We start from the raw sequence: 576,716 nt of genomic DNA on the forward strand, positions 1-576,716 counted from the left end.
ACTAGACAATATTAACGCTAGAAAAACTGGAAGAGATATTTGAGATTATAACTGCCCCTAAGATAATGGGCATTCAAGCACCATTGCTAAGCGGCATTTATAACTTCTGGGTCTGGCTAAACTAACAGCTGTGTCATGCCTTTGTCACTTCAGGGTTACACTATTGCCAGGTACTCTACATGGGGCTACAGCTTACATCAATTCAGAAGCTGGAACTGGAGCATAAGGTGGCTGCCCGCTTGGTAAGCTGTGCATCATCTATAACGCACATGACAACTGCTTACTTATGAGCTCAGAGATAGAAGTTGAGAGATTAGTTTGAACAAAACCAACCTACCTTACAGACTGCCTCACTCCCCATCGTACGTTGCCACAATTGCAAACACAGAAGGTGCTGGTGCTAGATTCCCCCTTTATATAACAGACAGGAGGGGGTCTAGCAGGGCATTCTCCATACAGGCACTAGGATTCTGGAATGTTCTCCTGTTCTGACCCTGGTCCAAAATAGCTTGGAATTGACAACTTGCAGGTGAAAGGTGTATTTGTTTTACCTGGAATTTGAAAAGAGATAGTGGAACTGAAATGCAGATGACTGCACAATAGAACTGACTGAGAAATTGATTTTCTGTACCATGGGAAATTCCAACATTTCAAAAGCTTGTTTTTGTTCCAAATTGCGCGGAGGGGGAATGTGTTGATTTTTTGAAAATTTCTGTGGAATTCCAAAGAAATACTTGACTCAGAAACATCAAAATGTTTCATTTCAATGTCAAATAATTTCTTTTCAATAAGATAAAATGTTTTATTTCAATAATGTCAAAATAGATCATATAAAGTATTATATAACATATATTGAATATAATATAAATTATTTTGATATAAAAGTAAAAAACAAAGGGAACTAAAAAGTCAAAACAAAATGCTTCAGCACTAGCAAAATGAAATGCTGAATTCAAAATGATTCATTTAGACTTTTTTGCAAGAAAAATTTTGTAAAAATCCACACGTATCCATTAAATGTTCTGATTTTGACAACTGTATTTTCTGATGGAAAAATCATTCACTATGCACTAAAACTGGCTGAAAATTTGATAACATGCTACTTTTGAGGGTATGGGGGGGTGAGCCAAGTTCAGTGTATCATGGTTTCGTAATTTGGAACAATTGGCAGAGTACTTAAAATCTGTACAGGGGGTGCTTTTTATTTCCACTAAATTGAAAGAAAAGAAATAAATACAATTTGGAGAGAAAGAAGAACCCATGTTTATAAGAACAGAAAAAAAAATTGAGAGTAAAATATGAATAATAAAACAGATTGTCAATAATAAACATTTAGGTGCTACACTGAGGAGAATGGCATAAATATCCAGCTGGAGACAGACAAAAAATAAATCCTTGTTTTGCCATTTCTATTGTTATACATTTAAAATATATAGTATATTCAGACAAATAAAATATCTGGTGTGCCCCATCAACATATTCAGATGCTCATTACAAAGGAATGTGAGCTGTAGCTCACGAAAGCTTATGCTCAAATAAATTGGTTAGTCGCTAAGGTGCCACAAGTACTCCTTTTCTTTTTGCAAATACAGACTAACACGGCTGTTACTCTGAAACAGGAAAGAAATATACAGTGCAATATGCTTTTGTTTTTTCTGAGAATGTAACCCATTCCATGTGGCCCTCCAGAGCTTCTTATTGGATCAGTAATATTTTATTATCTGGCTTAATTTCTTCTCCCCACCCTAACTCCCAACAGATAGAAACATGCTCAGTAGAAAGAAACATCAAACTCTTTCAAGCATTTAGTTTCTTTGTTTTCTTTCTCCTTTTCCCTCATGTCTACACGGCAGAGTTACAGCGCCGGCAGTTACAGCCCGCTCAGAGAGCGCTGAACGGAAACGGCTGTTGTGTGTTCACACTGTCAGTTGCCTGCGCAATAGCATGATCACACTTGCAGCACTTGAAACGGTATTTGGAGCGGTGCACTCCGGGCAGCTATCCCACAGAGCATCTCCTCCTCTTCTGCCACTACGAGCTGTGGGAAGGTGGAGGGGGTCATGGGTCATTCTGGGTCCTGTCCCAGTGCCCCATGATGCATTGCTTCACATCCCAGCAATCCCTGTGCTTCCGTCCGCATTTGGCACCATCTTTCAACGGTTTGTATACTGCGCGCTCTGCCTCTTTGGGCTGCAGGAATGGATCCCGAACTTTTGACCAGTCTGCTGCTCACTCTGACTAACACTTCAAGAGTGGCAGTGGAGTGTGAAATTGATCTTGCCACACGTACTAGCTACGACACAAGATTGTGGCATTCACGGAGGTGCTGACCACAGTGGAACACTGCTTTTGGGCTTGGGAAACAAGGACCGAGTGCTGGGATCACATCGTGATGCATGTCTGAGGTGACAAGTAGTGGCTGCAGAACTTTTGGATGAGGAAATCCCCATTCATGCGACTGTGTGATGAGTTAGGCCCAGACCTGCGGCGCAAGGATACGATGAGAGCTGCCCTGCCGTTGGAGAAGCACGTGGCAATTGCACTGTGGAACCTGGCTACTCCAGACTGCTACCGATCCGTTGCAGACCAGTTCGGAGTGGGAAAGTCAACTGTTGGACTCGTGTTGACAGAAGTGTTCAGGGCCATTAATCGCATCCTGCTCCGAAAGACCATGACTCTGGGCAATGTGCATGACATTGTGGATGGCTTTGCACAAATGGGCTTTCCTAACTGCGGAGGGGCAATAGATGGCACACACATTCCAATTCTGGCACCAGACCACCTAGCTACCAAGTACATTAATCGCAAGAGGAATTTCTCAATGATTCTCCAGGTATTTGTGGATCACCATGGCCATTTCACAGACATTAACACAGGCTGGTCCAGAAAGGTGCATGACGCATGCATCTGTTAGAACACTGACCTGTTCAGGAAGCTGCAAGCAGGGACTTTCTTCCCGGACTGGAAGATCACCATAGGGGAAGTCAAAATGCCCACTGTCATCCTGGGAGACCCTGCCTACCCCTTAATGCCGTGGCTTATGAAGCCATACACGGGCACCTTGACAGCAGCAAGGAGCGGTTCAGCAACAGGCTGAGCAAGTGCAGAATGACTGTTGAGTGTGCTTTTGGCCCTCTGGCGATAATATTCCTGTGCTTATAGCCGCGTGCTGTAAGCTCCATAATATTTGTGCAGGGAATGGTGAAAGCTTCACTCAGGGTTGGACCACAGAGGCTCAGCACCTGGAGGCTGAGTTTGAACAGCCAGAGATCAGGGCTATTAGAGGGTTGCAGCACTGGTCCATAAGGATCAGGGATGCCTTGAGGCAGCAATTTGAAGCTGAAAGCCACTAATATTTGTTGCTATGCTCGGTAATGCAGTGCTTGTAATGCTAGGAGATGATTGTGATTGGTGCAGATGGTGCAATATGAAGGTTTAAGATAATTGTCTGTTGCTTTGCAGGGCTCTGTTGGCTTTCAATTCATAGAATAAAGATTGCTTTCAAACCAACACAATTCTTTTATTAAACAACAACCAGAGGAGAGAGTCAAATAAAAAAACACATCAGCATTGAGGGGGATGGGGGAAGGGAAGGTCCCAGGAGGAGGTGGAGTCCCGGGACGGTTAAAGATTTTTGTATGTCCAGGGATCATATCCAACCTTCTTCTTTGGAATCCAGTGTGGCGGGTACTGTACTGCAGGGCTACACTGCAGAGGGATGGATGAGTGCAGTGGGTAGTGGGAGTCCACAGTGCTGGACTGTGACGGGGGAGAAGTTGAATGCCACAGGTATAGACTGGAGCCAGGAGGTTTAAGAAACGTTCTGTGGCTTTGCTGTGGCGCACCACATTCTCCTTTTGGTCCCTCTTCTCACCGTCCTGCCACTCCTTCAGTTCCTGTTTCTTGGCTGAGGAATGCATCCTACTGTCACTCAGAAAGTCCTCCTTAGTTCTTCGTGGCCACTTTCTAATTCTGCACAGCTGTTCTGCCGCCAATAACAAAGAGGGAGGCAGGGCCCTAGAGTACACTGGGCATGTGGCTCTTGGGGAGAGCCAACACTGTAGGGAGGACCTGATCATCATGCCTGTCCCCACATTTTCCACAAACTGTGTTCATTAGGGAAGATATCTCACTGCTGAGGGCAAGCAGGGAATCAAGGGAGGGTCTCCTCCAAGACTGCAGCTTCCGCCCTGGCGCTTATGCCGCTTGCCTGTGTGCAGCAGCGGTCCGCCCACTCCCCCGTGATGGCAAAGTGGTGTGAGAAAGTTCCTATTAATGGGGCAAGAAACAGCTCTGCGAAAGAACCTGCGGCAGCGGATTGCCCAGTCTCACCACGAGAGTTTCCTGGAGATCTCTGAGGCAGATTCCCATGAAGTGAGGGAGACAATCAACAGCCTGTTCCGCTGCTCAGATGAGGCATGTGGTGGTACGCGCATCATACAGACACAAGCCGGCTTCCTGCAACCCTCCAGCCCCCAACAGCTCACTTCAGCGATTCCCAAAATCAGATCCACTTACCAGGGGACTCCTCTCCTGTTTGTGCTTCACCAACATCTGACAGCTGTGACTGGTTAGCCTCCTCTGGGGTAGAAAAGAGCTCCTGGCTGCATGCATCTCTGACCTTCGAGTCGTCCTCTGCGTTTGGGTCCCCCTCCACATCCTCATCCAAGATTTCCTCCTCCTGGCTCAGTCCACTCTGAACTGGCATGTGAGCCACCGAAGTATCCACAGGGGCCTTCACAGTGAAGGTGGAGTCGCCACCGAGTATCACGTCCACCTCTTTGTAGAACCGGCAGGTTGTGGGTGCAGCACCGGAGCGGCGGTTTGCCTCTCGTGCCTTGTGGTAGGTGTTCTGCCACTCCTTCATTTTGACCCTGCACTGCGGTGTGTCCCGGTCGTGGCCCCTTTCTGTCATGCATCGTGACATCTGTCCATAGGTATCATAATTCCTATGGCTGGAGCACAGCTGAGACTGGACAGCCTCTTCTCCCCAAACGCGGATGAGCAGCTCAGCATTAGTCCAAGCAGGGGATCGCCTGGTGCATGAGCAGGCATGGCCACCTGGAAAGATGCGCTGAGACCACTGCATGCGTCACCGAGCAAACAGGAAGGGGACTTTCAAATTCGCAAAGGAATGTATGAGTTTGGGATGACGGTTGGTCACCTGAGGGCAGGGCAGTAGAGTTCAAACCAATGGCCACAGAAGTGAGAACAGGCATTGTGGGACACCTCCCGGAGGTCAATCGCAGCACTGGAATCAACCAGGGTGTCTACCCTGGCACCACAGCGCTGTACCCCCAGCGCAGAGCCTCATACACTTTAAGGTTAGAAGGGACCATAGTGATCATCTAATCTGAGCTCCTGCACATTGCAGGCCACAGAACCTCACCCACCCACTCCTTTTTTTTTCTGGAAGGGATAATATTAGGATCTGCATCTAAGGCCCCACCTTTTTTATTTTTTAACCAAACTTTCCACTTCTTACTGCAAAACTAAAGGTGTTTCTCAGTCTGCTGGAGCTCTATTCAATTGTAACCATCATAGACAATGATAGAGGTTCCAGCTGTAATACTGGTGGTGTTCCTTTTCTTCCCACAGGTCTGACTATTTTCAGCTGAATTTACTGTGTTGGGAAATCATGATGCAATCAAGCCACAAATCAGACCTTTTGAGACTTCCTACATAAGCTCTAGACCAGGGGTGGGCAAACTACGGCCCAGCAGCTGAATCCAGTCCCTCAGATGTTTTAATCCAGTCCTCAAGCTCCTGCCGGGGAGCAGGGTCTGGGGATTGCCCCGCTCACAGATTCATAGATACTAAGGTCAGAAGGGACCATTATGATCATCTAGTCCGACCTCCTGCACAATGCAGGCCACAGAATCTCACCCACCCACTCCTGCGAAAAACCTCTCACCTATGTCTGAGCTATTGAAGTCCTCAAATCGTGGTTTAAAGACTTCAAGGAGCAGAGAATCCTCCAGCAAGTGACCCATGCCCCATGCTACAGAGGAAGGTGAAAAACCTCCAGGGCCTCTTCCAATCTGCCCTGGAGGAAAATTCCTTCCCGACCCCAAATATGGCGATCAGCTAAACCCTGAGCATATGGGCAAGATTCACCAACCAGATACTACAGAAAATTCTTTCCTGGGTAACTCAGATCCCACCCCATCTAACATCCCATCACAGGCCATTAGGCCTATTTACCATGAATATTTAAAGATCAATTAATTACCAAAATCATGTTATCCCATCATACCATCTCCTCCATAAACGTATTGAGTTTAATCTTAAAGCCAGATAGATCTTTTGCCCCCACTGCTTCCCTTGGAAGGCTATTCCAAAACGTCACTCCTCTAATGGTTAGAAACCTTCGTCTAATTTCAAGTCTAAACTTCCTGGTGGCCAGTTTATATCCATTTGTTCTTGTGTCCACATTGGTACTGAGCTTAAATAATTTCTCTCTCTGCATGGCTCCTGGAAGCAGCAGCATGTCCCCCCTCCGGCTCCTACGCGTGGGACATCCACGGGGCTCCGCACGCTGCCCCCACCCCAAGTACCGCCTCCGCAGCTTCCATTGGCCAGCAGCCATGGCCAAGGGGAGCTTCAGGGGCGGCGCCTGAAGACAGGGCAGTGCACAGAGCCATTTCGCCACGCCTCTGCGTAGGAGCCGGAGGGGGGACATGCCGCTGCTTCCAGGAGCTGGTTGAGGTAAGCACCACCCAGCGCCCGCACCCCTAACCCACTCCAGCACCCCAACCGCCTGCCTCTGCCCCAGCCCTGAGCCCCATCCCGCCCTCCAAACCCCTCGGTCCCACCCTCCTGCACCCCAGAGCCTGCATCCCTAGCCGGAGCCCTCACTCCCCCCACCCACACCAAAAACCCCTGCCCAGCCCAGAGACCCTCACGCACCCTGAACACCTCATTTCTGGTCCCACCCCAGAGCCCACACCCCCAACTGGAGCCCTCACCCTCTCCTGCACCCTTGCCCCCAATTTCGTGAGCGTTCATGGCCTGCCACACAATTTCCATATCCAGATGTGGCCCTCAGGCCAAAAAGTTTGCCCACCCCTGCTCTAGACTGCAGGCCATCTGTCCAAAGACTTTTTTATAAGAATCAAAAATAAAGTTCACAGCTTCTCTGATATTTAGGGTGGAAAATGTAATTTCATTCCTTCAGAGGTTCTTGAAAAATATGGAGCAGAACACAGCTGGGGAGTCATCTTATCTGACTTGACATTTTTAAGCTTATGTCAAAATGAGGGAGGACTGCATGAAATGATTTAATTCTATAAAAAAATAACCCTGAATTACATAAATAAAACATTGCATAGAAAGGTATCTTGGTACAATTTATGTGATGTGAATTTTACAAGAGCTAGTCTATTGTAGAAAAATTCCGCTTCTATCTTCCTGATCTCTTTATTCTATCTAAACATAGAAATTTGTCGGTTTTCTTAAAAAAATCTATTACTGTTTCTCATAACTGAATCCATTATTTTCCCTCTATGCGCTAAGTAAAAACAAGTGCAATAGATTGCTTTGGCTGAACCTTGAATATAAAAGGCCTCAAGAATCAAGTGCAATAAGTTAAACCCATTTTAGTGTGCACTGCAACTGGAAATGCGAACCTTGATGTTCCATTTAAATCAAGTCTTAGAGAAGAACTCTGATTATAAATGGTATCTGTCATATAAATACAAATGGTTATTAAATGGATTGGATCTTCTTAGTGTATGTACAACATGCCTCAGGTAGCGCGTGACCAGGATTCATCACCGAATTTGGTCCACTGGTTGGATCATTAGCTTCCAATGGGTTGGATTAAGGAAGCAATCTGATAGGAGGATTTCAGTCGAGGTCTACACTACACCACCACTAAGCAGGTTTGCTCTCTGTCAAGGTCTGATCACCACACAAGTTGATTAGCTACATCTACCCAGCCTAGAGAAAAATGGAGAAAAAAAGAGTAGGTAGTAATATTTTAAGCTGCTCTATATTTTACTCTTTCTTTGGGGCCTAATTCTCCACTGCCTTGCACTTTCTAACTAGTAGTGAGAAACGGAGCTACAATAGAATGGTAATGTGTCACAGCCACTTAGCATAGGTATAAATGACAACAAAAGGTGACAGGCTGTGGAGAATCAAGTCCTTTATATTCAGTCACTTTTAGTTGACTAAATGCACATGCTTAGGAGCAGATTCTGCCACTCTTATGTTGAATCACACCTTATTCCCCCAGTAACTCCATTGATTTCCATGGAATTTTTCTATAGACTAGCATAATATTCAACGCGAGTAAGACTGGCAGTCTAGCCCTTAAAGATTTAGGAAGTTGCAAATTATTACATCTTGAAGAAACAAGAGTATGAGCATCCCCAAACTTTCCAGCCCGATCCAAAGCCAGATTTTATTTTGGGGCTTGGATCTAACTCTACAACAAAAAGCAAAAGGAAAAGATCAGACGTGCTCCAATTTCCTGACTCTTAAAGTCACAGGACATGGAGTGTCTGAGAAAGTGTCCATGTGCCAAACAAGCTATCCTCAATTCAGTGCTCTGGGTCAGGGAAACTCAACTGCGGAGCTGGCAAGATGACACAAAATCATCACCGTTCCTGGTGTGGCAGGAGCACCATCTCTTCAGAAATGCAGTGTAGTCCCCATACCACTACCCCTCCCACCTCAGGAGGAAGAGTTGCTATGTATTGAAGTGTCTACAGTTTTGCTTTTTCTAGGTTATTACATTATATCCCAGCACCTTCAAAATCCTCTGTGCCAGCCAGCACAGTTGGGAATGAAGCATGCAAATTCCTGTACTAACTGTAAACTTTAGACACCTACGCAAACCTCAGGCCTACATTGTACTTAAACTAAGTTAAACAAAATAATAAAAAAATATTGATTTTGCTGTTTTTGATAGACATTTCACAAATAAAAAAATCCATGTGGGGTGTAATTATACAGCAGTGAAAAAAAAACTTGTGTATGGTGCCAATGTGATATATATACATATATAGTGCAGATTTCAGGGAATAGGATGGAAATTACAAGTTTATGAGCTCATGGTCCTGTGTTGATCTAGGAACATGTTTCCTACATATACATTTTTTTTTTCAGACATACTGGGTCATTCATTGAGGTGTTTAAGGATAGTATGGGAATCTATCCATTTCAACTCAGCTATACTGTCTAGCACAGAGGATTTGGGGCCATTTGCTACAACTTTGAATTATGACAAATTAATTCTTTGTGTTACGTTTTCTTCTCTGTAAGAGAGTTTGATACAATAGCTCCCTTGCTATAGGACTCTTGTAACCTTTATATCATCTGCTGTAAAGTTTATCTAATATAGGTGCTTTCTATAAGTAAGATTCCAATAAGTCTTAAATGTCCCCTTTGATCTGTTCTTGATGACATAAATGTCCTTAGGAGTTAAGACCCTCAAACTGTGGGGCCAATGAAGCCCAAAGCCAAGGACCCCCCTGAATTTTACAACTCTATAAAAGTCAAGGGTGGAATCAGTTTTTAATTAAAATGTTTCTAACCTATTTCAGTGTGACAATCATTCCAGAAATACAACATCCTTGTCAGAACTGAAAGTTTGCAGTGATATTTTTTTCTGAAAAAGAATAGGCTATCCAAAGTCAAGTTGTGCATGGGACCTGTTAAACCCCTGGTTGTAAGGATCCTGGACTTGAATTTATGACTAGGGGACTGCCTCCTGGGCTGATGGTGCTATGGTCATCACAAGTTCCATCTGGTTGCTGGCCACTAATCAGTAGCTGAGCTTGCTTCACTGCTGAGTAGTCAGTGTGAGCTCTTGTTACAAAGAGGGGGGCAGCTCATCATCATGAGACTATGCTGCATTCCATCCCAGTGCCCAACACTGATTTCCACTGTGCCTTTGGCCAAGTCATTTAACCTTTTCTTCCTTCTCTGGAGATAGTAATGCTTTCCAACATCACAGGAATGTTATGGCAGTTAATTGGTTAATGTTGTAAAGTGCTCTACAAATGTAATTAGTATTAGGTAATGGGGGGAAGAGTGGGGTGAAAAACAAGGAAAGCAAGGAGGATAGCGAGATAAGACTACAGAGGGACAAAGAAAAGAGGAAGTGGGGAAGAAACTATATAATAAAGGAGGGAGTTTTGGGTGGACAACAGAGAATGGGGTGTATGTGGAAAAGAAGAAGATGCTGCTTTCCAAGAAAAGAAGAGATGAGACAAAGAGGAGATTAAAAATAGATTACAAATGAGGGGGGAAAGTGTGGGGTACTGAAATGGAGTAAATAGACTTGACGTGTAAGGAGAAGGAAATAACAAGGAAATGGCAGAGAGAATAAGCAATGAAACATACAAACTTTAGCTTAGTGAATCTTTTAATTTATTTATATCTATTTTAGGATTTTCCTAGAGACACCTGATATCTGATATTGGGAGAAAGTGGTTAGACACCTATTTTGAGCCCATAGTATGTGTTGTATTAACATTACAGACTACAATGGATTCTGTAATTCAATAATTGAAAATGAAAGGGAAAATATAGTTCACAATTATGCTGCACACAAAAGCCTTCAGGGTCTCGGGATTTAGCAGAAGCCATACACCTGGCTAATTTACCTAGAATTGGAAAAATTGTTTTAAATGTTGCTAACAATGCTCAGACCCGCATATAATCAGCCACGCTCTACTTCTCCTGCAGCAGAGGAAGCTGGCCCTAATGTCATCCTATGCTATATAAAATAAATCAGATACATTTGGAACAGAGAGAAGGGGGGAAAGAAGCATTTTGCTGACCCTTCTCAAAAGTCTATGTATGGTCCTAAGCACAGTGCTGTCAAATGCGTCAGCTGAGGTTGGGAATTTTGCAGAATCACTCCAAAATATTAAGGCCATGTCTATTTCATTATAAAAGATCTTTTCAACTTCATGTAGGGTGACCAGATGTTCCAATTTTATAGGGACAGTCCCAATTTTGGGGTCTTTTTCTTATATAGGCTCCTTTACCCCCCACCCACTGTCCCGATTTTTCACATTTTCTGTCTGGTCACCCTAGCTTCATGATTCTTAAAATTCATGAATTATAAAATGTTCCTATGCACCTCAGTGGATAATTTAAAAAATCATCAACATTGTAACGCTATCTGAGTCTTAGCCTTAGTCAACTAATGCTGATTGTGATTATTTTATAAGAGAGACACTACATGTATACAAAGCAAAAAGCTTCATGTTTTGCTGCTATTTTAATTATTTTCCCAATATCTGTTTCATTTTCCTCTTTAGCAAAGGCATGTGCACTTCATGTACAATCAAGACACCTAATATGGCTTTGCCAGCATTATAGTCACAGGATATTTTAAAAAAGAAGAGAAAAATCTCAAAGCACAGGTCCTGCTGTGCAACAAAGTAATCAGATTCCTTCATAGCAACCAGCTGATTGGCTTCAGCAATCTAAGGAATAACAAATAACCATTCTAGAAGATAAACAGTGCAATGCAACAGTGCTTATTGAGCAACAATCCATCTGGTCATTCTTTTGGTCTATTATTTAAATAATAAATAGAAGAGAGCTTATTTTACAAAAAAATCAAACAAACAAAAAAGCCCCCTCATTTCAGTTTTCCTAATTTTGCAAGACAATGGCTGACATTAAAATCTCTAGTGTCCTGGAGCACTACCATAGCCTTGGCAATTTATAAAATTCCTTAGTTTCATCTAATAATTTACACCTCTCTCCCTCATATTTTGAGGTTAAATTTACCCTTTATACCATACTCATTTAACTGATTGTTTGATTTTCTTCAGTCTCTGCCTCGATGTTCATTTTACAAAAGCATTTGCATCAGTATAGCATGTAGAGTCCATATCATAATCTTCCAGTTTCCAGTGCAATGTTTCAAAAGTGGGCCGTACTTTGGGCTCTGCACTCCAGCACTCCAGCATAATGTTATAGAGTTTATTTGGGCAGTTATCTGGTTGAGGGATTCGGTATCCTTTATCCAGCTTCTGGATTACTTGGTAGCCCATCAGACCTGAAATACATTTAAAAAAAAAAGAAAAAAGAGGAAATTAGCAGAAAGTGGCTCAATTTTTGCATGCATGACTTTGCATGCACAAATTTCCTGTGCATGCAAAATGGTAATGTTTACAGACACAAAACCCAAACTGGGGGGTAAAAATTGATGTGTATGTGCATGTACAAGGACAGAGCACAAGACTCGCTCATGCAAGTGATTTGTGAGCATAAAAATGCACATGCACAAATGGAGGGCCACATCTGAATCTTTTTAAGACCAATTTTCAAAAGTTCTATGGATCTGTTTGTTTGTTTGTTTTTTTGCAGATGTTTACCTGTGTATCAGTTTTGCTCATTAAAATGTGTATGTTTATTCCCAAAATGGCCAATGTGTGGCTGAGTGACTCGTATACGGCCTATTGCCATTCTTTCCTTTAATATACAGGTACAGCCCATGGAAACTACAACTCCCAACATGCTAAACTGCTTGGATTAAACACACTACAGATCAGAACCTATTGTCAATATGGACTGCACCTCTGAATTATAGTAAGGATGGCTGCATATGACTCCTTTTGCAAATTAAATGCAGCACTCAGGCTCCTGGCAGTTACCAAATGTGGTTGCAGGAGAGGGGGGAAAATAGGTGCCCCTGGTTTAATTCCTTCCCAACTTATTGCTCAGTGGGAATGTATAACATTCTCACCACACCTTTCTAAAACTGCCAAAAGGGCCCCTGCTAAGCAACTAAAATAGCGACAAAGTTATTCCAGCGAGAAACCTCTTGCTATAAAAGTTCTCATTTCAGAGCATGTGTTTGTTGTGTTGACACTCCTGATTTGGTGGTGGTGTGATGATGTTTGGTTACTGAGAACAAGTAGGAGAACAGTTTGAAGTGTTGATGTCATGGGTAGCCGTTGGCTCTAAAGTTTTGACGGAGAAAAGCCTAACAAGCAGCTGTAAGAGGAAATGGGAAAAGAGCATATGTGTAGAATAGTTGTAAGCACCTTTGACCTGTGATGAGTGGACTCAAGATCTAAGCCACTGGGTAAAGGGATTAGAAAAGCCACTGAGACCTATTCTATCTGGAACATTGCCTAGCCCTTCCCTAAGCAATCAGAGCATCTACTGGTTTTCATAATGACCTTTTCTCTTGACTGGTTACAAAGGAGATGGTCCTGAAAATAACATCAAGGAAGCAAACAATTATGGCACATGGACTTACATTTTCAAATGTGAAGGTTGACATAGGCTATGCCTTCGCTAAGCATAGACCAGAGTGTGCCTTTCTAAAGCAAAGACGATGGGCCTTATTTTGCCTTATATTTTCAGCAAGGGGTCTTTTCCTTGCTACTTGTTCCACAGAATGAAACCCATCTTTGATGGGGCGTCCACCTCTCCAAGGCCTGAAGGGTAAAATAGGCCAATGAACCTATAGGCTGCACATGGAGGAAAGCGCTAAGGAATAATTGGCTGATGAAGCCCAGCTGGGGCAGAGGAGGGCCAGGGTTATAAAGCCAGAAGGCTGGCAATGGAAAAAGGCTGTAGGAAGGTAGTCTACAGTCACTCCATGGGAGAAGGGAGGTGTGGTTGAGGCTACAGAGGCAGGTAAGCTACAGTTACTCCATCAGGGGAGGGAGTTTGGGCTGGCAAACTCAGAGGAGTGGGAAGAGACAGAAGGTACAGAAGAGGCTCAGGAAAAGGCAGCAAAGAATAGGAGTGCAGACTTTGGCTGTTGACTAGAGGGCCCATCAGCTGGAACCTGGAGTAGAGGGCAAGTCCAGGTTTCCCTACCAGCTGCTGAGGAAATGGCACCTGGGCCAGCAAATGGGAAGACGGCCTGAGATTGCTGGCAATGAGACTTTGACTCACCCCCAGAAGAGGAACCACATAGTGACCTGGCTGGAGATCCAAGTTATGAAAAAGGCGGCTGTAGCTCCGGGGAGAACAAAGGGCCACAGAGAGAGAGAGAGAGAGAGAGAGAGAGAGACAGAGTGATGGAGTAAGACTGCTGGAAGGGATGTCAGCCTGACGGAGCAAATCCCCAGAACACCAGAAGGCTTTGCAGTCCAGCAGTGAGTAAAGCCCCCCATCACACCATCAAAAAACTAAAACTGAATTTGCAAATGCTCTGTGCACAGGGAGTGGCAGTCTGGGATCAAATGAAATGGAAGTCATGGTGACTGAAGCAAAGAACAAAATCCTGTGTAGATATAGGCTGTGGTGGGAAGAGGAGGGGAGATCAATTGGAAGTTCCCCTTCCTTGTCCCCTCCTTTGCCTCTTGCCCTCCCGTATGTTCTCCTCACCAAACAACAAATTAAAATAACAAACTATCATTTTAGTGACACCTTGTGCTAGGGTAACCAGATGTCCTGTTTTTAAAGGGACAGTCCCATATTTAAGCCCTCCTGCAGGTGTCCTGACTTTTTCTTTAAAAAGGGCAAATTGTCCTGTATTTTCTGTCTTCCCCCCCAACATCAGTACTTGTGGGTCCTGCTGCTGGCTGGATCCCTGCTCACCAGCCTCCAATCCGCCAGCGGTGAGTGGGTGGGGGCCAGTGGCCAACAATGGGGGTGGGTGCACAAGGATGGTGGTGGGGTGAAGTTGCAGTGCACGGGGCTGGCTGCTCCCCATGCCGGTCTGTCAGCGCAGCCCCTGCTGTATGCCAGGTCTCAGCCAGCAGGGCTCCGCCCCCGTCCTGTTTCCGGCCAGTGCTCGAAGCAGCTTCCGTCCCTTCCCTCCCGCACAGTACCGAAAGTCAGTATGTACCGCTTTCCTGTGGGTGTCTTTTTCGGAAAAGGATCCAGAATATCCACAGCTACTCGCCGAAATGGAACCTCAATGATGGGGAGTGGCTGGAGAGGGGCTTTGACCTGGTCATGGGGTTTTCCCACTCTTTGGCACACCTCACAAGACCGGATATAGGTAGAAACATCCTTGTCCGTTCCCTCCCAGTGGAATGACTTTCCCAAATGGTCTTTGGTTCTGTTCACCCCAGCATGACCACTAGGATGATCATGGGCTAAGCTTAAGAGCTTTACCAGGTACTTAGTTGGAACTACTAACTGTCTCTGAGGATGCCAATCTTCCTGGTGTCCACCGGAAAGAGTTTCCTTGTATAAAAGTCCTCTTTCTACAACAAACCTGGATCAATTAGAAGAGCTGAGAGGTGGTGGGTTGCTCCGTGCCACCGTCCAAGCTCTCTGGAGGCTTTCATCTGTTTCCTGTTCTGTCTGGAACTGTTCCCTTGATGCTGGAGACATCAGTTCCTCATTGGATTGAGGACCTGGGTTTGGTCCCTCTGGAAGCGATGCAGGTGATGGGGCAGTTTCTGTGAACTGTGAACTGCTGGTACACTATGTTGGACTTCAGGCTCCAGCTGAGCCTCTTGTGTAGGGTTATCTGCTGCTGCCAGTGCAGGTCCGGTGGGGCCCTCTGGTGTTGGGTTGCCATGGTTCTGGTGGTGGTTGTTCCGCCAGTTCCGGTTCTGGGACTGGCTTTGTCTGGGTCTCTGTGACTGGATCCACTACTGCTGTTGCAGACGTTGGCATGGGGTCCGGTTCCATCACCTATGACCAGGTCCTGGTAGAAGTCTCCAGAACAGAGCTAAGTGTGACAGCTTGCTTAGCCTGGCTGAAGGTGACCATTTCCACCTTCTTGGCTAGCTTTACATGATTGGCCAAGTCTTCCCCCAACAGCATGGGGATGGGATAATCATCATAGACTGCAAAAGTCCACGTTCCTGACCAGCCCTTGTACTGGACCAGCAACTTGGCTGTAGGCAAGTCAAAAGAGTTTGACTTGAAGGGTTGAATCATCACTTGGACCTCTGGGTTGATTAAATTGGGGTCCACTAAGGAAGCGTGGATAGCTGACACTTGTGCTCTGGTGTCCCTCCACGCTGTGACCTTCTTCTCGCCCACACTCACAGTTTCCCTCCGCTCCAAGGGTATCTGGGAGGCATCTGGGCCTGAGGACCTTTGATGGGACCCCTGTGCAATGAACTGTAATATGTTGGGGTTCTTGGGGCAGTTGGCCTTTACATGCCCTGGCTCATTACATTTAAAACATCGCTCAGCTGACCGGTCACTGGGGCAAGGTGGGTTGCTGGAGAACGGTGTGGTGGGACGATAAGGTGTCTGGAGTGTTCCTTGGGGTGTAGTTGGGGCCTTGGGCTGCCCCCGGTAGTAGGGTATGGTCTGAGGGTGTCCCTTCTGGTATCCGCTCCAACTGCAATCAGGGTTTTTCCTCTCTCCTCCCTCCACCCGTTTTTGTTCCGGTTTGCCCCATCTCTCTGGCGGTCTGGGACTGCTCGTATTGATCAGCATAAGAAGCAAGACTTCCTGCTGAGTCCATTTTCTTATCCCATAAACACTGTTTTATATCATCCTTGAACATATTCAGGAATTGCTCCTGTATCATCAAATCCAACATTCCTCTAAAGCTAGTTACATCCCGTCCTTTGAGACATTTATCAAACAGATCTGTCATCTGGTTTACATAAGCCGCATTACTAAGTCCAGGTCCTCTCTTAAGGGCTCTAAATTTTACTCTGTAAGTTTCAGGTGTAATTTGAAATTGTTCTAAAGCCAAATCCTTGAATTTATCATAGTCAGAAGCCTCATCAGTAGGCATCTTACTGAATATGTCCAGAGCTCTTCCAGTCAATTTTGCACCCAATGTGGTCATCTTGTGAGCATCAGGAGTTTTATGGAGTGTGCACAGTCTCTCAAAACTGAGAAAATATTCAGCAATATCACTGGATTCATCATACTGTGGACACAGTCACTCCCATTTGTGGATTGTTGGGGAAGGATTGTTAGGGTTATTCAGTATATTCTGCTGAGCCCTTGCCTTCTCTATCTCCAGTGCATGCTTCCTCTCTTTTTCCCTCTCTTCCATTTCTTTTTCTTTTGCTTCCATAGCTCTCTTGTAGGCAGTTTCTTCTGTCTCCACCCTGGCTTTTTCTTTGGCCGCTTGTGCATCAATCTCCATCTGTCTGAGTTCTACCCATCTTTCATGTTTCTTCTGTCTTTCCTCAGCTTCCAATCTGGCTAATTCCAGTTTCTGTTGAACATTGCATTCTGTCATCCTAGCCTCTCTGTGTTTAACCTAGCTATACCCGAGAGTTAGAAAGAAAAAAAAAACCTGGCTTGTAAAATTTTGCTGTGCTGTAATCTGATACCTTTTGTCTCTGATAGCTGTTCTCAGCCTACAAAAAAATCCTTTTGTTATGGAGCTGCTCTGTCCCTAGGCAGAGAGACAGAATCTGCAGCTGCAATCACCTTTTACAAAATCTTTTAAAATCCACTGTGCTTCTGGTTCAAAATGATCTCTGGTTCAAAATGATCCCACCACACTGCCATCATGTCAAGGTTCCTTCCCCACTCTGAACTCTAGGGTACAGATGTGGGGACCTGCATGAAAGACCCCCTAAGCTTATTCTTACCAGCTTAGGTTAAAAACTTCCCCAAGGTACAAACTTTGCCTTGTCCTTGAACAGTATGCTGCCACCACCAAGCGATTTAAACAAAGAACAGGGAAAGAGCCCACTTGGAGACATCTTCCCACAAAATATCCCCCCAAGCCCTACACCTCCTTTCCTGGAGAAGGCTTGATAATAATATCCTCATCAATTGGTACAGGTGAACACAGACTCAAACCCTTGGATCTTAAGAACAATGAAAAATCAGTTAGGTTCTTAAAAGAAGAATTTTATTTAAAGAAAAGGTAAAAGAATCACCTCTGTAAAATCAGGATGGTAAATACTTTACAGGGTAATCAGATTCAAAAATAGAGAATCCCTCTAGGCAAAACCTTAAGTTACAAAAAAGACACAAAAACGGAATATACATTCCCTCCAGAACAGCTTATTATACAAGCCATTAAACAAAAGAAAATCTAACGCATTTTCTAGCTAGATTACTTACTAACTTTACAGGAGTTGAAAGGCTTGCATCCTTGATCTGGTCCCAGCAAAGGTCTCACACAGACAAACAGAACACTTTGTCCCCGTCCCCCCTCGAGATTTGAAAGTATCTTGTCCCCTCATTGGTCATTTTGGGTCAGGTGCCAGCGTGGTTACCTTAGCTTCTTAACCCTTTACAGGTGAAACGATTTTGCCTCTGGCCAGGAGGGATTTTATAGCACTGTATACGGAAAGGCGGTTACCCTTCCCCTTATATTTATGACAGCTACCCACACTACTGTAGACATATTCTGCTCTGATATTGTTAAATCCATTCTTGGCTAGTGCTCTTTTTGCCCAGGTACAGTCTGTGCTTCTCTTTATGTGCGTTCCCCACTGCAATAGCCCAGAATTGGAAAAATAACAAAAACCCTCTTTCTCTTTTCATGCATTTTTTCCTTGCTGACATCCTGTGCAACATCTCACACTGGAATCTCCCCTTCCATGTGATACCTTCATAAAGACAGTGAAACACAGGTCCACAAAAGCCTCTCTCATTGTACCTTCCAGCAGTGTACTTGATTGATCTGATATCCCAGAGGAATAGCCAACAAGCTAAGCCTATGAACCACAGATTGGTACCAACTAACCAAGTCTTGAATAGCTGGAAATTACAGGTTTTGGAGAACTTTCAGGAGGTCTGGGACATCCAGCAGCTCCCAATGAAGGTCACCTAAGATGTTTTATTCCATATTTAGATTTTCAACCCTTGAATAAGCCTCCAATTCAATAAAGAAAAAAATTAAAAATAATCAAGAAGTGTATCAAATATTACTTTAAAATAAAATACTTACCAGAATAAGGCATCTTCCCATAGGTGATTATTTCAAAGAGAAGTATTCCAAATGACCACACATCAGACTTAATGCTGAATTTATTGGAGCGGATTGCTTCAGGGGCTGTCCATTTCACAGGGAGTTTCGTTTCATGTTTAGCTTCATATACATTTTCATTTTCTAACTATTAAATACAAAATAAAACAAACCCAAGTTACAGAGTAGCAGCCGTGTTAGTCTGTATCCGCAAAAAGAACAGGAGGACTTGTGGCACCTTAGGGACTAACAGATTTATTAGAGCATAAGCTTTCATGGGCTACAGCCCACTTCATTGGAAGTTAGGATCTGATTCAGCAAAAGCACTTCAGCAGATGCTTAACTCAGCCCTGTTCAGTCAAGCACTTGAACTCAGTGGGACTAAAGTATGTGCTTACATCTTTATTGAACTGGTATCTTATAGATGAGAAACATCTTTGTTCAACAGAAGCTTTTCTAAGCCATTTGTAACTTCAAGTGAGTACCCAGTATTGGAATGTCTTGTGCTTAATTATGGCCTGCTATTGTGAATTCTGAATCTGGCATGAAAGGATTCCATAAGTTGGCCAGAAATAGCAGCACAAGCATCATGTTGGATCTACAGATGGCATTGTCAGACTGCCTTCGGGTGTGATCTTCTATAAATAGAGGAGGCAATAGCAAGCATTAATGCATTTAGAAACCTCAGTTTTGTGATTTACTGATGGCATTGAAGGGCTATTGACTTTGCTAATTACCACTTCACCAGTTTTCAAGCATTGAAAGACAGACCCAAACTGATTTTAAATTAATACATTAGCTCACAGTGGATATATAAAAAATACATGGAGAAATATTTTTTAGTAATGGAAGTTTTCTGGGTTAATCCTTTACTTTTCACAGACCCACATCTACAGAGTTTTATTGCATGGACATCCAACCTTTGGGAACATTTTAGAATGTTTTCAATGTTTAAATGGAATCTAGGGCATATCATACATATCTTAGCCTCTGTCAGGTTTTTCTAACATGCAAACTTACATACAGATTATGCAGATCTTAAATAATATTGTGAGTATCCACAAAAATTGGATATGTTCTTTCCTTGCTATTATGCCCTATACTTCTTCATAAGATTATGTCTAGCAGGTAGCATCACAGATTTACTCCCAGACCCTCAAAGATATTTAAGCACTTAGATACCTTGAGGATCTGGACCTTCATTCTTATCTGTATAAACAAACTTTGGTTTCATTATAGTAATGTATATCTTTACTATGCTTCACTTCCTCTTAAAGCATAGAGGACTTTGTGTGGGCTCTCCTACACAAGTATTAGTATGGAACCTGAATCCACAATCCCTTGGCCTATGAGTAAGAGTATTTACAAATAAACACTATTGGGACTATATTATATGGTGACTAGTTTAGAAATGTTCAATGTTAACAGGAAATTTCAGTAACTGTCGATTGCTCCCTCCACCTAAACACATACCGGAGAAAACTCCTTTATTAATACTCAAAATTTACATGTTCAGTTTAAAAAGAAATATATCTCAGGCTAAAAATATTCACAGTAGAGTCAAAAATGAGGAGGAGTACTTTCAGCGTCAGCTCAACATTTTATACCACAACAAGGGCATAACACCAGATCTATTATGAATCACAACTTCTACAACCATCGCACTTGGTATGGAAAACCAACTGGCAATAAAAGTTCTTGTATCCTTCCAGAGCAAAAATATAAATCAATTAAAATAAAATGAAATAAAATAAAATAAAATAATTAAAGGTTTTGGAAATTTTCAGCTACTTATTGAAATTCATAAAATCCTCCTTTAAACTGAAAAGCCATTAGTTAATTAATTTAACCCCCAGTGACATCATGTTCAATATGCCATATATACTGTTTATCTTTCTTAAACAGTAGAGAAAAATCTGATCTCTATGAGGAACTAAGAACTTGGAGTAGCATGTGTGAGGTTATTGACTTGAACTGGGACCATTATAGAACATTTTTGCAACCAAGGTCCTGTAGTGGCACCAAATCTTGTATAAAGAGGGTCAAATAAGGTGTCTAAGACAAGGTTATGGTTTGCTGGTTATCATTATGCTATCTATATACATGTATCATTTTTGTATTTAAAGTTATAAGTATTGTCTCTATACTGTCTGTAGTTCAAACTTGTGCTATGCTTCTGGGTGACACCCCAGACAAGTTGGTGTCATCTCTGCCTAGCCTGCTTGATGGCCCATTAAGGACCATCAGCTATACAACTGACCCATTGAGAGAAGGCAGACATGCCTTGTGACTCAGCAAGGTATGCAGGGACAGGCCTATAGACAGAACTTTGAGGTTTTTCCAGGCCATGTGATGGACAGCTTGTCTTTGGAACAAAGAAAGAAAGACCACATGGCAAGAGAATATAAAAAACTGCTGCAGCTCCTCCTCTCCTCCATCAATCCTGCTTCATACCTCTGGAGGGACTTTGCTACACTGAAGCTTTGAACGAAGAACGGATTGACCCATCCCAGCTGTGGATGTACTCCAGTGACTTGATTTGAACCTGCAGTTTATTTTATTACTGCTGCAAGCCTGAACCAAGAACTTTGGCATTACTGTATGTAATTGATTCCATTTAACCAATTCTAGCTCTCATCTATATCTTTTTCCTTTTGTGAATAAACCTTTTAGATTTTAGATTCTAAAGATTTGGCAGCAGCGTGCTTTGTATATTAACCTGGGTCTACAGCTTGGTCCTTTGGGATCAAGAGAACCTTTTTTCTTTTACTGTGGTATTGGTTTTCATAACCGTTTGTCCCCATAACGAGTGGCCCTGGTGGTGATACTGGGAAACTGAGCATATAAGGGAATTGCTTGTGTGACTTGTGGTTAGCCAGTGGAGTGAAACCAAAGTCTTCTGTGTTTGGCTGGTTTGGTTTGCCTTGGTGTGCATAGAAACCCCAGCCTTGGGCTGTAACTGCCCTGCTTTAAGCAATTTGTCCTGAATTGGCACTCTCAGTTGGGTCCCGCCAGAACCAGCATCGTTACAGCATGTTGAATTGCTGAGCCAGCACATGGGAATGAGAGGGAGGGGGGATGTCTAGAGAGGCCTTGCTCTTTAGTGATGGCTACCTGCATTGCCAAGCCCTGCATCAGATGTCGTGGGAGGGAGGAGGGAAACAGCTGCCAAAGGGCTGCTACTCCCCACCCAAGCAGGTAGATGAGGTGTGGGAAGAAACCTGACTCCATTTCTGTCCATTCCACCCTTGAACCAGCCACTACCCATGCAAAGGAAGAAGGAAGCTGTGTCAGCAAAGAAAGGCTAGCATACATAGGTGCCGACTCCATGGGTGCTCCAGCCCTGGAGCACCAGGGAAAAAAATTAGCAGGTACTTAGCACCCACCAGCTGCCAAGCTCCCCCTCTTCCCCACAGTGCTGCCTGCTCACCAGCCGGCGGCCCCGCCAATCAATTCCTCTCTCTCCCTCCCAGCACCTCCCAGCCGCTGCAATTAGCCATTCCACAGCATACAGGAGGTGCTGGGAGGGAGGGGGAGGAGCAGGGACAGGACACGCTTGGGGGGAAGGTGTGGGGTATTGGGGGAGGGGGTGAGGTGGGGGCAGGAAGAGGTGGGGAAGATGTGGGGTATTGGGGGAAGGCATTTAGTGGGAGTGGGGGTGGGGCCATGGGTGGAGCAGGGTGGGAGTTTGGAGGAAGGGGTTGAGTGAGGGCAGAGCTGAGGGCAGAACAGGGGCAAGAAGATGCAGTGTGGGGGCCTTGGGGAAGGTGTGAAATGGGGGCAGGGGTGGACCAGGGGCAGGGCCTGGGACTGAGCACTCCCTGGGACAATTGGTGCTTATGCTAGCATACCTCATTTCTCCTCAGCAAGAGGGAAGCAAGGAATGGATTGTGACTTTCAGGATCCAGCAGTATATGGTTACAATCCAGTCCTAAATTAACATATCATTTCGTAGGGTGTGTCTACATTGCAAAAAAAGGTGTGTTCTTAACTCTGGTTAGCTATCCCAGCCATGTTAATTAACTCAGGTTAAATCAACAGTGAAGACATGGAAATTCAGCTTTAGCAATTTGAGTTAAAGCTTATAGGGGATCTTGGTTGAACTCAACCTGCTAACCAGAGTTAAAAGACAAGGTGCCTTGTCTTCACTGCTCTTTTAACATAAATTAGCTAATCTGAGTTAAGAACACACCTTTTGTTTGCAAAGTAGACACACCCTTAATTTTCTGAATCATTTTTTACATAGTTGGAGTTCATGCTAATTCTCTTACATAAATGACAAAAAAAATCCAAACTCATCCAAACCCACCTTAAAAACTCTTGCAAGTCCAAAATCTGCCACTTTGTAAACATTGTGTTCACCCACAAGGACATTCCTGGCCGCCAAATCCCGGTGGATATAGTTCTGGGATTCCAGGTAAGCCATTCCTGAGGCAACCTGAGCTGCCATGTCTATTTGTTCAAGCAGATGGACCTGTGAACCTGCATCATCTGTATCAAAGAAAAAAAAAGGTGGGATTATTGTCAATATTTACAGTGTCTCTGTGAGTTCTCAAGTTATTTAAATGTGTCAGCTGTTGGGAAAGAAAGGCCCAGTGTCTCTACTGTAAACCAAGACCATCAAGGTATGGAATAAAGAAGGAGTTCTAAAGAACGGTAAAGGTTAAGCAACTGTCTGTAAAGGTATGAAGTTAGTTTCATGCCCCTTTAAAAACAACCCCCATTCAGCATCCAGACGGAGGTCTTTTAAAAGAGCAAAAAACTAATGCAGTACTGGATTTGAGGGTATATCTCGGATGGTTGAGGCACCTCCCAACAAAGTGGCACCTACCTATTTGTGACCATGTAGGTATTTGTCTTTCCAACAGGCAAATCATCCATCATAAAGTGTGGTTAAACAATTAATATTTGTATTCACTTTTGGCAACCAAAGATTAATGAAGGGTGAGGCAAGGCCACAAATGAGAACTAGTATCCCCAGACAAGTCTGACATAGCAATTGACCAGCTACTGTCAAGTGTAAAAGCTTCGTTTTATCTTTAGAATCCACCTGAGTGGTTCTTACTGTTAGCTATGTTGCCTCAGTGATAAAGTTCCTTGAGTTGTCCTTAAACTATGCCTTCTTTCATAGAATCTGCTGAAACAATATCTGTGCCATTTGTAAGATCAACAGCTTCCTGAAATATTAATTTAGCTCAGTCAGAGATGGTGCTCAAACAAAGTGTTAAAAGACCCCTGACCAGAGCAGGCTGGCTCAATACATGAGGGAAAGAGCCTTAGTGACTTTAATAACGGAGACCATAAATGGCCAGGCAGGTATCGAGAGATGTCACTGATGAGTTACAAATTACAACTCAGATTCAGGCCTTTTGTGGCATATTAGGCCAGATTAACTGTTGCTGGGGGAGAGATGAATTCAGACACTTCTGCACTCAGGGTGATTAACCCTGAAGGAGTGACCAACTCATTGCTATATACAATCATCACTCTTATAAGTGACATTTGAACCCAAGACCCATAACATCAGAAGCATACACACAAGCGCTTTACTGTAATAGGAAAAATATCTGCATAGCAATTCACTTCTCCAAAAACTTTCCAAATTTGAATAGTCCAATGAGATACTGCTATCCCAGTCATTTTTTGCTCTCTCTTTAAATGAGGAGTGTGGATTATCCTTCCTAGCTGCCTTGGCATTAAAGATAAAAAAGTATCAACTGCAGTTGGCAGTCTGCTGTGGCTAAAGATGTCCCACTGATTCATAGTAACAGTGGATAGCACTGCGTTGAATCACTTTCTTCACTCCTGGCAGTTCATCTGCCCGAATATAGAGGACCTTGCAGTCGTTCTTTAGGAAGAGTGTTCCACACTATTGTTTGCCACTGTACTCCTCAATCTCTAAACCTTGAATTTCCTGCTTATCAGTATGTTTTGAGCTGAAAAGGTGAAAGGCTGAATTTTAATGATTAAATTAGCCCTGCCTACTTCCTCTTTGAGGTTAAACTAATTGTCATGATAATCCAACACTGAGATTATTTCCTTCTATTATTGAATCAGAAACCCTTCTCCTCCCCCACACGTGTGTTTAATAGCAGACATGACCTTTAAAACAGAAAGAAAAATCAAGCTACATGACAATTTACAGCTTAATGATTCAACATCATGAAAATCTGTCATCAGATTGTAGAACCATATAACGCAGTGCAGTTCTGCATTTGTGGATACCAACAGACACTAACTCTTATTGTTCAGTCTGTTGGACAAGAAAATAGATCCATGAATGGAGTGTGTTGCAGTTCAGGAGCATATGATACCTAAAGTGGAGTGACTAGGAGGATGCATGTGTTTTGGAATTATTCTATGCTCTTCTGAGAGTCACAATTCCCTTCCTCATCACTTCCAGCTACACAGTGCCCCATACTCATCGCTGATTGTAAATTTATAACCTAGCCTTTGTGGATTTAGGTTTGCTATCAAGTACTTTTGAAAAAAATAGTGATATTAATGCGAGGCGATGCACTCAAGCTACAGGCACTGGCAAATAAATTTACAAAACCTACCCATGACTTATTCTCTACCCTGTAAGGAAAATTTGACAGCTCCTCCTGTCCCTTGTTACTAACAATTTTACACAAACCCATCTCTTTTATAAATAATTTACTACAGGAAATGAAATATTAAAGAAAGCTCAGGGATGCATCATGATCTCACCAATCAGTCACAATGTCTTATTCAATAGACAAAAGATAGGAGAGGTTCTCACTGACAGACATATTACCAGCGTGAAATTCAATATTAAATATTTCCCCCATTTGAGACTGCAGGATTTGGTAAATCCTCACTAAATATCAAGATTGCAACAACAGGGCCACTGCACATCACAACTAATACAAATATTCATACATTTGAGACAATTTAATTTATATCTGTAATAGGAAAATATTGCTCTGGTGTGTTCCATTAATCTGCCTGGGGACAGCTCAATAATAATAATCATAAATTATACTTTAAATGTATCCAGCAGTGTTCATCAGGAAAGATCCTGAAGCACTTTAATAAACTATACATTAGGATCACTTGCCCATCACTATAATACAGCCCCCTTTGTGGTAGAACGTGACAGACCACTGTGCAGGAAACAAAATGTTTGAAGGTTGGGAAGGGGTTTAAAACAAAGAAATGAAGAATAAATTTTGAGGAGGGGAAATTTAGCCAGGGACAACATGATCACCTGATTTGCACTGCGCTGCATCCTGCCATATTTACAATAGTATGTGGCCAGACTCAGTAACACACTGGAAATGACTATTTTTCCTGGCTATCAGTGAACCTCTACCGTTGTGGACAACATCACTTCTTAAATGTTTAGGAATAGTGGGCAGAACTCTCTCCTGCACAGGTTATTCCCAGACAGAGGCATGTAAATTCCATGAGGTTCAGCCCAGTTTCCTTACTACTTTTCCATCAAGGATGATGAGGTTTCACCTGCAAATACCTGCATAGGAGACTATGGTTGGGATTTCACTTATTACACTTGCTTATCTCAGGTCAATGAACTGGAGGCATAGGTAAGGCGGCGAGTCTGTCATGGAGGTCACAGAAGTTACGGATTCCAGGACTTTCCAGGACCTCTGTAACTTCTGCAGCCAGCAGGTGCAACTGACCCCAGACCTGCCTGAGAAGCTTGGGCGGCCCTGAGGCCAGCTGCATTAGCCCTCCAGCCCAACAATGGTGGTCCTGGGCTGCCCTCCACCAGCAGTCAGCGATGGTCCCAGGCTGGCAGGGCCTCCCCGCACCATCTGCAGCAGCTGCTGCAGTTCTGGGCCCCCTGCCAGCAGCGTCGGTGACAGTCCCAGGACAGCGGGACTCCCCCGCCAGCAGCAGCGATGGCAGTCCTGGGCAAATGGGGCCGGTTCTTCCCAGCAGCCGCGGTCCTGTGCCGCCTTCCCCAGCACCAGTGGGCACAGCAGTGGGTGCCCCGAAGACCACCCCCAGCACCAGCGGGTGCCTGGAACCCCCATCCAGAGCAGCAGCTGTGCCCCCAGATCCTCCAGAACACCAAAAATGTAGTCACTGAGATATAGTACAAGTCATGGACAGGTCACAGGGCTGTGAATTTTTGTTTATTGCTTGTGACCTGTCCAGGACTTTTACTAAAAATGCCCATGACTAAATCTTAGCCTTAGGTATAGGGCAGGGATCGGCAACCTTTGGCACGTGGCCCGTCAGAGTAAGCCCTGTGGAGGGCCAAGCCGGTTTGTTTATCTGCCACGTCCACATATTCGGCTGATCGCGGCTCCCACTGGCCGCGGTTCGCCACTCCAGGCCAATGGGGGCTGCGGTAAGCAGTGGCCAGCATATCCCTCAGCCCACATGGCAGGTAAACAAACCAGCCCAGCCCGCCAGGGACCTACCGTGGCAGTCTGTGGGCCAAAGGTTGCTGATCCCTGGCATAGAGTATCAACACAAAGCCCAAGGGCCTCTATAAAGTGAGTAAGAACCTAACTGTAAATTCTGTCTCCACTCTCCACAATTACTTTTAGGTCATTTGACAAGTCAATCGTTTCTAAACCCTTTTTGTCCTCCAATCCTAATAAATATTACAGCCTTCAGATTAAATCAGAGCACTGCACTCTTCCTCTTTATTTAGCACATTTACTAAACCACAAGCTACAGTACTATCTGAAATTAGTTTTTAGTGTTTTGCTTACTTTGGAGGTATTCTAGAAGACTTCCATATCTCATCAGCTCAGTAATAATATAAACTGGATCCTCTAAAGTGCAAACCGCATAGAGCTGTATAAGCTTTGGGTGTCTAAGGTGCTTCATTATTTGTGCCTCCCTCAGGAAGTCCTTTGGATCCATTGAATCTGAAGCAAGAATAGAGAGAAAAGAAAAAAAGAATCAGCTGATGTTAGAGGCCCAGCAACTGGTGGGAATCACTAAGATTATTTTCTGTCTCTTTGTAAAGCACACCAGCACCACAAACCTTCAGAGTTACCAGAGAAATGAATCAGTGCAGCTGAAAAAAACAATTAGGAAGTGAAACATGTCAGTTGCCTGGGAGCACAGGACTCATGTGCTATGACCCCTAGGTGTACAAATGTAAAGGTTAGTCCTTATGGGGGTGCGGGGGAGAGAGAGAGAGACATTTAATTTATAAAATAAGACACCACAGTACACGCCGTCTCGAAGAAACGTTTATGTTAATATGCAAAAGCCAGAGAACTGAATATTTAAATACTGAATTTAAAGCTTCTCTCACACAGAAAGCATCCCAAGACCAAAAACTGACTGTGGTGGGGTGTGTTATCCCTTTAAGGGACACTCTAGAGTTTACAGCCAAGGCAGCCTGCACATAATCAAGGAGCATCCTGCCTTTGGGGCTGTTCTCTATAAACAGGAAAAGGAAGCTGAGCAAGGGAGAGGTAACTACAGACTGTAGGTTCTGGGGCACTAGCTTAACCTGGACTCTAGAAATCTTATTTTCTGATTACATGGTTGGTTGCTCTTACTCAAGGCTCCAAAGTAAGGGCCTTATGAACTGGGTTATGCATCACTTGATGCCTTGGTGAAAGTGAGAAGCCTGCCTGCCTACTAGAAGTAGACTGGAGTTGGTCTGGAGGCCTTCTTAAAGAGCAGATGCTTTAATTTTTTTTTTTTTTTTAATTTTTGTTAGTTTGGTAATTGTCCTCCCCTTTCTTGGATCCTGTACACTGACTCAGGACTAAAATGCCACACCATGAATTTTGGAAACAGGCAGAGTTGTCTTAAATGGCCTCTGAAATTCCTTAAATGGCAAAATCAATTCAATTTTGCAGTTTTACTCAACTTGCCAGTGCTGCTGGATGCCCAAATATTAGCAATAGCTAGAAATACTTTTATCATTGTCAGTTACATAAGTGTTTATACTAACCCACTTGGATATGTGGAAGTATAACATTGTATAAGTATAAGATTGTGTAAAGGGACATGCTGGATACATTGTATATGAGAGGGCATGCCAAAACATGTTACAAAGTATCTGAGGGAGCACACGCAGGGACAATTAGCTTTTGAATGGAGAAGCAATTATGATAGAGCCAGCACGTCTAAGAAGCAGGCATCGGAATGGAAGGTGTGAAGGCCAATTAGTTAAGTTAACTGGAAGCTGTTAAAGGAGATTGTTAAGGGTGGCAGGTAATTGAAGATATGTGACTGGTCTCAGGGATCTCGAAGGGTGGTGACTAAAATCTTTTTCTTCTTTTGTCTGTAACTTCTCTGTAACTTGTTCTCCAGCAAGCTGTATAAATTAAGAGACACAAGCCCCACTTGGGGGGCTCACTTCTAAATGTATTAGCAGAGAAGCTTTGCTAATAAAACAGAGTGGTCTGATAAATTGTGAGTCTGAGTCAAACTTTGACAGATACAGACCTAACACCATGGTGATCCATTTGTTTATCACCTTCAGGCTACACTACTGCAACTCACTACCCTTGGAGCTGACCCTGAAGGCTATCTATTCAAAAGCTGCAATATGTGTGGCATGAGATGTTCTGCTCTTAAAGTAAATTAAGAACACATGACTCTTGTGGTTCACTTTCTCATCAGCTGCCAGATCAATTCAAGACCCAATCCAAGGTCCTGGTCTCCATTTTTAACTCAGGGACCACTAAATTATGAACTGCACTTCAGAGGGTCACTTCACTATTACAGAGAAGGCTGAACTGAGTCTTCCCACAGGGCAAGACATAATGTTTTACAAAGGAATTTTTTAATATAACTAATGTCATAAAATCACCCCAACTCTTTCAAGCCAGCTGCTGGGATCTAACCAGTTTAAAATAGCAACTGGAACAGAGATAGAAATGGAGTTCTTCCTGCTAGAGGGATAACCATGGACAGTTTAGAATATATATATATATATATATATATATATATATATATATATATATATATATATATATATATATATATATATATACACACACACACACACACACACACACTTTTGTGTATCTATCTAGCTATATATTTCCCTCTGGAATAAGCATAAATAGTTGGTTTGTCTATATATACTCCTTTTGTTTTCTTTTAAGACTTACTTTTTATTTAGAAATAACAACAAACCTTGCTGTTTGATCCCCATAACCTTGTAACTCTTGCATTATAGTTAATCATAATAAGCAGGTAGGGATTTAGCCGAAAACAGTCTGTCCTCATTAATATACTAATCTGAGATATCTACTATAGCAGGATCAGAGAGATTGCCTGAGGTAGAAGTTGAGCAGTCTGTCACAGGGACTAGTCCCTGAGGGGATCAGGAACCCAGAATACCTATAACAGGCTCCGCTAAGGAGAATGAGTCAACTCAGATCCACCTATGGGCCTAAGTAATTAGGAGACAAGGTGGATGAGATAATATCTTTTATTGGACTGGCTTCTGTTGGAGAAAGAGACAAGCTTTAGAACTACGCAGAGTTCTTCTTCAGGTCTGGGAAAGGTACTCAGAGTGTTACAGCTAAATGCAAGGTGGAACAGATAGTTTAGCATAAGTAGTTAGAATATATTATCAGGGACCATTCAACGTGAAGTGGCCTGTTAGCCCCCTTGTAGTGAAAGGACAAAAAAGGGGGGTTAGTGAATTACAGATTGTTGTAATAAGCCATAAATCCAGTGTCTTTATTAAGAGCATCATTTTTAGTGTCTAGCAAAACTAAGAATTTAAGCTCGCAGGCTCATCTTTTGAAAGTGTGGTGCAGGTTTCCTTTGAGGATGAGGGCTAAGAGCTGAGAGATCAGATTTAGTGACCATTTTGTACAAAGTGTTCACCCACAGGTAATAGGGTGTCTTTGTCTTTTATCATTTTCCTGTGTGAGCTCATTCAAGAACGTAGTGATTGTCCGGTTTCACCCACATAGAACCTAAGTAATTGGGTGACAGTTAATTAACTAAGGAGTACGTGGGCCTAATAAAAGCTTATGAGGGCTCAGTCAGAAAACCCAGAAAAGAAGAACCTCCTGAGGAGAGACACTCCTCAGGGAACTGGGCAGGAAGCTACACCCAGTGTTCCTAAAGAACAGAGGCTCACGGAAGAAGGAAGAGGCCCAGAGAGAAAGTGTTCCCAGGCAAGGGACCAAAGCAGCCCAAGGGAATGAACTAGGCATGGGACTTCCTGGGGAGTCACTAGGGACTGGCTCAGCAAAGGACAACACATTGGGTGGGGGTGGAAGAGACGCTGGTATCCGGCTGAACACCCAGCAGAGACCCAAACTCCTAGCAGGGAATCCAGCCTGGGAGTGCTTCAGGGCTAGAGGGACTAAAACATAAAAGTGATTATTGCAGGGGCAGAGTTCCAATGGAGTAGCTGATTGAAACTATCATTTTGTTTCATGTTGTTGTTTTCCTGTTAAATAAATGAAACCCTCTAAAGAGGGTGCTCTTTAATATTGGAAAGCCTTCTTTGATTTATTTATGCCCAGGGTATGGGGAAACTGAAACAAGGGCTCATCTGCCGACCACCAGAGTGACCTCCATGCTATTTATAAAGTCACAGAAACAAAGTAAAGTTTGCCCAATAAAAATTAACAGAAATGCTTGTTTTATTCAGTTTTGGTTAGAAGGATCCTCTGGTAAATAAACTGCAATAGATTTCTTTGAGAAAGATCACAGAGATTAAATATTATTGAAATACTGTATGTCAAATAGTTGGGATGAACTGAAGAAGATTAAACAAGAGAGTGTGCTGAGGAAATGGGTAAAAGGAATTTCAGAAGCAGACAATTGTCCATGAGGTGGTGATGTCATAGGAATGGTTTCAGGGCAGATGGAGGTAGCTAGTCTGAGAGGGATTATTATTATTGCTACAGTAGTGCCTAGAAGGCCCATTGAGCTCAGTATGGTATAGACAGATAGTAAGACAATCCCATTCCCAAAGACTTTACAATCTAAAAAGACAAAGGTTGGGAGGGGAAACAGACAAAGAGAGGCAAAGTGACTTGCCCAAGATTGCACAGCAGGTCATTGGCAGAGCCAGGAATAGAAACAACATCTCCTGGCTAGTGCCCTACCCACTGGAGTATACTGTGTCTCAGATACCCAATGGACAGTTGGAATCAATAAGACCAGACTGTGGAGTGAATGATAACTTTAAGACTTACTGCATTCACTGTCCAAGAAGGTACTATTGTGTTCTGCTGCATATTTCACAAGAAAGCCTGCTGAGTATCTGTTGCAACTCTTTCCCTGTAAGTGCCTAAAAAGTCACAGCCTCTGTTAGGCAGAGTCAAAGATAAAGAAAAATATAACAGAGCACATGAGGAAATCTCGGAAGAAAGAAACTGCTGCTACTATTTTCTTTTAGAGTTGTTGTGATTACTGCTTGTTTCAACAAAATTCTATAGTTCCAGGCCGACTGGCCTAAAGGTGAGTCAGCATAGTCACTGTGGCCTGGAAACAATAATGTGACAAGGGAACCCTTATTTCCCAGCTGTAGTGTCATTCGTGGGCTGACAAAACTCTTATTGCCAGAAGCCTGAACATTGCTGTTCTTGGCCTGCGTCCTGTAGTCCCTAGTGTAACTTTTCAACGCAAGATGGTTTATGCTTGTGCACCTGCATGCCCCCAGTGGACACTTTGTCTTTTTCTGTACAATGTAAACAGTTACAAGAATGTGTTGCTAAAACTTTCATTTGAGGTTTTAAGTGACTGTGTTTTCAGTCATGCCCCAATAGACCTTCTTTGTCTTCCTGTCTGTCCAACATACATTGCCTTCTGAGATCAGAGAGATTGCATTAAGAACCAGGATTGAAGTGGAAAGCATTGACAAATGTTCTCCTGGGGTTTTACTCTTGGGCAGTACTATTTTCAGTGAATGAGGCTAATTTTGGCCATGACATAGTTTTGCCATCTCATAGGAAAGAAAATAAAAACAGTATGGACATTAGCAGGGAGTGGCTGGCCAACACAGCCAAGTTGGTGTCAAAGCAGTGTATAAACAGTTGTGAAAAATGACATGACAGTTTATGCTATCTTCACAAATGAGGCTGGCACCAAATAAAAGAATTTCAAATAATGATGAATTCATAAAATATATTAAAGATGTTTCACAAGCCTCTGTATTACTTTAATCAAAAGCCTCCTGTTTAAATAGGAATCTTCTGACTCTCTCAGTGAAGTTAATGGAAACCCTGTGTAAATGTAAAGACTATAGACAAATCATCTTGACATTTTGAAGGGCTCCATAATCCACCATTGGCAGGATCAGAAATCAGTTTTCAAATGGTCAGGAAAAACTGATTCAGAATCCATATGGATTCATCTTCTGATCCTCCTAATAATACAACATGCAGTGTTGAACGATCACCTTTAACTCCTCCCCCATTCCCTCTGGAGACACTGTCACTTCTTTGTCTTTTATTCTATGATAGCTTTTTGTCTGTACAATTTATTAATTCTGGCTGATGTTACAAAGTTATCATTATGAAATTATTGTATCCAAGAGTTCTGCTATATGGAAGTTGAATTGACCACCTGCTGGCACAGGGTACAGCATGTGCCTACCAAACCAAGGACAATGGGTGATTCTGAAACCTTAACTACTGTACTCTGACCAAACAATGGGTATGCTAAGGAGCTGAAGCTAGTTGCTCCAATTTGTCTGCATGATGGGGGGGAGTGAAAAATTCTGAAACAAGAAAAAAGGACAGAGGTGGCAAAGCAAGGAGGAAGAAGGGGAAAGGCTTTTCATAGACAGAGGAAGCTTTGGGCAGGAGAGAGGAAGAGAACAGGCGTGCTTTCGTAGAAGGGAGCTCTGGTGTAACAGCAGTACCAGACATGGTCAGAAAATCTAGCTGCACTAGAGAAGGCTCCATGACTCTGATGAGAAACTCTGAGCTGCAAGGGAAGGATCCCAGATACCCCAGAGGATTCTGCCCAAGCCCAAAAAACTACAGAGTGGTGAGGAAACTGAGGCAGAAAAAGTGTATACAGGTGTGTTTATTATTTTGTCTAGATTTCTGTATAGCTCGTGCTGTTAAGTAAAGAGTAATTGTGTTTTAGAATCCTGTGCATAGTTTGTCTGTTTGTTTTCACTGTTATGTACCCCTGAAGAGGTAAACTGTAATCCAGAAGGCTCAGACCTTTGATGGCATTCTGTGGAATATGCAGGAGTCACCGGGGAGGCTTGTGGAAAATGGCACATGGGGCCCCACTGCCAAGATAGGTTTCAGACACAGGGTCTGTACTGGATTGAGTTCCTAGAGGCCCAAAGCCAGGCACAGCACCTAAACTCTGCATAGCTCCAGCAAGCTACAGCACATGGGATTCAATGTTTGGATCTCTTCATCATAGTCTGAGTATCCAGCAGGAGGAGCATGACTAGATCTGTGACATGTTACTGCATTCCTATACCCAACACAGTTCCATTCATACTAGGGGGCCTAGGGTAAAATTTTCAAAAGTGACTTAGGAGCCTAAGTCTAACTGTAAGTCAAGGGGTGCTTTTGGAACTCTTACCCCAAATTTTCTATGGCATCAGATTTGTATATGTGCGCCACTTGCATATGCAAACATCTTGTTCTTATTTATGATTTATATAAAGTGTGTAAGTGCTTTATAGACATGTAAAAATATACATCCTTCTGAATAATTTATTATGTAAAAAGACAATTTATAAAAGAGATGATTTAAAATGTATTTATTTGACTCCACCCCTAAATTCTTTTTATTTGCATATACCATGCTTAATGGCCTCTACTTTCTCTATTTTTACAATTGCCTTTTTTTCTCACTTTTAAATGTTATATAGACATTAACAATCATTTTAAGGCTGGTCTATTTTTAGTACATACACCGGTCTGTTTAATCCCAGGCCTATTTCATTTTAACTCAGAACTAAGGAGTTGCACAATAATTAATGTCATATTTCTGACCTGTAAGGAATGCTGAATAATGAAGCTTGGCATAAACTCAGTTTGGTGCTCGACTGGTAGTTTACAAGTACCAGGAATAATAATCATTATAACACAAAGATAATAATGTCTTACATTTACATATCACCTTTCATCCTGCATTATTGTACACATTAAATATTCTGAAACCACCTCCTTCATCACTGAAACCTAGGCCATCTGCGTGGCATGCAGCTATGTTTTAATAATGTACAATAGTAGACAACAGTTTGATAGGAAGTGAGGAAGAATAAGGCATTCAACTGAAATTGCAGGGAGAATTTAGGTTGTGATAATCTAACTACCCACTGATTTTGTACAGGACATCAGCTTTATACTCCCCACGCCCGTCCGCCCTAAAAACAACACCTCCAGTATCTCAATGTTTGTTCACACCATGTTAGGAAATTGGCTTAGGGAAAGATTCACCAGTACCACTTCCTGCAGCATTCTGGGAATTAGATTTTCCTGGAGCTGGGAGGTCTTCCAGCAATGGAAACATTTTAAAAGGATTTTTTAAAAGAATTGTTGAAAAAATGTAGTACACATAGAAAAGAGTCCCAAGAGTGATTTGAGAGATGGAGAAAATGCCTTACAGTAAGACACTTAAAGAATTTAATCTACTTAGTTTATCAAAAAAAGATTGAGAGGTGACTTGATTAGTGTATAAGCACCTTCACATGGAGTAAGTATTGGGTGTGAAAGTGGAGTAGAGAAAAGTATACCAATGGCTAGAAATAGAAGGCAGACACATTCAAATTAGTAATTAGGCACACATTTTTAACAGTGAAGATGAATAACGGTTGGAACAAACTACAAAGAGAAATGGTGGATTCACCATCATTTGATGCTTTCAGCATTTCATGCTTTCATCATGACTGGATGCCTTTCTGAAAGTTATGCTTTAGTCAACGACAAGTCATTGGGCTCAATACAGGGCTAACTAGGTGAAGTTTAATGGCCTGTGATATATAAGAGGAAATACCAGATAACATAATGGTCAATTCTGGCTTTTTTTTCTATATGTCTATGAAGACCATTATATCTCTGTATTCTAAGTGTGAAGAATCAGTATGTGTCCCAGAATATAACAAACTTAATGTCAAAACTCATGAACTACAGAGGCCATTCCCCAATTGCCTTTATATTAAGATGAAGTAAATTACCACATCTGGCTTCTGTTACATTTTTATTAATACCAAACTAAGCTTTTATCATTTTGATTAGGGTATTTTAAATTGTTTAAATCAATATATCTGATGGAGATTGCTGAAATTATGAAAGTAAGTTTTGGAAACCCAATGTGCTAGGACATTAAAATATGGAGGTTTCAGAATGGGGGTAGGACATTTTTACAAAAAAGTTAATCTCTTAGCCCTAGTCTACACTGGGGGTGAGGGTTGACCTAAGATACGCAACTTCAGCTATGCAAATAGTGTAGCTGAAGTCAGTGTATCTTCGGTCGACTTACCTGGCTGTGAGGACGGTGGAGAGTTGACCGCTGCCGCTTCCCCATCGACTCCGCTTCTGCCTCTCACGAGCTGGAGTTCCGGAGTCGATGGGGAGCGCATTCGGGGATCGATTTATCTCGTCTAGACAAGATGCGATAAATCGATCCCCAATAGATCGATCACTACCCGCCGATCCATCTGGTAGTGAAGACCTGCCCAAAGAAAAATCTGCTGTAGTGTTCTGAACACAGCATCTTGTTATCACAATACTTTGTCTTTACTGTAGAATACTGTGATATTTTATAAGGTATATCAATAATAGAATCACAGGGCCCAAACCCACTCCTTCCATTGACTTAAACAAGAGCTGGACCACACCATAGAAAACAGAGATGGAGAAGATGAATTAAACCATGTCACCCATTTCCTGAGCCAGAGCAGAACAATATCTATAATATATTAGCTATGGCTTTGTCCAATCTAATTTTAAATATCAGAGGTAAAGTCTTCCACCACTCCACACTGCTATGCTTCTATTATCATAGAATCATAGAATCATAGAATATCAGGGTTGGAAGGGACCCCTGAAGGTCATCTAGTCCAACCCCCTGCTCAAAGCAGGACCAATTCCCAGTTAAACCATCCCAGCCAGAGCTTTGTCAAGCCTGACCTTAAAAACCTCTAAGGAAGGAGATTCTACCACCTCCCTAGGTAACGCATTCCAGTGTTTCACCACCCTCTTAGTGAAAAAGTTTTTCCTAATATCCAATCTAAACCTCCCCCACTGCAACTTGAGACCATTACTCCTCGTTCTGTCATCTGCTACCATTGAGAACAGTCTAGAGCCATCCTCTTTGGAACCCCCTTTCAGGTAGTTGAAAGCAGCTATCAAATCCCCCCTCATTCTTCTCTTCTGCAGGCTAAACAATCCCAGCTCCCTCAGCCTCTCCTCATAACTCAAGTGTTCCAGTCCCCTAATCATTTTTGTTGCCCTTCGCTGGACTCTCTCCAGTTTATCCACATCCTTCATGAAGTGTGGGGCCCAAAACTGGACACTGTACTCCAGATGAGGCCTCACCAATGTCGAATAGAGGGGAACGATCACGTCCCTCGATCTGCTCGCTATGCCCCTACTTATACATCCCAAAATGCCATTGGCCTTCTTGGCAACAAGGGCACACTGCTGACTCATATCCAGCTTCTCGTCCACTGTCACCCCTAGGTCCTTTTCCGCAGAACTGCTGCATAGCCATTCGGTCCCTAGTCTGTAGCTGTGCATTGGGTTCTTCTGTCCTAAGTGCAGGACCCTGCACTTATCCTTATTGAACCTCATCAGATTTCTTTTGGCCCAATCCTCCAATTTGTCTAGGTCCTTCTGTATCCTATCCCTCCCCTCCAGCGTATCTACCACTCCTCCCAGTTTAGTATCATCTGCAAATTTGCTGAGAGTGCAATCCACACCATCCTCCAGATCATTTATGAAGATATTGAACAAAACCGGCCCCAGGACCGACCTTTGGGGTACTCCACTTGATACCGGCTGCCAACTAGATATGGAGCCATTGATCACTACCCGTTGAGCCCGACAATCTAGCCAGCTTTCTACCCACCTTGTAGTGCATTCATCCAGCCCATACTTCCTTAACTTGCTGACAAGAATACTGTGGGAGACCGTGTCAAAAGCTTTGCTAAAGTCAAGAAACAATACATCCACTGCTTTCCCTTCATCCACAGAACCAGTAATCTCATCATAAAAGGCGATTAGATTTGTCAGGCATGACCTTCCCTTGGTGAATCCATGCTGGCTGTTCCTGATCACTTTCCTCTCATGCAAGTGCTTCAGGATTGATTCTTTGAGGACCTGCTCCATGATTTTTCCAGGGACTGAGGTGAGGCTGACTGGCCTGTAGTTCCCAGGATCCTCCTTCTTCCCTTTTTTAAAGATTGGCACTACATTAGCCTTTTTCCAGTCATCCGGGACTTCCCCCGTTCGCCACGAGTTTTGAAAGATAATGGCCAATGGCTCTGCAATCACAGCCGCCAGTTCCTTCAGCACTCTCGGATGCAACTCGTCCGGCCCCATGGACTTGTGCACGTCCAGCTTTTCTAAATAGTCCCTAACCACCTCTATCTCCACAGAGGGCTGGCCATCTCTTCCCCATTTTGTGATGCCCAGCGCAGCAGTCTGGGAGAGTTGCCAGAGTTGCAACATAAACTACAGTTCTTTGCTAACTACAGTGTAAAATTTTCAATTTTATCTAACAAATCTACTGCAGTTTATTTATGCGATCATCTTTTATTGCCTTATTATCTATGTAGCAATAAGTGGCTTCTGGGATTGATGAATCACCAATGTGAAGCTGCAAATGTTTAACCAATCTCCACGGCCCTTTCCTATGATTAGGAACCAATCATAAACATAAAAACTGAAGCAGAAATCCCTTCCTCATTTTCTTCCCTTGTGATAATGGGGTAATACTGTGCTGTGTTTCTCAAGCTTTCCAGTGACAACTGTGGGGATGTAGCTAGGATTGACGAACTGATCAATAGTCAAGGGATTGATCTCAGTGGAAAGGAGTAGTGTGGCTGAACATGTGAAAACCAATCTCTTTCAGAAAGGAATAAGGGCTGATTATCTGGCCTCTCACCTTCTTTGTTGTACAATTTAAGTGGTACCAAAAGTGGTATCAGCCAAACAAATAACTGAATGACCTATCGTTCCTGATAGCTTTTAACAAATTAGTAGGGAGAGTTTAGTTAGGACTAGGGGGGCCGATGTGTTTCTATGTTGCTCTATCAGTTCTGATTCCAGTATTAAAAGGGAAGCTTGTTTCATGGAGAAGTGAATAATATATAATGCATCATTAATATGCAGATCTCAGCACACTTTATATAGGTTGGAAAACAGTACTCCCATTTTACAGGGGGCGAGACTGAAGCAGAGAGAGAGGAAGGTCAAAATGTTTTTTAAAAGGTGCTAATTTTGGATGCCTGAAGTGGCCATTGATTTTGGGTGTTCAACTTAAAATACCTTCCACCTGATTTTCAAAGGTGCTGAGCACTGACATTCCCATCATGGGACTGGGGATGCTGAGCACCTTTGAGCTTGGGCATTCAGTTAGGGCATTCAAGATCACTGGTCACTTTAATGAAAAGACAGAGAAAGAGATTAGTCTTACTCTCGCTGTACCTTAATTTTTGTCTATGTAAAATGGATGGCTTCCAGCATTACCAAAGACAACAAAGAGATGAAATATTGAGTTAATATAGTAGAAAAATCAAATATAGGGGCCACATTATGCATTCTGCTGTTAAATGCAGGGTAGCAAGGGAAGTGGAATATCTGTTAAAATGGCCCAAAATCTGTTAAAGGGGAGAGAAGGTAACATGACACCATCCTCTTCTCAAACCCCAATGAAGTCCTTTCAGGTGAATAACACACATTTGGGGCTCTAAGCTTTTTTTTCAGTTTTGTTTTGTAAGTTGTCTTCTAATGATCCTGGGTTCACAATGCAAAAGGTCCTGATAACGGATCATACTTGTAAAATAATCAGAGAGGCCAGGGTGCATCATCAGGAGCCTACTGATTATGTGCACTTGAAGAATAGGGAAGAAATTGTATGTCGCCATTCCAAAAAAAACAAAAAAAAGTGAAAAATAATGAGGACAGATATCCCACACACCCTAAAATCTTAAGTCCCTCAGTGGGACTTTCCTGAATCAGAGCCATTAGAACCTCACAAATGCTTTGTGAATGAAAGAAAATGTATTATGATCTCTCTCTTTTTTTTTTAAATGTTTATATCAACTGTGCTTGGTTTTGTTATCAATGTGATTTGTGCCATCTGCTGGTAGATGTTGTTTTACAATGCAAAGGATACTTAAAATTAATTTTAAAAGTAAAGAAAAAGTCAAACAGATGCCACATTATTCACACAAGGATATACAGTAGATAAACATCAGCAATTAGTAGAGTATGTCATAAATATGCAAAATGTTAGCACATTTCCAATCGCTATTTAGAGTATTTTACTCTGTATTACTGCTCTTAATAACAACAGAGAGATTTATACAAATACAGATTCTATAACAATAAAACTTCATAGCAATATAGCACCTATCCATCAGAAGGATTTTTACAGCCTACAGTTTATAGATAAAATGATCACTTCACCTACTGATGAAATGCAGCTACCTCTAGAATGTCAGCCATTCTGTGCCAGCAACATTATATGATGGGGCAGGGAGCTTGTGTTGTGTGTGTGAAACTGAAGAACAAAGAACAAATGAAAGAGCAGTGGGAGTTTAGGTAAGCAGGATATAAAATCTTAGTACAAAGTGCCACAGAATCTTTAAGGATCTCAAAATAGCAAACTCAATCCAGAATATGCCTATCTTTGAAGATGATTAGATAGCCTGATTTTCTGATAAAGAGTATTTACAAAACATGAAAGTGGGCTCTTGCTGAGGCCTGACAAAATTAGCAATTCAAAGTGATGTGTGACATACCTGGTTTTAATGTTTTGATTGCCACTGGTGTAGTATTATTCCAGAGACCTTCCCACACCTCACCAAATTGACCAGAACCTAATTTTTTCAACAGTTTCAGAGAATTTCGGTCTATCTCCCACTGGTCTGCAGTTTTGTATGACAAATCGAAAGGAGCAGGAACTTTTTTCTGGTGTAAAGAACCAAACACAAACATTAGATATTTTGCTATTTGTTCAGCAGTGTGTATAATAAATCTTTGCTTAAAAATGTCAGTTAAAGTTGCAGCTAGGAGGAATAAAGTTATCTTTATCATCTGTGTGTTCTGTAAGGAAAAACTCAAAAGAGAACATAAAAAACAACTACAAATCCACATCTTGGGTACCTCTTATTACAAAAAAGTTAGTTGAGCTTCAAATAAAACTTTTAAATGAAAGAGCAGCAGTTACCTGATATTGTGTAAGTCTTGAAAATGCTACAACTAGTCAAAGAGCCTCTACATTTTAAAAAAATCAACTCCCCCTTGCAAGCTTTTTCGAACAATGAAATATTGCCAGCATGAACCTGATGGTTCTGTCTCAGTAATACTTATAGACATCTAGAGTTATGAACTTGGTGATTTTATCTCAATATACAGAACTATTCATAAATCACAAGTTGGCACATTCTTTTCCTGCAGCCACACAATTATTTGTTCAAAATGTCAGGGTATTTTATTATGAATGTGTCAGCTCCAAGAATGAAACTGTTCTGCTGTCCACGCAACTTCATCAAAGAATCAGGTCATCATTTTGCAACCTAGCATCTGATAACCAGCAGCTTAGTTTGAAAATATATATTTTGACAATATAAAATTAACTTTACCTTTATACAGGGCTTCCCGAGCTTTACACAGAGGCCATCGCTGTTATTGGTGTAGTGGTCAACAAAAGCAATCAGTGTTTTAAAAATATTCTTTTTGCTAAGAAAAAAGCCCTCTTCAGCCTCCTGTCGGATCCTGTAGTGTTTCACAACTGCTCCATCAAAGACTAAAAAATAAATTGAGATATGAGCTCCCAGCTACTAAATATAGACAATAGTACAATATAGCTTATGGCCAACATTTTAAAAACAGAGTAACCCAAGTCAGGTTCCTAAATGTATATTTAAGGACATAATTTGCAAAAGTGCCTAACACCCATAAGTCCCACAGGTGCCTCTTCCAGAGGTGGGGGATAGGGCCCCGCTCCAGCCGATGGAGACCCACGTGCCCTTGGAATTGTTAGCACTGGACCACATGAAGGCAGAGCCAAGCCGGAGCAGTGCATCTGACTTCCTCACCATGGTGGATCATTATGCCATATTCCTGGTCACCATACCCCTCAGGGAGATCATGGCCAGAGCAACCACAGAAGCCTTCTGGCACTATTTTGCCCAGCCCTATGGCAACCCTTCTGCGGTGATCACAGACCAAGGCATGCTCTTCAAGTAACAGATGTTTAGGGAACTGTGCTCTCTGTATGGCAGCCACAAGCTAAGGATGACAGCCTACCACCCAAAATACAAAGCCCCCTGCAAGCAAGGCAACCAGACGCTGCTAGCAGAGCTCAGGACCTTGGCAGAAATGTGGCAGAGAGACTGGCCTTCCTACTTGTTGCAGGTGACCTATGTGTATAACAACATGGTGCACACCTCCATGTAGTACACCCCCTATTTCCTGATGTTTGGGAGGCATCACTGGCTGCCCACAGACATGGCCATGGGATCCCAGGGAGCCACAGTCTGGGGGGGCCTCAGATTGGGTCCATGAGCATCACCAACACTTCTGTGAGGTAAACCAGATCACAGCTGTTAGTACGTTGCAAGCCCAAGACAGACAGAAACAGAGTTCTGACAGACATGCTGGTGCCAGCCCATGAGTGCTGGGCAATCTGGTCTTGTTCAGTCAGCAGAGGTGCTCCAAACTGAACACAGCCTGGGTCCCATCATCTGTGGGATCCCATACCCCAAATGGCCCAAATACAAGATTAGAGCAGAGTCAGCAGATACAGTGGAGAAGCTGGTTCACTGCAACGTGTTCAGGCCTTGCCACTTTCAGCCTGAGCCACAAAACAGAGTGTGGGGAAGAGATCCGAGTCCTAGTAGCCAGGAGGCAGGGCTGAAAGGAGTCATTAGGCTCCCACTGCTGGGATGGCTCACATGGGGGGGGAATCCCCACTGGAAGCACCCTGTCCCTCATCCTGGTCCTGAGGCAGGGGAAGAGCAGAGTGAGGAGGATGGGAGCAGGGCAAGCAGGAGGGACCAAAATCTAGCCCTGAGACAAGAGAAGAGAAGAGCAGGGAGGAGTCACCTGAACATTACTCTACAGTGGGAGCTAGGGGACAAGCACAGTGAGGCAGAAGCACCCTGAAGTCCTCAAAGATCGAGGGTCCCCCTTCCCAGCTGATACAACAATGATGAGGGTGGCCAAGCCAGGGGGTATGCCCTCCACCTGGGGACAAGTGTGTTTACATCCTGGCAGGTGTAGGACTGGGAGAGCCCTTTCCTTTCTCCGTCCTATCCCCTGTTCCCCCACACTCTGTGCAAACCCAATTGGCTGCTCCAAAGCAAGATTATGGACCACTTGGGAAGGCTTGAGCCAATGAGCAGATGAGGGCAGGATGGAAAACCAGCCCTGGAAAGACTTGGACAGAGAACACAGAAAGAGGAGCAAGAGAAGAAGTAGCTAGCAGCACAGCTGAGCCAGGGCAGAGTCTGAACTCGAAGCTGATTGGAGGACAGCCAGCTGCTGTACTGGTGCTTGTTCAGATGCACATACTGGAGCCTGGAAAGGAGAGCTGAGGCCATACAATATACAATAGGGTTGTCAACTTTCTGACCCAACAAAACAAAACACCCTTGTCCTGCCCCTTCTCCGAGGACCCGTCCTGCTCACTCCATCTTCCCCCCTCCCTCTGTCGCTCGCTCTCTCTCCCACCCTCACTCACTCACTCATTTTCACCGGGCTGGGGAGGGTCCCTTTTCAACTGAGTGTTCGGTTGAAAACTGGACACCTGGCAACCCTACTGTACAACAAGACTCACCACTCTGAGCTCACATTTCACACCAGCATCAGTTTGCATGGACAAGTTGGAGTGACCCAAGGAGCGGACTGCAGTGGTGTGCATCACAGAGCCTTTATGTATCTAACCATGCATGTGGGGATGGAAGGAAGGGAGTTTGTGTAGCCCCTGCTAGAGATTCTGACCTGGATCTACTCCTGGCTTTGGCTGGGTTAGATAAAAGCGTTATTCTATTGCTAAGTGTGGTGACTGATCCAGGTGTGAAGTGTGACCCCCTCAGAGGGAGAGTAGGTGTTTGTGCAGAGGCCTGTGGCTGGGACCTGGGACCATTTCCCGATCACTGGGAAACCCTCACCTGACACAAAGGTGCCTACCACCCATAAGTCCTCCTCAAAATAATGCACCTTACATTTAGGTGCCTAAATGTGGATTTAGGAGCCTAACTTTAGCCACCTGGATTGGAAAAATGCTGACCCATAGGATCTGACACATAGACATAGCAAGACATTTTTCCCTATGCAGCTTATATTTCCCATCCTTTCAGACATGAAAGACACCAAAGATTGTCTAATTCAGCAAAGCAATTTCATCTGTTTCTAATATTTAGTTAATCAGTGTCAGCATTCCAAAGAGCCACTTCCAAATGGCAGACATTTAAAAGCAAACACACACTGCATGTAAGCCAGGGGTCTGAATGATTTCTCTCCTGCCATCTATTGATAAACTAGTGGAAAAGACCTCACAGGCAGTCCTTATTTGCATAGGCACACATACTTTGCCTATGTGATCAATTTTGGCTGTTTTGGGTTAACATTTCATAGAATCATAGAATATCAGGGTTGGAAGGGACCTCAGGAGGTCATCTAGTCCAACCCCCAGCTCAAAGCAGGTCCAACCCAAACTAAATCATCCCAGGCAGGGCTTTGTCGAGCCAGGCCTTAAAAACCTCTAAGGAAGGAGATTCCACCACCTCCCTAGGTAACCCGTTCTATTGCTTCACCACCCTCTTAGTGAAAAAGTTTTTCCTAATATCCAACCTAAACCTCCCGCTTGAGACCATTACCTCCAACTTGAGACCATTACTCCTTGTTCTGTCATCTGCTACCACTGAGAACAGTCTAGATCCATCCTCTTCGGAACCCCCTTTCAGGTAGTTGAAAGCAGCTATCAAATCCCCCCTCCTTCTTCTCTTCTGCAGACTAAATAATCCCAGTTTCCTCAGCTTTTCCCGATAAGTCATGTGCTCCAGCCCCCTAATCATTTTTGTTGCCCTTTGCTGGATTCTTTCCAATTTTTCCACATCCTTCTTGTAGTGTGGGGCCCAAAACTGGACACAGTACTCCAGATAAGGTCTCACCAGTGCTGAATAGAGGGGAATGATCACGTCCCTTGATCTGCTGACAATGCTCCTATCTACACAGCCCAATATGCTGTTAGCCTTCTTGGCAACAAGGGCACACTGTTGACTCATATCCAGCTTCTCATCCACTGTAATCCCTAGGTCCTTTTCTTCAGAACTGCTGCCTACCCATTTGGTCCCTAGGCTGTAGCAGTGCATCTGATTCTTCCGTCCTAAGTGCAGAACTCTGCACTTGTCCTTGTTGAACCTCATCAGATTTCTTTTGGCCCAATCCTCTAATTTGTCTAGGTCCCTCTGTATCCTATCCCCACCCTCCAGTGTATCTACCACTCCTCTCAGTTTAGTGTCACCTGCAAACTTGTGAGGGTGCAATCCATGCCATCCTCCAGATCATTAATGAAGTATTGAACAAAACCGGCCCCAGGACTGACCCTTGAGACACTCCGCTTGATACCAGCTGCCAACTGGACATGGAGCTATTGATCACTAAAGCCTTAAATCTTCAATGAAGGGGTAATGAAACGTTGTTATCCTTATTGTATGACTAAAGGGAAACAGAACTGTACTTAATATGTGCCAGCTGAGAGGTCACCATAACCTGCACCTCACTTGCTAAGCATGGGGTAGTGAGCCAAATCCAAAGGAAGGAGAGGATGTGTGGGTGTTCTTATCTGATAGAGAGGAATGTGTTTAAGAGCTCTAGATGTTCTTTGATCCCCTTTCCCCCATGTTTAAAACCGTTTGTAAGCTCAGTACACTTTTTAAGAACTGCAATTCCAAAGTATGTCTATTTAATGTAGTCTTGCTGATATGTGGAGCCTCATTTTTTTATTTTTGTTTAACTGGGAAAGCAAATTAATATATAACTCAGTCCCTTTCCCCTCCCCTCCTAATGTGTGTACTTGTAGTACAGTATATGGGACTCATTATCTCTAATTTGAAGATCTAAATATTGGCAAGTCTCTTATTTCCCCTTTTGTCATGCTAATAAAGCCTTTGCTTCATACCACACCATCATAACGTCATAATATTATATATACATACACACACAGGCAGGTGTGTATGTTTGATATAAGTTCCTGAAATGTTAGAATAATTCAAAATGTTGTCAATTAAAAGGTTAGTTTACCATGGAGTTTTTCTGATCATTAATCCAATTTTAAGTGAATAGAATATCCCCCACCACCCACACACTTCCTTACCCAGGAATACATATTTGTATTGTCGCATGCGATTGCCAACAACTGCCACCAGAGGGCGGTTAGGTGACATTTAAAACAAGTTTCAGGGTGGCAGGCATGTTAGTCTGTATCAGCAGAAAGAACGAGTACTTGTGGCACCTTAGAGACTAACAAATTTATTTGAGCATAAGCTTTCATGGGCTAAAGCCCACTTCATCAGATACATGCAGTGGAAAATACAGTAGCAAGAGAGATATATATACAGAGAACATGAAAAAATGGGGGTTACCATACCAACTCTTAACAAGACCAATCGATTAAAGTGGGCTATGATCAGCAGGAGAAAAAAAACTTGTATAGTGATAGTCAGGATGGCCCATTTCAAACAGCTGACAGGAAGGTGTGAGTAACAGTAGGGTGAAAATTAGCATGGGGAAATAGTTTTTAGTTAGTGTAATGACTCATCCACTCCCAGTCTTTATGCAAGCCTAATTTAATGGTGTCCAGTTTGCAAATTAATTCCAGTTCTGCTGTTTCTGGTTGGAGTCTGTTTTTGAAGTTTTTTTGTTGAAGAATTGCCACTTTTAGGTCTGTAATTGAGTGTCCAGAGTGGCTGAAGTGTTCTCTGACTGGTTTTTGAATGTTATAATTCTTGTTATGAGTCTGATTTGTGTCCATTTATTCTTTTATGTAGAGACTGTCCTGTTTGGCCAGTGTACATGGCAGAGGGGCATTGCTGGCACATGATGGCATATATCATAGAATCATAGAATATCAAGGTTGGAAGGGACCCCAGAAGGTCATCTAGTCCAACCCCCTGCTCAAAGCAGGACCAATTCCCAGTTAAATCATCCCAGCCAGGGCTTTGTCAAGCCTGACCTTAAAAACCTCTAAGGAAGGAGATTCTACCACCTCCCTAGGTAACACATTCCAGTGTTTCACCACCCTCTTAGTGAAAAAGTTTTTCCTAATATCCAATCTAAACCTCCCCCACTGCAACTTGAGACCATTACTCCTCGTTCTGTCATCTGCTACCATTGAGAACAGTCTAGAGCCATCCTCTTTGGAACCCCCTTTCAGGTAGTTGAAAGCAGCTATCAAATCCCCCCTCATTCTTCTCTTCTGCAGGCTAAACAATCCCAACTCCCTCAGCCTCTCCTCATAACTCATGTGTTCCAGTCCCCTAATCATTTTTGTTGCCCTTCGCTGGACTCTCTCCAATTTATCCACATCCTTCTTGAAGTGTGGGGCCCAAAACTGGACACAGTACTCCAGATGAGGCCTCACCAATGTCGAATAGAGGGGAACGATCACGTCCCTCGATCTGCTCGCTATGCCCCTACTTATACATCCCAAAATGCCATTGGCCTTCTTGGCAACAAGGGCACACTGCTGACTCATATCCAGCTTCTCGTCCACTGTCACCCCTAGGTCCTTTTCCGCAGAACTGCTGCCTAGCCATTCGGTCCCTAGTCTGTAGCTGTGCATTGAGTTCTTCCGTCCTAAGTGCAGGACTCTGCACTTATCCTTATTGAACCTCATCAGATTTCTTTTGGCCCAATCCTCCAATTTGTCTAGGTCCTTCTGTATCCTATCCCTCCCCTCCAGCGTATCTACCACTCCTCCCAGTTTAGTATCATCCGCAAATTTGCTGAGAGTGCAATCCACACCATCCTCCAGATCATTTATGAAGATATTGAACAAAACCGGCCCCAGGACCGACCCCTGGGGCACTCCACTTGATACCGGCTGCCAACTAGACATGGAGCCATTGATCACTACCCGTTGAGCCCGACAATCTAGCCAGCTTTCTATCCACCTTATAGTGCATTCATCCAGCCCATACTTCCTTAACTTGCTGACAAGAATACTGTGGGAGACCGTGTCAAAAGCTTTGCTAAAGTCAAGAAACAATACATCCACTGCTTTCCCTTCATCCACAGAACCAGTAATCTCATCATAAAAGGCAATTAGATTAGTCAGGCATGACCTTCCCTTGGTGAATCCATGCTGGCTGTTCCTGATCACTTTCCTCTCATGCAAGTGCTTCAGGATTGATTCTTTGAGGACCTGCTCCATGATTTTTCCAGGGACTGAGGTGAGGCTGACTGGCCTGTAGTTCCCAGGATCCTCCTTCTTCCCTTTTTTAAAGATTGGCACTACATTAGCCTTTTTCCAGTCATCCGGGACTTCCCCGGTTCGCCACGAGTTTTCAAAGATAATGGCCAATGGCTCTGCAATCACAGCCGCCAATTCCTTCAGCACTCTTCAGCACTACCAATATCACATTGGTAGATGTGCAGGTGAACGAGCCTCTGACAGTGTGGCTGATGTGATTAGGCCCTATGATGGTGTCCCCTGAATAGATATGTGAACACAGTTGGCAACAGGCTTTGTTGCAAGGATAGGTTCCTGGGTTAGCGTTTTTGTTGTGTGGTGTGTGGTTGCTGGTGAGTATTTGCTTCAGGTTGGGGGGCTGTCTGTAAGCAAGGACTGGACTGTGTCACAGATCAGAAAAATAACATCATTCCTACTTCTATGGTTCTATTTCTCTATTTCAGGGGGTCCAGAGAATGCTTTCTTGCACTGGGAAGCAAGACAGTATTTTTGCCCATCCTCTTAAAACTCTAATTGATTTCCTATTCTCTCTACATGAAATTTGCTTTCATGTGGAGAATCTGCATGTTTGAGAAATTATTTATTTGTATTCTGGAGCATCTTAAAGGCCCCAGAGTTGAGTATTAGTGTGTTAGGCTGTGTACAGACATGGAAGAGAAAGACAGTGCCTGAATATAGGACCTGAAGCAGAGCTCCATGTTAACTTGAAAGCCTGTCTCTCTCTCACTAGAAGTTAGTCCAATAAAAGATATTACCTCAGCCTTTGGTGCCGACTCCATGGGTGTTCTGGGGCTCAAGCACTCACAGAAAATAAATAGTGGGTGCTCAGCTTGGGGGAGGGCAGAGAGCAGCAAGCGGTGGGCGGGGGCCTCGGGGGAGGGGCGGAGTGGGGGTGGGAAGAGGCAGAGCATGGGAGGGGCTTCTGGGTGGAGTGGGAGAGCACTCACTGGGAAAAATAAAAGTCCGCACCTCTGACCTCAAAATTGTCTTTCTAATTTAAACCAAGACAGCCTCACAAATACAGACCAACAACAATAAAAAAGCAACTTGGCAAGAGCACAGACCTCAAAAACTACCGCGCAACTTCTTACCTATCCCTTTGTCTAACCATTCTTTTCCCCACCAGCCTGCACTGACTGCAGCTGGCTGTCATTCCCACTCTTTGCTCTGCCCAAATGTCATCCTCCTCCTCTCCCCCAGCCCCCCGGGAAACCAGACAGCCTCGTTCTGGGAGCACAAAAAAGACACATAATTGCCAGATGTATCCTGACTGCTTCCACTCCCAGCAGTGGGACCAGGGGGAGTCCCAAGTTCATCCCTAGGAAGAGGGGGTAGGCAGCCCACATGGCCCAAGTCTGAAGGCAAGCAACAAACTCAGATTCAGCACCTCCATGCAATTTAGTGAGGATAGGTATATTTGCTTTCTGTGGTCTATAGTTAAAAAGAAGGTTGTAGCAACAGGAGTATCTGAGTTTTAAATGTATGTATAGAAGTATAGTAGGTGCTTTAATGTATTGTCATTTAATGCAGGAAATCTTGCAGATGTCATTATTCAAGAAAAAGAGACAAGCCTCTTGCTTTTATTGGCAGTGACACTCAATTAAGCTGAGCACATCTAAATTATGGCTTTTAATTAAAAAGAGGCAATGCCTACGATGGCACAGGCATGTTTAAAAATTAATGCCTTTTACACCAGATGCTAGAATCATCAACATAAAATTCCTTCTGCAACATACGCATTTTTTAAATAAAAAAAAGATATGACAAACATCAAGCAGTTAGGATGAAAGCAACAGATCTCTATGGCCATCTAAAGTTTGATGTGGTCTCAGTTTAACATTTTGTGGCCCACAAAAACCTCTCATTAAAATTAAAAATTGAAATTGAATTCAAAGTCTTGTTTGCCTTCTAAATCATTTTTGAAATGTGAGTTTTTTCCACAATGACACATTAGAAATGAAATGTGTTCATTTTAATGAAGGTTTTTTTCCTCTTCACCCTCTGCCACCTAAATAGATTTGCCTATTAATCTCTCCTTCTTATATCTTTGGCTCCATTATATATTGGTGTGAACCTCATAGATTTCAGGTTACAGGGGCTTGGGCAAATATATTTATTTGTTTTGATCTTTGCAGAGTCAAATCCTCTGGGGTTTTGCTTTGAGTTTCAGGTACAAATTAAACTCCAAACCAAAGTTAAACAGCTGAAAATACTAGGACTTTCACATGGTTTCCGCTCAATATAAATACATTTGTTCTAGGTGACTCAAAATTATGTCTAAACTGACACCTCTCCTTCCCTGCAATAGTCAAATCCCACTTTGTAGAGGTCTTCAGTAAAGAAGTATTGTTGTACAATACTGAACTATCGCACAATTAATAGAAATGGGTCAGAATCCCAGACTTCTGAACCAGACCCATACTTTTTTCAAAATGTGGGGGTTTTCAGATCCTAGGCTTTGGTTCAGGTTCCTCTCTTATAATTCACTGGTTACATATTATATGGATATAATTATATATGTGTGTAATTATACATCTTTATAAACATCCCAAAGCATAAGTCTGGGATCCATAAGGGTGCAGTTTCTTCTTGTTTTACACTGATCTCGGTGTCTGAGCAACCTCCGTGAAATGGACAATATCATTAGGAAATACTTAGCTGGAGTTGCATTATTTTGCTGCCTTTGTCAGCCTTGACAGGGATGCAAGATACTTTCTGATTTTGCTTTAAAGGCTAAACTGTCTCCAGGTGATTTACCACAGCCAGAATGTATGTGGATGACAAGCTGTTCACTTTCCTAGCATGCTGACACATGCCTCAAAATACTGCAAGCTCTACTGCACTCCATTCCAGTAACAGCAAAATGCTGTACTGGGCCAATGTAATCAAGTGGGTGGAATCATCCTAATTTAATCCAAATACTGAAGAGTGACTAGACTACTCTGTGAGCAAAAACTTTGAAAGCTGCTTCCAGTTCATCTCCAGGTATACAATATTATACCCCCACTGACAGTCTTCTCTTGTAATTCTCATGGCTTATATTTGTATCACAGATCTGGTGAACGGTGTCTAAGAAAATCCACCATGGGATAATATTTCATATTACCTATTAGGACTAGCTTTAAAAAGAAGTAAGGTTGGCTGCTGTAAGTAAAATTGTGCTTTTCCCTATTTAGTAGGTAATCAGTCTATTTTCAGGTACAAATTTTACCAGTAAGCCCATCACATATCTTGAAGCCAGAATGAGGGATCTTGAATAAATAAAAAGAAAAGGAGTACTTGTGGCACCTTAGAGACTAACCAATTTATTTGAGCATGAGCTTTCGTGAGCTACAGCTCACTTCATCGGATGCATACCGTGGAAACTGCAGAAGACATTATATACACACAGAGACCATGAAACAATACCTCCTCCGACCCCACTGTCCTGCTGGTAATAGCTTATAAAACCTGGTAATAGCTGGTAAAAGTATTACCAGCAGGACAGTGGGGTCGGAGGAGGTATTGTTTCATGGTCTCTGTGTGTATATAATGTCTTCTGCAGTTTCCACGGTATGCATCCGATGAAGTGAGCTGTAGCTCACGAAAGCTCATGCTCAAATAAATTGGTTAGTCTCTAAGGTACCACAAGTACTCCTTTTCTTTTTGCGAATACAGACTAACACGGCTGTTACTCTGAAACCTGAATAAATAAAAAAATTAAACGTACCACCATAGATACAACTAACTTTTCACTGAAGATTGATCATGTGTTTCTGAAGTCTAGTTTTGCCAACCGATCCCACAAAAAGATCAGTTTAAAACTAAGGATATATTCTAGAGATTCTACTGTTTTCATACACTGTATAGATCTGCCAAGTGCCAAAATGTGTTTAATTTCCACTCTGAACCAGTAGGTGCATTGATGTACAACTCTGATGTGTTTGTGGCTCTTTAATTATGACAGCATTTCCCATTTCAAGGCAGCTGGAACAATGAAAAGCAATAAGCACAGAAAGTTAATTTGAATTTTGAGCATATTAATAAAGAACTATAAAGTAAAAGTTAGTATCTACGGCTCTTGCCAACTTTTAGGTATCTCTTGGGAACAAGAGATTATTATGGATTTTAATTTCATTCTCATGCATGCAGTTTATCACTTTAGAAAATCAGAAAAGAAAAACAGGCCAAATGAAAAACTCTTACAGTATTTCTCAAGGTAAAAAACTGTGATACCTGAAAGAGAGAATTCGCCTTTTTGACTTTCGCTTTCTCGGATTAGGAAGGCTCCTGCCTGATTTTCAGGGCACAACAGTTGTTTCTCTGCATCTGCTCGTGTGACTGGTCCAAAAAACCATCTAAACAAAGACAGAAAATTCTAGCATTAAGTTTACCAGTCAGTAATAATTAGCAGAAAAGACTGTTACACTGTGTCTACTAAGCATACAACATAGCATACTTTATTTTTGCAAACAAGTAAAGGGGAATTTTGATACAACTTGTATTAGATTATTGAAAGAAACAAACAACCAGGACAATACACATTATTAGAAGATACTACGTAAACACCTGAAGTAAAATCCTGACCACATGGCAGTCAATGCCAAAACTCCTGTTGATTTCAATGGTGCTAGAATGTTATGCTTGATAGAGAGTCCTTACTAAAAAATAGACTCACCAGGACTATCTTTAAATAGCCCTTTGAAAATAATTGATGCCAAGTCCCCTTTGAATTACAGAGGGATATATGTTTTTATGATTAACCTTGATTTGTAATTTATGAATGCTATCTGTACTGAATAAAATAAATTAATGTTTAATTAACTAAATTATGCTGAACAGATTCTTCACAATTCCAGTTCCTTGCTGATTTATGAAGTGACTAACTGGCAGTCATTTCAGGCCTGCTGCAGTGAGATAGATGAGCAAAAACAATGCCCACCTCATGTCACAGAAAATGCTTGAGTGGCTGACTATGGGCTATGAAAAGCAGCTAATTTAAAAACAGTTGTATAGCACTCCACCCATGCATAACACCTCTGATTTTCAAAACCTATTCAAATAACAACTCAGATGGAATGCTGAAAATGAAGTTTAGCTAATTGTATTGAGTTATTTGACAAGAATGTACCTGATGAAAAAATGAGACGACTGCTCATCGATTTCAACTGGGATTATTGAGCGCCTGGCAAAGAAAAAAGCCTCCCTCTAAGATTACCGATCTCCCCTGCCGTTGATTTAAAAGGTGATAGAGAGTTATCGAAAAGTGGATTGTGTACCCTTTTGTGTCAATATACACAAGAATTCCTCTTAAATAGATTATTGATAACCATGCTATATGACTCTCCAGAAGGAATCAACTTATTATATTATACATAATTAGCCAATTCAACAAAATACCTTATCTGCCAATTACCAGTGAAAAGATCAGAAAGAGTCATCAACAAATTATGTTAGTACCCGGAATACTTAGAGTAATCCAAAGGAATTAAGGAAATAAATAAAAACATATAGTGAAGCTTTCAAAATAATAGCATCCTGCTTGATTGACCAAACATTACAGTGTGAGTAATGTTTCTAGCATGAAGAAAGAGGAACTAAAAAAAGAACAAATGCAGATGGGCCAGTCTTGATCTCATGCTAAACTGTATATTTGCTTTGGTTAACTGTATATTGTTATATATACATTAATGAGTGTTATGTACAACTCTCTGGTCATTCTAACCACCTGAAGGTCTTGATATGGAATCTGAATGTAAAGCCAATATCTAGAATGCATTAGTAAAATACTTCAGTCTGATACAGTAATTGTTTGATCTGATGGACCCTGGAAAAACAAATTAACCCATAAATTTGTAAATCCCCTGATTGACAGAAACACTGATCAAACCAATATGGAGGAGACAAAGCACCAGTTCTGTTCAGTACTTTTGAAATCCCATGTTAAACATGGTGCATCCCTGCAAAAGAAATTAGAACCACTCAAAATTCTAAATACTGGTTCCAAATAGAGCATCACACATCCAAACCATGTAAACTACATTTTTTTAAATAAGTAAACCCATATTTCCCTTTCAAATCTGTGGACAGTGGGATTTCACTCCAGTAAAGGTAAACAGAGTGATTAGCATTTTTAGGCTGAAAAGGCATAAAAACAGGAGTTTAATTTCATATTACTTTTTCCTGTCTTAAAAAGGTGTTGCATTTTGGCTGGCAGCACAAATAACTACTACTACAAATCAAATGACCCAAGATAAACACACAACCCTCTATTGTTTATAAAACAAAATAGAACTAGAATAAATTGAAGAAATCAAATGCAAACAAAATGCAATGTAGCTCTGTGGTTGATATTTTACATACAGAATAGTTAGGAAATTCAAACGGATAATCCCTAATTATATATTCTTATAGATATTAAAGTAAAAAACATATTCTGTAATACACAGTACAGCATATGCAAGTGTGGCCCAATTTGTGGCTAAACTGGGACCCACATTTTCAAATTTCATTACACTTCGGTATGTAAAATCCTCAGGCATACCATTAAATTAACATAAACCCTGATATGGGAAAGAGTTTAAGCACATGCTCAACCTAAAGTATGTGTTCAAGTCCCATTAACTTCAGTAGGTTTTAAAATGTGCTTAAAATGTAACTGCACTTTTTGAATAGTCTTGATTTCCTGAATGCGGGCCACGGGTAGTGTTGATTTTGTTTTGTGGGAGTTTTTGTTTGTTTGTTTCTTGACTTTATCGACCTACTTCTTTTCACAGATATAAAACTTTGCTATATGTGCTATTACCATAATATATTTAATGACAACAAGTGGTCAGGGTCCTCATTTCATGAATACTGATTTAAAACTTTTGATTACAAGGTCTTTTTCATGGCTGCTGAGCCACTTCATACAAAGTAATGTGACATCTAGATATTAGAGTGAATCTGGAAATTGTAGGTGCCCATTCAATGTAGCTTAATGACAGTTGGAAGGATTCCCTCTTAAAGATTCAAAGTAGGCTGAAGGCAAGGGAGACCAAGAAAATGTCACTAGAAGGGGAAATATAATTGAAACTACTATTTTGGAAGGGAAAGCAGCAGGTACATCCCTTGTAGTCCTTCACTACCACAACTGTATACGATTCTCTTAATACAGTTCAGAAAGGGTTGTGTGCAAATGGGAATCCCCATAAGGAATGTGATTTTTTAAAGCCTAACTGAATAATACTGATAGAAAGGGGGTCCAAATACAGAGTTATTGGGTATACAGTCATTATTGTGCAGTGCCAGGCATGTCAGGGAATAACAAGATAATCATTTATTATCCTTGCCCCTGAGATACATAGAATCATAGAATATCAGGGTTGGAAGGGACCTCAGGAGGTCATCTAGTCCAACCCCCTGCTCAAAAGCAGGACCCATACCCAATTAAGTCATCCCAGCCAGGGCTTTGTCAAGCCTGACCTAATCACATGTTTAGTTGTGATCCACTTTAAGTTCTTAGAAAAACACACCCAAATTCAAAGTGGTATTTTCATTTTAAACTGATGTTTAAATTCCTAGCATAAATCTCTACAGGCCTGTTTAAAATGTTAGTAATTAAATTATATGAAAAAAGCGTTTTAGTATTTTTGCCTAGTCTACTTTTGTTCATCTTAAATTGACAGTGCACCCTAGAGAGGGAATTAATGTGTCAAAGTAATTGCTTAGCATGAGCAGAGATTATAAGGGAAAAGGAAGATTATATGTAAACAGACCCCTGTAAGAGAAGAACAAGCAAGTCAATCACTGTCTGTTATGGTCTTAACTTCAGGTGACCATTACTTTCTAGTTACTTTAAATTGTTTTATTGGCAAATCAAATGTCACACATCAGATTCACTGGAGTGTTTAAGTAGTGATTCATATGCAATTTCAATCTGTACTTTCATATGGGCAGGGCTCACTTGAGGCTAACAGGTATCAGAGGCTAGGACTCTGCATGGAGATACAATACTATTTTGACAGGTTTCAGAGTAGCAGCCATGTTAGTCTGTATTCGCAAAAAGAAAAGGAGTACTTGTGGCACCTTAGAGACTAACCAATTTATTTGAGCATAAGCTACAGCTGTAGCTCACGAAAGCTTATGCTCAAATAAATTGGTTAGTCTCTAAGGTGCCACAAGTACTCCTTTTCTTTTTGAGAATACTATTTTGCTGACTCAACAGGCTCTGATTAAGGAGAACAAAAGGTGGTGATTTGTTAAAACAGGAGAGGAAATGCAACATGTAAGTCCAAAGTAGAATTTTTGGGATGATTCCATATGAAAGAGAGTTGGGAATTTTCCAGCTGTTGTTGATGTTGGAAAATGCAGATTCTTCAAAACAGAAATAGTTACCCAGAAAGAGTCATTCTGGATTCTAAACAACCTTATATTCCAAAATTTTAGTTAATGGATAACAAAAAAAAAAAAAAGGTTTTATATACATTAAAAGGTTGAAATTAAATCACAATATTTTAAATGATCAAAAATGAAACATTTCAATTGAGATTTCAACTTTTTGTCCCAGTTTGAAATAGGAAAAAACAAATATCTCAGGACAGTAAAACTATTTCCTACCTAATGCTACTATATATATTTTAAAATTTAAATATATAAATATTTAGTATTAGGTGTCAAGATATATAATTATATAATGTTATATAATTATAAAAGCTCTTGCAATGTATGGTTTGAATGAAAAAAGCTTTAATACTATTAAAAATATATAACTTGTATACCATGATATTCAAAAAACCTATGTTAAAAGAATGTTAAGGTTGAAAAATTAAGAACTCAAAAGGTAGGAAATGCCAGAATTAGGCCCACATTTGTGCACATTTGTTATGATGTCCTCTTTAATAACTAGGTCACATGTTCCCCATCCTTAGTGCAAATAATGGATGGTGCTAACTGAATGAACAAGCAGCTATTCAAATATTGTTTTATCCTCATTGCTCAATGTGTGGTCCCATGCCTTCATTACTGCCAAGCCTGGAGGTGCCAAGGCTCAGCCCTGGCAAGCCCCAGCACAAATTAAGCACTGGGTTGAGTCCATTAATCCCATTTATGCCCAAGGTCCCTTACCAGCAAGGTATTCATGACCCAGAACTCTTCTAGTGCCAGCAGCTCTTGGCACTGGCTGGGGAAAGAATCCCTCCTGTTGGGTTAACATCCCCCCATAGAGACCAAACCAGAAGGACCCTTCCTCAGGACAGCATAGAATTCCTCTAGTCTAGGACTTCTGGTGTTGCCTAGTGAAATATTTCATAGGAGTCAGGTTTCTTTGAGACTTAGCATTCATAGTCCCTGCCTTCTGGAAACTCTCCCACTTGGGAGCATTCTCCCTGCCTTTCCTTTGCAGGTGACCCCCCAAATCTCCCCCCCCAAAAAAGTATTTTTATGAGAACTTTAATTTCCTGCAGCCTGGAACTGTTCCTCTCCCAAGGATCCACTCTTCTCCTAATTCTCTTCTGCACTGGAAACAGGGTCCCTTTCATCATGCCTAGGTTCTTCCCTACCTAATTAACTGGTTTCCAGTTATTCAGTGATTAATTAGTTCGTGGGGAACCTGAATAGCCTCATTCCCCCTTGTGGAGCCTGTCAGAAGTAGGCTGAGCCCCTGACCCTTCAGAGGGCCAGCTACCTTCTGACAATAAGCCTTAACAACGATGTACACGCCAACATATTGGAAAGACCAAGAGCCTGTAAGGGCCATCTCTGGGCTGCAGATGTCCCTGTGGCAGCAGAACCTGGGTACTTCCATGGTGTAAGGTGAGAGGAGAGCTGAATTTATGGGGCTGCACTCCTGTGGGCATGGAGCCCGTCTCCACAGGGATGCCCTGCGCAGAAGCATGTACGGAGTTGGTTTTTATGTGTATATACAAACATCTCTATTTTAAATGTAGTATGGAGATACAGAAGAGGGGCAAGGAGGAAGGGCAAGAGGAATGAGTTAATAATAATGACAAAGGAATGGATAGTGACACTGAGGGAGAGGTAGGAAGTGGGGGAGCAGACAGGAAAGAAGGGGCTGAGGAGGGAGGGAAGATTGCAGAGAACCACATAGGAGGGGAATGAATGGCCTGTGAGGGAGCGGGGTGGGAGAAGGTCAGAGCTAATAGCCTGGGGTGGTCAGAGCTAATAGCCCAGAGCTACAGCCTGGGGGCCGAATCAGGCCCTTCAAATGTCTTAATCCAGCCCTCAAGCTCCTGCCGGGGAAGGGGTCTGGGGCTTGCCACACTCCATGTGTGCCATGGCTCTGCATGGCTCCCGGAGGCAGCAGCATGTCACCCCTCTGGCTCCTATGCATGGGGCAGCCAGGGGGCTCCGTATGCTGCCCCCCACCCCAAGCGCTGCTCCTGCAGCTCCCATTGGCCAGCAACCATGGCCAATGGGAGCTGCAGGGGCAGCGCCTGCAGATGGGGCAACACACTGAGCCACATGGCCGTGCCTCTGCGTAGGAGACGGTGGGAGGGACATGCCACTGCTTCCAGGAGCTGCTTGAGGTAAGCGCCACACAGAGCCTACACCCCTGACCCCCTCCATCACCCCAACCCCTTGCCCCAGCTCTGAGCCCCCTCCCAGCCTCTGAACCCCTCAGTCCCCTCCTGTGCCCCAGAGCCTGCACTCCTAGATGGAGCCCTCAACCCCGCCCCCCCACCTGCACCAAAACCCCCTGCCCCAGCCTGGAGACCCCTCCCGTACCATGAACTCCTCACTTCTGGCCCCACCCCAGAGCCCACACCCCCAGCTGGAACCCTCATCCCCTCCTGCACGCCAACCCCCAATTTCGTGAGCATTCATGTCTTGCCATATAATTTTCATACCCAGATGTGGCCCTTGGGCCAAAAAATTTGCCCACCCCTGTAATAGCCAATAGGAGGAAGGGAAAGAAAAAGACTGTTGAAAGTAAAAACTGAAGAGGCATACTCTCACATCACCAGTGTCTTAGGGCTCTAAGTTAATGCTGCCACTGTGCCCGCAGAGGGAATCTTTGCCCTGTGCCTAGTAAATACTGCTTTCAGAAGGGATTTCACAGCCGCTCTGGGGGAACAATTTTATAGCACTGATTTCGTTTGCAGGAAGCACATAACTATTCTCCCTTGTACTTCCCTAGATAACTCTTCTCTACTCTTGTTGTTTACACTCTTCACATATTTGTAGACTTAAGCTCCCTACTAGCTCCACAATCCAGAACTCTGTTTACTCCAGCAAAACTAGCTACCAGTTCTCAGCAGAAGGTAGAGAGAAACTGGTTCTGAGTATAGTTTAACCAAAAGTATAGACAAGAACAACCATTTCAGAAACTGTAATTAAAACCTACTTAAAACATTGAAGAAAATGTCTAATGTAGACAAAACTTAAGAAAAGGGTTAGTTTAAAATACACAAACAAACCACACAGATCTCTACTGATTGCTTAATTCCCATCATCAGAAACTATTTTGCCCTGAATGGAACTAGAAATACAAGTTTTGAAGATAGCCATTCAGGTCAACATCATTTAACCTTAGCTAAACACAATGACTACACTTGGAATGGAAAGTTCTGAGTCATGCTTGTTGCTCAGATTCATACTGATGAAGAACTTAATCATTATGATAAATGAGAGGTATTGCTATGCTTGATGTGTGGAACCTAGAGCCTCTTAGTCACTGACACCCACTGGATCTCATTGCCAAAGGAAGGTTATTTTAGTGTCAGGGTGAGGAAACATAGAAATCATGAAACTGTAGAAAGAGGCTTTACTATTTTTCTCCCTTAACACTGAGGTTTAGCTTTACACAGTTATTTGGGGGATAATTGTTAGGAATATGGCAAATCCATTTTTTACACTTGGATCTTGGATATCCATTGTTAGTATCCATTGGCTACCAGATACAAATCAGGACACCCTTTTACCTTTCCCCTACCCACTATGACTTCTCTCACACTGCCCTATGCACCACTCGGAAAGTCCCTATTATGACCTCCTAACTCCTGTTGGAAAGGAGTGTAGGTAGGAATCAGAAGGGGAACTAGAAGATGTCTTCACAGAAGATTATGTACAGATTGTGGTTCCAGAGACCCCTTTTTCTGCCTGGTTAGAGGATAAGAATTGATAAGCCCAAGGGAGATAGGCGGTGACCATTTTAGCTATCTGGATATGATTTAAATTTTGTGTCAGTGTTTGCACAAAGTTGAATCTGGCAGTTTCCCAAATTCTTGTACAAACAGATTAGGAGTCAGGGATTAATCACATCACCAAGGCATAAAACCCTAAACCTAAGCAAAACACTCCATGGTAGCATATAACACTATGCAAAGACTAGTAGGTATAACCAATAGTCTGGTCTGTTTTCCAGATTGCGTTATTCAAGAGAAAAATATGGGGAGCAATGATAAAGAAATGGATGCAAACTATTTTACCTAAAACATTATTGTTACCTTTTTGCTTTATAATACAATAGGAGGCACTGGAAACATTATACCTAGTATCATAAAACAAAGACCAAAAAGGATCATACATGAGAAAGCATAGAAAAGAAACAAGAGATGCAAATTAATTTTACCTTGAAATCTTATATCAGCAACTTCTCCAAGACCCAGATTTGTATTAGGGCTAGTTCGGACCAGGTAGTCACAACCATGATTAGTGAAGAATACCAAACCACCTCAGAGGAAGCTCTACAAATCTTGCCTCTTCCTCCAGCATTCTTCCAGGACATACACACAGAGGGAACATCCCTATACTCCCACCAAGCATTGTGCATCTAGCCCCATGCACCAGCAGGGGTTGGATAATGCAGCAGCTTTTCCCGCTTTAATTATCTGAATTGAAATGCAGACTTAGGTCACATATGAATATAGATGGAGATGGTCTCATCCTATTCCACAACTGGACACATCACAAAATCAAAGCCACCATATCTGATAGTAATGGCATCTCTGCTCAGGAAAGAAAAAGGACTGAAGTAACAGGGATGTTACGGGACAGGAGTGAGATGTATTAGCAGAAGAGTGCAGGAAAGCTTGCACATTATTTGCACACAGTGGGCTAAATTCTAACCTCAGTTACAACCATGAAACCTCACTGAAGCCAATGGTATTTCAGAGATGTAAATAAGGGCCCAGTAGCAGAATACAATGCAACTTATCCCTTACATTCTAAGCATTAAGACCCAAACCCCAAAAGGTATTAAGGTGCCTAACTCCCATGGATTTCAATGGGAGTTAAGTGGCTTCATCCCTTTGAGGGGCTAGGCCTCACAAATATAAGGCTCTGAGGGAGAGATATTCCATTAGAAATCCAAGTTTTTTATTACAGATATTGTATACTCTGATACCAAGCTATGCCCTATATAAATAAATATTCACTTTCAAATATGAGGAGGGGAACACTAGTGAAGATCAACCTAGTATACACATGACCGTAGAAGACATTCAATCTGGGTGTGGTTGACATGTGAATGGAGTGCCCACCCAAGGTTTATGAACCACTTAAGTCCCACTTAGACCCTCAAAGTAGGGTTTAAGTGAGATGTGAACAGTCATAGGCCTCGTGTGGGCTCTCTGCTTACAGGAGTCAGTGTCAGCCTAAATATGCACCACAGCCTAGTCACTGCTTGGTTGGAAGAGGTGTGTCATATAAATGTTTACACACCACTGGTTTGTAAACCAAATGAACACATCACAGAGATTTCAGACAGATACTCCTCTGGAACTGAACGTTAAATAAACCCTCCACCCAGATACACCACTGACTAATTTCTATACAGACCTTTGATATTATTTCATTTTGGCATGGAAAAGTATTGCTCATTGCTGGAAAAAGACCCCAGAGACAGAGGTCCACTGATTTGAAGGGAAGTTAGGTGCCTAAATACCTTTGAGGATCTGGGCCTTAGAGCCTGATTCTAATACCCCTTTTATTGAGTAGCATCTTATTCCACAAGTGAGCCTGTTGATTTCCACCAGACCACTTGTAATTTAAGGAATTATTCAATATGCATTCCTATAGGGCTGTAGCAAGGCAGTCTGTCCCTTTAAGGATCTGCAGAGCCAAGGAGCAGCAAGCCCTGGCTAAGAAGAAGCCCAGCAGATAGGTGTTGGTAACCAGCTGATCCAGCTAAGCAGAAGCTGATGATTGGCTCAGACTCCGAGCTGGAAGATATAAGTAAGGACTCAGCTCTGTAAAAGAGGAAGGGGGGCAGAGAGCTAAATAATTCTTAGAGTAACTGCTGGAAGGATACATCTGGGTAATTAGGCACTGAGGCTGAGGAAGGGCTGTGGCTCTGGAGCTACTGGGATGTAGAGGACCCTGTGGTATCAGGCCAGGTCTATCACTGTTGTTATTTTTCTATATCGTTTGCATTGGTGTAAGAGAAGAACAAAAAACCTGCTTGAAGGCTAAAGCAGAGCTGGGTGTATCTGATGGTTTTGTCCCTAAGCTTCTAGACACACCCCCTCTCCTCCTCCTCCCCCCTCCCCCCGCAACTACATAGTGTATCAGACTCTGGATCTGAGTAAAGCAATGCTCAGTGTAAATGAGTAAAGGCGATGGAATCCAGACCTGAATAGGTGCACATAGATATTGTTACTACATCAGTGAATAAATCTACTGTCATTGAAGAATATAAAAACTAATTGGCAGCATGGATGCTATTCCATTCATATGTGTGACACCTCAGAGCTAAAACAGAAAGCTTTCCCGTTAAAAATATTTTTATGAGCTTTCTGACAAGCTTAGTCATGCAACACAAGGTATGACCTTGCTTATAAGGGATTATGCATGGTGAAACACTGCTGTGCCATACTTTTCATTAGCTGACATTAAAAGTATACATTGCAATTAGCTTTTTAAGACTAAATTCTGCCCTAATCTCCTTCACTGGGATTGCATGGAGAAGAAATCTGGACAGAATCTGGCCCATGACATTGGTGTTCATACAAGACTCATAACAGAGTTGTTCCTGCTCTGCTGTGGCGAGGAATACTGTTGTAAGGCCAGACCCTTAGCTGGCGTAAATCAGTATAGTTTAATTTACCCCTTTCTCGTCATAATTCATAGAAATTCACAAATGATTCATAGAAGCAGCAGCCAAGTCAAAGTGTCTCTTGCAATTAATTTGAATTGGAATGTTATCCGCTTCCATAAATCAATCTTGTTCTTTAAACTATGTTTGCAATCATCTGACTAATTAACAGTTCCATTCATTTTTTCATATAATTCATCTGTCATTTCATGTAATTTTATTTGCTTTAAAGTCCTCGCTTTTTGAAGAAGAAGAGGAAGAAAAACTGTGTACAAAATAACACTGCATTCTTTTACAATGTAGCACAAAGTAGGGTTGGGTAAGTCACTTGTATCCTTATCATTTAAGATAATAGAAGAAATCTATTACTGCACAGAAAAAAGAAACATCTGAAATTGGAATCTTGCATCTTAAAGGAAACTTTCAGCAAGGAACTGAGTGGCTGGTACTTCCCAATGTAAGATTGTTTCCTATGATATGATCTTCAATGATTAGCATCACTGATATTGAAATAGCTGGATATTTCAGTTTGTCTTGAAAAGTGCAGTTCAAATTAAATTTTAATAATTAATAGATGTGCATTTATGTACACAATATCCTAAGCACTGGAGAACATTTACACCTTCAAATATTCTGTAGTATTCAGGTTCCTATAGAGTTGATTGTTGTAGGCCCTTCTTCCTCGGAAGAGTGGTGGGGAATAAATGTCTGGATGCACAAAAGGAGTTAGGTGTTCTGATGCTGAGCATCGCAGTGCCTAATTCTTAGGCACCCAGAAAATTACAGGAACGTACTGAGATTCACAAAGCCTGAATTAGCTCTAGGCTCCTATATAGTAAATGGAAAGAGATGGATGCCTTAGGCCAGTGGTCATCAACCAGTCGATCACTCTGGGACTTAGGTGGGAGATAGCAGTGCACTTGCCCAGAGGCAGAAACATAGGTGCCAAGGAAACTTTTGCCTGTGGCAATTTAGGCAGCAAACAAGTTTAGGCACGTATCGAGTTCAGTGGGAATTTGAATTGTACTTGAGCCTAAACCTTGGGTTTAGGTGCCTAAATCTGGGTGTGAGGTGCCTAAATTTCTAGCCTAAAATCACTGAAGCATAGTGCCTTTTCCTAGGACAGTGAAATGCATACCACTGCATGTTATGTGTGCCAGTACTAGAAAAAAGGACAACCGTTTGAAAAGGTTTAATTTGGCACTTAAGGTTAAATTTATGGTTGAGTGTCACAAGTGTGGTGAGTGAAATTGGAGACCCATGCTACGTGAGCACAACAATGGCAATTATGCAATAACTTTAACATGGTACCAGGAGCATTATCTTCTGTTTATCATGCAAGTCATTCATTTTCTCACTCTAATGTCTGTCAAACATGGCTGAATGCAATATGCACCTCCATTTTTGAAGGTACAGAGTACTTGTAGCTTCCTTTGACTACAATGCTCAGCATTTCTGAAAGTCTATAAGACTATATGTCACTCATATTGTAAGTGGACAGTGGTTTATTGTTTTGAAACGCCACATGAAATGGAACATCCTGAGTGGAGTAGGGTAATGTGGAAATCTTTCTAGCTTCAGCTGATTATAATGAACACATGGTGGTCCATTTAGAAGGTAACTGAAAATTTGCTTGTGCTACTATCAAAGTTCTGTCTATAGTAGAGGTATCAGAATAGCATGAAGGTAAATCCCTTGCCGATAAAGACTTCTTTAAAACCACAAAGAGCATTTACAAGCTTGGGGAATTAAAAAAACAGAAGTCAATATCTAGTTGCTTTAAAAAAAAAAAAGCAATACATGTTGCCAAACAGCAGTAGGAGCTAAGAATTATTTACATGTATGACAGTGACTTTATATGCACAGAAACTATATTAAATAATTTGTTGGGTCAGATTTTGCCATCTGTCATTATGCAGAACTCCCCACTATACACACACCCTTTCTAGTCTTATTTCTAGTAGCATGGACAGACTCAGATCCCCTCTCAGATCACACTGGAATAATCATCCAGTATACAATATGGAGGAATTATGCATCCTGGCAATCAGAACACCCCTTTTCTCATCTCTCTTATCGAGGAAGAGCTGTGCAATGTGAGAATTCAAGGCAGTTCCAGTTCTTCCACCAGGCCAGTGAGTTACAGCATATTTTCTCAACTCAGTGACAAACTCCAAACTGAGCCTTGTAAGTTATCTGTTATCAGTGGTTCTACAAGGTGATTTCCAAACTGATTATAGGGTTGCCAGGGGTCTGGTTTTTGACCCGAAAGTCTGGTCGAAAGGGGAACTTGGCAGTGTCCGGTTAGCAGTGCTGACACACTAAAAGTCTGGTTACCTGCAGTAACCAGCCTCTGTCTTGCGTTGGGGGGGGGGGGGGAGGAAGCAGCAGCTGCTGCTGCTGGAGGAGCAGTGGAGCATTTGAGGTACCAGCGGTACCCCCACCCCAGGAGCACAGCTCTCCCACCCCTGTCCTGCCACATTCACCCCCCACCCTTGGAGTGTTGCTCTCTCTCCAACGTCCTGCCCTGGTCACCCCTCCACCCCTAGAGCCCTGCTCAGCTAGCAGGGGAGAGTGGTGGAGAAAGCAGCTAGCGATGGGGGAGCAGGGAGGATAGGAGTTGGGGGGGAGTCTCAAGGGAAAGAGATGGAGCAAGGGTTGGGGGGGGGGAGTCTCAAGGGAAAGAGATGGAGCAAGGGTGGTTCTGGTGCTCTGTGTCCAGTTTTCACAAATGAGAAAGTTGGCCACCCTAACTGATTTTGAAGACTGGCCTCCAGGCTCTCCAGCAACTAACACTCCAGGTTCCCTAATGGATATATCATAAAACTAAGTCAGAGAAGATTGTCTGTGGTATCTTGGTATTAAAAAATGTCTGATTTGTCAGATAATTACAATGTAAAGCTATGATCAAAATATAATTGTCTCCCTGGGTGAATATTCACAAAAGTAGTAATTATCTTTCATGGATACTCAAATTGTCATTCAGGTAATAATGTGGGAAAACAATGGGTAATCCTCTCTGGATAAATAAGGTACCTGTTATCTGTGTTTACAACTTTTTCATATTCTCAGCTGTTAACATTCATACTCCTGTAGGTACTTGGGAAAAGGTAAAACAACAAGAAATCCTTTCGCTCTCTTATTTGGAAGAAGTGTAAAGGGAACACCCTCCCCACACCCACATTAACCAAGTGATTTCCTGCCCTGTGCCTCAATTTTCCTATCTGTAAAATGGGGGTAATGATATTGACTTCCTTTGTAAAGTACTTGGAGATCCACTGAGGAAAAACATTATAGAAGAGCTAGATTTTATCACCAGACAGGCCAATATTTTTCAAACCTAGAGGTCCAAAGTGAGGCTTCTAAGGGTGCTGGACACCTGCAGCTGTCTCTGATTTGTGAGCTCCAAGCATTTGTGAAAATCATACCACTTCTATTTAAAGGCCTTGAATATGGGTTTAGGAATCTGTTTTTCAGCAACCAGGTTTGAAAAGTTGGGCTAGTGTACCAGTTACAGTGCTAGTATAAGGAGATGCAGTGTCTTGGGGAACACTAATACAGTGCAACTGCTTTTGTGAGGGCATATTAACTGGGATTGCTGTAGGAAATTCCTCTGTCAGAGGAATGCAGATAATTAAATAGGTGTAATGACTAAGCCAAATTGTGCAGTACCTTCCAGTGAAATAAATGAGATCTCTCTGAACAAAAGGACTCTGCTGTTAGGTCTTGAGAATAACCACATGTGGCGATTAAGAAAAGTCAGCCAATGACTCAAGTTCACAATTTAACTGCTCATGACTGATATATTGTGTGTTACCAATACAGAGAGGTTCTTTATAATTCTACCAGGTTCAGTTGACTGTTACCTGAAATTGGGTTCATTTCCTCTGGAAAAAATGTTTATAATCTAATAAAAATTCAAGTGCTCCTCTCACTTATAGTATGGAGAACTGAGAGGTATGAGAAGCTTATTGCAATTTTCCTTCTAAATTCCTGGTAATTTTTATTTCACTCCTTTGCAGTTATACCTGAATCTGAATGCTGAATATTTAACATTACTTTTCTTTTACCACATCTTCAGGTAGTAGAATAAACTTTAACTTTAAACAATTTACCTTGTGTTATCTCCTAATCCAACAAAGGCCATTGAATAAAAGAGACTATAGAACACTGATCGGCAACCTTTCGCACGCAGCCCATCAGGGAAATCCGCTGGTGGGCCAGGACGGTTTGTTTACCTGCAGCGTCCACAGGTTCAGCCGATCGCAGCTCCCACTGGCCGCGGTTTGACGTTCCAGGCACGTGGGGGCTGCGGGAAGCGGCGTGGGCCGAAGGATGTGCTGGCCGCCACTTCCTGCAGCCCCCATTGGCCTGGAGCAGTGAACAGCAGCCAGTAGGAGCTGTGATAGGCCAAACCTGTGGACACTACAGGTAAACAAACCGTCCTGGCCCGCCAGCGGATTTCCCTTACTGGCCATGGGCCAAAGGTTGCTGATCCCTGCTGTAGAATATCATTCAGTAATTACTCAAAAGTGTGTTCTCTATCTTAAAATAACTTTTACACATATTAGTGAATATCTTGCTTTACTGTCTTTTTTTTTTATAAACACCAAGCAAAGCACTCATCTCTTCAGTACATCCACCGCATTCATATATACACAAATAAGAAATATTGATTATCAACAAAATAGAAATGACAGTTAATAATACATCTTCTCCTAGTCTGTTTTCAGGTTAAAGTCCACAACAGTTTTGCAATATCTAGACAATTCAAAGGATGTAATATGATGTACTAAAATGATTTTATAGTACCCATTAATCTTGTATCCTAACTATGTATTAGTACATATAATGTATAAAATTACATCTGTAAAATTACTGTCAGCCATATTCTGATCCATCCTATGCCCCTGTACTAGGGACAAAAAATTAATCTATCATCTTTCCCCTCCACTCCAAAAACAGGTTAATTTCTAGAGTAACAGGGCATGCCCATAGCCAGGATGACAGACATTTTATTATGGTGGGTTGAGGAAAGAAAGTGTGGCCTGCAAAACAGCAGGTAGGTAATCCCACATGTGACATTAACACACCAAGTGCTGCAATCCCAGTGAAATTCCTGCTCATTGCCTGTACCGAATTTATTTGGGCAAAGATTTTTAAGCCCTTGGGATCTGCTGGCTGCTCATCACTTGAAAAATCATGGCACCTATTTAGCTGCCTAAAATATGGATTTAGGATTTATGCACACATTTTCTGAAAATCTTGGCCTGTACCCACAAGCAGGAATAAATAATTTTGCAATGTTCCAGCCTGCCTTTTGTCTTTCCCTCCTTCTGATCTGTGAATGAGTAGGTGGCTTGAAGTAATAAACAAAAGAATGACTCTTCAGTTTCTACAGTCTTAATGTAGTTAAACTTTTCAGTATGTGTTACACATATACTCTTCCAGAAACAAAAAACATAGCATCCAAGACAAATACTGAGGCACAGTAGATGCTATTATTCAATATCTGGCATAAGGATTTATCATTGATATCACCCAAAATGTATAATCACTGAAGCTAATGTAATACAACACCCTGTTTCTATGGAAGCTGAAAAAACCCGGCAGCTAGGCCTATCAGGCCATCCTTCCCCAACTATAAAAGAGTTTGGTTGGTTGGTTGTTCCTTGGGAGACCCCTTTATTTACCTCTCTACTGTAAAAACTAAGCATTTGTTTCATAACTTTGTTTCATATCTTTTAACTAGTTACTGATCCAGGACAGGACCTTCCGTCTTATCCCATGAATGCTTACTTTGCTTAGGAGTAGGGTTGCCAACTTTCTATTCGCACAAAACTGAATACCTTTGCCCCGCCCCTTCTCTGAGGCCCCACCCCTGCACACGCCATTCCCCCCTCCCTCCATCACTCAGTCTCCCCCACCCTCACTCACTTTCACCAGGCTGGAATAGGGGGTTGGGGTGCGGAAGGAGGTAAGGACTCTGGGTGCGGGCTCCAGGTTGGGGCCACAAATGAGGGGTGTGGGGTACGGGAGGTGGCTCAGGGCTGGGGCAGGGGATTGGGGTTTAGGCTCTGGGAGGGAGTTAGGGTACGTAAGGGGGTTCGGGGTGTGGGCTCCAGCTGGGCGGTGCTTACGTCAGACTGCTCCTAGTCCATGGTGCAGTGGGGCTAAGGCCCTGCCGGCCCTGGCTCCTCATGGCTCCCAGAAGTGGTGGCATGTCCCTCCTCCGGATCCTAGGCGCAGGGGCGGCCAGGGGGCTCTGAGCGCTGCCTGCATCCGCAAGCACCACCTCTGCAGCTCCCATTGGCCTAGATTCCTGGGCAATAGAAACTGTGGAGCCAGTGCTCGGGGCGTGGGCAGTGCACAGAGTCCCCAAGATCATCCCTGCACTTAGGAGCTAGAGGGGGGACATGCTGCCGCTTTCGGGAGCCGTGCGGAGCCAGGGCAGGCAGAGAGCCATCCTTAGGCCCGCTGCACCACCGAGCGGACTTTTAGCGGCCCGGTCAGTAGTGCTAACCAGAGACACCAGGTTCCTTTTCGACCAGGCATTCCGGTCGAAAACCAGACACGTGGCAACCCTACTTAAGAGCCTTTGGTGAGCAGGACCTGCTTTCGGATTTTTGCCGCCCCAAGCCCCTGCTTTTTTTTTCATGCCCACCCGCCCCCGGCTCCGCCCCAGCTCCGCCCCTTCCCAACATCCCCGGCCCCGCCTCCTCCCCCGGGCGTGCAGCATTCCCCCCCCCCACATTGCTTCCTGCGGCTCCTCCCCGCAACCCGCTGCCCTGGCTCACTTCTACTCCACCTGCTCCCATGAACACGCCACCGCTCTGCTTCTCCCGCCTCCCTCTCAGGCGAGGGAGAGGCAGCGCGTTCAGGGGAGCAGACGGAGCGGAGGTGACTGGGGGGGGAGCACAGGAAGTAACGGGGGGGGTAGAGGAACCGCTCCCTGCCTCAGCTCACCTCCACCGCCTCCCCAGATCGTGCCGCCGCTCCGCTTCTCCCTCCCTCCCGCCCAGGCTTGCCACGCGAAACAGCTGTTTCACACATGGCAAGACTGGGAGGGAGGGGGGAGAAGCGGAGCGGCGGCGGTGCGCTCAGGGGAGCAGGCGGAGGTGAGCTGGGGTGGCGGGGGCACATTCATAGGGGCGGCATGGCCGGTGCCGGAATGCCGCCCCTAGAAATATGCCGCCTCAAGCACCTGCTTGTTTTGCTGGTGCCTAGAGCCGGCCCTGTTGGAGAGGTATCTTGCCAAAGGCTTTCTGGATCACCCTTGCCCACGTTTGCTAACACCCTCAAATAATTCTAACAGATTGGTTGAAACTATCATAAAGAACAGAATTAGAGGGAAATTATGCCTCACCGATTTGCCCTGTACTGAAGTTAGGTTTACTGGCCTGTAAAGTGCTAGGTCACATCTGGCCAGGAGCAACGGAAGCTCTCAAGAAGTGTGTGGGGTGGGGGGTGGGGAGCACCACTCTCTGAATGCTGTCTCTGCCCCCACGCCATCCCTTCTCCCCAAGGCCCTGCCCTTGCATCACCCCTTCCCCTGAGGCCCTGCTCCCATGTCACCTCTTCCCCCCAAGACCCTGCCCCCGTGCTTGTTCCACTTTGCTCCCTCCTCCCCCATTGCTCACTCTTACACCCATGGCCCACTGGCCCCACCTGTTCCCGCCTGTTCCCTGTTCTCTGCCTGTGGATTTTTTTTTAAAAATAGGAATCACATTTGCTCTCCTCCAGTCATCTGGTACGGAGGCTGAGTTAAGTGATAGGTTACATACCACAGTTACCATAGAGACTAACCAATTTATTTGAGCATAAGCTTTCGTGAGCTACAGCTCACTTCATCGGATGCTCTAAGGTGCCACAAGTACTCCTTTTCTTTATACCACAGTTTGCAGTTCTGCAATTTCATATTTTAGTTCCTTCAGAACTCTTGGGTGATACCATCTGGCCCTGGTGACTGATTACTGTTTGATTTATCCATTTGTTCCAAAACCTCCTCTATGGAGATCTTCAGTTGCTGCATTAACCCCTTCACTCCTTTACTGTTACACACGTATTCACTGTAAGACAGTATTCTGTCCTCACTGAACCAAATTGTGTTCTGAAAAGTACAGTTAAGTACACGATAACTTGACTGCCAGACAACAGGCTTTAAAGTCATTTACAAAGTATCTATTTTAGGGGTCTTTTTCTACCACAGTCCCATTTTTATCACAGTATGGCACTCAAAGCCATGCATGGTGGTCCAAATGTCAAGCATTTCAGTTGATTGAGGGCACAATGGCAAGTCACTCCCAAAGCATCTGATTATAGCTCTGCAGTGCACACCCTGCCATGCTTTATTGCTCAAGTTAATCTAATTCTTTCATGGATCTGTCAAACTTCATCATCTCAGCTTTAAATTTACATAGACTTTATATTACCAAATGTATTTAATGTATGTCATCACTGGAGCAAAGGACTAAGATTTTAGAACTTTTATGCAGTCTTTACAATTCTAAATATTTACTGCAATAATAAACATTATGGGAGACTAGATTTGGCATAGGTATAATATGAACACTGAAAAAAAATCATTTCAGCTCTAGCAATGTTGCTGGTCTTAGTGGCATCCCCTTTTTAAGTATAAGGCAGTGTTTATAAAGTGTGGGGTGCAAAGGACAAGCCTGGTTTTTTGGGGGAATACAGACAAGCTTTTCAATTTTTCCGCAGCATTTCAGCTTCCATTTCAAAAAGAGTCTCTAGCTGGTTTTGTTGAGCAGAAAACTTTGTGATCCAAGTCTAACCAAGGCACCAATATCTGCCTGAGTTTCCAGAGAGCCTGAAACAATAGCTCTAAACTTGATCTACCCCACTCGCTTCAACGTGTGCTAACTCAGTTGATAATGATACTTTAAATATCAGCATTGTTAACTATTTCACTGCTCACATCATCTAACAAAGGAAAAGTACCATATTATGAAAATCTGCAAAATCATTTCTGAGAGGCTGCTCATTTTGGATAGACCTTTAACAATATAGGGTGGGATTAAGTGCGAGGATGCACAACTGGATTAATTATCCAGACGGAGGTGCTGGGGACAGTGGTTCAGCTTTCAAAAGTTTGGGAAAAGCCAGTATAGGCAATATCTATGGAACTGGTAATAGCTTTCAAATTGGAATGAACTTGTTAGATTTGTTCCTTTGCATACACTTGGATTTATTTCCCCTAACATAGCACTCCATTGTGTCAGTGGTGTTGGGATGAAGGGATATAATGCAATTTATGTTAGATAAACAGTGAATGGACCCTTTATGAGAAAGAGAAGGGAAGACCCATAATGAGACTTCAGCCTTTTTCTAAGAAACAAAGGTTTCTCTGTAGCACTGTCACTCACACTGCTTGATTTTTTTTGGTCATTAAAATTAACTCTACAGCTGGGCAGTATTTGTTGTCCATAATAATTTTCACTATGTCGTTTTCTTGTTTAGTTAAAACAACTGGTGCTAATGAAACAAGAGCAGGTGAATTTGTGTTACTATGGCACCTGTTTACAGTGCAGAAAAACAGTCAACACAGCGCAAAAGAGAGAGAGAGAATATACTCTTTGTCAGGGATATTTCTATACTTTAATTCAGTTTTCTGTTCTCCCATCTAGAAATCTATTAAAATTGTTGTTTTCTTCTGCCCAATTGACATCCAGCTTCAACTAGGACCTTCTTTTAAACAGATAGAATAGATCTCTGGGTTTTTTAAATGTATTTATTTAATGTCTCATTTCTTGAAACCAAAAAAAGTAACGTTCAGGGTGAAGACTGATCAGATAGAGCAGAAGCAACTTCTCTCCAGAACATTCCCACTGCAAATATGAAACTGTGGCTAGATGGTTATTTTGAGCGTAGACTGAGATTCACAAAGAAGAAAAATACTGAAAGACTTATCCCAGCACTTCAGCAGGTGACTTGTCATTACAGAGCATGCTCTACCTCGTAATACAAAGTACACTCAGGCAGAGTGAAATCAAGGTCTCAAAAATCCCTACTTTGGAAAGTCCTCTAACCTCCTAATAAAAAATGGACTAATGATCAAGTAAACAACCAAACAAACAACTGTAAGGGCCTGAGTGGGAGGAGACAGGAGAAAAGGGAAGAGACTGCATGCTCTAACCTTGTGGATCCCTTAAGGTCACAGGCGCAGAGTAGCTGATCCACTCTTCTTTGGGCACTGGGATCTAGGAACTACAGGCCAGTCAGCCTCACCTCAGTCCCCGGAAAAATCATGGAGCAGGTCCTCAAAGAATCAATCCTGAAGCACTTACATGAGAGGAAAGTGATCAGGAACAGTCAGCATGGATTCACCAAGGGAAGGTCATGCCTGACTAATCTAATCGCCTTCTATGATGAGATTACTGGTTCTGTGGATGAAGGGAAAGCAGTGGATGTATTGTTTCTTGACTTTAGCAAAGCTTTTGACACAGTCTCCCACAGTATTCTTGTCAGCAAGTTAAAGAAGTGTGGGCTGGATAAATGCACTATAAGGTGGGTAGAAAGTTGGCTAGATTGTTGGGCTCAATGGGTAGTGATCAATGGCTCCATGTCTAGTTGGCAGCCGGTGTTAAGTGGAGTGCCCCAGGCGTCGGTCCTGGGGCCGGTTTTGTTCAATATCTTCATGAATGATCTGGAGGATGGTGTGGATTGCACTCTCAGCAAATTTGCGGATGATACTAAACTGGGAGGAGTGGTAGATACGTTGGAGGGCAGGGATAGGATATAGAGGGACCTAGACAAATTGGAGGATTGGGCCAAAAGAAATCTGATGAGGTTCAATAAGGATAAGTGCAGGGTCCTGCACTTAGGACGGAAGAACCCAATGCACAGCTACAGACTAGGGACTGAATGGCTAGGCAGCAGTTCAGCGGAAAAGGACCTAGGGGTGACAGTGGACGAGAAGCTGGATATGAGTCAGCAGTGTGCCCTTGTTGCCAAGAAGGCCAATGGCATTTTGGGATGTATAAATAGGGGCATAGCGAGCAGATTGAGGGACGTGATTGTCCCCCTCTATTCGACATTGGTGAGGCCTCATCTGGAGTACTGTGTCCAGTTTTGGGCCCCACACTACAAGAAGGATGTGGATAAATTGGAGAGAGTCCAGCGAAGGGCAACACAAATGATTAGGGGTCTGGAACACATGACTCACGAGGAGAGGCTAAGGGAACTGGGATTGTTTAGCCTGCAGAAGAGAAGAATGAGGGGGGATTTGATAGCTGCTTTCAACTACCTGAGAGGTGGTTCCAGAGAGGATGGTTCTAGACTATTCTCAGTGGTAGAAGAGGACAGGACAAGGAGTAATGGTCTCAAGTTGCAGTGGGGGAGGTTTAGGTTGGATATTAGGAAAAACTTTTTCACTAGGAGGGTGGTGAAACACTGGAATGCGTTACCTAGGGAGGTGGTAGAATCTCCTTCCTTAGAAGTTTTTAAGGTCAGGCTTGACAAAGCCCTGGCTGGGATGATTTAATTGGGGATGGGTCCTGCTTTTGAGCAGGGGGTTGGACTAGATGACCTCCTGAGGTCCCTTCCAACCCTGATATTCTATGATTCTATGATTCTAAGTACTGCTTACAATTTCTCAGCAATTGTTGAAATGTGATACAATAATCATGACCCTTAAATTTTTGAAGACTTTTGCTCATCGCCCATTAATTGGTATCCGATGGCTAGAATACTGGACCATTTTGACATGGAGGGGAAATTCCACTCTGATGTGCCTCAAACACAAACAAATTAATGGATCTGTATTCTCTCCATCCTTGTGCATTTCCAAAGGTGTGGGCCACATAAGTAGTCCGTTTCCTCCCTTTAAAACCTGCCTGCTGCACTGATTGTTTTGGGACTCTCCAGCCAAACAAAATGTTGGACGAATTCCCATCTTTTTACAAGAACAGGTGTTTTTAATAAAAGTCAAGTGACAACCCAAAGAAAACAAACTTAGCACTGGGCACACACACCCATATGCTAGAGGCAGAGAACTTAGTACAAATGTTAACACAAATCTCTTTCTAACTGTGAAAGGGTATCCACCTCACACTTGCCTTGAAGGGTTTAATGGAGGCCATGTGGGCCAATTAACCTACTGAGCTGAAGGCTGATAGGAAAACCCTCATGAAGGGAAGCTCACCTCTGTGGGAAAAGTGGAGCCGATAACAAAAAGGCCGCTGTTGCTAGGAAAGGGCAATCACTCCCTAGCAAGCAGGAGGAGGGCTTGAGAGCTGGTATTCCCAGAGAAATGAGGGGAACCAGGAGATTTAGGAAGCAGTCCAAGGACAGATCAGTGGGGGCTGGGAAATGATACCCAGATCAGCTAAGTTGAGGGTCCCTGGACTGGAACCTGGAGTGGAGGGTGAGAGTGGGTTCCCCTACCAGCCACGTTGCATAGATCAGGTACAGGCCATAAACAGGAAGACTGCCTGGGTCACTGTGTGGGAGGCAGAGAATTGAAGGACTGTACCCTGGAAGGGGGGAAACATTAAGTGACCTGGCCAGAGGGCTAAGTCATGAAGAGGACATCACAGTGTCTGGAGTGAGAGAGGGGCCACAGACCTGAGAGACACACAGATGGCAGAAGGGGGCAACCACCTTGAGAGCCAATCCCCAGAGCGACCAGGAGGAGGCTCCACCCAAGCAGTGAGTGGAGCACCCGGTGACACTAACCCATATTAATGTAATAAATCCCTATGCTTTGTTAATTATGAGATGGCAAATCCTGCATAGCCCCATGGCCATGGAGGTTCCCCCAGCTAAAGGAGCTTGTGCATTCTTCCTGCAGAAGAAGGTAGAGAGACTCTTTTGGGAAGGAAGTAGGGATGCATACACACTACACAGTACAAAACTCATCTTCTTAGAGTTGAGGACAGAGGATCAGCCACAGTTTGGATTCTCCCCAAGTGGAAGAGTGTATTGGAGTTTCAAAAGGGTACTTTAGCTCTTTTCCCCATCGCTTCTCCTGCTATTCAGGCAGTGTTCCTGGACTTGGCCGCCTATATAAAAAGCTTTGGTGTAATGTTTACACTGCTACGTATTTAATTCCTCATGAAGTGAGATAACTTAACTTATTGTGCTACCAGCAGCATATGGATCATGTGTAACTGTGTCTTTAATAGGCATTTGTTTATCTTTAACTACTTGATTACTACCAAGCATTCCAGGTACACCCTAATAGAACACACCTGTTTCCAAACATACCAGGTACACCCTAATATTTCATTGACTGCAACAGAATGTTGTTAGTATAAGGAGCACAGCACATGAAGTAGAAGATCAGTAATTAAGGGGTTAAAAAAAAGGTCCATATAAAATTTAAGGGCCCCACTCTTTCTCTCTATCTTTGGTATTTATATGGAGCCCATCACTATAGTATTTAAGCACAATATTCAATGTATTTCACCTCACAAAATAAATAGTCACACAGGAAGACTGTGCGGTAGGATTTAAACACAGGTCTCCCAAGTCCAAGGCCAGTGCACTAACCACTGGACCATCCTTCCTGTCTGTCAAGGATGAGATTTCATGGGGATTACTTATGTGGTAAGGTACCACTCAGCATGAATAAGGGTGGCAAAGTCAATCTCTAAATGACTGGGGTATTTTTTTTTTAAATAGATTTCAGTGAAACGTTACAGTCATCCATGGAGCATTTGACATGTAGGTTGGTGATGGTGATTGTAAATTGCTTATAGTAGAGAGGCTACAAACACAGAGATATAATAATAAAGGAGGCTTTCAACTATATTAACTGGATACATGTCACCTCAAGATGGGATGTACAGATAAAATTTCTAGACACCATTAATGACTGCTTCTTGGGACATCTTGTCCTGGAACCCACAAGAGGAGAGGCAATTCTTGTTTTAGTCCTAAGTGGAGCACAGAGTCTGGTCCAAGAGATGAATATAGCAGAACTGCCCAGTAATAGTGACCATAATGTAATTAAATTTAACATCCTTGTAGGGGGGAAATACCAAAGAAAACCACCACAGTAGCAATTAACTTCATAAAGGGGAACTACACAAAAATGAGGAAGCTAGATAAATGGAAATTAAAAGAAAATCACAAAAGTGAGATGCCTGCAGGCTGCATGGAAATTATTTAAAAACACCATAATAGTGGCTCAAACTAAATGTATACCCTAAATAAAAAAAAATCAGAGAAATAACAAAAAAAAAATGCCACCATGGCTAAACAGCCGAGTAAAAGAGGTATTTTGAGGCAAAAAGGCATCCTTTAAAAATTGGAAGTCAAATTCCATTGAGGAAAGCAGAAAGGAGCATAATCTTGGCAAGGCAAGTATTAAAGTATAATTAAACAGACCAATAAAGAATTTGGAGAGCAACTACTAAAAGACAGGTGTTAGGATATAGATATTCAGGCCTGTCTGTAAAGGCCTATACTCTAAGAATTTAGGTGTATTCCTATCACTTGGCTAGTTAGAGGTATAAAAGAAAGAATCAAAATCACTGTCTGCCAGTGTAAGGGCCTTCTCTTACTGTGACAGTCTGAGGCCCTGTTCTTAGGCTAAGGCCTTTGGCTAAGCGACAGAGGCAGCCATAAGCTGGGAAGTGAATGGTCACATCCTCACATTCCAAACTAGTCACATTGAAATAAGGTGCTATTGGGCTGTTAGGAATTTAATCCTGTCCTTATAGTGCCTATCACCTCCAGAGAAAGGGAAGTGCCTAGAAGCTGTAAAAGGAAATTGAGGTTGATAGTTTTCTGTCTGGTAAGAACTCACTTATCCATAGACACAGCTGGGAAACTCTTATGTCTTTACAGATGTAGTTGTGAAATCCTCACTTCTGTATTGTTTTGTCATTATAGTTCCCACTTTGCTATTGTTTATTGGCATGGTCTCTGTCTGGTTCTGTGATTGCTTCTGTCTGCTGTATAATTAATTTTGCTGGGTGTAAACTAATTAAGGTGGTGGGATATAATTGGTTAGCTAATCCATGTTAGGATTGGTTAGTTAAATTTTAGTAGAATGATTGGTTAAGGTATAGCTAAGAATATTACTATATAAATTAGGGGCAAACAGGAAGTAAGTTGGGATTCGAAAATAAGGAAAAAAGGAACTTGTATTTAAGCTTGCTGGAAGTTCACCCCAATAAACATCGAATTGTTTGCACCTTCGGACTTCGGGTATTGTTGCTCTCTGTTCATGCGAGAAGGACCAGGGAAGTAAGTGGGTGAAGGAATAAGCCCCCTAACAACAGGAAAAAAATGCTGTTATGTTTTGTAAGTACATCAGAAACAGGAAGCCTGCCAAAAAATCATTGGAGCCACTGGACAATCGAGGTGCAAAAGGAGGACTCAAAGAACACAAAGCCATTGCAGAGAAGCTAAATAAATTCTTTGTATCAGTCTTCACTGCAGAGAATGGGCGTGAGATTGCCACACCTGAGCCATTCTTTTCAGGTGACAAATATGAGGAACTGTCTCAGATTGAGGTGTCAGTAGAGGAGGTTATGGTACAAACTTATAAATCAAACAGTAATAAGTCACCAGGACTAGATGACATTCACCAAAGAGTTCTGAAGGAACTGAAATATGAAACTGCAGAATTAACTGTGGTATGTAAGCTATCGCTTAAATCAGCCTCTGTACCAGATGACTGAAGGATAGCTAATGTAACCGTCCTCCCCCCCTTTTTTTTTTAAAGGCTCCAGAAGTGATCCCAGCAGTTACAGGCTGGTAAACCTAACTTCAGTACAGGGCAATTGATTGAAACTATAGTAAAGAACAGATTAATATGATATGTTGAGGGAGAGTCAACATAGCTTTTGTAGAGGGAAATCATGCTTCACCAATCTGTTAGAATTCTTCTGATAGTGTCAACCAGCATGTGGACAAGGGTGATCCAGTTGATCTAGTGTACTTGGATTTGCAGAAAACCTTTGACAAGGTCTCACACCTCTTAAACAAAGTAAGCAGTCATAGGATAAGAGGGAAGGTCCTCCGATGGATCAGTAATTGGTTAAAGGACACAAAATAAAGGGCCAATTTTCACAGTGGAGAAAGGTAAATAGAGGGGTTTCCCCAAGGATATGTACTGGGACCTGTGCTGTTCAACACTCATAAATGAGCTGGAAAAAAGGGAGGTAAACAGTGGGGTGGCAAAGTTTGCAGATGATACAAAATTTCTCAAGATGGTTAAGTCCAAAGCTGACTGTGAAGAATTGCAAAAGAATCTCACAGAAATGGATGACTGTGCAACAAAATGGCAGATGAACTTAAACGTTGATAAATGCAAAATAATGCACATTGGAAAATATTCTAAATATACATACAAAATGATGAAGCCTAAATTAGATGTTACCACTCAAGAAAGAGATCTTGGAGTAATTGTTCTATGAAAAGTGCAGCACAGTCTAAAAAGCTAACCGAATGTTAGGGCCCATTAGGAAAGTGACAGAAAATAAGACAGAAAATATCACAATTCTACTGTATAAATCCATGGTATGCTCATGCCTTGAATACTGCATGTAGTTCAAGTCACCCCATCTCAAAAAAGATATATTATTGTTTGAAAAAGTGCAGAGAAGGGCAACAAAAATGATGAGGGGTATGGAATAGCTTCCCTATGAGGACAGCTTAAAAAGTCTGGGATTGTTCATCTTAGAAAAGAGTCGATGAAGGGGGGATATGATAGAAGTCCATAAAATCACGAATGGTGTAGTGAAAGTGAACAGGGAAGTGTTATTCACCCTTTCACATAACACAAGAACCAAGGGTCACCCAATGAAATTAATAGGCAGTACTACTTCACACAATGCAGAGTCAACCTGTGGAGCTCAGTGCCAGGGGTTGTTATGAAGGCCAGAACCATAAATGGGTTAAAAAAAGAATTAGATAAGTTAAAGGAGGATAGGACCATCAATGACTATTAACTAAGATGGTCAAGGGTGAAACCTCCATGCTCTGCCAGTCCCTAAATTTCTGACAGTCAAAAGCTGGGACTTGACAACAGCTGATGGATCACTCAATAAGTGGCTTGTTCTGTTTATTCTCTCTGAAGCATCTGGCACCTGCCACTGTAGGAAGACAAGATACTTGGCTAAATGGACCGTTAATCTGACTCAGTATAGCCATTCTTATGTTCTTAATATGATTACATTCTTAAGCTGTACAATTTAAGACTCTTCCCCTGCACACAATATCCTAAAACCCTAAGCAGGAGTCTGCTGCTAGGAAAGAAGCACAGATGGAAAAAGGCATTCTTGGCCACTCCTTCAATTTAAGCACCTAAAATAGCCGAGCCCCTTTGTGAAAATGAGTCACAAAATGTGGGCCAATTCTTCCAACTGGAGGAAGTGTATATAATCTCAGCTATTTCCCCTGGTTATTTACTCCATCCTAGCATCATTACCTCAGACTTAACGGGACTGATTCGAAGCCAGCTAGCTTTCATCCAAGTGAACTGATGAGTTCTAATAATTGATTAAACATGGGAAGACCAGTCAACTGTATTGTCTAGACCCAATAAAAAGGGGAGCTATAGCCAAATGTCCTGCTGAAGGCCCCAAAGTTCACCTAGCCTACCTCTCTGGATAATTCCGCATATATACAGGAAGAAGGAGAGAATGCACAAGAGATCTCTCATGACAGATGTGTAATTACCCAACTCTGCCTTCTGTCAGAAAGGAAAGAACAGCACTATTCAGACTGATTTGGTTAATCTCTGACTGGGTCTATAATATAGCTGGTCTGAAAATTTTGAAGTGTTGACAAAAGCTAAAACAACAATACTTTGTGGTCAGTAATAGGAAGGCTGCTGACAAATCTCAAGGTATCAGCACAAACAATTCAATGTACTGTATTCAGCACATAGGTATATATTTTATAAACTGATATGATGGCCACATGTGTACACACTCCTATGACTCCAGAAAAGTGTCCTCCCCTTCCTGTCCCAATCATTAAGATCACTGCATGGGGCATGAATACATACACGTATGCTGCAATGTCCATGGCAGCAGAAAGACAGAGCAACCTTTTCCACTGCCACTCAGTTGCAGTTGGTTGCCAAGGAGTGTACTCAAGAGATATGCTATATGCTCTTTCTCCTATACTCTGAGACATCTCCCGCGCTCCACAGTCAGATAGTTTTCTGTCCAGTAGCATCTTGCCAATCTGAAACATTTTGACACCTGAATTTGTGTAACAGAAAATAACCTTCCATTGCTATAGGTAGGGGTATCATTCCCTTTGTCAAGAATGGTCAAAATAATGTTAGCTATGCCATGCAATCCCTGTGGGTATTCAGAAAAGACAGGTAGTCTTTCACCTTTTCCCTACTGCTGACATGTCATTGACTCCAATGGGCCAACATGATAACTTAATACTGGCAAGGCAAACTTTCACTTCTCATTGTTTTTATAGAATGATCACTGTGTAAGCCCAGAAAGATGTCTGTAGTTAGCACTTAAACAAACAGAGATCACCTTAAAAAATGCTTCTCTTATCCTCTTTAGATGTACCTCTTGCCTGAATCAAATTATACAAACTAGTTGACAAAGTTGAGATTTGAAAATACTAATCTCTGAAGAAATAATAGAAAAAGTTAAAAAATACCCACCAGCGCACATCTCCTTAAGCAAGTCATAGATTAAAATACAAATTAAAAAAGCTATGAAGGAAGTTAATGACCCACAACATTTCTATGTTAAGTCCTGGGAACAGAATATGTTTCTAATACTACATTTTTATTTAATAGGCATTTCATTAACCTTTTAAGCCCAGCTCTCCCCCTTTTATTTTTAAGTGAGGATCAGAAAAAAAGTTTGCACTCTCTTTACTTCTTCATGATGTATAAAATGGTTGGGGGGGAGGATTTTCTGCTTGTTCTCACATTAGAAGTATCAGATCCTTGTCTACCAGTTTTTGTCTGTAAGGAGGACAGCAGAAATTTTTAGTCAGACTGTTTTTTGGTGCTTCAGTTTCTTTGTTTTTGTTTTTAACACCTACTTAACTCAAATTCTTGGCAAATATTTTGGAGGAAAGACTTCAGCTGAGAGCTGAAAAACCTCCCCCTGCAGTTCTCCACTATCCTATGGGTCCTCAAGCAAAACCAGGGATCACAAAACCTGATGTTCTTTCTCTTTTGATAAATTTCACGAAAGCTTATGCTCAAATAAATTGGTTAGTCTCTAAGGTGCCACAAGTACTCCTTTTCTTTTTGCGAATATAGACTAACTCGGCTGTTACTCTGAAACCAGTCAAAGAAAAAAATCTTGCTACTCCAAATAAGGGCTATTCAATGCAAATTATGCATGCTGGGGGAGATTACAAAGATAAGAGGGCCTTGGATAAACAGATTCATTTGAATAACAATTGAAGTTGTTTTTACAGTATTTCCAGCTGTGACAAGAAACAGAAGTCCTGGAAATCTTGCCAGAAAACTAGTTCTTAAAAAGAAAAGGAGTACTTGTGGCACCTTAGAGACTAACCAATTTATTTGAGCATAAGCTTTCGTGAGCTACAGCTCACTTCATCGGATGCATACTGTGGAAACTGCAGAAGATATTATATACACAGAGACCATGAAAAAATACCTCCTCCCACCCCACTCTCCTGCTGGTAATAGCTTATCTAAAGTGATCACTCTCCTTACAATGTGTATGACAATCAAGTTGGGCCATTTCCAGCACAAATCCAGGTTCTCTCACCCTCCGTCCCCCCCCCCACAAACTCACTCTCCTGCTGGTAATAGCCAATCCAAAGTGACCACTCTCTTTACATCTCTTTACATCATTTACATCAAGACTGGCCTGTCTCCCAAGATTTGTGAGACATCTTGGGAGACAGGCCAGTCCTTGCCTACAGACAGCCCCACAACCTGAAGCAAATACTCACCAACAACCACATACCACACAACAGAACCACTAACCCAGGAACTTATCCTTGCAACAAAGCCCGTTGCCAACTGTGCCCACATATCTATTCAGGGGACACCATCACAGGGCCTAATAACATCAGCCACACTATCAGAGGCTCGTTCACCTGCACATCCACCAATGTGATATATGCCATCATGTGCCAGCAATGCCCCTCTGCCATGTACATTGGTCAGACTGGACAGTCTCTACGTAAAAGAATAAATGGACACAAATCAGATGTCAAGAATTATAACATTCATAAACCAGTCGGAGAACACTTCAATCTCTCTGGTCAGGCAATTACAGACATGAAGGTTGCTATCTTACAACAAAAAACCTTCAAATCCAGACTCCAGCGAGAAACTGCTGAATTGGAATTCATTTGCAAATTGGATACTATTAATTTAGGCTTAAATAGAGACTGGGAGTGGCTAAGTCATTATGCAAGGTAGCCTATTTCCCCTGGTTTTTTCCTACCCCGCCCCCAGACGTTCTGGTTAAACTTGGATTTATGCTGGAAATGGCCCACCTTGATTATCATACACATTGTAAGGAGAGTGGTCAGTTTGGATGAGCTATTACCAGCAGGAGAGTGAGTTTGTGTGTGTGGTGGGGGGGGTGAGAAGACCTGGATTTGTGCTGGAAATGGCCCACCTTGATTATCGTGCACATTGTAGGGAGAGTGGTCACTTTGGATGGGCTATTACCAGCAGGAGAATGAGTTTGTTGGGGGGGTGTGGGTGGAGGGTGAGAAAACCTGGATTTGTGCTGGAAATGGCCCAACTTGATTATCATACACATTGTAAGGAGAGTGATCACTTTAGATAAGCTATTACCAGCGGGAGAGTGGGATGGGAGGAGGTATTGTTTCATGGTCTCTGTGTATATAATGTCTTCTGTAGTTTCCACAGTATGCATCCGATGAAGTGAGCTGTAGCTCACGAAACCTTATGCTCAAATAAATTGGTTGGTCTCTAAGGTGCCAAAGGAATTCCTTTTCTTTTTGCGAATACAGACTAACACGGCTGTTACTCTGAAACTAGTTCTTAAAAGAGACCAGAGGTCAGACTGAGCTGAATTAGAGCATACAAGCCCTTCTCCAGTAGCCCCAGACCAATGCTATTTCTGCAGACGGTCGTGAAGAGAGGCTTTTGAATCTGAATGAAGGAAAAAGAAAAGGAGTACTTGTATGGCAACTTAGAGACTAACAAATTTATTTGAGCATAAGCTTTCATGAGATGCATTCAGTGGAAAATACAGTGGGGAGATTTATATACACAGAGAACATGAAACAATGGATTTTACCATACACTCTGTAAGGAGAGTGATCAGGTAAAGTGAGCTATTACCAGCAGGAGAGCGGGGTGGGGTGGGGGGGTGGGGAGAGACACACCTTTTATAGTGATGATCAAGGCGGGCCATTTCCAGCAGTTGACAAGAACGTCTGAGGAACAGCGGGTGGGAGGCAGGGAATAAACATGGGGAAATAGTTTTACTTTGTGTAATGACCCATCCACTCCCAGTCTAGGCAGCTCTCCAACACCACTTTCTACAAGCCATTACCCTCTGATCCCACTGAGAGTTACCAAAAGAAACTACAGCATTTGCTCAAGAAACTCCCTGAAAAAGCACAAAAACAAATCCGCACAGACACACCCCTGGAACCCCGACCAGGGGTATTCTATCTGTTTTTCAAGATCCATAAACCTGGAAATCCTGGACACTTCATCATCTCAGGCATTGGTACCCTGACAGCAGGATTGTCTGGCTATGTAGACTCCCTCCTCAGGCCCTACACTACCAGCACTCCCAGCTATTTCTGAGACACAACTGACTTTCTGAGGAAACTACAATCCATTGTTGATGTTCCTGAAAATACCATCCTAGCCACTGTGGATGTCCTCACCCATAACTACTTCACATTTGGGGACAATGTATACCTTAGAATCATAGAATCATAGAATATCAGGGTTGGAAGGGACCTCAGGAGGTCATCTAGTCCAACCCCCTGCTCAAAAGCAGGACCCATCCCCAATTAAATCATCCCAGCCAGGGCTTTGTCAAGCCTGACCTTAAAAACTTCTAAGGAAGGAGATTCTACCACCTCCCTAGGTAACGCATTCCAGTGTTTCACCACCCTCCTAGTGAAAAAGTTTTTCCTAATATCCAACCTAAACCTCCCCCACTGCAACTTGAGACCATTACTCCTTGTCCTGTCCTCTTCCACCACTGAGAATAGTCTAGAACCATCCTCTCTGGAACCACCTCTCAGGTAGTTGAAAGCAGCTATCAAATCCCCCCTCATTCTTCTCTTCTGCAGGCTAAACAATCCCAGTTCCCTCAGCCTCTCCTCATAACTCATGTGTTCCAGACCCCTAATCATTTTTGTTGCCCTTCGCTGGACTCTCTCCAATTTATCCACATCCTTCTTGTAGTGTGGGGCCCAAAACTGGACACAGTACTCCAGATGAGGCCTCACCAATGTCGAATAGAGGGGGACAATCACGTCCCTCAATCTGCTCGCTATGCCCCTACTTATACATCCCAAAATGCCATTGGCCTTCTTGGCAACAAGGGCACACTGCTGACTCATATCCAGCTTCTCGTCCACTGTCACCCCTAGGTCCTTTTCCGCAGAACTGCTGCCTAGCCATTCGGTCCCTAGTCTGTAGCTGTGCATTGGGTTCTTCCGTCCTAAGTGCAGGACCCTGTACTTATCCTTATTGAACCTCATCAGATTACCTTCAAATCAGCAGCACTGCTATGGGTACCTACATGGCACCACAATATGCCGACATTTTTATGGCTGACTTAGAACAATGCTTTCTCAGCTTTCGTCCCCCAATGCCCCTACTCTACTTGCGCTACATTGATGACATCTTCATCATCTGGATCCATGGAAAAGAAGCCCTTGAGGAATTCCACCATGATTTCAACAATTTCCATCCCACCATCAACCTCAACCTGGACTAGTCCACACAAGAGATCCACTTCTTGGACACAGCGGTGCTAATAAGCGATGGTCACATTCCTATCTACATGCCTCCAGCTTTCACCCAGACCACACTACACGATCCATCGTCTATAGCCAAGCTCTACGATACAGCCACATTTGCTCCAACCCCTCAGACAGAGAAACACCTACAAGATCTCTATCAAGCATTCTTACAACTACAATACCCACCTGCTGAAGTGAAGAAACAGATTGACAGGGCCAGAAGAGTACCCCAGAAGTTACCTACTACAGGACAGGCCCAACAAAGAAAATAACAGAACGCCACTAGTCATCACCTTCAGCCCCCCAACTAAAACCTCTCCAATGCATCATCAAGGATCTACAACCTATCCTGAAGGATGACCCATCACCCTCACAGATCTTGGGAGACAGGCTAGTCCTTGCTTACAGACAGCTGCCCAACCTGAAGCAAATACTCACCAGCAACCACACACCACACAACAGAACCACTAACCCAGGAACCTATCCTTGCAACAAAGCCCGTTGCCAACTGTGTCCACATATCTATTCAGGGGACACCATCATAGGGCCTAATCACATCAGCCACACTATCAGAGGCTCCTTCACCTGCACATCCACCAATGTGATATATGCCATCATGTGCCAGCAATGCCCCTCTGCCATGTACATTGGTCAGACTGGACAGTCTCTACGTAAAAGGATAAATGGACACAAATCAGACGTCAAGAATTATAACATTCAAAAACCAGTCAGAGAACACTTCAATCTCCCTGGTCACTCGATTACAGACCTAAAAGTGGCAATTCTTCAACAAAAAAACTTCAAAAACAGACTCCAATGAGAGACTGCTGAATTGGAATTAATTTCCAAACTGGATACAATTAACTTAGGCTTGAATAAAGACTGGGAGTGGATGGGTCATTACACAAAGTAAAACTATTTCTCCATGTTTATTTCCCCCCCCCCCCCCACACCCCCGCTGTTCCTCAGACATTCTTGTCAACTGCTGGAAATGGCCCACCTTGATTATCACTACAAAAGGTCCCCCCCCACCCCCGCTCTCCTGCTGGTAATAGCTCACCTTACCTGATCACTCTCCTTACAGTGTGTATGGTAACACCCATTGTTTCATGTTGTCTGTGTATATAAATCTCCCCACTGTATTTTCCACTGAATGCATCCGATGAAGTGAGCTGTAACTCATGAAGCTTATGCTCAAATAAATTTGTTAGTCTCTAAGGTGTCACAAGTCCTCCTTTTCTTTTTGAGGATACAGACTAACACGGCTGCTACTCTGAATCCTGTCATGAATGAAGGAAGCGCTGTCTGATTGACTATGTGAATAGCAACAGTGGGCCAAATCCTGGATACTAAGGTCTCCAGGGTAGGCTACACCTGTCCTAACTGGTCACTTGAGTATTCTCCCAACATGAATGAATCTTCAGCTGATATAAAGCTGGTACAGCAACTCTAGATAGCTAAACCATGTTAGACAGCAAAAGTGTGTTACTTTGCTACCACAGCCACTCATTCTTCCTTTTAGGGACCATAGTTTAAGCCAGATTTTGAGCTCTACAGGGCAGCGATTTGTTTACACAGCACCATGCACTGTGTCTAGGATGAAGTAGAAACAACCACAGATACCTTCGAAATTCATCCATCATTAGTAACAAAACCTTAGGGTATGTTTACAGCATCCTGGCCTTTTAAATAATGTAGTGAGCTTGTAATTATTTAAACTGCAAGTTCTTTGGGGGCAGACCTTGTCGTCTTACTCTTTGGTAAGCACCTAGTATACTTTTACTGCTATATAAATAATAATCATAATAATAACCTATACCATCTGTGACCTCCCAGTACTCCCACATACTTTGTAAGGAGGTGATTAGGGCATGTGGGGAAGGGAAGTAATTTAGACTGAAACAAACATCTGGATACTTTGCCTTATTTTATTTATTTGGGGCCAGACTGTGATCTCCTTACTCACGTTAAATAGTGCCTTGCACCACTGAGACTACATGTGGAGCAAGGTACTATTCAGTGTGACAAAGGATATGGCAATCTGGTCCTTGTGCTAAAACAAGGGGAACAAAGATTGAGCATTAGATGTGTTTCAGAGTAGCATGTGTGTTACTTAGATCTGTGTTACTTACGGTTCAGCCTCGATGCTCTGATCAGGAGCTACATAGTTGGCAGGGATGTAGCCACAGAGCTTCTGTCCAGGCCACGTTGATCCACTGTCCAGGAGGAGGCTAGCATACCACCAACCGTCAGGAGATGCATCTAGCACCTCGAGTTTATCCCCGGCTCGGAAGCTCAGGTCCTCCTTAGTGCGGCCCTGATAATCAAACAGTGCCACAAACTTGTAGTGGTTCTTGGGCTTCTGCTCACATGGTGGAGGCAAAGGAATTCCAGTGCCAGCTCTCACAACTTTCTTTGTTGTTATCTGAGAAGTATTGTCTGTCTGGTAGTCATCTCCCACCCAGCCCTGGTTATCTTGGCCCGTCCCTGTCTTATAGCTCTCTCCCTGTCCTCCATCACTCTCTTGGAAGAGCCATGGGGCACACCGCTGCATCCAAGGGCAGTATTTCCGGCAAAAGTTCCCCATGCTGCTCCTCTGTTTCTTTGTGGTTTCTTCTCTCCTCCTTATTTCTCTCTTGTTTTCCCAGTGGCAATACCTTTATACATCCTTTTGCATTATCATTTTAGTTCTTTGCAAGATATTTTTCCTCCTTTGGTACAAGATTAAATAAATTTTGCTGAAGCTGGAAACTTCTCTCTCCAGAGCCCCAACGAGAGCTCCTTGCAGGCAGCTTCAGACTCAGGAGTGATACCTGAGCATTAAAGTGCAATAGTGCATGGGAAGGAATTGTTTGCTTCCTCATCTGATCAAGAAAACAAAAAGAGAAAGTCTTTGGGCCAAAATCTGGGTGCAACAGAAAATCATTGATCTTTTTGTCCTGCCAGAAGAAAAAAAAATGTAAAAATAATTAGGAATCATTAGAAAATCTTAGTGTTGACTCTTCCCAAGTTGTACTGCTTCTGATCATTCTTTTTCTTGTCCCATCTGAGTGCCTGCTCTGTGATCAGCAGTGAACCTCTCTTCACATTCTAGCTCTTGGTAATGAGTAACCAATCTGGCCAGCCTGTTGTTTTCACAGCCTGAGACGTGGCCTCCCTGAATATTTTTATTTGCTTCCTCATTTGCTTTGGTTTTTCTTCTCACAAGTATGTGAGTAGGATTTCCAGTGTTCCTCCAGTGCCCCCACCTGGGAGCACACCTGCTGCTGCTTTCAACATGCAAGCTTACATAGCTATATGTCAGGGCTTTAGAAATCCCCTTACTGCGCCTGAAGTTCTTGAACTAGGTTTGGCACTTTACAAAAGGAAAAATATTTGTTTGTTACAGTAAAAGTCATAGATTTTAATTCCTTCCTCATTCTTTGGTTTAAAAATTAAATGCACTAGCCAAAGAATCATGTTACATTGTTGAATTGTACCAGCCTTTCAGGATAAATAACTATTATACTAGAGAGACAAGGCAGGTAGGTAATCTTTTATTGGATCAATTTCATAACAATATCCAATAAAAGAAATATATATATATACACACATGCACTTCACCCGCCTTGTGTCTCTCATATCCTGGTACCAGCACAGCTACCGCAACACTGCTATCATCTAGTCAAATAGCAACCCCAGTGGAAACAGAAAAGCTGTTCTCCCAGTTTATCTGCATTTATAAAACAGCCATCACCATAATATCTAGGCACTATATGGTATTTGGGCCAAAGAAGCACCTCAGACCAGATTCCTCATTGTGCTGAATAACACTTTGTGCTAGCAAAGCCTTAGAACGTCGCCACGTTGCAGGAAATCTCTGGGTTGTTTCTGCAGGGAACACAGGAATTCCAGGGTGGGGAAGAGGCAGATTGTGCATGAGACGGCATAGCTGAGGTAAACCTGCACTCCACAGTGACCATTAGAATAGGGGCACTGTTTGCAGCAGCCCTAGTCTGTGCTGCAATCATCCCAGTCCCAATAGCCCCTGAATGGCAAAGGTGTAGGATGGCCCCTGTCAGGCTCTGTACCAGCAGTACCTGGGCTCATACATACTTTTCACATTTACCTCTGTTCCACACAGAATGACTGATGCTGTAATTTTATTCCCATTACAAATGGTGACTAAAACTGACAGAAAATGAGAGACCTGGTGGGTGAGCCTTTTATTGGACCAGGTGGTGGGTTGTGCATGGAGGTCCCTTTCTGACATGCTCATGTAATTCCATGTGAGCCTTGTGCTTAAGTTGGCCCTGCTCCAGAAATCATACACTTGATGATGTGTGATCGCATTTTGCAGATTAAGAAAATCAAACTGTTTAAATTATCAACTGCCATCGGGGAGACGTTTTCCCTTATCGACTTGTTACCAAACACTCTCCCCCCATTCCCAAGAGTAAGATGTATACAGATAACCAAGTGGGTTATTGTTTTGTCAATTTCCCTGGGGGAAACTGTATTTTAAAAACCAAGGCTATGAGGTACCTAGTTACCAACTGCCTTTAGCATTAGGAAGCTTTATCTGTGCCTGCTAGGGCTCAGATCCTCGACTCCACCAGCCACGGGCAACCTAAACACTCTACTCGAGGCCTACAGAGACCTTGCACTCTCTCTGCTGGTTAGCTATTGGCACACTCCAACCCCTGAGAAGAGACAGAAGGGAGCCGGCCGTGCCACAGGTGCAAACACTGACACACGTGAGTGTTTCTTTCACATGAAAAGTCCTAAATTTTAAGGCCAAATTCTGTCCTGATTTTCACCCCATTTAAGCCAATTAACTTGAATAGTCTCAAATAGGGCATTAGTCAAGATAGATTTTGACATTTAATGTTTAATAACAGTAAACTGGAATATTTTTTCCTGATCCACTCTGAGGATTCAGTCCTGAATACGAAGCAACCAAATCCTCGTCTGGAAGCATGTGTAGCTCCCATCTCTGCTATCTTCAAACAAAACAAGAAATTGAGGCTCATCCTCAGAATATTTTTCTTGGTAACTGGTTGATAAAAATAGAGCTATAGGATGATTTTAAAGCAACACCACAATACTCAGTGTAACAAATGCCTCCTAATGTTTGTTTAGAGACACAGAACAATAGGAATCCATGTTTATATATTTAACTTTTTCCAGGTCATTCTTCCACTGTCAAATATTGGCAAACAATTAAATTCATTGTGAGTTGCAAACAGATTTTGGTTCCCCGCCCCCCCCCCCCTTTTTTTTTTACATAAAGAATTCCCTTTTGTGCCAAAAGGCATAGAAACTAACTTGGCTGCTAATTTATTGGATCCTGTGAGCTATTTATTAAATCTCTCTGACCAACTGAGTGTACATATAAAGAAAGTAAAATCAATATTAGAGTCCACAAGAGACATGTTGTAGAATGATTTTTGTTACAGCATCCACTAGATTTGTTACAATATTATCTAGATATACTGTTTGAGGTGCCCTGGCTCAAATTACTGGCTGTAGGTCAGAACTGTCAGTTGGTCCTCAAATCTGGGTATTTCTCAAGTACATACCCAGTATATTTGGCACAATATGAAGTTCCCTTCTAGTCACCATTTTGTCTTGGAAAGTTTACATTAGTGACTGGGTTTGTTCCTCCTGTCTTCTGTTCATTTGCATTTTCTTATATAATTACATTCTGACTCCACAGCTGAGATATTATATTTAATTATATAACTGCCAGATTAATAATGAAGTATAAATGGTACTTGATCCTTAAATACCATGGTAAAGGATACGTGCAGTGATGCTAGGTCAGATAAAAGCTACAAGGGCAATCAATCCTCATATTTATTATTATTATCATAAATAGTAAAAAGTCACCAGGACCAGATGGTATTCACCCAAGAGTTCTGAAGGAACTCCAATGTGAAATTACAGAACTACTGTGCATAACTGTGGGTTGTAATTTATCATTTAAATCAGCTTCTGTACCAAATGACGGGAGGATAGCTAATATGACACCAATTTTTAAAAAAGGTTCCAAAGGCAATCCTTACACTTACAGGTCTGTAAGCCTAACTTCAGTTCTGGGCAAATTGACTGAAACTATTGTAAACAGAATTATCAGACACAGAGATGAACATGATGTGTTGGGGAAGAGCCAACATGTTTTTTGTAAATGGTGAGGCATGATTTCCCATCTACTAGAATTCTTTGAGGAGGTCAACAACAAGGGTGCCATTTAAGGAGTGGGGGGCAAAAGCCCCCTTGAGTTTCATACAGGAGGTATGCAAGCTCCCAGGTGGAGCTCTTAACTACAGCACAGCATTAGGCCCTGTCTACTACACTGGCAAGTTTCCGCCCAGTAAAGCAGCTTTCTGTGCTGTAACTCCCAAAGCGTACACACTGCCAAGTCTGTTAGTGCGCAGAAACTGCACAGTTGCAGCACTGTAAAAAAACAAACACACACTCCAAAGGACGGCATAGAGCTTCCTGCACCGGGGATACAAAACTATGGTGCCAGTGTAGACACTGTGGTCGATTACAGCGCTGTGATTGGCCTCCGGGAGTGTCCCACAATGCCTGTTCTCACCTCTCTGGTCATCAATTTGAACCTCTACTGCTCTGCCCTCAGGTGACCAACCATCATCCCCAGCCAGTACATTCCTTTGGAAATTTGAAAGTCCCCTTCCTGTGTGCTTGGTGATGCATGCAATCGTCTCAGCGCATCTTTCCAGGTGGCCATGTCTGCTCCATGCACCAAACGATCCCCCACTTGGAGCAATGCCAAGCTGCTGGACCCCATCAGCATTTGGGGAGAGGAGGCTGCCCAGTCCGAGCTGTGCTCCAGCCATAGGAATTATGTTACCTATGGACAGATGTCACGATGCATGATAGAAAGGGGCTATGACTGGGACACACCGCAGCGCAGGGCCAAAGTGAAGGAGCTGCAGAACACCTACCACAAGGCATGGGAGGCAAACCGTCACTCCGGTGCTGCGCCCATGAGCTGCTGTTTCTACAAAGAGCTGGACCTGATACTCGGCAGCAACCCCACCTCCACTGCAAAGCTACTGTGGATACTTCGGTGGCTTGCATGCCAGTCAAGAGTGGACCAAGCCAGGAGGAGGACATCTTGGACGAGGATGGGGAGGGGCAGGGGAAAGACTCGGAGGTCAGAGATGCATGCATCCGGGAGCTCTTTTCTACCCTGGAGGAGGCTAGCCAGTCACAGCAGTCAGAGCTTGGCAAAGCACAAACAGGAGAGGAAGCCCCTGGTAAGTGGGTTTGATTTTTGGAATCACTGAAGCGAGTTGTTGAGGGTAGGAGGGTTGCAGAAAGTAGGCTTGTCTCCCACCGCATGCCTAGTCTGAGCGGCAGAACAGGCTGTTGATTGACTCCCACACTTCACAGGAATCTGCCTCAGAGATCTCCAGGAAACACTAATTGAGATACTGGGCAATCCGCTGCCATAGGTTCTTTGGCAGAGCTGCTTTGTTTCTTTCCCCATTAACAGTAACTTTCCCATGCCAAAAGAAAAGGAGTACTTGTGGCACCTTAGAGACTAACCAATTTATTTGAGCGGAAGTGAGCTGTAGCTCACGAAAGCTCATGCTCAAATAAATTGGTTAGTCTCTAAGGTGCCCCAAGTCCTCCTTTTCTTTTTGCGAATACAGACTAACACGGCTGTTACTCTGCAACCTGTTTCCCATGCCACTGTGCCATCATTGCTGCACTCAGGTGAGCCACATGGGGCCAGGGCAGAAGCTGCAGGCTTGGAGAAGACCCTCCCTTGATTCCTGCTCACACTCAGCAGCGAGATATCTTCCATAATGATCACATCCTCTGGAAAGTGTGGGGACAGGAATGATTATCAGGCCGCCCCTACAGTGCTGGGTCTCCCCAAGAGCCACATGCCCAGTGTACAGGAAAAGTGATTTACCCTGCCCCTGCAGCTACTCACCATTTTGGGGGTCTTATGGCTCATGTGTGATTGCTTGGGATCAGCCAGTTAGTGACAGGTGTGTGAGTATTGGTTGTGTTTTAAATCACTGAATCAGTGTTCTCTGTGTTGCAAACAATACTGCTTATGTAAAATGTTGCATTTAAACATCACAGAGATGACCTTGGGAGTCCAGCCTCTCTCTCTGTTATCGGCTGCTGAACAGCTGTGCAGAATTAGAAAGCGGCCAAGAACTAAGGAGGACTTTCTGCATGATGCACTACGTGAGAAACAGGAATTGAAGGAGTGGTGGGACAACGAGAAGAGGGACCAAAAGGAGAATGCCGTGCGCCAGAATGAAGCCATGGAGCGGCTTTTAAATGTTATGGAGCACCAAGCAATACTATTTCTTCAAATTGAGCAGCTCCACGCCCGCCCTCCCCTGCAGCCAATGTCACAAAACTCTTTCCCATGCTCTCCCGAGACACCGCCAACACACTCTTATCAACCTCCTGGCTCCAGTCTATACCCGCTGCATTTCACTCCTGCCCATCACAGTCCGACGCTGCAGAATCCCACTACCCTCAACACCCATCCCTCTGCAGTTTGGCCCCACTGAAGTACAGTACCTGCTGCATTGTACTCCAAAAGGAGAAGGTTGGATATGGTCCCTGTACGTACACAAATCTTTAGCTGTCCTGAGACCCCCACCTCCTTCTGGGACCTTCCCTTCTCCCATCACCTTCACTGCTAATGGGTTTTTTTTTGTTTGTTTGAGTCTCTCCTCCAGTTGTTGTTTTTAAATAAAAGAATTGTGTTGGTTTGAAAGCAATCTTTATTCTATTAATTGAAAACAAACAGAGCCCTGCAAAGCAACAGTCAATTATGTTAAACCTTCATATTGCATCGTCTGAACCAATCACAATCACCTTCTATCATTACAAGCACTGCACTCCCAAGTATCGCGACAAATATTAGTTGTTTTCAGCTTCAAATTGCTGCCTCAAGGCATCCCTGATCCTTATGGCCCCACGTTGTGCCCCTCTAATAGCCCTGGTCCCTGGCTGTTCAAACTCAAGCTCCAGGTGCTGAGCCTCAGTGGTCCAGCCCTGAATGAAGCTTTCACCCTTCCCTTCACAAATATTATGGAGCATACAGCATAGGAATATTGTCATCGGCCATGTCCAGCTTCCCATAGAGGCAGCACCAGCGGGCCTTTAAATAGCCAAAAGCACACTCGACTGTCATTCTGCACTTGCTCAGCCTATTGTTGAACTGCTCCTTGCTTCTGTAAAGTTGCCTCATGTATGGCTTCATCAGCCACAGCATTAAGGGTTAGACAGGTGTCCCAGGATCGCAGTGGGCATTTTGACTTCCTCTACAGTGATCTTCTGGTCCGGGAAGAAAGTCCCTGCTTGCAGCTTCCTGAACTGGCCAGTGTTCTGAAAGGTACATGCATCATGCACCTTTCTGGACCAGCCTGCATTAATGTCTGTGAAACACCAATGGTGATTCACAAGCACATGGAGAACCATACAGAAATGCCCCTTGCGATTAACATATTCAGTGGCTAGGTGGTCTGGTGCCAGAATTGGAATGTGTGTGCCATCTATTCCCCCTCTGCAGGTAGGGAAGCCCATTTGTGCAAAGCCATCCACAATGTCATGCACATTGCCCAGAGTCACAGTCTTTCAGACCAGGATGCAATTAATGGCCCTTAACACTTCCATCAACACAAGTCCAGTTGTCAACTTTCCCACTCCAAACTGGTTAGCGACCTATTGGTAGCAGTCTGGAGTACCCAGCTCCCACAGTGCAATCGCCATGCACTTGTCCAATGGCAGGGCAGCTCTCATTCTCATGTCCTTGCACCACAGGGCTGGGGCGAGCTCATCACACAGTCGCATGAATGTGGCTTTCCTCATCCAAAAATTCTGCAGCCACTGCTCGTCATCCCAGATGTGCATCACAATGTGATCCCACTACTCAGTGCTTGTTTCCTGAGCCCAAAAGCAGCATTCCACTATGGTCAGCACCTCCATGAAAGCCACAAGCAATCTCGTGTCATAGCTACTATGCATGGCAAGATCAATGTCACACTCCTCTTGCCTTTGTAGTTTAAAGAATAACTCCACTGTCACTCTTGAAGTGTTAGTCAGAGCAAGCAGCATACTGGTCAACAGTTCAGAATCCATTCCTGCTGCCCGAAGAGGCAGAGCACGCAGTACACAAACCATTGAAAGATCGAGCCAAATGTGGACGGAAGCACAGGGTTTGCTGGGATGCAAAGAAATGCATCACGGGGTACTGGGACAAGACCCAGGATGCCCCGCGACCCGCTCTGTCTTCCCACAACTCTTAGCGGCAGAAGAGGAAGAGATGCTCTGTGGGATAGCTCCCCAGAGTGCAACACTCCGAATACCGCTGCAAGTGCTGCACATGTAAACACACTATTGTGCAGGCAGCTGACAGCGTGAACACACAACAGCGGTTTCCCTTTAGCGCTCTCTGAGCGGCGCTGTAACTCATGGTGCTGTAACTCTGCCAGTGTAGATATGCCCATAGTGTGAAATGTAAGTTCTGCAGGGGAGATGTGCCCCTCTGGCAGGGAGTCAGTATTTTGTTTATAAATAGAGGTAGAGCGATTAAGATAAGAAAGGGCTGGTGATTTAATTAAGGGGCCAAAAGCCAGGGAAGAGCTAACAGTGGTACAGAGAAGTTACCACTCTGCCTCTGGTACTTATGTGGCTCCATCACCATAGTATCTGAGCACCTCACAAGGTCTAACCTGTTTCTCCTCACAGCCCATGAGTGAAGAAGGGCAGCGCTGTTATCCCCATTGTACTGGTGGGTCACTGAGGTATAGAGAGACTAAGGGGCCAGATTTTCAAAGGTATTTAGGGTACCTAGTGGGATTTCCAAAAGTGCCTAGAAGGTTAGGTACTTTGTAAACCCCATTAGATGCCCAGCTGCATCTTTGGGTGCCTAAAAGGTTTGAAACTCTGTCCTTAAGTCATATAGGAAGTCTATGGGGTGAATAGAACCCAGGTCTTTCATGGCTACCTCCCTATCCAGCAGATAAGCCTTTCTCTCTGCTGCATGCTGCCAAAAAAAAAAAAAAAAAAAAGGACTCTGATAAATGGGAGCAAAAACAAGGCAGTCAGTTCTCTGAGAGTCCAGCAATCAGTCCAAGGCAGTTGGGGTGGATGTCATTGCTGACAGCATGAAAAGCAGCACAGAGATCAGGAAGGATGGAGAATTAATGTAAGATGAGAGGAGATCACTTAACCCCCAAGGGGTGGCAGGTTCTGCCCCATGCTAGCGCAATGGCTGCTGTGCAATTTTACATTTTAACTGAAAACCATTTTCTTTTGTCATTTTTTGTTCTGAGTTTGAGAAAAGAAAGGAAAGAGACAGTGTCTTATATGTCTCAGATGTGTTTATGACTCAAATTCTTAGGTTTTCATCTGTATGTAGGCCAATTCCAGAACAAAGAACAGAAATTGCATCCACAAAGTCAACGATTATTGCCATGATTTGTATTATTCACGGGGCATCATCTGTGTGCTCAGCACTGTTCAGAATAAGCCAGAAAATGTAGTCCCTGAGCCAATGTGTATAAAATGTGTAGCCCTGGATAAGATGGCTCAGATATTTAAGTATGAAGTGTATAGTTATTAAGCACATATTAATATTTAGGAGTGGAGGCGCGGATGGCAATAAAAGTTTTTTCTGAATTAAGGACTAGAAGACCCTCCAACTTTCTTTCAAGAGGAAGAGCTGCCCAGAGCTCCTGTGCCTGTTTATTTTCCTTTCCTGCTTGCAGTGGCCCTGATATACCTCAAAATCTTAATTTTTTTCTCAACTTCAAAATGTGGAATTTTCTTGGTGTTTGGTTTTAAATATTCTCCTGTCAGAATTGCAACTCAGTCGCTGTAGTGTTGTGTTGTTTAAGAGCCTTCTGGAAAGTAACTAGTCTTTAAATAGAAGTAAAAGCATTGTTGCCAACTCTCATGATTTTGTCTTGAGTCTCATGATGATTATTGTTCTCCTTAAAGTCCCAGCTCCGTGAGTCAAGTGGAGATGTGATTATTTCAGCCTTTATTCTTAAAGAAAAATGAAGTTTCTAGCCCTTGTGGCTGTGGAGAAAGCTTCAAAATGTGACCCCAGTCCACCCTAAAGGCTCAGAAAGCAGAAGGCTGATAAAAGAACACCAGCGCTATTATTTTTACATAATATAATGATTTTAAAGCCAATCTCATGATTTTTGGTGAGTCTGATTCATAATATTTGAACATTTGGGGTTGGCAATACTGTGGAAGTGACTTGAAAGTGTCAATTTAACTCCTGCTTAAGGTTAGTTTCTAGTCTATTATTTGTAGGGAGGTAACACCCCTAAAGCCCCAGACAGGTGCAGTATAAACTCACAGTGCCTTGCCCTAGTAGGATGTTTCCAAAATTAAATGATCTATTCCAAGCTGGTGAACTGCAGAAAAGTGATAGAAAGTAATCTAGATTTGTCTACAATTGTTTCTATTGTTGTAGTCAGGAGTTAGTAACAAAGTAAGAATATACATTAAAATTTTAAATCTAACCAGTGTCCCTTAAGTGACTTGACACAAGATGTGCAAACATGTTAGTATTAAAGCTGAGTGGGTGTACTATTTATTTAATTCTCTTCTTTATATAGGAATTAGATACAGTGCTCCTGTCAGCTAATTGCTAAGTTATTATTTGCAAAAAATCTAGAGTTTTCAGGTGCCTAAATAGCACTGGAATCATGGTTAAAGATGCCCTCCCCCACCCCCAAAATCTGAAATGGTGCCCCTGCAAGATGTGGACAAGGAGGATCAAGTGGACATAGTGTGCTTAGATTTTCAGAAAGCTTTTGATAAGCTTCCTCACCAGAGGCTCTTAAGCAAAGTAAACTGTCATGGGATAAGAAGGAAGTTCCTATCATGGATCAATAAAAGATAGGAAACAAAGGGTAGGAATAAATGGTCAGTTTTCAGAATAGTGGCAAATAATGGTGTCCCCCAGGGGTCTGTACTGGGAGCAGTACTGTTTAACATTTATAAATGATCTGGGAAAAGGAGTAAACAGTGAGGTGGCAAAATTTGCATATGATACAAAACTACTCAAACTAGTTAAGTCCCAAGCAGACTATGAGGAGTTACAAAGACTTCACAAAACTGAGTGACTGGACAACAAAATGGCAGATGAAATTCAGTGTTGATAAATGCAAAGTAATGCACACTGGAAAACATAATCCCAGTTATACATATAAAATGGTGTCTAAATTAGCGGTTACCACTCAAGCAAGAGATCTTGGAATCATTGTGGATAGTTCTCTGAAAGGTATAATTTGAAAACTAATAAATCACTGGTCAATAATATCATGATAAAATTTGTGTAGTAACATTATATGTAAACTGAAATTATGACTGAAGTGTGTTTACCAGACAAGTCTGGGAAGTGAGTAAAGCTGTTTTTCAAAGACTAAGGCCAAGCTGATGCCTAGTAGCTAGGTGTCATCAAATCTGATGGGCAATCACTTATCAAGTGGCTATTCTTTGGAAAGGAAGTGGGGCAGGAACAAACAGATCTGCATCTTAGCAAACAGCATGGAACCTCTTTCACCACCAGACTCCTTCACTCCAATCTCACATCAGGAAAATTTTATCTAGGGGAAACCCTCAGAAAAATGCATTTCAAAGGGCGACTGAACTGTAAAAGTGAGGGGCAAAAATGCCCCACATTCTCTCCCTATCCATCTCTCTCTCCTTCAGCTAAGATGACAAAAGAAACAGTCTATGGACTTTCAAAGCAGATACTGACCTGAAACTTGGTCAGAAATGTTGTTGGGAATCTGTGGTAAGAATTTCACCTTGAACCCAGTCTAGTTTATGTTTAGAAAGCATTTTATTTCTCTTGCAAACATTTCTAACTTTAATGTCTTATACTTGTACTCACTTAAAACCTATCTCTTTGTAGTTAAATACACTTATTTTAATCTTTAATTAAAAGGAATCCAGTATTGTGATTGTTTGGGTAATGTCATTTAAGGCAGCAGACTGTTGGATCTTGATCCCTAAAAGGGGCAATGGACCTAACATATCTGGGCTGTCCAGGGGAGGGCTGGACAGTGGAGAACTCAGATTTTGGGGGGAAATCCAAGACTGGGAGTGTGTTGGGGTCACTCTGCAAGTGGTAACCAAGGCTGGTGGAAGCCAGAGTGTGCTGATATGTGGCTGGCAATCTGTAGCTATACACAGACACTCAGGGTGTGACCTGCATGCTGTTTGGTTTGTGAGCAGTCCAGGTGAGAGCTATAGCAGCAAAACACTGTGACGCACCCAAGGTTGCAGGGTAAACCCCCATGGTTTCAGGGCTAGTGACACAGCCCCTCACTGGTCTGGATTGCACCCCTGAATGTCATAGTCTAACCAGGATTTATATACAGCTTGCTACTTTAAATAAGATTTAAACTTTCAGCACTGGTATAACAATTTTAAGTGAGTCTTAAGTGTGGTGGCTGGGAACAATCCTAGAAAGCCTACATTTGTTGTTTTGTTTGCTTTTTTCAGGTATGGGAAATAGAAATAGTAAAGCATATTTATACACGAGCACCAGTGAAGCAGATACGAAGCTAGAACTGGCCAAGCTGGAGAGAACAGAGCAACAAAGAAGGTGATCACCAAAAGTGACAAGCAGATATGAGAGCCAAGAAAAGGGAGGGAGAAAGGCAGCATCAGGAAGACATATACCAGCGGGCCCTGGAAACTGAGAGGCAGAGGGAGGAGAAGAAGCAGCTGCCCATCAATGAGCCATGGAGCTGAAAAGCAAAGAAACCTTAGAAAAGGAGGAGTGACTGCATAATCTGGACATGATGGCAAAGCCCAGACACTCCTTTCATCCAAGGAATGAGCTGGGATAAGTTGTGCCCTGCATAAAAGAAATAGACCATGCTGAAGAATAACTTACCACTTTTGAAAGGCTATGTGGGGTTCATAAGGATCCAGAGGCAAGAAAATACCCGCCCTGATTGCAAAACTCTCTGCTTGAAATTTATTTTAATGAAATGCTAATTGGTAGGGCTTTGATATAGCCTGAATTTTAAAAAGCTGGCTTTTGAAGGGGTAGTTTGAAACCTGAAGTATAGCCACTGACTCCGTGATGCTCAAGCATCAACAGAAAAAAAAATAGTGGGGGAGATGCTTGTGGGAGGGCAGAGAGTAGTGAGTGGGTGGGGGCCTTGGGGTGGGGCAGAGTGGGGGCCGGAAGAGGTGGAATGAGGGTGGGGCCTCAAGGCAGAGTGGGGGTGGACCACCCCTGAGGAAAACTAAAAGTCAGAGCCTATTGCCTGAAATATATAGGTTGAAATTTAGAAATCTCAGGGAAAGTGTCACAGGAGTCATAGTGCGTATGCCTATAAAATGTGTGAGCTAATGAGAAAATGGAAAGGGGGCTGAGAACTATGATCAGTTGTTTGCTCTCTGCTCAAGAACATTAGCTAAGCATATGTGCTGAGAAGATCAGAGATGTATTATGGGATAAATCTTTAAATTCTATACAGGATATAGCTGTGTCCTGGCTGATTTCTTTGTGCAAGCCCAAATGTCTGATGAATGCAGGACACAGAAGGCGGGGCAAAACCTGGTGTAAGAGGGGGACCCAGTTTTACACCTGGGAAGAGGGAAGGAGGCTAGAAGCCCAGGCACTCACCTCCTCAGAACCATTCTCCTCCTGGAAATCCCCATCACAGACCCTCTGTGCAGGAAAATGGCCAGGAAGGTGAGAAATCAATGCACTAAGCTAAAAGAAATTAAATCAACACCCCATCCAGCAAATAGTAATGCAGCTATCCATAAAACAGAATCCCAAGAGATACCTGCATGTCCTCTGTTGAATTTTGTGAGGTCTGCCCCATGGGGATAGACCTGGAACCTATTAAAGTCACTAAGGAGAATGGCAAAGAATGTGAAGGGTGGAGAGACACTAGTGCCCAGATCTCTCTGGTCATGGAAAGCATGGTCCAAAAGATAGACATACTACCTGGCCAGGAGACAGAGCTTCTGCCAGTGGAGAAACATAAAATTCCTGTGCCTTTTGCTAAGATTAATTTGGAATGGGAAGATTTAGATGATGACTGAAAGGTGGGGTGCTGAATAGTATCCCTTTGGAAATGCTCGTGGGAATGATATTTTGCATACAAGATTGTTACTGTTGTAACCCATAGTAAAACAGAATATTGTGCTGGAAAATGGTAAAGCCCCAGAAACTGCTAATGAGGCAGGGAAAGGTTCCTCCTGCTCCACTGCTGCAAAAAAAATTAGTGTTTCCAGGTGTGGGAGGGGCTGAGGCCAGGTCCCATATAGCTGAGGCAAACAGCATGCCCTCAGGGCTGGGGGTGAGGAATTAACCCGTTACTGTCCCAGTGGTCAGCTGCCAGCATTTTTGCAGATGAACAAAGGGCAGACCCCAATCTAGAGTACAAAAGAGGGAGCTCCAGTGGAGGAAAACAGGGAAAGGTTTATTGAAGAGGAAGGGAAGGGAAACTCCTATGGAAAAAAATAAGCCCTGGAAAACCCTACAGTAGCTGGTTGTGGCTGCCCAACACCATGGGAAATAAATGTTGCTAGCACAAAGTTGTCCTTTTGCTAGTCCCGGGCGGGTTGGTGGGGGGAGCATAGAGAACCTACAAGATGTTTTTAAAAATGATTGGCCAAAGATACAGAATGACATGAAGAATTATTGCAGGTCTTTTGAATTATGTCAAAAAAGGAAAAGACCTGTAGGGCCACAGAAAGTTACCCTAGGTCAGGGGTGGGCAAACTTTTTGGCCCAAATGCCACATCAGGGTGGGGAAATTGCTTGCAGAGCCATGAATGTAGGGCTGGGGCAGAGGGTTGGGGTGTGGGAGGGGGTGCAGTGTGCAGGAAGGCACTCAGGGCAAGGGGTTGGGGCAGAGGATGGGTGCAGGGTATATGAGGGGGCTAAGGGAAGGGGGTTAGAGTGCAGGAGGGGGTGCACAATGTGGGAGGGGGGCTCAGGGAAGTGGTGCAGGGAGGGGTGCAGAGCGTGGGAGGGGGCTCAGGGCAGGGGGGTTGGGGTGCAGGAGAGGTACGGGGTGCAGCAGGGGGCTCAGGGCAGGGGGCTCGGGGTGAAGGGTGCAGGAGGGATTTGGGGTGCAGGCTCCAGCCCAGCGCTACTTACCTGGAATGGCTCTGGGGTGGCAGCAGCACATAGTGGGGAAGCATCCCTGTGGCCTCTGGGGGAGAGGGGGCAGAGGGCTCCACGTGCATGTGCGTACCTGCCCCGAAGCTCCTATTGACCACGGTTCACCATTCCCTACAGACCAATTAGTCCATTGCCCTTTCAAGTCTTGTTATTCTCAATGAATGTTAAAGCTGATTTCCATTTGCTATGTTAAAAAATTACTTTGTCAATGCCATCAGTTCAGAAGATGGCAAAACTTCAAAGTTTCTTTTAACTTACATCCTGTATTGTGCTATAATAATATTCACCTTACAAAGAAGACTCTCTGTTGTAACAAATCTTTTCTCTGATGAAAATTTCCCTTAATTCCATGAAACCAAATTCTAATTAAGCTAATATCAGCACTCCCTAGGCCTATTACAAAAACAACCATGTTTAAATATGGTTGTGAAACACACTTGTTTTTTGTTTTCCTGAGTGGACAGGGAATAATTATACTGGAACCATATTAGTCTTTAATATTTTAACTCTGGTACATACAAAAGACTAAAATATTGATTTCAGTGAGTCTGCTCATGGAATAAGATGCTATTCTGCATGAGTACAGATACTGGAATCTAGCTTATATTACATTTTGGTGCACAGATAGAACTCTAGTTTATAAAGAGTCTGGGTCTGGCAGGGTCTGGCTGATTGTGTATTTGCTTTTCCTTCTTCCATGATTGGTTCAGGCTATTAAGTTACTCTGAACCTCTTATGTCCTTTGAACCGATTATCACTGAAGTTTATCTAAGGAATTCTTATTACTACTTTGGCACATTTATTGAACTTAATGGAGCGTGTACACTGAGCACCTATTACTGTTATGTACAGAAATGGGGAGTGGTTGCTGAGGTCATTCTCCATTTTAGAAAATGGACTCTAGACTACAGGGATAAGGGAGTGAACAGCAGGCTCTTGTTGCTGTGTTATCTGATGTTTACAAGTTTTCCATGCCTCCCTGAGAAGAACAACACAGTCTGCATTGTAACTCTTCACTGGAGGAAATCAATATTCCAAGAGAATATCAGCTAATATTTCTGCATCTTTAGGAATAGGAATCAGCCAAAACTGGAACTTGAAAAGGAACATGTTTTATCTTATTAATGAAGATGGCGTCACAAAGGAATTAAACATTTTCTTCTGGAATCAAGATTAAGAATTTGTTTCTGTGTCACACAGGGAAAAACCTCCATGTGGGAGGGAAACTTTGTGATATTAATTTTTTTTAAAAAGGTTTATGAATAATCATTGAATAGTGTGTGAAATTACTAAAAAATTACCAATTATACCACTTTTCTTCATTTTCATTGTACAATCTTCTCTAAAGCAATCAGAGCCACCACTTTTATAGTTGTATTAATCATAATAGGTAATTTAAATATCCTGATATAATATGCCTCTGTCTGAAAAGCTCAGTGATACATTATAATAGTGTCAGTCAAATTTGTGGGAAGGGCTCTAGGTAAATAAAATATTCAAGCAGCTTGCTCTTTAAAGGAAGGGAAAGATCAGAAAATGTATGCAGTCTCAGACTTGTCTGAATTATAGCTTTAGACCATTTAATCTCTTAAACTATGTTGACCTTTTTTGAAAATAATAAATATAAAGTAAATGCAATCTCATGTTTTATTATTGTCTCTCCAATAATATTTACTTTTGTCACCACTTCAGAATGGAATACATTATCATCCCCTTGTATTTCTGCCATTTTATAATCCTTTTAACCAGTATTTGCACTTTGTTCATGTAATATGCAAATTGCCATTCTTTATAGTCATACTAAATTACACATTACCCCAGACAAACAAAGTAGTTTTGTCTTTACTGGTAAGTTGTCGTAATGGCAAATCAGTTTTTGCCCGATAGTCTGAAATCATAATTCCATCAAAATGTAATGTCCTATCTGATTTAGGATTTTCTAATCTCAAAACTGTTAAATTTTCAACAAGAAAAATCTGACCACTTCTTTCCATAAACCCTAATTCAGTAGTTAAGTGCTGTGCTGACAAGGGTTGGATTTAAGCACATGCTTAAAGGCTTTGCTGAATTGGGGTCTAAAAATGTCTGACAGCATATTAAAACAGAAAAATTAGGCTCTTTCAAGAAATGAGCAAATGTATGTGATTCTTTCTCCACCTATTTTTTGAGGCTAGAACAAACCCTCTTCTGATTAAATTTAATGCGAGTTTTGCTGCTATCAGGATTGTGCTACTATTTTTCATTTCACTGTATGCTATTCTAAATGATATACTCTATACCAGAGGTGGGCACACCATGGCCTGCAGGACCGTCCTGCACAGCCCTTGAGCTCCTGGCTGAGGAGGCTAGCCCCCGGCCCCTCCCCTGCTGTCCCCTCTCCCCCACAGCTACGCCTCTGCTCTGAGCAGCATGGCAAGGGGGCAGGGAGGGGGAAGGTTGGATAAGGGGCAGGAGGTTCCGGGGTGCAGTCAGGGGACAGGGAGCGGTTGGATGGGGCGGAGATTCATGGTGGGGGGGGCAGTCAGGGGACGGGGAATGGGGGAGTTGGAAAGGCATGGGAGTCCTGGGGGGCCTGCCAGGGGACAGGGGTGTGGACAGGGGTCGGTGGGGGCAGTCAGGGAGCAGCGGGGGTTGAATAGGGGGTGGGTTCAGGGGGGATGTTTGGGGCATGGAGTCCCGGGAAGGGGCAATCAGGGGACAAGGAGCAGAGGGGATTGGATGGGTCAGGGGGTCTGAGAGGGGCCATCGGGGGCGGGAAGTGGGAGGGGATGGATAGGGGATGGGGACCAGGCTGTTTAGGGAGGCACAGCCTTGCCTACCTGACCCTCCGTAAAGTTTCACACCCCGATGTGGCCCTCAGGCCAAAAAGTTTGCCCACCCCTGCTCTATACAATATTAAACTCTGCTTTCTCAGTGATAGAAAATGTAAATTAATTTGTTCTCTGGAAGCTGTCATGCTGAATAGAGCAGTATCATTAGTGGTGTTGTTCTCGAAGATATGAAAAATACTTTTAATCAAACCTATCTCCAGGTGGTGTAGATCTAATGAGTGGGTTGTAAGACAGTCCTCGGTGAACATCACTCTGCCATTTTTTTTATAAACATACTCTGGGCCTGCTGTGGTGCTTTTATTATAAAAATGCATATCTGTGATGGGTTGGGTTTGGAGAACGCATAAGTTAAAATTCAACCCTGGTGTAATTCCTTTCACTTTGTTGGAGTTACACAAGAAACTAATTTGGTCCAGCATCTTTATTGCCACAATTTGGAATTAGATCTAAGAAAGGCACAGCCAAAGGGTAACAGATAAAACTGACAGTGGATGTGTAGGTAGGGGAAGAAATATAGCATCCAAGAAAAATAATAGTAGTTTTAGCTATGCATGAATACAGCATTTTTCCACTGACTGAAAAATCAGGATCCACCCATGACTTTTGGGCACGGGGAAGGTAAAATCTTAAAAGGAGCTAATAAATAAGCTATATGACAATTTGAAAGTATTGAGATATTGTATTTAGGAAGATTTCCTTCAAAATTATTAAAATTAACTCCAATATAGGTGAGGAAAAAAATCTTCTTCCTTAATTACCAACTAGGACGTAACCAAATATTCATGCTTTCCTTATTTTTCCTCTGGGGTAAACTGCACTGTTGGAAATCACTCTGCACCAGTGTAAATCATGTGTACATTAGGGTTTCACATAACTGGCTAAAACTTCATTGTAGGCAAAACCACTTCTGTTTTAGTAATAGTAACAGAATTACCCATTTTCTGGAGTATAAATAGGACCTGCAGCTTAATATGTAGTCAGATAAATGCATCCGATGAAGTGAGCTGTAGCTCACGAAAGCTTATGCTCAAATAAAATTGTTAGTCTCTAAGGTGCCACAAGTACTCCTTTTCTTTTTATATAATATTGCTAGCTTCCACATCTTACACAAAATTAAAATATATTAGAGTTACTTTTTTTATTCATAGGGCCAAACCTGACCTCCACTGTAATCATTGCAAAAGTCCCATGGGCTTAAGTTACATCATGATTTTACCCATAACCCCTAATTCATTTATCATCCAATTTTCTTTTTTGATGCTGGTAAACCAAGTGCCGACTCTGGACAAGGCCATTAGCAATTAGGCATTAGCTAAGAACTGACGCATTCACAGCTGGAAGCCAAACCAGCTCACCTGTATGTTAGTTTTGTTCAAAATAGATATTAGTCTTATAAGAATGTATTTAATGTTTTGACTCTATGACACACTTGTAAATTGCTGCATGAATTAATCTCACTTGTGGGGAAGGAGCAGAGATCATGCCATTGTATTCTGTGCTATAAGGAAATATATGTTTTTCTCTAGAACTTTGAAAATGTTTGCTCTGAAGAAGCAACCTTCAAAAATTAAGTTGGTCATCAACAGACAAAAGCTTTTTTAATTGCCCTCATCTACTCATGAAGAAGTACGTGCAGAAGGTCTTGTCCCATTGGTCTGCATGCTAGAAGAGGGAAATAAAAATAGTTGACATGAAGATTTATCATCTCTTTGCTGTTTGAAATCTCACAGGGCCAGAGTCTCTAAACTGAAGCGAGAGATCTGCCAGGGTTATCCCTGGGTTTGCCCTGAAAGACGTAGCAAATTGACAGATCACTACAACTCTGTCACTCTTAGGATTTAGATTGGAACTCATTTGTATCTATATGTTTGCCTGATTTAACCTAGAAATAACTCATTTTTTTTCCTAGTTAATACACCTTTGGGGGTGTGTGTGCACGCGTGTGCGTACGCAGTAAACTGGAGAGTGCCAGGTGACTGCCTGTGACTCCATGGTAATAATGTTATAGTGATCCTGGCCTGGCGAAATCTAGTTATAGAGCATACCACCAGTTTGGGGGGTCTTCCCTGTTTATGACAGTCTGTGCTGAGGAAGGCACTCACGCTAGTGAGTCACTCCAGACAGCGTGATATCTTTTGACTCATGTTCAGAACAATCTCATTATCCTCCTCAAATTGTTACTGGCATTCATCTGACCTCAATTTCCCTTCTGTTGTAAAGAGTTTATGGAGAATGTTTCATAAAGGAGTTTGAAAGAAATCACACCAACGTGGTTGATATTTCTCTTGGTCATCTTCCTTCATCTTTCTGAATCTTTTTCTGCTTCCTATCTTCTTTCTGCGGTCCTGCCTTTCAGTCACAGGTGTGCAACAAGAAATTATTCAAGTATTGGAATATTTCCTAAATAGTGAGGTTGATCTGCCTTTAGAGGAGGCACAAGCCTCTGGAAAGTGGGTTGCGAAGTGAATATTTTTGTTGGATCACTGTCATTGATCGTTCAGTAATCTCATTTGCTGCTGATTTCTGCTGAGTCCAATATGGACACAGCAAATGAAATACATTAACTTATTTGCCTTGTCTACTTGTGTAAAAAAAGCTTCCCTAAATGCACAGTTTTTCTAAAGGAACATTTTAGCAGGAAGACCTTCCCCAATTTCTCACTGAATGAAATCCCTTGATAAAATGAGAAATAACTTGCTGTACTGATTAGTGATATGAGTGGTATTACCACTACGACATTGATATGCACCTCTTAACTCTTTCAGTTGCTCCATGGGAGCGTCTTTCAAATGACAGGCCTTCACCTGCACTTCTCTCAAAGTAAAATCCTGTGGTTCACTCCACTTCTAGAAAGGATCACCAGCCTATGGTGACCAGATGTCCTGATTTTATAGGGACAGTCCTGATATTTGGGGCTTTTTCTTATATAGGTGCCTATTATCCCTCCACCTTCTGTCCCGATTTTTCACACTTTCTATCTGGTCACCCTATTACCAACTGTATTTACCTCCTGCAGGTCCAACAGGGTTTGGTCCCTACTATGGAATCCTCTCCAGGAGCTGTGACCAGCTGGTAAATGCAGTGACAGAAAACAGCTTAATTATTATTAAATGATTTATTTATCCCTAGGACCATCACAAGCAGAGAGAGAAGGGTCAATGTAATAAAAGCCTAAATGTATCTCAAAATAGCATTTTCGTCTCAGTTTAAGTGCTTAACCCAGGACCCACACCACTATTGTGGCTGCTTGAAACAGATTGCCCCCTGCAACTGCTGCCTCCTGCTCAGGCCCCAGGTTGCATTACTATCCATTATTAAGTTCTTTTGTCTGCCCTGGGTCCCTAATCCTGGTCCAAACTGGTTTCTGTCCAAGGGGGATTGGGGTTGGACTTCACAGCAGTAGGCTCTGTGCTTTGTCTTTTAATTAGGAGTGAATTGATGATGATTAAAAGCGTTATTCCGCTCTTCCTCTCTAGGTGCCTGTTAGAGCCTGGAGGAATTTCCCCTGATGCTCACATAACCCTAAACACAAGAGCAAACAAACATGGACATATATCAATATACTAATATATCATTACTACTCTTCGGGGCATGGGTGAAGAAGAATTAGGAGATTCTTAAGCGATATTATTAAAAGTCCTTTCCAGGACTGAAAGCCATAAGAAGTCTTTTTCAGGACTGAAGAAAACATAATTAAAAGAAGCACCAAAGGGTCAAGGATGAAAATAAAGGCACTTAGTCAAACCAGATTATTATTATTCATATAACAGTAGCACACAGAAGGGCAAGTTAAGATAGAGGCCCCATTTTAATAGGCACTGTGCAAATATATAACAGAAAGCAGACCCTGCTGCAAAGAGCTTATAGTCTATGGCTCCAGCCCCAAGAGCATTCACACATAAACGTCCTTAACTTCACTCCAGGCACAAATGCATTCAGGGCTAGTAGATATAAGACAGACAACCCTTTTTCCCATGGAAGAAGGAAAAAAAATGGAATCTCTCAGAACTGAACTTTTGGCTGCAGTAATAGAAATTGCTCACAGGCATAATTTTAAAAAGATAGTCTCAGGGTTGATTAAATAAATACCTAAAAGCTCTTTCTTGAAGGATAACCTAAAATAAAGAAACAACATAATATGAACAAGAATTAATCCTTGGGAATAATGAAAAAAATCAAAATTAAAATAAATTCCTTCAGAAGAAAGGAAATCTTAGGTATTTTTTCCTGAAGAAACAAGAATTAAATGAACTTTCTTTTGTGGAACATACAAAAAACAACAGATGTTTAAGGGTTTCATCACCAGAATTTCCCCCTTGAGGCCTCAACTTTTAAAGTATTATTTTCCAGAGTCTTCACTAGAGGTTTTATTTTCTTCCTCCGTAATCAAAGAATTTTCAAAACTAAATAAATATTTTATATTTTAAATCCTTAAAGGAGATATTGGCTGAAAACAAATTTGAACATACAAGTGTAAATGTTTGTTTTAAATGTATGTTGTTACTGTTGTGATTATATTTTGATTATGTTGTAGTACAGACTAGGAGCCTCAGTCATGAACTGGGACCCCATTGTGCTAAGTGCTGGACAAACACAGAATGAAATCTTAAACAGAAAATCAATCAGCCCTTCCAAAATGAAGCTATTTTCCAAAGGCCAATTTCTCTAGCCACCACTGCCAATGCAAAGGTACAAAGCTAGGGTTTGATCCTGACCTATGCTGACCTATGTCAGTAACTTTACACATGTAAGCAGAGTCAGAATGAGCTTTTATTCTGAAGGAAAGCAGTCTGAGTTAGGTTATTAGAGAGACAAAGGGGTTCCAATATCTTTTATTGGACTAACTTCCATTGGTGAAAGAGACAAGCTTTCCAGCTACATAGGGCTCTTCTTCAGGACTAACTCTTCTTGAGTTAGCTTATGGTATCCTAAAGAGGTAACAAAGATAAACTATGGTATCCCAAAGCTTCCTACTCCTCAAGAACCTCCAGTCCTAAAGTCAGATGGAATACCAGCAATCCTTGCATTTGTATTCTGGCATTGGCTTTCAGCTTTTTAAAAAAAGCTTGTAGACTGAATTTTTCAGAATTATGTTTCTTACATATTGTGGTTCTCAATCATTTCACACAACTCGGGGGAAGAAAAAAGAAGTTAAATATGGTCATTCTATTGCCAATGTGACCAATGTAGTGAGATTTCACAGCTCTTACAATGTACAGCCCTACATAAGCCATAGGTCTCACTATTAAATATATTTTGATTCATAGTAAAGAAAATATAGTGGACAGAACAGAGTGCTGCAACTGTACTCAAGTAACATCATAAAAACTTTGAAAACAATGCAATATAACAAAATGTTGGGCCCCAATTTTGCCCTCAGTATGATCTCTGGAGCTCTCCTTACCTAGCTGGTAAAATATAAAGAATAATTATACCCACCTGTGATGCTTTATGGAATCGGGGACACTGGGATATTATGAATACCAATGTTGTTAAATTGCAATGAGTTATGCCAGATATGCCATGTAAGATATCTGTGAAAATGTTATAATTTGCCAAATATGATAATCTTGTTTATATGTTTGTATCACCTTTGCATTATAGGTTATAAATATGTATGCATGTCTGTGTTTCAAAACTTGTGCTATGCTTCTGGTGACACCCCTAGACAGTTTGGCATCAACACTGCATAGCTTGATTGATGGCCCATCGAGAGCCAGCTTGTATTTGGAACAAAGGAAGCACAGACCACATGGCAAAAGACTATAAAAGGCAGCTGTATCTTCTCCATTTTGTCTTCAATCCTACTTTTTACCTCTGGAGGAACTTTGCTACAAACTGAAGCTCTGAACAAAGGACTGCATGACCCATCCAAGCTGTGGATGTATTCCAGAGGGACTTGCAAACCAGCAAACTCACCAATACTGCTAGAAACCTGATATATGGCTTTTGAAGTCTGTGTATATATGTGACTGCTTTACCATTTAACATCTCTCTTCTTGTTCTTTCCTTTTTCTTTATAATAAAACTTTAGTTTTAGACATTAAAGGATTGGCTGACAGCGTGATATTTTAGGTAAGATCCAAACCTGGTGATGTGGCTATCCATAAAACAGAATCCCTTCCCCCAAGTCCCACCACCCCCCCGAGTGACACGGCCAGGGCGAGGGAAGTGGAGCTGGCTGCTCCCGGCCCCCCGCTAATCCTCCTGGCTACTCTGGGCCTGTGGGGCCCCCCAAAAGTGCCCTCCACAGTTCCTGCCTCCCAGACCCTGGGGTGGGGGAGGCCTGGGGCCCCACACAGCTCCCCCAAATAGCTAGGGACGGCCCTGGGCGGCTGTGTGATTTCTTTTTTGCTTCTTGATAACCAGTCTGGGGGATCAGAAGCACAGTTTGTGACTGGCTGAGGAGAATAATTTCAGTGTTACCCATCAGTCTTCGGAGTATCTTCTCTCCCTTTTGCAGCTTGCCCTGACCTTGGTATTTCCAGTGAGGGCTGCATTGGGCACCCCAGGTCACTTTGTGGGCAGAACAGAGTGCTGCAACTGCACTCAAGTAACATCATAAAAACTTTGATGACAATGCAACATAATAAAATGTTGAGCCCCAATTTTGCACTCAGTATGATCTCTGGAGCTCTCCTTACCTAGCTGGTAAAATATAAAGAACAATTGTGATGCTCTATGGAATCTGAAAATTGTTTGAAAGGCACTAGGAATGCAAATTACTATTTTTCACAGCCAACTTATTATTGACAGTTTCCATGTAGGCAAGGGTTTGAGATACAAGAGCTATTCTTCCAAATGATCACAATGCATCGGGGGGGGGGGGGCGGAGAGACTAGTTACACATATATAAATATATATACAAAATGTAATCAAATATCAGAGGGGTAGCCATATTAGTCTGAATCTGTAAAAGTGGCAGAGTGTCCTGTGGTACCTTATAGACTAACAGACGTATTGGAGAATAAGCTTTCGCAGGTGAATACCCACTTCATCGGATGCATGTTAGAAATGTAGAACCCTGTCCTGCAATCTTGCTTAATTTTAAGCACGAGTAATCTCACTCACCTCAAGCCCCAATCCTAGGGTATGTCTACACTACGAAATTAGGTCGAATTTATAGAAGTCGGTTTTTTAGAAATCGGTTTTATATATTCGAGTGTGTGTGTCCCCACAGAAAATGCTCTAAGTGCATTAAATGCATTAACTCGGCGGAGCGCTTCCACAGTACCGAGGCAAGCGTCGACTTCCGGAGCGTTGCACTGTGGGTAGCTATCCCACAGTTCCCGCAGTCTCCGCTGCCCATTGGAATTCTGGGTTGAGATCCCAATGCCTGATGGGGCTAAAACATTGTCGCGGGTGGTTCTGGGTACATATCGTCAGGCCCCCGTGCCCTCCCTCCCCCCGTGAAAGCAAGGGCAGACAATCATTTCGCGCCTTTTTTCCTGAGTTACCTGTGCAGACGCCATACCACGGCAAGCATGGAGCCCGCTCAGGTAACCGTCACCCTATGTCTCCTGGGTGCTGGCAGACGCGGTACGGCTTTGCTGCACAGTAGCAGCAACCCATTGCCTTCTGGCAGCAGACGGTGCAATACGACTGGTAGTCGTCCTCGTCGTGTCCGAGGTGCTCCTGGCCACGTCGGCTGGGAGCGCCTGGGCAGACATGGGCGCAGGGACTAAATTTGGAGTGACTTGACCAGGTCATTCTCTTTAGTCCTGCAGTCCTATTGAACCGTCTTATGGTGAGCGGGCAGGCAATACGGACTGCTAGCAGTCGTACTGTACCATCTTCTGCCAGGCAGGCAAGAGATGAGGATTGCTAGCAGTCGTATTGTACCATCTTATGCCAGGCAGGCAAGAGATGAGGATGGCTAGCAGTCGTACTGTACCATCTTCTGCCAAGCAGCCATGAGATGTGGATGGCATGCAGTCCTTCTGCACCGTCTGCTGCCAGCCAAAGATGTAAAAGATAGATGGAGTGGGTCAGAACAAGAAATAGACCAGATTTGTTTTGTACTCATTTGCCTCCTCCCCTGTCTAGATCACACTGCAGTCACTCACAGAGAAGGTGCAGCGAGGTAAATCTAGCCATGTATCAATCAGAGGCCAGGCTAACCTCCTTGTTCCAATAACAACGATAACTTAGGTGCACCATTTCTTATTGGAACCCTCCATGCAGTCCTGCCTGAAATACTCCTTGATGTACAGGCACACCCTTTGTTGATTTTAGCTCCCTGAAGCCAACCCTGTAAGCCGTGTCGTCAGTCGCCCCTCCCTTCGTCAGAGCAACGGCAGACAATCGTTCCGCGCCTTTTTTCTGTGCGGACGCCATACCAAGGCAAGCATGGAGGCCGCTGAGCTCATTTTGGCAATTAGGAGCACATTAAACACCACACGCATTATCCAGCAGTATATGCAGCACCAGAACATGGCAACGCGATACCGGGCGAGGAGGCGACGTCAGCGCGGTCCCGTGAGTGATCAGGACATGCTTTCAGAGAAATCTGTGTCCATGGGCCCTGCCAATGCATGCATCATGGTGCTAATGGGGCAGGTTCATGCTGTGGAACGCCGATTCTGGGCTCGGGAAACAAGCACAGACTGGTGGGACCGCATAGTGTTGCAGGTCTGGGACGATTCCCAGTGGCTGCGAAACTTTCGCATGCGTAAGGGCATTTTCATGGAACTTTGTGACTTGCTTTCCCCTGCCCTGAAGCGCATGAATACCAGGATGAGAGCAGCCCTCACAGTTGAGAAGCGAGTGGCGATAGCCCTGTGGAAGCTTGCAACGCCAGACAGCTACCGGTCAGTTGGGAATCAATTTGGAGTGGGCAAATCTACTGTGGGGGCTGCTGTGATGCAAGTAGCTCACGCAATCAAAGATCTGCTGATATCAAGGGTAGTGACCCTGGGAAATGTGCAGGTCATAGTGGATGGCTTTGCTGCAATGGGATTCCCTAACTGTGGTGGGGCTATAGACGGAACACATATCCCTATCTTGGCACCGGAGCACCAAGTCGCCGAGTACATAAACCGCAAGGGGTACTTTTCAATAGTGCTGCAAGCTCTGGTGGATCACAAGGGACGTTTCACCAACATCAACGTGGGATGGCCGGGAAAGGTCCATGATGCTCGCATCTTCAGGAACTCTGGTCTGTTTCAAAAGCTGCAGGAAGGGACTTTATTCCCAGACCAGAAAATAACTGTTGGGGATGTTGAAATGCCTATATGTATCCTTGGGGACCCAGCCTACCCCTTAATGCCATGGCTCATGAAGCCATACACAGGCAGCCTGGACAGTGGTCAGGAGCTGTTCAACTACAGGCTGAGCAAGTGCAGAATGGTGGTAGAATGTGCATTTGGACGTTTAAAGGCGCGCTGGCGCAGTTTACTGACTCGCTTAGACCTCAGCGAAACCAATATTCCCACTGTTATTACTGCTTGCTGTGTGCTCCACAATATCTGTGAGAGTAAGGGGGAGACGTTTATGGCGGGGTGGGAGGCTGAGGCAAATCGCCTAGCTGCTGGTTACGCGCAGCCAGACACCAGGGCGGTTAGAAGAGCACAGGAGGGCACGGTACGCATCAGAGAAGCTTTGAAAACCAGTTTCATGACTGGCCAGGCTACGGTATGAAAGTTCTGTTTGTTTCTCCTTGATGAAACCCCGCGCCCCTTGGTTCACTCTACTTCCCTGTAAGCTAACCACCCTCCCTCCTCCCTTTAATCACCGCATGCAGAGGCAATAAAGTCATTGCTGCTTCACAGTCATGCATTCGTTATTCATTCATCACACAAATAGGGAGATGACTACCAAGGTATCCCAGGAGGGGTGGTGGAGGAGGGAAGGAAAATGCCACACAGCACTTTAAGCACAGCACTTTAAAAGTTTACAACTTTAAAATTGATTGAATGACAGCCTTCTTTTTTTTTGGGCAATCCTCTGTGGTGGAGTGGCTGGTTGGCCGGAGGCCCCCCCACCGCATTCTTGGGCGTCTGGGTGTGGAGGCTATGGAACTTGGGGAGGAGGGCGGTTGGTTACAGAGGGGCAGCAGTGGTAGTCTGTGCTCCAGCTGCCTTTGCTGCAGCTCAACCATACACTGGAGCATACTGGTTTGGTCCTGCAGCAGCCTCACCATTGAATCCTACCTCCTCTCATCACGCTGCCGCCACATTTGAGCTTCAGCCCTGTCTTCAGCCCGCCACTTACTCTCTTCAGCCCGCCACTTACTCCTCCCGGTCATTTTGTGCTTTCCTGCACTCTGACATTATTTGCCTCCACGCATTCGTCTGTGCTCTGTCAGTGTGGGAGGACAGCATGAGCTCGGAGAACATTTCATCGCGAGTGCGTTTTTTTTTTTCTTTCTAAGCTTCACTAGCCTCTGGGAAGGAGAAGATCCTGTGATCATTGAAACACATGCAGCTGGTGGAGAAAAAAAAAAGGGACAGCGGTATTTAAAAAGACACATTTTATAAAACAGTCGCTACACTCTTTCAGGGTAAACCTTGCTGTTAACATTACATACATAGCACATGTGCTTTCGTTACAAGGTCGCATTTTGCCTCCTCCCACCGCGTGACTACCCCCTCAACCTTCCCCCCTCCCTGTGGCTAACAGCGGGGAACATTTCTGTTTAGCCACAGGCAAACAGCCCAGCAGGAATGGGCTCCTCTGAGTGTCCCCTGAAGAAAAGCACTCTATTTCAACCAGGTGACCATGAATTATATCTCACTCTCCTGAGGATAACACAGAGAGATAAAGAACGGATTTTGGTTGAATGCCAGCAAACATACACTGCAATGCTTTGTTCTACAGTGATTCCCGAGTACGTGTTACTGGCCTGGAGTGGTAAAGTGTCCTACCATGAAGGACGAAATAAGGCTGCCCTCCCCAGAAACCTTTTGCAAAGGCTTTAGGACTACATCTAGGAGAACTGCAAATGCCAGGGCAAAGTAATCCTTTCACATGCTTGCTTTTAAACCATGTATAGCATTTTAAAAGGTACACTCACCAGAGGTCCCTTCTCCGCCTGCTGGGTCCAGGAGGCAGCCTTGGGTGGGTTCGGGGGGTACTGGCTCCAGGTCTAGGGTGAGAAACAGTTCCTGGCTGTCGGGAAAACCGGTTTCTCCGCTTGCTTGCTGTGAGCTATCTACAACCTCCTCCTCCTCATCTTCTTCGTCCCCAAAACCTGCTTCCGTATTGCCTCCATCTCCATTGAAGGAGTCAAACAAGACGGCTGGGGTAGTGGTGGCTGAACCCCCTAAAATGGCATGCAGCTCATCATAGAAGCGGCATGTTTGGGGCTCTGACCCGGAGCGGCTGTTCGCCTCTCTGGTTTTCTGGTAGGCTTGCCTCAGCTCCTTCAGTTTCACGCGGCACTGCTTCGGGACCCTGTTATGGCCTCTGTCCTTCATGCCCTGGGAGATTTTCACAAAGGTTTTGGCATTTCGAAAACTGGAACGGAGTTCTGATAGCACGGATTCCTCTCCCCAAACAGCGATCAGATCCCGTAGCTCCCGTTCGGTCCATGCTGGAGCTCTTTTGCGATTCTGGGACTCCATCATGGTCACCTGTGCTGATGAGCTCTGCATGGTCACCTGCAGCTTGCCACGCTGGCCAAACAGGAAATGAGATTCAAAAGTTTGCGGTTCTTTTCCTGTCTACCTGGCCAGTGCATCTGAGTTGAGAGTGCTGTCCAGAGCGGTCAGAATGGAGCACTCTGGGATAGCTTCCGGAGGCCAATACCATCGAATTGTGTCCACAGTACCCCAAATTCGAGCCGGCAACATCGATTTAAGCGCTAATCCACTTGTCAGGGGTGGAGTAAGGAAATCGATTTTAAGAGCCCTTTAAGTCGAAATAAAGGGCTTCACTGTGTGGACGGGTGCAGGTTTAAATCGATTTAACGCTGCTAAATTCGACCTAAAGTCCTAGTGTAGACCAGGGCCTACAATCAAATACATGGAGGCAGACCCTTGCCTGTGTGGCCTCTCACTTACTTTAGTGCAGCTCCACATTGATGTGAGTTTTGCCTATCAGGGCCTTAATCTTTCTATATTTGTTATATGTTAGTTTTTCCCCTCGTGAACACACGCTTCTGTTATTTTTACAAAAAAGATTAAACTGAAAATTGAGAGGGGGAGGGATAAAGGAAAACTGTCAGGGAAACTTAAAGGCATTAAAGAAGTTTGGCACAAAGATGTTTCATTATATAGTGATGCTGCCACCTTAAGGTTAAGAAAATAATTTGCTTTTCAAACTTCGTAATACAAAGTTTCAAACATAGTTATACAGAGGCCCAACATTAATGTGTGGTGCTGAAATTAAATTTTAGACATTTTTATACAGCCCCAGTTTCTCAAATATTGTTGATACTCTCACTAACACTCCTTTTATTTTCTGTTAGGTTCCTAGTATAATTTTATGTGCTTTGAAATGAATAATATATAACAGGAGACCATGAGATGTGCTGGACGCAGCCAGTGTGGGAAAGAGAAGTGTTAGTACAATGAGAAATAAAATAGAAATAATAAAAACAAGCCTTCCATCCAAGGATTTCAAATTTCTTTACAAATATTAATGAACACATGCTCAACCCCTGAAAACACTTACACATGCTGTACTCACATGTCTAGTCCTGTGTGACTTCACATTCTATTGACTTCACTTCAGTTGAAATGGGTACCTAACTACCTTAAGCTCCTTTAAAAATTCTAGACTAAATTCCCTGGTCAAAGATGGGAGTTTTAGATAAAGGTCTCCTAAAGATCTTGGGATATTTATTTATTCATTCTATGCTCATTGAATGAATAAACTTCAGATGGCCAAATTGAGATCATAGGTCAAATGCAAGATCTTATTGCGAATATAGGGAAAATTACTTTCCAGTTACATATGGCACAACTTGCAAAGTCTAAGGGGCTGAAAGCATTTGTTCATCTGGAATTACAAGTTTATAATAAAATTATTTAAATTTACTCTGTAGAGGAAAAGACAAGCAAATCTTTCTGAGAGAGCTATGCTGTGCCATAAAAAAGCACTATGTACCTTATGGACTGAGACTTATCTGGCAGGATAAGTGCTATACGAGTTTAATCACATTAACCAATGGATTAAATGTCACACACTCAGAAGAGTAATTAGTATCTATAATCAAACATGGACTGAGAAAACTGCAGTGTGAAAAACTAGGGCCCTCATCCCTCAAGGAGCAACATGTAGGAGGACCTTTGCATCTGTGTGGAACTCACTGTGTGATCGAGGCTTAAGGCCAGAAGTTACTCTGAGGGAACACTGTTCCCACAGCTAACATTTTTATATCAACAAATTAGTTGAATTTCATATAGTGAGGTCACAAACAAAAGGGGACGCTTTTGGCAAAATTTTCCCATTTGAGCCTATATGAACTCAGGACCCATCTGAGAAACAGACCATGCGGTGAGGTGAAATTTCAAGATTAACCTAAGAAGGAGAAATAAACCCTTGGAGAAAGTGAAGTTCTGAGTTGTCAGCTAAGACTAAAGAACTGCCTTGGGGGTTGCCTATTACCAGGTTAATGATATGAATTCTGATGACCCAGGTGAATACGCTGCAGCTGACTCTTTTTGGCCTCTCACAGAATCGAAAAATGTACTCCCACATTCTCTTCAACCAGACCAAACCCTTGAGCAGGGGTCGGCAACCTTTCAGAAGTGGTGTGCCGAGTCTTCATCCATTCCCTCGGATTTAAGGTTCCGCGTGCCAGGAATACATTTTAACGTTTTTAGAAGGTCTCTTTCTAAAAGTCTAAAATATATAAGCAAACTATTGTCATATGTAAAGTAAATAAGGTTTTTAAAATGTTTCAGAAGCTTCATTTAAAATTAAATTAAAATGCAGAGCCCCCCCTGGACCAGTGGCCAGGACCTGGGCAATGTGAGGGCCACTGATAATCAGCTCGCGTGCTGCCTTTGGCACATGTGCCATAGGTTGCCTACTCCTGCCCTAGAGATACATTTTCCATGTTTCTAATTAATTCACACTTCCATATGCCTAAAGTTTTAACTCATTGAATTCCTTTTGTTCTTAGTTATCACAAGAACTGTTTTAAGATCCAATGAAATAAAAGACTCTAGTGTGGTGTTGGGCAGTTTGTGGCTATGGGTCGCAGGCTGCCCACCAGTGCTTTAGTGCTTTGTGTTTTATTTTCTGCAAGTACATGTATTTTCCCCTTTATATAGTCATCCAATCTACAGTATAGTGGTCTTAACATCTCTCTTGTATGGATCTTAGACAAGGACTCTTTATAGACAGCAGCACATTGAACAGCTTGAGCAATTTCATATACATTCCCTCCGCTCAATAACGAGGATTCACTGGCAGGACAGAGTGACCAATATTAAGGTCCTTCAGAGTAAGCACAACCAGCATTGAGGAAATGCTACTGAAAGTGCAACTTAGGTGGGCTGGACATTACATCAAAATGGAAGACCACAGCCTCCCAAAGAGGACTTATATGGGGAGCTGAGGCAGGGTAAAAGAAAAAAATATTATCCATACAAGCACTTCAAAGATAACTTGAAGAGCAGTCTTTGATGGGCTGTGTAAGGAGACTCGGCCGGGGCTCGTCCCTCTGCAGGGTGCTGGGGCACCACACCGCCTCGCTACACCCTCTCTGCTGGGTTGGGGAATACCCAGTCTATGGCCCAGACCTTCAGGCAGGGCCCCACAAGCAGTACAATATAAACCCAGGCCCTGGGTCAGAGTGGGGCAGCAAACAAACAAACAGTCAGAAGCTCAGGCCCTCAGGCAGGGACTGAGCAAATAGCTAAACAGCAAACCCCAGGCTCCTGGCTTTGAGCGACCAGGGAGAGAGGGAGACTGCCACCCGCGAGGTGGATGGTAGGGGGGATGCGGGCCCACCCACTCCACTGCATCCCAGCCCGGGGCCCTAGCAGCAGGCCTACAACTGTGTCAGTGGAGATCCTGGCCAAAACACACTGACATTGGCTCTGGCAGTGCTGCAGCCAGACTAGGGTCAGCTGCCCCCAGGCTACTTCCGGACACCCCCTCGTAGGGTACCTGGGTCAGGGCGGTGTCCTCAGAGGGTTCCAATACCATGGGTTCCTCCAGGTAGTCTTGGCAGCTTCTCTGGGTAGCTGGCAATGGGTAGGCTTGGCAACTCCTCCGTGCACTAGTCATCATTAGGCATTGGCCCATCCGGCCAACCCTCAGCTCAGCCATGGATTGCCGGAGTCTCCCAAGCCAGAGCCAGGCCACAAGCATCTGGCCTCTGCAGCAGCTGCAGCCCATATGAGCTCTGGGGTTGGGCTTTTATACTTCCTGTCCTGCGCCTTGACCTCTGGGGGGCGGGCGCAGGATCCACTGGCTCCACCCACTTTGGTGTCTGGGGAGGTTCTTCCCTCTGTGGGTGGTGGGGCACCACACCGCCTCACTACAGGCTGACATCAATCTCAAAAACTCAAGCAAATGGCTCAGAAGAGGACTCACTAGCAGCCTCTGACAAGATCAGCTACAACAGATTCAAATGGGATTGACGAAATTGTCTCTAGGTTGCACGTGAAAGGCGCCACAGAGCTGCATTGTCAAACATCATAGATTTGGACTTCTCATACCCTCAGTGCAGCTGACTGCATGCATCAGAGTTTGGACTTCAGAGTCATATGGATAGCCATAGATGAGAATTGGGACAATATCAACATCATCATCAGCAGCAGCGATGGACTACCAACAGTCATACAATACCTCATGCAACCTATGGATGTCAAGGAATATATATTTTTGATATTCAATTGTTCCAGTATTGCAGTGTGATGAATCTGTTCTTGATAAGGCTTCACTATGGACTTGTGTATACAGGAGAGTTATATTGATATAAGGTAAGATATTAATTTAAATTGGTATATGTTGTACAGCACTGGAAACAGTTCAATCTAACCTGGAAAATGCCACTCCTATTCTGGAACAAGAGTGTCCGCATAGGGATTTATACCAGTTTAACTATAGTGGCTTGACTATACGCTTGAAATTACGCTGGTAGAGCTTCCAGTGTAGACAAACCCTGACATGAGCAGCAATTGTATGATGAAGTTTGTAGTGAAACAGGCACTGTGCGTAAAATCCTGGATCCCCAAGGTCAATAGTGTTTTGCCATTAACTGCAATGAAAACAGGATTTCAGACTGTGTCTTTGGTAAGCAACTTTGGGAGGAAGGACGGTATTGTGGTTAAGCCACGAGACTGGAACAGCTGAACTCTCTCGACACTTGTCACATTTCTTGTGTGACCTTGAGCAAACTACTTTACTTCTCTTTACTCAGTTTCCACATCTGTCAACTGGGGATAATAATACTTTCCTACTTCACAGGGTTGCTGAAACCTAGGTATATTAATGTTTCTGAAGCATGTTGAAATCCTTTGATGGAGAGTGCTATAATGTATTCTAAGGTAATATTATGTACTCCCATGAAAGGATTATCTCTTCCTCTCCCACTCCGATATCTAAGGCCTCAGTCCTTTCCCTGAACACTATAGTTTCCTCAAACTTTGTAGTCCACACAGTCCAAAATATCTAGGAATTACAAGCTTATTATATTGTTGAAATTCAGTTTTTAAAGTCAGCATGTTAGTAAGGGCTTACAAAAACCAAACCAAAACTATGATTTAGCACTAATGTACAAAGTTCTTCTCACTCACTGGTTTAGACCAGGTAACATTTTTTTTACTGGCAAATAAAATACAATTAGTCTTTTTCATTGTTCTCAATCATTGTGGTGATGGACAAGCTAGGGTTGTGTCTGGGCTGGCAAATTTTCAGCAGTAACTTTTATTATACCTTTACAATATATCCTTTTGCACATATTTCAAAAGGTTTTTGCTTAATTTTAAAATGCAAAGGAATCAAAATATGTATTCTTTTTCCTGTGCATGGCATTGCAATAGTCTTCAATTAAAAACAACAAAATGTTTTCTGAAAAAGGAAAAGGAGTACTTAGTGGCACCTTAGAGACTAACCAATTTATTTGAGCATAAGCTTTCGTGAGCTACAGCTCACTTCATTGAATGCATGCATGCTCATGCATGCTTATGCTCAAATAAATTGGTTAGTCTCTAAGGTGCCACTAGTACTCCTTTTCTTTTTGCGAATACAGACTAACACGGCTGCTACTCTGAAACCTGGCAAAATGTTTTCTGGTCATTCAGACCTCTTCATTTGGGCCTTGTTCCTGCAAACATTCCTTCACATGCATAACATTTAGAGCTACGAGGAGGACAGAAGTTCCATTTCACAAAGGAAAGGAGTACTTGTGGCACCTTAGAGACTAACCAATTTATTTGAGCATGAGCTTTCGTTACTCCTTTTCTTTTTGCGAATACAGACTAACACGGCTGTTACTCTGAAATTTCACAAAGGGTTTTACATAGGGCTGTCAAGTGATTAAAAAAATTAATCGTCATTAATCGCACGATTAAAATAATTAATCACAATTAATTGCACTGTTAAACAGTAATACAATACCATTTATTTAAATATTTTTGGATGTTTTCTACATTTTCAAATATATTGATTTCAATTACAACACAGAATACAAAGTGCACAGTGCTCACTTTATATTTATTTTTATTACAAATCTTTACACTGTAAAAAACAAAATAGTATATTTCAATTCACCTAATACATGTACTGTAGTGCAGTCTGTTCAGAATGAAAGTATACAAATTTAGACTTATGTACAAGAATAATTCCATTCAAAAATAAAACAATGTGAAGCTTTAGAACCTACAGTCCACTCAGTCCTACTTCAGCCAATCGCTCAGACAAACAAGTTTGGTTACAATCTGCAGGAGATAATGCTGTCCACGTCTTGTTTACAATGTCCCCTGAAAGTGAGAATAGGCTTTCGCATAGCACTGTTGTAGCCAGCATAGCAAGACAGTTATGTGCCAGACGCGTTAAAGATTCATATGTCCCTCCATGCTTCAACCACCATTCCAGAATATTGCCATCAGCGCCTCCACTTCTAGATATTAACATGTACTTAATAACTATACACTTCATACTTAAATATCTGAGCCATCTTATCCAGGGCTACACATTTTATACACATTGATTCAGGGAATTACATTTTCTGGCATATTCTGAACAGTGCTGAGCACAGATGGTGCCCCATGAATAATACAAATGATGACAATAATCGTTGACTTTATGGACTCTGTGGATGCAATTTCTGTGCTTTGTTCTGGAATTGGCCTACATACAGATGAAACCCTAAGAATTTGAGGCATAAACACATCTCAGATGGATAAGACACTGTCTCATTCCTTCCTTTTCTCAAGCTCTGAACAAAAAATGACAAAACAAAATGATTTTCAGTTAAAATGTAAAATTGCACAGCAGCTCGAAAACCCAGCATGGGGCAGAACCAGCCACCCCTTGGGAGTTAAGTAATCTCCTCTCATCTGATTCTCCTTCTCCATCCTTCATAACCTTTGTGCTGTTTTTCATGCTGTCAACCATGACATCCGTCCCAATCTCCTGAGACTATGTTGGAGTCTTAGAGAACTGGCTGCCTTGCTTTTACGCCCCTCTATCAGTGCTGCCTTTTTTTGCAGCATGCAGCAGGCTGGTCTGCTGGATAGGGAGCTGGCCCTGGGTTCTACTCCCCCCCATGGACTTCCTATATGACTTCAGGCCAGTGCTTTAACGACTGAGTTTCAAAACCTTTTAGGCACCTAGGCATCTAGTGGGGTTTACAAAGCACCTAAACTTGTAGGAACTTGAAAATTCCACTAGGTGCCTAAATACCTTTGAAAATCTGGCCTTTAGCCTGTGTCCCCCTCAGTGCCCCATCTGTACAATGGGGATAACAGCCCTGCTCTATCTCACTGAGGGGCTGTGAGGAGAAACAGGTTAGACCTTGTGAGGCACTCAAATACTACGATAATGGGGCCACTGCTATCCCTTCCCCTGGTTTTGGGCCCTTCTTTTCTCTTATGCCCCTTTTCTGAATCTCCCCCTTTTCTGAATATAACCTTGGCTCAGAGGGGTTGGCTGTATTTTTTCTGAGTCCCCTGTGTTCACTCTAAACCAGTGGTTTTCAAACTGTGGGTCGTGACTCAGTACTAGGTCACGGCAGCTCTGGTCAGCACCACTGACTGGGCCCTTAAAAGTCCCATTGGCAGTGCTGCCCAGCTAAGGCAGTCTAATTCTTTCCTGTTCTGACACCATGCTGAGCCCCTAGCTGAGGGGGCCACAGGGCTCCTGGTGCTGCCCCCACCCTGAGCACCGGCTCTGCACTCCCATTGGCCAGGAACCGGCCAATGGGAGCTGGGGGGGGGGGCAAAGTGGTGCCCAAGAGGTGTGTGGAGCCTCTTGCGTACCTCTACCTAGGAGCTGGACCTGCTGCTGGCTGCTCCAGGGCACAGTGCGGTCTGTGGTGCCAGGACAGGCAGGAAGCCTGCCATAGCACCCCCACAACGCTTCCTCAGCTCTCGTCCCCTAATGCACCTATTCTACTTGCGCTACATTGATGACATCTTCATCATCTGGATCCATGGAAAAGAAGCCCTTGAGGAATTCCACCATGATTTCAACAATTTCCATCCCACTGTCAACCTCAGCCTGGATCAGTCCACACAAGAGATCCACTTCCTGGACACAACGGTGCTAATAAGCGATGGTCACATAAACACCACGCTATACCGGAAACCTACTGACTGCTATTCTTACCTACATGCCTCCAACTTTCACCCAGACCACACCATGCGATCCATCGTCTACAGCCAAGCTCTACGATACAACCGCATTTGCTCTAACCTCTCAGACAGAGACAAACACCTACAAGATCTCTATCAAGCATTCTTACAACTACAATACCCACCTGCTGAAGTGAAGAAACAAATTGACAGGGCCAGAAGAGTACTCAGAAGTCACCTACTACAGGACAGGCCCAACAAAGAAAATAACAGAACGCCACTAGCCATCACCTTCAGCCCCCAACTAAAACCTCTCCAACGCATCATCAAGGATCTACAACCTATCCTGAAGGACGACCCATCACTCTCACAAATCTTGGGAGACAGGCCAGTCCTTGCTTACAGACAGCCCCCCAACCTGAAGCAAATACTCACCAGCAACCACACACCATACAACAGAACCACTAACTCAGGAACCTATCCTTGCAACAAAGCCCTTTGCCAACTGTGTCCACATATCTATTCAGGGGACACCATCCTAGGGCTTAATCACATCAGCCACACTATCAGAGGCTCGTTCACCTGCACATCTACCAACGTGATATATGCCATCATGTGCCAGCAATGCCCCTCTGCCATGTACATTGGTCAAACTGGACAGTCTCTACAAAAAAGAATAAGTGGACACAAATCAGATATTAAGAATTATAACATTCATAAACCAGTCAGAGAACACTTCAATCTCTCTGGTCACTCGATTACAGACCTAAAGGTTGCAATATTACAACAAGACTACAAAAACAGACTCCAACGAGAGACTGCTGAATTGGAATTAATTTGCAAAGTGGATACAATTAACTTAGGCTTGAATAGAGACTGGGAGTGGGTGGGTCATTACACAAAGTAAAACTATTTCCCCATGTTTATTGCCACCCTCCCCCCCACTGTTCCTCAGACGTTCTTGTTAACTGCTGGAAATGGCCCACCTTGATTATCACTTCAAAAGGTTCCCCCCCCCACTGGGAGAGCTCTAAAAAACCCACCTCCACGTGGGGTGTAGCTACCAGCGCTGCGTTGGGGCACTGTCTACACTGCCACTTTACAGTGCTGAAACTTGCAGCACTCAGGAGGGTGTTTTTTCACATCTCTGAGACAGTTGCAGTGCTGTAAAGTACCAGTGTAGACAAGACCTAATGCTGTGCTGTAGTTAAGAGCTCCACTTGGGAACTTGCACACCTCCTGTATGAAACTCGGGGGGGGGGGAGACCTCCCACCTGCCCCCCCTAAATGGCTAATCCATCCTATATATAATTTAACACCCAATTTTTTTTTTTAAAGCTAACATTTATCTTGCTTGGCAACTAAGGTACTTTCCTTTGGTTTTAGGAAGATTGATCTTCCATGCTTTGTTATTGTATAAAGTTCTTGTATATACCCTCCAGGAAGTATGATGTTGGAGCATGTGAGTCTTTCTTATGATAGTCTTTCTCGTGATGAGTGGCACTTGGCTGTTTGGGTGGTGCGGTGTTTTGAGGGACTGTTCTGGTATCAGTTGCTTGTCAGCCCTCAGGGGTGGCCAAATTTATTAACCCTTAGAGCCACATATGATAATCTTCAGAAGTTCAAGAGTCAGACACACCTGCCAGGGCTTGGGGCTTCAGCTCAGCGGGAGGCACCTGATGGGGCTTGAGAGCCCTGAGCCCCCCCTCAAGTCTTATAGATGGAGAGTGGGGGGAAAGGGAGTGGTGGGCTCTGCAAGCCACATTTTAACTGTAAAAGAGCTGCATGCAGCTTGCAAGATGCAGTTTGGTCACCCCTACTATATACATTCAGTGTCCTGCTGATCAAGTCTCAGTGGCGTATTTCACCATCCTCCACCTTTGCGTTTTTGTCTTGTGTTCCTAGGAGAAAGTGCATTTGAAGTTTTGGTGAAATATAACTTCGCCGTGAATGAGCATTCATGAAATGAAGATGTATCTGTTCAATACATGTAGCTTAATTCAAATTGCAAGATCTGTCCTGAGGAAATAGTTTAATCCTGATTTAAAAAACACAAGGTTTAAGAAAATTAATAAAGCTTGGGCTCATTTTATTTGCCTTCTGGTTTCTGAGTGTTTGAGGTTGCATTTAGATTACACTTTTCAAGCATTTGCAACAGTCAGAGCTAGAAGCTTGCTTTAAAAAAAAAATGAAAGCCGAGAGTGTCATCTAATCCCATAACTCCAGCAGCTGGGGGTTTAAGAAAAAAAACAGAATATTACAAGACTCATGATAAAATAACAGGCGTTAGCAACAAGAATCATAGTCAGTCTTTGTTCGGGATCTGCACAGTTTGGGGTGAGGAGTGTCTCCGAATTCCTGGGGGCACTGGGACCATCACCAGTGTTGGCAGAGAGGAGTAAACTCTCCTGCACAGTGCAGGAGGAGGAAGGGCCGGCCCAACAGCATTCCTTACCTTATGGTAAGCAGTCTCTAGTGTCTCACTAGGGCCTGGACCCTTACACCCCTTCCTAACAGCCCCCATCAGCCATCGCCCCCTCAAGCTGCGTGGCTTAACAACCATGTAAAAGAAGCAGTGAGAGATAAAAAGGCATCTTTTAAAAAGTGGAAGTCAAATCCTAGTGAGGTAAATAGAAATGAGCATAAACACCACCAAGACTGTGAAGAACTTCAAAAAGATCTCACAAAACTAAGTGATTGGACAACAAAATGGCAAATTAAATTTAATATGGATAAATGTAAAGATATACACACTGGAAAAAATAACCCCAACTATACATACAATATGATGGGGGCTAATTTAGCTACAACTAATCAGGAGAAAGAGCTTGGAGTCATTGTGGATAGTTCTCTGAAGACGTCAACGCAGTGTGCTGTGGCAGTCAAAAAAGCAAACGGGATGTTAGGAATCATTAAAAAAGGGATAGAGAATAAGTCTGAGAATATCTTATTGCCCTTATATAAATTCATGGTACGCCCCCCATCTTGAATACTGCATATAGATGTGGTCTCCTCATCTCAAAAAAGATATACTGGCATTAGAAAAGCTTCAAAAAGAGCTACTAAAATTATTAAGTGTTTGGAACGGGTCCCATATGAGGAGAGATCAAAGAGGCTAGGACTTCTCAGCTTGGAAAAGAGGAGACTAAGGGAGAATATGATAGAGGTATATAACATCATGAGTAGTGAGGAGGAAGTAAATAAGGAAAAGTTATTTACTTGTTCCCATAAGAACTAGGGGCCACCAAATGAAATTAATGGGCAGCAGATTTAAAAACAAATAAAAGGAAGTTCTTCTTCACTCAGCGCACAGTCAACCTGTGCAACTCCTTGCCTGCGGAGGTTGTGGAGGCTAGGACTATAACAGGGTTTTAAAGAGAACTAGATAAATTTATGGAGGTTAAGTCCATTAATGGCTATTAACCAGGATGGGTAAGGAATGGTGTCCCTAGCCTCTGTTTGTCAGAGGGCGGAGATGGACGGCAGGAGAGAGATCACTTGATCATTTCGACAGGTTTCAGAGTAACAGCCGTGTTAGTCTGTGTTTGCAAAAAGAAAAGGAGGACTTGTGGCACCTTAGAGACTAACCAATTTATTTGAGCATGAGCTTTCCTGAGCTACAGCTCACTTCATCGGATGCATACCGTGGAAACTGCAGAAGACATTATTATTATCATCATTACCTGTTAGGTTCCCTCCCTCTGGGGCACCTGGCACTGGCCACTGTCAGAAGAGGGGGTACTGGGCTGGATGGACCTTTGGCCTGACCCAGTATGGCCAGTCTTCTGAGCTTACCCGTCTGAGCGGCCGGCGGGCAGGGCCAGGGGCAGGTGAGCGCCACAGAGAAGACGAGGGGGCGGGGAAAGGCACAGCCAGCCCTGGGGCGGCCTGGCGGCAGCAGCGAGTGAGAGCAGCTGCCGCAGGAAGCGGCCGCCGCAGCGCCACTTTCCTTTCCCCCCGCCAGCGCCCGGAGCCGCCGCCGCCGCAGCCATGACCCGGCCCTTCTCCCTGGCCCAGTGTGACGCGCTCGGCTTCGATCTGGACCACACGCTGTGTCGCTACAACCTCCCCGAGAGCGCCCGGGTGAGTGGCGGGGGCCGGGCTCCAGCCCAGCGGCTTCCTCGCCTGCCAGACGTCGCTGGTCTGGCGGCTGCAAGCCCCGCGCCCGGGGGAGCCCTGGCGACTCTGCCAGGCCAACCCGGGCACTGCAGCGCTAGGCAGAGCCGTGGCCCGGCTCTCAGGAGCGCTCCGGGTTCGTGGCGGGGCTCTGACTTCCTCAGCGGGGTGTTACCCCGTCCCTCGCTGTGCTGCCGCGGCCGCCTGCTGCCCGCGCAAGCGGGAGCTGCTGGGTTTGGCTTCCCCCGGGAGCCCAGCCCCGCGTCAGCTGCAGCGGCGCGTTCAAAGAGGCGGAGGGTTGCTACTACGTCTCCCACTCCTCCTCCTGCCTCTGAGCAACGGCCCGGGGGAGAGAAGCGAGGCCCTGCCCATTCATTCTTGTGTAGGACTCTGAGCTGCCACCTTCAGCCCAGAGGTGGCTCCAGTCCAGAGCTACTTTCACAGAATCCTAGAATATCAGGGTTGGAAGGGACCCCAGAAGGTCATCTAGTCCAACCCCCTGCTCGAAGCAGGACCAATTCCCAGTTAAATCATCCCAGCCAGGGCTTTGTCAAGCCTGACCTTAAAAACCTCTAAGGAAGGAGATTCTACCACCTCCCTAGGTATTTCGTGCAGGGGGTTCAGGAGGCCGTAGACATCCACTGTTAAATAGCCCTGCATTTTAAATTGTGACCAGCTAGGCAAAATTATACCATGATTTACCAGTACTTGAAGGAAGCAGGGGGCATTTTATCCCTGATAGGTTCTGAAAGCATAATAGTGACCCATCCATAGGCGGGATGTACTTTGCAATCTTGTTTAGATTAAGAGTAGCAGCCCTGTTAGTCTGTATCTGCAAAAAGAAAAGGAGGACTTGTGGCACCTTAGAGTCTAACAAATTTATTTGAACGAAATCTTATGCTCAAATAAATTTGTTAGACTCTAAGGTGCCAAAAGTACTCCTTTTCTTTTTGTTTAGATTAAATTTGCTATGTGTCGGTGTGCTATTATTTATATCATCTTGGAAGCTTAAAACAAAACAACCAATTTTGGGCCCTGCCCTGTTCTAATTCAGTGGAAATTTTTACCCAAGCAAAGTGAATGGAAACCTGGTCTACATTCAAAAGTTAGGTTGACCTGGCTGTGTTGTTCAGGGGAGTGAAAAATCCACACCCCAAGCGACGTAGTTATTTCAACTTAACCCCTGGTGTAGACAGTGCTAGGGTGACAGAAGAATTCTTACCATCTCTAGGGAAGATGGATTAACTACAGAACAGGAGAACCCCTCCCTCAGTAGAAAAGGAGTACTTGTGGCACCTTAGAGACTTGGTTAGTCTCTAAGGTGCCCCAAGTCCTCCTTTTCTTTTTGCGAATACAGACTAGCATGGCTGCTACTCTGAAACCTCCCATCAGTGTAAGTAGTGTCTACCTTGAAGTGCTAAAGCTGCAGCAGTTCAAGTGTAGACAAGCCCTCAGACAAAGGTTGGCTGTTTTTTGCCCTTATAGCTATAACGCTCTGAGGGCCTGATTTTTATAGGTGTTGAATGCAGTGTCTGCTCCTACTAAATGAAGTGAGAGTTTAAGAGCTTAGTATCTTTGAAATTCAGACCTTTCATATTTTTTGATGACTTATCTGCTTATATACTGGTGAATTCTTAGGCGCTTAGCATATGAGCATGAGGCATCTTTCTGATTTTTAGCTTCAGAATCCGTTATGCTTGCTTACTGGAAGGGGTAGGTGGAAGGAATTATTTATTTTCATCTCTGTTTCACATTGCCTCAATTAACGCAGTTTTTTTGAGGGTGAATTATATGTGCTGGAAACACTCATTGTAAAATTTAGGCCTGGCCTACACTACAGAGTTAGGTTGATGTAGGGCAGCTTATGTCAATCTAATAATGTCAGTGTACACACTACAGCTTTGCTCCCATTGATGTAAGTGCCCTATTACGCCGACATAATAATTCCACCTCCATGAGAGGCATAGGGCTTGTGTGAGTGTAGATAGGCTGATGCAGTGTTGAAACAGACATTGCAGGTTACTTATATCACCTGTTGGCTGTCATTCTTGTCAATTTCCTGGCTCCATGCTAGAGCCAGGAAATTGACAGGAAAGCCAGTCACAGATCAGGCTGTCATGTCAGGGCATGTGGAGGTTTCAGCTACAGCCCTGCTGCCCCCTGGCTTTCAGATCCCCGCTCCCAGCCAGGCTCCTGCTCGGGCTCCTAGCTCAGAGCCAGGCTGCCACTGTGGTCCTGGCTTTCCACTTGGAGCAGGACTGCTGCCCAGACTCCCTACATCTGGGCTCTTTACTCCCCGCAAGGAGCTCAGGTGTCTTCCATGCTCTGGCATGGAACCAAGAACCAGGGGGGCAGCCTGGCTTCTGGCAGGGAGCTGTGCATGGAGCTGAAAGCTCAGACTCTCAGACCTTACACTGTCCCCCTTAAATCAGTGGAAGTGTTCCTTATGAGGATGCACAGCACTGACAGAAGGCTAGTGTGGACATGAGCCACTGCAATAATTACTGTGATGGCTGTAAGTCGACCTAACATAGTTCGACTTCAGTTTGCCGTATAAACATTCTCCTAGTGTAGGATGCAAAAAGAAAAGGAGTACTTGTGGCACCTTAGAGACTAACAAATTATTTAAGGTACCGCAAGTACTCCTTTTCTTTTTGCCAATACAGACTAACATGGCTACTACTCTGAAACCTGTCATTAGTGTAGGATGGTCACCTCTTGGCTTCTAATATATGCCCACCCAGGTATCCTGGATGCTTTCCCCATGTTTTTCACCAATTCTTGTTTCTTCACTAAATACCAGGTGGTTGCAAGTTTACACTCTAGATGTGTTGCAAAGCTTGCATACGCCCTGTCCCCTTTTCTTTTCTTTCTTCCTTCCATCTATAATGTCTACATTGGTTCCTATTTCATCCACAAAATGTTGCAGGATAATTTTCAGTAATTAATATTTGTGATGACTCTGGCTGTTACTGGTATGTCAGCTATGATAGGTACAGTTCATTATGCTCCCATGATGAACAGCCATTTTTGGATTTTGGACCTGAAATTTGCAATGAAATATCAAAGTTTTCCATGGAGCAAAGACACTTTTTGCGAAAAAATTAATTTAATTGAAAACCCAATGTCTTTCGAAGAACAGTGTAGATGGCAACTTTTCAACAGCCCTATTTCCACTCTCAACAAGATTAGTCTGAACTAAATCTTTTCTGGCTCTAGGGAATGACTAGTTGACAGTTTTTTTTCATGTTACATATAACACAGATGTAGCATACAGCTTTCACTAACTGTTCTTTACAGAGATTCAACTTTGCAGTGTTTTGACTTTAATATACTTTTGCCAGACTAAAACTGTAAATACTTGCTGTGGAAGATCTATTGTTAGAATTTAATCTCTTGTACTTAGTAGAGCTTGATATAAAGCTTATTTACTTATTTCTGGAAATGTCACCGAAATGCAGAAATAATAATGAACAGTATTTTAAATGTTGCTGTGACTCATAATCACAATGATTTAGAAATTAATTAAAATTAACACTCAATGTGTACAGGGATAAGTTGTGCTCTTCTTATGTTAACTGCCCATTTTACTTATTGAGATACTTGTGTGGGTAGGGACAGTTTCTCTTACTTGATATAATAACGTTTTTTTTCTCTCATTATTTTTCTCATTTGTAGCTTATATATGATAGTTTTGCCCGCTACCTGGTAACCGAGAAGGGTTATGATAAAGAATTGCTGACTGTAACTCCAGAAAGCTGGGACTTTTGGTAAGTATTTTTAAAAATGTCTTACTTCCTTGAGGCCTCAGTTTTTATGGGGCTGAGAAAATAACTTGTCTTATTCCTAAATCATAGTTTAAAAAGTCAAATTATATTGAAACAACAGCCTTCCAAAATAATAAATAGTAGCGCTGGTTGAAATTTGCTTAATTTCAGGCTTTCAAAAAAGAAATTGTCAAAAAAATTTTTTTTTAATTAGAATTCTCTACTCTTGAAAATGTTGAGATTCTTCAACCAACTCTAATAAATATCTAGCCCAGTGGTTCCCAAACTTGTTCTGTCAATTGTGCAGGGAAAACCCCTGGTGGGACGGGACGGTTTGTTTACCTGCTGCGTCAGCAGGTTCGGCCGATAGCGGCTCCCGGTGGCTGCAGGTCGCTGCTCCAGGCCAATGGGAGCTGCTGGAAGCGGCATGGGCCGAGGGATGTGCTGGCCGCCACTTCCAGCAGCTCCCATTGGCCACTGGGAGCCGCGATCGGCTGAACCTGCGGACGGAGCAGGTAAACAAACCGGCTCAGCACACCAGGGGCTTTCCCTGCACAAGCGGCGGAACAAGTTTGGGAACCACTGCCCTAGCCCTTACATATAGATTTGCATTCATAGATCCCAAAGTATTTTACAAAGGTTGGTAAATATCATTATCCTCATTTTATGGTGGGCGGGGGGAACTGAACTGCACAGAGGTTAAGTGACTTTCTCAGAGTCTTGCAGGAAGTAAATTGGCGTCCTAGAACCCTGCACATGAGTTGTTTTGTCAATGTCATCACATGTGCATGTCATAAATTCCTTCCACTCTAATATTTTTCATTAGTGAACAGGCAAGATATTGACTTCTACAAAAACATTGGTCTCTGGGCACTAGATTTGCCATTTAAAACCCATTCCAGTTCCAAAGATAGATGAAGTATAATACGGATGCACATGTTCGTGAATCAAAACAATAGCTAATACAGTAGTTTTCATTTGAGGCCTAAAAGCCTTGATAGTGTTTTCAATGTGATTTTTAAAAATATAATCCTATTCCAGCTAAAATTCTGTTTGGTTTATTCATCTACAATATTGGCATTTGGAGTGAGAATCTATATCTGGAGTAGGTTTTTTTTCCCAGAAGTTGAGCAGAGGTCTCAATTTGACAGTTTGGCAACTTTTTAGATAAAAGCAAGTCCCAAGTTACTTTCATATACTGAAACATAGCAGTATGAATATACCAACAATGTGGATAAGAGAGGGCTGGGTGTGTTGGGCTCCCTATACACTGCTTGAAGAGTATATATTGAAATTATATTAATACCAGACTGGTACTTCTCATGCCTTACAGGTCATCTGAAGCATAAAGATATCTGGTAGAACCATATGCCTAGGTCTCTGTTATGTAATCTAATCTGTGCTGGCTGACCCCTGACCTTCATGGAGCCCCACTGAGGTCAATGGAGCTTTTTGTAGACACAGGGGCTGACCTCATGGATAGCCATCAGGACTGGGTCGTGTGTGTTTGCGTGTGTTACCTACGCATAGTGCTAACATACATTACATATTCAAGGCTCTGAACTCATTGCCTCCCTCACCTGGATCATTCTATCATCACTCTGGGTATCTGATAATAAAGTTGAAAATGTGACTGTGTTTGGTTTAAAAAAAATAATATGAGCCCATTTTGTTTGCTAAGCTCTAAAAATTCCAGGGTTCATGCTGTGTGACTGCAGTTAACTGTCCCTTCTCACTGGAATCATGGGTGGTGTTTTCCATTCCTTGCTTCTTTGAACAATGTAAATCGTTACTCAGTTTCTTGTCCTAATTATGTGAACCTCTATCCAAATGTGTCTGAAACGTTTCAGATAAAAGAGGTTGCGCTGTAGTTTCACCTTTATGTTGAACTACAGTAAAACAACAGTAATGTTTGGGTTGATAGGACTTCATTTGTCCAGTTTAGCTAGTAGTGAGCTCAAGTTACTACCGAATATTAATCAATTAGATGTTGTTTTTCTTTAATATTAAAAGCTGGCTAAAATGCACACAGCCTGCCTGTAGAAATGTAGGCCCTCATCCTCCAAACACTTATAATAAGTTGGTTCATGTGAGTAATAATCTCATTGAACTCATAGGAATCCTGGCCCCAGTGAAGTCAGTGGGAGTTTTGCTATTGATTTCAGTGTGGCTAGGATTTCACCTCATTGTTTACTTACATATATAAAGTTATTCACATATGGAAGTGTCTGGAAGATCAAGGCCTCTCTTTGTGTGGCAAAGTTGCATACTTGTTATAACTGTATATCATTTGGACAGTCTGATATGTGCTTCATTATCTCTCAGGTATAATTTCTTATCTAATTACTACTTTTCTTGTTTCGTCTTTTAAATAAAATGAATTTTAGCTGTAAAGGGTTGGCATTGGATCTGGAAGATGGAAACTTTTTTAAGCTTGCTGGAGATGGAACAATTTTGAGGTAATACTGATTAATTTTTATGGCTAGACAGATAAAAAAGATTGCATACTTTTTTTAAATGCCAGCATCTGATAATTGGGACAGTTATTAAATATTTAGAACACTAATCACCATATGTATTTATTTTTTACATTAGAAGCTAAAAGAAAAGGAGTACTTGTGGCACCTTAGAGACTAACCAATTTATTTGAGCATAAGCTTTCGTGAGCTACAGCTCACTTCATCGGATGCATACTGTGGAAAATACCTGAGAAAGGTTTTCTTTTGTTTTCTTTCTTTTGTAGTGATTTTGTAGCATTTTTTCATGATTTGTGTGTATAAAAACAAACATCTTCTGTATTTTCCACAGTATACATCCGATGAAGTGAGCTGTAGCTCACGAAAGCTTATGCTCAAATAAATTGGTTAGTCTCTAAGGTGCCACAAGTCCTCCTTTTCTTTTCGCAAATACAGACTAACACAGCTGTTACTCTGAAACCTGTCATTAGAAGCTAAGTGCAACATATGTAACTTTGTGCACAATCGGTTTTAAATGTATGTATGTAACTTTTTGGTGACCTATCCATTTTATAAATAATGGCACAATAAAAGTTGCTTTTAGTTGCTAGTTTGGAACATCTCTCTCTTTCGTAATAACTGCTTAATGCTTTTGCTACTGTACTCCTTCATGATTTTCATGCTGTGTTAGTTGATGCTGTCAGTAGAAATTGATGTACTACTTGCTTTTCCAGACAGAATCCTTAGAGTGGGTACAGTTATTGAAACTAATTTTGCTTCGTTCACGCAATGTGTCAAGCCACTGTATTCATAGGCCCTGATCCTGTACTTACCTTTATGCACTCGAAATATTGTCATTGACTTCAATAAGACTAATCACAGTATGCAAAGTTAAGTGCATGCTTATGTCTTTGCAGGACTGGAGTCTAAAAAACAGTAGCATTAGGTAGCTGGTGGACAAAGCCATTTGTCATTACTAGCTATACAAGACATAGGAAAGTTTGTAATTTGAGGTGGTAAAAAATAAAATGTTGCAAAACTCTACTGTTTTCCAAATTCAGAAACAAAGTGTCTTATATAATGTTAAGCTCTCTCTCTCTCTATACACACACACACAGTAACAAAATGCAGATAATTCAAAGTTAACACAGATACTACAAGAACATAAAAACGGCCATACTGGGTCAGACCAATGGTCCACATTGCTCAGCATCCTGTCTTCTCACAGTGGCCAGATGCTTCAGAAGGAATCAATAGAATGATCAATTTTGTGATCCATCCACTGTCCTCCAGTCGCAGCTTCAGGCAGTTGGAGGTTTACGGACACCCAAAGCATGGAGTTGTGTCCCCGATCATCTTTGCTAATACCATTGATGGACCTATCCTCCATGAACTTCTCTAATTCTTTTTTGAACCCAGTTATATTTTTGGCCTTTACAATATCCTCTGGCAATGAATTCCACAGGTTGATTGTGTGTCGTGTGAAGTATTTCCTTTTGTTTGTTTTAAACCTGCTACCTAATGAATTTAATGACCCACCTAGTTCTTGTGTTATGTGAAGGGATAAATAACACTTCCCTATTCTCTTTCTCCATACCATTCATGATTGATTTATTCTTTGCTCCACTGTGCCTAAATAGTTCAGGGTCTGAGGTGTATGTTGTATGCTAAACAAGTGAAGGGAGGAATTTAATCAGTGATTTTAGCACAATATATAAAAGTCAAGACAAAGAAAATTTGTAAAAGACTGTCATATGTAGGGCCTTAGCAAATTCACGGCTGTGAAAAATGCATCACGGACCATGAAATCTGGTCTCCACACAAAAGCTGGTCTTCTATGTACTTTTACCCTATACCATACAGATTTCACAGGGAAGACCAGCATTTTTGAAACTGGTTGTCCCAAGTCAAAAGGGGATTGTGGGGGGGAAGGGGGAAGAGAGGGGAGTTTGTAAGGTTTTTGTAGGGGGTCATGGAACTGCTACTGTTACTTCTGCACTACCTTCAGAGCTGGGTGGTTGGAGAGCAGCGGCTTCTGGCCAGGCGCCCAGCTCTGAAGGCAGCACTGCCAGCAACAGTGCAGAAGTAAGGGTGGCAATACCATACCATGCCACCCTTACTTCTGTGCTGCTGCCTTCAGATCTGGCTAGCCAGAGAGTGGCAGCTGCTGGCCAAGGGCCCAGCTCTGAAGGCAGCCACGCAGAAGCAAGGGTAGTAACATCATACCATGCCATCCTTACTTCTGCGCTGCTGCTGAAGGTTATGCTGTCTTCAGAGCTGGACACCTGCCTAGCAGTCGCCACTCTCTGGCCATCCAGTTCTGAGGGCAGTGCCGCCGCCAGCTGCAGAGCCGAAGTAAGGGTGGCAATACCACAACCCTCCTACAATAACCTTGCAATCCTCCACGCCCCTTTTGGGTCAGGACCGCTACAGTTACAACACCTTGAAATTTCAGATTTAAATATGTGAAATCATGGAATTTATGATTTTTAAAATCCTATGACCATGAAATTGACCAAAATGGACCGTGAATTTGTTAGGGCCCTAGTTATATGGGAGCATGACTCTTCTGGCACTATGGAAGGAGATGCTAGGAAAGACAGTGGCGTGTTTGAGATCACAACAAAGAGAAGTGATTTTTCTGAATGTACCTTAGCCTCTCATGGGGAAAAATTGAGGTTTTTCATAAGCTAACTAATCAGGACAAACCTTTTACGTACAACTGATGAGGATCAGAAGCTGACTGTAAAAGAAGCAGTGCTCCTATAATGAACTCTACGTCGATATAGGGACCTTTCTGCGCTTAGCTCATCATGGATTAGAGTCCACAATGGCTAATCACACAATACTGTCCAGAAAAAAATGCTGACATGCTGCAGAAGGAAGAAATTACATATTTTCCCCCAGATATGTTAATTGGGCACAAAACATGGATTCTTTCCACTCCTGAAAATAATGTGACTGGATCTATTATAGAAGATATCCATATATGTTTGAAATTAATATAAAAGATGGTCCTTTTGACCAAGGGCCTACGGGAGTGCTCAGTGCGCTTTTTCCTTACAAGGGAAAGACTAGTGGTTATGATCTCAGTTTGGAGGGGCATACTACTTGCTGCAAAAGATACTGATGTTAATGGCAGAAAAATACAAATTTTCCCAGATCTTATTCCTTTTAGTCAGACCAGAGGAAAATCCCATTTGTATCATTAAAGAAAATGTCCTTAGATGAAAGAGTAGATTTGGTGATCTTATTTTCAGCAAGGCACTATTGGTTTATCAGAGAAATTCTGTATCTTCTGGGTTATGAGAGAATCAAGACTGATATTTGAGAGAGACCTCTCCCTTTTCCCCAAGAACGGATTACTGAGTGGCCAGGAAATGGTAGATGGAGCAATCACATGGCCTAGCTCAGTATTTGATTATTTATTACACACTTATGTGCACTGTAGAAAATTTGAATGATTTTAAATATTTTTAACCTTTTTCACACTATGCATCAATTAGGGCAAGCCACGGTACGAAGAGTATGACTCCTGAAGAGATCTTGGAGATTTATGGCAGGAGGGAATGGAAACACTTTAAAACATTCAGTGGAATGGTTTCCCGCTCAGGTAAATATAAATAATTTGTTTACCTTAGACTTCATGAACTTAGAAACTGTTTTGGGTACTGCAATACTTGCTGCTGTTATGTAGTTTTTCCTTTAAACACTTAAAATGTTTTTAAATTAGGAAAATGTATGGGACTGGGTGTCTTGGGGATTGCTAAAAAGATATGTAGTTTTTCACCTTTAATTCTCAGGTTCATACTGAGTCCACATCAGCAATGAACAGAAGTTGTTAAGATTGACTGCTGTTTGCTGCATGTAAAACAAGTTGGTGGTCTTAGTCTAGTTTTGGTTGTAAAGCTTTCCTTTGGGATGGGTAGGTATTCCTTGGAGAATAGGGTGACCAGATGTCCCGATTTTATAGTGACAGTCCCGATTTTTGGGGCTTTTTCTGATATAGGCACCTGTTCCACCCCACCCCCCCATCCCGATTTTTCACACTTGCTATCTGGTCACCCTACTGGAGAAATACACTGAGACCACCATCTTGATTATTAAAGGCAAACAGTCTGCAGATCATTACAAGTTTTGCTTATTGCTGACTCGCTACTCTGGACTCTCTGTCATTGACAGCCAAAAATGAATAAATGTGAAGGACTGAATGGACCTAGAGACTGAACTACTCTCTCCTCTGTTGGGGGATGCATTTTTTCCATTTCAGGAGGGAAACTTGCATCTCTACCCTTATCTATTCAGTGGATAAATAAGGGACTTCGGCCTTTACAGTTGTCTATAACGTACACAGAGGTTTGATGGTAGGCTACATTTTTTATTAACTAAAACAAAATAAACTTGGCCTCTTTTGGGAGCACTGATTTCACACAAAATATATAAGGATTTAAAAATGCTTAAGTCAATAAAATATAAGGTTTCCAGGATGAAGGTCATTATCTTATCCATAGCATTACTCTTGGGTACTTCCATTGAAGTATACAGATAACTACCCAACATGGGTGGTTATGTCTTATATGTCTGTAGGAGTAGAGACCAGCTCCTCTACAAGGCACAGCATGGAACTCTTGGCCCCAAAAATGGGATTTTGCTGTCTATAAGCCACATTTACGCCTTGCATATTCTGGGCTGCTCTGGGGGCTGGAGAGGCCCCCAGTATACTTAGACCCAGATGCCTGTCTGAGTTACAGCAGGCTGGCCTATAGGTCACAGTGCTGCCTAAAATATCCAAAGCTCTGTGGCCCATAGTCTTGCCCCTAACGTGTCCCTACACCAGGACTTGTGAGGATGTTCACAAAAGGCAGCCTTGTCACTGTCTTCCTAAGTTCTGCACTGTGGGAATCTTCCCCCAGCAGGTCTCATCAATATTTTTTGAGCCCCGTTACAAGACTCTGGCCCTTTCTGCCTGAGCTGGTGAGGATCTCATCCAGAGGCTTAATGTTTATTTTTAAAATGTCAGTAATTTACTACTGAGTAGCAATTTTCTATTACCAATAGAATTATGGCCAGAAAAAGAAAAAGTGTCGCACAAAATATGTAACATGATAGTAGATTTGCCAATGTTCAATATCTAATCCCAGTAAAAACACAATGGGAACTTTAAAATTAACCATTTAAACACACACTTTTTTCCCAATTAAAATATACACCATAGTTTAAAACAACTTTTCTTTTTCTTTCCTTTGCAGCTAAATATTATTACTATGATAATTATTTTGACCTGCCAGGAGCCCTTCTTTGTGCAAGGATTGTGGATTGTTTAGATAAGGTAAGAGCTACATAATTTCAAGCTCAATTAATAGAAGAAAAAAATATTGCAACTTGTTTTATTCTTTTCCTTTCTCTGCTCATCTCTCTCTCTCCTCCCTAAGCACACAAAGTACCATATGGAGTAATTAATTGTCTTGACACTTATCCTAAAAAGTGAAATATAAATTGGGTTGGAGCTTTGCATTCCAATTCTACAGTGTGTATATATATATATATATATATAGGTCTTCTACTAAAACAATCAGGATAAATGGTAAAAAGAAAAGGAGTACTTGTGGCACCTTAGAGACTAACCAATTTATTTGAGCATAAGCTTTCGTGAGCTACAGCTCACTTCATCGGATGCTGTAGCTCACGAAAGCTTATGCTCAAATAAATTGGTTAGTCTCTAAGGTGCCACAAGTACTCCTTTTCTTTTTGCAAATACAGACTAACACGGCTGCTACTCTGAAACCTGTCAGGATAAATGGTGTGGTCACAATATACACTGTCTCCACCAGAGGGCACAAATAGCTAGCATAAGAATAGTTAAGTGCTTGTCTGCCTTAGTCTTAGAATGGTATTCTTAAAAACTAATTGGAAATTGAAATATGATATAGTGTAACTCTTACAAGTGACTTGTTAATGCAGGTAGAAAGTTAAGTGAGTTCAGAAGGTTAAATCTTCAAATTGAAAACTTTCAATACACATTCACTCTACATGCTACAGATATGTGTATAACTAGGAATACACTTCTAGAGGTGGAATCCTTTTTGAAGTTTTCAGGTGCTAAACATAACCACTGGTTAAATTTTATATGCCAATATCTCTACTGCAGTCACATGAATATCTAGAGCTTTTTTGCTCAGACGAGTATAAGACAGTATATCTTAAATTCTTTGGGAAGGTAATGCTCTCAGATTTCATTTTCATTGATGAGCGCATGGAGGTTGAAACTTATAGATTTTTTTGTTTTAATAAAGGACAGATCCTTTCAACAGTAGAGTACTGTGGTATCCCTCTATTGCTATAGTTTAAGTCTCTGTGCTGGTTAATGACACTGCAATACTTAATCTCTTCTAAGCTTTAGCTCTGTTTAAAGGAAGAGTACTTATTATCAGACTGTCTATCATAGTATCTGAGTGCCTTACAATCTTTGATGTATTTAGCCTCACAACATCTGTGTTAAGTAGGGAAGTACTGAAGCACAGAGAATAAATGAAAAGGAGTACTTGTGGCACCTTAGAGACTAACCAATTTATTTGAGCATGAGCTTTCGTGAGCTACAGCTCACTTCATCGGATGCATACTGTGGAAACTGCAGAAGACATTATATACACAGAGACCATGAAACAATACCTCCTCCCACCCCACTCTCCTGCTGGTAATAGCTTATCTAAAGTGATCATCAAGTTGGGCCATTTCCAGCACAAATCCAGGTTTTCTCACCCTCCGTCCCCCCCCACACAAACTCACTCTCCTGCTGGTAATAGCCCATCCAAAGTGACCACTCTCTTTAAAATGTGTATGATAATCAAGGTGGGCCATTTCCAGCACAAATCCAGGTTTTCTCACCCCCCCACCCCCCTCCAAAAACCACACACACAAACTCGCTCTCCTGCTGGTGATAGCTTATCCAAGGTGACCACTCTCCTCACAATGTGTATGAAAATCAAGGTGGGCCATTTCCAGCACAAATCCAGGTTTTCTCACCCCCCCCGCCCCCCTCCAAAAACCACACCCACAAACTCGCTCTCCTGCTGGTAATAGCTCATCCAAAGTGACCACTCTCCCTACAGTGTGCATGATAATCAAGGTGGGCCATTTCCAGCATAAATCCAAGTTTAACCAGAACGTCGGGGGGGGGGGGGAGAAAAAAAACAAGGGGAAATAGGCTACCTTGCATAATGACTTAGCCACTCCCAGTCTCTATTTAAGCCTAAATTAATGGTATCCAATTTGCAAATGAATTCCAATTCAGCAGCTTTTCACTGGAGTCTGGATTTGAAGTTTTTTTGTTGTAAGATAGCGACCTTCATGTCTGTGATTGCGTGACCTATTACCAGCAGGAGAGTGAGTTTGTGAGTGGGGGGACGGAGGGTGAGAAAACCTGGATTTGTGCTGGAAATGGCCCAACTTGATGATCACTTTAGATAAGCTATTACCAGCAGGAGAGTGGGGTGGGAGGAGGTATTGTTTCATGGTCTCTGTGTATATAATGTCTTTTGCAGTTTCCACAGTATGCATCCGATGAAGTGAGCTGTAGCTCACGAAAGCTCATGCTCAAATAAATTGGTGCCACAAGTACTCCTTTTCTTTTTGCGAATACAGACTAACACGGCTGTTACTCTGAAACCAGAGAATAAATGACTTGCCCTAGGTCACACAGGCAAGCTGTGGCAGACCAGGTAATTGAACCCAGATTTTGCAAGTCCCAGTCTAGTGCCCTAACTTTTGGATCATTCTTCCTCTCACTGTATCTGTTCACTGTATTCCAGGGAACCTGCTATGTATAATTGAATTGGTGGTGATTATTTAGAATTTGAAATTATGTTACGTGGCTACTGGATCATGTTTTCATATTCTATATCTTTATTGGGTCAACTTGCTGAAAAAGTCAATAAAATTCAAGTTCAAAAACGACGGCGCCGAAACTTTCCAATCTCTGGAATACAAAGCCAGTGTACGATAATGAACACTCTACAGCAGCACTGCTCAGCTGCTGGTATACGACTTGGAAGTGATGCATGAAGGATACCCTCATAGCTATCAAAGCAAAAAAAAAAGAAATAAAATAAAAAATCCTTCATCCCCCAAGACCCAGAAGCAGACCGTATATAGGGCCCTTATGCAAATCCATATTTGGAGTAGTAGACATTAAGTTAGTATTAGCCACAGTATTGATTTTTGTAGCTCTATACAGCCCTGTAGCATTAATGAATGGGTCTTTATTCCTATCTGAATACAAATTTGGGGTGGGGGTAAAGATCTCAAAGGCAGTCCCATGAAATCATAAAAAGAAAAGGAGTACTTGTGGCACCTTAGAGACTAACCAATTTATTTGAGCATGAGCTTTCGTGAGCTACAGCTCACTTCATCGGATGCATACCGTGGAAACTGCAGCAGACTTTATATACACACAGAGAATATGAAACAATACCTCCTCCCACCCCACTGTCCTGCTGGTAATAGCTTATCTAAAGTGATCATCAGGTTGGGCCATTTCCAGCACAAATCCAGGTTTTGGAAATGGCCCAACCTGATGATCACTTTAGATAAGCTATTACCATCAGGACAGTGGGGTGGGAGGAGGTATTGTTTCATATTCTCTGTATGTATATAAAGTCTGCTGCAGTTTCCACGGTATGCATCCGATGAAGTGAGCTGTAGCTCACGAAAGCTCATGCTCAAATAAATTGGTTAGTCTCTAAGGTGCCACAAGTACTCCTTTTCTTTTTGCGAATACAGACTAACACGGCTGTTACTCTGAAACCCATGAAATCATGTTAACCATTACACCAAAAGCCGTGCTAACAAGCGTATTGAGAGGTTCCAACACTGCTACAACAATTCATTTTTATAATACAGCAACATTACATATCAAACATTAAGCTTTATTGGCTAGCTTAAAGAAATAAAACTATTTCAGACTATAATGCATGCATACTACTGCCGTTTACCTTCTGTGACTGGTCATTATGAGCATGGGAACACCTTTACTCTGTGGTGTGTACTGATTGCTTGTTTGATTTTTGGGTGTATTTCAAGGGACTAATTACAATCTGTTCTGGGATTCAGGTATTTGGGAAATTGCTTCTCTCCATATATCCTAACATGGCAATTGAGATCAGCAGAGACACTTCTGCTGTCAGTTCCTAGATAGATCCTTCTAGGAATGATGAGAATGTGTGTTTTTTATAGAAGGTTCCTATCTGTAGAAATGCTTTCCTGGGTCTTTTTGCCAGAGCCAGGGTTTAACAGGCTTCCAAGTGTGATGTAAAGCATTTCTGCTAAGCCCGGCTTTTGGCTTTTATCTGGCATTGGGGAGGAGTTATTGGCAAGATCACTAAGTCCTAGTAGTTGTTTTTGCCAGTTTTAAGGGCAGAATGTGGGCACCATAAATACGTTAAAAATGCCATAAAAATGACTATATAGGTAAATAATATCAACTTACCAGTTTAAAAACAAAATCTACATCCTCAGGAACTGAATTTCATATATCAGTAATCCAATATATTATCCGCGGTTGTTGTTCTAAGTACTTATATGGCCCTCTTCACCATAATGTTTCTGAGCGCTGCATAAAGGCTGTGTCTACACTACTGACCTTACAGTGGCACAGCTGTACTGCTGCAGCTGCTCCGCTGTAAAGTCTCCTGTGTAACCACTCTATGCTGGTGGGAGAGAGCTCTCCTGTTGGCATTATATACCCAATGAGCAGTGGTAGCTGTGTTGGCAGGAGAGCATCTCCCACCAACATAGTGCTGTCCACACTGGTGCTTCTGTCAGTGAAACTTCTGTCAGTCGGGGGTGTTTTTTTTCACACCCCTGACTGACAAAAATTTTATCAAGATAAGTGCTAGTGTAGACAAAGCCAAACATTTAATTTTTTTTTCCTCCCAGTATCCTTGTAAGGAAGGGAAGCATCTTCTGGTGACAGACTGGGAACAGATGCCTTGAGAGATAAAGGCCCAGATTTTTAAAGGTATTTAGCCATTGCACTGCTCAGCGTTGCAATGCTTAACAGACCTAGGAACCTAAATTTCATTGACTTTCACTGACTCCTAAGTGCCTAAGTCATGTTTGAAAATATGACTCAGGCTCGTGAAGGCAAGCCTACACTTAAAATGCTGAATAGGTGCAGCTGCACTGATATAGCACTTTAATGAAAATGCTGTAAACCGATGGGAGAGAGCTCTCCTGTTGGCTACTTAATCCACCTTCCCAAGAGGGGGTAGCTGTGTCAGCTCCCACTGACATAGCGCTGTCTACATCGGGGTGTTAGGTCAGTGTAACTATGTTGCTGAGGTGTGTGGATTTTTCACCCCCCCGCGCGATGTAGTGTTACCGATTTATAGGTCTGTAGTACAGACCACACCTAAGTCAGAAAGGTGTGGCAGTGCTGAGCAATGCCTAAAATACCTTTAAAAATCTGGACCTGAGTGACTTGTCTAAGATGGCACACAGTCTGTAGCAGAGCCAGCTGCTGAACCTTGATCTCTTGAGTCCCAGGCCGTAACACTTTGCTTTCAAATAATCGTTGTTATTTATTAATGACGTTCACTTTATTTGCGCATGTAAAAATTGATACCTGACATGCTCACGGGTGTGTGTGTGTGTGTGTTTATTTATTTGTTTGTTTATTTATTACTCTTACAGCATGACAGACAGACAAAATACGACTTTTGGAAGGATGTGATTGCTGCTATACAGCATAACTATAAAACCTCAGCTTTTAAAGGTAGGCAAGTTAATTCAAGACATGCTTACTACAGTAGGCTGAAAATATATGTAGGCTTGGCAGAAATCAATGTTTGTTTTTGTTAATAATTTCACCAGATAATATCAATGTTTATTTTTAAGATTTTTTCTTAAAATTTTGATTGACCTAAATTTTCACAATTGTGCAGAATTGTGGGTTTTAAGCATTTTTATTCATATCTGTTTAAATTTTCATAGTTGCAGGAAATTATGGGGAATCAGACAATAATTATTTAATGACAGTAGATGTTGAGTTAAAGTTAAAACTTTATAACCATTACATCACAAATTGTCAACATCACATGGAAAAATATACAAAGTAAATATTCTTAATTAGTCTCTAAATTCTCAAGCAGCATTTTACTTACTTTGCCTATCTATACATTTTGATTTTCATCGATGGAAATATTTTTTCATAGGTTTGTGTTTGTATGGGAAATCGATGTTTCCTGATATTTACCAATAAAAATCTAATCTGTCCAAGCCTATTTATATATTTACTGAAGCAGAAACTTCTACATTTGCTTTGTTACTAAAATTGGTCATCATTAGAATTAAAAATGTACTCTGTGCATGTTAACCATATCAGTGTAACTCTGGACACTCTACCTGCCTTCAGTTTAAATATTTTGATGGATTTCATAACACTTTTCGGGTGCTACCTTACTGAATTACTGTGACTTAAAAGAAGAAAACAGTTGACTCTTTCTCAAGATTGGAGGAGTAGGGGTGAAAGGTAGAATGAAATACTGTAATTTATGCATGCACATTGTGTACAAATATGATCCTGCATTAACTATTATTTTTAGTAAGACCAAAAAAAAAAAAGACAAAATATTATGGGAGTATTTAGCAAATCAAGTTGTGTCATTGATTGAACACTGAACATTCCTACCCCTCTAATTTTGCCTAGAATTACTTGTACGATGATGCTGTTTCTCTGAAACATTATTCTGTGACCTCCTTTTTTAAATAAGAGGTTGAGATGATGGTTTTTATTATTAATTACAAACACTATAACACCGTGGTTCATATTTATTGGAATTGCAAGGTATGTGGTTCCATAGTATAGACAGTTTGATTTGTGAAATGAGGTAGATAACGTTTTTCTACTGACTTTCTATTAATGTGTGTGACTATATCTGCTAAGAATACATTTCTTGAGTCTCTTGAATGGGTACATACATTTAACTGAAAATATTTTGGTTTAATGTAACTTTTTTAAGGATTGCATAAAATTAAATTATACATTGAAAATATAATAGTTTTGATTCTTTGTTGATACTTTTATGTTCAGTATTTGCTGGGTAGAGATGTGGCTTAGTGTTTGTCAGACCATGTAGGGGTTTATTAGAGATGTACTTTATTTTAAAATATTCTCAACAAGTTTTTAAAATATATTTTTAAAAAAGAAATCAGCAAAATTGTTTGTGGTAAAGAGGTTCTAAGTAAAACAACTATTTAGTGTTGCAAGTGGATGATACCAGACTGTATTTCACAAATAATGACCAGATATTCATAAACATACCTTTCTATATCATCTATCTTCTATTTTCCATTGTGTGCAAAGTGTGATATTGGAAATTTGTGAGAATCTTTAGGAAATCAAGGAAATCTTCATTCAAATACGTATTTTTCTGCAATGAATGAGCTTGCTAACACATAGGAAGAAAAATACATTTTTCATTAGCTGTCGTTCTTCTGTGGAATTTGCATTAAGACCCTTGAACTGAACAAAGCTTTGCTTCTAAAGGATATTGATTATGTACATTTCTGTGCTGTAGAACTTCTCTAGATAGCATTGAGCTGTACACATAAAGCCAAATTTCCAACTTGATCTCCAAAATTGTGCTTGCAAGTTACATGTTTGCGTGTGCAAATAGCTATTTGTATATGAAAGTGGGGGGGGGGGGGTATGTGTACAAACAGATGAATGCACATAATTTGTGTCCGAAAGCTTGATCCTTCATAATCCTGTCAGTGGCAGTGTTTATTTTAGTACACAAATACTTCTCTTTTACAACAGTCCAAGGAGGACTGATGTATTAATTTAAATGAAATAAATTTAAGGTCCTCAAGGAATTCATTCTGAAGCCCTTGGAGGAGAGGAAGGTGATCAGGAACAGTCAACATGGATTTACCAAGGGCAAGTCATGCCTGACCAACCTGATTGCCTTCTATGATGAGATAACTGGCTCTGTGGATATGGGGAAAGTGGTGGATGTGATATATCATAACTTTAGCAAAGCTTTTGATACGGTCTTAAAAAAGTATGGATTAGATGAATGGACTATAAGGTGGATAGAAAGCTGGCTAGATTGTTGGGCTCAATGGGTAGTGATCAACAGCTCAATGTCTAGTTGGCAGCCAGTATCAAGCAGAGTGTCCCAGGGATTGGTCCTGGGGCTGGTTTTGTTCAACATCTTCATTAATGATCTGGATGATGGGATGGATTGCACCCTCAGCAAATTTGCCGATGACACTAAGCTGAGGGGAGAGGTAGATACTCTGGAAGGTAGGGATAGGGTCCAGAGTGACCTAGACAAATTGGATGATTGGGCCAAAAGAAATTTGATGAGGTTCAACAAGGACAAGTGCAGAGTCCTGCATTTAGGATGGAAGAATCCCAGGCACTGCTACAGGCTGGGGACTGACTGGCTAAGTGGCAATTCTGCAGAAAAGAACCTGGGGATTACAGTGGATGAGAAGCTGGATATGAGTCAACAGTGTGCCCTTGTTGCCAAGAAGGCTAACAGCATATTGGGCTGTATAGGTAGGATCATTGCTAGCAGATCTTGGGAAGTGATTATTCCCCTCTATTCGGCAGTGCTGAGGCCACATCTGGAGTATTGTGTCCAGTTTTGGGGCCCCCGCTACAGAAAGGATGTGGACAAATTGGAAAGAGTCCAGCGGAGGGCAACAAAAATGATTAGGAGGCTGGTGCACATTACTTATGAGGAGAGGCTGAGGGAACTGGGGTTATTTGGTCTGCAGAAGAGAAGAGTGAGGGGGGATTTGATAGCAGCCTTCAACTACCTGAAGGGAGGTTCCAAAGAGGATGGAGCTAGACTGTTCTCAGTGGTGTCAGATGACAGAACAAGGAGAAGTGGTCTCAAGTTGCAGTGTGGGAGGTCTAGGTTGGATATTAGGAAAAACTATTTCACTAGGTGAAGCACTGGAATGGGTTACCTAGGGAGGTGGTGGAATCTCCATCCTTAGAAGTTTTTAAGGTCAGGCTTGACAAAGCCCTGGCTGGGATGATTTAGTTGGGGTTGGTCCTGCTTTGAGCAGAGGGTTGGATTAGATGACCTCCTGAGGTCTCTTCCAACTCTAATCTTCTATGATTCTACGGAATGGGTCGAAGGTATTAACATAACCCAGTCACTGTCTAGCATTAAGTAGTGTTAAACAAGGTCCAGGGATTGGTATACAGGGACCTTAGCTGCTTAGTACCATGGCAAACGCACCATTAAAAATATTTTTAACCTTTTATTAAAGATACAGAGAAGAAGGAAAAACTGTTAAAGCATTTGAAATGTAAAGTATTAAGTAAAGCTTTTGTTTTAACAACATTTCTTGTTCCCTCTCCCTATAGCAGGGACCGCTCTCCCCCCGGTTTGACAGTCTCTTAGATGGTATCAAAGATGGTAGTAGCTGTTGTTGGGGTTTTTTTGGTTAGAAGAGAAGAGGTTAGTTGAAATGAGCTGGAGCTGTTGCTGCTGCTGTAAAAATCCAATCTTGTTTAATCTCAGGTGATGTCTGGGATTTAGCTGGAGCTGATCGGGTGTGTGTGTGGGATAATGTCATCTGGATCCTTTTCTGGCCCAGTTTGGTCAGGACATCCCTCAGGATTAGAATGAAGAAGGTCTGGGGTTCCAGGAGGTAATAGGGATGGCAGCCATGATGGTGACGTTCCAGTTGTCTTCGTCTGTTCTTCCCTGTTCCCCACCCCTCACAAAAAAAAAGTGTGTGTTTGTTTTTTAAGGACCCTCACAGGGAAGGGTGGTTGGAAAAGCCCACCCTCATTATTTTGTTCACAAACTAGGCCTTATATCTGACACAACAATTTTGGTTCATTAATTTCTGGTTCCACATTTTCTGTTTTATTACCAAGTATGATTTTAATATAGTTGATCCATATCAGTAGGCCCTTTTTGTGTAAACTGATTGAGTTGTTCTGTCTCCTTTTTGTATCATTTGCAAAATGGTAAGTTTTTGATAGTTTGCCAGCAGTATCTGAAAGAATCCCTTTTAAACTCATAGATATTAAGATCAGAAGGGACCATTATGATCATCTAGTCTGACCTCCTGCACAATGCAGGCCACAGAATCCCACCCAGGCACGCACTCCTGCAATAAACCCCTCACCTATGTCTGAGCTATTGAAGTTCTCAAATCATGGTTTAAAGACTTCAAGGTGCAGAGAATACTCCAGCAAGTGATCTGTGTACCATGCTGCAGGGGAAGGCGAAACCCCCCCCCCCCAGGCCTCTTCCAATTTGCCCTGAAGGAAAAATTCCTTCCCAACCCCAAATATGGAGCATGTGGGCAAGATTCACCAGCCAGATACCTAGGAAAGAATTCTCTGCAGTAACTCAGATCCCATCCCATCACAGGCCATTGGGCCTATTTACCATGAATAATTAAAGATCAATTAATTGTCAAAATCATGTTATCCCATCATACCATTTCCTCCATAAAATTATCGAGTTTAATCTTGAAGCCAGATTTTTTAAAATGGGGGAAAAAACTTCCCCTTTGTCTCTGTTGTTGTTCTCCAGAAAAGAAGGGACAGGGAGCAGTTATCCTATGAGAAACATTAAGCCAGGTATGATCATAGATCATCAAATCATACCTAGAACGACTGATTTGGAACCCCCAAATGTGTAAGCAGATCAGGAATGTTTAGAAACACACAATTAGGTTTATTTCCGTTTATTTCTTTTAAAATTACTTCATAGAATATATGTAATAGTGTGTTCTGTAAGAATCATTATTACAAAACTCATGACTAGTTTAAAAGTATTTCTGGCCGTTTTGCTAGTTCAATATCCTTCAGATTAATTTATGTGAGATATTTCATTGTAATATTTCTCGTCTTGTAGAAGTGAGCAAAATTAGAAAGTTAAAGCACATTTTATTTTAACATTATGCTTTCTAAAGCTTATGGCAGGAATTTGTGAACATTTACACAGTGTGAACTAACAATGGTTGAAAATGGGTTTTTTTCCACAGAAAAATGAAAAAAAAATCACTTTTGTCTACATTTTTCATGGTAAATTTTTATTTTTGTTTTGGCCAAAATCCAAAATATTTCAATTCTAAGATGCTGTTTGGGTGCCTCACATCCCATCCTCTTCTGATAGGACTATAATCTGCCATGCTGCACCATGCCCCCTGCTTTTAGAAAAGGGGGGAGATGTATTGCAGGAATCCCTGACCATTGTGTATCATAGGAGATGTAGTCTGGAGGGAAATCTAGCCCACAGAGGAGAATGAGGACATAAGACAACTGTACTACAAATCCCATGGGGCATTGTGGCCGCATTTACAGCAGTTCAGTTTTTGTTTTTTTGTTCTTTTTAATGGGAAAATAAATTTCTGTGGGAAGCAGACATTTTGTGAACACTTTTGTTGAACTGAAAACCTAATTTTGATGGAAAACTTTCCACCAGCCCTAATGTGGACCACAGTTTAATTCAGAGAGCGCTTTGAGGACTGATTTCCTTCCCATTCATCTTCCAAGACGCTGCCTCCCCCATTTGCATTCTCTTTATGTTTCTGTAGTAACGAAAGCAATTGGGCATATAGACAATTGATATTATAAATGTATGTAGAGTATTTTTAGCTGTCTGTTCATGTAGTTCCATTGGAGATAAGCAGAGTATGCACCAATTCTCCAAGTATTACCAGTAAGCACTCTATAGACCATAGTTTCAGGACCTCATGTTTAAAGGACACACTTCTAATTTTTTCTTTCTTGATTGTCTTTTTAAACATTTTAAGAAACACTACAGGTCATGGTTATTGAACCTAAATGCCAACATATTCAAAAGCTGAAATAACTTCAGATTTTCCTATCTATTTTGTATTATAGTGAAATTGATAGCAATTCTTAATCAACTGTCATTTTTTATGTATACTAAACGTTAAATTCAGGAAGGAAGATTATTTGAAACCAGAAAACTTTCTGAAACTTTCTTTTCCTGCTCACAGCTAATGGCCATTACAGAATTTGTACTGGCAAAGGACGACTAGACTTCTGGTACTTTACACTGTTGTTTTAATTAAATATATTTTTCTTCCTCTGTGAGTAGGAGTAAATTATTTGTTTTGTTTATAGAGTATTTTTAAAATATGGTTGTTTGTTTTTAAAAATGGTGAAAATTTTTTGAAAGAAAATGAATCTTCATTCTGAGCTCAGCATCCATGACTTTTTGTTCTGATTTTTGCTTATTTTTTTCTCTGGCTGCATTTAATTCACTTCTGATTTGACATTTTTTCCGTTAATTGCATTCTTATGTCTGGTGTTTCTTGGAAGTCCAATAACCTTTGTAGTACCTGCCTAAGAAGAATTGGGGTCTGTCACTGCTTTCTGTAAACGTAGATTGTGAATCCAAAACTAAAAACAGCTTGGTTTGCAGCTTGGACTTGCAAAATTAAAACTGGATGACTGAAATCCAGATTTACCACCAAAATCCCTCTCTAGCCATCCAAAGTTTTTTGAGGTTATTTAAAATCTGATTATACTTATGGCTAGATAGTCTCTGATACAACAATATGAAAAGTTCATTAATAAGTCACTGTCTTGTTGTACTGTTTGTCTAAACTCCTATAAAGCAAGCCTAAGTGTTTCTGTTCATTAGATTAATGAAGAGGTAAGTGGGTAACAAGTTATTCATCTCTTAGGGATGTCTGTTCTAACATTGATGCAGATTAAGATTTCATAAAATGTACTCTCAGTAGTATTAGTTAATACCCTTCTTCCTCCTGCTTAAAAAAAAGGTACTGTAACTAATAAAGATTTGTGAGGCATCAATCTGTCTGATGCTCGGTACATGTTGGCAAATTTAGCACGCTTTTGGATTGTCTTCAGTATAAAGTAATTGTGAAAACATTATCAGAAGATCAGTTGTACTTGCCAATGGAAGGTTTCCTACCCTGTGGCTGTTAGCACTTTCCAAATGGAAGTGCCAAATAAATTGAATGTATTGGCAGCAAAGTATATCATCCTGAAATGCCGGAAAGATGCTTTGGGCAGTCAAACGGATTAATGATCTATCACAAGATGATTGCATATTAAAATAATTTGTTGTACAATAAATTAGTGATCCTAATTCATGAATTATATTGGGATATGAGGAGAAAAGACCAGGCTGATAATCAAAAAGGCCAATGTGCCTAGAATTTTCAGTTTGGCTCAAGAGGAAGGAGAATTTATGTGGTGTTTGGATATTGTGTTTAGTGCCTATTATGTTGCCAGTCAGCCTTGCAAAACTATCATGAAAATTTACCAACCCACTCAGTAAATCTACTTGGCCGCAGTAGCATAAATCTTATTTGGCTCCCCCAGAAAGCATTGTTCATTGTAGGCAAAGAAATGACTAGAATTTTGCAAAGCTGTAGCATAATAATTTATTACAATTTTTAAAAGAATACATATTGACTTAATAATAGACCAATTTAAAGATGAGCTTCACTTTTTTATTAATACCAAAGTTTTATCAAATTGGAAAACAAAATAGAAGTGTTTAGAAAAGAAAAAAAAATGCTGGTTTCAAATTAATACAGTCATTGGCTTGGGTTTCATAAAGAAATAGTATAATAAAAAAAATGGTAAAACATGGATTTTTAGCTTTTAGTAAGGGTAACACTGACAAAGCATCTGTGTAAAAGCAACTTTCAGCTTAAAATAAACAATAAAATCAGTTTTTCAGGTTTATTTGACAAGCCTCTCTGATGCATACTCTTCTTTGAGAGCCATGCATGGACAGAAGAATCTTATATGAACAAAAGCCTGATTACACTGTTACATTGCTATTTTGTACATTTGACAAAAAAAAAATACAATTAAAAATATTTACTTAGTTGATTTGCTTATCTATGTACCACTAACTTCAGTGCTGAGTACTATATATTAGATGAATGCTGTATCCAACAAATTAATGAAACATTAAATATATGTGTGAACAGTAAATCCGACAGTGTGATCTGTTGGCTGATTTAATTAGCTCTGCCGGGAATTTATCAGATATGTTATTGAATAATGCACATTCCCAATTTTCATTAATTGGGAACTAATAAAGATATATGCTTTTTAAAGAAATAAACTTACTGTTCATGAAAAACAGTGTGGGTAAGAGACTGCTTCTAATGATTGTAGGTGATAAAGCTATTTTAAATTTGGAGTACAACAGTATATACATGAATATCTGTGTTTTGTTATAGATCTGTACTGCCAGTTTCTAAATTTACTGACAAAAACAGTTGTAACATTTACTCAGAACATTAGTTAGTCTACAGCACCTTAGTTTAAAATTTGTTTTCAAAATACTGCATTAGTGTGTTGCTGCAGATTATAAAACCACATTTCTAAAAAATCATTGCATAGATTTTTAGATGCACAATCTGAGTATTCATCTTTAACCTTAAATGCTTGGCTTTTCAGATGTATAGTTTTTTTTTAAATAAATCCTTCAAAAGACGACCCTTATCTAAAATAGACATTTAAATTTAATTACTATAATACAAAAGACTTGCTTCCAAAGTCTTCCTGTCCTTTCTGTCCATCTCTGTAACTTTTTCCCTTCACCCCCGTTGAAGAGAGCCCTTAAAAGGACAACACCCCTTTTCTTGCAGATGGCTGAACAAGTGAGTTTCTCTTTCTTTACTTCTGACTATTTGATGAACCAGTTTTAAGAGATCCCTCCAGCGAAATCAGTACCTTAGTAAGATATAAAATCCTGTTATGCCTAAAATCTTTGGAAACATATTTTTTTAAGTTGATGAAACTTCATAAACATGTCTATTGTTATTATAACAAAGTAAATTAGTGTTCCCTTTTTCTAAAAGCAATCTCTTGAACATTGTTATGAACACACTAAACTTCTGTGACTGATTAATTTAAAATAATGTCTTTGTTTCAGTGAGTTAAATATGTAGTAATCTGGAATGATTACTTTATGAAGGCTTAAGAGTACATTTAAAATATAAAATCAACTTAGAAATACTAATTAAGAAAATGTAAAATGGAGAAGAGCTGCATCATGTATTACCATAATGTTTAATGTTGTATTCAGCAGGACAGCTGTCTTGCCCTTACTACAAAGTTTTTGCAAATAAATCTCTGACAGACTTCCAAAAACACACAAAGTTACTCTGAAGCTTAATTTTGAAACAAACTCCCCTACCCTATCATCCTCACTTCCCCTTTGTTGCAAATAATTTGTATGACCAGTCATAGGTCTCACATCATAGTCCAATTAAAATTGTCTGAAAGAGACAATATTGGGACTGCTAAGGTAGGATACTATCACATATGAGCAAACAAGAATCCTGAGAAAGAGGAGTGAACGTAATCAGAGGAATACAAGCCATTAGATTCTGCATTGGGCAACTGCAACCAGACTTGATCGTTTTCCATGAGATCAATGACAGCACTTCCAGAAGCTTGGTCAAGGTATCCTTTCTTGTACTCATCATAGGTGTACATGATTGGTGAGCCATTTTTGTAGAGTGCGACCCAAACATTTGTTCCTTTTACATGTACATGGTAAGAAAAATAGTAAAGTCCTGGGATCCTACATGTAAAGATTCCTGTTCTGGGGTCATAATGTTGCTGTCGGTTGTACAAGATTTTATCAAATTTGATGGGCATAGTGGCCCCAGGGTAGGCTTTGGAGAGAATGGCAGAGAAAGCTGATACTGGCATTCCAATTAGACCTTGGTTTACTCCTGCTTTCATAAGAGGCATTCCTGTGAGGCCTTGACTCTCTCCTGCTTTTATATAACCATCTGGCATCTGTGGGAGTATTGCTTGACCAGGAGGACCAGGTGGACCCGGAGGGCCTGGTAACCCAGGCTCTCCATTGTTGCCTCTTGGTCCTGGGAGCCCAGGTGGCCCCATGGGTCCATTTAAACCTTTTGTAGCAATGCCAGCTGGACCTGGTAATCCTGGTGCCCCTGGTTCCCCTTTAGTGCCTGGAAATCCTGGAATGCCTGGTGGCCCAATTGGACCTCTTATACCAGGTATTCCAGAAGGTCCTCTTGGGCCTGGCTCACCATTAAATCCTGGTCCTCCTTTAGGTCCTGGTGCACCCATTGGACCAGGTAGGCCAGGTGGCCCTGCATGACCATTGTCCCCTTTCGGGCCTGGTAAACCTGGAGGTCCTTTAGGACCAGCAAGACCCTGCTCTCCTGGATATCCTGGTTTTCCGTCTAATCCTGGTAGGCCTCTGTCACCTTTAGCTCCTGGGTATCCTGCAAGGCCTGCAGGTCCTGCTTCACCTTTAGGCCCAGGTAGGCCATTTTCACCTGGTATTCCTCTAAGTCCTTGAGGACCCATATTTCCAGGTGGTCCAGATGGCCCTGGTTCTCCTGGAACTCCAGCTGGACCTTCATCTCCTTTGATCCCTGGAACACCGGGAAGGCCTTCAGGTCCTCTATGTCCTTTCATCCCTGGCAAACCTGGCTTTCCAAACCCTGGAAGACCTGGGGATCCAGGCATGCCTGGGGGTCCAGGCAGTCCTTTTGCTCCAGGAATCCCTGGCAATCCTGGGGGTCCATTTGCTCCAGGCTTTCCAATTCCTGCTGCTCCAGGTTCCCCAGGAAGACCTTGGGAACCTGGGATGCCTGCTGGTCCTGGTGCACCTGGTAAACCACGATCACCTTTCACACCTGGCTGACCTGGAAACCCGTTTTCACCAGGCTTCCCTATCCCAGCAAGTCCAGGGGGACCTGGGGGGCCCTGGGGACCTGGGAGCCCTCTGTCACCTGGGCGACCTGGAACTCCATATCCATTTTCTCCCTTTAGTCCATTTATACCAGGAATACCTGTCTCACCCTTTTCTCCAGGGACACCCCGTGGCCCTTGTGCTCCTGGTGGCCCTTGTTCTCCTGTCTTGCCAGCAACAGAGATTCCAGCAGGACCAGGAATTCCAGGAGGCCCCTGTGGCCCTCTTGATCCTGGGAGACCAGCAGGTCCAATATTTCCTTTTTCACCATTTAATCCTCTCTCCCCTGGTTTTCCTGGTAAACCAGGTAAGCCTGGCTTTCCAACAGCAGAAAATCCGGGTGGACCTGGGGGGCCTGGTGGACCTTGAGGACCTGGACTTCCATAGCCTGGTGGCCCTGCTGGGCCTGGTTGTCCTCTTGGGCCAGCAGGACCTGGTAGACCAGGAGGTCCTTGTTCTCCCCTTCCCTGTAAACCTAAGACACACAATACAATCATTAGTGCAATGGTAGAGGGTTCATAGCTTGTCAGCATTTTGGCTGACGCTTAGAGATGAAACAAAATAAAAACGAAAATACTAATTAGTATAACATCTACAAAGATCAGGGTCTTTAAATTACTGCAAGTTCTAGTGGTTAGAACAGAGAACTGGGGATAAGACTGCTGGGTTCTGTCCCCTGCAGAACCAATCATTTGGTGTGAACTTGGGCAAGTCACTTAAAGTCTCTGTGCTTCAGTTGACCCATTTATAAAAGAAGCATAAAATACGTAAGGCACAGTAGTATAGAGTCTAGATAAATATTTACCTAACATTCCCTTTTCCCTCTTCCACCAATTGTCTACTATAGTGATCAGCACTGAAATAGTTAATATATCATTCCTTCCTCCACTGGAGGGCTCGCTTATTAGCTAGGACAGCTAATGCTGCAATGAGATGAATGGGAGGAAGGCACACGGGAGTTCCCTACTGACTCTTTGTTTAAGCCTATCTATTTGCAGATTCAGAAAGACTTCCACAGTGGTTTACATTTGGAAGTTTATCTCCCCAACTGTATGGAGTAAGAATATATTCATTCATTCATTTTTTTAAATGAAAGCTTAAATTCTGCAGAATCTGAATACGTCAGGTGTGCTCTGAACATATATTGAGCAGTCTGGATTCAGTGTGTGGCCTGGGCGTTTAACACCACAGATTAAACTTGTGTGCACCACGAGCCCTGATTTCTAGCTAAGAGAGGTGGTTTTTTTGGTGGTTTCTGCCTTGCTAAAACATACTGAACTATCTAAACAGACATTGTTACTCTGTTAGCACTGACCTCCCACTTGGTAAAGCAACTCCTATCTTTTCATGTGCTGTAATATTTATACCTGCCTACTGTATTTTTCACTCCATGAATCTGATGAAGTGGGTTTTAGCCCACGAAAGCTAATGCCCAAATAAATTTGTTAGTCTCTAAGGTACCACAAGGACTCCTTGTTGTTTTTGCTGATACAGACTAACAAGGCTACCCCTCTGAAACCAGTCATTGTAGGTTGAGTCTGTGTGCTGTACAGAAAACAATTTCTTGGTGGAATGAATGGAACCAACGGTGTTAAAGAGAAGTTACAAATCACATATGAAGGCTGAGTTTGCTCCTTGTAAGGATCTTCATATCCTATGAAAAAATATTACCTTTCTTTAAAGATTTTGATAGTTCCCAATTAACAAAATCAGGTAGGAATAGTAGGGGAGAATATTTTGATTTTTACAATATTGCAAATATATATTTTAATAAAACCACTGTCTTGTCTGTGGGCAATTCTTATTTAAAATTTAATTTAAGTTCTCTTACATAAGTCAACCTCAGATAAGGCATAAGTAATTATCTTATTTCTACACAGTTCTTGATTTCATTCAAACAATGGACAATCTTTTCCCAAAACAGTCTACAGTACTTTAATGTCAAAGTTCATTGATTTGAAATTTTGAAATTTGTAGTACTAGGTCAATGAATTCAATTAGTTAGTGGTGTCTACTCAATTGCATATTTGAAAATGTGCAAAATTAAAGAAGCTTCCTAATGCCTGAACAGCTGTCATATCAATTATTTTACTAAAACTACAACTCTTAAGATTTCAGCCTTTCCCTCCTCCTTCCCTCCTGCAAGGCTGAATCATGGTTTTGTTTCTTAGTAACTAAATCACATAGCATGTCTCTAGATAACATCATTTATTTGTAGTGGTTACTTTCACTTTATACACAGTTGGGCAAACGATGGCCATTAATTTCACTAGAGAGACAATTGGGTGAGGTAATATCTTTCATTGGACCCACTTCTGTTGGTGAGCGAGACAAGCTTTCAAGCTACACAGAGCTTTTCTTCGGATCTGGGAAAGGTACTCTAAGAGTGTGTACACTGTAATTCAACACTAATGGCTGACAGTTTTATAACCCCTTGACCTGGGCCAGCCATGGGTGTTTAATTGCAGTGTGGACATACCCAAAGTGTCCCAGATTGTTTAGTATAAATAGTTAACAAATATTCCAACAGACCATTCAAGGGAAGTGGCCCATTAACACCTCTGCAGTCATAGGACAAAAAAGGGAGGTGAGTGGGTTACAAATTGTTGTAATAGCCATAAATCCAGTGTTTTTATTAAGATGACGATTTTTTTAGTGCCCAGCAAAGTTATGAATTTAAGCTCCGAGGCTTGTCTTTTGAAGGTGTGGAGCCGGTTTCCTTTGAGGACGAGGGCTGAGAGGTCAGATAGGGAGTGATTGTTTTGTGAGAAGTGTTTTTGCCCATAGTGATGTGATACAAGATTTTTTTCTTTTATCGTTTTTCTGTGCAAGTTCATCCGAGAGCATAATGATTGTCTCTTTTTTGCCACATAGTTGTTATGGGGAAATTTAGTGCACGGGGTGGGGTACGTCACATGTTGTGATAGGCATGCGTAGGACCCATGAGTCTTGAAACGTGTGTGGGGCAGGGGATCGATCATTGTAGTAGTGGAGATGTGCCCAGGTTTTTTATCTGTTGCTCTGGCAGGGTCTAGTGCTGGTTTGAGTTGGTGTGCCCTGGTCTGTGGGGAGCTTGCTTCTGATGATGAGCATGGCAATGTTGGGGAGTTGTTTTGAAGGGAGAAAACCCTCAGATCGCACACCCCTAGTTGCCACCTGCCACCCCACACTGGAACCCATATGGAGTATTATTAAACAGTTACAACACTGTTGTACTTCATGGAGACCACATCCTGAAAGAAATCTTTCCTGAATCCCCTCTTCTGGCCTTCAAACACCTTGTCTCTCTACTATCCTAGACCAACACAGCTATAACAACACTGAAAAGGTTAATTTCACTGTACTGTCATGCATAATGTAGCATTGCTTTTCTTTATTTTAGTTCCTTAGCATTATGCTTTTCTACAGAAAATGGTTTGGTGTGTAAGAATAAAGCAGCAGATGGAGTCACTCCACCTTGTGTCAGATATAAATATAGAAATAAAGAGTTGTGTGCTTAAATGTTGACTTCCCAAGGTGCTGTTTGGGAAATTGCAGAATCCTTTGGGACTTTGGATGCTGATTTTTGTGGAATACCTATAGCACTAGAAATAATATAAATGTCAAGAGGATACTGCAATGTGAAACCCCACAGTTTGCATGAATATGCCATGCTCTTCAGTTGATGGATCTGTAGATACAGAATACTGCTTTATGGCAAAAGTTGTTAGGAATAGTTAAAGAAGGTGTGCAAGTAGAATACTAAAGTCCACTGAGCAGAGCAGAAAGGACCTGTCACTTGGGTAAGAACATTAACATTTGATTTGGAAGATGCTGCTGGATGGTGCATGTTTGAAGAGATCGTTGGAAAGAAGTCTGAGTTCCGCTGTGAATCAAAATATTTTCTGTTTGACAATGGTGGTTGCTCAATAGCTATAAACCAAATGCAGCTTAAATTTCAGCCTCTGAGGTGTGTCTGTGTGTAAACTTTACCTGGAATGTGTGTGATGCTGTAGTACTGCAGCCTTCTAGAATAAACTGCTGCACAAGTGACACACATTATAAGTTTGTCCAGGATAAAGAGTATCCAGTGTCAGACTAGAAAGACTAGAGAAATTAATATGTGGTTTAGAATTTTATGTGCCAAGAATAGGAAATAGGAGGGGAAAGCATTATACTGTTTAGAAGATATTTTGTGCTAGTTTGTGTATAAATGTTTTCTCTTATTTAGTAATGTGAAGTGAAGGTGTTCAGCACTGCTTAGTTTTAAAATAAAATCCTTCATTCCAGTGCACAACTGGGGCATCTTAAAAAATATAGATGGTAAAGTATGAATCCTATTGGCAGAACAATATATAACAGGATATTGCTAGTGAATGAATAGTCAGATGGTTACCCTAGTTATATTACAGCTAAGGGGTACACTTTTTTTTCAAGAATTTTGCCAGCAACTTCCATTGACATAAATGAAAGTCACATAGCAATAGCCTGCAGAGCACTTGTAACATTTACATATAACTTTACAGCTGAATTCTGATTGGCTGTTGGTGCTTCTTTGCTGATGTTACCCTCCTGTACAGCTATAATGTAATCAGGAGTGACATCAGCAACTTTATGACCAGTTCTCATTCATATTACATGCATCTGCTTAGCTGTAATTGTGGACTGAGAAAAGGGTAAGAAAAGGTTATCAACAACTTTCTGGAGCTGCTTAACAGCTTTCAAGAATTGTTCTCAGACTGTCTTTACTATTCCTAATGATGTTATTTTAAGAGTACACAACAGACTTTTACCTATTTTCTTTCACCCCTTTTCTTGTGGCTAAAGCCAGAAATTTAATTTTTGTTGGCTCTTTACACAGATTGTTTCATATCTTGACAAACTGTTGCTCTTCTATTCTATCCTTCTCCAATCAGGTTAGAATAACTAGTCCTTTGAGGTTATGTTGTAATATGGATCGCTTGCATCACTGGATGTTGTATACCTCTAGCGTAACTGTTTTGATGAGTGCTTGATGTATTAAATATGAATCCTAATTAGTGGTAGATTAGTTTTTTTTTTTTTCGTTTCCCAATTTGAGTTTGAGCAAGGCTTCCTTCCCATCCACTTATTAATTATTTTGAACCTCTAGACCTCTGCATAACACTCTCTTAACCAGAAAGTACAGATAAATAGTTCAGTTTTTCTTCTCTAAAAATATATGGCTATACTTATTTGTAAGAGACATGTAGGGAGAAGAAAAATCTGGTCTGTGTACAGTGTTTTTGGTATTCACTGGGCTTTGGCTTCATGTGCTGCCTGGAAAATAGTTTTTAGCTGCCAAATGTAAAAGTACAATTTCTGCTTCTACATAATTACAGTGTACTCCTGAAAAGATCATGTTAGTTTGCTCATGTTACCACCTCATCATCCATTAACTTAATTAAAATAAGGCTAATGTTTTAAATCCTACAAATAGAAAGCAATCTCATTACTGCATGCAGCAAAAATATTATAAACTGACACAAGTGTTGGTCTTCACTGGGATGAGGTACTTGGAACCTGTCACTGTGTGTGGAGTGTATATTTTAATTGCCCAGTGCAGTTCTAGCATGCTGCTGCTCTCGGGATTGCTTACTACTGAACTATGATATCCAGTAGGGGACAGTGGTAGCTTTGTGTTTTGGAACATAATCAAGTGATAACTGAAGAAACAGTTCTAAGAAGAACTACATGGCATGGAAAAACCAGGAAGACTTAAGTCATACAAGAATAAGAAATAACCTTCAATGTAAGTTATGTATGTGGTTATTTTTTAAACGTTTACAGTTTCTTTTAATCATGGCTTAAACACAGATGGGACCAGTGGATGCAACATACTGACTTAGTTAACGTGAATTCGATACATCACAAGTATGCCACCCATGAGTTCCGTTACAGTAATTAAATCCTGCGTTCAGAAAGAGCATGTAAGACAAATGTAATGTAAAGTTTAGTCTTTTAGACTGATCTGAAAAATTGTGGTAGTCCACCTGGCGAAAAATTTTTAATGATCCCAAAAGTATTTCTTATGCTATTGAGCAATAAGATGTTTTCCAGGCCTGCTTGTATCACAGTCTTAATTGGTTAGTTCCATCTTCTTTTCTCTCTTTTTTTTAAAAAAAAAATCTTAAAATATATGAGTGGCTTGAGCGATTAGAAGAGAGATACAGTGCCTGTCTGTTATAGGTCATCTGTACTAACTCAGGCCAGACTCCTCACTAATGGCCTCTATGATCTATTTGCGGTTACGGCCTAGCTTCTAGTGGACGTATCCACATTGAAAACACACTTACCTTGTGAAGCAATAGCCTCAGCAGAGGGGATATGGAGAGTGAATTATCTTTTCACCTATAAAGATGATCCTTCAAGATTAACGTTTAGGGCACATTGGCAAGACAGAAAGGGGGAAGCACGCCCCGCTGCTGCCCATGCTCTAAGTGTTCTGTGAATAAGGCTGTCAATCTGTCACCTTTCATGAGTAGTAAATTAATTAAAACCTACGAGAGATGTTTTTGGTTTCTTATTTTAAGTAACCATAGAAATTTGAGGATCTAACACTCATTGCTACTCTAAGTTAATATTTATATTACTTTTGGTTTGGAGATTCTATAATTTTAGCCATTTCAGATTTCTTTGTTCTAAAGTATAACAAACTGTCAGCTAGAATGCATCTTAAATTCTCTAAAACGAGTAAGCGGAGTGAGGTTGAGCATTAGAAGCTTAATTTGGAACTTCAGATTCTTTCCATTTTACTTTGGTGTCTCACCTCTCTGTAGGGAATGTAACTGCAAGGCATGCCCAGGCTGCTGTTCTTTTCTCCTTTCCACCCATACTTTCAAACTCATACATCATGCTGTCTTCCTTTCATATGTTCAGTGTACAAACCTTGCTGTGACTGCAGCTTCTAACAGTGGCCTTCTGGTGCACAGAATTTGGTGCACGGAATTTAGCACACAGTTTGCACAGTAGTTGCATCAGGACCAGAGGCGGATTAAGGGTTTGTAGGGCAGAGCAAGTGAGGGCCCATCCCCACCCCTTCTGCCTTCAGACCCCCCCCGGTTCCTGCCGGGGAACTTGGTCAGGGTGCACGGGTTTCCCCTGCCCACCTGGCACTCCTGCCGGGGAGCGAGGTCAGGGTACGGTGCTCCTGTCGGGGTGCTTGGGATGCCCATTTTTGGGGGGCCCCCCCAGTTGGCTCGGGCCCCTGGGCATGGGCCCTGTTGGACCAGTAGCTAATCTGCCAGTGATCGGGACCCTTTAGAATTATGCAAATTATTCATAACCAGGTGAGTGAAAAACTGAGGCCAAAGAATAAAATATGAACTGTTGTTAGTATGGGAGTTTTATGCAGTTACCTAGAGTGCCAAAGCAGAATACCTGAGGCACAGCAACATACACAGTTTAAAATATTGCTGTTGCAGTTAAAATAATTTCAAACAAAGAATAATACAAATAATTGAAACTTTCTTAAAGTGATATATATTGTGTTCAAATCATTGTTGTGCAACCACAGGGGAAAAAAATTAGAAATAAACCTCCCTTCTAACTGCATGAATTCTACTTTTAAATGCAGTAGAATCCCAAAAGAGTAAATAAGGTATATAAAGAGGGCAGTTTGGCAGCGTGGACTATGTGACCCTGGCCAAGTCTGCTCTCCAAATGACTCTGTAATTCAAGGAAGCTCAGTGCAGGCCCACCAGGTGAAATGTATACTCTATCTTAAGAGCCGAGCCAAGTGAATTTAATTCCCATAAAGGGTCAATACTCAGTTCACTGTGCTATACTTTCATACCGTGAAATCACTTTGGTTCTGTTCTAATTCTTCGTTATTTGTATAAGTTAGATGAAATAGACCTTGTCTTCATTTAACACTCAGAGCAGGCTCTCCGCACCCCTTAGTGGAATGTTACTTGGTTTGCTGATGTGAATCAGAACATAGGATTTTTCCACCACTCACTCCTCTAGAGGGCCATGTTAGATGATAGTTTACTTGGGAGCATTGCCATTCCCAGTAACAAATTCAGGTCAGTAGCAAAGAATATCAGGGTTGGAAGGGACCTTAGGAGGTCATCTAGTCCAACCCCCTGCTCAAAGCAGGACCAATCCCCAATTTGTGCCCCAGATCCCTAAATGGCCCCCTAAAGGATTGAACTCACAACCCTTGGTTTAGCAGGCCAATGCTCAAACAACTGAGCTATCCCTCCCTCGGTAAGTTCTGTACAAATCCTTAGGAACGATAGACACATGTATCTAAAAATTGGTTAAGTGTATCCTCTAGGGAAAGGCAAGGGATTTGTTGCCTTAAGCACAAAGTGTTTTTAAAAAAAAATCAGCATTTTGCCAGCAGATATCATTCAAGTATCTCACTTCTACTCCAAGTATAGTATGGGGGAAAACTGGGATACTGTAGGGCATCTGTTGGCAATTATTGACTTTTTGAATGGTGACCAAAATACATTTCCAGTGATGCTCAGCGCACTGGCTGATGGCAACATTTGGCTCTTGTATAGACTTGCCAATGGAATGCTACCACCCAGGGTTTAAATTTAACCAGTGCTGTCTGGAGCATAGCCCTGGTGAATATTTTCAAACCCGCGGAAGCTCTGGCACGTCTTGCAGGGTTGAAGCCCTGGGGCTCCGGGAAATACTCTGTGAGAATTGAAGCCCTGTTAACCCCTCACAGAATGTAGCTGCAAATGGCAATGCAATAGTTAAAGGAGGCATATTTGTGGACCTGAGAAGGTTGATATTTTTTTACACCAGAGGTTTCGAAGGGTAGAGAAAATCCTACCCACTAAGAACCTAGAAGGAAGCAGTGTGTGCAGTTGCTTCTCTCATTTATGCTTGTTAGGATGTTATGTGTTACCCATCTCTTTGCATTTGGAGTTTGGAACATGTAACATTGCCAGGTCAGGACCTCTTCTTAAATCTGATTTCCAAGTTAATGTGTCTGTTCAAAATCCCAGTCCTTCTGTTTTGTATAGGGAAGGTATATTAAGCCATGGTAGAACAGGGCAGGTGAAAAGATTACTGGACGCAATCGGGATAATTGAATTTAATCGGGATAACTGAAGTGTTGGTTGGCCACTTAAATAAAAAAAATTCTTGGCATGTATTTTTTGACACACAGTGTGGCCTATGTACTCTGACTCTAGCCAGACCTTGTTTACATACCAAGTTCAGTGGGAGGAGAAAGCACAACCAGCAAGACTAAGTTTTTTTTTTTTTTTAGAATTAGTTGTGTGGTTGTCCTCAACCAGGAATTTTGCAGACTTCAAAGCTGTGAACCAAAGTGCTGCAAATAGTATCATAATCTATTTAGCAAATGACAATGCTAAACACATGCAAAAGAGGAGAAAATTATGTTCTTTACCTGGGAAGTTGTTATGAGTGGGATTTGGAAAAGAATTTCTAACACTGCCCAACTCTGCTCCTATTGAAGTGTGTGGTAAAACTTCCATTGACTTCAGTGGGACCAGAGTTACGGTGACAACAGAGTTCTTTTTCAGAATCCCGCCCATCGTTATTAGAATCCACTACTACAATACAATTATGGAGAAAAATAGTTATTTGTCACCAATGAGCAGATGCGGGTTTACACATGCCCCTTGTTAACAGATTTCACTGCCCTTTGGATCCAGTGAAGGAAAGCTAGAGCTGTGGATTTAAAAAAAAGAAAGACTGGGAAATATAAATTAAGATTAACAGAGTGATACGTTGGGAGGGAAGAATTATCTAGGTTCTACTTCCCTCTCCTAGAAGTTGGGAGGGACCTAAACATTTGCCGCCTTCTTTTCCACTCCCTACCTTCTCCCATCATTTCTTTATGTAAATTAATAGGTAAAATTTGGGGTGTTTCAGAAAGAACCACGTCTCTGACTCTGCTCAAAATCCTGAGGTTGACTGTCTGCATAGTGGTGAGGAAAGTGGACAGGAATAATTCATGTTTGCAAGTAGGGAAGATGGGGAAATACATTCCAAAGGGCTGCCTAAAATCCCATATCAAGCAGTATTTTCATACAAAAATCTGTAATATTTTCATACAAAAAAGTGAGTAGGGGAAGATGCCATGGACAGCAGCTGGTCCCTTGTTCCACCCCTTTCTGCCCTGGGACTCTCCCTACCCCATGGGTTACAGAGGCAGTTCTCTTTGTCCATCATGACAAATCTGTTCGAATGAGTGCCCTCCACTTGAGGAATTGAAGAAGGTGGTCTTGTCCTGTCTTTTATCTGTCTTGCTTTTACAGGGAGAGACTATAAAGATCACAGAATTGAGAGTTTCTGCTACTGGACAGCTACTGGGATAAGTTAAAACATAAGTGTATCTCAGGTTCTGTGAAGTAAGTCCTTCCCAATGAGGGTAACTAGCGAGACTCTGTTCATGAAACAAACAGCAAATTGAATGATAGACTGTGTATTTCATTTTCTTGAGGGGCATTATTACTTGGTAAGTAAATTCTAGAGAAAACCCAATGACAAGTCAGTGAAAATCTTGACTGTAAACATAGCAGAGTGGGTGTGTCTGTTAGTGAAAGTTAAATCATCAGCTGTATGTCTATTTATTACAAAAATTTAAAAGTCAGGAGCAACATTTTTTTTGGTCACAGGGCAAACAACTTGGTGTGTTTTGCATTTAAATTATTTAAAAAATGAATTTTTAAAAATAAAATGTGTAAGCCACTTGGAAAAAACAAAACAAAAACAAGTCAATGCTCAGACAGAGGTAGCAGACAGGACACCAGTCAATACTCAAGCCGAAGACACAGACTATAAGACAACTTTTTTACTGATAGGAGGAATGATTTATGATCAAGATTGCTTTCCTCATCTCAAAACGACTCTTCTTTGCAACTGCCACGTTCCTGCACAAGTATACAGCTACATGTAGGTGAGCTATAACAAAGATAAAAACTATTCTGAATGCGACCTTTGGTACTGTAGGAAAGAAAAGAATGGGCACTTCTGTCTTTTTGGGCATTTTCTGGCTGCAGAATTTAAGATCCAGACAGGTTCTAAATGCTTTGACAGGAGGTGTTCAGTACTTTCAATGCACATTGAGGATAATAGGATTTGAGTTGATGGTACTGATCAGGACTGGTCCTAAATGGTCATGTTGATACAAGAAAGCTACTCTTTTATTTCATCAGTTAATTTTTAGCAAAAATCTCCACTGAGGAGAAAATACCAGTGGGTAGTATGTAGAATCAATTATAAAACTTGATTTATTGGATTCTGATGATCCATTGTGTTTTTTAAATATCATGCTCATTTCTGTCTTATTCTTCAAAACTATTTGTATGTTGTGTATGCAGCGAGGACACAAAACATTTTGACATGATTTAAAAAGTACTGGATCTTTGTGCATGGCTCCCAGCTGCGTTGACTGAACTTGCTGTTTTATATAAAACACACACCTGTAGTAGCAGACCCAGATGTATTAATGGTGTTCAGTGCAGTGCACTCATAATGTCATTTTTTCAGAAATCAAGATTTATAGAAACCAGTTATACTCTATACCTAGTTATCTGATGCGAAATTTGTCAATGATTTGGAGAGCATTAATAGATTATTTTCTGCATGCTAGAGATGACTCAAGAAAGTTGTTCTGATTTGTTAAGTTGAAACAAGCGTTCAGTACTAACAGACACTTTAAAAAGAGGGCTTTCATATACCATAAAACCTATAGTGGTTTTAATATATATTATCTATAGTCACACACTTTATACACAGGACAGAGGAAGAGAGGAAAATACATACTTATAATACCCTCAAAGTGTGTATGAAATGAATTCAGAAATATATGACTTGTTCAAAAGAAATATTTGTATAAAGTAACTATAATTAAGCATGTTTCAGAAGCATATTTGTAAAACCAATTTATATTTCAGGTGTTTAAATTAGTCTGTTTTAATAAAGGTGTATTATTTTCTAGCAGGATTATTAGTGTTATTTTCTTATCTCATGACCATCACTGCAACTCAGATTAGTTCAGTGAAGTTACTCTATGCTTACAAATGTGGAACAGAGTTCTAAATTTGGTCCAATATACTGGATTAATATTCAACATTACTAGCTTTTACCATTGTTGAATTTTAAGTAAGGAAACTAATGTAACAGTAGAATATGATTGGACACCTACCTTTTTGACTGAATATTACAGCCAGCTGATTTATTAATGTAATCCCCAGTTATTTTTTTATTGATATGTCTAGTTTGATTGCTTATTTTGAAAGTCATTTCCCAGGTCAAGAGCACTGATGAGCACTGAGCAAGTCTTTATATATAAATATATATGCTTCAAGACTATTCTAAATGGTAATGGCAAAATTCAAAATCACTGCTGCTTGCATGCCTCCTCTTATTTAGTTGTACTATAAAATGGGAGTTTCCCTCTTTCTCTCTGCCAAGAGAGTAGCATCTTCTCTCTCTCTAGACATTACTGTCAGAACCTGTCCCATTTCTGTCTGCAGTGATAATCTTGGTCAATCCTGTATAGCCATTTATGAAACTAAACAGTTATTACTGACAGTGAACAACTATAAAACAGCAAGAGAGATTATCTGTACTGTAATGAACACATGTAGGATATAACTGCTTATAATATTTTTAGAAAGATACCTTACCTTGACTTTTTACGTTAAATGGTAAGAAATGTGGCCCCTTCATGCTGGCTTGTTTTTGGTATCGTTCAGAAAAAAACCCATCACCGCCATGGACAATGTTCAGAGAAAGCAGCAGCAGAAAGGATATTTGTACCTGCATATTCCCCAATCTGTTCTGCATTAAAGAGGAAAAATACTTATGCAAATGATTGTTCTTTTTTAAAAAAATAAGTTGATCAGTTTAGGTTTCGCAGCAATGAACAAATACGTTGTATTTAAAATAATTAACATTACCGGTTCAGTACTGCTTTATACAAAACTGCTCCCAAATCTATATATTTCTAGTGGATTTCTTAAAGTACACCAGTTTTAGTTAGAGAAAGTGGTTAAATGTTTTAAATAAATTTTTTTAATTATAAATATATAAAATCTGTAATCGTACCAGATCAGATTCTGTCCCATACTCTTCCAATCCACAGTTTTGTTTTGTTTTATTAAATATATAAAATATATACCAATTTAAATTCCTTTCAGAACAAAAGTGTAAGTTTGCTATTCGGTCCTATAATGTCGTGGGCATGCCAGCCTCTTGAGGCTTCCAAAACTAGGTGTAGGACCAGCAAAGCTTGAATCCTCTAGAATCAGGAAAAAGCCTCTCTCATATGCATTGCAACATGGCAGCATCGCCTCCTTCTAATCAACACTGTATCTATAAAGAGTAAAATCCCGACCCCATTGACATCAGTAGTGAAACCCCCATTGACTTCACTGGGGCCAAGATTTCACCATTAGCCTTTGGAAGTAATTTCCCTTGTGGCAGCAGCGATACAGACACTTGCTCTTAAAAAAAGCCCCAGAAAACTTCTGTTCTCTATAAGGAAGGATTAGCTTTGGAGTGATCAGTGTTGATTTCGCCATACCTACACAAATTGATGAAAACATATTCCCGTCGATAACAGTCGAAATTTGTAGATAGGCAAGATAATAAAAATGCTGTTTGAAAACTTATCGAAGTTTGATTTAGGAATATTAACTTTGTATATTTTGACATGTGATACTGACAATTTTTATTTTAATGGTTATAAAGCTTTAATTTTTTGAATCTCAACATCTATCGTTAAATTACTGTCTGACTCTACTATTGCCTTACACCCCCCATACTTTCCTGCAACTGTGAACATTTAAATCAATAACAACTGAAAAAAATTCTTAAAACCCCTAATTTTGCCCAACTGAAAATTTAAATAAATAAAAATAGAAAAAATGAACATAGATAATATCTATATCTATCTATCTATCAAAATTTATCAAAAAATAATTAAAATTGAATTCTGTCAGACCTATGGTTAAGTTAAATTGGAAGTGAAATGAAAAGGAATGAAACCATAGCATACCAGAATATCGTAGAGTTCCAAATATGTAGTAGCCTTTCAGTAGCCTACTGAGGTGCTCTTCTGCCACAGGTGTGCAGAACAGAAGCTGCTATTTCAAGTATCCTTCTGAGGTATTTATACTGTTTGTTCCCTTGTTAAGTCAAGTTGCACTGTGTTTAAGCTCCTCCCTAAAAGTCATAAGCACTAATTAGGGGGAGGGATCTTGGGCAGGCATCCTAGAACAGGTTGGAGTTTTTCTTACTATATTGTGTTTCATGTGATTTTGGTGAAACTATACTCGTCGTGATGAACATTTTCTTAAATTACTTTATATCCCTTTTGTTTTCAGGATTGAGCGAGTTAGCATTGGAAAAAGCTTAAACTTGTAAGTGGGTAGATACGTGTTATTTTTTTTAAAAGGATTTTCTGCATACATTTTCAAGGAAATGTAGTTTCATAGATTGTGAACTTTTAACTATCTTTGAGCAGCTACTTTCAGGCATTAGCTCCATTGAAGTCAATGGAGGTTACTTGAGTGAGTAACTGCTCACCAATGTGTGATGTAAGGGGCTTATAATATGTCTCTTTTGTGTTAATTAGGGATTTGTACAGTTCTGAAGCCATCTGAACCCGCTTATTGTGCTTGTGCATAAAAATGAAATTGAAGAAGTATATTAGGGAGAAAGTATCTACATGTGTGTTTCTGTTATGTTGTCTTAGATATACAACACATCAAATAAATAGTCCATATATAGAGACTGTTTATATGCAATGAAGTATTCATTCATAAAGAAACTTGAGTTATACAATGTAATACTACTATTTCTATTTGTTACATTCAGTCTTATTACTTTATTGAAATTGATTTTATTGCATATTGAAAAATCAGACAGATGTAATACAAGCTTGCATTTATTTTTTTCAGAATTTTTCTATATGCAGTAAATGACTTTTGTTTCAGGTTCTGGTTCAATGCAATGTTGTTTATGGTGCATTATAGAGAGTTCCACAAGTTCCTATTCAATAGCATTGACTCATTATGTTTAAACCACCATTAATTTATTGTATTGGGTCAAACTCCATTACAGTTTAGTCCATGCTTAGCAAATCTCTCTGTTTATTCAAAGTATGGATTAGCACTGGCCATACTAAGCCCATTGAAATAAATTTCGCTATATTGACTATTTCTGCCTGTTATGACTTTTCTACTTGGTAAACAGTGACAGATGGTCTCACAATATTTCAGCCCCATTGTCATCATTAATCAATTCTAGATATCATGTAGTAAATTTCAGTTCCGGAATCATTCATATCCCTGGTTCTAAAACATGACATAAAAGCAGAAATAATACGGACATAAAGAAAATGACCTTCTGAATTTACTGTGAATTTCCAAGGCTAAACATAGCATGCATGTTACTTTTTAAAAGCATTCTCAATAAAAGTTAAATATGAACATTTCTAAAAGAGCTATACATTTATAAATGATCAGGTTTTTGGATTATATTACAATGTTGGTTGATCCTTATGTTAATGCAAATGTAAGTAGGCAGTAGAGTCATGGATTCAAGGCCTGATTCATGAGTATACCAGGTACCGCTTATGTTTCTATGGAATGTAGCCCTCTAAAACTGTGGAGGTTATTGAAAAACAAATGCAAATAAAAGTAACTGCACTATTGTTAACTGGAGCCACACATTCCTCATTTGATTAACTTCATCCCTTTTATGGAGAGAGTGGAAGCTCTCTGATAGCCTTTCATTGGGGCTGCACAGCTGGGCATCCCCGCTGTGCCATCTTCCCCATTAGCACCTTCTCCATGCTGGCATAGAGGAGTGTTCTGTGCCAGCCTGGGCAATAACTACTAGATCTATGCCTATGATGTACTATTAATACTAATAACAAACAGATTCAGTGAGGAGGCATCTCATGCCTAGTAGGCACAGAAGGGCTGCAACCACCATCCCAAAGATTGGATGAAATGTCTGTAAACAGGCTGCAGCACAGCTGCATGGCCTACACTCTACTGAAACTCACCCACAATGTGCTTTTATTTAAATCATTGTTCTCTGCCCAGGTGACTTTCAGTCCTGGAAAAAAATAGGGCTTTATGACAAATATCCTGAAACATAACTTATTGTGCTGAAAAAAACCAGTGGATTGTCAAGTCTGGTATCGGGTTGCCGACTGTGCCGATACTCTTCTGAACATATACTGTTGTTGTGAACAAAGGTCATGGTTGATGCAGTAAGTTAACTGATGTAGTATTATGTGGTGTTCTTTCTCCATTCTTCTTCATGGCCACCCTCCGATAATTTTATGTTCCATGTTCATAAAGAAACTCAACTCTGGAATATGTCCTTCAGAATTGTTCTTATATTCCTTACTAAGCTTGTGTGTATAAGTAGGTTGGTGATTTTTCGAGAAGGCTTACATAACTGAGTTGTCACTTCCTTGGTGAGCCACCTATTTTCAGTTGCTTATAATTTTCAGAAAAACTAAATTTTGGACTGAAGTTGACCATTAAGTTTCTTATGCTGCTTAGTTTGGAAGTTAGTGTCATTGTAAATTCCCAGGAGAGTCCACTCAGCCATTGCTTGAGTTACACGCCCAAAGCACAAGCATTAAGAATTTATTTTTCAGATGTTAAAACTGAGCAAAACCTAAAAGTCTTTTGTTTTTTTCCCAGGTAATTCCAAAAATAGTTTTGTTTTTTAAAATTTCGGCTGTAATAAGTAGGAAGCCCTCCATGGAAAATGTTGCCAATCTGACAATATTGGGTTAAGAAATAAAGTTAGGAACATCTGACTATAGTCCTGTACACACAAAACTTCTTACATTCCATGCTAATTTCTAGACCAATGTATTATACCTCCCCAAATAGGTACACTCCTGCTACAAAAGTAACGTACACCCATATTTAGCTGATAGTCTTGTTTCCTCTCATCCCACTTTACTGCCAGGAGGATGAATAATCTCTGTGTGAACACACGTGTGAATAAGGACAATTGTTGGGTAAGGAGACATACATACACACACATCTGTTGACTCTAGATTTATGCCAGACTCCACCCTGGAATGCTGCTTCATGGGGTGGTTTGGTTTAGTTTTGTTTTTTGTGGTGGTGGGAAGCTGAGGTGGGCTTGTGGTTTTCTTCTTCCTCATGTTCCCCCTACTGCTGTGGGCTTTTTCTGGGTGCACTATCATGCCAAGATTTAGCTGTAAGCATAAATGTGACGTGTGAGGTTCCATATGTACACACATACTTGTGTATGTCTATATCCAGTAACAGAACATTAAATAAACACACCTGTGTTTATTTGAACACCTGATCATGGGGACTGGCCACTTAAATACACTTAATGTGTATTTGAAAATTTGCATTCAAATACAGGTATCTTTTTCATTAACAAAGAAGTCTTTAAAATAGCAATTGAAAAGTTTGAAAAGTAAATAATTTTACTGCAATATAATATTCCCTGTTCTAAGAAAGAATAAAATTTGAATTTCCCGGATAAGAAGTAGTAATTATCAGAGAGTTGCAGTTTCTTTTTAACTGGGCATATACACTTTGTTATAGTTACATGATGTTTGTTTCCTGAATGAATGACATTATTCATAATTAAATACACACGTTTATTTAAATAAATGACCTTTGTGCAATCCCCTCACAATCCATAAACCTAAGCCCGTATGTAAATCTTCACAGGCTCAGAGTCATAGTTAGAAAAATGGTGTGGCTTTGGCCCTGATCCTGCAAATTACTCTGTATGGATGGACCCGACTGCCCGTTAACTTGAACAGAGTTCCACAAGGACATGGTGTATGTGTGTGTTTGATCTACTGCAGGATTAGCATGACCAGAGGCGGATTGCCATTTTGTGGGGCCCTGGGCCAGAGCAAGTGGGGGCCTCTTGACTACTCCTATGCTAGACTGTCAATATATTCAATATTTAACTAACAAAATATAAATATTTTCAGCCAAGGGTTCTTTTTGTCACAAAGTGTTGAAGCCCTTTCCTTGGTTAAAGATATTAGAAAGTCTTTTTAAAACAGGAACACATACTTCTGGATTCCTCAGTCACTCACTCGTCCTATCCGTACACTGGTATAGAGTTTACCATAAGGAAAAAGGATCTTGCGACGTCGGCTACGACAGTGCCATGTGGACACCTGTTCTCACTTTCAGGTGACATTGTAAACAAGAAACAGGCAGCATTATCTCCTGCAAATTTAAACAAACTTATTTGTCTGAGAGATTGGCTGACCAAGAAGTAGGACTGAGTGGACTTGTAGGCTCTAAAGTTTTACATTGTTTTATTTTTGAATGCAGTTTTTTTGTACATAATTCTACATTTGTAAGTTCAACTTTCATGATACAGAGATTGCACTACAGTACTTGCATTAGGTGAATTGAAAAATACTATTTCTTTTGTTTTTTACCGTGCAAATATTTGTAATAAAAATAAATATAAAGTGAGCACTGTACAATTTGTATTCTGCATTGTAATTAAAATCAATATATTTGAAAATGTAGAAAACATCCAAAAATATTTAAATAAATGGTATTCTAATATTAACAGCGCAATAAATCATGATTAATTTTTAAAATCACTTTACAGCCCTACTTTAACAGTTGTAATGGTGGTGGAATAAATGTCCTTCATTCAAGCTCACATGGAAGGGTGATAGGTGTTTATTTTGGCACTAGGTATTTGGCTAGTGGTCAGTTATTTGGTCATGTAAGGTAACTTTTGACCATAACGTTTCTTTTTAGCATAAGATTATTTTTAACCAGGCACCACCCAATTTTATATTTATAACAATATTTCTGCTAAGTCTGTTTACCATCAGCTGTGCCAAATAACCAGTATGCGGCTTTAGGAAATACTTTCGATAGTCCTATAAATTTAACTCAGTGACCTGAGTTTACTGTTCTGTATGAATCTGAGGAGGATTGTATTATTATTTAATTATTGTAACAGTGCCCAGAGCCCCCTGTGAAGTTTCTAATCCCATTGTGCTGAGGATTGTACAGACACATGATATGAGACAGTTACTATCCCAAAAGAGTTTATAATCCTAAATTAGGTACAGTGCAGCAAGTGGGTGGAGGAAACTACATTCAGGAACATGCTTTTCAGTATCTTTAGACACACTGCTTGCAAGCTGTTTCTTTTCTTTTTCTTTTTCTTCTTCTTTTCTGGCAATGCTGATCGAATTTGTGACTGGGGTGGGAGTTAATATCAAATTTCTTGATCTCAGTGAAAATTTTTCATTTTTGAGTTTTTTTTTTTTTTTTTAAATAAGAGTTAAAAACATGCACATTGTTCAGATAGCTAGTCTACATAAGCCCTGGGTTTTTGTTACTGTTACTCTGGCCCTCACTCCCACAATAAGGCCGTGATTTGATGCCATAAACCAGGGGTTGGCAACCTTTCAGAAGTGGTGTGCTGAGTCTTCATTTATTCACTTTAATTTAAGGTTTCTCATGCCAGTAATACATTTTAACGTTTTTTAGAAGGTCTCTCTCTATTGTCTATATATTATATAACTAAACTATTGTCGCATGTAAAGTAAACAAGGTTTTCAAAATGTTTAAGAAGCTTCATTTAAAATTAATTTAAAATGCTGATCTTACTTCGCTGGCCCGCTCAGCCCGCTGCCAGCCTGGGGTTCCGTTCACCTAGGCCAGCAGCAGGCTGAGCGGGGCCTGTGACCGGGACCCCGGCTGGCAAGGGGCTGGCAGCCAGACCTGCAGTGGGCTGAGCGGGGCTGGTGGCCGGGACCCCAGACCAGCAGTGGGCTGAGCGACTCAGCCTGCTGCCGGTCTGGGGTTCCGTCCGCTGGCTCCTGCCAGCCAGGGTCCCGGCTGCTGGCCCCGCTCAGCCTGCTGCTGATCTGGGGTCCCGGCTCTGCCCACAGAGAGTAGGTACCTACCTTCTCCATGGTTCTAGCCCATTCTCTTCCTCTCTCTCTGCACTGAGCTGAGGATGGGAGTGCACTGAGCACAGGGCTGGGGGTGAAAGAGCAGGCTGGGAGTTGGGGGGGCTCAGGATTGGGGCAGGAGGTTTGGGTGTGGAGTGCTTACCTGGGCAGCTCCCATTTGCTGTGAGGGGTGCAGGTGGAAATGTGGGGGGTACAAGAGTCAGGGCATGGGGTGTGGGGGGCTGGGTATGTGGGGGGGGTGCAGGGGTCAGGGCAGAGGGCTGGAGGTGTGTGAGCAGGGATGCAGGGGTTAGGGCTGGGGGGTGTGGGTTAGGGTCGTGAGGGTGATCCCAGCCCCCTGCCCAGGGGAGCCACAGCGCGCTCGCTGCTCACGGCAGGGGGCTGGAGGGGATATGCCCTGATTCCACCCCCCATCCCCACCTGTTCTCTGCCTCCTCCCCGGAGCAGCGAGCGTGCTGTGGCTCCGCTTCTCCCCCTCCCTCGCAAGGGCCATCAGCTGATCGGTGGCAGGGATGGAGTGGAGGAGGAGCAGGAACCCAGCATGCTGGGGGAAGAGGCTGGGGAGGGGCAGCTTGCCTGCTCTGCAGCAGCAGCCGGCAGGACCAAGCTTCTTCACCCTGCCTCTGCGGGGGGGCGGAGAAGAGCGGGCCAGGGCGGGCAGGATTTTTAATGGCATGCTGCTGCCTGCCGGGTCCCGGCCGCTGGCCCCTCCTGAGTCACTTTGGCTTTGTCTACACTACCACTTTTGTCAGTCAGAGGTGTGAAAAAGCACCCCGCTCCGACTGACATAAGTTTCACCGGCAAAAGTGATGGTGTGAACAGCACTATGTCTACAGGAGAGGCTGTCCTGCTGACATAGCTAATGCTGCTCATTGGAAGAGGTGTCATTATGCCAGCGGGAGAGCTCTCTTCTGCCGGCAAAGGCTAGCTACATGAGAGATCTTACAGAGGCACCGCTGTACTGCTGTGCAGCTGTAGTGCCATAGTGTAGACATAGCCTTAGGTGCATTTTAAAATTTTAGACAGCCCTGCCCCCTCAGATTCAGAGACTTGCTGTCTAGCTTTACCTGTCTAGCTTGACTTGCTTTACCAGTCTAGCACCACTAATTTGATCAGTATTGTCAGAAACAAGATGTGAAAAGATATCAGGAAAACATGTTCCTGCATTTTAGGTTTATTTACTCTCCAATTTTCCCCAAGGGAATCGGAGATTTAGTTTGTCATTCTTCTCTGGCTGTTAGGCTGAGTTCTTACATCCATCCCCCACCCTCCAGTGAGGTCTTAAAGTGGAAGAAGTGCTGCAGGAGAGACAATATCTAAACCTACACCCTCTAGGTGAAAAAAGTTCAACCTACTTCCTTATGCACCACATAACTAGGGGACTCTTTCACATCAGTTGTCTGAAAACCTGGTAGTTAAAAATGAATTATTTTTGCAAAGTGTACCTATCATAGCAGGTAGCAAGCCTGCTGAATAGTTACATTCATTGGATTTGTTACCTGCTGTGGTTTTGTCAGCTGGCACAAGTCTGAGGAGAGCTTCATACTTAAAAACAGGTGCTGAAGTAAAAACATCGTGGGTTCAAGACTTTCTTTTAGAGCCAGAACAAATAAATGTTGTCTGAGTTTATTTTAAAAATAGAGTTTTTAAAACAGAAAAGTCAGACATTTTTAATACTGTTTATTTTCTTATGTACATTAAAATATTTTGAAGAACTTCACTTTTTTATTTTTGTTTTTTGTGCAGCTTTCTATATTTTCTGTTCCTAATGCATTGTGAGTTCAAACATGTGGAATTTACTTATGGAAAATTCTCCAGTAAGTTTAATGAGAGTGGTGTAACCTTACACCACCAGTGCTAGTCCTGTGTGTATGCTGCATTTTGAAATAGAAGTGTGACTAACAAACAAAAACACCCCTACTCTCTCAGCATTCCCAACTCCAAGTAGTCAAAAATCATGAGTTGAACCCCAAAACTCATGAGGCTGGATTAAAAATCATGAGATTTCAAAAATATATTTGGAGATCTTTTCATTTGCCCTCCAAATTTAGCGCCTTTGGGGGTTAAGTTTTCAAGCATTTGTCTGAGACTGGGAAGGTGAGAAACATGTTTTTTTATTTGTTTGTTTGTTTTAAAGGAAAGCTGAGTTTGTTTCATTGACATGATTCCAGGATGTGGAGCTTTAAGAAAAACACCAAGTAGCATTAGACTCCCAATAAGATCATAAGAGTTGGAGACACTTTATAATGCACAAAGAAATCTCCCCTGGGGAAAGGAGGAGAGAAAGAACGAACCACAGGTGACAGATGTAAGCATGTCACTTAATGCACCACTGGAACTGTGATGAGGGTAGTATACAAACTATAAAAAAGCAAATAGAATATGATACAAAATCTCATCATTATGAAGTACTTTCCTCTCCATAGTACCAATGAGATGAAGTTTGGTTTTGGTTTCTGCCTAGAGTTTTTCCGTGAGACCACCATGTAGAACTACTCTGTCAGTGCATTGTAAGGATGAGTCATATGTGTTTTTTGCTTGATCTTTTCAATTGTTGTTTGAGAAGTAGTTAGCATTTGAGCCATATTTATGTCAGACTCTTCCACCTATAGCTTTTTGCTTTTCTTATTTATACAGTAGATGTATGTATGTTATGAGAATCTGCTTATAGGTATTTGACAGACATTTTTGTAATGTTATGATGATTTTCTGAGGCCTAGGCAGTGCCTAGACAGGTGCATTCCAGCCTGAGGGATTCAGGTGGTTTCATTTGTTCAGCAGTTTACTTCTGATACCATGTAATGAGAATGTAAAACACGAGAGAGCTTGTAAGAGACTGATCTATATTTCCTGGTTCCAATTACATGATACACAGCAGGAATACAAAAAGTTAGGCCCTTATTGAGTGGCAGAGATGGATATTCATCAACTCCAGTGGCTACTCTTATATGCATTCAAGAGGAATAAGTGTTTTAGCTAATACTGGTTTTGCTGTGTGTCTATGATACCTCTCACTTCACTCCATAGTTTCGTATGTCATTAAATGAAGTTCCTTAACCTTTCCCTTGCAGCTCTTGAGATAGCCAGCCTCTGAATACTTTTGAGGATGGAGGGCTATTAGTTTTATTCATGAAGGGCCCAGGAATTGAGAGTGCTCCTCTCCCTTAATCTGCAGTGACAAAGTACATTGATGATCTCTCCTGAGCAAGGCTAAGGACTTAATTTCCTGTTTAATTTGCTTTTTGGGATATACGATTTATTGTTGGGGACATACCTCTCAAATATGGTAAGCAATGCATAACAACGACCCAAAATGAGGGATATGAAATTTATTTGGGAAACATGATACACTGTGGGATTAATTCTTTTAGTGTAAATAACTCTAAAGTTTAATGATTCTTTATGACACATATAAATAATTGTCAACGATAAAAGTGAAGACTATAGGAAATAAGTGCGGAATTTAGGTAACTTTGGGACTAAAAATGAATAACATTCCTTGAAATGAGCAATCTGTGTTGGGTGCTTGGCTTGTTGATGGATTTTATTTATGCTGGATGCAGTATCAGTATTGTGAATTGACCATGATACATTTAGAAATTATGGATTTAATTATATATAATTAAAATGAATGATAGGATTTGAATACTGCAGAATAAAAATTGATATTGTAATTACTATTAATTTTAAGTGTAGTGTGTGCTATGACTACTGCATAAGGATTTGGCCTCCATTGCTATTAGGTTTTAGTGTTGAGAACATATTTATTTACCTTGTCTGAAATATTTTTATACCAAACTGAATGTCGTTAAACACCATCATGTTATTTAAACACAAACTTTACCTACCCTGTTTTTCACTGGGTAACTTATCCTTTCAAAGCATCTGGAATATATGTTCATTAGGGTTCTCAAGCGATTAAAAAAATAAATTGTGATTAATCACGCTGTTAAACAATATTAGAATACCATTTATTTAAATATTTTTTGATGTTTTCTACATTTTCAAATATATTGATTTCAATTACAACACAGAATACAAAGTGTACAGTGCTCAATTTATATTATTTTAATTACAAATATTTTCACTGTAAAAAAACAAAAGAATTGATATTTTTCAATTAACCTAATGCAGGTTCTGTAGTGTAGTCTCTTTATCATGAAAGTTTAAAAATGTGGAATTATGTACAAAAAAACCCCTGCATTCAAAAATAAAACAATGTAAAACTCTAGAGCCTGCAAGTCTACCCAGTCCTACTTCTTGTTTAGCCAATTGCTCAGACAAACAAGTTTGTTTACATTTGCAGGTGATAATCTTTCCTGCTTCTTGTTTACAATGTCACCTGAAAGTGAGAACAAGCGTTCGCATGGCACTGTTGCAGCTGGCATGGCAAGATATTTATCTGCCAGATATGCTAAACATTCTGTGCCCCTTCATGCTTCAACCATTCCAGCAGACCTGTGTCCATGCTGATGATGGGTTCTGCAGACTGACACACTTTGATGTTCATCATCTGAGTCAGATGCCACCAGCAGAAGGTTGATTTTCTTTTTTGCTGGTTCGGGTTCTGTAATTTCCTCATCAGAATGTTGCTCTTTTAATACTTCTGAAAGCATGGGACCCCACATCCTAATCAGATATTGGAAGGTACTTCAGGTTCTTAAACCTTGGGTCGAGTGCTGTAGCTATTTTTATAAATTTCACATTGGTACCTTATTTGCATTTTGTCAAATCTGCAGTGAAAGTGTTGTTGAAATGAACATGTGCTGGATCATCACACAAGACTGCTATAACATGAAATATATGGCAGAATGCTGGTAAAATAGAGCAGGGGACATACAATTCTCCCCCAAGGAGTTCAGTCACAAATTTAATTAACACATTATTTTTTTAATGAGCATCATCAGCATATCCTTTTTATGTAGTCTGTTGTAAAATATCTAATATCAAATATCTAGATGAGTAGATGTATCCCCCAAAGATCTCTGTGTACCCCCAGGGGTATGTGTATCACCGGTTGAGAACCCCTGCTGTACACCATCTGGAGAGTACTTCAGGTACCTGAAAATAACTCATGCTAGAAGAATAGAGCTTTTGTTTTTTCTACAGCTTTTTCCATTCTCAAAATGCATTACCAAGAGATAAGATAAACCTTGCTAATGAAATAGTTGTGTGTAGACAAAAGGATCAGCTGTTCTGCCCTTTGCAGTAGCATGCACACAGCTTTGGCTGTAGAAATTTGCTGAGGATAAGGAATGATGGGCAATTATCTTATATATTTTTTTCCTCTTTCTGAAACTGGCATTTGATCTTAAACTTGCAGAGATGGACAGAGTGGACTTTGCTGTAAAGCTTCATTTTTCTATAACAATCCAGTCCATACTGCTTAAAGAAACGTTGCATTACAGAGAGAGCCCTGGATATGAATCCATGCTTTAGGGCTCTGTGGACTTCTGGCTCTGTTGATTTCTGCCAATGAAAACCCAGGATGCTTGTTCCTGGTAGTGGAAAGGCCACCTGAAGAAGGTCCCAGTGATGCATGGTTCTTGGAACCCCAGTTTTGCCAGGGGTCTTGAGCTGTCTAGGGTAGTTACAAAACTTGAGTGGTACTATCCAGGCAGTGGGCAAGGCCAAGGTGTTTGGAAGATCAGTTGATTCAGTGCATCTTGTGGGTAACATCTTCCAGCGAGTGCACTTGTGAAACTCAGGCTGCATATTTTAAAGTTGCCCTTGTCTTTCTGTAGCTGAACCCCCTCTATGGGATGATAGTCGTGCAAACGCTGCTGCTTTCTGCTTGGATTAATCACCAGCTTTGAGTGCATTTTGAAAACGCATGCCAGCCCAGGTTAATCAGGCCCCTAATGTGGATTTTCAAGCTCAAGGCCTGACTCAAAGGTGACAGTGCTATTTTTGAGGCCATTTTGCCATATTAGTCATCAGATGAATCTGTATTATTTGCCTCTAGGTTATTTCTTTGTTGCAACTCATAATGCATAAAACTATAAAAGGCTGCTGGCAACAAAAACGCTTGTGTAGTGTACTTGCAGTTTTATTACCTATGTCCCAAAGAATTTATTGAAGCAAACAGTCTCCTGACTGCAGTGAAAGTTAGGTGTGGGTAAGGACTGTAGCATCTGAGTCACTGCATAAACAACTCTTTCAATATATGATGAATGGGATGCAATTAATTTGTGTACTGTACAGTCAGCGTAAATGTAAAATAGCTGTATTGAAGTCAGTAAACCTGCACTGATTTACACAAGTAAAGAATCTGACCCGGAATGTTCAGAATTTAGAGAAACAGGTTTGTGAAAAGAACATTAATCTTGCAAAGGCAAGTACTTAAAAGGTATTCTGGGAATCAGGGTTGTGTATTGAATTCAGCTGTTCTCTGTAGAATCCCTACCTTATTTGTTGCAGATGTTGCAGGTGTTCGGTGAATGAAGCAGGGGACTGTGGGAAGAGAAAAGATGGTCTCATGGTGAAAGCAGTTGAATGCTGCCATGGAGAACTAGATTCTGTCCCTACCTGTGCCACAGAATTCCAGTGTGATGCTGGGCAAGTTGCTTCACCCATGCTTCTCACAGATGTCCGCTAATTGGGTGTTCCTTAGTTTCTGGGTGCCTGACTTGAGACTCCTGGGGTCTGATTTGCAGAAATGTTGAGCACTAACTGCAACTTGTCAGTGGGAGCTCTGCTCTGTACATATAAAGTGCTATATAGTGTTATGTAGTTTGCATATCAGGCCGTAGGCATCTCAAACTGCAAACTCAAAATTAGTGGACACGTTTGACTTTAATCTCTCTGTGCCTAATTTTCCTATGGATATAATAATGCCACCTCTCTTCACTGAAGTGTTGCGAAAATAAATCAACTAACATTTTGGATTGCCAACTTTTTATTTGCCCCAAACCGAACACCCTTGGCCCACCCCCTGCCCTGTCCCTACTCCAAGGCTCTGGGCTTGGGATGTGGGTTCTGGGGTGGGGCCAGAAATGAGGGGTTCAGGGTGTGGGAGGGGGCTTCGGGCTGGGGCAGGGGTTTGGGGTGAGAGCTCCGCGCTCTGATGTGGGTTTGGGGATGAGGGATTTGGGGTGCAGAAGGGTTCTCTGGGCTGGGATCGAGGGGTTTGGGGTGCAGAAGGGGGCTCAGGGCTGGGGCAGGGGGTTGCGGCACGGAGTTGGAGCATTGGCTTACCTTGGGCGGCTCTCGGTCAGTGGCATAGCAGGTCTAATGCAGACTCCCTGCCTGTCCTGGCACTGCCTTAGACCCGCAGCACTGCTGACCGGATGGCAGTGCTGACCACAGCTGCCAGAGTCTTTTTTTGACCGGACATTCTAGTCGAAAACTGGACATCTGGCAATCCTACTAACATTTGTAAAATACTCAGATTCTGTAGTGATGAGCACCCTAAAAAATTCATGAGGAAATTAATAATTTTGTCCTCTGAGCACAGGTTGAGTAGTGTGTGGTAAATAAGGCCTATGGCCACACTTTGAATAGTGAGGAGAAAGCAAAATACTGAATAACTGCCCATTCAGTGATCTAATGCACTGAGTGAGGAGGGGTCCCATGGAAAAAATAGTATGTGAGCGTGTAATTTAAGACTGTATCACGGTGGGTGCATACAAGGAGAGGCATGGGTTAATTAAGGTTGCACAAGCAACTTTAATTCTGGCATTTCCTAACTTCTGAGTGCTTGACTTTGCAACCTTAATAATTTTCTTTTAATGTAACTTTTTGTATGTAATTTCCTAGGTTTTAAAAAATCAACTGAAAAAACAGAAATTTCTTCATTTGGAATCATGTTGACATCCTGTGGCTCACCAGCGGGGTTGCAACCGTGTAGATCCACAGCATAGACCTCTGCCATATGAGCTAACTGATAGCAGTAGTAGGTTATTTATCCTCTCTATGGAGCATCATTAGAGGTGGTTGAGACACCTATTTTTCTAGGGAGTTCACAGCTATCTGCTCTAAGCAAAGGCACTTTTCTGGGTTCTGGAGGGTCAAAGACCCTTCTTTCCCCTATTTCCCCTGCAAATCTGACCTTGTTTTGTTGTTATTGTCCCATCCCGCTTGACCCTGTCATTTTCTCGCTTGACCCACCTCTAACTTCTTAACCCAGGTTCCTGGTCAGGCCAGTCCTACTGTCCCCCGTGAGCCTCTCTGAGTCCATTTTCCCCTCACCCTTAGCTCCCATTCTCTTCCCTCAGGCTCTTTGCCCATCCAGTGTCTCTGTCCTTGTCCTCCCAACCCTAGTTTCTTGTCCCAAGCTCCTTGGTCAACCAGTCCCCGCCTCACAGACCCCTTCCACCAATCTTTCTGGCCCAGCTCTTGTCCCCTCTGTATTTGAGTCAGGTGGCATCCTCCTCTACACTGTCTGGACCCCAGAGGGTGCATTCAGAGCACTGGCAAAACAGGCTCCCTGCTCTCAATTTTGGTGCCAAGCAGTCTTCGGCAGCTGGGAGCAGAAATTGCCGGGAATCATACCCAGCCTCTGCATCCCATGGATGGCGCATGCTCAGTCACTCTGTGTGGGTAGTGCATGCATATTTGTCACATGTAGGAGATATGAGCGATTGGAGCGTACTCAGTACAGATGGACTCATCACCTAAATTCTCTGAAAAACTCGAGCAAGTCTCTACTGATCTTTTAAAGGATTTTTCAAAGGCTTAGAACTTGGTGAAATTTGTATGTTTTTTCATGGGACCGGCAAAAAGGTATATCACTGGCTTCAGGGTAGGCAGCAGGAATTTTTATCTTTGTACTGCACATCAAAAAAGGAATTATTAAATAAAATTTATTCACCACTTGGATGGATGCACAAAAAATCCAAATGCGTAGGTAAAAAAGGGCCTACTGTTACACTTAGTTTTATATAGCAATTTTTTGTTGTTGAATTTCTCATACTTTTAAGCTTTTGAATTTCATTCTTCATACAGCATCACCAGTAACGTCAACTTAGAATTTGAAAAACAAATGCAGAACATAAATCCACATACTTCTAACTGTGATTCATGGCTCACTTACAGCACATCATCAGATGGATTCCTTGTGGGGAAAGGCACACTGTGCATTTCTCCTTACTGATGGAAATATTTTGCTTTTCATTTTGTGTTCAGCAAGAAAACTTGGAATAAACTGTTGCTGAGATGCTGCAATATGTGGCTGATTCCTTAGGGAAACACTTGTATACAAGATTGGTGGGAACCTTCTCTCTTTTGGACTCCATTCAGGGCCAATTTAGAGAGACCTATAAACCCATAGCCACAGGATTTCTCAGACATGCACAGGCAGTCACCCTCTCTGCCCAGTCAAGGAGGCCCCATCAGTGGTAGTGTAATATTTAATGTTCACTCCAGTGCTGTATGTTGCTGATTTATGTGCAGCTTCAAGCTGGCTGTGAGCACTGTGGTGATCACTTGATACTCTGGAAAAATGAGCATGTCTCCCCTTCTATGGCAGCCTTTCCTTCTAACTGCTTCCACAAATGTGTATGCAGCAGTTCTATAACCAATGTCTTGTCTGCCCATCTTGAGAACTGAAATAATCCCAGATCTTCCACAGCTGGCCTGCCAGAAGCATTTGAGGCAGGTCACACAATGAATTTCAGGCCATGTATCTGAGGTTTCTCATCAAATGGATGTATATGATATACACATGTAGGCGCCACAAGATCCTGAAAATATTGCTCTTCTCATTGATAAGCACTGAAATGTTTAAGGTTGGTTTGGTTGGTATCCAGTTGCAGTTGTTAGAATACATTTACTTTGTAGCCTGTGGTTTGCTCTAAATTACATATTTGGATCCCAAGAACAACATGGATTTGAGAATAAGCATGCAGGAAGTGCTGGAATTAATATATTTTTTAAAAATTATTAAGTCTTGCACCTTTTCAAGTACCTCACATATCATCTTGAGTGATATGTAGTAAGAGTTAAGGAAGCTGCCTATAAAGATTCTGAGACTATATATAGTACATATATAAACCAGAGTCTAGTACAAAATCTTGGTTTTTTTCCTTCTATTCAGTGAGTTTGTGGTGAGAGAGAGTCTCACAGTCTAAAGCCTCTTCTAAAATTTGGCCTGGCTCTTAAATTGCTAATGCTTTGCCATGTTTAAAACAGCCAAACTCTACTTTAGCAGAGTTGACAAGTCCCTAATACTTGCCATAATATGAAATTATTTTATAAAAATAATAAAATAAGAAAAGCTTTCTGTGTACACACACACACAGTTCCTCTACATTTTCAAAATGGTTTATGGGGTTTTAATACTTGATTCCCAGTTACTTTAGTGGAAGTATTTTGGCTAAAATCCCATGTTGATGGCACCTTTGTGATAGCTTATTCTGTAATACAAGCATTTGATTAGGATTTTATGTAATCTGACTAAAGAGAGCACAAAATGGTGATAAAGCCAGTTATCTGGGTGTACGTATAACAAGACAGAACTTGTATGTATAATAAGAACAGAAATATATATCTCATCCAGTATTCTGTAGATTTTTGAAAGAGAAGTGATATGTTGTTTAATCTTAAAATGGTAAACAATTAGTATTACTGTTGAAATTATTTGTTTTTAATGATGGACTATTGAGCATACTGTATATGATTGGAAGTGTTCAACAAAATGGAGAACAAATGTTTTATTGGAAGAATTCTGTTTTTTCCCTAAATTCCTTTTAAGATTCCTAAATTCTGTGAGACTTTTGTAATGTGATTTAAACATGTATTCTTCAGATACTTTCTGTTTTCCTGTAGAAAAAAATGCCAAAGACTTTAAAATGCTGTAGCACAGATACACTGATACATGAACATGATAACTTAGTTATTGGAAATCTTGTTGAACAAATAAAATAGTAACATATTTATATTTATGTAATAGTAAGATAGTAAGGCAGTTTATGATGATCTTTTCAAACAAAAAATCCACCACAAGTTTAAATCTATTTGACATGATTTGCCTATTATGTGTTTATAGTCTTACTATACTGTGTTTCATGATTTTCATTATATAGTGATTGTGTGTGTGTGTATATATATATATATAAATGAAAATTGTGCAGCATAGTACATAGTAAGAGTATAAACACAAATATAGCTGCCTTTATATTTTCTCAGTTACATCACAAATAATATGACTGATTTTAATTAAATAAGCTTTTCGAATATAAAATTGATTTTAAAGAGAAACAGATTTGTTGGGTAAGTCCTCAAAAAAAAAAAAAAGAAAAAAAAAGGCACCCTGAATTATTTAAGAGTAGATGTATTCAACAGCTGGAGAACTCAGTAAACAGACAACACATTCTAACTTTTAGAGAGTTATGTTGGTGTGCAATGTCCACCATTAAGATATGTCAAGAGCAGTCAAGCTTGAAAACAGCCCTTTGAAACTGAAGAATTTTAAATAATTATTCCACATAACTGTTCAAATCATCATCTGTCAAGTCCCCCTTTTTTACTACTTAGTTAATGTATTGAAAACATATGGTGCCATTGTATTAGAACCCTTTTTTTCCGATTAGTCACAAGGTGTAGCTTTGTGAGAAATGATACTACAGATGTAATTTCAAGAGATATAAACTCAGCTCTGAAATTCATTAGTTCTTTATTTATGCTGCAATTGCACTGCTTTAGCAAATGCTGGAGAATACCACAGATGAATTTTCCCCAGTACTCGCTTTGTGAGCTTCAAGTATGTTCATCCTTTTAAATTGCCTACATAACTCAAAAACTGACACAAAAGTAAGGAAGCTGAAATATTTAAGAGTTGAACAAGGCTTATAACCTCTTACATTGTCTTTTGCTCAGCCAACAGTACCATTCTCATTGTCTGTCCACTGCTTGACCAAGCACCTGCACGCTTTCTACTGACCCTTGTATATACAATACTCTCCCCAAATTAATCTATAAAGCCACTCCTTGTTTTTCCTTCAGATCCATCATTAAGACCCAGTTCTATTATGTTGCCTATGGTAAACTGCCAACGGCTAGGTATGTGACCAGTAAGAATTACTAGTCTCATTAATATTGTTTGTTAGTTTATAACTTAAACTCAACCTACTTATTTTGTAACCATATGTTCTTGTCATTGTTACTCTGATCCTCCCTCCCTGCACTCCCTCTTTTTTATTTATGTCCACTTGTTGCATCTTAGATTATAAACTCCTCAGGGCTGGGGCAGTCACTTACTAGATGTTTCCACTGTGGGGCCTAGAACCTGAATGAGGCTTTTGGGTGCTATGGGATTAAAAATAACAATAATGAGACAATTATAAAAATGGTATTCTGGAAAATAATGAAGGATTTAAAGAGAGTTGAACTTTTGCTGTTACATAAGCCCCCAAAAAGAAGATACTTTTACTGGTAAATTTAGAACATTAACATTGCAGCCTTTAAATCTGCTCTCTGTAATCTTGATTTTTAAGGGGAGCTGCATACTGTCTCTTGTGAGTACTCTGAAACTCATTCTGCATTTATAGCTCAGACGTTTATACTGGTACATTTTTCCACAGAAAAAACATTATTCTTCACTGCCCCAACATCAGCAGGGTACCTAGGAACAAGCTTAAGTTTGTTAGTGGGACTCTTTGTGTGTTCTGAAAGTTAAGCATGTGTTTAGGTATCTTGCTGAATCAGGGCTTAAATGCTTCAGACTGAATATGAACAACAATGAATATAAATTTAATTCAGGCTCCGTAGCTTTATGTGGCCAAACCTCACTATTTTTAGAAATAGTTTTAATGCAGGTCGGACACAGGGATGATGACCTTTTAATACCTTTTATAGCTCTAGGTTCTTATAGCTAAGGGATTTTATAAAAGGGTAGGAGGAATCAGGGAATCTCTTCCTCCCGCTTAATCCATCTGTGGAAACTTTAAAATAATACTTGCAAATTTTTCTTACAATTCTTTGGAGATGCATATATGTAATGTATACATTTTGCAGACAAACTGTTTACTTATTTTTCAAGGTTGAAAGTATGTTTCAGTGGAATCCAGCTAATCACCCAAAACATTAAACTCTTCACAGAAATTGTTCACTTTTAAACACCCACAAGTAAGAATGCCTAGAAATGTTCCCCATTGCCACATAATCTCTGTTTTCTCACTGTGAAGTCTTCTGATTTACCCTGCCCACCCATCCTTAATGTTGCTCTCTAGAACTTGCGAAGTTCAAAATACAAAATTGTGAAGCAATCCTAAAGTCCCATTTTCTGTTCAGGGTTATCCCATCATCAGTAGCTTGTTAAAACAAGGCTCCCTTCTTGCAGATTTTATAGCATGGTGAAAGAGTGAAGTGTCTGGCAAGAGGGTAGAAAAGGGAAGACCCTTATCCTGAGGAAGTTTAAGCATTTAGTTTTATCTGTAGAAAATTTTAAGCATTAAACTCTGAACATAGATAAATGTCTTTCTTTCACTGTCCATTCAGTGCACTGTCCCATAACCTCTGCACCCCCTATGTCTCCTTCCTCATCTGTGACCTCCCACACACTATATCCCTCCATGTACTCCTTCCTCCTTCACAATCTTTTATTCCAAGACCGTGTAGCAGAACTCTATGCCACACAGTGCAGGCAAGAGAATGTACATGTGCAAAACGCAGCTCATGTCTTGCAACTGTTAGATTTTGTCAGCTGCATGTGCAGATGTTAATAACTGATGAATGTGTCTGCTGGAGTTCCCCAAAACAAAAATGAATGAAAAGAGGCCATTTTCCGAAAATCAGGCTCAATGAGAGAATGAAAATAAAGATGTGCCTTTCTAGTATTTCCAAATTTGGATATCCTCATGTGAAGTGATGTTGACAACAGGTGTAAATAGTTGTTTTGCATACTTCGTTCTCACTGTAAAATGCCTGACAACAGTTAATATTCCAAACCAATTTGAGAACTAACCTTTAAAGAGAATAATTTAAATAGAATTAATTTGGAATATTTAAATAGAATATAATAAGACCTTTTTAAAATGATACAGCCAGCAAATTAAATCAACATTTTAGTGTTAGACCACAGAACCTATTGGACTGTCTATTGACTTACATTAGAATGAGCTCCTATAAAAAGGCTGTTTGAGGAAAAAAGGCAAACAATCCTCAAACTTCAGGCAGAGCCAACATCTAATTTGAGTGCAAGTTTTGTATTTTCTAATTTTATCTTATTTCTGTAAGTTTCCTCCCCTGGGAACAGCATTCTCAGTCTAATGGCATAATAACACTTTGCCAACTCAGAGGCATTGCAGCTCATCTTTGAGCTTGCATTTTACTCCTGACATCTTTGATTAAAAATAGAGTTTTCAATATTCTTTATATTTGACACTCTTTTCACTTTTCATACAAAATAAAATCTGTGCCTTGGATCTTAACTCTGTCATTTTCATAGTTGCTATGTGACTCAGGATTGTGATGAAATGACCCTGCAGGGATGACAGCCAAGATTGTTCTCTGCACTGATAAGGTCATCATTGGAATTCTGACTTACAGAATCAGGAATCAGGCAATTTTTAATTAATTAAAGTCCTTGAACTTCACAGGCAGTTCCTTCCCTCAGGCCCCAAAACAGACGTTTTATGATCTGCCACAAATTTCAAACTTGTCTGCAGTTGGGCAGTAACTTGATTTCTTCAACTGGACTTGACTTCAGTGGGACTGAAGATTCTTTTTACTGTTTGATAAACTAATACAAGATTTCCAATTGGCTCCCAAAACACTTTATATGGGCCTCCAAGTTGTGCACCCCTGCACAATTCATAGATTCAGGATTCATAATTTTTAAGGCCTGAGGGCACCAGTCTGATTATCTAGTCTGACCTGCATAATGCAGGCCAAAGGACCTCCCCCAGTAATTTCTGCATCAAATCCATAACTTCAATTTTGAGCTATAGTGTATATTTTAGACAGATAATGAGTCTTGACTTAAAGACTGCAAGTGATGGAGGATCCATCACATACCTGGGTAAGTTAAGTTGTTTGTTTACCTGGATTTAGTCAAGTGCTGCTCTGACTGCTCAACACTGTGGTTATAAGTTCCAGAATTATTCTTGGCAGGAGAGTCTGTAATTAATTCCACACAGAGGAGGAGATCCCATAAGACCATTTGCTGTTGCAGTGACATCTTTCTCTTGTTTGGCAGCAGTTTCTTTTCTTTTTTCTTTTCTTTTCTTAGCCAGATTCTGCACTTACACATCATGCAATACCATTACAGTTATTTGTTTGGATGAGGTGCAAAGAGGGCATAATTGAACCAACATGCATCTGCAATCTGTCAAAATGCCATAAATCTGAAATGTAGAGCTTAATTCAAAAGGTCACCCAATCATCATCCTCTCCAAACACCAGTGTGCACCATTGTGAAAGGGAGAGGGCGTAGGAGGAAAAAAGATGATTTAGAATTTTTTACACAACACAGCTACATACAGAGTAATAAGAGAGTTAACACCTTTCCATCTCCCTCTTAGACATAATAGATTGAAAGAAATAGAAGGAAGGGTGAAATAATAAAATAGGGTGATGTTTGGGCAGAAAGGAATGCACATCTTCTTGGCACCACCTTTTATGGGCAGCATGCTTACAAGGGAAGGATGCCAATTGGCTTGTGGGTGCTGTGATCACCCTCCAGGAATACTGTCCTCCACCCTCGAATCCAGCAAAGACTGTGGTGGCCGGTGCCCTTTATTCCTTCCTAACTTACCAGTTTTGTTTTCACACATGCAAAGTATTGCAACAAGTTTAGACTCTGTCAGAATTAGACTTGAAGTATTAAAATACCTATACTGAGAAAAACAGTAACTTGTGAACAAGGGAGCACACTGTTAGTTGTCTAAATTTATAAACGAATGTATCACCCTAGAGCAGTTTAAGAAGCTATGATTTTAGAAGAAAGGAGCGCTCATAGCACGTCAGTGATGATTTCTTTTATGGACAACCCATGAAACGTTCTAAATTGTCTAATTTCCCATAATCTATTTCTTCCTTAGTTCCTAAAGTGTGTCTTAGAAACTGGATTTGATGAGTGAAAAAGGTAACTACCTTAAGTAAAATGTGGAGACATTGGGACAAATCCATTCTTTTTGTAAATGGGCAAAAACTTCATTTCATTAAATGGATCTTCCTGCAAGGCTGAGTATGATCCAACATATCTTTGTTAGTTGTGTAACAGGTACATTAAAGTCCTAGATCTTCCATTCTCACTACAAGAAAAATAGGGGCTGTAAAACGAAATGTTAACACATTCTTCTGAAATTAATGGGAGTTGAGGGTACGCAGGTCCTTGCAGGATTGGGGTCTGTGTTGGTAGGAATTGTTTGCCTGGTAATACAAGTTTATTACAATAATTTTAAATCCCACAAATCCAAATTCTGCCCTGAGTTCCTTGGGTTTCTCTGGCAGAATTTGAACCCATGTTCTTTCAATTTTTAGTAGCTTGAGCAAGGTGGTATAGCAGACTTTCCAGTGTGGAAGAGCAAGTCGAAAGCAATGCAAAGCCTTAGTGATCTCAGTTACTTCCATGAGGCACAAAATTTCATGATTCTGACCATAAGCACCACTAGAGTTTATGATTCTGAGTCTAATAACTTTTTTGTGAGTATGTAAGTGCTTACACTGAAATGTTTTGATTTACACAGCCTGACAATTTTATATTTCAAGAAATGGCATACCGGTGGTAGTGACAACTGGCAAACTTATTAGGCATCAGAAAATGTATAGAATAGAGAGCAGTGACAGGATATTAAAAATCCTAACTCAGCTGATTCAGAATGGATTTTTGTTTTTTCCTTTTTCATTATTTATTGATTTTGCTGCAGCTTGTGAAATTTCTAGTATGTTTAACTGCTATATATGGTGGACAACGAGGAGATCTTTGTCATATATATTAGTTGCAAGATATTTTGCAGTGAACAGCTTTTCTTTCGAGTTGAGTTTATCCACCATTTTTGTTAACTTGCTCCTGCATTTTGGATTCTTTTCTGCATATAAATTTATATTTATACAGTTAAAAGTTTAATTACATCTTCTGAATAACTTATTTAGGAAGGACAGAGTGGGCAAAAGGGCAGGTGTAGAGACACCCTTTCAAAGATGGCATTACCTATTTCCGAGTCACTGATAACTCAGAAGAAAATTATCTTGGATGCTTATGGATTAATCTTCTAACATATAAAGCATGAGATGGGGTACTAGTTGGCATCTGCTACAGACCAGCAAATCACATTAGGGAGCAGAGTGACGACTTCCTTACATACCTATCTATAATGTATAGGACAAAAAGCGGCATGATCATGGGGGGCTTCAGTCTGAGTGACGTATGCTGGAGTTCTCATGCTGCCAGTACTAAAATTTCCTTGAGCTTTCTAGACATAATAGATGACAATTTCTTAACTCAAAAAGTGTTGCAGCCAACATGGGGGAATTCTTTATTAGACCTTGTCCTAACAGTTAAAGAGGAACTGATCACGGAACTATAAATTACTGGTAGCTTGGGTACGAGTGATCATGACTTGATCACATTTATAATGTACTAGCAGAATTAAGTCCAGACTAGTAATATATGTACTTAGTGTTTTAATAGGGCCAGTTACACAAAGCTGAAAACAATCATGAGCCAGATAAACTGGGAGGAAGAATTTATCAGAAAAATTTGAATAACTGACAGTCTTTTAAGAACACCTTACCAGATTCCCCAAACTGAACAATCCTGCAATAGAGGAAGGCCATGCTGATCAAAAAACCCATGTGGTTTAGAGGAGAAGTGAAGGTAACTGTAATTTTTTTATATATATATATATATATATATATAAAACAAAGTGGGGATTGATAGTAATAAATATAAATTAAAAGTTAAGAATTATAGAAAATTGATACTGGAAGCCAAGGAGCATAAGGCAATAAGTTTTTTTAGATTTATTTGAAACAAAAAGAATCCTGACAATTGTATTGATCCATTACAAGATTTAAATTGTAGAATTATCAATAATAATGCAGAAAAAACAGACGAGTTCAATAAATATATCTGTTCTGTATTTGGGGAAAAAACAGATTTTATGCTCTCATATGGTGATAACACTCTTTCCATTCCTTTCTGGATTGGATCTCTGGAGGATGTTAAACAGAAACTATTTAAGTTGGACATTTTTAATCAGTAAGTCCAAATAATTTGCATCCAGGAGTTTTAAAAAAGCTGTCTGAGGAGCTCACTGGACCATTAATATTGATTTTCAATAAGTCTTTGAACACTGGGGAAGTTCTAGAAGACTGATAGAAAGTTAATGTATCACTTTTTAAAACTGATAAGCTGGATGGCCCAGGTAATAATAGGTTTGTCAGTCTGACATCAATCCCAGGCAAGATAATGGTGCAGCTAATACAGGAGTAGATTAATAAAGAATTAAAGGAAATCAACAAGGGTTTATGCAGAGTACATCCAAAATAACTTGATGTCTGTGTTATGTGATCACAAGTTTGGTTTATAAAGGTAATAGTGTTGATGTAAAATACTTAAACTTCTGACATTTTGATTAAAAAATTGGAAAGACATAAAATTAATGTGGCACATATTAATTAGATTAAAAATTGGCTAACTGATAGGTCTCCAAATATAATAGGAAATGGTGAATTGCCATTGAGTGTGTTTTGGGTGGGGTCCCCTGGGGATTGATTCTTGGCCGTACTCTATTCAATATTTTATCAATGACCTGGAAGAAAACATATAATCATCAATGGTGAAGTTTGCACATGACACAAAAATTGGGGTAGTGGTCAGTAATAATGAGGATAGGTCATGGCACAAGCAAATAATATTTATTTTAATATAGCTAAATATAAATGCATATATCTAGGAACAAAGAATTAGGCCATATTTACAGCATGAGATACTATATCTTAGGAAGAAGTGACTCTGAAAATGATTTGGGGGACTCGGTGGATGGGTGAACATGAGCTCTGAATGGGATGTTGTGGCCAAAACAGCAGATGAGGGCCTGGGATGCATAAACAGGGGAATATGAGTAGGACTAGAGAGGTTATTTTACCTGGCACTCAACAACAGCTGGAATACTGTGTCCAGTTCTTGTGTTCACAATTTAAGAAGGGGGGTGAAGAGGGGTCAGAGAAGAGCCATGACAATGATTAAAGGATTAGAAAGCATGCTTTATAGCAATAGACTGAAAGAGCTCAGTCTATTTAGTTTAACAAAGAGAAGGTTATGGTGTGATTTGATTACAATCTATAAGTATTACATGAGGAACAAATATTTGATAATGGGCTCTTCAGTCTAGCAGAGTGAATGTATTACACAATCCAATGGCTGGAAGTCAAAGCTAGACAAATTCAGATTGGAAATAAGGCATAAAATTTGCCTTATAATAAGGATAATTAACCACTGGAACAATTTAATGTGGGTCGTTGTTTTGGTTCTCCATCACTGACCATTTTTAAATGAAGTTTGGATGTTTTTCTAAAAGATGTGATCTAGGAATTATTTTGGGGAAGTTCTCTGGCCTGTGTTGAACAGGAGGTCAGACAAGATGATCACAATGGTCCCTTCTGGCCTTGGAATAGATGAAATGTGTTGCTATACATCACCATTCAAAGGTTAATGGATTAGCGTATACTGCATTGTAAAAATTCAGGTTTTACTTCAAAACCATTTTAGATGATGGATACAATAAAAAAATATATGGAGGATGAAATCTTGATTCTTAAGATGTTAGTGTGTGTTTTACCATTGACTTCAAGGGGGCCAGTATTTCACTCTGTTTGTGCTGAGCAATCGGGTGTCCCTTGCATTACACAGCATTCAGATGTGCGGTCCTTTGGTATATGATAGCGTGGATGTTGCCCATCTGAGAGAAAAAAAGTTAAATAAGAACAACAAAATACTGCCTAGTTTTACCAATATGTAATTGGGCAGCATCTTTGTTCTTTTCCATTCACTGAAAACCTGTCTTTTGAAATACCGAGGAAGGAAGTACATATAATTTGTTGTTCTTATTTAACATTTTTTCCCTTAAGCAGGAAGCATCCTAGGCCAACCCATTCTATCAGAGATACAAAAGGACTGTATGTTTGAAATACAGACAAAGAAACTGCAGGTTGCTGCATTTATCATCACACATTTGGGTTTGGGGAAAAAACTGTGTGATTCTTTATTAACCATAACATACCTTATTCAGACAATCATATTTTTTCATATTTGTATATACTGCATGCCATGCCAATGATCAGACATGTTTAACTTATATGGTGGTGTTTGAAGGAAATAAAGTATAAAGACCTGTTTGTTTGTTATATTTATATATACTATTAAGCAAGTCACAGCTGCCTATTTTCCATTACATAACCAGTAATGGATGAATACTCTAAATATGCAAAAGGGCTGAATATTTAGAATGAAACGTGTTGAATTATCTTTAAAATGCACCCCCTTTCCTCTTTTCTTCTTTCTATCCACTAATAATCCTCCAGAGTTTATATGTAATCATTGGTACTTCACGCTGGTGAATTAATTAATTTTTTTCTGCCTCACGATACTGACTGTATTTCCTGACAGTGTTCAGCTAGACAACCATTTTGTAAGAAACCCATTTCAGGTTGGAGTGGTCCTAAGTGGAGCATTTAAAATAGAAACTTATGTTATCAGTTAATTGTCTCTTTGGATAACAACTCTTCTTTGTAGCAGAGTATTTCTCATTCTTGCATATTTAAGTAATAGTAATCAAAATGCACAATATGTGGATAAAAATGATTGAACATGCTTTTCCTTTATAAATGATCTCTGTACAAGCAAACCACATTATATAATTCATGTACACCAAAATTTACAAGATGCTAGCCATCGTTTTATTCAGTGTTTAGGCTCAAATTTAAATTGCACGAAATGACAGGAAGTTAAAGGACCACCATCCATATCAAAATTACATTTCTATGTGGTAATTTTATACATGTGTGTATTGCATGTAATCACAAAGATGATTGTCCTGAAAGATTAGAGAAAGTATTCTCTTCTCATTTTTTCAGTTTTATGTTGCAAATTTGACTTGGGACTGTGTATTATAAGTTTCACTGATTTGCGGATCATATATGTCCTTCTCCAATGTCTGAATGAGAGTATTTATCAGTAAAAGAAGCTGTGATCCTGAAAGTGAAAGTGAAATTTAAGAGGCAGCTGGAAGGACTGTATGGAGAGAAAGGGCATGGGAAAAGAGGGATGGTTTTGAACATATTTCTGTTGTTACTCTTTAGTCTGCCAATGGCCCTTCTAAATGTTACTGGGGAGGAAGTGGGAGAGGGGGAACTAATGTTAAAAATTAGTCCAATCAAAGGGCACTTTATCAGAAAAATAATTTTAAAAATAGATATATAAATATATTTAGGGTTGCCAGGCGTCCAGTTTTTGATCGGAACGCCTGGTTGAAAAGTGACCCTGGTGGCTCCAGTCAGTACTACTGACTGGGCCACTAAAAGTCTGGTCGGTAATGCAGCAGGGCTAAGGCAGGCTCCTGGAAGCAGCTGGCATGTCCGGCTCCTAGGTGGAGGGGCAGCCATGGGGGCTCTGCACACTGCCCCCGCCCCGAGGACTGGCTGCGCAGCTCCCATTGGCTGGGAACCACAACCAATGGTAGCTGCGGGGGCGGTGCCTGTGGTTGCAGGCAGCATGCAGAGCCTCCTGGCCACTTCTCTGCCTAGGAGCCAGACATGCTGGCCACTTCTGGGAGCCACCTAAGGTAAGTTCCGCCTCACTGAAGCCCGCACCCTTCACTCCGTCCTGGAGCCCGCACCCGACACCCCCTCCAGCACCCCAACCCCTGTCCCAGCCCTGAGTCCACTCCTGCACCCCAAACCCCTCATCCCCAACCCCACCGCAGAGCCCACACCCCCAGCCAGAGACCGCATCCTCTTCTGCACCCGAACCCCCTGCCCTAGCCGTGAGCCCCTTCCTGCACTCTGAATCCATTGGACCCAGCCCTGAGCCTCCTCCAACACCCCAAACTTCTCATCCTCAGCTCCACTCTAGAGCCTGCACCCCCAGCTGAAGCCCTCACCCCCCCTCATACCTCAACCTGCTGCCCCAGCCTGGACTCCCCTCCTGCACCCTGAATTCCTCATTTCTGGTCTCACCTCGGAGCCCACCTCCAGCCATAGCGCTCCCCACATCCCACACCCGAACCCCCTGTCCCAGCCCAGTGAAAGCAAGTGAAAGTGGCGGAGAGTGAGCCGCAGGGGTGGGGAGCGAGGAATGGAGTGAGTGGGGGCGGGACCTCAGAGAACGGGCAGGGTCTCAGGGAGGGGCAAGTATGTTCGGTTTTGTGTGATTAGAAAGTTGGCCACACTAAATATATATCAACTCTGGCCTCTTGTGTATGTGTACATTTTTTCATTAGGTAACTATGTAAAAATGCAATAATACAAAATGCTACAAATATCTAAAACAACAGAAAAAAGCTACATACATAAACATAAGTCACTAAGGTAAAATTCTTCCTCCACTTTCAGCTGGAAAAGCTATTCTTCATTTTGTAAAAGAAAAGGAGGACTTGTGGCACCTTAGAGACTAACAAATTTATTTGAGCATAAGCTTTCGTGAGCTACAGCTCACTTCATTGGATGCATTCTGTGGAAAATACAGTGGGGAGCAAATAAATTTGTTAGTCTCTAAGGTGCCACAAGTACTCCTTTTCTTTTGCGAATACAGACTAACATGGCTGCTACTCTGAAACTCTTCATTTTGTGTCTTCTGTTATGCTGCTGTGTGAAATTTAAGTAGTAGCTGTGTTCCACAATTTCAGCCTCAGAGGTGTTGGTACTTCACTGATGGATTGAAGTGAACCCTGGTAAAATTTATGACTCATATAATCAAAATTGAGCTTTATAAGTTAGATACCTAAATCCTTCCTTACACACTTCCATGTAAATAATGGCCTGATTTTCAGAAGTGGTGAGTATGTACATTTGTTTCTAGTAAGGCATTAGGAGTTGTGGCTGCTTGCCATCTCTGAAAATCAGGCCATTTCTTGGCAAGTTTGCCTATGTATTCAGTTTCATAGATCCTCTGGGATGAAAGCTGCCCTAGAAATGTGAAGTCACTATCATTATTTCTAAAGTAGAATATTAGAAGACAAAATTATATTATTTTCCAGATGGAGTGTCAAATGGTCCACATCTGTTGCTATGTAATGAAAGATGCTTTTCTAGTACATCCTTATCTACAACATTCTCCATATGCTTGCTCATCTATCTACTTTCATTTCCCCCTAGTCTACTGTTTCCTAGTCCTTTCTCCTTCATTCTCCATTCATTTATTCTTAGCTTCTTGCTGTCAGCTATGTCTGGTACAGTTTCTTTGTGCTCATTCACCAAGCAACCTCCTTCTCCTTCTTATTCCTAAAGTTATTTCTTATAACCACTCTCTTCTAACAAAAAGAAAAGGAGTACTTGTGGCACCTTAGAAACTAACCAATTTATTTGAGCATAAGCTTTCGTGAGCTACAGCTCACTTCATCGGATGCATACTGTGGAAAGTGTAGAAGATCTTTTTATATACACACAAAGCATGAAACAATACCTCCTCCCACCCCACTCTCCTGCTGGTAATAGCTTATCTAAAGTGACCACTCTCCTTACAATGTGTATGATAATCAAGGTGGGCCATTTCCAGCACAAATCCAGGGTTTAACAGGAACGTCGGGGGGAGGGGGGGGAAAGGGTAGGAAAAAACAAGGGGGTATAGGTTACCTTGCATAATGACTTAGCCACTCCCAGTCTCTATTCAAGCCTAAATTAATTGTATCCAATTTGCAAATGAATTCCAATTCAACAGTTTCTCGCTGGAGTCTGGAGATTGAAGTCTTTCATGTCTGTAATCGCGTGACCAGAGAGATTGAAGTGTTCTCCGACTGGTTTATGAATATTATAATTCTTGACATCTGATTTGTGTCCATTTATTCTTTTATGTAGAGCCGTCACCTTCCGCCCCCAACTAAAACCCCTCCAACGCATTATTAAGGATCTACAACCTATCCTGAAGGATGACCCAACACTCTCACAAATCTTGGGAGACAGGCCAGTCCTTGCCTACAGACAGCCCCCCAACCTGAAGCAAATATTCACCAGCAACCACATACCACACAACAGAACCACTAACCCAGGAACCTATCCTTGCAACAAAGCCCGTTGCCAACTGTGTCCACATATCTATTCAGGGGACACCATCAAAGGGCCTAATAACATCAGCCACACTATCAGAGGCTCGTTCACCTGCACATCCACCAATGTGATATATGCCATCATGTGCCAGCAATGCCCCTCTGCCATGTACATTGGTCAAACTGGACAGTCTCTACGTCTTTATTCTTTATTGCATTTGTGCATTTCATGCTTTGTGTGTATAAAAAGATCTTCTACACTTTCCACAGTATGCATCCGATGAAGTGAGCTATAGCTCACGAAAGCTTATGCTCAAATAAATTGGTTAGTCTCTAAGATGCCAGAAGTCCTCCTTTTCTTTTTGCGAATACAGACTAACACAGCTGTTACTCTGAAACCTCTCTTCTAACAATTACTCTTTTCCTTCATATCCTTAATAAAATCCCTCACTCTTCCTCTCATGCTGTGATGTCATCCTTCAAAAAAAATATTTTGTCTTTGTATTAGCGCAAGCTCTTTAGGCATGGACTATGCCTTTATTTATGCTTTTATTAAGATGGGCAAATGAATAATGTTACATAAATATTTTGTAATCTTACAGGAGTTTTTATTGGTGACGCCTTTGAGTGAACATGCATGGCATCAGCTCTTTCCCAGGTGGGGTTGAGAGAGAGAGAGATGTATGATGCAGCCTTGATGCTGACTATAGACAATCTGGGTGGGATGTTCAAAAGTGCTCAGGGGTTAATCTGAGATTCACCATTGATGTTAATGGGAGCAGAGTTAACCCAAACCTCAGCACTTTAGAAAATTCCACACTATGACTTGTCCATTGTGCTATAAGATATCTACTCTGTATCTTCAGACACACTGACTAGAAAAAAAAAGGCTCTCTGAAGCATGTAGCAGGAGAGTAACTTTATTTTTTAGTTTGGTATATTTTTAAAAAATCCTCTTATGTCACCAGTGTATCTCTCAAGACTTGTTTTTAAGGTCAGATGAACATGGTTTTTTAAAAAAGCTTCTCTTTTCCAGGTGTTCTGTCCTGTTATTCACACTTGTATACTATATTTATAAAATACATTTATTCCTCCTTTTAGATACAGCATATGTACAACTATTAGAAAATCTGTTTGTCTAGCTAAAATAATAGGATGTTCTCAGAGCCAATATATATTGTGTGTAAAAGAAGGAAAATTATCCAGTAAACCTCATTTGCAGTATTTAGTTCCAACAACAGTTTCAGACCATGTACTTAAGGTTATAAATTCTGGGTTCTTATTGTGAAATGGCCAACACTTTTAGAAGAGTGATATAACATGAAGTGTTAGAATTCAGGTGAAATTCTGAGAGAATAGCAAACTAGAAAGTATATATGCATTCATCTTCATTTGGTAAATTCATTTAGTTCCTGCACAAGACTTAAAAACTTATCTCTTGGAGTAATTTGCACTTTAAAACATTGAAAAGAAACATATAGTTGAATGATTTGCTTACATTTATTTTGCTTTTTACAGATAAATTATTTATCTGCATCACTCACTGAAAAATACCCTGTACATCTTTGCTTGGGAAGAGAAATATTCTGTTTTGTGCTGTTCATAAGACTTTACTTTTGGACTTCCTCAAATTTTTGCATTTTCAAATATTTTCTTGCTTTTTTTTTCTTTAGAAGGCAAGCAAGTAATCTTTGATGGATAACCACAGCTGTACAACAAGCCAAAACCATTTTCAAAATATATCTTCCCTGGCAGGACATCTTGTTTTAATTACATATTTGGTTCAGAGTTTGAAAATAGAGAAAAACATTTTTAGCCAATATAAAAAGTTCTAAATAATTTTTTTTAAATATTAATTTATATATTCTTTTAACTACACAGTCTCCGTTAACCCATTTGTTTTTCCCCCAAACAAGATTTTCCAGAAAGAGGAGGAAAACTTGTTTCAGAATTATTCCAGGCTATTTACAGAGACAAATCATCCCCTCAACAATTGACAGGAAATAAAATGGCAGACACCCTGTGCTTTCCCCCACACAGAATGTCTAGACTGACCTTTATGTTTGAGAGTATGGTCTACTTAATCATTACTCTGCTCTTATTGACAAAAGCCTTTCCATAATCAAAGGTTTCTTGTTGAAATAAAGAAGCTAAAAGAGTCTAAAGTGTATGTTTTCAAACTGGAAAGTGAATTTATATAGTACAGTCTGTGGCAGAAATAAAACGGTGGTAACAAAAATGAGTCATTAAAGGACCATTGTCAAGATTACTAGGCCTAAAACTTGACCTGCATTAGGTGTTGCACAGTATTTCTATCCACAATGTTGACTGACATGGCACTGGGAAATTTTTCTCAAAGCAACCAAAACAGTTTTTCAAAAGTGGAAATAAAACCTCTTCTGTGGGTTGCCAACAAATACACAAATAAATCCAAATGCAAGTTCTGTTTGTGATAGGGGTAACACTTCCCTCGCCCACACTCATGTGCACCTTTTCATAAACTTTTCATTGCATTGCTTGCAACCAGATCCAGCCGTAGACCAAATGGCGCCCTAGGAAAGGAGCATCTTTGGCACCCTCCCCTCCATTTGTTAAATAGTTGAATGCTTTATTCTTTATTGCATTTGTAGCCCATTTCACAACTTGGATGCACAATTTGCATGAATGATTTATCCCTGATATGATAAGGTGATAAATTTGCACACTAGGAACTATAAATCTGTATTTATTCATGCCATATGTAAACAAATAAAAAAATGTGTTTCCTCTAAGCTTATAGAAACTTTTAAACTTTAAGTATTATTGAAATGTACTAATATCAAGAAATTGAACTGTGCACCAGTATTAAATAGCGTTCTAGTCGGTGACAGCCTTAGAATGTGAACGCTAGTCCTTTAGTTCAAAATGTCACTTTTCTCACCTTTGTCCTTGCAAACTGAAGCATAGCATCAGAGAGAACCAAAGACTGGCCAATGACATTTTCAAGCAATAAAATTGCAAGCGATGTCAGTCTTCATCAGCTATCATTGATCAAAGATATGTTTTAATGAGCCCGAGTTTCAAAAATCTGCGCTCACCAATCGTGACTAACCAGCAGTGTGAGCAGACTCCTCAAAGCTATTCACACATTAGGAAAAGTATCCTTCAGCTCTACATCATGAATGAATTGTAGAACTTGGGGTTGAGAGTACTTCCCGTGTTGCAAGATGTGTTGGATGTTGTCCAATTCAACATAGAGGTCTTTATCATTGACGTCCAAATGTTTCCCATGTGTCAGCATTCAGTGAAGGTTCTGTTCAAGAGTGTTTTCCTATCTGCTGGCAGCTTACTAAGATCATACAAAAAACCCAGATCTTTTCATGGTGCTTCATCTGTCCACTTTCTTCGATGGACACTCAAGCAGTGTCAGCAAGTGAGCAAAAAAACTCCCTCTTGATTTTTTCTTTCGAGCTTCCCATCATCTCATCTCTGCCCTCGTAACCAAATTGTCTCCTGATGAATATGAGTTTCCTTGAAGACAGGCACAACTCCTACGTTTTCTGCCATTTCTTTGAGAGCAGTGATAGCATCTTCAAATCCATTGTCTCTGTAGGCCACAATGAAATCAAGGCAGCTTCTCACCAAAATTAGTGCAGTCACGATTTCCATCGACGAGATGCCTTGCTTACTGTGTTTACTTGGAACAGGATACTATGCCGAACCACAACTGAGACCAGAAATTTGAAGTCAGTGATCTGATTTGCCTTTATGCCTCTTTTTGGATTCAGGCCTCGGCTTTACTTGACTGCGCCAGTTCCATCCTGGCATCATAAACCTTAGTCACCTGGTACCTCACTGGTCTTACACTAAAAGAAGAGGAGTAATTGTGGCACCTTAGAGACTAACCAATTTATCTGAGCATAAGCTTTCGTGAGCTACAGCTCACTTCATCGGATGCATTCAGTGGAAAATACAGTGGGGAGATTTATATACACAGAGAACATGAAAAAATGGGTGTTATCATACACACTGTAAGGAGAGTGATCACTTAAAGTGAGCTATTACCAGCAGGAGAATGGGGAGGGAGGAAGAAAACCTTTTGTAGTGATAATCAAGGTGGGCCATTTCAAGCAGTTAACAAGAACGTCTGAGGAACAGTGGGGAGAGGAGGAATAAACATGGGGAAATAGATTTACTTTGTGTAATGACTCATCCACTCCCAGTCTCTATTCAAGCCTAAGTTAATTGTATCCAGTTTGGAAATTAATTCCAATTCAGCAGTCTCTCGTTGGAGTCTGTTTTTGAAGTCTTTTTGTTGTAATATTACGACTTTTAGGTCAGAGATCAAGTGACCAGAGAGATTGAAGTGTTCTCCGACTGGTTTATGAATGTTATAATTCTTGACGTCTGATTTGTGTCCTTTTATTCTTTTACGTAGAGACTGTCCAGTTTGACCAATGTACATGGCAGAGGGGCATTGCTGGCACATGATGGCATATATCACATTGGTAGATGTGCAGGTGAACGAGCCTCTGATAGTGTGGCTGATGTGATTAAGCCCTATGATGGTGTCCCCTGAATAGGTATGTGGACACAGTTGGCAACGGGCTTTGTTGCAAGGATAGGTTCCTGGGTTAGTGGTTCTGTTGCATGGTGTGTGGTTGCTGGTGAGTATTTGCTTCAGGTTGTGGGGCTGTCTGTAGGCAAGGACTGGCGTGTCTCCCAAGATTTGTGAGAGTGTTGGGTCGTCCTTCAGGATAGGTTGTAGATCCTTGATGATGCGTTGGAGAGGTTTTAGTTGGGGGCTGAAGGTGATGGCTAATGGCGTTCTGTTGTTTTCTTTGTTGGACCTGTCCTGTAGCAGGTGACTTCTGGGTACTCTTCTAGCTCTGTCAATCTGTTTCTTCACTTCAGCAGTTGTGTTATGTAGTTGTAAGAATGCTTGATAGAGATCTTGTAGGTGTTTGTCTCTGTCTGAGGGGTTGAAGCAAATGCGCTGAAAATGCGGCTCTCCCAGTGAATGTCACTTAGCGGCTTCACGGTCAGATTGGTAACATTGTCCATGAGGATCTTCCACCTGATAGTTGATGTTGAAAACAGGGTGTATATTCTTTGCAGTACTCTGAAGAGAGATAATGAATCTAAAGAAGATGATGCTGCATCTGACAAAACCAGGTTGAGGGAATGGCAGCCACAAGGCCTGAAGAAAGCTCTTGGATTCAGTACAAGGATTCTTACCTGGACATCACTGTTTCTTCCCTTCACGTTCGCGCCATTGTCGTAGCGTTGGCCGCAGCAGTCCTGAAGATTTATTTTATTCTCATTCAAAACATTCATAAACAGTTCTGTTAGGCCTTTTCCAGTAGAGTCGTTCACAGATCAAAAACAGATAGTCTGTTCCTTTGCTTGGATACAGCCATCCTCATTGTCAACAAATCTTGCTGTAAATGATACCTTTTCACTGTGACTAATGATGGGAGTAGAGTCCATTATTACAGCATAGTATTTCACTTTGCTGAGTGGCTAAATATGTTATCAAGCACCTTCCTTGCCATGAGGTCGATCAATTCATTTTGAATTGTTTTGCTGCAGTAATGGTCCATAGCTTCTTTACAAACTACTCAATGTAGGTGTTCACACATTACATCATCACATTTCCCAAGGAGCTCTATCAAGCCGAGGAAATTACCATTACATTCGGTGAACGACTTATCCAACAAGTCCTGGAAAGCCAAATTTTTCTTTGCAAGGAAGAGGATAATTGAGATCAGACACTCAAGCATGTTCATCCAATGCTGGGTTTCTACACAAATAACGTGCTGGTTTTCTGCACCTGTGCATATATTCAGATTGAGCCTGGACTTGACCTCCATCCCTTTGGAGTGGATCGTAAAATGGCTGGGTGACTTTTCATGCTGCTTTAGAGCATCAGCTAAGTTATGCCAGTAATTGTACCCAGAAAGCACAAGTAACAATTTGGCATTCTTGTGAAATATTTTGCAACAAAAATGGAACAATTTTGTCATTTGATTTTGAGTAAAATAGCCAATGCTGATTCGGTTTCTCATCATTCTCGAGCACTCTTTTGCATTGTTACTTTGTGAAGTGTTGCTTCTGCTCATTTACTGGAAATGTCATATCCTCAATTTTTCCTGGCCCGTTCAAAATTGTACAGCCAATGTTGGCAGAGTTTAGGATCACCAGCAATAAAGCAGGATATGAAGTATTGATTTGTGGTGTGCAATTTTTCTTGCTGTTGTTTCTGTCATCATGCAAAGCTGATTCTTCTTTATCATTTCTCTCCTTGTCATGTGAGCCATATTCTTTCTTATCACTCTCCTTTATGCTGCCAGGAAAAATGGACAATACTCCATCACTTTCTTCACATTTCCATTCCTTCTCTTCAGGAAAATCCTTCCTCAGTAATAGGACTTCCATCTTTTTCGCTTTGCTCCTCAATTTCTTCTGCACTGGGACAATCGCTGCTGCCTCAGCCTGGTCTATGTTGTTCTGTTTCAGATATTTTCCCATTAAATTTGCCTCTGGCTGCAAACTAGACTGCAGCTGAGCTTTTTACTTCCTATACTGAACTCCTGAAGGCTTTTTTGGGGGCATCTTTTATTTTCTAAGGGGGAAAACAGACAGTATTAGAGAGTCTATGTTCTGCAGTCTTAGAAAGATATCAAGGATTACATGTTAAGCATGGCAAAAGAAGTAACAGTATATCTTTTATGTGTAGATAGGGGTTCGATAGATATCTCTGGTGTCTCATTCAATATGTAGAGCTACAGCTCACTTCGCAGGGGTGGTGCCTGGGGACAGTATCGTGCGGACACCCCCCCCGGTCTTCCCCGCCTAGGAGCCGCTGCCGGAGGGGGTGCTCCAGGTACACACTGAACCCCCCCATCCACTTCCAGAGCCTGCACCCACAGCCCCTCCCCAACACACCCTCCAACCCCCAGATTTCCTTCCGTACCTCCACCCCCCGCACCCTCTCTCACCCCCAAACTCCCTCCCAGAGCTTGCACCCCTCACCCCCTCTTCCACTCTCACCCCCTGCACCCAAACTACCTCCCAGAGCAGAGGTGGGCAAACTATGGCCATGGGACCGTCCTGCCCGGTCCTTGAGCTCCCGTCCAGGGAGGTTAGCCCATGGCCCCTCCCCTGCTGTCCCCCCTACCCTGCAGCCTCACCTCGCCGCGCCACCAGTGCTCTGGCCCACAGTTCCTGCCGGGCAGCGCGGCGGCGTGGCTGGCTTCAGCCAGGCTGCGGGGCTGTGAGCTCCTGCTGCTCTGAGTGGCATGGTAAGCGGGTGAGAGGGGAGCAAGTGAGCAGGCGGGCAGGTGGGTGGGGGTTGGATAAGGGGACAGGGAGCAGGGGCGGTTGGATGGGGCAGAGGTTCTGGGGGTGGGGGGCAGTCAGGGGACAAGAAACAGAGGGGGTTGGATAGGCGTAGGAGTCCCGGGGATGCCTGTCGGGGGCGGGGTTGTGGATAGGGAGCAGGGGGGTTGGATAGGGGGTGGGGTCCTGGGGGGCGGTTGGAGTGGGGGTCCTGGGAGGGGATGGTCAGAGGACAAAGAGCAGGGGGGATTGGATGGGTCGGGGGTTCTGAGGGGGGCAGTCAGGTGGTGGGAAGTGGAAGGGGGCAGATAGGGGGCAGGGGCCAGGCTGTTTGGGAAGGCGCAGCCTTCCCTACGTAGCCCTCCATACACTTTCTCAACCCCGATGTGGCCCTCGGACCAAAAAGTTTGCCCACCCCTGTCCCAGACCCTGCACCCCAATCCCCTTCCCCAGCCCAGAGCCTGCATCCAAACTCCCTCCCAGAGCCTGACCTCTCACCCCTCCTGCACACAAACTCCCTCTCAGAGCCTGCACCCTACACCCCTCCTGCACCCCAATCCCCTGCCCCAGCCCAGAGCCTCTACCCAAACGCTGTCCCAGAGCCTGCAACCCAGACTCCCTCCCACAACCAAACTCCCTCCCAGAGCCTTAGGCAGGTGCTGGGTGTTCTGGGCACCACCAAAATTCTTTCAAACCTGCCACCCCTGAGTAGTAATGCCCCTTAGGACATTTCCTATACTCTGGTTATGTGTCCCTCCCACTAAATCCTGCCTTCTGATATTTGCTCCACAGAGCCATTGCAACAATAGATTTTCCTTTCTATGAAAGGACATACTGTGTACCCTGTGGTCACTCTTAAAAATTGAACTTCCTTTCTGGCAGACGCAGAGTTACTCCAGCTTTTACAGACAGAAAGAAAGAAGAAAGTGAGCGCACCCATGCAAGTGTACACATTCCCTTCACTGTGGAGTTTTAGTGCTGCCTCTGTGTCCACAGTGATTTGCTAATTCCTTATTTTTAAAATCTTTAGCCTGGTGTTAGTGTTCTTAAAACATGGGTATGCTGAAAGCCATTGAGATTGAATTTCTGTCTACATAAAACACCATGAACAGTGGCAATGTGATTGTCACCCATACTGGGCGAGTATTGGATTTTGTCACCCTCTGGTGGCTAATCCTGATAAATGGATAAGAGATTACTAAAGCTGCCAGTTAACAGAGTTACTCTTTTAGTTCATGTGGTAGAGCAAGGGTGGGCAAACTACGGCCCAGGGGCCGCATCTGGCCTCCAGGTATTTTAATCTGGCCCTGAAGCTCCTGCTGGAGAGCAGGGTCTGGGGCTTGCTCTGCTTTGTGTGGCTCCCAGAAGCAGCAGCATGTCCCCCCTCCAGCTCCTACACATAGGGGCAGCCAGGGGCTTCCACATGCTGCCCTAGACCCAAGCGCTGCCCCCGCAGCTCCCATTGGCTGGGAACCACGGCCAATGGGAGCTGCAGGGGTGGTGCCTGTGGACAGGGCAGTGCGCAGAGCCACCTGGCTGCGCCTCCATGTAGGAACTGGAGAGGGGACATGCCACTGCTTCTGGGAGCTGCTTGAGGTAAGTGCCCCCCAGAGCCTGCACCCCTGGCCCCCTCCCATGTCCCAACCCCCTGCCCCAGCCCTGATCCCCCTCCTGCCCTCTGAAGCCCTCGGTCCCAGCCTGGAGCACCCTCCTGCACCCCCAGCCGGAGCCCTCACCCCCCCCACCCCAACCCTCAATTTCATGAGCGTTCATGGCCCGCCATACAATTTCCATACTCAGACGTGGCCCTCGGGCCAAAACGTTTGTCCCCTCCTGTGGTAGAGGCTCATGCTTTTAAATGCTGAACCAGTTAAATCAGTGAAGCTACTTGCATGATCAAGAGACAAAGAAAAAACCAAACCAAACAAACCCCGACACTCTCTACATTGATACAATCTTCAGGTTTCACGGTTTAAAAAAGAAAATACAGAAAGGTGTGTTTTGATTTGTTTTTAAAATATGAATGGTTCGATATCAAAGAAAAACAGGAATAGAAAATTCTGCAAAAGTGTCTTTTGTCTGAGTGTGACTAGAGCTCTAGTGTCTGCAGGGTTTGCTACACTTGTGTTTTGTATAAGGCCTAATTCAGAGCGCACTGAACTCAGTGGACTTTGGATCAGACACATAATAGAGCTGAATAAAGCTACATTACGAACAAGTCACAGAGTATCCACTACCCAGATACTCCAGTGTTTCTGATGCTTGATTTTTATTATAAATGTTCCTTATCATAGAATCATAGAATATCAGGGTTGGAAGGGACCCCAGAAGGTCATCTAGTCCAACCCCCTGCTCGAAGCAGGACCAATTCCCAGTTAAATCATCCCAGCCAGGGCTTTGTCAAGCCTGACCTTAAAAACCTCTAAGGAAGGAGATTCTACCACCTCCCTAGGTAACGCATTCCAGTGTTTCACCACCCTCTTAGTGAAAAAGTTTTTCCTAATATCCAACCTAAACCTCCCCCACTGCAACTTGAGACCATTACTCCTCGTTCTGTCATCTGCTACCATTGAGAACAGTCTAGAGCCATCCTCTTTGGAACCCCCTTTCAGGTAGTTGAAAGCAGCTATCAAATCCCCCCTCATTCTTCTCTTCTGCAGGCTAAACAATCCCAGCTCCCTCAGCCTCTCCTCATAAGTCATGTGTTCTAGACCCCTAATCATTTTTGTTGTCCTTCGCTGGACTCTCTCCAATTTATCCACATCCTTCTTGAAGTGTGGGGCCCAAAACTGGACACAGTACTCCAGATGAGGCCTCACCAATGTCGAATAGAGGGGAACTATCACGTCCCTCGATCTGCTCGCTATGCCCCTACTTATACATCCCAAAATGCCATTGGCCTTCTTGGCAACAAGGGCACACTGCTGACTCATATCCAGCTTCTCGTCCACTGTCACCCCTAGGTCCTTTTCCGCAGAACTGCTGCCTAGCCATTCGGCCCCTAGTCTGTAGCGGTGCATGGGATTCTTCCATCCTAAGTGCATCCTTCATTTCCTGTACATCGGTCTGTAACCCTTGTGGTATCAGCAAAGGGCTGAGTTTTCCAGAATAGTGTGGTGGAGATGCAGAAAATATCATTTATAATAATAATAGTAAAGCTAGTGTTTACTATATGCCTTCATAGCATAGCAATTGCAATTCCTTTTGAAATGTTTAAAAATAGACTTATTAAATGTCAAGTGGTAAAAAAAGAAATGTCTCTGTTAATTAGAGCTGGTAGGAGAACGCTAATATTGTCCTCAAAATAAAGAAAAAAAACAACAACAAAACGTTTTTTCTTGTCATTGGAAAAACTGAACAGCTTCCAATGAAATGAGACTTGTGAAACGTTTCTTTTTGGGAAAAAAGGCCTTTTCTCCATGCTTTATTTTTTAATTGTTTTCCTTTGATGGAAAAATGTCAGTCATGTCTATTGTTAGTGAAGCCCTTTGACCTCCAAAAATCATCATGAAACCTCAAGAAGCCTTTGGCGTTGTGCAGTTGCTGTCATTCCTATATTGAATGTTACCTGCTTTTTTTCCTACTCAAATCAGATGCCAATTTAAAAAACAAAACAAACAAAACCTGCCCTTCAACCTAGGAAGAATTATAAATATTTTCCCACCACTAATATAGTCACTTTTATTTAGAAAAACTAGTAAATGTTTCTTTCCAACTGGCCTTTGCTTATGAAATATAACATGCTTATTTTGGTTGCAGGAGCTTTAAAAGGATATGGTAGACAGTGGAGAGACAGACAGGATAGATAGACAGTGCCAAGCTAGCTGAATATACGTAGGAAACAAAACTACAAATATAGAGTGCTGCTTATGCTTTTTAAATTAGAAGTATGACATTTTGATAGTTTCCTATGATAATACAGAGAAGATACATGAATCTTATACTTATTTGATGATATTAAGACCTCACCACTGAGGGATGTTGACAGTTTGTATCATGTATTCATTCAGTCCTCAATCCTGGGAACGCTTATGCATGAGCTTAACTTTTTATGCACATCAGTAGCCTGACTTCAGTGAGACTATTCAGAAGTGTAAAGTTAAGCATATGCATAGGTGTTTTCAAGGATCAGTGCCTAGAATTCCTGCTTTATTTAACAAATATAAAATATTCAACATCAAATAGAATAATTTTAATCTATCATCTTCTTAAATTAATTTCTCTTGACTTTTAGTTCATTTCTCAGTTGGTGAAGCAGAAGTGGTATGAACATTGCGGATGTACAGACTGGTTTAAAACAAACAACACCCCCCCCACACACACACACAAAACAACTAGCGGAAACCTAACCTGAGCTAATATTTTTATTTCTGAGCTTTGAAAGAAATTAATTTAGGTTTTCTTTACTGTTCTTTTTCATAAATCTCTCAGTTCTTTTGAGGTTAAAAGAATGTGTTCAGATTGGAACTTTCAGCAGTCCAGTTCACAGTCCATATTGCCCTTGTGTTCTGACAGATAATGTCTACATTTATTTTTTGTGTGTGCATGTAATAATACTTACATACTTACCTGTATTAACATATGTATCATAGATATGTATTATATATGTTAAAATTATATATAAAGTTACATTATGTATATCAACATTTTGCTCCTATGCTACTTAATGCTGAAACCTCTGACCAGCTGTCAGTGCCACAACATGCTTTTGGGTGCTCAGAGGATCTTCCCATGGGAAGGTGAGGAAAATCTATTTTTGGTACTCAGAATAGAACTGTTTGCACACTAAATATGGTCACTAAACATCAGGCCTGTTATTTGCATGTTGGCTAATATTTATATTTGGTTGGGGATTTTTGGCTTGGGATTTATATCCAAATGCAACTATTACCTTTAAAATCTGTTTGAGAATGGCACCATGAATGGAAACCAATTATTTTTCTTTTCAATATTCTGAAGTGGACTGAACTCTATAATCACCCCAAACATGAGGCTAAGGACTATTAAATGGTGTGTGTGTGTCTCTCTCTCTCTCTCCCTCTTTAATAATCCTTTATATATCTTCTATATATAGGTTCTAGCAATTCATAGCTGGATTTTATATGATGTCCACATTAAGCTCTAAGGCAGTTCACTGCTGGATGGTCTAGTTGTGGCTCTGACCACTCCTCATTCCAAAATTTAGGTATGGAGAATGGTCTAGTTGTGACATTAGCTGCCACATACAAATTGTAATCCACCTCTGAACCCTCCACCAGATAAATCTAGTCTAAGCATTTTAATAGGTTACTAATCTTTAGCATGTTAAACATGTCCAGTGAAGTGCTGTTCTTCAAAACAATAGGACAGGCAGTGGCTAGTGATGATGCAGAGTGGTAATGCAGTGATGATGTAGACACTGGCAGATTGCTGTTGTGGATATTGAGCAGTAAAGTGGAATGCACAAAATAAATTTTGAGGGGTAGAAATGGGGATCACACAAAGGTGTTTGTGAAGTCACTGACAGGTGGAATATATAAATGGAGGGGAAGAGGTACAGAGGAGTGGAGTTCAGTCCAAAGCACTGAGGATCTCCCCAGTTCCACCCACTTTAATTTCATTGAATTTGTATCGCCATGTGTATTTATTCAATACATGTTGAAGCTCTTTATTAGGATCACAATCCTTGCAAGTGAGGATTGGCTGGATCACCTCATCGAATCCAAGTTGTTACTCCTTAGTTGTCTGCAAGGTTGCTGATGAATAGTGTTTCTTGTATCCCCCTCACTACTCTCCAAATTTGCACGGTTACACTAGCCCCTACTGGCCTAGAGATTAAGAGAGTTGGATTAGAAATGGAAGAACCCATAGCAATGGAAAGCACTGCTACAGGGCCATTTGTGTTGTCTCTTTCTATTATATTAATACTATGTATTTACTCCAACATGCTGTGGGCATTCAGAGCCAGCCTCAGCATTTTGAGTTGTACCTGTGAAACAATTCACCCCCGCCCAACGTCCCCCATTACGCACAGGATGAGGCTTAAATTTTGGGAATGTTTATTGAGATGATTCTTTGCTTCTCCTTCCTTTCTCTTTCCCTCTCCAAATATACCATCACAAGCCTCCTGTGCCACGGGAGAACTAAAACCCAGATGGAATTTGTACAGAGTTGTCAGCAATTATGAAATGTCCCTTGAAATGGTTTCATGGGTTAATCTCCATGTAAGCTTGGGGGTCACTAAAGGGTGTGAGAGTGCAGTCTGATGAAGGTTAGGTTATTATTTTTCTCCAGTTATTTAACTGGTGGATCCTGAGTAGCCAGCTCAACTAATTTAACAGCACTGTTAATAACCTCTCTCTCATGGCAACTTCATGAGCTTGCAACACGCTTCTGAGGATACCCAGAGCTGTGAGTCATTGTGTTACCTCTCTGCCTCAGCAAGCGCGAGTTCTGTGCCATCTCCCTGCCACTCCAGTCTGTTTTCCTCACCAGCAAACTCCTTGAGGCTCTCCCAGCCCACTCAGTGAACTCCAGTCCCCGAGCTCATCAGAGGAGTTTCTCTGCAATGCACAGACCCTGCCGCTGTGTATTCATGGAAGATATTAAATTTACTGCTCTTTAAAGAGTCCATACATCACAGCTAATTAATTTAACTGGGTAAGTGTAATTCCTCACTTCAGACACAACACTGAATTGGTTTATAGCAAAAGTAAAACAAGTTGATTAAGAAGAGCATGGATTCAGTGATACCTGTATTCAAATATCTCTCGCTTTAATGTGAACGCATAGCACTTACAGCACTCTATTAACAGGACCAAATAGTCGTGACACCACCATGAGGCAAGGAAGTATTATCCCGTTTTATAGATGGGAGAAATGGAGGCAGAGAAATTAAGTATGCTATAGACCCACCCTGTGCTTTGTGACCAGAGACCACATCATTCTGTTTATCAGAGCAACAGGTTAACTATAAGCTGGCTGCTAGTCAAGAAAGAATTTGTGGCAACCCTGATGCCGATGAGTGACTCCTATTAAGTGCCATTAATGAATTAGAGTGAGATTTCCACACACACACCCGCCCCAAACTAAACAAATTGAGGCCATGAATTTCATTGATTATAAAGTTTAGCCCTAGGTGGCTAGATGGGGTGAGGGAAAACCATGAATAGCATGTGACTTTTTAGAAAAGTGAGTACAAACTTTGTGCTGTGGTATTACATTGCATTGATTTTCTTTGTCAGTGCTGTCTCTGTGATGAACATTTATTCTTAAATTAAAAACACAGGGTTAGCCTTGACTCTTTTTGGGAGCCAAAACTGGAAGAGGATTGTAGTTGAGCACATGATATCATTTAATAACTACTGTACAGAAGTTAATGTGCCATAACAAGAATATATCTCTGTGTAGCTTCTTAGAAAATTTGTTGTTAATAATCTAATGTTGTAGGTTGGGTAATGAAGTGGTAACTGTTTTCTTATAGTCTAAAAGAAACCCTTTTCCGTCGCAGAGCCATGTGTTCTGTCAAGTATCCCCCCTTTAAATAATAAACAGAAGTAGTTCTTTATAGCATTTTAATGCACCTATATTGTTTCACTATCACAAGGGAAATGAAATAGTAAGGGAAATGTTTGCCAACAGGACAGCCTTTTTATTCCAGAGTTGAAACACCGCTCGCATTTGAAGGTTTATTTAATCACGCTAGTAAAAATACTCAACTCTTTCTATTTAAAAGTGAAGTGAAAGGTGTGTTCTTCTCTGACTGTCTGTAATGCTCACTGATGTAAAAACATTATAATTACCTTCTGATGTATAATAACCTGGACTGTTATTTTACAGGCAAGACACACATTTGTGCATGTGTTTGAATATACAAAGTAGTGCGGAAATTATGTCATGTGTTTGCAAAAGTAGAGGACATATTTTGAAAATTTGCACCTGCTTGCCTAGGGCCTGATTCTTACACCCATACTCATGGTGATCCAATTGTGAACATTCCACTTCACATACTATCAACCACCATCAAAATGATGGTCGGGTGCTTCAGATCGAAGCCTGGATGAAAACCATTTCCAGTGGTTGTCCCTTTATATTCACCCAAAATTTCACTTACAATAGTCACATTTTTCAGAGGGCTGGGGCTAAGCACTTTCTGAAAAAATCAGACCTCTGCAAGGCATCTCTCAGATTAGGCCCATAGAAACTGAGGCACTCAAAATCACTGAGCTCTTTTGGAAATGTAAACCATTCAGTTTTTAAAAATTATTAAGAAAGCCTTTCCCTTTCCAGAACATGTCACCCTTCAATCATGAACATGCACATTTTTTTAACTTTTTCTCAGAGGACTGAAACTGGGCTTACAGAGAAGTTATTTGGCTCCTAGGGAGATAAGTCTACACTGGAGCTGGAGATGAAATTTCCAGCTTGGGTAGACATAACTGCACTAGCTTTCATCAAGCTAGTGTGCTAAGAGCAGCAGTGGCTGCATAAGAGGTGGGACGGGCTACCTGCCCTAAGTATGTACCTAGCCGTGGCTACACCACTATTTTTAGTGAGCTAGCTTGATAAAAACTAGCATGGTTATGTCTTCCAAAACAGGATATTACATCTCCAGCTCCAGTTTAGACCTACCTTTATTCACTATAGGAGGGTCAGGCAGGAGACGGGAATGTGGAGGTGCTGGGAGTGTGATTGTAGAGGCAGAAAGAGAAAGGAATGAGGGATGCAGGAGATAAACCGAGAGGGGTGTAGGGGAGTGTGGGGATGACTGTGATGGGATGACTGTGAGAGGAAAAGGAGGGGGAAATATGTGGGAAAGGCAAGTGAATACAGAGTACAAATGAGGCACCAGAGACTGTTGAGGAGTAGACAGGGAGAATCTGCACCTTGATCTATAATATAGACTTATGTCTGTATAATTTTGTTGCTCCACCCTCCTGAGCAACATAGTTATACCAAACTAACCCCTGGTGTAAACGTTGTTATGTCAATGGGAGGGCTTCTCCTGTTGACACAGCTAAAGCCTCTCAGGGAGGTGGAGTACCTACATCAGGGGTCGGCAACCTTCGGCATGCGGCCCATCAGGGTAAATCCACTGGTGGGCTGCAAGACATTTTGTTTACTTTGGTCCCCCACAGCTCCCAGTGGCCGCAGTTCGCTGTTCCTGGCCAATGGGAGCTGTGGGTGGCCGTGCCTGTGGACAGTCAATGTAAACACAATGTCTCGCGGCCTGCCAGCGGATTACCCTGATGGGCTGCATGCCAAAGGTTGCCGACCCCTGACCTATGTCAATGGGAGAAGCTCAGTGTAGCTAGCTCTGTATGTGTACACAATCCTAAGTGAGACAGCTGTGCCTATGCTGTCTAGCTAGCTAGGAGCAAGATTGAGAGGGACAGAACGGCAGCTTTCCACACCCCAAGAGACATCAGAGGGTAAATGGAGTTCCTGTCAATCAGCGAACAAAAAGGAAACATTTTTGTTTCTGTATTTAAGATTGAATTTTGCCCCTGAAATGATCACACAAACATTGGGCTACTTCCGATTGAAGGTGATACAATCAAAAAAGGTGTTTGTTTGTTTTGTTTGCTTTTTTTTTAATCTCATAAATTTTGGGGTCTCATTGATAGTTTTGGATCATTTGAGGTTGGCAGTTCTCCTGTTGCTATGTCTGCCTTTTGTCTTTGTCACCTTTCTCTTTAGTGGCCTGAAATATTAATCTGACCTTTTCATGATCTATATTACTTTTTGTTAGAACAACTAGTTAAGATAAACTGGAGATAACTTTTAAGAAGTCTTAATTGTCTGAGCAAAAACTAAAGAAGTGATTTTTGAAAAACTGAAGAAAAGAATTAGCATTTTTCTCATGAAAAGAAGTCCAGAATGCTTCAGTGCTGATAGAGAAGCCATTTGTTGTCTTCAGACATTTTTCCTGAGCCTCGTAATTGGAAAATATGGATGATCTAGCTTCTCGTCTCTTTCTGGAAGAAAGTTTAATCAACTTCAGTTCAGAAGGAAAAATAAAGTACTGTTAGAGAGCTTTCCTGGGCAGTTATTGAAGGAGAGCTGGTACAACTTGGACAACAGAGTGCAGCTAATATGTAACCAGGAAGGTTTTGTGAATCCCATTCTAGTTAATTTAGAAAAGTCAAATTAAAATAGAAAGTATTTACTAACCCATTTAGGCATTACACTGGGGAGAATATTTTCCTTCACTTCCTACTATATTTTCTTGGTAGGATATGATTCCTAAGTAATGCTCACATTAAAAGTGGGGGCAAGCTAGAACTATAGTCATGCACCATAATTCCAAGAGTGCATGGTCTGCAAGTTAGCATGTATTGCAAGGCTCCCAGACCAGTAGCACATATCCTGCGATATGCAGTACATCCTGAGTGACTATACTACTTCATCCTGGCATGCAACTGGAGGTTTTTGTAAGAATAAACAGCCGGCACTGGTCCAGTTATCTTCCCACCCCCGATTCTGGTGCATTTACTAGCCCAAAATGGGTACTGCAGAATAACTACTGGAAGTGGATTAAACTAAGCCACACAAAGCACTGTTAATTCAGAATAAAAGTGTCCACATGCAGAGCTAGCACTGAATAGCTGTTGCACTTTAATTCACACCCTAGCTTATTCTCAATAGCTACCCCATGAAGACAAGCCCATAGAGAATGGTGTTTAACCAGTGGTTGCAGGCAGTGATGAGCTGCCAAAATCTTAACAACGGGTTCCCCCCTCACCCCACGAGGGGGTCGTTGCCCACCCCCGCCCCCCGGGACTCCTGCCCCATCCAACCCCCCGCCCCCACGTTCCTTGATGCCCCCTTCTAGTATATCTGCCCCATCCACCCCCCTCCCCTGTCCCCTGACTGCCCCCAGAACTGGGCAGGAGGGTCTCATGGGCCACCGTAGTGGGTGCCCACCCCATCTGTAAGAGCCAGAGGCACCTGCTGGGGGGCGAGGTGGGGAGTCCCGGCGGTGCTTACCTAGGGCAGCTCCCAGGAAGCATCCAGCAGGTCCCTCTGGCTCCTAGGGGCGGAGGAGTGTAGCTGGGGGGGAGCAGGGGGAGCAGTCGCTCCCCCACTGATCACATCAAAAGTGGTGCCTTAGACGCCGACTCCCTGGGTGCTCTGGGGCTGGAGGACCCACGGGGAAAATTGGTGGGTGCAGAGCCCCCACTGGCAGCTCCCTGCCCCACGCCTGGCCCCAGCTCACCTCACCTCCGGTCCACCTCCTCCCCTGAATGCGCCGCCCCTCTCTGCTTCTCCACGCCGCCCCCCCCCCCAGCTTCCCGTGAATCAGCTGTTCGGTGGGAAGCTGGGGAGGACTGAGAAGCAGTCCCAGGGTGGCAGAGGTGAGCTGGGGCGGGGAGTGGTTCCCCTGCGCCCCCTCCCCCCCCCCGGGTTACCTGCTGTGGCATGGGCGGCCCTCCTCGTGCTCCGCCTCCGGCCCTCCCCCCGAGCTCACCTCTGCCTTCCTGGGCCTGAGCGGGAAACCGCTGCTTGCTTCTCAGCCTGCCCTGGCTTCCCGCGCGAACAGCTGATTCGCGGGAAGCCTGGGGGGGCAGAGAAGCAGAGTGGGGCGGCGTGTTCAGGGGGGAGGTGGAGGTGGAGCAGAGGTGAGGTGGGCTGGGGCTGGGGGTGGGGCGGGAAGCTGCGCTCCCACCAGATTTTCCCCTTGGGTGCTCCAGGGCTGGAGCATCCGTGGAGTCTTCGCCTAAGGTGCCACTTTTGGCCGGTTAAATTTAGAAGCCCTTTTAGAACTGGTTGTCCCTCATGGAACAACCGGTTCTAAAAGGGCTTCTAAATTTAACAACCGGTTCTAGCGAACTGGTGTGAACCGGCTCCAGCTCACCACTGGTTGCAGGCAGACTGAATGATGTGAGGGTAAGGTTCCCTTTTAGCACTCCTTGCTTACTGGAGTTCTCATGGAGAATTCTTTGATTTGATAGATGAAATAAAGAATACATAAGAACTTCCATACTAGGTCAGACCAATGGTCCATCTAGCCCAGTATCCTGTCTTCTGAGAGTGGCCAATGCCAGGTGCTTCTGAGGGAATGAACAGAACAGGTAATCATCAAGTGATCCATCCCCTGTCACCCATTCCCAGCTTCTGGCAATCATCAATAATGGAGGAAGAATTTATTTAAAAAACAAACATTAAAAAAAACCCACTTGGAACTGAAGCCCTACTATTAACTATCAGTTTTGCTAAGTATTGCAACAAGCTAAAATATTGAGTCACAATATGGAATTTGTTTCAGCTGAAATATGTTTCGTAGGGGAAAAAATAGAAACAGAATGATTTTCAAAAGGGAACTCATTGCAGGTTCTTTTGCTGTATGAGACGACACTCTCAGGAAAGAGGTTTCAGAGTGGTAGCTGTGTTAGTCTCTATCAGCAAAAAAAACGAGGAGTACTTGTGTCACCTTAGAGACTAACAAATTTATTTGGGCATAAGCTTTCGATGAAGTGGGTTTTAAGCCCATGAAAGCTTATGCCCAAATAAATTTGTTAATCTCTAAGGTGCCACAAGTACTCCTCGTTTTTTTTTTTAACTCTTAGGAAAATTAAGTGTTTTGCAAATTACTGCTCTGCCTTTCCTACTGAGCTGTTCTTGTTTTGTGTTTCTTTTCAAATTGAGCAGAGCATTGCAGATTAATAAGAATAAAATTGGTATGTCCAGGGCAGTCAAGTACCAAGCTTGTTTTACATGTAACATGCAGTTATTAAGATTATAACTAGTGAATACTGTACTGTATAAAAACAATAAACTATCTGTTAGGACAGGCTAAAATAGAAATACTTCAAGTTCCTTTTGGCTTGACTGGTACAGTCTACTTTGGAGTTAGCACTTAGCCAGCACATACTGTAGTATGTCAAATCCTCTTTTTTTTCTTTTTTTCTCCTGTTTCCCCTGAGGCAGATGTTTCCAAGACCCAAGATTCACAAGCTTTTTCTGTGTTTTTTTTTTTTTTTTTTAAATCACAACTACTTTACTGGGAAACACAGTGCACCAGTATTCAAAGGATTTGGTGTGTCCATTCTTTTAGATGTCCAAAGAAGGTAGTTCTCAGAAGCAGTGCTTGCAAAATCACTTAGCACTGACGAGCCCAAGCACTAAGACTTCTAGTCTGAGACCTGAGCAGATTCTTTCTTCATTGAACAGGATACGTAGGTGAAGGAATGACAGACACAAGTCTCAACTTTATTTAATGCTGGGTAAGGCGTTATGTGCCCTGCCTCCCACTCTCTCATTCCAGGCCTCTAATTGTGTCCAGTTCAGTGTTCAGGACTCCGACTGTACAACCAATAACTTAGGCTAACATATAGGACTCAACTTATTACAGAATCCTATCCACTTCCCACACTTAGGGAGGGGAGAAGTTCTCAAGGGAGGACCTAAGCCCATGAATACTTTAGGTCTCCCCTTTTTCCATAGGCAAAAGGGCCACTACTACAAACCCGGGTCTCATATATACCTCTGGGATCTGTTCCCATTTATCTTTATCTGCAATGGATGCTGGCTGCAAGTTGCGACAAGCTAAAATGGTTTTGCTTTTCCTAATATTATGCTTTTTTAAGTCTTAATGCTATAATATAACGGTGCTTCCATGATGCTGTGAGGAAGTTGGGAAAATAAAACCACCAGACTTGGCAATTTTGGTTCAATGGGAAAAATTCCTTCCTGAGTGGGTAATCACTCACATCCACCTTGTCATGAATATATTAAGGGTGGGAGGAGAGGTAGCTGTTCAGAGCAAGAGGCTTTTTGAAAAGCCCAAGCAAGCTTAAATAGACAAAGGTGTAAGGGGGTAAGGGAGTGAAAGCCATTAAACTAAGCCATTCCTCCACCTTCTGTCAATGGGAACGGGGCAGATACGAAAGTGCACGCTCTGTCAGTTTTCCCCAGCACCTGGGTGCTGTGTCCTTTCCATGAAGTCACCCAAAGTTGATTGTGGGAGAGGGGCATTTGTCTTTTTGGAATTAGTCTTTTGCAACAACTGTTGAGTAAGTTTTCCCAGTGCAGTTGTACTTGCTTCTTTGTGACAGCCACTCAATTCTTCCTGGAGTTTTGCTTTTGCTTTTTTGATGATTTCTGTTAATTAGTGGTTGTTTAAAATCTGATCAATGAGAATGTTGAATCTACTACTTTTAGCACATTTTGTACCTGATCAATTTCACAGAATTTTATATAAATATACAGAATATATATAAATGTACAAATAGTTGTGACTCTTGGTTGTTCTACCAGATTGGTAAAACTGAAATCTATCCATGCTACATGTCTATATTTCTCATTTATTATTCTGGTGATTATAATTTGGTTGTACTCATCATAAATATCTAATTCTTTTGAGATATTTTCTAATCTGCATCTGAGATGATGAAAAAATATATAAATAAATGGACTTCCAAATGTCAATGATCTTAACTTGCAGAGCATAGGATGTCATAGCGATACTGATATTGAAGTGATTGTTGGAAACTGTTGTTGAATCTTTTGTCCCTTCTGGAAACGCTTGAACATCATCTCAATCATCTATGATGCAAAACATATAAGAATCATCATTGAATATTTTTGTGTGCAGTGTTGTAGCTGTGTTGGTCCCAGGATATGAGAGAGACAAAGTGGACAAGGTAATGTCTTTTATTGGACCAACTTCTGTTGGTGAGAGAGACAAGTGTTCTAGCTACACGGAGCTCTTCCTCAGGTCTGGGAAAGGTACTCAAAGTATCACAGCTAAATACAAGGTCAAACAGATAGTTTAGCATAAGTAGTTAGCACATATTCTAAGGGACCATTCAAGGTGAAGGTTAGACCCCTATAGTCCTAGGACAAAAAGGGGGGTTAGTGGGTTACAGATTGTTGTAGTAAGCCATCAATCCAGTGTCTTTATTAAGAGCATGATTTTTAGTGTCTAGCAAAGTTATGTATTTTAGTTCCAAGGCTCCTCTTTTGAAAGTGTTGTGCAGGTTTCCTTTGAGGATAGGTCAGATTTAGAGTGATTGCTTTGTGAAAAATATTCACCCACAGGTGATAGGGTGTTTTTGTCGTTTATCATTCTTACAACAATCTGTAACCCACTAACCCCCCTTTTTGACCTAGGACTACAAGGGTATTAATGGGCCACTTCCCCGAATGGGCCTTTTATTTAGCTCTGATGAAGTGAGCTGTAGCTCACGAAAGCTCATGCTCAAATAAATTGGTTAGTCTCTAAGGTGCCACAAGTACTCCTTTTCTTATTTAGCTGTGACATTCTGAGTACCTTTACCAGACCTGAAGAAGAGCTCCCTGTAGCTTGAAAGCTTGTCTCTCTAACACAGCGGTTCTCAACCAGGGGTACGCCTAACCTTTGGGATAGGCAGAGGTTTTCCAGGGGGTAGATATCATCTAGATATTTGCCTAGTTTTACAACAGGCTACATAAAAAGCACTAGCTAAGTCAGTACAAACTAAAATTTCATACAGACAATGACTTGTTTGTACTGCTCTATATACTATACACTGAAATGTAAGTACAATATTTATATTCCAGTTGATTAATTTTATAATTATATGGTAAAAATAAGATAGGAAGCAATTTTTCAGTAATAGTGCACTATGACACTTTTGTCTTTTTATGTCTGATTTTGTAAGCAAGTAGCTTTTAAGTGAGGTGAAACGTGGGGGTACACAAAACAAGTCAGACTCCTGAAAGGGGTACAGTAGTCTGCAAAGGCTGAGAGCCACTGCTCTAACCAACAGAAGTTGGTCCAGTAAAAGATATTACCTCACTCACTGAATATTTTTGGCATTTTGGAGCTAATACAACTTTTTCCATTTGACTAACGTACAATGGCTGACCATGATAATTCATATGTATTTAAGACAATTATGTGGTTGGGTTTTTGTCCCAGGGACTTGGAAGTTTTACTAATTTTACTAATTGGTTATTGAATTCCAGCTTTTATGGAGTCAATGCTTAATGTCACAGAAACGTAAACATTTATTTAACGTAAGATTAACAAGCACATTTAGTTTTGGAGACTGTATTTCCTTATATTTGCCTTTCATATGTATTGAACTGTATGTTGAATAGTAAAAATGTGGAAGGTGTCATCATAGAACTAAAATGTTTTCTTTTCATTAAAATTCATAAAATAACCTCTATTTTCCAAAACATCTCTTTATTCCTTTGGAAAATGAAAGCGGTGTCCGTAACATAACTCCTGGTTTAAAAAACAATCAATAGAGATGTACACTAAAGTGGTACAAATTTAGCTCTACCATTGTTATATATGTGAATTATGAAAGAAGCTGAAGTTATGTTTGGATTCCTAGGTTTCAATAGCAAAGAATTTTTGTGAAAGTTTACAAATATAGATATATAGAAATTCAGAAAAGATGACACAACATAGATTCTATATAATGACCTATAAAAGCAAACAAATGAAAAATAGGTACAAAATTAGGGATTTTTTGGAGGGGGACCCTGAAAAGTGTCTGATTTCCATGGAAAATTTCAGTTTTTCTTTGACAACAGAACATTCAAAAACAGAAATATTTTGGTTAAAACCCAAAATATTTTGTTCTGGAAAACTGTAGTGGTAACCTCATGGGAGTTATAGTTCAGTAGCCTGAAGTTTCCATTCTCTTCTCTGGGCCAGGCTTCCTGCCTGGACTAGATTTCCCATGATGCACCATTGCCAGGAACTCCAATGATGGGGAGACTATGGTGCATCATGGAGATATATTGCAACCAAGGAGCCCAGCCTATGGAAAGAATGGGAGTATGAAGCTCCTGAAGTACAACTCCCAGCAAGCACCATACCAGCATTTCCAAATTGAAATATAGTTTTGAGCCAAAATATTTCTGATTTTGGTTGAAAATTTTCAATATTTGAATTTCTGCTGAAAAATAGACATTTCCTATCGGAATGTGGGTGGGTGAGGGATATACAAGGTGGCGGGGGAGAATTGACCAGCTCTTCAAAAAATGTTTGAGGATATTATTTCATGAAAGCATCCCAGTGTGGTTAATTTAAAGCCCATGCTTAAGTGCAGTCTTGAAAATGTATCAAGTTAAGTACATGTGTAAACTTTTTGCTAAATTGGGGCCTAATTATTTTGTAAAACACCAGGCAAAAGAAGAGATGTTAAAACAAATGGTTAAAAATGCCATGGAATATGACACAGATTAGTTATTACACTAGTGATTAATAGTTGCCATGGACTTAGGAATATGACGCTGTTTGAATAGACATACAGAATATAACAATTTTTAAATATATATTGTTCCAGAAGATGAGTTCATACTTCCACTTGGAAGTGTATATTGATTGGTAAAATATAATTCAAAAGATCACAATAATACAAATAAGAGCTTTTATGTTACGTCACTCAAAGGCAATAATTAACAAAATAATCAAATTGGTGGATGCATTCTGTTTTCTAGGAAGAGTAGTATGTGTGGCTACTGATTCATAATACTTAAAAAAAAGTTGAATGAATTAATACAAGAAGTGGGACTAATACCTGATTTATTCAAGTACAGACATAATGGCGGAGAAGGAAAATATTTGAATTTGTGAGCTGTGGGTGGAGGGGGGACACACGAGAGAGTTTGTAGAGTATTAGATGTGGAGGGAAAACAAATCAAAACTATGATCATTAATACTTAATATATATGGATTAAGAAAAGCACTCCAGAATATAATCAAAAATTTGAAGAAATTATTTGCTATCATGAACAGTTTTTCACTGTTCATAGTTGATTTATAAAAAATGAATTAGAAAAGACCTAAAAATCTCCATTGGGGAGACAACTAGAAATGTCATTCTGATATATTTGTAAATTGTTACAAAACTGATGGAGTAAATCTAGCATTAAGGTATGTCTACACTGCAATGTACACTGCCCAGGGTTAGTGGAACTCGAGTCCATGGACTCTGGGTTCGTAAGCCTAGATCTTGTGCATCTACACTGTGTATTGACCCTAGGTTTAGAATTTCTGGACTTGGGCCCCAAATCCAGGGTTCTAGCGTCCACACTGCAGTACCCTGACCTGAGTCAAACCACCATATCCCAAGTTTCTTAGCACCCTACTCAGCTCTGGCTGCTCTAGGCCTTGGTTCCTGGTACAGTATGGGAAAATTTGACTGTTCACCTCGCACAGTACAGAAAGTTGTGGCAGCCTGCCAAGTTACCAACAGATCTTGCCAAGCAGTCTCATGAATCTGTGCACTTCTAGCAACTGGAGCCAGGAACATGGAGGAGTCACCATTTGAAGAGTATCTCTTGCTTGCATTTTCAGTCCTGTTTAAACAAACAGGCAGAGCATCAATGAGATGCTGGTAGACATTGTGGTGGCAGTTTCTGATGTATCAAAGGTGCCTGATGGAGAAGGGTGAGGATGATACAGACATGGAAGAATTGAACTGGCTGATGCTGCTCGTGACTCTCTGGATAGCTGCTGGTGCCCCCTATATCCATCTGCTCTTCTGAAGCCACAAGCACAGACTGGTGGGACCACATCATCATGCAGATCTGAGATGACCAGCAGTGGGTCCAGAACTTCCACATGAAGAAAGCTTCGTTTCTAGAGCTTTGTGAACAGCTTGTTCTCCAGCATTCATAACATTCATGAAGGCATCCATACTGGTCCAGAAGCAAGTTGCTATAACCATCTGGAAACTGGCTACCTGAGACTACTGCAAGTCCATTGTCAATGAGTTCAGCATTGGAAAGTCAACCATAGGTAAAGTAGTCATGGAGGTTTTGGAGGCAATAGGGTGTGTGATTTACCCAAAGGCAGTGAGCAGAAACAATATCTCTGAAGTAATTGTTGATTTTGAAAAAATGGGGTTTCCAAACTGTGGTGGGGCCATTGATGGGACTCGTATGCCAATAGTATGCTCCCATCAAGGAGCACCTGAATACATAAATCTCAATGGCTACGACTCTATTATTATGCAGACTATGTGGACCACAGAGGCGGATTTATGAATACCAGTGTGGGCTGCACTGGAAAAGTTCATGATGCCAGGGTGTTCCAATGATCAGGAGTCCACATTCATGGGCAGTCTGGGACACTATTGCCACCAAATGATGTCATAAATGGAGTTATTGTCCCCAGTGTTATCCTGGGGGACGTGGTGTATCACTTTTTCCTTGGCTTGTGAAACCATAACCTGATTTCAGAGGGCCTGGAAAAAGAAAGTTTAATTCCATTCTCAGCAGGCACAGAATGGTTGAATATGCATTTGGCAGACTGAAATCCCACTGATGCTGTTTACAGACACATTTGGATGCCTGTGTCTTCAATGCTGACTGCATTATTGTGGCTTGTTGTGCTCTTTGTAATCTTTCTGAAGCCAAAAGTCAGACATGTGACCCTGAATGGAGTAGTGACAGTAATGGATTGGTGAACTGGTAGACTTGACCAGAAAGTGCACCTACCACAGTTGGGAGAGGATATACCTGGGCAACACAAATAAGGGAAGCTCTATGCGCCCACATTATGCCCATGCATGGGCCAATGGAAGGGGGAGAATAGTAAGTTTATGAATGTGCTTGAACAATCTTTACAGTAAATGGGATTCTATCATATCATGCAATGAAATGTTGGGGGTGGGTGGGGATGGATTGTTGTGCTTTGTAGCTATGAATGGCATTACCGCTTATGAAATAGAGGTCGGGGTTGAATGGCAAGAACTGTGGATTTACAGTATAGCTTGATGTAGGGAAATGTATTGAGAAATAGTTTTTGCATACAACTTCCCAGTTGTCCCTTATCACCTTTATTACTGAAATGCACATTGTATGATGTGATACTGTGATGAAAATAAAATGTCATAATAAAATGAAAACCTTTATTTTCAACATATATTAGAAAAGCACAGTATTAAAGCATTGCCAGGTAGGCCAGCTGCCATTAGCGTACCAGAACACCAGTAATAAACCAACACCAAAACCTTTAACAAAAACAAAATGCACAAATGTAAACAATCAAACTAGTTCCAAAGAATAAACCCCTACTGTTGCATGTCATCTGGTCTCCTGTTCTCCTTTCTCTTTCTTCCATCTTTAGCATGCACTTGGTGCTGCTGCATGGGGATGGAGCTGTGGTCTGCATGGAGGTAGGCCTACATGGGGCGAAGGTATGCAGAGGGGAGTGTGCCTGCACAGGGTGGAGGACTTCATGGGGTAGATTTGACCTGTCCAGCTGCTATTACATCCCAAATGCATGGGCCACTCAACCATGGAGTTGTCCAAAGTGTTCCTGGTCTGCAGCACCTGGAACCATGAAGGGGACTCAGGACATGGTGCAGGTGGCGCAGGACCTTGTACTCTGGTGGCCAGGAGTGTTAGCAGCCTCTCGAACAGGTCTTTCTGCTGGGCTCTATTTTCCTCTTTCAGCTGACATTCCTGTTTCAGAAACTGCTCTGCAAAGCTCTCTTCACGCACTGAAACTCTATTCTCTTGCTGTGCAACCTGTCTATGCCTTTTGCATTTACCATGAATCCTCCTCCCTCTAGTACTTCACCTGCTTTTTAACCCTGTCCAGAATGTCCACCTTAAGTTCGTCACAGAAACACTGTCCGTGACAGTTCTGCATCCCTGTAACCTGCTGCAGTGAGCCTGCACTGCTGAAGTGGAAGGAGCAGCAGAGGTCGAAGGGTCAGCAGAGGTCAAAGGGCTTAAAAGAAGACACGAAACAATGCACATACCACAGCTGGGGCAGGATATTGTTTCAGTGCTTCACAATAGGTGCATTACCTCCCCAGGCAAAAGTGCCTTTTGGAATCTCAAGGCCCAAAATTGATACTTTGTAAAATTGAATTTCAGTATGTTCTGAGAGGAGAACCTCAGCTCTCAGAAGCTCCTGGGGCAAAACTCAGTTAATCACAGTGAAAAGACTGCACAGTGATGAGTAACAAGTTAAAATTGTTGAAAAATTTGAGAGCTCCTTGGCCTTTTGGTGGGAGAGGGGAGTCGTGGTTTACGATATAAACCTTTTCTATACTTTCAGGCATTCCACATTATTGAGGACATTACAATCCTAGAGGTTTCAGAATGGCAAAGGGAGATTTTATTCCAAGCTGCCAGTGGCAAGCCAGCCGCATTACCAAATGTATGGTGACAGAGCAGCACATCTACGAATGGAATGGGCTGGTGACCTACAGCGGTGGGCCCTTCCCTGAAATTTGACTACCTATCTGGAGTTCTACTATGGGAAAAGTTTTTGGTTATCAACACCCAGGATTGGATCAAAATTCATGGGAGAATCAACAAGATGATGCATTCGGGTCCACATGATATGACTGCCTGCCTCTCTATGGCTTTGTATGGCCCCCAGTGTAAGCTACTCTTAACGCATCTACCAGGAACCACATGCAAACACACAATAATACGGACACTCAGAGAACTACACAGCCACCTTCTCCTGCCCCAGCACATTTCTGGACTGCATACAAACCTCAGGTCATACTCTGGACATTGATTTAATCACTTGTGGACAACATTAAACCTTCCAACCCCACCCCCAGACTGTTTTTTGTTCACAGGCGACTCGTTATGTTGTGGCATGCCTCATTTGTATGGCATGGCATACTAAAAGGGAAGACAGTATAAGGGTCCTACTATAAACACCCCAGCACATTTCTGTAAGAATGTTCAAGTGTTTAGTAAAAAACTAATTTTAAATGCTTGTTTTGCTGTTGTTTGTGCTTCCCAGTCTCCATTTTGAATTTCACAGAGTGGTGGTGGGGGGGGAATAAAGGAGGGTTGATGCCGGGGTTCTGGCATGCAATCCACCATTACTGGATATCATTGTTGCCTAAGGCTTGCAATAAATTTTGGGTAATAAATCGAAAATCGCTCCCATGCCTATATTAATAACAACAAAAATGGAGCCAGAAACTTACCAGGCTCAGGGACTACTTCTGCCTTTTGTGTTTCTGAGGCTGGTTCCGTGGCAGGCAGCCCCCCTCGGGATGGCATCAGAAAGCTCTTTGAGTAGGGACTCAAAATGTGTTGTAACTGCTCCAGCAGCAAAGTCTCCCTGGGGACCAGTTTGAGTACAAGAGTCACTTTGGCAGCCTCATCTGGCACTTGCCGGCACCTCTCCAATCCAATAGTGGTTTCACAGGTGAGAAGGTCACCATCCCAGCTGACCAGGCTATTATGATGTGCTGGTGGCTCAGTACAGTACCCAGCACCTGGTCAAACTCCTCATAAAAGGGACAGGAGGATGGCGAGTTCCCAGAGGTACAGTTCTCATCTCTGGCTTTCCAGTAGTTGGTCATGAGCCACTTAATCCTCTCCATGCACTGGTCACCAGTCCAGTGAATCCCCAATGCTGCCAGCTGGTACACGTGGCCATTCCTGGAACTACTGCTAAAGTCAAATCATTTGCTTGCGTTGTGCCAGAGGTTAACCAAAATCTGTCTGCTCCTGTGACCAGCTAGCAGCATGCTTGGTAAAAGGATTTCTTCATGTCCGTGGCCTTACAAATGCAGGAGAACATTCACTCTGCCTGCAGCTCAGTGGTTAGAACAAAATGGAAGGGTTAAATGCTGGTTCCATGGCAGGCAGCTCTCTTGGGATGGCATCAAAAAGCTCCTCTGAATAGGGACCCAGAATGTATTTGAACGAGGAGGTTGCTTCCGTTTCCTGGAAGTTGATTGACCAATCTTAGGATAGAAGGGTCAAAGGACATTGTCCCTTGGGATTGTGGGATAGGGTTGTTGGACCTCAGGACCTGAGTCTGTGGGACTCAGTCTGGGACTGAGCTGTGTGCGAATTACAAAATGATGGTTTGGGTCTGAACCCGCCCTTGGGTGTTGGGCTTGAATGCTCTATCCCTGCTGGGTCCTGCGGCCCAGGCTTGGGCCCAAGTTAGACAGAATTGCGTGTAGATGGAAGTGGGATTTGGACTTGAGCCCGAGTCTAAGCTCGAGCTCTCATTGCAATGTAGACATACCTTCAGTGTCTACAAGCTCTTACAAAATAATAACCATGACTCTTGGTAGAACAATACCCAAAATTACAAAAGGGAAAGCTCAACAAGTCAACCTAAATCTGTGTACCAAAGAACAGCAATAATTAACAAAATATTACATGCTTAATCAGATTTGAACCGAGCAATTAAAGTAAGAGAAATAATTAAATGTTAATAGACTTAGAGGAAAAGTTTGAAGGATATTTATGTAAAGTAATGACTTTACTTTAAATCTAGATTCTTTCCCTTTCCACAATGGGAATTCAACATTTGGGATCCTAAATATGATAGAAAATGAAATAATCATGAATCAAACAGTTCATCACCAAAAGACTACACAAGCAGAAAATCAATATGGGACCACTGCCAGAGGCCAATGGAAAAGGGTCAAAACTAGGAAATCAAATGACTGGAGGTTTTGAAATGACCCAGAGCTCTAAGAGAGGTTGAGAGCTAATTAGGGTACTAAAAGATCAATGAACTGAATCTGTACCATATCTGAGTTCCCCAGTAGAAAGGGGTTGCAGCTTCCTCAAAGTTGAACAACGATTTGATGTATTATGTTCACAATTTACAAATGATTCTTGGACATGGGTCTATATGTAATATCTCTTAATATATTTTTATAAATATCCAAAAAAGCTTCCCCCTCTCCCGCTCTCCTGCTGATAATAGCTCACTTTAAGTGATCACTCTCTTTACAGTGTGTATGGTAACACCCATTGTTTCATGTTCTCTGTGTATATAAATCTCCCCACTGTTTTTTCCACCGAATGCATCTGATGAAGTGAGCTGTAGCTCACGAAAGCTTATGCTCAAATAAATTTGTTAGTCTCTAAGGTGCCACAAGTACTCCTTTTCTTTTTGCGAATACAGACTAACACGGCTGCTACTCTGAAACAAGGTATAGTGTGTGTCTCGTGTGACCTTGAATGAAAATTGTCATATAACTTTAAATATGTGCAGGTGACAGCGTACATCAAAGAAGACGCAGTGGCCTGGACAAGAAATTGCATATTTATCTTTATTTTGGTATGAGGGCCAATATTAGGTTACAGTGTATTAGGTTACAGATACAGGATAAACTGAATTTTAGGGCTTCTGTGTTCAGTGAAATGGTTTTGCAGAAAATTAAGCGATATGAGTGGCAACTATGTTGTAAGAAACAAATATACATTGTTTCCATGATGGTGTGTCTTCTCCCCTCCCATCTCCCTATCTGACACTATTTGTTTTTTGTGGACTGTTTTTAAAATATGACAAAGCTGACAGCAAAAGCAGAACCATCAACTTTGCAAGACAAGCCATGCTAAACAACTTCACCAACCACAGAGTCTTGGGGTTTAGAATTTAGCAAGGCTGCATGCCACATCAAAGAGAAATTGCTGGCCCATCCTGTTTAAAATGAAAAGGGCAATTCTGGCCTTCATGACAATCTGGATGGGACTCCATGTTTATTTTCAATATTCCTGCACAAGTAAAAACTGTCTGCTAAAGATTACAGTATGCTACAAAGAGGTTTTTTTTAAAAATACAGGTTCGCCTTTTTGTATGCTAGGATAAAAAAATCTCATTTTATTTAATGGCATAGGAAGTTGGGGGATTTAAGCATGAGGTGGAAGGGATGAACCTAACATATTTAAGTCCTTTGCTGAATTGGGACTGTAGTGTCGCCACTCTTACTAAAGAGTGTTGCTGTCTTTACATTTTCTTATAGGTTTTCCTTTTTACTTGATTATGAAGTCATGAATTGCAGGAGTGAATTTTTGGTGTCTGTTTTTAAGGTCACTATTCTTGGTGCAGGTGTCCATCTATCTATTCAGAGACTTATATTATGCTTATTACTATGGTGGGCTGAGTATTTCTGGAATTCTCTGTCTCATAGATTCTCTTCTCTATGGGTCTTTGATGCCTCTTTGTGACAAAGGAAGATCAGATGATGCTTCCTCCAGATCCTGTTAATCTTAAGGGATTAGCTAGGATGGGTCATCTGATGTGGTCACTCTCCTAGGACAAGGGTCAGATCTTATAAAAAGAAATACTATTGCAATGGTCCAATCAGTGTAATAACACTAAGCATGAAATGTATTATTTTGGATCATTATGGGATTACTTGTTTTAAATAAGAGACAAAATCCAGAATCCCAACTGGAGCTCCAGTTCAATGAGGTACTTAAACTGTGCCTATCTTTATGCATATAAATTGTCCTATTGAAATCATTGAGACTACTAAGATTTTTTGTTAGTGTGTGCTTAAGCATGTGGCTGAACTGGGCCCTTGGATCTCCCTTGTGGTAGCACAATTTATTGCCTCTGAGTCCCTAGGCCAGCTTAATTTTTGAGTGTTTCAATTTATTTACATTCTACGTCATCATATCGCTCACTTTTACTGAGTTACTGAGTGTGATAAGTGATTTGAATCAAGTACATTTAAAAAACAAATGTCAAACAAATCAGGACCTTAACGTTTCCAGCTAAAGGAAACCCCAAGTTATGGCTCTTGTTCCTTCCTCTGTCTGCCTTTCCCCCCCATTAATATGGCATCGTGTTCACATTCAGAGATCCCTGCTGCATTATACTGAAATGCAATGGAGTACAGCTGAGAGCTGTAACTCTCATAGCTGTTTTATTTTATTTTTCAATGTGTATAATTGCTCTCCAAACTCTACTTAATTACTCTGCTTTCTGGGCTTTTTCCAGGTATCTCAATTTCAGTCCATGTCCCAGCACTTCAGAGTCAGTGTATTAAACTCTGACCCATCTTGAAATCCCTATAGCAAGGATTGAAAAAGAGGTGCCTCAAAACAATATATTTTTTTTAAATGAAATGTATAGACATAACAGTATAAAGAAGCCATTTATATGAGCCATTCAGTTTGTAGGATGATGAAGTGTGATTGTTGATATCAAACATTCTAATAAGTTCTTCAAAGCTGTCACAATAAAATGTTTTGTCTCAGAGGTGGAGAAGGTACAGACTGTTCACCAAAATGTGGCCTTCAATACAGCTAATGACCACTCTCTCACTTTTTAATATAAAGATGAGGCCCTTGGACAACAGTTCCCAGAGTGCAATGCTCCTCCACCTGATCAGAGAGAAGGGAATCGTGTGTTCTGACCTGTAGGATTCCGTTACTTGCATCACTCTGTTAAGAATAAGGATGGCTACAGTTTGCTTGACTTAATGTAAATTAAATCTGGCCTTCAAACTGCAAATGTGCAAACTGCCAGCATCTCTTGTAGTACAAAGTTTAAGCCTTCCTGAGGTAGTACATATTATGGAGACACTGTTAAAATGATTTTTGGGTGAGTTGTGATGATTCCCTCAGAAATGTTACACGTTATAATTTCAATCCGTATTGTAAAGCTGTAACAGTGTTCTTGTGAGGGTGCTCTGGAATTTGCATTGAAAATGTATTTTTTCTTTTCATTAGCCAATTTTCAAATCTTAAAACACAACAGATTTTTAAATAGAGTGACCCTAAATCATTTGCTGAAAAGTTTCCACTCCAAACTAAGGATTAAGTGGTATGTAAAATTAAGTTTTTTTAAAAAGTTGCTGTTTTTCCGTAGAGTGTGATGACAAAAGCATCTGAAGCCACAGAAAGTTCCTCCCTCCCCCTTTCATCCTTCTGTAATAAAAAACCAGCCAAACTCGTGTAGAAGAAAAATTGAAAGGGGGGCGGAAAGAAGCTTAAATACCAATTGTCAGTTCAAACCATTTTTAAGGTAAAATAATAAACCCCTTATAAAAGGAGCTTGTAATTCATGGTTGGTGCATCCTTAACTTTGTGCCATAACTGGTGCAGTTTTTTTCTAAAGACTTTTATCTATTCAGTTTTACCCCTTTTGGAGTATTAGCATTGTTGAAGCATTTAAATGAAATGACTTGCAAACGCATTGACACATAAAGGAAATTGAATAATATGTTTTCAATTAAATCTTTCAGTGTTGCAGGTTCATCCCTCTTTTTTGTTAACAGTGTTGTACAAAGACACTTTATGTAACAAGCATCACTGAGGGTCTCTGGAATATTTTGAACCTAAGTCTTTTGAATTCACAGGAATTACCCCATGTTAATAACTCAGCAAATAATTAGGCTATTAAAAATCTAGCATGTGATTAAACTGAAAGGAAAGTAGCACTGTTTTCAAATGGTCTGACAACGAGATCATAACCCTTTATCAATTTGAAATGTTCCCCTTTGGAAACACGAGGGGAATTACACAGCAGGGGTTTTTCATTCTGTGCATGTACATCACATGAAGAAATATTAAAGGCATATGAAGGCTCAGTAAATCATTTTGCTATTCAGACACTGAATTTCAGATAAGTGGAATATTTGCTAGTATTTTTACACTTTGTATCCTATTTCAAGACTTGAAAAGAATGGAATGTCTTTTTCCTACTTGCAGTAACGTTTATTGCTTCTTATTCAGCGCTTGCTAGTAAAGATAATAAAATGGGAGCATAAATCAGCCTATTTTAAGAGACCTCTTGTTTTATATAATAAACTTAAGATCAAATATTTGTTCTTTTAAAATGTATTATGCTGGTTTACATTCATTTCATCTGAAAACAACACAACTGCCTTTTTTTTTTTTTTTTTGGTAACTGCCATGTATTTTAGTAACCCCCCCCCCCCCAAAAAAAATCTTTCTGGATGTCTGACTACATTACTACATTCTCATCTTACCTTTTAGCTGAGTGAAAGATGTCTTTAGATAGAGGGGAATGCCTGCTTGCTGGATGTCACTGAAAGTTGCCACTTTCTGGATGCAAGGGTGCTCCTCTTGCAGCAGTCATGATTCACAGAATCTTTCAGCAGGCATTTCAGGAGGGTTAAAGTGAAGCAGCTTGCTAATTCAAGAGCCCTTTTTTGGTAGCTTTTGGACCTTTTAACTTTTTATCCAAAGCTAAGCTGAATCATGTGCTGGCTACTGAATGATGGATCTGCCTTCTGAGTCAGTTCCAGGAGAGAATAATTTTCTGTTTCCCAGCAGTTAAATGGCTCTGTATGAGAGGTGGAAGGGGATTGAGGATTCTGATTCGTCTGATCACATGTGTTAATTTAAAGATGGGTATGACATTTATTTTGGCATACATCTCTGTACTGGGGTGAGATTAGTATGACTTGAAAAGCAAAATCTCTAGTGTTTCTAATTAATCAAAATTATTTGTATACTTTAAGGAAAAAAAACCATTCTGTCATTATGGTGTCTTCCCATGTTTATTGCTCTGTTCATGCTATGGTATCAAAGTTCAGATTTCAGAATTGTTTGGATAATTTCTGGGAGGTCTTAATACTGATTCTACATCTGTTTTCTATCTTTGTGCTACTATGAGTGCTATAGGTACAACATAAGCCAGATTTAGGACATACAGGAGCTTTGCCTGAGTATGGACTGATGAATAGGGGTTTAAGACAATTGACTGTAGGTTTTAGGCTGGGACCCATGGAATAATCTTCTCTCCAGCCCCTCTTTCCTCACTCTTCCCCATTTGTGCTGTCCATTTTGGAACCCTGAGTATCTCCATTTGTCATACACTCCTCCGAAGCCCAGGTCACAGCTGTTAGTTTTATGATCAAAGAATATTACACTGGGTTCCATTGTAAGTCCATCACTTTTGCTCCTTAATTAGCTGGAGGAATGCCTAGTCATATAATACAAGATACTTCTTTATCGTCAGAGAAAGAGAGCTTTGCCTCTGGAGTATTTTCAGGCTCTGACCCTGGGAGAAAGAATAGGACCAGAAAGTCAAACTTAAATCTTGTGAATGGCAGTGCAGTGGTGTGTGTTAACTGTGGATCACTGAGGTGGTTTAGAAGTCTTTAAAGTTACTATTTAATTTTCACATTTTTATAATGTGATGAAGTGGGCCTCATGAAATACTGCATCTTTAAGTGAGTGCTGATACAAAAATGAACCAAACACCATCGTGGTTGCTTTTATGTAGTATTACAAATGAATCATAGAAATTGCAGATGAAAGATACCATTCTGTTGCCAGTGGAGAATATTTCCTACAGTACATTCTTAGAGATGGGCCAAAACTGGAACTTCAGATCAGAATACTTGGGAATTTCAGATAGTTTTGGATTTAGATCCCCAAATTCAAACCTGTCCGTATGGTTTTAGTTTTATGTTGGATCCAAAATAGGAAGGGGTTCGCTTTCCATTTCTGGTTCACATTTAGCCAAAATTTTGTCAGAATAGTTCTGTAGAAATTTTTTTGTCCTCAGATGGAAGAAATTCTTTAAGAGCTATTGATCTGCCTGATTGCCCCGTCAGTATGATGCCATCTACTTTGAACCCAAACTCTAGCCCTAATTCTGCCTAGAACTTGAGCTCTGTACTTAATGCAATCTAGACATGGCTTGGAACCCTGCCTTTCTACTCACCTTCATTTGAGTTTCCTTGGAAAATTATTCTAATTCAATACTATGGATGAATCTAAGTGGGATTGTCAATTTGTAACAAGACTGTTTTGAAGATAATGGGTGCAATCCTGGCCCCACTGAAGTCTTTGGAAGTTTTGCTATACAAACTCTGGTCCTCTTTTGCATATATATTGTGGCAAAATCTTTAATCACATGATCACCTACTATTTTTATCCACATGGTTTTCAGGGAATGAATCAGGGTTGGTTAGTGAGGCTGGTATCTACAGCACCTTTGCCTCATTTGTTGAAGAAGTTGGAAGGTTTGTAGTAAACATTGCGGGGGGGGGGGGGGGGGGTTTGGAGGAAGAGAAGGAATTGTCTCCTGGATAAAGCAGATGAAGGATTCTGTCCCTGCTTCTGCCACAGAATTCCTATGCAGAACAAGACTTTGCTTCTGATCCACTTGAGTTCAGTGGCAAAACTCCCAGTAACATCAATGGTGCAAGATGAGGCTCCAAATCCTTTAAGTCAAACGTGTTGCAGGTAACAGCTAATTGTATGCTCCTCATTTTCTAAGTGCTTCATATTGACACATGTTAGGTCCTGAGTTGCAGAAGTACTGAGCACTCACAGGTGCAATTGAAGTAAGTGAGAACTCTGCCCTGAGCATAGAAAGTGCCATTAAATGCTAAGTATTCTGAAAAATAAGGTCCTAGGCCTTCAAACGGTCACCCAAAATGAGTGAAAAGAAAAGAAGTACTTGTGGCACCGTAGAGACCAATAAATTTATTTGAGCATAAGCTTTCGTGAGCTACAGTGCACTTCATCGGATACATCCGATGAAGTGAGCTATAGCTCACGAAAGTTTATGCTCAAATAAATTTGTTGGTCTCTAAGGTGTCACAGGTCCTCGTTTTCTTTTTGCAGACACAGACTAACACGGCTGCTACTCTGAAACCTGCCAAAATGAGTGGACACTTCTGACCCTAGTGTCTCTGTGCCTCAGTTTTTGACCTTATAAAATGGGGATGATAATACCACCTCGTCTCACAGGATTAGGGTGCAGATAAATTCATTTAATGTTTGCCAGGCATACACGTATATTACAGTAATTAGTGTCACAGAAAAGCTAATGAGTAAATTGATAATTCTGTATTCAGAGCAATGTGTGCCGGGTATGCAGAAATAAGGCATCGGTCAACATACTGAATGATGAGGATAAAATGAAACATTGAACAGCTGCCTATTTGGTAAGCAGTGTCTGTTGTATGCACTGAATGAGGCAGGGGTCTTTTGGAAAAAATAGTGTGTGATTTGGTAATTAAAATCTGTATCATAATGCAGATGCACAGGAAACCTTAATACTGACATTTCCTACCTTTTCAGTGCTTGACTTTGTAACCTTAATGTTCTTTTAATGTAGGTTTCTTCTTTTTTCTTATTTATTTACTAAACTTTTTAAAAGGCAAACTGAAAAAATAAAATTTCCATCATGTAGGAACACATTGACTCCCACATTGTGTCATCAGCAGGACTGGAACTTTTACATCCATAGCACAGATCTCTGCCACTGGAACTAATGGAGCAATTGATTATCATTTTATACGTGGACCAGCCATAAATGGAGATGAATGTGCTATTTGCCAGCAGGATCCATAGGTATTTCCTGACAGCAAAGGAATGTTGAGACTCAGAAATCCTGATTTCAGTTCCCAGGTCTGGTGGTTACAGACCCCTCTGCTCCCATTCCCAAGCCTGGCTCCTTCTAGTCTGCCCCCTCTAGCATGCCTCTGTCCACTCCCTCCCATCACCTGGCTCTTGTCCTTCTCCTCCTCCGCCACCCTCCCCTGGCTTCTGTCTGCTCTCCTCCCTCCCTGACTTCCATGTGTCTTCTCTGTCCACTGCATTCCAGGTTATTTTCTTCTCCTCCAGGTTGATTGGGTGCCAGCAAAAAATTAGAGCATTGAGAGCATTTGAAAGATAATCTGTCTTTCAATTCTGGTGCCTCATGCCACTTAAGCCACAGGGAGGAGGAATTGCCGGGACTTTTCAGCTTGGAAAAGAGACGACTAAGGGGGATATGATAGAGGTCTATAAAATCATGACTGGTGGAGAGAAAGTAAATAAGGAAGTGTTATTTACTCCTCATAACACAAGAACTAGGTGTCACAAAATGAAATTAATAGGCAGCAGGTATAAAACAAACAAAAGGAAGTATTTCTTCTTACAATACACAGTCAACCTGTGTAACTCTTTGCCAGAAGGTGTTGTGAAGGCCAAGTCTATAACAGGGCTCAAAAAAGAACTAAATAAATTCATGGAGGATAGTTCCATCAGTGGCTATTAGCTGGGAATGGGCGACAGGGGATGGGATGGATCACTTATGAAAGTTTTGCTCGGCCCTGGAGCCTTGGGATGGAGTTTGCTCGGTTGCTCTGTGGTGATTTCAAATGTCTAGTCTGGTTGATACATAGGAGCTTTGTGAGGATGGACTACGCTCATTACAGATGGAATCTTTGGAGAATTTAGCTACTGAACCCTAAGAAGCCTCTACTGCACCTGTGCAAACTGAAAATTAGGACAGATTTTCACTGGGATGTCAGAAAGGGCAATTCTTAACACCAGGGTAATGCCTCTGCCAGATTTCAAGTCTCTCTCCAAAGCATACCAGTGCTAGAGCTTCCCAGTGAAACAGTTGTAAGATTTTTTAACATCCAAGAGTCCAAAGTGGATTGTTTGAGTGGACAGAAGAGTGGAAGTCATAAGAACATAAGAATGGTCATACTGGGTCAGACCAAAGGTCCATCCAGCCCAATATCCTGTCTACCAACAATGGCCAATGTGCCAGGTGCCCTAGAGGGAGTGAACCTAACAGTTAATGATCAAGTGATCTCTCTCCTGCCATCCATCTCCACCCTCTGACAAACAGAGGCTAGGGACATCATTCCTTACCCATGCTGGCTAATAGCCATTAATGGACTTAACCTCCATGAATTTATCCAGTTCTCTTTTAAACCCTGTTATAGTCCTAGCCTTCACAACCTCCTCAGGCAAGGAGTTCCACAGGTTTCACAGGTTGTGCACTGTGTGAAGAGCTTCCTTTTCTTTGTTTTAAACCTGCTGCCCATTAATTTCATTTGGTGGCCCCTACTTCTTATATTATGGGAACAAATAAATAACTTTTCCTTATTCACTCTCTCCACACCACTCATGATTTTATATACCTCTCTCATACCCCCCCTGAGTCTCCTCTTTTCCAAGCTGAAAAGTCCTAGCCTCTTTAATCTCTCCTCATATGGGACCTGTTCCAAACCCCTAATCATTTTAATTGCCCTTTTCAGAACCTTTTCTAATGCCAGTATATCTTTTTTGAGATGTGGAGACCATATCTGTATGCAGTATTCAAGATGTGGGAGTACCATGGATTTATATAAGGGCAATAAGATATTCTCAGACTTATTCTCTTTCCCTTTTTTAATGATTCCTAACATCCCGTTTGCTTTTTTGACTGCCGCAGCGCACTGCGTGGACGTCTTCAGAGAACTATCCACGATGACTCCAAGATCTTTCTCCTGATTAGTTGTAGCTAAATTAGCCCCCATCATATTGTATGTATAGTTGGGGTTATTTTTTCCAATGTGCATTACTTTACATTTATCCACATTAAATTTCATTTGCCATTTTGTTGCCCAATCACTTAGTTTTGTGAGATCTTTTTGAAGTTCTTCACAGTCTGCTTTGGTCTTAACTATCTTGAACAGTTTAGTATCATCTGCAAACTTTGCCACCTCACCGTTACCACTTTCTCCAGATCATTTATGAATAAGTTGAATAGGATTGGTTTTAGGACTGACCACTAGTTACCCCTCTCCATTCTGAAAATTTACCATTTATTCCTACCCTTTGTTCCCTGTCTTTTAAACAGTTCTCAATCCATGAAAGGATCTTCCCTCTTATCCCATGACAACTTAATTTACGTAAGAGCCTTTGGTGAGGGACTTTGTCAAAGGCTTTCTGGAAATCTAAGTACACTTTGTCCACTGGATCCCCCTTCTCCACATGTCTGTTGACCCCTTCAGAGAACTCTAATAGATTAGTAAGACATGATCTCCCTTTACAGAAACTATGCTGACTTTTGCGCAACAATTTATGTTCTTCTATGTGTCTGACAATTTTATTCTTTACTGTTGTTTCAATTAATTTGCCTGTTGCTGATGTTAGACTTACCAGTCTGTAATTGCCAGGATCACCTCTAGAGCCCTTCTTAAATATTGGCGTTACATTAGCTATCTTCCAGTCATTGGGTACAGTAGCTGATTTAAAGGACAGGTTACAAACCATAGTTATTAATTCCACAATTTCAAATTTGAGTTCTTTCAGAACTATTGGGCGAATGCCATCTGGTCCCGGTGACTTGTTACTGTTAAGTTTATCAATTCCAAAACCTCCTCTAGTGTCACTTCAATCTGTGACAATTCCTCAGATTTGTCACCTACAAAAGATGGCTCAAGTTTGGGAATCTCCCTAACATCCTCAGCCAGGAAGACTGAAGCAAAGAATTCATTTAGTTTCTCCGCAATGACTTTATCGTCTTTAAGTGCTCCTTTTGTATCTCGATCGTCCAGGAGCCCCACTGGTTGTTTAGCAGGCTTCCTGCTTCTGTTGTACCATTTTGTTATTACCTTTTGAGTTTTTGGCTAGCTGTTCTTCAAACTCCTTTTTGGCTTTTCTTACTACATTTTTACACTTAATTTGGCAGTGTTTATGTTCCTTCCTATTTACCTCACTAGGATTTGACTTCCACTTTTTAAAAGATGCCTTTTTATCTCTCACTGCTTCTTTGAGAACTTCATAAGCCTACCAAAAACTTTAGTCATTTTAGCTAGGAGACTCTTCGCATGCAAGCACAACAGCAAAACATTTATATATACTTCTTCAGGAGGAGAGGTGCACTTATCCCAAACACCTTCCCATTATTGTCCTGTACCATTTGGAAACTCCAGCAAAAAATGTGCAACAGTGCTTATAGTACCGTAGAGATTAACAAATTTATTTGAGCATAAGCTTTTGTGAGCTCACAAAAGCTTATGCTCAAATAAATTGGTTAGTTTTTAAGGTGCCACAAGTACTCCTGTTCTTTTTGTGGAAACAGACTAACATGGCTGCTACTCTGAAACCAGTGCTTATAGTGACTCCTTCTTGAGACACATGATTCTCTAATTTAGCAAGCAGCCAGTGCCTGCTATGTTTTTGCCTCACAAGACAAGATCTGTTACCAAGGGCCTATTTCTCTGTCATGAACCTGAGAGACTGAGCCTATCTACGTGATTTTTGAGAGGAAACACTTGAATGGCTGTTCAGTCAGTGTAATCAACACTTTACTTGCTTCCACAAAGTATCTTTCTCATAATTTTCAAAAGTGACTATTGACTTTTGGACCTCAAGTTTTGGTTACCCAGCTTGAGAAACTTTAAAAGGACCTAATTTTCAGAAAGTGCTGAACACCCTCTTTTGAAAATTTAGCCTTTTTAAGGTGTCTCAAGTTGGCCATCCAATTTCACTAGCTAATTTGGAAAATCTTGGCCTAAATATTGTGGAAGTGGAAAAAGGGATAAAGGGAATTTGGATGCAGACCTCTTCTTTCCAGAATGAGCAGGAGTCAGGCTAACTCTAACCGTACTAACGCGAGACTTTAAGGCAGGGCCTGGGCGAGTGGGAAAAACTGTAAGAGAGGTTGTTTTGACCTTGTGTAAGATAAGAATGGAATGCAGACTATAGCAGAAATTGCTGAGAAAAATAAGATATCAGGAAGGAATATGTATAAACAAAATGCAGCTGTTGATTATTATTGTACATAACAAAAGGTATAAATGCTTGCCCTAATTGTTTATCTTTTGAGAGACCTGCCGAGGAAGGGGGAATCCCTGTTCCGGGTGTACTCTCTCCCTCCTTGTAATTGCTTGAGAATAAAGACTGTTTCTGACTTGCTGCAACCAACATAAGAGTGAAGGCTCTGTTTCTTCCACAATATGAATAGGATTATATAATTTGTGAGGCAAAAGTCTTCCAATTTCTCCTTATAACGGTGTTGTTTTTTCCTTTGTGAAGAGTTTATTTGTGTGGCATTTTTGGAAACAATAGGCTCAATACCAGACAGATTTTTATTTTAAAGTAGTATATCTTTAAAATAATATTTGCACAGGAAATTAATTTGTAAGATGAGCCAAACAGAGAAAAACATAGTGAGGGGTGCGAAGTAGTTGTAGAAGATGTGCCAATAAAATCACTTTGTTTCATGGGATCACTTGCACACTGTTTTACAAAAAAGAGTCTTCATTTCCTAGTGGATAGCAAACAGCAAACGTCTACATGAAAGTAACATTAAAAGGCACATTTTCAGGGTGTTTCCTGTCTCGTTCCACTGTACTGAAAACTGTTGCAGGTCTTAACCCTGGAGTCATCAAACAAACAAAACCCCCATTGATTGTCAGTGGGGGTTATGTCTCATATAACAGTTCAGCATTGCACTCTAAGGATATAACTTTAACTTGTACAGGCAAAGCAGTTCAAAATTAAGGCTGAAATGGTGTCCTTTGCTCATTTTGCTATGCTTAAGTTACTGTTATTGAAGATCTTACTTACCATATGTCTTTCACATCATGCTGAGTTAAGAATTGCTTTTCAGCCTTCAGTCTTGGCACTTCCTTTTGTTGGTTTATATTGGGCCCTTAATGCTACTTTGACATAGCAATTTTTGAAGTTTAAATTTTTGTTAAAAACAAATTAGATCATTTGTGGATTTGTAAGATGTTAAATTCATGATTTTTCAGTGAGCTTTAATAAGTATTGATGTACATTAACATTAGAAAACATTAGACCTCCTAATGACTCATCTTATATCTACAAAAAGTCTGTTCCTGGTAAAAGATCTAACAGGATATATCCATAAACAGGCACCATTTGTAAGAACCGAACTTCATTAGATTATTAAGATGTCTGTGACTGAAATTTACAACTTTGTTAAATATTGTAAGTAGCAGAATGCCATTCCTCTGCTGTATGCAGGAGCTTTCCTCTTATCAGTTCAGTTCTTTTTCTTTTTTTTTTCAGCTTTCTGTCACACCTCCCTCATTAATTTGGCTACTGCAATAAATCTTTGTCAAAAGGAACATTTTTGCAGCATGTGAACTGGATTAATCTGACCTCTGGAAACTTGTTCCCAAAACTGAGCACTCTTGACTGATACTGTTTTGACCCTGACTGCTACATGTTCTGTCATCTGTATTATTACAGAGTAGTTTGGCTGTCTTTGTGACAATGGAAGCTTTCTGCCCTCTAGAACCACATTGCGGGCCATCTCCTTTAGTTTCAATAGTATTGAAGGCTCAGTACCTCTTGCCAACAGATAAACTTGATTGTTAGCCCTTTCCTTCACTTAAAATATATTTTTTTCTTTTCACCTTCCAGAAAGGAGGGACTAGAGTGCCACACATCCTGGCCATACGTGCCATGACATCACTTCAGATCAGTGATTTTTGGGTATCTTCTCTATTCCATTGTAAAGAAGTGGCTTTGGGGTGGCGGGGATTAACCTAGCACAGGGGTTCCCAAACTTGGTTCATGTCTTGTTCAGGGTAAGCCCCATGGCTGGCTGTGAGACGCTTTGTTTACCTGAGCGGACGCAGGTACGGCCGCTTTCAGCTCCCAGTGGCCGTGGTTCGCTGTTCCCAGCCAATGGGAGCTGCGGGAAGTGGCGTGGGCTGGGCCACCACTTCCTGCAGCTCCCATTGGCCGGGAACCACGACCACTGGGAGCTGTGAGTGGCCGTACCTGCGGCCGCTCAGGTAAACAAAGTGTCTTGCGGTCTGCCAGGGGCTTACCCTGAACAAGACGCGAACCAAGTTTGGGAACCCCTGTCCTAGCACAATGGAGCCCCAGTCTTCTTGGGGACCTCTAGTCGCTACTGTAATACAAATAATAAAATTATAATTGAAAGTCCATGTTAGTGATACAGGTGTACTTCATATTCTCCTTTCGATACATGCATGTCACTTTACTTCCATTAACTCTGAGGGTCCTTACTTGTATATTTTTGTATCCCACACTTCTTAAATCAGTTATTTATATTCTGAGTCATAGTGGTTAGGCGACAAAGTTTGCACTACGCAGTATTTGTAAAGTTATCTTTCTCTGGATACATTGGGCCATATCCTCAGCACTGCCCGCATCCTTTTTGCACTGGTCCAGCTTCCCTAAGGGAACTTAAAGCTATCTCAAATAGGGAGCTAAGGATTCCCAATTGGCTTTATTCTGCCTGCTTTCCGCCTCTCCACCCCTTCAGGAGTGGAGAGGAGGTCAGCCAGGGATAGAAGAAGCAGAGCTAGAGCCAGTGCACAGTACTCTGGCTGATCCTTGGCTGTGGGACTTTTCCAGCCAGCATAACTTAGAAAAGACTTACGGGCTGGGCACTGATTTAACTCCCAGTGGCCCCAGAAAGGAAGGAATGGAAAGATGAGTTAGAACCACCTTCTCCCACAGTCATCCCAGATGTGCCAAGCATAAATTTGACGCAGCTGAAGATCTATCCTGGTGTACATAGTAGGCCCTTTTTTTCTAGTTTAAAATATTAATTCCTCTGGCCAGAGGGGGCCATGCACTCTTATTATTTTACACATTTGATTGAAATTAAGATAGTCTTGGACATTAAATATTGATTCAAAATATTTCATTTATATTTGGAGAAAGATTTCTCATTTTCAGTTGTAAACATATTGTAAAAATTAAAAATTAAGTTTAATAGTCTAACTATTGTAGCTCTTACATCAGTTTTAGATAATCATTCCATGTACAGATATTTTCCCATATACTTATAATTGCTAGAGTATCCAGTCCCTTTACAGAGAAACTGGAGCATCTGGCTCTGGATCAGGATATTCGAGATTTCTTAAATTGTTGTTTAGTCGTAGGTGAAAATCATCAGAATAATCATGATGGCTTTCTTCTCTGGCTCAAGTCTAATGTTTTAGTCACAAAATAATCTTAAGAAGGTAATATCTTACGAACTTTTGTATCACCATGCTATATAGAAAACTGAATACTGACTGCACCACAACTAATGTGGGGCAGATTTTTTCTGGGGCTTACCCAAAGAAAGGCAGCTCTGTTGGGTTTTTTTTTTGGGGGGGGGGGGGGTGGAGGAGGAAGAGGGTCAGAAAATGATGTTAAAAAGGTGCTTGGTGGTCAGCTTTGCAGCAGTGACTCTCCCCGTCACCCCACCCCCAGGAATGTGCATAAAGGTACAAAACCTGGGTGGAGCAAGTCTCTTTGCTCCATGCAGCAAGGAAGCTGCCTCCCTCCCCTAGTGGATGTGAATGGCAGGCTGGGCTGGACCTGCTGTGGTCTTCACGCTAGTCGCCCCTTTTAAAGGGGGGCTGGGAAGGAATTTTTCCCACCCCACCACAATTGGCTTCAGTGGGGTGTGGTTTTTTTGCCTTCCCCACAGTAGGTGTGAAGGAAGACCTTTTCTGGTGAGAAGAAAAGGTGGTAGACCATATGTCGCACCTTATTTTGTACAGTTGGGCGGAGCATAGGGAGAGCAGCCAGTGACCAGATAAATGGACTGGTAAAGGACTTAAAACGAGGCACTGGATAATGAAACAAAACGGGGGAGGGGGTTGGGGACTCCAAGGATTGGTATGACTGGGAGCCAACCTCCCCCGTTCTCATAGCCATCCTTAACCCTCTTACAAGGGTTGTGGATGGTAAGGTCCAAGCCATGCGTCGGCTGGGGGACCTGGATGGAAACAAAGGGGGACTGGTGGAAGCTCCGGAGAACTGATTTGAATAAACATGGATTTGCCTGCACTGTACACTTTATCTCCCAGGTAGTCCCAGATATCTATATAATAAAGTTGTGGCCTGATTAAAACCTGTAACAAGTCTGTCCTCCTTGCAGTGTACCCAGACAATGTCTGTCTCAATCTCTCTCTCTCTCATTCTTTTACTCCAAAACTTCTGTATTTTCCTTGATTCCAGAAGAAGCAAGGGGAAAATTGTTCTTCTAAAATATGTCAGATTTTTCATATTTAAATACACCATTTCACCAGTAATATGCTTAGACCATAGCTAATTTTTTTAAAAACACTGGCTTACTTTGGAACACCATGGAAAAGGCCTAATACTGTAATCATCTTGCAAAATCTTTGACTCAAAAGACATGTGTTTCTTCTGTGTGGTCTTTCTGTTTCAATATGAAAGTAGAGAACACTTTCCTTAAAGCAAACTTAAAGAATACCATCTTTATACCAAGAGATTGTTTGATATACTATAGGAATGTAGGAATTACAGCCAGCAACTAAATAAATTGGTAAACGTAGCCAAAAACAAGCCTTGGCTTTAATTTCTCAGTTGAACAAATTCTGGTGTTCACCTTAAAAGAAAAACACATCTCTGGCTGTTTTGTGCTGCTGAACAGCTCGTACGGAGTCATTGCAACATAGTGTAAGTTATAGCCCCTTTGCTTGATAACTCCACAGCTGCTCTGGGCTCAGCTCAGAATCAGGGCCAGGACTTCATAACTTTTTGTCAGGGCTGGGAAAACTTTTTGGGCCGAGGGCCACATCTGGGTGGGGAAATTGTATGCAGGGTCGGGGCAGGGGGTTAAGGTGTGGGAGGGAGTGCAGGGTGTGGGAGGGGGTGCAATGTGCAGGAACGGGCTCAGGGCAAGGGATTGGTGCAGAGGAGAGGTGCAGGGTGTATGAGAGGTTTCAGAGTAACAGCCGTGTTAGTCTGTATTCGCAAAAAGAAAAGGAGTACTTGTGGCACTTTAGAGACTAACCAATTTATTTGAGCATGAGCTTTTGTGAGCTACAGCTCACTTCATCGGATGCATGAGGGGTCTCAGGGAAGGGGTGCAGGAGGGGGCTCAGGGCAGGGGTGCAGGAGGGGTGCAGACTGCGGGAGGGAGCTCAGGGCAGGGGGTTGGGGGGCAGGGGGCAGCAGGGGGCTCAGGGCAGGGAGTTGGGGTGCGAGGTATGGGCAGGGGGCTTAGGGCAGGGAGTTGGGGGGCGGGGTTAAGGAGGGGTCAGGCTCCGGAGAGGCAGCAGCATACACCAGGGACAGGACAGGCTCCCTGCCTGCCTGCCCTGGCCCCACGCCGCTCTGCTCCTGGGGAAGGGGGGTAGGGCACAGGGCTCCGCACGCTGCTCTTGCCATGCCTCCAGGTACCTCCACCGGAGCTCCCATTGGCCGCGGTTCCCGGCCAATGGGAGCTGCAGTGGGGGGAGGGAGTGGGGTGGTGCCTGGAGGCAAGGGCAACTCACGGAGCCCTCTGCCCCCCGGGGCCCCAGGGACGTGGTGCTGGCCACTTCTGACAGTGGTGTGGGGCCTGCGCCACCACGGGAGGCAATCCCGAGGGCCAGATCCAAAGCCCTGACGGGCCGGATCCAGCCTGCAGGCCGCAGTTTGCCCACCCCTGCTTTATGTGCTCAGTCATTTAACTCAAAGTGTGTTACAGTACTACTGGGATCTCACCTCATCCACATACTCTGATTTGCATAGAAACTCTCCTTAGATCAAAGGGTTGCAAAGCAGACATCAACTCTGGTCACCATTGCAGCTGTGGAACACAGTGCACTCTGAGTCCATTGCATTTCCCCCATTCCTTCTCTAGCTCAACCCACCTCCGGGCCCGCCATCACTGACGCTCTCTCCTTGCTCCTCCTTTCTGACACCACATCCAAACCAGCCGGCCTCCATTCTTTTTCCAACTGGGATCTGCCTCTGCTCCCTCTGACCCACCACTCTTCTGCTCCTTCCCTCGTTCAACTGGCCAAGCTGAAACCCCCCGAACTCTGCTTAATCTGACCCCTCCCCCACAGTGTATGTAGTTGTGTGCGTACACACACATGCTCATTCTTCCTGCTTGCAGCACTCTTGGTGCTTCTTCTGTCTACCCAACTGGGGTAGAACCCCACACCCTCTGTTGTCACATGCAGACTGCACTTCCAGCCCTAAACTTCACTCAGCCGTCCTCAATTTCTGTCAGCCACTCCAGAACCCCTTACCTCCCCCTCTGCCCCTCTCAAGGCTGTTGCTACAACCCCTTATCTCCCTACTCATTTCCCTCCTAGATGTCCTTATTTCCTCATTTTGCTCCATGCATCATAAAAACAGCCATACCGGGTCAGACCAATGGTCCATCTAGCCCAGTATCCTGTCTGCCGGCAGTGGGCAGTACCACCACCACCTGTTTCATTCCAAAGAGCACCAAGAGGGAAATTCAGGAGAGATTCTATCTTGTGAAGATGTTTTATGCAATTTAAGCATATCTCAGAGTCTGTAGACAATCTTAGACCTTCATAAAATGGGTTAGGCTGATCCAAGGCTTTAGGTTGGTTCAATCTGCTTTCAGGCTTTACACCACATAAAACTGCAAACAAATTCTGAAAAATATGAGTGAAACAGGGGATGGGTAGGATATCAGGAGGTTGTAGAAGGGTGTAGATTGAAGCAGCAATATGTAGCTTTTTAACCTGAGTTAAGGAAGGTAAAATTAATTCATTCTTAGTTTCATGGGAATATCTCTTCACTTTCAGTTTGGAAATGACAGAATAAAAAAAAGTGGGAAAGTTTATTCAGGAAGTGTGAAAATGCAAAATGTTTCCAGATATCTGCTCTGTTTAAAATCCTTTATTGAAACAGTACAATATAACATGGGAAACTTTTCCTTGTATTCATACAAGTTGGAAAGCTTATGCACTTTAGCAAGTTTTTCTTCAGTGTTTTAAGGATAGTAAGAATTTTCCATTCTAAACCTTTTTGCCTGTTAGAAAATTCTTGCCAAAATATGCCATGTGAATTAGCTTTGGTCTGTAGTATGTTCACTTGTCAGATTGCTTATGTTTCATGACTGCAGTTTCTTCCTTTCCTTTTTTTTAACAAAGTATTTAAATACCATCAAAAAATTATAATGAGGAAAAGAGAAGTGATTCAAATCTAATTCTTTTGATTTCATTAATCAAGCTATTGCCCAGTACCAATATAATACAAAATAGAAAGTACATCGGAGTATGAATTCTTGTTCATGTTACATAAGAACAGCCATACTGGGTCAAACCAATAGTGCATCTAACCCAGTATCCTGCCTCTGAGGCCTGGTCTGCATTACAGAATTAGGTCGATGGAAGCTGCCTTAAGTTGACCTGTTAATGTAGAATCACAGAATCATAGAATATCAGAGTTGGAAGGGACCTCAGGAGGTCATTTAGTCCAACCCCCTGCTCAAAGCAGGACCAATCCCCAACTGAATCATCCCAGGCAGGGCTTTGTCAAGCCTGACCTTAAAAACTTCTAGGGAAGGAGATTCAACCACCTCCCTAGGTAACGCATTCCAGTGTTTCACCACCCTCCTAGTGAAAAAGTTTTTCCTAATATCCAACCTAAACCTCCCCCACTGCAACTTGAGACCATTATTCCTTGTTCTGTCATCTGCTACTACGGAGAACAGTCTAGAGCCATCCTCTTTGGAATCCCCTTTCAGGTAGTTGAAAGCAGCTATCAAATCCCCCCTCATTCTTCTCTTCCGCAGACTAAACGATCCCAGTTCCCTCAGCCTCTCCTCATAAGTCATGTGTTCAAGCCCCCTAATAATTTTTGTTGCCCTCCGCTGGACTCTCCAATTTTTCCACATCCTTCTTGTAGTGTGGGGCTCAAAACTGGACACAGTACTCCAGATGAGGCCTCACCAATGTCGAATAGAAGGGAACGATCACGTCCCTCGATCTGCTCGCTATGCCCCTACTTATACATCCCAAAATGCCATTGGCCTTCTTGGCAACAAGGGCACACTGCTGACTCATATCCAGCTTCTCGTCCACTGTAATCCCTAGGTCCTTTTCTGCAGAATTGCTGCCAAGCCATTTGGTCCCTAGTCTGTAGCGGTGCATGGGATTCTTTCATCCTAAGTGCAGGACTCTGCACTTGTCCTTGTTGAACCTCATCAGATTTCTTTTGGCCCAATCCTCTAATTTGTCTAGGGCCCTCTGTATCCTATCCCTACCCTCCAGCATATCTACCTCTCCTCCCAGTTTAGTGTCATCTGCAAACTTGCTGAGGGTGCAAACTCCAGATCATTAAGGAAGATATTGAACAAAACCGTCCCGAGGACCGACCCTTGGGGCACTCCACTTGATACCGGCTGCCAACTAGACATGGAGCCACTGATCACTACCCATTGAGCCCGACAACCTAGCCAACTTTCTATCCACCTTATAGTCCATTCATCCAGCCCATACTTCTTTAACTTGCTGGCAAGAATACTGTGGGAGACCGTGTCAAAAGCTTTGCTAAAGTCAAGGAACAACACGTCCACTACTTTCCCCTCATCCACAGAGCCAGTTATCTTGTCATAGAAGGCAATTAGATTAGGCAATGTATGTGTCTACACTACCGGGTCCTTTACGCCGACCTAAGTTGCCTCTAATGTCGACTTCTGTATTCCAGGTCTGTGAGAGTTGTAGCTCTTAATTTGATTTTGATGGGTCCAGGCCTGTCCCTAGCTATTCTGGGGCCCTACGCAGCCCCCCCCAGTGGGGGGAGGGGGAGCAGGCCTCCGTGGTGGTGGTCGGGGGGGGCTGGCCTCAGGCCTCCGCGGGGAGGGGGTGGGGCTGGCTTGGGGGACAAGGGGTAACCACCCCCCAGCCTCACCAGCAGCATGGCTGGGGCTGGGCCGCTGCACTTCCCGCTGCCGGTGAGTGCAGGCCCAGCCCTGCTGCACTCCTCAGGGGAGTGGGGGCAGGGCTGCAGTGGGGCGGGGAGGGGTGGAGCAGGCTCAGGGGCTTTGGGGAAGGAGTGGAGAGGGGGGCAGGGCTGGGGCAGAGCAGGGGCGGGAAGAGGCAGGGCTGGAGCAGAGCAGGGACATGGGGAAGAGGCAAAGCAGGGGCTGGAGCAGCACGCAGCAGTGCAGGGCACCAGGAAATTTGGTGCCCCAAATTTCCTGGTGCCTCACACAGCTGCGTACTTTGTGTATGGGTAAGGACGTCCTGCATGGGTCGACAGCGAGGTAGTGCAGACGCAGCGTTGTGTAATTTGACTTAAGTGGCCTCCAGGTGGTGTCCCACAATGCTCATCTGTGACCACTCTGGAGATCATTCTCAACTCTGCTGCACTGCAGCCAGGTACACAGGAAACAGCCCCTCTCCTGCTAAAGCCCCAAGAACTTTTGAATTCCTATTTCCTGTTTGATCAGCATTGGGAGCATGCCAGCACAGTTGACCATGGAGACTCCACGCCACAAATGCGCTCCAGCCTGGTCTGCACAGGAGGTGGTGGATCTCATCACTGTGTGGGGAGAAGAGTCTGTGCAGGCAGAGCGCCGATCCAGCAGAAGAAGCACTGACATCTATGCAAAGATCGCTCGTGGAATGGGGGAGAAGGGCTACACGAGGGCACACAAAAAGAACTTTGCCAAGCGTACCATAAGGCAAGAGAGGTGAGCAGTTGTTCTGGTTCTGACCCCCACAAAATGCTGATTCTACAACGAGCTGCATGCAATTCTTGGGGGGTGACCCTACCAGCACCCCCAAAAGCAACATGAACACATCGCAACTGTATGAGTCTAGGGAGAACAAGGAGGACAATACGGTGGATGAGGAAAAGGAGGAGGAGGAGAATGGGAGATAGGCAAGTGGTGGATCCATTCTCCCCATGAGCCAGGAAATATTTTTAACCCTGTGGGTCTCAGGACATCATGGTGGCTGATTGTGATGCCGGGGAAGGGACTTCTGGTGAGTATACAGTTCCAATCAAATTCCAGTGAAACTTTAGTAAGCACACACATTTGGTAGTATTGCATGTTTACTGTGAAGAAAAAGTGAGATGCTGTGGGTCTCTGCTTCCCTGAGGCCGCTCCAGCTATGCAGAAGCTGGCCCCTGGAAAAGACTGTTTATGTGGACTGGAATAGCCCAGGAATCCTTCATGGAGATCTCTAGGAAACTTTTCATGGAGGTACTCTGCAATCCTTTGCAGAAGGTTTCTGGGAGGGCAGTCTTATTTATTCCACCATGGTGGGACACTTTCCCACGCAACTTCTGAATTAATTCTGCTGGCATCATTGCGGCACACAGCATAGCAGCAAAAGGATCAGGTCTATACCCAGATGCTTGATGCATCTCCTTCCTTTCTGCCTCTGTTATCCTCAGAAGACTGATATCACATAGGGTCACCTAGGGGAAACGGGAAGTTTTTATTAAAAATGCTCATACAACAAACAATAGAGCATGTAGACACACATACACCCCAATTTCGGATTGCCAAACCACACTGCTGCTAATGTACCTTTAATGTGCTCGGCATGGATCAGCATGTAATTCAAGTGGCTGATAGGGGACTGGGGGTGGGCTTCCTCTGTTTTTCTCTCACCCTCCCAGAGGCCCCCCTGTGACCCATTCTTAAACAATATACTGTGTTGCTGGGGGGAAGGGCGATTGTTGAACTAGCTACTGACACGAGTCTGCCATAAACTTCAGGAAAAGTGCAGTCACCCCTGACTCAGGGGGCCTACTCCCCATGACTGGAATAGCAAAAAAGCTCATTGAATGGGTAGGGATTCTGATTATGTTATGGCTTGCACCTAGTGTAATAAGGGGTTTGGATTTTTTTTTTTAATTTTTTTTTATAAAAACAACCTTGCTCTGGAAACATTGTATGTATTTACAATGGTTGCTTTGCTCTTTTCCATGTCTTAAAGCTGGAAATATGTCCTTTGGCATGTCATCAACACCCATATGGAGACTTTAGCTGATTAGGAGGAGAAAGAGAATGCGGGAGGACATGTTCACGGAGATAATGAACGGCTCAGGGACAGCTGACACAGAGCTCAGAGCCTGAAGGATTTCACTATCTGAGAAGTTAGACATGGACATGAAGAGCAGGAAAGTATCTCAGGAGCATGAGCCTGCAACACATGATGAGATACTTTGGTTTATGAAGGACAAATCAGACATGTTGAGGCGTCTGGTTGAGCTGCAGGAACAGAAGCAGGAGGGTAGAGTCCCTCTGCAGCCCTTGCTGAACAGCTAGCCAGCATTGCCCAGCTCACAACCTCCCTCCCTCAAAGGTTCCATGAGGCATAGGAGAAAAGTCCATTATCCCTTGCACTCAACTCAGGGGGAGGGTACAAGGAGCAGAAGGTGCCCATTCACACCCTTTGATAGTCAAGAATGCGGAGTTATGTTACACAGCTGATGTTGTTTCTCCCCTCCCAAGTTTATAACCCCTTTTCCCCAAGGTTAACTTTTTTTTCTATTCTCTCAGTTTACTTGTCTGAGTTAAATAAAATAAATGGATTTGAGAAATAAATGTTCTTTATTGAGTAGAATCAGGGAGTTGGGGGAGGGAGTTTGGCTTTACAGGGACAGTGATACAAGCCAGGTGAAGCTTTGGGAAAGCACAATGAAGACAAGCAGCTCACATTACTGTGACTCATTACTGAAATGTTTTTTCAAAGCCTCGCGGATATGCAGAGCCCTTGGCTGTGCTCTTCTTATTGCCCTAGTATCTGACTGCTCGAAGAGAGCTGCCAACCTATCTGCCTCCATGCTCCACCCTGGCGGAAACTTTTCTCTCTTTGCCTCACAGACATTATGGAGCGCACAGCAGGCAGCTATAACCATGGGGATTTTGTCTTCACTAAGGTCCAACCTTGTTAGTAAACTTTTCCAGCACCCTTTTAAATGGCCAAAAGCACATTCAACCACCATTCTGCGCTTGCTGAGACTCTAGTTGAACCAGTCCTTACTGCTGTCCAGATGGCCAGTGTATGGCTTCATGAGCCATGGGAGCAAGGGGCAGGCTGGGTTTCCCCCGGATCACAATAGGCATCTCAACGTTGTCAATGTTCATTTAGTGGTCTGGAAAGAAAGTTCCTGATTGCAGCTTTTTGAACAGACCCAAGTTCCTAAAGATGCACGTGTCATGTACCTTTCCCTACCATCCCACGTTGATGTCAGTGAAACACCCCCTATGATCCACCAGCACTTGCAACACTATTGAAAAGTATCCCTTTTGGTTTATGTACTCTTTGGCAAGGTGGTTTGGTGCCAAGATGAGGATATGTATGCCATCTATCGCCCCACTGTAATTAGGGAACCCCATCACAGCAAAACCATCTACTATGTCCAGCATGTTTCGCAGACTCGCTACCCTTCATAGCAGAAGTTGATTGATGGCCCTTCAAACTTGGCAAACAGCAGCTTCCACGGTTGATTTACCTTCTCCAAATTGATTCCCCACTGATCGGTAATTGTCTAGGATTGCAAGCTTCCATACAGCAGTTCCCACTTGCTTCTCCACTGTCAGAGCAGCTCTCATTTTTGTGTTGCTAAACTTCAGGGCAGGGGGAAGCTCTGCACAAAGTTCCTGAAAAGTGGCCTTCTGCATTCAAAAGTTCTGCAGCCACTGCTCATCATCCCATACCTGCAAAACAATGCAGTCCCAGCAGTCAGTGCTTGTTTCACAGGACCAGAAATGGCGTTCAACCATGTGCAACTGCTCCAAGACTGCCAGCAGGAACTGTGAATTGTTTTTTTCAATGGCTTGCAGCAGGGCTGCTTGCAGGACATTGCAATATTCCACGTGGCGGCCCCCTATCTCAGCTCTGGAAATACTGCAGGAGAAGGTGCAAGGTGTTTCAGATGCTCACAGCAAGAGTGCATAACTGAGCAAGCTCCATGCTTCTTGGGCTATGGTGTCCGTGCGTTGGTTTCATAATAAGGCGCAAAAATCATTGGGTTGTTTGCCATTGATATGAGGGAGGGAGGACAGTGCATCATGGGAGGCCAACGCAATGTTCCCATTCTCCTCTGTGACAATGTTTTGGTCCCATGAGGCATTGCACAAACTTCTCAAAACACACTGCAGCAAGTTGTACTTTGGGATAGCTACCCACGATGCACTGCTTTGTGCATCGATGCAGGCGCTGCTAGGGAGGATGCACTCCATTGAGACAATGAGCACGGTGTAGTCACGCACAATTGACAAAATGAATTCGGAGGCTCAAGGTCAAATTACATAAAGTCAACTTTATTTTGTAGCGTAGACATGCCCTAAAAGTGCCCAGTGCCAGATGCTTCAGAGGGAATGAATATAACAGTGTTTTAGTGATCCATTCCCTGTCGTCCAGTCCCAGCTTCAGCTGGCAGTTGGAGGTTTAGGGAAACCCAAAGCATGAGTTTGTGTCCTTGGCCATCTTAGCTAATAGCCATTGATGGACCTATCCTCCATGAACTTATCTAATTCTTTTTTGAACCCCAGTTATACTTTTGGCCTCTACAGTGTCCTATGGCAATGAGTTCTACGGGTTGACTCTGTGTTGTATGAAAAAGTACTTTTTAATGTTTCTTTTAAACCTGCTGCATGTTAATTTCATCAGGTGACCCTAGGTGTTGTGTTATGTGAAGGGGCAAAGGAAGCTTTTCTATTCCATTTCTCCATATTATTCATTATTTTATATCCTCCTATAGTATTTATACAGCTGTCTGTTTATCCTTCTGTATGTTTCTATTAAAAATAAATCAATCTGGAAACAATATCTGTTATCCTCTTGCGGTGTAATGATTTATCAGTCATTATTCACTATTATTCTTCTATTGAGATCATATATCATTCTGAAAGCCAAGTATCTTTTCCTTAATTTATCACTTGTTTAATTGAAAATTATTTTATGGCTCATTTATAAAGAAATTAAAAATGGAATATGCATTTTTCAAGATAATAGTATAAGCTCTATCTGTATTACATATACTGTATTTTAAGATTCTCCACTTATACAAGTTAATTATTTACACCATCATTATTATATTTTTGGAATCCAGATTTGTGGTGAAGTCTAGACAGGTCTCTCTCTCTAGGTTTTATAAGGCTGCTATTATCATGATATCTCAGTGTCTTCTACTCAAAGTAAACAAATTTCTTTCTTCCAGCCTTGTTGGTAGGAACAAGCTTAAACTAATTGGATTTTTTCATATTGCCAAATGACAATATGTTGTAGAACAGTTTGCTAAAATCATGAATTTCAAGGTGCACTTGTAAGCCAGTCTCAAAATTATTCTTTACAACTTGTTCATGATTATCATTCAGAATCTAAGTGCACATTTCAAGCATTTGATTGAAATCAAAACACGTTTTAATACCCAACTTAAAACTGTAATAAATATTCTTAGACTCAGATTCTTAAATGTGCTGAGGGGATTGGATGCCCAATTTGTATTTATTTTTAAATTCCATCTTCAGTCAATCCAAAAATATTAATGCTTTTAATAACTTTTTTAAGTTACTGACCTTACCTTAAATGGGTGCTCAGTTGAGTGATGAAACCTATTGTAAAAAAAATAAATAAAGTATCTGCTATTAATGGAAGCTAACAGAATGTTAGAAACCATTAGGAAAGGGATAGATCATAAGACAGAAAATATCATAATGCCATTATATAAATCCATAGTATGCCCACACCTTGAATACTGCATGCAATTCAAGTTGCCCCATATTAGAAGTGGAAAAGTTACAGAGAAGGACCACAAAAAAGATTAGCGGTATTGAACTGCTTCCATACAAGGAAAGAGTAAAAAGACTGGGATAGTTCATCTTAGAAAAGAGATGACTAATGAGGGATATGACAGAGGTCTATAAAATCATGAATTTTGTGGAGAAAGTGACTAAGGAAGTTTTATTTTCCCCTTCACATAACACAAGAACCACACAATGTGAATTAATAGGCAGCAGGTTTAAAACAAACATAAAGTACTTCTTCATAAAACGCACAGTCAACCTATAGAACTCATTGCCATGGGATGTTGTGAAGGCCAAAAGTATAACTGGACTCAAGAGCTAGTTAAATTTATGGAGGATAAGTCCATCAATGGCTATTAGCTAAAATGGTCAGGGACCATGCTCTGTGTGTCCCTACACCTCTGACTGTTAGAAACTAAGACTGGATGACAGGGAGGATCACTCAATACTTACCTTGTTCCGTTCATTCCTTCTGAAGCATCTGGCACCGGCCACTGTTGGAAAGAAGATATTCAGCTAAATGGACCTTTGGTCTGACCCAGTGTGGCCATTCTTATGTTCTTAAATGTTGTGGCTAAGGCACAGGGCTAGCGCAAAAGACACCCAGGTTTTATTTTTGGTTTTCCAACCAATTTTCTGAGTGACCTTATATAAACCACTTAACTTCTCTGTTCCTCAGTGTACTTACCTGTAAAATGGTAATAACACTTGGCTGCCTTGACGGGTCTTTGCAGGGATAAAATAAGGAAAAGATTCTGTGTAAGTGCAATAAGTTGTCTATAATTTTTACATTGACTACCCTCCTTTGCCCAGTGAGATAGCAATCCTTATTATGGACCAATATCTGTAATTTTTTTTATAGGAGCATGAACAAGTATGTCCAACTATAAATCTTCCATTTTGTTTTTATCCCTGTGACTTTCAAATGACCAAATGCTAAAAGGAAATATGTTTAAGTACCTAAACTTACTCTCTTATTTTGAAACTTTGCCAATGTTCTGCCTGGATCTGCATGTCACAGCCAACATATAATCCTGTGGAAAGATGCATTTATAATGAGAACATAGACACAACAACATGCTAACTTCCTTAGCCAGCAGGTGCCACTGTAATTCTGAATGGCATATGGTAAAATGTCATTAGTGGGATTTAATGTTCAAAAATATTTTTTTTTATTTATAACCGGCAATTCTTAATTTATATTGAATTTACTTACACTGGAAATTCTATATAATTATTTGGCAGTTATGTTGAGTTATTGGGTGTTTATGAATTTAATCCTTATCTGAAACTCGCTAAACTGTGCCTCAAGTTGAAATAAGGACATCAGAAGTAAATATTTGTCTCATGAATGGTTTAAAAACTTTTATTTCATATTTAATTGTAAAAGGATGGCTAATTTCTGAAACATAAATTAAAGTATAGGTTCCAGTATTTATTTTAATCATGAAATTCAGGGCTCAGTGTTTGCAACAGTGAATTAAAAATGTCCAGCAATATGAATGTACCAGTAAAGCTTGAGAAAAAGAAATAAGAAACTATTAATAAAGGAGGAAAATACCATGGATTTGATCTTTCAAAAATGAAAAGTTGTAAAGAAATAAGACGTCCAATCATATTCCAAAGAAACAATAGTATATTTTTGAAATAGTATTTATTAAAATCACATTTTTGTAAAAATAAATGTAAAATCAGAAGAGAAAATCAAATATTGGATTTGCTTAGATTAACATCCCCCCATAAATAAAAACAATACCTGGGGCCTCATATTCCTGATTGATTCTGTTATTTTCAGCAGCAGGGCTGTTCCTAGGGGAGGTGTGGCGCCCGAGGCGGAAGTGATGGATTCTTCTCTTCCGGGACCAACCACATCAGCTAATCGCACCAGCCCGCAAAAGCACGGGGCCTGGAGTGGGGGAGCCTGGCGTGGAAGTGACAGATTTATCTCTTCCGGGACCAACTGCAGCGGCCAATCGCACAGGGCCCCAAGTGGTCGCCCCCATTCGCCCTACCCCAGGGATGGCTCTGTTAATCAGAATTGATAAATCTACTCTTTCTGACAGATAACCTGTACAAATAACATTAGATATCTTGGGGAAGTATGTTTGAAATATGTGTTACAGATGGGATTTTTTTTTTTTTAAAAAAAGGGTAAAATTTTCCAAAGCAATTAAGACTTTCAAAAAGACATTTAGAGCCAAATTTTTAAAGGTATTTTGGCACGTAGTGGGATTGATAGATTCAAATGAATGAGTTTTAGGGACCTAGTGCTTTTGAAAATCCCACTAGGTGCCTAAATGTCTTCAAAAATCTGTCTTATAGGCATTTAGGATCCTAAGTATGATGAGACATGGGTCCCTAAGTACCTACATCATTTTTGGACATGGGATTTAGGCTCCTAAGTAACTTAGGAGCTTTGGGAAATTTTATCTGTGGTCTAAGCCTACTATACTGCAATTATAATTGTTGTCCAAAATAATACACTGATTTCTTTACCAATGTTTTATATTTTCTAGAGGACTAATATTTTAAAATATATATAAAGTGTGGTCTAGAGATTTGAATGGGTGCCCTTCTTTTAAACTGAAATCTAGTTAACTAGCTAAGGCTATGTCTACACTACTTAAGTTGGCAAAACTGACGTTGCTCATGGGTGTGAATATTCCACCCGCCTGAACGACATAAGTTTTTCCAACATAAGCGCCAGTGTGGACAGCGCTAGGTTGGTGGGAAAACTTCTCCCACCGACATAGCTACTGCTGTTCATGGGGTGGATTAATTATTTTGAAGGGAGAGCTCTCTCCCGTCGGCATAAAGTGGGTACGCATTGGTGCAGCTGCGCCGCTGTAAGCTCTCTAGTATAGACATAGCCTCAAAGTGGTAGCTGTATCTGTTAAACAATAGGTGGTGCTCTGCAGTACAAATTTAAAAGCTTGCAATACTTGAGAAATATTCTAGGTGTTCTGCATAGCCAAAGCCTAGTTTCAATCAACCATTCACCTCTTAAAGAAGAAGGTTTGGGTTTTGGTGTGGAATTTATGACCAAACTGGTAAGACTGGTATTTTAAATAACATATGTATGCTGTTCTGAGTCATAAAGAGACAACAGGCTGTCAGCAAAGTCACTGTAAGAAAATATTGTAATGTAATAGCATGACACAGTTCAGTAACAATTACAGAGCAACCGAGATTTCATCTGTCTAGGAGGACTTCATTCATTTTTATTTTCTTTGGCTGTTTGGTGTCCCACACGTAGCAGATGATGATTTCACTTGGAAGTGTGATGGCTTTTTTATCCTTCTTGAAAGGGATCTTCGCAGGCCAACTTGTTGACCCATTTACTTTGTAAGAAGGGAGAAAAGATATAAAATAGATTATAATCATTTTGACTAACAAGAACCAAAATTATTCCACTTGCTCTTTCTTTTGTTTCGCCAAACTAATTGTATCACAATCCTAGCAATCCAGACCAAGTAACTCTATAAATAAGTGGATCTAGTTACTAAGAATATAACACCTTCTTATTTTCCTGTGAAATCAAAACACCTTTCACGTCTGGGAAAAGTTTCCATTGGTGGCACGCTGCTGAAATTTGTTGTTTCTCCCTTACACTAAATGGTGAGGAGAGGGAGTCATTTAATTGGTTCATTCAAATGTTTAGCCAGAGAGGTTTTGGAAGTTTGCTAATTAAATATAGAAGTTTATTCTCCCCTTTGTAAACAGGAAAGGAGGGGATGAAAATATGGGAGGGACAGATGGGGTGAGAAGTAGGGTTTTGGAAGGAAGTGAACTCCTTCCTGCTTCCATTTCACACAGAACTCGTCCTAATGTTCCAGGGAAATTTGGGAGAGGAGCCATTCACCAGCAACTATCTGAAGGATGCTTCCACACACCCCTCCCAGTGGTTATCTGACCAAGGGTTCATACAACATTAATTTGTGAGGAGTCTCTGCTTCTCTTCAGGGTGTGTGTATGTTCGGGGCGAGAGATTCCAAGCTCTGTATGGTTGATGGCAGAACTCCCCTCGTGTCCCATTGGACTCGTAGACTTTTCTTGTGCCTTCTCTGTGGCCCCTAAAGCCCTTTCCCTTGAAGGGAGCAGGTGAAAACCTGCTGGAGTTTCCTAGGCTTTCTACTCCCTACTGTGGAATTTTCTGTGGGAAAGTACAGTGTAGCCCATCACCAGGTACAGAAATTGAATACAAGTTCAAACCAAAGAAAAATTTTAATGGATTAACGGTTCTCAGAAAAGATACATCAGTCCAAATAACTGACTCTAATTTCTTGATTACAAATGGGTTACATACAATAACATGCTTTTCAAAAGTGCAAAAATATTTTAGAAAGGAACAACTAAGAATACTTGATTAAGTGATTTTGAATTCTGGATTTCCTGATATCAAAAAAGGTGAGAGGAAGGAAGAAAGAACTGAGGCCTTTGTTCCTGTCTGAAGTGGCATTCAAATGGGTTTTTGTTTGGTGCCGATTTCATTAATAAAAAAAGGGTTTATTTTCAGTAACTGGAGCTTTTTCTACATTACCAGGGATGCTAGGGATTTTCTTTTCATGCCTAAAACCAAGAAATCTATCAATAGTATTTCATATTTGTGTTTCGAGGATATTTTCCAGGCCCCAAATGGAGTCCTGAGGGTAACCACAGTTCTTGGGTACCATCATCTGTCATGTTAAGGCTGACCAGAACAGAGCTTACTTTAGCCGGAACACCAGATTGCTGTTAACTATATTAGTGGGTAAACACAGTGCATTGAAATAAAACAGGATCTGGGGAAACTGAGGCAGTTGTCTTTATCCCCCTTTTTCAGTGTTCTTGCTGCTGTATTACTCTAGTTGTATTTCAAAGTAAAGGGATCAACTCTGGTTTCATATTATTAGCTCTCAGAAAAATTAAGAGGACATGGAAGACTAAAAGGACCTCAGTGGTATATGTAGGAACTAAACATGTGTTAGGAATGTATACTTTTATGATGTTTTTAAAATGTGGAAAATTTGTGATAAAAATGATTAATTTCCTGACAATAGATCTCCCAGCTTATCATTACAATAGAATATAATCACTTGTTTTATGGATAGTAATAATTGTAAAAAAAAAATCTGTAGTGAAGCCAGATCAGTAATGTTATAAAAGAATATCAAGTTGATAACTCAGATCAGGCTGTAGAAAATGATTTGACCTGCTCTGCTGGTAAATTTTGAAACAGCATGAAATAAGTCCTTTTGAATATTCGATGCCTCTTGTTTCCATCCTGAAATGGCATTAATGCCTATTCCAGAGGGAAATGGTTACTTCCAAACAGCTGAAGATAACAACCATCAGATGGAGGGAGAGGAGGAAAACAAAAACAAGGAGGAGGGGGAGAACACCAAAATTTAAATCCTTTTAAGTCGCCTGTGTCTTTGCACAAACTATTTGCTTTATTGGGCTTTGAATAAAACCAAACAGGAAAGATCTTAGACCTTTGAAGCTGCCAACAATTCAGTGGTCTCTGGGAGTTTGACAGTTGAACTACTAGACCTATCTGGTATGTGAAACTGCTGGAAAGAATTGTTCCACTAAGGAGCCAGTGACGGCGCTGCTGGATCTGAACAGTGTGTGCAGATTCCAAAGAGTCTGTTTCTGAAAGCTTAAAAGGAGCACATGCAGTGATCTGACATCTAATAAGTTGATCCAGTAAGGTCAGGTAAAGTATGAGATTCTTAATTACAATGACCTCTGAGGGACTAACACTGGAAAAAAATGTCACTGCGTTTTGAAAAATCAGGGTGGCATTTCTTCCATTTACTGCCATATCCTTAAAATCTGCTTTTCTTGCAAAAACCCACAATACCTGGTTTGAGTGGAATTAAACTAGCCCTAGACTGCAGACCCTGCCGTCATGTCTTGAGCTGTAAGGCAGGAGAGAATTACATTTATTGTAGGTAGATGAACAGGCGATAGTTTCCGTGTTCTGCATTTCCTCTCTGTGGAAGGCATTTGGGGAGAGGGTTGAGTAGACTGAGAGCGCTGAATCAAAGCACTCCTAAGAGAGTGAACCATGAGTTTAGTAAACTTTGAAAGAGGAGTCCACAGACTTGTAAGACAATGTAGTATTAAAGATGCAAAGAAAAAGGAAATCTTATTAGTTGGTTTCCCTTCTAGGCAATTCCCTCCAGACGTACTTGTTCGGATAATCTGTCCAATGAGTGCATGCTTGGGAATATGTCCAGTTGATGGCTGAGAAAAAGAGGGGTAAATAGAAAACTAATATTTAGATACTGCTGAATAAGTCACAAGGCTGAAGAGAAGATAGAGCATAGAGAGAGACCGAAGGAGATGAATTAGGACTGTTGAGACATTTTCATTACTGAGTGCGTAATAAGAACCTGGAAATTAGAGTTGTGTTCCTGTGACCTGCATGTAGTGAAGAACAGTTTAACAAACTAATACAGAGGAGTCTGATCAGGCCAAGTGAAAGTGAAAAATGTCAGTCTGCCATAACATAGCATGACCTTCAACAGTGGTCCTACAGAACACTTAAATCATGGAACCACAGATAGGAAGAATAGATATGTGGTCTATGGGAAGAGTCTGAGAACTCCTGATTTATGCTCTGTGTTCCCCTTATAAGGCTTCGTAGCAGACAACAGCAATCTCATTGCTAGTTTAAGGGCTGCCCTAACTTGTGCACAAAAGTCTGGGCAGTTTAGCAATACAGCCTATCCAATCGTCCTGCATCCTGAAAGGAAAACAGGTGCTGTTTGTAACCATTATGTGTATGGATGATTTTGGAGAAGGGGCTAGAAATAGTGAGACACATACTGGGATTTGGGCCTCTGCCGCCAGCAGCAGATTCCTAATAAATAATAATAATATCGAGTGCAGCGTTTCCCAGAAGGCCATGCAGTGTTTGCCTCTGTTCAAATTTATGTTTTTATTTATTTATTGCCCATCTTGTGCACTCTCCTAGACATTAGCCTGTACTTGAATCACTGAACCTATTACAGCATTGGGTGGTGTACTTATATGCCAGCATTATTTTCTTCTGCATTACTTTGAGAGAGAAATTGATTTGGTCTTTAGACAGTAAGAATTCAGGCATAATACCTGAAACTAGGTAATGGCCAATAGGGAATTCTGATTATTTTATTAAATGTTATAAATTCTTAATTGACTCAATCCAGCTGGCTGTGCACCTGGATGTATACTGTATCATATGTTGTCTTTCATTGTTAACCTTGTTCTCTTCCCTCATTATTTCTATTGGTTTCTGACACTCATGTTTTGCTTCTCCTCTCACATTTGATAAATTCCTTTGGGGCAGGGACTGTTGTTTTTCTATGAGTTCATACAGTGGCTATCAAAGCCATTCTATGATCCTAATAGGGGCTTCTGTCTGCTACTATCATATCAATAACACTACTAGTCAATTGCTTCTGTTTGGAACACTGTTAAATCTCCTTCATTTCCGTACTGTATTTTATATATGGTACAGTACTTTTCATGGATGTGGGTGGCCTGTCTTCAACTTTAATCAGACGTTATGCACAGGCTGGAGCACAGAGTAGTACAGATGGTATGCAGAGTAATTCTTTTATCCTGTCATAAGTATTCATTGTTATAAACAATGTAAGGACATCTGAATGAATTTCCTCCAGATATTTGCTGGTTTTGCTGGTGTTTGACTTTCTGGAAAATTAGATAAAGAAAAGTATAACTCCAGTTTAACAAGACACAGATGGGTAAATCTTGCTTTTAAGATTTTGGGAGGACGTACAGAGATCAACAGTGGACAGAGAAGTTTTATTTTTAAAATATTTTATTTTTCGGTGAAGTTACAAAGTGTGTAGTATATCACGGACTCTACAAGAGTATATGTTTTGACACTTTTCAGTTACTTAAAATATTGCTAACATGAGATTTTTAGCTGTCAAGCACAAGACATCTGTGTAACTATTTATTAGATGTATTGAACCCTCTTCTGGCCAACGCTTTTAGAATTTATAATAATAGGCTGGCAGTTAAACCTAAAGTTCTGGAGCTCAGGTTTGAGGACTGTAACAAATTTGAGGCCACCAAAGACTTTACATTTTTCACTATGTTGTTCTCTGTGAACCACACAGAATTTCATATGGCTTACTTTTCTAGGTAATTTGATCCAAAAAAGAGAGTGTTTCATGAAAAATATTTTAAAGAAATTATTTTTTTCATTTCACTTGAAATTTCTAACTTTTCAACAAAACACTTGAAACATTTTTTATTTTTTTCCATATTTCATTTTGGTGGGAAAAATCCTATTCTCTCACACTTTATTTTCATTTTTTCCCACTAGAGAGAAGAAAGGGGCAATGGAGTGTGTAGAAATATAGGCCCACATTGGACCTGAGTGAATTGTGGTTTTAAATTTAGTCTGGATATTAGCATGAGCAACAGGTCATCTAAACACTGTTTAAAAAATAACAGTTCACCTATATGGTTCGCATTGGAGCACATCTTAACTTATTCTAGAGCTGCAGGCCTTCTCATTTAAGCATTTCCTTATTCCTTTCAAAGTGCAGGGACTCATGTCATTGCACCTTCCCAAGTGATTTCAGATTTGGCTCACACAATTTGGGTCTGAACTCTCATCTTGGATTAAAGAAGATAACATTCCGTTAGTAAGTAGGGTGTTTTTTTCAGTCGAAGCATTGTCTCTGCTGTGGAACTTGCTCCCTCTGGTGGTTCATCAGGCCAGAGTTTGACAGACTTCAGGGCTCAAGGCAAAGTACCTTTGTTGTGGTAAAACTTTTAATCCAAGGTTTTAACTGAATCTTTATATGACAGCGAGACAGCTCCTTGTTTGTGAGTAATGTACTGTTTGCATGCAAAATTGTGTGTTTTGATTACCCCATGTAAACAGCAGTATTTTAAGTGGAACACTGAGATGCTGTTGTGATGGGTAAAGTACATACTTTATATTAAACTTAGTTCCCCAGATCACTCAGAATTAATCCATATTCTAGAAACCATTTTTGCATTCCCTGTGATTAACCCCCACTCTCGTTATCCCCGCAGTTTTCCAAGTCTTCTGTTTATAGAATCAAACCAGGATTGCCACTGTTATTCCTGGAGAATGGTGACCATTGACAGAATCTTATTTTGGAATACTTAGCATCTATCTCCTTTCATAACAATTCCTCAGGCTAATCAGAGGAATTAGCAGAACTGAAGCTCAACCTACCTTTCTGTCCTTTATATTTATACATTTGTAAACAGTAAATTATTCAGACTAACTCCAGAATATATATAATTTAGGGTCATATGATACTTTCAATATCAGTGAAAGTTATACTTGAAGATCCAAGGCAGTGAGTGGGTGGTCTTGCTGATGTAGCAGTTTTCCACTTGAATCTGGCATGGCACAGTAAATCTATCTACCTTTAAATGCATTCCAGTTTAGGGGCTGATCCTGCTCCCATTGAAAAGAAGGGCAGAGATCTCATTCACACTTACAGGATCAGGGCTGGGCCCTTACTGAACTAATACTACAGGCTGTAATATAGGTGATGTAAGATGAAAAGACAGATGGTTCAGATGAACAATGTCCCTGTTTGTATTGCTCTTTGGGTAAGATACACATTCCCAATGACAGATTCCTTAGAAAGATGGATGGAAGCTATTGATACAGAAATCTTTAAATTAAATAAATCTTTCCCTCACAACTTGATGCAAAATTATCAGAAATATGGCTATAACTACCATTTCAACAGAAAGTGCTGAAGACTTCAGTTGTCTGTCATCCAGGTAAGGCAAGCTGGCCCTATTAATAGAGTTATCGATGAGCAACCAAGTTGAAATTTCTACTTAACTTGTATTGTTACTGAAAATGAATAATAGCATGATTGTCAAAGCATGAAAGGTATTTATGTAAACAGATATTCCTGCTCAGACTTTTCAGCATAAGACACCATATTACCTAGTTACCACTTGCGAGACAAGGTGGGTGAGGTAATATCTTTTATTGGACCACTTTCACTTGGTGAGAAAGACAAGCTTTTCAGCTACACAGAGCTCTTCTTCAGGTCTGGGGAAGATTCTAAGGGTGTCACAGCTAAATAAAAGATTGAACAGAGAGTTTAGAATAAATAGTTAGCAAATGTTCTAAGGGACCATTCAAAGTGAAGTGGCCCCTGTAGTCATATGACAAAAAGAGGGATTACTGGGTTACAGATTGTTTTTTAGTGTCTAGTAAAGTTATGAATTTTAGCTCTCAGGCTCCTCTTTTGAAGGTGTTGTGCAGGTTTCCTTTGAGGATGGACCTGAGAGGTCAGATATAGAGGGATCACTTTGTTGCTGTTGGAGCATTTAGTGCACTGGATGAGGTACAGAACATGTTGTGACAGGCATGTGACAGGCATGGATGTTGAAAGGTGTATTGTGTGGGGTGTTGATCATTGTAGCAGTGGATAAATGTCTGCAGGTTTTGCATCTGTTCTTCTGGCAGGTCAGGTTCCCCTTTGATTTGGTGTGTCCTGATCTGTGGGGAGTTTGCTTCTAATGATGAGACAAAACGATTGTAATTTAAAACATACTGAACTGTTCATGTCAAAGCCTATATACTGCTAGCTTTGCTTCGCCATACACCAAGTTACTTCATACCTTTTAAGTATGAAGCTCTGCTCTGCCCACTCTCTATTCACGTGCTCTCAGTTGAGAGTACCAGGTACGTAGCCCCCATTTCCCTCCTATACTCAGAGCAGCAATCCAGGCAGCTATAATTTGGTCATGAGGGGGGAGCCCTTCCTCTCCCTACCACCCTGTATGTCCACAGTAGGGCTCGGGCCAGTTTTGCTCAAAATTACATGAATCAGCATACTTATATTCTTTGCCCCCTCCCTGATGTCACACTGTGAGTGTATGTGAGGATGTTACTAATTTTGTGGGACGGCTCTAGCGAAGAGTAGGGTTCTACATTTCACAGTGAACACGGGCAGGGCTGTCTGATTTCTGATGGAAAGGAATTCCTCTGCAGTGGGGCTGCCTGTGAGACCACCCAGACTCCTGTTAGGGAAATATCCTGTAGAACTTAATACTGAATAATAAACAGCCAGTGTAATTTTTAAAGGGTAACATTCACTATTTTGTTACGTAGTTCTTTTTAGAGTAATGTCTATATAACTCTGTTAGTTTCAACATTATTACATTCTTTAGGGCTTTTTCATAAGAATCCCCATGAGCTTCACTTGAACACTCTTAGCCCCGTAGGCCCGGATTAATTCAGCTGTTGTGGAAGGCCACAGAGAGAGTGGAAGTCCTTGGGATAGTCAGGACTCCTCATTCCTGGGAGACTTTTGCTCTCCTTAGATGATTACACTTAAAGTCACTTTTTCCTAGTGAAATTTATATACTGCTCACTAGGTGGCGGTAACACCCCATTGCAGATAAAAGATGAGATTCTGAAATTCACTTTCAAATAGCTTGTGCTTGGGAAATTGACGTTCCTGTTTCCTATAATACATCACAGGACTGGGTGAGCAGCAGACAAAACGTTGCATAGGTACAATCTTGCATGTTAAATGTTTTAGAATCACATGCTGTGCAATGATGTCAGAATACACACAGAAGAAATAGTAGAATAGGTTGAAAAGGATATGACTATAGCTCAAATGGACAGAAACCAAGAATGTTCAACTTTGATCTAAAGATGTATGCCTACATATTTTTGGTTGTGCCAGTTTTGTACCTGATGGACCTCTTAGCTGATCGCTAGCAACTGAAGATAAATGCACCAGACATAGGGAGATTTAAAGGTCTCATTAGGAAATTTCACTCTTAGAATCACCCAATATCAGGGTTGGAAGAGACTTCAGGAGGTCATATAGTCCAACACCCTGCTCAAAGCAGGACCAACCCCAACTAAATCATGCCAGCCAGGGCTTTGTCAAGCCGGGCCTTAAAATCCTGTAAGGATAGAGATTCCACTACCTGCCTAGGTAACCCATTCCAGTGCTTCACCTCCCTCCTAGTGAAATAGATTTTCCTAATATCCAACCTAGACCTCCCCCACTGCAACTTGAGACCATTGCTTCTTGGTCTGTCACCTGCCACCACTGAGAACTGCCTAGCTCCATCCTCTTTGGAACCCCCCTTCAGGTAGTTGAAGGCTGCTATCAAATCCCCCCTCACTCTTCTCTTCTCTTCTCTTCTCTTCTCTTCTCTTCTCTTCTGCAGACTAAATAAGCCCAGGTCCCTCAACATCTCCTCATAAGTCATGTTCCTCAGCCCCCTAATAATTTTCATTGGACTCCGCTTGCCTCTCTCCAATTCGTTCACATCCTTTCTATAGTGGGGGGGGGAGGGCAAAACTGGATGCAGTACTCCAGATGTGGCCTCATCAGTGCCCAATAGAGGGTAATAATCACTTCCCAAGATCTGCTGGCAATGCTCCTACTAATGCAGCCCAATATGCCATTAGCCTTCTTGGAAATAAAGGCATGCTGTTGACTCATATCCAGCTTCTCTTCCACTGTAATCCCCAAGTCCTTTTCTGTGGAACTGCTGCTTAGCCAGTCGGTCACCAGCCTGAAGCAGTGCATGAGATTCTTCCTTCCTAAGTGCAGGACTCTGCACTTATCCTTGTTGAACCTCATCAGACTTCTTTTGGCCCAATCCTCCAATTTGTCTAAGTCACTCTGGACCCTATCCTCCAACTTATCTATCTCTCCTCCAAGCTTAGTGTCATCTGCGAACTTGCTGAGGGTGCAATTAATCCCATCATCCAGATAACTGATAAAGATGTTGAACAAAACCGGCCCCAGGACCGACCCCTAGGGCACTCTGTTTGATACCGGCTGCCAACTAGACATCGAGCTATTGATCACTACCCATTGAGCCTGACAATCTAGCCAGCTTTCTATCCACCTTATAGTCTATTCATCCAATCCATACTTTTTTAACTTGCTGTGATAGACTTATAGTGATAGACTCAAGGAGCTGAATCACTTAATCTTTTTTTTTTTTGTTAAACTAAATAGGTGACTTGATCTGTCTAGAAGTACCTACACTGGGTACAGAAATTTGAGGGCTCTTCAGTCTAGCAGACAAAGGTATGATGTGGTCCAATGACTGGAAGTTGAAACTAGTCAAATTCCGACTCAAAATAAAGTGCACATTTTTTCACAGTGAGGGTAATTAACCATTGGAACAATTTACCAAGGGTTATGGTGGATTATCCAAACCTAGATATTTTTTAAATCAAGATTGGATGGTACTGGTTGTTTTTATGATATGCTCTATTTCAAACAGGAATTAATTCAGGGAAACTTTATGACCTGTTTTATACATGAGGTCAGACTAGATTATCCCAGTGGTCCCTTCTGGCCTAATAATCTGTGAATCCTCTATTCTGCCAACATTACTTCTACCTGTTCCAAGCTTCCCATCCTTCTACTTTCACAACCTTTTCTCCTAGTCTGTCATCATTATCAATCCCCTTCTCTCCCATTAGTGATATCTGTCCTAACCCAGGCTTCCAACATATAACCACACTTTCCTCTGCTTCCCCTTTCTCCCTCATCCGTCATTATGCTGATATTTCCTTCCTTCCCACTTGCCTTCTTCTGTTCTTTCTGGAATGCCCATTCTAGCTTAAAATAAGAAAATGAGAAATACCAGTAAGACTTGCACATAATAAACTGATCTTATTATAGGTTTCAGAGTCGCAGCCGTGTTAGTCTGTATCCACAAAAAGAAAAGGAGTACTTGTGGCACCTTAGAGACTAACAAATTTATTTGAACATAAGCTTTCTTGAACTACAGCTCACTTCATTGGATGCAACTTATGCTCAAATAAATTTGTTAGTCTCTAAGGTGCCACAAGTACTCCTGATCTTATTATGATGATCCTTGCCTCTTCCCTTTTCTATCTCCTTTCTCCCTCGCTTCCTTTCATTTGTGGTATCAGATCTCAAATTAGATTGTAAGCTCTTAGGGCAGAAATATGTCATCTGTTTCTGCTCCAAGTTCATTCTAGCTGTTCATACAAGAGAGACTGATCTGCCACAGAGGGATTGGGTGACCTTTAGGTGATTAGCAAAGAGGCCTCTTTCTTTTTCAATCCGAATACAAAAGTTCTTTGAGATTTTCAGATGGGTATTGTTATTATTCATTATTATATGAAGACTTTTTTTTAAACTCTGTCTTTTTTTCTCAAATATACAAATAGCATCTGCAAACCTCTTTGTAGGTAAAAATTAGATAAATTGTATGAGATCTTAGTTGCTTTAGAGCTTAAAAAAGAGCCCTCAGGGAAGATATGTTGATAGCTAAATTATATGTTTTATGAATTGAAAAGGGGTTTAAATCACATTCCTAAATACTACTTTTAATTGCAAGAAATGATTACTGTCTCAAAAGCCACCTGATACAAGCTGTAAACTGGCAGTTCATAGCTTGTGGTATTTGGTTGAGTTCTAGAATACATTTCCTCTCAGTCAAACCATACGAATGGTTGGTACATTCCTTATAATTCAGTCAAGTAGCTAACCTTTAAGAAGCATTAACAGCATTATAACATATTGATTCTGAACTCTGGACTGACAGACATCCTGCCAAAAATAAATCTCCTTAAAAAACATGGACACGTGCACTGAAGATCCAGATATAGCTGGGAGGCAAGTATTGTGGCTCAGCTGGCCTGATCCAAAGCCCATTGAAATCACTACCAGTTTTTTCCCATTCATTTCTGTGGGCTTTTGATTAGACCCTGAGAGGGAAGTGGCATAACCCGGAACTCTGAGGGAAATGACAGTTTTTCCTCCCTCCTTCCCAACAGAAGTACTGTACAGTATTAGCTCATTGAACTGGGTACCTGCAGAATAAACTGGGTACTTGGTGTCATGCTTGTTGGAGATGGAGAATAGACTTAAGACGATGTTTGCATTACTGTGTTTGGGAAGAATTGACAAAGCTACAGTCATGGTGCATACACATCTCCTTTTGACTGTAATGGGAGGTTTGCATATATAAAGGTTTCAGGAACACTCATTATTAATTATATAGTAATATAGGAATGCATGGTGCTTCATAAAAATATATACCCTTTAGAAAGGTCTCTGCATTAAGGAGCCGTAGCACAAGCAATTAAAAGATGAGGCATGAAGATTTTGTCATGGATATTTTTAGTAAAAGTCATGGACAGATCACGGGCAATAATGAAAAATCCATGGAAGCCTATGACCTGTCCCTGACTTTTACTAAAAATATCCATGCTAAAACAAGGAGCCTGGGCAGCTGTGAGTGGTCTGGGAGCTCCAGGGTCCCCCTCTGCTAGTGGCTCCAAACTCCGGAGGTTCCCCTTGCTGCCATGGAGGCTGGGAGCTCCGTGGGCCCCTCCTGTTGCCCATTGAGGCAGAGAGCTGCGGGGATCTGGCCACTGCCACCCGTGGCATCTGGGTGGTCCAGGGGTCCCCCCTGCTGCCCACAGAAGCCACAAGTGTTGGGGGTCCCCCTGCTGCCCGCAGCGGTGGGAGCTGCAGGGATCATCCTTGCCACCGAAGGCAGCAGGGAGCTGCGGGGGTCCCCCCTGCCGCCCGGAGTGGCTGGGAGCTGCGGGAGGTCCACCTGCCGACGGGACCCTGCAGCTCCTAGCCGGGGCTGGCTGAAGTCACGGAGGTCTTTGGAAATCACGGAATTCGCCTTAATTGTCAGTGAAAAGTTAGGCAAAAAAACCCAAAAGAACCTAGACCTGAAGGAAAGATTTGAATGTGTAGAAGGAGTGCTTTGTATAACTTTGGAAACGCAATGTGAAACAATACAAATAAGAAATGTCTAAGTACTTTCAAATATCCTGACAAAGTATTAATATTCTACTGTACTAAACCACAGCCCTTTTATTTAGTTACAGTTCTGTCTTCTTGTTCTTTTAAAAAAGGTTGTTGGGAAAAATTATTGAGAGACTGACTGCCTGTTTGTTAGCATAGGCTGTATTTCAGGAAGTTAGATAAACTTGTTTAGAGACCGGAGTGGAAATTGAAAATCTGCCTTTGTTCCATGGAAACACACATTTAACAGAGGCTTTCACAAAACTCTGATGTCTTTGTTGGGTTATGCTTTCTCCAACCATCAAAAGATGAAGAGCTGCAGACTTGATTGATTGATACTTCTTACTTGATTCCATTTTGTGTTATATTAAAAAAAATGTTTTTATCATTTTTTGTGAAAGTTTTTGTTCTGTTAAAGAGCCAAGGATTATCAGTGGGGGTTTGGGCATATTTACAGACATGTTAAAGCTATAAATAGAGATATGGGGTGAAAAGTTGGGACACATCTTTTATGGTTGTTGTTCCCACCCCCGTTCCCCTCTGACATTGACATATGTTGGACTGGAAGTTTTAGGAGGGATATAATAGAAAATAAATAGATTGTTTTGTATTTTAGAAACCATACAGGTGAGAGCCACCATCTGCAGAGCTGCTGGCAGCCACGGGTCACCCATTTTGAAGTAGTACCTTTTTTTGTTTTTGAGCTTTGCTTCCTTAGAAGATGCTAAAATGTATGTGTTTTTCCCCCCTGTGTGCTCCCTTCTTGCTGATTTCACATCTCTTTATTAACACCTGACTTTGTATGTAAATGGGGATCCATTGTGTTTGCTTACAGTGCTTAATTTATATCCCAACAGAGAGAGAGGTGAATAAACATTTCCTGTCTAACAGAAAACCTGGTTTTCACCTCTGCTGATAACTTGATACAGACTCTTAAGAACATATTTTCAGTGTGTGTGTATATTACACACAGGTACTCTCTGTCTGTGTGTGTGTGTGTGTATATATATACAGGTACTATGTAAGGAGTTATGTTACACACACACACAAACATAACTTCTTACATTGTACCTGTATATACATTTCACAGTGATGTTAATAACTATTGAGAGACTGGCTTTCATTTCAGACCACACATAACATTCTTTGGTGAATCACAATGTACCTATTGGAATCATAGGACTGGAAGGGACCTCGAGAGGTCATCTAGTCCAGTCCCCTGCACTCATGGCAGGGCTAAGTATTATCTAGACCATTCCTGACAAGTGTCTAACCTGCTCTTAAAAATTTCCGATGATGGAGATTCCATAACCTCCCTAGACAATTTATTCCAGTGCTTAATCACTCTGACAGTTAGGAAGTTTTTCCTAATGTCCAACCTAAATATCCCTTACTGCAATTTAAGCCCATTGCGTCTTGTCCTATCCTCAGAGGTTAAGAAAATCTTTTTCTCTCTCTCCTCCTTGTAACAACCTTTTATGTACTTGAAAACTGTTATCGTGTCCCCTCTCAGTCTTCTTTTCCAGACTAAACAAACCCAATTTTTTCAGCCTTCCCTCATAGGTCATGTTTTCTAGACCTTTAATCATCTTTTTGCTCTTCTCTGGACTCTCTCCAATTTGTCCACATCTTTTCTGAAATGTGGCGCCCAGAACTGGACACAATTCTCCAGTTGAGGCCTAATTAGAGCAGAAGAATTACTTCTCACGTCTTTCTTACAACACTCCTGCTAATACATTCCAGAATGATGTTCGATTTTTTTGCAACAGTGTTACACTGTTGGCTCATATTTCACTTATGGTCCACTATGACCACCAGATCTCTTTCTGCAGGACTCCTTCCTAGGCAGTCATTTCCCATTTTGTATGTGTGCAACTGATTGTTCCTTCCTAAATGGAATACTTTGCATTTGTCCTTATTGAATTTCATCCTGTTTACTTCAGACCATTTCTACAGTTTGTCCAGATCATTTTGAATTTTAATCCTATTCTCCAAAGCACTTGCAACCCCTCCCAGCTTGGTATTGTCTGCAAACTTTATAAGTGTACTCTCTATACCATTATCTAAATCATTGATGAAGATATTGAACAGACGCAGACCCAGAACTGATCCCTGCGGGACCCCACTCGTTATGCCCTTCCAGCATGACTGTGAACCACTCACAACTACTCTCTGGGAATAGTTTTCCAACCAGTTTTGCACCCACCTTATAGTAGCTCTATCTATGTTGCATTTCTCTAGTTTGTTTATGAGAAAGTCATGTGAGACACTATCAAAAGCTTTACTAAAATCAAGATATACCACGTCTATCACTTCCCCCTATCCACAAGGCTTGTTACCCTGTCAAAGAAAACTGTCAGGTTGGCTTGATAAAATTTGTTCTTGACAAATCCAGGCTGGCTGTTACTTATCACCTTATTATCCTCTAGATGATTGCAAATTGATTACTTAATTTTTTGCTCCATTATCTTTCCAGGTACAGAAGTTAAGCTGACTGGTCTGTAATTCCCCGGGTTGTCCTTATTTCACTTTTTAGAGATTTGCCCTTTTCCAGTCTTCTCCTGTCTTCCATGACTTTCCAAAGATAATCACTAATGGCTCAGATATCTCCTCAATTAGCTCTTTGAGTATTCTGGGATGCATTTCATCAGGCCCTGGTGACTTGAAGATATCTAACTTGTCTAAGTAATTTTTAACTTGTTCTTTTCCTATTTTAGCATCTGATCCTACCTCATTTTCACTGACATTCACTATGTTAGATGTCCAGTCACCACCAACCTTCTTGGTGAAAACCAAAACAAAAAAGTCATTAAGCACCTATGCCATTTCCACATTTTCTGTTATTTTTCCTCCGTCATTGACTAATGGGCCTACCCTGTCCTTAGTCTTCCTCTTGCTTCTAATGTATTTGTAGAATTTTTTCTTGTTACCCTTTATGTCTCTGGCTAGTTTGATCTTGTTTTGTGCCTTGGCCTTTCTAATTTTGTCCCTACATACTTGTGTTATTTGTTTATATTCATCCTTTGTAATTTTACCTATTTTCCACTTTTTGTAGAACTCTTTTTTTAATTTTTAGATCATTGAAGATCTCCTGGGTAAGCCAGGGTAGTTTCCTGCCATACTTCTTGTCTTTCCCACGCACTGGAATAGTTTGCTCTTGTGCCCTTAATAATGTCTCTTTGAAAAACTGCCAACTGTCTTCAGTTGTTTTTCCCCTTTGACTTGCTTCCCATGGGATCTTACCCACTCAGTCCCTGAGTTTGCTAAAGTCTACCTTCTAGAAATCCATTGTCTTTATTTTGCTGTTCTCCCTCCTACCATTCCTTAGAATCATGAACTCTATCATTTCATGATCACTTTCACACAAGCTTCTTTCCACTTTCAAATTCTCAACCAGTTCCTCCCTATTTGTCAAAATCAAATCTAGAACAGCCTCTCCCCTAGTAGCTTTCTCCACTTTCTGAAATAAAAAATGGTCTCCAATACGTTCCAAGAACTTATTGGATAATCTGTGCCCTGCTGTGTTATCTTCCCAACAGATATCTGAGTCACTGAAGTCCCCCATCACCACCAAGCCCTTGCTTTGGATGATTTTGTTAGTTGTTTTTATAAAAGCCTCATCCACCTCTTCTTCCTGGTTAGGTGGTCTGTAGTAGACCCCTACCATGACATCTCCCTTGTTTTTTACCCCTTTTATCCTTACCCAGAGACTTTGAACAAGTCTGTCTCCTATTTCCATCTCAACCTCAGTCCAAGTGTATCCATTTTTAATGAGGAGATACCCCTCTCTACCTCTTTGTCAGTTAGCATTAAGAAGTTCTTGGATAGCAGCTGAACTGAGTGTTGATTAAACTTTTAATTTCAGAGATAGCCATCAGACTACATAGAGTAGTCTACAAAGGATTTATCATGCAGTAACTACTTATTAGTGTACTGTGAAAAAGAGTGTCATGTTTAAACACCCTCAGTCTCTCTTTTTCATCACCATATATTTCTGACATAGAAGCAAGGAACTTCTTTTTCATACTAGCAGCCTAATAGCAAATCCACAGATTAACTACACATCACAGAATTGTCCTCAAAAGACAAAAAAGGATTTGGTAAGAGCCAAAGAAAATATGTGCCAACAACATGTGATAAAACAGGCCTATTTACCTTAGGGTGAGAAGGTAATAAACTACTGTTCATATAGGAAACCTGACCTGCCTCTTTCTCAATAGACTGAGCCAGTAGGGGGCGGAATGTCATACAAGCATTTCTCTTGGGTCCCCATCAGTTCTTGCCTAATGATGCTTTCTAAATAAAAATGAAATGGGTTGGGGGCGGCTGAGCTGTCATATAGAGCACAGCATACAGTACATATTACTAATGAAAGTCCAAAAAAAATTATTTCATCTTCTGCAATAGAAACCTCAAGTTTCTTGTCCCCAACAGCATCCACACTAAAGAAAAGAAACATTCCTTGGTAAATCTTTGTTTCATCAAAAAATCATGATCTTGGATGGTTCTTAAAACAATACATAATACAGACTGCTGGAATGTACTCGTATACCCATGGCAAAGCCCACTGTGCTTTCTGACCCAGATTCCATGGAGAATCAGAGTGGTAACCTACTTATAACTTGAAACTAAATTAAGTCATTCTGTCTCTTCTCTAGTTGCTGTGCTAGCTAAACCTAATCCAAATCTGTTGCTTTAAAAAGGAAAAAAAAGTCTGTAGAAGGTTTGAGTACACAGCAGTTATGAAAGTGTTATATTTAATATTTTATCTTTGTTTGAGACTACTGTTTTAGTTATACATATTTCCTCTCTTGTTAAAAACTCAAGTTCAAGTGGTTTAAATCTTTTTTTTTAAATGAAAAAACAGCATTACTCACATGCAAGTCTAAATAGTGTCTGGGATTTATTACATCATTCAGTGACGTTGACTACAGATAGTTCCATATAGAACAAAATGATGGACAAAAAATATTCTTGTATTGATGATGACTCCATGAGACATACAAATTGTGTGTTAAACTTTGTCTCATTCATGCCTCTTTTCGTAAACATTTCTCTCTTAGAAAACTAGCTTTCGGGTTTTTTTGGTAATAACTTGTGTCTGCAGTGCATGAGCATATAGACAATATATTGTTTTAGGAAACTGTAGTAAAGAATAAAACAGATTAATGATAATGGTAAATTGACATAAACCAAGAGAAGTCTTTGTCAGTCAGTCACATTAATGAATGGACTAATTCTTAATAACTGATTAGTGTTATTCTTCAGAGTCCAGTATGCTTTGAGGCATATGTTCAGAAGAATATGTTTACCTGTAAAGGCCAAATTCTGTTTCTGTTACACCCACAAACAGTGGGTGTAGTGTGGGGTATTTAATGGCTCTACTGAGAGCAGAGGTTGGATTTGTTTGTTTTACGCCTCCAATCAGTGTGCAGTACATCAGCTGAGTAGCTCTCACTAGACTGGACTTAGGGGACCTGGGTTCTGTTCTTAATTTTGCCATTGGCCTGCTGGGTGACCTTGGTCATGTCACATCATCTCCCAGTGCCTCAGTTTCCCCATTTGTAAAATGAGGATAATGATACTGGCCTTTCTTTGTAAAAATCTTTGAGATTTTCTGAACTGAAAATGTGCTACATGAGAGCACAGTGGAATTATTTTTTTATTATTATTAAATATTATTAGGGCTGTCAATCACAGTTAACTCCAGCAATTAACTCAAAACAAATTGACACTATTAAAAAAATTAATTACTATTAATCACTGTTTTAATCGCACTGGTAATAATAGAATACCTACTGAAATTTATTATAAGTATTTTTGGATGTTTACCTACATTTTCAAATATATTGACTTCAGTTACAATACAGAATATAAAGTGCACAGTCATAGAATCATAGAATCATAGAATATCAGGGTTGGAAGGGACCTCAGGAGGTCATCTAGTCCAACCCCCTGCTCAAAGCAGGACCAATCCCCAATTAAATCACCCCAGCCAGGGCTTTGTCAAGCCTGACCTTAAAAACTTCTAAGGGAGGAGATTCTACCACCTCCCTAGGAATGCATTCCAGTGTTTCACCACCCTCCTAGTGAAAAAGCTTTTCCTAATATCCAACCTAAACCTCCCCCACTGCAACTTGAGACCATTACTCCTTGTCCTGTCATCTTCTACCACTGAGAATAATCTAGAACCATCCTCTTTGGAACCACCTCTCAGGTAGTTGAAAGCAGCTATCAAATCCCCCCTCATTCTTCTCTTCTGCAGACTAAACAATCCCAGTTCCCTCAGCCTCTCCTCATAAGTCATGTGTTCCAGACCCCTAATCATTTTTGTTGCCCTCCGCTGGACTCTCTCCAATTTTTCCACATCCTTCTTGTAGTGTGGGGCCCAAAACTGGACACAGTACTCCAGATGTGGCCTCACCAATGTTGAATAGAGGGGAACGATCACGTCCCTCGATCTGCTGGCTATGCCCCTAACTATACATCCCAAAATGCCATTGGCCTTCTTGGCAACAAGGGCACACTGCTGACTCATATCCAGCTTCTCGTCCACTGTCACCCCTAGGTCCTTTTCCGCAGAACTGCTGCCTAGCCATTCGGTCCCTAGTCTGTAGCTGTGCATTGGGTTCTTCCGTCCTAAGTGCAGGACCCAGCACTTATCCTTATTGAACCTCATCAGATTTCTTTTGGCCCAATCCTCTAATTTGTCTAGGTCCCTCTGTATCCTATCCCTACCTGCCACCATATCTACCACTCCTCCTAGTTTAGTATCATCCGCAAATTTGCTGAGAGTGCAATCCACACCATCCTCCAGATCATTTATGAAGATGTTGAACAAAACCGGCCCCAGGACCGACCCTTGGGGTACTCCACTTGATACTGGCTGCCATCTAGACATGGAGCCATTGATCACTATCCGTTGAGCCCAACAATCTAGCCAACTTTCTATCCACCTTATAGTGCATTCATCCAGCCCATACTTCTTTAACTTGCTGGCAAGAATACTGTGGGAGACCATGTCAAAAGCTTTGCTAAAGTCAAGAAACAATACATCCACTGCTTTCCCTTCATCCACAGAACCAGTAATCTCATCATAGAAGGCGATTAGATTAGTCAGGCATGACCTTCCCTTGGTGTATCCATGCTGACTGTTCCTGATCACTTTCCTCTCATGTAAGTGCTTCAGGATTGATTCCTTGAGGACCTGCTCCATGATTTTTCCAGGGACTGAGGTGAGGCTGACTGGCCTGTAGTTCCCAGGATCCTCCTTCTTCCCTTTTTTAAAGATGGGCACTACATTAGCCTTTTTCCACTCGTCCAGGACTTCCCCCGATCGCCATGAGTTTTCAGAGATAATGGCCAATGGCTCGGCAATCACAGCCGCCTACTCCTTTAGCACTCTCGGATGCAACGCATCTGGCCCCATGGACTTGTGCACGTCCAGCTTTTCTAAATAGTCCCTAACCACTTCTTTCTCCACAGAGGGCTGGCCACCTACTCCCCATTCTGTGTTGTCCAGCGCAGCAGTCTGGGAGCTGACCTTGTTCGTGAAGACAGAGGCAAAAAAAGCATTGAGTACATTAGCTTTTTCCACATCCTCTGTCACTAGGTTGCCTCCCTCATTCAGTAAGGGGCCCACACTTTCCTTGGCTTTCTTCTTGTTGCCAACATACCTGAAGAAACCCTTCTTGTTACTGTTAACATCTCTTGCTAACTGCAGCTCCGGGTGCAATTTGGCCCTCCTGATTTCATTCCTACATGCCCGAGCAACATTTTTTTACTCTTCCCTGGTCATTTGTCCAATCTTCCACATCTTGTAAGCTTCTTTTTTATGTTTAAGATCCGCAAGGATTTCACTGTTAAGCCAAGCTGGTCGCCTGCCATATTTACTATTCTTTCGACACATCGGGATGGTTTGTCCCTGTAACCTCAATAGGGATTCTTTGAAATACAGTGGTCACTTAATATTATTTTTTATTACAAATATTTTGCAGTGTAGAAAAGATAAAAGAAATAGTAGTATACAATTCTCCCCAAAGGAGTTCAGTCACAAATTTAATTAATGCATTATTTTTTTTAACAAGCATCACCAGCATGGAAGCATGTCCTCTGGAATGGTGGTCAAAGCATGAAAGGGCATACAAATGTTTAGCATATCTGGCACGTAAATACCCTGCAACGCTGGCTATAAAAGTGCCATGCGAATGCCTGTTCTCACTTTCAGGAGACGTAAATGAAAATTGGGCAGCAGTATCTCCCGTAAATGTAAACAAACTTGTTTGTCTTAGTGGTTTGGTGAACAAGAAGTAGGACTGCATGGTCCTGTAGGCTCTAAAGTTTTACATTGTTTTGTTTTTGAGTGCAGTTATGTATAAAAAAAAAATTCTACATTTGTAAGTTGCACTTTCACAATAAGAGATTGCACTACAGTACTTGTTCTCAGTGAATTGAAAAATACTGCGGGGGTGGGGGTGAGTTTTCTTTTTTACATTGCAAATATTTGTAATAAAAAATAGTAATATAAAGTGAGCACTGTATGCTTTGTATTCCATGTTGTAATTGAAATTTATATATTTGAAAATGTAGAGAAACATCCAAAATATTTAAACAAGTGGCATTCTGTTATTGTTTAACAGTGTGATTAAAACTGTGACTAATCACAATTAATTATTTTAATCATTTGACAGCCCTAATTATTATTACATCAACCTTTATCAGATAAAATGGTGACATGCATTAAAAAAACTGATCTGAGAAATAATGGCATTGATATAGGAATGCTGCTACAGATCAGTTGATGCTGACCAAAAGTTTCAAAAGTAACTGCTGATTTTGGGTGCCTCCATTTTTTGAGATATCTTAGAGATCTCTGATCGTCAGGAGGCAGGTGCTCAGCACTTTCTGGAGACCAGGCCTATTTAAGTAATCTCAAATTGAATATCCAAAAACTAAAAATCAATAAAGTGATATATCATACACAAAACCCTACAAGTGCTTTTCAGGACAATAATTGATGATTTAAAATATTGTGAGAAAACAAAAAAAAATTGGGGCAATAGCTGTGAAATGTATGTAATACTGGAGAGAGATAATTACATACAATTTTCTGCTATTATATGTCACATTGTTTTCTTTTCCTTTTTTATGTAAATCAAGAACTATAGCCCTGTGCAACTTTTAAGATTTCTCTGCTTTTTTTATATCAGTCTTTTACATTTTATTTTTTTATCTTTTTATTTATTTACTTTTGTCTATGGAGGAAAGGAAAAATTGCTGTGTATATAGCATAGTTTGCAAATATGATTGGGTGGTAGAAAATAATTAACGTTTTTATTTTTCAGAAAACGGTGGGGCATATTTCCCAGAAGTGAAAAATGATCCAGCCAAATATTTACAAAGTTGCCCTGAGTCTGTAAAAAAGTGGCTGAGGCAACTGAAAAATGCTGGGAAGGTCCTGCTATTGATTACCAGCTCTCACAGTGACTACTGCAGACTCCTGTGTGAACACATCCTTGGGTAAGTGTACTGCTGATCTCAGTTCATTTCCGATTAGACCTCCCAGAGAGCAGTAACCGTGGTTAGATTTGGAGATGGCCCTGAGCAGTAAAGCTCGAGATTTGGGTCTGTTTCTAGTTACTGTTTCACATTATCTCAGAACTGTGAGACCAGTAGTTATGGGCTGTCCTTAAAACTATACATTTGTATAAGTAGTATTTCACATTGACTAACGAGTTTTTCAAAAGATGGGCCTTGTAAGGAGCAGAAAGATAGCCTTGTGGCTAAGGCACTGGCCTTTATTTCTTTCTTAATTGTATTATGAATGACCTTAGATGCCCAAATCTAGATAGGGGCCCTGTTATGGTAGGCACTGTACAAACATATGGTGAGAGGCAATTCCTGCCCTGAAGCTCTTACAATCTAAATAGACAAGATAGACAAAGAGAAGGGAGAAGAAACTGAGATGCAGAGAGATGTGAAGCAACTTGCCCAAGGTCACACAGTAGGTCATTGACACAGACAAGTGGAGCCAGATGAGTGCATAGGCCTACAGGGCTACGCCAAGAGCCCCCGGTCTGCTGATATCTTGCGATTGTATCAGAATCTAGACTTCCATTTTTTAAATAAAAAGTAAGTTTCTAGCCTTTGCAGTTGTGAAGAAAAGGTTGAAAATGTGACCAAAGATTAACAGGTGCAGTGATGTCTGTTTGAATCTGCAGACAACTTAGAAATATAGTTCTGAGAAGTGTGAGTGACCCCATGCATCTCAGTAGGATGTTAATTCTAAAGCCCACTGCTCTTGTAGGCCCCACCAACATCACCCTAGCAGAGGATTCTGTATATGGCAAGAGAACTAGATTGCAGTGGCCGGCCCTGGCCGGCTCACCCTCCCAAGCAAGTATTTACCAGTTGCTGAGGTATGTAGTAAGGCCACCCCCTGCTGCCATCTCTCTCTCTCTCTCTCGGGGAGGGGCCCCTGTTGCGCCTGAGGAGAGAAGTTCCCTTGTTGCCACTTTTGAAGTTAAGATGGGGACCTCTTGCCATTCTCCTGCCTCTCTGGGAGTGTATAGGACCCTTTGTCATCATCATTCCATGTGGCGTGCAGGGCCACAGCATGGGGATGAGGCCACAGGGGACCCCATATCATGATATATCCAGAGGACCAGATTGCTTTACTCTTTTTCTTAGAATACAACCCAGGTCTCCCAACTCTCAATCCACTGTCCGATCTAGATCACAGCTCTACCACAGACTTCCTGAGTTACCGTAATAATTCCTTCAATCTTTGTGCCTCCGTTCCCCAGGTGTAAAGTTGTAACACTATGTCTTACCTTAGAGGGTTGTTGTGCTGATGAATGTATGTGAGCTGCTCAGATACTATACAATAACCCTCAGAGAAGAGCCTATAAATAACTTATCATTGCTCTTAATGCACGGTTGCCAAAAAGATAATTATGCACAGAAAACATATATTTACAGTACGTGGGCAGAATAGATAATTTCACAGACCGATGGTTCACTGCAATTCATTTGAGATCTACAGCTGCCAATGATGGCACCTATTTGTATCCACAGATTTTTCAAGCTCATAATATTGAGAATTTGGCTGACTAAACCAAATGCAACCCAAAGTTTGTGGGCTTAACTCCCACTGAAATCTTTGGGACAAATCCATGACGTTAATAACGGTGTAGGTTACACACTGAGTGTAACTTCATTCATAAAACAGTTTTAGGTGGCAGCATATTGTAACTACTCTGGCTGTCAGTGGGTGAATGCCTAGTGAGTGTATTACGTATAGAAATTGGGTAGAAAAGGGATGATGCAGCAGGAAAAGCACAACTGATATAAAAGTGTAAGACACAGCTGCATCCCGACAATAGCACAACTCATGCCATGCCATTCCCAAGGCTCCCAGATCCACACAGAATCCTGGCAGCAGCAGCTACAACTCTACTATCTTTGATGAGACTTGCACCTGCTGCCACTAAGGTGGAATCTGTTTCCTCCTACCACCCCTCAAAACCAAAAAAAAAAAAGTTATACTGAAATGAGTAGTACACCCAGGGACTTGTTCTCTACTGCCATGGACTTCCTGTAGACATTTGTATCATTGCAAGCACTCCCATCCATGCATTGATACCTGTGCCTCCCTTTAGTTGGGTATGTAATGCTCTAATAGTTCTCTACTGGTGTGCAAGAGATCTTAAAGACTATGGCTACATGGCAGAGTGAAAAGTCTGCTACATCCACACTTGTCATATATAGCTATATGTTCTTGTGGCATAGGTTTAGGTTTTGTAATGATAGGCCACTAGCCGTCACCTACAGCCCCCAACTAAAACCTCTCCAGAGCATCATCATGGATCTACAACCTATCCTGAAGGACGATCCCTCACTCTCACAAACCTTGGGAGACAGGCCAGTCCTCGCTTACAGACAGCCCCACAACCTGAAGCAAATACTCACCAGCAAGTACACACTACACAACAAAAACACCAGCCCAAGAACCAAATCCTGCAACAAACCCCGGTGCCAACTCTGTCCACATAACTATTCAAGGCACACCATCATAGGACCTAACCACATCAGCCACTCATCACCTGCACATCTACTCGTGTGATATATGCCATCATGTGCCAGCAATGCCGCTCTGCCATGTACATTGGCCAAACCAGACAGTCTCTGTGCAAAAGAATAAATGGACACAAATCCAACATCAGGAATCGTAACATTCCAAAACTGGGTCTCAGAGTAGCAGCCGTGTTTGTCTGTATCAGCAAAAAGAAAAGGAGTACTTGTGGCACCTTAGAGACTAACAAATTTATTTGAGCATAAGCTTTCTTGAACTACAGCTCACTTCATCGGATGCATCCGATGAAGTGAGCTGTAGTTCAAGAAAGCTTATGCTCAAATAAATTTGTTAGTCTCTAAGGTGCCACAAGGACTCCTTATTGTTTTTGCTGATTCAGACTAACATGGCTACCACTCTGATAGCTGTATGTGTCAGTGAAGGGCTCTGGCCGGGGGAAGACAGCAAGGAAAAGCTTCGGTAGTTCCCCATTGCTGGAATCTTTCCCTGCAGCAGAGTAAGGCTACGACAGTTGGGAGCTGCCGGAGCCTTTCTCTGCTGCTGGAGTCTTTTCCTGGGGATGGGAAATGCTGCAGCAGCAGGATGCTGTGCTGCTAAAAGTAGCAGGGGAGATGGAGAGCCATGGCTTGGCCAAGTAGAGAGCTGTGAAATGTATGTACTTGGGTGCTTACCCTCACCCTTCAGGCATGTCTTTATTTGCCTGAACCATGCCTCACCAGCTAAAATTCTATTTATACCCATGCTAGCAGAGGCTATGCATGTATGTACTGTACACACCCCACTAAAGATGTGTGCAGTATAGACATATCTTACTTTGTCAATAGGGATGATTTCCCTTGTTAAGCACAGCTCTCTTGAAAAGGTGGAGATTAGAAATAGAAGAACCTTACTAGGTCAGCTTGTCCATTTCCATGGCTATGTAGGATTGTGGCCTTCAGTGTTCAGCACAATCCTATTTTAAATGAGTCAGGGAATGTGGCTTCCACCACTTCCCTTGAGAGTCTGCCTGTTCCACAATCTACTCGATGCTACTGTTAAGAATTTTTTCCTCGTGTTCATCTGAAATGTTCCCTCGCACTAGTTCACTGCATAACTCCTGGTTATACTCTTTGGCTTTTCAGTTCCCTCATTGTTGCTTGCACTGTAGAAACAAAGTATTTATAAATGGTTACCATGTCACCCCTTAGTTATGATGTGAAGCATATCTGTTCTTGGCTTCTGTTCTCGTAAATTGATCCTCCCCAACGCTTATTTCTCTTGATTTTCTCTGACTTCCCCTTCCCCTTCAATACTTTTCTAGTTTTCAAGTATCCAGAACTGTGTGTAGTATGTATCATATGAGAGCCTTAATACACAGTTAGCGTGATCTTGAGCGCAACCTCACCTTAGGGCTTGTCTACACTACCGCGCGGAGTCGATCTAAGATATGCAACTTCAGCTACATGAATAGCATAGCTGAAGTCGTCGTACTTAGATCTACTTACCACAGTGTCTTCACTGCAGTAAGTCGACAGCTGATGCTCTCCTGTCAACTCCGCTTGCGCTCCTCACTCTGGTGGAGTACCGGAGTCAACGGAAGAGTGCTCACTGGTCGATTTATCATGTCTATACTAGATGTGATAAATCAACCCCCCGCTGAATCGATCACTGCTCGCCGATCCAGCAGGTAGTGTAGACAAGCCCTCATCTTACTCTTTAGTGGCACCTGTCAAGTTGTGAGTACAAGTGTCATTCAGATATCTACCAGTAAGTACTATACCTCACTGCATTTGCAAATCAAGTATAGTGACTTCCCTCAAAGTTTTTTTCATTTTAAGAGATAGGTAGTTCTACCAGCATTCCCCATTTTTAAGTACAGGAAACATATCTCATGCCACTAAAATCTTTGAAAATAGAAGAAAAAATTTAACTGTGTCCATTGTGTTATGTGATGTTGAATTGAACTCACAAAAAGAGAGATTAAAATGCTTTATAGAGACAGTCACAAGCTACAGATGAAAGATTTTCAACAGTGACAGTATTTCCTGTAGGAGGTTTTACATCTTGGACATGCAATAATTAAGTTATTGGCTGATTATTTTTTAAGGTTGGAAATGGAGAAGTAAACAAAAGCATAAATGACACTTCTAATTAAACTGAGATGTTTAACCTCTATATTTGAATTAGGATAGGTCGGTTTTACAGGAAACTAAAGATTAAAACTGGTTTTATTATTGCCAATACATTATTATTTTATCTGTAGTGTTCACTGTAGCTCAAGTCTTCTGATTGAACTTAATTAATAGGTTCTGTTTAAATGTGTAAAAAAAAGAAAAATGGGAAGAAATCATCACGTTACTTTTCTCTTGGTCATTTCTGCAGCACACTGACCTAGTCAGAACTTCAGTTTCAGTTCTGTCTTCTTTTTTTAAAAAACCTTTGAGTTATATTCAAAACAGTGGTTCTTCCTAAATCTGTTCCAGATGCCTTTCTTCGCCTTCTACACTTGATCACATGTATCTGGGACACTACACTGTCATGTTTGTCAATAAGTCAGAGAGCAGAAAGGACTGTCAGATTTTAAATTCAAAAGAAACCTTTACATATTTCTATTGCAACTCTCTATAGTCATTTATCAAATCCAATCACCTATCTGATAAACTCCACTGATAGTTAATAATCTAAAGCATATGTCTCATAACTACTGGAATGCAAATTTACTTTTGGAAGGCCTCTTATAATACATGTCAAGGGTCAGTAATGCATATTTTTATTCAGATCTGTACATCTGGTATACAATCTGTCTGATTCTGCTTTTATATTTGTTAGCATTTCAGCTCATTATACCCTTGCTGTACTTGCTACTTCCTCCTTCCAGAATAAGGCTATCCAAGAATTTTACCAGATGGTCCCAGTTCGTGCAGTATAATACATAAGCACCTCAAAGAAGCACTTCTAATAAAAATATATAGCATGTATATGCAATTTTTTAATTTGCTACTATATTCCAGCATTAAGATATAACTAGGTTTGGCAAAATGTTTCCACTTATGTACTACTTCAGACTAATTTATATTTTTATAACCTCCTCAGAGACTTGTAGAGAAGAATTTTTAACTCCATTTTACAGCTGGAGATAATTTAGAGAGTGAGGTGAAATGACTTGCTCAGGGTTGTGGAGGGAGCCATGCTTGGAGTTGGGAGTATTACTTAGAAATATATGGCTCCCAGTCTTGGACTAAGACCATTAGACTACATTCTCCTTTCATCACTTTCACCTTGAAATAAATATCCATCCCTTAATAAACATGAGAAGTATGGGACCAATAGCGCTAATAACAAATAGTGAGTTTTGCATGGAGGTGGTATAAGTACAAGTACACAGCTAGAAATAGCAAATATTTAATTTAATATTATACCTGTCCTAATTGGTGGGGGAAAACACATCAGAGAGGGGAAAATGTGCCTACTAATGGCCAGATTTTCAAATGTATTATGATGCCTAAAGATGCAGATAGGCACTTATTGGGATTTTCAAAAGCAGTTAGTGATATCAATGCAATAGGCACCTGGGTGCTTTGAAAACCCCAGTGTGTGCCTCGCGCAGTGGAGCCTAGTTGTGAACCAGAACTCCTAGGTGCTATGGTAATACAAATTAATAATAATTAATATAATTAATAGAAGGCTCCAGTCTGATAGGCTGTCTTTCTAACATGCTTTCACCAGTGATATATGAACTTAAAAATGGAAGAAAATGGGTGTGGGGAAATAGCATAAAAATCTCTAAGTAAAGTGGCATGAAAAAATTCTTTATAGAAAACTGTTTTGACAGTCAGTCTTATCTACATGGGTTTATTTCCTTTTTTGTTTGTTTTTTTAAGTGTTTCAAGGTTATTTGAGTTGTATTGTTTTGTTATTTCAGGAATGATTTTGCAGAGCTTTTTGACATTGTGATCACAAATGCATTGAAACCTGGTTTCTTCTCTCATACGCCAAACCAAAGACCTTTCCGAACTCTTGGTAAGACTCAGTAATGTATACATCTGTTTCTTACACACTTAGATCTAGGAAATGGGGGATCCAGTCTAGTAGCCCTGTAGGTTAAAACTCTGTGACATAATCAAGCATTCAGATAACAAGTGGAAGAGATAAGAGATTCTAGATTGGTTCAGTTCCCGAGGCAGGCTATTTGGAAAGGATACTGAGGGAGAGAAGGAGGAAGTAGAAGTTGTAATGCTGGAAACAACCTGCAAATATAATGAAAAATGAAGTAAGATTTTGGTTTAAAACAGAGGAAAAAAAGTCAATATAATTCCCGGCTACATATATTGAGGTATTGCATGATTGAGCACAATGGTGACTGATTTCTCTGTGTTGCATAGACAAGATCATACATAGAAGACTTCATACAGTTCTGGGAAAATCAATTACAAAAACATTTAAACAAATCAGAGGAAATTCAGAAAACCGAAACAAATACACTTACAAGTTTGGAGGAAATGATTCACGGGAAAAGTTTGAAAGTGTCTAATATGCATAATTTGGCTCCATATTGACTCACAATGGGCATACCATTCACTTAAAAAAAATAAAAACAATTCCAAATGTTGTAGCAATGTAGTGAATTAGGTTATTAAATCAAAGCATTAAGGAATGGGGTATACAATAAAGGAAGTGCTTGTTAATCAACAAATGTGAATAGACATGTACTACAAGTCAAACAGTTTTGACAGCTTTTCATAAGCATCCTCATGATTAAGTAACAATCTGAAAATTAAGCTTACATGCAAAATAGCAGATTGGCCCAACTTCTAATGCAGTGCAAATGGCAGGGGCGGCAAAGGGCGGGGAAAGGCATATAGAACTGTATTTTTAGTAACTGTATTTTAGCATCTCATTTTGGAAAAGACTGTCATTCCAGACCCAAAGTAATTTTACCTTTTGAACACTTAAACTAAAAACTGCAATGGCAGAGTGGCAATACATGGGAAATACTTTCTAATGCTGTATTTATTTATTTAGAAGAGTAATAAAAAGTATCTTAAATATATATATATTTTTAAAAGAATGAGGTCAAATAGGAAGCTGTCAATTTGACAGTTTGATGTAGAATAGCACAGAAAGGAAATCAAATACAATATGAATGAATAAGCAAAGACATTATAAGTGGTAAACTGTCAAGTTTAAAAGCGTTTTTGCTAATTTATCTTGATGGAAATTGAAAATAAAGTGTAACTCGCTTCAGATGCTTTTAAAATCATCAGACTTCTCATGCCTTCAAATGGGGGGTTCATTCCCTGAGTCTCTGGTGGTGGTGGTATTTGTTTATGTTATTGTAGTGCCAACAGGCTCCTGTCAGGATCTGGGCCTCATGGCAGTAGGCATTATATGAACACAGAATAAGAGATGGCTCATGTTCGGAAGTGCTTTCAATCTAAAAAAGGCAGGGGAGCCAAAAGAAAATAGACAATCAACAAATGAGTAATGTGCCCAAACTACAGAAGTTCCTAGGTACACTTTCTCCAACTTTTGTTTGCTTTGCTTTACTAGTGTTTTTATTTATTTATTTGATTTGATCTCAGATAAGAGCAAAATGATCTTATCTTCTGAAAGACCAACCAGAGTATTGACGATACTATAACAGAGACAAATATTTCTAAAAACAACTTTGGAAATTTTAATAAAGCATGTTCTGATGTAGTAAACTGTGAACAATTTAAGATACTCTGTAGTGTTAATCACCTAAATAATGAGTAGAAAAAAATGATGTGGGCATCTTATGTAGACATTTCTTTTTGTGGAAAATTTTGACTTTTTGTTCAAAAAAGCCCCCAAACAAACCTGGAAAATTTAGGTTCTGGCCAAAAATATAATGTTTTTTGGTTTTCTGATTAAAAAGTCAAAATTTTCTGTGGGGAAAAAGAACCCTTTCTGAAAAGCTGCAGTGGAAGTCTGTTGGGCCTTACAACCCCTTTTCCTCTGCCTGTGCTCCTTGCAGGGGCTGCTTGAGCTCAGGTGGCTTCTGGCCAACAGCTTGTTCCTGCAACAAAACGTGGACTTCTCAGTGACCCTCCTAAATTTGGTCGCCTAGATAACTGCCTGTCTACCCTATGCCCAAAGCTGCTGGTTCAGTGGGGCTGGATTTCAGCTACATTTCCCCACCCATCAGAAAGTCTACATTTGGCCCAGTTTCCTAATATGATTGAGTCAATAGGTTTGTCCTGTTTCAGTGGGTTTCCACTCAAGGTGGGCTCAAATTACAAAATGGGGGTCCTTTTCTTCATTTCAAACTCTCCCTCCCACCCCCCTAAAAAAATTCAGGGGTGGTGAATCGGGTTCTGGAGTGAGCCCCTATCTCATTTACATGTGGTGTTGGTAGTAGTAGTTTTTGCTTCAAACTCTGGAGGGAAATCTTTGAAGAAAAGTTTTAAATTTGTCAGTCTTTCATTCTGGAGGAACCACTGTGGTCTATAAATATTTGAAGGAAGAGGACATGACAAAGAAGTTATTGTCGGCAGTAATACAATACTGTATGAGCTGCAAGAATGATTTTTCAGTAGAAAGTAATTTTGGAACTAATCTATTTGGAACCATGAAAGTTAATTTTGATTGTGCTAAACGTGTATCATTACCTCATTTGTGTGAGTTTCAAAACATGCATCAATCAAAGCAACCAGAATTTTGTATGCATCATTGCAAGTTTTACGTTTTTGTTTTTTTTGTTAGAACCAAGGTACTAATTGTTGTTATAACAATACATTTTTGTTTATAGTACTTCTTCAAAGAACTGTGCTATAAATCTGGTAATAATTAAAAAAAAGATATTAATGGAATTTTCTTATGAAAATTAAAATCTTTAAAAAATTCTCTTCTGTATTGATTTTAAAGCATCTATACTAAACTATACCTAACAAAATATGGACAAACAACAAACAAAAATCAAATAGTTTAAATAAACAGGCTTATATTGCCATGCAGCTTCAACTCCAGAATACCTCTTCAAGGATCTCACGTAAGTCTGACTCACACATCTGTTTTTCTTTATATAGGAAAGAAATTGCTTGATTAGTACATGAAATTCATACATTTTGACATTAATCTTATAAATGAGATCAGATCCTCAATTGGTATAAATTGACATAGTTTCCTTTAAATCATTATAAGTAGCTTGATTTACAGCATCTAAGGATTTGTCCCAATATGTTCATGTAAAGCAACGTCTGCCATGTCAGCGTGCCCATCTTCTAAAAATGGGATATAAGAGTTTTCCATCTTTTTGAACAACTAGAGTCAGCTTAAATTAATTTTTTAAAGATTTTGTAGTTCTATGAATTGAAGAAAACCATGGAGCAAATATAGTTCGGTCTCACCTGATAATTTATGATGTCATATTACTGCAATAACATTGAACCACAAATTTATAATATTAGAATGTTGCCAATTAATATGTGTCTAGCACTTATTCTTGAACCAAGTGTGCATGAGCCCGACAGAATCTTTATTTTTCTCTTAAATTAAAAAAGTCACAGATAACGCTGATCTCCCTGAGTAACTTCGAAAAGTTTGTGCTAGCGGGCATCTTGTTCGTGGACCTAAATACTGCCATTATGTATTTACACTCAGTTTGCAGAATTCTTGCAGTTTTAGCTCTCAGTTTTTCTGTTTTTCAGGCAATTGTGTGACTAAAAGTAGTACGGTGTGGGTGGGTGTAAAGGGTGTGGTACATACTGGCTTTGGAAAAATGTTTCATTTTTAAAATCTTACTATACAAAAATGAGATGATATTTATGTGACATATTATGGAATCATCCTGTGATAGATTATTAATCATGCATCTTTGACTATCCTGCTCTCCTCCAACCAATCCGTGTCAACCATGACTTTTTCTAGCTCTCCAAACCTCTGAGCATCTTCAAACAGCTGCCATTTTCTAACAGACCATCATCAAAGAAACTTTTTTTCTCCCCCAAATGTGGAATTGCTCTCGTTGATTCCACTATTATCACCATCTTTCAAAAAATTTAAAGGTCCTAAAGGCCAGGACTGAAAAGACACTTTCTTGGGAAAGTAACAGTTTTTCTGTACATAAAAATGTCACAAATTCAAAGGTCAATAGCAAAAAATGAAGAAGGGATATAAAACCATGTTTCATTGTTTAAATCAGTCTCTAACTATTAGAAATTAGGATGAGACTTTCTTGGGAAGCAGATTACCCCTCATATACCTTGCCTTCCTCTGCAAGGTGACCATCTGGTGCTGGACACTGTCAGAGACAGGATGCTGGACTAGATGGACCCTGGTTCTGATCCAGTTTGACAATTCTTAGGTTTTTATGTTCATGTAGCTTTTCAGGACTAGACATGAAAGCTTTCTATCAATGGAAAGCGTTGACTCAGTTTTCCAGTGGGTCCAATCGCACACTCCTAGATCTGGAAGGGCCTGAAAAAAAAATTTTAAATAAGAAATATTTTAGATAAGGTAACCTCTTTTAGGTTTTTATTATGTTTTTATGGCTCATTTATTACTTTGATACAGTTGCACATATGGTAATTGAGATTCCTATTTTTACTAACAGAAGAATTAAAAAAACCTAATTGTTTTAAAAGACTGTTAAGCCAATAGTTATAGATCCTCCACCCCACCCCCATCCCCTCGTGACATATATAGAACATGCAGAATACCTGGTGGTGCAGCATGGTGTAAAAGTTTTATAATTTGAGATAAACTGCATAACTCGCTCCTAGCTTCACCACCTATGAGAATGAGACCATCTCTAGCGAGTGCTGATAAAACCTTCAACCACAACACTATATATTCCTCCTCCATTATAGGAAGTGGTGTAGAGACTTACATAGTTAAAGTTGCCTGACACTTCCCATTGTAAGATCCTCTTTTCAGTTGCTTATAACTTTGCCAAACTTTAACCATTGAGGCTGAAATTTTCCTTCTTGTGTGTCTGCCTCACGTTGATTTTTTTTTTTCCTGGAAAGTTTTAGCTAAAATGGTTCAGCCATTTCAAAGAATGAGATTAGGGAAAAGTGTGTTGTTTTGCCCGTGTTAAAAATATATATATAGTTTGATAAATCTTACAATCAACGCATTGACAAGCTCTAGCATCTCCATGCTTTGGCACAGGAGCTTGAAAGGGCTACTGAAGTGTTAGGGATGTGCCTTTTACTATCCCTGTAAAAATTTGCCCAAATTCAGCCAAGTTACTCTTTAAAAAAATCCGTTTGCACACACTTAATAGAAACTGTTCTTAGAGTTTGGCAGCTAAATTATCCAAACATTCTGTCTGTACTGAGCATTAGAGCTGGTTGGAAGAAGAAAAGGAGTACTTGTGGCACCTTAGAGACTAACATGCATCTGATGAAGTGAGCTGTAGCTCACGAAAGCTCATGCTCAAATAAATTTGTTAGTCTCTAAGGTACCACAAGTACTCCTTTTCTTTTTGCGGATACAGACTAACACGGCTGCTACTCTGAGAGCTGGTTGGGTATTCTTGACAAAATGGTTTTTCATCAGAAAAATGTCAATTTGTTGAAAGCAAATATTTTCATGGGAAAGGGTCAAATTTGTCTAAACATAAGTGTGTGTGGTGTATGAGGCCCCAGGCTAGCCCATGAGTTAGGGGAAGACCCAGCTTTGGATCCCTGCTCTTCTTGATTCAGAGCAGGGATTCAAACCCAGGTGAGTTCGGGTCTCTCTGTGAAAAGTCTTGGATTCATCCTGTAACAGAGGATTACTTTGAATCTCTAAAATATCCATGGGTTGGGAAAACCATTTTCCACCCAGCTGTACTGAGAATGCTCCAGAATTGCAGGGACTGAGCAGGATATTCTCTACAGTTGCTGCTCCTGGCTTCTTGGTCACTGGGCAGTGGAAGTGAGAGCAGGCTTACTGTCTCTCCTATGCTCTCAGTGTTCCCCCTGCTGGCATCCAAGCAGGGAGGAAGAGGAAAAAACTGAGAAGAATGCAGAGAGCTGAGGAAGTATGTGTAGGGTGGAATAGGGGGGAAATAAAATCAGGGAGGTAAAGGAGCTGCAGGGACCAGTGTATGTAGGGGTGTGCAGAAGAGGATGGCACACCAAGGGGGAACGAGCCAGGGAATGGGGTGGGGGAAGGGATGCAGATGCAGAGGGAAGATGGGTTGCACAGGTAACCTTAATTCTGGCATTTCCTATCTTTTGAACACTTGATTTTCAACCTTTATATTCTTTTGATGTAGGTGGGGTTTGGGGGAATAAGTATATTATTCAGAGAAACCTTAAACAGAACTTAATGCTGCACCAGAGTAACTGTGCTGGCTGGAGGAATGAGTGTTTCTCAGCACACATTGGGGCAGCCCCAAAGAATGTGCATCTGGCCTTATCAGAAGGAAGTAATTTTGAGGGGAAGTAAAAAATGTCTGTTTTTTCTGCCTCTCAGAAAGGCAGAAATGAATAGCAACACCAGCAGCAGGACATGAGGCGCATGTAAAGTCCCTTCTTTTGTTTAATAGAATTGTTTTCACTGTCACTTCTCTGGGGATTAGGGCGGTTTGTGTTGGCCCACCAATTAACACACTGTGTGATCATGTAACAAGCAATACATATTTAGAGAGAATACATTGGTATTTTATATAGGTCATCCTAAACAAGTGCCCATAAAGCCTTTAAAGCACACCACAACATAATACAGTCTGTATTGCAGACAAACAGTAAAAGACAAGGTATGTATTGCCTGATGATTGAGGACATTTGCCCAACAAATATTTGTTTAAACTTGTTTAATGTTCCAGGATAGTAAAATTGTGGAAATCAATAGATGTTTGGGAAATGAGAACTGGGAATTGACAAAAGTCTTTCCACTGTATGTTTGGTCAGTGATGATGGTCAGTGCATCCTTGCAAATAACCATGGGGTAGGTGAGGTCAATGAAAGTTAAATCCTTTTGTTTTATTGCTTGTCAAGTAAAAATTGCCCTAGTTACAATATTATTCTACTTTGAAGTCTGTTTATACATATACAGTGTAGGCATTTAAAACATTTTCAACTGGGTGAAATAGAGCTGGATCAGCAAGTCCTTGCATTTTTATATAGAATTGTTTGCTAAAATACTATACAGAAAAACAACCTAGCTTTTAAGAGAAGGTGTTAGGAGAAAGTTTTTCCTGTGCGCCCTGAAGCTTTAGTTGTTTGAACAAATGATCCAAAACTTGTGTGTCATACATGATCATGGAACATAGTTGTTGGCCATGGTTTATAAAAATAAAAAGTACTTATTGAATACTTTGTTTACATTGTGTAGATAACAAACTAGTTACAGTAGAACCTCAGAGTTATAAACACCTCAGGAATAGAGGATCTTCATAACTCTGAAATGTTTGTAACTTTGAACAAAATGTTATGGTTGGTCTTTCAAAAGTTTACAACTGAACATTGACTTAATTCAGCTTTGAAATTTTACTATGCAGAAGAAAAATGCTGCTTTTAACCATCTTACTTTAATTGAAACAAGCACAGAAACAGTTTCCTTATCTTGTAAAATCTTTTTTTAAGCTTTCCCTGTATTTTTTAGTAGTTTACGTTTAACACAGTACTGTACTGTATTTGCTTTGGTTTGTTTGTTGGCTCAGCTGCTGCCTGATTGAGAACTTCCAGTTCCAAATGAGATGTGTGGTTGACTGGTCAGTTTGTAACTCTGGTGTTCATAACTCTGAGGTTCTGCTGTAGATGTTTGTGGACGTGGAGGAGAGGAGAGGGTGAAAGAAACGAGAATATAAAGAATAACTGTAGATTAACAAATTCAGCTAAATCAATTTAAGCCAGTTGTAAAATAAGAGTTTCCATACAGGGCTTTTGCATCAGTTTAAGTAACTCCATTTTAAAACTAGTTTTAGTTAAATTGGTGCAAGTCTTGTATGTAGACAAGGCCTAATAGTTATATTGTGTGGTAGGGAAACTTTCTATCACAGTATGTACTAACTGGCACTCTTTTGGCCATCTCAAAGAAATACTAATGCACGTTGAGAACACCCCTCGTATATTTCTTCTAGAATGGGATAGAGGAACATTGTTTCAGCAGTATTGGAAGGTTGGAGTTTCACTGCCTCTAATCTACCTATTCTCTGGATCAGTTTAGTTTCCAGTGCTGTTACTCTGCCATCTTATACGTACTAAATTCAGTTTTTTTAAAGTCACCAACATTTTTTTAATCAAAAAACTTCCAGTGTTTTTTATTAGAGAATATGCATAGTCTTTAAAAAACAGAAGTCATGTTTTAGGGTTTAGTTGTCAGTATCAAAATTGATATTATAAACTGACCCATAGATGGCATTCTCCTATGCTTATTCTTCCGTAGAAGGGAAAATTCAAGTAAATGTGCCAAGCCGAGTGTTTTGTATTTTTGTATAGTGTTCAAAATGTCCGCGAAGATAAAAGGTTCTTCATCCAAAAATCCAAGCAGTGAAAAAATAGTACAGTATTTCTGCATAAAGACAGCAGGGTTTGCTCCAGCTGATTACCTTTGATATTAAATACCGTGTTTGGCACTAAACTGATAAGAAAATTACTCAAGGCTGATTTCAAAGAAAACTAAAACTGCTGCTTTCAAAGGCTGTATATACACAATATTCCTTTTGTTAAGGCTGGAAAACATTTTTAGCATAAATTGCCAAGTGCTCTGAAAATAACATTAGTTCCCCCTGAAAAATGTATTTCTATACTGAAAGAATCTGCAGGATCAAATCATCACTATAGCAAAATCCTGTTTATTATTATGCATTATTTGTATTACACTAGCTCCTAGAGGCCCCTGTCAAAGTGAGAACCCCATTGTGCTAGGTTCTGTACAAATACATGACCAGAGGCAGTCTCTGTCCCCAAAGAATTCACAAATTCAAATAGACAAGACAGAAAAAAGGTGGAGAATGCCGATTCACTGAAACTGGGAAAGTTTCTCTGGTCCAGGATGGAATTTCTGGGAGGCACAGGGGGAAGAAAGAACAGAGACTAACAGACCCTCACAATAGTCAGTAGACTGGTTTAAGTCAATACCCAGGTTTTTAAGTCCCTGCTCCAACTCAGGCTAGTCTAACTCACATCCCAGATGAGTGCCTTAACCACCAGGATATAGAGTCAGTGTCTCTGGCCCAATAAATACTTAATTATTTATACAGAGTGGAACAGCTCCAGTGGGAGAGATTGAGAGAAAGAGAGAGAGAAGGAGGCGGGAGGGGTTATGCTATAGCCCAGCAGTTAGAGCTATTCGCTATTTTGGGGGAGGGTCTCTCTGTTTTCTGCACTGAAACCACTGATACGTCAACATTGTTTTTGCAAAATGGAGTTATTGTTTTCTGGGCAGCTCTAATTATTACCCTTCTTACAGGTTGGAAACTGAGGCACATAAATTAAGTGACATACCCAAAGTCACATAGGAAATCCTGTGGCAGGTCTCGAAATTTAACTCAGTTCTCCTGTGTCCCAGTCCAGAGCCTTAACCACAAGACTATCCTTTGACATGAAAGCACCGCTCTATTGAAGTGAAATATGTTTTCTCTCCTTTCCTCCCTCCAGATTTATATATGAAATGGCTAAAAAAGAATATATTTGATGCTGGGGTAAATAAAGAAAATATAATAGCAATTACATCCCTAAGATCTTCTTTCTATAATGAAGCTATGGATCATTATTTTCTTTACACTTCTCTACCATTTCAAAAATGTATCTACAAAAGATCACCTGTTCTGTACTAGAATTATTTAACCTGAATTAATTTGAAGGTAATAGCCTTCTTTGGCAGGCTTACTAGCCTAATGGAAGCAGAGAAGCACTAGACATGATGTATTTTAAATTTAGTCACACTCTTGACAGTCCCACATGACATTCTCATAAGGAAACTAGGGAAATATAGCCAAATGGAATTACTATGAGGTGAGTGCAATATTAGTTGAAAAACCATACTCAAAGAGTAGTTATCAAAGGTTTGCTGTCAATTTGCAGATGACCCGAAGCTGAGAGGAGTTGCAATAACTTTGAAGGGCATGATTAAAATTCAAAACGACCTTGACAAATTGGAGATCTGGTCTTCAGTCAACAACATGAAATTCAGTAAAGACAAGTGCAAAGTACTGCATGTAGGAAGAAAAAGATCAAATGCACAACTACAAAATTGGGAATGGCTAGACAGTAGTACTGCTGAAGAGGATCTGGGGGTTAGAGTGGCTCAGAGTAAATGAGTCTTCAGTGTGATATGCAGTGTAGTTGTAGCCGTGTCGTCCTACAATATTTGAGAGACAAGGTAATATCTTTTGTTGGACCAACTTCTCTTGGTGAGCGAGACAAGCTTTCAAGCTACACAGAGCTCTTCTTCAGCTCTGGGAAGGGTCCTTCCAGCATCACAGCAAAATGCAAGGAGGAACAGGTATTAGCATAAGCAGTTAGCACATATTGTAAGGGGTCTAAAATGACATATTGTAAGGGTCCATTCAAGGTAGTGTGGCTTGTTAGCGCTTCTGCAGTCATAGGATAAAAAGAGGAGGTTAGTGGGTTACAGATTGTTGTAATAAGCCATAAATCCAGTGTCTCCCTTTAGTCTGTGATTTTCAGTGTCTTACAGAGTAATGAATTTAAGCTCCCAGGCTCATTTTAGACACATCTCAGAAAAAATAATGTAGGTCATATTTAGAAGTTGGAGGACTGGATGCTTCCTGGAAAAAAAAAAGTGCACTATTGCATTACTATTGTATAGCAAGGATAAGTTTACAGATTTAGTCACCATACCAAGACTCATAATACAGAGAAAATCTGTACAGATTGGCCTTGATGGCTCTTTTTTTTTTTAACACCTCATATAATAATCCTTGAACAACTGCCAAATTCCACATGAAAAGATTCCTTGGAAGAGAAACAAATTATTTACTTCATAAGGGAGAAAAATACCATGCTTTGTGAGAGGAAAATACTGCTTTGACGTGGACAAAATTTCAGATAACAATTAATGGGGAAAGTTTGGGGTTATGATTTTACTTTATTGTGTAAGTATTACTACGCCAATGACCAACAATGACTGGGTTATTTGGCAAAGATACTGATAAACAGTCAAATCACTATTTAATTATATTTAATTCATTTCAAAACTGGGGCCATAGCCATTTATAATAAGGCAAGAGTAAAGGGTTATATATGATACATTCCTGGAAGATTCAAGATTGGCAACAACTGCAAAAAGCTTCCTTTTGACAGAGTTTCCATGAATCTGCAAGTGTTGGTTTTCTTTAAAAAGCTTCAAAGTTCTCTTGTGTGTTCTTCCAAAAATGTTAGGCTTTTATTCATTAAAATAAATTATTTTTCACCAATAGCACATCCTGCTTTTAACACTGTAGGCAACAAGTCTGTTACTTAAAGCAAGCTATAATTACAGTCTCTTGTCATTTTTCTTGGAGTGAAAGTAACCTATGAGGAAGAGAGCTGTATTGTAGTGATCTGAGTACACAATTAGGAATCATGAGGAAAGTCTGGGGTCTACTTCTGGCTATGACGCTACCTGCCTTAATGCCCTTGGTCAAGTCACTGAATCTCTCTCTCAGTTTCCCCATCTCTAAAATTGAGAATTAGCGAATGTTTGTAAAGTGCTTAAGAAAGGGGGTCAGATTCTGGGCTGTGATATGGCCAGAAGCACACAAATGCCATGAAGTTGGTCAAAATGGCAGGTGAGAATTTCCTGAGCATAAGAGAATCCGCAGTTGGTGTAGAACTGACGTAGTTGATTCTTCGGTGACCCCCGCACCCCACTGGCATAAACATTACAGGAGACTGCATTATTAAGACAGTCCTAATACTGCTGTACCTTGCATCTGGGATGAATTGGCTCCTTGCAAACCAAGAGTTGGGGAAAATACAAAAGTGGTTTACTGCACCTTCCTCCACACCCCATTCTCTATCCCCCAACCATTGATTCCAATGGGACTACATATGTGCTTAAACTTATGTAGAGTTTAAATGCTTTGCTAGATAGGAGCCACAGAGCTCAACACTTTGGAAGGTTCAGCCCTAAGCTGGTAAATACTATAAACACATTTACTCTAAAGATATAATCCTTTGTATTTTCTATGGAAAAAAATTACCATTCTGTCCACTGGTTCCAGGTGTTTCCATGGGACTGACAAATTACTACTCCATGTTCCAAGTAGATTTATTTCTGAAACACTACTAGTTAGGGGGTTTTTTTATCTGTAAAATTCTTCTGGGGAGGGGAAAGTCACACAATGTTCTTGATCCTGCAAAACCAGGTAAATAGCGTGACCTAATATATTTAGGAAAGATCATGCAAACCACCCAAAAATATATAGATAAGGAATTGGAAAAATGCATTGTTTGATAGGAAATTATTTTGGGAAATGGGGAAGAATTTCCCTATCTTGAATCTTACCCTTTCAAATAAATCACAGTTAGGAGCACATTCATGCCAACTAAAAACTAACTTCAACCCTTGCCAGAAATTAGCTTTCACCTTTTTTAATTTATCCAGTTCACATCTGGTAACATTGTTTTGAGATGTCCAATGATTGTTCCGACACAGAAAAGCCTTTAATGTTCTTTGATGATTGATTTCCTATTGCTCTTCCATTTAATTTACTAAATCTCAAAACCATAGGTATTAATCTTAAAGATTTATCATATACTTTAGCAATAGAGTTTGTCCTCACTTCCCATCCTGATTACTTGAACTTCCTCCTCTCTGGTCTCCCTGATACCAATTTTGCTCTCCAACTGACCTTAAAAATACTCTGTCTTCCTTGCCCATTGCCCTGACCATGTCACATTCTCCCTCTCCTTTGAATCCGTCCAATGGCTCCCGCACCATGTCAGATTCAAGCTTCTTGTCCTTTTACTGAAAGTTCTACATAATTCTACCCCTCCCTGCCTCTTTCTGACTCCATCTTAGGTACTTATGTGGTCCCTATTACCATGGTATTTGAGCATTTCAGAATCTTTAATGTATTTATCCTCACAGATCCCCTGTGAAGTAGAGTATCAGGAGGTAGCGTGTTAGTCGGTATCCACAAAAACAACAAGGAGTCCAGTGGTACCGGACTCCTTGTTGATCCTGTGAAGTAGGGAAATGTTATCATCCCCATGGAACAGATAGGCTCCCTCATGCCTCACATACCTAAGTGACTTCCCCAAGGTCACACAGGAACTCTGTGGCAGAGCAGGGAATCGAATCCAAGTCTACCACATGCCAGGCAAACCATAACCAGACCATACACACAGCTTCACAACAAAGTTTTTAAGCATTGCATGATCAAAATGTGGCCACTTATCACAATGACTATACCTTTCCCCCACCCTTTATCTATTTAGTCTCCTTTAGTCCATGTATACATTGCTGAATCTTAGAAAAAATATCTGTTGGGTGGGAGCCCACCTAGAAACAAAACTGTACTGGCTTCTTGTGTTTTTTACCCACCGTGTTAGTTAGGTCTGTTGAGAAGCAACAGTGGTATCCCAATGGGTTTGTTCCATTAATTTAAGGTTAATTGTGCCTTTAGACACGGCCCTGAGGAAGAGAAACATTCTCCAGTCACACCTCTTTCTCTCCCCTCTATCTTGTAGTCACTCAAAAGGAAAGCTGCTATCCAGTGAATCACTAGCATCATTCCTGTGACATCAGAGTTCATATTCCTCTGTGGTCACATAAGGAAACATAGGATGATTGAGGGTGTGTGTGACTGAAGTTGTATGTTTGTCAAGGCAATGATTCCCAAGACAAAAACTGACTTTTCCCCCTAATAATAATAATATAATACAGTAATTTATTTTATATTTTTATTGCAATAATATCCAAAGGCCCCAGTCAGAACGAGGGCCCATTGTGTTAGCTACAGACCCATAGAAAAACATGTTCTCTGCTCCGGAGAGCTTATGGAGAAATTTTCAGGGGAACAAAAGGGAGACAGATGTCTAACTGCCATCTGTGCCTTTGAAAATCTCCCCCTACAAAAATGAATAGATAAGGCAGACAGATAGTAAAGCCAGTCAACTTATAAGTTAAATGTTGTCTGCCTACTATGGAACAACACTGTCTTCCTTGATGCATAGTTTCATAGACTAAGTTTAAGGCCAAAGGGAACTATTAAATAATCTTATCTGACCTCCTGTCTGTCACAGGCTACTAAATTTTACTCAGATACCCCAAAGACTTTAGTTGCACTAATGCATTTTAGTCCTCAACAGACTAAACTGTTTTATGCTACAGGTAGAAACAGGACAGACTGAGGTGACACCCATAGCAGAGATCTGGCCAATCAGGGAATTGATTAAGTGAGATATGCTCAGATGATCCTAGAAGGTGTTCCACACACTATGCTGCAGAGGTAGGTGAAACCCCCCCAAGGTCCCTCCCAATCTGACCTGGGAGAAAATTCCTTCCTGACTCCATATTGGTGATCAATTTGACTCTGACCATGTAAACAAGACTCACCAGCCAGGCAACTAAGAGAGGATTTTCTGTACCATCACAGAGCACTGGTCTACCCCTCCAGTGTCCCATCACCAGTTGTGGCTAGTCCCCTGACATTTCAGAGGAAGGTAAAGGGGAAAAAAACAGTATAAATCTGACTAGCTATGGATCGGGGACGGGAGGAGGGATTCCTTCCTGGCCCCCGCAGGTGACCAGCTGAAGCCCAGACACATGAGATTTGATCATAATTACTGTCTTTATACAGAGCTGTAAGGGTTAGGAGCACACTGAGGGTAATGTAGGCAATCCTGTGGTCTCCATGGCCCATGAAGGAAGGGGACGAACAGGGGGATTCAGACTCTCAGATTCCAAGGCCAAAAGGGCCAAGACCACCACAAGGATCCAGCCATATTCCTCAGTCCCACCCACGTGCTTTATAATTACTTTCAGAAGATGGATTAAATCCATATTTTTAGAAAGCTATCTAATCTTGTTTTAAAGTCTCCAAGTGATGGCAAGTCCATCACCTTCCCTGTTAAGATGTTCAGATATGTAATTACCCTCACTGCTAGGAAATTGCATCTTGTTTAAATTTGTCTAACTTCAACTTCTTGTTAAGCCTTTGTCAGCAGGGTTGAAAAGCCCCCAACTATGAGATATCTTTTCCAGGTGTAGTTTTTATATGCAAGTAACCAAGTCACCCTTCTCTTCAGTAAGTAAAGCTCCTAAAGCCTCATATCATAAGGCTTCTGTTACAGCCTCTGGATCATTTTTGTGTCTCTCCTTTGAACTCTTTTCATTATTTCCACAATTTTCTTGAAGCGTGGGACACCAGAACTGGATGCTATATTCTAGATGCGGTCTTACCAATGCTGTGTATATAGGCAAGATTGTGAGTGTGCATTTGGTTCTTGTGTGTGTGATATTTTGCTACGTGTATGTGCTGTTATACTGTTAGTGATAGCTTTTTAATGTTTCCTAATAGAAAATGTATTTTACTAAATATTATGTGCCACTACGATTCCAATTTTGAACTAAAATTGTGGCTTTTCCTGTTTTTTGCTATTATAAACAGTCTTGACGATGAATGAGCCACTTAAAATGTATTTTTGTACAATGTATAGGAACACAGGACTGGAAGGGACCTCCTGGGCCACCAATTTCAGTCTCCTGCTATCACAGTCAATCCCATCTCATAATCCTGTTCATAAATGTATCAAACTTCATCTTAGCACTAGTCAGAGGTTTTCCCCCCACTACTCTTCTTGGAAGGCCATTTGAGAACCTCACTCCACTGATAGATAGAAATTTTCTTCAAATTTCTAGCCTAAATCTATTCATGGCCAGTTTATACCCATCTGTTCTTGTGCCAACATTGTCCTTTAGCATAAATAACTCTTCGCTCTCCCTGGAGTTTTAGCTATTGATGTATTTATAGAAAGCAATCACATCTCCCCTTAGCCTTTTTGGTTAGGCTAATCAAGCCAAACTCTTTTATCTCCACTTGCATTTTAGGCTCTCTGTACTATTTAATGAGATTTCCTGTGTGCACTGTGGCAAGAAAATTCACCAATAAGTGGTTAACTGACAAGCATTAATGTCTTCATGAGGTGGAGGGCAGTAACCTCTCTCAGTAGTCCCAGATGTTAGTTTTCCGTTGTGCAAGTATCAACAATGATCGGGTTTCCTAGTTTGTTTGAAAGAACTGGGAACAAGCATACTTCACAACCTATAAATATCTAACCAAAGGTTTAGGGAATTAGCCAAACTTTCCGGTTGTTACTCTTTTAGAATTTTCTCTCTTCCTTTTTTTTTTTTTAAGTGGATGAGGAAGAGTTCTTTAAAAATCAGTTCCAAGTCTTCATTTACGAACAGTTAAAACAGCAAAGTTGTCTACCTTTGATACCTCAGCTGCTTTGATCCCACAAATTTTCCAGATAGAAGGAAAGAAGCATTTCCCACATTCCCTCAGTAGCCTTGTTTTTAGACTCTGAGCATTCTTCAATGATACTCCAGCATTCTGTTTGCCTAACTTGCTAGAATCAGCAGCAGTAGTACTTTAAGTGCACTATTATGTGTTCGGGTGTGATCTTCCTCCTTCTGCTGAGAGATATTTTACTTAAACCACTTTGAAATGCTGTTTCCTTTCTCTTCAGTAAACTCTCTGCTGCCACTTTTTGAGTTAATGGCTGTGCTGGTTGCCCACTGTGCTTAGGTGGATACCAAAAAATCACTGTTTAGATACTACAGTGATAGGTGCTCTATCCCAAGGTGAACAGGGGAGAGATTTTCACTCAGCTTTTGGCTCCTCAATAAACTCCCATAAGTTACACTGCATGCTCTTTCTGACAGAGCAGTTGAAAGATGATTGGGGTTGAGGATGGGGGTGGGATGGCCTATGGGTGAGGGAACATGTCTGCACATTTCTGTGTATTGAGTATGCACCACCTTCCCTTTGCCCCCGTGTGCACTGATGATTCATGTTCCTTGCAAAAATAAACTGCAAGGGAACAAGAGTTGTTTGCAGATTCTTCTTTTGAAGCTTTTCCTTCATACCTGTCATTGTTAATCTTTCAAACAAAGGCCCATCTACACTTGGGGCTAGGGCTCTGATTCCCAGCTCACACTAGCTCTCATCAAGGGAGCACGCTAGAAATAGTGGCTTAGCTGCCGCAATATGGGCAGCAGTACAGGCTAGCCACCCCAGGCACGTACCCAGGGGGCAGACAAGTATGTACTCGGAATGGCGAGTCCTTGCCCCTGCTCGCTGCTGCCTGTGTTACCATGGCTACACTACTACTTTTAACATGGGAGGTCAATGAGAGCCAGGGCGAGTATGTCTGCTGAACCTGGGAATCACACCCCTAGCTCCAAGTGTAGACATATCCACATATGTGGTGTTTGTAGTTCCCACCCTCCTCCTTCTCCTCTTTCAACTTTCAAAAAGTTACAGACTGGCAATTAAAAGAATAAGAAAAGTCTCTCATTTTGCCATTCTGCAACTTTGCCAAAGTTGGGGGAGTTTCGAAAAGTTAGAGTCGCAAAAGGAAAATGACTGTGGGGGGTGGAAGAGGAGGGACCACACCAAACCTGTGTGTCCACCAGGCTGAAGAAGGAATTTCTTAAATGATTCATTTCGCAGTAAAAATTGCACAATAGGCCTTCCTCATTTTTCAGGACATCACTTTTTCCGATAACTAAAAGCATTTTGGAAACGTATTTTTCACTAACCAAGCTATTCCTGAGACGTTAGCAAATTCATGCATTGAAGTAACATTTGAATTAAGGAACTTTCAAGAAAAGGGATAAAATATACATTTGCATTCCTGTAATACAGGAGTTGGGGAAGATTCTAGGGAAATGACTTGCTGACTTTGATAGAGGAAATGCTTATTTTCTTATGAACAGATAAAACTCAGTCTTGTATTTATATTTCCTAGTGTCTTGTGCATCTGATCCTTGTTAACAAGGCAGATTTGCATAGGAAACCTGAGTTCCTTCTTCGAGTGCTTGCTCATGTCCATTCCATATTAGGTGTGTGTGTGCTCTCCACATGCACCGGTGCTGGAAGTTTTTCCCTCAGCAATGTCTGTCGGGGACCGGCTATGGCACCCCCTTGAGCGGCACGCACATGCTGCGGTATAAGGGGCGCCACTGACTCCCTCCACCCTCAGTTCCTTCTTGCCACCACTGATGGTGCTGGTACGTCTGCTACTTCAGCTAGGATTGTCTCGTTCTCTTTTCGTACGAACTCTGTAGAACTTGTAGTATAGTTGTAGATAGTTGTTGTAATAGTTAGTTACCCTTAGTAGTAGTTCTTGAAGTTTTCATAGTCCTGAGTGGGACTCAGCTGGGGGACAGGGCATGATCTTTTAAATCCTGCAATCACTGCAAATGGCCTATGCCTGTCAGCGATCCATATACCAGCTGCCTAAAGTGCTTAGGCGAGGGGCACAGAAGCAACAAGTGTCGTATCTGCAAGTCATTCAAACCTAGGATGAAGAAGGAGCACAATATCCATCTAAAAGTGCTCCTAATGGAGTTGGCGCTCAGTCCAGCACCGGAGCAGTGGTCCGACTTGGCACTGAGCACTGTGGCCTCCATGTGCAGTGCTCTGCCAGTGCCGTCCACGAGCCGGCACTGGCCTCCCTCCATGGCTCTGGTCAAGAAGTCGAAAAAGAGGGGAAGATCTCCTACCTCCCACAAGGCAAAGGAGAGGGTCAGGGGGGAGCCAAGACCTGTGCCAGGGAGCTCAACACCCTCTCAGGAAGTCGAGCAGTGCGGCCCATCCCATACTTTGCTGGCAACTCCTAATAGTGGTGCAGGTCCCGGCCAGCTTCAGGTGCCATTGAGGCCCAAAGCCCTTCAAGCAGCTCAGGAGTTCCTGACACTCCCGGTGCTATCCACACCGGCTCCTGCGGTATCCCAGTCTCGGGGGAAAAACCCATGTTGAGACCTATGCCTGTGTCCCCACCTCAACGGCACCGTTCCCCATCAAGAGGGACATCCTGCCATCACTCACCCGCCCGAAGCCATCACGCCTCAGGACAAGAGAAGCAGGCTCAGCAGAGCCCACTTCAGTCCCCACACCAGGGGCACCGATCGAGAGACTCAAGGCGTTCCTCGCTAGTAGATTGGCACAGACCCTCTGAGGCACGTGCCACCCGGCAAGAACTCCGGGCCTGGCCCCGACCATCTCCAAGGGCCCGGTTCTGATCATGGGACCAATGGGGGATCAGAGACTGCCGATCGCCTGGCCAACATCACCTGTCTACAAGAAGGAGGTAGCCCTACTCAGGAAGATCCTTCCAGCAACCAGCCCATAGTAGCTCCCAGTCCCGTTCAATATCCCAGTACCAGTGGAGTAGCATGATGTGTGGATTGCACATCTGCCAAACGCTGTCAGTCCCCAGGACCCTGACCAAGACACCCCTCTCACTCGATCAAGTCGGCTTTAGGACGCAGCAACCGGCACCAGTCAGACAAGAGCCACCACTCCGCCCGATACTAGTCGCCCACTACTGCCCACTCTGCTTATAGTTCCGTCATGGAGCAAGGTTCCCTGACTGCAGGACAAGCCCCGGTATCTGCCGTGCTGCCTACATCATGTAACCAGTTCCCATGGCCCCAAGTGCAGTAGCCGGTGCCATGGTACCTGTGGAACCCTTGTGGGTTTACTCAACCTTCTCAGGCTGCCCGGTCAGTGTGGGGAGCCTCAGAGAGGCCAGCAGCCTCGGTATCCCATCCTCCTCCCGTGCTTGAGGCTTCAGGGGGTAAGACCCCACAGGTCCAGTAGGACCCAGGGGAGCAAGCTGCTGGACCACCAATGGATGTGGAGGTTCCTGTGGCACCAGCATCGTCCTCATCGATGCCAAATGAGGCTATCATGGGGACCCTCACCAAGTTCCTCAGGATGATGCCAAAGCGCACCAGGAACTTTGAAGAGGGTCACTTCCAACTTGGGGCTTCAGGCAGAGGAATTGGAAGAGCCCTCAGACTCTCTGTTTGATGTCCTCTGTTCCTCGGCTCCTTCCAGGGTGTCTCTACCCCTTCATGAACGGGTTTCCAAAATCACTAATGCCCTGTGGCAGACCCCCTCTTCCCAGTCCCCTGTCTCTAAGAGGGCCGAATACAAGTACTTTTTGCCAACCAAAGGGCATGAGTACTCATACTCTCACCCAGCCTCCAATTCCCTTGGGTCGATGCAGTTAACTACAAGGAGAGACAAGGAAAACCCAGGGCCACTCCCAAAAATAAAGACTTGAGGAGGCTGGATCTCTTTGGACCTAAGGTTTATTCGTCTTCCAGCCTTCAGCTGAGAGTGGCCAACCACCAAGCCCTCGTTTGCTGATATGACGTCAATATGTGGCAAGCCAGGGCCAAGTTCGAAGGGTCGCTCCCCAAGGTTTCCAAGAAGGAGTTCCGAGCTGTCCTCAATGAGGGCACGATCGCAGCCAGGGTGGCCCTCCAGGCAGCGTCAGATGCCACTGATGCTTCTCCCCGCACCACGGCTTCCGCTGTCTCCATGCAGCAAGCCTCCTGGCTGCTCCTCTCTGGGTTGTCCATCGAGGCCCAGCCGTCAGTGCAGGACTTGCCCTTCGACGGCCAAGCCCTACTTGTGGCGCAAACAGGCAGCAAGTTGCATGGCCTCAAGGACTCCCACAACACTCTGAAAACCCTGGGTCTCTACATCCCAGCCCTGGTGTGTAAGTGGTTCAAACCACAGCAGCCTCAGGGCCAGGGGAGCCAGCCTCGGCAGGACCAGACCCATAAATGAGCCAAGGGCTACAAGCGCTGCCCGAGCCACCTGTCTCCATACTCTGCCCAGTCGTGCTCAACCCGTTCCAAGCAAGGGGCCAAACGGTTGTTCTGAGGGTGTGCCCAAGGGTGACCTACTAGCCTATTCCCCGGATCCATCTTTCCTAATGTTCTCCAACCACCTTTCCCTTTTCTTCTCTCCTTGGACTGCTATAACTTCAGACCACTAAGTCCTCAGCACAGTGGAACAGGGTTATACCCTCCAGTTCCTTTATACCCTTTCCTTCCCACCTGCCTTCCCCATCCCTCTTCAGGGACTCTTCTCACAAGAGTAGCCTCATGCAGGAGGTAAAGGGGTTACTACAGCTGGGTGCAGTGGAAGACGTTCCTCTCAAGTACAGGAACAAGGAGTTCTATTCCCGGTACTTTTTTATCCCAAAGGCCAAGGGCGGTCTACCGCCCATCCTGGACCTGCAAGACCTCAGCAAGTACCTAAAGAAGCTAAAGTTCTGCATGGTCTCCCTGGCTTCTGTCATCCCCACCCTGGATCCAGGAGACTGGTATGCCACCCTCGACTTGAAGGACATATACTTCCATATAGCGATCTTTCAAGTACACAGACGCTTCCCCCGATTTACGGTGGGGCCCTACTACTACCAGTTTGCGGTCCTCCCATTCGGTCTGGCGACAGCACCAAGAGTGTTTACCAAGTGCATGTCGGTGGTAGCTGCTTACCTCAGGCGCCGGGGTATCCAGATCTACCCTTACCTTGGTGACTGTCTGGTCAAGGGCAGCTCCAGATCTCAAGTCCAAAGGGATGTTGTGGTGCTTCGAGCCACATAATGCTCCCTGGGCCTCCTGGTAAATGACAAAAAGTCGGTGTTAGTGCCAGAGTAGAGGGTAGAGTATTCCAGACATTGACAGACCTCATCGCAGAACTCTCCGCGTTCCCCCTGACTACAGCCAGGGTTTGTCTGCATGTGCTGGGTCACATGGCAGCATGCATGTGCGTTGTCCACCATGCCAGGCTCCAGATGCGTCCCATGCAGCAATGGATGGGGATGGTCTGTTTCCAGTCCCGGGACCCCCTGAAAAAGATTGTTACCATTCCCCAGGTGATACTAATCTCGCTGTGATGGTGGACCAACTGCAGATCAGTCCTGGAGGGAGTTCGGTTCGACAACCCCCTCACTCCATCGTGTTGGTGCCTGACGTCTTGGACCTCGGGTTGGGGGCGTATCTCGGCGACCTCCAGACATGAGGATGTGGTCCCCGGGGGAGGCGAAGTTGCACATAAACGTCAAAGAGCTCAGAGCGGTCCGGCTGGTGTGCGGAGTCTTCCTACTCCACCTGTCAGTCAAGGTGGTGTGAGTCCTGATGGACAACACAGCCTCAATGTTCTACATCAACAGGCAAGGGGAAGTGCACTCATCAGTTCTCTGTCAAGAGGCACTCCGTCTATGGGACTTCTGAATCAGCCACGAAATCCACCTGGAAGCTTGTCACCTTCCCAACGTCAAGAATATGCTGGCGGACTAGCTCAGCAGGGACTTCTCCTCTCACGAGTGGTCACTCCACCCAGAGGTAGCCTGCATGATCTTCCAGAGGTGGGGAACTCCCCAAGTGGACCTGTTCACCACCAGACAGAACAGGAAGTGCCATCGGTTCTGTTCTTGGCAAGGTCTGAGCAGGGGATCCCTCTGCAACACCTTCTTTCTGTCATAGTTGGGGGGCCTGATGTATGTGTTCCCGCCGATCCTGCTCATCAGCAAGGTGGTGACAAAGATCAAGAGAGACAAGGCGCAGGTTATCATGGGGGAGAGGTAGATACGCAGGAGGGTAGTGATAGGGTCCAGAGTGACAGACAAATTGGAGGATTGGGCCAAAAGAAATCTGATGAGGTTCAACAAGGACAAGTGCAGAGTCCTGCACTTAGGAAGGAAGAATCCCATTCTCCGCTACAGGCTGGGGACTGACTGGCTAAGCAGCAGTTCTGCAAAAAAGGACCTGGAGATTACAGTGGATGAGAAGCTGGATATGAGTCAGCAGTGTGCCCTCGTTGCCAACGCTGGTTCGGCATGCTCATGAGCTGGGCAGCAGCCCTTCCCTGGCCCCTGCCCACCATCCAGACCACAGTCAGCTATTTCATCCCAACCTTGCCTCCCAGCACCTCTCAGCCTGGATGCTGCATGGCTAAACCCTGAGGAATGGACCTGTTTGGATGTGATCCAACAGGTCCTCCTGGAGAGTAGGAAGCCCTCAACCAGACTGACTTACCTGGCCAAGTGGACAAGGTTTTCCTGCTGGGCTTCCGAGCATGGCATCTCTCCCTCGCATTCTTCCGTTCAATCTATCCTGGATTACCTGCTTCACCTGAGGAACCAAGGTCTGGCACACTCCTCCATTAGAGTACACCTCACGGCCATCTCCACTTTCCATCCTCTGATCCTGGGCCAAATGGTATTTTCTCATGACATGACAATCAGATTCTTGACAGGCCTTGAGAGACTCTTCCCACAGGTGCAGACCCCTCTCCCACAGTTGGATCTTAACTTGGTCCTCTCCAGGCTCACGGGCCCGCCCTTCGAGCCGCCGGGCTCCTGCTCCCTTTCCCACCTGTCATGGAAAGTCGCTTTCCTGGTGGCAGTGACGTCAGTGAGATGAGTTTCTGAGATTAAAGCCTTGACCTCGGAGCACCGTACACAGTCTTTTACAAGGACTTCCTGCTGAAGGTGGTATCTATCTTCCATATGAGCCAGGACATCTTCCTTCCGGAACTGTCCCAAACCACACAAGACCTGCGAAGAGAGGAGTTTCCATGCGCTGCACATCCAAAGGGCGTTGGCCTTCTGCCTAGAGCGTACCAAGCCCTTCCGGAAATCAACTCAACTTTTCATCACCACAGCAGAAAGGATGAAGGGCCTCCCAGTGTCCTTGCAGAGGATTTCCAACTGGACAACCTCTTGCATACGCACCTGTTATGAGCTGGTGGTGGTCTCATCGCTGCCAATACTCAGAGCCCACTCAGCTAGAACTCAGGTGTCCTTGCTACCTTCCTGGCACACGTCCCCATCCAGGACATTTGCAAGGCCGCAACATGGTCCTCTGTTCACATATTCACTGCACATTATGCCATTACGCACCAAACCAGGGATGATGCGGGGTTCGGCAGAGCTGTGTTGCAATCTGCACGTCTGTGTACTCCTACCCACCTCCGTTGGTACTGCTTGGGAGTCACCTAATATGGAATGGACATGAACAAGCACTCAAAGAAGAAAAGACAGTTACCTTTTCCATAATTGGTGTTCTTTGAGATGTGCTGCTCATGTCCATTCCATGACCTGCCCTCCTTCCCCACTGTCGGAGTTTCCGGCAAGAAGTAACCGAGGATCGGGGGAGCTGGCAGCACCCTTTATACCACAGCATGTGTGTGCCACTCCAGGGGGTGCCAGAGCTGGTCTCCTACAGATACTGCTGAGGGAAAAACTTTCAGCACCGGTGCATGTGGCGAGCACACACACGTAACATGGAATGGACATGAGCAACACATCTTGAAGAACACCAGGTATGGAAAAGGTAACTGTCTTTTCTTCTAATCCCAGAGCAGTTTGTAGCCACACCATGATTTCAACAACTTCCACCCACCATCAACCTCAGCCTGGACCAATCTGCACGGGAGGTCCACTTCCTAGACACCACGGTGCAAATAAGTGATGGTCACATTAACACCACCCTGTACCGAAAACCCACCAACCACTATGCCTACCTTCATGCCTCCAGCTTCCATCCCGGACACAGCATACGATCCATTGTCTACAGCCAAGGTACAACCGCATTTGCTGAGGTACAACCTCATTTGCTCCAACCCCTCAGACAGAGACCAACACCTACAAGATCTTCACCAAGCGTTCTCAAAACTACGATACCTGCATGAGGAAATAAGGAAACAGATCAACAGAGCCAGACATGTACCCAAAAGCCTCCTGCTGCGAGACAAGCCCAAGAAAAAAACCAACAGAACTCCACTGGCCATCACTTTCAGTCCTCAGCTAAAACCTCTCCAACACATCATCAGTGATGTACAACCCATCCTGGACAACGATGCCTCACTTTCACAGGCCTGGGGAGGCAGGACAGTCCTCACCCACAGACAACCCGCCAACCTGAAGCATATTCTCACCAGCAACGACACACCGCACCATAGTAACTCTAACTCAGGAACCGATCCATGCAACAAACCTCAATGCCAACTCTGCCCACGTATCTACACCAGTGACACCATCACAGGACCTAACCAGATCAGCCACACCATCACTGGTTCATTCACCTGCACGTCCACCAATGTAATCTACGCCATCATGTGCCAGCAATGCCCCTCTGCTATGTACATCGGCCAAACTGGACAGTCCCTACATAAAAGGATAAATGGACACAAATCAGATATTAGGAATGGCAATATACAAAAATCTGTAGGAGAACATTTCAATCTCCCTGGACACACGATAGCAGATTTAAAGGTAGCCATCCTGCAGCAAAAAAACTTCAGGACCAGACTTCAAAGAGAAACTGCTGAGTTTCAGTTCATTTGCAAGTTTGATACCATCAGCTCGGGATTAAACAAAGACTGTGAATGGCTAGCCAGCTACAAAAGCAGTTTCTCCTCAACTGCTAGAAGAGGGCCTCATCCTCCCTGATTGAACTAACCTCGTTATCCCTAGCCTGATTCTTGCTTGCATATTTATACCTGCCTCTGGAAATTTCCACTACATGCATCTGAAGAAGTGGGTATTCACTCACGGAAGCTTATGCTCCAATACGTTTGTTAGTCTATAAGGTGCCACAGGACTCTTTGCCGCTTTTACATATCCAGACTAACACGGCTACCCTTCTGATACTTGACACTTTGTGGTGTTGTACCATCAGATCTCCCAACTGAGCAAAGTTACATTAGATCATTACCTTAGAGACCTCCAAAAAACATATAGGAGCTGCAAGAAATGCTGCTGTTAATTTCAGTAGATAGCATTCTTCTTTCTATATCAGTACTGAACCACCATCCTACCCTAATGAAAGGGGGCATTTGGCTCTTGGAGATGCCATCTTCTACACGAGAAATAAAACTAACAACTGATGACTTGTGGTCAAAGATTCTGTGGCACTTTATCAAAGAGTACATTGTCTATAATAGGCATCCTAGCTAAAATTCAGTCCAAGTAATATAAATACATTCTGCTAACCTATATGAACAGCCCTGTTTCTTCCCATCTCAACTGGATACATTTTTCTTTATTTCCTGTCCTGTTGTGTAGTGTTGCTTTGTGTTATTAAATGGTTGTCATTTTTTACATGATGGTAGCTGCATTTCAATAGTGCATCAGAGTGTGAAAAATCTTTTGTGAAATTTGGGGTGACAGGTGTTATATCAGTGTATGTTGCTGTTATGTATGTTTTCTTACTGATGAGCATTCATGGGTGCCTTGTTTAGCTTTTAGGAGAGTGCTAAAGGTGCATGACAGCAAATCTAAAATTAAAAATGTGCACAAGTGACTAGTGATTTTGGTTGCAATCAATTTTTGGGTTAGTGAAGTCCTACAGTTTCGGTAAGGGGCATGAAGAGGGACCCGAGTGGGGTCCTCTTAGTGTTATGAATGTTACCCATACACTTTTCCAATCCATGGGGTTGGCTGAATGATGCAACCTGTGGGTCTTTCTTCCTCCAAATGGGATTTTTAGCCCCATCTTCATTCCTGGGGTTGAGATAATTTGTCCTTGTCAGCCAGGTATACATTGAATGGCTCATGGTCCTCAATCTCAGTGGCTTCACTCAGTTGGAAAGAAAAAACATTCATACCCTACTGGGAGGCATTGTTTTCCTCGATACCTCCAAGTGTTCTGGCTGCCATCTGTAGCAGCTAAAGAGATGGAGTTATGTGGCCTCAACCCAGGATTGGGGAGAGGGTTGGCTACATGGCCACATCTTGGGTTAGGGATGCCCCGAGGGATTCTTAGAAGTGCCATAGCTTCAGAGCTGAGCTTTGTTGTGGAGCTGTTTTAGGCTCTGTAGAGACTAGATTTGACATCATGTTTATATTATCCACTAGTAATTGCAAAATATCTTTGTAAAATATAAATAAATGCTTCTTTATAGGGGGATTGTGTAGAACCTCAATCCAAAAATCAGTTTATCAGGAACCAATTCCCAAACAACTAAAAATAAAGTCACAATTTGCTCAGATGGCAGTTGAGCTGAAAATTAGAGTGCAAAGATTATAAATCCGATTGAGAGAGCAGCTAGCGTGAAGAAATCTCTCATCTGAAAACACTTTTTCTCCATTGTGTGATACCTTTTAACTGCTTTCACTTTGAATGTTAACATTATGTGCTATTATTAACTCTGTAAAACGTTTTTGGGATACAGCTCTGAATTAAAGCATACTAACTACAGCTATGTTAATACTCATGACCTCACTAAGAATTCCTTTGGGCAAGAGGCTTCAAATGTTTATCAGGTGGGAGATCTGTGACTTGGATGAAAGCTAAAGTATAGCAGGTACATTCTGAAGCACATGATGGAGTCAGGGACCCAGACAGCCCCTCCACAGGAGGATGTTCACCTGCTCATTCAAAAAGGAGTGACTTCTCCACTTCCACTCAGACCCATCAGAAGCCCCTTCATTGCAGCCATATGAAAAAGGTTCCATGGCATTTGGTGCAGGGCATTCTGAGACTCTATTATGCACTAGATCTCAGATTTCTGAGCAGTATTCATTTCATCTCTCTGTCCTCCACCGCTGCTGCTGGACCCAGCCAATGACAACATAGCTTTGGAGAAAAGATGCTGCTTGTTGAGGAGAGGCCAGGAAAAGTGGTTTCTATATGTAAGGATAATGTCTGCCTAGTTGCTCCTCTGGGCTACGAAGTCTCACCCTCTGCAGACTAATAAGAGGTCTACACCCCTCCCTCATGAGATGTTTTTTAGGAAGTTTTACAAAAGAAACCTCACAAAAATTGCCTGCCTTTCAGGTTCCCTCCCATGGCTTTATCAATGGGAAGGAGTAGTTGACCCCAAAGTTTTTGCTTATGCTGTATATGTGCATATGTGCCATTCACCACTTTAAAAATGTATGCTGTGTTCCTGTGATTTCTTCCTCCCCTGCTCTCCTCCCCACTTTTAAGGGAACTGAAAATTAGATCTAGATTCTGCCTGGAGAGAAGGAACACTGGGAAATTCAGTCTGCAGCATAGCAAATTATTATTACTGTTATAGAATCATAGACATTTAGGGCTGGAGGGGACCTTGGAAGGTCATCTCATCCAGCTTCCTGCACCGAGGCAGGAACAAGTAAACCTAGACCGTTCCTGACTGGTGTTTGTCTAACCTGTTGTTTAAAACCTCTGTGGTAGGGATTCCACAGTCTCCTTTGGAAACCTATTCCAGAGTTTAACTACCCTTCTATTTAGAAAGATTTTCCTAATATCTAATCTAAATCCCTCTTGTTGCAGATTAAGCTCATTATTTCTTGTCCTCCCTTCAGTGGACATGGAGAACAACCTATCACTGTCCTTTTCATAACAGCAGTTGACATATTTGAAGACTGTTATCTGGTCCCCTTTCAGTCTTCTTTTTACAAGACTAAAACATGTCCAGTTTTTTTAACCTTTCCACACAGGTCATGTTTTCTAAACCTTTTATCGTTTTTGTAGTTCTCCTCTGGCCTCTTCTTAAAATGTGGCATCCAGAACTGGACACAGTACTATAGCTGAGGCCTCACCAGTTCCACATAGAGCAGGACATTTACCTCCCATGACTTACATAGGACATCCCAGTTAATACACCCCAGAATTATAGCCTTTTTCACAACTGCATCACATTGTTGGCTCATATTCAATCTGTGATCCTTTATAACCCACAGATCCTTTTCAGCAGTACTACCCGCTAGCCAGTTATTCCCCATTTTGTAGTTGTGCATTTGATTTTTCCTTCCTAAGTTTAGTACTTTGCACTTGTCTTTATTGAATTTGATCTTGTTGATTTCAGAACAGTTTTCCAATTTGTCAAGCTCCTTTTGAATTGTAATCCTCTCCTCCAAAGGGCTTGCAACCCCTCTTAGCTTGGTGTCATCCGCAAAATTTATGAGCATACTATGAACTCCATTGTCCAGGTCATTAATTAAATTATTGAATAGTCCCAGATCCAAGACAGACCCCTCTAGGACCCACTAAGTATGTCTTCCCAGTTTGATAGAGAACTTTTGAATACTCTTTAAGTGCATTTTTTAACCAGTTGTGCTCCTCCCCCCTTATAGTAATTCCATGTAGACCATGTTTTCCTTCTTCATTTACGAAAATATCATATGGGACTGTATCAAAAACCTTACTAAACCTTACTAAAATCTTACTAAAAGATATAGCACGTGTACATCTTCCCCCCCGTCCACTAGGCCAATAACTCTGTCAAGGTTGGAAATTAGGTTGCTTTGACAAATCCGTGTTGGCTATTACTCATTGCCCTATTATGTAAGCACCCGAGGTGCTTACAAATTGATTGTTTAATAATTTGTTCCAGTATCTTTCCAGGTATTGAAGTTAGGTTGACTGGTTTATAATTCCCCAGAGGCTCTTTGTTCCCCTCTTTAAATATAGGTAGTAATTTTGCCTTTTTCCAGTCCTCTGGGATCTCACCCATCCTCCCTGAGTTCTCAAAGATTATTGCCAGTGGTTCCGAGGTTGCTTCAGCTAGTTCCTTAAATATCTGAGGGTGAAATTCATTAGGTCCTGCCCACTTAACTACATCTAGCTTATCTAAATATTCTTTAACTTCTTCTTTTCCAGTTCTGTCTTGTGTTCCTTTCCCCTTATTATTATGAACCATACTTTTTATTATTTGTTTTACAACAGCACCCAGAGTCCTCAGTCGGGGCCTCATTGTGCTAAGCACTTTACAAACATGTAGGAAGAGAGTGTTCCTACACTGAATAGCTCAGAATCATTGAGGGGGAGGGAGGAAAGATAGCTGTAGCAGTGATAGGAACATTGTGTTACAGAACTAACTGCAGGCACAATTAGATCATTTAGAGTTATCTACTGATTTTAACTGTAATATACAAACAAACAAAATAAATATCAGTAATCCCTAGTGGTCATCTACCTAGCCATTTTTATGTGACTTTTCCCATAAACTGCACAGCAGCAGAGCATTTCCAGGAGAGATTTGAAGGAGGAAAGAGTTGCTTTACAGTCTAATTTGAGACTCCAATGTAGCTCTGTGCAGGCCCAAGAGTTTGCCTCTCACTTGTCCTGTAGGCCTGAAGCATTAAGAACCAAAATGGGACATGTGTGTACTCTGCACTCTTAAAAATCAAGCCACTGATTTATGAGCCTAAATATGGCAAACTGTAGGTGCTTAAGACCCCATTTTTTTTTGAAAATTTTGATGGAAGGCATTTGGGTGAGTTAGGTAAACCCACATTAGCTAAATCAGATTTGAATAGCAATGAAGACAGGGCAACTTGGCTTTTAACTCACACTGGCTGCTCAAGTCCAACTTCAGGATCCCCTGTAGGCTTAAACTTGAGCTGCTAACCTGAGTTAAAAGCAGAGTTGTCCTGTCTTCACCACTATTTTAAACCAGATTAGCTGACACGGATTAGCTAATCTGAGTTAAGAACACACCTTTTATTTTCAGTGTAGACATACCTCCAGAGTCTTTACTCATGACCAATAAACAGCTGACCAGCATGCTACCTACACCTAAAAAGGAAGGTGTAATACTTTCCTAGAGAGCATAAGATAGTATTTTACAAAAGTAAAACAACAATAGCAGTCACTTAAGTCAGACAAAGAAAAAGTTTTACTGATTCCTTTCCATCTGTTCTCAGCTGGAGAAATAATGCCAGATGTTCCTCATGCAATGTCATAAACCTGCAACTCAAATTTCAAGGCAAACTAGAGAAGGCATAGAAGTCTCTTGTGAGAAAGATGTTAAAAATAAACTAAGAATACTGATTTTGTGAGTGAATTTGATTATTTGAAATACCCACGTACCTGCTTACAGTGAATTTAGTAAAATTCTATTTCAAGTGAATCAAAATGAACTTCCACAGTTGTTACAATGCACTGCAATCTGCATTGCTATTGCAATTAAAGTTTTTCTGTAGAAAAAAAGTGACTTTCCTATAGGAAATTTCCACTGAAATGATATTCCTCTAATGATCTTTGTGGGGATGTGGTAGTTACAATTTACAAACATTGTTTCTTCTTCTCTAGTTATTTTGCTAGACTGGATACCTTTACACTACTTGTCATGGCACGTATTGTAATATGGAGCTAGGAATTTAGGTAGCAATGATATATTAGAGACTTCAAACAGAAGTGAATTGTTCCATCTAAATCACCTGAGAAATTCTTTCTGAGTTATCTGGACTATTTGAAAGTGTCAGAGCTTCACCCCTCCAGGTTGTAAGAATGCTTTAGCAGCATTAGCATCCCCTTCTTTAGATGTCTTGCTTCCTGCTGAGGTAATATTTATAGCATTTCTAACCTTTGGGTGAACTCCCAGGTGTTAGTAGCCCCTAAATAAGGAGTTTTCCTCTCTTCTCATCTTGGGATGAGTTAGCTGCTGCATATTCACAACAAGATAGAAAGGAGACAGTTACAATAACAAAAAGCTAGAATACTTCATTTTTTAAGCCTCCAGAAAATGGGCAACATTCTCGAGCACCATCAAGTTGAAGCAAATATCTAAAGGAGCACAGTCCCACTGTAAGAGGCATTTGTGTAATTAATCTGTTTAAGCATTTCAGATTCAGATCTCTGATTCCTGAAACAGCATCAGAGAGACATTTTCATGATACTTCAGATTTCGGCAGTCCCTTCCAAATTCAAGGATTTCACAGTGACACATAACTGTGAATGAATTAAGCATCACAACACTCCTTTAAAGTGGATAAGTGCTGTTATCCCCATTTTACAGATGGGGAAACTGAGACTTGGAATTAAGTTCCTTTCCAGAGGTGTCAGAATGGGTCAGTGGCAGAGTGAGGAAAAGAACCCTGGTCTCTTACCTTCCAGGCTTGTCTTTTAACCAACATAAACTCTTCAGGGCAAGGACTGTCCATCACTGTGCTTGTATAGTGCTGAACACAGTGGAGCCCTGATCTTGGTAGGAGCCTCTAGGTGCTCTGTAATACATATAATTAATAATGATAATACTTGCTCCAAACAGTAATAATTATTGGTGTGACACTGCTGTATTTGATAAGCGTAGTTACGTCTCTGGTTTTTTTCATCCAGTGTTTTAATGATTCAGCTGACAGAGAGACACTAGACTGATCCACCTCTTATTGTTTCTGAATAGGAACATAAGTTACTTTGAGCCTTCTGGAGTTTCTAAGAATTCTCCACAATGATAATGATAACGGAAAACATTGGCATCATTGCTGTTAACCACTCTGCTGTCCACCTCATTTTCCAGGTCATTATACACTGAGCCTCACCAATCTTAATACCAGTCACTTGGCCACTTTTCTGTTAAGCTTTCCATTTTGAAAAATGGCTACCTATTTCCTCTTTGCTTCCTGTCACTGAGATACAATTATGTAGTTCGCTTTAGTTTTACATGGGAAGGTGTGGGAGAGCCTACTTCATCAACTGCTGTAGGTACTTGATTGAACTAGCCAGAACATTAACATGCACATGGATTATTTTGAAACGTTCCTGGAGAAAGAGAAGAATATTTGCAGAAATGTGTCCATGACTTAAAGCAATTCATGGAAAGCAAATATGTCTTAGAGTAATGGTGGGCAACCCGCGGGATGCACATGGCCAGTCAGGGTAATCCGCTGCAAGACAGTTTGTTTACATCGAACATCCGCAGGCACGGCCACCATGAACTGCGGCCACTGGGAGCTGCGGGCAGCCATGCTGGCAGACGGTCAATGTAAACAAACTGTCTCGCGGCCCACCAGCAGATTACCCCGATGGGCAGCCTCTGGGCTGCAGGTTGCCCACCACTGTCTTACAGAGAACATAATCAATTGCTTTTTGGATATTTACAGTATATAGAAGAAGGAGAACCATATTATCTCGTTAAAAATGAGATTGTTCATTGATTTTGCCATTTCAAAAAATGTGCATTTAACAAAATATTAATCTGTTTGATGGGTCTGTATTTGCAGACTGTTTTATGAGTAGTTTTCATAGATATGCATTTTGTTGTTGTCAATCTGAGAAACACTTTTGGGGAAAAATCTAAAATCCCTGGCTACCCATTCAGCCATCCCTGCAAATATGTCTAAAAATATGCAGGAAAAAAAAACAAATTTCCATAAGCATGACAACAAGATAGTGTGTCTAATTTTAAAAGTGTTTAAACTCTTCCAGGAAACTGTGGAGGCAGGTCAGGGGGAAAGGTGGATGTATGAGTTTTAAAACAGCAAAAACAAATGAGGAAATTAAGACAAATTGTTTCAACAACATTAAGGTTGAGCCACAAACCAACAATCAGAAGCCAGGAAATGCAAAGTGAAGGATAACATTCCACCTTTAATACATATTGTTATATGTCTTTGGTTTTGTAGGAGGGATGAGAGGGAAACTGTTTCTGCATGAGTTAGAGAAAGAATAATGTTCTTAATTTTGGATTTCCTTGCTCATCCCAGTTTCTAGAACATCCCTACTATACAATTGTTTTGTCTGGGAATAATCCTGGTTTTAGTCAGATTTCTGGACCCACAACGTATGAAAAAGATTTGCAGCCCCTCATGTTTCTCTTTTCCCCATTACTACCTTGTTTTGTTCTCCCCTCAGTGTACATATTATCCTGTTGTATGCACCTTTACTGTTCTTTTAAACAGCTTTCCTTCCTAATGCTCTACTCTGTCCCCAAAGTTTCACTTCACTCTGTCTCTGTGGGAATTGCTGCACCCTGTAACTCCATAATGTTTGCTCTCTCTGTTCTAGCCTTCTCTCTCTCTCTCTCTCCCTCTCTAAAGTATTTTGTAATTCTCGAACAATACTGTAGCAATAGACTGTATGGAATTACTGATGTTCTAGATAAACCAGATCAAAACACTATATTGGCCTCTTTTCTTCTCTCTCTTTATTGTATAAAAATATTGTATTGGGGCTGAGAAACAAAATAACCTCTTTGCTTAATCACTTCAGTACCCAATGCACATGCATTGTTTTAGACAAGTTCACCTTGTGATGAGATTCCCATTTACAGTTTTGCAAAGGTCAGCAAGTTGGCTCCAACAAGAAGCAAAAAGATACAGTTGGTAATGAAATGCTACCTGACAGAGATTTACATAGGTTTAGCTGTACAGACACCAGAGCAGGTGTCCAGAGTGGCTGGAGGCTGGCCTTAGAGTCAGATCAGCTAGGGGATGGTGACTTTTATACTCTACTAAGACTCCTGGTTGGCGTCTTACTGTGAATGCAGGGTGCATAGTTGGCTGCCTGGATAGGAAGCACATATCACCTATAGTATTAGCATCAATTTGTTTCTACACACTCTCTCCCTTGAACAGGATGATAGTGGAACATCAGGCATTAGTGCAGATTTTAGATATGAGATTGATGATGCTCCCCTGTATGCACAATAGTTTATAACTTTATTTGAGCTCAGGAAAGATTTTTTTTCCTACACAGCATATTGACCGTGGTATATAGAGTCAGTGTTTAAGGCTGGCAGTAAAAGTTCTGTCTCCATAGGTAGGTGTTGCTGTTATCTTTCCCTGGAATGCTGTAGCAACTGCCATAGGGTAGCTGATGACCTCCTCAATATTGTTTGTGTGGTTTTCTACCTCCTTCACTGCAACTTTTTTTGAAGCGTCTTGTGGTATGTTTAGATGGGCCTAATCTCTATCCCAAAATTTGGGTACCATTTTGGAAGCTGGTGGAGCTAAGGCATGACAGAGAAAGGAGGAGAATAATTGTTGTGGGAACGGACTTCTGTCAGATATGGTTTTATCTCTCGGAGAGAGAATTTGGCTACATATTTGCAACCCCTCGTTTGATGGGAAAAGAGGTTGGGGACTGTTCTGTAGGCTTCAGGGCATTTGTGGATAATAGAGCATAACATCAGGCATTACAGATTATGGATAACATTAAGTCTGAGTGAAAATCAATACAGTTGCTGCCTGAGGCCTTTAAATCTCAAATATCTCTTGTGTGTGTTTATTGAAACCACCATGCACAGCAGTGACAATGAGCCATGCTCCCCAAACTTTCATCAGGTCCTATACTACAACCTGACCTAACCTGAAACTTCTGATTAATAACTTCTGATTAGTAACATAACTTGAACCTGCTGCTGCCTGGACATGTCCTTCTTCTTAGGCCTTGTCTACACTAAAGGGGAAATTCGATCTAAGCTACACAATTTGAATTACGTAAATAGCATACCTCAAATCGACGTAGCTTAGATCTACTTACTGTGGGGTCTATACTACGTGATGTCAATGAGAGACGCTCTCCTGTCAACTCCCCCTACTATTCTCGATCCAGTGGAGTACAGGAGTTGACGGGAGAGTGATCTGCGGTCGATTTAGCGGGTCTTCACTAGACCCGCTAAATTGACCGCCGATGCATCAGTCGCTTGTCAATCCTCCGGTAAGTGTAGACAAGTCTTTAGTGTCAAATTAGAATTATCACGGGTAAATAGGTGCATCTTGTCATGCGTCTCTCAAAACAGCACCAGAAGAGTAGTGAGTTTTCTTATTGCTCTCACTAACAGTGGGAAATCTTGTTTTATGATTTCAGAGAATGATGAGGAGCAGGAAGCTCTGCCATCCTTGGACAAGCCTGGCTGGTATTCCCAAGGTAATGCTACCCATCTTTATGAACTGCTGAAGAAGATGACGGGCAAGCCAGAACCTAAGGTATTCAGCAAGAGAGGGAAAAGTTATCTTAGTAGATCCACTTACCACCATTGATCTATTTATCACAACATGAGCGTGAATTAGAACCTTATTATTGAATGTAGTGCTGAGCAGTACCTTTGAATTTCCATGGAGATTACTTGCAGTACTTTGTGCTCCGCCTAGTAGTAAATGTTTGAAGAAAATGCCCAGTAGATATTAAAAATGGATCCTATTAGTTAATTTAGACCATAACTCTCCTCGTGCTGTTGTTATCTGCATGATTATTTGTTTATTTACAGTTCCTTCCTGGAGAGCAGGCAGTGTAAAAGACAGATATGCACTGGGGAATCCGGTATTGGGGATAAAATAGTTGTTCTTGTATTTATTAATACAGAACAGGAAGGGAGAAGTTGACTAGTTACATTCCGTTTCTAGGAATTATAGATATTTACTGCCTTTCTCAAAAAGGAAAAATAATTGTGGTACAGAATGTATATCTGGTTATGCATGCGTGTGTATATATCTACTCTGTGTGTAATAAAATCTGTGTAATCTTTTCCTGTAGAGAAACCTGATGAACAAGGTAGTGTAAATAAAAACTTGGACCATTGTGTCACCCCATTCAGTGGGTGAAATCCTGATCCCTTTGAAGTCAATGGGAGTTTTGCCATTGACTTCAGTAGGGCCAATATTTACCCAATATATAGGCTATACACGTAAGTACAACATGACAGAAAGTTCTGTTTAGAAATAAAGAGAGATGATAAGAGTTTTCCTTTGTTTCAAATATTTCCCAAATTTATTACATTTTTTAAAATTCTGTTTTACCTGTTTGTCAATTTTACTTCACTGCTGTCTAATATGCTAGTTTTATCAACCAAAATGCCCTAGCAGTGTTGTCCTATGTGCCACTCATATTGCAGTGTTCTTTTGTAATGTCAGTGGAAGCCAGGGCATGGAAGGTATTCAGAGGCAAACCAAAATGGAGTGAAAGGCCAGCAGTGAGGAGGCTTTTTAATAAAAAGAAACCATGATTTTAATAAAACATCCATTTGTTGTGTCCAGATAAACCTAGAGGAATTTTTATTTGGTTGTTTCTGAAGCTCTCTTTCTCTATCTCTGAAACACACTTGTTTGTCTTTTCCTCACACACATAACACTTTTAATTTGCGGTTTCACTTTTAGGTTGTTTATTTTGGTGACAGCATGCATTCAGATATTTTCCCAGCCCATCACTATAGCAACTGGGAGACGGTCTTCATCTTAGAGGAGCTTAGAGGGGATGAAGTTATGATGCTTGTGGAGACTGAGCCTGAGCCCTTGGAGAAGAAAGGAAAATATGAGGTAAGGGTTCCTTGCAGCTGTTTCCTTGAACTAAAAAAAAAAAGATAAGGTTAGAAATAACTGTAGGGCCACCTGCACTAAGTAGAATCAGAAGAAACCTACTAGTTATGCAAGTCTTTTGGCAGTGCCTACATTTTTCATACCCATTCATGGCTGAATCAAAATTATGCCATCATGTGACAACTTGACATCATAAGGGCTCTATTTACAGCAAGGCAGCACTAGTGCCCTATGGGCTGCCATTTCCTGATACTAAGCTAGCTAAACCTTGGTTCAAGAAACCTGGGCTTTAGATTTTCATTCACATGAACCTTCCCTGCTCCCATGAGCCAAATCTCTAAACCTGCTTACCTTCCGCTCCTGCAGTGGAAGCCAGTCATCTGAAATGAATTCAGGTGTATTCCATTGTGTATGCTCACAGACGTTGATGTCTCCTATTCACAAAGGGAAGCTTCTCTGAGGTAGGTCAGCTACAGCCCCTTTGACAATCACCTTAAATAAATAATTAAAAAAACACTTTAAGTTAAAGGTAGCTGGGAAGAAGGGCCATTGATCTATGCCAGCACTGCTGTCAGCCCAAAACTCATCCAAAGAGTTGCGGGGAGGATTGGGCTGTGGCCCCTTTCTTCTTTCCGTTGATCAGCAGAACTGCCAGGGAAGAAAGAAAAGAGCATACCGAACCTATGTAAAGGGTGGCAGAGCTGCACCTGCAGCATACATCCCCATGGAACTGCAGGAGTCTGCTGCAGCAAGGCTCCTCTGTCTATCTACCCTTCCTGAACACAGGCACAACCTAGCCCTACACTGTAACTGGGAGTTTGCCTCCTAGCCTGGGTAGACAGACATACCCTAGCTCTGCTCGAACTAGCACACTAAAAACAGCAGAGTGGATGTTGCAGCCACACAGATGGCAGCACAGATTAGCCTCTTGAATTCAAGCCCTCCCAACCCCCTGCGTCTTTATTTATTTATTTTGCCACTGCCTGTACCACAATGTCCACACGCTATTTTTAGTGCTCTAACTCCAACAGAGCTAGCTTGTATCTATGTCCAGAATGGGAGGCACCCTTCCAGCTGCAGTGTAGACATGTCGTACCGTTCTAATATTCTCTTATGTCTTCCTTAGAAATTGGTGTGGTTAGAACTGTTTAGCGTCTCATGTTATAACCTCTAGCGAATGGGAAGACAGTGCTTCTCTGTCTTGAGCTCAGATATTTGGAATTAGAACTGTCAGAAAATGGGGAATTAATTTCACAAAAAATAGTGAAATTTTAAAATTGTTTCCATTTCAGAGTTCAAAAATGAAACACCTTCTCATTTGTGGGGGGATATTTTCATCTAAATAGTTTTTTATATGATTTGTTTACCTGCCTGAAACCCAGTTTTCACTAAACAAAACATTTCAAGAACAATTCCAATTTTTTAATAAATTTCACAGAAAACAAAAAAAATAAAAAAATATTGATAATATCAGTGGTTTTTCATAATCAGTTTCCTTTTTGAAAAAGGCCATTTTAAATTAAAAATCTTTTTTTGCAAAAAAATTCAACCTGTTCAGTTTTGAATGTTTCTTCCTTTGATGTGTTCCTAAATACATCAGTGATACCCATCTGACTGAGGATAAATAATGTTTTGTTACTTTTTGAAACTGTTTATTTTGTAGAGAGAAGTATTTCTTGCTATTAAAAATATAATTTGAGATGGGAATTTATACCAGTTCAGATAGCTTTTTGTTTTTAATCTGGCCATGTTGCATATTCAAACACCCATCCACCCCCATTTTTGTTACATTTTGGAGGGAGAACTGGGGGAGGGGGGAAGGGAAGGGGGTAATGTGAAAAGTAGATATTGAAATATGAGTTTGAGTGAAATGGAGTAAAAATAAGGATTACTTCTCCACCTGCCCCCCTTTTATTATAAATATCAAATATATTCCTCTGAACTACACTGTTTTCTAAACTAAGATCAAAGAAGGGCATCAAAGTCAGTGAATAAATAAAACAAGTCATTAAAGTTCAGGTTCTTTCCTGTGCCACAGAGGGGCAGGAAAGAAGGCAAACACAACCTTAAATCTTCTAGCAAGAGGGATGCATTACTTAGTAAAAAGAGGAAAAAGAAAAAAGTAATAGATCTTTGTATAGGTTGGTAGGAAAATATGGATTAAATTTATATTAATAAAGTTTTACAATATCTACAAGCTGTAATGCACAAATTCCATCTGTCACGTAAGTGGAAACTGTGATTACACTAGTTTTTCAAACTAATATTTCCAGCTTTTTTTTAAAAAAAATTCACCATAACTGAGACAGTAACTGCTGTAAATGGAAATTACTAGTGATTCAACCAACTCTTCTCAAGTATGTTAAATATGTAGTTGTGATGAATCAGAGATTGTACATTTACTTCATTAAAACAAAAAGCCAACACTTATTCACAGTTTCTCTTCCTGTAAGTTTCTAGGAACCACAGCATAGCAAAAATTCTTAGTATGCAGATTTCCTAGCATTGTCTGATTACTGGCTCTTATTTAGTTGCACTGGATAAAAGGCATCTGACCTAATATCTGGTTTGTTTTTCAGAAGAAGCACTTTCTGGGTAGTTGCAATTATCAAGTAGGAAATTCAGACTTTTAGATAAGAATTTTATGTTTTGCTAAAGGCGTAGTATCTGTGATAATAAAATGCAGAGTCTCAGTCAAATGCCATCTCTCCCACACCGAATCTATGTTCAACTTATATCCACTGCTGGTGACAGCAAGTAAGTAAAGGCAAAATGAATTGTGTTGATTAAAGGAATCTGAACTGAGGGGGTCCATGGAAGGTCAGTGGTATTATTGTATTGCCATACTGTTCACGGGGGTCTGAACAACAGATCACATCCATATCTCTGCAATTGACTGCACAGCACTAACTTAACAGGACTAGTTCAAAATGATTCCCCTCAGACTCCTACAAAGGTTTGTTTTTTTGTTTTGTTTTTTTTAAATTGTCCTAATCAACCTCTTCTGTTAACCTTCAGGTGAAATGGGGAGAAAAGCTGATTCAAAGCTTTTTGTGTTCAAATACATTGTGTCTTATAATTAATAATAATTAATAATAGTTTCGGAGTAGTACCCACAGTGTGCTACATGTTATATAAACACATAACGGAAGGTGCATACCCTGTGGCTAAGAGCTAATAATCTTTACAAAATAAAAATGAACTTACCTCCAATTTAAATAAAGTTGGTGACTTTCCCTAATGTTTAGGTGTTTACATGAAGTGTGTATAGTTGAGGGACAATGCTTTTTCTAAATCCGAGGTTTTGATCTAAGACTGTCACAGCTTCTTAAAGGGATGAGGAAGTTAATGCAAGGAATTTACAAAGCCACTTCCTTAGGGAATGAGAACAAAAACTTATTCCCTGGCCTCTTTTTTTCTGCTCTCAAATTACTAATGTGTTTTTGGACCAAAGTAGTTTACAGAAAATGCCTGTTGTCTTCAGTGTCTTTTTTGCAACTGATCAGCGCCTTGCAGGATCAGGATTCATGTGATTAAGGAAATTATTATTTTAATGTTACATCTTCTTTTCATCTTGATTCACTCCCCTTATATTCTTTTTAGAAACTTTGTAAATGATGCTTTATTTATTTCCCATTCTTTCTTCTTTCTGTCTTCTCCTTTTCTGACCCATCATACTCTGGTAGAAAAGGCTGGCTCCTACTGAAATCCTAGGGAAAACACCAGCTGCAAGTATGTCCTTCACAAAGAAAATATAAATTTAATGAGTGTTCTTTTGTTTCCAGTTATATATAATGTTTCATCATTAAAAGAGTGAGAAAATTAAACAAAAAATACCCGTCACTCACAACCTCAGAAGCTAATAACTTCCATTTTCATTAGTTATTTTTGTCTTTATGCTCATAACTAAATTCGTCACGCAAATCAGCTGTGAAGTTATGGTAATAGTTGTAGTTTTTTACAAGTATGTGTCATAACAAAATGAGCAGTTCAGCAATTAACTATAGGCATTCTTCATACAGCTCCTCAGTCAGTTACAGCATATGGCAAATAACTAGTGTGTAAAATTGAATGTCCCTAAGTTTGGGAGGTTGGTTGGTTGGTTTGAGACTTTTTTCCTCCTTCTCCATTTTAAAGGTGTGGCAGACTCCCATCTGTGAAAACTCTAAAGACAATTAGAATCTGTCCTAGAATTTTGAAAGAAATGAATTCACAGCAGTTCCTCTGTGTGTCAAAACTCTGACTATAGGAAGACGTAGTGAAATTTAGGCAATTACAGACAGATATTGTGGACCCTGGCAGTGAGCAGGACCCTGGAAACACTCATTTTACAGAGAGGTTGTCTAATAGTTAGTTGGGGTTGCAAGTCAGGTCCCATGAGTTTTATTCCCAACACTCCCTCTGAGTGACCTTGGAAAAATCACTTAACCTTTCTGTGCCTGTTTACCCATCTTTAAAATGAGTATAATAATATTTACAGTAACCACCTGGGTGGGATGTTGTGAGGCTTAATGAATTTGTGTCTGTGAAGCAATATGATGTCCTTGGGTGAAAGGAATTATTATATTAGTGCATAGCTAATGAATTATTGAACTGAATGGGAATTTTGTTTTAGTTATAGTGGTCACTAGTCAAACACCTGACATTTACACAATATTATGGGCTTTATCCTGTCATCTTTGGTGTTTTCTAGGCTCACATCCCACTGCTGATCTCAATGGTCTGGCCTGCAGGATCAGCCTGAGAGAGACCAAGAGCAGGCCTACCTGTTTCAGGCAAGGCCTTGGGCCTGCCTCCTGTTCTCTCATCCCTACCCTCAGTAAGAACACATCCACGTGTCTTTAGTGAGCCCTAAACTTGGTACTAAGCGTCTGGAGTATCAAGCCTTTTAAAGGTACTGTAAGGTTTAATCAAGGATTGTAATGTTCTACTGATGTCTTTAGACTTACACAGTATGGACCTGATCCTGCAACACTTAGCCCCTTCAGCTGGTGTAAATTGTCAGAACTCCATTGAAGTCAATGGAGCTCTGACACTTTACACCAGCTGAGAATCTGGCTCTTTGCACTGTACTTTGAGGGCAATGGGACTATTCACAATAGTAACCACTATGCTCAGTAGCAAGTGTTAATGGGACCAGGCCCTATGATGGGTAAAAGACAATGGTGTGGCATAAACATGGATTCTATATTTGTTAACCAAAAAATTGACACAGCTGGGAAATAATGCTACTAAAAGATGTAATCACGGTGTGTAAACAAGACACCTATAGATTTTGCTTTTCAAAACGTTTGATTTTCAGTTTGATTTTTTCTATCATCCCCATTCTCCTTTTTGAGTGTTTATGTTTTCTTTAACTCTTCACTATACTGACCAAAAAACCCTACAACTCTGCTCCCTTACTTTTTTATTTGCTAATCTACCAATTACAGATTGATAAATTAATGTTTCATTCAGGTTTTAGGGCTGGTTCCCATTCAGGTCTTTCATGTCACTCAGACTTTTGGCCATGTTCATCATGGGCTAACGACATCTTACTAAATGTAGGGCCAGAATCTCATCTGCCATTTTTTCCTTTTGACTACTCAGTTGATGCAAAACAGCCATGACTAGTCAAATGAGAATCCCCCCCAGCAGTGAGGTGCTCTCAGCTGGAATACAGCAGGTAGAGTTTGCACCTACACCAACTGCTCTTAGCCCCCAGTACAGAGGGCATGTTTGGAGAGGAGGGGAGCAGGGCAGAGAACAGCAGCATTCCACCAGTTTTTGGCTAACATATGATTCCTTAGGGACCATACAGAGCTGATATAAGTTTGAGCAGACCCTGGGCTTCTTCAGCTCAAGGCTGGGGCTGGAGTAGCTGTGGCTTCAGAATCAGAGATCTGTAAACAACTTTCAGATTCCAAGCGGATCTTGCCATGGTAAGAATCTAATCCAAAGGCCTCTCCATTTACTCTTTTCATTTTAATATATAGATTGTAGAAAGAGCTCTACTTTGTAACTGCAGTTAATAAAGGCAAAAGTGATGGTAAGCATTCAGGAAGCTTTTCAGACGTTAGGGGAAAAGAAATGTCTCGAATAAGCAGTCAAGAGGGCCTGTGAGAATTATTGTAATCAGTGGTGGAATAGTATGGCACAGTATTTTGAGGAAGCCTCTGAAAGACATGACCAGAAATCTGTATTTGAGACTTTGAAGATCCTAGTTGGATATTCATTCTCATGGCTTCTGCCAGTTAAGGACAAAAATGGAAAATACTAATAGGATATTGATGCACAACTTGAGCATTGGCATGAGCATTTTTGTGAATTAATAAATAAATCCCCACCAATATGTAAACTACAAGCTAGTCCAAAAATGAACCCAAATGAAAACAGACTGGTAACATTAGAGGAAGTGATATTTCAAACAGTTACAGAATGATAAAGCTCCTGGTCTGGACAAAATTACCTCAAAACAGCTGCAGAGTGGAGGTCCAGATTTAGTTCACTGGTTTTATCAAGTTGCCTTAACAGCTTGGGAAACTGATCACTTTCCAGAAGGTTTGGAAAGAGGCTACATCATCCTTTTTTCAAAAAAGAGTGATCAGCTTCCTCAAACAATATAGGAATAATGCTGCTGTCAGTCCAAGGGAAAGGGTTTATAATCATACTACTGATGGGGGGGGAGGGATAGCTTGGTGGTTTGAGCATTGGCCTGCTAAACCCAGGGTTGTGAGTTCAATCCTTGAGGGGGCCATTTGGGATCTGGGGCAAAAATTGGGGATTGGTCCTGCTTTGAGCAGGGGGTTGGACTAGATGACCTCCTGAGGTCTCTTCCAACTCTATGATACTGAACTGACTGAAATACTGTCCCAACCCAAAAATGAGAGACGACTGCTGTGGTTTCCATACAAACCACGCTATATACGCTCTGTGAAATGTTATTGGCAAGCCAGACTGACAAAAGGAAGTTAACATGGCATTTATAGACTCAGGGCATCAACCAGTAGTGTGTATATTGCTGCGCCAGTCTGGGGTGCCTCAGGACTGAGTGTACCTAGTGGAGGAACTATATCACGCTTGCATTATAGACTTGTTTTCAGTAGAATCAGTGGTACGTCAGGGATGCATTCACTCACCAAACTTATTTCCTGTTCTAAGAGACTATGTGACCACAAAGTTGATTGAAGCTAAAGTACGAGGTGGAAAGTTAAAGATTCTTTAGAGGATATCAAGTATGCAGATAATATTGCCTTACTTGGAGAGATTACTGACCAACTACAGCTAAGGCTGGAAGAGCTGAGAAAATATTAGGTCCCTGCAGCTGTGCCTGCTGAGTCTCCATAACCTAACGAGTCAGCTAGGCTGCCTGACTGATGCCCTGTCTGATTGGCTGAGGAAGCCAGCAGGGTGGTTCTTAAGCCCAGCAGCAGCAGTAGATCGTTGGCTGCTCAATGCATATGTACATAGGCTCTCTGCCTCCCTGTGCTCTCCTCACTCCAAGCCTGCTCCTGCTTTGCTCCTTCAGTGCTCCAGCCCAGATCCTACTCTGCACCCAGCCTTGTTCCCATTCTCTCCCAGCCCTGCTCCTGCCTTCCCTGAGTCCAGGTAATCTGGCTGTGTCCCTCAGCTCTGATTCCTGGCTTAGACTCTGTCTCGACCCTTGGCTCTGGCATTCGAAGTCTGACTTATGTTCTGATCTTCAGTTCTGAACCCCAGCTCTGATTCTGCTTTGAGTTTGGGCTCTGGCCTTTGGACTCTGAGCACTAGGCCAGACTCCTGTTCCAGTCAATAGGCCTGATCACCTGCGGCCTGATTCCCTGACAGAATCCTTAGGACTTAAGATCAGTGGTGATAAAATAAAAGCTGTGGATGCCTCTTATAAAACAGAAATGAATGATCTGCTGTCGTGCATGTAGTTGGCAATAACATTGAATGGATGAATAGTTTTATCTATCTGGGTAATCAGATTACATCAGAAGGCTCTATAACTGAAGAAGTCACATGTCAGATCAGTCTTGCATCAATGACAGTTCAGCGTCTTCACAGGCATCTGTGTGGCTGGCAGGTTGTCTGCGTGATAACTAAGATACGAGTGTTCAATGCAGTATTGATGACAACCCTGTTATAAAGAGCAGAAAAATGGCCATAAAAAACAGCCAAGGAGAGGAAACTGAACAGTTTTCAGTTCAAAAGTTATGATTATTCTTAACATCCATTGGTTTGATTTTGTTACAAATGAGGAGATACTTAGATGATCCCAGAAAGTTGCAGTCTTGCACCAGTTGAGAACAAGTAGACAGCAATGGTAGGGTCATGGCCAACGTGCAGAAGAAGTTATGCTTTTACAGTATGTTTATGGAGGTGAGGTGGAAGGAAGTAGAGCACAAGGCTGACCATGAATGCAGTTGGAAATGCAATTTTGAGAGTTTTAAGACCCCTAAAACCTCCCATATTGACTCTTGCTGAAGGAAGAAGACTTGCAAGGGATGGTTCAAGATGGAAATCCTTTCTACGTGCCACCCTGGTTACACCATAGCCAAGTGAATCTGCTGCTTCTTCTTAGGATTTGAGGCAAACTGTTATCATCCATATGGCTTTGGAGGTCAGACACTGGTTCTTAGAGGCTGTGGGATTTTTGCTGCCCGAATTGACATAAACAACATCTAAATTCCTGTCAGTGGTTTACTAATACATTTAACAGCAAAAGTGAATGAGCAAATCTTTCTACTGCAGAAAAACATCTTATAGTGTTGATTTATCTGGGATAAATGAGGGGTGTGTATAAATTGCTCAAGTGGCAACTCTTCACTGTCAATCTTTCCTAAACACTTTTTTTTGGGAGGGTGGGGGGAGGAATAAATTGGTGAGTATTTTCCTGAAGAATCGTCTGTTTTACTGCATGAAGAATATATGATGGTAATGAGTGACAGGACTGCAAACTGTTAGCCAGGTTCTGAAGAGTACAGCCCATGGATATCAAGCAGAAATCTTTCCCTCTGCAGGGGGAGTGTGTGGAGCAAAAAAATTTCTACCCCATTCGTAGTCCCCCACCTTTCCCCACACCCCCCCAAAAAAGACTGCTGGGAAGAACTATTCCTGGGCAGGGGGCCTAAGAACAAGGCATGCAGGCCAAATCTTTTTACGATTAATCCATTGGCTGGGCGTTGATCCAGTCCACAATAACCACACACGTTACTCATGATCGTGCTAAGACTGTCTATACGATGAGGCTGTGTGTGGGGCTGCAGCAGGCCAGAGTATGGGTGCATTCTAATGCTGGGTTTTGCCTCCAATTTTTTGAACCATATGTGGGGGTATTAATTACTAAAGGGTGTCCCAGATTCGCTTAGCAATTAAAAGTTCAAATGTGACTTAATCACAGCCCTGTCTCGTGCTCTGGAAGGCATTGTACTTTAGGATGGTACAATCCCTTCCAGAGTTTGGTGCCATATAAGGGGAGCAAACCCAGTGCCTACATTCTGTAAGGGTGTGCAGCTTACACTGCTTAGCATGGCTAGCTAGCTGCACTGCCAGGTGCTGGTGCTAGTGTGTGCTAGCAAGAAGCAGTCCTTATGTTCAGGAGAGTGCAGGGATTGCGATTGTGTCCCACCTGTGCAACAGACACAGCCATGTTGGAGGCTCTTGGGCCTTCCTCCCTTTTGCATTCATGTGGAAGCCTGACAAAATCTACTCGAGCTGGCTGACTTTTTATTTTTATTTTTTTTTAATCCTTTTGCCACAAAAAAATTTTTATCAGTTTTAATTAATTTTGTTTTTACCTCAGGATTTTTTGTTCATTCAAGATGTAGCTTTCAGATGTTCTTGTTGTTCTTACTGTAGGACTTACAGGGAATATCTGTAACTTTGCACACACAAAAAACAAAAAGTCTGGGATTGTCTCTGGAGAAAAAGCTGACATTTTTATTCTACTCATACTGGACCAGAGAGAAATTAAATGTGAAGAATGACTCCAATATTTAACCCACAACCTGTTGCTGAAGAGGCTTGTAATTAGGCATTGCAGACACCTGTCTCTTCTCTTATCCCATTGCTGCTCTGTGGTCTGGTTTGTTTGAAATGCATTGCTGCCATCACTCTAGTAAAGGATGTGCAGGTGTGTCTATCACAAAAAATACTTCCAGGTCTAGTATTAATGAAAATGTTTGTTGGCAGTCCCAAGTAAAAGACTGAAGCACAGAGACTTAACTACTTTCACCCCCTGTTGGTGGTCACTCTAGGTCAGACTTGCGAAGGCGCACTGGTGATGTGGAATCCTGTCTCTCTGTTGCTTTCTGCTTTCCTGTTCTACAGCTAGAGGATTTCTCTTTCCAGGATTGCCAATCTGGCACTCTTCACAAGCACAAATTATTTTTAAAGGCTTCATGGTTATTCGCTAATAGAAACTTTAGGCGGGTGCAATTTGAATCCATAGCCAAGGAATCTCTCTGTGGTTTCAGTAACATGTAAGATCAATAGCATTAACCTTTCCTTAACTGCAGGCTGAGTCTCTTCCTAGTCAGATATGGAACTCTGGTAATCAGGCATTTGGGAATGAAATTGGGAGCTTCTTAAGCATACTCACAGAGTAACCCTGGTATCTTTTTAAAGGGGTACAACTGAAGGACAAAGTTTGGGAATTCTCAAATTTGAGATCAAGGTTTGGTTTTACAATCAAGGAACCCTTTTCATTTGGAGATTACCGCAATGGGAATATAATAAAATATGAGGACAGAAAATCCCCTAATACATGGCATGAAGGCAGCTATTTTATTTAACAATTTTTGTTTTGTTTTGTTTGTTCTTAGTTCTGTTAAGAAGTTTGGGCTCTAACCCCTAAACCTCATTCTCTCCCTGTAGAGCAGTAGGAGACATTCAAGATCAAGAGAGCTTCAAGATGGAGCAGTTGTCTCATTTGAAGAATGTCAGTGCATTTCCTCAGATTACAATTTAAATTGCTGAGTGAATCTGGCGTAAAGATCCACAGAGACAGGAGTCTGAACTTATCCCCCTGCCAATAAGTAGGCCCTGACCTGTATACAAAGGCTTGTGTGTGCTTTTTTGAATAATCAGCTGGATAATTGGTATGGCCCTCATGTGCTTTTTGCAGCTCTCCTCCAACTGGAAAGTGAATTTTCATTTGATAGATAATCTAAATTGCCCTTAAAGATTTTCTTGGAAAGGTATTATTTGTGTACAAAGCAAACCAAAATAGCTGTCTTAATGAGTAAACAAAAGAAGAGCTCAGCTCCTGGGTGACATTCTGTACTTGAAAACTAAAGTTGTTAGCTATCTCAGTCTGTTCTCAGCACTGGAGAGAAACAAATATCTGGATCTGAACATGCCAATCAAACTCATTTTTTTCCTGCAAAATAGATGCTCTTAGAGAAAGTAGCACCAAGAAGTGCTAAAAAATTATCATGGTTTGCTGAGTCAGTTCAAGCTGTTGAATCAATAGATTTGTATTGGTCAAAGATTGTAGACACCCTCAGCTGGCCTGTGCCAGCTGACTCAGGCTCGTTCTGGCTCAGGCTGGAGCCCAGGCTCTAGGACCTTGCAAAGTGGGTCCCAGAGCTCAGGCTGTAGCCTGAGCTCAAATGTCTACACTGCTGTTAAACAGCCCCTCAGGTTGAGCCTTAAATACCTGTGTCAACTGGCACAGGCCAGCTGTGGGTGTCTAATCACAGTGTAGATATATCCTGAGTCTGTCTTCTGTTGTGGTTTCAGTGTGTATTGTCAAATTTCTTCTTTCTCATGGTTAGTTGCAATGGGAGATTAACAGGGGACGTGACATAAATGTATCTGACATGACTCCTATTGTGGTCAACAGTTATTCCAACATGTTCTGAAGATTGTAAGAAAGCAGTTGAGTGGAAAACAAGGTGCAAAAGTTCACAAATCTGGAGGCTTATGGAGGGTTGTCTGCTGTTCTCTGCTATGATGGTCTGAAATTATACTTTGTGCACAAATGGCATTTGCAGATTTTCTATAGTGTGGTTTGCAATTTTGCTTATCTTTTTGCAGAGGCCTGCTGGAGCTTTTTCTGACTGCTGTGGATAGTATATAGCAGTTCTAAAGATGGATTGCAGAGCAACAATAACAACAATAAAATCAGAAAAAATGCTTTGCCCAACATTGTTTCTTTAATACATGTTAAGTCTTTAAGATGTTGTGTGTATTATATATCAGATCTTCACTTTTTGCGAGGGGACCTGAATAGTAATTCCCAAGAGCAGAGAAGGATGCTGAATCTTAGACAATCAAAGTAATATTTTCCCTATGGTTACTCTGACATTCAGCATACATTCTCTCCTAAAGGTGAGAGAAGGCAGAATGGTAGCTGAGGTTACAGCCTCATGCATCATGATGTCTCAGGTCCTCCAGCAAAGAGAGGGAAGTGAGGTATTCCTATTACCTTAGATGGAAAAACAAATTGAAGAAAACAATGTTTAAAGCAGACTTTATATGTCATAGAGAACCAGTTAAGAGAAAAACTGAAAGGTTTTGGTGTTTTTTCCCAGTTTGCTTTTTCAGTCATATTGCTTATAAGAAATAATAGTTTTACTAAGGAAACAGTGGATAGCTTCAGAACTTCTTAAAATAATGTTTGTGGGCTAAATAGAGAAGGAAGATACAGTATTGACTAATTATAATGATTGAGTTTATGTTGGGGTTTCTAATTTTATTTATTTATTTTATTTCAGGGACATCACCCGAAAGCTCCTTATTCAGTATCTAAACAGTGGGGTTCTTTCTTTGTGGACAGCATCTCAGGATTGGAAAGTACAGAGGAAACCTTAACTGACACATGGTCTTGCAAATGTATCAGTGCTTATAGCACTATTGCAATTCCAAGTATTGAAGCAATAGCAGGTAAGGAAGACTGTTCTTATTAGTGAATATGTAAAGTGTCCAGAAGTAATGCTTTCAAATTATAGATACTACCTTGAGAGAAAATCTATTTTCAAAACTCATCAAAACTAATTCTCCTGTTAACACTCAACAGTAAACTGCCAGTCACTATTCATTATTTTTATGGTTATTCTCATAATAGTTGTAGGCTGGACAAGTTTGGTTTTAATGAGTGCCTTAAATATTCAGACTTTTATCTGATTCTCTTTAGTTTGACAATGGGGCTGGAAATTTACCATAGGGTTTCTTCTACTTCTTGGTCTTTGCCTGGTCTTTCTCACAGAATTTTGCTACTTTTGCATTGAATGAGTGCTATGATTAATTCCAAAAGTGTACCATTTACCAGCCTCTTGGTTCAGTGTTGAGTCTATTTCATGTACAAAACGAAAGAATAACTAATCTGAGAGATTTCAGAGTAACAGCCGTGTTAGTCTGTATTCGCAAAAAGAAAAGGAGTATTTGTGGCACCTTAGAGACTAACCAATTTATTTGAGCATAAGCTTTCGTGAGCTAAAACTCACTTCATCCAATGGTTAGTCTCTAAGGTGCCACAAGTACTCCTTTAGTCTGAGAGAGAATTCCAGAGTTGCCAAACAAAGTTAATTCTACAGCCATTGCCAGCATATAGGCTGAATTACTGCTCACACTTACAAAGGGCGATAATGTTTAGGAATCAGCTAAAGATACCACTGAATAGTTCTATTCTGTGCCACTATATTCTGAGAAAGCAGCTACATTATAAGGATATCACAAAACAATTAACCTAATATAACGTAACTTAATTATATTCTATCTTTTGCTGCATGGCAAAGTTTCTATCATTCCAAAGATAAGTGGCCCATTTACCTTTAGCCATGAAAAGAACTAGGGGAAGGATAACCTCTGTGAAGTTCCCCTCACAGAGTTTTTCCTGATTCATTCTGGTGGGTAGGATTTGCGTACCCTTTGACAGCATTTTTGCCTTTGGGTGCCATGGGTCCAGGAGAAATCTGCAGGGTCGGCCCTGTTTCGGGGCTACTTCCCCCACTCCAGTTCCCTGAAAACACAGCTCTTTTTCCTGGGCTGGCAAAGTCTTGAAGGGAGATTTCCCACTTCAGATGACAGGTTTCAAAGTAACAGCCATGTTAGTCTGTATTCGCAAAAAGAAAAGGAGTACTTGTGGCACCTTAGAGACTTACCAATTTATTTGAGCATAAGCTTTCGTGAGCTACAGCTCACTTCATCAGATGCATACTGTGGAAAGTGTAGAAGATCTTTTTATATACACACAAAGCATGAAAAAATACCTCCTCCCACCCCACTCTCCTGCTGGTAATAGCTTATCTAAAGTGATCATTCTCCTTACAATGTGTATGATAATCAAGTTGGGCCATTTCTAGCACAAATCCAGATTTTCTCACCCCCCCCCACACACACACACACAAACCCACTCTCCTGCTGGTAATAGCTTATCTAAAGTGACCACTCTCCTTACAATGTGTATGATAATCAAGGTGGGCCATTTCCAGCACAAATCCAGGGTTTAATAAGAACGTCGGGGGGGGGGGGGGGGGAGGAAAAAACAAGGGGAAATAGGTTACCTTGCATAATGACTTAGCCACTCCCAGTCTCTATTCAAGCCTAAGTTAATGTATCCAATTTGCAAATGAATTCCAATTCAACAGTTTCTCGCTGGAGTCTGAATTTGAAGTTTTTCTGTTGTAAGATAGCAACCTTCATGTCTGTAATCGCGTGACCAGAGAGATTGAAGTGTTCTCCGACTGGTTTATGAATGTTATAATTCTTGACATCTGATTTGTGTCCATTTATTCTTTTACGTAGAGACTGTCCAGTTTGACCAATGTAAATGGCAGAGGGGCATTGCTGGCACATGATGGCATATATCACATTGGTGGATGTGCAGGTGAAGGAGCCTCTGATAGTGTGGCTGATGTTATTAGGCCCTGTGATGGTGTTATTAGGCCCATCAGGGCTCGTTCTTGTTAATCCCTGGATTTGTGCTGGAAATGGCCCACCTTGATTATCATACACATTGTAAGGAGAGTGGTCACTTTAGATAAGCTATTACCAGCAGAAGAGTGGGGTGGGAGGAGGTATTGTTTCATGATCTCTGAGTGTATATAAAGTCTGCTGCAGTTTCCATGGTATGCATCCAATGAAGTGAGCTGTAGCTCACGAAAGCTTATGCTCAAATAAATTGGTTAGGAAAAGGTACTCCTTTTCTTTTCACTTCAGATGGTGGGGGACAGCACAAAGGTTAAGGCTGCTTTCCAGGTCTTAGAGGGCAGTGACACTGACACTCCCTCTCCTAGTCCTTCTCCAGCTGTGGATTCTCAACACTGCAGAGAGCTCTCCATGGTGTCTGGATCCTGGCCATGTGGGGAGGAAGGATTGTGTGTCATGGAGTGTTCCCTCTGTGGGATAAATGTTAGGGGATGATGGCTCTGGAGGCTAAGATGTAACCCATGCACATGAGCTAAGGGAAAGATCAGAACTAACATTTTTAAACTTGTAACTGTGTACATTATAGTAGAGGATAAGTAGAACTGTATAAGAACTTTATACACTTCTTCAAAGAGTTTTTAAAAGGTCCATTCATTATTTGATGTTGAGGTAGTCCTGACCCCTCTGCAGTGCCTTGTCTGACTGGCTTTATGACAAGCTGTGTAAGTCTTGTTTGTCCTGGCTGGCCTAACCTTGATTTTTTGGCAGATATTGTAAGTTCTGGCTTTGCTGCATTTGTTTTAAAATAACTAGCTAGACAACATTCACAACCAGCTATATGAGGTTGATGTGCTCTGGAGTGCTTTCTTTTTCCCCTCAGGTATTCTAAGTGCCAACAGTATGCTTGGTCCTGTCATGTCACAAACACATCGGCCATGCCTGAAGGACATTATCATTTGAAAAGCAAAGATCTGACAGAAATGTTCAGGGAAATCCAAAGAATGACTCTGTCACAGGCTGGCTGGCCTTTAAGGGTTCAGACTGTGACAGATCAGCTACCTTCCTTCACCCGCCAGCTGATCCTAATCGGCTGGAGATCATGTGGCTCAACTTGGATATCAGACCCAGCTGCTGGGGGAGAGCTGGAGATTTCCATAAAGAGCAAGGGGAGTTTAGCTGGAGTCAAGAGACCCAGAAGAGAGGAGAGGGAGAGTTTCTTCTCTCTGAGAAGCAGCCTGGGGGAAGGCTGAGAAGCAGAAAGGAGGGAAGAGCAGACAGGGTGAGCTGGAAGCCTGACTGAAGGCAGTTACCCTGATGAGTTGCAGCCTGCCTGAACTCCTATGGGAGGGGAGGAGTGGGCCAGCCCCTGGACATTGAGGTTGTTTGAGGCACAAGAGCAAATGCTGAGTCACGAGGAAAGACCATGAAAGCTTAACTGTGCCTGTGAGGAAGACAAGGCCTGCTGAGCCTGGTGGGGCTAAAGATTTAGTTTTTACATTTTTGGTTGGATGTCGATAAAGAATTTTGCCTCCCTGGAAGGAGCAGGGCTTTCTAGAGTGGTCTGGCTGGAGGGACAAGACACTTGCAGCTGGAGTAGGCCAAAAGTCTGGAGGAAACTGAGGTAAGGATTCTGCAATACTACATCGGGCCAGTAGAGGGCAAACTGAAGTGGCAGCCCTGCCAGAAACTTGTGTACTGTTTTAAAAATAGTATTGAGTATTATATCCAGAACAGGGACAATATTTTAGTAGAATTGTTTGATACTTTTAAACATTTTTTTTCCTTTAAAAAATGACCTTTTTTACCAAAACAAAATTTTCCATCAAAAATTGTCAGCATTGTTGAAATTTTACATTTTATCACAAAAGCCATTGGGGTTCTAAATTTTCGTCAAAAACCCTATTGAATATGTTATCAATAACAGGGTTTTTGTAAATGAAAATTTTCCATAATGTGTTTTTTCATTTTTAATTTTTAAAATAATTGGGCAAAACACGAAAAAATTGGAAAAAAAATGTGGCTGTTGTTTCAAAGTTTTCCAAACACACCAACTTTGAAATTTCAATTTTTCTCATCAAAATAGGTTTTCAGTTTTTGACCAGCTCTACTATGCCTTTTAGGAGTTACACCTAAAAATTTTACACATATAAAAGTAAACAGTTCAGTACTCAGTTAGCAAAATAGCTACATTATAAGAGCCATTTATCAAAGAGTGTTTATAGGAAAGGTCTTTTAAAGTAGGTGCTGCTGTGAGAGCTTTTGCTTTATCCCATACAATCAAAATATAAAGCTAGTTGTATGTTTTAATGGGTAAAATGAGTACTTTGCTGAAGAAAATAGTCTGGTGGCATCTTTCAGTGATGGTGTCGTTATATCTCCTTCAAAAAGAGTTTTGCTTCATCTCTATCCCCATTTTATAATAATAATACTCTTATATAGCTATCTTTCTATATAAATAAAAATCATTGTTCTTTTTACTTCACTATCCTCACTTTCAGAGATACTGAGGTTTTAAATGACAGACATGGTGTGAGTTCAACAATAGGGACAGAAATTCTAAACTCTAAGCTTGGCTGTGATACTGAGTATGTCTACACTGCGATAAAAGACCCATGGCATGGCCATGGCTGGCCCTGGTCAGCTGACTCAGCTCACAGGGCTTGGGCTGCGAGGCTATAAAATTGCAGGGTAGACTTTTGGGCTCAGGCTAGAGCCTAAGGTCTAAACGCCTGACTACACTGCAATTAAAAAACAGCAGTTGGCCCATTCCAGCTGACTTGGTATTACAGCACTTGGGCTAAGAGGGTGTTGAATTGTGGTGTAGACGTTCGGGCTTGAGCTGGACCCAAGCTCTGGGACCTGCTCCCCTCACAGGGTCCCAGAGCCCAGGCTCCAGCACAATCCCAAATATCTACACCTCAGTTTAACAGCCCCTTAGCTCGAGTCAGCTCGCACAGGCCAGCTGCAGGTGTTTAATCACAATAGACATACCTAAGACCCCGCAAGGGGAGAAAGTCTCAGAGTCCAGGCTCCAACCTGAGCCTGAACATCTGTGCTGCAATTTTATAGCCCCACTGCCAGAGCTCTGCAAGCCCAAGTCAGCTGACTTGGGCTCTGAGACTTGGTACCATGTGGTTTTTACCGTGGTGTAGACACACCCACTGACTCAGTAGCATTTACCCTCAGTTTCCCCAGCTGTAAAGAAGGAATTGCTAGGTATTTTTATTATGTATAAATAAAATGTTACTTAAAACATTTCCTTCCAGATTCAGATACCTCCCATCCTTGTTTCCTCTCCCTTCAACTCTTCCCTTTTTTTCAGACTAGCTTTTTAAGATGTTAACTTTAATTAATCAAGTTAACTTTTGGTTTTTTCCATTCTGTCTCCAACCATTTGTACCAGCTTCAATGTGGAGCATCTTTGGTTGCTCCTCCAATCATCTGGCTGAAAATGACAGCAGATAATAGTATGAACATCCCATTCTCTTCAGCGATAATCTGGATTGCTCATTGGTTAAAAAAGAAAATATTCTCTGCCTTTGGATTTTAGCTGATATGATCATTGCCTCTTAAAATAGGACACCTGTCTTATTATTCCTTAATCATAAAACAAAGAACACTTTGCCTATTGTTAGAATTGTCCAGAGGACAAAAAAAACCCGTATTATGTGGTGAGCCCCATGTATCTACTTCAATTTGCAATGAAACTTAAACTGTGAAAGGCCAAATAAGATTTATTTTAAGATATTATCATCTTGACTTTTAAGCATTTTTAAGGAAGTCTTAACTAAATAGGCGAGTAACATTCTGAATTGTACCTTTGATAAAGTAAACAGGATCTGAGACCAAAAATAATTATATTTATATAGCAGCTCAGATCAAAGGGGCTGAAATCACTTCTATGAGCTAATTCTCACTTGCTTCCCTAGTAGGTAGGGAAGTATTCTGAAGATGTGGAAACTGAATCACACAGAGGTTAAGTGACTTGCCTGTGGTCTCACAGAAAGTGAGAGGCTGGGAAAAAAATAGGAGCTGGATACCTTGACTTACAGTCAAGTCCCTTAACCAGGAGGCCAACTCTCCAGTCAGTGCTCTGTTTCAATTTCAATCTCCCTCAGTTTCTGTTCACAGTCTCCAAATAGAAGAATGGTGCAGGCCATATTTTCAAAAGCAGCCTCCAGAATTATATGTACAGCTTTGCATGCCGGTTTGTACATACAGATTAGAGGGTTTGCACATCTGAGGTTTTGCATAAACCTGGGTGTATAAAATATCACCTCCTTTTTCAGAGGCTGTGTTTCAGTCACTTAGAAAATATGGCTATGACATCCTGTGTGGTGTGAGTGGTCTCTCATTCTCACTTTTTGCTGTTGTCTTTTGATTGTTACCCATTATCCATTTAAATATATACATGTCCTGTTCCGTGTAGCTAGTCCATCAACAATAGCCGGTATGATATATGGAGGATGTCAGATCTAAACAATATATTACTTTCAAGTGAAGTATTTTCTTATTTCAAAAAGCCACTAAATGCCAAACCATGAGTTGTGCCAATGCCACTGTTTTTAAGTTGATCAGGAGACTAATATTTTTCTTGGTCCCAAGGTCTACAGCAGTGTGTTAAACTGTCATGATTTCATTGTGAATCTCCCTATATTTGATGTTTTTCTTATAGCTCCAGATCCTGGAATCCTGTGATTATATAAGAATCTGAGACTGAGTCCTCTCACTCACTCTTTTTAAAAAATGTCTAGCTCTCATGGTTGCAGAGAAAAGCTTGAAAATGTGAAACCTAAAGGCCCCAAGCCTAGAAGCCAAATAAAAAGAACTGAACATTTATTAGTTTTTACAAAATCTCAGAATTTAGGCCAATCTCAAGATTTTGGAGCCTGTCTTATAACTTTTGAATGTTTGAGGTTGGGAGTACTGCTACAGACAAGGAACAAGAGAGTGAGCCACCTGAAAGCTTTAAAATAGGTGTGGTTTAAAGAAAAATTAGTGGAAAATCTAGATATTTTCTGGGTGTAACCTTTATTTTACCTTTTATAGCTGTTCTTTTGAATTGCAAACATTATTTTATATTCAGACACACATTTCAAATCCATTCTCATTTGGGTTTAGGAGGATAATGCATATGTTTGGAAATCTAACAAACCATCTAAAATCCAGTCATGCTGTGCCCATGTAAGTGCATAAGTATTCCTTCATGTCTTATCATTATTGCAATTAACTGATGGAAGAGCAAGATCACAGTTGGTGGTATAATTTGTCAAAGCCATCTCTTTAAAGATGCTGAAGGGTGTATATTCTGTCTCCCAAAATATGCAAGCGGTTTAGGGGGGTCACTCTGCTTATTGTATAAATGTGATGATAAAATTACCACTGAACTGTGTCAGAGAAGCTCATGTTTCTGCTTACAGCTGCAAATTATGGGTGAGATAGGAAATGAAAGGCAGATGTGCCTGGTATAGCAGAACTATTCTAAATTGCACCTCATACATCTGCACAATTCTATATTTTGCATCAAAAAGTAACCATCCCACATCCCTCCTTCAGAAAATATTTAATAGCTGAGTACTCTAGAGAGATCTCATATTGCTAAGAAGTCATTAATTTTACCATTTATTTACTGGTATACTCAAATTTATCATGAATAATTAAGACTAAATTACAGTTAAACAGATAAACAAAGTACATATTATGAGGCTATGTTTTTCAATTAAATTTCTTCACTTAAGGTCCATTGAAATTAATGGGAGTGTTTTCAGTGCCTGGAGTGGGGTTACAATCCTGTACTTGCTCAGCTACTACAATGTGAAGGCCCTGTAAATACTTAGATAAATATATTGCTCGTTCATTGGCAGAATCCATTAATCTGAAGTATTTCCCAGTCATTAGTGCAGATTAGTGAAGTTCAACTGTATTTTTTAGTCTCCAAGTACAAAGATAGACTGCTTCTCTACAGTATTGCCTTGTACCTAACTTTCAAAAAAGGTTGTGCAAATTTAGACCTTTCTTATGTTTGAATGCTACAGTAGTATTTTCCACGGAAAATCCTGAAAGATTATTTTTTATAATGGAAGCACTGAGGGAAGAAAGGCCTTTTTAAAATAAATTACATGATATGCTTAGTGAACAGGATCATTTCAAATTTCTGATGTTTCTGTGGGGGTTTTCCTACAAGTGGATAAATTGGCATCAAAGAAACATTGCTGCAGAGAGGATGAGTGTTTTAAATATATTGCCAATATCTTGCTCTGAAGCATTGTTTGCATGCATCTGAACTGAAAAACATCAGCTGTGATGTATAGCTGTTTTGAATTGGCAGGAATCTAGTTGTAGTCTTGATTTGAGAGATATAAAGAGTGCCAAAACTGAAGATTACTATTTAAAAGAAAATAAATGTTTCCTCAAATGAAAACTAGTGCTGAAAACCACAAGAAACTGCTTTTTCATAAAAGCAAATGTAAATTAAAACTGGCTTGTAAAGAGTCTTTGGGTCACCTTATTAAAGAAAATTGTTGAGCTAGTGGTATGATTCTTTGAGAATTACTTTGAACATAAACAGTAGGTTTCCTTTTGTTTGTATTATGATTTATTAAATCCTTTTGGCCCCATATAGATGTATTGACTTGTGCCCCTGGAGGTCTTGTCAAATCATGCATAACCCTAAAGATTACTTCCTCGCCAACTAACAGAAATGTTCCTGTAATCTTTCTCCTGCACTGTGACATGTCAAGGCATAGCCACCTCTAAAAGATAAAAGGGGTAAACATATGGGCAAATCATTAAGGAGAGAGAACCACTCAGTCATTTCCACGTTAATGTTATCCTTCAACTCAGTCAATATAATTTCATTTTCAGGCTGTGGGTCCTGACTGGATCCCAGAGCTGTAGGATGGTGCATATCTTTTTAACCAGACTTGAAGAATTGTTTTTCTCAGTATCCTAAAATGTTACTGGGAATGGTTACAAGCCTTTATCCTGTCCTATCATAGAACATACATACTGTGGGTTGGTGTGCAGCCCACCCCTCCTTGATTAACAAGATAACGCAAAATAACTCCAGGACAAAGCTTCTCCCAGTCATGGCTCTTGTCTAGGATTTCTCCCTTTATGGCTTCTCAGTGCCAACCTAGCAGTCTACTCCTACTCTCTTATATCCAGGGTAGCATAAATGAACCACATCTGCCCCAATCAGTGAATAAGAATCAATCCACATTCACCTGCAGGGTCCCAACTCCTGCTGACAGGGTCTGCCATTCTGTTACAATTACTTTCTACAATTAAGTCTTCACTGCAGACTTAACTCATGCTCAGTTACAGTTTTTCCCCTTAACATGCACTGTGTTCACATATCCACAGCCTTTATTGATGCTGCAAGGCAAGGCAGCCACCACTCCCTGAGCTGAAGGGAAGAACCCAAGGTACCTTTTAACATGTATTGATACTCTGAGGTAACCGCAATAAAAATATACAGTCACAGGCAGTCACAGCAATCTAGATGTTATGGTCCTCCAGTTCTTTCCCGCAAGCCCCCGGACATTCATTCCTGTATACCACTTTGCCATCTACCTGTGCTCCGGCCCTTGAACAGAAGTTGACTATCAATCTGCATCTGCCCAGCATCCTACCTGAAGTTTACAGATTGTCTGCTTGCAGTTTCTCCAGCTTCATCCATCTCCAGCATTTGATACAGCAGGACAAAGTCCACTAACAATCCCATGGAAGAGTGAAACTCTTACTTAGGCCAGGTTATAGTCTTTTGCAGCAGGGGGTTATAGTCTTTTGTAGCATTCATATGTCAGTGAGGGGTGGAATGAGTTATGCTGGCAAAAGGTCCTAGCATAGATGCAGTTCTACTGACAAACAGTGCATTTGCTGGTATAGGTTATTTTCCTTGGGGGTGGGCTGAAATAATCTATATCACTCTTTTGCTGGTATGAGTTGGAAAACCATACAAGGAGCACTGTGCCAGTGTCGTGTTCTTGCAAAGCCTCCCAAGTGTAGACCTGGCCTTAGGTTTCAAACCTGCAACTTCATTTTCCCCCACTTTCTCGACGCTCAGACACTGCTTTCATGACTGCAGTTGAGTTTTTAGTGTGTGCCATTAAAACCTTGTTAGGCAGTTCTATAGGCTGACTCATTCAAGTATTTAAAGCGATATAAAGATAGAAAAACGCAAGATTTTAAAAGAACTTTCCTCTCTCCATGCTTTTTTTTTATGATACAGATCATTAAGAGAATGCTATTTTATCATTTTCATTTGACTCATTTTATTCTATATTTAGTTGTTTTAGTTAATTTCAATTCCTCTTTTCATTGGTATTTTTCCCAAACAAGAAATTTACTGAAGAAATTTATCTCTTAACTAACCCTCCTCATTTGCACAGAATTTGAATTACATAGGAGATGGAAAGTGTGAGGGAGAATGTTCCTTTTGGACCAGCCTGCTCCTTGGCCATTCCACCTTTTTCCCCACAGTACATCTTTGGAGAGAAAAACAGAAGCTACATATGGTGGATAGGGCATTCTGTTTAGCTGTCAGTCTTATTTCCATATCCCATCACGAGGCCATTTCCGTGTTTTGTTGTCTTGCATTCCATGTCAAAAGGAGACATCCAAACCAAAACATGGTATCATGTTCAGGCTGGACTCACCCAGTGTGCTTTGAATGCTGAAGATATCCTGTCCTGACTGATAAATACTCTGTATTTTTGCCTGGCTGGTATACATTTTAATAATCTCCTGCCACTTGACTGAACTCCCGTGCAATTCTACCTTTCTGCTGCTGGCTGGTCGTTGTCTTCTCCTTGAAGTGTGAGAACCTAGCATAATACTGTACTATGGATTGTGGAGCATCCGATAGCCAAAACATGTCTGGCATCAGCATTTCAGAGAGGAGCAGCAGACAGCTAGGCATATTTGGGACAAGCCTTGGGATACTTGCCCTAAATAGGGAACACACCAGCAAATGCAACTGCATGAGGAACATACCTGCACCCAGGACCAGCACTTAAGTGGGGAAAATAAGGCTGAACGCTTGCCTGCTCAAATTGGAGGAGACAAAATGGGGGGTGTCTGCCTGGGATGGAAAGGTGAGTAAATGGGTGTCTAAATTGTGGGGTCTGCATTGGGGAAGTGCATAGTTAGGGTTCTGGAGAAGAGTGTCTCTGCTGTGAGGAGGGTGGTTGCAGATAATTTCAATGGGAAGCAGGCATTTCTGCTATCACCTGTGCTTTAAGCATACCATCCTGCTCTCTGTCCAACCCAGGTGACTCCAGGCAGTGTTTCAAATATTTCCATTGTGTTCAGCAAATTTGGGAGTAATGGTCTAGTAGGTAATGGGACTCATGTGACCTGTTTGATTTCCACCTCAGCTATAGACTTTCTAGTGTGACTTAGGGCAGGTCTACGCTAGAAACGCTACATTGGCACAGCTACATAAATGCAACTGCGCCGCTATCGTGCGCCTGGTGGAGACACTGTATGCTGTCGGGAAAGCGCTCTCCATTCGGCATAATTTCTCCGCCTCCATGAGAGGCAGAAGCTATGTTGGTGGGAGAGCATCTCCTGCCGACATAGCACTGGTGTGGACAGCACTTTGGTTGCTGTAACTTGCATTGCTCAGGGGAGAGTGTCTTTTTCACACCCCTGAGCGATGTAAGTTAGATAGACGTCAGTGGTAGTGTGGACCTGCCTTTGGACTCAGATTTTTAAAGGCATTTAGGCAGTGTTGGAATGCCTAACTGATTTAGGAATCTACATCTAATTTTCAAAAGGATTTAGGCACTTAGGATCTGGGCCTTAACCTACTCTGGGCCTCATTTCCCCATCTGTAAAATGGGGATAACAGCACTTCTGTACATAATAGGGATGTTGAGGATATAATCTATTACTTATTGTGAGACATTCAATACTGAGGTGATGAGAGCCATATAAGTAGCACAGAGAGATATCTTTCAAAGGATACTTACACATTGATTATGAAAATCCACAGTGATATTTTCTAGCCTGCATATCGCTTCAGGGAGGGTGACAAAACATTTTTTTCTTCAATTTCTTTGTGTTTTGATTCATTAAACAATTAGGAGGTACTTCATTTGCACCTGGCATGTTTTTCCTTAAACTGCTAGGAAACTTGATTTGCTTCCCCCCTTGTCCTCTCTCCTCCTCCTTTTTTACTTTTCAATATAAGGGTGAGTATGCAGCACTGGGGACTGTCATAGCTGATAGACAGTCACTCTTGCTGACTTCAGTGTTTCAGAAGCTTTGTTTTAACAGGGCAGACACCTGATCTCCTGTTTAGAAAATCAGCACTGGAACCTGCTGATGGAAAAATAATTGACATCAGATAATTCCATTTCTGGTTTTGGTTTTGCTTTTTGCCACTGGAGTGCTACAGTTCTGTGAGTGTCATGAAACAGAAGTAGCTCCTCTAATTCATGGCAGTGAAGACGTTTGGTGTTTGAAAAGACCCATCAATGCTATATTTTACATGTAGAAAGACTACTTCCAGTAGAGCGAGAAGGAGGGTGAAGTAACATCTTTTATTGGACTAATTTTGTTGGTCCAATAAAAGATACAACTTCACCCACCTTGTCTCTAATATCTTGGGATCAACACAGCAACAGCAACACTGCATACAGCTCCCAGTAGATCATTTGGAAGTTCCCTCATTCTGCAATGACAGTTCAGCTAAGCATGAGAGTTCTTATTCCAGTAACACTGTTTACTACTTTTGTCTTCAAACTCATTTTTATTTAAAAATGGAATATTTTCCACATTTTTCTTCAACAACGTTTAAATCTAAGCAAAGCTGGCACTGTATGGCACAGATTGTCAACTGTTGTAAACCTTCATCATAGCTCCATTAGAACTGTGACCCTTTACATCATCTGAGGATTTGTCCCTATCTGTATAATACTATACTAATGGAAATAAAACCTTACGGTATGGGTAAATGGTTTCAGGACTTGCCACTATTCAGCTTTTTGATTAACCTTTCTAAGGCCTTACTGAGTGATTGCCTCATTTAATAATTCCCTGTGTATGTTAGAGTGACAGGATTTTTAGTTTTTTCAAAATGAAGTCCGCAGTTACAGGGTACTTTGGAGTAGCTATATAGTTGATGGGGATTTCTGTATAATAATCTGGAGGATATTTTTGGGTGGAGTTACAAATTCCCCCTGCTGTTGACGATTTAATATTGCGACAGTTTTGTTTGCCCTGTTGACTGGAATGGCATTGACCTCAGAAAAGGAAAGGAGAAGGAAGTTCTGTTTTCTTCACTGCTTCCTATTCCCCATGAGGAACGCTGCTTTAGTATCAGGGTTAAAAAAATGTTGGCTTTGCTTATATGGGGCAATAGTGCAAAATGATGCATAACTTTCCTCTGTATACTTCAGAAGAAGTCTGTTTTTGTCTCGGACTGAGTTTTTTATTGGAAAAATACCTTCCTATCTGCAGAGCTTATTTAAGATTATTTTGGTTTAATATACCAGGTTGTTCCGAGGAAATCTCAGAAAGGATTGAGACTTAATACTTAAGTTTACCCAAGTAGGCCTTGTGTCTAGATTAGGTTATAAGTGTCTTCTATGCATTTACTTGAATCTTTTACTAATCACTCAGAATAATACTCGTTCGTTCTCTGTGGGTATGGGATTGCAACTCCAACAACTTTAAAAAATAAATAAATAAACAGCCTGTGACTCTGATCTGACTGGTTTGTAAGATGTACCGGCACACAGTGACTGATAAGAATTCAGAGATCACTATCAGCCTCTTAATAAATGTGGTATTCATTGGCATCATCTAAAACAGTGGGTTTCAATTTTTTTTCCTGGGAACCCAATTGAAGAAAATTGTTGATGATCACAACCCAATGGAGCTGGGAATGAGGGGTTCAGGGTGTGGGAGGGAGCTCAGGGCTGGGGCAGAGGGTTGGGATGTGGGAGGGGGTCAGGGCTCTGGGCTTGGGGGTGCAGGCTCTGGGCAGGGGCCAGGGATGAGGAGTTTGGAGTGCAGGAAGGGTTTCTGGGTTGGGGGAGCTCAGGGCTGGGGCAGAGGCTGGGGGTGTGGGCTCTGGGCTGGGGGTGTGGGATCTGGGCTGGGGACAAGAATGAACGGTTTGGGGTGCAGGAGGGGTCTCCGGGTTTGGGGGAGCTCAGGGCTGGGGCAGGGGATTGGGACACTGGCTTACCTCGGGCAGCTCCTGGTCAGGGGTGCAGCAGGAGTGCAAAGGCAGATTTTGTGCCTCTCCTGGCACTGCGGACCGCACACCCACAGGCGCACCCTCCTCCCCCCAGTTCCCATTGGCCGGTTCCCAGGAACTGGCCAGTGGGAGTGCGGAGCCAGTGCTTGGGGCGGGGGCAGCGTGCGGAGCCCCGTGGCCCTCCTGTCTAGAAGCCGGACCCACTGCTGGCCACTTCCAGGGTGCAGCAAGGTGTCGGAAAAGGTAAGCACTAGCCTGCCTTAGCTGGGAGCACTGCCGACGGGACTTTTAACATCCCAGTTGGCAGTGCTGACCAGAGCAAGGCAACCCAGTGCTTTACATGCCGCAACCTAGTACTGGGTCGCGACCCACGGTTTGAAAAACACTGATCTAAAATATATTAGCAGCAGAGCCTAGGCACTGTCATGAACCTTTCCATCTTAATAAGTGGAATTTCACTTATAGTGATCACAATTCAAAACTTTATCATTACCATGGGATTTGCAGTACTCTTACTATGATACTCCATGTTCTCTAAGTAAACTAAGTATGAGAAATGCGGAAATGACTGGGTGAGGTTCTGTGGCCTGTGTTATTCAGGAGGTCAGACTAGGTTATCACAATTTGACCTTAAAATGTGTGAATGCTGCCATTGGTTAGTTAGTTGGTTCATGGTAATGATCAAGTTGCAACAGTTACTTACAGAGTAAGCAGTGTTCTTCACAGTTCACTTGCACTTTGCACTTACCACAGCTGATTTGGGAGCAAAGAAGAGAGACATATAGAGTCATGATAAAATATCTTCTCTTGGTTTGCCCAGAAATTTATCCCCTTTTCTCAATTAAGCAAACACAGTGAGATGAAAGAGGATTTCATTAGCTCAACCCTCGTCTGGATAAATAATAAAATGAAAGTAAATTGCAGTCCAGTTCCTAGTTCACATTGCACAAACCACCATCACAATTGGCGCTAACTGGCATCCTTTGGGCAATCTAAGCTGAAAGGACAAAAATTAGTCTCTGCCAGATCTACTTCTTACTGACCATTAACCTCAGGAGGAAGATGAGGGATGGAGATGTTGTGATTTTCTCAGTGCCATCCAGCAATTGGGTGGGTGGCAGTCAGAAACTGAAGCCAGATTTCCTGACTCTCTCTCTCTCTCTCTTACATAATGCAAAAGCAGTGCTGATTTTAAACAATAAATAAATATAGGAATTAAGTCACCCTGGCTGTTACCATCCCTTTTACATCTTACTTTTACCCCTTGTAAAATAATGGAACAAATAATATGAGAAAAATGATTGGATATCTAGAGGGTAGTGCACACATGAACAATGAGCATCTCATCTGACAAACCTGGTGACCTATGAAAATATAGTTGGCATCTATAAGTGTACAAAATAGGTGGGGGGGAATGGCTTTTTTTAAAAATAGAAATGCAAAATTCATCGACCAAAGAAATCCAGTCAATGTAATAGATTTAGACTGTCGTAAATTATTTTATCCTGAGTCCTGTGAAATCTTGTTTAAAAATAAATTGCAGTTGCTCCGAATAGCAATAGCAGCATGTGGATTGGGATTCATTGTGGGAGCTGTCAGCTGGGATACTGCAGGGATTGGTGCTAGGTTTGGTCTTATTTGATAGCTTCATTAATAAAGTGAATAAACAGCACACGAATGAAATTCTCAAATCATGCTAAGATGGAAGAGTTGCAAACACCAGTCAGGAAGCAGACCTGATGCAAAGGGACATAAAAAAATTGGAAACATTAGCAAAAAAAATTACGAAATGAGTTTTAATTGAAAAAATGGCAACTGATTCAAATTTGGCAACTGATTCAAATATTCAAATAATCTGAAACATATATAATCAATGGGAGAAAAATGTTGAGAGACACGTGGATAGTAATGACCAGTTTGTAGTATTACATGGCTATGAAAAGTCCATTAAAATTTTGGGGTTTGCACATGAACACATGATGTTATGGTACAAGGTGATATAATAATAACCACTCTCAGTATGGTCCTGGTGTTACAACACATGGAATGCTGCATTTGGTTTTGGATACATTACAAGAAAGAGATTTATTACGTTGGAGAGAGAGTTCAGAGGACAGCAGATGGTAATGGGAAATGGAAAAGACTGATTTATGTTAAAAAAGGTTTAAAAAGCTAAATATGTGTAATTTGGCTAAAAGAGTCTGTGTATTTGTGTATTTTCTCCCAAAGGTGTAGACATCACTAAGGATGAGAAATTATTTAGTGTGGTGCACAAATGTATACTGGCCTAGTTTAATGAAAAATAACTGAATAGCTGGAAAAACTTCTGATTATGATAGATACACTGTAAAGCTGTAGCATAGTCTTCCAAGAAAAGAAGTGGAAAATCTATTACTTGGGAATTTAAAGACTACAAAATGTTAGACAACAAATTGTAGATTGCAGTGGCAGGGAGATTAACTGGATAGGGAATAGGTCTTTTTCTATGCCCAATACCTGTGTATCGGGACAGGGTTGAGACATGTTGGCAGGGCAATATGTAGAAAGATTCACTCTCACTGCTCAATCTATGGAGAAATCTGTTTCTTAGAGAAAAAGTAGATTTCACTTTGTAAAACACTCAATCCAGGCCTTTTTCACAAATACATAATTTACCCAAACAAGGAAATACTAAAATATTGCATAATGGGGGGGAGGGAGAGGAAGAAGTGGCAGGAATAGAACTGCAAGTTCCCTCCTGTTTTTGCTATACATAAATTGATGGTTTTTATACTAGTGGTAATGGGTAAGACTATCCCATTTATGCATAGTATAACTTTCATTAACACAAAGGGCTATGTTTTCAAATGTGGGTACCTTTTTTTCACCTCCAAAAATTTACTTTCCATTTGTTGCCCAGGCAAAACCTATATTTGCATGAATGAATGATCGTTTTTGAATGTGCAGAATAGATTATCCTGTGGTTAGTACTTGTTCATGCTTAGTGCAAGCAAATGTTCATTTTCATACACAAAAATAAGTTTTACACATGCAGTGGGTGCATGAACAAATATTATTTGTGTCAAGTAGGTGACCTCATGTGAGAAGTTGGTCCAGTGTTTGGGTGAGCAGTAGATAGACAATCCTACCCTTAACTCGTAGACTTTTCACAAAATACATTGTTTTGGGTATGGCATGCATGATATCACATTGTTGCAAGCCATTATACATCTTGTTACCTTTTGAAGAAGTTTTTGTGTTCAGTGTTTGTTTCTAAAAACTAATTTATCAACAAATCTCAGCAAAGTTATAAGGTTGAGCCTGCTGATAAAAAAAATTTCCTGCCAAAAATAATCCCCCTCACACACAGGTCACATTCATGTTGCTCCTTGTCAATTTTACTCTTGGGAGAGACTCAAAGTTGACAGCCAAAGTGAAGGAGATAAAGGAGCAAAGGGTAAACATGTCAAAAAATTCTCTATAATCCTTCATTTCTGGTAGATTATAAAGATGCTGAGAAATTCCTGCTTTTGTTTTTTTACTTGTTGTTATTTTGGAAGCTGTCAAAAGTAGAGCCAAGAGGCAGTAATTTAATCTGGGCCATCAGAAGACTAGAAATTCAACCCATCTGTCCTTCAGCTGTTCTCAGGGGTGGCTCTAGAGATTTGTTGCCTCAAACAAAGTGGGAAAATGTATATCCCTGAGTGTTCACAGTTACTCATACAATAAAACAGTCACTGTGGAATTCATTCATAATAGTTTCCCTTCTCTTCTCCCCCTGTACTCTTTGCTATATTTGTACTACAGTGTGTGGTGTTGTTTGCCTTCATTTTCATTCTCTCTGGTTTTGTCAGCTTATGTCCTTTCCTATAATTATCTGTGGGTCTGGGAGCTGCTTACCCGAGGCAGCTTTTTGTCCTGTGTAGTATTGGCTTGCTTACGATTGGTAAGGGCCCTACTGGGTCAGACCAAGGGTCCATATGGCCCAATATCCTGTCTTCCAACTGACAGAGACCTCAGCCCACTTAGTGCCATGGCAAACACACCATTAAACATAATTTTTATCTCTTATTAAAGATACAGAAAAATAAGGGGGAAAACAGTTAAAACGTGAAATGTAAAATGTTAAGTAAGGCTTTCATTTCAACACCATCCCTTGTTCCCTCTCCCTGTAGCTGGAGTGAGTTTTTAGAAGGAACTTCCCCCTGTTCTCACCCCCTCCATATTTGACAGTCTCTTTGATAGTAGAAAAGATGGTAATAACTGTTCTTTTGGGGAAAAGAGAAGAAGTTAGTTGAGATGGGCTGCAGCTATAACTGTTGCTATTGTTAAAGTCCAATCCTGTTTCCTAAAAGACAAGACAAAAACATACACACACAACGGGAAAGAAAAGAACAGCAAAGAGAGAATATGCAGCCTCTGTTTCTAGTGTTGATTTTCACTTGAAGCCTGGAAGAACACATGCACAGCACACAGTCTTATTAGCTACTCTGAAATCTGGCAAATTTGTACCAGCATCGATCTATTTAGGGCATTACATTTTGCTGCCTTTCTGATCTCAGGCTTTCAGCAGTGTTGCAAAATATACAGTCTTGGCAGCCTAATCGAGACTCTTATAGAAAGGCAAATAGGAGAGGGATAGGAAAAAGAAGAAATAAGGTGAGGAAGAAAATGGACACGTGGCAGGAGTGACAGAGAAACAAAGTTTCACATCCCAGGTGATGTTTGGGATTTAGCCAAAGCCAGTTGAGTGGCAGTGTCATCTGAGTCCTCTCTCTGGCCCCGTCTGGTCAGTACATCTCTCAGGATTATAACAGTGAAGGTCCAAGGCCCCAGGAGAAGGTGGGGGTAACAGCCATGATGATGAGACTTGCTCCTTCCCCTTCTCTTGTCTTTCAGTCAGCCAGAGCACCCCTATGTTTTGCCTCCACCTGTCCTTATTTCCTCATCCCCAAAGTGTCTTTTTAAGGACCCCAAAAGGAAGTGATGAGTAGAATAGCCTGCTTCCTCACTATTTTGTCCACCAATTAGATGTCATTTCCGACACACTGATTTTGAGTCACTGATTTCTGGTCCCACACTTCTCTTGTTTACTAGGCATGATTTTAACACAGTCCTTGAATTATATCAGTAGGCTTTTTTGTTTGGATTAACCTAATCTTTTTGTCTCCCTTTTGCACCTTTTCTCCACATTCATTGTTATAGGTTATTGTGACATTTTATGAACTTCAACTCACTTTTCATAGTTGAGCTCACAATTAGGGTAAATTTGAAGACCCAGTTATTACACCAGGCCCCTTGATTCTGGAATTTACTCCCTCCTCTGGTCTGGGATAGCTCAGTATAGTCTACAAAAAAAAAAAAAATCCCACCTTTTCACCTGAGTTCTTTGAGAAGAGAGGGGGTTGAAGTTTGTGGGGCCATGTCAGGGCTTTATTTCATTATGTAATTATTCATGTGTGTCTCTGATTATAATCTCTATGATTTATAAGGGCATTCATCTGTAATTGTTTATTTATTATAAATTGGATTTTGGCCAAAATGTTCAAACCTGACTGCCAGAAGTAAGACTCCTAAAATTCCATAGTTAGGCACCTAAATATATATTTGGTCTTATTTTCAGAATTGCTAAGCATCTACATATCCCACTGAAGCCAGTAGGAGCTGCAGAAACTCAATATCGTTGAAATTCATGACATTTATATATAGAAACCTAAATATGGATTGAGGAGCCTAACTTAAGACACCCCGATTTGAAATTTTTGACCACATGTATTTGTAAATGAATTTGTCTAGAATTTAAGCTAGGCACAAAAATAAAATAAATCTTATTTAGTTAGGAAAAGTGAAGACTGAGGGGGGACATAACAGTCTTCAAGTATGTAAATGGAAAAAATTGGGTTTGTTTAATCTGGAAAAGAGAAGACTGATAGAAGGGGACATGATAACAGTTTTCAAGTACATAAAAGGTTATTACAAGGAGGAGGAAGAAAAATTGTTTTTCTTAACCTCTGAGGATAGGACAAGAAGCAATGGGCTTAAATTGCAGTGAGGGATGTTTAGGTTGGACATTAGGAAAAACTTCCTAACTGTCAAGAGTGGTTAAGCACTGGAATAAATTGCCTGCGGAGGTGGTGGGATCACCATCATTGGAGATTGTCTAACCTGCTCTTAAAAAACACTTGTCAGGAATAGTCTGGATCAGTGGTTCTCAAAGCCGGTCTTCCGCTTGTTCAGGGAAAGCCCCTGGCGGGCCGGACCGGTTTGTTTACCTGCCGCGTCCGCTGGTTCGGCCGATCGCGGCTCCCACTGGCCGCGGTTCACTGCTCCAGGCCAATGGGGCCTGCGGGAAGGGCCGCCAGCACGTCCCTTGGCCCGCGCCGCTTCCCGCAGCCCCCAGTGGCCTGGAGTGGCGAACCGCGGCCAGTGGGAGCCGCGATCGGCCGAATCTGCGGACGCGGCAGGTAAACAAACCGGTCCGGCCTGCCAGAGGCTTTCCCTGAACAAGCAGCGGTCCAGCTTTGAGAACCACTGGTCTAGGTAATACTTAGTCCTGCCATGAGTGCAGGGGACAGGACTAGATGACCTCTCTAGGTCCCTTCCAGCTCTGTGATTCTATGAGAGCTACATCTTGTGTTACCAACCCATGTTACAAGGGTGGTTTCACAGCTGGAAGGAAAACAGGCCAATGAAAATGAAGGCAAACTAAAAAAAAAGAATACACTATAGTAAAGAGTGCAGAGGAAAAAGGGACAGAAGAGAAGGACACACAGGGAATGGGTATCTCAATGATTGATTGGTTGATTAGATGATTGATTGTTAAAGACATTCAGGGTGACAGAGGGAACAATTTTTGATGAAATTCATTGTAAATACAAAAAGTAAATATATGGCAGAGCAACAGTTTAGGGACAGGAAGCAATCACCATTATATCCATCTGTAGGGTGAACACAGAAAGACAGAATTAAATACCTGAGTTGGAATTGGGCCAGGATACCAGAGCCTGAAAAAATAAAAGCAACTCTATCATCCTGTATGAAATAAAGACTGGAACATAAAGAAAAACCCATCCACCCTTTGGAACTCCCTGCCCAACCTAAACAAGAGTACACCAGGTTTGTTTGCCTCTGCAGATTTGGATGACACATATCCTCCACTCTGACTGCTCTGGTCCTAGGAGCAACAAGATATTGAAATGTGTAAGAATTCTGCTTTCCAAAGCAGGATTGTTGTCAGTGTCAGCAGCCCCAGTCAGGAAGTGTGGAGGGATCGTATGGCATGTATTGCAAATTAAGGCAACAGTTGGACCTAATTATTTAATCCTTGACAAAGCATTCCTTTATAATTAAAGGCACAAAATGTATTTAATACTTACTATTACTGTAAATACTTTCCCCTTTCTGGAGGAAATCTTGTCCGAAGTATCTTGCCATCATGACTGTTCCATCAAAACAACAAAGCTGTTCTTAGTAATACAGTTTAATTACAATTCAGTCTCATCTTAAAACCTATATTTCTTTTCTGCTTTACCTATGCTCCTTTTTTTCTCCTTCTGCTACTGCTTTTATAATTCTCTATTATTTTCTATAATTGTTTTCTCCTATTTATATGGTTTAACTGTAACTCCAGTATATAATTCTGAACCTGAATTTTGTGGTATGTGTGCAATAAAGATCTCTGTAAAGTTAATTATTCTTCAGTAAAATATTTATAAAAAGTTTACTTTTCTAGACATCTGTTACACATACTAGATCAATATCTGCCTTCACTGACTCTTTTGTATTCTCTGCTAGGTACTTATTAAGAGTACATGGGTTGTCAGTGAAGGCAGAATTTGGTCTTGCGCTCTCAAAATGTGCGGTACTACTATGTTTCCACTATGTAACCTGATACATATGATTTTATTAATAGTTTCTAGAATGGATTAAAATACTAATGTGTTAATTTTACCTGTGGTTGAGTATAACCTTAAAGCTGTAGCTCTGAATGCTGCCTCTGTATCTGGTTATAGATGCAGATAAGTGCTTAGTGGGATTTTCAAATGCACATTGGCACTCTACCGCACTCCAGAATAAGACTTGTCAGTCTTGTAACTCAACTGTTCAGAGATAAGCTTAACTGGTAACTCTTTTCCTTACCAGCCAATACACTGAAGAGCTAAAATTTAGCTCTGGTTTCTTTAATTTTGAATGGTAGGAAAGCACCATTTTCTTGTTAATAGAAGTGGACATTGTACCTTTTCCTATTTATTTTTCTGTTTCTAATTAAATATGAACACCGCTGAGAAGGACTTAGCTAGCAGTAGGGTTAAATAGCAAGGATGCACAAAAGAGAGCTTTTACAGATTAGAGAGAGATTTTCATTTATTCAACATTCTTCATACAATAAGAATGATGATTAACCCCTTCCCAGTCAGAAATTCAGATTCCTAGGAAGCCCTGTTAGAAAATGAAAGTTTTATTAAATCAGACTGAAAGAATATCTAAGGTCAAGGCTGCTGTTGGGGAGGAGGAGGAGAATGATGAGGGAGCAGAGCAAAAAGGGCAGTTTGCCCTTAGTCGTCCCCCCCCCTCCCAAGAGGGCCCCCAAAATAATGAAAGGTAGGAGCTGGATCAGGGATACCACTCCAGCTAACAGTGGGACCAGAGCTCCAGGAGAGGCAGGACCAGGTGTGGCCTCCCAGCTGTCCGCAGGGCAGCTTTCCCCCATCCCCACAGGGAAAGTAGCAACCCTACAGGCCTGGGCCCTCCCCTCTTTTTAAACTCTTTTGTCTCAATGGTAATAGTTTTTAGAAGGGTGAGGGCCTCAATTTAAGATTTTACCCAGGGCCCCCAAAACCTCTGTGCAACCCTATCTAAGTTTGGGTGCATTTTGAGAGTCTTACAACAATAGCTGTGAAACAAAAACTGATGGACTTCACAATTTCTTCTCGCTTGTTTGGAATGGTAACTTTCTGAGGCTCAGACTGTTGAAAGAAGACAAAGGAGTGGTGATTTCAAACATGAATTTGTAATTGTTCCTAAATGGTAGATGCTGCAAATGTTTGGTTCTGTTTTAAAATAATTTTCAGCATTCTTGTGACTGTATATTACCGCAGTGATCAAGGAACAAAGCTACCAGTATCAAACTTAAGTTAAGTAAACTCCTTAATGCCAATGTGTAAGGTGGCTGAAGACGTCAAACAAGTGTGTAGTCATGCTGTCTGATTCCGTTCTAATACCAATGAACACACAAGCTCAAAGATTTAAGAAAAAGATATGTACTGCTATTCATCACAGGCTTTTTTTGGATGTGATAGGGGCTGTGTAACTAATCAGAATGTGGTATGTTTCTTTCTTTCAGATTTACCACTGGATTATAGATTTACCCGATTTTCCTCAAATAGCTTGGAAACTGCTGGTTACTATCCGAAACCTCCGAGGGTATTACTATCAAATGGTGAGCCAGTGACTACAAAATAGATCATATCCCCCTTTTTCCTCACATACCCTTGTAGTCCTTAACTAACTGCTGTCAGATGCTAATTGGTGAAAATACCATGCAATGCTCCATAAAATCAAGTGATGAATTAAAAAATGGACCCACATGCAGACTTGTGTTTTACTATAGTACAACTGGAACAGAGGAGCACTGAGTACTTATCTATACATCTTCCTACCAAGCTACCTCTCAGAAGTGCATTGAAACTAATTCATCCCAAATTACATGCTAAATTCACACCATTTTGAAGGACACTGTCTAAATTCCCTATTTAAGGCCACAGCAACCTCCACTGCTACAGCAGTGTGTGAGAGAGCTGATTAAGGAGGGCATAAAAATAGGACAACACACAGTATCAAATGCTGTTTAGGATTATATTTACAGTTACCTTATGTATAAGTTACATTTTATCTTTACATAAGTCCCCCCATTATCACAGTACCTGAGTGATATAATACAATCTGTAATACATTTATTGTCTCAACACCCCTGGGAGGGAAGGCAGTGCTATTATCCCCATTTACAGATGGGGAACTGAGGCACAGCAAGACTAAGGTCTAAATTTTTAAGGTATTTAGGTATTGCTCTGCTCAGTGTTGCAAGCCTACATGATTTAAGAGCCTAAGTTTTATTTTCAAAGGTGACTTAGGCACTTAGCCTAAATTCCATTGACTTTCAATGAGAATTAGTCTCCTAAGTCACTTAGGGCATGTCTATGCTGCAGTTAGACACCTGCAGCTGCCCTGTGCCAACTGATACCCTTGTACTGATACTGAGCTCTCGGGGCTCAGGCTAAAGACCTGTTTAATTGTAGTGCAGACATTCAGGCTCAGGCTGCGGTCCAAGCTATGGGACCCTCCCACCGCACAGGGCCCAGATCCCAGCCTCCAGCCCAATCCTGAACATGTACACAGCAATTAAACAGTCCCTTAGTATGAGCCTGAGTCAGCTTGCATGGGCCAGCAGTGGGTTTTTAATTGCAGTGTAGACATACCCTTTTGACCAGATTTTTAAAGGTATTTAGGCATCTAAAGATGCAGATAGGTGCCTAGTGGGATTTTCAAATGCACATTGGCACCTAACTCCCATTTATCTCAAAAGCAACCAGTATAGATTATACCAGTTCCCCTAATGAAATAAGCCGCCCCAGCAATAGGATTTGTTTGCTAGTATAACTGCATTTATACTAGAGGTTTTGCCAGTATAACTGTGTTGGTCATGGGTGTAATTTTTTTCACACTCCTAATGGATATAACCATGCTGGCAAAACTTTTCAATGCAGGCCGGGTGCTAGGCTAGCCACTGGACCATCCATCTCAGTCCAGAGTAACTAGTTGATAAGAGTGAAGTTACTCCAAATTTACCCTGGTTTAATAGACCAGAATTTGGCCATTTATTTCAAAAGCAACATGTCTGACTATCTATAACTCCCAGGCACAAGGCAGTAGCAGAATATCAGATAAACTTCCTTAGAGGACTGGATGGCTATTTCAATTAGCAATAATCTTTCACTTCTAGACTTCCGGTTTGAAACAAACAACTGTCGTTGTTATCTTATGTCTGCCTGACGGTCTACATGAAATAAATTAGTAGCTTGACTCCAGTTCACTGCATGATCGCATTCCCACAGGGTAGGACAGTTCATATGCAGAAGTCAGAACACAAAAAGAAGCACTAAATCTTTGTTACACAAAAATCAGCCTGAACTATCTTGTTTCTATAACATAGAGACATTTGTTTTAAATTTATCGACTCCAGTGTACCCACAAGATACCTGCGCCTTTTCAGTTGGCTGTGTGCTTAGCACTGGTGGGTTACCGCAAGTCATACCTATAAAGAAAAGAAACAAAAAAAGTTTAAAAAATACAGAAAACAAGAAAGTATCCCTTACAGGAAATATCGGTTATAACTAAAAGTGGGATAAGAGAGTTCTGGTCTCTAAAAGTGCCCTGCTGCTCCCTGTAACCTATAAGCTAAAAAGCTAGCAAGGCTGGGATTTTGCTAGCAAGGCTGGGATTTTACTCGTTTCTCTTTAGCACCTAATAATCCCAGTAAAGGGAAGAACAATGATGTTCAGTCTTCTTCCCCCACTCCCCCTCTCCCCCTCCAAGGGGTCAGATTTTCAGATGCTGTAAACTGGCATAGTTCCTTTGCGTTGAGAATCTGGCCCCAAGTCTATAAAATGTCTGTATTAAGTAGAGATGGACTCAAGATAAAATCTCAGATTCAGAACTATGTGATTGTTTGAAATCCAAATCTGGATCCAGATACTGATTTTGCAAATGATTTCTAATTTTATGGGCCAAACCAATATGCTAGCACCTTCAAGCTTTCTATGTTCCGATTTGAATTTTGTTGCATGGTTCCCTCTCTTGGGTTTTAAGTGTATAGAGTTATAATCCTTAAAACAATCATTGGGTCTCAGTGTCTCAACAGATAAGTAGTATCTCCTCATCTAGAAAATAGTATGTGCCACATTCCAAACAACCTAAGTCTAGACTTTACCCTAAGAAACACACACTTCTATGCAAATGTGGACTTGTTTAGAAAGAGAGGTAGTGGTGGCTAATGATGAAGACTGTCAACACCCATTCACCCTTGCCTCCTGCTGGAGATGAGCAGATGTACACAATAGCAGAAGCAGTGGTGAAACAACAGAGAGTTGCTGCTGAGTATGGCTTCAGCTGTGGTTACATGGAGAAAAGAGAGAGCACCATACTGCCTTCAAGGCTAATGGTCTGGGAATGGGAAGGAAATACTCTGAGCAGATGAACCTTGGGAAGGACAAGGGAAGCTCTGGAAAATAGAGAATTCTTGAGGGAGTGATATGTGAGATGGGGAGAAGAGAGTCATTGGACCCAGTGATGCACTTCGGAGAATTTCTCTTCTATTACAGGGTTTTTTGTTAACCTATAACTTGTCTAATTTCTGTGGAATCCAGTTTGAAAGAATACTGCAGAATGTTCTTAAATGCAGTGTCCACATTACTGTCCTCAGTATCTGCACGTGGACCCCAGGGTGATATGTTTTAATAGCTAATTAAAATTAATTAAAGTATCTGGTTGTATAAACTTGAAAGTAACAGCTTTGCTAAATAAAACCTCTGTCAACCTTTGTTTTGGTATAAACCATGTCCGTTTGAATTTTAAAATAAAGACAATTTATTTCTGAACAATTTTCTCAGAATTCACGGTACTTGATAACCTAGCAACAACAAAAGAAAGATGAAATTGTTAAAAAAAAGTGCAAGTCAATTTAAATGCTACAACCCTAACATGGCACAAATTGTCATGCTCAAAATGAATATCTGGATGAGTCAGTGACCAAAGCCCAGTGGCCACCAGTGCAAAATAATACCTAGGAGAAGTCAGTTTTAACTTCATAAATGGAACCCACTCATTATTGCTTATTGAATTAAGACTTGTTTCTGGAAACTAAAGTTTTATCGGAGAAAACCTTTCAAATCCCTAGTCACTAAAATGTATTCAGATAAACATTTTAGCTGGCTTGCTCCTCGTTTGCTTTTTCCCCACGTCCATTCCTGGGCACAACAGATTCTTTGGTTGTTGAGAGCTCCTGAGTTCCCCAGCTATGGAGTTTGCTCTGCAACTTGAGTGGGGAAGCATGCCCTAAGGAAGCAGCATCCAGACCAACTCCTAGGGGAATTTCCAGGGGCAGAGCCTGTGGCCCAAATGCTCAATTGCAAGCGTATAAATCTAGAATTTAGCAATGCAAGTCAAAGCTGAAATTGACCCATCACCTCTGCCTAGCCCATCTCTTATACTTGGGAATTGGGCTATGGGCTATGATGTGATGGGACTATAGCATATGATCAGGGTCTGTCCATGTCCCAGTGGTGTTGGGTTTCTATCCATTGATGAACATGTTGCATAGTCCAAAGATGTATTTCTAGCTAATAGCTCAAAAACTGGGGAACCAGGAGGTGAGTCTTAATCAGGCTGATAGTACTACCTCTCCATTGCATTCAGGGAGAAATGGACGAGAGAAATGTTAATCTTTTCACCTTGACCACATAACGTTGCTCCTTATTTGTAATAAAATTTAAAGGAACTCTGTTCTGACTTCTAGTCTCTGGTCCTGGCACAGGCTGAATCAGCCCAGCCTACAGCCACTTTACCCACCATGTAATCATTGGCTAAGACTAGGTCACCAGTTAATGAGATGGCAGTAATTCAAAGTGATTAGCCTGCCTTTTCCGTCGGGAAACAGCACTTCTTCTATAAGCAATGTCATAAGCAATGTCCGTGGAAGGAAAAGGCCTAGGTAGGGAGCGTCGAATCGTGGAAGTCAACGAATGGCTACGCAGGTGGTGTCGGAGAGAAGGCTTTGGTTTCTTTGACCACGGGATGGTGTTCCATGAAGGAGGAGTGCTGGGCAGAGACGGGCTCCATCTTACGAAGAGAGGGAAGAGCATCTTTGCCAGCAGGCTGGCTAACCTAGTGAGGAGGGCTTTAAACTAGGTTCACCGGGGGAAGGAGACCAAAGCCCTGAGGTAAGTGGGAAAGCGGGATACCGGGAGGAAGCACAGGCAGGAATGTCTGTGAGGGGAGGGCTCCTGCCTCATACTGGGAATGAGGGGCGATCAACAGGTTATCTCAAGTGCTTATATACAAATGCACAAAGCCTTGGAAACAAGCAGGGAGAACTGGAGGTCCTGGTGATGTCAAGGAACTATGACGTGATCGGAATAACAGAGACCTGGTGGGATAACTCACATGACTGGAGTACTGTCATGGATGGTTATAAACTGTTCAGGAAGGACAGGCAGGGCAGAAAAGGTGGGGGAGTAGCACTGTATGTAAGGGAGCAGTATGACTGCTCAGAGCTCCGGTACGAAACTGCAGAAAAACCTGAGTGTCTCTGGATTAAGTTTAGAAGTGTGTGCAACAAGAGTGATGTAGTGGTGGGAGTCTGCGATAGACCACCGGACCAGGGGGATGAGGTAGATGAGGCTTTCTTCCGGCAGCTCGCGGAAGCTACTAGATCGCATGCCCTGATTCTCATGGGTGACTTTAATTTTCCTGATATCTGCTGGGAGAGCAATACAGCGGTGCATAGACAATCCAGGAAGTTTTTGGAAAGCGTAGGGGACAATTTCCTGGCGCAAGTGCTAGAGGAGCCAACTAGGGGGGGCGCTTTTCTTGACCTGCTGCTCACAAACCGGGTAGAATTAGTGGGGGAAGCAAAAGTGGATGGGAATCTGGGAGGCAGTGACCATGAGTTGGTTGAGTTCAGGATCCTGACACAGGGAAGAAAGGTAAGCAGCAGGATACGGACCCTGGACTTCAGGAAAGCAGACTTCGACTCCCTCAGGGAACGGATGGCCAGGATCCCCTGGGGGACTAACTTGAAGGGGAAAGGAGTCCAGGAGAGCTGGCTGTATTTCAAGGAATCCCTGTTGAGGTTACAGGGACAAACCATCCCGATGAGTCGAAAAAATAGTAAATATGGCAGGCGACCAGCTTGGCTTAATGGTGAAATCCTAGCGGACCTTAAACATAAAAAAGAAGCTTACAAGAAGTGGAAGGTTGGACATATGACCAGGGAAGAGTATAAAAATATTGCTCGGGCATGTAGGAATGTTATCAGGAGGGCCAAATCGCACCTGGAGCTGCAGCTAGCCAGAGATGTTAAGAGTAACAAGAAGAGTTTCTTCAGGTATGTTGGCAACAAGAAGAAAGCCAAGGAAAGTGTGGGCCCCTTACTGAATGAGGGAGGCAACCTAGTGACAGAGGATGTGGAAAAAGCTAATGTACTCAATGCTTTTTTTGCCTCTGTTTTCACTAACAAGGTCAGCTCCCAGACTGCTGCGCTGGGCATCACAAAATGGGGAAGAGATGGCCAGCCCTCTGTGGAGATAGAGGCGGTTAGGGACTATTTAGAAAAGCTGGACGTGCACAAGTCCATGGGGCCGGACGAGTTGCATCCGAGAGTGCTGAAGGAATTGGCGGCTGTGATTGCCAATGCCATTGGCAATGGCAATGCCATTGGCCATTATCTTTGAAAACTCGTGGCGAACCGGGGAAGTCCCGGATGACTGGAAAAAGGCTAATGTAGTGCCAATCTTTAAAAAAGGGAAGAAGGAGGATCCTGGGAACTACAGGCCAGTCAGCCTCACTTCAGTCCCTGGAAAAATCATGGAGCAGGTCCTCAAAGAATCAATCCTGAAGCACTTGCATGAGAGGAAAGTGATCAGGAACAGCCAGCATGGATTCACCAAGGGAAGGTCATGCCTGACTAATCTAATCGCCTTTTATGATGAGATTACTGGTTCTGTGGATGAAGGGAAAGCAGTGGATGTATTGTTTCTTGACTTTAGCAAAGCTTTTGACACGGTCTCCCACAGTATTCTTGTCAGCAAGTTAAGGAAGTATGGGCTGGATGAATGCACTACAAGGTGGGTAGAAAGCTGGCTAGATTGTCGGGCTCAACGGGTAGTGATCAATGGCTCCATATCTAGTTGGCAGCCAGTATCAAGTGGAGTACCCCAGGGGTCGGTCCTGGGGCCAGTTTTGTTCAATATCTTCATAAATGATCTGGAGGATGGTGTGGATTGCACTCTCAGCAAATTTGCGGATGATACTAAACTGGGAGGAGTGGTAGATACGCTGGAGGGGAGGGATAGGATACAGAAAGACCTAGACAAATTGGAGGATTGGGCCAAAAGAAATCTGATGAGGTTCAATAAGGATAAGTGCAGGGTCCTGCACTTGGGATGGAAGAACCCAATGCACAGCTACAGACTAGGGACCGAATGGCTAGGCAGCAGTTCTGCGGAAAAGGACCTAGGGGTGACAGTGGACGAGAAGCTGGATATGTGTCAGCAGTGTGCCCTTGTTGCCAAGAAGGCCAATGGCATTTTGGCATGTATAAGTAGGGGCATAGCGAGCAGATCAAGGGACGTGATCGTTCCCCTCTATTCGACATTGGTGAGGCCTCATCTGGAGTACTGTGTCCAGTTTTGGGCCTCACACTTCAAGAAGGATGTGGATAAATTGGAGAGAGTCCAGCGAAGGGCAACAAAAATGATTAGGGGACTGGAACACATGAGTTATGAGGAGAGGCTGAGGGAGCTGGGATTGTTTAGCCTGCAGAAGAGAAGAATGAGGGGGGATTTGATAGCTGCTTTCAACTACCTGAAAGGGGGTTCCAAAGAGGATGGCTCTAGACTGTTCTCAATGGTAGCAGATGACAGAACGAGGAGTAATGGTCTCAAGTTGCAGTGGGGGAGGTTTAGATTGGATATTAGGAAAAACTTTTTCACTAAGAGGGTGGTGAAACACTGGAATGCGTTACCTAGGGAGGTGGTAGAATCTCCTTCCTTAGAGGTTTTTAAGGTCAGGCTTGACAAAGCCCTGGCTGGGATGATTTAACTGGGAATTGGTCCTGCTTTGAGCAGGGGGTTGGACTAGATGACCTTCTGGGGTCCCTTCCAACCCTGATATTCTATGATTCTATGATAAAGAAACCCCGGCTCTTCTTTCTAGGAGTTCTAATCTCAGGGACTCTGAAACTAGCACAGGGGATGATAACTTCCCGCTGAGCTATAAAAAAATAATAAGGAGAAAAGGAGCTTCCATGGCTGGTCTTTTCGTGAAGTTTCTCTCCACCCTGGGAATGCAGTTACATGTCCTTGGTTTTATAAAACTGTTAGCCAATTTGTACCCCTTGTACCACCAACAGGGAGAGAGGACTTTACCTTCATCACCACACCCTTATTCAAAAAGCACTTAACCATAATGTGCAGTATCTTTGCAAACAATAATGTGTAAATTAAATAGTGTTGCTTTACATTTCATAGGTTTCAGATTAAATAATGTGTCAAAACACATGAGATTAAAAGAACAAAGTTAGTAAAGAGATGCCAGCAATCAGAGCCGAACTGTTTCCCACCCTGAACATCAATATTGAACTGTCACCACATAGGAGAGGAATGCAGTAAGTGTAAATATACTTCTTCTGTGCATAGTTTATATGTTCTGCAGTATCTTGTATTTAATGAGTTTCATTCATATCACTTTTTAAAAAGAAGGAGTTAACCTCTGGTACAGAAAAGGAAATAGACTACAAAATACAACAGAGCAGCTATTGATTTGACATGAAGATGCTGTTTCCCTAGGCAAGGAATACTTATTTACAGAAGTACTCCAAAGTGCAGTGCTTTGGAAATTGCATATGTTGGCAAAGTTTGTAAAAGCAGTGGCTCAAGGCAGCCAGCTACTACTCAGTCCTACAGAAGGAACAGTATGGTGTTAATATTAAAATAGCTTTGCTCACTTGGCAGATTAAATGCCTTATTTTTTCAACCAGGATAATCTACTTATTATACACATATTTGGGGGAAGCTTGTATTTCATTTTAACTCCGTTGGCATTAAGAACTGAAAGGAGAATAGATCAGGATGTCTACAGCTAGCTGGCCCCTACCTTTCTCCACCCCCTTTTCAGCGCTCAGAAAAGAGATTGGAGAAAAAACTCAAGGTGGAAGTTGGAATGAATCTGCAAATTTGTTATCTTGAACTGTCACCCACAGGTAAGCAACCCAGGCAAATTGTGAAAAATGTTTAGGGGTGCCGGAAGGATGTGAGAGTGATAGTCACGGACATTGAGGCCTTCTCTTTCCTGCAGAACAGCTACAGACAAGCTGCAGCTGTGCGGGCTTCTCTGTGCACCGTGCCAATGTGCCTCACATCTAACCTAGGGGGATAACTTCTAGGAAGGGAAGTACACTACGTGGTATTAAGGCCCATCCAGTCCTTACCCTCTCTCTGTGTAGACTGCCAGTTATTTTGGTGTGTTTGCATACCTGTCCGTGAGAACTTCAGGAGGACCACTCTCTGCCAACCTGAGCTGGATCTGACCTGCACACGTAAGGGTCAGAGGCTCTACATTCTGTTACCAATCCCTGGAGCCATCCAGATGCCTGTAATAAACTGCTTTTCTGAGTAAGTGGAACATCTGAAGGCAGATCTGAGACTTCAGTGAACCACAGGAAAAATCCATGTAAACACAGAGGTTTGTATTTTATGTCCCTCTAATGCAGGAAGCAAATATTGCTTTTATTTTCATTTAGCATAAACAGTCTAAATAAATAGGAATAGTGATTAAAAACAGGATCATGAAAAATAAGTTGAAATCCAGGAAGTTAGACAGACTCTGGTATTGCCATTAGACTGCTGCGCTGGGCATCACAAAATGCGGAAGAGATGGCCAGCCCTCTGTGGAGATAGAGGCGGTTAGGGACTATTTAGAAAAGCTGGACGTGCACAAGTCCATGGGGCCGGACGAGTTGCATCCGAGAGTGCTGAAGGAATTGGTGGCTGTGATTGCAGAGCCACTGGCCATTATCTTTGAAAACTCGTGGCGAACCGGGGAAGTCCCGGATGACTGGAAAAAGGCTAATGTAGTGCCAATCTTTAAAAAAGGGAAGAAGGAAGATCCTGGGAACTACAGGCCAGTCAGCCTCACTTCAGTCCCTGGAAAAATCATGGAGCAGGTCCTCAAAGAATCAATCCTGAAGCACTTGCATGAGAGGAAAGTGATCAGGAACAGCCAGCATGGATTCACCAAGGGAAGGTCATGCCTGACTAATCTAATCGCCTTTTATGATGAGATTACTGGTTCTGTGGATGAAGGGAAAGCAGTGGATGTATTGTTTCTTGACTTTAGCAAAGCTTTTGACACGGTCTCCCATAGTATTCTTGTCAGCAAGTTAAGGAAGTATGGGCTGGATGAATGCACTATAAGGTGGGTAGAAAGCTGGCTAAATTGTCGGGCTCAACGGGTAGTGATCAATGGCTCCATGTCTAGTTGGCAGCCGGTATCAAGTGGAGTGCCCCAAGGGTCGGTCCTGGGGCCGGTTTTATTCAATATCTTCATAAATGATCTGGAGGATGGTGTGGATTGCACTCTCAGCAAATTTGCGGATGATACTAAACTGGGAGGAGTGGTAGATACGCTGGAGGGGAGGGATAGGATACAGAAGGACCTAGACCAATTGGAAGATTGGGCCAAAAGGAATCTGATGAGGTTCAATAAGGATAAGTGCAGGGTCCTGCACTTAGGACGGAAGAACCCAATGCACAGCTACAGACTAGGGACCGAATGGCTAGGCAGCAGTTCTGAAGAAAAGGACCTAGGGGTGACAGTGGACGAGAAGCTGGATATGAGTCAGCAGTGTGCCCTTGTTGCCAAGAAGGCCAATGGCATTTTGGGATGTATAAGTAGGGGCATAGCGAGCAGATCGAGGGACGTGATCGTTCCCCTCTATTCGACATTGGTGAGGCCTCATCTGGAGTACTGTGTCCAGTTTTGGGCCCCACACTTCAAGAAGGATGTGGATAAATTGGAGAGAGTCCAGCGAAGGGCAACAAAAATGATTAGGGGACTGGAACACATGAGTTATGAGGAGAGGCTGAGGGAGCTGGGATTGTTTAGCCTGCAGAAGAGAAGAATGAGGGGGGATTTGATAGCTGCTTTCAACTACCTGAAAGGGGGTTCCAAAGAGGATGGCTCTAGACTGTTCTCAATGGTAGCAGATGACAGAACGAGGAGTAATGGTCTCAAGTTGCAGTGGGGGAGGTTTAGATTGGATATTAGGAAAAACTTTTTCACTAAGAGGGTGGTGAAACACTGGAATGCGTTACCTAGGGAGGTGGTAGAATCTCCTTCCTTAGAGGTTTTTAAGGTCAGGCTTGACAAAGCCCTGGCTGGGATGATTTAACTGGGAATTGGTCCTGCTTTGAGCGGGGGGTTGGACTAGATGACCTTCTGGGGTCCCTTCCAGCCCTGATGTTCTATGATTCTATGATTATAAAACTTGCCATTGTACAGTTTAATTGCTTCTTTATAGCACAGGCTGAGGAATCCTCCATGCATAGCTCCAGGTATTAAAGCAAGCAATACTGCCGGCATGCCTGATCATTTGCTTGAGTTTATGGCAGAGGTCTGAGGGAAATCTGTTGAGGATATGGTGGGTACCCATGGCATCTCTTTGACAAGAACCGCAAGCCACAAAGATTTCAGAGTTGACCAGATGTTATTGTTCACATAGAGGCTAACATCTGAAGCTGTATCAGCAGTATAACAAAGCTATTTTAATCAGAACTACCCGGGAGATCCCACCTGCTTCCTGCTCACCCTCGCAAAGTTCATACATGGTTTTCTCTAATGCTGTTGTGACACAGTTTAAAATACTTGTTGTGGGGATAAAAGCCACTTCAAAACGATGCTATGGTTTTGGTCCACTTGTCCAAATTAGAGGGTGGAACACACAAAATGGCAATGGCACAAATGGAGATACAAATTATAAACGCTGTATACAATTCTCAGCTGATCTGACCAGACCAGATTCTATCAGGCAGTCAGAAAGTTACTTATTTTGGAGGTTAGCACTGATATTCATCTCTATACAGAACAGTGACATTGACTTTTTCTCCTAATAAGTTAAAGTACAAAGTAACCAATCATGAAATAGTTTATCCTCGCCAGAGAGGAAAAAAATTAGGTGCCTATGCCAAAGCTTCTATGGATGAGATTTTCAAAAGCATCTATGTGATTTAGGAATGGACTTCCAATAGGACATGTTCTCCTAAATCACTAGTGCAATTCAGAAAATTCCACCCTTCATGCCTAACAAAATTATAGTAAAATTTTCAGAGGTGTTTTTAAAAGTCTAAGAAAAGCTTCCTTTCATCAGCTATTATGAATACAATGAGTGGTTCATGTACCAGTCTCTGCACCAGCCCTGACGTATACTCTAACTCTTCTCTTGCTGTGCCTCAACATTATAATTGAGAGCTGGAGTTTCCACCCACTATTGCTTTACTGTAGCGTAACCTGAGCCAGTATGCAGAACCATGCACAGCATTCAAAATGAGCCATCATAGGTGAGAGCAAACAGAAAATCAGATTAACACTAGTTCAAAACTGCATTGGCATTTTTGCTATGTGGGCAGAGGCATTTTATCACAGAATACGGAGATGATAAACCCTCTTTAAGTTATATTGGGCAGATCACACCGAGAATACGGCAGCCAGATTCCAGGGCAGCAGCCAGATCAGCTACAGCAGTGATGGAGGGAGCTAACCAGGCTGATGTGGCCCAGATCACTCATACCATAGGCAACCACATAGGGCAGTGGCCCCCGTCACCTGAGAACCCAGAGACTGCAGCAGCATTGGGAAAGATCATACCTTCACCATCTACAGAGCAGCCTCCTGTGTCATTGTGTGTGTGCCCTGCTCACTGCTGGAAAATGGAATGGAAGCATGGCTTAGCAAGTGGGCAACCATTTAAAAGTGACTGAGGATTGAGGGCCAACAACAGATAACATTGGTGGGCAGGGGGATGGCTTTTATATATTTTGGTTTAAATAATTAAGACAATGTATGCCTATCATAATCCTGCTCACTTTGAGGGTGTGTTTTGCCTCTTTTCCCCAAGCTTTTGTTCTGCCTTTTACAGGCCACATGCTTTTGGGGAAGGGTCTTCCTCTGTATATGGAAAGTACCTAGCACACTGTGGACCCTACTGTCACCACGCCTCAATGAGGCACAGTGAGAGTGCCAAATTCCGAACAAACTGCTGAGAAATAGGTTATTCTTTCATTAGATTATACTAAGCCAGGAACAAAAGTGAACTTCTGTCTCACCGCACTGGTTAAAAATAAGTCAAAAATGCAGTCTCCTTCGGCATTCCAGCCCTTGGCTCACCACCCAGAAACTGGACTATATGATAAATGGTTGCTGAAAACCAATTTAATCAGATATAGGGTCCTTCCGATCCCAAGAGATCAGCCACTTAGCCAGGTCAATATATAACTCAGATCTTACCCAATAATCATATTGATGCCAATCCTTTAGTAACTAAAAACTAAAGGTTTAATGATAAAAGAAAAGACGCAGCATTATAAATGGTTAATAGATCATATACATACAAGTGATTTTGCAGTGTTTGTAGATCAGAATCATGGAAGTGATGGAATAAACTGCTTGCTTGCAAAAGTCTCTGTGTAACTTACCCAAGCATATTGGGGATCATCAGTCCTTGTTCAAAGCTTCCTTGTTAGAAATCCAGTCCTGAGAAATAAAGACAAAATGGACCTATCTTGGGGGTTCTTTTATATTGTTTGCCACGTGCATGGAATTTTACTGTCTCAAATGACATTCACAACCTCTGTTTGTGGAAAGTTACTGGCCCAAGATGGACTCCAGGGTCACATGAACATATCACAGGTCCTTACATGGTTTGATGAGTCATAGGGGCAACTATTGCCCATATTCTTGCTGAGGCGTCCACCGGAAGGCTTATTGGCTTGGATGAGTTTCTTCTATGGCCCATAGTTAGAGTGGTGTCCTTAATTGGCCATCAACACATAGTTGTCTGTCCTTGATGTAAATCTATCTGGTGGGTGTCACCCAGGAATACAACACATGAAATGTTCCCTTTAATTTTTTTCATCTATGTGAAGAATAAATTTTGTTATGTGCACACAGTATGTGTGGCTGTGCACCACTAGTAGAAACCAAAAACCTAGATATAATGTATATTTTTTAAAAGTTACCATAGGGCTAATTACTCCAGCCAGGACAGGTTAGGCATTTTAGAACTCACTACTCAAAGAATTAAATTTAAGTGTAAGAGAAATAAAATTATTCAGGCTGTCGATTAATTGCAGTTAACTCAAACTATTAACTAAAAAAATAATTGTGATTAAAAAAATTAATCGCGATTAATCGCACTTATACCAATAGACTACCAATTGAAATTTATTAAATATTTTTGAATATTTTTCTACATTTTCAATATTGCTTTCCATTACAACACAGAATACAAAGTGCACACTGCTCACTTTATATTATTATTTTTTATTACAAATATATGCACTGTAAAAATGATAAACAAAAGAAATAGTATTTTTCAATTCACCTCATACAACTAACACAAGGGGCACATGAACACACGCTGCCGGATGTGCACCCTCTGCTAATCAACTGGGCGGCACTTGAATATCTTCTGGGTGGCCGTCCAGCCGTGCCGCTTTCAGAGAACAGAGAACACATGTCTAAGATACAAGTCCCAGGCCAATATCCAGTACTTGAGATACAGAGACTATCCACGGATTTAACCAGGTTAATCATATTTGATATACTGTAACTTTACCATTGACTCCTTACATGATACGCTTTGCATAAGATTTGTTGCAATTGCATAATAGTGGTAATATCAACTATATAAATGGTCATATTCCATCAGACAGCATCACACCTACCACCTTATCAATACTAAATAGTCATGATATCACTATGAGAAGATTATGACTTCAGATAGAGAGTAAACAGCAAGACCAAACGCATTTGCCAGAACACAGCCTCTTTTCATTCACATATTCCCTATAATATAAATAAATAGAAATACAGAAAATATCGAGCATGTATTATTTCCTAAGTGGGCATCTTTCAGATATTTGCATAAAGCATCAGCAGTTCTGTAGCTGAACAGTCAACGTCCATCATGTCAAATACATCCAGAAGGTAGGTGGATTCCACTGTCATGTTCTGTGAAAAGGAGGGTATGTGAACATCTGAATTTTCAAGATGTTGCAGTGAGGCTTTCACTTTGTAAACATCTTGGAAATTCAGGGCAAGAGAAAGTGATGGCTAAATGGGAGCACTGATCAATGTTAGCTTGTAAAGTTTGCCTGAGTGTGAGTGCGGTTTCCACTTCCCGGTGGAAGATAGTGTACCCAGTGAAAGACATCATAGTTTGGGTGGGGGGAGAGAAAGTTGAGGGCATAGTTTAAAAAATAAGGTATGATCAAGTTGTGCTAGTGTGGGAAGCCATACACAGATCAGTTCTGTGCTGTAGCAGGAAATGTTCTCCCTGTGGAGCTAGGGGGAAACCCTAGAGTAGTGCTTGTAAGCAGAAACAGTGCACTTTACGGTTTCAAGTACAGACCAATCCCAAGAGAAGGAGGGAGAAAGAAACAGGAGAGCAGGCACAAGAGAGTTAAGTGCTGCAACAGCTGTCATACAGGGAAACAAGGAACAGATTAAGGCTAATGTAGGCGTGGTCCACGATAATATAAAAGGTTTCAGAGTGGCAGCCATGTTAGTCTGTATTTGCAAAAAGAAAAGGAGGACTTGTGGCACCTTAGAGACTAACCAATTTATCTGAGTATAAGCTTTCATGAGCTACAGCTCACTTCATCGTTTTTTTCCACTGAATGCATCCGATGAAGTGAGCTGTAGCTCATAAAAACTTATACTCAGATAAATTGGTTAGTCTCTAAGGTGCCACAAGTCCTCACTTTTATATTACCAAAAAGAACAGAAATTACCTTGATGACCAATATTTTCTTGAGAAGGACACACATTGTGGATCAAAGCAGCACCAGCACCTGACCACTTACAGTGACTGTGTTGAGCACAGGAGGAAAAAGTCACTAGCAAGTGTTCAGATGGCTTGACCAGAGGCAGCTAGTTGTATGGGCCCATGGTGCCCGGGCTCCAGCAAACTCAGGGCCCATAGGACCCGGCTCCACCAAGGCTCGGGGCCGGGTCTCTCCCCCGAGCCTCCCTGCCTCTCTGGGCAGTGGGTGGCTGTCCCCTGCAGCTCCGTGCTGCGCTCCCTACCTGGCTGCTGCTGGCTACAAGGGAGTGGCACCGAGGGCAAGCTGTGGCGGCATGGCAACCTCCCCGCTCCTTGGCAGGCATCTCTGAGTTGACTCTGTGGCCAGGGGGATGTGGGGGCTTATCCTGGCTGGATGTCCTGAGCAGCAGCCTGGGGGGCTTAGGTGAGAGGGCTGGGGGGAGTCCTCCTCTCTGGCCCTCTGCCCCAGCTCCGGGGAAGCCTGTCTGCTGAACCCCAAACTCCTCATCCCTGGTCCAGTCCAATGCCCCGCACCCCTTCCTGCACCCCAACCCTCTGTCCCAGCCCTGAGCTTGCACCCAGCACCCAAACCACCTCCCAGAGCCCACACCCAGCACCCAAGCCCCCTCCCATACCCCCTCCTGCACCTCAACCATCTGTCCCAGCCCAGAGCCTGCACCCAGCATCCAAGCTCCCTTCCAGAGCCTGTACCCCTCCTGCACCCCAACTCCCTCCCAGAGCCTGCACTTCACACCCCCTCCTGCACCCCAACCCCATGCCCTGCACCCAAACTCCAGCCCAGAGTCCACACCCCTCCTGCACCCAAACTTCCTCCCAGACCCTGCACTGCAAACCCCGTCCTGCACCCAAACTCCCTCCCAGAGCCTTAGGCAGGTCGCGGGGGGGGACTTGGACCCATTCTGGGCACCACCAAAAATTATACAAACCTGCCGCCTCTGGGCTTAACCATGCCTTGACAGAACTTTGAGAAACTGGCAGGATGCAGATTAGCTGATTCACCCGCACTCTTCCTGTAGCTTGAAGCCTTTTCAGGGGTTTGTGTCAAACGGCTGTGCTGAGAGCATGATGCGCTACTGTGCCCACTTTACCATTGCTCCACGTATGGACAAGAGGGCCTCCACGGCACCCTGCCCTCACTCAGCAGCTTTTTCACTTTCCAGTGACTGAGCTTGCTGATGTTGCAGTTTCCTCCTTCACGCCGAAATCTGCTGCAGTTTATCTTTACATCTGACTTACTACCTATCTGCGGGCCTTAGCTTAAACCATCTGAGAGAACAAGCAGGAAGAAAAAGAGGGAAACATAAAGCCGAGAAGTGGCTCAATTTACACAAAAAGAAGAACCAACGGGAAAGGTTTCTAGTGTTTCCTCTTCCAGCTAACAGCCACTATGGAATAGGGCAACAAGAGGCTAAGCTAGGAGAAGAGTTTGAAGAGTGTGTGAGACAGAGAAGATGGAGAAAGGTAAGTGATTACTTATTTATTTTCATGTATGCGTTTTTACAGCTCCAGCGGTGTGCCTGCAATCTACAGAGTAATAAAAATCCAGGGGCTTGGTCCTCTTGTGTGGGATGGCTGCTTTGTGTCACACTGCTAGTGAGATCTGGCCTTAACCAGTCCTGGGAAGATCACCTCAAGCTCCTACAGAGACTCAAACATTACTCATCCTCCTTCTACTGACCTAGCATGGGAAAGGGGGTCTGGCCAAGATGCCCCTAATAAGGCTGAGGATTAGAATAGCTTGCTGTAAATTAGAGCAGCCTTCAGGTTGTGCTAACACAATGCAGAGGGAATAGCCTATGCACATTAGCACCAGGATCAGGGCAGTGTAAAGGTGACCTTTAAGCCGGCTTTACCTCCCTCCGTCTGATTTGCACTCTACAATTTGGTTGCAAAAAAAGCTCTGGCCCAGTGTCCCTTCCTGACAGGATTTAGCAATATGAGTTAAGATATTATAAGGAATGATCACACCTATGAAAGGGAAGAAGGAGGAAGTACAAGGGTTACAGCATAAAGATATACAGTTGCTTTGGTTACTTAATGTGAGTATCTGGAGGCTTTTGTACCTTTCTATTTTATTTTTCAATATTGTTCATAGGCCTCATGGTAGACGTGCTTTAAGCTGAAAGTGGAGCCCACGCAACTCACATCAGGAAGGGGGTTCCAGGCAGAGGAAGGTACTTGGAAGAAGACACAAATAGTAGAAAGAATCAAAAGGCCTGGGTAGTTGTATGGCGTGGGCAGCAGCAATAACACATGTAACAGGGTGGCTTGCCCTTGGGCAGGAGGGCCTGGGTCTAAGCCAACCCTCATTACAGAACAAGCCCCATCTCTCAGGAATCAGGGCCTTTCTGTGAAAAAAGAACCAGGTTTAAGTGCTGACGGGGTCCAGGTGGGGGAAAGAGCTGGAGGGAAGAGACTGTAAGGATCAACAAGGCTCTTTCAGGACCCTGGCTCAGCAGAGGAGAGTCAGAGCAGGAAAGGCAGCTGCCAGCATGAAGGAAAGCTCTCCAGGCAGGGAGGCTTTGGAGGGACCTTGGGTAACTAGAGAAGAGACCTGGAGACCCAGAGACAAGGTAGGAAATGGCTCAAGGAAAACTTCAATATGGGTAAAGGGTCTGACCTAGCTGGGCAGTACAGGGCCCTCGGCTGGAACCCACTGTTCAATACAGTTTTGTTTTCTACAATATCGTTTATGGAAGTGGTATCTCAAAATGTATTAAATTTCAATAGGACCTTTCCAAATGTAAACTAGAACAACATAACCGGAGGGGGAGAGAAATAATGACATATTCCAATGAAATTTGAAAGTAGAGGGGGAGATGGGTGATGCAGAGAGATTCAGAAAGTCTGTCAGAGGTGACAGGAGCCACGCCGAGGAGGACACCTGCACTGAGCATGGCGAGAATGTGTCAAATCTCAGAGAAGAGGCCAGTGCTGGCAAAGGGGAGTCAAAGGAGACATGGCTCAGATTCTGAGCTGTTCTCTGCGGTGCAGCCCCTGGCTGAGGGAAGTAGGAAAGCAGCTGTGAGCTGTCTTTTTATCTCTTCAAGTCTGGAGATAGCTGGAGACTAGACTGGCTCCCAGTGAAGAGTAACCCTAGAGGCTTCTCTAATTTTTTCCTACTTCAGCAGCTCACTAGCCATCCAGCAGCCCAGAATACTACAATGGTTCTCTGGCTACTCATTCACCAAACTGCCCCTCTGTCACATTCCAGGGTGCAATCCAGAGCAGTGAGCAGTTGCGTCACTGCCTGCCCTGCAGCCTTGAGTGCCTCAAAGTGCTTTACTAGTGTAGCTTCCAACCTGGGCAAACAGCCCGCCAGTATGAAGGTCCCACTCGGAATGTCTGTGTATAGCTGCAGCCCTGGTCCAACAACTCTGACCCCAGCAGCCTGTCAGTAATTCTTCACCAGTCTGACTTCCACCAGCCTTGGTTACTACTTGCAGGGTGACCCCAATTCACTCCCTGTCCTGAATTTCCCCCAAAATGTGTGTTCTGCACTGTCCAGCCTTCTCCTGGGCAGTTCAGAGATTAAAGGTCCATTGCCTTGTAAAGGGTCAATATTCAAAGTTTGCTTCTTTAACTGGAGTTACCCAAAGAGTTCAGTTTAAACACTGCACTGGGTTGGTTTAGATTAAAAGTAAAACAAGTTAATTAACAAAAGAAGATAGGATTTTAAGTTGAATTCAAATATAAGGCATTAAAGTCAAAAATGGTTACAAAAGAAATAAAATGCTTTGTAGTAGCTAAACTTAATGAGCTAGAATTGGTTCAAGGTAAAATCCTTACTATAGTTTCCCAGCAGCAAGGCTGACCAAATTCTCAGGTCAGGATCCCCGTCCCCCTCCCCCAAGACCAAATGGCGGGTTCCTTTGTCTTCTTAGGTGTGTGAGAAAGAGAGATCTTAGGGTTTTCTGCCCCTTTCCTTTATATTCCAGACACCCTTTGAAGTGAATTCTTTTGAGGGTTACCCCTCAAAGCAAAGTTTATTCAAACAGCAAAAAAGGTGATATGGAGTCTGGTGATGAAGGATGCTTCATGTCCTTTCTTCTCATCTGTGTTTGCAGAAATGTAAATTTGCTTTGTCTCCTGCCATCTCCTCTCCCTGCTGTCTCGAAGACCCTGTTTACTACTGTGATACAGCATGGCTAGAAGGCAGCAGGAGAGTGATATAGAAGAGATATGTAAGTCCCAGGATGAGGAGAAGCCTTATTCCCTGTAGAGGGAAGAAAGGTTTCTATAGATTAATTAAAAGCACCTGAAGCCAATTAGAGCACCTGAAGCCAGTCACCTGTTAAAAACCCCCTGCTTCAATCAGCCAGGGAAAGGAGTTGGAGCAGAGAGCAGTCGGAAGGAGTTGGAGCAGAGTGCAGTTTGGATGAGTTGAAGTAGAGGAGAGTTTGGAGAGGTGCCGTGGCTGGCTAGAAGACCAAGACCCTTGGTAAAGCAAAACCAGGCTTGTGCAGAGAGAGGGCAGGAAGCCCACAAGCTGAAGAGCAGGAGAGGGAAGTAGCCCAGGGGAAGGAAGCATTAGTTCAAGTGGTTTGCTACTATCCCTAGGGCCCCTGGGCTGGAACCTGGAGTAGAGGGTGGGCCCGGGTCCCTCCCTTTCCATTACCCTTCTTTGGGTTACTAGTGGGACAGTAGATACCCTAGTTCAGGGGCAGGAAACTGCACCCTGAACCCCGCCCCCCAGAAGAGGAAGTGCGGGACCCATCATAATTGTGCCAGCAATTTGCCACACGTGGTGTTAGAGGTGGGATTTCCACACTGGGGACTTAAACCAGGGTTAGCCAAAACCATCCCATCCCCAAGATGGACGACTTGGTCAAGGCTCTAATACAAGCCACTGCGGCCCAGCAGGAGGCTACCCGAATCCAAGCAACCGCCCAACAGGAGGCGACTCCAGTGCTAATCGGCTGTTGATGAATCAGGCTGCCCAGGACTGAGCTCTGCCACAGGAGCTGGCAAACCAGATGAAGGCCCTTATGGAGCAGAACCACAATTGCGACAGAACCCGGACTATACGGGCCAGCCACTGCCTACAGAAAATGACATGGGAGGATGATGTGGAGATTCCACCACCTCCCTAGGTAACGCATTCCAGTGCTTCACCATCCTCCTAGTGAAAAAGTTTTTCCTAATATCAATCCTAAAATTCCTAATATCCAACCTCTTCATTGTGCTAATAGTGTTGTGAAATCCAACAGAGCTGCAGGACCTAAACAAATTTTTGTTTCCAGAAGTTAGCTAATCTTTTCAATACAGCAGCGAATCAGACTGCCCACTGTGCAGCTGGCCTGCACATGTGCATAGCAGTGTTTGACCTCAGCGCCCCGCCCCCCCTCCCGCCCCGCTCCACCCTCTCCCCCCCCGCGCGACCCGGGACACCTGCCCCGCAGTAGTGGAGGCCACTCAGCCCAGGGCCATGGGCAGCATGGCCTGTTCCTTCCTGGAAATTCAGCAGAAAGTTTACATTCATAGTTTGCTGAATCTTTTCCATATTAATGGCTGATATTGGGTATGTGCACTGCAAATCCTGCTCTGGGACTCTGTGACCTGTGGGGTGCCTGATGCCTGTAATCCCCATTCCCCGCCGTGTCCATTCTTTCCACAGCCCCCATACAACATGTCTGCATTCAGCCTGTGGCCCAGTAAGGACCACTCGCTTGGTGCACACCAAGTACAACAACTTTGACATCTACCTGAAATCCCGATGGATGTACGGATTCATTTGTTTCCTGCTGTACTTCAGCTGCAGCCTGTTTACCTCCATCCTCTGCGTGGCACTCTCTCTATCTTGTTTTGCCTTCAGTACCTGGGCATCCAGATCTTTCTGCATTTCCAGTCCAAACTCTCCATTCTCCTCCTCTTGTTGGGGCGAAGGTGGGTGGACTTCAGCCTCATGAATGAACTGCTCATCTGTGGAATTCACTTGACCGTGCTGCTAGTGGGGGGGCTGGGCTGGTGTTTCATGGTGTTTGTGGATATGTAAATAAAGTGAGCACCTGTGGGCTCAGGAGGCAACTCTTACTCTACCCCCCCTCCCCCCAAATGAACAACCGGATTAAAATCAGCCTCAGAAACTACAGCTTTTTCATTTCTATAACAAGAATCCTAAGAAATACTTCACAGATTGTATGCAGTGATCACTGTCACTCAACCACTATTAAAAGGCAACCACCTCTGGTGGAGTTAAGCAATCATTCTTCCTCAAGCAACATCACAGAGTAGATTTCTCTGGAAGAATATCCTCTGGGAAAATGTAGGTAAACAGAATTTATTTATTCAGTTACCCTACCAGAATGTGGTCAGGACACAGTCTTTTCACATGCACAGTAAATGACGTGATCTTGATCCCAGTAGAAGAGCCTGAGAGTGATAAAATTTGTTCAGCCCTCCAGAGTGGAGAAATACTGGAGAATCTGCAACCAAACACAGCCTAAAGAAGCAAGACAACAATTCCAAAGTGTTTATTTTATCCTCAATTTTATGATGAGCATATAGTACACAATGCCAGGCAGGTCTGATTCAACTAAGATAGCACAGTTTCAGTCATACATTGGGGAACACATGTATAACTTGTGGTCCAAACACTGAATATGAGTTTTAAAAAATGCCCTGTTTGAGTGGGCTTTTGGTTTGATTCTTTGTTGGCTAAGGGAGGTGGTTCTTGGTTTTGGATGAGAAATTCTACTTCACCCATACAGTATGGTGACTGGAGAGATGATATTCAATATGAATGGATTGAACTTTGCAGTTTAGCATCTATGTTGTTAGGTGTCATCAATCAAATTGAAGTGATCAGAAATTCCATATGAATAACACAGTGTTGACATCTCACATTTTGGCTGCAATAAGTCAAATTGCTGTGATCCAGGAGTTGAATCTAGGTTTTTGTGGTGCTTCTGCTCCAGGACCCATCAGACTCTGGAATGTTATGGTGTAAGGGGGAAGGGCGGCCACACTTGTTTTCTGCTGGTCCCATAGAATTGGGGAGTGAGGGCTAAATTTGGGAATGAGGGTTTGATCTAGTAGGAGCTGTGTGTTGGATCTGGGTTTTTGTGGCATTCATGTATCAGAATGCAACAGGGTCCAGAATTTTTAGGTGCAGTAGGAGTGTAGACTTGTGTTATAAGTTAGAGTCTGGAAGCCTAGGCCCAAAACCTGCCTGAATCAAGACGGACAGGGGAGCTGCATATGGGATTGCGCAAGGCTTAGGCTCCGGGGATTCCTGGGGGGGCGTCTGGATGTGGTGGGGGGGGGGTCAGTAGGAGCAGCTAGACTTGTTCTCTGTGTGGACGGCGTAGTGTGGGGATTGGGTACAAGCAGCAGCAGCAGGAGCCCGGTAGATCCAAAGGAGCTGGCGTTGTAGCCCGTGCTGGCCCTGGGCACGGCATGTGCCTTGTTTGTGCGGCACCTCGCGGGGAGCGAAGCGCCCGGCAGGGCTCAGCAGGGGTGGGGTCGTGCTCTGCTCTCCAGCCGGGAGGGAGGATGTCCGGGCCCAGGCGGGGGGAAGGGGGTGGGCTCGGGGGCTCCCCAGGCGCTTCCCCTCCCCCCCCCCCGCTGCATTCGGTGACGTTGCGGTTTCCTCCCTCTGCTCTGGCGGCGCTCGGGTGTCCCGGCGGCGCCTCCACATCCCCGCTCCGCGCCCGGCTCCAGGCGCCTCCGTCCGCCCCGCCGCGGGGATGGCCCGGCCGACTCAATGAGTTGGGGGCGTCCGGAGCGGCTGCCGGGCGCTGCCGCCGCGCCGGGGCCGAGCTGAGGAGACTCGGGGGCGAGGTAAGGGGCGAAGGGGGGGGGTCGCTTCTCCCCAGTCCGGGAACTCGCCCCTGGGCTTGGAAGTGGAAACTTTCGGGGAGCCAAGCGGCCGGCTCCGCTGCGGGCGGGGGCTCCGCTCGTCTCCCGGGCCCTGCCCTCTGTGCCCCTCGCAGCGTCGGCATGATGCGCGGTGCAGCTGCGGGGGCAGCGGGACCGTCCCGACTGCGCCCCAGGCTAATGCGGGGGGGGGGGGGCGGGCGCGGACTGGAGGGGCGCCGTCGGGGGCGGGGGGCTGGGGCTGAAGAAGACCGGCTCCCTTGTCCCGGGAGAAGTGCGGGGACTCTCGAGCCGCGCTAACCCCGCCGCTGCTGCTGCTCCGGAGCGTCGGGCCGTGAGTCCGGGGAGGGGCTTGTTGTGGGGATCGGGAGAAGAGTTCCCCGAAGTGCTTGAGCCCTGCTCCTTTGGGACGTGTTATGGGCTGTATTGCCGAGACACGTGTGGGGGTGAGCCTGACCGAATCCTTCTGGTTCTCATCGAGCCTGGAGCTGAATCCGCCCCTTCCTCCCCATGCAGGCAGCAATTGCGTTTCCCGAATGGCTCTGTAGCTAGAGGTCCTGTGGCATGTTTTCTTTCTGACAAGTCCCAGTCAGTGATCTCGCTGTACCAGGAAATGTAAGGGGGGATTGACACATCCAGAGAGAGGGATGGGTTGGTTTGGTTTTTTTACCAGAGTGCCCACTGACTCTGATGGGGCTCATCACCTTTGGGAATCAAGCCAGTAGAAATTTGAGTAGAAATGTCATTTTTCCTTACCTGTCTAAATCAGTTTGCAACAAACCACTGGGAAAGTGATCCTGAGGGTTGGAGTCCTCTCAGTGGTCTACTCCAGTGGTTTTCAACCTTTTTTCATTTGCGTCCCCTTAAAATTTTTCAACTGGAGGTGCGGGGTCCTTTGGAAATCTTAGACATACTCTGTGGACCCCCCCAGAGTTAAAAACCACTGGTCTAGTCAATGGCTGCTCATTACCACTGGAGACATTCAGAACCGTACAGAATTGGGCTGTATTAGAGAAATGTTGAGTGGTTAGGTGGGGACAAAATGACTAAAAGTAGTACAAAAACTTTAAACTTTGGAGCTTTGTGCTCTTCTGTAGCACCAAGAGCCCCAAAGCTCTTTACAGACACTAATAAGCCTCATAAAATGCCTGTGTGAAAGGTGAGCATCCTTGTTTTGAAGCTAGGGAAACTAAGGCACAGAGCAAAACCATGATTTGCCTGAGGTTGACCGGCTTGCCATTTTTGCTTGTTATCAAAAACGTTTAAGTGCCATAGGAAATATATAAGTATTAATTACTTGTGGGCAAACCACATTGGTTGGGTGCACAAAGCACAGTTCAGATGCTATATGAATAAAAATAGACAATTAGAGTTTTAGATATTAATCCTGAAGTCCTGGTGCTTTATAGCATTTTATCCAGATCTCTAAACCTATTGAAGTCTTCTGTGCATTCCATTTCACTTGCTCAAGAGAATGATAATGGGATGGAAAGCCTTTAATCAGAATGTAAGATATAAATCCAGTTTAGACCATTCCCACTGTGGAATGGTGGTTGGGTGACTTGAGTATGATGGTTTCAGTTCTTAGTGGACAAATGTTTTTATTTATTACTTAGGTCTGGTCTACACTTAAAAGTTTTGCCGGCATTACTTTGCCAGCTAGGAATGGGGGAAATGTATTGTTCAGGAAATTGGTATAAGCTATATTGGCGAAATCACTCTTTTGCTGGTATAAACTGCATCTCCACTAGCCAGATTAGGTATGCCTACTTAGCTATACATGCCAATCTGTTCTAGTGTAGACAAGGCCTAATTAGTAGTCTCAGCAGAGAGAACAATTATTGAATGAGATTATAAAGAGAATTATCTCCTCCCCCTGCAGAAGTGATCCCTCTAGGTCAAGATTGAGACACATTTCCAGGATTGTATATAGAAACTTGCACAGTTCGTGTCCATGATATATCCATGCACTGAGTAGAAAGATTTTCGTCCCCACTGCTGTCAGTCTGGCACCTTTAACTAGCAATAAAACTATTTTTAAAGGTTATGAAAAGAAAAAACACTGTTCCCAAACCACTTTAGTTGGTTTAACCTAGATAATACAAAAAAGGTTAACTGAGAAAAACTGATCTATGTTGGAGACCTTTTCTTATTCCTTTTAAGTAATATTCCAGCAACAAGTTTGTCCCAACCTTTTTTAAAAAATTACCCAGTCTACATTATAAGCAGAGCTATATCAAGAACCAGTGTTGTGTTACAAACTTAGTACCATCTGTATTCCGGAACTTAACTGCATTTTGTAACCAGGCTGAGTCTTTGGTCTAGTCTACACTGTGGGGGGGGATTGACCTAAGATATGCAACTTCAGCTACGAGAATAGCATAGCTGAAGTCGACATAACTTAGGTTGATTTAGCTTGCGTCCTCACAGTGTGGGGTCAACTGCCGCCGCTCCCACATCGACTCCACTTCTGCCTCTCACCGCAGTGGAGGACAGGAGTCGATGGCAGAGCAATCGGGGATCGATGTATTGCGTCTACACTAGATGCGATAAATCGATCCCCAGTAGATAGATCACTACCTGCCGATCCGGCGGGTAGTGTAGACGTACCCTAAGTTATTTCTTTTTAAATACTCCTTAAAAGCAACCCAAATTAATATGGGGCATTTAAGTTTTGTTTCAGATGTTTTCCTGAGCACTAGTCGATAGCTGAGCTAGGAATATAATCCAGGGGTGAAATCGTAACTCCACTGAAATCTCATAAACTCATAGACTTTAAGGCCAGGAGGGATCATCGTTAGAGCCCTGAAAATCATCTGTGGATCATGTTTGTGGATCGCAGATATAAATTTTGTATCAGCGCAGGGCTCTAACCACCGTGATTCCCTAGCAGGAGAGTGAATTTGTGTGGGGGGGTGGAGGGTGAGAAAACCTGGATTTGTTCTGGAAATCACTTTAGATAAGCTATTACCAGCAGGACAGTGGGGTGGGAATAGGTATTGTTTCATATTCTCTGTGTATATATAAAGCCTGCTGCAGTTTCCACGATATGCATCTGAGGAAGTGAGCTGTAGCTCACGAAAGCTTATGCTCTAATAAATTGGTTAGTCTCTAAGGTGCCACAAGTCCTCCTTTTCTTTTTGCGAATCTGGTCTCTGTGTCCAGGTGCTGATGTTGGTGTCCATCTGTGCTGGTGCTGCGCTGCCTTCAGAGCTGGGCTTCTGGCCAGAATGTGCTGCTCTCTGCTCTGCCTTCAGCGCTGGGTGGAAGTATATGTACTTGTGTGTGTGTGTGCCCGGGGGGGGGGGGGGGAGAGGGAGCGAGCATAAATGACTACAGACACAAAGAAGGGGGGCCCAATCAAATAAGTTTGAGAACCACTGCTTTAGACTGTAGGATCTTTGGTGCTAGGACTATATTTTTTGTTATGTGTTTGTACGGTGCCTACCATGATGGGGTCCTAATCCATAACTGGCTTCTAGTTAATAAATAATGTGTGAATGTGTTTCCAGGATTATAGCCTTGAACGTTGTCACGGCTTGAGAACACAATTAAAACATATTTCAGGTCCATCCTAACTGAAAGACTAAACAAGTTCTAGAGTTTTCTTCTTCTATTAATCTTAATTTCTCTGAAAAGATTTTACAAATAAAAATAACTATATTTTATATCCTGAACTACATACCTGTTCCTTAATAAGTGACTTCAGTTGAGGCCGAAGTAAAAAGTACTAAGGCTGTGTGCTTCAGGACATCTTTCTCTGTCTGTGTAGTTTTACATTTCTTTTTCGTGACACTGATTGATGTTTCATTCAACGAATGCAAATATTTAAACAAACGAGTCTGCACTAGTTGGGAATGAGTGCCTTTAGGAGTATCCCACAATGACTTTCTTATTCACTCAATGGAACTTGGGATAAAAGGGCCTAAACGGAGTTAAGGATAATAATGTTAGCACAAGTAGGAGATTACTGAAGGAGCATTTCAATGCTAAGTAAATATTAAATTAGAAAAAAAAAAATCAATGGAGATTCTATTTGGTGTGCCAACAATTTAAATCTTGTTTTGAAATTGACAAAACTTTGCAGTTAATTGTTTTAATATAGTGCACTGTGCTTTTATTGCTTTATATAAATGGTTGTAAAAGTGACAAATTATAAAATGTGAAAAATAACTGCAAGAAGTCTACATACAGAGAGAATGGGCAGATTAAAAATGCCTAAAATAAATGGATTAAAGTACTTTGAGGTAGCTATTTTACCAGTAGCATGTTTCAAAATTTTTGCAACCCTTAGTTCTTATCAGTGTTCCGTCCAATTTTTCCCACACATGTGCGGAATGACTTTTGTTATGTGCTCCAATATGGAGGTGTTGTGTGACACATCACCTCCATATTGGTGCATATAACAAAATTCATGTGATGGGCGTGGGGTTGAGGGATTTGGAGTGTGGGAGGGGGCTCAGGACTGAGGCAGAGGGTTGGTGTGCAGGGGTGTGAGGGCTCCGGTTGGGGGTGCAGGCTCTGGGGTGGGGCCAGGGACGAGAGGTTTGGGGTGCAGGCTGCCCCGGGGCTACAGCAGGGAGAGAGGACTCCTCCCAGTTCTTTCTTCCTGCAGCAGCACCTGGGCTCGGGGGGGGAGAGGCACCTCTCCCCGGCCGCAGCAAGTCCAGGGTTGGGGCAGTATAAGATCCCAGCCAGGCGAGTTCCCTGAGCGCCTGTGCGGCGCTTAATAGCCTGCTGTGTGGCTGTGCAGCTTACAGGGAACTTAGGTTCTTACAGGTTGATATTTCTTGCAGGGCTGTATACTATAAATACATAGAGACCTCAGTGCATAACTTAAAGCCATGTATAAAGTTAATTTGAATTAGCCAGTGAAATGTTCAGTATTATATAGGTCTAGTATTATTTCCTTAGTATTGAAAAATATTGTCTTGTAAGATGCCATTGCAAACATATTAGCTGTAGTTGAGGTTAATGGAGATGAATTAAAAGCAAAGTTCAAAATGCTTCTTCATATCTGAAAACTCTAGGATGACATGACGATAAATTGCTAATTTTGGAATGTTAGTGCCCAGGAAACATGGCGTGCCTGCATTTGACTTCCCGGCTTTAATACTATGGGTTTGCATATTGTGTGTACTGTGTTTCAATACAGATTATTTTCTTAAGATGTCATTTATTTTCTTAAAGAACAATAAATAAATAAATAACATTTGTAGCGAGCTTGTTGCATTCATTTACCTCACAAAGTAAAAATTTACAATCACAATTTGTTTGAGAGAGTTTTTTTTCTTTTGCCCTGCATATTCACAAACCTAGGTACAATACCAGCAATGTATACCCAAACTGAACCTTTCCCACAAAATATCTAACCCTCAGTGTTTCTTTTAACTGTTTTAAATTTTGTTAACATACAATCTCTCTCTCTCTCTAACTGCTGTTTAACATTTTTTCTACCCAGTGGACTCTACAATAAAATAAGTGAAGTAATGGCCCATAGTAGGCCATGTTAGATACATTGTGAATTAGGAAGTGGTGCTGTTGAACTCTTCCCAATATTTTATCCTCCTATTTGGCACTGGACTGGAGTTTGGTCAGTGGTTTTCCATGGTTGAAATGGGGGAGGGGAGAGAATGACAGAGAGGAATTCAGCTGACTCTACTGGAACATCTGAATTTCCTGCCCTATTGTCCCATCTTAAAGTTCTGTAAGGAACAGAAAATACTAGTGCTGTTTGAACTGTATACCTATGGGAAGTCTGGATAGTTAGGTTATAATTTGTATAGAAGCAGATGGTAGTTTTCCTGGGCCCTCTGTGTCCTGCTTAATTTGCCATGGGGGTACATGAACACGTGTGGGAACTACACACTTATATCCAGGAATTAGTGCCCCCCCACCCCCTGAGTTCTCTTTACCTGTATTACAGTATTTAGTTCTTAAACTCTGTTGATCTTGGACCAAATGCATTGGTTGCTCTTCCATGTTTAAATCTGTTTTGCTGAAATATTTAAACCATTTTAATATTTTAAATATTTTAAACCATATTAAATAATTAAATTACTTTTTTAATGGGACAGTAGTGAGGGGGCTTGTTATGCAGGCGAAATGAATCTCCAGTCAATATATGGAGGATTTAACCAGTGTTATTTCCATTATCATCAATGAGACTAAATTGCAAGATGTATGTATAGAATGATTTGCTTAATTTTTTGAAGACTGTGGGCCAAGTGCCAAAAAAGAAATTTCCTACAGGAAATCTCCTTTATCTGTGACCTAGCCTACCACCACTTGAGAGAGGTAACTATATTATTGGCAGTATCAGCACTTGCGCAAAAGGATATGAATACATGTCTGTTTAGGGGAACAAGATACACACTGCAGTTCAGCCCACCATAAGAAAGCTGCTGTTATTGGTATTAGATAATTTCCCACTCAGATTTGCACAACTCTTTTATCTGATTGGCTGTGAGTATGTGTTCTCAAGATTTGTATTTTGACATTGTTGCTTTAATGGGCTGATATTATCATGCAGTTTAAGTTATTACATGGGAAGTGTCGTCACTGTGTAATTCAAGACAGGATTGGGGACGGACTAATGCAATAGTCTCAAATTGCAGTGGGGGAGGTCTAGGTTGGATATTAGGAAACACTATTTCACTAGGAGGATGGTGAAGCACTAGAATGCGTTACCTAGGGAGGTGGTGGAATCTCCCTCCTTAGAGGTTTTTAAGGCCCGGTTTGACAAAGCTTTAGCTGAGATGATTTAGTTGGTGTTAGTCCTGCTTTGAGCAGGGGTTGGACTAGATGACCTCCTGAGGTTTCTTCCAACCCAAATATTCTGTGATTCTACGATATATTAACTTGAATAGTAGAAGCTATCACTATGAATAATGTATCAAGAAATTATGCTTTTATTACAATTAAAGAACAGAATGACAAAAACAATATCCCTGAAACTCCAGAGCCCCTTTTTAGAAGACAAGTTCTCTTGCAGAACTTGACATTTTTCATTATGATGGAAGAGAGCTTCATTTAAAACTTTGGTACTGTTTCAATTGTATCACTCTTCTTAGTGCATAGTATCCATCATGTACATCTGCTCCTATAAGAGAGGAGACTCGATGGAGTTGAGGGTGCTAGCAAGGTCTTAAGTAGCTTCTGCTTTTGGACTTGTAGAGCTTTATTCTGCAGTTGTCATGCCAGCCAAACTTCCACTAAAGTTTAGTAAAGTTTTTTTTAGCACAATGTCTGTATAATCAGTCCCCAAAGTAAGTTCCAGGGCACTCCAAATAATTTCTATTTTGTAAAGACACCATGAGGGATCTAGAAGGTCACATTATTTAAAGGGTTTTACCATAAATGAGGTGACATTGTATAGGCAGGGAAACTTGTAGGTCTCCATCCCTCTCCATCTTGTGGAGCTCAGTGCTGGAATTTTCTTTGCATGCACTTCTAACTAGGGTAAAGCCTACCTCTTGTTTTACCTTAAATGCTGTATCAAACTAACTTTATTTGGAGGACTCACAATTGGCATACAGCAATATTCAGCTCCATAACAGAGATCAATTTTATGATACATTTTGGCTACAGTTGAACATCCGTCCACTGATTGTGATTCACAGGAAACTGCCCTTTCAAACTATTGAGAAATTGGTATATTAACCTTTTTCTTACTGTGAAAAAGTTCCTCCTCTACCTTGATGGGTCTTGCGCTTATTGGCGGATTTGCTCACCTTGGAGCTTCACGGCAGCCCTCAGCTTGGCTGTTTTTCTGAACCCACAGTCCAGGTTGACTCCTCCTGTGTCTGACCAGGAGTTGGGAGGATTTGGGGGGAACCCGGGCCCGCCCTCTACTCCAGGTTCCAGCCCAGGGCCCTGTGGAATGCAGCTGTCTAGAGCACCTCCTGGAACAGCTGTGCAACAGCTACAACTCCCTGGGCTACTTCCCCATGGCCTCCTCCCAACGCCTTCTTTATCCTCACCATAGGACCTTCCTCCTGGTGTCTGATGATTGTTGTACACCTCAGTCCGCATTCTCACTCTCAGCTCCTAGTGCCTCTTGCTCCCAGCTCCTCATACGCACACCACAAACTGAAGTGAGCTCCTTTTTAAAACCCAGGGGCCCTGATTAGCCTGCCTTAATTGATTCTAGCAGCTTCTTGACTGGCTGCAGGTGTTCTAATCAGCCTGTCTTAATTATCTCCAGAAGGTTCCTGATTTTCTGGAACCTTCCCTGTTACCTTACCCAGGGAAAAGGGACCTACTTAGCCTGCTCTCCTACTGCTACCCTCTGGCTTGGGCTTTTCTTGCTTTTTGCCCCTGCTTTTGGCTTCCTCCCCACCCCCGACCGGGCCAGATGCTCTCTCCTTTTCTTTTCTTTTGTTGTTTTTTTTTTCTTTCTCAGCTGTTGCTAAAATGCTGGCCGGCTGCCGGCCGGCTGTTAGCGCCGGCGGGAAAGGCCAGGGCAAGAAGAAGGGGAAGGGCCCCGCTAAAACCACCAGGCCCTCCGTGGCAGGGCCACCCCCACTGCTGCGGCCCCGACACCGACCACGGCATCCTCCCCCGCTGCCCCCTCCACCAGCTCTGCGGATGTCCCTCCCTCAGCCCCCAGGACATATGCCCGGGCAGCAGTGGTGTGGCCCTCAGCCATTGTGGCGGCCTCCAAAATGTATGGGAAGGTTCTCTTCTTCTTAGCACCACCCAGGAAGCGGTAGAGAGGGGCCTGGCGGTGGGGGGGGTGTTTGTTCCCCTAGAGCTGCTAGAGAACCTGGGCGTCCGCCTGGTCCTGACCTCTGTCCCTCCTTTTCTCCCCAGTGCTGCCCTGTTACCCGCCCTTTCCACACTGGGGAAACCTGTTTCTGTCATCAGCCCTCTCCCGTTAGGCTGCAAGGACCCCACCCTCCGTCACATCTTTTCCTTCTGCTGGCAAGTGCAGCTTCTACTGCCGTCGGCGGCGCGTGACGGAAAGGCGCTCGAGGGGTCCTTCCTAGTGCCCCACCAGGGGACCCGTTACGGGTGTATTTTTCCATGGGGGAAGCCCGGTGCTAGCTCTGCTGGGCGTCGGGGCATGTCCGGAGGGACTGCCCCTTAGCCCAGCAAAGAGGGGCACCTCAGATCCCTGAGACCTGGCAGGACATCGGCCCCATCATTGGCGACGCCCCTGGCCGCCCGATAGCCGAACCCGCCCCCCCCTCCTATTCGGACCACCACTTCTCCCGCTCAGGCCCATGGGGCACCTCCCCTACAACGCCCAGATGAGCGGGAGAGCCCCGCCCTCGCAGCTGACAATCTGGCGGGGCCGATGGAGGAGGGTGTGGCAGAGATACCACCAGGCATGGGAGAGAGCCTGCCCCAGGGAGAATCCTCCCTCCCTTATGCCGCCCCACCGTCCCCCCTGCAAGCCCCTGAGCCATCACCTTTACCCCCTGATACGACCCCTGCTAACCAGCCCCCAGATGATGCCATGGAGGGCTGGGCCCTAGTCCAGGGGAAGCGAGGCAAGCGGAAGGCTCGAGCTCCGCCTCATCTACCCGAGGCGGAGGCCCCCCAGAAGACCAGGAAGGGGGGCACCGATGCCAAACCTTCCGCTTTGCCCACAAGTGTGTCCCATCCACCGGTGTCAGCCAGGAAAGACGTGGTAGCACCGGAGGGCAGTGTCTCTCCTCCACAGGAAACCCCCCTCCGAGACCCTCGAGGAAGCCCTTTCTGTCCTGACACTGCCCGAAGCCCCTGTGAACCCTGAGGCAACCGTCGTGATGGGTGCCAGCGGGGAGAGCCCCGGGGCGACAGAAACTGTCCTCTTCTCCATGTTCGAGGAGATCGAGGCCCTAGGTCTGACCCCGGTCGGCCAGGGGGAGGACGACCTTTTGCCAGAAAACCTCGATTTGGGCAACCTCACTCCACCCCTCTTTTCCCCATGCTCCCTCCCCCTAACTGCCGCTTCTGCTCCCACCTCCGAGGAGCCCTTGGACTCTTCCATCGACCCGGCCACTGATGGCACCCCGCTGACAACCACCGAGCCTGCTCAGGTGACAGCCGGCGCCACGCGACCGGGACACGAGCCACCAGGAGCACACCCTGTTGGTGCGGAGCAATCGATTTCCTTCCCGGGCGGGGGCCCAACAGAAGATAATCCACCACCTGATGCTGTAGCCGCTAAATCCACCATGGAGCCCGCGCCCGGTATCACTGAGAGCTCCCTCCCCACCCCCTTAACCCTTGAGCCTGATCAGGAGGCGCCACCATACAGCTGCTCGCTTCCCGAAACCCAGAACCTCGCCTCTGACCCTGCCCCTGCCCCTACCCCTGTCCAGTCTACCTCCTGCGATGTTATCGCCGCCCCCGGGGCTGTCTCCTTCCCTTTTCCAATCGATGACCCCCCAGGGAGCGGCCTTTGCGTTCTCCTGCCCCGACCCATTAAGGGTACTATTTTCCCTCCACAGCCCCCTATCACCCCAGGGTTTGAGGCGGGCCTAGAAGCTGCAGCCCATCAGGCACCCCATCGGGGGTCCGCACCCTGCTTGCCCGTTTTAGTAGGCCCCGGGGCTGCACCAACGGCTCTGCCGGGGAACAACCAGGAAACCGTAACCCCACCCCCCCATGAGCTGCGAGGAGAGCTGCGGAAGTTTTTAGAGGATGTCCGTGGCTCCCGTAACAAGGTACAGCTTGCTCTCCAGCAATGGGGGGATTTTTTTCAAATCTTCCGGGCCACAAGGGCCCTCATGGGGGAAGGTAAAGGGACGGGGAAGCAGGATGCTGTGGCCTACTGGCAGGTCCACGTCTTCCGTGACCAATTACTCCCCTATGGGATGGGTCAGGGACTGTCGCGCGGCCCGCTGGGGGATGCGAGCATCCCTGCCAATGAGGATCCCCCCCAGCCCTCCCCATGACACCTCTCACCATCACAGCGTTGAATACCCGGGGTTGTAGGATGGCTCTCTGCAGGTCCCAGGTGCTCTCCTTCCTTCGGGAGGGAGGGTACTCTGTGATTTTCCTGCAGGAGACCCATACGGATCCAACCGCCAAAGATAGTTGGCGGCTGGAGTGGGGGGACAGGGTCTACTTTAGCCATTCAACGATTCGGCAGACTGGAGTGGCGACCCTGTTCTCCCCTGCCCTACGGCCCGAGGTGCTAGGGGTCGCCGAGGCCGTGCAGGGCTGCCTGCTGCATCTCCGGGTCCGTATAGAGGGGCTCGTGGTTAACCTCGTTAACATCTATGCCCCGACATTGGGCCCGGACCGGCTGCAATTCTATCAGCAGGCGTCCACCTTCCTCGGCACCTTAGATTCTCACGAGTGCCTAGTCCTGGGAGGGGATTTTAATACCACCCTCGAGGAGCGAGACCACTCGGGGATCGAGCAGTGCCCGGCCGCCGTGGACACCCTCCGGGAGATAGTTGAACATCACTCCCTAGTGGACATCTGGCGTGACCACCACCCGGATGACACTTCCACATTCACCTTTGTCCGGGTGGAAGCCCATTGGTTGAGCCACTCCTGGTTGGACCGCATTTATCCATCACGCTTCCATCTCTCCTGAGTCCACTCCTCCAGCGTTCGGCTGGCCCCATTTTCTGACCATCACCTAGCCACCATGACAGCCTCCCTCTGTGCGGAGAGGCCGGGGCCGGCCTATTGGCATTTTAACAACAGCCTGTTGGAGGATGAGGGCTTCATGACGTCCTTCCAGGAATTCTGGCTGGCCTGGTGAGGGCAGCGGCGCGCCTTTCCCTCGGCGTAGTGATGGTGGGACCTGGGGAAGGTGCGCGCCTGGCTTTTCTGCCGCGACTACACCTGGGGCACAAGCCGACGGAGAAATGCGGCGATAAAGCAGTTGGAATGGGAGGTCTTAGAGATGGAGAGATGTCTGGCCGTCAGTCCCGAAGACCCGCTCCTCTGCGGAGCATGCCAGGAGAAGCGGTAGGAGCTCCAGGACCTCAAGGACTATCGGGCCCGGGGCGCCTTTGTTCGATCCCGCATCCACCTCCTTCGGGAGATGGATCACGGTTCCCGCTTCTTCTATGTCCTGGAGAAAACGAGGGGGGCCAAGAAACACGTCACCTGCCTCCTGGCAGAAGACGGCACCCCCCTCACGGAACTGGTGGAGATGTGCGGGAGGGCCCAAGCCTTCTATGCAAGTCTTTTCTCCCCGGATCCGACCGACCCTAGCGCTTGCAGAGTGCTTTGGGAGGAGCTTCCTATAGTCAGCGCAAGCGACCGAGACTGGCTAGAGTTGCCTCTCACTCTGGCCGAGTTCTCGGAAGCCCTCCGTCGTATGCCCACCAATAAGTCTCCAGGCATGGAGCTCTACCACGTGTTTTGGGACGTCCTCGGTGCAGATCTAGTCACCGTCTGGACCGAGTCTCTGCAGAGCGGGGTCCTCCCTCTCTGGGAGGAAGAAGAAGAAGGGGGACCTCCGCGATTTACGAAATTGGCGTCCCATCTCGCTCTTCAGCACGGACTACAAAATCGTAGCGAAAGCAATCTTGCTGCGGCTAGGGTCTGTGCTGGTGGACGTGATCCACCCAGGCCAGACCTACATCGTCCCGGACCGCAGTATCTTTGATAACCTATTTCTGGTTTGGGACCTTTTGGAACTCGGGCGTAGAGACGGTCTGTCATTCGCCCTCCTGTCCCTAGATCAGGAGAAGGCGTTCGATAGGGTGGACCACGGGTACCTCCTGAGCACTCTGCAAGCGTTTTGCTTCGGACCCCAGTTTGTGGGTTTTCTCCGGGTGCTGTACGCTTCCGCAGAGTGTCTGGTTAAGCTCAACTGGACCCTGACTGAACCAGTCAACTTCGGGCGAGGAGTACAGCAGGGGTGCCCCCTCTCAGGCCAGCTGTATGCTCTGGCGAACGAGCCCTTCCCCTGTCTCCTCTGCAGGAGGTTGACAGGGTTGGTGCTGCGGGAGCCGGAGCTGTGGCTGGTCCTGTCGGCGTACGCTGATGATGTGCTCCTCGTGATCCAGGACCCCGGCGACTTGGTGCGGGTGGAGGCTTGCCAGGCCATCTATTTGGCAGCCTCCTCCTCCCGTGTCAACTGGGTCAAGAGCTCTGGCTTGGCGGGAGGAGACTGGCGGCAGGCGAGCTCCCTCCCACCCGGGCTTCAGACCATCCGGTGGAGCACGGGTCTGCTCTACCTCGGCGTTTACCTTTCTGCCACGCATCTCTCTCCGCTGGAGAACTGGGAAAATTTAGAGGGCGGGGTGATAGAGCAGCTCCGGAAATGGACAGGACTACTCCGATGTCTCTCCCTCCGAGGGAGAGCGCTGGGGCTTAATCGACTAGTCCTGTCCATGCTCTGGTACCGGCTCAACACCCTGGTCCCGGCCCCAGGTTTCCTGACCAACCTCCGGACATCGATTCTGGGGTTCTTTTGGTCAGGAACACACTGGGCCCCTGTAGGGGTTCTTCATCTACCCCTGAAGGAAGGAGGACAAGGCCTGAAGTGTCTACACACTCAGGTCCGTGTCTTCCGCCTCCAGGCCCTACAGAGGCTCCTCTATGGTGCAGGCAGTTCGGCATGGAGCACACTGGTGCACGCCATCCTGCGCCGCATCCGATACGATCTCCGATACGACCGTCAGCTCTTTTATCTCCGTCCGGGAGGTCTTCCGCGAGACCTCTCTGGGCTGCCGATCTTCTACCAGGACCTCCTCCGGACTTGGAAACTGTTTTTAACAGTGGCGGCCACCGAGGGGGTAGATCTTCTCGCGGAGCCCCTGCTACACAACCCCCAGCTCTGTGTGCAGGTGGCGGAGTCCCGCTTGGTGCACCAGAGCTTGATCCTGGCAGAAGTCACGAGAGTCGGAGACCTTCTGGACTACGACCGGGGAGACTGGCTGGATCCCCTGACGCTCGCGCGGCGCATGGGGCTCTCCAGACCTCGTACCCCCCAGCTCGTACTTCAGGAGGTGAAGGCCACTTTGCCGCCCACTGCTCGAGCTTACCTCAACCGGGTCCTGCTCAAGGGCACGCCCCGCCCACCCTCTACCCCATGCCCACCGGACTTTTTAATTGGACCCCTGCCCCGCAGATCCAATCGACCCCCTCACCCCTTCACTGCGAGCCGGCTGCATGAACTGCAGCTGGTACGCTTCCAGACCGTGCCAAGGCAACATCTATACACGCTCGCGCTCCACACCTTTCACGCCCTCACCCTAGTGTCCCGCCCCGACACAAAGTGGTGAGACCTTTGGAGGGTGAGCAGCCCCAGTGGGCCAGCCTATATTCCACCTTGGTTCCGAGGCCCGTCGGGGACATCAGTTGGCGGCTCCTTCACGGAGCTGTGAGCACGGGCACGTATTTGGCACGTTTCACCCCCATCCCAGATACTTGTCCCTTTTGTGGGACAACCCTGGGTTGACAGGGTTGGTGCTGTTTTTGTGAGGGAAACCCTGGCGCACGTATATCTGGAGTGCGCCAGGCTGCAGCCCCTGTTCCAGCTCCTCACAAATCTCCTATTACATTTTTGGTTGCATTTTTCCTCTCACCTTTTTATTTATGCACTCCCCATCCGTGGCCTCACAAAGTGACGGGATCTCCTAGTTAACCTCCTCCTGGCCCTGGCTAAAACGTCCATCTATAAAACCAGAGGGAACAGGTTGGCCGATGGAGTTTCCTGTGACTGTGGGGCCATTTTCTGATCCTCGGTCCGTTCATATATCCGGACGGAGTTCCTCTGGGCGGCGTCCACCGACTCCCTTGATGCTTTTGAGGAGCGGTGGGCGCTGTCCGAGGTTCTTTGCTCGGTGTCCCCGTCCAGGTCCCTTTGTCTGACCCTTTGATTGGGGGAGAGAGTAAGAGGCCCCAGCCCCAGCCATTGCTGCTGCGGACACCACCACCTTAGAGAGGTCATTTCACACATGGGTACGCGTGCCCCCCCTCCCCCCGGATTGTCCACCCCACAGCCTGCCCCTCTTGTTGGGTGCTTTCAGAGGAGGGAATTGTTGGTGACACTCAGGCGTGGCGCCAGGTAACTCGAGGGGGTGGAAGACCATAAGAGTAGATGAAGCCCCCTTGCTCTGGGCCACCAGGTGACTCGGAAGGGTGGAAGACCACGAGAGTCGAGGAAGCCCCCCGCTCTGGGCCCAGGCAAGCTTGAACACTTCCCTCCCCTGAAGCTAATGAGAAAACAATTGTGATTGATTGCTGTGTTACACATTGCATATGCTGCTGTTTTTACATTGTAAGTGTGTTATGCAAATAAAAACATCTTTTGCTTCAAAAAAAAAATTACTCTCCAGTAGCCATCTGGCCTGACCCTGTCACATTACTCAGTTAAACTTGTAGCACATTTGCCCTCTTTTTACACTTGACTGTATCAGTGAGTGGTTTCCTCCTAATTAGACAAAGAAAATTCTTTCCCAAAGATGTTGAGTGTCTTCCTAAAGCTTCAGAGTAACAGCCGTGTTAGTCTGTATTCGCAAAAAGAAAAGGAGTACTTGTGGCACCTTAGAGACTAACCAATTTATTTGAGCATAAGCTTTCGTGAGCTACAGCTCACTTCATCGGATGCATATCGTGGAAACTGCAGCAGACTTTATATACACACAGAGAATATGAAACAATACCTCCTCCCACCCCACTGTCCTGCATATTGTTTCATATTCTCTGTGTGTATATAAAGTCTGCTGCAGTTTCCACGATATGCATCCGATGAAGTGAGCTGTAGCTCACGAAAGCTCATGCTCAAATAAATTGGTTAGTCTCTAAGGTGCCACAAGTACTCCTTTTCTTTTCCCTAAAGCTTAGCTTCCAAGTTGTGTGTGGCTACTGTGTGGTTTCATGTTTTGAGAGAAGATTAAGGGAAATCTCTTAATTTAAATAATAGTCTATGATAGGATCTTAGTGATCTGACTGCCCTGTATCCTAACCTTTCTGTCTAACAAACTGGCAGCATATCTGTGTATTGATTCTCTTACCACTGATATCTGATTGTATGAGCTGCCAATTATCTGAACAAATTTGGAATTGCCCCAGCTTTTCAAATCAGGTTTTTTATTCTTTTGCAAAATAATTTGATTTATTTCTGTAATGTTCAGTATCTTAGGGAAAAAACACATAAGAGAACAATACACAAACAATATAAATCAGTTAACTGTCCTGTTAACGGTTATTCAGCATTACAGAAGTTAATTTTCAAAATAAATGAATTCTACTACAGTAATTGAATTTCACTATATACATTAATGCAATTGTAGTGAATCTAAAACATATGTGGATTTATTAGTATAATTGTTACTATTTGGGGCCAAATTTTATCCTTTGCCCTTACATAGCACCTTGCATCTGAAGATAGATATAAAAATTAATGAATTTACTATTTAAACAACCATGTAAGGTGGGGGAAAATTTTGCCCATTAGACAGATGGAGAACATTCTAAAATGTGTTAACTCTTTCAGGTAGGATGGACCCAAAGTGCATTTTAATTGTGTTCCTAAGCACAGAAGCCCCAATTTAGCAAAGCTCTTAGGCAAGTGGTTGAGTCCATCCCTATTCAGCAAATAGGGTTGCCAGCTTTGTAATATTTAAAAACTGGACACTCCAGCAGGAGTGCCGGAACCTCCCCTTCCCTGCCTCTTCTGCCAGGCCTCACCCCATGCTGCCTCTTCCCCCAAGGCCCCACTCCTGCTTACCCCTTCCCCACGAGGCCCAACCTACCATTCGCTCCTCTTTCCCCCTCCCTCCATCTCTCACTGCTTTTCCCCTCTCCCTCACTCCCTGTGTGGGTCTGGAGGGACTCACCTACAGAGCCAGGGCTGGGAGCTACAGCCATCCAATGGAGGTAGGAGGTGGCCAGGGCTGACTAGGGGCTGGTGCGGGTGATGTCTCGGTGCCTCCCCTGCTTGCAGTAACTGGACTTTGGGTGTCCGGTCAATAGATCCAGTCGAACACTGGCCACCTGGCCACCCTATCAGCAAAGTATGAATTGACCATGTACTTAAGTCGCATTGATTTAACTGAGACTTAACCATGGATTTTAGTGCTTTGCTGAACAAGGATGGATTTGGTTCATCATGGGCTTAAATGCTTTGCTGAATCATAGACAGAGTGGTTAAATAATTTGTCTGATGATGAAAGAAGCTCTGTGGCAGACACAGGAATAAAATTCAGATCTCCTGACTTCCTGTCCTGTTCTTTGTTCACAATAGCATCTTACATTATCATAGATTCTTCTCAGATGAGTGCCTCTATTGTATCTGGATGAGGAGAATTTGTACTTCATGATATGGGAACATAACTCAGATTAGGTGGGGTTATATGGAAAACTGCAGCTACACACCTCCTTCCAAAGTGAAAGGAGAAGAGGAGTGGGGCCCAATTTTGGCCTAACTTTGTGCTCCTACTGGGGAATCTCAACCCCGAACTGGAGATAAGAAATTGACCGTGTGCATGTCTTATATGCTGAGCCACATCCAGTGTGCTAATCTTATCAAATAGGTAGAACATCTCCTGGAGAGCCTCTGTTGGAGCCTTAAATGAAAGCTGTCCCCCGCCCATCAGAACCTACAAGAGAGGGCAATGGTTGTACTGCTATCTGACTTCCCTGGGGGTGAGACACAGTCTGTAATGATGGCGCCAGTGTGTATAGGGCTGCATAACCTGTAATTATTCACCATTATTTATTATCATCATTATTTATAGTTTTATTTATGATTTTATGATTGCAGCTTTTCATATTCCATGATCCTTAAAGCTGTGTGATTGTTTCCATTATTACTGTCATTATCAATGGTGCTGCTTCTTTATAAAGATGAAGGTTTCCAGGGATTCACAAATGAACCTTGCTAAGATCCAAAGTTTTTGTCTTGCCTTTTGACTGTTTAATCACTTACTCCCACATCTTCCTTGTCTTCACAAAACCCAAATAAGTGGGTTTTGGGCAAGGATCCTCTGTGGTGGTTGGTGAAGAATAGTTCAGCCCCCTACCCGGGTTGTAGAGTTCAAGGAAAGTAATTATGTCCCTCCATGTTGTATGTAGAATAGTTCGAACAGTGGGTCCACAGAGGCAGTGATCCTGTGGGCTTGCCAGGGTCCTACTCCATTGACCCTCTCCATACTGCTGTGGATGGTGCCTCCATAGAGAACAGAATCTAGAGGAAGGAATATGAACACCTTGTGATCTTCCTCCTCCCTTACATAGCTGTTGCTGATTTGGGGCCCCTAGATACTAATGAAAAAGGGGACACGATTTGGGCCTTTTTGAACTTTAGAGATGGTATGTTGTCTTCAGCTTATGAAGATCCTTATGATCATTTAACATTTTACGCCTAGATACATGAAATATAAACAGGAATGATTTTAAAGTACTGTTTTTACCAGTATCTGCTGACTTTCTTCAAGATCTTGATTTTTGAATATAATGAAAGAAGATGAGGTTTATTCCTACAACAGCCTATCTTCAGGTCAATCAGTCTTGTATGATGGTTACTGTAAATGTATGAAGGGGGGGAAAAGGTGAATTTGGCATTTATATTTCAGTTCCATATTGAGAAATTTATGAAGGGGGGAAATGATGCATCACTTGTATTGACTGATGTTAATGGAATGGTGGGGTACTAGGAAGATGTGATCTACCTTGCAAAGATCCTAGGAAATGCTCGGTGTATTTTCTGTGTTGTTTGTTCGGAGAGACTCTCATTAGGAAGGCACTTAAGCAGGCATCCTTATATGTAAGCAAATGCTTAAGTCCCATTGTTGTTGTAATGTACTTTCCTGAACTGGAACCAGAGAGAGGAATGAAGAATTTGCCTATTGAATGTCTGTGTCTTGCTTCTTCTGTGAGCAGCAGGGTGATTTCTTGCAATGTATGACCATGAAGAAAACATTTCATTCTTCCTCCTATTCTAGAATCAGGAATTGTTGCTTGTTCTTTAGAAATCCTTTCTGGTTTATCTTGTTTAATCTTTTTTTTTTCAGATCTAAAGGATTAAAGGGACTTTTGGAAAACTGTGGCTTTTATTATGGAAACAGTCCTTCAGAACTATTAGGAAACCCACATCATGTTTGAAACATGATGTACTGGTTTGGTTGGTTCTTACCTCCTTCCTGTCAGAATATTCTATTGCAGGAATTCATTGTTTACAGCTGGTTGATAGGATTAGTTTTAAGTATAGCCGGATAAACCATTGTGTGTGAGAGAGGTATTAGATATAATAGAAATACTCCCCAGCAATCTACACAATTGCTCTATCATAATTCTTTTGTCTAAAAGACACAGAACTTATTCATGCAATGTAACAAAACACTTATAAATGCACTATTCGATTTTTTTCCTCCTATTACTCAGTGTTAAAAGAATTATTGTGCTGGAAACTGGTGTCTGATCTAAAATATTTATATTATTTTTATCCTGGTGGTACACATGAAAGAAGACGCATAGCATGCCAAAAACTTAAAAACTGGGTGCCTAAAGTTAGGCTCCTAAGTTCATATTTAGACACCTGAATCATGATTTGATTTTTCAAAAGTGCCCAGTACCCAACAGCTCCCTCTTCTTTAGGGCTCCAGTCCAACAAAGCACTTAAGCACATGTTTCAGAGTAACAGTCTTGTTTGTCTGTATTCGCAAAAAGAAAATCTTTCTGGTCACGCGATTACAGACATGAAAGTTGCTATATTACAACAAAAAAACTTCAAATCCAGACTCCAGGGAGAAACTGTTGAATTGGAATTCATTTGCAAATTGGATACAATTAACTTAGGCTTGAATAGAGACTGGGAGTGGCTAAGTCATTATGCAAGGTAACCTATTTCCCCTTGTTTTTTTCTACCCCCCCACCAGACGTTCTTGTTAAACCCTGGATTTGTGCTGGAAATGGCCCACTTTGATTATCATACACGTTGTAAGGAAAGTGATCACTTTAGATAAGCTATTACCAGCAGGACAGTGGGGTGGGAGGAGGTATTTTTTCATGCTTTATGTGTATAAAAAGATCTTCTACACTTTCCACAGTATGCATCCGATGAAGTGAGCTGTAGCTCACGAAAGCTTATGCTCAAATAAATTGGTTAGTCTCTAAGGTGCCACAAGTACTCCTTTTCTTTAAGCACATGCGTAACTTTAAGCACATAAGTAGTCCCATTGACTTTGTATGTGCTTAAATACCTTTTTGAATCAGGGTCTGGGTGCCTAGATATGGACATGACATAGCCTAACTTCAGTTTTGAAACTCTTGGCCTCTCTGTGTATGTGAGGTTGGCGGGAAAGCAGGAGGTAATTGTGTACTTTAGCTTTTTAAGATTTTTCTTTCTGAATCTATGAAGCACGTTTTCCTTAGAAAACTCATTTTCTCTTTGATTTTGGCTGCTGGTTTCTCTCAGCCTACGTCTCTTTTTAATAATTGAAAACTACTCTTCATTATTTACATAAAACTGTCTTTCTTCAGTCTGCTTTCTGTAACCTTTCCCCGCCGAAGAATTTCAGGAATTCCCTGACTTTCCTCCGGGGGATCCTAGCCTTGATTTGTCTGAAACCCGGAGCGAGAGAGCTAGTAATTTTAAAAAAATAACTACCTATATTTAAACACATTTAATCTCTGCATAGATTTGTCGTTTAAACACATTTTAAGACAGTCATTTATTTAGGAAAATGTGCTTTTGTTCAGCTTTGCTTCTTTAGTGACTGGTTATAAATCTCCACATGCAAAATGGAGGGCCCTTTAAAATAGTAATAAGAAAAAAACTCCACACAGCCTACGGGCCATTTATTTCATATGCTTTGACAGGACTCTGCTGCTTTTTTCTTTTTTAAACGAAGACGTGTCAGAACCAGAGGCCTTGTACAAAGCATAAAATGACCCCAGCACAAACCTCTTGCATTCCAAAATCTTTACTCCACAGCTGGTAACATCAGCCAATCCAGCACTCAGACTTGGCTGCTGTTAAAGTAATCTCTGCTTCTCTTTCCCTCCCCCACCTTAGCTAGCACAGTCAGTGATGTTTTACATTAGGCACAGTCATAATTATTCTGATTCTTAGGAAGTCAAGAGTTTAAGCTCTATATTGAGTTGTATCTATCTGTGTATTATACTATCCTCATCACTCTGGAATCTGAGTAAAGGTGTGTTTGTGGGAAAGGACCTTTCTTCCCAAAAATGTAGCTTCCCTGATTTTCAAGTTGGTTGCTCAGAATGGGTTTTATCTGAAGTATCAATGTAAAAATGATTTAAAAGCCACCTGTACAGCCCACATGTTTTCTTATAATTCCAGACTGAATCAGATTTCTAGTGAAATATGCTGTGATGGTAACTGTTGTCCAATGAATTGTATCTAATGACCCCTTTTCACTCTTGTTTGTCATCCCTAGGATATGTTAAAGATGGTTTGGCTGCCATTGAGACTTGGAGATCTGATGCCACAATGAGGACTCACACACGGGGGGCTCCCAGCGTGTTTTTCATACATGTCGTTTGCTTTGCTTTGGCCTCCAGCACCGATGAGAACCCAAGCGCTGTGATTCCTTTTGTCAATGCCAACTACGACAGCTACCCCATGCTGTACTTTTCTAAAGGAGAGGTGGAGGACTTGCGGATCAAGGCTGCCACTACGCATCGGCACATTGCAGCTCGTCTGACTGAGGCAGTTCAGACCATGCTGTCCAGTCCCCTGGACTACCTTCCTCCCTGGGATCCCAAGGAGTTCAGTGCTCGGTGGAATGAAATTTATGGCAACAATCTGGGTGCCCTGGCAATGTTCTGTGTGCTGTACCCCAAGAATATCGAAGCCATAAATATGGCCAAGGATTACATGGAAAGGATGGCGGCTCAGCCTAGTTGGTAGATTTTTGTCTTTTTGTTCTTACTGCGTAAACTCTGCTTGTAATTGAATGAGTGAACGAATGTGTGAGAGTATGTTAGTATAAGGTACTGACTTTTATATTTCACTTGATATGCAAATCATAATTCAGTTGTCTGTATACTTAGCTTGTTAACAAATATTGAGAATTAATTTGCCCTCTATTAGAAATGGTGCACCAGCCACTCTTAAATCTTCATTGAGCATTGGCTGTTATAAATAATTCTAATTGTGACAGAATCATCAGTTTACAATCCTGAAGTGACCGCCTGACTCCGTTGAAGTCAATGGCGGAATTCCCACTTACTGCAGTGGGGCCAGGGTTTCACCCCAGGTTTGTGCATGAGATGTTTGGGTGGCTTTTTATCTTTGCCAGGCATGAAGGGTTGGTCTACACTATAATGTTAGGTTGAGGTAAAGCAGCTTACATCAACCTATTTATGTCAGTGTCCACACTATAGCATTCCTCCCACCAATATAAGTGCCATACTACACTGACATAATAACTCCACCTCCATGAGAGGTCTAAGTCTTATGTCAATGTAGTTAGGGCAAAACAGTGGCTGTGTAGACACTGAAGATACTGTTGTTGGATGTCTTCTCAATTTCATGGCAGGAGCTGTGAAATTGACAAGAAAGCGTGGCAGTTAGAGCCCAGCTGCCCCCCACTCCCCTAAAGAGCTGTGAGGCTGGATCCTGCTCCCAGCAGGGATCTGGCTCGACCCCACTCCCAGCTGAAATTGACATGGCTACCTGGCTCCTGGTAGGAAGCAGGAGTGGGTTGGGGGCAAGAAGCAGGGGCAGCTGGACCCTGCTTCCCAGGGGTGATAAGCCCCGGGCTTCTTCCCCCTCAGCTTCTGGCAGGGACTGGAGAAGCAAGAAGCCCTGGGCGGCTTCCCTTCTGCTCCCAGCAGGGAACGGGGAGGCGAGAAGCCCTGGGCAGCTTCCCCCAGTTCTTGGCAAGGGCTGGGAGGGGCAGCCCCCAGGTGTCTGGGAGCCTGTGGGGTAGCCAGGCTCCCAGCAGGGAGCTGCAAGCGGAACTGAGAGACCAGGCTCCCTACACTGCCCCTCTTAGGTCAGTAGAAGCGCTCCTGGTGAGGACGTGCTCCACTGACCCAAGGAGGGAAGTGTGGACATCAGCCACTGCAGTAATTTACTGCGGTGGCTGTAAGTCGACCTAATAAAGGTCAATTTATGTTTCTAGTATAGACATACCCTAAGATAGAAAAAAGATTACCTTCAGCATAAGTAACAGTGTCAGATTCTGGCCTTTAGGAAATATTAATGTATGTGCTGCCACTTACTTCTTTTGTGAGACTTTTTTTAAACCAAGTATCTCTCTCTTATAAGGTGGTACAATTTCTTACCTTCCTAGTAGGGTTCTCCCTGGTAAAGGAAGTGCGAGATGACATTCTTCATCTGCAAGATTTAATACTGTATATAGATGTCTTTTCCAGTATTTAATTTCAAATTTCATAACATTGACTTAAATAAAAACAACAAGGAGTCCGGTGGCACCTTAAAGACTAACAGATTTATTTGGGCATAAGCTTTCATGGGTAAAAAACCCACTTCTTCAGATGACTTAAATCAAACTGTCATTCAGAATGACACATGGCATTTGCTCTCTTAATTAAATATTGTATGAAATGTCTAATTTGTCAAAGCTTTTCAGTCCTGATTTGCAGCACCCATTTGACATAGAACCCATCTTGTACACATCAGATTTTCAATTAATGAGGCATCGTGAAAAGATAATGTGTCTCTTGAAGAAACTTTGGGTTTTTGTTTGTTTGTCTGGTCTTGTTCTCCCTTTGAAATTCATTTATCTTTCCTAGTCTGGGATTTTGTGTTTTGAGTGGTATTTATGTCTGAGCAACTGTGCTATGAGTGTAGTGTGAAAGGTAGTGCATTCTTCTGTTGTTTGTTTTCTTTTCATTATTATCTGCAGCATTCATTCATCCTAGACCTAGGTAAAGGAAAAATAGGCAAATGTACACCCCTTTGTAACAGCTAGTGATGGTGGTTGGTAGACTACTAATGGTTGGGACAGCCAGATTAGCCAAACCCTGCTGAGGGCAAAGATGCAGCAGGTTAGCAAATGAGAACCTGGGGCAAAGGAAACAGGATTGAAAGAAACAAATCTCCAGCAACATCAGGAGAAAGAGGACTAGCCAGGGAAGATCTTGGTCTGAGTTGGCTAATGAATCCCATGTTATTGTGAACTACATTGCTTATGCTGTAGTTTATAGTAGTTTTTGTGCACACTTTTTCGTTTGATCTCTTTCCCCAAGGTGCGGGGAGGGGACTAAATCCATTCTATTTTCTTTTTAAGCTGTCTGGACTGGAAAATCTTTGTTCTTTATAAGACAACCCTGGTGCTTGGTCTCTAACAGGCATCCTACACTTAATATGCAACCTCTGCAGTGTAGAGCAGTTGTTGATTTTCCTGTATTTTAATAGTAAGTGTCACTTAAGATCAGGGGTCGGCAACCTTTGGCATGCGGCCCATCAGGGAAATCCACTGGCGGGCCAGGACAGTTTGTTTACCTGCAGTGTCCTTAGGTTCGGCCGATCGCAAATCCCACTGGCTGCAGTTCGCCATTCCATTCGCCAAGGGCTGCGGGGCTCCGTGCCTGTGGACGCTGCAGGTAAATAAACTGTCCTGGCCCACCAGCAGATTTCCCTGATGGGCCGCATGCCAAAGGTTGTTGATCCCTGCTTTAGATCATGGTTTAACTTTTAGAGGGAAAACGTAATGGATTTACATTGCCTCTTAAACCCTGTTTTTTGTTTTCATACACTGCACAGAGTTAACATTTGTCTCCTGTGCTTTCAATAGCAGTGTGTTTTGAGGTCAGCGCTTCCCCTTTTCTTTAATCACCGTTCCTTATAGTTACAAGTGACAGACACAGAATAAAAGAAAATGACAAATAAGATTATTCAAGATTAACGTACAAACTATCTGCTAATGCCTCTGAGCCCACACGGAGCAGCATGCAGGACTGGGGCTGCAGCTCTATAAAACTAGGCTGGGCAGAATTCCGTAATATCCATCAAAATTCTAATGTTTATTTTTAAGCATTTTTTTCTATTTTTATCTATTTGTATTTTCACTTTTGTGGAAAATTATGCGAGAGGAAGGGTCAGACTAATTTAATGATAGTAGATGTTGAAATTCAAAAAGTGAAAGCTTTAACTGTTGAAATACAGATTGTCAGCATTACATCACAGGTCAAAACACACAACGAAAATGTCTTCAAATCAAATTAATACGTTTTCAAGGAGTGTTTTTCTTTCTTTGCCTACGTTTTATACATACTGATTATTATTTTTTCGTTGGTTTGTGTGTGTATGGTAGAATCGACGTTTGTCAACATTTACTGATTAAAAATATAATCCTTCCAAGCCCAGATAAAACCCTTGGGAGAGGTGAGATAGAGAAAGAGGTGAATTATATGCAAATTCATTTTGTTAGAATTTGCATACACAGGAAAAATTCTTCATAGATTGCTTTTTAATAAAAAGCAGTGACTGTTCATTATCAAAATCTATCGTTGGCCTGCCCTGACCTAAACTATTCAGAGTACCAAGCAAGTTATTTTTAATTTGTATTATTTCTAAGAAGTCTTATTAAGAGTCTGTCACCCTGGAGATGGCCTCTGGGTCTCTTTACAGACGCAAGGTAGTCTCAGGAGGGATTTAGTTTCACTGTTAGCCCAGTCCTCCCACATAGGTATCCTAGGACTTGAAAGGCAGCAGAACTGCTGCATCATGAAGTGAGGGGGTTAAAAAAACCCAACAAACCCTATCATGATGGTCTAGGAACTAGAATAGAACAGAGTGGGAGGGGGGGAGTAGGATGCAGAGATTCTGCACTGGCTGGGCATCGTGGGAGAATGCCACAGAACAGAGGCTTTAGCCACACAACACAAAGGGGATTTGGGGAGAAAGATAGTGGCATGGCAATTAGGTCCCCAAATACATGGATCAACAATTAAAAAACACACATTTTGACTTTTAATTTTGGGAAAGGATTCCGTTCCCTGACTTCTGTAGCAATTTGCTGCGCAAAACCCTTTTTCTCAGGCCTTGCACTCAGGGAGAGAATTTGGCTCTTGAGCTATTCAAGATGTCCCAGCTTTCAGTCTCTCTGCTACCCAGCAAATCATGGAAAGTAAATGCCTTCTTGTGACTTCCTTCTCCAAAGTGAACTTGGGAACTGTTGGATAGCCACATATTGCCACAGAGATGCTATGCAGACAACTCTTCAGACTCCAGTGTTTCCGCAAGATCAACTAAAGCTCCACAGTGAAGATGCCAGTTGTCAGCTTCACTCCTCTAGCACAAAGGAACTTTATACAATAAGGGTGAAGCTTATCTGTATGGGAGGCAGCGTTTCTCGGGATCGTTCCCGCCACCTTTCACTCTAAGAGCAAGATGCGTTTCTTTGACTTTGCTTTCTCAAACATAAATACATAGCAACACATGCTCCACTGCAAACACTTTTTCCCCCCTTGAGAGAGGATGAGAGAACAAACACCTGACAGATACTCGTTACATTGCTTAACATACTATTGGACTACTAGATGGAGCTCAGATACTATGCTGAGGAGCCTGGTAGATGAACCTATACTGAATAGAACAGTCCATGCAGTATCACAGGAATGGAGCGTCAGAAAACTTGGACCTGTCTTGCTATAGAGTTTATTTAAATATATCAAATTGCCTGGAATTATGGAAGAAAAATACCTTTCTTGTTGATATTAGTACAACCTCACTGGTTTAATAAGTGTGAGGGTAGATACATTGTTTTATTTAAAATGGCATTCTGTCATTGACAGGATTCATCTCAATAGATTGGAATGTTTCAAATCTGGCTTTCTCAAAGTTTTGTTGTTAGCAGCTTGATTCCTTCTGCTGTCTTATCTGGGTTTTGCTTTGATTTCTGTGAAGATGACACTGAATCTAAAAGTTAACACCCTTAATTTTTATAATTGTAAGTGAAGATCACTTCACTTAAGTGTTTAAGATCTACCATAAAACCAAAACAGGAGTTTTGGTGACTTTGGCCATATTTAAATAAAATAAGTGTGATTCTAAGTGCCACAGGCTTTATTCCAGGGCATGATGGAGTGCACTGAGAGTAAAACTTGTCATTTTAAAATTTCATTCTTGTGTGAATGAGGCTTTCCATTGTTTGAATATAGTTTAATTTTTCCATAGTATAGTTATGATGCTGTTATATAAATTACAGAAAACCTAAGTGATTTTATCTTTTTATTACAGTAATGAATTTATAATATGTAATAAAGAGAAACCTTAATTCAGTTCCCATTCATAAGATCTAAGCAGAAAGTTGAACTGTTGGTTACAACAGGAAATGTTGGTAGCATATAACTGACTGCTACCCTGATGAGGGTTATTTTTAAAGTAAACAAAGAACAACTATTAATGGAGAAGCATAGTCAATCGTTAAAGAAATAATATGGAAGCAGAGGATCCTTTGGAATCTAGTAAGGAAGAAAGAGCCCACACAACAGAAAGGCAGTTTTCTAACAGTTAATCAAAGGATACATTTTAAAAATGCTTGCACTGGAACGTTAAGAAGATAAAGAGACCCCATTTATCCAAATAATTTGTTTTGGTTTTCCTGGGATTTGACACGTGAAATTTGTCTGAAATCTCAGGAAAAGTTTGTCCTTTTATTTAAGCCATAGTATGTTGTTTGGGGAGCTTCTTAAAGAAAAGAGAATAATTATGGAGGTTATAGATTAGCTCCCTGGCATTTTATATGTCATTAGCTTCGAGAATTTTCCCTAGCAAATGTGCATTTTTGGCTGATGGGATATGTAATAACGATTATTTCCATATGCTTGCTAAGCCTTTTCCAGAAATGAGTGATGTAATTAGAGACCCACATCATGTAGACATAAGAGTCTCATCAGGTTTTATATTTTGGATAAAGAACTTTTAAAGCATTTCTTTTTAACCCAGTCAACCTTCAAACTGTGCAATCCAATGCCCTTTACTTTCACACGTTCTCTGTTCTTATTACAGTGAGATTGGCCATTCTGAAAGGCAAAATCTGTGTGGCAGAGGTCAAAATATTTTTTTCTCTGTCCACAGGCCACTTTGTTAATGCAAACGTTTTGCCATCACATTGCTTAGCAGGGAGTACAATCTGAAGATAAGTCTTACTCAGTGGGCCTTATATGTGAAAGAACTGTAGTCAAGCAAATGCGAACTTTCCAGCGAAACAGTAGTGAATGAAGCAATGACTAACAAGAGATTATGGTGTTGTAAATCTCATCCCTTGTTAACCCACAACCCGTTAGCCTTTTGGGATACCTTGTTCAAAGTTAGGGAGCCCACCACACTCTTTCCATCAATGTCCAGGTACGGTTCAGTACAGAATTCACGTATGCTGAAAGGAGATTGCACCATGACCAGTTTATGGAGGTCTCACAGCAGGACTATCTCCTGGACTCATAAGTAACTGTCATCAGATATATTCAAATAATGGTCAACTGGGTTTTTGTTCATAAGATTGTGTCATGGAAACTTCTGTAAGAGAGGCATGGAGGATACAGCAATCATTTGGCCAGTCCATTTCTTAATTTTTAAAAAAATCCCAAAAAAAAGAGAATCTGGAGGTTGTTTTTAAAGTAAATTTTATCATGAGGCCAAAGTGTTTCTTCATATCTTTGCAACAGGAAGCTCAGCTTGGCTTACTAAGAAAGAATGGTTAAATTGATATTGAGAGTTTACAGTACAGCTCATTTTGTGGCGTGTCTGGTATAAACATTTGCTGCAAAGTACCAGAAAGTCTGTTGAAATAATAAAATATATATAATATCTGTTTCTGCAAGGCACTGTACCTTGTTATGGCATTCAGCACGAGTAAAACAAGCTTTATAACATATGAATACAGAAGGATTATGATGAATACTAATTAGAACTACAATTTCCAAACAGTCGTTCTTCTAATGAAAGACAAAAATATGGAATCTCCCTGCATGTGTAGATATAGAAGGAGAAGAGGGTGTTTTTGAAAGTGGTTTTAATGGCAATGGAGGAAGACGAATGAGAGGGGAATGGAGGATGCTCACAGTTCCAAAAAAGAATGGTCAGAGTGCCCCCCTACACGCACACTCCAAGAGCTACATTATAACCAAATTCTCTATTGTTCTGAAACATGTTCTGGAAAACTTAAATACAACTTTCCTTAATAATTTTGCCCTTTACATATGGCCAGTGCTGATTTCCCACTCGCCACGTTTTGAAGTGAGCTGAAGTAAACATGGCTGTGAGTACTTCCTTTCTCTTTTGTGTACTAGCACCATCAATAACACCTCTGGGAATGGCTTGTGACTGCTGCAGCAGAACTAGGAAAAGGAGCATGGGCACATCTTTTTTTCCAGGACCCACAGAAATAGTGATGGGCAATTTTTGTAGATCTTCTTTATTTTCTCAGAAGCCACTCCAGCAAACTACTGAGCACCCTCTGAGAGGTGCTGAAAATTCTCACACCACATTGTCTACATTGAGAGTTAAAGGTATTCAGCACTTTGCAAGATTTACTCCTTTAGTTATGGAATGTGATTTCTTTAAATTAAACACCAAAGGACACTTGCTACCAAGATATAGAAATATTTAAGATCAGCCAAATTTGGGGGATTTATTGTTATGTCCCTATTCAGTTTTACATTGGGCGTATTAACATGACAAGGGTAATTTCTTAGAGGCCTGATCTGAAGCCTATAAAAATAAATAGGCATCTTTTCATATACTTCAATGGATTTTGGAATGCCTGTGAAAATTAATAATTCAGGGATTAATGCAAACGCTGATAGTTTTTTTTTTTAGTTTGGTATTCTCTTAGATAACCCAGGTCCAACCCTTCTTTCTAACCCTGTCCCCCTTTCCCTTCTTGTACTGTCAGAGCATTCCTCAGATATCTCCCAAGTCACACAAGTCCTTGGGAACTTCTAGAGACATCACAATGTCTAGATAATATCCATTATGTTTTGTCTTAGTTTTCAGAAGAATTATGTTGACAATAAGATAGTATGAGACTGTCTTGTGAAGCCCTAGTTTCAAAAACAGAAGTGCACTGCATGAAGATTGTTCAGTCAATCTTTTCTAAAAGTTTCCTCTTGATAGTGCCTTAACTATTTTCATCAATGAGAGAGCTGTATATGAATGTGAAAGAATGAGTTTTTCTAAATTAGAGCAAATGCATCAAAATGTTTGAAGGGTATAAAATAATTCCATAGCAATTCAGGTTAGGAGTTGTTTTTAATCTACTTTTTCTCTGCTAATATTTCTTAGTGCTGCTAAATTTTGGCCTCACTAGAGATTAGAGAAAATGATGGAGAGACTAAAGAAAACAGATTCTGAAAAGAGAAATGGTGGCTTAATAGAACAGAAGCCAACTAAATATGAAAAAAAGATGGTAGCCTAATAAAGAGGAAGTAGTGTTTGGTAATACATTAGTTAGCACACTTTGTCCTTGAGTAAATTTAAGGCACCATTATGGGCATTGGAAATGCCGTGAAGAAATGAAGCAGAGATCTTCTTGACGACTCATGGTCGCTTAAGATCTCGTGGGACTTTTCACAAGAGTAAGAATATTAATGCCAGTGTCCTACCCATATTCTAATTAAGTTATGCCTATCTAAAACTTCCTCTAATGTTTTAAGTGGATATGGAATCCATCTTCACTACTTCCCTTAAAGAGCCACCTTCAGTTTACTCCCACGGAACCAAGTTAATTAAATTGTGCTGCATGGAATTAACCAATGGTCCCATTTATGTCAGTACTCACAAGGGGATTACAGGAATAGACTCTAACTTTTTACCTGACGTTTTATTGACTCCTAAAAGGTGTCAAATCCAAAATAGATGCCATCTTGCAGCAGCCCAGAATCTTGAAAAGCATCTAAGAAGCAAGTTGCCTCAAGCAATACTACTTGTATAAGATTGTCAGTATTTCCCTTCAGGTAGGAGCCAAATCAAAAAGTTGATTGTGTCAACTTCTCATTGTTTAAAATAATGCAACAAAGATTTGTTATAAACTGAAAATAAAGAACCTTGTGTTCGATAATTGAACAATATTATAAATTCTTTCTTCCTATAAAGTTTGGCAAGCTCCCAATAGGTGCCTCTTCTAAATGATATGCATTTTTGTACTACAGTATCATTTACATATGTAAACCATAAGTATATATTTTTTTCATTTGCCTTTATTTATAAGGATACATTTAAGGCCTATGAATGAAAGCTGTTCCTGAGTCTGTTCAACAAATTCAAGTAATCTTTCCTTCCTACTTGCATGGACTCTAGTATATTTTGGATACATATCTTGCCTTATCCAAAGTTTACAAAGAGTTTACTATAATAGTGGTAAATCCTTAGAATAAGTTTTAGCGTTTGCATGATTTCCTTCATGTTTTCCTTCTGTTGCCATCTCTAAAAAATGTCTCTTCTCCTTTCTTTGGGAAGTGCTAATTGCATGGCAGATTCTGGAGCAGCAAGAGTAGTTCTAAGAGATGTCTCTTCCTTCTGTGTTTTTCTTGTAAGCCTTCTCCCAAGCAAAAACTGTGGACGACTCTGTTTAGCCAAATACTCGGTAAGATTATGGTCACTAAGTGATTCATCCTGCTTGCTGTCACTTTTTATTCATGAGAAGATGAAAGAGTTGCTGTTATCCAGGGATATCCCCTCTGAGGAATATTTTTAACCTCTTTCTGAAGATATAAATACATCCAACATTTCTTCTTTAATATTTTAGTGTTGGATGGTAGATTGACAGCCCAAGAAACAAAATCGGTTTATCCACAGAACAGGTGCAGCACAGACAAGTAATTACAACTTTCCCCATTCTTAACCAGCAGTTTGTTTTCCAAATCATAGAATCATAGGACTGGAAGGCCCTCGAGAGGTTACCTAGTCCAGTCCCCTGCACTAATGGCAGGACTAAGTATTATCTAGACCATTACTGACCGGTATTTGTCTAACCTGCTCTTAAAATCTCCAATGATGGAGATTCCACATCCTCCATAGGCAATTTATTCCAGAGCGTTAATCACTCTGACAGGAATTTTTTTCTAATGTCCAACCTAAACCTCCCTTGCTGCAATTTAAGCCCATTGCTTCTTGTCCTATCCTCATAGATTAAGAAGAACAATTCTTCTCCCTCCTCCTTGTAACAACCTTTTATGTACTTGAAAACTGTTATCATGTCCCCTCTCAGTCTTCTCTTTTCCAAACTAAACAAACCCAATTTTTTCAATTTTCCCTTATAGGTCATGTTTTCTAGAGCCTTTAATCATTTTTGTTGCTCTTCTCTAGACTTTCTCCAATTTGTCCTCATCTTTCCTGAAATGTGGCTCCCAGAAATGGACTCCATATGCTAGTTGAGGCTTAATCATCACAGAGTAGAGTGGAAGAATTACTTCTCCTGTCTTGCTTACAATACTCCTGCTAATACATCCCAGAATGATGTTCACTTTTTTTGCAACAGTCCCCTATGACACCCAGATCACTTTTCACAGTACTCCTTCCTAGGCATTTCCCATTTTGTATGTGTGCAACTTATTGTTCCTCCCTAAGTGGTGTACTTTGCATTTGTCCTTATTGAATTTTATCGTATTTACTTCAGACCATTTCTCCAGTTTGTCCAGATCATTTTGAATTTTAATCCTATCCTCCAAAGCACTTGCAACCCCTCCCAGCTTCGTATCGTCCGCAAACTTTATAAGTGTACTCTCTATGCCATTATCTAGATCATTGATGAAGATATTGAACAGAACCAGACCCAGAACTGATCCCGGCGGGACCCCACTCATTCTGCCCTTCCAGCATGACTGTGTACCACTGATAACTACACTCTCTGGGAATGGTTTTCCAACCAATTATGCACCCACCTTATAGTAGCTCCATCTAGGTTGCATTTCCTGAACTTGTTTATGAGAAGGTCATGCGAGACAGTATCAAAAGCTTTATTAAAATCAAGATATACCATGTCTATCACTTTCCCCCATCGACAAGGCATGTTACCCTGTCAAAGAAAGCTATCAGGTTAGTTTGACACAGTTTGTTCTTGACAAATCCATGCTGACGGTTACTTATCGCCTTACTATCTTCTATATGTTTGCAAATTGATTGTTTAATTATTTGCTCCATTATCCTTCCATGTACAGAAGTTAAGATGACTGGTCTATAATTCCCCAAGGTTGTCCTTATTTCCCTTTTTATAGATGGGCACTATATTTTCCCTTTTCCAGTCTTCTGGAATCTCTCCCATTTCCCATGACTTTTCAAAGATGGCTAATGGCTCAAATATTTCCTCAGTCAGCTCCTTGAATATTCTGGTGACTTGAAGATATCTGGTTTGTCTGAGTAATTTTTAACTTGTTCTTTTCCTATTTTAGTCTCTGATCCTACATCGTTTTCACTGGCATTCACTATGTTAGACGTCCAATCACCACCAACCTTCTTGGTGAAAACCGAAACAAAAAAATCATTAAGCACCTCTGCCATTTCCACATTTTCTGTTATTATTTCCCCCTCCACATTGAGTAACGGTCCTACCCTGTACTTGGTCTTTCTCTGACCTAAAAGAATCGCTCTAGGAGTGAAAGGGGAGTTCAGTTTCCAGAACCATATAATGGTTGACCATATTCTCTGCTGTGACTTGCTCCAAGGGTTCCAGTTGTTGTGATGTGTACGTTTGTCCATCAAGAACTGGCTTCATTTATATAGGTCTCTAAGACTATGTCTACACTTGGAGCTGCCTATGTGCACCACATAGCTCATGATAATCGGATCAACATGAGTCCCAGTAACACCTTTGGATTATTTTTTTCCTGCAGCTTGTGTGAGGCAGTAACATGTGATGGTATTCTCTGACATGATAGGGTTCCACTGGAACCTTGTGTGACGAAGTGGGACTGTTCTTAATGTTTCCTCTGAATAGTGTGGGGGTGCCTCAGTTTCCTCTAGGCAGTTCTTAAGTATCTAGGGGGTGGAATAAGGGTGTATGATCATTGCAGAGCCCTAGAGGGCATGTGTGTGCAGGAGTCTGGACACAGAGAATGGCCGACACCCTGTTTCCTGGCAACTGATGGCCTGGGCCCTTCCCCCCCTGCAAGGTGAGAGCTGAAGGGTTGGAGAACAAAGGAATCAGGTGACCACCTGGCCCGGGAAAGGAACAAAGCCCAGAGGAGGAGGGGCTGGAGGGGGTTTTCAGTTTGGGGCTGGCTGGGACATGGAGTGAAGGGCAGACGTGGTTGTCTGGCTCACTGCCCCCCAAAATGGACCCAGCTGAGGGGTCCCGTTCTCTGCACCTGCAAGCTCTGTGTTAGACCATGTTCCTGTCGTCTAATAAACCTTCTGTTTTACTGGCTGGCTGAGAGTCACGTCTGACTGCGAAGTTGGGGTGCAGGACCCTCTGGCTTCCCCAGGAGCCCCGCCTGAGCGGACTCGCTGGGGGGAAGCGCACGGAGGGGCAGAGGATGCTGAATGCTCTGAGGTCAGACCCAGGAAGGTGGAAGCTGTGTGAGCTGTGTGTCCTGAAGACAGGCTGCTCACAGAAAGGCGACTGCCCCAGAGTCCTGACTGGCTTCATGGGGAGCAGTTCCAGAGCATCGCCCAGGGACTCCGTGACACCTTGACACTTCAAAGGGATGATATACCTGCCAGTAATGATATACCAGTTAATATTCATTGTAGCTCTCGCCATGCCAGGTATGTGAAACAGCAATGACGTGATTAAAGGGTACAGGAGATGACAGGGAGCAATTCGCTAACCTTTTAAAATAACACCCTTCTACTGTGCCCACCACAATCACCTGGAATGGACATCACCATCTTCCATTATCCTGTTTTTATGGTTGACTACTTAGAATGGGATGCCGACTTCTTTAAGTGTCTCTAACAATAATTAACTCTTCTCCCCCCCACACCCCAAAAAGTCAGATACAGATTCACTTTTAAATGAGTACATCATGAACCCTGACCTCCAGATATATCATTACAAATATTTGTGCATTCATTTCTACAGTATGTCAGCAGCAACTCCCTTGGTGCATTTCTTTAGGAGCTGAGTGTTCCATCTGGGCAGTGGGCCTGGAAGTTGCAGCTGTCATTTAAGAAATGTGTCACCTGGCTAACAGATTTTTCAGGTTTTAGTTTTGGTTAATGTGAGTCACATCTTTGTTGAAGTTTCATGAGTATCAGGGCAGGCTTAAATTTCCTGTGCTGCTTTTCTACCTTGCTTTCTAAGTTAGAGTCTGTGGGTCAGATACTCAGGTGGTGTAAATTAGAATAGCTTCATTGAAGTTAATTACATTAATGGAGCTATGCTGATTTACCAGCTAAAAATCTGGCCCATGAAGTACAAGCTTCATCATAAGTATAGAGACTGGCTCTTTTCCATGACTGTTAAAGCTGTGTTTTAAGTTTGATCCTCTTTGATTTGATACTTTCTGTTGGAGACAAGTTAGTGATTCATTCTTGTTGTCAGGGAGGTTACTATTTAGTGGTATTGCAGAATGCTTTAGTTTAAGCTTGGGCAGGTATTCTACTGATGTAAAGTTTGTCTTGGGCATGTAACTACTTATGTCAATGTTGTCTACTTCAGTTGTAGAATCTAGAGGAGGTTTCTGACAGAAAGGCAAGGACTTTTATATATTAAAAAGCCAAGTTAAATTCACTGAAAAGGGAGCAAATCTGACCCTCTCCTGGGTAGCTGAAATTCCTTATTTTATTAAAACCATGTCTGCAGTTAACTCACATTCATTCAAAATGTTTTAATATTTGAGTTAGTAGTACTCTACACTTGATGCAAAGTAATGCACATTGGAAAACATAATCCCAACTATACATATAAAATGATGGGGTATAGATTAGCTGTTGCCACTCAAGAAAGAGATCTTGGAGTCATTGTGGATAGTTCTCTGAAAACATCCACTCAATGTGCAGCGGCAGTCAAAAAAGCGAACAGAATGTTCAGCATCATTAAGAGAGGGATAGATAATAAGATAGAAAATATCATATTGCCTCTATATAAATCCATGGTATGCCCACATCTTGAATACTGTGTGCATATGTGGTTGCCCCATCTCAAAAAAGATATATTGGACTTGGAAAAGGTTCAGAAAAGGGCTACAAAAATGATTAGGGGTATGGAATGGCTGCCATATGAGGAGAGATTAATAAGACTCGGAAAAGAGACAACTAAGGGGGGATATAGAGGTGTATAAAATCATGACTGGTGTGGAGAAAGTAAATAAGGAAGTGTTATTTACTCCTCCTCATAACACAAGAACTAGGGGTCACCAAATGAAATTAATAGGCAGCAAGTTTAAAACAAACAAAAGGAAGTATTTTTTCACACAATGCACAGTCAACCTGTGGAACTCCTTGCCAGAGGATGTTGTGAAGGCCAAGACTATACAGGGGTTCAAAAAAGAACTAAATAAATTCATGGAGGATAGGTTCATCAATGGCTATTAGCCAGGATGGGCAGGGATGGTGTCCCTAGCCTCTGTTTGCCAGAAGCTGGGAATGGGTGAGGAGATGAAACACTTAATGATCACCTATTCTGTTCATTCCCTCTGGGGCACCTGGTATTGGCCACTGTCGGAAGACAGGATACTGGGCTACATGGACCTTTGGTCTGACCCAGTATGAGCCATTCTTATGTTTCTTATGTTGATTCTAACCTAAAATTACCATAGTAGAATCCAGATACTGTGAATTCTAACAGAACTATTCCATTTATGATGAAGTAAGGCGAAAGATCGCCAAATTGTTTAAATTCATTCCAGAATGCAGGCTGTGATTGTTTGTAAAGCTGCTTCCACTTACAGTGAAGTTGTGCTTTGAACTTAGCTCTAAAATGGTTCCATTCTAGTTAATTGACTGTAGTTCACCAGTTGGCCCCTGCCACATTTAAGCTGTTCCAGGATAAGGCACTGACAGTGGCACCTCTGCCTTCTGAATACCACCTGAATGTGAAAAAGTCTAGCGAGAACCAAAAGAACATTATTTGAAAATGAGGGGTCTCCAAATACTTGTTCAAGGGTCTGTACACTGATTAGCAGTTCATGACACAGAGGTGAAAACTCTAGGATTTTGTATGCAGTTGTGCCCCATTGCTAGAAATTGGGTATAGCATTTTCTAGTACAGACAATGTCTAATAGCCACGAGGCACCTTCTGTGTTTGATAGAGAAGAATCCAGGGGTGAACTCTCCCTTCTGAGCTCCCACGCTTTGTTGGTGGTGTAAGTTTAATTTTTCTTAAAAGCATTCTGCACCCAAAATGAATTAATGGGTCTAAATTTTGTCCTGAATTGTACATCATTCGATTCCATCAAAGTCAATGGTATTTCATGGGGTTGTAAGTCAGGCAGAATGTAACATTTTAACTACAAAGAAATCAACCTCTTCATGAATAAGAGCACATAGTTCAAAGTCATTTTAGTGCAAAAGAAAGATACAAAAGCAGAAATAGTAAGGAATGTGGGCACTGAGCTGGACTTGACATATAATGGATTAACCAGACTTTCAAAGTTTTGTGGCTCTAAAGGGACAGTTTTAAAAAAAACCCTACCCTGGATGTGTGCAGGCTTGTTCACCTAAGTCAGTTAGTGTCTCAGTTAATTTATCTGGAAATGTTTTGCTGTTGTCAAATGGAAATAATGAGTTTCTAGGGAAAATGTGTAAAGCCTTTGGCTGTAAGGGCTACAGCTCTTCTACACCGAACAACTGCAGACTCCAGTGAGAAACTTTGTTGCACCTGGCAACAAGCCCTGATTACTAGATTTAGAGTTTGATTTGGCAGAAAATGACAGAAGTTGTTGCGGAACAGAATGTACATGTAGGGATTTGGGAAAGGATAATAGTAAAGGCACCGTCTTAAAGATAGTCAGCTTCACCACACCTTTAGTTGTCTATCTTTATATTTTAGGAAAGGGATAGAAAATAAGACAGGATATAATTCCGTTATATAAATCCATGCTGTGCTCACACCTTGAATACTGTGTCCAGTTCTGGTTGCCGCATCTCAAAATAGATATAGTGAAACTGGAAAAGGTTCAGAGAAGGGCAACAGAGATGATCAAGGGTATGGAGTGGTTTCCATATGAAGAGAGATTTAAAAGATTAGGGCTGTTCATCTTAGAAAAGAGATGACTAAAGGAGGGACATAATAGACAGAGGTCTATAAAATCATGTGTGTGGAAAAAATGAAGAAGTGTTATTTACACTTTTACACCATACAAAAAATCGGGGTTACCACCCAATGAAATTAATAGGCAGCAGATTTAATAAAAAGCAAGAGGAAGTACTTTTTCCACACAATGCACAGTTATCCTGCGGAGCTCATTGTCATGAGATGTTTTGATGGCCAAAGGCATAATTTCATTCAAAAAAGGACTGGATAGGTTCATGGAGGACAGGTCCATCAATGGCTGTTAGCCAAGATGATTAGGGATGCAACCCCATGCTCTGGGTCAACCCTAAACCTCTGACTGCCAGAAGCCAGGAGTGGAAGACTGGATCACTCCATAATTGCCCTGTTTTGTACAATCCCTCTGAAGCTCTGATATAGGGTGCTGTTGGAGACAGGATACTGGGCAAATTGGACCATGGTCTGACCCCGTATGGTAGCTTTTATGTTCTTAGTGACTCCACAGTATTGATAAATGAATGAGTGTATAGTCTTCTTTAATCATATTCCATCAGAACTCTAGCATACCTGTTTAGTCTGCTATTTATAAAAGTTTAGGTTGAAATCCTGGCCCCCGCAAGTCAATGATAAAACTCCCATTAGCTGCAGAGGAGCCAGGTTTCACCCCCTGCTTCTTCCCCACTCATCCCCCTGCCGCCCCATCAGTGTTCAAAATGTATTTTTATAAATAAAAAACATGTAATAAAAAGCATGAGTAGAGGTTAAAGAGAACTGAAAGCTGTGCAAGCAGTTGCTTATTTCTCATACCAAGTATTGATATTCAGGATATATTCCTTCAAACTCTGCTCTGCAAAACAAGTCTGAAATGTACATGAGCCTATTGATTATGAGAATCCTTTGCTCTGCAAATTTTTCCCTGTTCAGATTTACTCCTTTGTTAGGCTTAGCACAATTATTATTGTTCACACAAGCAAATATTGTCTATCAGATTTTTGAATAATAGCATTTTATTCCAGGTATTTCGTGTATTTGTTTGAATTTTGTATTTTTGATTATTCTAAATGTGTAAATTTGCTTTCATATTTATAGGCCAAAGTCTCCCTTCCTTACTCTGGCATAGCTCAATTCCATGGCTGTTTGATGGCCTACATAAAATACAATAGTGCTCTGAATCTACTTCCTGGTGGACAAGGTATCCATATTGCAAAAACCTCATTCATAGTTGTCACTCTTCTTGGCAGTCTTAACAGAGAGTCCTAGAACTGATTGAGCATGGAGACTTCTGGAAGTGGCCCCTCTAGGTCAGGGATAAGGAATATTGGCAGGTGTGAAGGGGAACACTCACTGCCAGTGCTGCTTAGTGGTCAGGCAAGTGTGTGGCAGTTTGACTTCCTCCCAGGCATTCCCCTTTTCCACTGTGGCTCCACCCTGCAGTGATCTGTCCTTTCAGTGACTCAGCCCTTCAGCCAGGTCACATTTTCAGTCCACCCCTTTCGGGGTGTATAAAAAAAGAGAACGGGTAGGTCTTCAGGACCAAATGAAGGATTCAGGGTTTCCCCCTTGGCTCAGGGTCTTGCGGTTCAGAACTTTCTATCTTCAGGGTCTTCCCCCAACTAAGTTCCCCATCGAGGGGTAGATTCCTGCAATTATCCCTCTTTAGGGTGTGGTCAGGGAGCCCAGGCCCACATCCTCCACCAGGCTCCAAATTAGAGCCCAATGATAGGCAGTTAAGTCCTGCACTATGGGGTGTTGTGCAGCTCTTTCTCTGGATCACTTCCTACTAGTCCCCTCTCTTCCCATAGGGTAAAGTAAAGGATTGGACATAAAGATAAAGTTCCTGACCCTCAGAGAATCATTGGTCTCTTTGCAGGCTTGGTTAGGCCACCATAGCCAGGCCTCAGGCAGCAAGAGTTCCTGTGGAATTCCTTCCCAGGAGCTGAGAGTGCAAGTCAGCTCACTTGCACTGTCTGCCTGCTAGTGAGCTACTTTGTTTCCCTTTTTAATCTCCTCCAGTAGGGTTGCCAACTTTCTGATTGCCGCTGCCCCATGCTTTCCCCAAGGCCACGCCCCTTCTCCAAGGCCCCAGCCCCACTCACTCCATCCCCCCTCCCGCCCTCCCTCACTCACTCTCCCCACCCTCGTTCACTCGCTCATTTTCACCGGGCTGGGGCAAGGGGTTGGGGTGTGGAAGGGAGTCAGGGCTCCGGCTGGGGGTACAGGCTCTGGGGTGGGGCTGAGGATGAGGGGTGTGGGATGCAGGAGGGGGCTCCAGGCTGGGGGGAGGTGGGGCCAAGGGGTTTGGAATACAGGAGGGGATGCGGGGTGCAGGTTCCTAGAGCTGGGGGCTTCAGGTGGCACTTACCTCAGGCTGCTCCTGGAAGCAGCCGATATGTCTCTGTGGCCCCTAGACAGAGGTGCAGACAGGTGGCTCTGCACACTGTCCATGCCCTCAGGCCCTGCCTCTGCAGCTCCCATTGGCCGCAGTTCTTGGCTAATGGGAGCTGCAGAGCCAAGGCTCAGGATGAGGGCAGCAGATGGAGCCTCCCGGCTACCCCTGCACCTAGGGGCCGCAGAGACATGCTGGCCACTTCCGGGAGCCATGCATAGCTAGGGCAGGCAGGGAGCCTGGCTGCCTTAGCCCCACTGCGCCAATGACTGGACTTTTAACAGCCCAGTCAGTGGCGCTTTTTGACCAGGTATTCTGGTCAAAAACCGGATGCCTGACAACCCTATCCTCCAACATCTGCAGGCTTTGCAGGTGTAGCAAGATGGGGCCACCTGAGCCCAGAGAAGCTTTTAATTCCTTCCTCTCCAGTGTGGGGTTTGTATTCCCCATCACAGCATGTCAGTGTCATGGAGTTTGCACTGTTGCTGCCCATGTAATACTTGGCTTGGAAAGATATACTGTGCTACCATAGAAGACTCCAGATTCCAAGGCCGCCATGCAGATATTTTTCACCAGCATTAAATTCACTTAAAAATAAAAGATTGTAACAAACATTGAGAAGAATATTAAGTTTATGTTATTACTTTCAGATTAGAGGTCATCCTTGAAATTTACCAGTTTTACTTCAGATGAATGGATATTACCTCAATATATGTAATATTATCTAATTTTCCACATATCTACTCCTGAAGCAAAAGCTAGAATATTGCAGCTACTGAGGTAAAGATATGGAATCTATGGAAAAGGAATTCATTTATCTAACACAACTGGTGAGTTTTTAAGGATGACTTCTGTATCTATTTAGAAACAAGTGAAATGTTCCAGAGAGAGTTAATAGATAGCATGTTCTCTGTGTTCAGAACATACATCAGGACTATCTGTGTTATTAAGTCCAGTCCCCTGGTATTTCAGGCAACCCTGTCCTATAAAACCCCATTCATAAATTTATCAAGCTTCATTTTAAAACTAGCTAGGTTGTTTCCTGTTGGAAGGCTGTTGAACTCTTTGCATTAGGTACCTAATTTCAAAGATATTGAGTCACTTACTCATCAAAGCCTGGTGAAAAATCTTTGGAACTCAATTTATTAATTGACCTCTTTCTTCTTTGACAGGTTAGTGAAGGATGCTCCATGGGATGAGGTCCCTCTTGCTCACTCTTTGGTTGCTTTTGCCACTGCTTATGACTTCTTATACAACTACCTTAGCAAGACTGAACAGGAAAGATTTCTTGAAGTGATTGCCAATGCCTCAGGATATATGTATGAAACATCATACAGGCGTGGATGGGGTTTCCAGTACCTACATAACCATCAGCCTACCAACTGCATGGCCCTGCTGGCAGGAAGCCTGGTTCTGATGAATCAAGGTATGCACCAATCAATAGGGACATTCTTTTTAAAGTGTGTCAGTCATGTTTATAAGTTATGAATAAAGGCTCAGGAACTGATAGAAGTATGTATTCTATGTTGTACATGTTAGCACTCAACCTTGAATTCAGCCATGTGTAAAGATGTACAAGTGTATATATCTGCTAAAGCACAGCCATATTCAGCATCTCTTTTTTATTGTTGAATAAACATATAACTCTGCTGGTTGTCATATTATATATATAATCAGTTACACAAGGTATAAATTGTACAGACCGTTGTAAAGGTGAAGATCAATAATTGTCATATCACCACTTGTAGGTATTAAACAAATTGTACATAATGTGACCACCCCAAGCATCTAAGTGTAGGCTCTTCAAGTTTTTCTAAGGCAGACCAAGCACATAGCCTAGAAACTCCTTGGGGTGGGAGCCGACTTTTTGTTAAGTGTTTGTACTGTGCCTGCAACTGATCACTGATTAGGGTACCTTACCCTCCCTACAATAGTAAATAGCAATAGTAATATACCTAAGGCGTTTTTCCAGACATATGGAGTCTGGAAGTTGGCTTTATCTAGGTAGGGTGTTCACCCGTTCCTAGATAAATGTTCACCCGTTCCTCATAATCTAATCTTTCCCCTTTTGGGTAGCTGAGAGTGGTCCCCACTTTCTCTGAGAGTAAAGAGCAGAAACTATGGTTTGCATCCAACAAGGTTGGCATCATTAATCTATCAGAATTTGCAGTTTGGGTTGAACACTTGTTGTGAGCCTGTGGCTACCTTCATCTACTTCTAGCAACTTCCAATTCTTTTAGGAATTGGTAACATGAAACAAATATTACTTTTGAGTTAAAATTAGCAGAATAAATCTGTCCTTGATAGTGACTAAAATCAGCATTCAGGGAGAATTTTGATTTCTATAGTTTATATCTGTAAATTTCCAAAAAGTAAAAAATAAATTGTATTATAATATTGCAGCATAGTTTTAGATTGTCTTTCCAGCAGTACAATGCTGTTTAAAAATGTATTTCTCTTTTAGCATATGATAGAGCAAACAAATAGGTGAGGTAAAACGTATAATTATATATAACTAATTTATTTTAATATTATGACTTTACACAATATGAATAACATACCAGATGTAAGGAGTATTACAGTCACGTCTAGAGGCCTCAATTAAGATCAAGGTCCCATTGTGCTAGGCATAGTACAAACACCTTGTGTTGAGCCCTGCTCCAAACAGTTTACAGTCCTAATAGACAAAATAGACAAAGGAAGCATTATTATCTCCATTGTATAGACGGGAGGGATTGCCGCACAGAGAGATTAAGTGGTTTGCCCAAGGTCACACTTGATGTTTGCGGCAGAGCTGATAATTGAGCCCAGTTCCAGGTGCAGTCTAAGTAGTCAGTAAATTATGATCTCCTGAATTAAAATAAGAACTCAAGTTGTTTTGAAAAATATTTGGATAATCAATAGGCTGGTACATAATGTTCTCTAAAGGAAAACTCTAATTAATACCATTTTCACATTCGACTAGAGATGGTAGTAAATAGGCTACTTGTTCCTTATTACACATTGATGTGTAATAGATGGGTGGGATGGAATAGCTGTAAACCAAGTAATAGCTACCTACAGTATGTTTCAGGATGATAAATGCACTGCCACTGCTAAACCATGAGACAATAATTCTCTCTAGTGTGATATTTTAGATCAACAGTAAGGGTACACCTTAGAATTGCTAAAGGATTAACAACCAAAATATTTATTGTGGCTTTTATGTCACAGCCCACAGTAAGGGTGGTGTTCATCACTATAATGGAGGCATTATGTGTGTTACGGTGGCACAATGTCTCTAAGATCATTGAAGGGAGTTCTCACAGAGCAGTCACTAATGTACCTTTTAGCATGGTATAGTATGTGCCAGCTGCCTGCATCAGTTGATCTCTGCGCCACGTCCACATACCTTGCTCTCTTTGGACGCTCTGCTGCTGCCACTACTAGTCTCTCAATATTTGTGCTTGGGTGCACATTTTGGCTAGCTGATGGGCAGATGGCGCTGTGTGGGGGCTTCCTTCAATTTCTCCCCACTTGTTGAACAAGCCAAAAGGGACCAGAATGGTAAGACCTCTGATAATCTTTTCTTCAGAAGAAATTTGTACATGTTTAGATAGTACAGTATTCTAAAAATGTACATAGTATGGACCATCTTTTACTATGTAATATTTAATTGCACTTTAAGTTTAAACTTCTTGATTCAATATTCTTATTGTTAATTGTCATTTGTATCTATTAAGCACCCACCCATCAGTGTGTGTGTTTTGTGAATGTTTCACTTGTGGCAACCATATTGCTAAAAAATAAATGACTTGGATAATTCCATTATTGGAGCCCTCTGGTGGAGATCATGGATTTGTTTGCATTTTGTTTTAATTTCAAATGCATGATCCCATGTGGCAAGAGATGAGTCTCACTATGTGAGTGTATTGAGCATAATAGGGACATCTTTCTTTGAAAGTACAAGGTGTGCTTCCTTTATTTGTGGTCCCTGGTTAATAACAATTAGGTGTTGGCAGATTTTCTTCACTAAATTAAGCTTGAACTCCTTTGTTCATCAGAAATTAAAATCTGCATGCAGTTTTCTTCTCACCCTACAACTGCAAGGAGATGGCAGACTTAGGTCATATTTTAGGACTGCAGAGGTCATACTTTGGAGCACCCCTGTTTTAAAAAAATCATATCCTGAAGGCATAGTATGTTATGAAGTTGTCACCTTTATCCACATCTTCCTCTTTCAGGCTATCTTCAGGAAGCATACTTGTGGACTAAGCAAGTACTGTCAATCATGGAAAAGTCTATAGTCCTGCTGCGAGAAGTTACAGATGGATCCCTCTATGAAGGAGTGGCTTATGGCAGCTACACCACCAGATCTCTCTTTCAATATATGTTTCTTGTCCAAAGGCATTTTGACATCAACCACTTCAATCACCCGTGGCTTAAAGAGCACTTTGCATTTATGTATAGAACTGTCCTGCCAGGTAGGTAGCTTGGATTGATGAAGGGGACATCTGCTAATTTCTAAATCAATTACAAGTTTCACAGTTAAAGTAAAAAGAAAAGGAGTACTTGTGGCACCTTAGAGACTAACAAATTTATTTGAGCATAAGCTTTCGTGAGCTACAGCTCACTTCATCGGAACAGTTAAAGTACAATTCTGTATAGCTCAAATAGTGCAGCATTCTGCATGTTTTTATATACCTGCATGAAAATGACACTATTGTTGTCTATTAAGTGCTGGCCCTTAGAATTGGTCAAAAAATAAGAAAATGATTTTACGAAAAAGTTTAACATTTCAAAGTTGCTTCTGTCTTTGATATGGATTCATTTTCTGTTTTGTTTTTTTGCGTGTGTGAATTTTGTCTTGATATTTTTTCTTGGAATTCTGTCAGAATCATTTTCAAAATTGTTACTGAAATTTTTCTCTTACCAAAATCATCGCAGTGAAAACAGAGGGATTTTTGGAATGGAAAAAATTGATAGTTTGCATAAAAATATTGATAAAAATGTTGTAGGCATTTTCACAAAAATTTAAAGGTTTCATAACATCAGTTTTCCCCAAGAAGTTTCATTTAAAGAAAAAGCAATTTTGATTAAAATATTTTTCATGTGAAGAATATTAACTAGCTCTATTGGTAGGGTTCTCAGTGCAGTCCAAGGAGACATGGGCCAAATTGTTCCAGTGTGAGTGCCTAAGATTATACAGAAAAATAACTATTTAGGCACCAGTGAAGGGCCTGCATTTCAGCTTGTGTCACTGTGGCATAGAACTACTATCGGAGTTAGGTAGTGGAAAGGAAAGCTACCCCTGCTGGGTGAAATTTTGGAAAGGTTAAATGAGGAGAGGTGTCCCCCAGCTACATGAAAAAGAAGTTTATTTTTCTGTGGGAAAGTATCAGGAGAAGAAAATTATTAGGACTGATGGGCAAAAGAGTAACTATCTTCTGTATCTCTATTAAATCATACATTATTTGCTTCCTATGCTCTATGAAGTTCTTTGTTTTCTGTTTAGTGTATATATTATCTGGTATACATAGTATGACCATGGGTTTCTGTCTTTAAGGTATTCCATGTATTCTAGTGATAAATTGTATTGCTATTTAACATCCAAAATACGGGACTTATAATATCCTTTGAGTAGGTTATGTCTTCTTCTGTTTCATACAGCACAGTGGGCAATGACTATGTTCAATAAATAATAGTTACTAGCTTTTAATTTAGTAGATATCAAAGAGCTTTGCAAAGGAAGGTCAGTAGCATTATCCCCATTTTAGTGAGGAACAGAGATGCAAAGCGACATGGGAAGAAGGATAAAGGAGTTTGAGATGCAAGTGGTGTTCTCATCCATCCTCCCTGTGGAAGGAAAAGGCCCAGGTAGAGACCGTCGAATCATGGAAGTCAAAGAATGACTACGCAGGTGGTGTCGGAGAGAAGGCTTTGGATTCTTTGACCATGGGATGGTGTTCCAAGAAGGAGGAGTGCTAGGCAGAGATGGGCTCCACCGAACGAAGAGAGGGAAGAGCATCTTAGCAAGCAGGCTGGCTAACCTAGTGAGGAGGGCTTTAAACTAGGTTTACCGGGGGAAGGAGACCAAAGCCCTGAGGTAAGTGGGGAAGTGGGATACCAGGAGGAAGCACGAGCAGGAGCACGCTAGAGGGGAGGGCTCCTGCCTCATACTGAGAAAGAGGGACGATCAGTGAGTTATCTCAAGTGCCTATACACAAATGCAAGAAGCCTGGGAAACAAGCAGGGAGAACTGGAAGTCCTGGCACAGCCAAGGAATTATGATGTGATTGGAATAACAGAGACTTGGTGGGATAACTCACAGGACTGGAGTACTGTCATGGATGGATATAAACTGTTCAGGAAGGACAGGCAGGGCAGAAAAGGTGGGGGAGTTGCATTCTATGTAAGGGAGCAGTATGACTGCTCAGAGCTCAAGTCTCTGAGCAGAAAAACCTGAGAGTCTCTGGATTAAGTTTAGAAGTGTGAGCAACAAGGGTGATGTCGTGGTGGGAGTCTGCTGTAGACCACCAGACCAGGGGGATGAGGTGGACGAGGCTTTCTTCCAGCAACTCATGGAAGTTACTAGATCACAGGCCCTGGTTCTCATGGGAGACTTCAATCACCCTGATATCTGCTGGGAGAGCAATACAGCGGTGCACAGACAATCCAGGAAGTTTTTGGAAAGTGTAGGGGACAATTTCCTGGTGCAAGTGCTGGAGGAACCGACTAGGGGCAGAACTCTTCTTGACCTGCTGCTCACAAACCGGGAAGAATTAGTAGGGGAAGGAAAGGGGATGGGAACCTGGGAGGCAGTGACCATGAGATGGTCGAGTTCAGGATCCTGACACAGGGAAGAAAGGAGAGCAGCAGAATACAGACCCTGGACTTCAGAAAAGCAGACTTTGACTCCGTCAGGGAACTGATGGGCAAGATCCTCTGGGAGAATAACATGAGGGGGAAAGGAGTCCAGGAGAGCTGGCTGTATTTTAAAGAATCCTTATTGAGGTTACAGGAACAAACCATCCCGATGTGTAGAAAGAATAGTAAATATGGCAGGCGACCAGCTTGGCTTAACAGTGAAATCCTTGCTGATCTTAAACACAAAAAAGAAGCTTACAAGAAGTGGAAGATTGGACAAATGACCAGGGAAGAGTATAAAAATATTGCTCGGAGATGCAGGAGTGAAATCAGGAAGGCCAAATCACACCTGGAGTTGCAGCTAGCAAGAGATGTTAAGAGTAACAAGAAGGGTTTCTTCAGGTATGTTAGCAACAAGAAGAAAGTCGAGGAAAGTGTGGGCCCCTTACTGAATGATGCAGGCAACCTAGTGACAGAGGATGTGGAAAAAGCTAATGTACTCGATGCTTTTTTTGCCTCTGTCTTCACAAACAAGGTCAGCTCCCAGACTACTGCACTGGGCAGCACAGCATGGGGAGGAGGTGACCAGCCCTCTGTGGAGAAAGAAGTGGTTCGGGACTATTTAGAAAAGCTGGACGAGCACAAGTCCATGGGGCCGGATGCGCTGCTTCCGAGAGCGCTAAAGGAGTTGACGGATGTGATTGCAGAGCCATTGGCCATTATCTTTGAAAACTCGGACGACTGGAAAAAGGCTAATGTAGTGCCCATTTTTAAAAAAGGGAAGAAGGAGGATCCTGGGAACTACAGGCTAGTCAGCGTCACCTCAGTCCCTGGAAAAGTCATGGAGCAGGTCCTCAAGGAATCAATTCTGAAGCACTTAGACGAGAGGAAAGTGATCCGGAACAGTCAGCATGGATTCACCAAGGGCAAGTCATGCGTGACTAATCTAATTGCCTTCTGTGATGAGATAACTGGCTCTGTGGATGAGGGGAAAGCAGTGGATGTGTTGTTCCTTGACTTTAGCTAAGCTTTTGACACTGTCTCACAGTATTCTTGCCAGCAAGTTAAAGAAGTATGGGCTGGATGAATGGACTATAAGGTGGATAGAAAGTTGGCTAGATTGTCAGGCTCAACGGGTAGTGATCAATGGCTCCATGTCTAGTTGGCAGCCGGTATCAAGTGGAGTGCCCCAAGGGTTGGTCCTGGGGCCAGTTTTGTTCAATATCTTCATATATGATCTGGAGGACGGTGTGGATTGCACCCTCAGCAAGTTTGCAGATGACACTAAACTGGGAGGAGTGGTAGGGAGGGTAGGGATAGGATACAGAGGGACCTTGATAAATTAGAGGATTGGGCCAAAAGAAATCTGATGAGGTTCAATGAGGACAAGTGCAGAGTCCTGCACTTAGGATGGAAGAATCCCATGCATCTCTACAAACTAGGGACCCAATGGTTCGGCAGCAGTTCAGCAGAAAAGGACCTAGGGATTACAGTGGACGAGAAGCTGGATATGAGTCAACAGTGTGCCCTTGTTGCCAAGAAGGCCAATGGCATTTTGGAATGTATAAGTAGAGGCATAGCCAGCAGATCGAGGAACATGATCATTCCCCTCTATTCGACATTGGTGAGGCCTCATCTGGAGTACTGTGTCCAGTTTTGGGCCCCACACTACAAGAAGGATGTGGAAAAATTGGAGAGAGTCCAGCGGAGGGCAACAAAAATGATTAGGGGACTGGAACACATGACTTATGAGGAGAGGCTGAGGAAACTGGGATTGTTTAGTCTGCAGAAGAGAAGAATGAGGGGGGATTTGATAGCTGCTTTCAACTACCTGAAAGGGGGTTCCAAAGAGGATGGATCTAGACTGTTCTCAGTGGTAGCAGATGACAGAACAAGGAGTAATGGTCTCAAGTTGCAGTGGGGGAGGTTTAGGTTGGATATTAGGAAAAACTTTTTCACTAGGAGAGTGGTGAAACACTGGAATGTGTTACCTAGGGAGGTGGTAGAATCTCCTTCCTTAGAAGTTTTTAAGGTCAGGCTTGACAAAGCCTTGGCTGGGATGATTTAGTTGGGGATTGGTCCTGCTTTGAGCAGGGGATTGGACTATATGACCTCCTGAGGTCCCTTCCAACCCTGATATTCTATGATTCTATGCCCAAGGTCACCCCATAAATTAGTGGCAGAGCTGGGAGTGGAACCCAGGTCTCCTGAGTCCCAGTCCGCTCTGTGCACTAGGCCATGCTACCTCCTCTTTTAGTTACTGTTAATTTCTGTGTTTACCGCTGTATGAAATGGAGGAGACAGGGTCCCTGCCCTAAGGAGTTTCCAATCTAAAAGACATATATTCTTGATGACCCAGAGGAAGGCACTATCTTTGACTATAGCAATGAGTTGTTGTATTTTGATAGGTATGTGACAGCATCATTCACATAGGTGCAATAACATTGGGAGGTTTAATGAAGAGTGTTTTAAGGGATTTAAATGGGGAGAGTTGGAGCCCTGCGAACTGCAAAAGGAAGACGTTCCAGAAATAAGGTGCTGCGGGGGTGGGGGTGGGGGAGCATGAGGGCAAGAATGGGAGAAGGATTCAAAAGTAGAGGTGAAATGAATATCTTGGATAGAGCAAAATGAGAGAGGATTAAGAGCACAGACTTAGGTAGGCACAGAGTTGCACAGAGAATGAGATGTTCGAGTATAACGTGGAAGGTGAGTGGAAGCCAGCAGAAGAATTAAATGAGAATGGAATTACAGTAATGAAATTGGGACAGAACTAAGGAATGGACATGCATTTTAGCTACATGGGTGGAAAGGAAGGGTCATCTATTTTAGATGTTCTGGGAACAGACGAGTCATGACATTTAAACAACTTGGATATGAGGAGACATAAGATGAAGTACTCGTGAAGTATTTTGCAAAGCAGCTATTGGAGTGTGAACTGAGGAAAGATTTAAAAGGGGGAAATGGGAAATATAGTAATGTGGGGAGAACATGAAAAGTTTGAGGTTTGCCTCAGACTGGGTAAGTAGTCCAAAATTCTGTTCCTGCTCTGAACTGTTTCTGAGTAATTGTAACTTCTTGAGTTAGCAAAATTAGGCTGGACATCTTATAAAAGGCAACACAGTTCCAAACTTTCTTGTACTTTCTCCTCTGATCAGGCTGCAAATCATACTTTTGTTTTGAAGTCCCAGCTGGAATCAAAGTGCAGAGATGTAAATATGAAAATTAATGGTAAAAAATGTAACCAAACTTTGTCAACCTTCAGAAAAGATTTTTGTTCCAGTTGGGCTCTTTACATTGGTTCTTTCTGTATCCACATCAGTTCAGCCTGCCATAGAATACAAGTTTAACCTCAAACTATGGGTGAAAGTACAAAATCCTAACTTGGATGGATTTTAGGGGCCAGTTCTCTGCAGTCATAAATGGGCATAGTTCTGATACAGTCAGTGGAGCTTTGCTGATTTACATCAGCTAAAGATTTGGCCGTGTATTCTGAACACCACCCAGAAGGCGAGAATACCTTTCACATAGCAGTACACACCCACATTAGAAGAATGGGTTGCATGGATGCCACATGATACCTGAGGCATCTGCTTCAGAAAGATACTTAAACAACAAAGCACGCTTGTTTTAGTTTTTTCAGGGCATAGGTTTCATTTTACCTTGAGGAGCCTCTGTGAGCTGTAGTTACTTTAAAGGGCATGGACTGACGTAAAAAAAAGAAAATCTTTAAACTGAATACTATCCTTTGTGAGAGATTAAATTGCTAACATACCTCCTATTTTTAAGAAAGGAAAAAAAAGTGATCCGGATAACTACAGGCCTGTTAGTTTGACATCTGTAGTATGCAAGGTCTTGGAAAAAATCTTGAAGGAGAAAGTAATTAAGGACATTGAAGTCAATGGTAAATGGGACAAAATACAACATGGTTTTACAAAAGGTAGATCGTGCCAAACCAACCGGATCTCCTTCTTTGAGAAAGTAACAGATTTTTTAAACAAAGGAAACGTAGTGGATGTAATTTACCTAGATTTCAGCAAGGCGTTTGATACTGTGCCACATGGGGAATTATTAGTTAAATAGTTAAATTGGAAAAGATGGGGATCAATATGAAAATTGAAAGGTGGATAAGGAATTGGTTAACAGGGAGACTACAGCGGGTCCTACTGAAAGGTGAACTGTCAGGCTGGAGGGAGGTTACCAGTAGAGTTCCTCAGGGATCAGTTTTGGGACCAATCTTATTTAATCTTTTTATTACTGACCTTGGCACAAAAAGTGGGAGTGTGCTAATAAAGTTTGCCGATGATACAAAGCTGGGAGGTATTGCCAATTTAGAGAAGGACCGGGAAATCATACAGGAAGATTTGGATGACCTTGTAAACTGGAGTAATAGTAATAGGATGAAATTGTAAGGTTATGCATTTAGGTATTAATAACAAGAATTTTAGTTATAAGCTGGGGACGCATCAATTAGAAGTAACAGAGGAGAAGGACCTTGGAGTATTGGTTGATCATGGGATGACTATGAGCCGCCAATGTGATATGGCTGTGAAAAAAGCTAATGCGGTCTTTAAATATTCATGGTAAATAGGCCCAATGGCCTGCGATGGGTTGTTAGATGGGGTTAAATTCTTTCCTGGGTATCTGGCTGGTGAATCTTGCCCATATGCTCAGGGTTTAGCTGACTGCCATATTTGGGGCTGCGAAGGAATTTTCCTCCAGGGCAGATTGGAAGAGGCCCTGGAGCTTTTTCGCCTTCCTCTGTAGCATGGGTCACGGGTCACTTGCTGGAGGATTCTCTGCTCTGTGAACTCTTTAAATCATGATTTGAGGACTTCAGTACCTCAGACATAGGTGAGAGGTTTTTCGTAGGAGTGGGTGGGTGAGATTCTGTGGCCTGCGTTGTGCAGGAGGTCAGACTAGATGATCATAATGGTCCCTTCTGATCTTAGTATCTATGAATCTATGAAAGGGAGGTGGATGAGGCCTTTCTCCTTGACAGTTCTATAGCACCTTTGATTTCTTTAGTTTAAGAAGAAAGGTAAGTATTAAAGTATGGTACAGCAATGGGAAATAGTTACTGTATAACCTGACTGTGGGTTATTCAAGAGTATGTCTATAAATACTTTAAAAGGGTAAGCCCATTTGTAATGCTTGGCTTCATCATGCTTATTTTACAGTACAGCATTTATTTGCTTGTTCTTGTGTTCCTTTTAACTTTTTCTCAAGGATTTCAGAGAACTGTGGCAATTGCAGACTCCAACTATAACTGGTTCTATGGGCCAGAGAGCCAGTTGGTGTTTCTAGACAAATTTGTCATGCGCAACGGCAGTGGGAATTGGCTGGCAGATCAGATCAGAAGGAATCGAGTGGTGGAAGGCCCCGGGACTCCATCCAAAGGGCAGCGGTGGTGCACTCTTCACACTGAATTTCTCTGGTATGAAACAGAATGAGTAGGCTTCAAAGAAACATGGCAGCTGCTTGACATTAATGATAAGCCATTAACTTCCGATTTGTAATGAACTGTACAAATGGATGTTATGCTGGTCATGTGCAACCTAAACTGTGTCTAGTCTAAAAAAAGTGACTCAGAACTTCTTCAAGCCATATAATATATGGACACATACAACACAGGTCTTGCACAGAACTTGTTTTCACATGTTTTCCATCTGTTTGTTGGCAATGCTTTTAGTTGCATTGTTGTAGACAAGCATTTTCAAAGGCAGTGAAATTCTTATATCAAAGTTCCCACATGAGTTCTTTAACAAAAAACAAAAAATTTTCCACTCAGGTTACAGCTTGTTCTGTGTTTTGGTTGTTAGTTACAAGCTCATTTAAAACCCAGTTCTTTCTTTTAAATGCAATTTAAATGTAAATTTCAATGCTTAAAGAAAGAGAGAAACATAGATTCTTTTAAAAATGGTATATACATTAGCAAGTAAGCAATGTTAAAATGGAAAAAAAATCTGGAACAGGACTTGAGCCACATTTTCCACATAACTTACAACTCAGCCCTAATTTGTAAGACTAGATCATTCCACTGCAGACAAGAAATGAAAATCTTTTAGGGCCTTTAATACATCCAATTCTTGCTGGTCAGTAGTGTATGTACGTATCCAACGTTTAAACTGGCATCATGTTTTTCCCCCACAGTGGATCAACAGGTGTATTTCATGCATATGTTTTTGTAATTAAGATATGCACATTGAGAAAATTCATGGCTTGTTTGCTCCCAAATATCCCTCTGGGTGCTGTGCTGGTTATATATTTAGTGCAAACTCCTCCTCATGCACTCAAGGACCCCTGGCTAGTCTGTAGTTAAGAGACTCCTTCCCCTGGGAAGACATCTTAACATTCAGGAGTGAGATTTTTCAGTTGATCTGAGTCACAGAAATAAGCCCTAAGTGTCCTGGGACTTGCCTGCTTCAGAGACTCCCTCTCTTCTTGTGCCATAGTGCTTCTATTGCAGTCAGTGGAGGCACTTGCATGGAAGTCTCCTGGATTTAATAAAGAAAGGGGGTGGTTGTAGAGCATTCTCCACTAGGGGCCATTGGCTGTGGAACAAGCTTCCATCTTTGGTCAAAATCAGCCAGAGTTGTTGTCCTACCAGATATATTACAAGGCCTATCTTTGTGTCAGGGCCTGGAGGGGATAGCCATTAATTAGAGAGTTGTATTCTGATGGGGAAAGACCTCTTCATCTAGTTATGTTAGGGAGGAATTCTTGCTGTGGCTTGATGTTGGTTTTATTTGTTTTGTTCCTTTAAATAATATCTGAAATAGTATATGGCTGCTCATATTAAATATAAGGAAATAAAAAATAATTAACCTTATTTAGGTATGATTTCTCTTTAAACTGAAGTGTATTACTTTAGTTTATATACCTACTGTCTTACAAGTTTGTCTTTAGACTAGGCAGAGGATAAAATTATCATTTAAAAAAACTGTGGGATTATAATTCATTTTTACCTTATTTCTAATCCTTTTGAAGAGTTCAGACTCTCCATATCCTCTAGTACCTGGGGAGTCTGGAAATTACATCTTGTGCATGATAGGAATTGAGTTTCTTTTAATTGAGTAGACAGTATATGACGGGGTACATTGAGCTCTCCTGAGCGCCTCCTGTCATTTGAGTGCAAACCTGCACTCTCTCTTTCTTTTCTGTCAGCTGTTGCCCTCATCAGGCAGGTCTTCACTGGCTCAGCCCTCTGGCTAAGTCACACACAGTCTAAAACAGATGAACCCTTTCCAGGGTGAAAAAGGTTCAGCAGGGCCTATCACTATGCCCTTGTCAGTTTCTGCAGCCCTGCCTCTGGGCTCAGTTCTTAGCCCCTTCTGGGCTAGCTTTATGTCTACGTCTGCTCTGGGATAGAGCAATAACCCCAGGGCTTGCTCCCTGAAGTCTCTTTGCCTTTGCTGGTTCTTATTGCCCCACCTCTCCAACCAGGCCACTCCTTCAAGTCCAATCCCTTCCCAGGGTAACAAAGTTCAACAAAATGGTTGATCCTCTTCAGTGTCTTCAGGCCCATCTGCAGGCCTGTTTAAATTCCAGCCCTTTGCTTGGGTTCCAAAACAAAACTTGCCCCTTCTCGGGGCTTTGCCAACTTTGCCTTTGGCCAGTGGGGGGAGCTGGGCCCACCCACTACTCCAGGTCCTAACCCAGGGACCCTACAAATAGCAGCCACATCCTGCTTCCTTTAATAGTTGTTGCTGCTGCATTCCCTGGGCTGCTTCCCACTCTGTCCCATCACCTTTGTTACCTACGGGTTATGTCCCTTGCATTCTCTGTCTGTTCCCTGCCTGAGCAGGGTCTCTCCCAGGCCTCCTCACCTGGAGAGTTTCACAGCCTTCCAGTCCTTCCTCACCCAGCCAGCAACTCAACCGCTCAGGCCCAGTGTCTCCTTTTAACTAAGACGACTGTGCTCCGATGCAAGTGTAAACTCTTATCTGCAGACTAGCATTACATTAGTTATTAAAATTAAGAGGACTGCAGTTTGATATGGGAGGGGGGAAGACGAGTATGTTCCAGTGACCCCGAGAGCTATATCAGTGGGAATTTATCTCCTAGTAGGGCTACTCAGGCCAGACAGATCAAAGGACAGGGACCAAATGAAAAAATATGCAGTTCACTTTTTCTCCAGGCAGGGGCCAACAACCTATCCTTGTAAAAATGTTACACTATAGACAATTCTGTCTTTTAAATATTGAAAAATACCTTGAGTTTTGGATAGGTGCTGGAAAATCAAAATAAATAAAATAATTTTAATTTTAATGTTTAAGTGTAAAACCATGTTCTTTGTCTTTTGGCAGGTATGATGCAAGCTTGCACTCCGTACCTCCACCCGACTATGGTATTCCAAAGCTGCATTATTTTGAGGACTGGGGAGTTGTAACATATGGAAGTGCATTGCCAGCTGAAATCAACAGGCCCTTCCTCTCCTTCAAATCTGGAAAACTGGGAGGTCGTGCAATATATGATATTGTTCATAAGAATAAGTACAAAGAGTGGGTCAAAGGGTGGAGGAACTTCAATGCTGGCCATGAGCACCCTGATCAGAACTCCTTTACCTTTGCTCCCAATGGTGTACCTTTCATAACAGAAGCCCTGTATGGACCAAAGTATACCTTCTTCAACAATGTGTTGATGTTTTCCCCAGCGGTGTCAAAGAGCTGCTTCTCCCCATGGGAAGGACAGGTTACAGAGGACTGTTCATCAAAGTGGTTGAAATACAAACATGACCTGGCTGCAGACTGCCAGGGGAGAGTAGTCGCCGCTATGGAGAGAAGTGGAGTGGTTTTTATCAGGGGAGAAGGAGTGGGTGCTTACAACCCAAAACTGAAGTTGAAAAACTTCCAAAGAAACCTTTTACTTCTGCATCCCCAGCTTTTGTTGCTTGTGGACCTAATTCATCTTGAAGATGACAGCCCCCTGGAGGCAGCCACCAGCTTCTTCCACAATGTGGATGTGCCTTTTGAAGAGACTATTATTGATGATGTCCACGGGGCTTTTATTAGGCATCACGATGGGATGTATAAGATGTACTGGATGGATGATACTGGCTACAGTGAGAAGGCTACTGTTGCCTCAAAAATGTATCCCCAGGGCTACCCATACAATGGAACAAACTATGTGAATGTTACAACCCACCTGCGGAACCCAATCACCAGAGCAGTTTACCTCTTCATAGGACCTTCCATAGATGTCCAGAGCTTCAATGTCCATGGAGATTCTCAGCAACTGGATGTCTTCATAGCCACCAGTGAGCATGCCTATGCCGTTTACCTGTGGACTGGTGAGGATAGAGGCCATTCTGTCTTTGCACAGATTATTGCAGATCGCCAAAAAATTCTATTTGACCGAACCTCTACCATAAGGAGCTCCGCTGTGTCAGAGGTGAAAGATTATGTTCAGATTGTGGAGCAGAATCTTCAGCATTTCAAACCTGTCTTCCAGCAGCTTGAGAAACAGATTCTGTCCCGTGTGCGAAACACAGATAGCTTTAGAAAGACTGCTGAACGCCTGTTGAGATTTTCAGATAAGAGACAGACGGAAGAAGCCATTGATAGGTTATTTGCTATCTCCCAGCAGCAGCAGCAGCAAGGCAGGGCAAAGAAAAGCAAAAAGGTAGCCAAAGGCTACAAGTTTGTTGATGCCGTTCCTGACATCTTTGCACAAATTGAAGTAAACGAAAGAAAAGTGCGACAGAAGGCACAGACTCAAGCACAAAAAGAGTTACCTGTAGATGAAGATGAGGAAATGAAAGACCTTTTAGATTTTGTAGATATTGCTTATGTGAAGCACAAAAATGGTGCATCAATCAAAGGCCAATCTGGACTGGAACAAATGGTGAGCACTGCTCGAAGCAGTGCCCCATCAATATCGGCTTCTTATACCCGCCTCTTCCTAATTCTAAACATTTTTATTTTCTTTGTTATGCTGGCAATGCAGATGACCTATTTCCAAAAGGCCAAGAGCCTACATGGCCAAAGATGTCTTTATGCAATACTTTTAGTTGACAGCTGTATATTATTGTGGCTCTATTCTTCTTGTTCCCAGTCACAATGTTAGCAAAAGATCATGTACTACTTGACCAGTTTATGGTCATATGTGTCTATGCAAAAGAATTAACCCTAATAGGGCCATAGTTTGTTTTTTCCTTTTCTGAAATATTCCAGGAAACAGCTGAGGAAAGGTTGATTTCACCCCATGAGGGAAGAGGGAAAAATAATGCATTTTTGAGAGACCTAAGTGTTCCTCATCTGTGCTTTGGTTGCGTTTGACATCTGAAGGATATTATGCTTTGTTCATCAAAGCACAGTATGTGAAACTGTACTTAATTTCTACCAAAAAAAAAAAAAAAGCCTTCTTTAAGAGGTTATTTGTTTCCTAAGCTCCTTGGTTTTATACACAATTGGTTTTGCATAGTATTACTTTCAGGCTTCTAAAGATGCCTATGAGAGCTGGGCAGGAAATGGTTTTCCTGCTCCATGAAAATGTTTGAGATATCAAAAAATGTTCCTGTCCCAAATTGGGACATAAAATGACAAAACCTTGAAACTATCCGTGTATCAAAAATCCATCCTCCCAAAATTTGGGGTTTGAAAATGTGGAAACTGGATATTTTGAGCATTTCATAGTGTTTTTTTCCCAAAATTTTTTCAAGTTGAGATTTGTTGAACTTTCAGGGGATATTTGTAGAAACCAACCCTGTTTCACAAACAATTTAGGTTTTGACGAATCAGCATTTTTCAGTGGAAAAAAAGGTGTTAAAAATTCTCAACCAGCTCTAATGCCTATAGACATAACCTTACAACAGAGTTATTCAAATTGAAAGGGCATAGGAAAGATTAACAAGTTATAGTTGGAGGCAAATAAGAAGCAAACTTTAAGCATAAGGGATTCTTTCTCATTATGAAAAATCCCCTTCCTATTCGCCAGACCAGATGAAAACTGGAGGATGAACCCTGATATGATCTGCTTTTGATTTTACAGGGTAAGGTTTCTCAAACATTATCATATGGGGAGCACATTTCAATAGGGAAATTGACTCCTAGATCACCTATCCTGTTTGCAATTGCAAAAAACCACTACCATCACCACCACCACCCTGTGGCAACCCCAGCAATTGCTTATGTGGAAAAGCTGTATTAAGAAAGTATTTGATGTATTTATATTTTTTTAGTTCTCAGAGTGATTATATAGCTGGAAACAAAGAAGAGCCAGAACCATGTGGCCAGACAGTTCTTCACAGACCACCAGCGAGTGTTCTGCAGATCATGAGAGGCACACGGCTCATTAATTTGGCAATCATTGATATGGAGAAAACTGTGGCTTCTGACAATGAGTTTGACACCCTTACTTACACTGCATTCATTAAACTGTATTTAAAAAATCATAGGTGTCTGAGGTTTTCAGTATGGAGAGGCTATAGAACTGGTTATATTACTGTATGTCTTTAAGAAACAGAAAAGCATTTCTTCCCATACATTTTTTAAATAAACAAATTATAATTGTCTCTGATGCATAGATTTTTTTGCTTTGTTGACTAGAATATTTCCCCCAATAATGTAAACAATTGAGTGGTGTTCATTAGCTCCTAATTCACAACGTATAATATTAAGGGATGGCTCTCTCTGAATTTCACCACTTGGGCCCTTGATATTGATGTTTTTTTCTTTAAATATATCTGGCCACGGATGGGGACCTTTTCATGAAATAAAAATACACAGGTGAATATCTTAAATTAATAGCCTCAGGTGCAAACTAAAACTTTATAAGATCCAGAAAATGTATAACAACCCTTATTTAATTTCAGTTTCCCATACTGAGACAAGTTCTGCTCATGTACAGAAACCCTATTGAAGTCTCTTGGAGAGCAGCAAAATAAATTGTCACACAACGTTATTCTTCATAACTATGCATATTGCTTTCTTCTGAGGTTGGATTATAAATTGGTCCAATAATAGGGTGTCGAAGCAGCTGGTAACATATGATAGATCAATAAAGTGCTTAAAATGGCATGTGATTTTTATTTTTATTTTCCTAGAGACTGTTGATTAATTTTTAACTCTCGTATAATATTAATGGTCATTAAATGTTGAATCTTCAGGAAAATGTGTGTTTTCTGTTTCTTAGTTACTTGAGGTTCAGTTTTGCTCTCTAGATACATTACTTGGTGGAAGCAAGGCAAGGGTTCCAGTTCTGCTTGGCCTTTAGGCACTGTACCCCCTGCACACCTATGTAAGTACTAGACACAATCTGGCCATTGTTTTATTGAAATGAGACTGGATTTAGAGAGTAATACAGAAATCCAATGGGCAGAGTTTGTATTTCCTGAGCTGTTATAGAATGTGCTACGTGACCCCTATCAAGAGGTCAGTAAAAGCTGGAGACAGCATGTATGTGTTCATATGCAAGGATACAGCAGAACCTCAGAGTTACAAACATCTCGGGAATGGAGGTTGTTCGTACCTCTGAAATGTTTCTAACTCTGAGCAAAATGTTATGCTTGTTCTTTCAAAAATTTACAACTGAACATTGCCTTAATACAGCTTTGAAACTTTACTATGCAGGAAAAAAATGCTGCTTTTAACCATCTTAATTTAAATGAAAGAAGCACAGAAACAGTTTCCTTACCTTGTCAGGTCTTTTTTTTTAAACTTTCCCTTTATATTTTTAGTAGTTTATGTTTAACAGAGTTCTGTACTGCATTTAGTTTTTGGTTTTTTGTTTTTGTCTCTGCTGCTGCCTGATTGCGTACTTCCCGTTCCAAATGAGGTGTGTGGTCAGTTCGTAACTCTGGCGTTTGTACTCTGAGGTTCTTCTGTACCTCAGTTGGTAAGATAGTCAATTAATTTAGCAGGTGAGCACACAATCGTATTATCAAAATGGGACTGCTGATTAAAAGAGAGCATGAACAAAGGAGATTAAAAAATGAGATGTAGACTTGGGGTGCTGATTCTCATCTGTTAGGGCTTGTCTACGTGGTACTGGCAAAATGCACTAAAGGGATGTGATTTGTAGAGTGCTGTAATGTGTTACACACTAACTGCCCTGTGCCAACTGGCAGACATATTCTAAAAGGTACCTAGTTCATGTTGATGTAGTCCCACATCACATAGGACAATGTTAACGTGAATTACGTACTTTTTAGAGCACACCAGGAGTGTCTATATAGGGCAGTTAGAGCGCAGCACGTTAGTGTGCTTTACTGTGCCATGTAGACAAGCCCTAAGGTTGCTTTGAGGCCACTTTACATTGCCAGAATGGTGTAAAGTGGGTATAGATACAACATGCACCCTTTAAAGTGACAGGTACAAAAGTGGCTTTATTTAGAAACAGCCCCACAATCAAGGACGCCAAGGTTAAAAGGGAGAGGCATTTCAGCGAGGCCCTTACCCCAAATAGGAGAGTTAGCCCCCATTTCTGCATGAAAGGGAAATGAATTAAGTCATTCCATTCACTGCCTGGATTGGATCTGATACCCTCAGAAAACTCTGTAAAACAGCTCATGTATCCTCTGAGGTTTCAGATCTGTCTTCAAGTCTCAACGTGGCTGTTGTTTTCTGATAGACTGGACTCTACTTAAAACTGATGTGAATTGTTCAGGCAGAAGCCAGTTTCCCAAACCAAGCTGACTTTCTATGTGGTGTCAGTTATCTCTTTGACATATAGAAAATGTTTGTTCTGGACACTTCAGAAATTCTTTTACCCCCTCCAACGCCTTCACACAACTGTGCTGTAACTATCCTAAAATTTCCCAGGGGGATCTGTTGGAGTCATTTCAAGTGTTTGTGATAGTTGGAAAAGAGGATGGTATAAGGGCGATTTTCTTTTTGTAACACACAGCTTGGGTCAATGTTAGTCACTGAATTAGGGAGTGGGGCTCTTTCTAATCTTTGTGGCATTAGCATGAAATACCACAGAGAGCCCCCAGCAGGGTCCTGTAAGTCCACAGCACCATCAGTTGCCATCTTCCTGGTTCCACCTAGACTTTTTGTGATGGACAATGTTTAGTGTTACTTTTTTCATTTCTTTGAATCATTATTTGGTATTAAGTAAGCAAAGATTTGTCTCGTTTCCCACAACACTGAAAACCAAGCTGAAATATGTCTGCATGTGCCATTCTGTTTAATTGCTTCTTGTTGGTTTCTGTAAATGTAAACTTTCTATTTTTTTCTGTTCTCTAGGGCCCCAATCCTGCAGCGACACCCATATACCTGTGTTCACATGGACTTCATGAGAGTCCTTCTAGATGCCGGGGTCCACCCAGCACCAGGACCTAAATGTATATAATATGGAGTCAAAACTTTGTGTTGAGATGGTGGGAAAAGCAGCTCAACTCAGTGGGAGTTGTATGCATCCCTGAGGACAGAATTTGAAAAATTATGCTGTTTGGGGGAAAAAGAAATGGAGACCGTTGACTATTATGTTTATTGGGGCTGCAGGAGTCTTAGGTTATGTGTACGCTGCAATCAGAGACGTGACTGCTGCATGTGTAGACGTACCTGGGCTGGTTTTGATAAAGCTAGTCCTAATAACTATAGCAGCGAAGCTCCAGCAGAACAGGTGGCTGCACAGGGTAGCCACTCGAGTACCTACCCGGGATTCCAGTTGGGGTGTACAGCCCCTGCTGCTGCAGCTTCCCTGCTATTGTTATCCGAGCTAGCTAGACATAGTATAGCCACCTGAGTACATGCCCAGAGGGCCGGGTGGGATTGTACTTGGAGGCTAGCCCGAGTAGCTGCTCGTGTCACTGTGGCTACACTGCTATTTTTAGCATGCTAGCTCGAGCCTAGCTAGCCTATGTATGTCTACCCAAGTTGGGAATCACACCTCCCAGCTGCTGTGTAGACATACCCTTAGCTGGGATCACACACGTGCGTCTGGTCTCCTCCACTATCCTAGTTGGTTCCACTCTTAGAGGTCAGTAGGGGTGTTTGAGTTGTAAGCCAGAGGGTGTAATTCCTGTCCCCTTTGAACTCAGTAGCATAACTCCCATTGATTTCACAGAGAATTTGGTACCTATTAGGGCTGTCAATTAATCGTAGTTAACTCACGATTAACTCAAAAAAATTAATCACGATTAATCGCAGTTTTAATCTCACTATTAAACAATTGAATACCAATTGAAATTTATTAAATATTTTGGATGTTTTTCGACATTTTCATATATATTGTATTCTGTGTTGTAATTGAAATAAAAAAGTGTACAAAAACAAAACAATGTAAAACTTCAGAGCCTACAAGTCCACGCAAGTCCTCTTTGTTCAGCCAATCACTAAGACAAATTTGTTTACATTTAAAAGAGATAACGCTGCCCTCTTCTTAGAATCATAGAAGATTAAGGTTGGAAGAGACCTCAGGAGCTCATCCAGTCCAATCCCCTTCTCAAAGCAGGACCAACACCAACTAAATCATCCTAGCAAAGGCTTTGTCAAGCCAGGCCTTAAAAACCTCTAAGGATGGAGATTCCACCACCTCCCTAGGTAACCCAGTCCAGTCTAGGTAACCCTACCTCCCTAGGTAACCACTCTCCTAATGAAATAGTTTTTCCTAATATCCACCCTAGACCTCCCCCACTGCAACTTGAGACCATTGCTCCTTGTTTTGTCATCTCCCACACCTGAGAAAAGCCTAGCTCCATCCTCTTTGGAACCCCCCTTCAGGTAGTTGAAGGCTGCTATCAAATCCCCCCTCGCTCTTCTCTTCTGTAGACTAAATAAGCCCAGTTCCCTCAGCCTCTCATAAGTCATGTGCCCCAGCCCCCTAATCATTTTTGTTGCTCTCCACTGGACTCTCTCCAATTTGTCCACATCCTTTCTGTAGTGGAGGGCCCAAAACTGGACTCAATACTCCAGATGTGGCCTCACCATTGCCAAATAGAGGGGAATAATCACTTCTCTTGATCTGCTGGCAATGCTACTTTTGTAGCCAGCATTGCAAGGTATTTACGTGCCAGATATGCTAAATGTTCATTTGCCCCTTTGTGCTTCAGCCACCATTCCAGAGGAAATGCTTCCATGCTGATGACGCTTGTTAAAAAAAATAATGCATTAATTAAATTTGTGATGGAACTCCTTGGGGAGAATTGTCCCCTGCTCTGTTTTACCTGCTTTCTGCCATATATTTCATGTTATAGCAGTCTTGGATGATGACCCAGTTCATGTGGTTCATTTTAAGAACACTTTCACTGCAGATATGGCAAAACGCAAAGAACATAACATAAGAATAGCCATACTGGGTCAGACCAAAGGTCCATCCAGCCCAGTATCCTGTCTACTGACAGTGGCCAATTCCAGGTGCCCCAGAGGGAGTGAACCTAACAGGTAATGATCGAGTGATCTCTCTCCTGCCCTCCATCTCCACCCTCTGACAAACAGAGGCTAGGGACACCATTCCTTACGCATCCTGGTTAATAGCCATTAATGGACTTAGCCTCCATGAATTTATCCATTCTCTTTTAAACCCTGTTATAGTCCTAGCCTTCACAACCTCCTCAGGCAAGGAGTTCCACAGGTTGACTGTGCGCTGAGTGAAGAACTTCCTTTTATTTGTTTTAAGCCTGCTGCCCATTAATTTCATTTGGTGGCCCCTACTTCTTGTATTATGGGAACAAGTAAATAACTTTTCCTTATTCACTTCCTCCACACCACTCATGATTTTATATGCCCCTATCATATCGCCCCTTAGTCTCCTCTTTTCCAAGCTGAAAAGTCCTAGCCTCTTTAAAGAAGGTACCATTGTAAGATTTCTATAGATAACTACAGCACTCGACCCAAGGTTTAAGAATCTCAGGTGCTTTCCAAAATCTGATTGGGACGGGGTCTGAAGCTTGATTTCAGAAGTCGTAAAAGAGCAACGCTCTGATGTGGAAACTACAGAACCCAAACCAGCAAAAAAGAAAATCAGCCTTCTGCTGGTGACATCTGACTCAGATAATGAAAATGAACATGCGTCGGTCCACACTGCTTTGGATTGTTACCAAGTAGAACCCATCATCAGAATGGATGCATGTGCCCTGGAATGGTGGTTGAAGCATGAAGGGACATATGAATCTTTAGCGCATCTGGCACATAAATATCTTGCAATTCCAGCGACGAGATGCCATGAGAACACCTGTTCTCACTTTCAAGTGACATTGCAAACAAGAAGCATGCAGCATTATCTCCTGCAAATGTAAACAAACTTGTTTGTCTGAGCGATTGGCTGAACAAGAAGTAGGATTGAGTGGACTTGCCGGCTCTAAAATTCTACATTGTTTCATTTTTGTTTATTTTGTACATAATTCTACATTTGTAAGTTCAACTTTCATGGTAAAGAGATCGCACTACAGTACTTGTATTAGGTGAATTGCAAAATAGTATCTTTTGTTTTTTTACAGTGCAAATACTTGTAATCAAAAATAAATATTAAGTGAGCCCTGTACATTTTGTATTCTGTGTTGTAATTGAAATCAGTATATTTAAAAATGTAGAAAACATCCAAAAATATTTAAATAAATGGTATTCTATTATTGTTTAACAGTGTGATTAATCACATGATTAATTGTGATTGATTTTTTTAATCCCTTGACAGCCCTAGTATCTATTCTCAGTGACGCTCAGAACTCTACTTTAACCACCAGGAGATATTAAGGCACACATGAATTCACGTACACATGAACCCCTATTCTCTCTGATTTTACATATGAAAGGGATGCAAGTAGCAGGAAAATAATTAACATGGCCCAAACTCTGTGAGAGGATTGAAGGAAATGACTGTGGTATTGTTCTTCTCTCCTTCTGACCTCAACAAATTGCATGTTTGGAGTTTCATGGGTTGTGGGGTTATAGCTGGTCAGAAGGAAAAATATTTTTTTCCTTTTCCCAGTGAGCTCACATGACCAATAATTTCCACAGATTTCTTCTTCAGCTGCCCAGTTGCTGTTCCTGAAGGGAAAGAAGCAAAGGCAAAGAGGCATGGCTCCAAGTATATGTGCCTTCCTTGAGAATGCACCAAAATCTGCTGGAAGGATTGGGTGAAATTCTATGGCCTGTGTTATCTAGGAGGTCAGACTAGAAAATGATCATAGTGGCCCCTTCTGGCCTTAGACTCTCTGAAATTGGTCAACTCCTTTTCAATTCCGATGTAAGCTTTTTACTTGTAACAGTAGAATTTGAGCCCAGATCGCCACAGTTGAAAAGCTAAGTGGACGAATTCGGTGAGATAATTAGTCTTTTCGTCTACCTGGCCAACCCCTCGGTGTACATACACACTCTGACCCACTTTTATGCTGTGAAGAGAGTAATGGCAGTTTACTTCAAGCAACCAACGGTGAGTTGAGTACAAGGTGTATGTGTAATGTAACAGATACCCCTGATGTTGTTCTGTTGCTACATTACCACAGTGTGTAGAAGAACTAGATAAATTCATGGAGGGTAGGTCCATCAATGGCTATTAGCCGGGATGGTGTCCCTGGCCTCTGTTTGCCAGAAGCTGGGAATGGGTGATTACCTGTTCTGTTCATTCCCTCTGGGGCACCTGGCATTGGCCACTGTCAGAAGACAGGATACTGGGCTAGATGGACCTTTGGTCTGACCCAGTGTGGCCGTTCTTATGTGTACTTCATTTCTGCACCTACGTGCATGGCAGCCTGCCCAGAGCTGCATTTTACTTAATGAAGTTTTCTGAAAGTTTCTGTTGAAATCATTGATAAATTGTCCAGCATTTGAAATCAAAGCTTTACAGATTTAAATTATAAATGTGACTCTGATGACCTGATTTTCCTGTCCTTATGCCAGTGGAACTCCAGTGATTTCAATGGCATTACTCCTGACTTACCCAGAGGTAAGTGAGAGGGGGAAATCAGGCCCTGAGAGCACCGGGCGGTTGCAGCTGTCTCTCAATATTGTGTCCTGAGCCACATGTGGAATCCAGAAAGTGACTTCTGAGGAACTAATTTTCCCTCCTTTCTTGTAGAGGGCCCCTTGAGAGGATGTCATTACACACTCCGTTTAAGAGAATAAAGGACTGAGGCCTGTTTTATGTGACAGATTTAAAGTTTATCGCACTACAGTTGATCCCCGTCACCCTCCAAGAAAGCCTCCATGAATACTGGTAGTTTGTTTCAACTTCTCACAGAGAAATACTATATTAACAAAGAGAAAGAGAGAGAGTTCCTTTAATGCTGCAGAGCAGGACTGAGCTGAGAGGTACCAGAGAACATACAACCACCATTTTTTAGCATAGTAAAATAGACATGACTGGAGCCTTCCTGAAAGTCAGCCTTCCCCCTGTAGCTGTCTGCCCCATTGTTGAGTGCTTAATGGTAGATTGACAGTCATTCATGGTTTGTACACTGTAATTATCCCTTTTTCTCCATTTTTGCTGTCATTGTGGATAAATCCTATAGAGCTTTGAGTACCCAAGTAAAAGACTAAAACCAGCTTAAAAGCTGCAGAGCCACTGTGTGAGGAGACAAAATCAGTTGCGACCCCAGTAGGCAACACTGAGATCTCAGTGGTGGGGCTTTACTCCAGAGAAGCAGAAGGGGGTGAGTGAGGAGTGTGTGTTGGAAAATAGGATGTGCCGGGCAGTATGCATATCCAGCAGTGGCTGGATGCAGCCCAGCTGTGCAGATATTGCAAGCCCTACTTCCAAGCAGTTCATGTGGGCACAGCACTTTTATTCCTATGCTTGGAATGCCCTCCCTGATCCAATATAACATGCAGCTTACTCTACTCCTTCAAACTTTCATCACAGTTCCCCAAATAGCTATTTTCAACTTCCCATCAATCTATTATTTAAAAATCACTAGAGGAAAAAACAGTCAATCCTGGAATTAGCTTATGGCACCATCCAACTAACTCCAGAACATTATTCCATCTCCTCTTTCCACTATCCCCCTATGATTCTTATTTCCCTCAGAATCCTGTCTTGTGTGATCAATTTATGTTGTACGCTCTTGCAAGCAGGGATTGGTAAATCCTGAAATCCTTGTCCCATTGAAGTCAATATGAGTTTAGACATTGATTTTAATGGAGCCAGGATTTCACCCCTCTCTCTGTACTTGCTATGTAAGGTGGACACCACTGTATACAAATACACTATATACAAATGTTAAATAATATTACTTGAGCTTTACTAGCAGACTCAGAATTTGTTCCTAAGGTATTAGAATATTATTTCAGAACAGATTTCTCATGTCCACATTTGTCCTCAGGCTAGTTCTTTTTTTCTTTTCTTTCATGCATGATAGAAAATTCAGTGTAAAATGGATCAACAGGTGAAATAGTTTGCTAGAACAAAACTGTTAACGTACAATCTACTCTTTATTTGAATGGCCTCTTTATTGGGACACTACTCAGGGAACTGATTTGGCTTAACCATACTGAATGGCAGTGCTTACTGCTTACTTTGTATGATATTCGCATCAATTCTGTTGAAAGAGGGCCAACAATTTAAGTAGCACTTAGCCATGGATTAAATAGATGTGAAATTGAAATTTGTTGCTTTTTAATACAGAATGGCTGGTAACTGGGGTGTCCCAAGCAAGAGGAATCTACTGGATCAATAGGGTAGTTTTGGTGTCCTTTTTCTTCAGTGTTTCTTTGAAACTGAGTATCATTTATTTGTCATGAAGCTTTGCATCCTTCAGCCTTCTAACTGGATTAATCCGTTTGTGTCTCCATTCAAGCCAAGAAGCTGCTAACCACAAAAGAGGTGTTGTGAGTTCACTGGGTAGAGTTTTGGCTGTTCCTTGGGAGCCTAGTAAAAAACAGAGCTAAGGCCTTAAAGAAAGTAATTTGATGGTCAAAAAGAACACAAAACCACTCTGGGCAGTTTGAGATGAGGGAAGCAACAGGTTTCCTTTTCCGGATGTGCATTAACTCAGAAAGAACCCATGAGATTCTGTACAGTCCTTGTGCCCATATCAGCCTTCTATGAATAGATACACTGATTTTACTGTCTGCCAGTGCATTAGCAATAAATACCCTTTATTTTGCAACCCAGTCAATTGGATGATCACAGCTGCTCTGAAAGAATACTATTTTCTTAAGATGTTTAAACAGAACTTTTGGTATTAAAAATCAGCAAGGAATGGATAGAAATTGTACAGGTGTTTGTTTGCTCCTAATCAACAGAATGTCTATCTTAGGAACCATGAAGATGTGAGCACTCATTTGTGGTAGTTGTTTGTCTTCTGTGCTGTACAGAGACAGCCCAGTCCTATTTCCACTGAAGTCAATAGGGGCTGATATTGGTAGGAGCAATACTGACATCAGGAGGAGAAGAATTGGGGCCAAAGTATAAAGATTTGGTTCCCTCGTGTCTAATTCATTATGGCTTGCCATTGATTTTGGTGACATTCTTCATCTGTCATTGCAGACTATATCTGACTTATCTGGATTAGCAGAGATAATGAATTTATGTTGTATATTTTGTGCTTCTGTAATAAGATTATGGGTTTAATATTTACCTGCACTCTATATGATGCCAACCCTTGTTAACTTCATGGGTAAATATGTATGCATTTACTATTTTCTCCAAATTGAGCCTTGGCACAAGTTTTTAGCATGTAAGCAATTTTTAAATCCACTTACTGACATTTTTCACTCCATTTTGCTGTGATTTTACAGGGGCATCTGGGCTCAGCATTGTTTTGGGGGCAGAGAAATCTGGTGTTGAGAGCACAAACAGAATCTGGGTTTTCTTCCTTACCCTGGCCCCGACTTGCATGATCTGGGTATGTCACTTAAAGAGTTGTGCCTCCTTTTCCTCATCTGTAAAACAGGGATAATACCTAACCCAGAATAGTGTGAAAACTAATTCATGCTCGTGAAACGCTTTTTGAGATCCTCAGATGGAATTGCAAATGTTCCATGTTTTCATTTATTTAGTGTGACAAAGTTCCTCATCTGCCTCAGTGGGTCCTGCGCTTATTGGCGGATTTGCTTGCCTCAGAGATTCACAGCAGCCCTCAGTTTGGCCACTCTTGCTGGTGGCTCAAACCTGCCATCCACTCAGCGAACCTCATCACTGGCCAGCATGGGGGAAACGGAGAACAATCCCCACAGTCTCTGTGTCCCACCTAGTGGGTTGGGGACAGGGCAGATCCCTTTCCAATTTAGACCTTCCCTTCTGGTGTTTCTCACAGACCAAGTCAATTCCTCCTGTGTCCGATCAGGAGTTGGGGGGATGGTGGGGGAACCCAGGCCCACCCTCTACACCGGGTTCCAGCCCAGGGCCCTGTGGATAGCAGCTGTCCACAATGTTCCCTGTATCAGCTGCGTGACAGCTATAACTCCCTGGGCTACTTCCCATGGCCTTCCCCCCAGCACCTTCTTTATCCTCACTGCAGGATCTTCCTCCTGAAGCCTGAACACGCGTGAACTCTTCACTCCTCCAGCAGCATGCCTTCTCACTCCCTGCTCCTGGCATGCCCAGCAACTAACTGATGGGAGGTCCTTTTGAAACCAGGTGTCCTGATTAGCCTGCCTGCCATAATTGAATCTAGAAAGTTCTTAATTGGCTCCAGGTGTCTTGATTAGCTTGCCTGTCTTAATTGGTTCTGGCAGGTTCCTGATTGCTCTAGGGGAGCCGCTGCTCTGGTCACTCAGGGAACAGAAAACTGTTCATCCAGTGGCCAATATATTTGCCTTCTACCAGACCCCTGTATCCCACGTCTGGGTCTGTCACGTATCCCTCTCCCCTGCTCAACACCAAGGGGTTGGGCAGCTTGGGACGCCAGACAGTGTACACGTGACAAGCCATAGGCATTGCTGTGACAGCTTCCTCCTCTGTGTTGCACATGGAACTGGAAAGGTTGGAGGGATAAGAATCACCTGGTCACCCTTGAGTTCTTCTCTTTGTTCCACTGCATCCATTGAAGAGGGGCAGGGTCAGTCACGAGGCCAAATCTGCGCTCGAGCAGGTAGTAGCGCAATGTTTCCATGGCCCATTTTTACAGCGAGGCACTCTCTCTCCACCACTGCATATTTTTGTTCCCTCGGAAGGAGTTTCCTACTGAGGTAGAGAATTGGGTGTTCCTCCTCCCCGACCATCTGTGTTAGGACGGCCCCCAACCCTACTTCCAATGCATCCGTCTGCAGAATAAATTCCTTGGTGAAATCTGGGGCTATCAGTATGGGTTTACTGCAGAGGGCAGTCCATAGGTCTGTGAACGCTCTCTCTGCTGCAGCAGACCATCTCACCAGATCAGGTCCAGGGGCCTTCACTAGATCTGTCAGAGGGCTTGCCCTTGTGGCAAAATGGGGGATAAATTTTCGGTAATACCCCACCATAGCTAGGAATGCCCGGACTTGTTTCTTGCGACTTGGATGAGGCCAACTTTGGATGGCCTCTAACTTATTCAGCTGGGGTTTTACCAGACCTTTCCCCACAATGTAGCCAAGATATTTGGCCTCTGTAAATCCTATGGCGCACTTGGCAGGGTTTGCTGTAAGGCCAGCTCGCCTGAAGGTATTGAGGACTGCCTCCACCTTCTCTAAGTGGGTTTCCAGTCTGGGATATGAATGACCACATCGTCTAGGTAGGCGGCAACATAATGATTATGGGGGCGTAATAGCTTGTCCATGAGGCGCTGGAAGGAAGCTGGGGCCCCCTGTAGTCCAAAAGGGAGAACAGTATATTGGAAAAGACCCTCTGGTGTAGAGAATGCCGTCTTTTCCTTTGCATCTTCAGCAAGGGGAATCTGCCAGTACCCCTTTGTCAAGTCTAGGGTAGTCAAGTATTGGGCATTGCCCAAATGGTCCACTAGTTCATCTATGCGAGGTATGGGGTACGTGTCGAACTGGGATACCTCGTTTAGTCACCAGAAGTCATTGCAAAACCTTGTGGTGCTATCAGGTTTGGGCACTAACACGATTGGGCTGGTCCACTGACTGTGAGATTCTTCAATGATCCCCAACTCCCGCATTTTTTTTACTTCCACTTTTATTTCCTCCCTTTTGGCTGCTGGCACCCGGTAGGGCCTCATTGTTACTCTGGCCCCAGGGTTCATGACGATGTGGTGATATGTCTCGGTTGTTCGACCCGGTTTTGTTGAGAAACATCTTGGTTCTGGAAGATCATCTCAGACACCTCATTCTTCTGGTCTGGCATTAAATTAGGAGACATCCTCACCTGTTCGGAGGGTTTGTTTTCTGGGGGTAGGTCTTTTTCAGACAGCTGAGCATGCCTCTTGGGCATGCCAGGATTTCAGAAGGTTGACATGATATATTTGCTCTTGTTTCCGACATCCCAGTTGTCCCACCTTGTAATTTATTTCCCCTACGGGTTCAACTATTTCGTATTTTGCCACTGGGCCAAAAGTTTACTCTTTGTTGTGGGTACCAACACCATTACTCGGTCTCTGGGCTGGAACTGCCGAACTTTGGCTTGGCGATTGTACGGAGCTCGTTGGATCTCTTGCACCTTCTCTAGGTGTTCCCACACAATGGGAGTGACCCGCGCTATCTGGTCCCTCGTTTGTAAAATATGCTCAATTACATTCTTCCCCTTATTGGGCTCCTCCTCCCAAATTTCCTTGGCTATGTCCAAGATGCCACGAGGGTGGCGCCAATATAATAGCTCAAAGGGAGAAAACCCAGTTGAGGCCTGAGGTACCTCCCAGATGACAAACGTAAGGTATGTTAGTAGGGTGTCCCAATCCTTCCCATCTTGACTTACACCTTCCTTATCAGAGCCTTCAGGGTTCGGTTGAACCTTTCTACCAGCCCATCGGTCCGTAGATGATAGACCGAAGTCCTCAAGGTATGTATGTGGAGTAGGTCACATAGGTCCCTCATTAGTTTTGACATAAATGGGATTCCTTGGTCCATCAGTATTTCCTTTGGTAGCCCCACTAGGGCAAAGATCCCCACTAGCTCTTTGGCTATTGTTTTAGAGGCTGTGTTCTGCAAGGGGACAGCTTCTGGATACCGTGTAGCATAGTCCAGAATGATAAGTATATATTGGTGGCCCCGGGTAGTCTTCTCTAGAGGTCCCACTAGGTTCATGGCTATTTGCTCAAACGGGACCTCTATGATGGGTAGGGGTACCAAAGGTGCCCTCAAGTGAGGACGGGGACTGTGCAGCTGACACTCTGGACAGGAGGCACAGTATCTCCACACTTCTTCGTGTACCCTGGGCCAGAAAAATCTTCATAGGACCCTTGCCAGGGGCTTCTCTACCCCTAAATGCTCCCCAAAAAGATGGCTATGAGCGAGGCTTAATACAGCCTTCTGGTGTTTGTGAGGCACTTTACCTTCTGTCCTTGTATTGGTGCAACCCAGTACAGGATATCCTTTTTTATAATTAAGTAGGGGCTGGGTCCCTGAGTTTTCCCTTCCATGGGGACCCCATCTATCTCTGTTACCTCCTTCCTAATGTTGTCGTACCTTGGATCTTCAGCTTGGTCCCATCCGAAATGTTCCCTCCTGGGGCTGGTCTGCCAGAGTTCTAGGGGATGGGTCTCTATTGCTTCTGCTGGTTCGCAGGCATTAGGGTTGGGGTCTGGCTCAGGTGCTTCTCTCTCCTGGATGGCCTCCTTTTCAGCTGCCCAGGTCCACCTACCTACGAGAGCAACCCTCTGGCTTTGGATCAGTATTCGTGTTCCCAAGGCCTTAGCTGCCCTTCTTTCCTTTTTTGTCTTTCTGCCCTGCACCTCTACCATAATTGTTCAGGTCAGTTCCCTTGCTGTCCTTTGCCTCTGTACCAGTGCAACAACCTCATCATAGGTGGAGGGGTCGTTCTGGCTTACCCAGGTGTGAAGGTCTGGCAGTAGTCCTTGCATGTACCAGTCAATGACCAGAATCTCTAGTATCTCTTCTGGACTCCGAGATTCGGTTCGTAACCACTTTCATGCAAGATGGATGATGTCATATAATGGGGACCACGGGGTTCTGGTGTCCTGGTACCTCCACTCGTGATACCGTGGGGCCCGCACTGCAGTCGTTACGCCAGATCTAGCCAGGATCTTTGCTTTCAGCTGGGGGTAGTCTTCCGCAGCCTCTTCAGACATATCATAATAGGCCTTCTGGGCCTCCCCACAGGAATGGGGCGAGGATGCCAGACCACTGTTCTCAGGGCCAAACCTCCCTTATGACGGTCCTCTCAAAGGCCAGGAGGTATGCCTCTATGTCATCCTCCCGCATCATTTTCTGCAGCCAATTGCTGGCCCGTATGACCCGCATCCCATCATGGCTGCGGTTCAGTTCTGTAAGAGCTTTCACCTGGTTTACCAGTTCCTGCAACAAAGCCCGGTCTTGAGCGGCCTGGTCCATAAACAAACGATTGGACTCCTGCTGCAGCCGCACTGCCTCCTGTTGGGCGGCTGCCTGGACACGGGTAGCCTCCTGCTGGGTAGCCGTAGTTTGTATCAGTGCCCGCACTACCTCCTCCATTGTGGTGAAAAAAAAAATAAACCCTCTCCTTTTTTTTTTAAAAAAAACCTTCTTCCGCCACGTGGTGCACCTGATCCCACGCCTAACACCAGTGTGACAAAGTTCCTCCTCCGCCTCAGTGGGTCCTGCGCTTATTGGCGGATTTGCTTGCCTCAGAGATTCACAGCAGCCCTCAGTTTGGCCACTCTTGCTGGTGGCTCAAACCTGCCATCCACTCAGCGAACCTCATCACTGGCCATCATGGGGGAAACGGAGAACAATTGGTTGGGGACAGGGCAGATCCCTTTCCAATTTAGACCTTCCCTTCTGGTGTTTCTCACAGACCAGGTCAACTCCTCCTATGTCCGATCAGGTGTTCAGGGGATAGCAGGGAACCCAGGCCCACCCTCTACCCCAGTTTCCAGCCCAGGGCCCTGTGGATAGCAGCTGTCCACAATGTTCCCTGTATCAGCTGTGTGACAGCTATAACTCCCTGGGCTACTTCCCATGGCCTTCCCCCCAGCACCTTCTTTATCCTCACTGCGGGATCTTCCTCCTGAAGCCTGAACACGCTTGAACTCTTCACTCCTCCAGCAGCACGCCTTCTCACTCCCTGCTCCTGGCATGCCCTGCAACTAACTGATGGGAGGTCCTTTTTAAACCAGGTGTCCTGATTAGCCTGCCTGCCATAATTGAATCTAGAAAGTTCTTAATTGGCTCCAGGTGTCTTGATTAGCTTACCTGTTGTCAAGGTTCCTCCCCCACTCTGAACTCTAGGGTACAGATGTGGGGACCTGCATGAAAAACCTCCTAAGCTTATCTTTACCAGCTTAGGTCAAAACTTCCCCAAGGTACAAAATATTCCACCCGTTGTCCTTGGACTGGCCGCTACCACCACCAAACTAATACTGGTTACTGGGGAAGAGCTGTTTGGATGCATCTTTCCCCCCAAAATACTTCCCAAAACCTTGCACCCCACTTCCTGGACAAGGTTTGGTAAAAAGCCTCACCAATTTGCCTAGGTGACTACAGACCCAGACCCTTGGATCTTAAGAACAATGAACAATCCTCCCAACACTTGCACCCCCCCTTTCCTGGGAAATGTTGGATAAAAAGCCTCACCAATTTGCATAGGTGACCACAGACCCAAACCCTTGGATCTGAGAACAATGAAAAAGCATTCCGTTTCTTACAAGAAGACTTTTAATAAAAATAGAAGTAAATAGAAATAAAGAAATCCCTCCTGTAAAATCAGGATGGTAGATATCTTACAGGGTAATTAGATTCAAAAACATAGAGAACCCCTCTAGGCAAAACCTTAAGTTACAAAAAAGATACACAGACAGAAATAGTTATTCTATTCAGCACAATTCTTTTCTCAGCCATTTAAAGAAATCATAATCTAACACATACCTAGCTAGATTTCTTACTAAAAGTTCTAAGACTCCATTCCTGGTCTATCCCCGGCAGAAAACCAGCATATAGACAGACACACAGACCCTTTGTTTCTCTCCCTCCTCCCAGCTTTTGAAAGTATCTTGTCTCCTCATTGGTCATTTTGGTCAGGTGCCAGCGAGGTTACCTTTAGCTTCTTAACCCTTTACAGGTGAGAGGAGCTTTCCCCTGGCCAGGAGGGATTTCAAAGGGGTTTACCCTTCCCTTTATATTTATGACACGCCCCCCAAATCTCAGCTAGGGTGAAACATTGGCTGGGATTTCTTCCTGGAGCTCTAGGAAAAACAGAGTTAATAAGACACATGCATCTCTAAATATACTACCAAGTACATAAAGACTAACAATATTTTCCACATCTCAAGGACGATTTTAACCAGTTGATTCTGGGAAACTTTCATGGGAGAGTGCATCAGCCACTTTGTTAGAAGCTCCTGAGATGTGTTGGATGTCGAAATCAAAATCTTGGAGAGCTAAACTCCACCGAAGAAGTTTTTTGTTAGTTTCCTTGATGGTGTGAAGCCACTTCAGTGCAGCATGGTCGGTTTGCAGGTGGAAACGCCGTCCCCAAACATATGGGCGTAGCTTTTCCAGAGCGTAGACAATGGCATAACATTCTTTTTCAGTGACTGACCAGTTGCTTTCCCTCTCAGACAGTTTTTTGCTGAGAAACACTACAGGGTGGAAGTCTTGATCAGGTCCTTTCTGCATTAAAACTGCTCCCACACCACGCTCAGACACATCTGTGGTTACTAGGAACGGTTTGTCAAAGTCTGGGGCCCTTAGTACAGGGTCAGACATGAGTGTCGCTTTAAGCTTGTTAAAGGCCTTCTGACACTTTCCGGTCCACTGAACAGCATTTGGCTGTTTCTTTTTGGTTAGGTCTGTCAGTGGGGCAGCGATTTGGCTGTAGTGCGGTACAAATAGTCTGTAATAACCGGCCAAGCCTAAGAAGGATTGAACCTGTTTCTTTGACTTTGGGACAGGCCACTTTTGGATAGCATCCACTTTGGCCTGTAGGCGGCTGATAGTTCCTTGACCCACCTGGTGTCCAAGGTAAGTCACTCTGTTTAGGCCTATTTGACACTTCTTAGCCTTAACAGTTAGTCCTGCCTCCCTTATGCGCTCAAGGACTTTTTGTAGATGTTCCAGGTGGTCTGCCCAGGAATCCAAAAATATGGCCACATCGTCAAGGTAGGCGACTGCATATTCTCCTAATCCCGCTAGGAGACCATCTACAAGTCTTTGGAAAGTGGCAGGTGCATTTCGCAGCCTGAAAGGGAGCACATTAAATTCATACAGCCCGAGATGTGTGATGAAGGCTGACCTTTCCTTGGCAGATTCATCTAGCGGTACCTGCCAGTACCCCTTGGTTAAGTCCAAGATAGAGATGAACTGGGCCTGTCCCAGTTTCTCTAATAGTTCATCTGTGCGTGGCATTGGATAGTTGTCTGGGCGAGTTACAGCATTTAGCTTACGGTAGTCCACGCAAAAACGTATTTCCCCATCTGGTTTGGGAACTAGAACCACTGGAGATGCCCATGCACTTTCAGAGGGGCGGATTACACCCATCTGTAACATATCCTGGATCTCCCGTTCTATAGCAGTTTTAGCTTGAGGAGACACCCGGTAAGGTTGGACCCTAATTGGGTGAGCATTACCTGTGTCAATGGAGTGGTATGCCCGTTCAGTCAGTCCTGGGGTGGCTGAGAACGTTGGCGCGTAGCTAGTGCACAGCTCCTGGTTCTGCTGTCGCTGCATACGCCCAAGGGTCATGGAGAGGTTCACCTCTTCCACACCACCACCACATTTCCCTTCGTAGTAGACACCTTCGGGCCACTCAGCGTCGTCTCCTCCGTGGGCTGTAAACTGACAAACCTTTAATTCTCTGGAATAAAAGGGCTTTAGAGAATTAATATGGTACACCTTAGGCTTTCGGTTGGAGGTGGGGAATGCTATGAGATAATTAACAGCTCCCAGGCGCTCCTGGACCGTGAATGGCCCTTCCCACGATGCTTCCATTTTATGGGCCTGGAGCGCCTTTAAGACCATGACCTGGTCTCCTACTTTGAAGGAACACTCTCTGGCATGTTTATCATACCAGGCTTTTTGCTCTTTTTGAGCATCCTGTAAGTTTTCTCTAGCAAGGGCTAAAGAGGTTCGGAGGGTGTTTTGTAGGTTGGTTACAAAGTCCAGAATGTTAGTTCCTGGAGAAGGTGTAAATCCCTCCCATTGCTGCTTCACCAACTGCAATGGCCCCTTAACCTCACGGCCATATACAAGTTCAAATGGGGAAAACCCTAAACTGGGGTGTGGTACAGCTCTGTAGGCAAAGAGCAACTGCTGCAACACTAGGTCCCAATCACTGGAGTGCTCATTTACGAATTTACATATCATGGCCCCCAAAGTTCCATTAAACTTCTCCACCATGCCATTTGTTTGATGGTGGTAAGGAGTGGTAACCAAGTGATTTACCCCATGAGCTTCCCAAAGGTTTTTCATAGTTCCTGCCAGGAAATTAGTCCCTGCATCTGTGAGGATGTCGGAGGGCCAACCTACCCTGGCAAAAATGTCTGCTAGTGCCTGGCACACACTTTTAGCCCTGGTGTTGCTTAGAGCTACTGCTTCCGGCCATCGGGTGGCAAAATCCGTGAAAGTCAGTATGTACTGCTTTCCTCTGGGTGTCTTTTTCGGAAAAGGACCCAGAATATCCACAGCTACTCGCCGAAATGGAACTTCAATGATGGGGAGTGGCTGGAGAGGGGCTTTGACCTGGTCTTGGGGTTTTCCCACTCTTTGGCACACCTCACAAGATTGGACATAGGTAGAAACATCCTTGCCCATTCCCTCCCAGTGGAATGACCCCCCCAAACGGTCTTTGGTCCTGTTCACACCAGCATGGCCACTAGGGTGATCATGGGCTAAGCTCAAGAGCTTGGCCCGGTATTTAGTTGGAACTACCAACTGTCTGAGGATGCCAGTCTTCCTGGTGTCCCCCAGAAAGAGTTTCCTTGTATAAAAGTCCTCTTTCTATAACAAACCTGGATCGATTAGAAGAGCTGAGAGGCGGTGGGTTGCTCTGTGCCGCCGTCCAAGCTCTCTGGAGGCTTTCATCTGCTTCCTGTTCAGTCTGGAACTGTTCCCTTGATGCTGGAGACATCAGTTCCTCATGGGATTGTGGACCTAGGCTTGGTCCCTCTGGAAGCGATATAGGGGATGGAGCTGTTTCTGTTGACTGTGAACCGCTCTCCGCTGGTGCACTATGTTGGGATTCAGGCTCCGGCTGAGCCTCTTGTGTCGGGTTATCGGCTGCTGCCAGTTCAGGGTCGGTGGGGCCCTCTGGTGTTGAGGTTGCAAGTACTGGATTCAGTGCTGACACTGGGTCTGGTGTTGGTTGTTCGGCTGGTTCCGGTTCTGGGACTGGTTCCGTCTGGGTCTCTGGGACTGGATCCACTACTGCTGTTGCAGACATTGGCCTGGGGTCCGGGTCCATCACCTCTGACTGGGTCCTGATAGAAGTTTCCGGAACAGAGCTAGGCCTCACGGCTTGTTTAGCCTGGCTGCGGGTGACCATTCCCACCCTCTTGGCCTGCTTCACATGATTGGCCAAGTCTTCCCCCAACAGCATGGGGATGGGATAATCATCATAGACTGCAAAAGTCCACATTCCTGACCAGCCCTTGTACTGGACAGGCAACTTGGCTGTAGGCAAAGTGAAAGAGTTGGACTTGAAGGGTTGAATCGTCACTTGGATCTCTGGGTTGATTAAATTGGGGTCCACTAAGGAAGCATGGATAGCTGACACTTGTGCTCCGGTGTCCCTCCACGTGGTGACCTTCTTCCCGCCCACACTCACAGTTTCCCTCCGCTCCAAGGGTATCTGGGAGGTATCTGGGCCTGTGGACCTCTGGTGTGATTCCGGTGCAATGAACTGTAATCTGTTGGAGTTCTTGGGGCAGTTGGCCTTTACATGCCCCAGCTCGTTACATTTAAAACATTGTCCAGCTGACGGGTCACTGGGGCGAGGAGGGTTGCTGGAGAACGGGGTGGTGGGACGATAAGGGGTCTGGAGGGTTCTTTGGGAGGTAGGTGGGGCTTTGGGCGGCCCCCGGTAATAGGGTGTGGTCTGGGGTGGTCCCTTCTGGACTCCGCTCCAACTGCGACCAGTTTTCTTCTTCTCTGCCACCTCCACCCATCTAGCTCCAATCTCTCCTGCCTCGATTACAGTTTTGGGTTTCCCATCTAGGATGTATCTTTCTATTTCCTCAGGAACACCCTCTAAGAATTGTTCCATTTGCATTAGGAAGGGCAAATTTACTGGAGATTCAACACTTGCTCCTGATATCCAGGCATTCCAATGTTTCACAATGTGGTAGGCATGTCGGGTAAATGACATGTCTGGTTTCCACCTTAGGGCTCGGAACCTCCGACGAGACTGCTCGGGTGTTATCCCCATTCTGACTCTCGCCTTGGATTTAAACAGTTCATACTTGTTCATGTGTTCTTTAGGCATTTCAGCTGCCACCTCAGCTAAGGGTCCACTGAGCTGCGGCCTCAGCTCTACCATGTATTGGTCAGTAGAGATGTTGTACCCAAGGCAGGCCCTTTCGAAGTTTTCTAAGAAGGCCTCAGTATCATCACCTGCCTTGTAGGTGGGGAACTTTCTGGGATGGGAAGTGGTACCTGGAGAAGGATTGCTAGGGTTTGTTGGTATATTCTGCTGGGCCTTTATCCTCTCCACCTCCTCCACATGCTTCCTCTCTTTTTCCTTCTCCTCCTCCACATGCTTCCTTGCCTCCATTTCCCTCTTGTGGGCAGCCTCCTGTACCTCCTTCTCCAGCCGCATGAGTTCTATCTGTCTTTCATGTTCCCTTTGTTTTTCCTCAGCCTCAAATTTGGCTAATTCCATCTGTAGTCGAGCTGCGGATTTTGTCATTCTAACCTCTCTGTTTTTAACTAACTTTACACCCGAGGTTTAGAAATAAACAAACAAAACTTGGCTGTAAAATTTTGCTGTGCTGGAATAGAATACCTATTCTCCGATAGTGATTGTCAGCCTACAGAAAAAGACAATTCCCTTGTCTCTGCTCTGGGCCCAAATTAAAGCAAAAAACCTCCAGCTACTTGGAAACCTGCTTACCCAGCCCAAAGAAAAAGCAAATGGGTAGAACACACCCCCCCTATTTACTTTTAGGAAGAAAAGAAAAAAAAAAACCTCTGGGTTGGAAGACTGTGAATTTCCCTGCAGGAGTTAAGTACCCTGCCTCCAGGCAAAGAAAACCTGTAATTCACAAAGATAATCCCCTTTTGTCTCTGCTTTGCCACAAAGCAGAGAAAAAACAAGCTGCTTTCAGTTTCAGCTGCTTTCTGGACTTCCTTTCCAAAGGAAAAAAAAATCCTTTTTAAAATCTGTATTTCTAGTTCAAAAAATCTCAACTGGATCTCAAAATGATTTCAGGTTAATCCCACCACTATGCCACCATGTCAAGGTTCCTCCCCCACTCTGAACTCTAGGGTACAGATGTGGGGACCTGCATGAAAAACCTCCTAAGCTTATCTTTACCAGCTTAGGTCAAAACTTCCCCAAGGTACAAAATATTCCACCCGTTGTCCTTGGACTCGCCGCTACCACCACCAAACTAATACTGGTTACTGGGGAAGAGCTGTTTGGATGCATCTTTCCCCCCAAAATACTTCCCAAAACCTTGCACCCCACTTCCTGGACAAGGTTTGGTAAAAAGCCTCACCAATTTGCCTAGGTGACTACAGACCCAGACCCTTGGATCTTAAGAACAATGAACAATCCTCCCAACACTTGCACCCCCCCTTTCCTGGGAAATGTTGGATAAAAAGCCTCACCAATTTGCATAGGTGACCACAGACCCAAACCCTTGGATCTGAGAACAATGAAAAAGCATTCAGTTTCTTACAAGAAGACTTTTAATAAAAATAGAAGTAAATAGAAATAAAGAAATCCCCCCTGTAAAATCAGGATGGTAGATATCTTACAGGGTAATTAGATTCAAAAACATAGAGAACCCCTCTAGGCAAAACCTTAAGTTACAAAAAAGATACACAGACAGAAATAGTTATTCTATTCAGTACAATTCTTTTCTCAGCCATTTGAAGAAATCATAATCTAACACATACCTAGCTAGATTTCTTACTAAAAGTTCTAAGACTCCATTCCTGGTCTATTCCCGGCAGAAAACCAGCATATAGACAGACATACAGACCCTTTGTTTCTCTCCCTCCTCCCAGCTTTTGAAAGTATCTTGTCTCCTCATTGGTCATTTTGGTCAGGTGCCAGCGAGGTTACCTTTAGCTTCTTAACCCTTTACAGGTGAGAGGAGCTTTCCCCTGGCCAGGAGGGATTTCAAAGGGGTTTACCCTTCCCTTTATATTTATGACACCTGTCTTAATTGGTTCTGGCAGGTTCCTGATTGCTCTAGGGGAGCCCCTGCTCTGGTCACTCAGGGAACAGAAAACTCTTCATCCAATGGCCAATATATTAGCCTTCTACTAGACTCCTGTATCCCATTGGTCTAGGTCTGTTACATTATATATTCTTTATGCAATAGTATCTGGAAATTACAGAACTGAGGTAGAAAAAGACTTGGAGCGTTAGAAAGACACCACCCAACTTAGTCTAGGCAATTTAAAAAAAATGTATTAAGAATACTTTCCAGTGCTTACCTGGCAAATTGGTTGCAACTATTGTAAAGAACAAAATTGTCAGACACACAGATAAACATAATTTGTTGGGAATAGTCAACATGCTTTTTGTAAAGTGAAATCATGCCTCACCAATCTACTAGAATTCTTTGAAGGGGTCAACAAGCATGTGGACAACAGAGATCCAGTGTATATAGTGTATTTAGATTTTCTGAAAGCTTTTGACAAGGTCCCTCACCAAAGGCTCTTAAGCAAAATAAGCAGTCATGGGATAAGAGGGAAGGTTCTCTCAAGGATTGGTAACTGGTGAAAAGAGGGTAGGAATAAATGGTAAGTTTTCTGACTGGAGAGAGGGATAGTGGTGTCCCCCAGGGGTCTGTACTGGGCCTAGTCCTATTAAACATATTCATAAATGATCTGGAAAAAGGGGTAAACTATGAGGTGGCAAAATTTGCAGATGATACAAAACTACTCAAGATAGTTAAGTCCCAAGCAGACTGCGAAGAGCTACAAAAGGATCTCACAAAACTGGGTGACTGGGCAACAAAATGGCAGATGAAATTTAATGCTGATAAATGCAAAGTAATGCACATTGAAAAACATAATCCCAACTATACATATACAATGATGGGGTCTAAATTAGCTGTTACCACTCAAGAAGGAGATCTTGGAGTCATCGTGGATAGTTCTCTGAAATCATCCACTCAATCTGCAGTGACAGTCAAAAAAGCAAACAGAATGCTGGAAATCATCAAGAAAGGGATAGATAATAAGACAGAAAATATCATATTGCCTCTCTATAAATCCATGGTACGACACATCTTGAATACTGTGTGCAGATGTGGTTGCCCCACCTCCAAAAAAGATATATTGGAATTGGAAAACGTTCAGAAAAGGGCAACACAAATTATTATTAAAAATTATTAGGGTATAGAATAGCTTCCATTTGAGGAGAGTTTAATAAGACTGAGACTTTTCACCTTGGAAAAGAGGTGACTAAGGTGGGATATGATAGAGGTCTATAAAATCATGAATGGTATAGAGAAAGTAAATAAGGAAGTGTTGTTTACTCCTTCTCATAATACAAGAACAAGGGGCCACCAAATGAAATTAATAGGTAGCAGTTTTAAAACAAATACAAGAAAGTATTTTTTCACAGAATGCACTGTCAACCTCTGGAACTCCTTGCCACAGGGTGTTGTGAAGGCCAATACTATAACATGGTTCAAAAGGGAGCTAGATAAATTCATGGAAGATAGCTCCATCAATGACTATTAGCCAGGATGGTCAGGAATGGTGTCCCTACCCTCTCTATTAGCCAGGATTGGGTGACAGGGCATGGATCACTTGATGATAACCTGTCTGTTCATTCCCTTTGGGGCACCTACCATTGGCCACTGTCAGAGGACAAAAAGAAAAGGAGTACTTGTGGCACCTTAGAGACTAACCAATTTATTTGAGCATAAGCTTTCATGAGCTACAGCTCACTTCATTGGATGCATTCAGTGGAAAATACAGTGAAGAGATTTATATACACACAGAACATGAAAAAATGGGTGTTTATCATGCACACTGTAAGGAGAGTGATCACTTAAGATGAGCTATTACCAGCAGGAGAGTGGGGGGGGGGGGAGAAAACCTTTTGTAGTGATAATCAAGGTGGGCCATTTCCAGCAGTTAACAAGAACGTCTGAGGAACAGTGCGGGGGGGGGGGGGGGGGGAATAAACAAGGGTAAATACTTCAATCAAACACTTCAATTTCTCTGCTCACTCGATTTCTGACCTAAAAGTGGCTATTCTTCAACAAAAAAAACTTCAAAAACAGAGTAGAGAGACTGCTGAATTGGAATTAATTTGCAAATTGGATACAATTAACTTAGGCTTGAATAGAGACTGGGAGTGGTTGAGTCATTACACAAAGTAAAACTATTTCCCCTTGTTTATTCCCCACCCCCGCCCCCACTGTTCCTCGGACGTTCTTGTTAACTGCTGGAAATGGCCCACCTTGATTATCACTACAAAAGGTTTTCTTCCCCACCGCCCACTCTCCTGCTGGTAATAGCTCATCTTAAGTGATCACTCTCCTTACAGTTTTCAGAGTAGCAGCCGTGTTAGTCTGTATTCGCAAAAAGAAAAGGAGGACTTGTGGCACCTTAGAGACTAACCAATTTATTAGAGCATAAGCTTTCGTGAGCTACAGCTCACACACTCCTTACAGTGTGCATGATAAACACCCATTTTTTCATGTTCTGTGTGTATATAAATCTCCTCACTGTATTTTCCACTGAATGCATCCGATGAAGTGAGCTGTAGCTCATGAAAGCTTATGCTCAAATAAATTGGTTAGTCTCTAAGGTGCCACAAGTCCTCCTTTTCTTTTTACGAATACAGACTAACACGGCTGCTACTCTGAAATCTGTCAGAGGACAGGATACTGGGCTTGATGGACCTTTGGTCTGACCCAGTATGGCCGTTCTTATGTTCTTATGCTATACCTGTCCCTAAAGCCCTGCTAACTATTTTGATTAATATCTTTTCATAGTTTTTAAGAATGATTTTCTTTACCCCAGTCACTGCATCTAATGCCAGGAGACACAGACAGACTGCCTACCTATATGGGGGAAATAATGGAATTGTACACAAAGTGCTGTCAAATACACAAAGTAAACAAAATTCTCTGGTCTTTTTTTTAAATCTCTTTCAGTTCTAGTAATCTTAGGTTTCTTCTAAAAATGTATCTCCAAGGTAAACCTTCCTTGCGAGATTCCCCACACCTATACATCAGATTTTTAAAATAAGTGTAAACATTAAGCTATCACCTGGAGTTCATTTTAAAAAACAAACAGCTTCAGAGCTCAAATGGAATTATTTTTCTTTTCTGTCCACAAGAAAAAAAATCCTTTATGTTTTTTGATAGTTTCATTTGACAAAATAAAAAGTATTTTTTGAAGAAGTGCAAGCATTTCAGGGGCATGGTGACCCAGTGGGTTAGCCCATTACCTACTGATTTCTGAATCCCAGTGTTCAAATCCTGTTTTAGATTCAAACTGAACCTTAGTTTGTTGTTCTCATGCTGGTCTCTGTTTACCTTAATACAAGCTAGACAAAGCCATCACAAATTTGACACCATTCAGAATGAATGGTGCATGCCTGGAATAACAAGTGTTATTTGCAGGCAAGGAATGAAACAGATTGGTAAAGTGATGTGAGAAAGCATGGACAGAGCCTCAAGATTAAACTCGATAAGTTTATGAAGGAGATGGTATGATGGGATAACATGATTTTGGTAATTAATTGAACTTTAACTATTCATGGTAAATAGGCCCAATGGCCTGTGATGGGATGTTAGATGGGGTGGGATCTGAGTTACTACAGAGAATTCTTTCCTGGGTATCTGGCTGGCGAATCTTGCCCACATGCTCAGGGTTCATCAGATCGCCATATTTGGGGTTGGGAAGGAATTTTCCTCCAGGGCAGATTGGCAGCGGCCCTGGAGGTTTTTCACCTTCCTCTGTAGCATGGGGCACAGGTCACTTGCTGGAGGATTCTCTGCACCTTGAAGTGTTTAAACCATGATTTGAGGACTTCAGTAGCTCAGACATAGGTGAGAGGTTTATTGCAGGAGTGGGTGGGTGAGATTCTGTGGCCTGCATTGTGCAGGAGGTCAGACTAGATGATCATAATGGTCCCTTCTGACCTTAATATCTATGAATCTATGAAAAGAGCTTCCTGGTTAAGTTATCTTCTCCCAGGGTTTACTCTGGAAAGCAGCTGCTGCTGCTGCTAATTTCCTTTTACTGGCAAAGCTGTATGTAATTTTTTCCAGGAGAACTTCAATTAGGAGTTTCTTCCATGCGGTTAAATGTCAGATTTACAAGTCTTCTAAACTTGTCAAGTAGAAATGACTGGCAGCTCTACACTCACCCCTTCAAGGGCAACTCTAATGCTTCATTTATGGTCACTAGGATAGGTCAAAGAGTAGTGGTTTTCCCCTTTGTGTTTTAAAGATCAACTGAGAGGCTTTCAGACGTCATCTTTGTGCTTTACGGCAGATATATATTAGTTTAATGAAACAGAGGGAACCAGAGAGAAATGCTACAACACGTATTTCAAATGAGTCAGAACCTTACCCTTTAGCCAAAGGAGTAGCTCTTTTACATCAAAGGAACAAGAATTCACGCATAATTAACCCACAGCCACTACTGAATGTCATTCATGAGACTGGGTTCCTTCCAGGTTTCCCCAGCACTGGTGGGCAGCTCTCACACTAGAGGATGTTAGAATGTCCATAGGAACTCCCTTACTGCTGGGATAAGGAAGATGAGGCTTTATGAAGCAGACGTTCCATACTTTCCTGCATCTTGGTCTGGACGTTGGCATTATAATGGGGGCTATAAACCAGGCTGGATTGTTAGTGCTAATTAACATTAATGTTTGGGTGAAAGATCTTCCTGCCAACACGTCCACGTACAAAATTTGTCAGGGACTGAAAGCTTTTTCCAAGGCACAGAAGGTTTGACTGTCAGAAGCTGGAACTGAACAACAAGGGTTGGATCACTCGATAATTGCCATGTTCTGTTCATTTCCTCTGGAGCATCTGGCACTGGCCACTCCTGGATGACTTCATACTGGGCTAGATGGACTATCGGTCTGACCCAGTATGGCCGTTCTTGTGTAAAGAAAGTTTAAATGTTTGCAATCTGATAAACTTCCTCAATTTGGATTTTCTTCATGTCTTTTCAGTGAGAAAACCAACTACTTTTAGCAGGGGACAAAGACCTTTATAAATCAAACAGCAGCTGCATGTTGGTTGCAGATTTATCAACACCCAGACTCTCCACATTAATTCACTAAGGAAAGGCAGAGGGTGAACTGACAGTCATTTTTGTCTATTAGAGCAGGAGGTTTAGTATTTTCGAAGCCCTTATTATTCATGCTGAAGTTCATCCCTGTGCAGAGAACCACTACAAGGCATATGCAGCACTTAAGTCCCATGTAAATTTTCAAAATTGAGCTTAAAAGTGAGATTTAAGTGGCCCACTACACAAGGGTGAATTTTACTCCTTTTCCTTTTCAACCATGTGAGCAATTTTACTTTTTTGTTCTTCTTCTGGTTGCTGTATTTTCTTTTGGGCCCCGATTCCTCAAATCATATCATACATGCATAACTTTATTCATACAAGCTGTCCCATTGAAGTCAACACAGCTATTCACATGACTTAAAGTATGCATGTGGGTAATTTTTTGAAGGATCAGAGTTAAAGCCTTTTCAATGGTCCTTACTTTAAGTAGTGAATTTCTGAACAAGAGGAAAGCACAAGACTGGAAACTATAGGTGATTTTCAATTGCACTGAAGTCATGACATAATGACATAAAACAATCACGAGGAATGTAATATGAATATATTGAGCATGATGTTACAAGGACATCATGAGACAATAAAGATTTGACGTAACAAAGAGAAGAAAGTGATGTTATATGGCTCATTCATAAAACCTTAGTGTCCCCTCACCAATTCTAATCACATAGAAACACCGTAGATTTTCTCAAATACTTAGTGAATATTTTTCACAAAGACCCCAATCATATAGAACACATTCAGAATCTCACAGACTTACGTACGTCAAATGTGGATTCTGTGTAGATCATACAGTAAATACCTTATATTGTTGGTCCCTGTGGGACTACTGGACTCTGTTACACGGTCCCCACCCTCCACCCCAGCTACTTTGCTGTTGTTGGAGCTGACTTGTAATGCTTGAAGAGCAATAGGAAAAGGGAAGGGAAGGGGGAAATCTGGTGGAATCGCTTGCATAGTCAGATAACTAGTTTAGCGCCCTTTATTTTCCTGTGAAAAGACAAGCTCGCTTTTTGCAGAGCTGAGCTCTTGCTCACCACTGAAACCTTCCTCCAGGCCTACATTTGATTTTGTAAACACAATTCCTATTCACTTTTGAAACTAAAAACTGCTAATACACTTAATGGCCTAAAATACCAACAAATGTAAGCTAGACATGCACAGTTATAGTGCTATTTCTCAGGCTGCTGCTCTGTTGAGTATTAGTGTTACTTATTATTTATATAGTGCCGTTGATCTGCATGATACTTTACAAACATGTAAGACGAGTGGTTCAATCAAAATAAGAATAACTCCCTAGATTGCACTAGCTGGGTTTGTGGCCCCCTAGGAGAGGTAAATCCACCTGGATGGAAGGTGCACTGGTACAAGCCACCTGCAACTCTTGCGCTGCTGGGGGACAAGAACCTGGCTGACTCAGGCACATTGAAGACAAGGGGAGTTTTGCACTGCTGTGAATGTAGGCAGGATCTAGCCAGATCCCAGCCAGGAGATACAAAGATTCAGCAAGTCTTCTGAGCAGATTCCACAAACAGGGCTGTTATGGGCCACAAACAGATTTGAAAGCCACTCGCCCCGGAAGGAATCACTTCTCCACCAAGGCACCAGGTAGTATAGATTGCAAGCTTTCTGCCTGAGGAAGCCAGTCTGGTTCTTTAGTCTGTGCCTATGCTTCTATTCCTTATCTGTAAAATGAGGGACTGCATCCTCACCTTGCACAGGTGGTGTGAACATAAAATCCATCAATGATTGTGAGGCTCTCAGATTCTTTGTTGATGATGGCCATATTAGTACTACCTAGAATGAATGTGAGGATGGTTTGAACTTGAAGTGGGCTGAAATAGGAATTTGGGATGGAGTGTGACTTGACCAGAGCAGTCAGCAAGAATGATAGATTTAATTACAGTCAAATATATCAGTGTTTCCCCTGCTCTGAGTGAAAATACCATTTTTTAAAGGTTTGCAGTGGTGTTGTAGCTGTGTAGGTCCCAGGACATTAGAGAGACTTTTTTTTAACCAAAACGAATTGCCAGAATTTACACAAATTTGAAAAATGTTGTGATCCCACTTAAGATCTGATCCTGTAAGGTTCTCCAATTTTACTTCCTGGAGTCAGAGCTTAAACAACTTTTTGCTTTCAAATTACCTGTACATTTTCTTTTAATTTATGAAGGAAAACAATTAAATGAAATTATTTTTTGACTTTTCTATTTGCTCAAAATAGTCGACCTGAAACAATTTTTGTGTTCTGGAACTTCCAGAGAACCAAAAAAATCCATTATTTGCACAGCTCTAGTCCCTTTTGGTGTCCTGGTGGAAGCTGTGAATAAAAACAATCTGTTTATACTGTTAAAGTGAAGACAGCTTTTACAACTGCTAATGCAGAGTCTAGTCTTAGTTCTTGCTGTGTAGCCTGGCTTGACTCAGAGCATGGCAATTCCTTCTCTCTCCAATGAGGGTGGTCTCTCCACTCCTACCATTACTGTATTTAGTGGAAATATGGTTTGTTTTTTTAATCTTTTTCACTAGAGAGCTCCCTTCCCCTTTCCCAGAAAGCTTGGTCCTGAGATCATGTTTCTTTGTAACTTTAAAAAAACTGCTGAGGTCAGGCCCTGAAATGGTGATGTTAATCCCACGACCATAAATATCCCCCCTCGCATGAACATTACGTGCTGTAGAAATTCCCATTTTTTAGATACCAAAGGTGTTAAATCAGTGCAACTGTATCTGTCACAGTGATGAAGTATCTTTCAGTCTTCAAACAGTGATGCTTCCTGATTGTCGTAGCCTGCTGTACAAGTCTGAACAAGTCTCACAGAGTTTCCAGAAGCTGTCTGGCCAACTAAACTGAACAAACAAACAAAAAGAATAGTGATAATCCACATCCTTACCTGCTGCTTCATGTCTGTCTTTAATGTAAATTCAATCATGATCAAATGTGCTGACAGCATGAAAATTAGACTGAAGGAATAGCAAACACCAAGGAGGACAAAACCAAACTGCAGCGTGACCTGGGGAGATTAGAGCAGGAGAGGCTGCGGGCAATACGGAGAGAGCCAATAACAATACAGGCAAAGCCCTGTGACCAGGAAGAGCAAAGGTATAAAATAGGTTAACATAACATAAGCAGCTTCACCCATCACTTTGAAGGGTAGTTAATTTCACCTTGTCTATTTTACACTGTTATCTAGAGGCTGCACGGAAAGAGTAGAATCTGGATTGGTTTGCTCATAGATTCTCTTGTGGATCATCTGTTTTAAGATGTGGCTCATGATATGAAAAGTGTTGAGAGCTGTTTTAAACTAGCCCTATTCTTGAATTAAGGGGGAGGGCAGACTCCCCCCATCACACTCCCAGAAGCCTATGGTGTTAAAATGGAGTTCGCTATGAAGAGATCGTGCTCCCCATAAAGTTAACTGCAAAACTCTAATTGTCTTCAACGGGAATAGAAGCAAGTCCTGTGCAACTGTTATTCCCGGCATTCCTGGTCCCCCTCAAACACTCTTCCAGATATTCAGAGGTCTGGTTCCACCCTGCACTGACAGCTACTTATAATTTAACATTGACTATGGCATAATAGCCCATGTAAATGAGGAGGAAGTGGCCAACCCTGAGCAGGAAGGAAGAAACAGTCTCTCTAATTAGGATTACTTTACACACCAGTAACCCCACGCTCCATAACACAGAGGTTAGCACACTGGCCTCCTAAACCACTGATCACAAATCTAAATCCCACTAGCAGAGCCATAGCCAGCAAGATGTTGAGAAAGGCCCAAAAGAAGATGTGGTCCAGGGCAGGTATGAAGGCTAATGACACCTCAAAGTGGGGTGACAAAACTATCATGTAAATACAGTGTATGGGTCCAGAGCCAATTTACAGCAGTGGGTAAAGATTATGCAGTAAATAATAAAGAGCTATTGGGTCATGGGTTCCCTCTACAAATATGGGCCTCAATCCTCAGCTCTATTATCCCCTGGGTGGGGATGAGAGATGCATTGTTTGCACCTTCCCATTTTTGGGGTTGGCCCAGGGCTACTCTGAACTGTGGTCAGGAAGGAATGACCCACAGGAGCTGCTTGCTAGCTGGGAATTGCCGGAGTGCAGCGCCACATGAGTAATACCCCTTTTTTCTTAGGAACAAGTCCAGCACACCCTCTGTGCCAGGGCCTCAGCAGAGATCAAGCCACTTTCTGGTGCTGTCATTTCATAAGGGGAGCAGAGCAATGCCCAAGACTGAGCCTAGTGTCTGATTGCGGAGTTAACAAATGAACACGTATCCCAGAGTGCAGAAAAATATTCAGAAGTTCTAATGAACTTACATTTTAACCATTAAAAATATCTATCCATGCCGGCCTTTAGAAGTCATTATATCTTATTCCCAAATAAAACACTAAGTCCTTGTATTGAGTGCAATTCCTACAGGAACATTTTCCCTAGCTGTGCTTTTTTTTGTTTAAAGCTGGTAATAGCTCCTGTTTTATTTAAACAGTTTCTACAAACATAAGAGGAAATCCTAGTCCCGCTAAAGTCAGTGGGAGTTTTGCCATTGACTTCAATGGAGCCAGGATTTTACCTACATTGTTTAAAAATTAGACAAGGTCAAAATTTGTTTTTATTTTTGCTTCATAAAAAATAAATATAAAACCCGGGTTTTGTTACATTCAACATTTTTCACAATGTCATGGGGGAGCGGAAGGGGGTGTAACATTTCAAACCTGAAAAACGCTCTTAAAAAAAAGTTTAGAGTTCAGACAGAGTTTAAATTTCATTGCTCAAACCCCATTTTTGCAGAAAAAATTCAACTAGCTCTATTAAAAGTGTGTAATTCTAAAGTGAAATGAAAATGAGTACACCACCACTGGTAAAACTAAGGCTAGAGCTACATAAAAGGATGGCCATTCCCAGTCAATAGGAATGAACAAGTAAAAACTACATGTAAGTAACGATTTTTGCTACATTAACACTTAGCTTTGCTTTTTGTTAACATAAGAACAGCCATACTGGGTCAGACCAAAGGTCCATCTAGCCCAGTATCCTGTCTTCCGACAGTGGCCAGTGCCAGGTGCCCCAGAGTGAATGAACAGAACAGGTAATCATCAAAAGATCCATCCCCTGTCACCCATTTCCGGTTTCTGGCAGATAGAGGCTAAGGACACCATCCCTGCCCGTCCTGGCTAATAGAGATTGATGGATCTATCCTTTTCTTCATTTTTTGGAGCGTATTTAAATTATTTAATACTGTTGTGCAGGAATGACTACAATCCCCGAGATAGTCTTAGTTTTGATATACGGAGAGGTTTATCTTGGAAAGGTACTAAATAATAGGGAATAATAGGTCAATAAATCATCAATGAATTATCCAATTATATTATTGGCTCATTGCAAATAATCCTTTAAAATAACTTCCAAACTCACAATAAACAAATTCAGAATTAAAAAATCTTTTAATTAATGGTATATTTAATATTTTCGGTGCTTTTTTTAAAGCTCCCTGTCATTTTGTTTTGTTCTGTTTCAAGACCCGAGCATGGCAGTGATTGCAAAGTGATGCTCTAGCACCATCTAGCGTCTTTTCTAAGCATACAGCACTTATCCAAAGATGAAAAATAACTGGCAAGTACTTTATGTGTTTTAGCTTTAGGCTCATATACAATCTTTTTTGCACTGAATGAAGGATTCATATGAGTAATATGAATGGATCACAGTCATTTTCAAGCTAACTATTGTTAAAAATTAATATTTTACTAAGCTTACTATGCCATTCAGTAGTGTCAGGATGTGTTTTAAAAGTAAGGGGTAGCACCGCTGTTAGAGGGTCCCAAGTTAAGATGTGTGTATATGTGTAGCATACATTTTCCTCACGACTGTTTTGTATTTCTCTTTTAGCAGTGAGCAACACCAAAACTTAAGCCAATTCTTAATTCTCCCAAACTTTTGTTCACCATCTTATTTCGTAGAATATCAGGGCTGGAAGGGACCTCAGGAGGTCATCTAGTCCAACCCCCTGCTCAAAGCAGGACCAATCCCCAATTTTTGCCCCAGATCCCTAAATGGCCCCCCTCAAGGACTGAACTTGCAACTCTGAGTTTAACAGGCCAGTGCTCAAAACACTGAGCTATCCCTCCCCCACGACTCTTCAAGAGAGCAGAACTAGTTGTATATAATAATTAGCATTGCCACTCTAGTCCTAAAACAAGACCCCACTACAGTAAGTAATATACAAACACAAATAGGGTCCTTAAACAGACTCGCTTCACCTTTTTATGGCTTATCTTTGTTTTAGTGTCTCTCATCCTACTGAAGTCAATAGGCAAGACTAGACCCACAGGCTTTGCACCACATTAATGATTTGTGGATTACTGTCCTAGATTACTGGTAAGGTTATCATTATCAGCAACTTCTACCAGCATCCCTTTGTTTTTCATTAATCTGATTTCTCCCAGGCACTGAGATGTCTTCGGTATCGTGATGGCAGAGGCTGTCAGTGAAGAAAGAGATATACAGTTGGCTACCATTCATACATATTGTTGGCACCTGAATCTGTGCCATCTCACGGTCATGGTATCACCCTAACAGACAACATGTTAAAGGTGATGGGGAACAAAACTGAGCCTTCTGAAATGGCATGTGGTAAGGACTTTGTATGATCTCAGTACCGTCACCAAAGAGGTCTGTTTGCTGCTAAAGGGCAGAAGATTATTCATGTATTGCAGAAGTGCCAAGAGCTTTGTTGGTTATTTGGCTTGTTGCATGGAACATGGATTGGATAAGCCTGAAACTTGGAGCAGGCTTGTGGAAGTTACCTAGCACTATGACATGATGTTGGTAGTGAGTTTATGCTTTAGCATCATATAGTACGCTGGAATCAAGATTGCATAATACAGTTTGATCCTTGTACAGAGGTTGATATCCTGTTGCCTTCCATGTTCCATTCATGCAAATACAGAGCTAGTTTGTGGATACATTATTTTACTGTTGAGAATGTTAAAGTGTCAGTAAAAAGGGCACTTCTAAGGTAGGTAAATTTTGTCACTCTGTCTAGCACAGTACTATTAATCCAGCCATTTGGTTCAGCGTACTGTTTATTTAGTATTGGTTGGTACTCAACCTTTGAAATACTAAATGTCTAGGGAGGCAATTGCAAAACAACATGGTATCAGCAGGCCTTGCTCCGCATAAGCTATCAGGGTGTATTTGCAGTCTTTCATACAGCTCTATTCTTTAATAACATTAATAGTCACGTGAACCAGAGCAGAAGCACACAGATGTTCTGACTCATGTTTTAAAGAATTTCCAAAGAACCAAACTGAACCAAAAATCATTGAACCAGAAATCAGTGTTCTGGCACTTTTGTTAAAACAAAGGAATAAACTTTAAATGAGGTAATTAATCTGCAAAGCATGAATTTAGACTGTAGGTGGCAGCCCCCACTCTCTCCACAGTGAAAAGAAGGACTAACCTTCAGAGAACTAAATGAAGAGAGATGTCTTCTATTGTCCTAGCATTACTATTTTATATTTTTTTATTTTATGCTCTTTTTTTCTTTTGAAACAGACTTGCAGACTGAAACCCTACATTTATTAGTCACAGGAAAAGTGCAGCACGGGCAGTGATGATCCAAATTGCTGTACACCATCTCACCAACACCTTGGCCCCATTCATAAGGCGTGAGATCACCTCACCCAGCAGTCCAAGAAAAATAACAGGGCGGGAAGTTTTAAATGGCCCGGGAAAATAATTACTTCAGCATAAATATTAGCAGTTAGGATCTGAATGGCATGGAGTCATATTGCTGATGTAAAGAGCTTCAAATTCATGTGAGATGGTGCTAAATTTGATCTTAAAATTATGGGCAAATGGTTGTGATAGGCAGGATCATAGCGATTGCTAGGTTTTGGTTCTACCATGTGTTATATAATGAGGGTCTTGGGAGGCTGAGTGGCATGGCCAGGAACTTTGATCGTAAGATGTTATGCTAAGTTTCAAAAGTGTATCTTCCTGGGAAGTCAGTGTTACGTCCCACTACACAAACCACCCACATAATGTTTCTCCTTCCCAAACACCAAATGTGTAACCAGGACCTCCAAAGTTTGCAGCAAAGATCCAAAACAAGGACTGTGCAGCCAGGGGGCTATTAGGATTCCTGTCTGTCAAGCTCCTTTGATGCTTGGGATGTCAAGAGGCTGAGGAATGATCTAGGGAAATGGAAACAGTGCTTCTGCGGGGGTGAGAGCGTAGGAACATGTCTTCATAGGAACCATCCTCTCCTCAAAATCTAAGAATCCCCCCTCCAGATTTCTCCCTTATTCCTCCACTCTGCAGATCTCTTCTTCCTTCATCCCACCCCACTTGACCTGCTTCTCCCCGGTCCTTTTGTGGTGCAGGGGAGTTGGGAGATGGGTCTCCCACTACATAACACCACAGCAGCTGGAGCTTCAGAGGAAAGCATTGGCTTGAGCAATCGTAGGGTCAGATGTTTTGCTGAGTTGGCTGATTGCAGCTCTGGCACATCTGCTGTATCTGCTCTGCTCAGCTGCCTGAGCCACCTGGAGGCTACGATGGTAACTGAGCCGTAAAAGTAGTTGAGGGCTTATTCCATTTATTGCTCCAGCCATAAAAAAGGGCTGCTCGGCTTCCTCCATCCATCAGAGGCTCCTGTCTGCCCTTTTAATGGGAGGGGATGAGGAGACAAGAGCAGAGGGCAGAGAACAAAATACAGAAACTCTCTGACTCAGTCTGAGCAGAGAAGCAGAAATTTGCGACAAACCCAGCAGGCTATGCAGAATTCAGAGCACTTGCGGTACAGTAACCATACTGTTAAGCAGTTGTTAAACTTGGTGGATATGAAACCAGATTGTAACATGCTAAGAACAGCCCTGGGCCAAACTACAGGTCCAATTCTGTAAAAATATTACTGCTGTGCACACAGCTCACTACTGTGAGTAGTAATAAGGCAATCACAACTAGTCCTAGTAGAAGACATCGAACCTGTTAATAAGTAGGGTGACCAGAAACACCCAATCGAAAAGGAATCCTGGTGGGTCCGGTCAGCATTGCTGACTGGGTCATTGACTGTTGGGTTGGCGGCACCGCACAGCGGGGCTAAGGCAGGCTCCCTGCTAGCCTCTGCACTGTGCTGCTCCCGGGAAGCAGCCGGCATGTCTCCCCTCTGGCTCTCATGGGTAGGGGCAGCCAGGGGGCTCCACATGCTGCTCCCACCCCAAGCACCGCCCCCGCAGCTCCCATTGGCTGGGAACCGTGGCCAACGGAAGCTGTGGGGGTGGCGCCTGCATATGGGGCAGTGCACAGAGCAGCCTGGCCAGTCTATGCATAGGAGTCAGAGGGTGGACATGCCGGATGCTTCCAGGAGCAGCTTGACGTAAGCGCCACCCAGAGCCTGCACCCCGACCCCCTACTAGGCCCCAACCCCCTGCCCCAGCCCTGATCCCCCTCCTGCCCTCCAAATCCCTTGGTCTGAAGCATTGTCCTACACTCCAAACCCCTCATCCCCAGCCCCTCCCCAGAGCCCGCATCCCCAGCTGGAGCCCTCACTTCCCCGAGCATCCCAACCCCCTGCCCCAGCCCTGATCCCTCTCACGCCTTCGAAACCCCGCAGTCCCAGCCCACAGCACCCTCCTACACTGCAACCCCCTCATCCCCAGCCCCACCCCAGATTCTGCATCCCCAGCCAGAGCCCTCACCTCCCACTCATACACCCCAACCCACTGCCTCAGCCCGGAGCTCCCTCCTGCACCCTGAACCCCTCATTTCTGACTCCACCCCAGAACCCACACCCACAAATGGAGCCCCCGCCCCACACTCCAGCCCCCTGAGCCAACCTGGTGAAAATGAGCGAGTGAGTGAGGGTGGGGAGAGTGAGCAACAGAGGGAGGGGGGATGGAATGAGCAGGGGGCAGGGCCTCCAATAAGGGGTGGGGCATGGGTGGGGCGTCGGAGGAGGGGTGGGGCAGGGGGTGGGGCAAGGGTGTTCGGTTTTGTGCGAGTAGAAAATTGGCAGCCCTATTAATAAATGATCGCTAAATCAGGATCTGAATTCTAACCATTTTTTGTTTGTTTTTGTTTTTTTAATTAAAAATATATTTTAGGGCCATCTACAATACACATAAGGATCTGTGAACTCATATGTCGAAACCAAGCTTGGTAAAGCTTTGGCACACTTCTGAGACATAGTAGAGATCCAGCCTCCACTGCAAGCCACCTGAACTTCAATCATATCAATTATAACTGGGTCCCCCAGCCCAGTTATATATTTAGTGTAGGCCTCTGTTATGCTGAGAGTTACTGGCGACTACATCGATCACAAACTGCTTTGAGTCTGAGTGTAAACACACCCTTCATTTATCATAACTGTCAGATGAGTTAACCAGGACTTAAGACAAAAGAAGGTTGTGGACGCGCCCAGGAGTTTGGGCTGAATGGGTGGAGGGGTTTTACTAAGTATTGTGTGTGAGGCGGGTGGGTGAAAAAGCAGAACACACAGACTGATGCAGAGGCAACAAAGCAAGAAAGCCAAGCAGTGTCCTGTGAGCATAAGGTATAACCCTGGAAAAGCTGGAGAGAGACCTTTTGGGTCTGGTTTTGCTGAAGAGGCTTGGCGCTGTAAGCTAAAAAATTGCTCCTTTTGTTATTGATTCCTTCTGCATTCAGAGTTGAAGGGTTAATGTCTAGCTATTCCACCTGGAAGCAGGCGGGGCACACCCTGACTGTTTCCTAGGAGCAATGCACACATTGCTCTATCCAAGGACAAGGGCTAGATATGAACCCTGAGAACTTGATTGTTTGGACAGCAACTGTGGGAGGTTTCTTTAGCCTGGGCTCAAGGCCTGAGAACCAGGATTGTAGTAGATAGAGGATGGTAACTAAGCATATGAATCAACGTCATACATTCCTTTGTGTAGCAGTGTGTAATGCTTAGGGGGAGAAATATAATAAAAGGAGAAGGTGGAAGGCAGGGGGGGCAGAACAGCCCATCTCCGCTGACCAGCCTGTTTGCTTGCATAAAGCTGTGTTCTGTCTCATCACTGAACCGCAACAACTGGCGCCCAAACGTGGGGCCCTCAGCACTCACCTCGCCCGGCAAGGGTTTCAGACGCGTCACTCATCCACTTCGTGGATCCCGGTGAGTATTTTTCATTGTGGTAAGTATGGGAAGCTCCCTCTCTGCTTTGCAAGTGCAACACCGCAATGAGCTGCAGTATTTGCTGCGTAAGGCTCAGCATGACTGCCCGGCTCGAGAACTCACTCTCCTGCTACAGGAGGTGAGTGCCAAGTGCCCGTGGTATCCTGAAGCTGGAAGCCTTAAGCTAGCGGACTGGGAGTGATTGGGCCAGACATTGCACAAAGAGCCTCGGGCGCCCGTGCAGGCTTTACATGCCTGGCACCTCTGCCGCGACGTGGTACAGCGTGTCGCTTCGGACAGACCCTCCCTCGCGAGGCTGGTGCTCTCGCCGCCCCCATCCGCCCCTGCAGCCATCCCCCCTCCTGGCGATGCGACACAGCGTGTCGCCTCGGAAAGGCCCTCTCCAGCACCAACAGAGGAGCTGCCGATCCTGCCACCCCCGTCCGCTCCTGCAGCCATCCCTCCCCCTGCTTCGCCCCCAGTGCCTCTATTACCACCGCCTCCCTGGCCTTCCCCACCGGAGCCGGTGTGTGATCACCCTCCCCCCATGGGGCCCCCCGGAGAGTCATCTGCATCTGCTCAGAAGCTTTCGCTGGTGCAACAAATGGTTCACGCAGCGAAAGCTTGATCAGATCTTACAGCAGAGGAGCTGGCTTATCTGGTCTCCGTTTGCCCGGTGACCTGGCAGAATGATGACCAGGGCAACCCCGTGGGCACCTGGACCACTTTGCCATACTCGGTGGTTAGAGAGGTAAAGAAAGCAATTCGTGAATTTGGCCTGACTAGCACCTTTGTGCGTGGTCTCATTGAAGGGATGGGTACTGGGTACTCCCTAATCCCTGAGGATTGGAAAACGCTGCTGCGCATGATGTTGTCACCCAGTCAGTATGTTATTTGGCTTAGTGAGTATCGGCAGATGGCAGAACGCCAAGCCCAGATATATAGAGAGCAAGGTATCATTTATGAGCATTTGGCAGGGGAGGGCCAGTTTGCTACTATTGAGATGCAGTCTCAACTCCCTCAGGCCGTCTTCCCCATTATTTCCACCTGTGCCCAGCATGCTTTCAAGAAGGTCCCGGATTCAGGCAAGCCTACCAAAAGCTTTGTCAGTATCCGTCAGGGTGCCTTAGAGTCCTTTTTGGATTTTACCAACAGATTGCAGGAGGCTATCCTCCGACAGGTGGATAACACTGAGGCAGCTCACGAGCTCCTGTTAAAATTGGCAGTTGAAAATGCAAGAGGATTGCCGCCGTGCTCTCCAGGCAGCACAAGCCTCTGGTATTTTAGAGCTCTCAGACATGCTGCGGGCGTGCCAGAACATTGGCACACAAGCCCACAAGGCTGGAGTTCTGGCTGCCGCCCTCAGAAAAACTGGGAAGGAGGGGAAGCGCTGTTACCGCTGTGGAAAAGAGGGTCATTTTCAGCGGGAGTGCCGCTCATCTAAGGCACCAGCCCGACCCTCAAAGAAGTGCCCCAAGTGTGGGAAAGGTTATCACTGGGCTAATCAGTGTCGTAGCGGGTCGGGAAACCGCGCGACGGGTCCCCCGCAAACCCAGGGCCAAACGGGGGTGTTTCCTACTCAGGCAATCGCTCCTCTGCCTTGGAATCCGTAGACTCTATGAGGGCAGCGACTGCTGGAAGTGCAGGGCTTGATTTGATCATGCAGGAGGACACTGACTTTCGGCTGCCAGGGGAGGTCTGTGCCATACCTACACAGGTGACAGGACCTCTCCCTGCCGGCTTTGTAGGTCTTGTTCTCCCTCGCTCACATGCTGGGAAACAGGGCTTTTTTGTCATTCCAGGGGTCATTGATGCTGATTACACTGGCATTATTAAGGTTCAGGTGTGGACTCATCTTCCACAGTCGCTCCCGCGTGGACGGTCAATTGCACAATTGATTTTAGTCCCCTATCAGGTGCCAGCTGCCGAGGATCGAACTCGGGGTGGAGGAGGCTTTGGATCGACGTTGTCTCACTCGCCGTCTCACAGCGCGTCTTCTCCACTTGTTGCTCTGACAATGTCAGTCCGCCCCTCGAAACCTCAGTTAACACTTCTCTTAAATGATGTTCCTTTTACAGGGCTGGTGGACACTGGAGCTGACGTTACAGTGATTCGTGATCTGGAGTGGCCGGTTAGTTGGCCTACGGTTCCTTCTAAAGAGTTGTGGGGGATTGGGGGTAGCAAACCCGGGCGCCAAAGTTTGTCTTGGGTCACGGTCTCTAAACCAGGAGGCCGTGCCCTTGCTACAATCCGCCCTTTTGTGCTCCCTGTCCACCTCAATATTTGGGGCCGTGATTTACTTACAAAGTTAGACACCACCCTCGATATTAACATCTGATGGCCCAAAACCCTCCCTCACCCACCGTGCCCTCCGCCTTACCCTTGGTATGGCAATCCTTAGAGCCCGTATGGATTGACCAGTGGCCCCTCCCTCTAGAAAAGTTAAAAGCACTTCATTCACTTGTGCAGCAGCATTTGCAAGCACAGCGATTGGAGAGCTCCACCAGTCCCTGGAACACCCCGGTGTTCGTTATTAAGAAAAAATCAGGTGCTTGGTGGCTGTTACATGATTTAAGGGAAATAAATAAACGCATCCAATCTATGGGCCCCTTGCAATTTGGCTTGCCAAATCCAAATTTAATTCCTCAAACCGATCAACTTTGTGTGTTAGATTTAAAAGATTGTTTTTTTACCACCCCCCTTTGCCCTTAGAATTAGCTGCTGTTATTTTGGCCTTTCAACTTTTTACTGATTGTCCCTTTAATTTAATTGTGGATACCCATTATGTTTATCAGGTAATTGATCATTTACCCCTTGCCCTCATTACCCCTCAGGTTGATGCAGACCTCCTTCACCTGTTTTTGTCTTTACAGCATCTTCTTGCCACTCGTCATTTCCCTTACTTTGTTGCTCATATTCGCAGTCATACCCCTCTGCCTGGGCCACTCACTGAGGGCAATGCACGCGCCGATCGCGCGTTGCGTGGTCAGGTAAATTCCCTTTTTTCTGACCCCATTGAAAGCCATGCCTTTTTTCATCAGTCTGCCTCTGTTTTGGCCCGGCAGTTTCACATTCCTGCTGATCATGCACGTTCCATTGTTCGTTCCTGCCCCCACTGTGCTGCTGCTGCTCCTACTTTTTCTTATGCCGTTAACCCCCGAGGTACCGCAGCAAATCAGCTGTGGCAAATGGATGTTACTCATGTGCCACAATTCCGCCCCTATTCATTTTTACATGTTTCCGTTGATACTTATTCAGGCTTCCTTTGGGCAACCCCACAACGTGGGGAAGCCACTAACAAAGTTATTCACCATTTGCTGGCCTGCTTTTCTGTTATGGGTCGCCCTTGCCAAATTAAAACAGATAATGCCCCAGCCTACTGCTCTGCAGCCCTCTCCACCTTTTGTGTCCGCTGGGACGTCCGTCTTAAACACGGAATCCCTTATAATTCCACGGGCCAAGCCATTGTTGAACGTGCCAATCGCACACTCAAAACCTTGCTAGATAAACAATTAAAACAAGGGGAGCTGCATCTCCGAACCTTAGGAGACATTCAACAACAAATGTATATCCTCTTGTTTACTTTAAATAATTTAACACTGAATGCAGATCAGCAGACCCCTGCGGATCGGCATTTTCACAAATCTGAGGTACTGGAAAGACCGCATGTCTTTTACCGTCAGCTGCCCGATCCACAGTGGCTGGGCCCAGCACCTCTAATCACTTGGGGTCGGGGATATGCTGCTGTGTCTCTCCCTGCAGGACCGTTGTGGGTTCCAGCCCGGTGTGTGTGACCGGCACTTAAACAACATAGCATGGCACCAGGGGCTGTCGAATCCCATACCAGAGTTTCAGCTGACCTTGGAGGAGACCGCGTTGCCCCCCGAGTCGACAACGGCGGGATGGAAACGGAGGACGCGTAGCGTCCCAAGCCAGCCCGTGACTTGGGGAGCAGTAAAAGCATTGGTCGCCACGGCTCAACGAAAACTGGCAGCAGATCAGCAGCCAGAAACTCCTAAGACTTTGTTTGTGGCGATTCTCGCCCAAATCACTGCTAATTCTGTGATGATTGTGTGCCTTTTGTGCCTGCTATTTCCTGTAGGGGTTGGCTCGGAAGCGCCTCCCCCGTTACAAGCCCGAAGGAGAATAAGACACTGTTCTCTGCTTATGCTAATCTTTTCTCCCGGTACTTTAGCATGGCTAATTGGGGCCCGGCCAACTATACTCTGCCTCGCACGGCTATATCCCTCCACACACCATACCCGGCCGGGGCTCACAATGTAACCTGTGCGCGTGTAGTTAACTGCACTAGTACAAAGGTGCCATTGGGCTGTCAAAAAATTTCTCAATCCCTTTTAAATTGTTCCCATGCTGTTAATGTTTCATATAATTATGGCCATATTATCCTACCATCAGGATGGGTTTTTACTTGTGGTTCATGCACCTTTAATTATATTCCTGCAAATTTAAGTGATGGCACCCTTTGCTGTCTTAGTAGAATGATACTTATATTGCCTTTTGCTGGTTACAATTGTAGTAAAAGAAGTGTACCCCTTTTAGATGATTATATTGCAGATGTTAAGCTTTTGGTTATTTTGTGTTTGTAATCATTGGGCTTATTTTTTTGTTGCTGCTGTGTACAATGTATTCCTTCCTTGTTAAGACTTTGTAAAATTTTTGCCCTGGAAAGCTCCCCAGGTTATGTCCTTGTCTGTCTGGGAGTTAAATAGCATGACAAAACAAATTGGCGGCTACCATGAGATGGCCAACTCAATAAACAAAAAAAGGGGAGATGAAGGGTTAATGTCTAGCTATTCCACCTGGAAGCAGGCGGGGCACACCCTGACTGTTTCCTAGGAGCAATGCACACATTGCTCTATCCAAGGACAAGGGCTAGATATGAACCCTGAGAACTTGATTGTTTGGACAGCAACTGTGGGAGGTTTCTTTAGCCTGGGCTCAAGGCCTGAGAACCAGGATTGTAGTAGATAGAGGATGGTAACTAAGCATATGAATCAACGTCATACATTCCTTTGTGTAGCAGTGTGTAATGCTTAGGGGGAGAAATATAATAAAAGGAGAAGGTGGAAGGCAGGGGGGGCAGAACAGCCCATCTCCGCTGACCAGCCTGTTTGCTTGCATAAAGCTGTGTTCTGTCTCATCACTGAACCGCAACACAGAGTCACAGGACTGTGTACATCCTTTGCAAATACACAAAACTGCATCAAAGAAATACTTGGCTATCACCAATTTCTCCTCTCAGCTGGAATGTTACCAGGGCCCTGAACTTTGACTGACCTGCCAGACTCTCTGGGCCAAAAGGGGCAACACCTCAGTTTAGATCTCTGCATGATCTAAAGCATATTGTGAGGGTGGTTATGAAACAGTTTGGCTCCATCTAGCTATAGGCTAGATCAAAGTATTCTATAACTAGAGTTGGTCAAAAATGCAAAAAATATTTCATGATGTTTTTGTTTCTGTTTTATTCCCTTTTTCCTTAACATTTGGATTTTTGACAGAAACCTTCCTAAAAACATCCAATTTTGGGAGGGGAAATTGCAGACTCCTCTACTTATCGGTCACAACCAAATTGATCAGCCGTTGTGAGACTCAGGCATTTTTGGGAAAGTATATGTAAGCTTTAAAGAAGCAATGATGGCTGTGGGGGGAAAATAACAACAGCAGTGTGGGTTTCGTGTGTTATCTGCCTGCTGTTTCCTGTCATTTCAAAAATACAGAGAAAATGCTCAGTGGGTATTTTCAGATGTTTTGTCCTACATTGCACCATCTTCGCCACACCAGGAGAAAATGAAATCTTTCTGTTTATTTGTGTGGGTTGTGGGAACTAGAGACCTCACATCCTCTTCCTTTTGTACACATAACCAAGTCAGGTTTCATCCTCCTCAAAGGCAAGGGCGCTAGGCAGAGTCCAGCAGCAGGGGCAGGAGATGGAGAAGTTTCGCACCTTGTTTGATTTCTTCCTCAGGCACCAGAAGGTGCTCCGTTACAGCGCCTTGTCCCTGCTGACAGCAGGCAGCGAGCGTCTCTTCTCAGCTGTGGCATTCCAGTGCCCCTGCAACTCCTGGAACCTGCTCTACGGCTCTGTCTTCCTGCTGGTGCCTGCCCTGATCCTCTTCCTTCTTGGCTACCTGCTGAACGTCAGGACCTGGCGGCTGTTCACCGGCCGCTGTGCCCCAGACAGGCGTTGCAGCTGCATCCACAGGAAGCACTGCCGGCGCTACGTTAGTGTGTTCTGGCTGGTGACGGTGAGCGCTGCTGTGGCCCCGTTCACCTGGATCGCCGTGGCCCTGCTTGGGGCCAACTTCTATGAGTGCGCAGCAAGTGGGAGCAGCCTGTTGCAGAGGCACCTGTGCCAAGGCAGAGGGACCCAGTGCCATGAGCAGGTGGCCAAAATGCCCTGCGGTGGGACTCTCCCCCAAGAGGCAAAGGTATCTGTGAACTTTCGTGCTCAGTCCCAGGTATGGTCTCTTCCGTCCTTTGATTTATCCTATTGGCTTTAGCCCCATGGAGGTGCATTGGATGCGGAGTGATTTCTGGAGAGATGGAGGGGCAGCATAAGGAGTTCAGTTAAACCTAGGTGCTGTCCCTACAGGTGCCACCTTAGCTTACTTGTGCTGATGTGATGGCCTAGGGATGCAGCCTCAAGACTATAATATGAAAAAGAAATTCTTGCACGTATATAATTAGCAAAATATTCTAAACCGGCTAAAAGAAAGGTAATATATTGTTAGTTGCATCTCCCACTGCAGTCTATATTGCTCTCTAACATTTTGGCCTGCTGTATATCTGAGGAGATTGCTTCATAACGATGTTCAGGCCTTTTCCTTTGAGGCAAGTTAAGAATAAGCCTGCACGGGCAGGGAACTTGACTGGATATCACATAAATAGGCTTTCCCATCCGTAGATTTTCTACCAGTTTCAAAAGAGATGTATTGTGAATTTCTCTGCTCTTTTTCCATTTCCTTGCCTCTCTTTATATCATGAATGATTCTAAGTTCAGTTCCCATACATAAGAGGAAGGTGGTGTTTATTTAAAATCTTTAATAACAGCAGAGTATTAGCATGTGAAAAAGGTTGCATTGAGAGTCTGACTGTGGGTCCCCAAGTTTGAAATCACTGTCAATTTCACACTCATATTCCACGAATACGGTTTAATTTTTGTTTCCCTGAAAACAAGGTAGCTATAGACTGTGGAGAGCTGAAAAGGAAGAATATGTTTGTTTCCCCCCCTCCCCTTTCTTTGTAAAAAAGAGTCCTAAAAAGTTTTGGGACTTTTTTGTTTGTTCTTGTTTTAATTTCTCCTGTTTTCTTCCATTAGAAATCCAGGTCTGATCATCTCCTCTTTTCACTATCAGACTATAAGACTTTGACTTCACTAAGAAAAAAGGGTGTATCCTTAACTGGAGTTTTCTAACTGGAGGTAAAATCCAAGTGAAGACGTGGCATTTTGTAGTTTTCTTGTGAGTAAGCAGTTCAAGTTAATTACTCAGCTGCCCCAGAGGCAACTTGTGTGAAAACTACAGACTGCCTTGTCTTCACTAGGATTTAACCTTGAATGAACTAACTCAAGTTAAGAACACACCTTTTTTCCCTAGTGAAGATGCGGCCTGTGGTTGACTAGAGAACTAGAAGATTTGTGAAATCAGGGAAACCATGTAATTGAAGTCTGATTAGTTGAGATGGGAAGAGATTTTTATTCACTTAGTTTAACATTCTTTGTTTTTTATAAGCACCTGTTTAACTCAAACATGTCAGAGAAAAGAGTTGGAAAAATTAGTCAAAGAGTTAGCACACTGTTCCTTCAAGTAACAGGCTGGGATGGGAAAGGTCCCAATCCATATTTGTGAATCATGCAAAAAACCTGGCAAAACCAGGGGAGATAAGATAGGCTGTTCCTGATATTTCTAAGGTAAAGAAAAAAACAGGAAAAAGGTTAGACTCTTATTATTTATTATTATTTTAAACAGGGTCTTTATACATAACTTAAAAGCAAAAAGGGATACAAATCCATTTTTTCTTTGATGGTCAACTTTAAATATTATAAAAATACCTTGGCTTTTTCACTTGTAAGACTCAATCTGTGGGAGGTCTTATATGAAAGTGGACACTATTCACTTTTCCCCTAGTCAGCATTTCCAGCCATTTCCAACAGAATGTTGGATAGAAACCTGAACCTACCCACAGTCAGGATGGATTATTCTCTTCCAACCCCAAAATCTCAACCCAAGCCCTTGAAGTTTAGCACACTTTGCTGGGATTGTTCACATACATGGGGTACCCACTCTCCACAGACACCACAGTATGATGGGCTTTTTCAAGCAGTGACCGCTTATTGATCTCCTGTCTAAAACAATGTTAAATTACATATTGTTAGTCAGGAACTTTTGATGCTCCTAATCATCCGCAAACTTCATTAATCCATCTGTATGTTTTCCCAGGTGCTAGGATGGATACTGATAGCAAGCATCATGATTCTAGTACTGGCTGTCACATGCATTAACCACTGTCATTCTCCAGTCAGTTTTCTTCAGCTGAGGTTCTGGAAAATCTACTTGGAAAAGGAACGGGAGGTTTTTGAGAAGAAGGCCAAGGAGCATGCAACCAAGCTGGCAGAAAGGAACCTGAAGTGCTTCTTTGAGTCCACTAAGCCAGAACCATTTCAGACTCCCAGCAACAAAGACTGGCAGCAGATCTCATCCTTGTATGCTTTCAGTACTAAAGGACAGTATTACAGCATGATACACAAATATATTAGTGGAAACAGAGGCACCAGCATCAGATCTACTAAAGAGGATGTGTTTTCTCCTGCTCTAGGATTTGTGGATGGCACTGATTTTAATGAAATGGGGACAGTGTAATGAAATAAAGAAATTCTATTTTTGTAGCATGGACAGTTACATAATTATGGCCATATAAAAAGGGTCTCGTTCTATGCACTGATCTCTTATTGACATCAATGGGAGTTATGTGCAAAGTCTTCAGGAGAAGATGGCCCATAAAGTTTGCAGCATTATTTTTAATGAATTTTGTTACTTTTACTTAAGTGCCTTTAGTAAAATACATATTTCTGGATGGCAGTTTTACAATATTTTTGCCCCCTTAACTCTTTCAAGTTACGATGTTAAATAGCTTAAATCCCAACACCAAAGAGAAGTATATGTGCTGTTTTGAAATGCTATAAAGCACCTGCTAGAAATATACATTAGCTAACCTGTCAGCTCAGAACGTTTGGCAATTAGAGTTGCAAAACCAGACTTTTACTCTTGGAGTTGCTTGCCCATCAAAACCAATAATACTGTATATTTTTTTAATTTAAGAAGTAGCTTTCTAGGCTTTGAGCCATAAGCAAGTTCCCCACAAGCGTGCAGAGAAAGAGGGAATGTTACGTGTGTCTTTGTATCATTGAGCTGATGCATTCTGATGACTCACTGTTGAGAAGCTTGCTGTTAGCACTGAAACAGAGGATGTGAAGCAACAGTCAAAAAAGCTCACGGAATGTTAGGAGCCAGTAGGAAAGCAATAGATCAGGGGTCGGCAACCTTTCAGAAGTGGTGTGCCAAGTCTTCATTTATTCTCTCTAATTTAAGGTTCCGCGTGCCAGGAATACATTTTAATGTTTTTAGAAGGTCTCTCTCTATAAGTTTGTTATGTAACTAAACTGTTGTTGTATGTAAAGTAAACAAGGTTTTTAAAATGTTTAAGAAGCTTCGTTTAACATTAAATTAAAATGCTGATCTTATCAGTTTAGTGCTGTGGTTCTTAACCTAGGGTGCACGCGAGATGCCCTTTCTGGGGGTGCGAGACATATGAGATTTTTTTAGAAGGTAAATCATCGAAGACACAAATTAAGCAGAGACACATAAGTACAACTACTTTGTTTCATCAAACTTATGTATTTATTAACATTATACATTTTTTAACGATTACTGTAATATACAAACAAAGTTTTTAAGTTTTCAAATTTTTAAGCTAATTGTAGTGTAATTTTCGATAAGGGGTGAGAGAACATATTTTGAGAACTCCAGACCATCAACAGGCTGAGCGGGACTAGGTGTAGTGTTTTAAATTGCTCCCCATAGGAATGTGCTACTTATGGTGTACTACTTATGGCTGCCAGTCCTGATGCTCTGAGTGGCATGGTAAGGGGATACGGAACAGGGATGGTTGGATAGGTGTGGGAGTCCCGGGGGGCCAGTCAGGGGTCAGGGGTGTGGATAGGGGTTGGGGCAGCCAGGGGACTGGGAGCAGGGGGGCTTGGATGGGAGGGTGGGGTCCCAGGGGGGTGGCAGAGAGGGGTGGGGGGGTCCCAGGAGGAGGCGGTCAGGAGACAAGGAGCAGGGGGGGCTGGATGGGTGGAGGGTTCTGAGGGGGGCAGTCAGGTGCAGGGGGACCTGGGAGAGGGTGGTCAGGGGACAAGAAGCAGGGTGTGGGGGTTGGATGGGTCAGGGATTATGAGGGGGGCCCTCAGGCGGCGGGAAGTGGGCTGGCTGTTTGGGGAGGCACAGTCTTCCCTACCCTGGTTTAGTGTATTAAATTTCTCCCCATAGGAATGTGCTACTTACGGCTGCTAGTCCTGGTGCTCCTCAAGTATCACATTCCTACGGGGAGAAATTTAATACACTACACCGGTGGACAGAACCCCAGGCCGGCAGCGGGCTGAGCGGGGGCAGCAGCCGGGACCCCGCCTGGCAGCAGCGTGCCAGTAAAAATCGGCTCGCATGCCGCCTTTGGCATGCGTGCCGCAGGTTGCCAACCCCTGCAATAGATAATAAGACTGAAAATATCATAATGCTACTGTATAAATCTGTGGTATGCCCACACCTTAAATACTACATGCAGTTCTCATCGCCCCATCTCAGAAAAGATACATTAGAATTGGAGAAGGTACAGAGAAGGGCAAGAAAACAGATTAAGGGTATGGAACAGCTTCCATATGAGGAGAGATTAAAAAGACTGAGATTTTTCAGTTTAGAAAAGAGACTATTGAGGATGGATATGACAGAGGTCTATAAAATCATGTCTGGCATGGAGAGAGTGAATAAGGAAGTGTTATTTACCCCTTCACATAACACAAAAATCATGGGTCACCCAATGAAATTAATTGGCAGCGGGTTTTAAAGAAATATAAGGAAGTACTTCTTCACACAATGCACAGTCAACCTGTGGAATTTATTGCCATGGAATGTTGTGAATGTTATAATGGGGTTCAAAAAAGAATTAGATAAGTTTGTGGAGGATAGGGCCATCAGTGGCTTTTACTGAAGACAGTCAGGGTGTCCCTAGCCTCTGTTTGCCAGAAGCTGGGAATGGACAACAGGGGATGGACCACTTGATGATTACCTGTTCTGTTCATTCCCTCTGAAAGCCCTGGCATTGGCCACTGTCGGAAGACTGGATACTGGGCTAGATGGACCATTAGTTTGACCTAGTATGGCTGTTCTTATAGGAAACCAAAGAAAGGCAGGAAAATACTGAGCATGAATCTGAAGCTATAGCCTAGTTTACTAATGAAGTGACATGAAAATGCCTCTTAAAGGGTAACTTCAAGCAAGCTGTGGACTAACCTGTGTCTGTCTCTGTCTTTAGTCTGTGAGCTAGCTCAGAAAGGGTCATCCCTTCAAATAATATGTAGTGCCAAGTATGTTGTAAACATTCAGTAAGTAATAACAATAAATGATGGCCCAGAGTTTGGTTGGCTGGACTGCAAAATACGAGTATTACTATTTGTGTATGAGCAGAACTGTGTCATAATAATGAAACTAAAAACTTCCTTTGTGGTAACTTCAGTTTGCTTTTACCGTAGTCTGAGTTGGTCAGAGATTGCAACATAATCTACTAAATTGCTCCACTGCTAGTCTCATGCTGCCCAAAGGTCACTAAGGTCTGAATGCACAAAATGAGTTAGGTGCCTGAGTCCATTTTAGGCACCTAAGCCCCAGTTTTGGGATGACTGTGATGCACAAAACTCCCACTGAACCCTGTAGAGGCCTAAACTCACTTGATGCCTAAGTTTTTGCAATAAAAGTTCCCTGGGCACCTATGTTTCTGCCTCTGAGTATACACACAGCTGCCTGCCTCTAGGCACCTGGATGTCTACCTCCTGCCTAAACCCTCTAACCCCCAGACCAATTCACAAACTGGGAAGATAGGCATTAGTCCACCTATATCATCCTGGGTGGGGACCAATCCAGTAGGCAGTCTCTGAGCAAACCAACTGGATCAGGCCCCTCGGATGAGTTCACACAGAACAGCAGGGAGGAAGAGTTAAAGTGTCATTTTGACCAGAGAGAGAGAGAGAGAGCACATGCATGAGAATGACTCTGTAGCCTGGTGGTTAGGGTGCTCAGGTGGCAGACGCAGGATCCAGTGCCCCCGCTCCAGAGACTCTTTAATTAGAATGCAACAGCTTCAATGGGAGAGACCGAGGGAGCTCCACATCAGACTATCCCATAGCCCAGTGGCGAGAGCACTCACTGTGAGGTAACAGACTCCTGTTCAAATCCCTTCTACCCCTCAGGTGGAGGGGGAACTTGAACTGAGGGTCTCCCATACCTCAGACATGTATATTAACTACTGAGTCCTCCTCCTTCCCCCTACTCCAGGCTTCTTACAAGCAGCATAGGTGCCTAATGCCAGGAGAGCATTTGCCGCTGAGAATCCCAAACAGCGATAGGCACCACCCTGCAGGCCAGACTCAGGCACCTGTCTCTAAGATGGGGCCAGGCTTATTGCATCCTTCTCTCCTTGGCACCTTCCATTGACTAGCTTGGGCAGCTCCCCTTCTAGCAGGCTGCCTTTTGTGGATGGCAGTCGAAGGTACCTCTCTCTCCCCATTCACTGTCTAGGAGCTTAGGCACCTAACTTAGGTTTTGCAGTGATTTTCTAAACATCTAACTCGTTTTGTGTATTTAGGCCTAAGCCAGCAACACACCTGAAATCAACACTCAGGAAAATATACTTCCAGTGGTGACAATCCAATGCTTGATTATTTTTGCTTATTATACAGTCTGGGTAAAGTTTTTTTAATGCTAAGAATGTATGAATATTCCTAGCATAGGCACGCAGTAATAATAAAGGGATTAAAAATATGCAGTCACTATAACTAAATAATAATGGCTGACTGGGAGGGCATTTTCTAGCAATTAATCAGCAGCTTTGGAACTGAGGGGTAGAAGGTGATGTTCCGGATCCTTAAAGTTCAGTTCTACTCTGAAAAGTTACATTGTAAAAATGGTCCTTAGCTCATTAGAAAAAAACCCGAGTGCGTATTGAGGGTCAGGTCTGCTTACTTGTGTGACAGAAAAGATTTTGCTGCTCTTTACTCCTGTTAGCTTTGGGAATCTGGTCCTGCCTAATCAATAACAGAATTGGTACTCAGGTTCCTCCAAAACTGCATTTCTGGTGACTGTGCATGAGCCAGAAAAACCCAGTTTGACTTTGAGATCCCAGGTTTAGTTTACTAGGTTGCCTCTCCATCCTCTACCCCCTACTCCATTTTTTTTTTAATCTGTAAACTGGGCAAATTTAACATGGAAACCATTAAGACACAATAAATATTGAACTCCATAGAACTTCTTTTTCAGTTAGTTTAAAAACAAGCCAGAAAAGAAGAGCCTAGTATAACGGCCTGGAGATGCCTGACCTGGAAGACTATATTCTTATTGTAAACAGTAAAACTATAAAAATGTAAATAAAGAGAACTCAAAATAGTGATTTTGTGTGTTGAGAAGTCAAAAATGCATGTTCCCATGGATTCAGTACTCTGCTTAATGCTTTGGTCTTTTCAGCAGGTAAAGAGCAGCACAGTCACAAGACAGTGTATTCTCATTATTCCTTTAGTTTGTGATGCCCAGTAAATGTTATTCAGTTACAAATGTCCTACCTTTATCTTTCACGTATAAGGGTTCATTTGCTCATTGACTACTAACAAGAGTAATTCTATTATAGATGGTTGCACCCTGGAAGAGGGTGAAATCCTGGTCCCACTGAAGTCAGTGGCAAAACGCACATCGACTTAAATGGGGCCAGATTTTACCTAAGAAGTATATAATAGAATCACTCATAGACTCATTGACTTTAAGGTCAGAAGAGACCAGCATGGTCATCAAGTCTGACCTCCTGCACATTGCAGGCCACAGAATCTCACCCACACACTCCTGTAATAGACCCCTAACCTCTGGTTGAGTAACTTAAGTCCTCAAATCATGGTTTAAAGACTTCAAATTACAGAGAATCTAGTTTAAACCTGCAAGTAACCTGTGCCCCATGCTGTAGAGGAAGGCAGAAAATCCACAGGATCTCTGCCAATCTGACCTGAAGGAAAATTCCTTCTCAACCCCACATATGGTGATCAGTTAGACCCAGAGTATGTGGGCAAGACCCACTAGCCAGACACCTGGGAGAGAATTCTCTGTAGTAACTCAGAGCCCTCCTTGTCTAGTGTCCAATCATCATCTGTTGGAGATATTTGCTGCTAGCAGTCACTAATCAGTGATATGCCATTGTAGGCAGTCTCATCATACCATCCCCTCCATAAACTTATCAAGCTCAGTCTTGAAGCCAGTTAGGTTGTTTGCCCCCACAGCTCCTCTTGGAAGGCTGTTCCAGAACTTCACTCCTCTAATGGTTAGAAACCTTCATCTAATTTCAAGCCTAAACTTGTTGATGGCCAGTTTATATCTATTTGTTCTTCTGTCCACATTGGTACTTAACTTAAATAACTCCTCTCCTTCCCTGGTATTTATCCCTCTGATGTAGTTATAGAGAGTAATCACATATCTCCCCTCAGCCTTCTTTTAGTTAGGCTAAACAAGCCAAGCTCTTGGAGTTTCCTGTCATAAGGTAGCTTTTTCATGCTTAGGATCATACTAGTAGCCCTTCTTGGTACCTGATTCAGTTTGAGTTCATCTTTCTTAAACATGGCAGACCAGAATTGCACACAGTATTCCAGATGAGGTCTCACGAGTGCCTTGTATAATGGTACTAACACTTCCTTCTTTCTACTGGAAATACCTCGCCTGATGCATCCTAGGACTGCATTAGCCTTTTTCATAGCCACATCACATTGGCAGCTCATAGTCATCCTGTGATCAGCCAATACACCCAGGTCTTTCTCCTCCTCCGCCACTTCCAACTGAGACGTCCCCAGCTTATAGTAAAAATTCTTGTTGTTTGTCCCTAAATGCATGACCTTGCACTTTGCATTATTAAATTTCATCCCATTTCTATTACACCAGTTTAAAAAGTCATCCAGATCTTCTTGTATCATATTCCAGTCCTCCTCCTTATTGGCAATACCACCCAACTTTATGTCATACGCAAGTTTTCTTAGCATACTCCCACTTTTTGTGCCAAGGTTAGTAATAAAAATGTTAAATAAGATTGGTCCCAAGACCAATACCTGAGGAAAGCCACCAGTAACCTCTCTCCAGCCTGACAGTTCACCTTTCAGTATGACCCATTGTAATCGCCCCTTTAACCAATTCCTTATCCACCTTTCAATTCTCATATTAAATCTTCACCCTCTCCAATTTAACTAATAATTTCCCATGTGGAAATGTATCAAATGCCTTACTGAAATCCAGATACATTAGATCTACTTTGTCTACAAAATGAGTTATCTTCTCAAAGAAGGAGAGCAGGCTGGTCTAGCATGATCTACCTTTTATAAAACCATGTTGTATTTTAGCCCAATTACCATTAACCTCTATGTCCTTTACTTTCTCTTTCAAAATTTGTTCCAAGGCCTTGCATACAACTGAGGTCAAACTAACAGGCCTGTGGTTTCCTGGATCACTCTTTTTCCCTTTCTTAAAAATGGGAACTATATTAGCAATTCTCCAGTCATAGGGTAGGACCCCTGAGTTTACAGGATTAATTAAAAATCCTTGCTATTGGGTTTGTAATTTCATGCACCAGTTCCTTTAATATTCTTGGATGAAGATTATCCAGGGGCCCCCATTTTAGTCCCATTAAGCTGTTTGAGTTTGACTTCCACCTTGGATGTGGTAATTTCTACCTTCATATCCTCATTGCCATTAGGCACCCTGCCACTCCCCCACAGCATTTCATTAGCCTCATTAAAAATGGAGGCAAAGTTTTGTTTAGGTGTTGAGCCATGCCTAGATTTTCTTTAATCTCCACCCTATCCACAGTGTTTAGTGATCCCACTAAACACCCAACACCCACAAAAACTCACTCACCACCTCTAAGGACTAGGGGCTTGTCTCCTCTCTTCTCCTCCAACAGAACTCCCACTCATACTCCCCTGTTTACAGATTTGTTTGCTGGCACCTGTAGAAACTGAACATATCAAAGAACATGTTGTGCTATATTTCACATCCCAAGTAACTAACTGCAGTAAAAACATTAATTCAGTTTACCTTGAAAACATTCAACGGTGTATTGGTGCTTTTATCGTTGCATCCAGTACACACTGACAGCTCAGAATCTTAGTACTCAGCACATGACAGAATGAAACACCTGTTTCCCACTATGAACACCTCAGAGGGGACCTGGTGCTCTCATCTGTAAATGCAATATACATGAGCTGAGGTTTTGTAAAGCACTGTACCACAAATAACTTGGAATTTACCAGCAGAAGAGAAAAGCCTGTTTCTCACACAGAACTGTGACTCTGATGGAGGCATCAGCTAAAAAAACCCACACAGCTGTATTTTAAGGTCACAGTAATTGCAGGCTGGAAAACTCTTCTAGGTTATTGAGTCTATCCTCAAACCAGTAAAAGGTATATCTCCACCCCCACTGTTGGCATTTGGTTTATAAAATGCAGGAGGGGGGCTATGGAATAACAGAGTAAAGAAAACAACTGTTATCTGTTAGCTCAGAATGAAAAACTACAGAAAGTACTTAATGACAAACCATTTTATCCCTAGTATTACTTCCATAGTGTTCTTTCAAGACAGGATAATTTCTCCCTAGTATTATTTTAAAACAAAATAATTTATTTTATTCAGAGTCACAGATAGTTAGAATAAATAGCATCCATTTAGTTAGCTTCACAAGGTATTTTATTACAGAATTGTTTGTATTTGTAATACAGTACTATACCACCACAGTTTAAACTATGGTACCAGCCCTATGGATTTTTTTTCAAGTTTAGACTGAAGAAGGATTGGAGTTACCCTAGGAATTTTCATGCCTTGTTTTGTTTGTTTGATTGATTAACCTTGATGATAATGAGAATCATTTGTCAAACTGCATGGATATTTTTCATGCTTCGTAATGGAATGATACCATTTTAATCCTCAACAAAATACCTAAGACCAAATCCCCAGGTGACTTCAATGAAGGCTTTGGCCTTTAGTTATCAATGATATTTGCATATTATGCCCCTTATTTTTCTCGTGACTGTTGAGACACACATCTTTCAGCTGCTTTTTCTCCTCCACAATGGATAAATAATGGAGACGGTAAAGCGGTCAGAGTATTAAATATTTTCTGTACATATATGTAATGCTGTAAACCTCCTCAAGAACCATACTTGTCTAGTTTAAAAATACCTATCTATCTATCTATCTATCTATCTATCTATCTATCTATCTATCTATCTATCTATCTATTATCAGAATAACTTCAAATGTTCAAATTAAAACAAAACCCAAAACAAAAGAGCTGACAGAAATGATTTTTTAAAAAAAATCAGATCATATCCAGAAAAGTCTCTGTGAAAAATATTTATCAGATGTTAATTTGTTATGGAGTATTCCGCTTTAAAATGTCATTAAATTATTTGAAATACCATTTAAATCCTAATGTATTAGGTTTGAAAATATACATTAATATTACATATATGTACAGAAAATATTTAATACTCTGACTGCTTTACCGTCTCCATTATTCATCTCGTGCAGCTCTTTCAATTAAGCTGTAATAGTCTCTTAATCTGTATTTATTATTTTATTTTATTTATTAATTAAAGCATTAGCATATAAAATTATGAGAACAACAGGTTACTATAAGGCTATAATTCAATGAGGAGGTTCTAATGATCTTAATGACAAGAGGAAATTTGGAGTGACTTTGGTACAGCAATAGCACTGAATCACCACAAATCACTAGGATATGTTCAGCCAGCTAGCTCCCTTGATGATCTGGACAATCCTGACTCTATAAATTTGAATGTAGATGGTGCCCTGGGTAATACAACCACTTTCATAGACATATTCTTTTCTTATAACTGCTCTGGATGGACAAAGAGAAGGGGAAGCAATTCATTATTAAAACAAATGGAAATCGATAATATTGAGTAACCCAGTGGTTATTTTTCCTGCCTTGATTGAGAACCAGTCACATGGCATCAAAGAACATATGCTATTGCCATCAAACTGCCTTGCAGAGGACAGTAGCATGTATATAAAAGGGAACTGATGTTCATTGTGGATACAGGGAATATCAGTTGCTGGCTGAGAAACATTTGTGGAATTTGAGGCTCCAACCTCCAGAGGAACATTGCAAGGAAGAGGAAGCACTGGCAGCTCATGGGGCAAGGCCTGGCTGAGAAAAGCCTTCCAGCTCCCTCAGTATCTTTCCAGCTGTGGAGGAGAAGGAGAGCACAGTGGGGGTAGGAAGTCGGGGGAGCTGGTAGGTCTGAGGCAGCAGGGCCTTTTAGAACTGGGAGCATACAAAGAACATGGGCTGAAGATAAGTAATTTCATACATCAGCAGGGTAAATCATATCATGCTTTTTCTCATAAATGCAGGAATGTATTCCTGTGTATCACATACTGAACAAACCTCTGGCTGAGTACCAAGATGAGTACCAACATGTCCCTAAACGTTGATGGAAACTGGTTTATCATTAAGGCATGTTCCGTCACCACTTGTGTTTGACACTGGTATGTAGTTTCACAGACTAATCTGCCCTTTTAAGCATTTAATAAGGTGCAGCTATTTCAGTGATGAGATGCAGTGATTTTCCTCTGCATTTCTGAGGAATGGAGTGGTTAGAACAGACAATTACAGTAAGTTGTCTTGTCTTACCTAGATTCTCATTTTAATACTCAAGTTGTAAGATTGTTGGGACAAGAACTGCCTTTTGGTTATATGTGTATATAGGGACTCACACAATCACAGACTGGGGCTTCCAAAATATATTGCAATACAAATAATAATAAATAAGAATCAAAACTCTTAGGTTCCCTACTGGGTCTTGTCTTAATTCCTTAATTTAATTCCTTTGTCTCCATTGTTAAAGTAGGACAGTTTTCCCCATCATTATAACTGGAGGAATTAACTGTATCTATCTCACATAACTATATTGATTCCATGCGGTTGATAAAGATTATTAATGATTGCTTATAAAGTGAAATCCTTGGATGAAAGGCAATATGTAAGCACAAAGTATCATTATTTATGCATGCAGAGAGACTAAATATTCAGACATTTCTGTGTGTTGGCGTGAGGAACTTTGTTCCCTGTGGTGTAAAATGAGACATACCAACAATGGAGAGAGCCAGCCTACAGAAGGGGAGTGCTCTGGACATCAGCTCACTTGATTCTTCACTTCAAAAACAGAAATGTTGTTGTGATGCTGTCTAACAGGCTGCCAGCTCAGACCAAGGCAGTAGGCTAATTCACTTGCATGCTAAGAGAAATCAAAGGAATATCAAAAGGCATTGTAATGTGATCAGGCCAATTCACTTGTGTGTTAATATAATTCAAAGGAAATGTGATGGTATTGTCTTCATTTATCTATATCCTGTTGGATTTTATTACATTATATATATATTCCTGTACTTAATTAGCCCTAGATCAAAGGATGTATTAGTGTTTAGATAAGAATTTACTTAATGTGTAAAACTGCATGAAAACTAATGAAGGATTGTTTCCGGCTATTACATCATTCAGGAAAACTAATGAAAGATTGTCTGGATGGCTGTAACTAAATGCATTGTGCATGTCTCTGTAATTGAATTGCCCTACAACCAGGATTGAAGCCTTAGAACTGTAAATGAGAAGCATGTTAACTTCAAAGCATGGGTTGTTGCCTTCAGCAATGGGAAATCTACAGACCCTTGGTATGATGGGAACACATGACAGACTGCTTTCTGGGGAAGACAGCTATAAGAATGAACTCTGGGAGTGATTCTGAGCTGTTTGGACACTTTCAGGGGGTGTTCCAGATACAAGACAGAGATCCCTATAGCTGTTAGCCCTGACAGACTTATGGAAAACCAGCAGATTACTACACCTCTGCTAATCATTTGGATTTACAAACTCTGAGTCACCTATAATGTATTTCATCTGCTTTAACCTCTCAATAATTCTCATTTCTTAGCTAATAAATCTTTAGTTAGTTTACTAGAGAAATTGGCTACAACATTGTCTTTGGTGAGAGGTCAGGAGTATCCATTGACCTGGAGTAAGTGACTGGCCCTTTGGTGATTCTTTGTTTTAATAACCTTTCATCACTTAGTCCAGTTTGGCTAGCTGGTAAAATGCACTGGAGAGCCTAAGTAGGACTCTTTGTGCCTCCATGGTAAGACTGCTATAGTGATCCAGGAGGGAACAGTGGTTACTGGCTAGGTGAAATCTAATTATAGAATATACCACCAGTTTGGGTGTTTGCCTTATTGTCTGACAGTCTGACCTGAGATTGGTTCTCTTAGTTGTGAGCTACTCCAGACAGCGTGACAGTTGTAATGAAGACAAGCCCATTCCCCTGGCTTTCGTAGACTGATCCTCAGACAGGGATCTTGCAGAGACAGAGGTAGCATCAGCATCTGCATCCAGCAGCATCAGCATTATGCTTCACTTGAAAGTTATTTCTTATTGTTCGTTAAATGAATAAATTAGCCGCAAACCTGCCTCAGTCACCACTGAAATAGTACAATGGCTGGTGTCCAGAAGGTGGAGCTGGGAGGCTAAATAGGAGCAAAGAGGAGAAAATGTGCTCCTGGGGATAGCCTTTAGGATAGATACCCTGTAGAGTGGTTTCTGAGCACTGCTCTACTGCACCCTGTAACTTCACTGAGTGTGAGCACAAGCTGCTTTACAACTATGATTTCAAACTCAGCTTCAAGCCCGTGTACGGACAGGACTTTCATGCCTAAAAAAAATCACTTGGATGACTGAGCAAAGTGGAAGTGTCAGGCTGAGCACTGAAGTATCCAGACCTACAAGGCTGTAATAGCTAAAACTCTAGGGATTAAAGTAGACAGTCGATAATAACAGTAGTAATAATCCTGTCACATGTCTGTTGGGGAGGTCAAAGTCATGTCACCCAAAAATTCTCCATTCTGTCCTTTCATAGGATGTGTCTTACGTGTGATAAAATGTCAGTACCACTTGTGTTTGTGTGATACACAGCACACATTCACAGCATGTTGGTTAGATGAACAAGCCAAAATTCTGTAACGGTCATAAATTCAGAATCAGTGTGAGAGTGGCAGGGAGGGTGTGATGGGGTGTTCACCCCACACCCAGTGCTGAAGGGGTTAAGAGAGGCCAATTAGCCATAGGCTGCACCTGCTGAGGAGCTAAGGGGCAATGATAGTATTGTGAATGAAGCTCACCTGGGCAGGAACAGGCAAGGGGACTTCTATAAAGCCTAGGAGCTGAGGATAGAGGGGGTGGCAGTGAGGCGAGCCTGCAGTCACACTCTCTGGTACAAGGTGGAGACTAGAAGCCTGAAAAAAGGCAGCGTAAGAAGCAGTCCAAGGAAGGTGCAGCAAAGTCTAAGAAAGTATAGACCTGAACTGCTGGTTTGAGGGTCCCTGGACTGGAACCCAGAGTAGAAGTTGGCTCTAGGTTCCCCTACCAGCCACTGAAGGAGTGGCACAGTCAGTGTGCATGGATACGGAGTCTGCCTGAGACTTTGTGGAAAGAGATTCTGATGAGACCCTGGAAGCGGAGAATGACTGTGACTTGGCCAGAGGGCTAAGCCATGAAGGAGAGACGCTGCAGCTCCTGACTAGTGAGAGAGACACTGCAGAGCAAGTGACTGAGGCAATGGGCTGATTGGGGTGTGGACAGTGGCGAGTTAACTCCCCAGATGACCTATCAGAAGGGGCAGTTGAGTGGTGAGTAGCAGACTCCATTGCAGAGGGGATCATTTCAACTACCAAGTTTTCTATTAATTATTGTTTATTATTTCATAGCTATTTTAAATGAGAAAAAAATTCTATGACTAATATAACTTCTCAGTAGACACTAAGGCACACATTGCTCAGTGTGATCATAGAATCATAGAATATCAGGGTTGGAAGGGACCCCAGAAGGTCATCTAGTCCAACCCCCTGCTCGAAGCAGGACCAATTCCCAGTTAAACCATCCCATCCAGGGCTTTGTCAAGCCTGACCTTAAAAACCTCTAAGGAAGGAGATTCTACCACCTCCCTAGGTAACGCATTCCAGTGTTTCACCACCCTCTTAGTGAAAAAGTTTTTCCTAATATCCAATCTAAACCTCCCCCACTGCAACTTGAGACCATTACTCCTCGTTCTGTCATCTGCTACCATTGAGAACAGTTTAGAGCCATCCTCTTTGGAACCCCCTTTCAGGTAGTTGAAAGCAGCTATCAAATCCCCCCTCATTCTTCTCTTCTGCAGGCTAAAGAATCCCAGCTCCCTCAGCCTCTCCTCATAACTCATGTGTTCCAGACCCCTAATCATTTTTGTTGCCCTTCGCTGGACTCTCTCCAATTTATCCACATCCTTCTTGAAGTGTGGGGCCCAAAACTGGACACAGTACTCCAGATGAGGCCTCACCAATGTCGAATAGAGGGGAACGATCACGTCCCTCGATCTGCTCGCTATGCCCCTACTTATACAGGATCCAAAGGAAATAGCCAGAATTAGTGGACAACTATAAATTGCACAAGACAAAATTGAGCCTGAGGCAGGATTGCCCTACTTGCCCACTGACAAACGAAGGGCCTGCTGTATGTGTGCCCTTTGAAGAAAAGATGTATTAATGATGATGAATGACTGTTCACGTCATCTGAGCTGCTCCAAACCAGAGAGACTTGCTTTTTTCCTTAATAAAAAGCTCCACCCAAACAAGTACTAGAAATAGCACTTGTCCCAGCAACGATGCCTCACTTTTCTCCTGTTTTGTGGGGTTCATCAGTTCAAACATGGGTATCTCCCAAACAGTTTTCAAATTCCTCAGTCGCCAAAAGAAAGCAATTGGTTACAGTTTGATGGGACTGCTAACAGTGGGAAGTGAGCATTTATTTTCTCTTTCTGCTTTTAAGTGTCCTTGCAGCAACAAAAATTACACCTATGGGTTGGTGTATCTCTTTGTCCCAGCCTTGATACTACTGTTTGTTGGGTTTGCACTGAATGGCAGTACCTGGCAGCTCTTCACAGGCTGTTGTGTGAACCCCAGGAAACTATTTCCCAAAGGGAAAAGCTGCCATTTCTTTTATGCCTTTGGCCAGATCACCTTAAAGGCTTTCATAGCCCCTGTGATGTGGCTTTCTGTGGGTTTGCTCAATGGGACTTTTTATGAATGTGCCATGAGTGGCTCAAAAAATCCGAAGTACCTGGAGATGCTTTGCCACAATAAATCCAACAAGTGCTTGGAAGAGCTTCCCAAAGTAGCATGTGGCCAAACTTCCCTGTCCTCTTGGGAGACTGAGGAGATAATACTAACACTTCAAGCAGAATCGCAGGTAAGATATCATTTTAATTAAATCATGCTTTGTGTTATTCTTTTTGTTTATCATGAGGCCTTAAAATCAAGTGTCCAGTGAGTTTAACTATAATTTTAAAAAATTTCAAATACATATTTCAGTGCAATGCAAGCAGGATTCAGACTGCGTTTTGTGGGACTGTGTGAGAAGTGAAATATCCATTGCCTCAGGCAGTTTTCTATAAGCGGCATAGCACACCAAGGTGTGGAAGGGTTTGGCAGCTCAGAAGGGCTTGATAGGATGTTCGTCAACAGAGGGAGGTGGGAGAATTTTAGCAATGTGGCTAGATAATTCAGGTTGTTTGACGTTTCTGAGAAGAGGGATGAGCAAAAGGTTTAATCAAAGTAAAGGCAGGGTTTCAAAGATTGGGAGTGGAAAAGCTCCTTCCGTTCATCTTGAAGGGTTTTGGGACAGTGGTTGGTCATTTTGTAGGGGAGTTCATAATACAACAAGGCTCCTCCAAAGTGTACAGCCCTCAGGATTTGTGCAAGCCTTGGGCTGACCCTGAAGGCAACAGTAGAACAACAATGTTAAACACCAGGAGACAATTCTTTTGGAATAAAGCTTTTTTGAGCTTAAAATTAGGAAGAAAAACATATTGGTACCTTGTTAGAGGGCTCATTCCTTTGAATAGACCTCATTTAGACTTTCTCTTTTTTATAGCAAGACATGAAGTACCCCAGCAATTATTTTAAATTTTGTACCTCACTTTCAACCATTTAGTAATGTAGACAGTTAGTTCATGTGTACATACAATAATCATTTGAAAATATATAATAGTGTGTCATAAACATTCAGTAATACTTCAGACAATAAGATTTATTCCATGTATTCTGGATTTATAATAGTAGGGCCTGATCCAAAGTCCATTAAAGTCAATGGGAGTCTTTCTCTTGACGTCAGTGGGCTGTGGATCAAGTCCATAATCCCAGTTTTAAAGTTCTGAGACTTAATTTTTGGTTAGAGCTGTTCAAAATGTAAAGGTGCAGTATACAGAAAAATAATATTTACATAACTGTATAGATCATATTATCCTGAAAATGACATCCAATTTAATCTCTGCCTATAGTGACGGTCCTTAGGAATTCTCCTTAGGGACTCTGCTTGTGAATAGAATTGACACTTGGGGAATCACTTTATTTTCAAAATCTTGTATTTTATTACCACTTTTCAAGGCTTTTTCTCCTGAGCATTTAAAGAACACAGTCTCAATGCAACAGTAAGAACCAGAATAACACTAGTTATTCTCGATCTAATTTGAGTTTTCAATCAGTTTTTTTATTGTAGCCTTTTGTTTGTGCTTCGATACCAAATTATCCTTTCTTTAACAGGTCGTAGGGTGGTGTGTGATAGTTACTGCTGCTTTTCTGTCTTTGTTGATCACTTGTTATGGTCACTGCCAATCTAATATCAGCCATCTCCAAAAGAGGCTTTGGAAGATCTACACTGAGAAGGAGAAGGAACAATTTGAAAAATATTTTGAGGACTATGCTACCAAATTGAGCGAACGAAACCTGAAAAGCTTTTTTGAGAACAAGAAACTGGAACCCTTTCCCATGCCAAGTTTCCGGGCCTGGGAAGAAGCTTCTGCTTTGGACTCTTTCAACATTAACCAGCAGATCTTCAGCACACTTCATAAACTAGTGGAAGATAGCATGAAAGAAAATGATTCCAATGAGGTACAAGATACAATGGTAAACTTAGATGAGGGAGAAACAGTTTAGCTAATGTCAGCTTTCATTAGCATTACAATTTGTTAACTCATTATATTTTTTCACTTTTCATTCTTCATTTCTGTTTTTCTGGTAATGACCTGTTTTCTGCCATAATTTCTCTCTCTCATCAAACTTCTATAGCACCTCCTCAGGCAAGATGGCAAATGTCTTCCACTGTCTAATAGCACAACCCAGGACTCCGTGTAGTTCCATGGGATACATTGTCCCACACACACCAACCAAATAGCTTTCCAGGGGATGTTCCCTCTTTTCTCATATGCGTCTACTGTGCTCATGTTATTTATACAAAACAAATACACCCATAATGTTACTGTTTTGCATAAATTAAATTCTGTCATTGTTCTTCTTTCCCAGAATTGGGTATGCAACAGAAAACCAGTGAAACCGTAGAATTTGATACTGTTCAGCTTCGTTATGCTTGGTACTGAGGCCAGAGCTTACTAATTTGAATGTGCTGTACTTTGTTAACTACCTTATACATTTTCTACCTCCGCATACATCTTGAAAGGAGTTAAAGAGCTGTATGTGTGGAGCAGCCAGTGTACATTGGGCTTCATCCTGCACCACTGATGTCGATGGCAAATATTCCATTGAGTTCACTGGGCTGAGGAACCAGCAGATTGTGGTTAGCTGAATTTTTATACTCTGGGATTTTTAAAGGAAATGGTCTTTTCCCTCTTTTGAACCTGTAAATATTTTTTCACATGCTAGGTGAGACCTAGGCGCGGCACCACTTAAGTCCCACTAAATTAAGCAATATACAGGTTTTGTGCTGACCCTCAGCACAAAGACGAATGTCATCCTTTATGAAATGTGGACTCTAATGGATACATTTCTCTTTTTTTAATTATGCATAAACATTTTTTGTGCTTTGCTTTGTCCTGCCTTTAGCACATAATGGACAAAAGAAGGCGGGAAAGGGAGATGAAGACGAGAGTTTCAGTAACAGGGTCATATGTTTACCATGGGCAGCATTTGTATTGATTGATTAATATTGATTATTTTGCATTGTAATAAAAATAGGGAATTCTGGCTCCCCGAGGGAGGATAAAAAAGGATGGTCTAGTGGTAGGCCAATGGACCAGAACTCAAGACCTGGGCTAAATTCCAACCTCTGCCACAGATTTCCTGTGTTATTTTGGTAAAACATTTAACCTACGCTGTGCCTCAATTTCCCATCTGTAAAATTAGGTCACTACCACCAAGCCTCACTAGGATTTTGTGAGGATAAAATCAATTAAAGGTTGTGAGGTGCTCAGAAACTGAGGTGATGTGGGCCATGTAAGTACCTCGACAGAGAAGAATTGGTGACACAATAGTGTTTGCATGTTTTATTACAGTTTACTTGGGTGAGGCTCATATTTAAGATGACTGTGCATTATAATACATCATGCTTTTTCAGTTTGCTAACAATCTCTATATTCTCAAGAAGAACACGCAATTTAGAGCTGCATAAGGTGCTTAGTCTCAAAAAGCATCCGTATTCCCTTATTCAGAAAAATTCTGTAGGCCTGCTATATGCACTTGAACAAAACTGCATGTTGTCATGTTTGCCTACAGAAAAACCTGCTCCCAGTGGAATCACATCTCTCTTTGATTTCAGTGGGAAAGACTGGGCAAAATGAAGGAAAAACCATAATCACAAGTGAAACAAAGGAAGATGCATTGAAATGAGAAACTGCGCAATTTATAGCAAAACAATTTCTTGTTCACAATCATAAGGGTTAGAATGAAAAACATATTGGAACGAATACAGTTCTTTATGTCTTTGAAGCATCACTAATGAGCAAACTAGAAAATAGTCACATTTCTAATGAAAAAGAACAGGAATTAGGATGGAAATTTGGGGCCCAGTCACACGCTTGTTACTCAGGCAAAACTTTTGATGAAATCAATGGGATTTTCCGTGAAAGGAGTAAAGGACTGGGCCTTTTTAAGATTTTATGTTGAATTCTGCAAGGTGGTGACAGTACATTTTGAGTACATGCTCTGGATGTCTTTACCTCTCTAAGATGTGACTGTACCTGAACCAATGAAGCCACTACCACCATTGGATTTTCTTCCTAAATAGATAAAAATGGGCAAACTGTAAGTTAGAGAGGATTCCTTCTATCAGCTTCACTTCTTTCTTTTGTGCTTTTTGTCTTCGAGCTTCTTTAAAAATGTAATTCCTATTTCTGTCACATCGTCCCCCTTCAGTCTGTCCTGAACGAAGGTAACTTCTGCCACTAAGTGAACCTGGAGAGAAACAGGGCTCGTCACTTCATTTAAAGTAATTTTTCTTCCTTTTCTTCATTTAGTTCATCCAGCTGTTTATTCCCACCACAAGAGGGGCCCCTTTCTAAAGTTTCACTATAAAGGAATTCTACAGAGACCCTTAAGAATTGCACATCACATTTGAGTTAAAATTATATTCTCCTTACACACAAATTTCATTCTGCTAACAATATGCCAATATTTTGGTTAGTAGTGCCTAATGTCAGAATGGTGTTTTTGCTTTTTTCTGAGGACATGAAACATAAAACAGGTGAGCTTCATATTGTAATCTCAAATTTCCCCCCACCGTGAAATAACACTTCCGTTAATACCCTTATAAAATATCAGAATCTTGAGATTGATTTACAGCCCTATACATAAAACTTTCCATTCTTATGGTACCTAGGAAATATATATTAGGTGGCAAATTAGGTATTGTTTGTAGGAAAGAAGATTGTGGACAAAATTCATCCTTGGTGCAGTTCTACTGTCTTCAGTAAAGTGATACCAGAGTTGAATTTGGCCCTGCAAGTTCAACATGATGTGAGTTATGGCTTCTTTCTGTTTATTCTTTTCTAAAAGCTGAGATTTGAAAACAAAATATGTAATGTTTTTGATGTACCATCATTTAATTATTATTTTACTGAGCTAAATTCTTCTCTGTTACACCAGTGTAACAATGGAGCAACTCCATTTATTTGGCTAGAGTAATTCTGAACTTACTGTGGTGTAAACTGAGAGCATAATTTCACTTGGTATAGTTGGTGGGGTGCAGGAGTTGCTATTGCTAAGTCTGATACTGAGATTAAATATTTATAAGTGATATTACATTTACTTATCCTGTAGTTCCACTTTCCTATATCTATAAGTAACAACAGATATACAAAAATTCAGTGTCCAGTTCTTTACCATTTCCAGGGCTCCTCTAATAACACCACAAAGGAGGTTACAGTAGCAAAGTGAACATCGTCCTGCTGGGAGCTCCTCCACAAAGTCCACTAAAGGGTTCTTGTCCAGCATTAAGAAGAATTCATTTTCTGTTGTGTTACTGCAGCTCACACTAGGGGTAATCCCAAGGTACATCTTGAACGCAACCTGTAAAGGGACAAAAAATGTGCCATTTGAAACTACTGAGTGTAAAACAGGCTAGAAGCTTTTAGATGCTACATTCTATTGTTCAGTTTACCAATGAGAACAGCAGTAAGGGCTGAGGCCAGACAGAGAATCAGGGAGCTATGACTGGCTCTCCGACAGCTTCCTACTCTGCTGTACCCCACATAAGCTAGACACAGCAGAGAATGTGGGCCTATATTGGATTCCAAATAGTGTAATAAAGGGGCACTGATTCCCTCCACATACAGGGTTTTACTCTGGGGTCATTCCATTGGCTTCAGCAGAGTGAGACTTCATTTTTGCTAATATATGTGAAATCCAAATTGGATCCAGGCTTTTTAAGTATATTTCTGTAAACACTGATCATTGCTCAAGAATTCCCATGATCACCTACTATGTATTTCTGTTTCATTCTCATGTGAAGCTACAGTCAAATACCAGGAATGATGATGGAGATTGTGTTTTTATTTGACAACAGAGCAATACAGATTCATAATACTGTCGATATGCAAAATCTGCTTCACCAGTAGCTAGTCCCATATGGGTGTATTTGTGAGGAAGGATATACAGTGACATCATCACTTTATCTAGGCTGCACTAAACCAGACACTGGCTGGGTATTTTTCTTCTCAAGAGCTCCTCCCTAATACATTGTTATAAACTGCTGCACAATAAACAAAGCCTCATTTTTTGTCTCTTTTGTGGAAATCAAACATGGATGGTATCCAAACCATTCTGAAATTCCTTATGAACCGGAAAACTGCCATTGGTTACAGTTTTATGGCTCTACTGACCGTGGGAAGCGAACGTTTATTTTCTCTCATTGCTTTCAAGTGTCCCTGCAGCAATGAAAACTTCATCTATGGTTTGGTATTTCTATTTGCCCCAGCCTGGGTGTTGCTAGTTATTGGGTATTTCATGAATAGCAGGATGTGGAAACTTTTCACAGGCTGCTGTTTGAATCCCAGGAAAATATTCCCCAAAGGGAACAGCTGCCGTTTCTTTTATGTCTTTGGACAAATCACCTTAAATGTTCTGATAGCTCCTGTGATGTGGCTTTCTGTGGCTTTGCTCAATGGAACTTTTTATGAATGTGCCATGAGTGGCTTGAAATATCCAGGGTACTTAAACACACTCTGCAATAACAAATCTGTCAGGTGCTGGGAAGAGCTGAACAAAGTAGCTTGTGGCAAAACCACCATGTCCTCTTCGGAGAGTGAGGAATTAAAACTGACGCTTCAAGCACAGTCTCAGGTAAGAAATACAGAATAATTGTTTTGTTATTTAGAATAAAGTTTTGTATTACCTTTGGATTTAACAGCATGAGATCCTAACATCGGTGCTAACATAGTAATTTAAAATCAGAATGCCTGTACAATGCAACAAAACAATATCGAATTGGTGAGGGGCAGATTCTATATACTTGCTCAAGTTGAGTAATGTCTTACTCCTCAAGTAGATCACTGAAATCAACACGAGTAAGAAAATTGGAATCAGAAAGTTTATTTCTTTAGTGGAGGAGAGTGACTCTTGGGAGAAGAATGTATTGCATTGCTAGAGAAGGCTGAAGTAATTAAAAAGTCAGATCTCTAGGATGTCATTTAGTTGAAGAGATACTATCAGATTTTTAAAAAATTCAATGATAGATTTTTAACTGTGTTACAAATAGCATCTTAGATTGTTAAAACCAAAGCTATTTTTAAACAGCTGATTTCCTGTAAACAGTTTATAAGGTGTGAGAAAGTTCCTGCTCTACCTTGGTGGGTCTTGCGCTTATTGGCGGATTTGCTCACCTTGGAGCTTCACGGCAGCCCTCAGCTTGGCCGTTCTTCTGAACCCACAGTCCAGGTCGACTCCTGTGTCTGACCAGGAGTTGGGAGGATTTGGGGGGAACCCGGGCCCATCCTCTACTCTGGGTTCCAGGCCAGGGCCCTGTGGAATGCAGCTGTCTAGAGCGCCTCCTGGAACAGCTGTGCAACAGCTACAACTCCCTGGGCTACTTCCCCATGGCCTCCTCCCAACGCCTTCTTTATCCTCACCATAGGACCTTCCTCCTAGTGTCTGATAACGCTTGTACACCTCAGTCCACCAACACTCCACGTTCCCACTCTCAGCTCCTAGTGCCCCTTGCTCCCAGCTCCTCACACGCACACCACAAACTGAAGTGAGCTCCTTTTTAAACCCCAGGAGCCCTGATTAGCCTGCCTTAATTGATTCTAGCAGCTTCTTGATTGGCTGCAGGTGTTCTAATTGGCCTGTCTTAATTGTATCCAGAAGGTTCCTGATTGTTTTGGAACCTTCCCTGTTGCCTTACCCAGGGAAAAGGGACCTACTTAACCTGGGACTAATATATCTGCCTTCTATCACTCTTCTGTAGCTGGGGGGGATCCTTTAGTGAAGCCTGCCCACTTCCCGGATCCCATTAGGATCACTCTCCTGTAGCAATCTGGCCCGACCCTGTCACAGTAGTTACAAATCCAGTATGCAGACCAAAGAACAATGTTCTTTATACTACATGTATAATAGTCACACTTCCCCACAACCTCACCCATTCTTCTTAATTACAAACTTCTTGTAATGTATATCATTCCAGGAAACAGAGAATGTTCTTTAAATTTGTCTTGGATGAAAATTTGTTCATTTTAGAAACTAATAGCTTTTGTGGGTAAGTAATTCCTTTTCTTAATGAGGAGTTTGTTAGGATAGGGGTGTGTTTGCCACTTTTATTTCTTTTATGTAGGCCCTAGAATCTAGGTGCTGATTGAATTTGACAGAATAATATGTGGTGGTTTCAAAATGCGTCTAACATTATCTGTGCTGTAATTGTTAAATTGGACATTGAATTGACTATATTGAGCAGAATGCTGGCAATCTGTGAAGACTGTTTACAGGCTTTCCACAGATGTTGCTGAATAGCCAAGAATATAAACTTTGTTTTAAAATTTAAAAAAAAAAACCTTCCCTGTTGCCTTACCCAGGGAAAAGGGACCTACTTAGCCTGCTCTCCTACTGCTACCCTCTGGCCTGGGCTTTTCTTGCTTTTTGCCCCTGCTTTCGGCTTCCCCACCTCTCTCCCTTTTTTTTTTTCTTTTTGTTGTTTTTCTTTCTTTCTCTGCTGTTGCTAGAGTGGTGGCCGGCTGCCGGCTGCCTGTTAGTCCCCCAGCCCCCGCCCACCCTTGGACGCTGCTGCCTCTCCAGCTGAAACCCCCCACCCTGAGAGAGGGGGGGCCTGCTGACCTGCTCCCCGGAGGGGGGGAGTGGAAGGACCCAGCTCCCAGACCCAGCTGCTTGCTGTTTGTTTGTGGACCCATCTCCGGCTGAGAGAATTTCTTATCACCTGCTCCGGCATCCCTGGAATGTTGGAGCTGTGAAAAAGAGAGCCTGGACAAGGAAGGGAAACAGCCGTCTACCGGAGGAACACCGCCCAGGGAATCTACAAATCGCTGTGGAGGGGGCCCAAGACTGAGTAACTTTCAAATTGTGCCCTCGTGTTGTGGGAGGCCTTGTCTGTGTCGTGACTGTGTTTGTAGGGACACAGGGGGTGTGGCACGGAGCTGCCCCCCGATCCATCTGTGTCCCCTCCACACTACTATCCTCATCACTGCCCCCTCCATCGTCATTGCTGGCTGTTTAACATCTGCCTCTGGACTTAGCTTCTCGCCCTAATTCCACCGTGTGGGCCAGAAGCACTAGCCAACCAAACAGGACTCTCTGGATGGTGATTCATGTGCCCCCCTCTGAACTGCCCATCCCACAGTCTGTCCCTTTTTACCTGACCCCAACTCCAGTTAACCACCTGCCACTGCCCCCACTGGGGCATCGGCAATGGAGGGCACTGGGGTGACCTCTGCCGCTGCTATGCCCACCGCCTCCCCAGACTCTAGGGGAGCCCCTGCAGCCGGCGGGAAAGGCCAGGGCAAGAAGAAGGGGAAAGGCCCTGCTAAAATCACCAGGCCCTCCATGGCAGGGGCCACCCCCACTGCTGCGGCCCTGCCACCGACCATGGTGTCCCTCACCACTGACCCCTCCACCGGCTCTGCGGGTGTCCCTCCCTCACCCCCCACGACGTATGCCCAGGCAGCGCAGCCCCCCCGCCTGCCGCCTCATCATCTCTCCCGCCAACCACCTCCGCCACCATCAACAATGGCCAGGGCCCCTTTCCCACCATGACAAGGAAGCACGGTTTCCGATGCCTCGTGGTGCCCGCCTCACCCCACGTGGAGACCTACGTGCGGGCATTGGCGAGGGTGGTGGGGCCCTCGGCCATTATGGCAGCCTCCAAAATGTATGGGAAGGTTGTCTTCTTCTTAGCATCGGAGGCTGCCACCCAGGAGGCGGTGGAGAGGGGCCTGGCGGGGGGGGAGGGGCTGTTTGTCCCCCTAGAGCCGCTGGAGGACCTGGGCGTCCACCTGGTCCTGACCTCTGTCCCTCCTTTTCTCCCCAGTGCTGCCCTGTTACCTGCCCTTTCCACCCTGGGGAAACCTGTTTCTGTCATCAGCCCTCTCCTGTTAGGCTGAAAGGACCCCACCCTCCGTCACATCTTTTCCTTCCGCCGGCAAGTGCAGCTTCTACTGCTGTTGGCGGCGCATGACAGAGAGGCGCTCGAGGGGTCCTTCCTAGTCCCCCACCAGGAGGCCCGTTACTGGGTGTATTTCTCCAGGGGGGAAGCCCTGTGCTACCTCTGCCGGGCGTCAGGGCATGTCCAGAGGGACTGCCCCTTAGCCCGGCAAGGAGGGGCACCTGGGATACCCGAGACCTGGCAGGACATCGGCCCCGTCATTGCCGATGCCCCTGGCCACCCGATACCCGAACCTGCCCCCCCTCCTCTTCAGACCACCACTTCTCCCGCTCAGGCCCAAGGGGCACCTCCCCTACAATGCCCAGACAAGCGGGAGAGCCTCGCCCTCGCTGCTGACAACCTGGCAGGGCCCATGGAGGAGGGTGGGGCAGAGATACCACCAGGCATGGGAGTGAGCCTGCCCCAGGGAGAATCCTCCCTCCCTTATGCCGCCCCACCATCCCCCGCCCAAGCCCCTGAGCCATCGCCTTTACCCCCTGATATGACCCCTGCTAACCAGCCCCCTGATGATGCCATGGAGGGCTGGGCCCTAGTCCAGGGGAAGCGAGGCAAGCGGAAGGCTCGAGCTCTGCCTCATCTACCCGAGGCAGAGGCCCCCCGGAAGACCAGGAAGGGGGGCACCGATGCCAAACCTTCCGCTTTGCCCACAAATGCGTCCCATCCACCAGTGTCAGCCAGGAAAGTCGTTGTAGCATCAGAAGGGAGTGTCTCCCCACCACGGGAGACCCTCCCCTCCGAGACCCTACCCGAAGCCCCCGTGAACCCCAAGGCAACCGTCATGGCTGGTGCCAGCGGGGAGAACCCCGGGGCGATGGTAAATGTCCTCTCCTCCATGTTCGAGGAGATCGAGACCCTAGATCTGACCCCGGTCGCCCAGCGGGAGGACGATCTTTTGCCAGAAAACCTCGATTTGGGCGACCTCACTCCACCCCTCTTTTCCCCATGCTCCCTCCCCCTAACTGCTGTTTCTGCTCCCACCTCCAAGGAGCCCCTGGACTCTTCCATCGACCTGGCCACTGATGGCACCCCGCTAATGACCACTGAGCCTGCTCAGGTGACAGCCGGCTCCGTGCGGCCAGGACACGAGCCGCCAGGGGCACCCCCCATTAGTGCGGAGCAATCGATTTACTTTCCGGGCAGGGGACCAACAGAAGATAATCCACCTCCTGATGCTGTAGCCACTAAATTCACCATAGAGTCTGTGCCCGGTATCACTGAGAGCTCCCTCCCTACCCCTTAACCCTCGAGCCAGATCGGGAGGCACCATCATCCAGCTACTCACCTCCCGAAACCCAGAACCTCGCCTCTGATCCTGCCCCTGCCCCTATCCCTATCCAGTCTACCTCCTGCAATGTTATCGCCGCCCCTGGGGCTGTCTCCTTCCCTTTTCCAACCGATGACCCCCAGGGAGCGGCTTTTGCGTTCTCCTGCCCCGACCCATTAGGGGCTGCTATTTTCCCTCCACCGCCCCCTACCGCCCCAGGGTTTGAGACGGGCCTAGAAGCTCCAGCCCATTAGGCACTCCGTCGGGGGTCTGCACCCTGCTTGTCCGTTTTAGTGGACCACAGGGCTGCACCAAGGGCCCTGCCGGGGAACAACCGGGAAACCATAACTCCCCCCCCCCCATGAGCTGTGAGGAGAGCTGCAGAAGTTTTTAGAGGATGTCCATGGCTCCCGCAACAAGGTACAGCTTGCTCTCCAGCGATGGGGGGATTTTTTTCAAATCCTCCGGGCCACAAGGGCCCTCATGGGAGAAGGTAAAGGGACAGAGAAGCAGGATGCCACGGCCTACTGGTGGGTCCGCATCTTCCGTGACCAATTACTCCCCTTCGGGATGGGTCAGGGACTGTCGCGCGGCCTGCTGGGGGATGCGAGCATCCCTGCCCGTGAGGATCCCCCCCGGCCCTCCCCATGACACTTCTCACCATTGCAACGTTGAACACCCGGGGTTGTAGGATGGCTCTCCGCAGGTCCCAGGTGCTCTCCTTCCTTCGGGAGGGAGGGTACTCTGTGATTTTCCTGCAGGAGATCCGACCGCCGAAGATAGTTGGCGGCTGGAGTGGGGGGACAGGGTCTATTTTAGCCATTCCACAATTCGGCAGGCTGGAGTGGCGACCCTGTTCTCTCCCGACCTACGGCCCAAGGTGCTAGGGGTCGCCGAGGCCATGCAGGGTCGCCTGCTGCAACTCCGGGTCTGTATAGAGGGGCTTGTGGTTAACGTCTATGCCCCGACATAAAGCCGGAGCGGCTGCAATTCTATCAGCAGGCGTCCGCCTTCCTCGGCAACTTAGATTCTCATGAGTGCCTGGTCCTGGGAGGGGATTTTAATACCACCCTCGAGGAGCGAGACCGCTCGGGGACCTAGCAGTGCCTGGCCACCGCAGACGCCCTCTGGGAGATAGTTGAACATCACTCCCTAGTGGACATCTGGAGTGACCACCACCCAGATGACACTTCCACATTCACCTTAGTCCGGTGGAAGCCCATCCGTCTAGCCACTCCTGGTTGGACCGCATTTATCTATCACGCTTCCATCTCTCACGAGCCCACTCCTCCAGCATTCGGCTGGCCCCATTTTCTGACCATCACCTAGCCACCATGACAGCCTCCCTCTATGCAGAGGCCGGGGCCGGCCTATTGGCATTTTAACAACAGCCTGTTGGAGGACGAAGGCTTCGTGACATCCTTCCGGGAATTCTGGCTGGCCTGACGAGGGCAGCGGCGTGCCTTTCGCTCGGCTCGGCGATGGTGGGACCTGGGGAAGGTGCGCACCCGGCTTTTCTGCCGCGACTACACCTGGGGCACCAGCCGACGGAGAAATGCAGCAATAGAGCAGTTGGAACGGGAGGTCTTGGAGATGGAGAGGCGCCTGGCCGCCGATCCCGAGGACCCGTCCCTCTGCGAAGCGTGCCGGGAGAAGCGGGAGGAGCTCCGGGCTCTCGAGGACCATCAGGCCCGGGGCGCCTTTGTTCGATCCCGCATCCACCTCCTTCGGGAGATGCATCGCGGCTCCCGCTTCTTTTATGCCCTGGAGAAAACAAGGGGGGCCAAGAAACACGTCACCTGCCTCCTGGCAGAAGACGGCACCCCCCTCACGGAACCGGCGGAGATGTGCGGGAGGGTCTGAGCCTTCTACGCAAGTCTTTTCTCCCCGGATCCGACCGACCCTAGCGCTTGCAGAGTGCTTTCGGAGGAGCTCCCTATGGTCAGCGCAAGCAACCGAGACCGGCTAGAGTTGCCTCTCATTCTGGCCGAGTTCTCGGAAGCCCTCCGTTGTATGCCCACTAATAAGTCTCCAGGCATGGACGGGCTGACCATGGAGTTCTACTGAGTGTTTTGGGACGTCCTCGGCCCAGACCTAGTCACCGTCTGGGCCGAGTCTCTGCAGAGCGGGGTCCTCTCTCTCTCGTGCAGGCAAGCTGTGCTCGCCTTATTGCAGAAGAAGGGGCCTCTGTGATTTACGAAATTGGCATCCCATCTCGCTCCTCAGCACGGACTACAAAATCGTAGCGAAAGCAATCTCGCTGCGGCTAGGGTCTGTGCTGGCGGACGTGATCCGCCCAGACCAGACCTACATCGTCCCGGACCGTAGTATCTTTGATAACCTATTTCTGGTTTGGGACCTTTTGGAACTCGGGTGTAGAGACGGTCTGTTGTTCGCCCTCCTGTCCCTAGATCAGGAGAAGGCGTTCAATAGGGTGGACCACGGGTACCTCCTGAGCACTCTGCAGGCGTTTGGCTTCGGACCCCAGTTTGTGGGTTTTCTCTGGGTGCTGTACGCTTCCGCAGAGTGTCTGGTTAAGCTCAACTGGACGCTGACCGAACCGGTCAGCTTCAGGCGAGGAGTACGGCAGGGGTGCCCCTTCTCAGGCCAGCTGTACGCTCTGGTGATCGAGCCCTTCCTCTGTCTCTTCTGCAGGAGGTTGACAGGGTTGGTGCTGCGGGAACCAGAGCTGCGGCTGGTCCTGTCGGCATACGCTGATGACGTGCTCCTCGTGATCCAGGACCCCGGTGACTTGGCGCGGGTGGAGGCTTGCCAGGCCATCTATTCGGCAGCCTCTTCCACCCGGGTCAACTGGATCAAGAGCTGTGGCTTGGTGGTAGGAGACTGGCGGCAGGCAAGCTCCCTCCCACCTGCGCTTCAGACCATCCGGTGGAGCGCGGGTCCGCTGCTCTACCTCGGCGTTTACCTTTCCGCCATGCATCCCTCTCCACTGGAGAACTGGGAAAATTTAGAAGGCGGGGTGATAGAGTGGCTCCAGAAATGGATGGGACTACTCCGATGTCTCTCCCTCCAAGGGAGAGTGCTGGTGCTTAATCAACTAGTCCTGTCCATGCTCTGGTACCTGCTCAACACCCTGGTCCCGGCCCCGGGTTTCCTGACCAACCTCCGGACATCGATTCTGGGGTTCTTTTGGTCAGGAATGCACTGGGCCCCTGTAGGGGTTCTTCATCTACCCCTGAAGGAAGGAGGACAAGGCCTGAAGTGTTTACACACTCAGGTCCATGTCTTCCGCCTCCAGGCCCTACAGAGACTCCTCTATGGTGCAGGCAGTTCGGCGTGGAGCACACTGGCACATGCCATCCTACGCTGCATCCGAGGACTTCGATATGACCGGCAGCTCTTTTATCTCCATCCGGGAGGTCTTCCATGAGACCTCTCCAGGCTGCCGGTCTTCTACCAAGACCTTCTCCGGAGTTGGAAATTGTTTTTAACGACCAGGTCCATGGCGGCCACCGAGGGGGCAGATCTCCTCGCGGAGCCCCTGCTACACAACCCCCAGCTCCGTGTGCAGGTGGCGGAGTCCCGCTCGGTGTGCCAGAGCTTTATCCTGGCAGAAGTCACAAGAGTCGGAGACCTCCTGGACTACGACCGGGGAGACTGGCTGGATCCCCTGACGCTCGTCCGGCGCATAGGGCTTTCCAGACCTCGTACCCCCCAGCGCGTACTTCAGGAGGTGAAGGCTGCTTTGCCGCCCGCTGCTCGAGCTTACCTCGACCAGGTCCTGCTTGAGAGCACGCCCTGCCCACCCTCTACCCCAGGCCTGCCGGACTTTTTAATTGGACCCCTACCCCGCAGATCCAATCGACCCCCCACCCCTTCACTGCGAGCTGGCTGCATGAACTGCAGCTGGTACGCTTCCAAACCGTGCCAAGGAAACATCTATACACGCTCGCGCTCCACACCCTTCACGCCCTCACCCTAGTGTCCTGCCCCGACACAAAGTGGCGAGACCTTCTGCCACCTTTGGAGAGTCAGCAGCCCCGGTGGGCCAGCCTATATTCCACCTTCGTTCCAAGGCCCGTCGGGGACATCAGTTGGCGGCTCCTTCACGGAGCTGTGAGCACGGGCACGTACTTGGCACGTTTCACTCACATCCCAGATATTTGTCCCTTTTGTGTTGTGAGGTAAACCCTAGCGCACGTATATCTGGAGTGCACCAGGCTGCAGCCCCTGTTCCAGCTCCTCACAAATATCCTATTACGTTTTTGGTTGCATTTTTCCCCTCACCTTTTTATTTATGCACTCCCTATCCGTGGCCTCACAAAGTCGCGGGATCTCCTAGTTAACCTCCTCCTGGCCCTGGCTAAAACGGCCATCTGTAAAACCAGAGAGAGGAGGTTGGCCGATGGAGTTTCCTGTGACTGTGGGGCGATTTTCCGATCCTCAGTCTGTTCACGTATCCGGGCGGAGTTCCTCTGGGCGGCGTCCACCGATTCCCTTGATGCTTTTGAGGAGCAGTGGGCGCTGTCCGAGATTCTCTGCTTGGTGTCCCCATCCGGGTCCTTTTGTCTGACCCTTTGATTGGGCGAGAGAGTAAGGGGCCCCAGCCATTGCTGCTGCAGACACCACCACCCTAGAGGGGTTCTTTCACACGTGGGTGCATGTCACCCCCACCCCCTGAATTGTCCACCCCACAGTCTGCCCCTCTTGTTGGGTGCTTTCAGAGGAGGGAATTGTTGGTGACACTCGGGCGTGGCACCAGGTAACTCGAGGGGGTGGAAGACCACGAGAGTCGAGGAAGCCCCACGCTCTGGGCCCGGGCAAGCTTGAACACTTCCCTCTCCTGAAGCTAATGAGAAAACAATTGTGATTGGTTGCTGTGTTACACATTGCATATGCTGCTGTTTTTACTTTGTAAGTGTGTTATGCAAATAAAAAACATCTTTTGCTTCAAAAAAAAATTACTCTCTTATAGCCATCTGGCCTGACCCTGTCACAAAGGCTTATTTCATTTTGCATTTCTCTCATCTCAGATAATGAAAATGGACTAGTTAGTTTCACTTCTGTATGAAATGTTTTTATTATAGGAAGGAAAATAGAACTATAACAGTTACAATGAAATAACAAAGAACATACAAAGGTAAAGACATATTACTCACTCATATCCCACAATTCTATTTTATGTTTGTTCATTGCTTTGTGATATAAGAAAACTTGGTGAAAAAGAACTAAATAAATTAAAAAGAGAAAGGAAAGGAGGGAAAGATGCATGTCAAGTTACTGCATCCCAAGCAGAAGAAATATCCTGCAGTCAGAAAATTATCATCATACAACAGTCACATCAATGTATAACAGTTGCCAATGCTGGAGACAGGTTAATTTTCAGGTCCTCATGCACTGGAAGAATCCTGCAATGTATGGGTTACAAACAGTGCAGGGGGATATTTTATTGTTCACAAAAATCAGTGTCCAGAAAATTAGAATTAAAAGCTTGGACGTGTGTCTATTGGTCTTAAGTTGCATATATGGGAAACAGTGAAAGTTATCTAGCTAGCTGATTGTGCATGAGCAGCTAGATCATAGAAGCACAGAGTTCCCCATGTCAGAGGGGAGCACTGAAGTGGTAAAAGGATGGATTATATGGGAAAAAATTTATGTCACAAATTCTTCCAGGTAGTACCAGCATGATTTGAAAATAAGCAAAATGAGGCTGTTCTTTAAACACCTCCCCTCAAATTTTTTAGTCAATAAAAATAACAAATGATTCATCAGCATGCTCTGTTTCACACATTTCTGTGAGGAAATTGTTTATATATTTCTCTCAGGTAAATATAGATTTTACCTGGTAATTATTTATACATGACAGGTTGCAGATCTCCATATCATCACTATTACAGCTCTCTGGAGAATGACAATTCCATTTTACAGCAACATTTGAGGTCTTCACATTTATGAAAACACACATTTTTGCACAATGGAATTCTGTCAGCTGAGCATTTCAATTTGGAAAGGCTGGGGTATGTCTGTGTGGGGCTGGTGGTTAGAGCACCGGTCTGTGAGCTGCTGGTTGAAATCCTGCAGGAAAGGATTGGTTTCTACAAATTTCTCAGTAAAAGAAATGTTGACAACAAAAGTTTTTAAAATGTCAAAACATCCTGTTTTGACATTTTTAGAAGGAAGTTTTAGGTTGTTTGTTTGAAATGGCTTTTGTTTTGAAGTTTTAGTTAACTTATACTAAAAAAGATCATTAAAAAATTGAAATAAAACATTTTGATTTAACCTCCTCCCATATTATTGATGATTGATACACACTCCTCCCATATTATTGATGTGTGAAAATTTGTAAGCTTTTGACTTTCCATCCCAATTCAGGATGGGAACACTTTTTGAAATCTCAAAAATTCTTGTGGGACAGGAAAACGGTTCCCCACCCAGCTCTAGTGCTAATTTGCCCTCTTCTCCAGACATACATTTTCCTTGGAGTGATGAAACACACTGAGCAATATCAAACATGTTATACACCCATATATTTCTGTGTTGAAGTCTGAGCAGCTGAGACCTTGATACCATCTTCTCTAACCTATTTTGTGAGATGGGTTTATATAAATACGACACCATTCCTGCAAGAGGGAAGCTTCATTTTTAAAATAATGCGGTGCATTTTTAAAATGCTTTGGCTGATCATTTTGACTTTTCTACCAGCCAGTTAAGAAAACTATAAAAGACACAGGATGGTCTTGTGGTTAAGGCAGTAGATTTGGATGATCTGGATTCACTTCCTGTAACTGTTAACAAGTCACTTAATCATTCTGTGCGTCAGTACCCTATTGGCAAAATAGGATTAATATGGTTCCTTTCTCCCACCCTTTATCTGTCTTCTCTATTTAGACTGTAAGCTGTTTGAGGCAAGGACTGTCTCTTACTATGTGCGCGTACAGCACTTTGCTCAATGAAACCCTTATCTCAGTAGGGACCTCTAGGCACGACAGTAATACAAATAACAAATAATAATTTAAAAACCACACAAATCTGTGGCAAAATAAAAAATGTAGGGTATTCAGTATTCTTGATCCTCACTTATGGCATATATATATCTATATATCTATATTTGTTTTTTCTCAAAATACAGAACTCCTGTTGACATCAGTGTGAGTTTTGGGTACAAAATGAATAAAAAGAAATATGCAATATTGATCTACACTGTGGCTAAGAGATCCACACTGAGGCTGGGAAAAGAATACTGTATCCTCAACATGAAGAACTGTGACTGTCAGTTATTTCTGATCTAAGTGAAATTTAGATTCAGGGTTTGTTTTTTTTTAAGTGCATGGCTTGTTTATTTTCTTTTCCAGGTTCTAGGGTGGTGCATCATAGTCACTACAGCTCTTTTGTCTCTGTTAACCACCTGTTGTGCCAGGTGCCAATCTAAAATCAGCCACCTCCAAATGAAGTTCTGGAGGATCTACATAGAGAAGGAGAGAGAACAATTGGAACAACTTTTCCAGCTATATTCTACCAAACTCAGTGAACGAAACCTGACGAGCTTTTTTGAGAACAAAGAACCAGGCGCCTTTCCTATGCCAACCTTCCAGGCCTGGGAAGACGCTTCTCAACTCTACTCTTTCAACAGCAGTGAGCAACACTACAGCACCCTTCATAGACTGGTCGAAGATGGCAAGAAAGACATCAGCGAGGAAAGAGAGACAATGCTGGACTTCGTAGATGGACGGGAAAGAGTATAGCTAACAGCCATGTTCAGTCTTTTTAAATATTTTGCTAATGTGATTTAATTTTAACAGTCTTAATCTTTATATTTTGCCGATAGTGGCCTCTCTTTCTCCATTCTTTCTTTCTCTCCCAACCAGTGGCGCGCCATCTATGAGTGCACCGCACACATTGCATGCCCAACCAACTGTGCGCCATCCAACTGGCAACGCAAATCCAACCTGTGGGATGATTCCGATCCAGCCCCAAAATGGCATCCTCTGCACACCGTGGCCTTGCACGCACCATATATGTGAGGTCATACGCATAAGGAATGCCATTTTGGACTGCCTATGGCATGCAAATGAGTTGCTGCATCATGCCATACTAAACCCGTACTGGCACACCATCCTTCCCAACTATATGCCTGCTCAAGAAAGGGGGAAAGAAAGTTCTTCTGTGCTTCAGACTCCTAATCCAAACCTCACTGGAGTCAATGGGAATCTTTCAGTTGACTTCAGTGGGCTTTAGACCAGGCCCCAACAGCACAAAGAATTCAGCATAGATTTTGATAAGATGATTTGTTCAACGTCAACAAATGCAATAGTTCTTTGTGTACAACATATAGCATCTCATATCATTTAAATGAAGAAAATATCAAAGGTGGCTATTTAATTTAAATAATGCATTATTCTTATTTTTCTCCCATTGGAAGTCTGGGAATCCTTCCTGTGTAATGGTAGAAAGCTCCCATTTCTGCTTCTGGAGGGTTCTGCAATGCTGGGACTTAAACATGTCTCTGGTGCAGGAATGTAGAATCTTGTCTGTCGTTGGCCTTGGTCCAGTGGAAAACTGAAGAGGACAGAGGAAATTCCACATATATAGAGAACAAAATATTTTTGTGGTAGGCTGATTTTATTGAGAGTCTGCAGCTGCTAAAATGTTGGAAAATTAAAATAAATCTGGGGTGAGATAAATTAGCAGTCAGAGTACAGGTGAGGTGACTGTGGTATCAAGGTTCCTAATAAGTGCATTAATCACATAGCTCTGTGATTTCTCATAAGGATTTTGAATTCAGAACATGGGTCACAACCACTTTTTCCCTTCTCCAGAGTTTTTAGAAATATTGTAAAAACTGAATGCAAAGCAGCCATCAAGCTCTTTTCCCTTGGGTGACTGGCAGGCTTTTATGTAGCATGTTACCATCAATCTCCCCGATCATGAAAGAGATCATATTTCTGCACAGATGAACTGTTTTTAAATCAGGTTTCAAAATGGTAGCCGTGTTAGTCTGTATCAGCAAAAAAAATGAGGAGGACTTGTGGCACCTTAGAGACTAACAAATTTATTTGAGCATAAGCTTTCGTGAGCTACAGCTCACTTCATCGGATGCATCCAATGGAAAATACAGTAGGAAGATATATATACACAGAGAACATGAAACAATGGGTGTTGCCATACACACTGTAACAAGACTAATCAATTAAGGTAGGCTATTATCAGTAGGAGAAAAAAATCTTGTGTAGTGATAATCAGGATGGCCCATTTCCAACAGTTGACAAGAAGGTGTGAGTAACAGTAGAGGAAAAAATTAGCATGGGGAAATGGTTTTTACTTTGTGTAATGACCTATCCACTCCCAGTCTTTGTTCAAGCCTAATTTAATGGTGTCCAGTTTGCAAATTAATTCCAATTCTGCAGTTTCTCATTGGAGTCTGTTTCTGAAGATTTTTTTGTTGGAGAATTGCGACTTTTAGGTCTGTTATTGAGTGATCAGGGAGGTTGAAGTGTTCTCCGACTGGTTTTTGAATGTTATAATTCTTGATGTCTGATTTGTCCCTTTTATTTGCGTTCCACAAACATTCACACAATTAATTTTGTATTTACCAGACTGTTCCTGGTAAGAGAAAATATTGGGATATTTTATATCAGTACTGAAAGTGTCTGTAGCTTTCTAGGTACAGATATGGCTTTCATTGCTATAGTATCTGAGCATCTCTTTACAAGGCTCTTTTGGGATTTGAGAATCTTCCAATCAGGAGGCAGAATCAATATCCTGTTTCTTAGGTGACAAGTCTTACTTTGTGAACAGCAAATGGTAAACAGTGAATAAGTGAAGGAACAGTCATATTAACAGTGTGTGAGAAATTCACAGGTTGAACTATATTTGTATAAACTATTCATTGAATAATTTCAGTTAACAAATTAATGCAAATGGAAGTCTCTTAGTGGATAATTCCTGAGTTGAAAAGGGGCTTAGACTCATTGAATACACTATTTGCTGAAAATAGTTCACCCAGTTCTATTCAGTCTTCGCTCAAGCAAAATTCAATTGTTACCAACATGAGTTCTGCATAAGGAAGCACTACAGGGTACAGCCCTAAAGCTTGTGCTTATGCGAGAAATCCATATTGAAACAGATCCTCAGTCAAACCCACAGCAAGTGTGGGCTTTTGTGCTTTGGATGTTCTGTGAGCAAAATAATGGATGGTTCACACAGTCTTCAGACCACCTACAAGGCTTGTGGAGGAAGCAAGGAATGCATGTGTACTTTAAAAAAATCAATTTTGGGGCTATTGCCCTGATTCAGGAAAGCATCCCTGTTCAAGAAAGCACTTAACTTTAAACATGTGCTTAAGTCTCATTGAAGTAAATGAGATTTAAGCACATGCATGTACTTAGGTACTTTTTCAAATAGGCCTAAGCACTGATTTGTCATCCAAACACCATATCTGTGTTTTGACAGGAAATGCTGATGAGCTCTTTCACTTTCTAACAAGTAGGTGAAGTACAGAGACTTCCAGAAATTCAGATACACATTAATGAATTTTGTCTTACTACACTAATTTTAGATTACAATTATTTAACCTGGAATGGTTGATATAGAATGTGTTAATCTTTGAAAAACTGGCCATTCTTTAAAGTCATAAAATCCACAGGGTTTAAGACCAGAATGGACCATTAAATCATTTAGTCTGACCTCCCATATATCACAGGACATTAAATTTCATCCAGCTATCCCTGTATTGAGCACAATGACTTGTAGAAAGCACACAGTAAACAAACCTTTACAACTATAGATCCAGTCCTTCAATGTTTACTCTGAACTCCAGGGGATGGGGGAGAGGTTGCCTAAAGACTGATTAAGGACATCAAGAATGAACACTTAATTAGAAAAATGTATTAATTTTGTCTTCAAGGGCTTTCTTTTTACATCAAACAGATTCTCTTTTAGCATTTAACAAGGGCAAGTCATGCCTGACCAACCTGATTGCCTTCTATGATGAGATAACTGGCTCCGTGGATATGGGGAAAGCGGTGGATGTGATATATCTTGACTTTAGCAAAGCTTTTGATACTGTCTCCCACAGTATTCTTGCCAGAAAGTTAAAAAAGTATGGATTGGATGAATGGACTACAAGGTGGATTGAAAGCTGGCTAGATTGTCAGGCTCAACGGGTAGTGATCAACAGCTCGATGTCTAGTTGGCAGCCGTATCAAGCAGAGTGCACCAGGGGTTGGTCCTGGGACCGGTTTTGTTCAACATCTTTACCAATTATCTGGATGATGGGATTAATTGCACCCTCAGCAAGTTCGCAGATGACACTAAGCTTGGGGGAGAGGTAGATAAACTGGAGGATAGGGATAGGGTCCAGAGTGACCTAGACAAATTGGAGGATTGGGCCAAAAGAAGTCAGATGAGGTTCAACAAGGATAAGTGCAGAGTCCTGCACTTAGGAAGGAAGAATCCCATGCACCGCTACAGGCTGGGGACCAACTGGCTAAGCAGCAGTTCTGCAAAAAAGGACCTGGGGATTACAGTGGACGAGAAGCTGGATATGAGTCAGCAGTGTGCTCTCATTGCCAAGAAGGCCAAAGGCATATTGGGCTGTATTAGCAGGCGCACTGCCAGCAGATCGAGGGAAGTGATTATTCCCCTCTGTTCGGCACTGGTGAGGCCACACCTGGAGTGTTGCATCCAGTTTTGGTCCCCCCACTACAGAAGGGATGTGGACAAATTGGAGAGAGTCCAGCGGAGAGCAACAAAAATGATTAGGGGGCTGGGGCACATGACTTATGAGGCGAGGCTGAGGGAACAGGGCTTATTTAGTCTGCAGAAGAGAAGAGTGAGGGGGGATTTGATAGCAGCCTTCAACTACCTGAAGGGGGGTTCCAAAGAGGATGGTGCTAGGCTGTTCTCAGTGGTGGCAGATGACAGACCAAGAAGCAATGGTCTCAAGTTGCAGTGGGGATGATCTAGGTTGAATATTAGGAAACGCTATTTCACTAGGAGGGTGATGAAGCACTGGCATGGGTTACCTAGGGAGGTGGTGGAATCTCCATCCTTAGAGGTTTTTAAGGCCCGGCTTGACAAAGCCTTGGCTGGGATGGTTTAGGTGGTGTTGGTCCTGCTTTGAGCAGGGGATTCGACTACATGACCTCCTGAGGTCTCTTCCAACCCTGATATTCTATGATTCTATGTACAGAAATGGATACTCAGCAAAATATAATTCACTAGGAGTAAAATTTTCTGAAGTGCCTCATCCTGGACAAGAAGCAATGGGCTTAAATTGCAGCCAGGGAGGTTTAGGTTGGACATTAAGAAAAACTTGCTAACTGTCAGGGTAGTTAAGCACTGGAATAAATTGCCTAGGGAGGTTGTGAAATCTCTGTCATTGGAGGTTTTAAGAACAGGCTAAACAAACACCCGTCAGGAAAGGTCTAGTTATTACGTAGTCCTGCCTTGAGTGTAGAGAACTGGACTAGATGACGTTTTGAAGTCCCTTCCAGTCCTACACTTCTATGATTCTATGATCCCACTTTTCTAAGTGATGTAGACAGGAGTCAAAATCTCCTTAATGCCTTAGTCCCTGAATCACTTTTGAAACTGGGACTTAGTCTCCTAAGTCACTTAGGCACTTTTGAAAATTTTACTCCAGCCTTTGCTTCTCTCTCTGTACTTTATTTTTTTTCTCAAAACTTCTTTAGTTTCATTACAAATTGCTATTTGGCTACCAGGAACCTTCTGCAGAAAATCAGTTGAGTGTCCCTCAGTTTGAAGCATATTTGTTCAATTAAAGTTGACTATGGCACACAGCCCACAGAGTCCTGCAAGCAGATGCCTCAAACTCTGTTTTTATGAAAATTGTCTCTAACATAAACTTTCAGTTGCAACATCTCCCTGCATGCACTTTGCTGGCCCTTAGGGGCAGAAAAGATGACTGAAGACTGAAAATTCATCCACGGAAAGTTAGTAGGACTTACCACTTTTACAGATAATTTTGAGATCAAAGTATATTAGAAAAATTAGCAAAACCTCATTAATACCCCAGAGAGACAGGTGTATGCCATCATTTCCTTTTAAAGATTCAAAAACTGAACCAGAGATGTTAAGGGCTAGAATGTAACTTCACAATATACCCCGGCTAAAGGGCAGCTCTTAGCTGAGTCTAGGTTGCCAACTTTCTAATCGCACAAAACCGAACACTCTTGCCCCACTCCTTATCCAAGGCCCTGACCCTGTCTCCCTTCTCTGAGGCCCCGCCCCCGCACTAAGGCCATCCCCCCTTCCCTCTGTCACTCACTCTCCCTCACCCTCAGTCGCTCATTTTTATCAGGCTGGGGCAGGGGGTTAGGTACAGGAGGGGGTTCGGGCTCTGGCTGGAGGGGTCGGGCTCCAGGGTGGGGCCAGAAATGAGGGGTTCAGTGTGTGGGAGGGGACTCTCAGCTGGAGCAGGGGGTTGGGGTGCGGGCTCTGGGGTGGGGCCAGGGATAAAGGGTTTGGGGGTGCAGGAGGGGGCTCTGGGCTGGGGGATGTGTGGAGCCAAGGGGTTTGGAGTGTGGGAGGGGGCTCCAGACTGAGACAGGGGGTTGAGGTGTGGGAGGGGGTATGGGCTCTGGGCTGGGTGTGCAGGTTCTGGGGTGAGGCCAGAAATGAGGGGGTCAGTGTCCGGGAGGAGGCATAGGGCTGGGGCAGAGGGTTGGGATGTGGGAGGGTTGCGGGGTGTGGGTTCTGGGAGGGAGTTTGGGTGTGGGAGGGGGCTCCAGGCTTGGGCATGGGATTTGGAGGGGGTGCAGGCTCTGGGAGGGAGTTTGGATGTGGGATGGGGCTCCAGGCTGGGGCAGGGATTGGAAGGGGTGCAGGCTCTGGGAGGGAGTTTAGGTGTAGGAGGGGGCTACAGGCTGGGGCAGGGGATCGGGGTGCGGGCTCCATGTGGCGCTTATCTTGAGGGGCTTCCTGGAAGTGGCGACATGTCCCTTAGCTCCTAGTCGTAGGGGCAGCCAGGTGGCTCTGTGCAAGCATTTCCCAGCCAATTGGAACTGTGGAGCTGGTGCATGGGGCAGGGGCAGCACGTAGAGTCCACCAGGCTGCCCCTGTACCTCGGAGCCAGGGGGACATGTCACTGCTTCCGGGAGCCATGCAGAGCCAGGTAGGGAGCCTGCTAGCCCTGCGCCAACTGGACTTTTAACAACCCGGTCAGCGGTGCTGACTGGAGCTGCCAGGGTCCCTTTTAGACCGGACATTCCTGTCAAAAACTGGACACCTAGCAAGCCTAGTTGAGCCACCCCCCGCAACAGGCCAAAGACAAAACAGACTCAGAGAGTCAGAATTCCTCCCCCACTTTGCTCTGGGTAAGGAGTCAGTTACTTTGTCCTTTTTCATGAAGTATCTTATGTATCCCACACTGTGTGCCTGGCTGGCTGCTTGACTGGTGAAGAAGAAGAACAGGGCCAGGCCGCCAGGTCACTTCTAGTCTCTCTCAGTCCTCTCTCCTTCCAGTGTGGAACGGAGAGCCCTGGGTAAGTAGCTCCTGCTCTCTCCTCAACATCTAGAGTAGCAATCTGAGCCAAAGCTGAGCATGGAAGTAACGCATGTAAAAATCCAGTCGTGAGTGATTTGTAAAGGGTATGTCTATATTGCAAGTGAAGGTGTGATTATAGCATGTGTAGGCATGGTAACAGTAGTAGCAGTGAGCAAATGGTGCTGAGGCCTAGCAACACAAGTATATACCAGGGTCCCCAGAAGACTTGCACTTGGGAGGCTAGCCTGGCTGAAGCCCATGCCACCACATCTGCCTGCCCATGCTACAATCACACCTGCACTTGCAGTGTAGACATACCCAAAGAGAGTCAATGGCAAAGACAAACAGAACTATGGAGTTCCTGGCTCTTAGGTTATTAAACCATTCTCTCTAAAGTGGATTAGAATGAAGATTCCATTTTCTGAAATCAAGATGGTAAAAAATAAACAAGACCTAAGAACAGAGGAATGATGTGATAACACTTACAGCTCCAATACCCCTACCTATTTGCTAAAGCTGCTCAAAAACAAAATTTCTGCCCCACAGTAAATTATAATAGATCAATATTTGTTTTTATCCCAAATCTGGACAGTAAGTCAATATCAAAACTTTCATGGAACCAAAAGTTCTGAAAAATGTTGATTTGCGCATATACCAGTATATTTGGGTTCAGTTTGTTGACTGGAAACAAAATCTTTTGTTTCTGGTCATTGGGTCAAAGTTAATCTACATCTGCCTGTGCTGCCTCATGGGAATTATAATTCGGGTGCCTCAGCCTCATGGCCCCCATTCTCTCCTATGGGCTGGGCTCCCCAGTCAACCTACATTTCCCATGATGCATTGCGGCCAGGGGACTCCTGTGATACACTGCAGCAGCTCAGCCAGAGGGAGGGACAGCTCAGTGGTTTGAGCATTGGCCTGCTAAACCCAGGGTTGTGAGTTCAATCCTTGAGGGGGCCATTTAGGAATCTGGGGCAAAAATTGGGGGTTGGCCCTGCTTTGAGCAGGGGGTTGGACTAGATGACCTCCTGAGGTCCCTTCCAACCCTGAGATTCTATGAGTCTATGAGAGAGACTGTGGTTTATCCTGGGAGAGGGAGTCTGGCAAATGTCGGAGATGGGGGCTGCAGCATCTGAACTACTATTTCTATTAGGTACTGTGGTGGCTCAAATGGGTGCAGAGATGAATGTTAACCCTACCCAAAATAAAAGAAAAAAAATAATCTCAGGAAAAAAACAATATTTTCCCATGGAAAATGGAAAATGTCACCTTTGTATTAACCATATTTTCCATCAAAAAACCCCAAACAAATAAAACAACAGAAAAATCCCAAGCAATGCTACTGTTTGCTCTGTCTCTCAGTTTACTAGACCCTTCTCCCTAACCACACATTTTGCTCCTTTAATTATTAGAGTTCTGCTAAACTCTTCCCCTGCTTTATATCTAGCTCTACTCTATCAATCTCCAAGCTTCTGTTCTTGAGGAAAGTAACTAGTTAAATGTGCTAAGTGCCTCATATGCTTTTCATTTAGTCTGAGTTGTATTTCACATTAGAACAATATGAGGCTTTCCAAATTCTTTTGTTAAAATTTCCTATGCAAAGCAGAACTCACATGGAAACTATGATAGGACAGTGGCTATTAACTAGTAAAGGGGATTAAAATAAGAAGGCAAAACATTAAAACTATAAACAAGTAACTGAGAAAAGCTTAGGAGTTCACAATAAGTGGATGGAATCTGAGAGCTAGAATAAGAATATTTGAAGAAATCTAATTAATAGCTAAGGAATTAGCCTTATATTTTCACTCCAGGGTGTGTCTGGCCACAATGTTCATGAAAGCTACCCTGTCTAGTTCCTTTCAGGGTGAAATAAGGCAACCTGTGGTTGGGACAGTGCTCGCTTCCAGGCCATCCTCATGAGGAAGAGGTTTTTGACTCCGCAAAATTGAGGATATTTTACAAAACTGAATGTCAACCTCCCTGTGCCTGTTTCCACATATGCAAAATTGGAGAAATAATAGGACCTCTCTGACCACCTCCCATATATTTATGAATTTACCATGCTATCATCCTTGTAAGATAGGACGGTATTAGTGTGCCATTTTTCACATGGAGATTGTGATTTGTTCAGGATTACCAAGGAATTGAACACACACACACACCCCAACCTAGCAGGCCATTCTTTAACCACAAGACCTTTCCTAACTGTTGAAAACTCACTTCATTAACATTTGTAAGATGCCTAAATACAGTACTGAGTAGCTGAAGGCAGGTCTACACTTAAAACGCCGCAGTACGCTTTAGTGAGCCGCTACCAGAGGAGAGCTCCTGTCAGCATAGTTACTCCACCTCCATGAGAGGCAGTAGCTATGTTGACAGAGAAACCTCTCCTCTCAACATAGTGCTGTCTACACCAGGTGTTAGGTTTGATGTAACTGGGTCACTTTCCATACCCCTGAGTGACATAGTTATACTGACAGAAGTCTGTAGTGTAGTTTAAGCCTTAGAAATGCCTATAAATAAAAAATAGCTTGCTTTGACATCCCAATATATCAGGGATCAGCAACCTTTGGCACGCGGCCTGTCAGGGAAATCCGCTGGCGGGCCAGGACAGTTTGTTTACCTGCAGAGTCCGCAGCTTTGGCCGATAGCAGCTCGCACTGGCCACTGTTTGCCGTCCCCTGCCAATGGGGGCTGCAGGAAGTGGCACAGGCCAAAGGATGTGCTGGCCGCTGCTTCCCACAGCCCCCATTGGCCAGGGGACGGCGAATCCCTGCAATATATGTTAGTAGGGACTTTTCACTAACACTGCATACTGGACCATATATATGAATAATGGGTCCAAAGTGAAGAATGGTAGCGATAAATAAGCTCAAACAATGACATTAGAATTCAGATCAGAAAGCAGGACTATAAGTGACCAAAAATAAATAAATACATAAATAAATAAATAAACTGCTGAGAAGGGAAAAGGCTGCTTGCCAGAATAACATATTTTGCTGGTATACTTTTCATTCTTCCCAAGTACTTTTCCTTAAGCACTGTTTGGATGCAATATGATACTAGAAAGGCTTTGGCATGCCAATGCGGATTTCCTGGATTAATACAATTCTCATTACTGCTTGCAGTACAGTACTTCAATTTGCAATTTACTACTTAGCAAACAACCGTTCATGTGCATTTTTCCCTTTCTCAGAGGCTGAAAAGCAATAATTTTTTGATTTATTTGTTTATTTATTATGTAGCGTTTCGGAGCCCCGTTCAAAGATTAGCGTTAAATAAGATATTTTACACAGAGTGAAACCTAGTGGCAAAACAGTATAATACAAAAAGAATAGGCGTACTTGTGGCAGTATAGAGTGATCACTTGGTGAAAAGTGTTCAACCACAGACCATAGGTCATTTTCATCTTTTATCATTTTCCTGTGTGAGTTCATTTGGGGAAGTAGTGATTGTCTGGTTTCACCCACTTCATTGTTGTTGGGACATTTATCTTTGTAAGTTGTTTCTGTGGCGAACTGACCCATGCAGTTCAAGAGTACCTCCAAGGTTAGTCAGAGCTGTGTCCGGTGACTTCAGCTCTGGGAGGGATTGAAGGTAATTGTAAGTCCCTTCTGAGATGACTGTAACGTCATCTCCTGAGTCAATTTTAAAGTCAATAGTCTTGAAATGACTATTCAGTTTCACTGTCCAGGCAGCCTCTATGTCATCGCAAGTTATAGGTCCCAGAAAAATTGGTTCTTGATTGTCTGTAATATGAGTCAACTCTCTGACGGCTTTGGTGTGGCAAACTGCTGCAAAATGTCCATATTTCATGCATTTATTGCACTGTGTGCCTTGTCTGGACATTCATCACGTCTTGGGATATGGCTTTTTCCATACCTTGTACATGTAGTGTGGAATTTGTCCTTTTTAGCTTAGGAGTTCTCTCTCCTTGCCTCAGCAGTTTTATGATAATGACTTTTAACATTCAAGTGTCTGTTTACAGTTACTAAGCTAGTTTTAAATTTTTCAAGTTTGTCCTGTTGCTTTAGGTTTTGCTGCCTCACCAGGTCACAGTAACTCTCTGTGTAACTGTAGCTAGAGTTAATCTCTCTTCCATTGTAGCAGCTGTGAAAAGTTTTTTTTCTATTAATCCAATAGCCAGCCCCTCTCTGATATTTTCATGTTTTGCATTCCCAGAATCACAGTTTTCAGCCATTGTATGCAGATCTCTTATAAAACATTCAACATTCTCTGATGGAAACATGTTTTTTCATAAATCACATTTCTCTGAGATATAAGGTATGCCTCAAACATAGCCAGAACCCTTTCAAATCATCTTTGTGACAGTCTTCAGTAAAGTCAAAGGATTTAAAGATATGCTCTGCCTGCTTCCCTATAGCATAAATTAAAGATACCTGAATATCTCCAGTTTCATTGCACAGCTTGGTAGCAATGCAAAATCTGACAAAATATTGTTTTCAGATTGTCCATTCTGAAGGTTTACCAAAACTGAAGTTCTCTGAGGCATTGAAGAGTGGCATGTTAATGAGATCCTGCAACCTTTGTTGTTTTGTTCCTTCCATTTCTGTTCTTAGTTTACTTCTGACACCATGTTATGTTCCTGTACCAGATATGGACTGGTCATAGAACTTGCTTATTTGTAACCGATGTGTTCATCATAAGATCTTTTAATGCTCTTCCAGGTATGTCTAAGGCTAAGGTTAGCTTTAAATAAGGTATTTTATACACAGTTCCACCTAGTGGCAGAACAGTATAATACAGTTTGGCATTCCATTACACCTGTCATGGACCACAATCCCACTGTGCTGTACAAACACAGAACAAAAAGACAGTTCCTGCCCCTCAGAGCTTATAATCTAAGTATAAGACAAGAGTCAACAGATGGATATAGATAGATAGGGGAATACAAGGAAACAACCTTACAGAAGGCTACTGCAAGAAATATTCCATCAGAAGTGATTTTCAAACTATCTTCCAGTATGAGACTTTGTATGGAAGACTTGCCAACTATATAGTGCTGATATAGGAGACCCCATACCACTGTTTAGAACCCTTGGTTCAAGGGGAATGTCAAGAGCAGGAGGGAGTGTCGCCAGAGTGCCTGAGTTACCAAAACTGCCAATAGGGGGCTATTGCAGTCAGGGAAGATTAGAGTCTCTCAAAGGCTGCTCTGACTCTGACCAGGGGTTAACTGGGCCCTTACGTGTTCTCAAGATCTGAGAAGTGTTAAGGTGGATTCAAGTCACCTTTGCCCCTGCCTCATATCCTGTGGCAAGCATAGCTTGGCTAGACTTCCAGATTTCCCATAGTTGACTGCAACATAGTTACAATCATCATCTTTGTTTTATCCGTCAGAGAAAGAAAGAATACAATTTTAGCAATGTTTTGAAGTGCAATCTTCCTTATTTCTCGTTCTATTCATGGCCAAGTTCATTTAAAAAAAATCTTTTCTACTTTGAATTGGATGGATCCAAACCAGAACGACAAGTACTAGCCCTCTGAAATTTTATGGAACGTGATTAGAGTCAAATTTGAGCATCCAAATTGCCCTATAATTTTGATCTGGGTTGTATCTAAAACCAGGCACCTATTTTCTAGATCTAGTTTGGATGCGACCCGTGGTGTTTGAAATCTTACAGGATCAGTTGTAGGATATCTGATTTTATGGAGCAAAATCTCCCAAGAAGAGTTCACCAGATTTCAGAACTTGGCCTAGTTCATCCTCAAACCCAAATTATAAACCTTAGTCTGAACCTAATTTGGATCTGGATCCAGACTTGCACATCGTCTCCTTGGCTCATCTCTATTTTCAATATATTTCTTCCTTTTTTTCCCCTTTCTTGTCTGGCCAATCAGTGACTGGACTATCCATTGGATTTTTAAGAAAGCGAGTTATTCTTTTACTTTTATGAGGGTCGTTGCATCTTTTTTCCATTCCAGTGGTAGCCATGTAGCAAATATGTTCTGTCACAGAACCCCATGACATAGGGATTCACTTCACAGCATGGAAAATTGGTGGAAGAAGGGTTTACTTTAGCTGATCATCTCTTTCTTTTGGCCCCATACCAACTGAGTTCAAATTAGCAGTAATATCTAGCTACTGGTGTCTGAATTGCTAGACTAATGTTTTTAAATCCCCACTCACACTAAGCGGCTGTGTTAAATTCTGTCCGTCAGCAGTTATGATAGGGTTGGCACAGCAAGTTGTTTTGGTGCATCTCATTTGAAGCTGCTTCTTTTGTTTAATTTCTTCCCAATTTATACTTGCATTTAACAGTTATGGCCTGATCCTGCAGGCTCCAGTTTTACTTTCTTAAAGAGTGCAGGATCAGAGCCATAATGCTACATAATGTTGTCCCCAAATGATTGCTGGCTTTAACAATCATAATAATTGATCCTGACTTAGTTTATTTAATCTACAGGGTCAATCAGTGCATTTAGATATACCAGCTAAAAATGTAAGTACCTGGCCTGTTATTTTTAGCCTGGATAATGACCTGAGGAATTAACATATTATATAAACAGTTAATGCAAAAAGCTGTGTAAACTTAAACTAGCAGATTGATTGCATTTACCTGAGATAATTCCTTTCATTTCCATTTACATTCTGGTTATTTTGGAGACATTCCTGATTATATATACATCAAGAACTCTGTAGAAAACCAGTGCTCAGATTGTTGTGCTGGTTATAATTGTACCTTTTTTCCAGAATTTTCAGAACATTAAGTTTGAAAGTGACATTTAAGAACATTAAACTGCTATTTTGTAAACAAAGATTCAGAAGTCTGTCAGTGTCTTAATCTTATTTTCTTCCTTGAGACTATGCTACTAGAGACTCCTTCTGTTAGTATGCTAAATAGTCTTGATAGCAGTTGATAGTAGACCCTGTAACAGGAGGAAAATAGAGTCCTTTCCCTTGTTCCTAAAGTTAGCCTTTCTCTACTTATATTTGTGTTGTTTGGTTAATTGTACTATACAATAAAACAGGGAAAGAATAAATCAGGCCCTTTTAAATAGGCAGAACTCTGAGTAACTTCAAATACCCAGTAAAACCAGAAAAATCATCTCACATCTGTTACTAATATTTGAAAACACAGCAAAAACAAAGGGAAATGCATCACACAAAAAGAAGAGAAGAAAAACAAGCAAAGAAAAATGTGACCAGGCCCAGAGGCTGATTTGAGGGACTTCACAACACTCTTCTTTTCATGTGCTGACCACCTGAAGTTGCTTTATGCAACATAAAGGTGTCTGTTTTGTCTACTATATCACAGGGGAGATGTGTGCTTGTTGCTTTAGTAACATGGTTTGCAGACACCAACGGATCATAGTAAGTGTGTGCAGTGAGTGACTTTGGCTCTATGACTTTTTAGAGGGTATTTGGCAACATCAGCTCTAGTGAATGCAAAAGAGATCCTCTCTGTGTTTCTATTTGAGCAGGTATACCAAAATGCTCAAAGGTATTTAGGCACCTAACTCTCATTGATTCAATGGGGCTTAGGTACCTAAATACCTTTAAGGATCTGGGCCTTAGTCCCTTCATGGCCAACATGACAGATATAGAGTACTAGTGGCACCTTAGAGACTAACACATTTATTTGAGCATAAGCTTTCGTGAGCTACAGCTCACTGCATCCGATGAGTCACTTTATTTATGCTCAAATAAATGTGTTAGTCTCTAAGGTGCCACAAGTACTCCTTTTCTTTTTGCGAATACAGACTAACACGGCTGCTACTCTGAAACATGAAAGATATAGTGATTCCTGACCTTCCATATCAGTCACATCATTTATGATATTGCTCAGGAACTGTCCTTGATGCCAAAATATCAGAAAGGATCACACGTCACATAATTTAGTTTCTATCATGTTGCACAATCAGTATCTTCAGCTAAACATTTGGGCTGAGATTTTGCCACCTTTACTCAACTTGAGTAATACTTGAGTGTTTTGTTTACCAATTGTTTTTGTTTGGTTGTTTTCTTTTCCCTTTTAACATTTGACATGACAGTAATATGAGAATCCAGGTGTATTCTCCTGGAACTCTGCACAACTTGCAGGTCCACTGCTTTCTCCCAGTCATGGAAACGTACTACTTTTCCCCCTGTTTCTTATAAAATGTAACGGAGTCTCATAACTTTGACTATAAAAGAATCTCAGAGTTTGTGTATTTTTTTTTAATTGAATGTTTATAGATTTTCTACCCTGTCAAATTAAAAACTGCCTGGGGAGACCACAGTGTGATTGGGCTGGAAGTAAAATGGCAATATGGGTAGTGCTACTTTGGTGGGGACACATTGTTACTGTCAAGAGGCATACCAGCTTTAGGCAAATACAGAAATAGCATCTGCTGCACCCTTCTCATTTGTCACTGGGTCTCCCTAACTGTTTTATTTGTATGTATGAGAATTATTTTGTTTTTCAAATTGATCCAGTTAGTGCCAGTTATAGAGGTGATTTTTGTGTGGTGGCCATCTGGGTCAATTGAACTGAGGCTCAAAAGCTACCAGATGGTCCTCAGGACTGTTAAAATGTAAGTGATTTAACACTTACATGCCACAGACATAGAAAAGTCTGGGGAATGTGTATGTTTGAAATATTGTAATATATTGCTTATATTAGGTCCATCAGAGATTTGTTGTTTTTTTTTTAATATGATTTAGATCAACCTTTTCTTAATGTATATTTGGGTTTCCTTTTGCAACTGCTTGGACACCTACACATATTTAATGTACTAGGGTGTATGATTTGTGTATATTGCCCTCTGCTGGATTGAAAAGGACAATGCCTGTTGGATGGGTAGATAGCAAGTGGAACAATGTTAGCTCACTGAGTAGAAAGAAACTGGTGTTTTACAGATGAATGGGTTCTAGTCTATGCTGCTAAATCTATAGTATTAGTTTAGCTGCTGATCACTGTCTGTATATTATGGATCATTACAAGCAGTCATAATTGGGCTAAGCCTCATATAAATTTACCTCACCAAATGATAAAATGGAAATAAAACACCTAGTAAACAATCTTTTCTTCTAAAATTCTGCTTAATTGTTATTCTCTGAAAAAAGATCATGCAGGCATCACAATATGCAACAGCTGAAAATCTCTCTTAAGGCTATGAAAGGAATTTAAAAGAGACCATTCACAAAATAAGAATCTGATTTGGTACTGAAAACTATAAGTCATAGGCATATTAACAACTAAGGGCTAGGTCATCTTCTAGGCCGGGGAAACCTATACAAAGGACAGGGAGCCCTACGTGTTTCCTCTGCTGGAGTTTCCAATGGATAGGTTCCTTTGGGAGGTGAGGTTTGCCCTTGGAGACATAAACCATGTGTGCAAAGGGCCTGCACCTCTGGACTGCCTCCCAGCTTTTCCCTCGCCCTCGCCAATCCCCACGGCAGTGCTAGAGGGTCCTTCTCCAGTCAACGACCCTGGACTCCCTACCTCTTAAAATGGAATCACCTACCATGGAGGGGGAAAGCACATGAACTGGATAAAGTGTTCAATAAGGAGGGCTTGTGAGGAGTAGGGACAGTGTCCCTTTCTTTGCAAGCTGGTAAACACCATTAGTCAGACCCTGTTCTTTTCCTATAATTATGAGATGCTATGATGCTGACAGACCAGCTCAGGCCAGTGCCATACGCCAATTCACTTATGTGTGAATATCAAAGGAGTGCAGTGTATTAGCATACTGTCAGGCCAATTCACTTGTGTGTTAACAGAGATCAGAGGAGATGTTGATCATATTGTTGTCACCTATCTAAATCTTGTTGTTTACTATTACTTTACATTTACATTATGCATGCCCGGTATACATGCCCTAGATCAAAGTGTGTGTTAATGGGAGAGCATATTCAGGTGTTAGAACATCATGAAACCTAATGGAATGTTACTTGTATTGTTTTCACTGATCTATTCCTATTATAATGTAATACAGTGGTTCCCAAACTTGTTCTGCCGCTTGTGCAGGGAAAGCCCCTGGGGGGCTGGGCCAATTTGTTTACCTGCCGCATCTGCAGGTTTGGCCAATTGCGGCTCCCACTGGCCGTGGTTCGCTGCTCCAGGCCAATGGGAGCTGCTGGAAGCGGCGTGGGCCGAGGGACAAATTTCATTTGCCATTTTGTTGCCCAATCACTTAGTTTTGTGAGATCTTTTTGAAGTTCTTCACAGTCTGCTTTGGTCTTAACTATCTTGAACAGTTTAGTATCATCTGCAAACTTTTCCACCTCACCGTTACCACTTTCTCCAGATCATTTATGAATAAGTTGAATAGGATTGGTTCTAGGACTGACCACTAGTTACCCCTCTCCATTCTGAAAATTTACCATTTATTCCTACCCTTTGTTCCCTGTCTTTTAAACAGTTCTCAATCCATGAAAGGATCTTCCCTCTTATCTCATGACAATTTAATTTACGTAAGAGCATTTGGTGAGGGACCTTGTCAAAGGCTTTCTGGAAATCTAAGTACACTATGTCCACTGGATCCCCCTTCTCCACATGTCTGTTGACCCCTTCAGAGAACTCTAATAGATTAGTAAGACATGATCTCCCTTTTCAGAAATCATGTTGACTTTTGTGCAACAATTTATGTTCTTCTATGAGTCTGACAGTTTTATTCTTTACTATTGTTTCAACTAATTTGCTCGGTACTGACGTTAGACTTGCTGGTCTATAATTGCTGGGATTACCTCTAGACCCTTTTTATTAATCTTTAATTAAAGATTATGTCATGTGATGAAACCTCCAGGAATATGTCCAACCAAAATTGGGAACCTTAGCCACTACAGATGGGTCTTCCTCCATGGAGTCTTCCCTTTGCAGAAAACCCCAGTTTCTTCCTAAAGTTACATTATAGCAATTTTCATCAAGTCTAAAAATACACAAAAATGATATGCACAGGCAGAGGTCTCCATCCCAAGAGTTCTGGCACTCAGAGCATTTGCCCTTGCACTCTGCTAAAACTTTTGTAATATCTTGTAATTGGATAATGGGTCCAATGCAGTACTGGGGTTATGTGTGGGGGAAGGCAGAAGCTGCTGTGCATCAAATGAACTAAGGGGCTGGTATTTCTTCCAATATTTATTTTTCTGTGAGAGCATGTCAACAAATAAAACAATCTAAAATAGCTTAACTGTTACATTTTTCAAACTGCGTGACAAAACTATTCCACGTTTCCTGTCAGCACAAGTGCTGTCAAGCCCTGATTTAGCAAAGTACATAAGTGTATGCCTAACTCTTAAGCATTTGGACAGTCCCAGTGAAGTTGACGGGACTTGAAGTTAGGCATGGGCTTAAGTATCTTGCTGAACAGGAGCCTTAGTCTGATGCCAAAGAAATTCTTCAGCTTTCACCAAGCAAACGCCTCCCAAGCACAGTACAGGAGCGAAGGAAGAAGGTTTTATTTGAATGTATTTTGCCATTAAAATGTGCCATCCCATTAAAGTTCCAAAAGCCAAGCTCTCCCTTTATATTGTTCTTTACAACGTGTTCTCACTACAATAGAGACCATTTAAAATGACTTTTCACATAATGCAACTGTGTCGCAGGTCTGCCCAGGTTGCTTTGCACCATTTGGTGGCAGAAATCTTACAGATCCTGTTCCCGGCAGCATTACCCCTATATACGGGAGAACTAATCTGTCAACAAATAAAAAGGTAACTACTTCATTTTTTACTTTTCATTTTAATATTTTTGGGCTTCACTTCAGACCCTTTATTCCTCCAGCCTGACATTAGCAGGAAATGTCCTCCCTATCCGTTGTGATTGCTTCCATTTAGAATAGCCAGTAAAAGAGCTTCAGTCTTGACGACCATTTGGATAAGTACCTGGGCCTCAACCCCTACAATTGGGTGTATGTGAGCAGGCCATTGTGATAGTGCAGAACCCCACTGACAGCAGTGAGATTCCACACAAGCACAAGGATATACTGTCATGGCTCTGACGGCAGGATCAAGGCCTTAGTACCAAGCTGTTTACCATTACTGCATGATCCAAGCATTTTTAATAATCACTATGTATAATCAGTATATATTTAACAAGGATCCAATATATTTCTTACAGTAAATTTTCAAACTGATGCTGGACATTAGCTACGTTAAACTCCAGTCAACACCTAGAAAATGTGATTCTACTTCTCACAAGTTCAAATATGCCTGACAATAATTTGCATAATATGATGGATGTTTTTAAGTCAACAATCAGTGAGGAGGAAGGGTGGTCCAAGAGTTCAGGGCACCAGTCAGGGGTGCAGGAGACTGGGACTCCATTTCCTACTATATCAAAGATTTTCTGTGTGACCCTGGGTAAGCCTCTCTGAGTCTCAGTTCCCCATCTGTAAAAGGGGGATAATAGCATTTCCCTTCCTCATAAAAGTGTTATGAGGATAAATATATAAAAGATTGCCAGGTGCTCAGACAGTGCAGTGACTGGTACCTCAGATGCATGGAAAATAAGATGTCTCAGTTTGGGTCTTTCTGCTGCTTCCAAGAGTAGAAATACAGCTGAATAATTCAAACACATCCCTCAAAAAGGAACAGGAATCATAAAATATCTTTATCACCTGATTCTTTTGAAATGCACTTAGCACAAGGCAATATACATTGGCCATCTTGTACACACTGTTCATTCAGATACAAAGAAGAGGTGTGATATCTAGCTAAAATATTTGGAAGGAGACAGAGAAGTTATATGCATGTTGACTGCATACCAGTGCATTAGTAAAAATAAGTACAGTATATTTGTAATTACTAATGTACATTGAGTGTCTCCTGCATAAATAATTGTTTTACACACTCAGCAATCTGTGCAAACCTGAGTGTTAGAGTGTGACCTTTGACAGATGTCTCTGTGCTTGTTGTTGTTGTTAAATATATTTTAAAAAGCTGTTAACTGTAACTTTATATTATAATAAAACAATTGCATTCAGTGTGGGGGTATAAAAGATAACATATTCATGGTGTCAAGTCCTGCTTGCCTTACTCACATAATCTCATATGGTTAACATCCCTCTGTGTAGATATTTGAATTTTATCTATTTGAACCAGTATTTTGTTATGATGACTCATTTGTGGAGACGTGTTTTTCATTTTAGGATCCAGCAAAAGGGTTAGTGATTGAATATGGACCTGCTATATTGAATGTCCTGTTTTCAAGCATTTCTGGGCTGAAATAAAACATCAGTGATTCTATGTTAGTGAGAGCCAATGTCTCCTCAAGAGATGTAGCCCCACTGAGTCATCGCAATATAGGTAAAAGCCAGTGCTGCATAAGGGAGCTATGGGAAGGTTGGTCCTTAAAGTTAAGCACATGCTTAAGTATTTAGCTGTATCGAGCTCTTGGTTAGAACTCCATTGTCCTATCTGCGTGGACCTACTGCTAGTATTTTGAATGTAGTGGGAGAGCTCAAAGGCTGACAATTCACACAGTATCACAGCACACTGAGAGCTTATCAGGCCAGGACCCAGAACTGCTGCTGCTGTCGCTCTGAGCAGACTTAAGTTTGTGTGCTGTTAGCTGGATGTAAAAAGTTCTAAATAAGGGAACTGATTTGGTTAACACCAGGAGAGCTTGTGTTAAAATGAAGAACACCATACTGTCCTGTTCTTCTGCTTTGTAGCACCTTCATTTCAGACTGGAGAGTTAAGCATACTGGTAGACGGGCTAATTCTGCTTTGGAATGAATTGGTAGGAGATGAGGCCAGTCTTGTCTTCCCAGAAGCTGAGGACATCAAAGGATACCAAAGTCTAGCTACTTTAATCTTATTTACCTGTGCAATCACGTCTACAGTTTCAGAATAGCTACGGCACTTCCTCACAGCAGAGCGAGCCAAAAAGTCTTCAACCAGCCTTATACCAATGTCATACCCCCTGAAGCAAAGAAAAGAAAGTTACATGCAAAGCTGAACAATTTTTGTTTCCTCCCCTCATTCTTCTCTCTAGTCTCACTCTTTCTCTGAGCAAAGCAGCTGCATGAACTAGGTCTGAAAAATGCTGTGGCCCCTGAATGAGGTAGTATTCTGAGACATGGAGATTTTACTGGGCCTGATTCATATATACACTAAGGCCACTGTACATCACACTGCCAGTGTAAAGTAGGCCTGTACCTCATGTGTCATGAAAAGGGGTCTTAAAGTTTGCACAGATATAATTTATGCTCTGTCAAGGTTCCTCCCCCACTCTGAACTCTAGGGTACAGATGTGGGGACCTGCATGAAAAACCTCCTAAGCTTATCTTTACCAGCTTAGGTCAAAACTTCCCCAAGGTACAAAATATTCCACCCTTTGTCCTTGGACTGGCTGCTACCACCACCAAACTAATACTGGTTACTGGGGAAGAGCTGTTTGGACGCGTCCTTCCCCCCAAAATACTTCCCAAAACCTTGCACCCCACTTCCTGGACAAGGTTTGGTAAAAAGCCTCACCAATTTGCATAGGTGACCACAGACCCAAACCCTTGGATCTGAGAACAATGAAAAGGCATTCAGTTTTCTTACAAGAAGACTTTTAATAAAAATAGAAGTAAATAGAAATAAAGAAATCCCCCCTGTAAAATCAGGATGGTAGATATCTTACAGGGTAATTAGATTCAAAAACATAGAGAACCCCTCTAGGCAAAACCTTAAGTTACAAAAAAGATACACAGACAGAAATAGTTATTCTATTCAGCACAATTCTTTTCTCAGCCATTTAAAGAAATCATAATCTAACACATACCTAGCTAGATTACTTACTAAAAGTTCTAAGACTCCATTCCTGTTCTGTCCCTGGCAAGAGCAGCATCCAGACAGACACAGACCCTTTGTTTCTCTCCCTCCTCCCAGCTTTTGAAAGTATCTTGTCTCCTCATTGGTCATTTTGGTCAGGTGCCAGCGAGGTTACCTTTAGCTTCTTAACCCTTTACAGGTGAGAGGAGCTTTCCCCTGGCCAGGAGGGATTTCAAAGGGGTTTACCCTTCCCTTTATATTTATGACACGCCCCCCAAATCTCAGCTAGGGTGAAACACTGGCTGGGATTTCTTCCTGGAGCTCTAGGAAAACAGAGTTAATAAGACACATGCATCTCTAAATATACTACCAAGTACATAAAGACTAACAATATTTTCCACATCTCAAGGACGATTTTAACCAGTTGATTCTGGGAAACTTTCACGGGAGAGTGCATCAGCCACTTTGTTAGAAGCTCCTGAGATGTGTTGGATGTCGAAATCAAAATCTTGGAGAGCTAAACTCCACCGAAGAAGTTTTTTGTTAGTTTCCTTGACGGTGTGAAGCCACTTTAGTGCAGCATGGTCGGTTTGCAGGTGGAAACGCCGTCCCCAAACATATGGGCGTAGCTTTTCCAGAGTGTAGACAATGGCATAACATTCTTTTTCAGTGACTGACCAGTTGCTTTCCCTCTCAGACAGTTTTTTGCTGAGAAACACTACAGGGTGGAATTCTTGATCAGGTCCTTTCTGCATTAAAACTGCTCCCACACCACGCTCGGATGCATCTGTGGTTACTAGGAACGGTTTGTCAAAGTCTGGGGCCCTTAGTACAGGGTCAGACATGAGTGTCGCTTTAAGCTTGTTAAAGGCCTTCTGACACTTTCCGGTCCACTGAACAGCATTTGGCTGTTTCTTTTTGGTTAGGTCTGTCAGTGGGGCAGCGATTTGGCTGTAGTGCGGTACAAATCGTCTGTAATAACCAGCCAAGCCTAAGAAGGATTGAACCTGTTTCTTTGACTTTGGGACAGGCCACTTTTGGCTAGCATCCACTTTGGCCTGTAGGGGGCTGATAGTTCCTTGACCCACCTGGTGTCCAAGGTAAGTCACTCTGTTTAGGCCTATTTGACACTTCTTAGCCTTAACAGTTAGTCCTGCCTCCCTTATGCGCTCAAGGACTTTTTGTAGATGTTCCAGGTGGTCTGCCCAGGAATCCGAAAATATGGCCACATCGTCAAGGTAGGCGACTGCATATTCTCCTAATCCCGCTAGGAGACCATCTACAAGTCTTTGGAAAGTGGCGGGTGCATTTTGCAGCCCGAAAGGGAGTACATTAAATTCATACAGCCCGAGATGTGTGATGAAGGCTGACCTTTCCTTGGCAGATTCATCTAGCGGTACCTACCAGTACCCCTTGGTTAAGTCCAAGGTAGAGATGAACTGGGCCCGTCCCAGTTTCTCTAATAGTTCATCTGTGCGTGGCATTGGATAGTTGTCTGGGCGAGTTACAGCATTTAGCTTACGGTAGTCCACGCAAAAACATATTTCCCCATCTGGTTTGGGAACTAGAACCACTGGAGATGCCCATGCACTTTCAGAGGGGCGGATTACACCCATCTGTAACATATCCTGGATCTCCCGTTCTATAGCAGTTTTAGCTTGAGGAGACACCCGGTAAGATTGGACCCTAATTGGGTGAGCATTACCTGTGTCAATGGAGTGGTATGCCCGTTCAGTCAGTCCTGGGGTGGCTGAGAACGTTGGCGCGTAGCTAGTGCACAGCTCCTGGATCTGCTGTCGCTGCATACGCCCAAGGGTCATGGAGAGGTTCACCTCTTCCACACCACCAGCACATTTCCCTTCGTAGTAAACACCTTCAGGCCACTCAGCGTCGTCTCCTCCCTGGGCTGTAAACTGACAAACCTTTAATTCTCTGGAATAAAAGGGCTTTAGAGAATTAATATGGTACACCTTAGGCTTTCGGTTGGAGGTGGGGAATGCTATGAGATAATTAACAGCTCCCAGGGGCTCCTGGACCATGAATGGCCCTTCCCACGATGCTTCCATTTTATGGGCCTGGAGCGCCTTTAAGACCATGACCTGGTCTCCTACTTTGAAGGAACGCTCTCTGGCATGTTTATCATACCAGGCTTTTTGCTCTTTTTGAGCATCCTGTAAGTTTTCTCTAGCAAGGGCTAAAGAGGTTCGGAGGGTGTTTTGTAGGTAGGTTACAAAGTCCAGAATGTTAGTTCCTGGAGAAGGTGTAAATCCCTCCCATTGCTGCTTCACCAACTGCAATGGCCCCTTAACCTCACGGCCATATACAAGTTCAAATGGGGAAAACCCTAAACTGGGATGTGGTACAGCTCTGTAGGCAAAGAGCAACTGCTGCAACACTAGGTCCCAATCATTGGAGTGCTCATTTACAAATTTACGTATCATGGCCCCCAAAGTTCCATTAAACTTCTCCACCATGCCATTTGTTTGATGATGGTAAGGAGTGGCAACCAAATGATTTACCCCATGAGCTTCCCAAAGGTTTTTCATAGTTCCTGCCAGGAAATTAGTCCCTGCATCTGTGAGGATGTCGGAGGGCCAACCTACCCTGGCAAAAATGTCTGCTAGTGCCTGGCACACACTTTTAGCCCTGGTGTTGCTTAGAGCTACTGCTTCCGGCCATCGGGTGGCAAAATCCATGAAAGTCAGTATGTACTGCTTTCCTCTGGGTGTCTTTTTCGGAAAAGGACCCAGAATATCCACAGCTACTCGCTGAAATGGAACTTCAATGATGGGGAGTGGCTGGAGAGGGGCTTTGACCTGGTCTTGGGGTTTTCCCACTCTTTGGCACACCTCACAAGACTGGACATAGGTAGAAACATCCTTGCCCATTCCCTCCCAGTGGAATGACCCCCCCAAACGGTCTTTGGTCCTGTTCACACCAGCATGGCCACTAGGGTGATCATGGGCTAAGCTCAAGAGCTTGGCCCGGTATTTAGTTGGAACTACCAACTGTCTCTGAGGATGCCAGTCTTCATGGTGTCCCCCAGAAAGAGTTTCCTTTTATAAAAGTCCTCTTTCTACAACAAACCTGGATCGATTAGAAGAGCTGAGAGGCGGTGGGTTGCTCCGTGCCGCCGTCCAAGCTCTCTGGAGGCTTTCATCTGCTTCCTGTTCGGTCTGGAACTGTTCCCTTGATGCTGGAGACATCAGTTCCTCATGGGATTGTGGACCTAGGCTTGGTCCCTCTGGAAGCGATATAGGGGGTGGAGCTGTTTCTGTTGACTCTGAACCGCTCCCCGCTGGTACACTATGTTGGGATTCAGGCTCCGGCTGAGCCTCTTGTGTCGGGTTATTGGCTGCTGCCAGTTCAGGTTCGGTGGGGCCCTCTGGTGTTGAGGTTGCAAGTACTGGATTCAGTGCTGACACGGGGTCTGGTGTTGGTTGTTCGGCTGGTTCCGGTTCTGGGACTGGTTCCGTCTGGGTCTCTGGGACTGGATCCACTACTGCTGTTGCAGACATTGGCCTGGGGTCCGGGTCCATCACCTCTGACTGGGTCCTGATAGAAGTTTCCGGAACAGAGCTAGGCCTCACGGCTTGTTTAGCCTGGCTGCGGGTGACCATTCCCACCCTCTTGGCCTGCTTCACATGATTGGCCAAGTCTTCCCCCAACAGCATGGGGATGGGATAATCATCATAGACTGCAAAAGTCCACATTCCTGACCAGCCCTTGTACTGGACAGGCAACTTGGCTGTAGGCAAATTGAAAGAGTTGGACTTGAAGGGTTGAATCATCACTTAGATCTCTGGGTTGATTAAATTGGGGTCCACTAAGGAAGCATGGATAGCTGACACTTGTGCTCCGGTGTCCCTCCATGCGGTGACCTTCTTCCCGCTCACACTCACAGTTTCCCTCCGCTCCAAGGGTATCTGGGAGGTATCTGGGCCTGTGGACCTCTGGTGTGATTCCGGTGCAATGAACTGTAATCTGTTGGGGTTCTTGGGGCAGTTGGCCTTTACATGCCCCAGCTCGTTACATTTAAAACATCGTCCAGCTGACGGGTCACTGGGGCGAGGAGGGTTGCTGGAGAACGGGGTGGTGGGACGATAAGGGGTCTGGAGGGTTCTTTGGGAGGTAGGTGGGGCTTTGGGCGGCCCCCGGTAATAGGGTGTGGTCTGGGGTGGTCCCTTCTGGTCTCCGCTCCAGCTGCGACCAGTTTTCTTCTTCTCTGCCACCTCCACCCATCTGGCTCCAATCTCTCCTGCCTCAATTACAGTTTTGGGTTTCCCATCTAGGATGTATCTTTCTATTTCCTCAGGAACACCCTCTAAGAATTGTTCCATTTGCATTAGGAAGGGCAAATTTACTGGAGATTCAACACTTGCTCCTGATATCCAGGCATCCCAATGTTTCACAATGTGGTAGGCATGTCGGGTAAATGACATGTCTGGTTTCCACCTTAGGGCTCGGAACCTCTGACGAGACTGCTCGGGTGTTATCCCCATTCTGACTCTCGCCTTGGATTTAAACAGTTCATACTTGTTCATGTGTTCTTTAGGCATTTCAGCTGCCACCTCAGCTAAGGGTCCACTGAGCTGCGGCCTCAGCTCTACCATGTATTGGTCAGTAGAGATGTTGTACCCAAGGCAGGCCCTTTCGAAGTTTTCTAAGAAGGTCTCAGTATCATCACCTGCCTTGTAGGTGGGGAACTTTCTGGGATGGGAAGTGGTACCTGGAGAAGGATTGCTAGGGTTTGTTGGTATATTCTGCTGGGCCTTTATCCTCTCCATCTCCTCCACATGCTTCCTCTCTTTTTCCTTCTCCTCCTCCACATGCTTCCTCTCTTTTTCCCTCTTCTCCTCCACATGCTTCCTTGCCTCCATTTCCCTCTTGTGGGCAGCCTCCTGTACCTCCTTCTCCAGCCGCATGAGTTCTATCTGTCTTTCATGTTCCCTTTGTTTTTCCTCAGCCTGAAATTTGGCTAATTCCAGCTGTAGTCGAGCTGAGGATTTGGTCATTCTAACCTCTCTGTTTTTAACTAACTTTACACCCGAGGTTTAGAAATAAACAAACAAAACGTGGCTGTAAAATTTTGCTGTGCTGGAATAGAATACCTATTCTCTGATAGTGACTGTCAGCCTACAGAAAAAGACAATTCCCTTGTCTCTGCTCTGGGCCCAAATTAAAGCAAAAAACCTCCAACTACTTGGAAACCTGCTTACCCAGCCCAAAGAAAAAGCAAATGGGTAGAACACACACCCCCTATTTACTTTTAGGAAGAAAAGAAAAAAAAACCTCTGGGTTGGAAGACTGTGAATTTCCCTGCAGGAGTTAAGTACCCTGCCTCCAGGCAAAGAAAACCTGCAATTCACAAGATAATCCCCTTTTGTCTCTGCTTGGCCACAAAGCAGAGAGAAACCAAGCTGCTTTCAGTTTCAAAGCTGCTTTCTGGACTTCCTAAAAATTCCTTTTTAAAATCTGTATTTCTAGTTCAAAAAATCTCAACTGGATCTCAAAATGATTTCAGGTTAATCCCACCACTGTGCCACCATGTCAAGGTTCCTCCCCCACTCTGAACTCTAGGGTACAGATGTGGGGACCTGCATGAAAAACCTCCTAAGCTTATCTTTACCAGCTTAGGTCAAAACTTCCCCAAGGTACAAAATATTCCACCCTTTGTCCTTGGACTGGCTGCTACCACCACCAAACTAATACTGGTTACTGGGGAAGAGCTGTTTGGACGCGTCCTTCCCCCCAAAATACTTCCCAAAACCTTGCACCCCACTTCCTGGACAAGGTTTGGTAAAAAGCCTCACCAATTTGCATAGGTGACCACAGACCCAAACCCTTGGATCTGAGAACAATGAAAAGGCATTCAGTTTTCTTACAAGAAGACTTTTAATAAAAATAGAAGTAAATAGAAATAAAGAAATCCCCCCTGTAAAATCAGGATGGTAGATATCTTACAGGGTAATTAGATTCAAAAACATAGAGAACCCCTCTAGGCAAAACCTTAAGTTACAAAAAAGATACACAGACAGAAATAGTTATTCTATTCAGCACAATTCTTTTCTCAGCCATTTAAAGAAATCATAATCTAACACATACCTAGCTAGATTACTTACTAAAAGTTCTAAGACTCCATTCCTGTTCTGTCCCTGGCAAGAGCAGCATCCAGACAGACACAGACCCTTTGTTTCTCTCCCTCCTCCCAGCTTTTGAAAGTATCTTGTCTCCTCATTGGTCATTTTGGTCAGGTGCCAGCGAGGTTACCTTTAGCTTCTTAACCCTTTACAGGTGAGAGGAGCTTTCCCCTGGCCAGGAGGGATTTCAAAGGGGTTTACCCTTCCCTTTATATTTATGACATGCTCACTTTAGGGCCTCTTTGTATGACTAGAATGGTATAAAGTGGCCTTAATGTAAATGAGAATCACGTCCTACTATCTAGTCGTTACTAAAACCTAACCATGGTTAGTGCTATCTTTCCCCGTGTCATTCTCTGAAGTAGGATCTCTAAAGGGATTCCTCTGAGAAGGCCATTACACACTGAGCATACAGCTTGGCCAGTTGGGAATGTGATGACACTGGTAGACCAATGTTATCTCTAATTTTTTCTATCCATGTGCAGAATGAATTTTGTTATGTGCACCATATCAAGGTAATGTGCGCATGTGCACCACCAGTAGAAACAAAAAAACCTAGATATAATATATATTTTTAAAAAGTTACCATAGGGATAATTACTCCAGCCAGGACAGGTTAGGCATTTTAGATTTCACTACTGAAATAATTAAATTTAAGTGTAAGAGAGAAATAAAAATTTTGAAATGCATAGACCAGTCAAAAAACTAAAATAACACTTTGAAAGAAGTATTAAGAAGTAACAACAATAATAATACAAGTATGTGTTGGGAGGTGACTGTGAAAGACAGTGTGTGTGTGTGTGTGTGTGAGAGAGAGAGAGAGAGAAACAGAACACGTTCTGTGTGTGTGTGGGTGTGTGTGACAGACACACACAGTGGGTGGGTGTGGATGTGTGTGAGAGAGATGCAGACAGAGACAAGCACACACAGTTTGTGTGTGAGCCAGAGACACACAGTGTGTGTGTGTGTGTGTGTGTGAGAGAGAGAGAGAGAGAGAGAGAGAGACGCACACACACACCCCACAGCTTAGAGGGAATTTAGTAGTAGTCTCATTGCTCTAAGTATGGAGGTTTGACATACCCATGCATAGTCTGAGGGACTGACTCATGCTTTTCTTGACATTTGCTTCCAGTGACATTTGTCAATTTTAGGTTCATTGAAGCATGTGTGAAACAACAAATTAGTTAGCAAAAAATAATTACATAATAATTGAAGAAACCAACCCCTTATACTTGGAACTCCCTGAGTCCTGACATGACTGTGGTATTAATGTATTTATCAAGGGTGTTTCAGTAGTCTCTTATTGAGAAAAAAGGTTCTTCCCCATCATGTCACATAACTTGGGTTGCCCAACAGGTGGGGCCAGAGTCCAATTTGTCTTGGGCATCTTGGCTCACCTGCCTGCCACAGAAATTGCAGGTTGCAGAAGTCTTGTCCCCTGCAATCCCTCTGAAATGGCTCACAGAAGAAATGAGTAGGTCCTCCCACCCCTGCTTCTCTTCCTCTTCTGTTGTCCCTCCTCCGTTGTCCTTCTTCTATCATTATATACCTTCTCCCCATTCTCTTCCACTCCCCTTCTCTTTATCCTCCCTTCTCTTCTCCTTCTCCTCTCATTCCTCCTCTGAAATTCCTTCTCTACTTTCTTGTCTCTCTTTTCTCCTCGTAATATGCTCCTTCTTCTTGATCTCCCATCACCATAAAAGAATAGCCACAGTCTCTGTTATGCTACTTCTGCACAAAACTAGTTGCAGTTCGGCAAAACGCATTTTCCATTTCACTAGATTTAAATTCAGTTACACTGTTCACACAGAACTGAAATTCCAGAGAAATAAGATGGACAATATAAAAAGGATGAAAGCTTGTAAAATCCTTCCATTCCTAAATTATGGCAAATATTGTACAGGAGGCTTTGTAGAAGGAAAAATTAATGAATGTAAATGCAAGCACCTGGGCCAAGCTCAGAAATGCTTTCATTGATTTTTTTCTATATCCATTTAAACTTAATTGTTTCTGAATCTCTTTCACTGTTCATTATGGGCCTTATTCAAAGCCCACTGAAGTCAGTGGAAAGGGTTCCATCGATTTCAGATTGGGCCCTATAACAAGAAGCCTATACCGTAGCCAATGCCATGTTATAACAAAAAGCTTTCTGGAAGACTAAGGTTCAGAAGAACACTGTGTGATGTACCGGCAAGCCATGAAATATTTATTTATTGCTGGCACATTTAGCTGAGTATCACCATTACTGGTGCCCTAGTAAATATTTCATTAGCCGCTATTAAAATATGTACCTCACCAATACCAGAGAGTGCTCAGGTTATTTTTAAGTTTAACCTTTAGATCCATAAAACAATCTGTAAACTGAAGTGACAAGTTGCTGTCTGACAACCTGTGTGTAACAGAAATGCAACAGCCATATTATTATATCTATGCGTATGGGACCTCCTAGGTTATAAACTTTGCTTCCAAAGCTGTGCTGCTTTCATCTTCACTGATAGTGCTGCATAAGCAGAGAAGTAAATCAAAATAGCCCTGCTGGCAAAAACGTGAGTAAAAGCACAAGGGGCTAAATGTATATAATTGTGTTAATGATGTTAAACCAACGGTGTTAACCCAGGGAGGAGTTTGTTCATCAAATGGAAAAGAGTACAATTTGGTAGGAAAAAGCTCATGTAGTAGGAGAGAAGTAAAGTAGGACTCCACACCTCCCAGTGTGAACCTTTTCCTATTTCTACCACAGAACCTGCAAAGAACCTACATCAAATGTGCTGAAACACGTGATACTCATTGGGGCTGGGCGAAGAATTAATATCAAGTGATCGATTCAATGAGTTTTATTGATTTTTTTTCTGTTTGTGAGTAAATCACGATTTTCTCAAGCAGGTGCTGTCTGGAATAGTTATTGTGAATAACTATTGGCCTGTAACTTGTTTGCAAGCAGTTTATTGTGTGTCTGATATTCAAAATTCTAGTTGTTTTGATTGGATGTGTCGGTCACATGGTATGTTTCTGTTTTCCGAATGGATGAGCTTAACTCTTAGAATCAGGTTTTGTTGATAACTAATTCAAAAATTGCTTCTGGCAAATTTTCTACAATATTATTATGTATTGTTTTCTATTATGGTAATCCCTAGGAGCCCCAGTCATGGACCAGAACCCCATTGTTGCTAGGTGTTGTACAAACACAGAACAAAAAGACCACCCCTGCCCCCAAAGAGCTTATTTGTTTAAAATTCATTGCCATGGTGAACATTCCTGCCATTCCACTTATCTTCTAGAATGTCCATGGAAAATAATCATCAAAGGGGGTCTGTACCGGGCTGATGGGTTCTAGGAGCTTGCACAGGACACGGGGCTCTTCTCTTGAACCACCTTGTGATAAAGTTTATTGTAAGTGCCTTTGTGTCAAGGACTCTGTCTTCGTTTGTACTTTGCATGGTCCCAAATACAATTCTGTTATTCAACAAATAATAGACAATAAGAGGATGGAAGAAAATATACAAGTAGGTGGACATCACTAATGCTAAACTGGATGTGTAATGCAGAATAAACTTGTTACTTACATTCTGTCTAGATACTTGTTCACATCTTCATCCTTTTCGTAGTCCTTACACAGCTGGGCTACCAAAGCTCCATAAGTAAGCACAAAGAGTTCTCTGCTCTGTCAAACAAAGGGGAAAATGAGGGTGTATATGGTTTGAGAATGAAAAAACTAGGATCAAACTCTTATTGCTCCTCCTAACTTCATACAGTGTCTTGGAATAAAAAGCCCAACATTTATTTTTATAGGAACCTTCTGTCTATGGACACACAGCCAGTGATATCCAGGGTGTGGATTCAGTATACCTTACTTTATTATCACCCCTCACTTAGGCCCCAGTATTGCAAAGGGGTCTGTGCAGACACCCCTTACACATGCATGGAGTACCATTTGCAAGACTGTGGTATTTCTAATCTCATTCTTTTTTATGACTGTAGCATCACGTTTGAATTTTGGAAGGAAGAAGAGTTATAATGCAAAAAAGTAAATCCAAGACTAATGGCATTCAGGATTATTGAAGCAATACAGTATTAGGTCTTTTACAAGAGTAGCAGCAACCTGGATGGTGAAATTCAATTGCAATAAAAAAGGCACAATGGTTCTGAGTCTTGTCATTTACATCTGCACACAGTGAATGCAAAATAGATACAGAAAGTGGTCAGTTCAGAACAGTAGCACTTTACACCCACTTTGCACTTGTTCTGCACAGGTGTAAATGACAAGAAGAAGCGGATGAGAATCAGTCCCAGAGTCTTCTCCTTCTCTTTCAGATATCTAATAAGAGGCCAATATTTTAAATTCTTTTCATCAGTAGCTCTTATTCCATTCTTAGTGCTATTGCACCTCCAGATTCCTGAACTGAAGAGTTTTATTCTGACGCTGTTTCTGTCACACATATAAATATATCTAATACTTTCCACTTTTAAGCCAGAAGTCTGTCCTGCTGCTAAGACTACCTGCTTCTAAAATCCTTATGTCAAATCAACAAAGTAGGAAGGCAAAAGAATGAACTGGCCAGGAAGAGATGGTATATTCAAGGGGATCTGGTTGTTCCCAGATGATTTATGTATATTAGGAAAAGTGGACCTTGACCTACTAAATTGAGGTAGAAGGAGTTACCCTGCATCTGCACTAGGGAAAAGGCTGAGGTTAGTTACAACATGCTAGCTAACCTTGACCACTTTTCCAGTGTAGACAAACTCAGAGACACCAACACCCAGTTTCCATGGAGCCATGCAGTTCGCTATAGAATGTTCAGAATTCTACAAAGCACTGGGTTCTGTGCTTGCTGGTTTACACCAACGCACCAGGGGCCTTCCATGACTGTGAGACGTCCCTATTAATACCATACCTGGGCTCTTAGGAAGAGAGCAGGATTGCTCAGACATATACCCGAACAATACGTCGTGTAAAGTCAAGTATAAGGGCTCCTGCCACCTTGTACATCTAAGTGTACATATTACAAGAGAAAATTAAGGGTTAGGCCCGGTCTACATTTGAAAGTTATACCCGTATAACAAATTTGGCTAGGGGTGTGCTTTTTTTTACCAAAATAGTTATACTCCTAGTATGGATGCAGTTATATCAGTATAAAGCTGCCTTTACCAGTATAATTTATTCCCTTACCAGTATGGGAATAACTATACTGATATAAGTACATTTATACTGATATAACTGCGTCCACAGTAAGGGGCTGCCCCCCTTTTAACTATACTAGTGCTGTTAAAGTGGTACAACTTTTGTGTGTAGGCAAGGGATTAGATTGTGCTCTTAGGCACAGTCCTGAGTACAGGTTGGTGAGTAAATGGCACCAACCTGTGAGTAGCCCCAGAAGACCAAGTGTCTCAGAGACTTTGGGACACAATTCCTCCTTTGCTCTGGGTTGGGGGAGGGGGTGCAATTTACTTCCATCCTTGAAAGGGTGCCATTTATTTTCCCCCTTCTGACTGGCTCTCTGCTCTAGTCAGTGAATAGGGGCAGTGTGGAGCTGAGCTCTTCCCAGCCACTTGCTCATAGAGGGGAGTATCCAGAGAGCAGGGATGAGTGCATCACAACTGATCCAGACCCCGAATTGGGGTAGGCCTTCTTCAATTGAGGGTCTTACTCAACCCTGCTCAGCTGAGTAAAACAGGAGCACAATTGAGCCCTTTATGACAAGAATGAAATTCCACCTGCTGGATTGTTCCTTCATTAGTAGAGGACTTTGTGAAATATGTAAAATGTAATGTTTTGTTGGGACTTTTAGAAAAAGCAGAACAATTCTGTCCTGGAGGAAAAGTTCTGATGACTTTTTTTAATGAAAATGATATTTGTTTATATTTGAAACACCTTGCACTCCACGTGAATTGCTGAAAAATCCAAAGGAATGGTAGGAAATATAGTAATCTAGATTTGCTGCATACCATGTGATGTGCTGATGCAGAGGATGAGATGCTTGGTAAATGCCAATCCTACAAGATAAAAAGAAGTAAAGAAAAATGATAAGGGTTCACACAATTCTTTATGTGGCTGCTGAAAGAAAGAAAGAAGCAAAATGTGATGGACTGAAATGTAAATGCAGTTCAAACTTTAAACAGAAATTTAAATCACATTGGCAGGAATAAGCCTCAGCTCTTAGCACAATGGGGTCCCAGACGAGCGTTCTTAGTTGCTACCACAATACAAATTATCTGAAGAATAGTAATTAAAACATCTCAGCTAGTACTTGGAGCCAAGGTGAAATAGTCTCTTTTTGTCCTACTCTGCTATTTAGGTTCCTTATATCTATGTCACATTTTTATTGTTGGTTAGTTCATTCTTTTCAAGAAAAAATATTAACCCTGGCTGGAGCTCTTTTAAGACAGACTTCGTCACTGGTTTGGAGACAGACAAATATTTGGGGTGCCTGAAAACAATAGATTTGGTGCATGAGCTGTTATCCAGACCTTTTCACAGGAGACTAGACTAGTACGGACAAATTCATTTTCACTGATGACCCAAGCCTTATTTTTCAAAATAGAAGGCTAGTGCCCTACACCATTGTGCCAACTAGAACCCATTGAGGGTAATTTTGAATAGAAGTTAAAAACTACATCATATATAAAATGGGTTGGTAGAATTGAAGACAATTCACCTTAAGTTCCTAACAGAAATAAGGAAACTTCCAATCTATACTTCTGGGCAAAGTTAATGAATGGGAAGATCCAAAAATGAACATCCTTGTACATGCACATTTGGCTGGCAGGCTCCTGAACAAAAAGTTAGAGCCAAGTGTTCTTAGGTTTCCAATAGTTGGCTATTTTACCCCTTAAAACCACAGTCAGAGAACTAGAGAATAATTGACAACCTTGGTTTTCTAGCCCTTTAATGGGACAGAATATTCTTCTTCTTCTTCTTTTTTTTAATGCTCATGCAGTGTAAGAAATGCTTCGGGGATAGTTTCCCACGCCAAGTCTTTAAAGTGGACTTTGGAATATTAGGAGAATATTAACAGATACTGCATATGATCAAAATACTGAGCAAACATAATAGTTGGAACAGCAAAAGGCATCCTTTTGTCTGTGGTATCCCCTGCTAGATGTAATACTGTATTGTGCAATCAATAGTTCCTCATTATGGGACAAATCCAGATCAGTATGAGTTTTAACATTGTTTTCAATGGGAGCAGATTTTGGCCTTAAGGACCAGCTTCTACCCTGTGAAGTGCAGGTGCACTATTTCCTGTCCCTTTCATGCAAGCAGGAATGTAGGATCGCTCCCGATCACCAGGAGAGGGCACTGGCCTCAGTGCTGGCCTAGCACCACACAGCAACAAGAGGGTGTGGTCCGCCAGCAAGGAGGCATATTTAGTTCTCCAGCTGGGCAGCTCATATGCAGCAGTCCTGCCTAAACCATCTGTCCCTGCAACTGAAGAATGGCTCATGCTAAGTGCAGAGTTCAGCCATCTGGATTCATCATGTTCCGGACTAGAGCTGGCTGAAAAACATTTCATATCACAGTCACAGTCAGGAGAAATTAGAATGTTTCAAAAGCAAATGTTAATGTCAATTGTTTCACAAATACTTTTCATTCCAAGATCTGATTTTGTAAGAAACTCAAACAAAAAAACATTCTCTTTTAAGTCACAGCATTGTCTGCTCACAAGAGGGTTAATATTTTCATTGAAGCCATAAATGTCTTCAGTGCAGCCATTCTAAAATTGACAGATTCATCCCTCGGTACATAGACCTACTAAAATTTGGTTCACATTTCTACTTTCTAGCTAGTCCACCATCATGACTGTACAAAACAATACACTTCAATAAAACAATAGCTAGCTATAAGTCCATGTGAAGTAATATTTATATATTTAAATAAGCCTTACTATTTTGTGATTATCTTGTCTTCTGTTCGTTGGCCGTGACATGTTGCTTGAATAATGATGAACTGTATGATCATTGGTTTATATCTTTTTTCCTTTAAGAAGCATTTTCCCCTCCAGTAACTGTATTTCTTTCTTCACCCTTCCTAAAGTTTTCTCCTCTCTTTGCGTTAGATCTGCTTGCTGTACTCTGCGCTGTTGCTGATGCTCCTCCTATTTACTACAAGCATTAAACCTTTTAGGAGAAATTTGATTGGCAACAGATCTGCTTCCGAGCACAACCACATAAATAGCTGCTCCATCCCTAGGAATGAATTGCAATCCAAATACACAACAGCAGGATCTCACTGTGTGAAATCAGGCCAGGCAACACCAAATGATTCTAAATTCTTATGCTCTGAGGGATAAAAAAGGTGGTCTATTGTTCATGCCAGTTTTTGCTGTGGAAAGCCAAACAAAAGCTTCCACAGTGGAAAATAAAAACCCAAATACAAGACACTGTAACATAAAGTAATTGGTCTTTAGATTCTTTTCAAAGATAAAATCAAGGAGCTATATTCAGCTGCAGCCTCTATCAGCTTCTGCTGGGCTACCATTGACAGGGCCTGGTAGTTAGAAAGACTGCCTAGAGGGTAGATGCAGGTGCTCCCAAAGCACCTCTCCTATAGCTTACAGCAGTGGTGCCCAACCTTATTACACAGGAGGGCCATATAAACCTAAGCACAACCTTGTGTGGGCCAAACATATTTTACATATTTTAATAAGATTTAAAATAGGGCTGTCAATTAATCACAGTTAATTCATGCGATTAACACAAATGAACTAGATTAAAAAAATTAGTCGTGATTCATCACAGTTTTTAATTGCACTGTTAAACAATAATAGAATCCCAATTGAAATTTATTATAAATATTTGTGGCTGTTTTTCTCCATGTTCAAATATATTGATTTCAATGACAACACAGAATACAAAGCATACACTACTCATTTTATATTATTATTTTTATTACAAATATTTGCATGGTAAAAAAGATAAACAAAAGAAACAGAATTTTTCAATTCACCTCATACAAGTACTGTGGTGCAATCTCTTTATCGTGAAAGTGAAACTTACAATGTAGAATTATATTTTGTTACATAACTGCATTCAAAAACAAAACAATGTAAAACTTCAGAGCCTACAAATCCACTCAGTCCTACTTCTTGCTCAGCCAGTCACTAAGAAAAACAAGTTCATTTACATTGACAAGAGATAATGCTGCCCACTTCTTATTTACAATGTCACCTGAAAGTGAGAACAGGCATTCACATGGCACTGTTGTGGCAAAGTATTTATGTGCCAGATTTAAGTATTTATGTGCGAAACATTCGTATTCCTCTTCATGCTTCAAGCACTATTCCAGAGGAACCCTGGGGAAAGCGCTTCTGTAAACAATATCCCCCCTTGCAGCAGGGCATTTCCCTATCATCTGGGCAGCAGGTGCCCCTTGCCTGGCATAGAGGGGCATGCAATTTGCATCCTCCTGCAGCAGAAGAGATGAATTTAGTCCACTTTGTGAACTTAGTTTAGGCTCAAATTTAGGTCAAGGTCAAACATAAATTTAGAAATATGCAGGGTGGTTATAATCCTTAATGGGCCAGATTCTGCTACCTGGACTTATGGTGAGTAGTATCTAGCTGTACAAATAGTCCCATTGACTCCAGTCAGGTAAGGGTGGAGGTATCTAAACTACTATGACTGAAAATGTTTTCACAAATTCATTTTCTAAAATATTCAATCCAGTGTTAAGAGGCAAGTAAACATTCCCCTGCAGGGTTGGAAATGTGCGGGAAAGTTCATTAAAAAAACAACAAATAATTCAAAGTAAAGTAGGGGTAAAATTTTCAAAATGTCTAAGTTCCATCTTAAAAACAGATCTAGGGCAGGATTTTTACAAGAATTTGGGCACCTAAAGATCCAGATAGGCATCTAATAGGTGCTTAGTAGCCTACCTCCCATGCAGAGAAACACATAGAGATACATTTAAAAATACATTACAAATATATTATTATTTTAACAGTGCACTTTTATTTGATGTACATATCATTGTCTTTAATTCCTGTTAACTGCTGTAATAAAGTAAGCTTGTAAGCAGTGACAAAGCAAAGAACTAATAGACTATCTACTTTAAACCTGCACGATTTGTGTCTCTCAACATTAGCTTTTTCCCCAGTTCAGACGATATAGGGATAAATGACCTGAATGTACTTGGTTCATCTGGCAGGCTTCAGTGCACAAAGCCTTGATACAGCAGAGTGTTTAAGTACATGTTTAAAGTTGAGCAGGTAAATAATCCTGCTGAAGACAGCGGGACTGTTCATGTACTTAAAGTTAAGCACATGCTTAGGTGCTTGACTGGATTGGGGTCTAAATAAGTAAAAATGTTCCATTTGATTAGAAATCAGTAAAGTTAACAATGAGTTAAAAGATCCACATTAATTTTATCATTACCCATTCATTTCTAGTTGTCTCTTTTATGCAACAGTTTAGTTGAATACACTGGGTAGACAGCATTCAACAAAACCAATATCTACAATGTTTAGCCACAAAGCAGAATGTGAACATCAGGTTATTTCATAAATTGCAAGAGGCATTTCCCTTCTATTGTTCAGAACTATTTTTAGAAGGGGGTGGGAGGATTTCCATTGGGGAAAAATATCCTCTTATATGATTGTTATACTTAATAAAATCTGCTGCACATATACCTGATACGAAAATCTGCATTTAATCTATCAAATGTATTTAAGTTACAAAACTCATCATTTTATGATCTGTTAAGTCTCTGTTATAACACAATACATCTGAAATGTTATTAATATTGAACTATGTTGTAAAACTGTAATGATGGTAATATGTATGAATCAATCCTCTGTTGTTGGAAATAAAGGAGATACAGGCTCTTTACTCCTCTGCACAGCGGTTCTGGGTTGGCTTGACTGATTCAGGGGATACTTGGGCTGCTAAGCCAGGGATTGTGAAGAGGAAAAGGGGGAAATTACTTAGTTCCCACTTCTGCAAACACTTTGGCACTGGTTTCAGAGAGCTACTTCAGCCTCAGATGTGCTATTCGATTTGTATTCATTATTGGATCTGGACCTAAAGTAAAATTACAGCTAAAGATTTCTGACAGTGGATGCTTTGTTTTAACGCACACAGTTTTTTTTAAAAAAGCCTGTGAATTACTGGAGGGAGGGGATGGAAATAATTTACTTACAAGAAGCATTTAAGATTATGTCCCAAGCCAACAAAAATAGGAATGTGCAGAGATAAGGGGGAACCGTGAAAGCAGACTTTTAAATCCTGCTATGCAAAATGGGAGTCACCTTAACAGCTTTCATATTGCACAAAATCATGGCCCGGTGTTGGAAAGCATAGGTGATAGTAAGTCTCTGCCATCTTTAACTGTGCACTCCCATGGTTTTGTGGGGCTTTGTCACAATGGCCCTAGAATTATGTAAATGAAAGTGTCAAAGGCGAATGTGATGGCTCAGATAATACACTAGATAACCATCCATTCAGTAAGTTATAAAGGCAGGCATTAAAACTGTTCATAAAACTGCTTGTTTTTCAGTAGTAGAATCCCACCCCAACTACTGAAAGGAACTGTTTCCCAGTTGTGCCTCCTTATCTTTGGGCACAAGTTCAAAACTTCTCTCCCACCACAAACCTCAGAAAGAAAATGGACTGTATTTTATTTTAAAAGCTAGTCCTAAAAATTATCCTAAATATAATAGATCCTGCAACTGAATCAGCACAAGATACTCAGGAGCATCATGTGAATGGATCCTATTGCCGATATCCAGTTATACATAAAAGGATGAATGACTTCAATCTACATTGTTTATTTTGCAATTGTGCAGGAGAAAAATATACACCGGAGTGCATAACACATGGCAGAAATCTTTGTTTTGTTGGAAAAATCTGTTGTATGAAATTGAAAAATACGTTATGCAGTAGTTCACTGTGTCTATGAAAGCTCTCCAGACATTACATGAAATACAATAGCTAAGACATTATGCAAACAGGTTGGGAACTAAATGACTCAAGTGATTGGTAATAGGATAATGATACCTTTCACTTCTAGGTTACTGGTTTGTATTCATCCTCCGTTGTTAGAGGTTTGTCTGATTTGTGAGGTAGATTCAAGCCAGTCCTTAGGGACCAGGTGTTTGCATTATAAAAGCATCTCTATTAATGATCCTTAACTGGCACCTTGAGTTCAGTTCCAGTAGAGAGATGAAGGTTGGCATGGAGAACATACAAATTCTTAGGTGTGGTCTCTCCAGAACAGGGTTGAAGCAATTTGGCAAGACAGTATGAGAAAGCTGGCACTGCCGAGTGTCTATACTGTAGTGGTCTGTGGATAAACAGAGGATTTCAGTCATCAGCCACCCGGACTGCTAGTCCAACACTCTTCATGAGCACTAAACTATGTCCAAACATCCCCCCCCCCCTCAATTTTCCCCCCCCACCCCAAAAGTCTGCTGAAGCTCAAAAAATGGTTGAGTCATGCATCACACCATCCACCCACACCAATGATACTGTAATAGATTGTCCAGTTAGGGAATGCTGCTCATTACAAAGCCGAGAAGAGCAATGTCTAAAAGACTTTGGGGGATCTGGGCCTAAGAAACTTGCCCAAGATCACACAGGAAGTTGTGGTAGAGCACAGACTTTAACATGGATCTCCCAAATCCTAGGGTAGCGCTCTGGACTATCCTTCCTCTCCCTTGCCACTCTAGCAGCTCACAGAAGCAATGATGCTCAGTACCTCCACTACACACCAGAGAGTAGGGACATCAGATGAGTTTGTTAGTGATTTTATGACCCAATATCCTCATATTGCCATAACTGATGTGTAAAAGGAAAATCCCTCCACCCCCTAACTAGGGAACAACTTTGAAGAATAGCAAGAAGGAAGCAAACTTTGAAGGAAGCAAAACGTTTTTACTTTTATAGGGAAATATGAATACCTGATAAAACATCCATAATTGAAATGGTTTGCTTCAGAGCTGAGTTGTTCTTTGTAAGTCATTCCTGAATAAGATGATCCAGCAATATTATTTACGAAATAGCATGAAAGGAATGAAAAAACAAAATATCCACACAGCAACAATGCTGCAGTACAAAGTTGTCTTTTTGCATGTACAGATTGCCTAACTCAACAGTCTTGAGTTTCCTATTGATTGACCTCTTGTCAATTTTACATCAAATGTATTTTTTGAGTGAAAGAATGATGGCTTGGGAAAGCCTGCCTCACCTAAAAAAAAAAACAGAAAATTGTGTGTCCAAAGGGCGCTCAGATGAAATCAATGGAAGATTTTAAAGTGAACTGAAGCTTAATGGAAGATCGTCATAAAATAACAATGCAGAAGCCAGAGAGATGTGATCTTCCTAATCACAAAGGGGGGGAGGGAGGAACCCTGTAGAAATGTAATTTAGTGGTGCATGAATTGTCTTTCATGTATAAATAGGTGGAAAATCATGTGATATTGTTGGATCATATTAAAGAAGTTCTGTATTAAAATCACAAATGAGTTTGATTCCCCATAGTTTAAATTCCAGGGTATTACTAATTAAGAGGTCTCTTGGTTTTTGGTACTGTTTTTCTCCCTCTCTGTGTGAAACTTGCAAGCTGCTAATTGCGTTAGTACATTCTAAGACAGAGTCTGTTCTCAAAGCAATTCACACAGAGAGAGACTCAAAGCAATACTCTGTAACAACAGAAACAGTACCCAGAGACTCCCCGTCCTTTTGTTGTATTAACAATTGTGATTAAAATAGAGATAGATGATGGATGCTTGGTGTGGATAATAACTGAATGATCAGGGAGGTGCCAGCCTAAGAATCCAGTGTCCATCGGCTGAAGAAGGCATCAAGTGGAAATAACCAGAGGACCCCCGGAGGGCAGACTGGAATCCACCCAACAAAGCCTCAGGAATGGGAGAACCAAAGAACAAGATAACATCTAGCAGCACGGAGCCGTCAGGAATGTGCCATCTGCTGATTGATTCATCAACAGCATGATGAAGCAATTCCCATAGACTGGCATAGGAAGAAATTCCTATAAAAATGGACTCTAGAAAGTGAGAACTTTGGGGTCTGATTCTGCAAACCAACTTCCAGGAGAACTTGTGCATCTGACAAGGCTCTGCTCCCTCCTCATGTCCAGGCCACCTGGCCAGTGGCTTGGCATGAGCAACTCTAAGGCTGGTAACTATGATAACAACCTTGCAGAACCTCTGTGTGTGTGTTTGTATGAATGAATGTGTGAATAAATATGAGATTGAATGGAATGTTATAGCTATAACTAACTGCTTACTATGATTCTTTCTGTATCCACAATAAATGTGGTATTTTGTCTTTTCCCCTTTTATAAGATCCTGCTGGTTTTTATTTTATTGGCATAACAATATTGGGAGAAAATAAAGCTTCAAAAGGTACTGGCAACAAGTTCTGCAGATGGCACTAAAGAAGTGTCTATGTTTGTGTGTTGATTAGCACTGAGCTGCATATACCACAAGCTGTGTATTTACCACAGAGAATAGTGCTAGCAGAATGCTCCCAAATGTTTCAGTGTATATTTCTGTACCACTGGTAATTTTAGCTAACGATTTTTCATTTCACTGGATCACAGTCCTAGAAAGGGCATTATTTTTAGGCCCTGACCTTACCACAAGTTATTCAGAGATCTGCCCATGCACAATGCATTGCAAGAACAGGGCCTTGTGTAGTAAACTCTTCAGGGCAGAACTTGTATCTTCATACATTTGTATAGTTGCTACTACAAAGAAGCTCTTATCCTGATTGTGGCCTCTGAACACTACAGTTATAATAAGAGCACTTTCCTGCACGTGTCATAGATTGTTTCCTACACTGTTTCTCTAAGTATACAATCTATGGCCCCAATACTGTAAAGACTTAAACATGTTTAAGTATATTAGGGTACATCTACAGTATGAAATTATTTCAAAATTATTCCATTTGAATTTTCGGAAGCTATTTTATACATTTGGTCTTCTGTGTCCCCACTAAAGTGCGTGAATTCGGCGGATTGCATCCACAGTACCAAGACTAGCATCAAATGTCAGAGCGGTGCACTGTGGGTAGCTATCCCACAGTTCCCGCAGTCCCTGCCACCCATTGGCATTCTGGGTTAAGCTCCCAGTGCATAATGGGGCAAAAACATTCTCACGGTTGTTTCTGGGTGTGTGTTGTCAGAAAGCTACGGCAGACAATCGTTTCGTGCCTTTTTGGGGTGCAGACGCCATACTGCTTTCAGCAGATGGTGCACCGCTGCTCTCCTGCTACTATGAATCCACCTCTCCAACTCAACTCTGCTCGGCCATCGTGAACCGAGCAGCACAGCTTCCGCCACCAACTTTGCTCTCCCGCTATTGCCGCGCTTCCGAGCTTCTCCATGTTGTCTGTCCTGGGCTCCCACCTCCGTGAAAGCCACAGAAGACAGCCATTTTCAGCCTTTGTTCGGCTACCGTGAACCAAACGGCACAGCTTCCGCTGCCACTCTGCTCTCCTACATTTCGCGCCCTTTTTCCAGGATTGCCTGTGCAGGCACCATAGCCATGGAGCCTGATCAGATCTCTGTTGTAAATACCTTGCACATTATCCAACAGCAGGTGCAGCACCTGCAAAACCGGGCGAGGAAGCAACAACAACGCAGTTACGATACTGATGAGGACATGGACACAGACGGCACGGCATGCGGCCATTGGGAGATCATGGTGCTGTTGGGCCTGGTTCATGCCGTGGAACGCCGATTCTGGGCCCGGGAAACAAGCACAGACTGGTGGGACCGCATAGTGTTGCAGGTCTGGGATGATTCCCACTGACTGAGAAACTTTTGTATGCGTAGGGCCACTTTCATGGAACTTTGTGACTTGCTATCTCCTGCCCTGAAGCACAAAGACACCAAAATGAGAGCAGCCTTCTCAGTTGAGAAGCAAGTGGCCACAGCCCTGTGGAAGCTTGCAATCCCAGACAGCTACCAGTCGGTCAGGAATCAGTTTGGAGTGGGGAAATCTACTGTGGGGGCTACTGTGCTGCAAGTAGCCAACACAATCATTGACCAGTTGCTATCAAGAGTAGTGACTTTGGGAAATGTGCAGACCACTGTGGATGGCTTTTATGTGCTGGGGTTCCCTAATTGCGGTGGAGCGATAGATGGAACACATATCCCTATCTTGGCCCCGGAACACCGGGGCAACCAGTACATAAACCACAAGGGGTACTTTTCCATGGTGCTGCAAGCACTGGTGGATCACAAGGGACGTTTCACCAACATCAACATGGGATGGCCGGGAAAGGTACATGACACTCACATCTTCAGGAACTCTGGTCTATTTGAACAGCTGCAGGAAGGAATTTACTTCCCAGACCAGAAAATTACTGTTAGGGATGTTGAAATGCCTATAGTTATCCTCAGGGACCCAGCCTACCCCTTAATGCCATGGCTCATGAAGCCGTACACAGGCACCCTGGACAGTAGTAAGGAGCAGTTCAACTATAGGCTGAGCAAGTGCAGAATGGTGGTGGAATGTGCATTTGGACATTTGAAAGGGCGCTGGCGCAGTTTACTGACTCAGTTAGATCTCAGCACAACCAATATTCCAATTGTAATTGCTGCTTGTTGTGTGCTCCACAATATCTGTGAAAGTAAGGGGGAAACGTTTATGGCATTGTGGGAGATTGAGGCAACTCACCTCGAAGCCAGTTTCGCACAGCCAGACAATAGGATGATTAGAAGAGCGCAGCAGGGCGTGCTGCACAACAGAGAAGCTTTGAAAGCCAGTTTCATGACTGGCCAGGGTACAGTGTGAGAGTTGTGTTTGTTTCTCTTAAAGTTACCTGCCCCCTATATATATGAAAGGAAATAAAGTCACAATTGTTTAATAACCGTTCTTTATTAGTTGTTGCACAAAACATTGAGAGAAATCAGAAGCTAGATGGGGGGGGGGGTATTGGGTTAGGGGGGTGGAGGAGGAGGGAAGGACAAGTCCAGAAACCAAATCAAAATTTAGGATATGCCAGCTTTCTGCTGCTTGTGCAATCCTCTGGGGTTGACTGTGTAGGTCCCCGTAGCCTCCCCCCTCACCCCGCCCGTGTTCTTGGGCATCTGGGTGAGGAGTCTATGGAACTTGGGGAGGAGGGAGGGCGGTTATTCAGGGGCTGCAGCGGCAGTCTGTGGTCTTGCTGCCTTTCCCACATTAGATTCACCATACAGTGGAGCATGTCAGTTTGCTCCCCCATGAGCTGACCAAAGCATACTGCCTGCTCTCATCGCTCACGTCCCTCCTCTCTTTGTATTCATGTAACACTTTAAGCGACTCCGCAATTGTTTGCCTCCACGCATTCAGCTGGGCCCTATCAGTGCAGGAGGACTGCAGGAGCTGCATATATCACAAGCTGTGTATTTACCACAGAGATGGCAAACATGTCATCCCGAGTTCGTTTTTTCCGCCTTCTAATCTGGACCAGCCTCTGGGACGGAGTAGATGGGGCTGCATTGAAAGATTTGCACCTGCTGCAGGAGGAGGAAAAGGGAGGGTAGTATTTTAAAAGATACATTTTAGAGAACAAAGGGGACACCATTTCTCAGTGAAACAGGCAATTCATAGTACACAGCACATGTTCTTTCTGTGCAAGGTCTCACTTTGCCTCTTATACTGAAGTGCCTACCACTTTGGTGTGAGTAAGCCATCACATGAGTCCGGGCATTCAGAATTCAGTTTACAGGCAGCCTGTGGGCTCTCTGGGATGATCGCTTCACACAACACCCTCCCCCGCCACACCCACACCCCGCGGGGCTCCGATGAGGCTCTGAGCAGGGATGAGCCCTTTAAACTAAACGCGAACAGCCCAGCATGGCTCAGATGAGGCTCTGAGCAGGGATGAGCCCTTTAAACTAAATGCGAACAGCCCAGTGAGGCTGGGTTTCCCCCCACCCGCCATCGCATGGTTCTGATCAAGCTCTCACTCACCAGAAGTGCCTTCTCCAGGGTCATGGTCCGGGAGCATGCTTTGGGAGTAGCGGGAGGCTATTGGATCCAGCATTAAGAATAGTTCCTGGCTAGGGAGGAAAACAGATTCTCCACTTGCCACATGTGCACTGTCCTCCTCTTTCTCCTCCTCCTCTTCGTCCTCCAAAAACTCATCCTCCTCGCTATGTGCTACTCCCCCCTCGCAGGTGTCCATGGACAATGGTGGGGTAGTGGTGGTGTCACCCCCCACAATTGCATGCAGCTCACGGTAGAAGCGGCATGTATGGGGTTGTGACCCAGAGCGCGCGTTCACCTCCCTGGCTTTTTGGTACGCTTGCCTGAACTCCTTGATTTTTGTACAACACTGTTCTGTGTCCCTGGAGTAGCCTCTTTCCGTCATGGCCCTGGAGACTTTAGCATACGTATTTGCGTTCCTTTTTTTGGAACGTAGTTCTGCCATAACAGATTTGTCTCCCCAACATGCAATGAGATCCAGTACGTCCCATTCAGACCATGCTGGAGCTCATCAACGAATCCAGGACTGCGTGGTCTCTTGAGATGGTGGACTCTGCATGGTCGCCTGTGATGGCGGACTCTGCATGGTCACCTGTGATGGTGGACTGTGCTGATGGTCACCTGTGCTGATGGTGACCAAACAGGAAATTCAAAAGTTCCCGGGGCTTTTACTGCCTACCTGTCTAGTGCATTGGAGTTCAGAGTGTTGTCCAGAGTGGTCACAAGGGAGCATTCTGGGATAGTGCCCAGAGGCCAATATCGTCGAATTGCATCCACAGTACCTGAAACCCAGAATTGCGATCTCGATTTTAGCGCTACTCCACTTGACGAGGTGGAATACAGATATCAGAGTAAAGAGCCCTTTAAATCGAAAAAACTGGTTTGGTTGTGTGGACGGAACCAGTTTTATTTCGAGGTAACTCGTCTAATTCTGAAATAACTGCGTACTGTAGACCAGGCCTTAGTGTCCCAACATACTTAAAGTTAAACGTGTGTAAGTATTTGTAGGATCAGGGGCTATTCTTCCTGCCAAGGACCTGTAATGTAAAGAAGTAGTGTGGAATAGTGGATAAGACACTGGGTTGGGAGTCAGGAGAGCTGAATTATATTTACATCTATACCACTGAATCACTGTGGCTCTAGCCAAAACACTTGTTCTGTGTGTTGATAAACAGTCATGTATAGAAGATTATTGTTTAGCCATGTTCTGCTCTGTATACAGGAGCCAGGAGTAGGGATTGTGCTAAAATATTAATCTAGGTGAGCATGACTTTGTGTGTGTGTGTTTTTTTTAATCTGTAAACAAACAAAAACAGGCATTTTGCAGACTCAAAGATTTGCATATAAGACGTAATCAGTGGGGGAGATGTAGTTTGTTACCACTTGATAATTCTGTGTGAGAAACTTCTTCTGGCTTTTCCAAGAATTAATTAGCTGTAATGTAAATGTATCTGTGACTTACATGACTAATTTGGCAAATTTAAAAATAAACATAACTGCACCACATTATTAGTTTGGTACCTTAACTGTTCAAGGGAAAGTTGATTTGACTTCACTTTAGGGGAGAGACTGTCATGTTAAAAATATTTTTTTTTAAAACAAGTGTCCTGTTCTTACTGCAGTTATACAGATAACACCATCAAGTAATAAAACTTAACACTTTAAATGTGTAGGCTAGGATTTTCAATGGGAGTTGTGTACCTAACTTTCTTATGCTCCTTTTAAAAATCCCACCAATACGCTATATATTTTTCCATTTTCTATGTTTGGACAATAAAAACCAAGCTAGTCAGTTTTACTTTCATGGCTCTCATGCACCATAGTGGCAAAATGATGCAATGTTTAGGGTTAAAAATAAGCTGTATTTGGGTGTGAAAGATTTTTCATTAGATTTTTTTTTTAATTTATGGAGATATCTCTACTCGATGTTATGTTTTATAAACTCTTGTGTTTAAAAACCCTAAATTAACATGATAGTGTCTCCCACAAGCACGCTCCCCTCCCCAAATGAAAGTGCAAATATTTGAAATTAGTGATTGCTTTTTAAAGACTGTTGATATTTTGGGATTTAAAATTTGTTTGTAATATCAAATATAATATATTTATTTATATAGTAGTCATTACAAATACTACTTAGCCTCTGAAGTCCATCTGCCAAAGTTTACAGAGGACTGTATTCCTGAGAGAATGGTACTGTTGCTAACAAAAAAGCAATTAGCTGGTTTGAGATGGCATGTTTTTTCTCTTCTTAAGTATATTTAGACTGGTGCAGGCACAGCTTTCAAAAGAACTTGTGACTATCAGAAATCAATAAGATGACATGGGGAGAATAAATATGTCTGTTGAAGGCTGAGTCACATCCAAAATCAATTCATACTTTACCTGTTTCACTTTAGAACTCAAACTGTCCATTTTTTATCTCTCCTAAATGCAGCTATTGGAAAAATTAGAGCTTGTGAAACAGATGGAGAAGAGTGTGCTTGTCATAATCACAGCAAACTGATTTATCTTAAAACCATTCTATATACAGTATTGCAGGTATTGACAGGGGTTATTTTCCCACATACAATTGCTAAAATTCTATTCACAGTCTAAGCCAGGTAATTCAGTATTAACTCTCTGTATAAACTCTGACCTTGTCTTGGCCCATTCTACATTTGTAACTTATATGGTACATATGACCAAGTAATTCAAAGGTACTTGAGAGGTTGCTGTGGAAGTTTTTACTTGCATATTTGCCAATGCACCTTTAGCACAACTGCTATTTCACCCTGGAGCCAGCCTGCCTGCCAACTTGCTGGGTAGTCTTATGATTGGATCTCAGTTGTTAGCATTATAGAAATGAAGGACTGGAAGAAACCACAAGAGGTCATCAAGTCCAGCCCCTGCACCAGGGCAGGACCAAGTAAACTTAGACCATCCCTGACAGGTGTTTGTTTATCCTATTCTTAAAAACCTCCAATGATGGGGATTCAACAACTTCCCTTGGAAGCCTATTCCAGCGCTTAACTATTCTTATAGTTAGAAAGTTTTTCCTAATATCTAACTTAAACCTCCCTTGCTGCAGATTAGACCAATTACTTCTTGTCCTATTTTCAATTAACGTAGAGAACAATTGATCCCTGTTCTCTTTTTAACAACCCTTACCCTGCCTGAGGACTGTTATCAGCTCCCCCTTCATGTTTTTTCCCCCTCGAGACTAAATATGCCTGAGGGGTTTGTTTAAA

The 576,716-nt window shown here is 42.5% G+C and overlaps 8 protein-coding genes, 1 long non-coding RNA gene and 1 pseudogene across 15 annotated transcripts; 6 read left to right on the plus strand and 4 right to left on the minus strand.

Annotated features, from left to right (window-relative positions):
• Positions 1-10,311: 10,311 nt before the first annotated feature.
• FRK (fyn related Src family tyrosine kinase) lies at positions 10,312-89,375 on the minus strand. Its single transcript, XM_073337107.1, has 8 exons — positions 88,418-89,375; positions 52,577-52,698; positions 41,526-41,689; positions 40,683-40,851; positions 27,505-27,663; positions 23,103-23,284; positions 18,776-18,941; positions 10,312-12,028 (listed from the first exon to the last, which is right to left on the minus strand). The coding sequence occupies exons 1-8, from the start codon at positions 88,870-88,872 to the stop codon at positions 11,817-11,819; spliced, it is 1,629 nt and encodes a 542-aa protein (XP_073193208.1). The 5' UTR covers positions 88,873-89,375; the 3' UTR covers positions 10,312-11,816.
• Positions 89,376-129,732: 40,357 nt separating this feature from the next.
• On the plus strand, positions 129,733-367,881 carry NT5DC1 (5'-nucleotidase domain containing 1). 3 transcript variants are annotated; one of them, XR_012158025.1, is made up of 12 exons: positions 129,733-130,069; positions 133,781-133,872; positions 136,257-136,328; positions 139,832-139,938; positions 141,575-141,654; positions 147,015-147,096; positions 284,512-284,686; positions 291,163-291,260; positions 326,706-326,824; positions 327,992-328,150; positions 332,844-333,044; positions 340,834-340,895. XR_012158025.1 is itself a non-coding variant. In XM_073337114.1 (12 exons), the coding sequence occupies exons 1-12, from the start codon at positions 129,977-129,979 to the stop codon at positions 364,638-364,640; spliced, it is 1,365 nt and encodes a 454-aa protein (XP_073193215.1). In that variant the 5' UTR covers positions 129,740-129,976; the 3' UTR covers positions 364,641-367,881. The 3 variants fall into 3 exon arrangements, 1 of the variants encoding a protein (XP_073193215.1); XR_012158026.1 differs by lacking the exon at positions 340,834-340,895 and adding an exon at positions 336,601-336,679; XM_073337114.1 differs by lacking the exon at positions 332,844-333,044 and adding an exon at positions 364,522-367,881 and having other exon boundaries at positions 129,740-130,069; positions 340,834-341,002.
• Positions 155,645-237,420, minus strand: COL10A1 (collagen type X alpha 1 chain). The gene is made up of 3 exons (XM_073337113.1): positions 237,121-237,420; positions 170,692-170,845; positions 155,645-158,543 (listed from the first exon to the last, which is right to left on the minus strand). The coding sequence occupies exons 2-3, from the start codon at positions 170,828-170,830 to the stop codon at positions 156,649-156,651; spliced, it is 2,034 nt and encodes a 677-aa protein (XP_073193214.1). The 5' UTR covers positions 170,831-170,845; positions 237,121-237,420; the 3' UTR covers positions 155,645-156,648.
• Positions 356,337-364,583, minus strand: LOC140908955 (uncharacterized). Its single transcript, XR_012158027.1, has 4 exons — positions 364,064-364,583; positions 362,555-362,617; positions 362,152-362,182; positions 356,337-356,935 (listed from the first exon to the last, which is right to left on the minus strand). It is a non-coding gene; the product is annotated as an uncharacterized lncRNA (long non-coding RNA).
• Positions 367,882-381,109: 13,228 nt separating the features above from the next.
• On the plus strand, positions 381,110-446,636 carry DSE (dermatan sulfate epimerase). 4 transcript variants are annotated; one of them, XM_073337108.1, is made up of 6 exons: positions 381,110-381,534; positions 409,203-409,671; positions 429,451-429,704; positions 432,502-432,741; positions 440,351-440,558; positions 443,431-446,636. In XM_073337108.1, the coding sequence occupies exons 1-6, from the start codon at positions 381,525-381,527 to the stop codon at positions 445,187-445,189; spliced, it is 2,940 nt and encodes a 979-aa protein (XP_073193209.1). In that variant the 5' UTR covers positions 381,110-381,524; the 3' UTR covers positions 445,190-446,636. The 4 variants fall into 4 exon arrangements, with proteins under 4 accessions (XP_073193209.1, XP_073193210.1, XP_073193211.1 ...); XM_073337109.1 differs by lacking the exon at positions 381,110-381,534 and adding an exon at positions 387,601-387,855; XM_073337110.1 differs by lacking the exon at positions 381,110-381,534 and having other exon boundaries at positions 409,582-409,667.
• Positions 385,647-386,068, plus strand: LOC140908954 (transmembrane protein 250-like; annotated as a pseudogene).
• Positions 446,637-491,429: 44,793 nt separating the features above from the next.
• Positions 491,430-495,361, plus strand: CALHM6 (calcium homeostasis modulator family member 6). Its single transcript, XM_073335174.1, has 2 exons — positions 491,430-492,094; positions 494,075-495,361. The coding sequence occupies exons 1-2, from the start codon at positions 491,564-491,566 to the stop codon at positions 494,492-494,494; spliced, it is 951 nt and encodes a 316-aa protein (XP_073191275.1). The 5' UTR covers positions 491,430-491,563; the 3' UTR covers positions 494,495-495,361.
• A 13,372-nt stretch (positions 495,362-508,733) lies between these two features.
• On the plus strand, positions 508,734-511,018 carry LOC140908782 (calcium homeostasis modulator protein 5-like). Its single transcript, XM_073336656.1, has 2 exons — positions 508,734-509,273; positions 510,626-511,018. The coding sequence occupies exons 1-2, from the start codon at positions 508,734-508,736 to the stop codon at positions 511,016-511,018; spliced, it is 933 nt and encodes a 310-aa protein (XP_073192757.1).
• A 1,294-nt stretch (positions 511,019-512,312) lies between these two features.
• Positions 512,313-563,731, minus strand: TRAPPC3L (trafficking protein particle complex subunit 3L). 2 transcript variants are annotated; one of them, XM_073337116.1, is made up of 6 exons: positions 563,440-563,731; positions 561,500-561,547; positions 559,120-559,217; positions 548,481-548,580; positions 514,196-514,381; positions 512,313-513,268 (listed from the first exon to the last, which is right to left on the minus strand). In XM_073337116.1, the coding sequence occupies exons 1-6, from the start codon at positions 563,479-563,481 to the stop codon at positions 513,149-513,151; spliced, it is 594 nt and encodes a 197-aa protein (XP_073193217.1). In that variant the 5' UTR covers positions 563,482-563,731; the 3' UTR covers positions 512,313-513,148. The 2 variants fall into 2 exon arrangements, with proteins under 2 accessions (XP_073193217.1, XP_073193218.1); XM_073337117.1 differs by lacking the exon at positions 561,500-561,547.
• On the plus strand, positions 515,114-528,169 carry LOC140908956 (calcium homeostasis modulator protein 5-like). Its single transcript, XM_073337115.1, has 2 exons — positions 515,114-515,653; positions 527,556-528,169. Exons 1-2 carry the CDS (start codon positions 515,114-515,116, stop codon positions 527,943-527,945), a joined length of 930 nt encoding a protein of 309 aa, XP_073193216.1. The 3' UTR covers positions 527,946-528,169.
• Positions 563,732-576,716: the final 12,985 nt, after the last annotated feature.

Source organism: Lepidochelys kempii, chromosome 3 (genome assembly GCF_965140265.1).
Source record: "Lepidochelys kempii isolate rLepKem1 chromosome 3, rLepKem1.hap2, whole genome shotgun sequence".
NCBI classification, from domain to species: domain Eukaryota; kingdom Metazoa; phylum Chordata; order Testudines; family Cheloniidae; genus Lepidochelys; species Lepidochelys kempii.

Excerpts from the sequence above, each read along its gene's own strand:
- FRK (XM_073337107.1), bottom strand. The coding sequence starts at position 88,872 with ATGGGGAACTTTTGCCGGAAATACTGCCCTTGGATGCAGCGGTGTGCC. Across the intron at positions 40,852-41,525 it reads TCGGGAAGCCCTGTATAAAG|AAAAAAGTTCCTGCTCCTTT; the intron begins GTAAAGTTAATT and ends TCTTTACACCAG. Across the intron at positions 23,285-27,504 it reads TCTTCTAGAATACCTCCAAA|ATGATGCAGGTTCACAGGTC; the intron begins GTAAGCAAAACA and ends TCTTTGATACAG.
- NT5DC1 (XM_073337114.1), top strand. The coding sequence starts at position 129,977 with ATGACCCGGCCCTTCTCCCTGGCCCAGTGTGACGCGCTCGGCTTCGAT. Across the intron at positions 328,151-340,833 it reads AGAAGAAAGGAAAATATGAG|GGACATCACCCGAAAGCTCC; the intron begins GTAAGGGTTCCT and ends ATTTTATTTCAG. Across the intron at positions 341,003-364,521 it reads AAGTATTGAAGCAATAGCAG|ATTTACCACTGGATTATAGA; the intron begins GTAAGGAAGACT and ends TCTTTCTTTCAG.
- COL10A1 (XM_073337113.1), bottom strand. The coding sequence starts at position 170,830 with ATGCAGGTACAAATATCCTTTCTGCTGCTGCTTTCTCTGAACATTGTC. Across the intron at positions 158,544-170,691 it reads ATTTAACGTAAAAAGTCAAG|GTTTACAGGGAAGGGGAGAA; the intron begins GTAAGGTATCTT and ends TGTGTGTCTTAG.
- DSE (XM_073337108.1), top strand. Across the intron at positions 409,672-429,450 it reads ATGGCGGCTCAGCCTAGTTG|GTTAGTGAAGGATGCTCCAT; the intron begins GTAGATTTTTGT and ends CTTCTTTGACAG. Across the intron at positions 429,705-432,501 it reads CCTGGTTCTGATGAATCAAG|GCTATCTTCAGGAAGCATAC; the intron begins GTATGCACCAAT and ends TTCCTCTTTCAG.
- CALHM6 (XM_073335174.1), top strand. The coding sequence starts at position 491,564 with ATGGAGAAGTTTCGCACCTTGTTTGATTTCTTCCTCAGGCACCAGAAG. Across the intron at positions 492,095-494,074 it reads ACTTTCGTGCTCAGTCCCAG|GTGCTAGGATGGATACTGAT; the intron begins GTATGGTCTCTT and ends ATGTTTTCCCAG.
- LOC140908782 (XM_073336656.1), top strand. The coding sequence starts at position 508,734 with ATGGGTATCTCCCAAACAGTTTTCAAATTCCTCAGTCGCCAAAAGAAA. Across the intron at positions 509,274-510,625 it reads CACTTCAAGCAGAATCGCAG|GTCGTAGGGTGGTGTGTGAT; the intron begins GTAAGATATCAT and ends TTTCTTTAACAG.
- LOC140908956 (XM_073337115.1), top strand. The coding sequence starts at position 515,114 with ATGGATGGTATCCAAACCATTCTGAAATTCCTTATGAACCGGAAAACT. Across the intron at positions 515,654-527,555 it reads CGCTTCAAGCACAGTCTCAG|GTTCTAGGGTGGTGCATCAT; the intron begins GTAAGAAATACA and ends TTTCTTTTCCAG.
- TRAPPC3L (XM_073337116.1), bottom strand. The coding sequence starts at position 563,481 with ATGTCACGGCCAACGAACAGAAGACAAGATAATCACAAAATA. Across the intron at positions 548,581-559,119 it reads AACAAGTATCTAGACAGAAT|GGGGTATGACATTGGTATAA; the intron begins GTAAGTAACAAG and ends TCTTTGCTTCAG. Across the intron at positions 513,269-514,195 it reads TTAGAGGAGCCCTGGAAATG|GTTCACTTAGTGGCAGAAGT; the intron begins GTAAAGAACTGG and ends GTTTCTCTCCAG.